At 37.4% G+C, this 576,716-nt stretch overlaps 22 protein-coding genes and 1 long non-coding RNA gene across 52 annotated transcripts in view; 8 read left to right on the top strand and 15 right to left on the bottom strand.

Annotated features, from left to right (window-relative positions):
- Positions 1–822, bottom strand: part of pfkma (phosphofructokinase, muscle a) — a 14,266-nt gene extending 13,444 nt beyond the window's left edge. Inside the window, exon 1 of the mRNA XM_048177304.1 lies at positions 630–822. Coding sequence (XP_048033261.1) covers positions 630–720 — 91 coding nt within the window. The 5' untranslated portion in view covers positions 721–822. The remainder of the gene's footprint in view (positions 1–629) is intronic.
- A 2,268-nt stretch (positions 823–3,090) lies between these two features.
- LOC125259673 (trophinin associated protein) lies at positions 3,091–14,686 on the bottom strand. 4 transcript variants are annotated; one of them, XM_048177513.1, is made up of 18 exons: positions 14,453–14,686; positions 14,206–14,280; positions 11,888–12,107; positions 10,474–10,987; positions 10,229–10,359; positions 9,998–10,046; positions 9,778–9,917; positions 9,604–9,667; positions 8,985–9,094; positions 8,833–8,896; positions 5,913–6,043; positions 5,765–5,825; positions 5,004–5,071; positions 4,824–4,919; positions 4,625–4,732; positions 4,219–4,528; positions 3,580–3,755; positions 3,091–3,480 (listed from the first exon to the last, which is right to left on the bottom strand). In XM_048177513.1, exons 2-18 carry the CDS (start codon positions 14,259–14,261, stop codon positions 3,406–3,408), a joined length of 2,373 nt encoding a protein of 790 aa, XP_048033470.1. In that variant the 5' UTR covers positions 14,262–14,280; positions 14,453–14,686; the 3' UTR covers positions 3,091–3,405. The 4 variants fall into 4 exon arrangements, with proteins under 4 accessions (XP_048033470.1, XP_048033471.1, XP_048033473.1 ...); XM_048177514.1 differs by having other exon boundaries at positions 14,467–14,613; XM_048177516.1 differs by having other exon boundaries at positions 11,888–12,053; positions 14,467–14,613.
- A 473-nt stretch (positions 14,687–15,159) lies between these two features.
- phf8 (PHD finger protein 8) lies at positions 15,160–29,565 on the bottom strand. The gene is made up of 22 exons (XM_048177512.1): positions 29,259–29,565; positions 28,014–28,344; positions 27,820–27,905; positions 27,310–27,430; positions 26,922–27,082; positions 26,670–26,811; positions 24,738–24,924; positions 24,407–24,569; positions 24,170–24,257; positions 23,975–24,081; positions 23,760–23,851; positions 22,193–22,282; positions 21,800–22,105; positions 21,591–21,682; positions 21,326–21,492; positions 21,148–21,233; positions 20,946–21,064; positions 20,511–20,824; positions 20,301–20,396; positions 20,108–20,217; positions 17,509–17,890; positions 15,160–17,423 (listed from the first exon to the last, which is right to left on the bottom strand). The coding sequence occupies exons 2-22, from the start codon at positions 28,109–28,111 to the stop codon at positions 17,335–17,337; spliced, it is 3,096 nt and encodes a 1,031-aa protein (XP_048033469.1). The 5' UTR covers positions 28,112–28,344; positions 29,259–29,565; the 3' UTR covers positions 15,160–17,334.
- A 4,422-nt stretch (positions 29,566–33,987) lies between these two features.
- arf3a (ADP-ribosylation factor 3a) lies at positions 33,988–40,425 on the bottom strand. 2 transcript variants are annotated; one of them, XM_048179385.1, is made up of 6 exons: positions 40,321–40,392; positions 39,781–39,839; positions 38,810–38,971; positions 38,513–38,623; positions 37,226–37,350; positions 33,988–35,327 (listed from the first exon to the last, which is right to left on the bottom strand). In XM_048179385.1, the coding sequence occupies exons 3-6, from the start codon at positions 38,955–38,957 to the stop codon at positions 35,166–35,168; spliced, it is 546 nt and encodes a 181-aa protein (XP_048035342.1). In that variant the 5' UTR covers positions 38,958–38,971; positions 39,781–39,839; positions 40,321–40,392; the 3' UTR covers positions 33,988–35,165. The 2 variants fall into 2 exon arrangements, with proteins under 2 accessions (XP_048035342.1, XP_048035343.1); XM_048179386.1 differs by lacking the exon at positions 39,781–39,839 and having other exon boundaries at positions 40,321–40,425.
- A 3,136-nt stretch (positions 40,426–43,561) lies between these two features.
- wnt10b (wingless-type MMTV integration site family, member 10b) lies at positions 43,562–53,880 on the bottom strand. The gene is made up of 4 exons (XM_048179383.1): positions 50,902–53,880; positions 49,513–49,775; positions 46,827–47,278; positions 43,562–45,755 (listed from the first exon to the last, which is right to left on the bottom strand). The coding sequence occupies exons 1-4, from the start codon at positions 50,973–50,975 to the stop codon at positions 45,264–45,266; spliced, it is 1,281 nt and encodes a 426-aa protein (XP_048035340.1). The 5' UTR covers positions 50,976–53,880; the 3' UTR covers positions 43,562–45,263.
- Positions 53,881–54,425: 545 nt separating this feature from the next.
- Positions 54,426–58,739, top strand: wnt1 (wingless-type MMTV integration site family, member 1). Its single transcript, XM_048179384.1, has 5 exons — positions 54,426–55,400; positions 55,996–56,101; positions 57,315–57,568; positions 57,729–57,994; positions 58,209–58,739. Exons 1-5 carry the CDS (start codon positions 55,391–55,393, stop codon positions 58,698–58,700), a joined length of 1,128 nt encoding a protein of 375 aa, XP_048035341.1. The 5' UTR covers positions 54,426–55,390; the 3' UTR covers positions 58,701–58,739.
- Positions 58,740–68,571: 9,832 nt separating this feature from the next.
- rps26 (ribosomal protein S26) lies at positions 68,572–69,895 on the top strand. Its single transcript, XM_048179387.1, has 4 exons — positions 68,572–68,663; positions 69,243–69,420; positions 69,509–69,639; positions 69,803–69,895. Exons 1-4 carry the CDS (start codon positions 68,661–68,663, stop codon positions 69,836–69,838), a joined length of 348 nt encoding a protein of 115 aa, XP_048035344.1. The 5' UTR covers positions 68,572–68,660; the 3' UTR covers positions 69,839–69,895.
- A 2,599-nt stretch (positions 69,896–72,494) lies between these two features.
- ikzf4 (IKAROS family zinc finger 4) lies at positions 72,495–84,839 on the bottom strand. Of its 7 annotated transcripts, none has more exons than XM_048179375.1 (9): positions 83,935–84,829; positions 81,862–81,916; positions 80,439–80,543; positions 80,047–80,352; positions 79,756–79,938; positions 78,771–78,923; positions 77,535–77,591; positions 77,259–77,390; positions 72,495–76,366 (listed from the first exon to the last, which is right to left on the bottom strand). In XM_048179375.1, exons 1-9 carry the CDS (start codon positions 84,127–84,129, stop codon positions 75,570–75,572), a joined length of 1,983 nt encoding a protein of 660 aa, XP_048035332.1. In that variant the 5' UTR covers positions 84,130–84,829; the 3' UTR covers positions 72,495–75,569. The 7 variants fall into 7 exon arrangements, with proteins under 7 accessions (XP_048035332.1, XP_048035333.1, XP_048035338.1 ...); XM_048179376.1 differs by having other exon boundaries at positions 79,756–79,923; positions 83,935–84,825; XM_048179381.1 differs by lacking the exon at positions 83,935–84,829 and adding an exon at positions 83,679–83,832.
- Positions 84,840–86,394: 1,555 nt separating this feature from the next.
- dnajc22 (DnaJ (Hsp40) homolog, subfamily C, member 22) lies at positions 86,395–90,914 on the bottom strand. The gene is made up of 4 exons (XM_048178991.1): positions 90,740–90,914; positions 88,489–89,055; positions 86,793–87,085; positions 86,395–86,670 (listed from the first exon to the last, which is right to left on the bottom strand). Exons 2-4 carry the CDS (start codon positions 89,027–89,029, stop codon positions 86,488–86,490), a joined length of 1,017 nt encoding a protein of 338 aa, XP_048034948.1. The 5' UTR covers positions 89,030–89,055; positions 90,740–90,914; the 3' UTR covers positions 86,395–86,487.
- Positions 90,915–95,045: 4,131 nt separating this feature from the next.
- On the top strand, positions 95,046–115,556 carry lmbr1l (limb development membrane protein 1-like). The gene is made up of 16 exons (XM_048177938.1): positions 95,046–95,414; positions 101,162–101,246; positions 104,246–104,279; positions 107,892–108,031; positions 108,867–108,970; positions 109,061–109,184; positions 109,347–109,415; positions 109,551–109,615; positions 111,098–111,170; positions 111,345–111,428; positions 111,513–111,589; positions 111,677–111,754; positions 111,970–112,134; positions 112,250–112,316; positions 112,705–112,866; positions 113,558–115,556. Exons 1-16 carry the CDS (start codon positions 95,352–95,354, stop codon positions 113,641–113,643), a joined length of 1,476 nt encoding a protein of 491 aa, XP_048033895.1. The 5' UTR covers positions 95,046–95,351; the 3' UTR covers positions 113,644–115,556.
- Positions 115,557–122,126: 6,570 nt separating this feature from the next.
- On the top strand, positions 122,127–129,286 carry dhh (desert hedgehog signaling molecule). Its single transcript, XM_048178929.1, has 3 exons — positions 122,127–123,131; positions 127,128–127,389; positions 127,696–129,286. Exons 1-3 carry the CDS (start codon positions 122,820–122,822, stop codon positions 128,487–128,489), a joined length of 1,368 nt encoding a protein of 455 aa, XP_048034886.1. The 5' UTR covers positions 122,127–122,819; the 3' UTR covers positions 128,490–129,286.
- A 1,993-nt stretch (positions 129,287–131,279) lies between these two features.
- kmt2d (lysine (K)-specific methyltransferase 2D) lies at positions 131,280–167,649 on the top strand. 9 transcript variants are annotated; one of them, XM_048177746.1, is made up of 54 exons: positions 131,280–131,639; positions 135,193–135,275; positions 135,625–135,736; positions 136,019–136,221; positions 137,794–137,903; positions 138,013–138,175; positions 138,256–138,427; positions 138,543–138,657; positions 139,332–139,513; positions 139,717–139,874; positions 140,382–140,531; positions 140,939–141,756; positions 141,853–141,978; positions 143,531–143,644; positions 143,745–143,849; positions 143,936–144,117; positions 144,210–144,374; positions 145,578–145,687; positions 145,771–145,812; positions 145,904–146,074; positions 146,279–146,467; positions 146,553–146,669; positions 147,305–147,568; positions 147,657–147,740; positions 147,826–147,912; positions 147,996–148,160; positions 148,283–148,367; positions 148,450–148,688; positions 148,810–148,883; positions 148,975–149,025; positions 149,114–150,709; positions 150,803–150,970; positions 151,537–151,658; positions 151,759–153,593; positions 153,681–153,804; positions 155,121–155,208; positions 155,289–155,349; positions 155,677–155,909; positions 156,000–158,915; positions 158,994–159,137; positions 159,254–159,418; positions 159,645–159,792; positions 159,885–159,966; positions 160,052–160,227; positions 160,307–160,431; positions 160,533–160,668; positions 160,766–160,881; positions 160,978–162,295; positions 162,399–162,535; positions 163,822–163,952; positions 164,069–164,354; positions 164,432–164,505; positions 164,589–164,697; positions 164,791–167,649. In XM_048177746.1, exons 2-54 carry the CDS (start codon positions 135,227–135,229, stop codon positions 164,881–164,883), a joined length of 14,985 nt encoding a protein of 4,994 aa, XP_048033703.1. In that variant the 5' UTR covers positions 131,280–131,639; positions 135,193–135,226; the 3' UTR covers positions 164,884–167,649. The 9 variants fall into 9 exon arrangements, with proteins under 9 accessions (XP_048033703.1, XP_048033707.1, XP_048033706.1 ...); XM_048177750.1 differs by having other exon boundaries at positions 131,280–131,643; positions 140,939–141,741; XM_048177749.1 differs by having other exon boundaries at positions 131,280–131,643; positions 140,939–141,750.
- Positions 167,650–167,755: 106 nt separating this feature from the next.
- Positions 167,756–184,337, bottom strand: acvr1ba (activin A receptor type 1Ba). The gene is made up of 9 exons (XM_048177753.1): positions 184,133–184,337; positions 173,966–174,208; positions 173,624–173,869; positions 173,314–173,544; positions 173,017–173,184; positions 172,762–172,918; positions 172,530–172,654; positions 170,300–170,430; positions 167,756–169,949 (listed from the first exon to the last, which is right to left on the bottom strand). The coding sequence occupies exons 1-9, from the start codon at positions 184,221–184,223 to the stop codon at positions 169,824–169,826; spliced, it is 1,518 nt and encodes a 505-aa protein (XP_048033710.1). The 5' UTR covers positions 184,224–184,337; the 3' UTR covers positions 167,756–169,823.
- Positions 184,338–190,378: 6,041 nt separating this feature from the next.
- acvrl1 (activin A receptor like type 1) lies at positions 190,379–207,376 on the bottom strand. The gene is made up of 10 exons (XM_048178156.1): positions 206,799–207,376; positions 202,587–202,658; positions 202,079–202,303; positions 201,146–201,324; positions 200,826–200,925; positions 198,877–199,023; positions 198,422–198,697; positions 198,037–198,234; positions 191,610–191,740; positions 190,379–190,592 (listed from the first exon to the last, which is right to left on the bottom strand). Exons 2-10 carry the CDS (start codon positions 202,654–202,656, stop codon positions 190,446–190,448), a joined length of 1,473 nt encoding a protein of 490 aa, XP_048034113.1. The 5' UTR covers positions 202,657–202,658; positions 206,799–207,376; the 3' UTR covers positions 190,379–190,445.
- Positions 207,377–210,250: 2,874 nt separating this feature from the next.
- On the bottom strand, positions 210,251–231,071 carry ankrd33aa (ankyrin repeat domain 33Aa). Of its 2 annotated transcripts, XM_048178933.1 has the most exons (6): positions 230,723–231,071; positions 226,846–227,106; positions 218,496–218,854; positions 218,248–218,377; positions 217,142–217,282; positions 210,251–212,408 (listed from the first exon to the last, which is right to left on the bottom strand). In XM_048178933.1, the coding sequence occupies exons 3-6, from the start codon at positions 218,772–218,774 to the stop codon at positions 211,600–211,602; spliced, it is 1,359 nt and encodes a 452-aa protein (XP_048034890.1). In that variant the 5' UTR covers positions 218,775–218,854; positions 226,846–227,106; positions 230,723–231,071; the 3' UTR covers positions 210,251–211,599. The 2 variants fall into 2 exon arrangements, with proteins under 2 accessions (XP_048034890.1, XP_048034891.1); XM_048178934.1 differs by lacking the exon at positions 230,723–231,071 and having other exon boundaries at positions 226,846–228,154.
- A 2,486-nt stretch (positions 231,072–233,557) lies between these two features.
- arhgef25a (Rho guanine nucleotide exchange factor (GEF) 25a) lies at positions 233,558–337,066 on the top strand. 6 transcript variants are annotated; one of them, XM_048179119.1, is made up of 18 exons: positions 233,558–234,240; positions 235,335–235,432; positions 237,059–237,196; positions 293,454–293,764; positions 294,460–294,570; positions 305,969–306,093; positions 312,695–312,761; positions 313,139–313,242; positions 313,407–313,476; positions 318,247–318,336; positions 320,730–320,822; positions 321,911–321,961; positions 322,232–322,309; positions 324,144–324,335; positions 325,514–325,694; positions 326,112–326,329; positions 328,345–328,512; positions 335,111–337,066. In XM_048179119.1, the coding sequence occupies exons 3-18, from the start codon at positions 237,151–237,153 to the stop codon at positions 335,228–335,230; spliced, it is 2,025 nt and encodes a 674-aa protein (XP_048035076.1). In that variant the 5' UTR covers positions 233,558–234,240; positions 235,335–235,432; positions 237,059–237,150; the 3' UTR covers positions 335,231–337,066. The 6 variants fall into 6 exon arrangements, with proteins under 6 accessions (XP_048035076.1, XP_048035077.1, XP_048035075.1 ...); XM_048179120.1 differs by lacking the exon at positions 235,335–235,432 and having other exon boundaries at positions 233,558–234,236; XM_048179118.1 differs by lacking the exon at positions 235,335–235,432.
- A 1,418-nt stretch (positions 337,067–338,484) lies between these two features.
- On the bottom strand, positions 338,485–342,218 carry sp5l (Sp5 transcription factor-like). The gene is made up of 2 exons (XM_048179123.1): positions 340,559–342,218; positions 338,485–340,225 (listed from the first exon to the last, which is right to left on the bottom strand). The coding sequence occupies exons 1-2, from the start codon at positions 340,610–340,612 to the stop codon at positions 339,191–339,193; spliced, it is 1,089 nt and encodes a 362-aa protein (XP_048035080.1). The 5' UTR covers positions 340,613–342,218; the 3' UTR covers positions 338,485–339,190.
- Positions 342,219–354,491: 12,273 nt separating this feature from the next.
- LOC125260629 lies at positions 354,492–360,049 on the bottom strand. The gene is made up of 4 exons (XR_007183088.1): positions 359,803–360,049; positions 359,519–359,645; positions 356,340–356,655; positions 354,492–355,094 (listed from the first exon to the last, which is right to left on the bottom strand). It is a non-coding gene; the product is annotated as an uncharacterized LOC125260629 (long non-coding RNA).
- Positions 360,050–366,356: 6,307 nt separating this feature from the next.
- Positions 366,357–381,374, top strand: slc26a10 (solute carrier family 26 member 10). Of its 2 annotated transcripts, none has more exons than XM_048177197.1 (19): positions 366,357–366,960; positions 367,930–368,040; positions 368,167–368,324; positions 368,410–368,574; positions 368,718–368,870; positions 369,050–369,132; positions 370,054–370,201; positions 370,313–370,426; positions 370,679–370,756; positions 374,272–374,367; positions 374,479–374,585; positions 377,118–377,187; positions 377,373–377,552; positions 379,529–379,583; positions 379,672–379,760; positions 379,844–379,898; positions 379,973–380,079; positions 380,184–380,210; positions 380,279–381,374. In XM_048177197.1, exons 1-19 carry the CDS (start codon positions 366,696–366,698, stop codon positions 380,297–380,299), a joined length of 2,082 nt encoding a protein of 693 aa, XP_048033154.1. In that variant the 5' UTR covers positions 366,357–366,695; the 3' UTR covers positions 380,300–381,374. The 2 variants fall into 2 exon arrangements, with proteins under 2 accessions (XP_048033154.1, XP_048033155.1); XM_048177198.1 differs by lacking the exon at positions 366,357–366,960 and adding an exon at positions 367,628–367,713.
- Positions 381,375–385,933: 4,559 nt separating this feature from the next.
- b4galnt1a (beta-1,4-N-acetyl-galactosaminyl transferase 1a) lies at positions 385,934–411,817 on the bottom strand. Of its 3 annotated transcripts, none has more exons than XM_048177199.1 (11): positions 411,355–411,817; positions 408,234–408,448; positions 407,455–407,631; positions 406,041–406,147; positions 402,517–402,557; positions 401,943–402,123; positions 400,915–401,007; positions 400,633–400,820; positions 400,412–400,552; positions 386,301–386,538; positions 385,934–386,221 (listed from the first exon to the last, which is right to left on the bottom strand). In XM_048177199.1, exons 2-11 carry the CDS (start codon positions 408,440–408,442, stop codon positions 386,004–386,006), a joined length of 1,593 nt encoding a protein of 530 aa, XP_048033156.1. In that variant the 5' UTR covers positions 408,443–408,448; positions 411,355–411,817; the 3' UTR covers positions 385,934–386,003. The 3 variants fall into 3 exon arrangements, with proteins under 3 accessions (XP_048033156.1, XP_048033157.1, XP_048033158.1); XM_048177200.1 differs by having other exon boundaries at positions 411,530–411,817; XM_048177201.1 differs by lacking the exon at positions 411,355–411,817 and adding an exon at positions 411,163–411,187.
- Positions 411,818–424,594: 12,777 nt separating this feature from the next.
- Positions 424,595–432,986, top strand: c1galt1la (core 1 synthase, glycoprotein-N-acetylgalactosamine 3-beta-galactosyltransferase 1, like a). 2 transcript variants are annotated; one of them, XM_048179391.1, is made up of 5 exons: positions 424,595–424,724; positions 424,828–424,984; positions 425,914–426,178; positions 428,311–428,975; positions 431,903–432,986. In XM_048179391.1, exons 3-5 carry the CDS (start codon positions 425,956–425,958, stop codon positions 432,233–432,235), a joined length of 1,221 nt encoding a protein of 406 aa, XP_048035348.1. In that variant the 5' UTR covers positions 424,595–424,724; positions 424,828–424,984; positions 425,914–425,955; the 3' UTR covers positions 432,236–432,986. The 2 variants fall into 2 exon arrangements, with proteins under 2 accessions (XP_048035348.1, XP_048035347.1); XM_048179390.1 differs by having other exon boundaries at positions 424,613–424,984.
- A 144-nt stretch (positions 432,987–433,130) lies between these two features.
- tac3a (tachykinin precursor 3a) lies at positions 433,131–439,261 on the bottom strand. 2 transcript variants are annotated; one of them, XM_048179392.1, is made up of 8 exons: positions 439,004–439,261; positions 435,241–435,488; positions 434,835–434,953; positions 434,649–434,748; positions 434,525–434,554; positions 434,384–434,437; positions 433,490–433,562; positions 433,131–433,311 (listed from the first exon to the last, which is right to left on the bottom strand). In XM_048179392.1, the coding sequence occupies exons 3-8, from the start codon at positions 434,937–434,939 to the stop codon at positions 433,293–433,295; spliced, it is 381 nt and encodes a 126-aa protein (XP_048035349.1). In that variant the 5' UTR covers positions 434,940–434,953; positions 435,241–435,488; positions 439,004–439,261; the 3' UTR covers positions 433,131–433,292. The 2 variants fall into 2 exon arrangements, with proteins under 2 accessions (XP_048035349.1, XP_048035350.1); XM_048179393.1 differs by lacking the exon at positions 439,004–439,261 and having other exon boundaries at positions 435,241–436,185.
- A 26,706-nt stretch (positions 439,262–465,967) lies between these two features.
- znf385a (zinc finger protein 385A) lies at positions 465,968–574,934 on the bottom strand. The gene is given in 9 exon segments (XM_048179389.1): positions 465,968–470,465; positions 470,583–470,675; positions 470,807–470,991; positions 474,906–475,103; positions 475,106–475,234; positions 484,797–484,968; positions 493,969–494,079; positions 503,012–503,154; positions 574,408–574,934. Coding segments are annotated over 9 exon segments (1,386 nt in total). The 5' UTR covers positions 574,535–574,934; the 3' UTR covers positions 465,968–470,237.
- Between the last annotated feature and the right edge of the window lie 1,782 nt (positions 574,935–576,716).

The raw sequence follows: 576,716 nt of genomic DNA, 5'->3' as shown, positions 1-576,716 counted from the left end.
AGTGAGCAGCTGTGGAAAAGCCTGCTACTCTCCATAACCTCTTGTCATTTCAGAAGGTCACTGGAGATAAAATTAGCCTTCAATTATGGAAATAGGTAGACGGGTAAAGGCTAAAGCTAAAGGCTACAAGAGTATTGACTTTAATGGACCAGAGTTGAGCCAATCAAAAGACTACAGAAGATTTATTTTGGTCCGTACATTGTGTTATTTTCTGCTTCTGAACATGTATTTAACTCATTTAATTGTAAATTAATTTATGTATTTTTGTGGTATTTATTGTGTCTTCCAATTCAGTGCAATTATTGTTATATTCAATTCCTTGCCATATTCTAGATAGATTCTTTTTAAGTTTTTGTTTATTTCTTTATTGTTTATAATATATATATATATATATATATATATATATATATATATATATATATATATACAAAAGGTGTCTATAGAAATATAAATAACTTTACCATATCTGATCAGAGAACCTCTCTTGCATGAAGTATACAACAAACAAAGTCCAAAAATTGCAACAAATGAATTATGATCTAATTGTCCATGCAGGATTATTTTTAACCACCCTCTTGGAAACCACCATAGGCACTAGCTCAAAATCTAAGAGGGGGATCATTACTTACCCTGGGCATCACCACCTGACGTCAGTACGGCAATGGCCCGTCCAACCCCCATGTTTGTCGGGTCCACACCAGTTGTGTTTATGTTTGACATAGTTCAGGTATTCCAGAAATTGGTGGCAGTGGGAATTGGAAAAGGAGGCAAATGAAAGACGTGCTAGTGCCGTCTCTCAAAGCAAGGGCTACAGAAGGAAGGGTTTAATAGGACAGTGTTTGAGAGGTTTGTGCCCACCCCCTGGATTTCATTTCACAAACACAGACACCACAGGCACACACCCCCTGACTCAGCTAAATATAAAGTATCAACTTGAATTGCACAGCAAAGGTTGCATGTGTAATAAATCCAAAAAAGTGTCAGTGTTACATAAAGTCTTAATGTCATGTTTTATTTTAATATTTAGTTATAAGCTTATTTAAATGTGTTTTTAAGGGGGGGAAAAAACAAGATTTTACATAATTTAATTTGTAAAATATTTTCAGAAATTTAGATCTCTTTCACAAAATTGTTTCTGGATGAGTTTCACAAAATCCTTAACACCGTCATATACTTCAGTATTTTAAAGCTTATATATATATATATATGTATAATGTGTGTGTGTGTGTGTGAGAGAGATATACAGTCCACTCCACAAATATTGGCACCCTCAGTAAATATGAGCAAAGGCAGCTGTGAAAATAAATCTGCATTGTTTATCCTTCTGAACTTTATTAAAAACAATTCACAAAATTCTAACCTTTCATCAAAGTATGAAATAAATAAATTTATGAAATAAATGTTTTTCTCCAATACATGTTGGCCACAATTATTGGCACCCCTAGAAATTCTTATCAGGAAAATGTCTCTGAAGTATTATTCCCATTCATATTTACATTTTTTAGCACACCAGGATGATCATGAACATGAAATTGCCCAGCCGTGGCTTCCTGTTCCACAGGAGTATAAACATGAGGAAACACAAAGGCCAAATTCCCTTAATCATTCATCACAATGAGAAAAACCAAAAGAATATAGTTCTGATGTGTAGCAAAAGATTGTTGAGCTTCTCAAAATAGAAAGTGGCTGTAAGAAAAAGCTAACGCATTGAAAATCCCCATTTCCACCATCAGGTCAATAGTTAAGAAGTTCCAATCAACTAAAGATGTTACAAATCTGCCTGGAAGAGGATGTGTGTCTAAATCATCCTAATGCACAGTGAGGAGGAGATTTTGAGTGGCCAAAGACTCTCCAAGGATCACAGCTGGAGAATTGCAGAGATTAATTGAGTTTTGAGTCTCAGAATGCCCCCCTCACTCATCCAAAAACAAACTCCAGCATATTCATTATCAGACAAGACTGGAACTTCAAACGGGACGAGCTTCTATGGTCAGATGAAACTAAAAAAAAGAGCTTTTTGGCAGCAAACCCACCAGATGGGTTTGGTGCACACATGGATAAAAAGTAACCCCCACAGTTAAATATACTGCTGGATCTTTAATGTTGTGGGCCTGTTTTTCTGCTGGAGGTCCTGGACATCTTGTTCAGATACATGGCATCATGGATTCTATCAAATACTAACAGATAAAAAAAATCAAAACCTGACCGCTTCTGCTAGAAATCCAATAATGGGCCATGGTTGGATCTTCCATCAGGACAATGATCCAAAACAAACATCAAAACCAACACAAAAATGTGTCACTGAGCACAAAATGAAGCTTCTGCCATGGCCATCTCAGTCCCCTGACTTGAACCCTAAAGAAAATGAGTGGAGTGAAATAAAGAGAAGCAGCACCAACATGGAGCTGGAAATCTGAAGGATCTGGAGAGATTCTGTATGAAGGAATGGTCTCTGATCTCTTGTCAGATGTTCTCCAAAGTCATCAGGCATTATAGGTGAAGACTCAGAGCTGTTATCTTGGGAAAAGGAGGTTGCAATAATTGGGTGCCAACGTGAACTAGAAAAAAAAAAAAAAATCATAATGAGCTGCGGTAAAGGAATTAAGCCACGACTTTTCTCACGCGCCCAAGCAAAAGACTGACGCGAGAAACGTTTAAACCTGCTTGCAAGATTCAATGTGTGCCCGAAACACTTACTGAACTAGAGAGCTGATTGAGACGCACCATTTATATGCGGTGACAACAGGCTTCTCTCACTGCCACCTTGCAGAGTAGGTCACGTCGGCAGCTGCTCAACCAATAAGATTAGACTGCCGTCATATCGTAAAAGCATCGGCATCACTCTACGATGCATATCGTAACATTTTTGCATTGCAAAATATCGTACTGCGATAAATCGCTACACCCCTATTACTCATATTTACCAAGGGTGCCAATATTAGTGGAGGGCACTGATATAATATATATATATATATATATATATATATATATATATATATATATATATATATATATATATATATATATATATATATAGAACCTTGTAATAATATGATTCAGGAAAAGAATGAACAAAACTTCATGTAGAACTGTGTTTATATATAGTTTTATTATACACTTTACACAAGAGACAAGCTGAAAGCACACAGTGTTTCCATTCAGTGACAAATTCAGTGTAAAAATGATTGGTGTTTAATATACAAAGAGTTCAGTCATGTTGTCAACAGTGAATCCATCAAACATTGTATCTGTTCAAGACTTTGCTGCTTGTGGAATCTGTAACCAGTTACATCTAACTGTATGACAACATGCCATTTCAAAAGTGCAGATAGAAATACTTTTTCAGACAGTCTTACGTAACATTACACAGACTAACTCAAGAAATGTGCTGTTGGACATCTTCCTTTATGCTCTGATTGAGGAACCAGAAGGGACTGGATTCATATGTACCAGCGAGGACAGGCCAATGGGTAAAAAACTCTGTAGAGAGGACAGAAATAACAAGATGCATCAACAGCTATTCAACTTGACAGCCAGCTTAGTTTGTTGTGCACGATTCAGAACAGAATGATCACTCACAGTAGAGTCTTGAAACAGAAGTGTGGTGGCCACCGGGTTCCCACAGCGGGGCTGCAGTGGGCACGACAGCAGGCGAGAGGTGTACGTAGCGCATTCCTCATCCAGAATCATCTCCTCCAGAGGCGTATGACGTCGACGCAGAGCAGACACAGCGCTAGAGTGTATGACGGTAGGAGCTACAAACAGAAGGAAATGCATTACCATCATAGCGGGAAACATTTGCACTACTACAAATGCTTAGTCTACAGGATGTCTGCTTAAAGGGATAGTTTACCCAAAAATGAAATTTGTCTTCATTTACTGTTTCTTTTTTCTGTTGAAAATAAAGAAGATATTTTAAAGAATGTTGATAACCAGACAGTTGACGGTAGCCATTGACTTCCATAGTAAGAAAGAAAATACTATGGAAGTCAATGGCTATGTCAACTGGTTACCAACATTGTTCAAAATATCTTATATTGTGTTCAACGGAAGAAAGAAACTCAACGGTTTGGAACAACATGAGTTGACAATTTTTGGGTGAACTATCCCTTTAAGAATTATTCACAAAATTAGACATATATGGTCATTTAAAAACTGTGTGGCATAAGAAAACACAACAAAGGTTAATTTTAGTTTCACTTTGAATGACGTGGTTACCTTTTGATTGGCTTTCTTTAGTCAGGTCTAAGGTAGGATTGATCTGTGATACATTTCTTTCGTCTGATAACAGTGGTAGTGCATTATGGGATGTAGGCTGGTCTCCACAGAGCTGCAGAGGGACACCTGCCCCAGTGGTCTTCAGAGTATCCTGAGATCGGTCTGATCCAAGTCTTTGGCTTGATGAGAAAACAATGACTGATCCTCTGTGAGCTGCTTGTATGAACGGCTGGTTTGTTTTCTTTCCTTCATTCTCGGTGTGGCAATGATTTGAATTTGCATTTTCTTTCATTCTTGACTGAGCTTCAGTCTACATGAGGAAAAGACAATGTGTGATTACTTTTAGACCATCAAGAAATTGACCAGAGATGCATAAATCAATGTTTTAAAGTTGAAGCAATCATACAGTTTGGTGACTTTTCAGTAACTGTTGTGAAGTAACGTCATTTTGGTCTATCTGGTCATCGTCCATCTGCTCTTGGTCCTCAAATAACCTTTGAACAACATCCTCCCCCTACAACACAAGCAACACCCAGTGTTAACCTGCCATCCTATCATGAAGATCAAGTAAATGTCAAGGGTTATGCATCATGGGCCTGTTTTACCTCATGGCACACCAAGAGTCCAGTACTGGGGTCGTGGGCTCCATGCAAACCTGGAGAGCCCCTTAAACTGGACTTTTGGGTGGTACAGAGCTTCCTCTGTAAATAGAAACAGTAAACATTAGCATGAGATACAAATAGTTTCAAAACAAAAAATACAAACCAAGATCAGAGAACACTCACCATTGACTGTGGTTTGGTGTTTGCAACCCGCTGCGGTGTCCATTTCATCACTGGTGTTCTATTTGCACCTGCACCACAGCAGAGAAACAGTGACTTATAGGGATGAATGCATGATGCTGAAGGAGAAGAGACACTGGAGAGTAGCTATGTTTCCATCCAAAGTTGCAAATTTAACTTATGCGCAAAATTGGAATACTGTATAAAACATTTGCGAATAAAGCAGCATTTCCATCCCATGTGTTTAAAAAAAAAAAAAAAGTCACTTCCTGGGAAACTGGTGCAATATATCTGTAACAAGAATGGAAGTTACTGCAATCGGGGAAGCCAGTGGCTCTTTTATCCTACATCATAAATGCTGTCATGTTATCTTGCGTTTGGATGCCTGGCGTTTGGAATGCAAACATGTGAGACGCTTCTGGGAGGGAATTAGACATTGGCTCAGGCATTTCAGAATGATCAAACCAACATTTGAGATGCTGTGCAATGAAATTGGTCCAGTTATCCAATCACATCCACTGTTGAGGCAAAGTCACATAAGTTTTTTGTTGCGCATCGAGGGATTTATTCGGTAAATGTGTTTCCATCATAATTTACGCATATTTTTTATTGGAAAAAAAATTATCCACCTCAATTGAGCACATACGTTTTTTTATGCGCATTTTTAGAATTAATGCACATCTTGATGTTTCCATCCAGATTTTTTAATGCAAAATGCACATGAAAAAAAATAGGTGTATGGAAACATAGCTAGTGAATCTTACACTGCGATGCTGCTGCTGTCGTGGCTTCTGGTTTATTCTTCTTCACTGGGATTCTCTGGGCCTGAGATATAAAGTTACATTAGTCAAAAAAAACCCAAACTTAATTTTGGCACACAACTGGAAGTTGAATCACTCTGAGCAGACTCACAGAATAAATGGAGGTTCCTCTGCCATTGGGACAGGTTGAAACTCGGGGTGTTGCTCCAGCCGCCCTCACACCTTCATTCAGTAGAATACTGCGCAGGGCTGCAGGGTCAGGGGAGAAGGACACAGCACTTCCTAAAGGAGCACATGACAGTCATATCAATCTTATGGGATAAAACATATATATGTACCATATATAACAGCATATACAGTACAAAAATTTGGGATCGGTAAAATGTCTTTGAAGGAAATCTATATACACCAAGTTTTCATTTATTTGATCAAAAATACAGTAAAAACAGTAATTTTGCAAAATAATTACAATAATTTTCTATTTGAATATATTTAAAAAAAAAACATTTTTTTGTGATGGTAAATCTGTATTTTCAGCATCATTACTCCAGTCTTCAGTGTCACATGATCTTTCAGAAATTATCCTAATATGCTGATATGCAGAGATGGGACCAAATCACACATGTGCAAGTCTCAAGTAAGTCTCAAGTCTTAACCTTCAAGTCTCAAGTAAGTCCCAAGTATTTTTTTCTTGGGCAAGTCAAGTCAAGTCAAGTCACAAGCTATGTCAAGTCAAGTCAAGTCAAGTCCTGTAGTAGGTCAAGTCGAGTCCAAGTCAAGTCACCTTATTATTGTAATTTTACCTGCAGAATCTGATCTTAATAAAGTGAAAAGACAAGATATAAGGAACTGTCAGTAAATTAAAATAATTTGGATTTGCATTGTAAATACTCATGTTCAGTAAAATACATCATGGAATCAAACAAAATTGTAACTTCATAAAATTATTTATTTTTCACTTCTGCCAACAGTGTTTGAAATGTTTTAAATTTTCAACATTGAGTCCACAAAACAAATAACAGCTTAACATCCAACAGATTCCTCTGTGAACACCTCCCTCTCTCTCAAACACAGTTTACATACAACATTAAACTTTGTTACATTTCTCCTCTCTCTCTCTCTCTCTCTCTCACAACAGCTTTACTGACATGAAAGGAGCTTTTGTTGTAGTATTGTTGTTCAGAAAATGTACATTATTTGGCACTGTATTTGGCATATCACGGTTTCGATTTTAGTTCGTTGTTAAAATACAACTTAGAGACCATTTAAGCTTTGTAGGCCTATGTTTTAAATTTTCGGTTTATGATGAAACGGTGGTGGTGGCACAGGGTCATTGGGAAACACTGAATGAATGTTTAGCTGACAAATGTGCTAAAGTTGTAATATCAGCTGCAGAGGCGCACCGACACTAAGTGGGGGCCCCAGGCAAAATTCATAAATGAGGCCCTTCTAAAAGATTTTATAGTTAAAATATCTTTGTTACCTAGTGACGTAATTATACAACATATAACACAGTCAAAACACATAACAGAACAAATTGTTTTTAATTTACAAAATTCGTCAACAAATCTTACTAATTAAGTAATGTGAACTAAATAAATGTATTGATATTTATTTATATTAATACGAGCTGGATAAACTAGGCAGGGCTCAATCCTTAGCTCAACGCTAAGGATTTTTTTCTAGTGGCTCGGTCGGGCCAGTGGTTCAAATTTTTACTGGCCCCACAACAAAAAAATTAATAAAAGGAAAAGACAAGAAAATGGGCCTATAAAATAAGCATATTTATTGTTTCCGTTGTCTTTGTTACATTTAACCTAAATAAATAGGGTTATGACACCAAAATCTACTAGATTAATTTATATTATAAATATTGTTAGACATATAAACAGTAAGTAATAAAAGAGTAACAAATAATCAAATTATGAGTAATAGCACAAATAAATACAACAGAACAAACATAAATTAAATAAAAGTTTTTCATGTAGGTTTAAACAGGAGATTTTCAGGTACAGAAATTGTAATCTAATGTATAACTATAGAATTATAGAATAGTTTATGATTTATTAAAGTTAATCGGTCAAGTGCAGTTACAGATTTATAAAATTGTTTTAATGTTGAAAATATAAAACGTTAAATAGCCTACTGTTATTTGAAATTATTAAAAAAAAAAATAAGACACTTCAAGTGTGAAATTAAACCCGCCAGTAGGTGGCAGTGAATCATTGTTAATGAGCGAATCATTGAGATTCAACCGATTCATTCAAGCGGCTGATTCACTCAGGAAGTATTGCTCAGAGACGCAAAACAATTCTGTGGACTTTGGAACTATTTTCGTTGGTGAAATACAGCGAAACAGACGATTTGGTGTCTAAAATGTAAGTCACTTGATATTAAGTTCTTGTTCATTAAACTGTACGCTGAATAAAATCAATATCACTTTTGTAATCATGATAATATTTGGAGAAAAACGGCGCTCTTTGTTTAATCTTCATGCTTTCTTTTTCGCTTTTGCCTGCCAGACGTATATGTCCTCTTCATGTTTAATAAATTGAATTAGGCATTTTAATGTAAGTAAGCGCTGCGCCAGTTTGAATGCGGTGGCAAAAGCATAAACAGCGTAACGACAGAGGGGTCCCGATGCAGAGATGTCGCTGCGTCACTGCGTGTTATAATATTGATATTAACATTTCATATCATAACAAAAACCCTTCATCCGGACCGAACGAGAGTCTCGAGGCCTGCCGCTGCGCTGAGTGAGTGCGCCAAGTCACCAAGTCACAAGTCCCCATGTCTGCTGATATGCTTATTATTATTATCAATGTTGAAAACAGTGCTGCTTTATCTTTTTGTGGAAACCACGATACTAATATATTATATATATATATATATTTTTTTTTTTTTATGAATAGAAAGTTGGATGGAACAGCATTTATTTGAAAGATAAATAGTCTGTCACTTTTGATCAATGTAATGCATCTTTACTGAATAAAATACTAATTTATTAAAAATAAACTGACCAGGAATGTGTATATACACTTCATTAAATGCAAAATAAATGGCTCGATTACCTGCAGAAGCTTTGACGGCAGCTGAATCATCTGTTTGAAGCTTCTTAACTGGTACTCTTTGAGCCTGAAGTGAACAAGAAATTTCAAACCTTATTTCTGGGGAGATTTCCAAATTCAAAATTTTAATAAAACAAATGGGAACTGAGTATTACAGAGTAAAAAGAAGTTCCTCGGCCTGTGAGGCAGGTCGGTGCATGAGGTGTTGCTCCATTGACCTGTAGAATATCACGGAGCACTGATGGATCAGGTGAGAAGGAACTTCCTGGAGGCACAAACCATACAAAGATTGATGAATACAATTTTTGAAAGACATTAAAACTTTCATTAAGCTGGAATGCATTAAACTGATCAAATGTGACAGTAAAGACATTACAACATTTTTTTTAATTTCAAATGTTGATTTTAACTTTATCAAAGAAAAGAATATCAATAAAAAAACAACAATATTGATCAGCAAAACTGTATTTAACATTGATAATATTAAGAAACTTTTAGAATACAATATAGAATGATTTCTGAAGGATCATGTGACACTAAAGACTTTTTTTCAGCTGACATCACTGGAATAAATTACATGTTATAATATATTAAAATAAAATAAAAAACTACAATATTTCATAACATTACTGTTTTTACTGTATCACTATTTGATCAAACAAATGCAGCCTTGATTTTAAAATTTACTGACCAAACGTTTGAATGGTAGTGTATATGACTAAATAGTCCTGCTAAAATCACTATAATGAAAAAAAAAAATAGCAAAATACATACCTGTAGGGCTTTTGGCTTCTGCTGGGGCTTCTTTTTGAGTCTTTTTGACAGGCACTCTTTGAGCCTAAAGTGGACATGGTCATGTCTATTTCACAACTTATTCTGCTTAAATGGACCATTTAGAAGTAAAATATAATCACTGTGTGAATAGACATTTCACTGGACTGGACTCACTGAATAAATAGAAGTTCCTCTGCCAGTGGGACAGATTGATACTCTGGGTGTTGCTCCAACATGCTCCTCCGGTCTCGTTCCATCACTCTGTAGAATACTACGTAGTGCCGAAGGGTCAGGGGAAAACAGCCCAGCTTTATCTTGAAATGAAAGGAGAAATAAAAAGCTCACCCTCTTTGATCGCTGAGGAAAGTAGGAGTCTTTTTAAAGGTGAACTCACCTGTGGTGACGTCAACGCCATGATGATTCTTCTTTACAAATCTTTGAGGCTAAAAGATCAAAATACATGAGTACCAACTATCCAGGTACATACAGATTAACATAATGCCATCCGGAGCAAAGAATTTAACATTATATCATCATACTAGACTGAAAAGACAACTGGCATTATCATTATGAAGGGTCAGCAAATATTTTGGTTTTATTATGGAGCTTTTCTACGATTTCTAACCACATGATTGGAGGTTCCCAGTCCAGGGGGGCAGGTAGATAAACGTGGCATCATGCATTGTGCTCCAACAGCACTCGATCCCTCACATGGAAGGACAATGCGCACAGCTGATGGAAGATTTGATGATGATCCTGTACTCATATGCACATACATCACATAAATAAAAGAAAGAACCATGAACGCTGTTGAGACAATTTGAACATTGATTGACACAATAAGAAAATATCTGACATTATGCCACTCACCTTTAGGGTTTATATGGTTTTGTGTAGCTGATGGGACAGTCTGGAAACAGTACTTGTCCTTTGGTGCTTGATTATCAGATTTAACGTCTACTTTAATGAGTGAAGGTTTACATAAATGACTCCAACCGGAGTCTTCAGGAAGCTTAGACTGTACAAGAGTGATGCTACCTAAACGTGAACTTAAATCAGTGTGACTGCAGCATCCGGATTCTTGTGAAGGTGGGTGAACATCAGCGGAGTCTTTATTTGATGCCACATATTCTACATGACTACCAGGCTGCAATCGCTGTGACTTGTTGGCTGGAGCCCTGAGGACACCTGGTGTCGCAACCTGAGTTTCAGTTTTGGCACTTGGATTCAAGTTCCTCACTTTTTCAACAGATGTTAGTCGGGCAGAAGGTGTCAGAGGCGCTTTTCCTTGAGGAATGTCTGTGTTTCTCTGACTGCGTGAGCGTGACTGGGACAGATTGAAAGGAATGGGTTTGGTGCAGGTCCTTTTTTTCTGCACTTTACCCTGAGGACAAATGGAAAAGTAATTATGTACGTGGCATTGTTGTTATTGATAACTGAAACTAAAACTATTTTAAAAAGTTGTTGGTAAATAACTGAAAAATACGGAAGAGGATTAGGGCCAAGCAATAATAAAAAAATAAAACCATCTCGAGATTAAAGTTGTTAAATTTCGAGAAAAAACTCGTTAAATTTCGAGAAAAAAGTTGAGATAAAATGTTGAGAATAAAGTCATTAAATTACGAGAAAAAGTCGTTAAATTACGAGAACAAATTCGTTAAATTATGAGAAAAAAGTCGTTAAATTTCGAGAAAAAAGTCAATAAAATGTTGAGAATGAACTCAAAAAGTCATTAAATTAACGAATTTATTCTCGTAATTTAACAAATTTGTTCTCGTAATTTAACGACTTTTTTCTCGTAATTTAATGACTTTATTCTCAACATTTTATCTCGACTTTTTTCTCGAAATTTAACAAGTTTTTTTCTCATAATTTAACGAGTTTATTCTCAACATTTTATCTCAACTTTTTCTTGAAATTTAACAAGTTTTTTCTCGAAACTTTAATCTCAAGATGGTTTTATTTTTTTATTATTGCTTGGCCCTAATCCTCTTCCGTAGAAAAAGTTTAAGTTGAAGTACTAAAATTATTAAAACTAAAATAAAGCTATATATAAAAACTAATAAAAAGCACAAAGTTACTTAATATTTGTAATTTAAATTTTTTTTTTTTTTTTTTTTTTTTTTATTTTAATAAATACTACAATAGTATATAAATAATACCAAAATAACACTTATGTGGTCTGACCTTTAAATTTTTTAGGTCAATTATTCCTTTAAAATTGTTTGGTAGACATTGCACTTTATTTTAGATTTCTGTAATGGTCAGTAATGCTTGTCCTTACCGTAAGAGGCCTCTGTTCCCATCTGTTGTGACTGGGATTTTGGGAGAGCTCACTTAGAGCTGGTTGCAGAGATTTGGCGAGGACTGGAAGCCTGCTGACAGCTTTTAGTTTATTGACTCCTTTTCCAGTTTCAGCAGAAGCATTGGGGTCTAGATTCTCAGATCCTCTTTTAAAGGAGGAAGCAATGAGTTTAGTCTTCAAATCCTGATTCATCAAGGTCCTAATTGCATTAAATAAAATGGATCAGAGATCAGTAAAACAGTTTATTCAGATTTGATAATTTAATGATTTTTTTTCAGTAAATAAATTATTATTGGTTTAATTTACAAAAATAATTACAAAAAAATGAATATTGAATCATCATTAAAATAATGACAAAGGTGGTACAAGATCCATTACAGTAATGAGAATTGAGGGCTTAATTGTCCTGAAAATAATGTTACAATGCAAAATAGGTAAAATATCATTTATTAATTTTTTTTTTTGTGATCAACTTTTTATTGTTTTTACATATAACAAACAACAACAAAGCATCAATTCAAGTCAAAAAAAAAAGAAAAGAAAAGAAAAAAGAAAAGAAAAACAACTGACATATAATCAATTTAAATATTCCCATGAGAGAGAAGAGAGGACAGCAAAAAATACTAAAAATATTCATTCTTTTATATAATCCAGTATGTTAGAAGAGCATTGCCAAGCATGAGTACTAGGTTTGGCCTTATTAATTCATGCTGTTGTACATTCACAGGTCACCATTTTAAGGAGACTGTGGATCCAATGTTTTGCCACACATGTGCAGTGTAAACCACTTCTGAGTTATTGTCTTTTTTTTGCAGCTGTAAAACCAGCAAACAACATTCTTTTTTGTATTGAGCTTATACATAAGTCAGAATCATCATTAAGAAGACATAAACTTGGCTTAACTATCTAATCAATTTGTAGTGGAGGATAAAACAAAGTTTGCATGTGTTATAGATTACTGACAATAGGACACTCCCAAAACACATGAAGAAAAGTACATGATGATGTGGTACTACAGATATGGCAGTCATTTGATTTATTATTTTTTTGCATTTATGTACTAAAATAATTAAAACTGAAATAAAATTGAATAAACTATAATACGGAAGAGGATTAGGGCCAAGCAATAATAAAAAAATAAAACCATCTCGAGATTAAAGTTGTTAAATTTCGAGAAAAAACTCGTTAAATTTAGAGAAAAAAGTCTAAATAAAATTGAGAATAAACTTGTTAAATTACGAGAAAAAACTCGTTAAATTTTGAGAAAAAGGTTGAGATAAAATGTTGAGAATAAACTCGTTAAATTTTGAGAAAAAAGTCGAGATAAAATGTTGAGAATAGTCAATAAATTATGAGAAAAAAGTTGTTAGATTATGAGAACAAATTCGTTAAATTATGAGAAAAAAGTCGTTAAATTTTGAGAAAAAAGTCGTTAAATTTCGAGAAAAAAGTTGAAATAAAATGTTGAGAATAAACATTAAATTACAAAAAAAACACTACATTTTGAGAAAAAAGTTGAGATAAAATGTTGAGAATAAAGTCATTAAATTACGAGAAAAAAGTCGTTAGATTATGAGAACAAATTCGTAATTTAACGACTTTTTTTCTCATAATTTAATGAGTTTATTCTCATTTTATCTCGACTTTTTTCTCGAAATTTAATGAAATTTTTCTCATAATTTAACGAATTTGTTCTCGTAATTTAATGACTTTATTCTCAACATTTAATCTCGACTTTTTTCTCGAAATTTAACGAGTTTTATTCTCAACATTTTATCTCGACTTTTTTCTTGAAATTTAACGATTTTTTTCTCATAATTTAATGAGTTTATTCTCAACATTTTATCTCGACCTTTTTCTCTAAATTTAACGAGTTTTTTCTCGAAATTTAACAACTTTATTCTCGAGATGGTTTTATTTTTTTATTATTGCTTGGCCCTAATTCTCTTCCGTACTAAACATATAAAAATAAAAAAAAATCTGAATATTAATAAAAACTACAATGGCATCTCAAAGATACTAAAAAAAACACTGTTTGCAATGGACATTTCTTGACAGGTGTAGAGAGATTCACCCATATAATAATTATGAAATTACTTGCTGTATGGATTAAAGACAAACTTAAAGCTTTAAAACAAATTTTAAAAAATAAAATAAATAAATAAATAAATGGCATTAAAAACAATGTTATTCTGAATCGTCCCCGTCAAATAATCAGTTAATGAAGTGATATTGTGACATTTAAATGCACGGTTTCTTGCTGATATAAATACAGTGTAAATGATCAGCTCGCTTACCCTGGTGGATCCTGCTGACTTCTGTTCTGGGGTCGCAGAGGGTTCGAGGACGCCATCTCGAGAGGGATTCAGTGCCTGGAATTGAGATTAATCACACAAATGTTCCTTAACGAAGAAATGTTCGCTAGTCATAAATATCACTACAGCAATGTAAGCTAACGTTACAACAGTAATATGCAAGCCCTGCGTACCTAACGTTAGTTATGTATTCATTTGACTAAAACGGTAGGCATATAATTTTACTAACCCACAAAAACGTACCAGGACCCGAGCTAAAAACTACAGCTTCTTTTATGTTGTTTTCAAGCTACAGGACATTCATTCCACATCAAACCACTCTCCACTGGCCCAGGCAAGAAGCTCACTGGTGTGTTGACTTCCGGAGTAATTTGTAAAAAGCGCGCATTTTGACTGGCTGACGAAGACGTGCCATCAGCCAATCGCTGACCGTCATTGCCACCACTATGGCAACAGAGATGCGGCTTTAAATCACGTGACTTCTTCCGTTTATTCCACTTTCATGGGTGCATTATTTTAAACGTCTGGCACACAATAGAAATATTTATGGACAATTGAAAGAAACAAAGCAGCTAGTCGGACCCGCTAACCACGTGACTTGTAGATGAAAATAGGCTTATAATGAAAAAAAAAAATGCAAACAGTTTTTAAAAATATCTTTTAATAGAGGTCATTTGGAAAAAACTGCTCAAGCCGTTCCAAAAACCAAAGGTGGGGACAATAGCAAAAGACAACGTCCAATTATAAATATTAAATGGGTTCAAATTTGACTAGTTTTTAAGTGGTCCTGAATGTGCACTCCTAACACTACTGTTGCTCTTTAAACGGTTCTATCAAAATGATATTAGATACAAAATAAACCCTGAGAAGAAACTGTGTGATCAACATTAATTGTTCAAAATAAACATACAAGAAAATGGTTAAAGGATAAATAAATCCTAAAATCCACACAATTAACTCAAGATGATATAGAGAATAACTTAAGTAAATGTAAGTTTTAATAAGAACATCTTTAAAAGAGTCAGTCCTTGTATATTTTGAGGTTTTTGAACACTTTCTTTGTTGCGCAGCTTGCTTCACATCATTCCTGTTTTTCACTGTCAATTTCCAAAGATCCTGAATAGCCGTCTCAGTAGACATTAGTTGCCGTTAAAGTAAAACTCGTATCAAAAGACGTGCAGAGATGCACAGTTTCAGTAAGAGAGGTTGCTATGTTTGGGACATTACTGAAGGCACAGATGTTTGGTAAAATATGAGTGTACATTCAGAGATGATGTGAAGTAGTAGTCAAATCAAACAAATGTACAAAAAACTCAAAATATTTCAGAAATTTCCTTTTAAACTCCAGAATCATCTTAAAACAATGTCTAAAAAATATTTTACCAGGATATTCTAACAACTGTCTTCTGTTATTTCATGTTCAAAACATTTCTACAAACCTCAAAACAAGTTTCTAATCACATTCGGATGGCATGATGACAGTTCGGCAGGGTGAAGATCTGTGACATTTCAGAAAAAGAAAAAAAATACAGCAAAATAATATTTACACTGGCCCACTGGTTTATCAATATTTTTGGTGCTGATTATGGACAATCGTCAAAGGAGAAGACTAAAAAAATATTGTTGCCATTACATAAAATTACAAGAAAATGTTATATTTAACTCTTCTAGAATGGAGTATTTATATATATAAAAAAGCAAAACTAAAGTATATTGACAATACAATTAATATTATTGATAAGTGGAGGGGGGAAAATAAAATGAACAATAACATTGACATAGCAATAGAATACATTAACTTTATCACATTGCTAATATCATAAGCATCAATGAAAAATAACAGCATAATTATTCTATACAAATAAAACTGACTAAACAACTCTTATGCTGTTACTTACAAAACATGTAAGTATTTTTGTACAAGATGTGTCAAGAAAGATTCCAATGCAATTTCTTTCTTTCCCAAAAAAAAAAAATAAAAAAAAAATAAAATAATAAAACACCAAATATATACAATGAACCTACAGAATCACCCATCAGATCTCAAACTGCTCTAAAATCAATTTCCGTGTTCTTTACAATTACTAAAATGTGTACCACTGAACTCAACCCTAGTTACACTCGGAGCTGTACTATAAATGGGAAGGACAACAAGACAACTATGGCCAAATGCTGGCAGGACATCATACTGCCCATGCTGAGTGGAAAACAAACAAACAAAACAAGACAAACTTATATAAAATATATACACATCTAAAATACATTTGTTGATAAAAATGTGTTAGTACACTACGGTAAAAACATTATTTAACAAGCAAAGAGACATTACTACAGGACTTCATCTACAGCAATTACGGTCAATGGTGTATCAAATTGCCTTCTATGGTATAAAACAACTTGATATGAACACATACTAAATGAAGCATGTAAACAAATAATATGCATGGCTTTAGGAGGAGATTAGACTGGGACATTACAAATTGCTGAGCTGATGACTGAAGAATTAGATCTCCTCTCATCCATGGGACAATTCAGACCAAACAACAATCTCAATCCTAAATTTGGGAAGTAAAATCTTCAAATAAACCAGTCAAAGATCTTCTGAACAATGTTGTAATCTTGTTTGCGACGGCAATTTGATCTAACATCAAGTGCTCCTCGGAATTTAACTTTTTTCTAAAAATATACAATGTTAAAACTAAATATTAACTATGAAACAAAGAGGGTTTAGGTGGAGTGTACATGTATGCAGCTCATTTTTAAAGGTGAAGCACTGAAAATGTTGGAAAAAAATACCAATATTAGCAATACAGTCATCACTCACTGGTATCCATTACTAGTTTAATGTGTCCGTCTGTTTAGCTCTATTTGCTTTTCAAATAAAATTTCTATTCTAAAACACCATGCTAAATGGATTTCACTTGAATTTTCTCACAGCAAGTTACCATTCTTTTCACTTTTCGCCCTGATGAAGCAAATAAAACCAGGCAAGCAGAACATTAACCATAAAAGAGTCACATAATTTAACTTCAAAATCATTCAGGTCCTCTCAGCCTTATTCGTTTTCTCCACCTCTATTGTTCCCTGCAGTCTCTTCTCCATATTATCAATCTACAGGAGAAGCTTGCCGTTTCGATGTATTTTCAGAATCTTTCCCAGTCTCTGTTTAGCTGTGGCAAGTCCTTTCTTTGGACGTTTCCCTGTGAGAAACAAAAAAGGAGATCGAATTTCAGTTTGATTCCAAGCACATCACTGTTAAAGGTACTATCCTGTAATTCTAGATACCTTGACATGCTCCTGCTGATGTTGGAGTTGCCAGACCTCCGGGTGAGGGGGCAGAGGGAGAGTAGCTGCTGCTGTTTTGGGGAGAGAGAGAGGGGCGTCTTGAAGTCAGAAACACGCCAGGGGCCATGGCACCACTTCCTCTTGGACCCCCAGGGCTGAACGGGCCTGGTCCTGCTGTGTACTCGTGGTCCAGCAGGCTGGCAGAGTACACCTCCACTCTCCTCTCTTCAACTATGCAGTCCACAGGAGGCTCAGAGGGCAGCGGAGGAGACACGGGTGCAGAGTCCGGCTGACGCTGGAGTTGGGCAGCTGCAGAATGTACCTTCTCTTGAGGGACCTTCTTCTTGGTGTATCTTCTCTTGGTTATGGTTTTCTGCTGTTCCTGGTATTAAAGCAACAAAAGATTACAATTTCAAATGCTGTTCTTTTGAACTTTCTATTTATTAAGAATCCTGAAAGAAAAAAAAAAAAAAAAAAAAAAAAAAAAAAAAAAATCACAATTTCCACAAAAATATATTAAGCAGCAAGTTAAATTTACATTTTGTAATAATATTTCATAATGTTACTTTAAAAATAATTATTTAATTTAAATTTTGTAATATTTCATGTCTTATTTTTTAATATTTTAATAAAATATAAATATATATATATAAATAAAATACTTAAAAAAATAATTTATTATTCAATTTAAATTTTGTAATAATATTTCATAATGTCTTATATATATATATATATATATATATATATATATATATATATATATATATTATTTATTTATTTATTTTATATTATATATATATATATATATATATATATATATATATATATATATATATATATATATATATATATATATATATATATATATATATATATATATATATTTTTTTTTTTAAGTATTTTATATATATATATATATATATATATATATATATATATATATATATATATATATATATATATATATATATTTTTTTTTTTTTTTTTTTTTTTTTTTTTTTTTTTGATTAAAAAAATAAATTAATAAATTACAATAAAAATGCAGCCTTGGTGAGATGTTTTTCCACAAAAAAAAAAAAAAAAACCCTCACTGACCCCAAATTTTAAACAGTAGTGTTTTTTGTAGGGGTATGACGAGACCTTGTGTCACAAGATCTCGCGAGACTAAATTGTGATGAGATTTCTCGTCGAGGCGAAAAGTGTGTGTCTCGTGATAGTGTGAGGGTGAAATTAGGATATAATATGCCACCGCTACGTTTACATTATGCCTCCACTGTCGTTTTGCTTTTTATAGACATAAAAAAACATTTAATTCAGTTGGATAACGATCGCTCCCTATTCACAGAGTACGCGCGATCACCAAAGTGAAAGTAAAGAGCGCCCTGATGAATGCAAATAACTTCCAGTATGAAAGATATCTTAGGTTGGGCTGTGTAATTGTAAGCATCTCTCAGCTCTGTATCATGCTTAAAAATGTGGTCTCTATTTGCACTTTGAATATTGAGAGTGCTTTGATTATGGTGGCACTTATTGATTGCACTTAATAAGACTAAAAGAAAATTTATTTATTTTTATGGTAACACTTACAATAAGGTTTCATTAGTTAACGTTAGTAAACTTTACATGAACTAAGGAAGAACAATACTTCTACACTATTTTAGTTAATGTTAATTTCAACATTTACTAATACATTGTTAAAATCAAAAGTTGTATTTGTTAACATTACTTAATGCACTATCATGAACTAACCATGAATGACATTTTTAATTATACTCTTTTTATTTCTATAAACAATTTGTGGAAAGGAGTTCAGTTAGGAGGTCAAAAGTTGTAGAAGCTCATAAATCATGTACAGTAAGGTCTGAAGAGACTTGTATGAAATTATACAGGAGAGAAGCCAGTAGGTTGAGTTTGCGGCAAAACGTTTTACAGTGTTTAAATGTTGTCTTTTACTGCATATGATAATTCACACTCAGAAAGTAGAACTGAAATGACATTAATTACAAGATGATTAGTTAAAACATTTCAAATGCACCTGCAGATTATTTTTCTAATCATCTTTGAGGATTTCTTAAAAATAGAGTGTAAAATCTCATCTCATGAACTCAATCTCGTGTCTCGTCTCGTGAGCTACCTGTCTCGTCACACCCCTAGTTTAAAAAAAATAAAAAAAATAATAATAATAAAAAAAATAAATAAATAAAAACATGCTAATCAGAACGTGTAGCTCACGTTGTGAACACACTTTTTCCTCAACAATGCACTAAAACATCTACAAAACACAGAGGGCGAATAACTAAATTAATAAATAAATCAGGTTTTCAATGTTTTTGTTAAATGCTTAAACATTTTTTAATTTATTATTTAATTTATACAATGATATATCTTATATATTTAATAATGTGTCAAATATAAGTTAATATTTACTTTTGCATTTCTGTCAACTAAAATGCTATTTTTTTCAAAGACTAAAATTAGATGCCATTTTTGAGTAAACCGAATGACTAAAATGAACTAACATGACATGACTGAATTGAAAGGATGTTTTGAAAAAGTCAAATTCAATGTAATTTTGGCATAGTGTGGAACAGAAGCTCACCTGTTGTGCCAGTTTGGCAGCAGCAGCTGCAAGCCCAGTTTCTACAGATGCCACCCTGGCACCCTCTCTTACCGGTCGCTCCTGCTTGGGCAGTGTAGGGGTCACACGGGCTGAGGATGTGTGAAGAAATTAAGTTTAGAAATGTTTAGAAACAAAATGCTCCAAAAAAAATACATTTCCTACATGTGGTTACCTTTAGGACTCCAGGGTGTATCATCCCAGTTTCGCTTTCTTTTCATTTTGGACTTGCTGATGTGATCCTCCTCGTCAGATTCTAGTGACGGATAAACTGTAGAAGAGGGTAGAAATTGTCCTTTAAACAGGATCACTCTGGTTCACAGTATTTTCCCTGTTACGTATGCTAACAACCCTGATGTAAATGTTCAAGAATCTGTGAACTCACCATAATCAGAGTCTTTAAAACAGGTACCCAGGGTCTCCTGTTCATCCAAGCTTTCTTCATCACTGAGGTGCCGTGCTGGACGCTTGATGGGCCGTTTCCCTGGCCTCTGAATGGTGGTCTTCTTCTCGTTCTTCTTGACTCCACTTATCCACCCAGCTCTCCCGCCTTTCTCCTTTAAAAGCCCCAGCATCTCACCTCCGGAGATAGATAGAGGAGAGGAGGAGGAGGAGGAAGATGAGGAAGATGGAGGGTTGGCCATTGAGAGCATGCCCTGGATAGCATCACGGGTGCTGGGGGAGGCTGGCGCTTCCTCACTTGAGAAAACAAAGAGAATCAAAAGAAGTGAGTATGAAAACAAACATCTACAATTTTCACTATGACATAAAGACTTAATAATGACCAGCATGCAGTATATAAAGTGTGTGTATGAAGTACCTCAGTACAGAATCGAGACCCGCCACCTGTTTGCTTGCCTTGAGCAAGTCTAAAATCCCACCTGCTCCACCTTTCACACCCTGGACTGTGAGCATCTCTTCATCTGTGGTGTAATCCTCCTATTTAACAACAAGATTCAGAACCAGTGCCAACTAGACATCTAGAGATGAATCTAAAGCTTGCCTAAAAGAGACTTGCATACCTCAATATCAAAGTCCACTTCTCCTGGCTCACGGATTCTGTGGGGGTCGCTGCATGGTTTGGCCCGAGGTAGTTTCCTTGGTAGACCTTAATGAGAACGTTTAGCCAAGTATTAGTTTGTACCAAGATGTTGACGTTATTAGCTAAACAGAAAATAATAAATGGGAGAAATCTTTTACCAGCTAACTTCTTCTTGCTCGGTAGAGATGGTCTACGGCGAGGTGGTGGGGTTTCATCGATCTGAAGCTCATCTTCTGAATCAAAGTCGGATAAAGTAGCCATGTGGGGCTGGAACTGTTGAAGTGAACTCCCGGCTCCATTTGCACTGCCAGCACGACCTTTCTTCCTAAAACAAGACGACGACGAGGTATGAAAAATAAGGGTGTCATCGCATAGAATTAAAAATACTCATGTCAGGGAACTGGGTGAAGATAATCGTTTTACCCTTGTATCTTTCCATTAGTCAACACAAGTTTGAGCTTGCTCTTGTTGATCTTCTCTTCGAAGTCATCTAGACAGTCATCAGGCAGCTCAAGCTGAAAAGCCAAATTATGTTCTTTACAATGATGATATTTAATAAGTACAAAATTTCAATTTTTCAACAGAAAAGTAATAAACATAACAATGATTAATAAATGTATTATAAATTCCACCTTGCTCTTTTTGACTTTGCACCCTGGCTGGAACTTCTTGAGGGTGTGTTTAGTATGAATCTCGAGTAGGTCCAGCTCTCCGGCTTCTGTCTTTATCTCTTTGCCTTTTTGGCTCTTTTTCTTAGCTCCTGGAGGGCCTATGCCCATTCCTCCAAATCCGTCCTTCAGCTTGGGACCTCTCTTTTTACCTAGGTGCTGGGCAAAAGCGAGGGATGTGTTCAATGGAGCTTTAGGGTGAGGAGAGGGAAGACCCTGAGAGCCACCAAAGGGTGTCCCACTCCTGCCAATGTTCTGTTGGAAGATATCCTGCAAAAAGAGACACAAAAATCAGATGCTGGACATAAATCACTAATTGCCTTTTTCATTGAAAATCTAGGCCAAAGCTACTCTCACCTCAACCAGGCGTATCTCCTTAGCCAGGTCCTTCACTAGCTGCTGGATCTTTATGGTCTCTGGTATCTCATGTTCATGCTCAGCCAGGGACTAAATATCACAAAAACAACCAATATAAGCTTTGTGTCATCGCACATAATTGCTATGAAATGGTCTACGATAGCAGAAAACAATGGTACCACAAATATTTGAAATTTTACGTAATTTTAGTATACTATTCAGGCCTACATGACAGATATAATATTCTTTGTGATATGATTCTATATATTTTTGAGCCTTCTGACAAAATTCAGTGTACATCCAATATTAATGAGAGGTTTTTTTCCCCCAATAAAAATAAACAATTTCAGCCAAACACCCAACTGAATTACACTGAGAAAATGTATTAAAAATTACAAGTAAAATATAGTAAAATCTGGTTTTCCAATTGTTTTTTCACTAAATGAACAAGATATTTAATTATTCTCATTTATAGGCTCCAATTATCAGCAATATTTACAAACATATATTAAAGGTGCCCTAGAATCAAAATTTGAATTTACGTCGGCATAGTTAAATAACAAGAGTTCAGTACATAACATAACACAGACTGTTACGTAACAGTCAGGATCATTAATATGTATGACCCCAATATTTGCATATATACCAGCCCATGTTCAAGGCATTAGACAAGGAAAGGCAGTATTAACGTCTGGATCTGTGCACAGACAAGGTAAGCCAGCAAGAACAACAGCGAAAAATGGCAGATGGAGCAATAATAACTGACATGATCCATGATAGCATGATATTTTTAGTGATATTTGTAAATTGTCTTTCTAAATGTTTCATTAGCATGTTGCTAATGTACTGTTAAATGTGGTTAAAGTTACCATTGTTTCTTACTGTATTCACGGAGACAAGAGCCGTCGCTATTTTCATATTTAAACACTTGCAGTCTGTATAATTCATAAACACAACTCTCCAACAGTGTAGCATTAGCCGTTAGCCACAGAGCCTCTATTATTATTAGTATTAGCCTCAAACTCATACAGAATCAAACGTAAACATCAAAATAAACACTTTACTCACATAATTTGAAGCATGCATACAGCATGCATGACGAACATCTTGTAAAGATCCATTTGAGGGTTATATTAGCTGTGTGAACTTTGTAAATGCACTGTAATATAGTCGAGAGCTCGTGTGGCAGGGAGCAGGCGAATTAAAGGGGCGGCGCGCTGCCAAAATCAGTGTATAGTTAATGATGCCATAAAATAGGCAGTTAAAAAAATTAATTAAAAAAAATCTATGGGGTATTTTGAGCTGAAACTTCACAGACACATTCAGGAGACACCTTAGACTTATATTACATTTTGTGAAAAAGCATTCTTGGGCACCTTTAAAACAGGGTCTTTAGTGAACATTTAAGAGTGATGATGCAAATTAATTACAGTTTTGAATCAACTAACTGAAACAGTTTGAACTGATTCATTTTTTTTTTCTGCTTGACTTTAAATATATGAATATATGAGTATATAATGTATACCATACTAATCGTAAGTCCTACATGTAATATAATTAAACTTACTTCCTTCCGTGTCCAGGTACGGAAAGCATTATTGAGAGCTTTGGCTCCGTGGACCAAATAAGTGGCAGGATGCCGTCGATTCTCTCTCAGACCTAAAGTGGATTAGAAAAACAGCAAAATGAAAGTACGTGAAAGACTGCTGTTTAAAAAAAAAAAGGAAAAAAAAAAAAGGCAGTAAAGAAAGCAGCCATTTGCTTTATGAGGAGAAGCCTCACCTCTGAAGGTGTCAAGCAGATGCTTGCCAACATACCAGCACACCGTCTCAAAGTTTGGAAACCTGAATAAGTCTGCCGTGCTCAGACGTTTTTCTATCTCATATGCTCTGAAGAAAAGAAATAGAAAATTGACCAATGAAAAAGCCCAGTGCACTACTGCTTAGCGTAAGAAGATGAAGAGACGCATCATCTCACCGAAGCTGCATGTCAATGTTGAGGCTGTGTAGAAAATTTCCCCCAAATGCCAAACAGTCCACAGGGGTCAGGACAGCATGAATCCACCCTGACAGCAAGAAATTTAGGCACAAAGAAAGAATCAACATTATTAATCTAAATGTAGTTTCTCAGTCACACGTGACATCAAACCAAAAAGTTTATTTTGAAATAAATCCCAGCGCATCTTACTACTGGCAGAAATAGACATTGACATACCTGTTGGGATGAAGAGGGTGTTTCCTTGCTTAAGTGAACATTTGTAGCACATGTCTACCTGGTCCCCAAAGAACAGCTCATTCTGATTGGAGGACGAACTCCAGCGCTCAAAAAGGGACAGGTTAGCAGCAGTGGGACGAATGAGGTAAAAGATCTTCTCACCCTGATATGTATAAAAACAAATACATAAGACCTCTTTGGTCTAGAAGACAAAGCATGTTGCTTTCTGGAGAAATGAAATGCAGTTACTCCTCTCAAATGAACACAGAGACATTTCCAGCTTTCTCCACAGATAATATACTACATACAATTTTTAAAGAGAATAACTGACCCGGAGTACGTGGTACCACACAGAGGTTCCTCCAAAGTCAATGTGAAAGTCCGTGTAACTGTCCTTCACTCCCATCAGGCAGTATTTCTGCACATTAGGCCTCTCAAAGACAGACTCCTCAGGCCAGAGATTCTCCACCCATGACAGCTTCCTCACGATCTTTGGCGTCTCCACCAGATTTGACAACCTAAGAAAAGACACAAAAATGGTTAGACAGTTTGCACAGATAAATGCGCCTGGAAAAGTTGCCTTTCAATTCTTTAATTTAATTCTTTAAAGGGGGACGAGATATAAAATAAGTCTCGAACATCCCCAGAGTGTGTATGTGAAGATTTTGCTCAAATTACCCCACAGTTAACTTCTTACAGCATGAGCAAAAACACACCATTTTTGTGTCGCTTTAAATGCGAATAAGCTGATGCTCCCGGACCCCTTTCGAGAAGAGGGCGGGGCTTTAAGCTTATGTTCCAACAACAAAACAGGACAATCTTATGCACTGAAAATGTCAGCAGTGGTGTTCAGCCTTATATGTTTCAGATTCAACCTTTGTGAAAATCCAGCATTGAAAAGACCCTAATTTGCGAAGCAGTCCAGCACAAAAACACAACACTTTACCGATTTTCTTTGGGACATTTCCTTTGAAAATGAAATTTAACCACAATGTCCTTAGTGACTCAGATGGCGAGAGTCTATGGAGACTCTTATGTTCATTGGTACATCCCAAAACACAACACTTGTAATGCCTATTTGGCGCAGACATTATAAAATTCCAGCTGCTACAGTGAGGATACAGAAATGGCCGACTCAGTGCTTCTCACTCATGGCTGTGTCTATGCTAATAGGGCATATAATTAACAATTTTTACAATAGAAGTGATTCAATCAAAAACCAACTTTAGCTCGATAATAATTTTCCTATTGTCACTGTGAAGCTGCTTTGAAACAATATGCATTGTGAAAAGCAATATATAAATGAAGATGACTTGACTTGGCAGATTGTCACTGGCTGTGGGCGGGGTTTCCCCCTACAATGACTTCATCATGGGGGGAATCTGAATCAGCTCTTTTGAAGAGTCTGCTTTTAATTTATGGAAATTATTTTTAAAAAATGAGTGAGTGAATTTTTACCATTATTGGCTGGTTGTTCTCACACAATGTAGACACACATTGGTGTTCAAACACCTGATAAAAGTGAATTTTGCATAGTAGGTCCCTTTTAAAGGGTTAGTTCACCCAAAAATGAAAATTATGTCATTAATGACTCACCCTCATGTCGTTCTAAACCCGTAAGACCAACGCCGACAGATGAAAGGATTCAATGGAATCAATTAAATGGAAAGGATTCCAGAAGAGAAGACAATGCTTAATAAAGTCATAGTTTTTGTTATTTTTGGACCAAAATGTATTTCAGATGCTTCAACAAATTCTAACTAACCCACTGATGTCACATGTACTACTTTGATGATGTTTTTATTACCTTTCTGGACATGGACAGTCTACCGTACATACATTTTCAATGGAGGGATAGAAAGCTCTCGGACTAAATCTAAAATATCTTAAACTGTGTTCCGAAGATGAACGGAGGTCTTACGGGTTTGGAACGACATGAGGGTGAGTCATTAATGACAGAATTTTCATTTTTGGGTGAACTAACCCTTTAAATTCAATCCCTTTAAAGATTTAGCAGAAATAGTAACTAATCTTTTCTTTCATTGTTGTTTCACAGGAAGATTGAGTTATGATATTTTGACTAGAAATTATAAAAAAAACAAAAATAAAACAAACAATAGCCTATGCAGTAATGATTCGTCCTTGCATTTAGAAAATAGAAAACACATAGGGTGAATTTCATTTCACGCAGCCTTCAATGCACAGCCGTACACATTCAGATGGACATTTGTGAATATAAATGAACACATCCCAAAAAAAGTACCTGGTGTCTGAGAACTCCAAGCTGATCACATTGAGAACTCGGTCTCTGTTTGGACTGTTATAGTACTCCACAAACTCTCCCAGTTTCATCTTCAGGTCTGCTTGGCGGTTGACATCAATCACGTCAATTTCTTTGTCAGCCCCTATGACACAATTGTAAGACATTACATTCCTATCTAAACATGACTTTTCACAAACATATGACTGAAAAGGTAGCAAAGAATGGCACTGCAGATGTGATTAAAGTTATTACCAATATAATGCTCTACATCCGATACAGAGAAGGATGACGGGGGCAGATTCATGCCCAGGCCATCTTTCCTGAGGACCAGGACTGGGACGCTGAAAGAGCGCTCCTCTAGAAACTCAACAGTGAGCTGGGCCCCGGTTGGCTTCAGCAGGACTTCATCAGCACTTAAATACAAACATTAGCATACTCATCACTGTGCATTTTCAAAGCATTTTTTTTTAATCCAATAACACCACAGACTGCTAACGCAAGCAGTATGAATCATCGCTTCAAGTCTGATCAGAGCTAAATTAATCTGGGTTAAGAAAGCAGAGTCACCTAGTGGCCTAATTTTAACCTGGCAATAAGTGTCCTGTAACTCAGTAAGAGATAACACATGAATAAACCATACCTGGGAAAAGTGCGGCTGCGTAGCTCCCTGACAAACTGAGCACTGCCCGTCTTCACAGGTCGTCCTGAGTCTCTCCCCACACCAGTATCAACGTGCTTAAGAGCCCCCCGTCGTTTGCGCACTGAGAGAGAAGCAGATATCATAGTTACTAATCATGCAAGCTTATAGGTTTGCTAATTTTTAATGTGTTTGTGTTCCACAATGAGGATGTAAATGGTCCTGCTGTCTATTTTTATTACTAGCTGTGCCTGATTAATTATCACAAGAAAAAAAAATCTTTATTTAAAAAGGCGTGAGGGCGGGACAACCCGTCACAAAGACCACAGCAATCGCAAGCAACCATCCAATCAATTCCCAATGGACAAAATCAAATCCCGCCCTTTATATTTCTTTGTTCAGTAAGCCATTTTACATGGATATATATCACAATACCAAAGAAAACTTCATTTTAATGCAGACTTTGGCTATAGCCAATGTTTATGGTGATTTTATGATGTTTGCCACACTTACTGACAGAGGGTCCATGTGTCACCTGACAGTTAGGACAGTGATACAGGTCAATTTCTGCCGCTTTGTCCTCTTCCACTCCAACACAACTACAGAAAAACAGATAATATATTACAATGGCAAACAAATGACATCATATAAATTACAAAAAAATGGTGATTTCGTTTTAAATTATAATTTACAAAATGCAACCTCACCTGCCATGAAACCAGTCCTGACAAACATCACACTCAATCATGAATCGGGTGACATCGTAAGGGAGACGACACAAGCAGTAAACGGGAACAGATGCCATTCTAAAGTCCCTAGCCAAATGTCAGTATAAAAAGGGTCTTAAATAATATGATATTGCTTCTGTTTTGGTACCACAGTTCACTTAGTTGTCTCTGTGGAGAGTCAACTTCACTTCAGAGTGGTTCAGCAATTAGCTTGCAGCGCTGTAAAGGCCGTTGTATTCGCAGTAGTGTGTTGTATATGAAGTATGCTGGCAGTCAAACTGGGTGCTAGGTGCATACCATGGTTCGGCACCTGTGGAGAGAGTAAAGGAGAATTTTCTGAGAATAATTTAGAAACATCATTCTTATACCCAAAAATTAAGTGCACTCTACATTAAATAGTAAACTCTGAAAATTTTGTTTCAATCATTTGGTTGGCTAAAATATTACATCAATCCACCTGCTGGATTGCTAAGTATGCTTCCTATTCAGTCTCAAACAAGTCTTATACAATAAAGGCACAAAAGACGTTATAACTACATACTGCATGTTCAAATTGTGCAGAATTTGAAATATTATCCCTAAAACACCTGTCCCTAGCCTATATGGTCCTGTTGTTTATTTACAGAGGGTTACAGATAGAGAGGTATTTGGGATTAGTGTTATAACACTTTAATACACATTAAACATTATATGCATTATAGTTGTAAAAACTGCACATTTATGAAAGCGACACTTAAAATAATTGATAAGCAAATAAATAGCAAAGTAATAACAAACACTAACTATTCATCTTTGTATTACTTGTTAATTCACATTGTTTAGATCTGCAGAGATAAAGCTGACTTACACTAGAACGATGCGAATGATAACTATAAAAGCTATTATTTACAATGCGCAATTAATTTAATGTTGTCCACTGGATTTGTAAGTGAAAAAATAAATGTTTTTGATTTAGAAACGCGGTCTGTGATGTAGAAATGCGGTCAGAAAACAGTTCGTTGAAACATAGGAGCTGGTAGCTAGCTTAGCTGCTAATAACATAGCATGCTCGTCAACGTCTAACTACGTGAATCTTTGTGTTTACAATACAACAACGATACGTTACTGAGCAAACTCACTAATCTAACCTCAAATGTAGCCAATATATGAAATATGGAGTTGAGATTACACGATCCATAGCAAAACAAAAGGACTTGTTGCAGCGCGCGCTGTATCGGGTCTTACCGGGTGTGAAATGCCGCGAGTTCCCCGTGGGCCGAGCGCACCATGCCGGACAAAATTTTAGGAAAATCCGAGGCCTGCGCGGCCTGCTTTACAAACAACAAGATGCTTTCAAAAACCGTACACTTCCTGCGTTCTTACGTATTTAACAGAGGAGAGTGAATAAACAAATCTGGCAAGATCTCGAAAGAATACAGTCCACAACCGAGAAGCAAAGATTTTATGAAATTCATAACGCAGCGATTTCCCGTGCTATAAATCCATCCCAATCCGCCCGTGCAGCGACCACTGTCTGCGGGAGATGGAACAATAAAGTTGCTTCGCATGTCGGTCTTCCTTCGGACGGTAGAGATTTCAGATGAGCCCGTACCCAAAATAAAACAGAAAAGAAAAGAAAACCTCCCAAAACTTAGTATTTAATAATCACTATACTCACTCACTTATTTATGTATGTATGTATTAATTAATTAATTAACTTATTTTATTAAATAACCATATGGTTTGTGTATCAATATATTTTTGTTGTTTTGAAAACGAATAGTCTACACAAATGTGAAAACTATACATCTCCCAGGGTTTTATTTATTTATCAGGAATCTAAAATGTTACTCCCAAAACTTTTACTACTGTTATAGTTTTAGCTATATTAATATTACTGTGTGTTAAGTATACAGTAGTGTGGGCTGTTATATCCTGTCTGCAGTGAAGCAAACTATTGTATATTTTTCCAAAATGTAGAGCAATTCATAAATGAAAATGAGTGAATATCCAGAACCAATTGAATGAAGGATATAGTAGAGTCTGTAGTCCAGCAGATGGAGACATCGGCTAAATGTTGAAGGATGTTGCTGAAACATCTTCACCAGTTCGGGATGATTTTGTAGTTATAGTGGTTGTTTGAGGGACTAAAGAGAAAGATTTAAACTGACAGTAATGATAACCTACTGCACACCCCATGTCCATAAAACACTTACATTTATGTGTAATATCTATATAATGCACAAGACATACAAAAGAAGATATTTTGAAGAATATGGGTAACCAAACAGTTGATGGACTGTTCATTCAACTTCTTGGTTTCCGACGTTCTTCAGAATGTCTTATTTTGTGTTCAGCAGAAAACAGAAATTCATACGGGTTTGGAACGACATGAGGGTGAGTAAATGATGACAAAATTTTCATTTTTGGGTGAACTATCCCTTTAAGGCTTGCCACTCCATGTACTAATTTCACCTGTTTCAGGACCTGCTCAAAGTGAAACAACTCTCATTATGCCCGTCTGCTATGACTGAATACCACCCCCACGCAGCAGCCCCCTAAATAATCATCTGTACGCCATCCAGCTCCTGATTTCTCCAGTCCTGCCTCTCAGCCTCATTGCTGGTGGCCATGGCCTGGATGAGGGGTGGGCTGGCCTGGCTTCAGTGGTTGCAGCTCCCATCACAGATTGATGAATTGATTGCAGCATTGCTGCCAGTGAGTCTGTGCCCTGGGCGAGGGCGCCCCGGTTACGGGAGGGAATTCCAGCTATGGCACCCGCCATGGTGCCGCTATTATCAACGGCCTGCAGGGGGCCATTGGGGCTAGCAACCCAGGGAGCAGCCCTGACCCACATACTGCTGTCACGCCCCTGGAGACACACACTGTGAGGGCAGGCGGGGAGGTGTGTGGGATTTGCCACAGAATAAGGGGGTGAGGTACTGGGCATCTTGCTAAACAAACAGACTTCCCTTCTTATTATTTCTAGGCTTTTTTGAGCCTAAGAGCCATAAGTGTTCACACAGAGCAGATGAAGCGCTTTCAATACGCTCTATGAAATTTCCACAACATCAAAACCAGACAGAGATAAGATTTATCACATTCTGTGGTGTCAGATAAAGTTATCAAAATGCAGAAACAAATTTTATAATTGTATACTAAACCACTGAATGGCTGTGTGTAAACTGAATTCTGGAAGAAAAAAAGATCCCAGAATGGAAGCAATTATGGTAGATTAACTTTGTCAGACATGTGGGTTCATTTTGGTTATAAATACTTTGAGTGTTGTATTATTTAATATGTTTTTCTTGCAGGCTATCATTTGTACACAAGCACCTGTCATATTAACACTTCTGACTTTGTTTAATTAAATGGGATCAGTGTTGTTATTGTTAAATAAAACTAAAAAAAAAAAAAGTTTAGATTCTAAAAAAGCAAAAACTAATACAAATGACAAAAGCACATTACAAAATTACTAAACTTAATCTAAAATTAAATTGAAAACTGAAATATGAAAATAAAACCTTTTTTTTATAAATACTATAATAGTATACAGACAATACTAAAATGATACTGAATGAAATTACTGGAATATGTTCACAAACTGAAGGAAATATTTGATTAAATATTTATCTAATATTGTTTAAAAAGTAATATATGTAGACGGATATCATCACTATCTATCTGATAGTGTTAAATAAACAAATATAATGTATATAAAGTGTGTGTGTATATACAATGTAAAGTAGTGAGTGTACAGCTTGTATAACAGTGTAAATTTGCTTTCCCCTCAAAATAACTCAACACACAGCCATTAATCTCTAAATCTCTGGCCACAAAAGTAAGTACGCCCCTAAGTGAAAATGTCCAAATTGGGCCCAATTAGCCATTTTCTCTCCCCGGTGTCATGTGACTCGTTAGTGTTACAAGGTCTCAGGTGTGAATGGGGAGCAGGTGTGTTAAATTTGGTGTTATCGCCTCCTTTTCATACTGGTCACTGGAAGTTCAACATGGCACCTCATGGCAAAGAACTCTCTGAGGGTCTGAAAAGAAGAATTGTTGCTCTACATAAAGATGGTGTAGGCTATAAGAACATTGCCAAGACCCTGAAACTGAGCTGCAGCACGGAGGCCAAGACCATACAGCGGTTTAACAGGACAGGTTCCACTCAGAGCAGGCCTTGCCATGGTTGACCAAAGAAGTTGAGTGCATGTGCTCAGCGTCATATCCAGAGGTTGTGTTTGGGAAATAGACGTATGAGTGCTGCCAGCGTTGTTGCAGAGGTTGAAGGGGTGGGGGGTCAGCCTGTCAGTGCTCAGACCATATGCCGCACACTGCATCAAACTGGTCTGCATGGCTGTCGTCCTAGAAGGAAGCCTCTTCTAAAGATGATGCACAATAAAGCCCGCAAACAGTTTGCTGAAGACAAGCAGACTAAGGACATGGATTACTGGAACCATGTCCTGTGGTCTGATGAGACCAAGATAAACTTATTTGGTTCAGATGGTGTCAAGCATGTGTGGCGGCAACCGGGTGAGGAGTACAAAGACAAGTGTGTCTTGCCTACAGTCAAGCATGGTGGTGGGAGTGTCATGGTCTGGGGCTGCATGAGTGCTGCCGGCACTGGGGAGCTACAGTTCATTGAGGGAACCATGAATGAGCAGAGCATGATCCCCTCCCTTCGGAGAATGGGCCGCAGGGCAGTATTCCAATATGATAACGACCCCAAACACACCTCCAAGACGTCCACTGCCTTGCTAAAGAAGCTGAGGGTAAAGGTGATGGACTGGCCAAGCATGTCTCCAGACCTAAACCCTATTGAGCATCTGTGAGGCATCCTCAAACAGAAGGTGGAGGAGTGCAAAGTCTCTAACATCCACCTGCTCCGTGATGTCGTCATGGAGGAGAGGAAGAGGACTCCAGTGGCAACCTGTGAAGCTCTGGTGAACTCCATCCCGAAGAGGGTTAAGGCAGTGCTGGAAAATAATGGTGGCCACACACTTTGTGCCCAATTTTGACATTTTCACTTAGGGGTGTACTAATTTTTGATATAATAAAATATTTTTTTTAAAAATGTGAGGGGTGAACTCACTTCTGTGAGATACTGTGTGTGTATATATATATTCCACCATATTTTAAAATGATTCATTTTGGAGTGTAATAACTGGAGAAAAAAAGTTGTCAAAAGTGTTATATGACATTGTTATGTTAGTACTTAAACTTATTTCAATTCATTGCCAAGATATTTCACTTTTTTCATTTATTATTTATATTTTATCTTATTTGAGCTTTATTGAAAATGAATGAAAATGATTTTTAAAGGTGCAATGTGTACATTTTGGACAGAAATGCAAAATAATATACATAACTATGTTTTCAGTGGTATATATAGACCTTACCTAATGAACCGTTATGTTTTTATTACCTAGAATAAGCCATTTATATCTCATACACCGCAGGTCCCCCCTCCATGTCAAGTCGTCATTTTGCGCCGACATGTTTCTACAGCAGCCCTAAACGGACAAACACTCTACAGAGCGCGTTTGATCACTATGTTGTTCTTCTTCTAAATCGTTCGTGTTTTTAGAGGCAGCTTGCATCGTCACTAAGTTGAATACGCACAAAGAAGTAGTAGTAGAACGAGTCGTCTGTCTCAGACGATGATACCTTTGACTTGTGTCGGCCAGACGGCCACCATAGCTTCTCTATAGTGCTTCAAAAGGGAGAGGTGAGCTGCCGTTGGTTGCAGTTCGCAATCCTCACCACTAGATGCTGCTAAACTTTACACACTGCACCTTTAATAGCAACACTGGTTGAGGAGCTAAAGAGATGCATATTTGGATAAATGCAAGTATGGATAACTAAAAAGGATTTTAATGCTTGCAGAATTAAGTTTTTTTCATAGTTTCTCAATGCAAGGAACAAAAAAAATTTATGGACACTGGACACATTTTACAATAATAGATATTCAAAATAAATCATATAAGTGCATACTTTATTAAGCGTGCAAAATATATAAACACACTTAGTCATTCATGAGCGTACACACAACCATATTTGAGTCTATTAGTACCCATGTCAACTGTAAAGTCACTTTGACACTCTTTTCAGCATTTGTTTGAACCAAATGCGTTTTAATCAGCTACACCAGTCACATGGCTATAGAGATCTACCCTTGTTCTTCTCCTCAGATCTGCCCATGCAAGACTAGCAAAAAGTCACTATAACATAAATGTAACACAAGTACTGACACATTCAATGAGCATGTCTATACATATACGGGACGACAAACAGCATGCAAGAGCAGCGGATATAGTCGGTGAAACAAATACTTTTAGCTACACAACAGAACAGAAAGAAACAACTACACAAAAGAAATAGTTCTTGTACACAAACACTGTGCTATTTAGTTGTTGCGAAGCACGCATGCCAAGACGAGATCCACAGTCGGCTCCTGTATCTATTTACAAACAGTACTAACCAAAGCTTGCTCAGCAACCTGTGCAGAGACACTGGTTATTGTGTGGATACATGCAATAAGAGCATCATCACCACTCTGTAACACTGACAGTCATGAAGTCTGGCTGATATGCTGATAATAAATCACAATGCATTTCTATTTCATTTTCAGTAGCAAAACAACACTATAGCAAAAACCACAACATGTTTCTCCATTATTTTCTGAATATTATTTCACTTGATTTTATTTAAATATTTCGGGAAACTGAATCAACAGGTTTCTCATCTATATCAGTGCAGTTAATATAGTTTAAATGACCTGCATTTAAGCGTTACCTCCATATTCCATAGTAGTAATATAAGTAAAAGGTTTTCATTCACTTCCTGTCTTTTATACATTTACAGTGTACAGACGCAAGAAACTGAGATGTTTGAATCACATAAGAACAGTAAAACATGTCTATCTTCACTAGTAAATATGAATACGAATCATGGGTGCTAGCGCTACCCCAATCATCTCATGGATCTGTTATGTGGGGCGTAGCGAGGGGTTACACTGTCTGAGATGACCCGACTCCCGTTGGTCTCAACTTGTAAACTGAATGAAAGAAACTTGGAAACCACTGGTGCTCCCTGACGAGCTGCCACTCAGGTGACTCCTCTCCCACCGGTTCCACTTGGATCCAGTCTGCCTCATTTCTTGTTCTTGAGCTGGTTGGCCAGCCAGTCCAGACCCTCATATAGGCCGTCTCCGCTGGTGGCACAAGTGGCCTGGATGTACCAGTTACGATGGCGCAGGGAGTGGAGACCCAGCTTATCTGTGATTTCTGCAGCATTCATTGCATTTGGCAGATCCTGTAGAGTGAGAAAGAAACATACACAACTACAAATCTTACTATGTATACAGCCTACATAGTTACAAAGACTTGGTTCAATCAAATTGTTAGCTTGGAGTCGAATGTCAGCTTGCAGTCGATTGTAAGAAAGGGGCGGGGTTTAAGCGGACTAAATAATTGGAGAAGTCCGGCGTATGTCACCAGAGGGAAGTCTGTCATTTTCACTGCTAGATCGAGTTATGGCATTTTGACTAAACATTACAAGAAAATGAAAAATCCAATAAATAATGTTTTTTAAAAAATGAAAATAAAAAATGAAAAATGAAATATAAATGGATGAATCGTATATAAATGGATGAATAGATAATTTTTAATTTTAATGCCGACTTAAAAATTCTATACTAGTTTGTCTAAAAAACTTACTCAGTTAATATTAAATATAAATTAAATTAATTATAAATCACAAAGGAACTAGGGATGCACTGCTATTAAAATTCTGGCCAACACAGCCAATAATTATTTTCATATTATGGTGGAAATTAATATTCTATACTATTTTGTCTAAATAAATTATACATTTTAAATATAAAATAAAAAAATTAAATTAAAACACTAAAAACACTAATTTCAGTTGTTTTAAATGCATTGATTTTAGGCATCACGACATTATAGTGTGCAGTATGAAAAATAGATATTAATTTTTTAGATTCGCTAAAGATTCCATTTAAAGGAATAGTTCACCCAAAAATGAAAATTATCCCGTAATTTACTCATCCTCAAGCCATCTAGGTGTATATGACTTTCTTCTTTCAGCTGAACAAATCAGAGTTATATTAAAAAAACATCCTGGCTCTTCCCAGCTTTGTAATGGGATTGAATGGCACCCGAGTTTTTGAAGTTCCAAAAAGTGCATCCATCCATCATTACCATAATCCATCAGACTCCAGAGGGTTAATAAATGCTGTCGGAAGTGAAGCGATGGGTTTTTGTAAGAAAAATATCCATATTTAAAACTTTATAAACTATAATCACTGGCTTCCAGGAATGTCCGTACACGAGTCAAGTTCGGGTGGAAGACTTCAGATTTTAGACTAGGATCCAAGGAATCTTTTAGGATTCGCAAAATTTGTCTGAGAAGTCCAAATCATGGCCAAAATCATACAGTGTGCACCCGGCTTGAGTTGTTAACCCCATTATATAAACCATTAAGGGCTGATACAGACAAGTATATAGGACAGCAGCTTTAAGTTCCTCAGCATCCATATCAAAGAGGATTTCCCATGGTTCCTCAGCTGATTTTCCTGGAGGTGTCTATAATTCCTGCACACACCGAAAAGTCTACATTTCTCTTGAGAACTTTTACAGATTCAATGTTGGGAGCATCATGGCCTACTGCATCACACTATGATACGGCAGCTGCACATCTTCAGATCAAAGAGACCTACAGCGGGTGGTCAAAACTGCTCAACACATCAGCGGCAGACCTCAACAACCACTGCCGGCAATGAGTTCTGCAAATCATCAGAGAGCTCATCCAGCCCAAAAATAGTCTGCTTTCACCTCTGCCATCTGGAAGATTGAGGCAAACACACAGAGGCACGCTGAGGAACCAGACCGAGGAACATTTTCTATCTTACAAACGTTGCCTTGCTGAACTCTGATCACTGCTCAGCATTATATGACATTTTCTACAATAATTCCTAACTACCAGTCCACTAATGAACTACCTACAGGGACATCACCAATAATTCAATATGTTTCCATCGTCAAAAAATCAACACATAGGTTACAGAAACTGATGCACATACTAGGGCTGCTTTGAAAGTTATATTGGTAGATGGATGGCAAATGCAATGCTAACGTCAATAAATTGTTTCTGATTTGAAGAACGCAGCAGAAGCATAAGGAAGCTCTTGCCTGCTTGTTGGCAAAGACGAGGAGTACAGCATCTCTCAGTTCATCCTCAGCCAGCATCCTCATCAGCTCTTCTCTGGCTTCATTCACTCGCTCACGGTCATTGCTGTCCACCACGAAGATCAGACCTTCAAAATACATGGGAAATTATGTAAAAATGTGGTTATGGAGAGGCAGTAATTATTAACGGGGGCATTAAAACTTGACAAGCATTGTTTCTTTCCTCTATTGATGTATGTACAACTTATACAAATCAAATTTAAACAAATTAATACTTTAAATCAGCTATGATGCATTAAATTGATCAAAAGTAACATTTATAATGTTACAAATTATTCCTATTTCACATAGATGCTGCTCTGTTGAAAGTTCTATTCATCATTTCAAGAATCTTGAAAAAATGCATCACAGTTCCCACAAAAATATTGAGCAGCACAACTGTTTTCAACATTGATAATGATAATAATAAATGTTACTTGAGCAGAAATTCAGCATAGAATGATTTCTGAAGGATAATTTTACTGTATTTTTGATCAAATAAATGCAGCATTGGTGAGTATTAGAAACTTGCTGTCTTACTGACCATAGACTTTTCAGGTTTTAGTTTAAAGGTGGCCTAGAATCAAAAATTGAATTTACCTTGGCATAGTTGAATAACAAGAGTTCAGTACATGGAAATGACATACAATGAGTCTCAAACTCCATTGCTTCCTCCTTCTTATGTAAATCTCATTTGTTTAAAAGACCTCAGAAAAACAGGCGAATCTCAACATAACACGACTGTTACGTAACAGTCGGGATCATTAATATGTACGCCCCCAATATTTGCATATGCCAGCCCATGTTCAAGGCATTAGACAAGGGCAGGCAGTATTAACGTCTGGATCTGTGCACAGCTGAATCATCAGACTAGGTAAGCAAGCAAGGACAATAGCGAAAAATGGCAGATGGAGCAATAATAACTGACATGATCCATGATTACATGATATTTTAAGTGATATTTGCGCGTGCGAGATTTAAAGGGGCCGCAGCCTGAATCGGTGCATAGTTAATGATGCCCCAAAATAGGCAGTTAAAAAATTTAATTTAAAAAAATCTATGCGGTATTTTGAGCTGAAACTTCACAGACACATTCAGGGGACACCTTAGACTTATATTACATCTTGTAAAAACTGGTTCTAGGGCACCTTTAAGTCACATCAATCATTCGGCTGTTTATTTAACACCCTATTTGTGTGTTTAGTGTGTGTGTGAGTATATATGTATAATGTATATGAGTCCTCTTCTCACCTTGTGTGTTCTGGAAGTAGTGACGCCACAGAGGTCGGATTTTGTCCTGGCCACCAACATCCCATACTGTAAAACTGATATTTTTGTACTCGACAGTCTCTACGTTAAAACCTAGTAACAAAACAGCACAAAGGGACACAAATTACACGCTGGCAAGACTGGTAAACATGACTTTATTCTTTACAAGTATAGTAGACTTAGTCTAGAACTTCACATAGACTTTGTCTCTATGTAAGAGGAAAATAATACAATAATAATAAAGCGATTAAACATTTTAAGTCTGAAAATGTGCTTCACCAATAGTAGGAATGGTAGTCACTATCTCTCCCAGCTTCAGTTTGTACAGGATTGTGGTTTTCCCAGCTGCATCCAGCCCGACCATCAAAATCCGCATCTCCTTTTTCCCAATGAGGCTCTTCAAAAGGTTGCCAAATATGTTCCCCATGGTAGCTGGTTAGCCTTTACCAATATAAAAAGATAAAATCTTGCGTCAGTTTTCTTAAATGACAACTGTCTTACCAGTTAAAGGCATTGACCCTTTCAAAAAGAGCACTTGCTACTACACTGTTTTCTCTTAACTTCATCTAATTTAAATACTAACATTAGTACACGTTCACCCTTACAAATATCACAATGTTCCTCTTATAGACTCTTCTAGAATCCCCTCAGCAATAATTACTACATCTATGATCTTTAACTATGGCTGGACAAATCATAAAATATCATATTTTTTTCACAGAGAGCACACACCAAATATTGACAATTTCCATGTTTGAGTGAATCCTTTAGCTTTGCAATACGTAAAATATGTACACTTTACTAAGTTTGCTTTGCATTTGGAAAAAAATAGCAGTTACTGGAGCCTGCAACAAAATGTAATCCTTAAAAACAGATTCAGAGCACATGAACATATTATTGATGTCATGTTAGTGTAAGGTCATCTTGAACTAGCCTTACAGTGAGAGCGCTAATCTGCAAATTCATCTCAGATGACTCATAACTGTCATCATGCACTGATTAAATAAATGTGTACTGAACACTAAGTCAAGGACAATACATAGGCTATACATAAAAATCTGTAAAAATTACAAGACTATGTCCCTAGTCCAGTCTGATGTGTCACTGCTTTTTAAAATATGCAATTCAAAACACCTATATTAGAATAACTAATATAGTACTGCTTTATTTTGACAGATTGAGATGCACCATGGACCGAGTTATGAGATGTGACTCTTTTAAAGTGTTTGTAAGGAAGAGAGGTTTCTCACCCTCCATAAAATGGTGATGACATCAACATCATGAGTGGATCATTTAAATGCCAGAAAATCTGAAACAGTTGATTTGTATCACAATTTAATTCCAAAAGACCTACGGAAGCCCAGATCTGATCACATTCAGGTTTCAGAATCAGATGGTTTTAACACAATGGCAAATGGAAACAGTCGTTTAAAATCTGAAAAACCTTGATATGAGAATTGATTTCTGATGTCAGCCTACACATATGTGGGCTGCTAATGAATACACAAGAGATGTTCACATTAGGTTGTATCATTTTTAAAACAGAATTGCCTTCTTATGGTAAACCGGTCGCATCAGGTTTAAACGTCTAACACCTTTTATTTTTGTCACGACGTAGAAATACTATAGCAGCAAGCGCCGGCCTGAGTATTGATAAATCATGAATTACTCAGATATTCCGTGTAAACAAAATCTAACATATAGCCTACCATTTCGCCAGCAACGTCTAATCTATTTTAGAAGAAATTATAGCCTATTTTATTTTCACGTTTTGCAGCATCCCTACTCACCTCGGAGACCGACACCGGATAATTTCACGCAAGTCACTCCAGTCTCGCGATATCAGCGGAATGAGCAAGAGTGTGTTAAAGATCTCGCGATAACATCGAAGCGCATCCTGTGTATGTGCATTCAAAATGTCAATGAATGAAGCTCATGCAAGCGGTGGTCTATATGAACGAGATCTTTATAAATGAACAGAGGGAAATTTTTACCTAGGCTATACGCATTGCTACTTCAAATTACCTAAAAATTTCAAACTATGTCTTTACAATTTGTTGATATGGCATATAATGTTTATGACAAAATATAAGCACTAAAATGTGATTTAAAAAGCAAACAAAAAACTTACTCATTCTTTTTTGACTTTTTTAAACTCAATGCGACGTTGCAAGATGAAAGCAGATTTTAATGTTATGATTTTTATAAATGTTTCATAAACATAGAGGACACAGTTGTGAAACTTTATGAATAAAAATAGAGGTATATTTAAGAGTGATTTTTGTTAAATCAGGAAATAAAACTATGGAAGATTCAAATTTTTATATTTTAATTTTGCTTAAGTTTAATAGGCTACATATTTTAATCTAAAGCTTTGAGTTATGGGGACAGGTGCTTTTAATAGATAGAAATATAATGTAATGTTATAAGTTTGATTAAAAAACTAGAATAAATCAAATCAAATTGTGCATTTGAGTAGCTAAAGAACCTTCTGATGATCTCTAAATCATTTCAGAGTGTTTATCTGGTTAAGTTGGCAGGTAAAGTTGTTTTGTCTCATGTCTCCATAATCAGCAAACTAGTACATTTTGAAATGTGTATTATGTGATAATTTACAACTGAAGGATCTGTTGCTGCAAATGTTTGGAAGCACATTTCCATATTGTGATTAATTATTCAGCTATGACTGAACCTAATGAATAAGTAACCTTCTAGATGCTGCCAAATTACAGAACTTGGCAGCAACTATCTGATTTCCTCAGGCTGCCAACTCAGTAGTTACTTACTTAGTAGTTGCGTGCCAGATTATCAGTAGTGAAGCCAAAGATCATAGAGTAAAATCATATGGTTAAACAGAAATACACGCAGCTTCATGACATGCAAAAATCTTAATGGGTCTAATAATTACAGGACTTGTCCACTGCATTGTGCTTCTCGTGCATCAATACATTTATTAAAAATGTCTGCTAAAATGTTATTTTAAACGGTTATTGTGCACACAGTCTTAGTCCAGATGAAAAGGAAACTTGGTCCCCGTGTCGCTTCACACGGTCGACCGTGTGTCAGTGGGTTTATGATCGATGTGTTTATCAATTCAGTGGTTAGGAAAAGAGAGAGGGAGTGGAGCAGATGCTTGCAGCTGCACACCAGATTATAGGGTGGAGTGCTGTATGGGGGGGGAGTGCTGTGTTTGTGTGCACTGGGAGTTTTGGGGGTTATGGGGTGGGCAGAAGAGGCTACAGTGGGTAGGGGTGGGAGCAGGAGAGCTGGGATGGGGGGGTGGGAGTTATAATTTAAAGGAGCCTCTCCTCTGAAGTGTTTGCCAAAGTGCACCCCAGCAAACACAATCATAAGTCGGGTTGGTTAGGCTTGCAGAACTAATGAGGGCTTGCACATTTAGGCAACGGCTTTGAAGTTCTGGGTAACTGGCTCCTTGTTTTTTCTTTCCCTTTCTCTTTTTCTCTCTATCCCACATCAAAAATGGAAGGGGTAGCTGGACAAGGAGCCCAGAAGCAGATGTTTCCAGCTGTTTTTTCCCTTTTCCTTCTCTTTTGATGTACATAAGTATGTGCATTATATATTCACATATTTCCATTTCCGCTTACATCAGTCTCATGTTGTTTATCTGTTTATCTATCTACACTCAAAAAAATGAACTTTCACTGTTGTTAGTTTCACTCAAACCATCCTTGTTCACATTACTTAAAAAACTCATGTAACTACATGAACTTAATTCAACTGAGTTGTTTCTACTAAATATTAGTATTGTCAGCTTTACTTAATAAGTGTTTGTTCAGTCAACTTAACATTGAGTTAAACACACAAATTAAAGGGGTAGTTCACCCAAAAATTTAAATTCTCATTAGGTACCAACCTCATGTCGTTCCACACCTGTAAGACCTTCGTTCATCTTTGGAACACATATTAAGATATTTTTTCATGAAATCTGATGGCTCAGTGAGGCCTGCATTGCCAGCAAGACAATTAACACTTTCAATGCCCAGAAAGCTTCTAAAGACATATTTAAAACAGTTCATGTGATTACAGTGGTTCAACCTTAATATATATATATATTTTGGCGCACAAAAAGTAACAACTTTATTCTACAATATCTAGAGATAGGCGATTTCAAAACACTGCTTCATGAAGCTTTACAAATCTTTTGTTTCAAATCAGTTTTTCGGAGCGTGTATCAAACTGCCAAAGTCACGCCCCCTAGTGGTGAACCATTAAAATTTCGAAACACATGACGTAACAAAGCCACGTTTTCTGAAATCACGTGATTTTGGAAGTTTAATACGCACTCCGAAACACTGATTCGAAACAAAAGATTCGAAAAGCTTCAAAGCTATAGCATTGTTTTGAAATCGCCCATCACTAGATATTGTTGAATAAAGTCGTTATTTTGTTTTGTTTTTTGGCGCACAAAAAGTATTCTCGTCGCTTCATAACATTAAGGTTGAACCACTGTAGTCACATGAACTGTTTTAAATATGTCTTTAATAGCTTTCTGGGCATTGAAAGTGTTAATTGTCTTGCTGGCAATGCAGGCCTAACAGATTTTATGAAAAATATCTTGTGTCCTGAAGATGAACAAAGGTCTTATGGGTGTGGAACAACACGAGGGTGAATAATTAATGACAGAATTTTCATTTTTGGGTGAACTAACCCTTTAATGTTGACATAACTGAGCAGTCTGTCTGTCTGTATGTATGGTAACTAACTGAAATATTTCATGACCCAGCATTAGTTCTATGCCCTTCTGTCTTAACTGTAGCAGAGTCTGGTTGTCATTATTCTTGATGTTGTCAGTATGTTGCTTTGTATGTGTGATTGGCTGCACTGCATTTTGTAGGGGGAGGTGTTGGGGGGGGGGTCGTCTATGGCCGTCCAATTTTTCTGTCTCACACATGGAAGAAACAGCGACAGGAAATTCCCTCTTGCAGCAGCTCCAGGGTGAAATGATAAAGGAATAAAGAAATGCAAACCAGATATCTAGCATTTTATCATTCCACACCACTCTTTCTTTAGTTTTCTTTTACTCCCATCTTTATTGCCAGAGGAAATACCACAAGAAGTGAGTTCGATAAAGCCAGCAGACCATGGGTGGTCACTTCACTCAATCGACAGCCGCCACAGCGCATCCTCATTAGAGTCTCATGAAATCATACAGAAAAACTCATTTATTCCTAAGATGTTTGTGATTGTTGTGCACTCAAAGAACTCAGACAGAGCGTAGACATCAGAAGTGTGCCTGTGTTTAGTTAGGAAATCACACAGTGGTCCAGTCTCTGACAGCTGCAGATGCAGATTCACAGACAAGGACAAACAGTACTCAGCAGCACATGGCACAACTTTGGACAGCTGATCCCTATAAGACAGGTTCATGCCTTAATCTGCTTATAGAACTCTTATGAAAGCCTATCCCTGTTGCCCATTATGAGAGGTCAGATTCGGTCAAAAAATATCCAGAAAAGAAGAATTATATCTAATACGCCAATCTATGACCTCTCCTCTGTTCGAGAGGGTCTTTCCTGGTTCTAAAACCAGTGTGATTAAATGATAACAGAATTTGCATTTTTGGGCGAACTAACCCTTTAACAAAAAAACTGAAGCTTTTTTTTTAAACATTGTACAACATATTACGACAATAAATTCTCTAGACTCTCTTTAAAAATGCAAAAGGCGGCAATATATGAAAGTTAATTTATCCATATAATTAATTTGATTTCCTAAGCATCGAAAATGAAAAGTTTAAAAATCGTATACATTAATTTCACTGCAATAAGATTGTAATGGCAACTGTTTAAATACAGTTTAACACAGGACTTTAGAGTCTGAATGTCTTCCATTCATGCATCAAAGGCATCTGGCATCCAATATTGTTCAGCAGTATGAGATGAGATGTGACTGTTTTTAATCAGCTGCAAAAAATCCACGGGAGGCACAAGTGTTCTCCAGTCGTTCCTTCACTCTATCCATCTCCATTCTCTGATTTGTCTGTCTCTATAAAGGTTAGGATGAGGTTACACAGCATATCAACTTCACAATTGTCCTGGTTTTCATAAAAACCAACCAAACTCAGAACCCTAAGCAAGGCACATTCTCTGTCGATGGCCAAGATTTGCTCCAGCGAAAGTTTCTCTATAACATCTTATGAAATGGCAGTGAAATGTTCCCTTCAATTATCACAGCCATTGATTCCTCATGATCAATGTGGGCAAAGATCATAATGCTGCAAGATACAGTGTTTTGAAACCTCAACCCAACTTGGATGGTATTTCACCATCATAAAAGATTACAACATAAACGTTTTGCCAAAGTAAGGAATGTACATTAAGTGCACTTTTGAAAAAAGGTAGACCGTAGCAGTGCCTATATTTTGCAGGAATAATTTGTTCCTGCTGTTGTGCCTTGTTATTTGGAGGAGTGCAGATGGCGTTTGGGCCATTTGCTTGGTTCTGGAGGCTGAAGATTCCAAGTGAGGAAAAAAAGACAAATGACATGAGTCACCTCCTCCTCAATCTCTGACTTGGCATTTTGGGAATAACAACAGCAACACAACGCAAATGGATCCCAGATGACGGAGGTTAAAAGAAGGAGAGAAATGGATAAACAGACACACCGTGGGAGAGCAAAACACACAGGCAGTCACATTCGGTATGGCAGGGTACAGGTTGTTGTCTCCCGGTCCAAAAACAAGGAAATTGGGATTTGGACCAAGTCGGGTCGTTCACTTGCATACATTAACCCACTCCGAAACCCTGCACTCCTCACAGAGCACGTAGCAGCACCAGTGGAAGCGGCAGTTACACCGTTCGCTGCGTGCCTGTTTGAGGATGTTGTGTCCGCGGCCGCAGCACAGCGACCCGCAGCCGTCCATGTTGGAGCTGCTCTTGTTGCAGATGCGACCCTGAGTGCCTAGCGAATCCACCGCGGGCTCGCGGTCACAGAAGTCGGGGGACTTCTCGAAGTACACTAACTCACGCGAGATGCTGCGTCGCCGGCCTCTGAGCTGATCTGAGCCGGTGCTCCCACCAATTCGAGAGTTGAACACTCCGCTGTTCTTGTTCTGAGAGTTTATGAAGATTGCAGTCAGGAATTTCTCCCGTAGCAGAGATCCCACCAGCCGGAATTCAGGAGAAACATACCAGCAGGTCTTGAACTGGCAGCTGCCTGATGTGCCATGGCACTTGCACTTTCTTCTCATGTTGTCAGTGACTACCTGTTAAGGTCAAAGACATAATGAAAAGAATATAGTATACGTGTGTTTTTAGGTTAGTAATCAAATGCTTAACACTGTGTCCTAACCAGGAGTGAGTGATCCAACAAGTTCAATCAATCGATCGATCAATTGATCGATCGATCAATCGATCAATCAATCAATCAGGGGTGTAACGGTACATGTATTCGTCCCGAACTGTACGGATGTCATGGTAACGGTGCATGTAGTTGCCTGACGAATACAGTTAGTCATAGGCGATCCAATCCAGAAGGGGGCGTATGCGGTAATGCAACACTGTTTGCTACCAGTAAAAAGCAGAGAAGAAGAGGAGACGCTCGCTCTGTATGTTTACATCTCTCAACCAATGTTTCAACTGCGGAAAGAAATCAATAAAACAGCTTGAGAATAAAATCTCAAGTAGCATTACATTTATTACATTACATCTATAGGATCTATCATCTGTATGGTAGCTAACAGAAATATGGGTCCAAAACAATGTCCAAAATAAAGAAAAGACCTTAGTTTAAAAAAAAAATGCACCAAGTTCTTAATGTACCCCTGTTGGTTTCATATTGTTATTGAAAAATGTAATGCTCTAAATGTCTAGTGTAACCGCAAAAATCTTGAATATGTGTGTACAGAGTTTAATCATTATTTTCAAAAAAATTTGAAATATATATTTTTTTGAATGTAAAAAGGATTTTTTTACAAATATTATGAGTTATGAATTTATAAATATAATTATGTTTTTGGGGAACATTTTTGACTTCATGTCCCTCCAAAACAGAAATTATGAAATAATAATTTTAACATGAAATTAAAAATTCAATTAAAAAACATGCATGTATTAGGTCTATTCAATTCACTGGATGTATAAATTGCATTTGCATGTGTTTAGGGATAAATTAATAGATCAAAAAACAGTGTAATTGACCCACAATCCCAACCCAAAACATTTACATGGAAGAAAAGCGATTTATCATGTCACGCCTGTTTAGGACACGGTTGTCATTGTTTGAAAGACCATATAATGCAATACAAATGATTAGATTTGAACATATAAAACCACACCTGTCTGCCAACTCTATTATTATGAATCCGCATACGAGCGTGTATATCGCGAGGAGATCCTCTGGAATCCAACCAATCCCTAGAGAACCGTACACCAAAACGAACATCGTGACTACAGCCTCCCCACTCCCAGGTGTCCTGTAACGTCGTGACCTCATCCGGTAAGGGTTTGAGGAGACTGACGGGGTGGGATGAGCGCAGATTGGCCGGTAGGCCGCCGTTGAGTGAACCGAACTCAGGTGTGTTCTCTCCTGCACCTGCTATGGACACTCCACTCCTCTGAAAAGTCTGAAGCTGGAGCTGGGTTAACTTGAGACGGATTTTGTCATCATCCAGGTGACGTTTAGCCTCGCAGCCACACCCGCGCAACTTACCGAGGCTGCAGGCCGAAGCCACTGAGTGCACGACACCTGCAGCCAGCAGCGACAGCGAGAAGGCACTCTCTCGGAAACCTGGGATGAAAGAGAGCACTTTTAAGGATGATAACTGTAACCATAAGACAGCTATTTTAGGACGATAACATTCTGTTTATAGACTTAGTCTGTCATTTTTGACAGGAAATAAAATGAGGCTATGAGGGATAGAATTCCAGTGAGTTCAATGAATTGTACTGTTGTTTAAAGTTTTTAATGTTGTTTATATGTCTATGTGGTATTTTTTGCTTTAAGACAAACCTTTTCTCCTTAAAACTGGAGTTTACCAAAAACATGGTTTGAAATCTCCCCTGTTCTTTACATCACAAACATGTTGTAACCAATGCCATCAACGTAACTACTCTGTGAAGCAAGAGAATCCAGGTTATCCCGGTATATTTTTCTGTTGATATGAAAAATCGGGTACATTTAGCAATATAGCGGGTGAATATGTATATTACGATGTTATAATGAACTATAGGCCTTTCTCCGTTCTAAGTAGTTCAAAGCGTTTCTAATGATGTTGATTTTCAGAAGGCAGCTGTCTGACTCTGAGATGGTGAATGAGAATATGGTTTATGTAACATTAGCAACACATTATTAGCTGTAGAGAGCAATACATAAAACGCATTACCATTCTGATACATCGACTTGTAGATGAGCCTGTATAATTCACTCTTCCACTTCTTCTGAATCAGTTTCTGGTTCAAACATATATAGCTGAATTAAACCAGCATTCCCACTTGCCATCATGTAGCGTTTACTACAGTAATGTTGACCGAGTGGACCAGGAAATCCGAGCTGGTGTGATTGAGTGGAGGCATATTCATGAATCCACGTATACGAAAATGTATATTCAAGCTATTTTTAAGGCATGAATTATTATTTCTCAGGAAAAAAAAACATTTAAATATGTCATTTTGGAGATCAAAGATGAGTTTTAAGGGATAAAATTAACTACAGGGGGACTTTAACAGCTGATGACCAAAAAAACTTTCAGTAGACAAAAACTCCATAAAAGACTTTAAAGGGTTAGTTCACCCAAAAATGAAAATTCTGTCATTTATTACTCACCCTCATGCCGTTCCACACCTGTAAAACCTTCATTAATCTTCGGAACACAAATGAAGATATTTTTGTTGAAATTCGATGGCTCAGTGAGGCCTGCATAGGGAGCAATGACACTTCCTCTGTCAAGATCCATAAAGGTACTAAAAACGTATTTAAATCAGTTCATGTGAGTACAGTGGTTCAATATTAATATTATAAAGCGACGAGAATATTTTTGGTGCATCAAAAAAACAAAATAACGACTTATTTAGTGATGGCCGACTTCAAAACACTGCTTCAGGAAGCTTCGGAGCATAATGTATCAGCTATAAATAGTTTTTTTATGGCGCACCAAAAATATTCTCGTCGCTTTATAATATTAATATTGAACCACTGTACTCACATGAAACAATTTAAATATGTTTTTAGTACATTAATGGATCTTGAGAGAGGAAGTGACATTGCTCCCTATGCAGGCCTCACGGAGCCATCGGATTTCAACAAAAATTTCTTAATTTGTGTTCCGAAGATTAACGAAGTTCTTACGGGTGTGGAACGGCATGAGGGTAAGTAATAAATCACAGAATTTTCATTTTTGGTTTAACTAACCCTTTAAGTAGACAAAAACTCCATAAAAGCGTTTTAAAAGTTGTGAATTGAGAAAATTACGTGATCTAGGACCGCTGAAAAGACTGTCGGTCTATCCCTCGCTAAATTCAATATGGCGTCTAATCTGACTAAGGCCTATTATAAGCGTGTGCTGCAGTTTTGTCGTCTTAAATGTTTAATACTTTTAAAGTTGGATGGATTCTGATTGGCAGTTTTTTTCATCATTCTGAAAGTGGTTCCAATTATATCGTTCCTCCTACCATGTTCTCACTATTCTTTTAAATTTAAAACGATTTTTAAAACTTTATCTTTATAGTTATCGTCCTTAGCGTGAATGGGCCTTTTACATAGCAAATAAAGCTGCCAAGAGAGTCAACAGAGCCCTCAGAAAGTGAAGTGCGCACGAGCCAACTGGTGATATAATTATCTGTAACGATCTTTATCTAAAATCTCATAAAAGATGTTTTCCATGGCGCAAATGCGTTAAACAATGACTCAACGCTGATATTTCCCTCTTTGGCATTTGTAGCATTTCAGTGCCCGGATTATGACTGTATTGGCTCTCTACGACTTCAGCTTCAGCACTTCCCATGCCCCTTTTGCCATCCACTCACCCCTGTTGAGAATGGCACTCTGATGGGGCAACTTGCCATGGTTCTCCAAGGAGGAGCAGTTCCAGCGCTGGTCTCTGAGCTGGTGTTGGCATTCGTGAATAGCAACCTGAATGCCCTGCAGAGCAGAGGCTGTGACATCAGGGCTGCGCACACACAGACGCATCTGTTTTTTGGTCAGGCCTGCCAGTCGTAAACACACTGCGTTGGGGGTAAGCACTGGCTCTCCTGCCACCTTCAGGCCAAGGATGTCATTGCCCAGTACCCTGAGAAAGGAGAAAATTAATTTTATAGCAGTGATATCATTATGAAGTAACACCGCATGCAGTAAATATCGCAGAAGGCTGGTGTTACTTAGCATCACATGTGGTCTTTTTTAAATGACTCACATATGTGAAGAAATTATGACAATGAATTCAGTCATTAACGAGACGCAGGAAAATATTGTAAAAGGAATGGATGTTTTTTATGGTGCCATATTCATTTCAAATAATATGATCAATACATGCTTACTGGAACATTTTAAATATGGCAAAGAAAAAAAGTGACAAATTCTAGTGTTTCAGCAGTTGGAAACACTTGTGTGATTAAGTGCCCTGACACTCAAACAAGGCTGTGACCTTGCAAGAGGCATACATAAAACATCTATGAATATTCAAACGCCCTGGTTTCTATCAGTGTCTTGGCATGCCCGAGGATAATCTGATGAGAAAATGACTATATGGAAAAGATTTGTGGGAAGTATTATATCCAAATCATAACACACTGATGTTAATAAATACATTATGCCCACTGACAGTTTTGAGAAAAGTGAGAGAACATCCATAACCACACAGTTTCATAAATACAGTAAGATTAAAACTCTTTCAGGCAGCTATTACCAAAATAGTTAGTGGATATGTAATTAGTAGGAATTGTTACTAATAAAACTAGTGACACAGGTACTAGCAACAGTTGGAATACATGCTAGTTAGTAGCCTATCTCAGCAGATTCCCATATATTCAATGCCAAACATGTGCAATTTGTTACCAGTAACAATGGAGGAGTCACTTGTCTAGTAGCAAAGGAGTAAGGACTAGTATATAATGAATAAGTAGCTTGAATATTGAAGTATGCCTATTAAAATCAAATACTAGTTACATTAAAATAGATACTAGTTCGTTTTAAATACAAGTAGTTTACTAAGGGTTACTAGCCTACTAGCAGCTGTGGCACGTGACCTGAATTTCTTTTTAAATTAAAAGTTTTTTTAAATAATAGGCTTAGCTGATAATCATACAAATGACAATTTAAGGCTATTGTATCATGCAATTGAATCCCAGGCTTTCCAAAACAAACAGTTGATGTACTCCAGCAGGTCCCCGTGAACGCGCTTCTACCTTTCTACTTACGTGAACGCAGGTGACAGGAGCGCAGCAGTCACGATCAGGACTCTTCCCAAACACTGTCTGTCGGGTAACTCCATAGCGCTGAAAGCTTTTCTCGACGGGACATTAAAACACCTGTGGGATCGTTTTAAAGACGAACTGGAAATGACTTCAATTGTTTGTGTGAGGAGCGGGGAGTTGAGCAAGCAGCATTTGATGAGGCTTGGGACTGGAGCGTGTATGTCACTGAGGAGGAGGGGGCGCCGTCAGGGTGGGCAAACACCGCCTGAGGCGCTTGTGTTTAAACACGATGAAAAAGTAGCAAGGCCTGTCAAACTTTACATATTTCTGAAACTGTATGTGATAGTTGTGACATCTAATAATATTATTCATGCGGAATGAGCATATGAATAAATCAATTATTGGTTATTTTCAGTAGGGCTAGTAAACCAACACTGGCTCAATAAGGGAAGCAATATTGATGACATTGACTATATTTAAATCTATTTGACACGTGACTAACAATTTACATCAGTTCTCAGGTTTTTATTGTCTTTTTTTTTTACAACCCATACCACTACATTGCATTACCATACATTAATTTTTGTAAGTGATTGTATTAATTTTTACACAACAAAAACAAATGTATTTTACATTTGTATTTATTTATGATTACTAGCATACTAGTGCCATTACATTTATGCAAAATTGTTTTACGATGTAAACTGCGAATTCATATTTTTTTTATCTTTGTTTTGGGCAGTAAGCTTAACATGTTCCTTGTTGATCACTTGAAAAGGCTGCTACACTGTAAAAAAAATAATTTTCATGATTTGTTATGACAACATTTTTTCTTGTGTCAAAGCAACTTAATGTGGTTCAGATAACATAATATTTTGAGTTTCTGTTGATTAAACCAATCGCCTTCATTGTATTAACTCAAATTTTTAATTTCAATGAACTCAACATTTTAAGGCAACCAGGTAACTTACCTTTTTAAGTTAAACTTACAATTCCTTTTTACAGTGTATGTAAGTAATTTAAGCCAACGACATATATAATATGCAGTTTGCTGTGTCAAAGTGTAATGACATTCTGGGGTGCCGTTTTGAAGAACCCCCAAATGATGACATTTATCGATATAACTGATTAAATAGAAAAGTATAAGTTATGGCAAATATAACTTAGAAATTAAAATACAATTTTAACTGGTTTAAATTTGAAGTAACATTAAACTGGTGCCAAAAGACATTCTGCAATGATGAATTCAGACTATGCAGACTCATAAAATTACATAAATTGATGGAATGAAAACAAGCTATTGTAAGTGCACCGTATCTATTGATGTATAATCGCTGTTACACTGTAGAACTTGTCATTTGTTAAGTGTTAGGGCTGTTAATTTTTTATCCGCTGTATTGTCTGCTGTGTTTGTTTACAGTGTATTGATCTGCATTACTGCAGAACTTGTGAAAAGACATTTTTCTCCCCCGTAAACATGTATGTCAACTATAAGCTCAACTAAACTAAAAGTCATTCATACAGGCTACAATAAGCAGGGCAGCAGCAGGCAGGCGTGCGGCTCTTCTTGAACAATGCGAGGTGCGTGCGCGCGTTCATGTGTCCGCCCATCCTCCCACTCCGAATCAGTTCAACAGTTCACCGTGCAGCCCTAGTGACGTTTCACTTTAATTAGGCCCACATTCATCATTTTCCCCGACACTCTTAATGAGAAGGCTTTGCTGACTGTTGCTGGAGATAGCCTAGAGCACTACTGGAAAATAGACTTATTTCGTTTGTTTGTCTACACGTCTGAGTTTGTGCGTATAATTAGTCCCATAACTGACCATGATGGAGAGGTTTTTGTCAAGGCTTATTGAAAGTGATACACAATTACATAGTGGGCCAACAAATTATGCATAATGCACATAATAAGTTTGTTCAATAGACAAGCTGTCAGTGTTTTTATTTTTTATTTTCTAGGCTAGTTGATGACATGATACGACTTGAACCTATACTGATGAATGTATGAATAAAGCAGAATTTTTGAGGCATTAGCAGTTTACAAGATTAAGGGATTATCGTGTTGGTGGTCAGCTATGCACTATGCGCAGCAGGTGAAAAAACTCTTTAACTGACCCTAGAAGGAGCATCTTGCGTCTTATCTTTATTAATATTACTATTAACAGTAGTAGAACTAGGATTAATGTCATGAAATTGAGTTAAATCCAGCCTTAACCATTCTTAACACAGAATCCTGACAACAGTTCTTGGTTTTGGGCTAATCACCTCCTATTCTGGAAGATCAATTCTTGTATTGGAGCTAATCACCTCTATTCCTCTTCTTAAGCTCTGGCAATGAAAAGTGCATTAGCATTTTGCCATGGCGTGTATATCTAAGTGGCTTAAAAAGTGATTTGAAGTTGATTTGTATATAAAAGGCGTCCCTTTAACCGGATTGCCGCTAATCTGCGCCGCATCGCATGAGTGTTTCAGGAAAACCTGTTTAAGATCCTTCAAGAGTATAAGAGCAGGCTAAGCCCAGAAAAGCAGCCCTCATTAAATACCACTAACAAAAGCGCACTTCCTTCAGTTAGCCATTTACTTCAATCCCTCAGAGAAAAAAGTGCTCTCTCTTTCTCTCAGATTCTTTCATGGCGACATCAAACACATATATGTGCTTAAAACACGACACGTTGATTTAATATTTGCCAATTGATCATAATTCTTTGTGCAGACGATACCATAAATGTATGGAGTCAAAAAAACTGACAGCAAAATACTATTTGATTCGTGCCTTTAGTGACCATATGCGATCAAGGGAGGTCTGCGGTCCAGATGGTGAACAGTTTTATCTCGACTTTTCTTTTCTACTGTGGTGTCACACTAGTTATTTATCTGTAACAATTTCTTATTTTATTCGTTGGCGCAAATGACGAAGAATAGCCTATTAGAGATAACCGGAAGTGTTGTAACACGGGACGAGTGGTAACATCATCAAGTGTAACTAATTAGAAATGAGCTACAATGGTCAAATTACTATTAGAAGTTGTAAAACTGTAATATATATATATATATATATATATATATATATATATATATATATATATATATATATATATATATATATATATATATAAAGATTTATAAAAGTAATTTTGAGGTTAAAACGTAGATGTAACACCGTCTGTAGTTGTTACCATAAGTTTTATAGCCTATTTTATCAAATATTTGCCATTTATTTACCTTTGAATCAAATGTTTAAAATTAAATGACGATGGGGTGGTGATGAAATAATTATTTTAAACAAATACATTTGATTTCCATAATAAATCATTGTGCACAATTTAAAATGACCAAGTTTTCTATCAATGTTACATCCCATTCAACGTGTCGTTACAACCCATCCCTAACTGAAGTTGACATAAATTGTAGACATCTAACCAATCTGTAGCAGACATACATATATATATATATATATATATATATATATATATATATATATATATATATATATATATATATATATATATATATTTTGAGACACAACACAAAAAAGTTACAGACTTAGGCTATTTGAAACAAAAATGTGTTACACTCTCCGGTAAGTCCTCATTTAAAATGAGAAACTGACGCAGCATTAGCACTGTCCCGTGTCTTTAATACTCTCCTTTTCATTTAGCCCTTTTTTTCCACCATAATTATAGCATGACGTTTCCACTTGATGTGCTTTATTTAGTCTAAACAGTACAAACGGGTGAGTGCAGAGCGCAAGCACGGACATCTATAAAAACATTTTTTTTTTTTTACGCGCAAGAGGGAGGAGACGCAGTTAAGGGAGTAATGCATGCATGCACCCCGGGTAAAAAGGCCAGTTTAGATGTTTTATATTCCGCTCTTACAGTAACCGTGGCGCGACACCTTCCACGCAGAAGGAACTGAAGACACAAGTGGCGCGCGCGCGCACACTCACTCACTGCAATGAGAAGAAATAAATCAGCTCTGCATATATTGAAGACGCCTGAGGGAACTGTATTTTATATGATTTCGCTTGAATGTATCTGAGGAATCTCTGGACGAGGATTACAAAATGATATGTAATTTAAAGCGCCTATAACGGATCTTTTCTTCATCTCCTCTCCTTTATGTCGGGTTTTGCCTCCTGTATTCATTGTGGGCAATGAGAAGAATTAAGCTATCCGTCCATTCAGTTCCACTCAAAAGGAGGGAGGAAAAAAAAACAGAGGGAGATGAGAGCAGCAAATCCCTTTTTTATTCATCTTGTAGCGTTCAATAAGTGAACAATGTGTCGCCTATCAGTCACCGAGGGGATCAGGTCTTCGGGACTGTCCCACGCGCTCAGTGCTGTGAGCAGAGCATCACTAACACACAGACTGTAAGAGCAGCAGCAGCAGCAGCAGCAGTTGCACTGGCATCCCATCCAGAACCCTTTCTGTGACTTCTACACTGATTTTATGAATAAACATTGACCCACGCTGTCAGTCGCACTGGAATGTGGAGTGGTAAGTGGATGCGTAATGCAAACAAATTGCTTAATATGTTTGCATGTTATTTTTTATTTAATTTTAGAAAAATAATAGCACCAAAGAAGCATTTTGGACAGTATAGGGTTTCATGAGTAGCTGTCTGGTTCTTTGGAGACTAAAAAGTTATTGATGTTGGGTTCTTTAGATAAGCATATCTTTAAAACATAAGATGGTGTTCGAAAGAACTAGAGAATAAAAAAAAAGTTATTTATGGCATGTTAGCTCTATAATTTAAACCGTTATATGTTTTTTTTTTTTTAAAGTGTAGACTATTTGATTTTAGTTGAGCCACATACAGAATCCTGACATTATATTTTGATAAAATTTCATATACATATGTAAACAAAATCGTATTTCTATATAATAGCTACACTTCGCCATGCATTAAAAAGCTACAAATAACATGCGTAATTTCATTGCACTACACTAATTATTTTGCTGTTTTTATTAATTTAATAATTGTTAAGATGCTCACTAGCTCTTCTAACATAGAAAGGCATACCATAGACTGACATTGTTTATTAATGCAAGAATCTCATTTGAGGTTAATTGGTTAACTTTGCCCTTTCAGATATCATGCGGGTCCTCGCGTTGCTTCTCGCAGTCAAAGCGGCATGTGTCCTCCTGGTCTCCTCTCTCACTGGCACAGGGGCGGTGAACAACAGCGGCCGGTGGTGGTAAGATACAGCAGGCCTTTAATATATATGACATTTAGATTTAGAATGTATATAAGATATAGTTGTGAATAATTCGTGCTCTTTTTTACTGGCTGGTGAACAATATCTATGATAAATATCAGTCTTTTAGATCCTTAGTGCATAGGCTTCAGTAGGCCTAAATTAAACGATCAAAGATATTAGACAAGCTAAAGATTTATGTCATTCGGTTGTTTGTAGAGAAACTGTCATTGTATTAGCAGTCAAGCGAAGGGAATATGCGGAGCAGCATTGTTATTTATTCTTTTTTATTTTATATAGGCTTTATAAAACATATTATTAATATTATAAAGTAGCAAACGAGATGGGTCAAACTAATTTCCCAAATAAATGAATTTCAGTTAGTCTGTTTACTCAGAGCCACTGCTTGCGCGCGCGCTCTCTCTCTCTCTCTCCCTCACTCGGTTTCTCTCTGTCATTTTGACAGTGTGGCTTGAACACGGGACAAGATTTTTCAATCCAATGTGGGATAAATTAAATGCGGATTTATTTTATGGCTGGGAGCAGTTCCTTTCCAGGTCGTTTTCAGGGTCGAATTCGTGTAATGTGCTGAGCGTTCCGGAGTAGGTTAAAACTAGACACGACATATGAGCCAAAGCCTTAAAGCTGTACGTATATGTCATAACAGCGGTAAAAGAAGAATTAAAAAGATACACGCTGATACCCTACGAAGGACGAAGTTCTTCTTTTTTTCTTTCTTTGTATTATATGGAATTTTAGGAAACACTTTAGTTTAGGGTCCAATTCTCACTATCAACTAGTTGCTTATTAGCATACATTTTACTAGGATATTGGCTGTTTATTAGTACTTACAAAGCACATATTAATGCCTTATTCTGCATGAGCAAATTCTACATCCCTTAATCCAACCCAATACCTAAACATAACAACTACCTTACTAACTATTAATAAGCTGTAATTAGGAGTTTATTGAGGCAAAAGTCGTAGTTAATAGTAAGAACTGGACCATAAACTAAAGTGTGACTGAATTTTAATATATAAATACATATATATGTATTAAAATTTTCTATATATATATATATAATGAGAATATTATAGGAAAATGGTCTAAACATCTAAACAATGGCCTATTTGTTTACATTTTTCAGTCCATTCAAATGAGAAATGGCCTTTTTCCAACTTACCAACGTCAATTTTTCGTTTTCTCCACCAGGGGTATTGTGAATGTGGCATCCTCAGGCAATCTCCTCACCAACTCTAAGAATGTGCAGTTGGTGCTGGACCCCAGCTTGGCATTGTTAAGTCGTCGTCAGAGAAAACTGATCCGGCAAAACCCTGGCATTTTGCACGCCATTGCAGCAGGCCTGCATACAGCCATCAAGGAATGCAAATGGCAGTTTCGTAACCGCCGCTGGAACTGTCCGACCACCCACAGCCCCAACGTCTTTGGCAAAATTGTCAACCGAGGTGAGCATGGCTTCTCAGAGTGGCAGTATGAAAGCTTTAAACAATGTGCTGAACACTATTCATATACTATTCACAGGAGAACATAGAATTACACATTAATATTATCTGAATGGAGACACAGCAGGAGAGAAATTGTAAGTTGTGATTATTGTTTTGTTAGGTTGCCGTGAGACTGCATTTGTGTTTGCCATCACAAGTGCTGGTGTTACTCACGCCGTGGCTCGGTCCTGTTCTGAGGGGGCCATTGAGTCCTGCACCTGCGACTACCGGCGCCGAGGTCCTGGAGGGCCAGACTGGCACTGGGGAGGCTGCAGCGACAATGTGGAATTTGGCAGGATGTTCGGGCGAGAGTTTGTGGATTCCAGTGAGAGGGGCAGAGATCTACGATATTTGACCAACCTGCACAACAATGAGGCAGGAAGAATGGTAAGAGACCCCTTACTCAACTCTCTGAAGCCATTTGTCTAATCAAAATACCAGTATGTCAAAAACAGATTTATCAATACATAGATTTTCCCAAAGTACAGATGGAAAGAAACAAAAATAACAGTTTCATTAGTTCAAAATGGTCAGAATTTCTATATAAATGTATAAATTACCATTTTTGCTTCTTTATTAATTTTCTCTCCTCTTCTTACAGACAGTCGCATCAGAAATGCAACAAGAGTGCAAGTGCCATGGGATGTCTGGGTCCTGCACTGTGCGAACGTGCTGGATGAGACTGCCCAGCTTCCGTGTAGTTGGAGACTTTCTGAAGGACCGTTTTGATGGCGCATCCAGAGTCGTGTACGGCAACAAAGGCAGCAATCGTGCATCCCATCGAGCCGACCCCCGCCACCTGGAACCGGAGAATCCAGCACATAAACTCCCTTCGGCTCGGGACCTGGTCTACTTTGAAAAGTCTCCCAACTTCTGTTCCTACAATGGCAAAACAGGCACGCATGGCACATCGGGACGTACCTGCAACAGTTCATCGCCGGCGCTGGATGGGTGCGAGCTTCTGTGCTGTGGAAGGGGATACAAGACTCGAATGGAGCAGGTCACAGAAAGATGCCACTGTACTTTTCACTGGTGTTGTCACGTGAGCTGCCTCAACTGCACCAGTACACAGACTGTCCATCAATGTCTATGATGAACAAATGCAAAAAACTGAGAAACTGGAGGGTCCCAAACTGGGTAAAAAAAAAAGGGGGGGGGATGGGGGTATCTGGAGGTTATATAGGAGTGAATAAACATGTTAAGTTTAAATACTGGAGAAAAGAGACAGGATAGCAAGGTTAAAAGGGACTAAACACAATCTGTTGGTTGAATAGGCAAGTATATTCAATGTATTAACTACTGAGAAAAGTTCAAAAGTTCATGAGCAGAACACTTAGCTGATGGTAGGTCTACACAATATTTTGTTGATGTTACTGCAGCACAGGACTTCAAATCGTAAGAAATGGGTCGAGAACCACTACGCACTGCGCAACTTTGAGCAGGAAAAACGGTTCATGTAGGCACCGCTTGAAATTTAGGGTACTGAACCACCAGTTCTGAGGTTCTAGTATGTCTTCTCCTCTCCTGATTTCCATCTCTGGTACTCTGGGGAACATAGAAGCTAGAAAGTAGTAACTGGACACAGTTTGACAGATGTTCCTGTGGTTAGCGAACCACAAGCATGCTCTCTCATAAACCAGTGCAAAACTCTAACAAGAGGGCGGTTCTTTAAAATATTTTAGCGTTTTGTTTTCTTTAGCTGCAGTTCTACTCGTCTCACATAAAACTGTGTGAAGTGCTTCTCAAGGGATGGGGCTTCCTTTTCCGATTACTATGTAGCGGAATCCCGAACTCGGCCCAACCTCTCGTGATTTCCCATTCGGACCTGCCATACTTCCCGTCACTGCTTTGAGTCTCCTGCCATTTTTTAATACCATTTATTATTATGTGGTATACCATGTTATTGTACTGATGGAAAAGTATTGGGAAGAGAAAATTAAGATTGACCTGAGATTGACTCGTCGATTCAGATCAGCATGTTTACTATTACAGAAACTCTTTTGGGAGAGAAGAAGCCTTCTGTCAAAGAGACTACATCGATTACGCACAAGTACATACTAGTTTTAAAAAAGTGTGTAAAGATAATCCTGTAAATGCCCTACTACCTAGTTTACAGTGGACAAACAGTTCACATTTATGTTTTTGAAAGAGCCACAATTATGGAAACTGTATTTTGTATATCAGCTAACATAACCAAAATGTTGTAAATATTATAAATAGATATGATCTATATATTTATGCTGCAACTTGCAATGTGAGAAAATGACTTAGTCTGAAAGTGGGGTGAATACACTATTATTATTTACAATTTTATGAGTAATTCCAGCCAGTTGTGTGCTAACTTATACAGATGGTCACAAATGGATGATCAAAAATGAGGCCACATACATCTCGGAGACAAGATTACTTTGTCAAATGCCTGATTTACTTGTCTCTTGACACTTGTGTTTTACATGCACTGAACACCATCTTTTAATGTTGTGAATGAAAAGTATTTATTATTGTATGATGGCTTTTTTTGTTAGAGAAAATGCTGTTAAAGGAAATATTTTAGCTCAGTTTAGAAAAGTTGTTTTCATATAGAGTAATAGCACAATAAAGTTTATATTTTCATTATCTGTGTTTTCAGAGAACCACTCATTTCCTAACTATGCTCACAATAACAGGTTCGTCTTTCCATATGGGTTTGCATATTCGTTTATGATCCATCAATCATTTCTCAGAACCACAACCTGGTATGACAGGGTATGTCTAAAGCACTTAACCTAAAATCAACAATGTGAGTGTGCAAGTATATCAGTTCCTCTAAACATCATTCCCACCATCGAAACGCAAGACCAGGCCTCTTCTTCGAACAGTCATGCACCCTAAATCCACAGTAACCGCTGAGGGAATTTAGGCAGTGGTGTAACACAGCGTTAAATCTGTGTGTTTTCACGACACTAGCGGTTTTGCTTCACTTACTTAATATCAGAAACAAAATAAAGAAATGGTATTAGAAATAATGACAGGTTGTGTTGCCCCCACCCTGCTACCGAGGCCAGCGCGACCACAAGAGTTTGGATGAAGGCAGACGATTCTTTCTCTCATCCACCGCAACATAACGCAGGGCCACTGAAGGTCAGCCAGATGGAGCGCTGCACCGCCGCAGTCGTCACATCCGCATCCCAGAACAGAACACACAGCGATGGGAGAGGATGAGAGGAGAAATAGGATCTAGAATGCTCACAGGATAAAAGAGAGAGCTCACAGTTAATTGATAGAAAGAAAAGAAAAACAAAGACATAGATTAAAATAGAGCTTAAACTCAAATGTTTAACTTCTACATAAAATAGGCTATATATTTTTGGTTTTTGAAGTCTTTTATGCTCACCAAGACTGTATTTATTTGATGACAAATACAGTAAAAACAGTAGTATTGTGAAATATTATTACATTTTTAAAATGTAATTTATTCCTGTGGTCAAAGCTGAATTTTCAGCATCATCACTCCAGTCTTCAGTGTCACATGATCCTTCAGAAATCATTCTAATATGCTGATTTGCTGCTCAAGAAACATTTCTTATCATCAATGTTGAAAACAGTTGTGCTGCTTAATATTTTTGAGGAAACTGTGATACACTACCACTCAAAAGTTTGAGGTAAGACTTATAATAAAATAATAATACTTTTATTCAAAAACGATGCATTGAATTGATCAAAAGTGAGAGTAAAGACATTTATAATTTTACAAAAGATTTCTATTTCAAATAAATGCTGTTTTCTTCAAAACTTTCTATTCTTCAAAGATTCCTGACAAAAATGAACCATGTTTTCCAAAAAAATATTAAGCAGCAATACAAATTGAGCATTAAATCAGCATATTACAATGACTTCTGAAGGATCATGTGACACTGAAGACTGGAGTAATGATGCTGAAAATTCAGCTTTGACATCACAAGAATAAATTACATTATATACATATATTCAAACATAAAATGGACATTTCAAATTGCAATAACATTTCACAATATTACTATTTTTACTGTATTTTGTACCAAATAAATGCAGCCTTGAGCATAAAAGACTTCTTTCAAACATAAAAAAATTAATTACTCCAAATTTTTGACTGGTAGTATAGTTATTTCAGACAAAAACAATGCGCATTATACACTAAAAATTTTTTTGAAAGCCGTAACCTTGTGGGCTTCACATATTCACGACCCGAGTTTGAGTCTCAGCTCGAGGTCAAATCACTGTCCTTTTACTTCCTGTCCTAATTCAACTGTCTTAATAAACCAAAACATGCCCCAAAAATATAACTAAAAAGCTTCCCTACTTGAATGGTAAATAATAATGAATAAAATAAAAATAACAAATGAAACCGATCTTTGACCTTCCAGGAAGTTTCTGTATACATGCGTGTGCATAATAAGGCAAAACGGTGAAACAATACTAAGCATTAATAAAAACGGGAAAGAAATAAGTGAGAATAAGGAGAGAAGGATAAAAAAGAAGGGTAAAGAAGCAAAGTCAGGCTGCATTCCCAGGCACTGGTGGGATGAGGGAGGCGGAGGGTGGAGGGCTACTGTCATTGTGGGAGTGCTGAAGAGTCACTGATAATTAGCTCAATTAGTGACAAAGGCAGTGTAATAAATACCGACTTAGTGTCTGGGTCCCTGCTGTCCACTCTCTACACGGCCTGTGATGCAGCCAGGGACTGACGGACAATTCATTAAACCGACAAAATACCCCACCGTCCAGGCGTGACGCTGCGAGTTAGCCCCCTACAGGCCCGGCCCATTGTTCTAATTGTCTGGGTTGGAGTCGCTTTCTGGCCATCTCCTCCTCGCCCCCTCCTTCGTCCTCTTCTTTCAAAAAACCCAAGGAGTTAATGCCCCTACCTAACTCTGCAAGTAGGTGATCGGCAGGTTGGGGGAAAGAAAAAAATGGAAAGAGTTACTCGGGAGGGAGGGGTGCAGTGGGATTAGGGTCCGAGGGTTGCCCGGGAGTGTGAAGACCGGCCCCGATCGGAATGTCGTAGAGATGAGTCCAGAAGCTCGGATGCGGGACAAAGCGAGAGTTAATTAGGAAAGATTGAAGGAGTTGGCGACAATGGGCCGCCACCCGAGTCGAGATGAAATTGCTTCCGCGGATTATTGGGGAGCGAGTGTGTGGGTTGCGGAGATGTGTGCACCGGGAGGGGTTCGAGCAGGCTTGGATTGATGGCTGCCCCTCTGGTTAGGGAATAGGGGACAGGGGAGGCTGACCGGCTGTTCCCACAGTCTGTTCTGCAGCAGCCACCTTTGACACACGGGCCTGCCAGGCGGCAAGCAGGGAGGGAGGCTGGGAAAGGGAGGCATCTCGAAACACAAGAGCTCTTAAAAAAATAAATTCATTTCGCTTTCAATGCCAATAAGGAGAGTGATGGACATATGCAAAGGACGAGTCAAAAAAGCACAAATTCTGAGTTGCAGATTGCGATAGATGCAAAACCACAAGCTGAAAAGCCATGTACATCTCTATGTAGTAACATGGTCGAGAGTGTTTATGAACTGCCGTTTTTCTTAATTGGAGCGCTCTGCTCTTTTTCCAAAACTGAGCAATAAAGTTTTAATTCAATAAGTGCCCTTGAGGGTCTCTGAAGAGCTTCGAGAAACTTAACCTTCCAGTCGTGGTTTGAAGCTATAATAGAATAATGGCAAAAAATTAAATCACTTGACAAAAATCCAAAACAAAACCTCACTGGGTTGGACTGAGTAAGAGTTTGGCTGAGCGACGTTGTTGTAGAATGGCTACTTTCCAGTTGAGGAAAGAAAAAAGAGTCACTTTAAACTCAAAGGAACCGTTCAGCAAACAGGTACATGTTATATGGACCACAAAAAGCCGTGACAAGCAGCTTCTTCCAAAAAATTCTGGGAGATTGTTTTCCCTCTAAGCTTGAGGCCTATTCAAAGGGTTGAGGAACAGGCTGACGGGCAAAATGGACCAAAGAAAGTATATGGAATGTGAGCAAAGTTCGAGTCACCGTGCTGAATAGAGCACAGTGGAGCAGTGGTCACATGCAGGGCTGATGCAGTGTGGGCGCATGGGTTCAACAGAATGTGTGGATTTTGCGCAAACCCAAAGAGGGAGGAAAAAACACTGGTACCTCAAGACAAGAATCCCAACATTCTTTAGTGTCAGCCCTGATGAGAATGGTTTCGGCAGCGCAGCATGCCTGGGATTATGCGTGTCTACGAGTGTGTGTGATAATTGCGAGGTGTGTAAGTGTGGTTGTGTGTGGATTTCGGAGTGCCTGGGCATGGCAGCTGGGAAGCAGGCAGAATCCAGGAGATTTGAACCCTACATGCTGCCTGACCCTCTCAGCAGATGGTGGCTCCAGAGAAACTGCCATCTCACATCACAAAGGCTCTAGTCTTGTAACATCTCCATCATAAGCTTGTACTCTGCCTTGCAACTGCTCCTCGACAAGGAGAAATGTTAAAGATGACAGGGCATTAGTTGGCAACATTGTTTAGAAATCATAACGCAATTAGATGTATGATCACTGACTTACTAGATCAATTGATTTGATTCATAAGAGCACTACTTTACTTAAAAAGAATAGTTCGCTACAAAATGAAAATTGTGTCATTATTTACTCGCCTTCATGTCGTTCCAAACCTGTATGGAACACAAAGTAAGATATTTTGAAAAATAGGGGCCAAGGGATTCAAAACCCCTGTGGACTTTCATAGTATGGACAAAAACATCTACAAAGAGTTTTGTGGCTTTTAGTCCATATCTAAAATAGACATCATGGCCACCAGTGTTGGGGGTAACGCATTACAAGTAACTTGAGTAATGTAATCCGATTACTTTTTCAAGTAACTAGTAAAGTAACGCATTACTTTTCAATTTACAATAATATATATAAGTTACTTTTTCAAATAAGTAACACAAGTTACTTTTTCACATTTGTAGACCGACAGCTCTCCTGTCGTCATGTTGAGAGAAATAAAGTGCAGAGGTGTTGTGTGCGCTGTGTGAACATGCTGGTTGTTGTAGTTCTAGACAAAATGTCTGCAGGCATTTACTCATCTCACTTGCACGAAAACATTCAGTAGTTCTCAAAATGAATAAAAACAGCGAAATTACATCTCAGAATTTTATGCAAACCTGTAATAATTAACTATTACACAAATATACTTTATGTATTTAATCTCACTTTATTAACCAATGTCTTTGCTGCTGACCTTCAATGATCCAATTTAACCATACTAATAAGCAAAAATTACTTTAGATTAGATTTAGAAATAAGAGTGTTGAACTTCCTTCTACTGTATCCTATTCTTCTTTAATCTAAAATGGCAAAGATAGGCATAAATATGCATTTCCTTCAGCCTGAGGGTTATTCATTTCACTTTTGGTGTGAAAGGGCCTTTACATTTTCCAAAAATATAACTTTTTTTGTTGCAAGCAAGCCCAGCCCAGGAGAGAAAAAGTAACACAAAAGTAATGTAACACATTACTTTTCATAAAAGGTAACTAACGCAATTAGTTACTTTTTTTAGGGAGTAACGCAATATTGTAATACATTACTTTTAAAAGTAACTTTCCCAAAAACTGGTGGAGATGATTAAGAATTCAGAATTCAAGAATTTAACGTAAAATGAGGGAATGAATTAATTCAACGCGGTCGAGATCTACCTAAAATAAGTGCGAACAAATTCTTAATTCGCTTTTTTCCTTGCATTTTTCCATTTATATCAGTTAGCAAGACGCTATTTCTATGCTAGTGCACTCATAAAAATCAACTAAATGAATGCATATACACATTTAAAATTTACATTCCTGCTCTTCTGGAAAAAACAAATGAAAACATTGATTCACACAGCAAAATCTCCAAAGTTAAATCAACTGTGCTCAGAGTACATATGGTCCCTCTCTAATGTTAAAATAACACTGAAGCAGAGTTAAAGTTAATGAGATAATTAAACAATTAAGTGATGATTGTACATTAGTGATGAACACCTGCTGTTAACAAGCAGAATCACTGAAGAAAAGAGGAACAGAAGAACTACAACTGACTTCAGTCACAGCCTTATTAATTGCTTAATTATCTCATTAACTTTAACTCAGCTTCAGTGTTACTTTAACACTATTTAGAGAGGGACCATATGTACTCTGAGCACAGTTGATTTAACTCTGGAGATTTTACTGTGCATCTTGCACTCTGGGTCACATGCAAATTTTTTCATCCCTAAACATCACCTGCTTCTGAATGCATTAGCAATAGCAAATCATGGCTGGTGGCTGTGACGTAATTAAGATTTTGCCTGTCTGTCCAAACCTCCTTTTTCAATACAATACAGAAGAAAATGCACTAATCAAGAGGTTTTGAGATATATAACATTGCTTTTAACAGAGAAGAGGGTATGAGATTGACATGAAAAGTCAAAGAGAGAGAGTATTACATTATTTGATGAATGAGTAGTCTACATCTACAGAAATAGGAGCTGTGACAATCTTAAACCCACTTATTTCCTGAGGATGTGTCTGTGGAATGAGGGTGTGTAGTATAAACTATAAGACTGATGTCTGTGGCTTATACTGAGCAATGTCTGCGGAGCAAGTCTGTGTGAAATAATATCTGCATGTCTTTGCGTAAGGGTGTACATCGGCGTGTGTGTGGGCGAACGGGCCTGATGCAGTAATGATTTAGGTGGCAATATCGACCCCCCTCACTAATGGACCATGACCTCTTGATTTAGTCTATTGAGGCGACGGGCGGTTCTCAGTAGGCCTGTTTTTCAGCCAGGCTAAATCACTTTCTGCAACCACATGATGACAGAGATAAAGCTCAAATAATGGTGCCATATTTTTTTGATAGCTGTAAAAAGTGAATTGTTACTGTTGGCTCAGAAATAAAATGTCTTAAAGGGACAGTTCACCCAAAAATGAAGATTCTGCCATCATTTTTGCACCCTGATGTCATTCCAAACTTGAATAACTTTTCTTTTCAGAATACAAAAGATTTTTTTTTGTCCATATAATGAAAGCCAATGGAGTCCAATGTTGTTTGCAGTTTTGTTGCAAATATGTGGACATAAAATATTTTATCATTTTACCTGTATATTATCTTAAAACTTCTGTTAATTAAAAAAAAAATACTGTAGCACACTACAAAACAATTGCCTAGCAACAAGACAAACACTGGATCAATATTAAAGCAATATTAATACTGAAGTCCTCTGAGGTCTTTTTCACAAAAATCGGTAACAGATGCATTTTTGCGAAACAAGACAAAATGAATACATGGTGTAATACACAAGACATAAAAGTAATGGCGGATTCAGTTACCTGATAAGTTGTTTGACATACAGTGTTGGCAAATATTCGGAAATATCTGACCACTGGATGGCACAATTGACCAATCAGAATCAAGTATTCTGAATAGCCGCATAATAAATTTTGACTGGATTCTACATACCTAACAATTCTCCAGCATGGCCATCACAAACTTTTCCTGTGTGGCTGCAAATGATATATTGTAATCTGCAGTGTCTCGCACACTTCCATACTATCCAGTCTTGGGGGAAAAAAGATATGAATGGTACATTGTCTAAATGCAGTCGACTGGAAGAAAAATGTTATTTAAGACAAAGGAAAAAGTATTGGGTTTTTGGTTTTAATTATTGCCTATGTTTTTACAGCAACAGTGGGCAAGTGTTCAGCTCTGACACATGAATGGAGGAATGTTTATTTGCTGCAGTTTAGGGGCATAGTGGTTACAGGAACACTGACACATTCCTGTGTCACCATCTCTCCCGTTTTCTCTGTCTCATGATAGCTTAAAACACTATTCAGCTTCTGCACACACCCTGACTGGCACTTTCCGTTCTCAAATTCAATTTACCAATGCTAATATTATAGTCACAGCAATCTTTCCCCTCAAGTATGAATAAGTCCCAGCACTGAAATAAATATCTTAAATGCCATATTACAAGGTCAAACAAAAATACAATATGAGTGGGAGTATATTTGATTGCATGCATCTTTGTGTCAGTGGGCCCTGGTTTTATCCATTTGATTCCCATCAGTGACCCTGTAAAGAAGCTTGGCAACAGCTCCCAAAGTGCAGTGACACATGGGACAGTCAACTGCAGGAGCTACACATTCACTCTTCCAGATTGCACATGCATGCTGAGAGCTGCTTGCATAAGAACACCTCCCTCTTTTGCCCCCACCCTTCACCACTCCTCAACCCAACTCTGTAATCACTTCCAGAAGCAAACCAGAGGACATTTCGGAATGTCATCAGCCAAATGTCAATCATTGTCCATAATCTCAGAAATCCACTTAAATGACGACACTGATACATACAGAGGTGTGGTTTGATCTTCAATGACAGCGGTATTTTAGACAACAAACATGTTCATGAAGAAATCCTCTGTGCACTGAGCAGAGCCCTAACCAGCATAGACACTGAGAAGGACCAGTCAACACCAATATTCAGATTGGTGGTCAATCAAAATAAGTGTTTCAATGACTTCTACATTTGGGATCTTTCAATCTTTGGTGCTTGTCTATTAGTTTAGCTATCTTCACTGACTAATTCTGAGCATTGGCAAAAGCATTTAGGTGAGATACTTAGTTCTCTGTGCTATAACAAAGCCTTTACTGACATCTAGTGGAAATCTTAATAGGCAATAAATGTATACACACGAATACTTTGCATTGTTTAGACTGAAGATGAAAATAAATCAACTGCGAGGTTCTTTCAGGCATATTATTTTTCTGCTGTAAACCACTAAATGGTAAATTAAGACCGTCTGTTTATATATGTATCAGAGGTAAAATACACTACGCAACACTTCAAATTTTCAAAACACAATGTAAAACATTTAGTCTTTCCCATCTTTTTTTCTACTAAAGCTTAATATAATAATAAAGAAATAGATAATAAAGTAAATAATGTTTAATAAATAAGGGCTTTTATTATATTACCCAGAGACGTCCGGCTGCTGCGCGCACTATATAATTGACGTAAAAGTATTTCCGGTCCTCTCTCATGCCTCTCTAAATCAAGATGGTGAGTTTACCAATCGTTGAGACAGAGGACTGTCTTTTATCCTGTTATTATCGCGACGAGTTAGTGTGTTTTCTCACCGGTTCCACATTTCGGAGTAATGTCTCTCCGTATACAACCAAACCCCACTCATTTTTTTTTTTTATCATATGAATTTATTAAAGCAATACTACCTCTGAAGTGTCATGCATGAACACTAACCAAGCAACAGACGCTTTTACAAGTCTTATTTTATAACAGTCTTAAAGTTATATATTGTCTTAAGGGTTTACCCCTGTTAACAACCATCTGTATTTACAACAGTTGTTCCTTAACTTGGATGAATGATTTACCTATTCTCCTCAGATACAGCAGTCTATTATATTCTGTGCCCGTTAGTTTATACACTCTAGGTGTACATACGTTATAAAATTCAAATACATATTACAAAACACATCAAAATTGTTATATTGTATAAAGTAACGCACAAAATATCCAATTACAATTATATATTAACTAATAAAAGTAAATGTACATGAACAGATCACAATTTCAAGGTTGTTATTTGTAAACCAGTGCTAACTGTATTTCTCCATCTCCTAGACTAAGAAGAGGAGGAATAACGGTCGTGCCAAGAAGGGACGTGGGCATGTCCAGCCCATCCGATGCACAAACTGTGCCCGGTGTGTGCCCAAGGACAAAGCCATCAAGAAGTTTGTCATCAGAAATATTGTGGAGGCTGCAGCTGTAAGGGATATCTCTGAAGCCAGTGTGTTTGACTGTGAGTAAGATACTGGGCTTCTTAGGGAAGGGAACAAACAGGGATTTGTTAAAATATTTAGTGAACTTGTTTCTTTGTCCTTCTACAGCCTACGTTTTGCCCAAACTGTATGTGAAGCTGCACTACTGTGTCAGCTGTGCCATCCACAGCAAAGTGGTGAGGAACCGCTCTCGTGAGGCCAGGAAGGACCGTACCCCTCCTCCACGCTTCAGGCCTGCTGTAAGTGATGCATCCATATCCGTTTTAAATTAGGGCATAAGCACACTTATTGTGCTTGATAGCAATTACAATCATTTAATTTTCTTATTTTTGACTATTTTTGTCAATAATATCAAGTATATGGATCTATACAATATCAAATTTTGTTTTTTTCCCCCTTCAGGGTGGTCCTCAACGAGCCCCTCCAAAACCAATGTGATCTGGAGATATTTGCATACATTTTTATGTAAAGAAATAAAGGTGACTAAAACTAAAACATGTTCTCGTTTAATCAAAAATTTTAAATTTTGTTGTGCATTTTAAGGTTTTTCTTGAGGTTGTTTGATGCATTCTGAGAAACGTTATATGGGGGGAAAAAATAAAGCAGCTTAATGTTAGTCATTTGCAATAGACCTTAAATGTAATTTTCTACATTTAAGGCAAAAAATGGTGTGAATCATGAGTGGTCTCAAGTTTAATGAAATGCATTTTCAATTGGAAAACACTTGTTCAGTAGTTAGAAATACTTTTACAGAATTTATTAATCTTAATTGTAATTTTAACATTTACTAAACACAATTTTATATGGAAGAGGATTAGGGCCAAGCAATAATAAAAAAATAAAACCATCTCGAGATTAAAGTTGTTAAATTTCGAGAAAAAAGTCAAAATAAAATGTTGAGAATAAACTCATATTTTCTCGTAATTACGATGTTTATTCTCAACATTATATCTCGACTTTTTTCTTGAAATTTAACGAGTTTTTTCTCGTAATTTAACGAGTTTATTCTCAACATTTTATTTCGACTTTTTTCTCAAAATTTAACGAGTTTTTTCTCGAAATTTAACAACTTTAATCTCGAGATGGTTTTATTTTTTTATTATTGCTTGGCCCTAATCCTCTTCCGTAATTTTAAAATCAAACGTACCTTAACATTAATTAATGCTCTGAACTAACAATGAATAGTTGTATTTTTATTAAAGATTAATAAATGCTGTAAAAATGTGTAAGCAGTGTTACCATATTCTTTTGCAAATTAAAAGTCTTTAGTATGTTTTTTTTTTACAATAGTAATGAAAGTGTTATCATTAAAAACTATAAAAAACATTTTTATTTAAAACTGAAAATTTAAATATTTGATGAGAAAATAACCAAAAAGTTGAGTTCAGAAAAATACAAAAACAAACAATATAAAAAAAAAGTAAAAACTTGGGATATGAAAATTCAAAATATTAATAAATAATATAATCGTATATTAATAATACTAAAATAACACTACACTGAAACAAGTTGGCTGAAATGAGAAAATAGGCCTAAAATAGTTTATAGTATGGCATGCTGTACTTAAATGTTCTCATTTCTAAAATTGTTTTTACTTTTTAAAACTCATCTGTAACACTGCACGACTATTAAAGTGCACTACAAAAACAAAAAATTGTGGTTAAAGATGGTTGAGCAGTCACTTTAAATGTCCACTTAAACATATTGAACCTGTAGTAGAGAAACAATTCATGGACCTACAAACCCGATTCCAAAAAAGTTGGGACACTGTACAAATTGTGAATAAAAACAGAATGCAATGATGTGGAAGTTTCAAATTTCAATATTTTATTCAGAATACAACATAGATGACATATCAAATGTTTAAACTGAGAAAATGTATCATTTTAAGGGAAAAATAAGTTGATTTTAAATTTCGTGGCATCAACACATCTCAAAAAAGTTGGGAGAAGGCCATGTTTACCACTGTGTGGCATCCCCTCTTCTTTTTATAACAGTCTGCAAACGTCTGGGGACTGAGGAGACAAGTTGCTTAAGTTTAGGAATAGGAATGTTGTCCCATTCTTGTCTAATACAGGCTTCTAGTTTCTCAACTGTCTTAGGTCTTCTTTGTCGCATCTTCCTCTTTATGATGTGCCAAATGTTTTCTATGGGTGAAAGATCTGGACTGCAGGCTGGCCATTTACCAGTGCCCGGATCCTCCTTCTACACAACCATGATGTTGTAATTGATGCAGTATGTGGTCTGGCATTGTCATGTTGGAAAATGCAAGGTCTTCCCTGAAAGAGACGACGTCTGGATGGGAGCATAAGTTGTTCTAGAACTTGGATATACCTTTCAGCATTGATGGTGCCTTTCCAGATGTGTAAGCTGCCCATGCCACATGCACTCATGCAACCCCATACCATCAGAGATGCAGGCTTCTGAACTGAGCGCTGATAACATCTTGGGTTGTCCTTGTCCTCTTTAGTCCGGATGACATGGCGTCCCAGTTTTCCAAAAAGAACTTCAAATTTTGATTTGTCTGACCACAGAACAGTTTTCCACTTTGCCACAGTCCATTTTAAATGAATCTTGGCCCAGAGAAAATGCCTGCACTTCTGGATCATGTTAAGATATGGCGTCTTTTTTGTCCTATAGAGTTTTAGCTGGCAACGGCGAATGGCACGGTGAATTGTTCACCGACAATGTTTTCTGGAAGTATTCCTGAGCCCATGTTGTGATTTCCATTACAGTAGCATTCCTGTATGTGATGCAGTGCCGTCTAAGGGCCCGAAGATCACAGGCATCCAGTATGGTTTTCCGGCCTTGACCTTACGCACAGAGATTGTTCCAGATTCTCTGAATCTTTGGATGATATTATGCACTGTAGATGATGATAACTTCAAACTCTTTGCAAGTCCTCCAGCTGTTCCTTATATGTACATTTAACTTGTCCGCCCTCTTATTGCTACCTGTCCCAATTTTTTTGGAATGTGTAGCTCTCATGAAATCCAAAATGAGCCAATATTTGACATTTCAAAATGTCTCACTTTCAACATTTGATATGTTATCTATATTCTATTGTGAATAAAATATAAGTTTATGACATTTGTAAATTAATGCATTCTTTTTTTATTCACAATTTGTACAGTGTCCTAACTTTTTTGGAATCGGGTTTGTATTATTTGTTGACTAACGTCATTATCAACCTTAAGGCCATTTGATGAAGACTGGACATGAATTAGGGAAACTAGAGGAAAAAGTGTTTAGAGTTGTAAACAGACAGAAGTTACAACAAATATTACTTTATTGGACATGAAAAATTACTTCAACTTAAAGTTGGGTTACACTCCTTAAAAACAAGATCAAATAAACAATACCTCTTGAAACCAACACACCTTTTATAGAACATGAGGCAGTTTTTTATATTTTAACAAATTTGAGGTAAAGAGTTTTTCTTTGTCATATACATTTTTTTTTTCTCACAAAATATTTAAAAACATTGAACCCAGGGATAAAGCCCAAGAATGACAGAGAGTTTGATCCCTGCCTCCCCAAAAATGCTAGGTCTCTCTTTCTCAGTTGCTGCTCGTTGCTTCACAGTTCGTTTAAAAATATTGAGTTAATCACACCTTGGGGATAAGAAGTATGAAATGGTGCAGAAAAGAGCTGGGTTTGGTTTAGAGGAAATAGGGAAAATTGCAGCTAGTATTTCACAAGCAGAACAGTTGCAGAACCCCAGCAAACAAACGAGTACACATGCAAACTCTCCCATTCACACACTCGATAGAATTCATTACATAATTTCTTTTTGACCGATAAGTGCATTAAGTGTCATATATGGTTTGTGCCATAATTTCAAGTAAATAAATTTATGTCTGCAGAAAAAAAAAAAAAGATTAAAAGTCTATGAAGGGTGCAAAGTCACTGACTAACCTTTGTAAATACTGGATTTGGTCTTACTTCTTCGATCCATTCATACTGTACTCCGTAGGCTTGCACTGGAGTGAATCCAAGCATACGTATTAAGAGGCCTACAAATGTTGTAAAAGTAACCGAAAAGATGTAGGGTCAGTGGATTACACGTAAGCAAGTTTTGGAAACAGCTGACCACCTCCAATGTCAAGTGATACACACATGCTACAACATCCAAGTACCCTTAACCACAGCCCACGTCACGTAAAGATGTACAAGCAATCAAACAAAACAACTCTTTGAGATTCTTCAAAATTCTTCTCTCATTGGTGCTTTAGTTTCATTTCAGTTTGTGCAAGTGAGATCTGCTGATAAAACAGGCCACGATATATCTTGGCAGGACGGTACGTAACTCTACAACAATATTTCAGTCCTTTCCTTCAAAATCAAGCAGCAGTTTGTACTCAGCGGGGATCGAGAGTACCGTATGCATGAACTCACATGGGACATGACCACACAGGACAAGCGTACAGGATACAAGTCCAATATCAAGGGCAGAAGTCACACAAACATCCAAGCACCAAATTTTACAACACAAGGAGAAAATGTTCAGTTCTGAATCCTTAAATGACTGCGACCCCTTTTATTATTAGGAAAATAGCCTTTATAGAATTGTTTTTAAAAACACCACACTGTTCATCTGGTCTTTATAACCAATGTGTTCTTGTATCAAATTGTTTCTTGTTTTCTCTAAATAGCATTTTTATCAGAAATCAGTGCAATAGAGCAATTTCAGAAAACAAAAGAATATGTTTCAAAGCTCAGTTACCAGTCATTACTGTGTCTGCTCCCCTAAAGCCTTTGAATAAAATCCCCCTCCCACCCCGTGCCGCCCCGCCTGTCCGAAACCCTCCCAACAGCCCCAGCAAAAACACTCACATTTAAGCAGAATTAGAAAAAGTGCAATCCTCCTTTTGAGGTAACAACCCTTCCCCTTCACTCCTCGTCAAATTCACGGAATGCAACATGGGTCTGTGTTTGGTCTGCACCAGAACATTAAGGCTCCTTTCCCCCCCTCCCCATGTCTTACCGCATCTAAAAAAACATAATGTGGCTCACTGTGTTCGCAGCATGGCAGAGGATGGATGGCGGGAATTTGTACTACAAAAACTATTTTAAAAAAACCTCAATAGATTTGATAGGCAAAATCTTTATCGCCACTTAGGTGAGGTCGAGATAAAGTTTGAAACGACAATCAAGATCTGAGGCACAAGGAAACCAACCGTTTTTTTTTTTCTTCTTCAGGACAGAGGTTGTAGATTCAAAAACTAAGGCAAATGTTTCAAGTTCATTTCCTTTCTTAAATAAAACATTAACATACATTTTAGAAAGAAATAAAATTATCCGAGCCTTAGCCTAACCCCAATCCTATTTGACCCAAGAGTGCCGTATCTTTGTTTCGAAGTTACCCGAATTCAAGCTGCATTGTACCTACGGAATCGTCCAGCATTAAAAACCATGTGCAATTCAAAAACTAGCTCGTACAGGGTTCATATAAAGCAACGATTAAGGCAATATGTGTCTGTGCTCCTTATATGGCTAACATACCAATACTCCAGCCTCAGTTTTGCAATTCACCCTGCTTGCTCTCCATTCCCTCTCTCAGCAGTGTCCTCCCTGAGTCGCCTAATTTCAACAGTCCCACCGAGGTATCCTAAAAGAGCACAAAGTTTGTGTGAATACTCCTAGGCATAGATTTCTTGTTTAACAGGCTCAGAAACTTTGGAAAACCACTCTGGATAAAACAGTCCAGACTTTGGACGTCTGAGCAATTCAATGTCTTTCTCTCCTCAAGAGGCAGACTCTATGTAAACGCCACCAAACAGATGGGTATAGACCTAATCACACATTTCGAATTTCTCTTCCCAACTGATAAAAATAAACCCCACCGAAGGAAGGCACTTCTAAAGCAAAACAGCTGCGTCTTGCGATGAATGACTTGGTGTGGGAGTGCAATCGGAGGATATGACTTGTCCCCTGTGTGAATGCTCCTGACATCCTCTAACATGGGATGTAATTGCACGTTTTATGCTCGTACCTAAGCGATTAGCCTTCGACGGAAAATCTGATGTCTGCTAAATTTAAAAGCAAGTGCTAATGTGCCCCAATCTGGTGCAGACCGAACTAGACGCCATGACGCCATCTCAAAGCAGCATACAAACTCTCTGTACATCTTCCCCCAGTCTCGACCTCCGCCATCCCCAAGCCCACCTCAGCCCACCTGGTGCTCCCCGCGGACAATGTGCGAGGAGAACTCGTAGCGGTCCTGGCTGCGGTGGCCGCAGATGTTGCACTCAAAGGGCTGGCGGAAGCCGTGGCAGCCCATGTGGATGGTAAACATGACATGGTCCAGGAAGAAAATGCGACAGTGCTCGCAGCGGAAGGAGCGCACCGGCCGCCCTTCCCCGTCCACCACCTGCATGGTTTCCCTCGTCAGCGGTGAGCGCGGGCTCGCCTTGGTCGGTAAACCCCCAGGGATCCCTTTCTCCCTGTCCCCCTCCATGTCCGTTTCTTTGGCGTGACTAGGACTGTGCCGCTCGCGCCCGCGGTGGTTCAAGTTTCCCGGTGGCACCGAGGTGATGACGCACTGCTCCTCCGCCATGCTCTCAGTGTCTGTTGAATCTTGGTAACCGTTGCTGGGCGAGGCGGCACGGCTGCGGGTGGAGGGTGCATCTTCGTGACCCTCGCCGGCCTCCCTCCCGGCCAGGCCCATGGAGATGCCCCCTGCACAGTTTAGACGCTGCCCTAGAGGGGTTATATGAGCGTAGACGGAGCTGATGACGGGGGTGAATTCTGAGATGCAGGCGGAGTGGGGGGGCATCCGCAGGGAGCGGGAAGGATCCACATCGTTGCTGGCTCCTCTCGGCCCCCGCAGGAAACGCCCTCCCATGCCCGCTAAAGCAGCGGGGTCACCATCGGGGTGCGAGAGCAACATGTCCCCTTCTTTATCAGGATTGGGGTCGAGTTCATAAGGTGCTTCGGATATATTCAGTCGCATGTGCTTTTCACCTAGAAAGCCAGGGATCATCAGTATCATTGATATTTAGTAATCACTAGATTGCACTGAAATTATTTTGTTTTTGCAGCTACGCAATAACCAGTACTATTTTTAAACATTCTTTTCTAAATCTAATATAATACAACAAAACAAATTGAAAATTGAGGAAAAAATATATAAATAATTTTAGTCATAAGTAATAAAAATATATACACTACTGTTCAAAGGTTCAGGGTTCAGTAAGATTATATTAAAAGAAATTAATACTTTTATACGTTACGTTGATCAAAAGTGACAATAAAGACATTTATTTACATTTCTATTTCAAATAAATGCTGTTATTTTGAACTTTCTATTCATAAAAGAATCCTGACTTCACAGATTCCACAAAAACAGATTCCAGAAAAAAGCAACACAATTGTTTTCAACATTGATAAAATAATAATAAAGGTTTCTTGAGCAGCAAATCAGCTTATTAGAATGATTTCTGAAGGATCATGTGACTCTGAAGACTGGAGTAATGATGCTGAAAATTCAGCTTTGCATCACAGGAATAAATTGCATTTTAAACTATTTTAAAATAGAAAACATTTATTTTAAAATTGTAATAATATTTCAAATAAATGCAGCCTTGGTGAGCATAAGAGACTTATTTCAAAAGCATGAAAAAAATTACAGACCCCAAACTTTTGAACGGTAGTGTATGTATATATATATATCTTTTACTACACATTGTGATATTGACAACTAACCAGTAAACAGACTGATTTAAGTTTCATAAACCTTACAATTTTCATGTTTATCACTTTAAAAAAATGTCCAGTCTTTCTCACTGCATACAGTTCACAAGCTCACAACTCAGGAAACATTGTTCTGCATAGGTATTTAAAGAAATAGGCCTACCAAGAAACTTCTGGGGTGTAGATCTCTTCCTCTTGGTGATGCTATTGGCCAGCCGATCAATGAAGGACATCTTCTCTGAGGAGGACTGGATCAGGGGTTCAGACATCATCTCCACATTATGGGACTCTTCACCTGAAGACAATCCACATACAGAAGCATGATTAATATAGAATATTGTCTGTTTGAGTTGTCATAATATTAAAATAGCAGTGAAATTTCACACCAATTTTGATACCACAGAAATAATGCATATGGTATTGAAACTATATTAATTACCGTTCAAAAGTTTTGTGGTCGGTTTTTGGAAGAAATCTCTCACCAAGGCTGCATTTACTTGATCAAAAATATAGTAAAAATCAGTATTGTGAAATACCTTTACAATGTAAAGTAACTGATCAATTTTTATATATTTTAATATGCAATTTATTCCTGTGATGATAAAGCTGTCTTCAGTGTCACATGATCATTCCAATATGCTGATTTGTTGCTCAAGTAACATTTCTTTTTATTATTATTATTTTCAGGATTCTTTGACAAATAAAAAGTTGAAAAAAAAAAAAAAACAGCATTTATTTGAATTTTTTTAAACAATATAAAGGTCTTTACTGTCATTTTTGATCAATTTAATGTGTTTTTGCTCAGTAAAAATGATTTTCGGTTAAAAAATAAAAATAAAAAATTGTACGGACCCCAAATTTTTGAATGCAAGTGTACTCTTTTATGATACTTATATTTTTAAACATTCTTTTCTAAATTTAATTTAATGAAACAAAACAAATTGAAAATTGAGGAAAAAATATATAAATAATTTTAGTCATAAGTAATAAAAATATATACACTACTGTTCAAAGGTTCAGGGTTCAGTAAGATTATATTAAAAGAAATTAATACTTTTATACATTACATTGATCAAAAGTGACAGTAAAGACATTTATTTACATACTCTTTTATTAATAAAAAAAGAAAAGAAAAAAAAGTCATAAGTAGTCTAATGTAAAAGTTTTAAAGAGTTTTAAATGTATGATTATTAGTTATCTACATTAATATTGATTCAATGCTGTCAGAGTTTGACTGAACAGCATGTCTGTATTTAAAATAAGAACAAAATTCAGCATATTAACATCATAAGAGACTGCAGCAGTTACGTTAGGCTACATTTTAGCTCATACTGCAAAGCCTACAGCACAGTAATATTTTTACACATAACCACCTGTTTAGATTCTCTGTGTTTACAATAACACCTCTCCAAGGCATGTATTTTAATCAAGAAGTGCTTTGGACCGTTCAAGTGTGTAGCTACACCACCAGCTGTGATCTTCACAGGGCATGAACGCAATAACACTGGTACGCTTTCAAAAGCAGACGCCTGTTAGGCAGCACTTGGGTAATGAATTAAATTGGTACTACTGATACTGCAGAAAGACCGATATCATCCATTTTAGTGTCAACTAGGTACCAAAACACAGCTAGTTTTGATCTCCCTAGCATTTGTGTTAGTAAATATGGTATTACCATGTGCAGGCTGGGTGTTATGAGCAGGCTGGTGGTCCAGACTCTGTAGGTAGCTGTGGCAGCGCTCACGGTGCTCCTCCAGGGTGCTCTGCTGCTTGTAGCTGCGGCCACAGTAACTGCACTTGTAGGGCTTCCCTACTGTAGGGGAGGACACTGAAATAACGCGAAGGGAGAATATGAATGCATTTCACACAGCTTATGTGTTATGTAAACATAAACATTACTAATACAGTATTGATGATGTGGTTAATATAAGGGGTTACCTGGTAAAGTTATTATATTATATATTATATATATAACAGATAATATATAAATATATACTAAATCAATATAATTACAGTATTTCCAAAATAATTTCATAAGAATACTCAAATTACTGGTATAGGATTTGTCAGACCACAGAATTTCCCTTGTCACAATTTCCCAAAAACGAAATGGCAAGCTGCTCATCTATGACGTTAATAGAAGAGGAAAAAACTACAGACCGCATCTGTCCATTTAGCTTTAGAGATGTGCGTCATTTCAGAGAAATTCAAGTCATTTCTCTGAATATCTACATTCTAATTCAAAGGACCTTAGCAACTACAGGTGAATGCTCTTCATCATTCAAAAACACAAGCAGGATATCCTGTTTTCATAATACTCTAAATGTCATACTAGACCACTGCATTTCGTTTGACTAAAAAAAATGATTATATAACCGATCAATGATGTCTTATTCGCACTTATTAGTCTGCTTACACAAGCTCTAGTAGAGCAACAGGTTTAAAAAGAAGTTCTAGGCAGCAAAAATAATCAGCACTTGCATTAAAAGAGAAATAGCTTACATGACCTTGACTACATTCATTTATGCTCTGTGGCAAATCAAAATGGCTTTTTCCATCCCACACACTTTTCCATCCATTTATTTTCCAGCCACAAAGTTCTCTCTCCTTCCTTCTCTTTATTTCTCGCAAATGGCCTCTCTCAAACCACAAAGGCTCACCGGAGTGGGTGCGGAGGTGTCCTGTCAGGGCGTCACGGCGGCGACAAGCGTAGTTACAAAAGGGACATTTGAAGGGCTTTTCTCCAGAGTGGAGCTTGATATGACGCAGCAAGTTGCCCTTCTGAGTGAAGGAGGCCCCACACTGGTTACATTGGAATGGCCGCTCACCTACCGAGACCAAGACTACCAGTTTTCCCACCGGCCCAAAAAAACAGCAGCACATATCTTCAAACTGACATTTTTTAAATATGCTTGATCGTTTTTGTCAAGAGTCAGTCAAGAAACACTTACCTGTATGGCTGCGTTTGTGCACCATTAGAACATTGGGTCCAATGCAAATCATCCCACATATATCACATTTAAGTTTCCCATTGGGCAGCCGAATGGGACCAGGAGATGCCGGCTCAGAGCTGGCCATCTCTCCGCAGCCGCTCCCAGCCTGCCCTTGTGTACCTCCGACCATCTCCACTCCACCATCTTCTGCCAACTCGCCCTTTTCATCTTTCCATCCTTCATTCTTCTCCCCGACTCTCCTTTCCGCCAGTGGAGCACCACCTGCCTCCTCGTCACTGTAGAGCTCCACCTTGATGGAGTTAGCTGGGCATGGAGAGAAAGTTGTACATTTATTCACAAAAAAAAAAAAAACTAAGATGGTACAGTGTGTTTAATGGACAGAAACTGACCACTGAGTGAGCGGCTGGGTGAGGACTGTTGACTGTTTGGTGTGCTCACCGACGGTCCTCTCAGCCCTGCAAAAAACTCCCGCTCTGTTGAAGAATCTCCGCTACCTGAAAACATGAACACGTACAATCAGAGTGTTTTTTTGTATTTTTCTTATTTCATGCAAAGTTTCCACTAGAAATTATATTATCAGCATAACAATTTGAGTGAAAAGTTTCACTGGAAATTTAAGTATTTTTAATCAATGTGTGGAAAATAAAATAAAATAAATGCCAGCTTCCTTGGCTATTTTCATGGTGAGTAACAAATTAAAATACTACAAAAGAGCAATTTAAAAACCTATATAAGATTTTTAAACTTTGCTTTGAAAAAAACTCTAAAATGGACTCAGTGTTCACTCTGTCAAAAATTTATTCAAAGGAGTTTGCTGTGTAATATAATTCCCAAAGAGAACTTAAACCAGCACAATTCAATAAAATATGTTTGAGATACTGGACTCTGGCATGAGGAATAAAGCAGGACAGAGCTGGGTAGATTACTTATGAATTATAAAAAATTACTGATTACAAATTACATGACAAAATTTGTAATCAGTAATATAATCTCTCATTTTTTTGGTAACATAATCTGACCACTTTTGGATTACATTTAGATTACTTTTGTGCTAACCCTTATTTGATGTCACATATATTGTAGGATAATCTTGTACTATTTTGACATATACAAAGAAAAAATATATTCTATTCACCAACAAGAGCCTCAACAGATTGCAATGTATGGACAGTTAATACTTCAAAATACTAACAATATTGCACCTGTTAGTGTTTGCTGAGAGTAACACTGAATAAAACAAAATGACATCTTGTGATTTTAAAACTTATTTACTTAAAATTAAGTAAATTTAGAAAACAGCAACATTACTATATTGAAAAACATGAAATTAACAACAATATCACTGCTAAATCAAATATTGAATCTATATTTCATATATTATTATTATTTCATATATATATTTCATATATATTCATCTATATTTCCCCCTCACTACCGGAAAAACTCGAAGAATCATGAACGTATATAAGCGACAGGTTTATTATGAAAAAATATAAACGTAAAAAAAAAATGAAAAATTAGGAGAATCAATGAATTGTGAACAACTTACTGCCTTTGTGTAAATAACATGTAATCATGTAATCCATAAAAAGTAATTGTAGTCTAATTATTTTAAAAAGTAGTTTACTCTAATTACAAGTACTTGATTTTTGGAATCTGATTACGTAATCCATTACTACCCAGCTCTGGCAGTGGATACATTAAATAAAAGTCCCAGATTTTCAGTGTGGTCATGCACATTTGGAACCCACTATATTTAGCTACATGCATGTCTATGAAAATAACAAATGAATATGAACTTAAAAAAGGTACCTGACATATACGAACGGCCATTGCAATCGTCAGCATTCATCATCACACCAGCTGCCTGTACAGAGAAATCATTTGATTACGAAGCATAAAACTAACTTACAATTTCAACAAATAGAAAAGCAAGTTTTTTTAAGAAATTTATTGTTATTTTTACAATAATAAAGAACGCCTAAAGCACTCAAAGAATGCTAAAACATACAAATTTGGCTCATCTGATTTCAACTGAAAAAATGAAAAATAAACTTGCTGGTTCACTGCAGTTGTTATTTCTCCCTTTCCTGTGTGGTTGCACGGTTTGACTAGCTGAATAATTGATATGCACACTGGTCAAGATCTCATTTCTAACTCAACAGCTGAATTGAGTGTCCATTCTATAGAATTCTTGTCTTAAATGAAGAGCGTAGTCTGCAAGAAACTTCCCTCCCTTTATCCTGTGACCTATCAGAACACAGGCTTTCATCTAAAGCAATGATGATACAAAGCCAAATGCAGGGGTTGTTATGATTTGCTATTACTCAGAAATTTCCACATATTATTGCGTCGGAATTGGAAATAGGCTTTAAATGCAACACAATACATATTGCGGCCAAATCTGACCTGCATTTGATGAACCAGTTTCAAAGCTTTTTAAATGTATCCTTTCATCATGTTGTGCAGCTTTACATTTTTTCATCTATAAATCAAATTTACCCCCAAAATCTTTGATATTGTTTAAGATTTACCCCCTCACACATACTGTTCTATATGATGTGGTATGGTTGTGGTACAATGTCCTTTAGATGTAATTTTTTCATAAAACATTAAATGACAACAATACCCACCATGGCACTTTCTTAAATATCTACAGTGCATAACATAAATGGGAATAAATTATTTTTTTTAACTGATTTAAAAGTTGACAAATATTACCTGCTCCATTCACAACAGATAATTATGAAATACACCTAAACTAAAATTAGAGAAATATACATCATACATTGTTTTAAAACAGGCAAGATATTAAAAAATGCCAAAGGTGATTGAACACTTTTGCCAACGCCAAGTCTCCAATATTTCTTTTTACACAGATTGTGTTAATTCACCACTATTTAAATTAATAATATTTTGTTTTTGCATTATAATACACTTTGAGACCAGACAAAAACTCCTTCTGAAGGACTTCTGGTATCCTAATTTAATTATTTATGAATTTTTCATGGTTAAAATGGCTCAAAATTGACCGAAGGATCACAAATGGCTGCAGTTTAAACACATTCAGATATCATAAATAGCAGGTGCTTATGATATTATACTGTGAGGTGACAAACAACATACTGCTTTCTTTTACATTCTTTCAAACCCTGAATAAATATGGACTCATATAAATAATAAATATAGACTCTTACAGAGTCGTGTTATCATTTTATATCCGTTTTATGGTATACATAATAATATAATATCTAATAACAAACAGGCCTTCAGAAATGTAAGAGCTCATTGTGTCGTATAAGACAGAAACATTCACAGCTGCAACAGGCAAATCTCATGAATTCACAGAGCTGTCAATGAGTCTAATTAACGCAATAATAGAAACAGCCCTGTCTGTCTGCAGTCACACCAGAAAACAATGCCTGACGACGAGAATAAGATTATCGCGCCCAATCCCTCGTATGTTTAGTAACTTTATATACACCGTCGTGCTGCAGAGGAGGACTGACAGCACGCAGAATCATGTCAATCCTGTGTGTCTGGAGCAACACTAGCTAGCCACCGCTGCTAACCAGCTAACGAGACGTGACAGCTCACAATAAGGCAAAGACATCGCTAAACTAACTCACAAACGAAAGAACAAGCGTTGCTGACAACGCAATCCGATCGGCAGCCTCCGGTCGTGAAATACAGTCGATCTTTAGACGTGACAAACTAAAGCGGAATTATGTTTCCTGAGAGCCCGCTGGCGTTGCTATGGCACCCAGCACTCGACAGATGCGTCTAGCCGTGTAAACCCTCCCAATCCGAGCATAGTTACCTGACCTAATGTCACTTTCCTTGAATAACTGCTCTTGATTTTGCACGGCGAGTATTTTTTCTTACCTGACGATCGACTGTGATTGCAATATTTATACAGCAGAAGCGCCGTTTGTTTTCTCTAGCGAAGGCAGCATCTCCGGGATCTTTTACCTGAAACCCCAAACAACTTCCGGGCCCATGCCGGGATACAGGCCCGAATAACCTATAACCGAAAAACTGCCTCTCAAATCCATGATTGGGAGGGAGTATCGAATGCATCGATCCTCGTGCTACAGGTTAGAGAATAAAAAGAAACGCAAAAGCTACAACGCCACATATTATTATTATTATTATTATTTATTATTATTTCGATGATAGTATCAGTAAAAGTGACTGATGTTTTTACTAAGATTTATCATAAAACTTCCAAATTAATATTTTAAGCAATTTAATTATTTCTCTTTGTCTCTTTGTAATTTTCTATGAATTAGGAAAAACTACATAAATGATATTCTACTTTTTAAAACCATTAATAATATAATAAGTGTGATTATTTTATTATAGTTATATAGTTGGCCTACATTATTCATATTCAATTTTAGATCCACTCCAAAGTGGCTGGCTGAGTTTTACATAAGAGTGTTGCATTTTAAGACTGGCCTGTAGTAACATGCATATAATACCATGTTAATGTTCATTGCAAAGTACTCTGTTTTGATGTACATTTACATTAAATTTAATATTGTATCACATTACAGGTAACGTGCATTACGTAATCAGATTATTTTTTGATGTAACGAGTAAAGTAGCGCATTACATGTAATGTGCATTAAATAATCAGATTACTTGTAGCATCAAGTAACATGTAAGGAGTCATATCATTATTAAATTCTCCAAGTATTAATTTTAGATTGGGAGGACATTTTGATTAATCATCTGTCCACTAAATTGGACATCATGCGTCACTAGCTATATTTCAGCTACAATTCATACTATTACTGTGACTGTTGTTTTTGAAAATACTTTATCTGTGGTAACGTTTTTGATTGTAAATAAATGTATTTGTGTTACTAGAATGTAATTTGCAGTTACATCAAAAAGTAATCTGATTATATAATGCTTGTTACGTCTAATGCTTTACTCGTTACATCAAAAAGTAATCTGACTACGTAATGCATGTTACTTCTAATGCTTTACTCGTTACATCAAAAAGTAATCTGACTACGTAATGCATGTTACTTCTAATGCTTTACTCGTTACATCAAAAAGTAATCTGACTAGGTAATGCATGTTACTTCTAATGCTTTACTCGTTACATCAAAAAGTAATCTGATTACATAATGCACGTTACCTGTAATGCGCTACATTACTCGTTACATCAAAAAATAATCTGATTATGTAATGCATGATACTTGTAATGCTTTACTTGTTACATCAAAAACTAATCTGATTACGTAACGCATGATACTTGTAATGCTTTACACGTTACATCAAAAAAGTAATCTGATTACATAATACCAAAGTCCCTTTAAGACACTTAAGTCATTTCACTCGGCGGCCATCTTTGAAACGCCTCTCGGGCATCCTGGGCATCATGCAGCTCCTATCTCTTTGAATGGGGAAACATCAAATTCTCCAAAACTGTTACGATTAAATTTCATATTTGAAATCACCAATGAAATCTGACAACAACTGTCTCATAAATGTTTTTTCCAAACTCTCGAATCATGACAAAAAACTATTTTTTCCGGCTGGATCAAGCTAATGCGCATGCGCGAAGATAAATGCGCGTCTCTTGTGCCTCATTTCGGAGGCGCGAGTCTGACTGTTTCTATAGAAACCAGTGCTTCTAACGGCCGCTGCAGTGACGCGATGACTTTACCAGTCGGCGATTGGCTCTTATTTAGAAGGCGGGACTTATTCCGCCATATTGCGCGTTACACTTTCTCCCATTCAAAACAATACGAGTGACACGTCTTGTGTTATTCTATAGTCTTTGATAATACGTTACTTGTAATGCTTTACTCGTTACATGAAAAAGTAAACTGATTATGTAATGCACATTACATGTAAAGCACTACTTTACTCATTACATGAAAAAGTAATCTGATTACATAATGCACGTTACCTGTAATGTGTTACTTTACTTGATACATCAAAAAGTAATCTGATTACATAATACATTACTTGTAATGCTTTACATTTAATTTTAATTTTATTATTATAATTTTATTATTTTAATCTAGGAGGGATGATTAAATAATGTATATTTTTTGTTTATATATATATATATATATATATATATATATATATATATATATATATATATATATATATATATATTTTATTTTTTTTAATTCTGCAAAAACAATAATTGGCCGACCCCCTGCAGTACCAACACAGACCCTTTAGAGGTCGCCAACTCACTATTGAAGACCCCTAATAAAATAACTCTGTTAATCACCTAATGTTACCACAAGATGGCAGAGAATCCTAAATTGTCATCCTCGGAGGAGAATTTCATTGAACAAAAATGAAAAACTCTTTAGTTTAGAAAGTTTCACGTTTATTACACCAGATTGACTTTATGAAAAAATCTGAGCCTTCTAAAATGTATATGACCTCTTCCTCAGAAGATCATTTTTTCCGTCTTGTCTTATGCCTGTCGAGAAGTATCTCATATGCCTCCTGGATCTGAATAAACATCTTCTGTGCCTCTGCTTGCCGCTTGGGGTTGTGATCTGGATGCCACACTTTAGCCAGTTCCCTGTAGCTGCGAGTGACCTCCTCCAGAGAAGCCTCTTCTGGCAATGATAGTATCTGATTGTAAGAAAATATTATTTGGCACAAATATCATTATTTGCCTTCTGTTTATATGTAAAACACTGCAAAGTGAAAACTATAAATGCTGTTTTTACCAATTAAAACTGTACTGAACTCACCTTCAGCGCCTCCATTTCTTTTTTACTATACTCATTAAGAATTATTTCCAGCATCTTCCTCCAGCTTTCCTCGTAGAAACCCCCTCCTGTCAGGACACATAGCAGACGATATGGCAACAGCAGAAAATATTCCAGGAGTCCTTTGAGCCATGGAAGGAACCAGAAGAAATCAAGCAGGGCCGCTATACAGTCCGATATGTAGTACAATGTGGCAGTGGTGTTGTGGAAAACACAGTATCCCAGCGGAGCGGAGAAAGCCAGCACACCTAAACTTAGACGATACAGACGAGGCCCTTGGGAAGATTGACACGAATCGGGTTAATTAAGCACATTAATTGCACATGATGCAACTCAAAGGTAAGACACATATAAAATGTGGGTAACACTTTATAATAACGTTTCATTTGTTTACATCAGTTATATACATTAGTTAACATGGACTAACAATGAACAATACTTCTAAAGCATTTATTAATTTTAGGTAATGTTAATTAGCTAAAATTAACATTATTCATTAACATGAATATGAACATTTTTATTAACCCTTTCACACATAGAGGTCACTACAGTGGACAGCATTTCTTGCGTATACATGGGTTTTGATGGCATAGTTACACATCGCCCTATACAGTGGACACTAGTGCATCATCCTATACCTTGCCACCAAACATAACAATATTCGTTACATCAAAAAGTAATCTGATTACGTACTGCATGATACTTGTAATACATTACTCGTTACATCAAAAAAGTAATCTGATTATGTAATACACGTTACCTGTAATGCGCTACTTTATTCGTTACATCAAAAAGTAATCTGATTACGTAATGCATGATACTTGTAATGCTTTACTCGTTTCATCAAAAAAGTAATCTGATTATGTAATACACGTTACCTGTAAAGCGCTACTTTATTTGTTACATCACAACGTAATCTGATCATGTAATGCATGTTACTTCTAATGCTTTACTCGTTACATCAAAAATTAATCTGATTATGTAATACACATTACATGTAATGCGCTACTTTACTTGATAGATCAAAAAGTAATCTGATTATGTAATACATGTTACTTCTAATGCTTTACTCGTTACATCAAAAAAGTAATCTGATTATGTAATGCACATTACCTGTAAAGCGCTACTTTACTTGATACATTAAAAAGTAATCTGATTACATTATGCATGCTACTTCTAATGCATTACCCCAACACTGCTCATTTCAGATGAGATTGAAAACACCTGATCGCTTGTTTTTCCACAGTCTGAAAACATCAATAGATCAATGTAGATTTCAGTCTGAGGTTTTCTCAGAGACAAGAGCTACTAAAGAAATGTGTCCATTTAAAACATAATCAGAATTATCAAGTAATAAGTGTAAATCAAATGGCTGAAATGGCTTCTTGAACAAGAAAAATGCAGGGCGGGACTTGATTTTGCCATGGGGAATTGATGGTTGGATCATTGTGGTTTGCTATTGCTGTGATCTCACGTGAATGACAGGTTGTCCTGCCCTCGTTCCAGTAAACATCATCAGAGAAGAGATGTCGTTGCATTTATAATACATACGCAATATTTGATAAAAAACAAGAATTGTTAACAAGAATTGAAAGGTAAATTTTAGTTAATGCATTAACTAATGCTAACAAATGAGACTTTACTGTGTTACCAAAATGTGCAAAATAGTGTATCTCACCCAGTGGCTCTGGCCTCAGAGGTTTGAACGTGTTGTGCTGCGCAGCGGTAACACTAGCAGCTATGCTGATGGGCAGAGGAGAGAGATTGCTGCCGAAGAAGATGGATGACGTGACGATGCACGTTATGAGGGTCTTTTGAAGGTCAGAAGTCTGCTGGCCCACAGAGGACACCAGATGCACACCAGCACCTACGCTCAGTGGCAGCACTAGGAAGTAGAAGAAGCTAAGAGAACTGAGGCTTATTAAAGCCACCGAGCCAAAGTAAATACCAACACAAATCTGACCAGCAAACCGAATCAGGCCTACTGGTGGTGGTGGAGTGGCACGTGGATGTCTAACTTGGGCTCTCTCTGCTTCATGGTTGGCCTCGCTCACATACGATGGGATACGGAAGAACTCTCTTGCCCAGCCGATGCCAAAACCACCAAAGGTCAGTATCCAAAGAAGGGCATGGCTGTCTCTGCCCAGGTAAATGTGATGAAGGCCAAGTGGGCCACCCATGGCCCACAAGGCATATGTAATCAGGAGCTTCTTAGCCATGAGGTCATTCTAGCTGTGCACAGGAACTTGGGGGGAAAAAGTCAGTCATTTTCAACTTGGTAAGGAAAAGCTTTTACACTGAAAAATATTATTTTTGCTGCTTGTTCAACTTAATTTCATTGTTCAATACACTTAAATATATAAAACTGAAAGTACTTAATCCATTTGCGTTGGGACTACATGAACTGAATTAACTAAAACTGGGCGGTTTGCACTGTTGCCAAGTGTGTGGTTTTCCTGCTTAATTGGGCTACTTTAACACTGTTGCTGCAGGTTGATTTTCATGTCCGCGTGTTGAAGCGACATCAAATAACATGACATTTAGCACCTGGAATGCAAATTTTATCTGGGGGAATCCTGCCAAAAAGCAGATTTAACGCTGTGGTAGGCGATTTTTACTGGGGGACCCCCCTTGAAATGCAATTAGGCTATTTTTTTGGAGTATTAATTTGACAGGTTTTGTTGTGAAAACCTGGCAACCCTGGAGGACTGATAGTTCCCATGATGCTTATATGGCTGGATCAGAAGAGTAAATGTTGAAATTAAGAGTTATTTTATATTTATATTTTGTGTTTTTGTGTCTGAAGACTGAAGTTGAAGGTGGCTACATGAATATTATAATAAGTGCTTTTCTTAATGTGCAATAACTGTCCTAATGTCAGTGCAATAGACCTTAGTAATGTAGCACCATACTTAATTTACAACAGGAATGAAAACGAGGCTGAATACAGCGCGTCCAATGGATTGTACTTATGGATTGGGCGTTTGTTGTTTAACAATCTGATTGTTCAGCTGATGAAACGCCTTTCTGAAAAAAAACTTTCAGTAAACAAAATCTCCATAAAACAGTTTTAAGTTGTGAAAATGATGTGATCTAGGACTTTTATACAGTGCATGCCATTGTAGAGACAAAAAGTCTATCCCTCATTGCCTCGTTTTCATCAGCATTAAATTAAACATGGAGTCTATCCCGACTAAGGTCTATGGCCAGTAACTTACTATAAGTGCTGTTCCAGCTGTGGAAAGTCTTTTAAATGTACATCATGAATGTCATTTCCATTTACTTTCAGCACAGACTTGAATATATCAGATCTACTCAATATAACCTAGCTGATATAACTAAAACATATTGATTAAGTGCAACTAAAATGCATGTTTAAAATTATGATCAATTGTAACCACTTAAAACGTAAACCACTTAAAAAATGAGTGAAATCAAAAAGCTTTTTTTTTTTTTAGCATATAAAAGCAGATTAGCCAACAACATGATTATGAAAATTGCTTTATGATAAATTAGGGACAAGCATGTCATGTGGATCTTATACAGTTTTTAAGGAATAGGTCACCCAAAAATTAAAATTCTGTTTACTTCTCATGTAAAGCTATCATATAATTCTTGGAATATAGCATATAAGTCAAATTGACTTGTTTTATATTGCTTTTAAGGTGCTTGTTTCTTTTTTGAACTTGACATCCCTTGGTTTGCATTTATTTCCACTAAATGAGAAGAGCACATTTTGCTATATAACTTTTCCTTTGGTATTCTACAGAAGAAATGAAGTCACACAGGTTTGGAATGTATGGCGGTTAGAAAATAATGACAGAATTGGTGTGAATTATGCTTTGATAATCTCTCTTGTCCCTCTCTCTCATATCACCAATATCACTGGCTTTCAAGTTATAAAATCAAACAGGTCACTGTTTTCTTACCTGCGGGACTGAGAGATCGAGCTTCATTCATACACCAAATTGTTTTAGAAAACTCCTACAAGGTCAGCATTAAAAATGTAAGAATTCATGCAACAGATCACAGCATAATCGCTTTGAAGTTAACTTTAAATTTAAATCATTCACTTTCTGAAAATAATGTAACCTATGGACTTCCGTGTTTGCGCCAGTAGGACTTTGGTTTGATGATGACACGGGTCATAAAGAGTAAACTTTGATTTACCGTATCTGTGGACACAAATAAGACACAGAACATTAGACATTTACTAAAGTGCATTCGATTAATAAGATAATCTTGAAAAAAAAAAAACATTATCATGGTTTCCACAAAAAATATTAAGCAGCAAAACTGTTTTCATTATTGATGATTATAAGAAATGTTTCTTGAGCACCAAATCAGCATATTAAAATGATTTCTGAAGGATCCAGCTATGATCAAATAAATGCAGTGTTGTTGAGCATAAGAGACTTCTTTCAAAAACATTAAACAGTAGTACATTGGTAAATTTGCATTATTAATATTATTGTTTTCATCTTTGTTGGTTTAAATAGAGAACTTGAGCTGGCAATAGAGAAAAAAAAGCCATGTTGCTATAAATGTACCCCCCCATCTCCTTTTGTCGTTGGAGTTTTTGTTTAATATAATGAAAAATATTCCACCATTAGGACTTTGATATATTAATCATTTGCACTTTGATCATATTTTTAATACAAAAGTACATTTTTTTCAGTTACATATATTCTATTACATCATCCTCAAACACAAAACTATTATATGTATTGTATTGTTTTATATAATGGTCTGCAAATGTTCACTATTGATCAAGTTTCAGTAGTCTTAAGGTTTAGTTCACCCAAAAATGAAATTTCTCAAGTGAAATGAAACTCGCAAGACCTTCGTTCATCTTTGAAAAAAGAAAAGAAGAAGATATTTTTTGATGAAATCCCAGAGGTTTTTTATCTCCAATAGAAAGCAAAGAAATGATCACATTCAAGGTCCAGATAAGTAGTAAAGTCATCGTTAAAATAGTCAACATGACTACAGCGGTTCAACCTTAAAGGTGATAAAGAGGATCTTTTCGTCGACTGAGAAACCAAAGAATGTTACTGAGTTTTTGAAATGAGCGCATGCGTAAGAACAACCCCCCTCCTTCGAAGGAACGCCTCCCAAAACTCGTAAACACTCGTATTGGAACACGAGTGTTTACCACCAGCATTCGCTGTGTCGTGTTAGTGGATTCATTATGTCGGACTCACCGCAGCTAACTCATAATCTGCAGTTGTTACTCCTGTCTCCTGACAAAAACATTGCATGCGGCGCCTGTAGAGTGTGGAAAGTTACTGGAGTGCGCAGCCGTGCTTGTCTCTCACAAGGAACGTCACGGCAGTGATTGACAAGCCAGAGGGCCAATCGCGTAAACGATTGGCTGATGTTTTTAAGGCCCTACCTCGTGCACAGATGTATATTAATATTATTCCTTTCAGTGCACCTAATAAATAGTCTTTTATCAGTTAGTAAAGACAGTTTCAAGTAATATTGCAAAAATGTATAAAACAAAACATCCTCTTTAGCACCTTTAATGTTCGGTTCAACCCTGTAGCCCAAGACTGGTTGCCCACTGAAGCTAAGCAGGGCTGAGCCTGATTAGTTCCTGGATGGGAGACCTCCTGGGAAAACTAGGTTGCTGTTGGAAGAGGTGTTAATGAGGCCAGCAGGGGGTGCTCACCCTGTGGTCTGTGTGGGTCCTAATGCCCCAGTATAGTGATGGGGACACTATACTGTCAAAAAAGCACTGTCCTTCGGATGAGATGTTAAACCGAGGTGCTGACTTTCTGTGGTCATTAAAAATCCCAGAATGTATTTTGAACAAAGTAGGGGTGTAACCCCGGCATCCAGGCCAAAGTTGCCCATTGGCCTCTGTCCATCATGGCCTCCTAATCATCCCCATATATTGATTGGCTTCATCACTCCGTCTCCTCTCCACAAATGAGCTGGTGTGTGGTGGGCGTTCTGGCGCAATATGGCTGCCGTCGCATCGTCCAGGTGGAGGCTGCACATTGGCAAAGAATAAACACTGACAAGAAGCGACACTCAATAGAACGTTCCATTACAACACCGGTGCCCAGAAGCAGCCCTACGCTTCTGCCATTTTGGGGTGAAAGCGACTCGGCAGTCCACTAGTTTCTATGGCAATATCAGCTACTTTGTTAAAAAAAATGAACATTAAAGCTAAAATCCAACTTGAACGACGACAACACAGAATAAAATACTATCGCTAGTGATCATCAAATCCTTTTAACAGTTTATTTTACAGACTTTGTGTTTAAGTCTTCCACTTTTTTCACAAAACCTTTGCTCTCTAGAAACCCAGTCAGTTTGGGTTAAAATTCTTTTAAGTATTAGCATTATAAACACTGAATTAATACCAACATATGAAATTAAATTAAGGACATGCATCATAAAAATTGGGAGTGTTGGAGAATAAATATATAGCAGAAACTGTTTTTGCAGTGTTGTCTTATATAATATTAATGTCCCTTAAAGCAAGACACACAGCCACTGTGTCCAAAAGTGGCAATTAAGGGATAACGGACACAGCAATGCATTATGTTCTATAAGATCATTGTGTTTGTAGCATGATCCAGGGGCTTAAAACGTATTTCAGACCTAGTGGAGTAATTTACTATTACTATATTACTCCACTAGGTCTGCCTATATACTGTACGTTTGAATCCCCTGGATCACGCTACAAACATGATGATCTTAACTTTATTCATTATTAATTTATTAAGTTACTATAATGTAAAGTTGCATAAAATGGAAATACTCAATAAAGTAGGCTAACTATGTTAGCTTAGATGGTTGAATGGTTGGATTCCACAACTGATCACATAAAACATATATAGGTAAAGACAATACAACATTTACTGTAGGTGTCATAAAATTTACTGAATTTGAGAAATTTTCTATTGCATTTCTGATTTGGGATTCGCCGATTTTGGGTGCGTAAGATGTGAAGGATTCTATTGTCCAGTTGGCATTTTCACCCCAAAATGGCTGCCGCGCTACCGAAGTGCCTTCTCGTGGCTGTTACCCAAAAAGCATCAGAGTTTCGCCTCTTGGGTTCTACACTCTTTGACATTAGTGATGTTTGAGGAGATTCCCTCTTCCATATATAAAGTGCTTTGAGTACCCAGAAAAGCGCTATATAAATGTAAGGAATTGTTATTATTTTTGTGCGGAAAAACAAAACAGAAATAATAACTTTATTCAACAATTTCTTCTCTACCCTGTCAGTCTCCTATGCAATTGACACAGTGCAGCATTTCCATGAGCACCACGACGCATGTGTGGAGAGAGGAAATTGTTGAATAAAGTCGCTATTTTGTTTCGCTATTCTCGTCGCTTCATAACATTAAAGGATTAGTTCACTTTTAAATAAACTTTTCCTGATAATTTACTCACCCCCATGTCATCCAAGATGTTCATGTCTTTCTTTCGTCAGTCGAAAAGAAATTAAGGTTTTTGAGGAAAACATTCCAGGATTTTTCTCCATATATAGTGGATTACGGAACGAATGTGGCGCCAGTTTAGTTTTTTTCCGTAAGTAGAATAGGGAAGGCGTAGAACATTCAGCGTAAGCTTTTTGAAGAATGCGGAAACGGAAAGTACGTTCAAGGCGATATTTTGTTTATAAAGCATAAACGGTTGTATTTTTTTTTCCGAAAATGACCGATCGTTTCGCTAGATAAGACCCTTATTCCTCGTCTGGTATCGTTTAAGCCCTTTGAAGCTGCACTAAAACTACAATTTGGACCTTCAACCTGTTGGTAGCCATTGAAATCCACTATATATGGAGAAAAATCCTGGAATGTTTTCCTCAAAAACCTTAATTTCTTTTCGACTGATGAAACAAAGACATGAACATCTTGGATAACATGGGGGTGAGTAAATGATCAGGAAAAGTTTATTTAAAAGTGGACTAATCCTTTAAGGTTAAACCACTGTAGTCACATTGACTATTTTAACGATGTGTTTACTACTTTTCTGAACCTTGAATGTGGTAATTTTGTTGCTTTCTATGGGAGATTAAAAAAAATCTCAGATTTCGTCAAAAAATATCTTAATTTGTGTTCTGAAGATGAACGAAGGTCTTACGGGTTTGGAACGACATGAGGGTGAATAACTAAAGACAGAAATTTCATTTTGGGTGAACTAGTTAACCCTTTAAACCCGCCTCTTTCCCCTCCCACAGCTCGGCCCCCTCCAGTAGATGGAGTTTGAGAGCGACTGAAATTCATTTGAGGAGCATCAGTGAACACGCTGACTCGATGAGTTCAATGGTGTTTAGAATTTGCTTGTTAGCTGGTGAATAATGATTTGAGAAGCATCTATCACATTACCTCACTGAAGTAAAACAGGAGAGTAGTTCGCTGACTTAGTGAATTCAGAAGGAACAACTGCAATACGTTTAGAGGTGGAAAGCGTTTGTTCGAGACTCGAGACAAGTTTCCACGTAAGCTATTATCTTATCGGAGACTCAAATGTTTTACAAATTATAGCCGAGCACACGCCAAGACATGTTTTCAAAGCATGGAAACAGAAGACGTGACGGTTAGAGAGCAACTATTCCACGACCGAGTCCGAGAAACCATTGTAAGTTTCCTTCTCTTTGCTGCTTTTGTTTACGTAGTATTAAGAAGTATCGTTTGCAGTGTTAAAATCTGAATGTGCCCTTGTGTTTGTCCTAATGGAATTCAATAATAATTGATTGATTTAGATGATTGTGTGACGTTATCTCGTGAACCGTGCACGAGAACTTTAATGTTCTTTCATAAATATTATTTGATTTCAATGATTTGACTGTTTGGAGTGTGCAAGAGTTATCTTTGCTTATTATTTACAAGACATTTAATTATAAAGCAGAGTAATGTGTACACAAACAGGGATTCTTTTTCTTACTTCGTGCGAACAACATGATGCGCAGCTGCTAGTTGTAAAATGTAACACTCTCTGAAATGGCACAAGACGAGACTGCTCCGCTTTGTGGGGTCCGGAGCTCATTTTGGAGAAAAGCTGAGCTTTTGGGATCCTCGTGTATGAAATTGTTTTTGTCAATACTTAATAAAGTACAATTATAACTGAACTTCAGACCTCAAGGACTTTACAGCAAGACACTTGGGGTTAACCTTTACTCCTTCACTCACTCAGCATTTCAGAGCAATAGGTTTGGTGCATATTCTTAAACCACTCATCTGTGTAATTCACTAGCTACCTCTTAAACTGTATACTAAATCTAGCATTCACAAGGACAATGTAACACAAGTTCAGAATTACAGTTATAATCTTGGTGGAGCTGTTGTAGACATTATAGACTTCATTCTTTGTTTTTTTTTTCAAACAAAAGCTGCTCTTTAAAGTCTGTTTTCAGACATTTTAAGGGCATTCACTTTTATTTATACACACTTCTGTTTTGTTTTGTCTGTGATGCAAAGCTGCTGTAATCCTCCTAGAAAATGAGAAATGCCCCCCTCAGTGAAATGCACAGATGGATCACACTAGATAATGTAAATCAGACTATTGTCCTGCACCAGGCCTTGGGCACCAGTGGGCTCATGCTGTCATGGTTATTGATCCCTTGGTCACTGATGTTTATCTGGGATTTATTATTTAAATCAGTTTTTTTTTTTTTTTTTTTTTTTTTTTAAGCTGGTGGGTCTTGACCCAAAAATGCATATTTACAATGTCAAATGTAATATTAGAAATACTAAAATGCAACAAATCATATAGTTGTTCATTATTAAGGTAGCAAAATATCAATTCAACTTTTAAAAAGGGTGGAGAAAATGCTTTGCATATCTTTTATTGTTGACGTCAAAGATTGTGCTTACAGTCAGGCTGTCATTTAGTAATATGACTAATACCAATAGAATATCTGACTCTTCTCTTTATGCTGATAAATCACTTCTGCATTTTTTTTGAATTACATTCATGTAGTTCATTGTAATACTAATTATTTATTTTTCTTTCTTTTGCGTGAAAATCAGTTTTGGTCCTGTGTTGGGTCACATTTTGATGCCCAATCTAAAATCTGGATCTTGAAGTGGAACCAGTTTGAAGAGAACCACTGATTTATATAAATATGTGTGTATTTTGAAAAGTTTATTATGCTCATCAAGGCTGGATTTATTTTATCGATGATCAATTAGCGACACACACCTGTAGGTAATAGATTGGTGCGCAGGAAAGAAGACTAGTGTAGTCAAAATACGGAAAAACAAGGAAAATCCGGCACACTATCAACTTGCAAAACCGTAAAAAAGTTCTTTTAAAAAAGAAGGTTTTTTTTTTTTTTTTTTTTTTTTTTTTTTTTACTGTTTTGCAAGTTGATAGTGTGTGGGATTTTCCTTGTTTTTCTGGATTTATTTTATCAAAAATACAGCAAAATTAAACAGTAATATTGTGAATTATCTTTAGAATTTAAAATGAATGTTTACTATTTAATATATATATTCAGAAATTGTTCTAATATGCTGATCTGATGCTCAAGAAGCATTTCTTATTATTATCTTTATTATATTATAATATTTATTATTATTATTTTGTGGAAACTGATACTTTTTTAAGGATTCTTTGGGTATTTTGAAATATTTACACTAATATCAAACAGTTTATTGTTACCACCTAAATAAAATTAATAATATTAATATAATTAATATAATTTAAATAGCTCAATTAAACTGAGAATGTATTCCGATGTTTTAATATGTCAGATAAAACCCATTTTTTTTGTTGATACATTCTTGGGTTGAACTCAAGTATTGAGTTCACACTTGTAAAGCAACACAATATTTATGACAATGTCACAGTTTTGTACTTGGTTGATCTTCAAGAGGGACAACCTGTTAGAGGGAGTAGCTGATTTGGCACGGTTCCCACTCTGTAGATGTGCAAGGAATGCAGTGTGTGTGTAATACACTTTATTAAAGTGCATATCTGAACATGTCACCCGGCCTTCAACAATAGAGGGCTTTGTATTTACATCTACTAAGAAGGGATCTTCTTTATGATTGGACTTATTATTATTTGTTCTTTAGTCTTCTTTAACTTGTCTTTACAATTTGATTATTTCTTAATGTTCTATACTAATTCTATCTAGTAATGAGTTTAGTACCTCTGAATACACTGTAGTGACCTGTATCATATGTTATGATATATTGTGCATTTATATTCAACTGATTTTGTATTTTATATTAATTTGAAGTTACAATAGTTCAGATTGAAAATGTATGTAATTTGGCATAAATCACTTGATTTATGATGTGCTTGTCATGAATGAAAAACATACTTGGTTGTTTGTATATCATAAATGTAATAAACAGCCTGTGAAAATCAATTTTAGGGGCCAAATAACATTTTAAAAAAGCATAAAGTTTCTGACAGTGGTCTAATTATTCTTAATAGCCCGGATTAAATCAAGTTATTAGTATTTTTGTCCTACGTCTGTCCTTCTGCTAATCTATCCCAGCACACCACAAGTGTTGTTTTCTCATTGTGTCAGTTCACGGTCGCTCTATAGCTGACTGTTTTACTAAATAGGCTGTTTCACTTCAAGAAATAACTTCGGCTTCGTTCCAGGTCTCGTATTGTTGTGCAGTGTGGATTACCCAGAGCAGCTGAATGAGCCCTAAGATTCAGAAAGTTGGAGCTCATATGTTTAACCAGCCCTGCCAAATTGGTCAGCAGATGCAGTATAGATGACCTGGTTGCTGGTTGATACTACGATTACAATCACATTATACGGCCTGTCTCAATACCATAGACCCAAATAGATGAAGAAGTTTGAAATCATGCTCCCCATTGCCCACAGAGAGTGAAATAGAAGATTACGTTTCTTTCTGATTAATGACCTACGACAAACAGGGTATTACAGGGAATTGTAAATATTGTCATTGTCCACCCTTGTGGTTGTTTGAAAGGATTTAAAGGGATAGTGCACCAAACAATGAAATTTCTGTCGTCATTTACTCGACCTATGACGTACCGCACCCACGTCAAGTTTTTTTCTCTTCTTTTGTGGAACACAAAAGAAAATATTTTTAAGAACTGCTTTTCTTTTTTCTTTTTCTTTTCTTTCATACAATGAAAGTCCGTTGAAGCCAATGTTGTTCTGGACCACATTGGCTTTTATTGTGTAGACAAAAAACCCTTAAACCTGTTTTTCAAAACTTCTTTGACCGGTAATACAATGACACCAGACATGTATTATCATGTTATATTCAACTGTTAAGTAATTTTTTGATTTAGTTTTAACATATACTCTATATTATCTTGGCTGTTTCAACTCTGGTTCATTGCATGCTGTCTTAAACGAATTCAAATGCTGAGCACAGATGACTGAGAACACCTTTCAAAGCTACAGAGAGATGTATCCCAAAGATTCATTGTTTTCTTCTGCTGTTGGCACTTTGAAGACAAAATCCAAGCTTCCTGTCCTGTCCCCTCCCTCATCCCTCATCCCTCTTCCTCTTACTGTCATTCTTCCTCTCTTTTATGGGACATATGGTGCTTTAGAATTGTTTTTCTTTAGTTCTCTCAATATCCCTTAGGTATAATCTGCGTGTCTTTTTTTTTTTCACTTCTCAAAATTATTGGTCTCCACATGAGGATCTTATATCTTAAATTAGGTTAGAGGTTTAATCATGGTATTTGAAGGCTATTGTCATGTGGACAGATCCCACTGCAGCTCTCCTGCAGGATGAGAATGGGAAGAATCATGCTTTGCCCTTCCTCCATGTTAAAATAGCACCAAAAGAGATCCCAGCGATTTGATTCCAACAGGTTGTGGGGAATGTGTTGATATCAGATTTTATAGATTGTGGCTTTGTAGGAGCTTTATTTTGAAAAGTAAATGTTAAATGAGACTAATTTGAATGCAAGTTAATTTTGATCGACCCAAACAAAGTCCATCTTAATTGTCTGGAGACTTTAATGCATGCTTCATTAATTCATAATGTACTTTTTTCCCCCTACTGTTTTACTCTTACATCTGTGTTTGTTCTTTTCTGGTCAAATGTTGAGAAGTTATATTGCAGCACTACTATTTATAATATAATATAATATAATATAATATAATATAATATAATATAATATAATATAATATAATATAATATAATGTGTGTATATATGTGTGTGTGTGTGTGTGTGTGTGTGTAATGTAAGTAATATACAATATAAATATGACCAACTATTAAGATCTTGTGATAAATCTCTGAATGTAAATTTGACAGTAAATCTTTACTGTAATACCTCATCTAATCCCAGTTATTACTGGTTTAACTCTTCATTTGCATTTGAGCTGTAATCTTCATCCTCCATCTGGTGCTGTTACCTTCATTCTCAAGTCTGTATTGTGGGTGTTCATTAATTAAGAATTCAGATTGCTAAGAAAAGGGACAGCTGGCTTTTAAGACACTCTACTTATTGATTCTCTCTTTCTATTGTTTTTACATTCTAGGACACAGAATGCAGTTTGTTTATCACTGCTATACACCTTTCTTCCCATTATCTTTTATCAATAATATGAAATATATTCCTATAACGTCTTTGACCGGTCCTGTCTTGTCACTGATCTGTGTGTTATCATTAAGAACCAAATGTCCTTGATTAGAAGCTCTTATGTCACAGAGCTATAAAGGCAGGCTGGACCGCGCACAGCGGCGTGTATCAGTGATAATAGTGCTGTGTTGGAGTGTGTTTCATGACCTCTGCTCTGTTACAGGCTCTCTGTCTAACGTGTTCTTGATAACCTAAATTGGCAACACATCTAAGCAGCGAATTTGCACAGCATGTCTTGTAGCTGCCTGTTCACGATTATGTTGCTCATGCTAACTGCATGACTCATACTGCAGACTTCTGTGAGAATGTATGTCATTTCTGATACTCTGCAAAGTGGCATTTATACCCAGTCTTCTAAGAAAGATTGTTATTATTCTGTGGAACATAAAAGGACAAGTTTTGAAGAATGTTCACACTGCTTTCTTATATATATATATATATATATATATATATATATATATATATATATATATATATATATATATATATATATATATATATATATATATATATATATATATATGAAATTGGGTGCAGACCAAGGGTGGGGATCTTAAAGTTCCTAAAAGGACTAGCTAGCTTTTCCATGTGAGCTTATACAAGAAGAAAATACAATTTTCATTTGGAATAAATTTAGCTTGAAACCTGGCAGTTCAGTTATGCTCCAGCTTCAGGCCTTTTTCCTTCTGATGTTAAATGTTCAAGCTGCAGTGTATTTGTAAATGTAAATCATTTCATGTTTTCAAATTGCACTGATTTTTTTTTTTCTCTTTTCTCTGCTTTAGATTTGCGTGCTGCTTTTCATTTGCCTGTACATCTTGTCACACTTCATTCTCACTCACTTCAAGAAGAATGCTGAGTTCGTTACTGGTAAGTTTAACGTGACCCCACCCCCCAGACCCTCAGCAGTTGTTTGGTTTCATTTATTACAGTCCTTCAAATCACACCTGTGATTTACTGCAGCTGCTTTGTGAGCTGAACAACACTTCTACTCACTGACTATTTGTTGGTCAGCACGACCTGACATGGTCATGCCCCTGCAATTGCCAAAAATGCTTTGTTTGGCACCTAATCATGCTCAGATAGTGAAGTATCATCGTATTTCCTCTGTTACTTGATGAATGGTTTTGGTGTTCTTTAGCTGTGAAAATGAAATCTTCAGAATAGAAGAGTCAAAGTTTCTGATTGCTGTTGACAGCAGTTATGTAACGTTGAGGGAGGGCAGCAGTGTGGATGAGGAATGTTCCCATGAGATAAACATAGGCCCCCTGCCCAAGCACTGCTTGAGGTTTCGTAAGAGAATGCTACCTCATGTTTTGGTGTACACCCCTTTAATTGAACTCTCTGCTTTCTCCCTGTTCTGCTATACCTGCTCTCAGTGAAAAATCTGAGGAATTGTTTTCTCATACTTGACATGTTTAAAATGCATCAGGCTTGTTTTGACTGTTGAAGAATTGTTAGGAGCCGCACATACAGGATGCATTCTTGTGTTCAAAAACAGGTAAAGCAGAACAGAATGCAGGCATCTTGAAATAATTTTAATATAATGCATTTTATAATATTTATTTATAGGGCTGCACCTGACTAAAGATTTTTCTAGTCGACTATAGTCTTCATTTAAGTCGTTAGTCAACTAATCGCACATATATATTAATTTAATTACTTAATAAATATATACTGAGGAGAATACTAAACCATAATGAGCGTTTTAGTGCACACATAAAGCTTGCTGCAAAGCACCGGCAAAAGTAATGATTATGAATGTGTCGCAAACAAAATAGCAAGGAGACATTTTAATTATTTGTTAATAAACTAGTGTGTTTTGAGTCTGTGTCGGCTGCCAAGATGATGTTGACTCACGTCTATAGAGAGAAATGCTCCTTTCATATGGATTGCATAAGCAGAGAGTATTTATTTTTGAATTGAATTGGTTTTAAAAGTAGACATTTCAAGCTTTCTATAGATGTTACAGATGTTATAGATTTTTCTCTCATATCTGTGAGGCAAGTAGCCTATAGGCTTTTCATTTTTGTGACGCACTCCAGTTCAGGGAGACCGAGATGGCAGAAAGTGCATCCTGTTTGTTTTTCTTTATTTTACAAAGGCACAATGTTTGTTTTGTTATTGTGAGTTTACTCAATTAAAAAACCCTTTACAGTTTAGAATGATGTACTACTCTTATCTGTATGACCAAAACTGACAGAGTATTTTAGGTTGTTTCCACTGTTATCAGAAAAAATGCAAGTGATCGCACCGGCGCCTCCATGTCTTGCAGTAAGCACGCTATACATTAGCTTCCACACTCCGCACAAACACTTGGATATGCGCCTACTAATAGCGCACATTTATCTAGGTTAACGTTAGAGCGAGCAGCCATGTAAAGTTGCTACTACTTGCATGTTTTAAATGATATCATATTTGAGGTCGATGAATGGTAGGCGAATGTTTGGATTTTCTGCCCAACATGCTGTAATTACCACAAGGGCCCACCATTTAATAATCTGTTCCTTACGGACTTTGTGACTTCGCCACAAGGTTTTTTTTTCCTGCGACTAACCGACTAATGAAATTTTGGTGACTTCTAGTCAACGAACGATTAATCGACTATTAAGGGTCAGCCCTATTTATTTATTTATCTATCAGCTTTTTACATTGTTCCATTCTTGCTCAAACACAGCTAGGTACAGTGAAACAGATTTTCTGGGGTCTCAAACAAAGTGTACATATTATTTATCTCTTAAATTTTTTTTATACCTTTTTATAATGGTCTCATATCAGTGGACAGGAAAGTGTAGGGAGAGACAAGGGAAATCATTTCAAACATGAACCTGGGTTCCTGTGAGCACAGCTGCTCCGGTGTCTTTGCAACCTTTAAAAATGTCCGTCTACCACATGCTTACATGATCAAAAATTTAAAAATAGTGCAGAGGAAAGTAAGAACATGTGTTGTGTTAGACACAGAACATTGTGTATGTAACTTCTAGCCAGACTGCTAGGCTGTTGAAGAATTGTTTTACAGTTTGTTAAATGATAGAATTTCATAATAATTATATAGGTCAGAATAGAGCTGATAGGATAGTGTAAGGAGAAACATTTGTTCGGTCTTGAATCTGGGTCCCCATGAGCACAGCAGCTCCTGTGTCATTGCAGCCGTTTACATGATCAGTAGTGCAGAGGAACGTAAGAATATGTCCTATGTTAGACACACGGGACGTTGTGTACTTAACTTCCAGCCAAACCATTACCGTTCTGATACATAGTCTAATTTAGGAACACAAACAGAATCACTGCACAAGATTTGTTGCTCAATTTTTGTGTATTTTTACCACATCTAAAACTCAGTCCATTTCATAGACTAAACGTGCACCATTCGTGGCGGGCTGAAGCTGTTTCTTCAGTTGTATATTGGTTGTTGTGAAGGATATGTGCAGAAAACCTGTTCTGCATTAGGTTTGGGGCTCACCCAGGAAATGTCACACATATCTACCCTGCAGCTCTGTCACACTGGGCATGTTTTGCTTTTCTTGCATGTGAAAGTTTGAGATTTATTTTTACTTTCCGCCTCATGCTTTCAATCTGTCCTTGTTATTGAGACAAATTACTCTTCAGATGGGTTTTGTTTTCCTGCACGTGCAATAATGAACGATCAAACGACAAAAGCTTCCCAAAATTTCTTTCAAATAAATATTGCTAAAATGGTTTGAAAGTGTTTACTTCACTGAATAGCTTTATAATGAATCTGGGTCATTCTGAGATCTTATTTTGTTCAATTTAGTTTTCAAGGCTGAACTGTGAGTCTAGTCATCAGTATGTCTGCAGTGTGATAGTGTTGTGGAGACACTTATTTCCTTTTCCTTTTTTGCCCACAGATGACATTGAGGATGCCACTGTCAACAAAATTGCGTAAGTAATCAGTACTTAAATTTGTATTTTTAAGTTCTTTTAAAGTCCCCATGTAGTCAATCATTTTATCCCTTAAAACTCAGCTTTGAACACCAAAATGGCATATTTGAACATGAGAATAGTAATGCGCTTTATGTATCGCTCTTTACAAGGATGGACATAGCGGTAATTAATATGATTAGCTTTTTGCTTGACTACATTATCAAACAGCTAATAATGTGTTGCTAATGTTACACAAACCATGTTCCCGTTCACCATCTCTGCCTTCTAACTACCGGCATCCTTAGAAACGCTTTGAACAAATTAGAATGTCAGTGGAGACTGGAGAAAGCCATATAGTTCATCATAACATCGTAATATACATAATTCACCTGCTATATTGCTTAATGTATTACATTTTTTCATATCAACAGAAAAAAAAACCAGGATAACCTGGCTTCTTTTGAGACTCCCCTGCTTCAGAGTGGTCATAGTTTAGTGATATGCTAAAGCCCGCCGGCACAGGCTTTAAAGGTGCCCTAGAACTTTTTTTAAAAGATGTAATATAAGTCTAAGGTGTCCCCTGAATGTGTCTGTGAAGTTTCAGCACAAAATACCCCATAGATTTTTTTTTATTAATTTTTTTTAACTGCCTATTTTGGGGCATAATTAGAAATGAGCCGATTCAGGGTGTGTGGCCCTTTAAATCTCGTGCTCCATGCCCCAAGAGCTTGCGCTTGCCTTAAACAACATAAAAAAAGTTCAAACAGCTAATATAACCCTCAAAATGGATCTTTACAAAGTGTTCGTCATGCAGCATGTCTAATCGCATAAGTACAGTGTTTATTTTGATGTTTACATTGATTCTGAATGAGTTTGAGGCTATGCTCCGTGGCTAACGGCTAATGCTACACTGTTGGAGAGATTTATAAAGAATGAAGTTGTTTATGCATTATACAGACTGCAAGTGTTTAAAAATGAAAATAGCGACGGCTCTCTTGTCTCCGTGAATACAGTAATAAACGATGGTAACTTTAACCACATTTAACAGTACATTAGCAACATGCTAATGAAACATTTAGAAAGACAATTTACAAATATCACTAAAAATATCATGAATCATGTCAGTTATTATTGCTCCATCTGCCATTTTTTGCTATTGTCCTTGCTTGCTTACCTAGTCTGATGATTCAGCTGTGCACATCCAGACGTTCTGCCCTTGTCTAATGCCTTTCATAATGTTGGGAACATGGGCTGGCATATGCAAATATTGGGGGCGTACACCCCGACTGTTACGTAACAGTCGGTGTTATGTTGAGATTCGCCTGTTCTTCTGAGGTCTTTTAAACAAATGAGATTAAGAATATATAAGCTGCGAGCAGGAGGCGGGCCAAGCCCGGTGGCACCGCCAATGTGCACAGCGGGCAATAGGCACTTAAAACGGTTAAACATCAAAGGACTATGTCAAATTCACTCCACATTTACTGCACTACAAGGTGCCACTATAGAGCCCCTCCTCCCTGCCCATTTTCAAAGGATTACATGTGCCAAGTTTTAACATTATTCTGATGAATTTTGAAGCAAATCAGGTAAAAATAAGAGGGTGATCTCAATGTATGCTGAAAGTGACACATTTTCTGCTTCCAGTTGGTGGCGCTATTACTTTGAATCACAATAGTCACATCCATGTGATCAGCCTTGTACAACGAAGACTAAGCCGAAGTTTCATCAAAATCAATTAATGTATGCAGAAGTTATAACACTTTGTTTCCCTTTTCTTGCCATAAATTCGTTGCCTCGCCACGGCCAAACCGTTTGAGATATCCAAAATCCGTTTGCAATTAAACAACTTCAATGTGTTAGCAACAAGTTAAAAAAAGTTTGGTGTAAATTGGATAAACCCTGTAGGAGCAGTAGTATAAAATTCATAGCCTGTTTTTTCAAAAAATTAACATTCAAACCAAAATAGCTGACTTCCTGTTGGTCGGAGCTAATGAATGTAAATTAGAAAATTGTCCGGCTTGATGAGAACAATATGTGTACCGAGTTTGGTGATTGTAGGAAAAACTAACCCCCCCACTTTTGTCAAAAGGTGGCGCTACTGAGCCCCTCCACCACGCCCATTTCTATGGCTTTGTCCATGTCTACTGGTTGACAATATTGATGTGTGTGTCGAGTTTCATGCAATTTGAAGCATGTTAAGAGCCTCAAAAACACTCAAGAATATTATTACAGTTTGACCTGTTGCCATGGCAACAATATTTCAAATATCAAAAATCCTGTCATAGGTCTACATCTGCTGTGTATTGACATTACACTGATGAAGTTTGAAGCAAATCAGGTAAAAATAAGAGGGTGATCTCAAAACATTTCAAAAAGTGATACACTTCCTGCTGCCAGTTGGTGGCGCTATAACTTTGACTCACAATAGTCACATCCATGTGATCAGACTCCTATAACGAACACACTCGTGAAGTTTCATAAAGATCAATATATGTATGCAGACGTTATAACACATTTCCTGTTTCCTTTTTCTCGCCATAAATTCGTTGCCTCGCCACGGCCAAACCGTTCGAGATATCAAAAATCCCTGGCAATTTTTAATCATCAGTGTCTTGACTTCATGCTGACCGAGTTTGGTGGCGATCGGATTAATCGTCTAGGAGGAGTATATCAAATTCCAGAGCATGCGTTTTTCAAACAACCCTTAATAGCTGACTTCCTGTTGGCGTGGTGTTTAACTTAGAGCACGAAAGTTGTTCGGCCCGATGAGGTCTATATGTGTACTGAGTTTCATACTAATACGTGCAAGCGTGTTTAATATATGGACCAAATTTTCAGACTTTTTTCAAGGGGCGCTGTCGAGCCCCCCTGCCACGCCCGGGTACCAGCCTCTCCGGCGTCCTAATGGCCGCGGATTCCAATGTGTGTGCCAATTTTCAAGAGTTTTTGAGCATGTTAAGGCCCCCAAAAAGCCCCGGAAGACGGAAAAAAAATAAAAAAAAAAAAAAAAAAAAAATAATAATAATCCTTAGAAGAACAAGAGGGCCCTGCGCGAATTTTCGCTTGGGCCCTAATAAGAAGGAGGAAACAATGGAGTTTGAGACTCACTGTATGTCTTTTCCATGTACTGAACTCTTGTTATTCAACTATGCCAAGGTAAATTCAATTTTTGAATCTAGGGCACCTTTAATAAAGTATCAACATTAAGTGAAAATTAAATTTCTTATTGTAGGCCATACAAATTAAAAAAGCTCAAAGCTCAAATTCAGTCTGGCTCAATTCTGGTGTTTTTCACATAAAAATAAATTCAAATGCATAAAATCAGCTGCACCTTACTTTAGCAATTAGATATCTAATTCCACTCAGAAATGTCACATTATGGCAGTAAAATGGTGCATTGCACAGCAATTCACACTGACTTTAAGTAAAGGATACTTTACTGGTTACTATTTAGTTTTTTTATTAGATTGCTCTGAATGATTGTAAGTGGACAGATTGCTCTTTGGTCTCCAGCGTGGCGTTTAACATCCACCTCCCTTCACAGCTGGCATTATGTCAAAGTAAATGGCTGCAAAAAACATTTCCTCACCCTTCTTTGAATTGCTTCTTTTTTTCTCTCTCTCTCTGCAGGCTGTGGCTGTGTACATTCACACTCTCAGTGGCCGTGTGTGCAGTGCTGCTCCTGCCCATCTCTATCCTGTCAAATGAAGTTCTGCTCACATTCCCACACAGCTACTACATGCAGTGGCTCAACGGCTCGCTTATCCGCGGTAAAAACACACGCACAAATAAAAAACTAAGTTTGCTTTGCACATGTGGTTTATGTGACTATACCATATCGATTTACAGAGTCAATAGAGTTATCAATCTAATCAATTACAATTTCATCAGGTTCTCAAGCAGTGTTTTGTCACCCAATCTGAACTGAAATAGTAATGTTTTTATTCCCATAAGGACTTAATGTGGGAGCACAAATTTAGTCTAACAGCTCTTTGTTAACACGTGTTGGGCATAGCAGTGAGTCTGCCAAGAGTATGAAATGTTCTGGCTGTAAATCCAAGGCCACAATTTGGTCTAAAATCCAGATTTGAATTTGCCCTTTGATATTCAGTTTGCACGTGCACCTCATAAGCTGCAAGGATTTTACGTGAATTAGCCAGGAAATATCAGACCAACAGAAATAAACAACAAAAGCTTAATGGCACTTAGATGAAGCGCTAGTTGAAGTTAGTATGGCACATGGTCGCCCCCTAGTGGTCTGCAAGTTTACTGTATTCTTTGTATTCCACCTATTTACCTGGTAGTTCTTTTGACCACACAATATTTAATATACATTGTTAAATATTGTTGATGTGTACTATTGTTTAAAATGTATTTTGTTCCTGTGATGGCAAAGCTGAATTTTCAGCATCATTACTCCAGTCTTCAGTGTCACATGATCCTTCAGAAATCATTCTAATGTACTGTTTTGGTGCTCAAGAAACATTTCTTATTAGCATTAACCCTGAGCTTTTGGATAGTAGTGTAAACACAAATGTATTGGTGTGTTATCATGTAGATTTGGGAATCATTTAATCACTCATTCTCCTTTTGTCTACATTTCAGGCTTGTGGAACCTAGTATTCTTATTCTCAAACCTCTCTCTGGTCTTCCTAATGCCATTCGCCTACTTTTTTACTGAATCAGAAGGATTTGCTGGGTCCAAAAAGGTAAAATGATGTAGTTAGTTTAACAGTGAACGCATCTGAATTGAGATCTGTGTTTGATGTTCAGCTGATATGTGTGCTTTTCTCTGAAAGGGCATTATGGCACGGGTGTATGAGACTGCAGTGATGCTGCTCCTCCTCAGTCTGTTGGTGTTGGGCATTGTGTGGGTGGCATCAGCTCTTCTCCATCACCACACCGCCCGTGAGAGTCTTTACGGTGAGGACAGCCGTGCAACATTAGAGACTATGTGCTGCACTTGATCAGTGTCTTGGATTAAATAGATCAGTTTTTAATGCTAGCTACACTCCCAAAATTGTATAAGAGCAAGATAAATTTAAAGGTTTTGTGACATTATGCTCTTTTTCCTGTGCTTTTCAGACCTCTGGGAATATTACCTGCCCTATCTCTATTCTGGAATCTCACTCTTTGGCGTTCTGCTGCTTTTGTGTAAGTTTATATAATATTGTAAAAAAATGTTTTTAAATCATTTGATGTTTAACGTTTAGTTTTGTATTTCATTACATTTGACTTCTCATATATAGATTTATATTTCATCTCATTTCCTTTTTTGTCTTGTAACAGTGTGCACACCCTTTGGGCTTTCACGTATGTTTAGCGTCACTGGGAGCTTATTGGTCAAACCTCGGGTAGGTGGACAATGACTTTTTGTTTGTGGTGTGTTTCTTTAGTTTTCAATCAGGGGTCCCTGAAGGTATAGTGAAATATTATAATTAGAATAACTGTTTTCTATTTTAATTTATTTTAAAATGTAATTTATTCCTATGATGTAAAGCTGAATTTTCGGCACCAGTCTTCAGAGTCACATGATCCTTCAGAAACCATTCTAATATGTTGATTTGATTCTCAAGGAACATTTCTATCAATGCTGTTGCTGCTTAATTTTTTTTTGTGTAAACTGTGATGCATTTTTTTAGGAATCTTTGAATAGAAATTTTAAAAGAAATATTGGAAATATTTTGTAACATCATAAATGTCTTAACTGTCACTTTTAATTAATTGAATGCTTCCTTGCTAAATAAAAGTATTAAAGGTGCCCTCGAATTAAAAATTGAATTTATCTTGGCATAGTTGAATAACAAGAGTTCAGTACATGGAAATGACATACAGTGAGTCTCAAACTCCATTGTTTCCTCCTCCTTATATAAATCTCATTTGTTTAAAAGACCTCCGAGGAACAGGCAAATCTCAACATAACACCGACTGTTACGTAACAGTCGGGGTGTACGCCTCCAATATTTGCATATGCCAGCCCACGTTTCCAACATTATAAAAGGCATTAGACAAGGGCAGCCAGTATTAACATCTGGATGTGCACAACCAAATCATCAGACTAGGTAAGCAAGCAAGAACAATAGCGAAAAATGGCAGATGGAGCAATAATAACTGACATGATCCATGATAACATGATATTTTTAGTGATATTTATAAACTGTCTTTATAAATTTTTCGTTAGCATGTTGCTAATGTACTGTTAAATGTGGTTAAAGTTACCATCGGTTTATTACTGTATTCACGGAGACAAGAGAGCTGTCGCTATTTTCATTTTTAAACACTTGCAGTCTGTATAATTCATAAACACAACTTCATTCTTTATAAATCTCTCCAACAGTGTAGCATTAGCCGTTAGCCACGGAGCACTATCAAACTCATTCAAAATCAGAAGTAAACAATATAACAGTATACAATACTCACATAATCTGACGCATTCATGCCGCATGCATGACGAACACTTTGTAAAGATCCATTTTGAGGGTTATATTAGCTGTGTAAACTTAAAGGCACTGTTTAAGGCAAGCGCGAGCTCTGTGGGCGGAGAGCACGGGATTTAAAGGGGCCGTACAGCATAAAATTGGCGCGTTTATAATGATGCCCCAAAATAGGCAGTTCAAAAAATTAATAAAAAAAAAAAACTATGGGGTATTTTGAGCTGAAACTTCACAGACACATTCAGGGGACACCTTAGACTTATATTACATCTTTTAAAAACATAATCTAGGGCACCTTTAATCTATCAAGCGAAATAAAAAAATCTCACTGACCCTAAAATTTTAAATTATGAAGTTAAGAGGAGTTGTCTTTTTTTTTTTTTTTTTTTTTTTTTTTTTTAGTTGTTGGAGAACTTGGAAGAAACAATGAACTGCACAGCGTTTGAAGAGGCCTCTCTGTCCAGGAAGTTGAAAAGTGAGTGTCAGGATATGAGAAAGGCATACTGGCTGCTGTTAAGGAAGTGGCCCCACCTTCTCTTTCTTTCTCTCACTTTCTTTTTGATGTTTTAAGAAGTTTTTCTGCCGTTATGAACCAGGATTTACATGGTTTCCTAAACTTAACACTCTCTCTCTCTATCTAATGTTTTAGGTAACAACACCTGTTGGATCAGTGCAAACATGGAGGCCATCAACAAGGAATTTTTGAGTGTGAAGTCCAAACGCATTGCTTTAGGTACAAACATGCCTGTCAAACTGTTAAATACATTGATCGTTTAACCATCGTGAATTGCTTTTCATTCTTGTTTCTTCCACGTAGAGCTGCGGAAGAGAGTATCTCCATGGCAACGCAATCTGGGATACCCAGTGGCCATGCTGATGCTTTTAGCTTTGACTGTAAGAGTGAACCTTATGAAATACAGAATACTTATAATGGCTACAATTATAGCATTGTGCTAAAACCAAATTTACGGTGTTTCTCAGGCGGTGTGTGTGCTGATGGTCTGTTTCCATGTGCTGGAACTGCTCTTCGATGAATCTGCCATGCCTAGAGGGATGGAGGTGAGATGCATGACAATGACCTATTTACATCTGCCATTTCTCTTACAGGATTCTTTACTCACCCTCATGTCTTTCTAAAACCATATACTGCTATCTTCTCCTTCCACAAAACACAAAACTAGTACTAAAAATGTTCCAAAGCATCATAAAAGTATTGCAGTAATAATTCATTATTATTATCATCATCTCACAATGATTGGTTTTCTCTGTTGCAGGATCCTAACTTGGGGCTTGCCTCGTTCTCAATGTTCGGTTCTCTGGGAGCTGCAGTGCAGGTGGTCATCATCCTGTATCTCATGGTCTCCTCGGTCGTCGGCTTCTACAGCTCTCCACTCTTCACCGGTTTGTTGCCACGTGCACAGGACACTACCCTCACACAGGTACAGAGACACCTCATACTCATCGTGAAACAGCTGTGAGAATAGTGCTGGATACCTCACATTCAGATGCTGTGGCTCTTTATAGTCAAACTGAATTGCTTGTGTCTCTCCACAGATTATAGGGAACTGTGTTTCTCTTTTAATACTCAGTTCAGCCCTGCCTGTTTTCTCTCGCACATTGGGTAAGTATTTATTGGTCATTATTTAATGTTTATTTAATAGCGGCATGATTTTGAGGTCTGTTGTAGGCCAAGACACAACTAGCATTTTTTTTTTTTTCTTACTTTTAAAGAAAAAAATCTGCTAAATTGTTATGAATGAACAATATTAAATGTATCTGAGAGTACTACACTCTTATTGGTGGTTCAAAGCATATTAAAATTAGTGAAAATGTTTAATACATGGACACTTAGGGCCATGTGTCAAACTTTATGAATGACAAGATAAATTTGTAATCTTTTGTCTGTCCACAAGATGGCAGTAGTTAGCAGTATTTCAGCAATATGTATCCATGGTGTATTACAATTTGAATTTATAATCCTCTTTTTTTTTTCATGTAACTACATGTAGGAATTACAAGGTTTGATCTGCTTGGAGACTTTGGACGGTATAACTGGCTCGGCAATTTCCACATTGTTTTCCTGTACAATATGCTTTTTGCTGGACTTACATCCGCCTGCCTCATCAACACTGTCACATGGGCCTTGCAAAGAGAACTCATCCGTGCCCTTGGTTAGTCTTTTATATTTTTATTTTTCATAATGATTTTATTTATTATTTATTTACCACTTATTTTGATGGGTGTGTATGTGTATATCACATAAAAGCTATAATGCATATAAGTAAGTCTTGTGGATTTGGACGTAAAATGCCCAAAAATTTCCAACATGACACCACAAATGGTGTCGATAGACCTTGGCTTGTACTGACCTTTTGTAAGGGTTAATTCTAACATTTATCTTAAGGAAAACATGTGAGGAGAAAGATTTGTGCATGTACACATTGTATCTTGAAAGGACAAGGGGTGTGCGCTATGCTGCCATTTGCCAGTGTTTGTAGTTAGTCTTTGGGTGAGGTGTTCCTCGCACAGGCCATGTTTCTCTATGGGTAGGTCTCTTTCCTCAGATAGAAAAACACAATTCTCTCAGGAAAGTGAGAGGGGACAGAAGGGGAGAAGGGTTCCTTGGGGACCACGGGGCGTCAAACTACTTCTGGAAGACACACACCCATCGCCCTCCGCCCAACACAAACAACACTCGCTCGCATAGACCATCTCTTTTTCTTTACTCCCCCTACTGGCTTTTGTTCTTTGATTGATTGGTTTGCTTTCAACCCAAACATCACCTGCCAAAGTAACCTTTTCTGGTTGTTCGATCAAGGTTAGTGCTGTAATGTTGTTTACTCTCCTGTTTCCTTTCTTCAGGACTCCACAGACTGCCTCTGACTGTGTCTCGTTCAACCATCCCCCTCAAACTCCTCCTGGCCAATGGGCTCTCAAAGATTCATTGAAGAGCGATCAGCTTTTTCATATATTATTGGCTATTGAAGCCCATTACTTTCTGGAGACGGTTCTGGATCCCATTCTGTCCCTATTGGACCAAAGCTATTTTGTATCCATTATAGGTGAATGGTCACCAAAGCTGTTTACAAAGGTTGCCTGAACGATATATATCGACTGAGGGAATCTCCGGAGTGGGTTTCTGCAACTGCAGTTTTATGCGTCATTTATTTCAGTAATATTTATGCATACTACTGCATTTAAAAAGGGATGTCAAATCACTGGATGCCTTGAACTAATGCCTTATGAAAAATGAACAATGGCTTCAGAGGACTTTGACATGCGTCCAGACAGGAGAGCTATTTCAGAGGATGACATCACAGCCATGACCACGTTTCCTTTTCCTGGTGGTGGAATGAGAGTGTTGAGTTCTGTCCTGGTGGGCCCCCCACGCTTTCCCCTTGTATATCACTATTTTTAGTGTCATCCAATGAATCCAATCCCTGTTTTACTGTGGGTCCTTATTGCAGGAAGTCCATTATGATGGAGTTTGTCTGCTTCTGACTGTAGTGAAGAACCTGAGAAAAGGGACGAAAGTGGAGCAAGTGACACTGATCTTGGAGATATTAAATGTTCTGTTTGAGAAAACATGGTGGGATTCTCGCTTAAAAAAGACACTTTTTGGATAGTTTAGGTTTTAAAATGTATGTTTAAAAAAAGTGACAATGGCTGCCATTGATTTCAAGCTTTAAGCCAAGACAACTGTGAATGTTTAGGGGTTTTGTTCCCGTTTTTATTTCATATGTGAAACTTTAATGTGCAATATTATATTGTTAAACATTAACATACAATTATGCAAATGCCTCCCAGAAACTCTTTTGCGGATGACCAAAAGAAGGTGTTTGTTCTGATTAAGAACACCTAAATTGGGCAATAAGGTCACAGTTTTGTTAGTTCATACGTTTTGAGTTGAACTGTGTGGAGGGACAATCAACGCACATGACCATTTCCTGTTTCATAGACACTAAGAGGCTGTGATTTGATAAATGTGGACTTTATGATTCGATAATCACTAGTTTTATATGGTGCAGTATTAATGGTGTACGTGTTTTATTTGTAGATTACAGTGTTTATTCTTTTGTATGACTATTATTTATGAATTTGTTTCTGTATCAGCATCATTTTAAAACTTTCATTTCATTTCAGACTTTTTGTCCCCAGGGGCAATTTACAAGGTCACGTAGAGTGACATAACATACATAGAAAGCATCATACATGTCATAATGTTCTTCAAGTGGTGGCCAGTAGAGGACAGTGTACCACAAATCCATCATTACAAAATTTCTATACTTCAGGGTCTTCCTCAACCATATTTTAATAACATAATAATTGCATAAATCATATTTTCATAAGTATAATTTACAGTCATGTAGCTTTAAGTCAATTATGGATGTAAATCTTTGCTTAAAGGGATAGTCCACCCAAAATTAACATTGTTATTCATTAGTCATGTACTCAACCTGTATGATTAATTTCTTTTGTGGAACACAATAGGTTCAAAACACTTGACCCCATTGATTTTCAGGGTATGACCAAAAAGATTTCCATTCATACAGGTTTGGAACATTTCATTTTTGGGGTGAACTGTCCCTTTAAGTGTTTTTCCACTCTCACAAAATGCATTTTTACAGCTCAAAACAACTAGATTCAATTGGTGGATCATATATGAATGGAGAACTCCTATGGGGGACAAAGAAAATACAGTAAGCATGAATCATTTAAAAAAAAAAGAAAATGTTGACCTTTTAATTTGTTTGAAAATTCCAGCTGCTCCCTTAGCGACTGTGACAAACCATTTCTCTGCATTCCCTAAACTGAAATGAGGAGAAAAGAACAATAAACATGTTTACACCTGTTTTTCCAACCAGTGTGTCATTTGTGAGTCATTTTAAACCCATTTGTGGTTCAGGATCTGCTAAGGACCTTTCCATGGAGGTCAGCATACATTTCTTGCCATCTGAGCACCTGACTACTGCTTTAATGGCGCCGTGGTGGTTATGTTTAGCTCTGGTGTTAGTGTGTTTGTCTGTCCATACATCTTCCCCCCAGCTGTCCCTCCGCCTGTAGCTGGCCGGCTTTAATCAGGGTCTTTATTTTGCCCCAGGTCTGTCAGCAGGCCCGCAGAGACGCCGCTGCTGACCCATCCTGTGCTTTCCCTTCACGGATGCCCATGGCAGATAAAAGCTCTACATCATGAGGAGAGTGCAAGCCACTCGCTTTCTCCCTTTCACCCCCCACCTCTATATCGTCCATCCGTTTTCCTTGTTGAGTGTTCATTTCCTTTTCCTTTTTTCTTTTCTCTTAAAGCAGAAAAAGAAATCCCGGACTCTGATTATGATTTGTCTGTCTTGATTTTTGTTTTCTTGCCATTTCTTGTGCTCATTGATGGATGTCCTGATAGACTTAAAATGTGGGATTTGTTTATTGTTGAATTTCCTTTGCTAAAACGGCTATACCAAGATGCTTTACTAAAACAATTTTTTTTTTTTTTTGGCAGTGAATTTTTAAAGTACACTTTATGCTATATTAAATATAGGCTACAATTAGTATTTAGCATTTATTAAACCACCATGTAATAAAATATTACAGCATTAGCATTATCTTGCAAATTGTTTCAGGACATTGAAAATGTGGAATTCAAAATCTAATTTTAAACATTAAAATTAAGTTTTAGCTTTTTTTTTTTTTTTTTTTTTTTTTTACATTTAGAAATATACTATGTATACATCAAATTTGTGACATTGATCATGTGAACTTTAACAAATGGATGTGCGTAAAATTATGGCAGGTAAGGGCTTGTCCTCGATTTCAGTTTACCTTAAAAATATTTACCCCTGGTTTCTCAGTCTTGGCTTAAAGGATAGTTCACCCAAAAAATGAAAATTCTGTCATTTACTCAAGTTGTTCCAAACCTGTATAAATTTCTTTGTTCTGCTGTACACAAAGGTTGGTTACAGTTTACACTGTTTAGTTACAGACATTCTTCCAAATATCTTCTTCCAGACTAAAATGCATGTTTGAGCTGTTTTAAATGAAATTTTCACTGACATATCTTAAAATAGCCTAGTTAAATCTTAAAATTATATTAAAATTAGTGCCGTTGATTTGTCGTTTTTTTTTTCTAGGCTACATTTATAAAAGCTACTTAAATAGGCTACCCTAATTGAACTAAGGCCTAATCCTGGTTTAGTCTAAGCGCTGTCTGTGAAACTGAGCCTTAGTTCAACAATACTGGGTGGACGCATGCCACTTCTGTTGATCAGCACAAGGCATTTGACTGGTCACAAATTACTTAATCATATCAGACAAGAGGAAGACAGGCAGTCTTTCACAGGTTGCGATAGCCTATCGTTATTGTCAAAACATAAGAATGAAGGGGGAAATAGGCAGATTAGTTTTCCTGGCGGTTGTTTGAAGTGTGTGCCAAAGTGCATTAGAAGATATTATTCCTTCTGGAAAATATAAAACTCTCGGCCGGAAAAGACTCGCTAATCAACTGATAATGCGCCGCGCTGCCCGCCTGCAATGGCACATCCACACCCTCCTTGCACACTCATGACACACTCCCTTCACACACTCAAGAAAGAGCCGTTCACATAGACCCCAAGAGGTGTTTTTGAAAGAAAAGAACCGACATAAACGAAAAAATATACGTAAAAAAAAAAGGAAATGAAAATTTGGTTTTATACATTTTATATGGGATTTCAAATTTCGATTCGTTTTTTTGCCAAAAGCACGTGCTCGCGAATCGTTTGAGTATCTGGTTCATGAGAGAACTCCAGCGCGGGTTTGTATAACGCTACTTTCCAGTAAATTGTTTTATAGGCTATTGTAATTTGGTTAAAATAAGTAATGGTCAAAACACAAATAGCAGATTTTATTCGTGTTTTATGTATAGTGCCAAGTAATGCACCCAAATGACTTAAAGGGTTAGTTCACCCAAAAATGAAAATAATGTCATTTATTACTCACGCTCATGTCGTTCTACACCCCTAAGACCTTCGTTCATCTTCGGAACACAAATTAAGATATTTTTGATTAACTCCGATGGCTCAGCGAGGCCTGCATAGACAGCAATGGCACTTCCTCTCTCAAGATCCATAAAGGAACTAAAAACATATTTAAATTAGTTCATGTGAGTAAAGTGGTTCTACCTTAATATTATAAAGCGATGAGAATATTTTTTTGTGTGCCAAAAAACCCCAAAATAACGACTTTTTAACAATATCTAGTGATGGCCGATTTCAAAACACTGCTTCTTGAAGCTTCGGAGCTTTATGAATCAAATCAGTGGTTCGGAGTGCCAAAGTCAGGAGATTTCAGCAGTTTGGTGGTTTCTGAATCACTGATTCGACTCTAAAGATTCATAACTCTCTGAAGCAGTGTTTTAAAAATGGCCATCACTAGGTATCGTTAAAAAGCCGTTATGTTTTTTTTGGCACACAAAAAATATTCTTGTCGCTTTATAGAACCACTGAACTCACATGAACTGATGTTTTTAGTAACTTTATGGATCTTGAGAGAGGAAGTAGCCTACCTTTGCTGTCTATACAGGCCTCACTGAGCCATCGGAGTTAATCAAAAATATCTTAATTTGTGTTCCGAAGATGAACGAAGGTAAACATGAGGGTGAGTAATAAATAACATTATTTTCATTTTTGGGTGATCTAACCCTTTAATCACTTAGTCAATGACTTTTATTTCTTTAAATTAAATTACAGTAAAACATTTCATTATGAATCGGAGATGTGAAAATAGCAGCTGTAAGGGGACACAACATGGTTGCTAGGTGGTGCGAATTCATATTGTTGACCACGTACACACCTTGTCGGCAAGCTTTGAGTAATGAACCATTTTATGATACAGTTGAGAGGAACGCCTTGTGTTTCTCAAAGCTTAAGACGTCACTAATATTGAATAACAATAATTTTGACTGTTTTTGACTAGTTAGTTTGTCTATTTTTGCTTCAACAAAAACACATCCAAACTAAGCCGCAACACAATTAACCATAGGGCGTCTGTCTCTGAAAAACACCCAGTACAGTAGGGCTAAAGATATTTCATTACTGAATGAATCAATGTTTTGAACAAATCGAATGATTCAATGATTCCCTCTTAAAGACAGGCGATTATTTTAAAGAATTACTTCACAAAATCAAAATAAATAGTATGAATGTGTGTAGTATGAATTTAATGTAACGTACTACATCCACAAAGTTGTCGTTGTCATGTGACACCGCCATTCAAAAAACCAAAACAAAAAAACAACATCTCCCGTGGCCTCATGGGATAGTAGTGTCCATCGTATGCACACTTCAGAATCTCGCTGGAAGTAGTAGGTCATCCGGGTACTTTTTGCCTACTCTTTTCTTTTGTGAATACTGTGAATTCGTGCATACTTCTTTTGTCTCACAGGCCTACTCTTTTTCATCTACTAGAGAAGTATGTGATTTCAGATGCAGCCAGTCACTTGAATAGTTCTTGAATCAATCAGTGTTTTTGAACGAATGGGTTAAGTAATTGATTCAATGACTCACTCATAAAGACAGTCCCTAGTCTGCCATCTACTGTTATCTTTACATTCTAAACACGGTTTTTATAGTACAGAGCTCATAAAGTGACAATTCACTTTTTTTTTTTTTTTACAATAAATACTGAGTGCTAGACTGAGTGTATTATGTAAAATATGAAATATTAGCCATACAAAAGCAAGACATGAATTTGTCCTTTGCATGGTATCTTTTGTTTTCCTGGCCGAGTACGGCTGTAAAAACATGTTTCTAAATCTGGTCAGCATGATAGCAGGTACAGTACATTATCTGCAATATATTCTCTTCTCTTGACCTTTAACCTGTTTGTTTTGGGTCAGGAAGTTCCACCCTGATCTGCTATTGTCCTGTCACGGTTGTTGTATTACTACAATTATTATATAGGCAAATTTCAATCTCTTATAAAAGCATGCATTTATAGACGGTGCATGAAGTGACAACAAAACCAGGCCATAATGCAGCACGTTGTATCTATGTACACCTATGACAGATCCATGATCCCTTGTCACATTGCTCTGGACTGCGATAAGCATGTTATTTAAGGTAAGGGGCAGCCTATGAAGCTGTATGTTGGCGCTGAAGCCAGAAATCATGTGCTTTTAGCATAGCACAGTACAACACACCGCCCTACCTCTTCCTGCACTGATAACAGGGTGAGGGACGATAGAATTGACCGATGGTGGTGGGTCATAATGGGTGTCAGTTCCTTGACTCTTCTCGGCGACCCCCTCATCTCCCCGGTCCCCCCAACGGCTTTTGTCTCAGGAAACATATTCTTTTGAGCGTCTAGTCAGCATTTTCCTACTAAATTTAAGTGCCTCTGCCTTATTTACAAGCCCATGTTACATAAAACGTGCTCTATAACGTCTGACATGATTGATTGAACACCATCACCCCCAAAGATCAGGTGACTATTCGAGGCAGTTTTGGAATCGAGGGCTTTGCGAATGACGCAGCATCTAATTTTGCTGAGGCCAAGTAAAGTAGCATGAGCTCAACAGTACTTTACTATTATAAGTCCAGGTGTAGTCGCTATTCGTCTGTAACGGGAAAACGAGGGCTAGAGTAACTGGCAGGAAAGATCTCATTTTCTGTGCTGTGGCTGCTCAGGAAACTCAGCCATTCACTGTTCTATATACTCCCATCCTGAAGTGGGGGAGTGAGGTTGCTTAAGAGGCTACGGGGTGGGGGGGGATGCAGAAATACTAATAACAATTACACAGTTTCCATTTTGAAACAGTCGTGTTTATTTTTTTATTGTCATCTCCTCCCTTTAATGTTTAATGGCAGCTATTTTCTCTATTTCCCCTCGGCAGAATGTCAGTATCACTGATTGTGCTCTTGAAAGCGTTTGTACTTGTGATCAAGCCTTTCCCCACATTTGCTGTTATTTGTGGTGTCTGGGACGTGTGATTGAACCATAGATCTGTCCGCCAGAGTTTTGGAAGAACATAAAAGAAGATACTGCAGGATATTTGATTTATACTAATATGTTGCATAAATAAATTACTTAAACACAAAATTATATCTTACTTTATAATCATTTTTGTCTTTTAGTCTGAGACTATAATGAAAATTGGTCATTTAAAAATGTTATTTAAACCTGAGTTTTTCTAAAAAATTGAAAACAAAAATATATTATGAAGCAAATTAATATAAAATATTCATTTTAAGTTTCTTAAACATTTTGCATAATTACTTGAACACAAATTCATAAATGTTTTTGTAAATAAGTTTGAAAATGGGTCATTTAAAAATGTAATTTAAAGCAAAGACATATAGGAAAATTTATATAAAATATTAAGTTTAAATTTATCAACAAACCACCTGAACAAAAAAAATAATATCTAGCTTTATAGCCACTGGTGTAAAAACATCTGTGATTCAAAGTCTAATTTAAACATTAAAACAGAAATGTTATGAAGGAAAAATGATATAAAACATTGTTTAAATCTGAAAGATTGAGAGATTTCCTAAGAGCTTACATGTTTTATCTGTGTGTGTGAATTAATTGTCTGAGATGCCAAAGGTCTGGATGCATATCGTATAGGTCAGCGGAAATCATTTTGATATTTTGCTGCTCTTTATTTTTCTTCCTCTCGCTAACATTGCCATATTGACTCAAGATATTTGCATTGTCTTCTAATTTTGAGCCATTGTTCTGAGGTGGTTTAAAATTACGAAGCTGATAAAACATGGGTGTTAACAGCCCAGAGGTCTTCTCGGCACAGCGTGCATGTGTCAGCCAGTGTCTTCTGCTTCAGGAGAAAAACAAAGAGAGAGAAATTAATGAGTCATAGAAATGTTGCCAACTATGTTATCTCTCAGCTGGAAGATCAATGACCCTCACCTGCAAGTAAATACAAGCTAATGGACTGAGAGTAAATGGGTAGTTTTAAGCACTTTGCTACCATAGGGGAGGCTGGGGCTAGTTGTCACACAGTTGTCACAAGGCTTTATGTTTCAAAAGTCCAAAATGTGTTTTTTCTTACAATGATGTTGAAAAAATCCTCTTGGAATAATTAGATTTTTTATTCATTAGAATAATTTATAGGGTCATAAATGTGAAGTCTGGGAAAGTTGTCACGTGTATGTTATATACAATAGTGTGATAGCAAACGCCACTGGGGCATGTTGTCACAAAAGATCAACCTGTAGCCAAGACTGTAAGTTTGTAGAAATTGATTTTTAATAATAACCAACCCTGAGAAATAACCTATTGATTCATATATATATATATATATATATATATATATATATATATATATATATAGTCCCAGTCTTTCCTGTTTCTCAGTTAAGAGGCGAGTATCCTGTTAAATAGCTACACGGCACAGGAAAGTAAAACTTTGCACTGTAATGACTTCACAACTGCATGACTTGAAACGCGCGCGAGGAGGCGTGTGCGCTACTGTCCCGGAGCGCGCGCAGGAAGGGAGGGCGATCTTTGTCCGGTCACAAATACTCAATGGTCCGAGCGTTACGCTTAAAAGCGGGAGCAAACACATGTTGTTTCAGAGTCAGAGCTTTCACACAGTAAAGGAATGAAATTATGTTTGAGCGCGACTATGAGGCAGGACAAACAGAGACACGCGCTGTGAACATTATTGCAGAAAACGCTGTTTCGCGCGGAGCTGTCCAAGGTGGGGTAGGATGATGGGATGAAGCACCTGTTGCTATGCCAATATCTACAAACGAGAACGAGGATGCGATCAATCCATCTCTGCTTGGAATACTGAAATTTGGCTATATAAATGGATTGACCCGTGTAAGCTCCTCGAGAGCTAGAAATCTTATGCTAATTATATGGAAAGTGTTTCAGTTTTAAACACTCACCATGTCTGGATGTCGAACGCATTGATGTTAAGGTCTAAATAATCAGTTTAATCTGGAAGCCATTACACTTTGGTCAATCATTCACTAGCCTAATCCACACGAGTGCCCATTTTAATTCAACACCGTGATATGGACATGGAAAAAGTCAGTTGTGTTAACGAAATGCCACGAGGTGCTGGGAGAGACGCTCGCGCTGCAGGGTTCGCGGCTCGCTGATCTCCTGGCACACTTCACGCGCGTCAATGACGTTGGCTCCTTGGTTAAGGCTGGCATGGCTCGGCCTGCTGACTGCGGGTCTTTATTCATGGCTGGCGGTTGACGGATGCGGGCCGGGTCCCGGTCTCGGCAGTCGCCCTAGGCAACGCAAGTTGACTCCAATGTCTTACAAGCAGTACGTGCCCGGTGTCTCTGAGAACAACCTGGGAGCGAGCGGAAGAGCGGAGGGCAGGATAACGAACGGCTCGGAACGCTTCAAAAAGCTCGTGTGCAACTACAACCCTGACATTGTCTTCAAAGACGAGGAACATACCAGAGCCGACCGGTTGATGACCAAGGTAAAGGAAACCCGTGTCTAACGGTTAATAGAATCAACTGCGTCCCATTTTTTTTTTTTTTTTTTTTGGCAGATTGGTCACTTCACAGTGCTCTCTTTTTAACAGGTGTAAACCGTGACTAAACATTTTTAGTCTTTCTTCATGGCTCTTTTTGTTTTATATCTTTGTCTATATATTGAAATAGTATTAGAATGCCTTTAGAAAAAAATAAAGAAATTATGTTTTACCTTTTGTATTTTTAAAGCATTTTCACTCGCCCTTTATTAAAATGAGGTGACGAATATGTCATTATGACATCATAATTGTTTCAGACAAATAAGTTTCTGATCTTTTTTTATCACTTTATCTTACATTCCAGGTAGTCAGTATGGGATCAGCTTTAAATAGTCAATACTTCTTACTGTGGTTTTGTACAGAAAACAGTTTATTAGGCTTTTGAAAACTAGATATTTGTAAATATAAATAAAAGTGTAGTTGGATACCAGCACGTCATCCACAAATTGTCTTTTAGTGTCATAATCTTGAGGACAAGGTTAGTAGGCTAATGCCTAAATGAACTAAAACTGTCAACTTTGTTACTGTCATTTATGAAAGGCATAGCTGTATCCTTACATGTATCGAAATTTAAAAAGTACAATTAGAAAGCACAATGCAATTTATTGACACCTATAGACATTTTCAGTCTCATATTTAAAATCTAATTTAAAATCAAAATGGAGAATTAAGGCACTGATTTCATGGAATGACCCAGATGCATCATGGTGGCCCTTTCAACTCTCTCAGCCAACCGTGACATACTTCATGCACAGTTAAACTGTACTTGAAAATAAAGAGGTTTTGTGATTCCTGTAATTCGGATGTTTCATTTTCATAGTTTTCTGGTTGTAAAATGATGCAAATAACTATCATGATAATACGCAGTGACAGAAGGTGTATTATTCAGAACAGGCCCTGAAAATTGATCACCTTAAATGAAATAAATCTTAACTAGAATTATTTAAATGTTTAAATGTGTGCAGCTGAAACTCTGGGACAAGACTAGTCCAAGAGAGATTTTGACTGTCATGTTCTCATGATGTTGATAGAATGTTTACATTTTGCCATGTTCCCTAGGCAAAAACACGACAATAGGACTGTCTGGGCCGCCACTGCACCTTTTAATCTTTAACCAAGTTCGTCATTAGAGCTATAAAATGATCACTACACCTCTACTTCCTTAGCCTGGGAGTGTGTGTGTGTGTGTGTTCTCTTGTATAAACATGAAGGTAGGTAAGGCAGATAACATTGTGAAGAACACAGAGTACACTAAATATTATTTTTAAACCTATACAAACCAAAATATGAGACATTCAAAACCTGTTGGCAATGTCATTAAAATTTCAATACGTTAATAGAAATTGGCATTGTATTGTTTGGCATGTCCTAATCTGTTATGGTATCATAGGTCGTTTTGAGATATTACTGATAAGTTATCACTGATAATAAGTTTGACTAGATTGGCATCTAGTGTGTACCCTTATGAAACTGCTTTGAGTTGGTGTATGTGTACGTATGCATGTGCCCTCTCGTTGCCCAACTCTGAAAGCTATCCTTTGTGCATCTTTTCAAGCCTCTGCGGGGTCGCCTTTGCAGAATTCTCGCCTGTTGAAGTAATGGCACCATTGGAAAAGCCTCTATTGTAGTTTTCACAATGAATCGCCTCTGTCCAACAGCATTGCGAGAAAAATCTCCCTGGTTTATTTTCTTCCTCTCTTGATTTCTCACTCTTGCTGTCACATTCCCAAGAACATGTCTAAACATTCCATCCATCTGCCCTCTCGCTCAGACTGGTTCTTGCTTTCTTCTCGCTTGTCTTGGCTTTTCGACCCTGTCTTGCTCTCTCACCTTTTCCCATACCCTCTCAATCATGACCCTTTAGTCACAATATATAATTTTCACAGACAAAATAATACCTTTTCACAGATTCCCTATTACATGAGGTGTAGAGACACAACATTTAAAAAAAAATCTGTGGAGGAAGTCTAAATGCTTTATTACAAAGTCTCAAGGTTAACAGTGGGGTCGTTCAAAAGACTGTGCGAAAATGTTCCCATCGTGTGAAGAAAAAAAAAAAAGGAATTGACCTTGACTTCACTCAGTGACCATGCTGAAGTGTCCGAAGAATGCTGGAAATGAGTTAAAGTAGCTTTGTTCTTGTTAGATGTTAGGGGGGTGGAAATGGCCTTTTGCAGAGCTGAGTATGCTGGACAAAAAAATTGCTGATGTCTACCAGCATCAAAGAGCTGTGAAAATAGTTAAATGTCATGGTATTTGCTACATGCTTTCAAAATTAGCACACTTTTGGTTTGAATCATTAGTACGAAAGGAGACATTCTGGAATGGTTAAAGTAATGAATATTATTCCTTATGTCATTTTAGACCTGTATGACTTTATTTTCCACAGGCTCATTGGAAAAACGTACCGGTGTCAACATTTTAGCAAAACGCAAAATACGTACCAATACGTACATATCACTGCAGTTTCTAGCAGAAATGAACGCTAGAGTTAGTAAAACAGTGAGCACTTTTAATTGTTTTCACACACAATTATGATTACAGGAGCAGATTATGGATTTATAAAGACGTGTTTTCACGTGGCTCCTTGCACAATAATGTTATGACCTCAAAATACTTTTTTTTACCATAGTGCATGATTTGTAAACAAACATATTTTGGAGTTTGCATCACTTACCCAGCTCCAAATGTTCAGTTTTATTGACATAAAAAGGTAGCTCAGCTGGTACAGAATTGTACTTGTGATGCGAAGAGCTGGGGTATGAATCCCGTGAAAAACGAGTCAGGGTGAAAGAGCTCAAAGACAAGAATTCAAAAACAAGCTAATGTGCCATAGTTATGATTGCGTTTTTATGTCACCTTTGCTTTTGTTAACATTATTGGGTAGGTTTAGGGTTATTAAACGTGATGGAGCATTAAGCTTTTAGCGCCACTCACCGGACATTTCAATTCAGAACTGCGGTGGTACATACAAACTCCAACGTAATAAAACGTGGCCATATTCACATTCATCTGTTCTGGTGTTGTGCCGAATTTCAACTCCTTGCCAAATTATTAACCCCCTCATTGAAGTCGCTACCTGATTGCCTAATCCTAACCCCTCCCCCACACCTAATCCTAAACCAACCAATACTAAGGGGGTAATAATTTGGTCAGAATTCAGCACAACTCCTGTAAACACTAAACACGCACTTCACTTTGAAACTGTCGCGAAACATGCACGATTTTGCGTTTTGCAAAAATGTTGACACAGGTACACAGCAAAATCCCCAGAGTTAAATCAACTCTGCTCAGAGAACATATGGTCCCTCTCTACATAGTGTTAAAATAACACTGAAGCAGAGTTAAAGTTAAAGAAATAATATGCTGTTTGTGGAGTTGTTTATTCAGATCTTAAGAGATTTAATGTCTTTCATCTTCAGTTGATTTCATCTAAGGCTGTTGCTGGAAGTCCTTTGTAGATATTGTGTTTCTCTTCAGTGATTCTGCTTGTTAACAGCAGGTGTTCATCACTAATGCTCAATCATAACTTAATCACTTAATTATCTCATTAACTTTAACTCTGCTTCAGTGTTACTTTAACACTATATAGAGAGGGACCATATGTTATCTGAGCTGATCTGAGTTGATTTAACTCTGGGGATTTTGCTGTGTACGTTTTTCTAATGAGCCTGGTCTGTTATTTTCTGTGGAACACAAAAGAATATATTTTGATAAATGTTAGCATTTTTGTCCTTTCAGTGAAAGTCAGTGGGGTCCAATGTTTAATGGACAAAGACAGATGAAACATTCTTCAAAATATCTTCTTTTATGTTCCACAGAAGAATGAATGTCATACAGGTTTAGAATGACATGAGGGTGAGTAAATGGTGAAAAACCCACTTTAGCCATTCTATTTGTTTCACCTGAATGATGGTTTCATTTACTTTTTCCACTTCACAGCGCTGTAAGGACTGCCTCAATAAACTGGCAATAGCAGTAATGAATCAGTGGCCTGGGGTCCGACTGCGAGTGACAGAGGCCTGGGATGAGGACGGCCATCACCCTCCTGGTTCTTTACATTATGAGGGCCGTGCTGTTGACATCACCACCTCAGACCGGAACACAAAAAAATATGGACTACTTGCACAGTTGGCAGTTGAGGCTGGATTTGACTGGGTGCACTATGAATCCAAGTACCACGTGCATTGCTCTGTCAAAGCCGGTAACTCGTAAATCTTTCCTTTACAATGTTATTCCTCATTCAGATTCATGTAACTCTTAAAGGGAAATTCACCCCAAACTTGAAATGCTGTCCTTATTTACTCACCCTTGAAACTGTATGAGGAAAAAAAGAATATATATTTTAAAAAATGTCCATAGAATGAAAGTTATTGGGGTCCTGTGTTGTTTTGGACCCCATTGACTTACAGTGTATGGACAAATGAGGGTGGGTTAATGATAATAGCATTTTCATTTTTGGGTGAACTATCCCTTTAACTTTGTCTATATTACCTCTGTATCTTCCTAGATCACTCTGTAGCTGTGGAGAAAGGTGGCTGCTTTTCAGGATCGGGACTTGTGACAATGGCCAATGGTGTGCAAAAGCCTATTTCGAGTTTGCGGCCTGGCGAGAAGGTGCTTTCCTTGTCTGGGTCAGGTGAAATTGTTCTCAGTCACGTACTTCTCTTTCTACATCTGGATAGAGAGAGCAGAGCCACCTTCTTTATTCTTGGCACCGAAAATGGGAAACAAATGGCACTAACACCCAACCACCTCATCTTTGCGGCTCCCAATCTCGAACTGCTCCACCATGAGTATGAAGCTATTTTTGCCAAAGAAGTTAGGATTGGGGACTATATACTTACTACTGAGGACAATAGAGGAATTCAGCCATCTAAAGTGGTCTCAATTTCACTGGAGGAGAGAATGGGGGTTTATGCTCCTTTGACAGAACATGGGAACTTATTTGTGGATGGCGTGCTGGTATCCAACTACGCTTCTGTTGAGGATCACAGACTCGCACACTGGGCGTTTTGGCCTGTCCGTGTCCTGTTTGGATTTTTCCAGTCAGAAATGGAAGAAAACTCACAAAGAGTGATGGTTAAAAGTAGTGACATGGTCCCTAATATCTGTTCCACAAATCAGACGTTCCTTACAAATGTAATGCACAATAGTTCTTCCAGCACATGCAGCAAATTCCAAGACGCCACTGTGGAAATGGAAAATGAACACAGTTTTTTGCAACAAAAGGAGATTTACTGGTATGCAAGGCTTTTGCACACATTAGGGCGGATATTTCTTGACCCTCAGAAGTTTTACTGATAGTCAAGACACCGAATATGCAAATTTAATATTGATTTTTGAGAAACAATTGACCAAAAAGGAAATGCATTAGGCGCTATAACTGGTATAATTACTCACCACATAACATCCAGTTACAATTACTTTATTAATTGAGAATTTGTAAATGCATTGCCGTTATACATATACCGTATTTGAAATATTCAGTGTAACTTAAAAATCATATTTTTCAAATAATACTTGTCATATTGAATAATCACCATATGGACAATTATGGGATTTGAAATGTAAACTTGTATTTTTATGTTTGTTTTACAAGAAAATATTTCAAAGAGTAATAAATATTTATTTTTATACATTTGAATTCATAATATATATTTCATTTAGTTCAGATTATGGCTTGAGGCCCTTTGTTATACCAAACAAACACTGATACAGTTGTTGTAATCTTATTTTTACGTATTGTAGTTTATTGTGTTGCAAAATAAACCTTAGACATTATCCACACAAAACACACTAGAGAGTTTTATTGTAATGAGTACACAATATCATCTCAGTTCCTAATTTGTTGAAACACATCAGTTTGAAAAATCAGCATATTACATTACATCCTATAGTTAGTCATTTAGAAGTTCTAAACAGAAATGAGCTGCCAACCAAATATTGTCTTAACATTGTTTAACCATGTCTGACTAAAGGGATAGTTCACCCAAAAATGAAAATTCTGTCATCATTTACTCCCCCTCAAGTAGTTCCAAACCTTTATGAATTTCTTTGTTCTGCTGAACACAAAGAAAGATATTTGGAAGAATGTCAGTAACCAGACAGATCTCTCCCCCCATTGACTACCATAGTAGGGAAAATAAATACTATGGTAGTCAATGGGGGGTAAAGATCTGTCTGATTACTGACAGAATTTTCATTTTTCTTAATTTTTTTTTTTTTTTTTTGTGAACTATCCCTTAACTGTGATCAATTTCCAGTGTCCAAAATCAACAGCCTTGAGCTAAACCGGAATTAACAGGTTGGCTTTTACTAAGGGCATCACACCCCCTTGTGGACACCAAAGAATACACCACTGTCTCTTCTGATGTGCTTAGTATGATTTACAAAATTATGTTCTGAAAAAACAACTTCCTGAAATTAATAAAATTAATAAAGTAATAAATTATTGTTTGTGATATTTTAAGTTGTTCTCTATTATTTTTTGTGTTTAAAATAATGTGTATCAGCATCAATGCCAAATATGATCGGGCAAAGCTTCTTTTGTTTAATTTTAATAAATGCAATACAAATAATAACAAAAATCACATTGGGTGTGCAAAGTGCATATAGTCAATTATTTAAAAAAAAAAATGTAAACAAAATTTACAATTGTAAAGTGCACTTGTAATGTTAAAATTATGCTTTTGAGACTGTGTTGGTTGTTGGAAGTGTATGCTTTTTCCTCTATTTATTTTCAGCAGCTGTGAAGGTATAGAAGAGGATTATGTTGGTCATGGAGGGGGCAGATGGACACACCCCCACTGGAGAGGAGATGTTCTAAACTCCATCTGGATCAGGCCAATAGCATAGACTGTAATGTAGGCCCACCCAACCATTACCTTTGGTTAACCAATCAGATTTAGTCAGGCTTCCTCCAAACCTTTCCTGTTCAAATTAATCCCAGTGAAAGCTGGGAAGAATTTATTAATCTTGTCAATGGGGTAGCATGATCAGAAAGTACAGACAAAAAAATAAATAAACATTACCGTGCCAAGTTATGTTCTGTAGACATCAATATCAGTTTGTGTTTTAAAAGATACTGTGCACACAATAGGCCTGAATTTCAGACTTAAACATGTCCTAATACAGCGTGATTGAGTCATATATTAGAAAGAACACGACTGCATTGTTGTAGGCCTAGATGTTGATAGTGCTTCATTTCATAAATGGATATAGTTTCATCATATTCTTCTCCAGTATATGCAAATTAAACATTCTATTTGGGTGTGTTGCATGCTGTATTTACTGCCAAATGTGCCACATTCATGTCTTGTCAGCTCATAGGACAACACTTGACTAGATAAATAACAGGTTAGTTTATTCAACAATGCTCTATAGACTGAAATAAGATGATAATATTTAAGAAATAGCCATGCTTTATACAGGCATACATAATGCTGGCCTTTTATTTCAAAATGGGCAGCTTATGCATTTGCACTCTGGAATCAATAAAGTTTGTCTCTTTTTAAATCTATACTTATCTAGTCTAACAATAGACATAGTTAACCTTTGATCGGGCAATATTTTGTGGTCTCATTTACTCATGTTAAATGTTTTGTTTAGAAATGATTTTCATTGGGCTAATGATTTTGAAAGCAAAGATGAAGTGACATCTATTATGACTGAGAGCGCTGCCTGTGAGCCAGACAGTAAATGGGCCACTTAAAATGGCTACCTTTTTAAGGCAATGAATAAACTGAATAAATTATTTGATTATTTAATTGTTTACTTGTAGGCTATAGATAGACAGACAGACGGATGGATGGAAGGAAGGACGGACAGACAGACAGACAGAGACATAATAATAATAAAAACAAAACAAAAGTTAGTTTTTTTTAAAACTATAAAAGTATAGTTAGTTATAGTCTATTACAATATCGGATCTCTTCAGCACTACAAGGGACAGGTAAAACGAGAGGAACACTACCTTAACCATGACCCAGGGCAGTGTACCCCTAATTTGTTTGCCCTCTCAAAAGTAGGGGTCGCCGTTGAACTCAGCATCGGTGTCGAAAACATGTTTTAATCTGCAGCCTGCACTCGCACAGACAGAAAGCTGTTGCCATATCCTTCAAACTGTTACATGAAGCAAGTTTATCAAACAAGCTTGCTAGATTTCTCCAGATTGAAGATCTGGGTGTGGGTTAGCCAAAGCTACTCAGTCTGGATGAAAGCAGCAAACATGAGAGTCCAGCATGAACTCATTTGATTCATTGGTATTCGCCAGCCAAAATCTTAATATCAGGTAGTTTTGCAAACGTTTGCTCGTCCGACAGCACTTCCCCCATCAACAACAAACTAGTAAACCCTGCCTAGCCAAAGCTAGCTTAATGAAATGAAACGGACCCCAGCGATTATTATCCGGAGGATTGTTCCGATCATGTACGAGGACGCTAGCAACGCATTGTAGGTGAGTGTTTAAAGTAGTATTTCATTTTTTAAAATATATATATACTTGCTGATTAATCACCCTAGCAATATTCGGGCCCCCCTTCTACGTCCATTTAGCGAAGTGAGTGCGAATCTGTCGGCCAAAATTAATGTGCTGCTAGCTTCATACGTACCATTGCGTTTCCTAAACTCAAGGTTAAAAACACCAGCGTTAGAAGTGCGATGTTATTGTGCAGGCCGTTTAGGATCTTTTACGATAGCTTGTGCTTTTAGTTTAGCGTGGTGCATGAGTGTTTATGTCCTTGGTAAATGGGTAAGCCATATTTTTAGCCAGCACCAGTCCATGAACGATCCGTCATTAAGACCTTATGAACACCGAAACCACTAAAGCTTAAGAGTTAATGTGTTGTTTACTGTCAAGAATACATTATGGTGTAATTCCGAACGCTTTATTTGCTAACTAAGTCATTAAAACTGCTCGATATGTTGTTGTTGTTGTTGGAAAGAGCAACAGCATTTGAGTATGAAAGTATTTGGCTAGCGAGCTGAGTTAGCAGATGTGAAACTGGGTGATTTGTTTTATTTATTTATTTTTATTTCTTGCTTTCTTTTTGCAAAAGTGGGGACGATAATAAAACATAATCAAAAATATATTTCGTTTAATAGCAGTAGTTGCAGTTTTATATACCACACATAGGGACGCTACTTATTGCAGCCTGTTAGCATTCGCTGCTTTACAGGCAATACGTGTGGTTACTTTTTAATATTTGCCTCGGTATAAAACAACTAAAAATGCTATAACAGAGGCACAGAGTTTAAAATGGATTTTGTTAGAGAACTGTGTTGTCTGTAGCATGTGTGAATGTGGTTGTTAGTTAGTGTGTTTGGACTTAAACTGTTTGGGAAACATGTCAACAAATTAGTGTGTGAGGATTTAGCCTGACAGTTTATTCCAAGTTAAAGGGTCAGGGATTGTCAAAGTGGCGTGGTAAATATTTTAGACATCGGGTGTTTTCAATTAATTCTATTCAGCCAAACGATAATAAATAATAATAATAAAACACTGGGGCGATTGGCACTAATAAACGTCCGATATATTGTAATTAGCTACGCAGTTGAAAGTTAAAATGGGGAAGCAGTGCGTACAGGATTAGTTATCTGTACACAGTTCCTTATGCGAACACCTTAACTAAACAGATTGGTCAGATTGAGGAAAGAAATTAGGTCTAAAAAGGTTTAAATATGTTATGTTATTATTATTTTATAGAAAAACATGGTCGTAAGAGCAAGCATAGATTGAGTTTCCTGAATAACCCGCTAGCATTTCTGGATAAACCAGAATATCAACACAACGCGAAATTTACGCTTTTCCCCCATAAACAATCAATTTTTTTCTTTTTACCTCTCTATAAGTTAATTTAAGGATTAATGTGATATGTAATTCCAATTAATTTCCTTTATTATATGCAAACATTCACATTCATAATAGGTCATGCTTATCCTAAAAAGTGTCTTGTCCGAAAATTTTTGTGTTACTAGTTTAGGCTTTAGATTAGGATGTCCACCAATCAATCACTTTTAAAACAGTCTATATAGTAATTTTGTTATCTTCATCTGTATACATATGCATGCAGCCTGTCCACCTACAATGAAATCCCTTTAATTCCCTTCATTAAAAGCCACTAAACATGTCTCTACAATAAAAAATAAAATGAAACATGAAATAAAAAAAAACTTCAATTCTTTTTTTTCCCTAAATAAAATGTAGATACAATCTGCTGATTTTTTTTTTTTTTTATATCTGTTTTTTAACATGGAGGAAACAGGCATATAAATCAGGAGATGTGCGTGCGGGAGTCCTGACAAGGACAGGACATTGTATTTCAGACTGTTTCGTTATTTTCCTCTTTTTTTTCTTCTTTTATACATGAAGTCTTGAGCACATTATGCAACCTTGAAACTGAATTGCATTTCCTTTTGAACTAGCAACATGAAGTGACATAGGCTACTGTTGAATTCATTTACTAGATGGATGGATAGATACATAGATACATAGATGCATAGATTGATAGATACATAGATAGATTGATAGATAGATACATAGATTGATAGACAGATAGATGGATAGATAGACAGACAGACAGACACACAGACAGATAGATAGATAGATAGATAGACAGATAGACAGACAGAGATATATAGATAGATAGACAGACAGACAGATAGATAAATATATATAAATATATATACAGATAGATAGATATACAGAGATAGATAGATAGATAAATAGACAGATATATACACAGATAGATAGATAGATAGATAGATAGATAGATAGATAGACAGAGACAGAGATATACAGATAGACAGAGATATATAGATAGATAGATACAGACAGATACATAGATACATAGACGGATAGATAGATACATAGACAGACAGACAGATAGATAGATAGATAGATAGATATACGGATAGATAGATAGATAGATACATAGACAGATAGATACACAGACAGATAGATAGATAGATAGATAGATAGATAGATAGATAGATAGATAGATAGATAGATAGATAGTATACATATGCACAGTACAAAGTAACAGAAAATACAAGAACATGGGTGTAAGAAGAGAAAGTTACTCCGTGATGGGGGGTTTAACATCACATAAATGTTATTTCAAATACCCTGCAAATTGAGTTACACAGAAGTTATCATATGCCTTATGGTGTCATTTTGCCAGTATGACCATATTTAAGTTTATAAACGTGCACTCTGTAACAGGCGGACCAAAATAACGTTGCCCGTGTTTTAGCCCGACCTCGTTATGTGTGTCACAGGAAGCGCGCTACACGGAAGTTGTATTTTCTTTGTGTTTCTCCCTTTAGCGTCGTTTTACATAAAGAAAGTAACACGTTATCTTAGTTATGCACGAATTTATAGAGTTTTATTGACCGCGGGTCATCACTAAGCAACGGAGCTGTGTATACGTGTCTGTATATACCTGGTTTGATAATGGGCGAACGGATTATTTTGCAGAGAGTTTGTTAACCCCGGCCAGAATGCTAGCGTGTTAGCCGCTTCAAGGCACTACTGTAAGCTGAGCAGAACGACGCAGCTGCAGGATCAGACAAATTTAACGATCACACTAACCGTTGTTTATCTACCAGCGTTAACCAAAACGAAGAAAATGCACCGAACACGCGAATCCACCTCATGGTTTGTATTTAAGCAGCTGTTTTGTGTTTTTCTATATACACTAATGTTTGCGTAGTTAGGTGTGGAGTAATTTGAACTTTGCTGGATTATATGCACATTAAGTACGCGTTTGCGGAATGACTAGACATTCCCAAATGCAGTTGATCGGATGGTGTGCATTATCTGTAGAGAGGTCACCAGCTGTTAACCAGTCTAACTTTTACGTTATTGCCTTTGAGAAGCTTAAATAAAAATGACACAGTGGTTTTGTGGTTGTGGATCATTACAAAACTTGGATTTGTACATGCATGCTGCTCTACATTGGTGGCACAAGCATTTTGTTTTTAAATTATCTGTCCTCTGTTTCAGATCTCTGCAATAGAGATCTTCTTCAGGAGTAGGAATGGACGAGCAGAAATCAAACTGCGAAGAAAATGATTCAGAAACTGCAGGTTAGTAATCACCAGGAAAACATGCATCAGAAAAAAATATTTCTTTAGCCATAAGTGTCTTTTTACTGCACATAAAACCTTTCATAAGTGTTTGTTTACTACCTACACTATTTTTTTTTATTCATGCTGAGTTAAGTGAATGCATCAGTGTTGATAGCTTTCAAACAAAGCATATAAAAATGAATCTTAAATCTGGCACCAAAATGATATATTTAAATGGTAATCTTCTCTAGCATGTGACCTTTGCTTGAATTCCCTGTGAGGGAACAGTGCTACCTAACTGGGATTTTTTTAAAGGGCACATTTATATTTGCTCCTTCTTAACTTACGGTTACCATGTTTCTCTCAGCTGATGATGGGACCGTTGCAAAGGAGAGCGTCCAAGTTGAGGGGGAACTGAGTGCCCCTGTTGTGGCAGAGGACGTCTCAGGCACTAGTGTGGACACTTCCAGCTCATCATTGTAAGGCCTTTTATAACTATTGCTGTTTGCACTGCTTTGCATAAAATGTAGGTCGGGCTTGAATAGCTCAGTTTATAGGAAAAGGCTATCTTCGTTAAACAGACGCTACGTAGACAAAATAGTCACTCGTTTAGAGCCATAGATCTATCAGCCAAGGTCAAATGACACTCAGAATTTGAATATTAATGTATCCCATTTGATTGCACTGAGCTGTTTTGTTGAATTGAAGTTGTTGATCATCTTTTTTTGTGTTGGTGTTTTTTTTTTTTTTTTTTTTTTTAGGGAGACTGTCAGGGCCTGTGCGCTGTGTAACTGTGTGGAGCGTAGTCTGCATGGTCAACGGGAGCTCCGGTGTTTTGGACCCTCTTCCGATCGGCCCAGCTTGGAGCCCTCTGTCTCCTCTCTGCCAGCAGCTGGAAACGATGACCTGTCTTCCATTGGATTCTCTGAATCCACCTGTCTGGCATCTTTCTTTGATGACAAAGGTATACTAAGGAGATCAAATGGTTTGAATCATAGTGATGTCACTGTCATGTTCGGATGCTGGAGTGAGAGACTTTGAGACACAGTAGTTTCTTTCCAATTTGTCACATTTCTCCATGTTTGAGTGAAATATCATAGTTTCTAATTACACTAACTATTTTGAACAATACAGAACTCAACAATTTTGTTCAGATTATACGTCCCTTGCTGATATTTTTACATTTTCCCAACTTTTTTTTATTAACATTCACATGCCCACTGTCATTCATAAGTTTGGGGTCAGTACAGTTTTTCTCTTATGCTCACAAAGGCTACATTTATTTGATCAAAAATACAGTAAAACAGTAATATTGTGAAGTATTGTTAAAATAACTGTATATTTCAATATCTATATTTTGGCTCTTTTTTTCTTGATGTTTTATTCCTATGATAGCAATACTGAATTTACACATTTTTTATTTGGTGCTCAAGAAACATATCTTATTATTATCAATATTGAAGACAGTTGTGCTGTTAAATATTTTTTTTTTAGTGGAAACAGTGATTTCAACACCCCCTAACAGCATTTATTTGAAAAGAAAACATTATAAATGTCTGCACAATTAATTGAATTTCTAATTGTTATTACAATTACGGATGCCACAATTACATAATCATTCAAAGGTGCAATTACAAAAAAAGTCCACTTACATTATTCTGTGTGCTTAAAATTTATTTATTTTTTATTTTTTTTACAGGTTATCTTAAGGTTTTTTCCCCATTGTTTTATTTTTAGTTTTAGTATAACATTATAATATCATGCATATTTTTTTACTTTTTTATTTATAGAAGAAACCAATCCCATGTATTGTTGACATTTGAGGCTTAATGCTATAGAAAAGCAATACGTTTTTCAGGAAGAGGGTTTTTTTTTTTTTTTTTTGGTTATATATTTTCTTATAAAATATATATTTTCATAAAAAATATGTAATGTAGTTGCTTCAAACAATGGTATAAAGCTATTCAAAACATCATCCAATGTAAATTGTGATAATTGTAATCTAGTTACAATTTCAAGGGAATAATCAACAATTATGATTTTTGTCATAATCGTGCTTAATGTCACTTGATCTATTTGCATCCTTGCTGAATAAAATGATTAATTTCTAAAAAATAACAATAAAAAGCACACTGACCCCAAACCTTTAAACGGTAGTGAATTTGTGTGTTTATGTAAAAGGTGGTTGAGAATTGTATTTCATTGAAATTAAATTCTTTACAAAAACAACAAACAATTTTTTCAGTTTCATGTTAGTTTCAAATTATTTATAAAAGCAGTTTTACTGTCATACAGTGATTTATTTACAGTTTTTGACCCATTCTAACCAATTCTTCTAACTGTATTACAAATTATTGTAATAATCACAAATAAAATGTTACAAAAAATTATAATTGTATAAATTATTTAAATATAAATTATTATATAATCAAGATCAAAATTGGGATTTAAAAAAATGTTTTTCTTGTCCATACATTTTTTTTGTTGTTGTTGTTATAATTGCAAATTTCTTATGAAAAACTTTCTTATGAAACAGGGAGCTGCTGGGTTCACCACTGGTGTGCTGTGTGGTCAGAGGGAGTGGAACAGACTGAGGGTGAGGTGCTGATAAACGTGGATAAGGCAGTCATCTCAGGGATACAGCGGGTAGGCAGAGAGCTTCATTTATCAAAGCTTTAAAACCTCATAAATATCGCTTCATGGCGGGCAAATTAACTTTTCTATCTTTTACTTTGCTTTTCTATTTCTACTTTAGCCATGTGATTATTGTAAACGGATGGGCGCTACCATCCGGTGCCGGGCCGAAGGCTGCTCACGGTTCTACCACTTCCCCTGCTCAGCTGCGAGTGGATCATTCCAGTCCATAAAGCAGCTGGCGCTCCTCTGTCCAGAGCACATAGACAAGGCAGAGGAGATTGGTATGGAATTGCAGCGGAAGAGATGCTTTATTATCAGTAAATAACGTTCACGGTTGTTAACATGGCACTTTGTTTTGCAGCCGGAGAGGAGGCGCGGTGTGCAGTCTGCGACTCTGTTGGGGACCTGTCGGGTTTGCTATACTGTACGGGCTGTGGGCAGCACTATCATGACGCCTGTCTAGAAATCAGTGCTACGCCACTTCAGCGGTCAGGCTGGCAGTGTCCCGAGTGCAAGGTTTGCCAGACCTGCAGGTATGTTTGAATGCTTCTTGCATCTTTACGTCAAGTTGATGTAATGCAACTATTGGTGTTCACACAAACTTTGTGGTAAGTGTTTTTTTTTTTTCCTTTTTTTAATGACGTACAGACAACCAGGAGAGGATTCGAAGATGCTGGTTTGCGATGCTTGTGACAAGGGCTACCACACCTTCTGTCTACTGCCAGCCATGGACTCTGTGCCCCCTGATTCATGGAAGTGCAAAGTAAGCTTATACTCATGACTCACTTTTACATGCCCTTAATCTATCACCATTTAAGGCAGAAATTAGACCTGTGCAGTTTATTTACATAGTTGCTCTGCTCTTTACTCATACCCAAAGCTGGTGGGAGAAACCACTTGAATTTTTCAGCCAAGGTTCCCCTAAAAATGAAAATTGGCATCATTTTTAATCTCACCACCATGTCTCTGGAACACAGAAGATGTTTATCCAGTTCAAATAAAATGTCATCTTTTTAGAGGTTGTTCACACAGAACACCTTTTTGCATTCCACTGTTTCCATCGTTTTTCTATGTAAACATGCTCTAGATGGACACCTTTGACTGTTGTGGTCACGTCTCGCATCCTTTGCAATGTCTTGTTCTAAAATCGTGGTGGTCAAGTTCAACGTCTCTAGTGTGTTTTTATGGCATGCAAATCTTTTTTTGTTTCACTGCCCTGCGTCTCGCATTTTTAACCACAAAAGCGCATTCTTTGTGAATTGCCTCTAAGGAGGTTCAATATGTGTGCCATTCCATTTATGGTGTCCCTTTGAGTGATTGTGGCATGTGATGGCGGTATCAGTTTGAACAGATGTTTGGCAAATAGGAAAATGTGATTTTTGTGAGTGAAATATCACTCTATTGGTTTGGCTGACCTCATTTGCATGTCTGTTTCAGCGGTGCCGTGTGTGTATTGACTGTGGCATGCGAGGGCTGAAGCTTCCTGGCTCTGAACAGTGGTTTGAGAGCTACACGGTATGCGATGGCTGCCAGCGCAGGCGCACCTCTGTATGCGGCGTGTGCAGTAAAGCCGTGGAGCCCTCGGCCTCCCTCCAACATTGCTGTGCCATCTGCCACAGGTTAGTTTGTCTGCCTCCTGCCGTAAAGAACAGGCAGGTGAGCTGCTTCCTTGTCTAGGTGCTGTACAAAGAAGCAGTTTACTAAAATGGAGGTGACCTTTAAAAATTCACTAGTGTTAAGCAGTATTTGCCATGAAGTGACAAATAAACTGACTTTCATTTGTCTCTTTGCATATTTTTAACTTGTTTGATGTTTTCCGCAGATGGGTACACAGTGATTGTGCCTCTCTGTCAGGGCCTCCTGAGGAGAAATGCATCTGTGTGCTCTGCAAAGAAATCCCAGATGAGGTTCCAATCGAGTCTGAGGTGTCATCCACACATGTAGATGAAAAAGCTGATTTGGAGGTGCCAATGGAATTGGGTATGTTCTTTAATACTGATTTTAACTGTTTTAAAGGGCTCTTTAAAACAGGTCTCATGTGATAAGGACTAAATGGGATCCAAAATGTTCTTATGACTGTATTTTTTTTTTTAAAAACTACATTCAGAGGTTGTCAGAATTGCATGTGACATTGCATTTGTAGTGTAAACACTGATTAATTTTGCCTGTATTCTTGTAAATCATCCATTTGCTGGTTATCCAATCAATTTAATACATCCTTGCTGCTTAAAAGTATTAATTTCTTTAAAAAAAACAAAAACGGTAGTGTATCTGATGAGTGTAAAATTGAAAATTCTGGATTTTAAAATGCTTCTTTTAATTCAGTTCTGAATGCTGCTTTGCAGTCAGTGCGTTTTCTGAATAGCAATGTGTTTGTGGTATCATGGATTAGTTGGTGATACCCAGCCCTAGTTTCAGTTCTACTCTGTGAACGGAGTATTATTGACTGATATTAGATGTGGATATTGAGCTGATGTTTCATTTTAGGGACAGAGCTTGAGGTGGTTGGAATGGCAGAAGTGAAAGAAAGCATTATAGAGGACGAACAACGGCCAGAAGGTGCTGAGGGCTCCACAGAGACTAATGTGCACAGTGAGGTCTCTACAGAGCAGAAGGCTCCTTTAGCTATGCCTTCAAGTAAGTTTCGAAACCATAGTTCAGATTTTTACTTGCAAACACTTACACTGGCCCTGCCACAAAAATATGCTTTTTTTAGTGATGGGTCGTTTTATTTTAATTTTAATGGTAGCATAGTTAAATGTGTAATAAAAATATAATTTAATATGTAATTTATAAATCTTCTTAAATGTTTTTTTACAAATAGCATTTTCAATTAGGTTTTCTTTGCAAAAAAAGCTGCAAATATTAGGTTTTCAATTTGCAATAATGCAATATGGAACTACAGTGTAACACTTTTTTTTAATTCTTCCAAAACTATCACAAAACATTCCCACGAATCTTCTTTCATGTTATCCATGCTACAGACTATTATTCTTTTGAGATTTTTGGATGTTTGAAGTGCTTATGGTTGTTGTCTTCTATAGATATGGATGAAAAACAAAAAGAGGAGAGGACCAGTGAAACAGTGGTTACAGAGGCCGTTGAAGAAAAATCAGAGGACACTCAGGACCCTCCTATGAAGGATAGCCCAGACAGCCCTGTCCCTGACACTATAGAGGAAGCCCAACCTGACGTACCCGAGACTCCTGTAGAAAGGCAGGAGTCGCAAGGGCAAGACAAGCCTCCTCAAACAGAGACAGAGTTGGACAGTACAGTGGAGGCCACTGAAACAAAGCCTCCAACAAGCCTGTGTTCTCAATCTTCTCAAATCACACTCCCTGTTTTGGAAGAAGCAGAGCCAGTTGCGATGGACTTGGAGGACGAGAGTTCTGAGACGCGGCAAGAGGCAATAGACAGGACGACTCCACCTGCTTCTCAGATGGAATTGCCCCCTGCATCTGACACTGATGACAGAATGGGCCAGTCTGAGGATGAGGAAGAGGAGGATGAGCAGGGGGTGGAGGAATCCTTAGAGGAGTCGCTCCTCAAAGATGACAGTCAGGGAGAAGACGATCAGTCCAGGAAGGAGATGCAAGAGGATATGAAGCCCGAGCTGGTCCTCGATGAGACATCAAACATTAGCCACGGTGACGAGAGCAGCAGTGGTTTCCTTGGCTCGCCGGCTGAGGCAGACTCTCAGATGCTGTCCATGGAACTCAGCCTGGTGCCAGCTGGCAGGACCCGTTCTGATTCGCTGCTCACCGAAACTGAGGACTCGTTGCCTTTTGATCCACTGAAGCCCGATGGGGAGAAAGTGAAGCGTAGGGGTTCTCCAGGACGCTCACGGGTAAAGCAGGTGGATGTCAGTCTCTAAACTTTTTCTGAATTAATTTTGGTTCTCCACTAGTCCAAGAGTAGTTATGTTTGATGCTCATAAATTTATCTTCTGGTCCTTCAGGGCCGAGGCAGTGGTTTCCCAGGGAAACGGCGGCCACGAGGTGGTGGTGGCGGCAGTGGTGGTGGTGGAAGAGGTCGTGGACGGTCACGTCTCAAAGCAATGGCCTCTTGCATAGACGCCTTTATAGTAAGCTCTTCACTTCATCTGCAAGATCTTCCTTTAATAGTGTTTTAAGGCATATTTCATTTTAATGTAAACTTATATGTTTACACCCCATGTTACTAACTAAAAATCATTTTCATTAATGGAAATAATAAAATACAAAATAAAATATAAATATTATATATAACTAACTGAAATGAGTTTAAGTAATAAAATGCTAAAGTAATAAAGTTCCTAAAAGCTTAAATAAAGTTATTATTTCAGTTAATACAATTAAAAATTAAAAACAAATGACAAAAGCTCATAACAAAAGTATTAACTTAAGCTAAAATTAAAAAATAAAACTAAAAGCTAATTCAAAATTTTATAAATACTGTAATAGTTTATTTAAATAGTACAGAAATAACACCGATTACTTAATCTTTATTCATTTTTTAATGTGGCATTTAAATTTTGATTTAGCCATTAAATTATATTTTGTAACTGTTTAAAGGGTTAGTTCACCCAAAAATGAAAATTCTGTCATTAATTACTTGCTCACATGTTGTTCCACACCTGTAAGACCTTCGTTCATCTTCGGAACACAAATTAAGATATTTTTGATGAAATCCGATGGCTCACTGAGGCCTCCATTGCCAGCAAGTTAATTTACACTTTCAATGCCCATAAAGCTACTAAAAACATATTTAAAACAGTTCATGTGACCACAGTGGTTCAACCTTAATATTATGAAGCGACGAGAATACTTTTTGTGTAAAAAAAATAACAAAATAGTGCCTTTATTCCACAATATCTAGTGATGGGCGATTTCAAAACACTGCTTCATGAAGCTTCGAAGCTTTACAAATCATTTGTTTCGAATCAGTGGTTCAGAGCGCCAAAATCCCATGATTTCAGCAAACGAGGCTTCGTTACGTCATAAGTGTTTTGAAACTTCAATAGTTCACGTGACTCTGGCAGTTTGATACACGCTCTGAACCACTGATTTGAAACAAACGATTCGTAAAGCTTCATGAAGCAGTGTTTTGAAATCGCCCATCACTAGATATTGTTGAATAAAGTCACTATTTTGTTATTTTTGGTGCACAAAAAGTATTCTAGTCACTTCATAATATTAAGGTTGAACCACTGTACTCACATTAACTGTTTTAAATATGTCTTTAGTAGCTTTATGGGCATTGAAAAAGAGAGTGTTATTGCTGGTGATGCAGGCCTCACTGAGCCATCGGATTTTATCAAAAATATCTTAATTTGTGTTCCGAAGATGAACGAAGGTCTTATGGGTGTGCAACGACATGAGGATGAGTAATTAATGACATAAATTTCATTTTTGGATGAACTAACCCTTTATGAATTCTCTACAGAATTCTCATAATTAGGAGATGCTGACTTGTAAAAAGTGTTTGTGTCCTTAATGAAAATACAACTTTTAAACTCTGGAATCTGTAAAATCTTGTAACTGTGACATCTATCCCAACATAGTGCACTGTAAATCCTTGAAACAGCCACTACCTCTTTTGCTAGACAAGGAATAAAAAAAAAAAGTTTAAATTAAATGCATCTATAATATTTACAGCTAAGCATGACTGCAGACACTGGACTTAGCAAAGAAGATGATGAGGAGGAAGATGACACCATGCAAAATACTGTGGTACTTTTCTCCAACACTGATAAGTTTGTCCTGCAGCAGGTACGAATCGAACTTTCATTATTATTTCAACTTCCTATAAAATTCAGTGTCACAAGTGACAATAATTTGATTTGTCTCTTTTTTTGTGTGTGTGTTACAGGACATGTGTGTAGTGTGTGGTAGTTTTGGACAAGGTGTGGAGGGCCAGCTTTTAGCCTGTGCTCAGTGTGCACAATGTTATCATCCATACTGTGTGAACAGCAAGGTAAGCTTTTTAAACTCTATTCTGTATGGTGACCCTCATTATACACAGATCCTCATTATTTCTTTATTTGGATTTCTCCTCTATAGATCACCAAGATGATGTTAAGAAAAGGCTGGCGTTGTCTTGAGTGTATTGTGTGTGAGGTGTGCGGGAAGGCTTCAGATCCTGCCCGATTGCTGCTTTGTGACGACTGTGATGTCAGCTATCACACTTATTGCTTGGACCCACCCTTACAGACTGTGCCCAAGGGAGGCTGGAAGTGCAAATGGTATGTCATTGCTTCCGTACAGTGATTATATGTGCCGGTTGGGAGCCCAAAGAGAAAATATTGTGACCGAACCACTGGTTTACCCCCTTCAGGTGTGTGTGCTGTATGCAGTGTGGTGCTAGCTCCCCTGGGTTCCACTGTGAGTGGCAAAATAACTACAATCACTGCGGCCCGTGTGCCAGCCTGGTAACATGTCCTGTGTGTCGGGAGAACTTCATGGAGGAGGAGCTGCTTCTGCAGTGTCAGCACTGTGACAGGTCAGTAACTGCAATATATTATATTAAAGTCCCCCTGTAGTCAATTATTTTATCCCTTAAAACTCATCTTTGATCACCAAAATGACATACTTTAAAAAAAATTCAAGTGAAAAAAATTTCTTCATTCCTTAAAATAGCTTGAATGTAACTCTACACCCTTGCCTCATTTAATGTACACGGATCAATGAATATGCAAATTAGCCCCGCCTCCACTCGCTCGCGGCAGCTCGGAGAGTCAGTGTTGCTATAGTGACTTGTGGATATTTAAGAAAAAAGCTTGCTTCGCTTTGTATATTCAGTTTAACAGCTTAACACCTCCTTGAATGAGCGCGGATTTCCAGCATATTTACTTGAAGTTATCAGGTAGGCTAATATCTATGGTTTGATCCATTCCAGAGGCGACCAAAATCAGAATTTATAATGGACTGAATAGCTCTCTCAGAGCTTGACGTGCCACACTGACTGAATATGCACACGAATCACGGTCGCACGCTCAGAGCAATATTGTTTTAGCTATGTATTAAAATATTTCGAAGGACAAAAACATGAACTTTATTGACTTTACTTCAAGTCAGCTGTCACTTTACTTTGGCACAGCCCTTGCGACGGTTCTGTCATTAATTAATATGAATTAATATGAAAGCCTTTTGCTTGACTACGTTATCAAACAGCTAATAATGTGTTGCTAATGTTACACACACTGTTTCTGTTCTTCATCTCAGACAGAGTCAGACAGCTGTCTTCTAACAATCAGTATCCTTACAAACGCTTTGAACAACTCAGAACCTCAGTGGAGAAAGGCATATAGTTCATCATTACATCGTAATAGACTCGCTATATTGCTATAGTGCTGCTCGACACAATTTTTCATATCAACAGAAAATTTACCAGGATAACCTGGCTTCTCTTGAGACTTTCCTGCTTCAGAGCGGTCATAGTTAATGATATGCAAAAGCCTGCCGGCACGTTGTTGTGATTGGTTACAAGGTAGTCTGTGACGTCACAAACACCACCGATTTCAAACTGCGGGTTTTTGGTTTACTGCAGTTTCAAACATAAAATACTCAGCAATGGTGCTGACTTTTGAATTTGCACATGGTTTGTCTTAATGCATATCATATCATATATCATTCATATCCTTTTTTTTTTTTTAACTGTAAAAGCCTTAGTGAGCATAAGAGACTCTTTTTTTTGCTTTCATAGATGGGTTCATGCTGTATGTGAGAGTCTTTACACTGAGGATGAGGTTGAACAAGCATCTGATGAAGGCTTTGCCTGTACAGCATGCACTCCATATGTCCCCAGGCCTATCGGTGAGATTCATGATAGTTTTGATTAGAAATTCAAATTTTTACATCTATTTCACTAAATAATAACCTTTATGTATCTCTCGTAGTGGAGTCTCCTATGATGTCGGCTTTCAAAATGAAAGAACCAGGTATGTGTCTGCTTGATAATTAGTTGTCTGGCTTTCATTTATTTGCTATTTTTATCTGACTTTATCTCTGTTTCGCCATCCACTTGCTCAGAGCCACAGTTTTATCGTCTGGAGGGTGTCTGGCTAACAGAGACTGGCATGTCTTTATTGCGAAGCATCTCCATGTCACCCCTGCACAAGCGCAGGCAGCGCCGGTCCCGACTGGGCACCATGTGTATTGATGAGCTAAAAGAAGGCGATGCAGATGGTGATGAGGGGAAAGGTCAGTTTATTACTAAGATGAATAATTTTTATCCTCTGTTGACCAATTATTTTTTATCTTTGTTGCAAGTGAAGGTTGGTACAGTGTATATAAATGGCTAAAGAACTCTCTAAAGAAGGCTGTTTTACTGGAACATTGTGTTAAATCAGTGTGGTAATGCACTGTGATTGTGAATGCAAATATTGAGAACTGAAATTGCTATAGGAGGTGCAGAAGCAATGGAATGTGAGCCTAAGCTGGAAGCACCTGGGAGCCCAGATAGGGATGGAGGAGTGGACAGAGAAACTGGGACAGATGGAGGTATAGAGGGCATGGCTGACTGTGAAACTCTCAAAGGAGGAGTAGAAGAGACTGATGACGGGAAGAAGAGAAAGCGGAAACCATACAGACCAGGTCACTAGCTGTTTTGATTCCTAATAGCTGTATCAGTGTTCTGTGCTTTGAAAGAAATTGTTAATTGTTGATTTTTCACTTGTAGGGATTGGAGGGTTCATGGTCCGGCAAAGAAAGTGTCACACACGAATGAGGAGGAGTCTGTCTGCCTCTGGTGATGCTGTTCCTGAAGGTCAAGCAGCTGAAACGAAACTTGAGGAAGGCAAGTGTGTCCAAATTGGCATTCACATTGCCCCAGCATCTAATGTTTGTTGGGTTTTGTTGGATCAGTGTTGAGTCTTGGAATGTTTTGAGCACTCCGGTATAGTTTTCCAACAAACTATGCTGTAATCTGATGTGATCAAAATGCTAATTTCCTTGCCAACTACTAAAAAATGTCTGTGGGTGCAACTGCCTTAACTGCTTGGGTTTGTCAGTCTTTATTGGCCACAAAACTCTTTCGGTTCCTTTTTATGAAATATATTCTATATGCCTTGCATCAAAACACTCAGGAAATATGAACAGTTAACATAAACATTATATGGTCATTATCTGGCATGTGTAAGGGTATTCTTCTCAGAATAAAATGTTATTTGATGGACTTTTCAACATGAAAATTTTATATCAAAGTCAAAAAATTTTATCTTTTTAATTTAGTGAAGTTAAACATAGTACACTTCGTATTTGCTTAAATTAGGCCGATCAGTGTCATGCAAACCATTTGTTGGTGTTTTTGAGGCAGTATAAATTGTTTTAATTTTTTTTTATCCTTTAGCCTCAACATCTTTTAGGATCTCAAAGCATTCAACACATTCATATAACTCCAGTTATTTTAACAGTCAGTTTTTATTCATGTAGGACCTCATCCTGATATACCTCTCGATGTCCCAGAGGCAAAGACAGCAGAGGGAGAGGGTGAGCAAGCCAAAAAGCGCAGGGGCAGAAAGAAGAGCAAGTTGGAGGACATGTTTCCTGCATACCTACAGGAGGCTTTCTTTGGCAAGACATTGCTCGATCAGAGTAAGAGAGCTTTTCTTGCTCCTCCACCCCAAAGACATACGCAGGGCATTCTGAGACCTCCTCTCCCTGGAAATGGGGCCAGAAATACAGCCTCAGAACCAGGTAAGGCACTACGTCAATGCTAGTGTTTAAGAGTAATAAAGTTAGTTGTGGCATAAATTTAAACGTCTGTTAAATTTTGTTCTTACAGCTGAGTCCACAGTAAGGCCAACTGGTCTTCCTATGGAACTAAAGCAAGAGGTTGAAGGATCTAAGCCTCCAGGTGATCGAGCAGGTAGGATTTTCAAAGCTGAAGTATTAGTTTGATATTTTGTGAATGTTGTCTTAACATAATATTTTACTTGCATGACATTTTTTAGCAGTAGGGCCAGGAGCAATTGGGCAACTTTCCAACACGGATCAGAGCTCAGGAGGTGCACAGGGGTCTGACATACAGAAGAATGAAGGTAAATACTTTTGTCAAGAAAAATGAGGTTCCTGGTGTCATGAACGGTTGTATTACTCAAAAGACCACCGTTTCACCCACCAGATCTCCCTCTGGGACTAGAAAGTCAGGATTCTGAGCAGTTCTTCCGCAAAGTACTTGGACCCACTGAGGGTAGCTCTGTGAGTGGGCCGCTGCAGCCTAGCATTAAGCCTGTTCAGGAGAGTGATTCAAATCAAAGTAGTTTCCCTCAAAGAAACCTCCTTCCAGGTATGGGCAGAATTTTATATATGAAATTACTTTCAAATTTTTTTCACACAGGATGTTATATAAGTTAGATTTGTTATACATGTATCACCATGAAAAAAAAAATCACCATGATTTAACTACAGGTGCTTCCTTATCTGGTGCACTCCCCTCAACTGGTATGATGGACTCTTTTTCAGGTCTCTCCCAGTCCCCGTTTTTCGACATACGGTAAGCTTTTTTCTTTGCCTTCTCCCTTTTGTCCGATTATGGATTTCACCTCTTTTAAATGTACTTTGTTTCTCATCTCCAGTGATCGAGGTGGTCTTTTCAGTCCAGACCAGGATGAGGAAAGTCCATGGGCAACACCATCCACTCCAGCCACCCCTTCTACTCCTCCAACTCCTACTGAACAGGAAGGTGATGGCCTCTCCTATAATCAGCGCAGTCTGCAGCGTTGGGAGAAAGATGAGGAATTGGGAAATCTATCTACCATCTCTCCTGTATTATATGCTAACATGAACTTCCCTAGTCTCAAACAGGACTACCCTGGTTAGTATTACACTGACTTTCAAATGTGTACCTGCAAATTCCACTTTAACTTAAAAATACGGAAGTCTTACATGGCTAAAGATTTGTTAGGCCTGCTTCATTATTTCCTTTCTTTCCATAGACTGGGCAAGTCGTTGCAAACAAATAATGAAGATTTGGAGAAAGGTTTCAGCTGCAGACAAGGTTCCTTATCTGGTAGGTGCTGGTATGAACCTGTAACTTAATTCTTAAAGTACTGTCTTTGTTCTGTTTCCATTTGTTTACCACTTGTCCCTTATCCATTCAGCAAAAGGCCAAAGATAATAGGGCTGCTCAGAGAATAAACAAGGCACAGAAGGTATGTGACCATCTCATTCAATGCATTTAAAATCATTTGATGTGTTTGCATTGTAATTGTAAACATTTTTCTTTATTTTTCTCACCAGCAGGCAGAGAGTCAAGTATGTCGGCCTATCAAAACTGAGCCTGGCCGTATTAAAGGGGAGCGCCCCAATCTGCACCTCCAAATTCCCCCACCCTCAGGCTCTGTATCCACTTCCTCCCAGCCAAGCTCTGCTGAGAGTCCTTACCCCCATGCTCCAGACTCTGCATCCTCAGCCTTTTTTCCCGATGGACCCCTCAAGACTCCATGCTCAGCTGATTTGCAGACAGACCCATTTTCTAAACTTCCCTCTCAGTCTCCGCACCTTCAATCTCAGCCATCCACCCCATACTCGCAGCCTTCTTCCAGCCCCTTGCCAGCCTCTTCCTCAGGATATTCTATGCCTGGCTCACAGGGTGCTACTCAGGGACGGCCAGCCAGTTTCGGCTCCCTTGACATGCAACCAGGGACTCCTCGTAGGGCCCAGCAGGTTGACCCATTTTTTAGATCACAACAGCAGGTCCCCAAACCTCAGCAGCCCTCTCAGGAGGCCTTAGGTCCACCGGAGAGTCCTCGACCTAGGCCTGGTGGGCCTGGAGATTCGCAGATGTTCTCACCACCTCATACAACACAGTGTGGTGATCCTTATCGTGGCCAGCATGCCCGACAAGATCATGCTTCATCTCCATCTGCAATAGCTTCTTCACCTGCAGGGGTGGGCCCAAATAGGGCAGAATTTAATGCCCCATCTCCACGTTCTTCTTTTGGCAGACAAGACCTAAGCTCTGGTTCTCCTGCTAGTTTAGACTCTGGAGATGGGTTATTCAAAGCCCCCATGACACCTCGTATGCATCAGGGGGATGCAGGTGGCTTGTCTGTTTCGCACCCTCCAGGTGCCTCTCCTAATCATCCTCCTGATAGCTACCGCCAGTCTCCCTCCACGTTCTCTGACCCTTACACCCAGCCTCCTCTCACACCGCGACCTCAGTCGGGCGATGGCTCCTCTCCTGTACCCCAAAGGCTTCCTGCACCTCAGCAAGAAACATATTCAAGATTGCCTTCCAGTCCTCAGTCGCAAGGCAGTTCTCAGTCGCCTCTCACACCAGGAGCTATTTCCAATGATATGCATTCTGTGCAGTCGCCAGCTACTCCACGCTTCCAGTCGCCTGACCCTTACTCCCGCCCACCTTCACGACCTCAGTCCAGAGATCCCTTTGCCTCACTGCATAAACCCCCTCGCCCATCTTCTGTAGCACCAGAAGGTAACTCCCCCTATAGAGGCTCACCTCATCATAACCAGCAACCCCCCTGCTCACCCTCAGTAGCAGATCCGCTCTCTGGAAAACCCCCTGCTTTCAGCTGCAGTCCTGGTGTAGGGATTCAAATGGGCCAGCAACAAGTAGTTGGCCAGCAGCAGATGATGACTACTCAGCAAGCTCAGGTCCATCTCCAGCAGCCACAATCCCTGAAGCAACCAGTGGGTGCTGATTTTAACTCAAGAATAGCACTTCAACCTGGAAACCAAGAAACAACTGTGCGGCCAACAGATGTTCCACATTTACCCAACATGCCGGGGACGCAGGATATGTCAGACCTGTCAGCTGGACAGGATCCAGCTCTCATGAGCCTTAGTCCATCCGAGTTAGAAAAGCACAGACAGGTAAAGTAAACACCAATTAGACATTCAAATTTACAGAGTTTTGGGTAGAATTAAGTATATTTGAATTTTACTTTTTTGTTTTATGTATCACAGAGGCAACGATTAAGAGAGTTTTTGATAAGACAAAAAATGCAGAGAAACTCACTTCGCCAAGAGAAGGAAGCACCTGTGGTGAGTAATCCTGCTCAGAATTGGCCAAGTGGGGAAATGTCAGCCTTTCAGCAAGACAAAAGCCAGCGAGCACCACCTCCTTACCCTCAGGTATTTATAGTGATTTAATATTGCAAGTTATTTACTGAATCTGATGAAACTGTAAACTAAGCTCCACTTAATTTGCCCCAAAACAGTGTTACATAACAGCATGACTAAAAAAAACTATTATTACTAAAAGAAATTACTAAAATATCTAAATATTATTAAAAAAATACATATTTTAATAAAACTGTAAAATTACAATACTAATATTGAAATTCCTTCACTTTTAAACACTAAACCACGCAAGCTTTTATTTGGGCAAAAAACTGCAGGATGCCCTAAAGCTTCTTTTGTTGACAATAGTTGGAGCTTCTCATTTCAAGTTTGGGAACATGCTTGCCACATGTTGCATTCCCAAATGCACACTTAAATTGACCCAATCTCAGAGCACATGTAGAGATGAGTTTTGGGAGACGCATTTATTTATATTTATCCAACTAAATCGCAGTCTTTGTGATTTGATAACCACACTATGCCATATTGTGATTGCAGTTTTATTTTGATTGATTTGTGCAGCTCAAACAACCATAAGTATTTTGTTAGTTAGCATAACATCACCTTACATCCATCAGGACAGAGCTGTGGTTGCTCAGGCAGCACTTGGCAGCAGGATGCCAATGGGAGCAGTGGATGAAAAGCTTTGCCGCCCACCTCCTCCTGGGACACCAGCAACTATGGAGCCCAGTGCATTAAGGTACAATGAGCTGAAGAAATACAACTGGTTTTGATTTTACACAGTCCTTATAAATGTTACTTTTACAATTAGCTTTTTATAATCTGCACTTTTTATGTAGGCAAGCTGGGCCCAATATTTCTCAGGGGATGTATCCTCGCCCACCATTTCCTGCACAGTGGCAAAACCAAGGTGCTCCACGGAGGTTCCCACAACCATCTATGATCGAAGCCGTTCCCAGGCAGCACCTTAATACCCCCATCAATAATTCTCTCAACATGCAGTCCATGCAGAACATCCCTAATCCTTTGACAGGGGTTACAGGCACTGGCGCAGAGGCTGTACAAAGCCATGTTTCGGGAGCACCACCTCAGTTTATAGAGTTGAGGCATAATTCCCAGAGGATGCCACTGGGTCCTCAGTTTATGCAAAGGGCGTCTATACCCAGACCACGCATGTTTCTTCCACAGCAGGAAATGAATGCTGCTTTTGTTCAGCAGAACTTGCCCCCATCTCTCGATGCTTCAGCGGAGGGGATGCGTGATCCCAGACTTGGGTTGCAGCAGGGTGGCATGGACTTATTAATGCAACAACAAAGCAATGTACCCCCTCCTCAATCTCAACTACAGCCGCAGCAGGTGCCAACTACTACACCTAAAACGCCCATTTCTCACACTACTTCTCAACAGCTTCCTCAAACAAGTACAATAGTAGGTCAACAGACTGTTGTAAATCCAGTTGACCTACCTGAGTCTGACCTAGAGGATGCCTTTGCTTCCAAAGGGCTGGGTGATACAGTGGCAGAAACTGGAGTGGAGGATGATGATCTTGCTACTCTTGACCTTGATCCTGATAAAGGCGATGATGATTTGGGAAACCTCGACAATCTTGAGACCAATGATCCTCATTTGGATGATCTGCTCAACAGTGATGAATTTGATTTGCTGGCATACACTGACCCTGAGCTTGATCAGGGTGATCCCAAAGATGTTTTTTCTGACCAGTTACGACTTGTGGAAGCAGAGGGGGAAGGACCTTCAGGGTCTTCTGCTAATGTAGAAATCAAGGTTGAAGAGAAACCAAGAGTGGATTTAGCTTGCCAGGACACGCGCACAACTACCACTCAACCACCTTTAAAGACTGAGAGTTCATCTGCTACCAATACTCCAAAAGTAGAGTCATCTGATACCATTAGACTGTCCTCTGTAAAACTTGAAGACAAGGGATTGGTTGAACAACCACAGTCAGGACAAGCTTCGGTTAAAGATGATCTCAGTGAAACTGTGTCGGTTTTGCTCAGTGGAACAAAAGCCTCTAATCAACCAGAGACTGCAACTGCTTCTTTGAACACCGTCCGTTTAGGTGGTATACCTTTTCCTCTTCCCAGCCAAGCAGATACACTGTCTTTTCCACCAGCTGCACCACATCCAGACCTGGGTAATGATCCACTTGGGTTGCCAGATGCTGGCCACCACTCTACAGCAGAAGATTTAGACAAAGTAGAAAGCTCACTGGAAGCAAGTGAACTACCTTTATTAATACAAGATCTTTTAGAGCATGAAAAGAAGGAGCTTCAGAAACAGCAACAGCAGCAGCATTTAAGTGCTCTACAGGGAGGGATTGGTAGTCAACTTCACAGCATTCAGAATCAGCAACAGCCTCCTCAGGGGCCAAATCAAATTATGATGCCACAGCACCACCATCCATCACAGGGCATTGTGCCTCAAGCAGGTATGGTGCCTAGGCCACCTCATGTGTTACCACAACAGCAGCAGAGGTTAATTGGTGCTGCAATTCCTTCACCTCCCAATGCAGCAATGGGACAGCAGCAAGGCATTTTACGAGGTGGACAGCCCGGCAGAATTCATCCTGGTATTACTCCTCAGCAACAGACAGCACCACCTCCACATATAGTTAAACAGCAAAACTTGGCCAGCAACTTTTTCCCAGATAAAGGTATGTTGAAATGAGCTCCATCAACTGATAATTCTCATTTTCTATTATCCAAAAAATTAATTTTTTTTGGAAATAATCTTTTCTCAGAGCTGGATAAATTCATGACAGATGACATAATGGATCCTATTGCGAAGGCTAAAATGGTTGCGTTGAAAGGAATTAAGAGGGTGTTGGCTCAAGATCCAATGGGTGTACCACCTGGAATAAATAGGTACTGTTTTTGTCTTTATTAAGACACTTTGGTATTGTTGATCAGTTTTAGTGTTATGGATGTAAAATTTAAAGTGAAAATATGAAATGTTACTTTTTAGAGTGTGTACCATTTGTATGTTTGATAATAAACTTGTAGATAGTCCAGGTATCAGGAAAAATTACGGTATAGGCAAGATTTTAAATCAGGAAATTGTTATACATGTGACAAAAATTGACATTTTGAGGGATGCAATACACTTTGAAATGCACAATTATATACAGTGGTGTGAACGAGTGTTGGCCCCCTTCCTGATTTTTTTATTTTTTTTGCATCTTTGTCACACTTTAATGTTTCAGATCATCAAACAAATTTAAATATTAATCAAAGATAACACAAGTAAACACAACACGCAGTTTTTTTTTTTTTTTTTATGGTTTTTATTATGAAGGGAAAACAAAATCCAAACCCACATGGCCCTGTGTGAAAAAGTGCTTGTACTTTTGTTCGTGACCTCAAGCTAAAGCGAACTTGGGTTCTGCAGCGGGACAATGATCCAGAACACACCAGCAAGTCCACCACAGAATGGCTGAAGAAAAACTAAATTAAGACTTTGGAGTGGCCTAGTCAAAGTCCTGACCTCAATCCTATTGAGATGCTGTGGCATGACCTTAAAAAGGCGGTTCATGCTCAAATCCTCCAATGTGGCTGAATTACAACAATTCTGCAAAGATGAGTGGGCCAAAATTCCTCCACAATGCTGTAACGGACTAATTGCAAGTTATCGCAAATGCTTGATTGCAGTTGTTGCTGCTAAGGGTGGCCCAACCAGTTATTAGGTTTAGGGGGCAAGCACTTTTTCACACAGGGCCATGTGGGTTTGAATTTTGTTTTCCCTTAATAATAGCCTTCATTTAAAAACTGCATGTTGTGTTTACTTGTGTTATCTTTGATTAATATTTAAATTTGTTTGATCTGAAACATTAAAGTGTGACAAACATGCAAAAAAAAAAAAAAAAAAAAAAAAATCAGGAAGGGGGCCAACACTTTTTCACACCACTGTAAGAGTCATAGAAAGTAGAAAGATTGGCTCTCCAATTGTTTTGTATAATTTGAATAACACCTCATGGTATATACCTCATGTGGTGGATACATTATGCATTATACATTTTGATTTCCTTAAATCATTTATAGCTCTTTAATACCGTAATATACATCTGAATTAATAATTTAGTAGGGGTTTTATTCCTTGCTAACCAATTTGCTGGTTGACATTTCCATGGAATTACCCCTTTCAGTTCTTTTTCATATTCAGTTTCAATTTTATTCAACTTTAGGCAACAAGTATCTCTTTTGGCTCAGAGGTTAACTTCAGCCCCTGGAAATGAGGATTCTCAGGCTCAGCTTGCACCTGGATCTTCCAAGGTAGGTTTGGTTTTTTTGTGTAGTTCAAATTTATTTTAATAATTTAATATAGTATCTTAAACATAATCCCTCTATTTCAGGATGGAGAAGGCAGCAACCAGGTTCAAACTAGACCGAATCCTCCACAATTTGGCATCATCAGTATGTTTTACATTTCTATTTTTGCAGCAAACCACCCCTTTACTACTTTTGTTACCCTCTCCTTTATGATATTATGTTCCCTGTGTAAACAAATTTAAAGTCATGATTTTGGCAATGCAGAAAACAGTCAGACATTACAATGGACATTCTAATTTAACTCATTTGACAAGTTAAGAATCTAGTTGATTACATGGAAATCTCACTATATTTGTTGCATTGTGGAAAATATACAAATTGTGCAAAGTACACAGGCACACATTGTGCATTCAGGTTATAGACAGTTCAATTCATGCTTTTAATGTTCTTGGCCTATCACACTCATAACAGATGATGCTGAGCAGCACCAATATGAAGAATGGCTGGTGCACACCCAGCAGTTGCTGCAAATGCAGTTGAAGTTCTTAGAAGAGCAAATTGGAGCGCATCGCAAATCCCGTAAAGCTCTTTGTGCCAAGCAGCGCACTGCAAAGAAAGCTGGGCGTGAATTTGCAGAAGCAGATGCTGAAAAGCTCAAACTGGTCACTGAGGAACAGAGTAAAATCCAGAAACAATTGGACCAGGTATGAAAAATATCTTTTTACAAACAAATTAGAAAGATTTTGATGCCTTTAAAGTCATCCAGTTCATAACTTTGAAATTTTCTTTTCTAGGTACGTAAACAGCAGAAGGAGCACACCAATCTTATTGCAGAGTACCGAAGTAAGCAACAGCAGCATCAGCAAGGGTCTTCCATACTAGCTCCTGGGCCCTCTACACAGGCGCCCCACATGCTTTCCAAGATACCTGGACAAATGATGATTGGCCAACAAGGAGGACCAATTATTGGTCAACCACCTGGAGGGATACCTCAAGCAGGGATGCCTCAAGGAGGTATGCCAATTAGAATGCCACAAATGCAACCCTTTAGTGGAGCCCAGCCTTCTCTCCCACTTGCAGCTGGCACTGTGCAACCAGTCCCACCTCCTGGTTTTTTCCCACAAGGCCCTGGAGCACAAGGACCAGATCCAAGAGTTCTACAGGAGCGACAGTTACAGCATAGAATGCAAATGGTCCAAAAAATGCAGCAGCAGCAACAACAACAGTTGATGATGGGGCAGCAGCCTATGTCACATCAACCTCAGCAACCTGGTGTAATGAACCAGCAGCCTGGAGCCATAGGCAACCAGCCAGCCCAAGTTTTGATGGGCAATATGGGGCAGCAGCAACCAAACTTACAACAAGGAATAATTAATAACCAGCAAAATCGGCAGGGGTTAATTCAGACGACTCCAGGTATGATGGGGAACCAAGCTATTGGGCAGACACAACATAATGTCATGGGCCAGCCAATGACCCAAACTGCAAATATGCTGGCAGGCCAACCACAGGGTATGGTTGGTAATCAACAAATTGTTCAGCAGCTTCAGAGACCTCAGGGTTTGATGGATCAGCATGTTGTTAGGGGCCCACCAGCCCAGCTCACACCTCAACAGCAGAGTATAATGGCTCAGCGCATGCTCATGTCACAGCAGCAGCAGAAAAACCTTGCTCAACTTCAACAGCAACAAATCTCACAATTGAAACAACCGCCACAGGCTGGTCCCTCTGAGCCACAAAGAGCTTTAGAAACTCCACCATCAGGGAGTGCCCAAGGCGTTGCTGAGAGCTTGCAACAAGGTGTCCAAGATCTTCAGAATCCTGCCCATAAAGATGGAGGAATACTTAGTCCGAAAACACCCCCCCAACAGGGTGGACCTCCTACACCACTTCAGATGCAACAACAGGGATCCAGTGGAGATCAGCATTGTGTTGTTGGACAACCCCAGCAACCACATGCTTTTCTGGGTCAACAGCCAACAGCACAGCCTCAACCAACTGAACAACATGGTTTTGTAGGCAACCAGCAGACTGGAACACATCTTAAAGTACAACCACAGCAACAACAGATGCAACTTGGACTTCAGACCCAGAACACCATACAAATAAAACAGGAAGATCAGCAAATGTGCTTTATGGCCCAGCAGCAAGCTGGTCAGATTGCTGCACAACAACCGCAAGATGTGCTTGGCCAAAATAGTGGTCAGGCACAAACTACAATGACTGGCATTACAAATCAACAGCAGCAAGCTCTACTGACTCAACAGATGGGCATTCCTAGAGGCCAGCAGATGATGATGACACCAAGGCCTGGTGCTTCTGCAGGGCCAATACGTGCCCCTATTAACATTCAGGCCTTCATTGCGCAGAACCCCCAACTGCGTCACCTGACTCCCAGCCAACAGTTGCAGCAAATTCAGGCAATGATTGCCCAGCGACAGCTACAACAAGGCCAGATGCTAAGAATGCAGGGTCAGGCACAGGGACAAATGCGTCCCCAGGTCCCACAGGGGCCACCAGTTGGTCCACGGCTTCCAGGTCTTGAAACACAACAACAGCAGCACCGCTTTGGATTGGCAGGCAAACACGGTCCAGCTGGCCCTCAACAGCAATCTGGAGCAATGGGACAACCATCTGGTATGGCAACACAGTTTCATCAAGGTGTTGCCGGGGCTATGCAACAGCCTTCTCAAGGACCTTTGCCTCAGTACATTAATAGTGCCCAGCAGCAGCAGCAGATGTTACAACAGCAACAACTACATCATCATCAGATGATGAGAGGTCAAGTGCCCAGGACAGTACTGGGTCAGGTACGTGCCACAGCACCTGGACATATGGCTAGACCAATGTCTCCTCGCCAGTTAGTGGGTCAGGGTTCTCCTGGAAGCCCGCTTTCTAATCAGCAAAGGCTTATGAGAATGTCTCAGACTCCACCAGGACCACAGCATCTTCAGCAACAACAGTCCCATGTGGCAACAGCACTGAGCCCCTTTCAAGCCTCTCCTTCTCATGCAGGTTCACCTGCAGGGTCCTCTGTTCCAGAACCTGGTTCAAGCCCAGCATCTTTAAATAAACCCGAGACAGGCAACCTGTCACTCTCCAGTCACTTGTCTTCGCCTTCAAGGCCAGATGGTATTGTAGGAAAGGGTAGCCCCTTTAGCCAGACAGGGGGATCAGTCGCTTCACCTCTGAGATCTCCAAATATGAAGACTCAGAGTCCCAATACTGAAGCTCTTTCTGCTTCTTTAACACTCAATGGTCCATCTCCTCAGTCAGCACCCAACCCACACCAAACACCAACTGCTGCCCAAGTATCTGAGGGTCATATGTCTCAGCCATTGCCCAATGAAATGTGCAAGATGACGCTGCAAAACATCAAACAGGAACCACGTGAAATCCAGTGTGACACAGGCGGTAGTGTAGAGGCCCATTCTGATGGCATAAAGAGAGAAATTTCTGGAGAGACAGTCAGTGCCACTGCTATTTCGAACTCTGCTCTGGGCCCTAGAAATCAAGCAGGAGATCTTGGATCCCAAATTCAAAGGACAGAGACTGGCCAACAGCTACTACAGAAACTCCTTCGAACCAAAAACTTACAACTGGCATCTCAAAGGCCTTCAGATGGTATTCATAATGAGATAAATGGTCACATCAATAGCAAGCTAGCAATGCTGGAGCAAAAGCTTCAAGGAACTCCACGCAATATGGAGGTAGGCCAAGGAAGTCCTTTCATTATGCAAATGTTTTATGAACTTGAGCGTCTAATACTTATCTGATACTATTTTTAGGATCTGCAGTCACTCACAAAGAGAACTCCAATAGTCAAGGCCAAACGTACCACAAAAGCTGGAGAGCGTGGGCCAAACTCTAGAAAGAAAACCAAAAAAGAAGAAGTTGGAAAAACTGAGGCAATAATGAAGCAGCTGAAACAGGTTTGTGGCATTACCTTTTTGAATCTTTGCATCCTGTTTTGAGTAATGCATGGCTATGAACATTTTGCATTAATATCATGATATTAAATCATTGTTCAATTATGGTTGACCTACAGGGTCTTTCTCTTCTTCCTTTGATGGAGCCCTCCATTACTGCTAGTCTGGATTTGTTTGCTCCCTTTGGCAGCAGCCCAGCCAATGCCAAGACCCAGTTGAAAGGCTCATTTGGAAATGCTATCCTGGACAATATTCCAGACTACTATTCCCAGCTTCTTACAAAGGTACACTATCATTTGGCATTTTCAGTTTAACCATGAACCCTACAGAAGACTGGATTGGCTCTGTGTGTATTCCTCATTCTAGTAATTCCAAAAACTGTTGCAAGTTCTTAAGATGAAACCAGATTGCAACAACTGCAACACTTTTCCATTCCTTTTTCAGTAATTTCACTTAACTACACTTAAATCTCCATATTTTGTAAATGATCTTTGCTGCTTTTTCCTTTAGAACAACCTCAGCAATCCTCCAACTCCACCATCATCACTTCCCCCAACTCCTCCACCTTCGGTGCAGCACAAACTTCTAAATGGAGTGACACCTGTAGAGGAAATAGCAGAAAGTCAAAAAGAGACAGAGGCATCAGAAGATACCATTGGTAAGACGTTACATTGATTCAGATTCATTAGTGAGCCAGTATGACTTTACAGTTTTTGCACAGAGTCCTAAAATTTAAATCTTGTATTGAAGGTTCTGTTCCAGAGGAAGTAAAGAGTGTAGACATACTAGCAGCTCTCCCCACTCCACCTCACAACCAAAACGAAGATATACGGTAAATTGCCAAATATAATACAGTATGAACAACTAATCATAAACTTCTGCATATGTCAGCGCACTAATGGATTCTTTCAACTCAGGATGGAGAGCGATGATGACAGTGATGCTCCAGATAGCATTGTGCCTGCATCCTCACCTGAAAGCCAACTAGGTGATGAGACAACACGCTTCCCCCATCTGTTGGATCCCAAAGAGGAGGAGGTTGAGAGGGCCATCTCTCCTGTCATCCCCATTATTCCTCGTTCTGCCATCCCCAGTATGTGTCACTGTTTGGAAATGATATTAATTTGTTTGCTTGAATCTTTTATGATTGACTGACCTCACCTAATATACAGGTTTCTCAGAGACAAAACCTTTCGAGTCAGTGGATGGAAAAGTTGTAGCCTCATCTAGCCAGTGGGACAAAACTAAAAGCAATGAAGTGTCTGTAACCTTCATGCTTTCATCAGCTGCAGCAAAGGTATTTAAGTCTCTTAATGTCTTAACCCATCCATAACCTCAAATTTACTCCGCAATTTCATGTGACAAAGTTTAAGTACTGTTTTCTTTTCTTTTCAACAGAATCTCAACACAGTGATGTTGACTGTTGCCCAACTGCTGCAAATACGAATGCCAAGTTCTTATGAGGTGGCTTTTCCCCAGAGTCCTGGTAGAGCAGGTGTTGGACCTGGGAAAGTACCTGACTCTTCCAACCCAGGTAATGCGCTCAAGTTGCCTTTCAACATTATTCTCAAAGTATGTTTTAGCTTTTTGGTATTTCTAAAGCTGAATGTTTTTTTTTTGTTTTTTTCCAGGTATGAAGACAGACCCTTCTGTAAGCAATGATGCAGAGTGGCTTAGGCAGTTTGACGTTTCCCTCCCAGGGTGTACTCTGAGAAAACAAGTCGATATTCTAGCTCTTATCAAACAGGTCAGCTTTCTGAGAATTAGTTTCTCTAAATGTCTTCTCACTTTTAAGAGGTACATTACATTTTTAATATCTTCTGACATTTTCACTCTTTTGCAGGAATGCCAAGAGCAAGAAGATAGACCTGCTCAGCACTGTTACATGACAAATGTTTCAGACTTGGATGTGCGCCACTTGCCTGTTATTCCTGTTGAGGTATCTCCACCTCCATCACCATCCCCACCTCCACAACCATCATCTGCTGTAGCTGAGCCAGAAAACATCACTCAACCTGAGCCCAAACCTGAACCAGATGCACCTGTTCAGACTACATCATCCCCTTCAGCAAGCCCGAGTGATCCTGTCAAAACTGACCCTATAGTTAAACTGGAGGCTCACAGCTCCCCTGTTACTGTGGAGTCTGAATCTCAGGATCCAGTGGTCCTCCCCCTAGCTGCTCCAACAGAAGAACAACCTTCTGCTCCAGCCAGTTCTCCTCCTCTAGACTCCCCCACAATAGAGATGTCCCTCAAACCCATCAAACACCGTAGCAGGACTCTTTCTGATGAAGAAGAAGAACGACCCAAGGTCAAAAAATGGAAGGGTCTGCGGTGGAAGCGTCTCCAGATAGTAATCACTATTCGCAAGGGTGGGTCTAAGAAAGAGAACAGCCGTGAAGTTTCAGAGCTCATGGAGCGCCTCCGCATTACTCTTAAACCAGACAAGCTGCCCCGAGACAAGCGCAAATGCTGTTTCTGCCACGAGGAAGGAGATGGTGCCACAGATGGTCCTGCACGTCTGCTTAACATCGATGTCGATCTGTGGGTGCATCTTAACTGTGCTCTTTGGTCTACTGAGGTGTACGAGACCCAGGGCGGTGCACTTATTAACGTGGAGGTTGCTCTTCGGCGTGGACTGCGCACCCGCTGTGCCTACTGTCAGAAGACGGGTGCAACTAATAGCTGCAACCGTTTGCGCTGCCCAAATGTTTATCATTTTGCCTGTGCCATTCGGGCACGTTGCATGTTTTTCAAAGACAAAACTATGCTCTGCACCCAGCACAAACTTAAAGGCCCCAGTGAAGAGGAGCTTAGCAGTTTTGCTGTTTTTCGACGTGTCTACATCGAGCGAGATGAGGTGAAGCAGATTGCAAGCATCCTGCAACGTGGCGACCGCATTCACATGTTCCGTGTTGGCGGGCTCATCTTCCATGCTGTCGGCCAGCTCTTGCCCTCTCAGATGGCTGTGTTTCACTCACCCACTGCTATCTTTCCAGTGGGCTACGAGGCCACACGAATTTACTGGAGCACTCGCGTGCCAAACCGCAGATGTCGCTACCGTTGTCGCATTAGTGAGCAGGATGGCAGACCTCTGTTTGAAGTGCGTGTCCTAGAGCATGGGTATGAAGACCTGCACTTCCGAGACGCCACACCAGATGGTATGTGAATCTAAGTTTAATTTTCTTAAATGACTATAAATGTAATCCTGATGGAATGATTCATCTTGCCACATCATGCTAATGGCATGCCACTGCTCTTCAGGCATCTGGTGCAAGATTGTGCAGCAGGTTGCCAAGCTGCGTGATGAAGCTGCCATGCTGAAACTCTTCACCGAGCATGTCAAGGGAGAAGAAATGTATGGACTTACTGTCCATGCAGTGATGCGAATCACTGAATCGGTAAGAAATAAGTATGGTTGGGATCCGAGAACTGGTATTTATTCTGAACCGTTAACAGAAATGAACATCATTCAGTTAATATAACTTGACAAATAACATTAAGAGTGCTCTGAGTTTTCTGCATCAGCGACACCTCAACATGTGGTTGAAGATAAACATTGTTTTGTCAGTAATATTTAAAAATGAATGAAATGTTGCTACAATTTTACCATTGTTTAATGCAAAGTTAAGGTCAATTATTGGATTACGTTTATGTTGCCTCTAAAAAAGCTTCTTTTCTTTTTTTTTACATGATCTAATCATTTTCTGTATTTACATTTTTCTGCTGTTGAAAATATCTAATTTGTCCAATTGCATTTCTTTTTTCCAAATATTTATTCCTTAAGGCCACGTACACACTGTAAGTTTCAGGAGTGACAACCGCATTTAAATGCGGGAGTGAATCCCCTTAATTATCGTTACATGCGTGTACAGAACAAGACTCATTCTCGAAACTCCAATGATTGACAGCTTGGAAACCATAGCGACGTTCTGGTGTCTCGTGTTTGGTATCCGTCATTGTGACCAAATACAGTACCATGTTACAGTGACAAAACACTCATTATTTTCAGCAATTTAACTAAACCAAAGTTCCTTTTAAGAGACTTTTACTAGTCTTTTACTAAACAGTCAACGGAGGCGTTGTGTTTTGTACAGCCTGTTTGACCGTGTTTATGGAGTTTTTCAAGTGAGCAAACACGAGTCTCGATATTTTGTTTTTATTTTCAGCATAAAGCGTTTGGATTTATTTTGGTTTATTATAGGCTTGTTCTTGTTCGCAGATTTTTCTAGCAAGATCTGGCAACACGAATGGGTCAAGGCTCGTGCTTTCCCTGTAATTCACCGCGCATACAGAAGAGAGACACATCTCCTATGCATGTTAACCTCATGAACAACTAGTTGTTCAGTTCGGTTCCGTACACACTGCATAGAATTTCTGTAAATGCGGTTGTCACTACCTGTATTTTTTACGAGATAACACAGTTGTAGAATGCAGTTGTCACTCCCGTATTTTACTGAACTGTGTGTGTACAGAACGCGATTAAGCACTAAAAGGTGAACTGACAACCGAATTTAGCTGCAGTGTGTACGTGGCCTAAGCCATAAAAAAAAATGGACTGGAATCATTGAAGAGTTGGAACCAGGATGTTAAATTCCCATCCCTATTAAAAGCATTTTGCATAAATATCTTGGTTATAATTATTAACAGTATAATCCAATTTTCACCGCTTGCTTATGTCCTGCAGCTTCCTGGTGTGGAAAACTGTCAGAATTATACGTTCCGATATGGCCGGCATCCTCTCATGGAGCTTCCCCTCATGATAAATCCTACAGGCTGTGCACGATCAGAACCCAAAATTCTCACCCACTGCAAACGGTAATGAACAAAAGAAATGGAAGACTTTAGCTTCCTCATGTGTCAACTGATTTAAGACTCTTTTAAGTATGGAAAGTGATTGTAAGGATCTAATGTAATTTTATCCTGCTTCTCAGGCCTCATACTCTGAACAGCACGAGTATGTCCAAAGCCTATCAGAGCACATTTACAGGGGAAATTAACACCCCGTACAGCAAGCAGTTTGTTCATTCCAAATCTTCTCAATACCGTCGACTGAAGACAGAGTGGAAAAACAATGTGTACCTGGCCCGTTCTCGCATTCAAGGACTGGGTCTCTACGCTGCTAAAGACCTTGAAAAACACACCATGGTCATTGAGTACATTGGCACCATCATTCGCAACGAGGTGGCAAATCGCAGAGAGAAGATTTACGAGGAGCAGGTTGGTAGATGTCAAGTTTCCGCCATATTTTTTTCTCTAGTTTTAATTTTTTTAACTTCTTTGATTTCTTCAATCAGAACCGCGGGATCTACATGTTTCGAATCAATAACGAGCATGTGATTGATGCCACCTTAACTGGTGGTCCTGCCCGGTAAGATCAAACTTCCTGTGCTATTCTTGCAATTCAAATGTTTGGTGTTTGGGTCTTAGTTTATGATTTCTTTGTCTCCCTAGTTATGTCAATCATTCTTGTGCACCCAACTGTGTCGCGGAAGTGGTGACATTTGACAAAGAGGACAAGATCATCATCATTTCTAGTCGCAGGATCCCGAAGGGTGAAGAGGTAGGTTAGAGTAGGCTTTTTTCGTTTGGCAGTGCTCTCAGTGCTGTTCCCCCAGTATAATGCTCCGTGTTGTCCTCTCTCAATCTGTTTTAGCTGACGTATGACTATCAGTTTGACTTCGAGGACGATCAGCACAAGATCCCCTGCCATTGTGGAGCCTGGAATTGTAGAAAGTGGATGAACTAACAGGGACAGAGAAAGAGTCCGACCCGTCTTTGGTTCCCTGGTGCCAGAACACTCCTGCGCCAAAGCCTGTTATATTCTTACTATCCAGTTAATAAGCTGCTCTGAATCGAGGAAGAAAAGTTCACTCTCAGTCACCTGAAAGACAAGACTTTGTTATTCACAACAAGAGCCAAAGCTTTGAAGAGTAAACTTTTGATGCCACAACCTTTTACAGATGAGCTCGATGGTATTGGACCTGCTTGAATCTTTCGTGTTGATTAAAAAAATTCACCTCTGCCAAAAGCACTTCCACTGTTTCCTCCTACAATAAGCTGACTCTGGCTGCAATCGATCCCTTCGACATCTACCAAAATAACTGAAGCTATAGCATATCAATACTCTTAGACTAGAACTCAGTGAAGATGTTTGATTAAAGCCATGTAAGTACTCAAAAATGAACTAGTACAATTTAGCTTGGACCTATCCTTTCCGCTACCCACCCTTTCTATCACCCCACACGAACGCTCTCCCATCAAATCATCAATGAAAATCATGGACATTGGCAAGACAATCCTGGAGTGGCTCTGCTTAGAACTGTGATGAGATATAACGTCGAAATACTATTGGCCTGTGGCTCGAAAGGCACCAGATGTTTTATTATATTGAGTTAAAAGGTGGGTTTATTTCACCCAGTCTACCTCATTGAGTTTGTGGGACGTCACTGCTTTGTATTAAACTGTTAAGTGCTACTGTGGAAAGGGGAAGGCAGGAATGTGTCCATGGCAATTGCCTTCTCGGGTAAGCAGGGAAACTTAAGCAGCAGGTTTGCTCCTATCTATATTTTGCTTTCTGATGATTACAATAGTGAGCCAGTGCAACTCTTTTTGATTTGATTATACAAATGAGATACAGTATATGACTTACGATATAACGATGCATTACATAGAGCAATCAAAACTCAAACGGGTGTCTCGTAGGCCACCTTTTTCTGACTGTAGATATCATGTAGCTGCGTCAGCACGTGCAGATCATGTTTTTAGTGTAGAAACGCTCATCCGGATCCTCTCGCATTCTTAACGCTGGAGCAAATAATGAGAAAGGGCCACAGTGCAGATCCACGTTGATGCAATTTGAAAGGTTATAGGGCAAATAAAACTAGTGATGCAAGACTGCCACTGCATTTGATATGTTTTCCCATCTTGAATCCTTACATCCTGCGTTCATTAGATCTCCATTCGGATCTCATCACTCCAACCAGGACCCTTAGGTGTAAGCCTCTTCCCTTCTGTGATAGTGGACTGTTGTAAACTTACTGTAGTGAGTCTTTCTCTGCCTGCTGATGGCCGGTTGTATCTAATCTATGTATCGTGGTTTGATAGTGGTAGCACAGTCTACAGGCTTGACGCAGTGATGGAGGAAGACTTAAAAAGGGCATTTCTATTTTCTTTTATATTAAAGTAATTTAAAACAGTAAAAAAAAAAAAAAAACAGTTGAATTTCAAAGAAGGGAGTTGAACAAAGTCTCCACATAGCCCATGCTACTTTGTTCCTTTCTCCCCTGACTTATGACCTCACGTTAAGAATAAATGCAAAATGTATAAACTGTACATAATAGGGGCCTAAACTCTTTATCCAGCCCCTTTTTAATCAAATTCAAAATTGTAGAGAAATAAAATTCATGAAAAAAGCAACCACTGGATATCATTTTATCAGAAAACTAAATGTGTATATATCTATAAATATATGTAAAATGGCAAACTAAGTAATATCTTTATGTATATGAACCAGAGTGTTTTTGCATTTAACTTTTTTTTTTTTTTTTTTTTTTTTTTTTTTTTTTTTTTTGGGTTTTTTTTTTTTTTTTTTTTTTCTACAAGACCATATACATATTAAAGGTGTGATGTTTCTCTTGTCTTCACCAATGAAATTTGGAAGAGTGGTTGTGGTGAATGAGACAAACATTTAAGATGGGATTCATGCAAAGGTTCTTCTTCATTGAAATAGATTTTTTTTTTTCTTTTTTGAAAGAAACGGCAGTAAAATGGTGCATAGCATTTGTGTATTTATGTAATATTGTTCACGTATATTTCTTTTATTTATGCTACTGCTTGTGAATTACTGAACCCTGTCCTTGAATCAGTGACAGTTTAATTAGTATATACAGTAAATGGAAAATCTTGAAGTTCCCAAGATGATACTGTTTTTGATTCGTGTCCTATTGTTTTTTTCCCCTCCCCTCCCTGTAGAAGTGAATGTTTTATATGACTTATGAAAAGGCTGCATAGCCGTAGAATGGTATGACTTCATTAATCGAAAATATCTCCATTAATTACATGTGAATTGCACTCAGCATTATTTTATTTATACATCCTCTGAACTAGCATTGGTTCTTTTAAGGGTAGTCTGTTAATAAAGACGCTCACTGGATTTTAGCCTGAGTAACTCTTGCCCCCTTTGTTCTTTTGAAATCTCTTAATTTAAGCTCTCTACACGTGTTGTAATTAAATAAATAAATAGATCCTGATTTTGGTTTTCAACCTGATCTACTTTTTAAAAAAGATGCTGCAACTGTACAGCAGAGCTACTTTTAGGGAAGATGAATAAAATGGTCATTTTTATTGTATGTGGCATGTTTTGTATGGATATAATTTTGAATTGTACATATTTTTCGACGTCAGAGGTTGCATCTCTTTATATACAGCTGTCCCCTTCCTTCCCAGCCCTCCATTTATTTCTTTGTCTGCTTTATTTCTTGTAAAGAAAAATAAAATGCATTTTAAATATAAATTTTCCTATGTTGTCAAATTTGAAGCATGTATAAACTCTTATTTTTTATAGGCTATTATACAAATATTCTAAATTAAGCTATTGGAAAGAGTCAATGAAACAGAAATAAGAAAAAGGATTTATTACTGTATACCGTTTATGTACATTGTTAACTAACCCAAAAGTGGATTTTTTTTCCCATCATGTTTAATATACACATGGAACCTTAGGATCAAGAACTTGTATGCATCTGACCAAAAGCGTTGTCTACCTAGTCTGAACTCTTATTATCAAGACTAAAATGGACAAACATGTCAGGGAATTTATACTAAACTGCCTCCACAAAGCGGCAGTAACTACAGTCTGAAACGAGTGTCATTCAGAATCATCCAAATGCCTTTCCTCAAGTCTTAAGCACAAGTTAAAGTACATGTTTTACAAACAACTGCAAAATCCAAGTTGTGAGAAAAAAATAAGCACAATATAAATAGTGGAACAAATTAGCCTTTACATTTCTAAGGACAGAATTCCCAGTGTATAATGTAGAGCACCATGGTATAACAAAAGTCAGTCATAATTATTAATTTAGGCATTCTCGACGTCACTCGACTCGACTGAATCATGCTACCGTCATTAAACATTTTCCAGCTACGCAGAGCAGATTCATAGAATATGACCTTGAAAATATAAAATGCATAGGTCAATCAGAAATGGACTGTAACAGAGCCTGCAAAAGTTACACATCATATACAGGACCCTTGTTCACATCCACAAGCATTTCAGACCATTAATGCCAAAGCTAATCTAGTCATTTTTCACACCTACTATTATACATATCCCATAGATTCCAGTTAACCAATCAGAACACCTGTAGGTTTTTGACTGTGGTTCGAGTTAATAAAGGATGGATTAAGGAGTGAAGTTGGTATTCTAGTGCTAGTGATGCAATGTCGCCGTGTCCAACGTGTGGTCTTGGCAAACCCCAAATGTAAATATGAGAAGGAAATATTCAGTAGTATTTTTAAATTAAACTAAAATGACAACTCTTCAATGCAAGGCAAAGCAGAGCAATATAAATGTTACAATGCAGGCAAATAGAGAGATGCATTATTTTACTTCAATACTTTACATGTGTGTTTTCTGAAGTGGTACTAACTACTAAATCCCCAATAGGACACCGACTGCAAACAAATAACAACAGTGCAGTTTAACATGCCAACATCCCAGAATAATAGGAATACAACATACTAAACAATCCCATTAAAATAAGAGTTGAATTTTAAAAAGCATACAAGTGGTAATGACTTTCCTTATGACAAAAATTGCTCATTTTCTTAGAATGCTGTCAGATAACAGGACTAAACATGAGCAATCATCCTACAATGCATTCAGTAATCACAACACTGATTTTAAGAACCTGAAAACAGTTAAATAAAACAAATACATGCACACACACGCACACACTCCCTGTGAACATTGAAAAGCATTCGAACCCAAAACCACACTGATGGACTGAGTTTTTAACAAACACAGCCTGAAGAAAGATAAATAAGCAGGCTGATTTTTACTGGAGTAAATGATCTGGAGTTTTTCATTTCTTCCACAGGAACAGAGAACTGCAATGCCACTTTGTCACACAGTCATGGTCTGTCCGCTTTGCTACACATTTTTGTACATGAATTGCTAGTCATAACAGGAGACAGTGTTATCCACGTTTTTTCACATTCTCACAACAGCAGTAGAGCACTATATATAATCGTAGATTGACGCTGGAATATGACATATGGTGTATTAGTGAATGAGGATGAAAAAAATCAAATCGAAACATTCTTTTAAAATGTCCATTTTGGACAAAAGTGGTGAAATAAAAACAATGATAAAATCAAAATGCCTGTCACAGTTCAATTGTCATTCTTCCTGCCAAAAACAAAAAAATTCAACAACAATAGGTCCATGGAGGGAGGTTGTGCTGATATCAGCGGTTGGAGGCTCATCCATGATTGGGAACATTGATGTTGGAGAAATGGTAAAGGGCTGGGATGGACTCACACTCAGTAGTTTCGTCTAAGATGGTGAGGTAGGCCTCGTCACAACTTTAGAAGGTTCAAAACAGGGCTAAAACTGGCAGGCTGCTTTTGGCTTAAGTCTTTATTCGCTTGTGCGTCTCTGCGGGGATCTGCAGCGTCCCACGTGTTTCAGATCTTAACGTCTTCTTGGACGCTGAGTTGCGAGAGAGTCTTCTTAATCCGCAGAGCCGTAAGCCGCGCCGCTCCGTTGGCATACCAACACTCCCGCATGATCTTCCCCATCACTCTCAGCGCCTATGGAGAGAAAATCCAAATAAAAATGAGTTTTCCAGCCCTTCTCAAAAGTATGCCTGTGAATAACAGCTGAATTTAATTAAACCATGGAACAGACTCAAGATGGCACGCCTAAAGCATATTGCACTCTTTTAAAATTGGCAAGCATGTTTGTGGTGAATGCTGCGCCATTATTTGAGTATTTCTTTCTTATTATGGTCTACTATTATCTTCATTTTCACATGTACCCGCACTAAAAGTCAAGTATTGACAACAAACTGTGGTTTGATGATTACTGCCAATGTCAATCAGATGAGTGGGATTGTCTTGGGCATAATAAGCTGCAAAGATGACCGGTAGAAGTTTTATACCTCGTAGCTCTGCCACCAGTTGGGCACATTGGGCCGTAGTCTCTGGTCACAAACTACCTTCCTCATCTCTTCTATGGATGGATCTGAGGGCACCAAATCGTAGTAGGGAAGCTGGTAATCTTCATGAATGCCTGAGAAGATAGGTACAGGATTAATGTTGAATGGCTCAATGCATCTATATCTATATTATTTAGCTTATATAACATATATAACAAAATATTTCAGAATTCCCATTCCCAAGGAGAAAATAACTGCTCTATGATACATTTTTAATCTCTAAATAGAAAATATTGTGCCTTACACAGCCTAATCATTCATAGATGCATTGGAGAAGTCCAATATAAACTCGAAAAAATGTAGGTCTATAAATCCCACACATGCTTCAATACAAAATTACGTTTCAGTCAATCGACCTTCCAAATATTTAATCTCTAACTGAGATAAAACATTTTTGTCTAACGTCTAAAGTTGCTAATATCAATAACCAAGCTATGTCAGTAGGAATTTTTGTTTTTGCTCTCTTACGCTCACCAAGGATGTATTTATTTGATCCAAAATACAGTAAAACAGTAATATTGTGAAATATTAAAGGTGCCCTAGAATCAAAATTTGAATTTACCTCGGCATAGTTAAATAACAAGAGTTTAGTACATGGAAAAGACATACATTGAGTTTCAAACCCCATTGCTTCCTCCTTCTTATGTAAATCTCATTTGTTTAAAAGACTTCCGGAAAAGACGCGGATCTCAACATAACACCGACTGTTACGTAACAGTCGGGATCATTAATATATATGACCCCAATATTTGCATATATGTCAGCCCATGTTCAAGGCATTAGACAAGGAAAGGCAGTATTAACGTCTGGATCTGTGCACAGACAAGGTAAGCAAGCAAGAACAACAGCGAAAAATGGCAGATGGAGCAATAATAATTGACATGATCCATGATAACATGATATTTTTAGTGATATTTGTAAATTGTCTTTCTAAATGTTTCATTAGCATGTTGCTAATGTACTGTTAAATGTGGTTAAAGTTACCATCATTTTTTACTGTATTCACGGAGACAAGAGCCGTCACTATTTTAATTTTTAAACACGTGCAGTCTGTATAATTCATAAACACAACTTCATTCTTTATAAATCTCTCCAACAGTGTAGCATTAGCCGTTAGCCACGGAGCATATAGCCTCAAACTCATACAGAATCAAACGTAAACATCAAAATAAATACTTTACTCACATAATTCGAAGCATGCATACAGCATGCATGATGAACATCTTGTAAAGATCCATTTGAGGGTTATATTAGCTGTTTGAACTTTGTAAATGCACTGTAATATAGTCGAGAGCTCGTGTGGCAGGGAGCATGCGAATTAAAGGGGCGACGTGCTGCCAAAATCAGTGTATAGTTAATGATGCCCCAAAATAGGCAGTTAAAAAAATTAATTAAAAAAAAAAAAAATCTATGGGGTATTTTGAGCTGAAACTTCACAGACACATTCAGGGGACACCTTAGACTTATATTACATCTTGTGAAAAAGCGTTCTTGGGCACCTTTAAAATTTGAAATAACTCAAGCCATTACTCCAGGCTTCAGCGTCACACGATCCTTCAGAAATATGCTGATTTGCAGCTCAAAAACCATTTCTTATTATGAGCAATGTTTTAAACCATCATGCTGACTAATATTTTTGTGGCAACCATGATACTTTTATCTTCGGGATTTATTGATGAATAGTTCAAGAAAACAGCATTTATTTAAAACGGAAATCTTTTGTAATATTATAAAAATGTCCTTTTGATTAATTTAACACCATGTATTGAGTGTTTTTTTATTACCCTTTTTTTTAGTTCATTTAATTTAATTTATTTTCTTTTCCCTTTCTTCTCTTTTTTTCCCCCTCCTTTTCTTTTTTTGTTGTGGTTGGGGGTGAAGTGGGAACAGTATTTTTTTTTTTTCACAATTCTCCTGTATCTTTATCCTGTTATTATTGCAAAAGTTAAAAAAAAAAAAAATCTTTTGTACGGCAGTTTCTACATACCTTTTCACTCACAAATGTAATAATTTAAAAATCTGTAATTGAAAAACATCACTATTCAGGCACTGAAGTGAGACCCCAGAGCTCTATGGCACCTACAGCCTGTGAAAGCACTGATATTAATTACATTTGTTAAGACACTGTGGGTGGAACATTAGTCAGGCGCTTTGCAAGCTCCTTTTTCCTCACCTCCAGCATTACACCGTCGCGCAATCTCCCAGTATACCAGTCCCAAAGCGTAGATATCAGCACACTTAAAAGAATCAAAATGCTTCATGTTGATCGTTTCATCTAGTACCTCTGGGGCCATATATCTAAAAGGCAAAATAAACTCACATTAAGTAATGCAGTCTTCATAGTTACATTTACATATAAGCAGCCATTAACAGAATATAGTAAGAGTGCCTGGAGGTAGAGGTACCTTTTAGTTCCAACCCTCTGATTGGGGGCGATGTCTATAGTATCAGTGATGGACTCGTGCCGTACAGCGAGCCCCAGATCTGCTATGGCACAAGTACCGTTCTTTTTCACCAGGATGTTTTTAGATTTCAGGTCACGATGTGCAATGCCTGGTTTCCCTGTGGGAGGACACCATCATGGTTTAGTTCGGTTTTGTGAGTACAGGATTTGAGAGATATTACAGTTCATATAAGCAAATGTATTTATTCATAATTACCTTGCGTTCCCAGGATCTCCATGTGCAGATGTGCCAGGCCGCTGGCTGCTGAAAGTGATAACTTAATCATTCCCTCGATTGTAACGGAGTAGTGGTTGAGATAGTCAAATAATGAGCCATGTTCATGGTAGTCTGACACCAGCCACAGCTGTGTCCATGTGCCATTGTCTAAGAAACAGAGACAAAAAATTAAAAGCAAAGATATTTAAGGATTGGTACAAATCACTCTCATATATATATATATATAGCCACAAAAATATTAGACAGACCGACAGATAGATATCCAGATCTTCTTACCTTTATTATCAGCAGCAATGAATCCTAAGATGTTCTCATGACGGAGCATGATGGTCTGGTAAATCTCAGCCTCACGGAACCAGGAGCGTTCCTCTCTGGATGAGAAGATCTTCACAGCCACATCCCCTCCTCTCCATCTCCCCCTCCATACTTCCCCAAAGCGACCTTTACCTATGATCTCCTGCAATACAATTGTCCTGGCCACTGTCCTCTGAACAAACAAGGGCAGACCTGCAATGAGAAAACACATTAGCACACCAGCAAAACACTTGTCAAGATATGCCAGAGAAGAATAAAAGATGCGGCTTACCAGATCCTGAACCAGAGGTGGACAGATCAAAGATGAGATCCTGTAAGGTCTTGTCTTTGGCCAAGTACAGATGATCACAAGACGGATCCTCAACGTCGAGTCGCTGCCGGTGGTTATAGTTCCTTTGGTGGTACTGGAAAACGAGCACTCCCACGATAAGAACCAAGCAAAAGAGGAAGACTGGGCCTGCGATCACTGCCACCAGCTCTACTGGACCCCAACTGCCCTCTTTACCTTCAGGAATCCCTGAAAGAGACGAGGAAAATGCACATTACAGGAATGAACTGATATTAAAATTACCCCAAACTTTTGAATGGTAGTATAATTATCCTGTACTCCTACCGTTGGGAATCTGAAGGTTGATGCTGTTGCAGAAGTCTGTATAGCAGCAGTGCGTGTTGAGCAGGCCTTTGGCACTCAGGCAGTAGATGGGCTGTCCAGGTGGAACAAGGCTGACACTGGGGATGCAGATCCGTACCTGCTGCTCCTCCTGACCATTGATGTAGGACGTAGAGGCCATGCAGGCCCCATCGGTCTCGCACACATAACCGGTGTTCTCACAAGCTGTGCAATTACACTTAAGAGCTAGAGAGCAAGAAAGAGATTAAATATTAAAATATGACTCTAAATAACTGCAATATTTGTTGCATTGTAATGCCAGATGTAGAGTGTTGAATACATTCTTATGTAATGAGACTCTTTCCTCAGTGGATGCTTTAAGTGAACTGTGCTAACTCAAAATATCCTCCAGAGGGCAAGCAAAACCAATTTAAGGAAAAGGAAACACTGAGTAAGCCAAGTCAGGCAGAAGCACTGCATGCAGAGTTCAGTTCGCAACTAAACTGCATAACATGAAACTGAATCCGCCACTGCAGATGAACCCAAACAGATTGTGTACAGCAGAAGCTGGCATGGGATGGCCTGATTCGGACCCCCACTGCAGCACCTTTATATCTTCACAGACTCTATTGCTGTATTGCACAGTCATAGGACTTAGTTTACAACAAATAAGAGCAAGATGATTAGATTAGACATGTAGGAGGTAGTTTAGGATCAACAGTGTATTCAAATCCAGCTAAATATTGATTTTTAACACACTAAAAACTATATTATATACATAGAATGTATTATAATATATTATATTGTAATACATTTTTCTAGGGTGTTCTGAGTGGTTGCAAACTAGCCCAAAGTCTCCCAAGTCTCTAGATATGGCTCGGGTGCTTCCTTCAATGCTAAGTCTGGAGCAGTGGTTCTCAACAAGGTGCCCAATAAGTCTTAAAAATGTACAACATTATGCTGACATCACATTTTGGAGTTTATTTTTATTACAACAGAAGCGCATATCAGCTTAGATGAGAGGGCCTTCGAATATTGTCTTGGACAAAGGAAAGGAGTAAAATAGCTTGAGAACCACCGATGTGTACAATTTTATCATCTGATTGCTTAGAAAAATATAAATAAACAGATTTTATATACTTGGTTCACTAGAATATCTAAAAATCAAAACTGTTTTTCATCTATCGACAAGGCTCGACATCACCAACCAGCTCAACATGGTTAAGAGTTAATGCTAGAAAGTATTAAAATCTCATCCATTTTATTAGTATGTCACTAACTAGAGACCACCAATAATTTTCATCAATGATAATGAATCCAGTCCAATTCCAGATTCTTATACAATACATCACATCCCTTATAAAAAAGAACTGTGGAGGAACAGTGATAGTATCAGATGGTAAGACCACTGAAGAACATTGGAGTACCAAATAAATACAATACCTACAATACTAGTGTACAAAATTTAATAAAGACTACTAGGGTACTATAAAAGGTATCTTTTTGTTTTCATATTACCTACAACATGATCTTAAAAGCCTGCAGGCATAAAGACATCATTAATCTTCAAAGGCATTCAAACAGACCATCTCTCCTTTTGCAACTATTTTAGATCTGTCATCACTTTTGTGTATTTTTGTCTCTCTTCAGCAAGTCAGACAAACTCAGACAGGATATGATGACTGCTGGTACACAGACTGCCGAGGGTGACCGAGGTCATGACACGAGGGGTGGCATTCACACTTCACCGGCGCCCTTGATTTTATCCGAGCCGCACACAATGGCAGGCCACTTAAGACAAATTGCAGTGGTTTTAAAATAACAGGACTTTAGACGCTTGCCGGCTGATCACAACAGGGCCCACCGAGGGACAAACAGCTCTTTAATGCCCAGGCTTTTCTGGGCGTCCCTGTCAAGAATGTTCTATTCTAATCCTCTCATTTCAATGCTTTACTTTTGCCTTTCCCACATGTTCAGGTTTTTACCTTGTACTCCTAATGTCACTCATCTAGCTCCAGAAACACTCAATTAATCTGACTCACTACACTTCCTCCCACAGTTTTTCACACACAGGTTTTATTGCCCAACTCATGACATGCAAGTGGCTGAACCACACCCTTCTGAACAAGTGTCAACTTCGCTTTTTCGCCGTGTGTATGCGTGTGGGGGTGTGTGTATGTGTCAAGTGTCATAGAGCAAGAGAGGGAGCGCGAGAGCGTGTTTGTGTACTCTATATAAATCTTATAAAGGCTGTGATCTAACAGACACCGAAGCGCACTGCCAGTAACCGTTAGTGGAGCGGATCCAAGTCAACTGAAGTTCACATGCACAAGGAATTTCCTGCAGATTACACGGAGGTAACCAGGCCCTGATAACAAGAGAAAAACAACCCGGTGCCATAATAACCCTCTAATGGAGCACACACGATATCATTAAATCACGGGGCAACAAATAGAATGACCGTAATTGCCTCATAGAGTCTTGCTAAAGGGCTCGGAAAAAACGCATTGTAGGCTAGTTATCACTTTAATCATAATCAGGATAACTATACTCAAGGCTGAAGTGTGTCATTTTTATGTTAAAAAAAGCTTAATAGAATATTCCAGGTTATGCTCAATCAACAGCACCATGTTGATTAGGACAAACATTTATTTCTACTTGTCCCTCCTTTTGTTTTTGTTTTTTTAAAAAGAAGAAGTTCAAATTTGGGTTGCAGTGAGGCACCTACAATGGAAGTGAATGGGGTCAATTTGTAAATGGTGAAATACTCATGTTTCGAAAGTAAAGCCAAAAGACGTAAACAAAATGTGCATTAATAAAACCCTAACCTTTTCTGTGTAATTCTCCAATTTTACAATCTAATGGCCATAGCTACAGAGCGCCTTAAACCCTAAACACAGGTTAACAGAAGACTTAATGTAAGTGCTTTTAAATAATTAAAAGCTTTTCATTTCTGCTTTGAAATTCTCTTAAAACAGCCCCATTTCATTTTAAGAGCCTCATTGTAATGTCAATTTTGGCTTTTTTAAAGAAAAGGGACGAGTCAAAATCATTTTTTGTGGTAATTATTAACATTATGCCATAAATCTAATATGCAGACACAACTATAAATAACCATTTGTAGGTTGATTTGGCCCTCAAAAATGTTTAGACCATTGTGATATCGAAACGGTTCTGTTTGAGCAACTAATGCTGTGATCTGTTTTTCGACCAATGGAAAATGAGATTTTCTCTCCATGTTGTAAAGGGTCATGACACACAACATACAATCTATTTGTGAAATCATGTACTTTAAGAATATGTACTGTATTCATTGAACAATGTAATGCTTGGGTGTTGTTAAATATAAAATTTAATTCTACTTTGTATTTTTTAATCAAAAGGTCATAACTCGATCTTCCAGTGAAATTACAGAAAAAAAAAACAAAAATCGATTGAAAAATCCAATCAAGTCAAGTCAACTCAAGTCACCCTTATTTATATAGTGCTTTTTACAGTGCAGATTGTTTCAAAGCAGCTTTACAGTGATAGCAGAAAACATAATTTTGGCTGTATAGCAGCTCTAGAAGAAAATAGTGTCATTGTCCAGCTTAAGTAAGTTCACTATTGATTCATTTTCATTGATTCATTGAATCATTAGTTATTAATTTAGTTCATTTATCTATACAGCAGCTCTGGAGAAGACAGTGATGTAATCATCCAGCTCAGTTCAGTTCGCATACAATGGTGTCAATGCAGGCAGATCAGCAATATAGGGGAATATTAAGTGTCCCTGACTAAGCAAACCAGAGGCGATAGTGGCAAGGAACCCAAACTCCAACAGGTGACAGAATGGAGAAAAAAAACCTTGGGAGAAACCAATATGTATTTAGCCAAGCCCCCACCCTATATATATATATATATATATATATTTTTTTTTTTTTTTATTTTGCCGTTACACGATTTGGATGTACATCACAATACAGAAGAAAAGATCTGGAAAAAAAGGACATTTTTCTTAGTACCTTATACTGGAAAACAGCCCAATTATCCAATTTTGAAATCTGACAACTATGGATGCACATCAGAGTAAAAAAAATAATAAGACAAAGTCACATTGTGAGATATAAAGTCATATTCACGAGAAATAAACCTTTTTTTAACTGTATTTTTTTTTACTGTATTGTTAAATCTCACAATTGTTAAACTAAACCTTCTACAACATCATTCCCAAACACTAAATCACTTGCACTACAGAAACCCGACACTTTCCACTCAAATTCCTGCAATATGGTCTGTGAAACTTCAAAAAGATCCAGCAAAGTTTATGTAAAGCCAGTCAACAGAATGGCGCGAGTGGCTCCAAACCTGCAGCGAGGGAGTGCGAGCGGTTCAAGCCAAGCGAGGTCTTGTATGTGCATAATTGGTGGCCTTACACTGGCTCTTTGTGTGGAGATTAAGGGGACATGAGGAGGGATTGGGCGGGCTGTGTCTGGACAAAGGATGGGAGTGGGCTGTGCGGTGGAGGATGGGGCAGTTACTGTTAGAGTGGCTGGGGGGTAGGGGACTCCCCCGACAGGCTTTTAAGAGCTGCTGTTGAAACAGATACACCAGGACAGAACACAGAGAGGTAACAGAGGGCGACTTACAGAACCCCCAGCTGCGATGGGATTTCGGCCGAGAAACTAGCTACAACAGACCTTAAAACCCTAGTCTAGACTTGGCTTAACCCAACAGAAATGGGGGAATTCAGTAAAGGACAACATCAAAACCTCACTGCCAGTGTGAAGTTCCTATCATTCCATTCTTGTTTAGACAGGAAATGAAAACCACTGCGGGAAGATGTGAATGAAATCGTTGCCATTAACAGTGTGCTTGGTTGATCAGAGTCGGGCTCATGGAAAGTCTTTAGTCAACGGTGAAGCCACAAACAACTTCGCATTACTGGTACTGTGACTAAATCCTTCACTATGGAACAAAAATTTCACAACCTCTCCCTCAAGAGTACCAACTTTCCAGGTTGGGGTCAAAGCAAGGATTAAGAGCTCACAGGGTTTGTGGTTTAAACACTCAGACGCAAATATTGCCCCCCACGACACAAGCAGTCCTCTCATATCTATTACAAATGGACGACCGGAGCGGTGCTTGTCTCTCGTTGGAGGCATTATCTCTTGCTTCACCTCCTCTGGATAATGAAAGCCCATCATCCTCCTCTTCTAGCAGGATGCCAGGGGCTACTGAGAGCGGGCAGACTGAGAGAGTGCAGTTACCCAAGATGCATAGAGCTGAAATGAGATCCATTGAGCACCCAGACAGGGAGCTGATTAAGACATGCCGACGCCACCAGACAGAGCGCGCGCACACTCACGCAGACATGCACTCAAAAACACACAGCGAACTACACTCACAAAATCAATGCAGTGAAAGGAAGGGGAGCTTCTTTAGAACCCTCATGGTCAAATTACTCATCTGGTCCAGAGGAACGAATTTCTCTGTCCCTCCCTGAAAACATTCAGGGATTTTTCACATTCAAAGGGCAGCAGCCTCAAACCATTTCATGCGATAAAATAATACAGTTCTTCTGACAAATATAATAAGGAGTGCATTCGTTTTAAATAAACACACTAGATTAAGATTTTTCAAGGCTGCATTTATTTGATCAGAAATACAGTAATATTACCAGTACAATTTAAAATATATTTTAAAATGTCATTTATTCTGAATTTTCAGCATCATTACTCCAGTCTTCAGTGTCACATGATCCTTTATAAATCATTCTAATATGCTGATTTGCTGCTCAAGAAACAATATTTATTATTATTATTATCAGTGTTGAAAACAGCTGTGCTGTTTTGTGGACACTGTGACACTTTTTTGCAGGATTTTTTGATGAATAGAAAGAAAACCATTGGGTTATTGAAAAAACATAATGGAGATATAGTTAATTTGGAAGTTTTATTAAGTGTTAACAATGAGATTGTGGTTTTTATAAACAATTAACACTGCTTTTGTCATTTTTTACAAGATGGACAAAATTTGTCACCAAAAAAGTCATTTGGTTTAACCAAAATTTCGGTTTTACCGAATGACGATATTTTCAAACAATGCTAACAGGCTGATATCTAGCTAGCAAGCTAACAAAAGGACAATCAAACATTTTATTTTTAGTACAAGGTTTTAAAATATTACAACATTTTCCATGTTTTATAGCGGTTGTACCGAATGACCTGATGTTTCGGGACATGCGTATGAGCAAATAAAAACATCCATTTTTCAAATAGTTAAGAGAGAGTTAGTTACTTTGTGGTCCTTTATAGGTGTCTGAATGATGTCACATATTGACCGCATGACTTGATCCAAAATGGTCCCTTTATATCGGTTACTCCAAATGACATCAATGAAATTCATTTTTCCGGACATTCTTTCTCATAACAAATCAACGACTTCTACACATAATTTTAATACCATTTTGCACTATGTTGATATATGATACTATAAAACCTTTTGTAACATTATAAATGTCTTTTCTGACACTTTTGATTAATTTAATGCTTCTTTGATTAATAAAAGTAATCATTTGCATAGTTTGGAAAGTCTATACACAGTTTATACGCCATACAATCACAGTTCATCGTTGATCTATTCTTTACACAAAACTATTGTAAGGCTTTTTTTTAAAAAGCACATAAAATATAGAGCACAAATAATAGTAACATACGGTGATTTAACTTTTTTTTTTTTTTGGAACTTAACAGACATGGTCAGAAACTGTTGAGCTACGTAATGATTGTTTAAAAATGTCTACTATTCTGTCTGATGGAAAAAAAATTATTCTCTACAGGTTTGGAATGACATGAGGGCGAGTAAACAATGATAAAATTACCCCTTTAAGTTTATAGTAATGACCCTTATTTTAAGAAAATGAAAGATGCAAGATAATATTTATAGTACTAAGCGGAAAAAAGTCAATTAAATATTTCTAAACAAGCACTATAATGTAGGTCACACAAAGGTCTGTCTCACTATGTAATCGGCACTGCCCGCCGGCCATTCGGGTCATTAGCAAGGTCATTAATGAAGCGGAGACCAGCTTCAGTCGGCTGTGACCGTGGACTCAACCCCCATCAGCCGGCCTCCCCAGACACACACTCGCACGCACGCACACACTCTCCCCATGAACCCACATATCTTTCTTTGCTACACTTTCCGTACTCTGATCTTATATACAAGCACACACATGCAAAATATGGCTTAATGTTCCCCCTTTCATTTCCATAACAGCACTCTCACAGCACCTGGAGGCCTCCTGTGATACGGGCTTCAAACGTCTGCTCCTTCCTGCCTGCACAACACAAGCACAGTGGCTTTGTGGTTCGAGACACCTCTATTGTATTTTTCTGCATTAACCAACACCTAACATTGCGCAAGTACTTTTTTCCACTTTGACACTGCTGTTATGAAGAGTGGAACACATTAATGGTCATTTCTTGTAAGCAAGTGAGTCACTCATAAAATCCAAGTTTGAATGAGTTAATGTGCCATTCCTGGAGCATTTTTCACCACAGAAATGTGGAGGAGCAGGGATTCTGAACATGTTTAAGTTGGGTCTGTATGTGAAGGGAAAAGAAAAATGTGGGAGAGAATGAAAGATGATGAAAGCGACGCACACCCTGCCTCACGGCTGTCTGCCTCAGCTCACAGTGCCCATATCACATTGCTGTTGTTTTCTCACACAGGCCTGCGAGAAGCGTCACACGGACATCTAGAAGCTCGAAGACTCACGACAAGCCAGTTTATCAAAAACAAACAAAAAACAGCATGCTTATTGAGAAACTAGGCAGCCATACTACAAGTCCAGAGCTTGAAGACACTGAATCACCTTAGATTCCCTGGTTTCCGCAGCACTTCTGCGGAATAATTACCATAACATGGCTGGAGTCGCCAATCTGTTTCATTTCCACTAGTCTGTGTCCAACTACCGGCAGCTGTGCAAACCCATCACTGGCAGCCCGAAGGCGCCTCTCGCACTACAATCCGCTCACTGTAGAATCTGACATTGAGGCGACCCCGTCAGACGTACTACAGGTGGAATCTGTCTGTATAGCATTTCCTATCAAGTTGTATTAGAGCATTTGGCAGTATTATGTGCAACACAACCGTTTGTGAACAGTGGGAGCGATGCTTCTTGGAAAAAGATGAGTCACTAATTAGAGATCACAGATTGCTTAACTTTTTCAAATCGTTGATGAAAATGGCCCCTGCTGTGATACATTTCATTACACAGTCTTCCTTGATATGTCTGGAGCACAGCAAGTCGCAACAAGAAATTTTTTTCACATTTTAAAGACAAAAAAAAAGCCTACACACTAGAAAATGCATTAGTATTCTAGTTATGATCACCATACAAAAAGGTGGCTAAGTATTCATACTATTTTGCTGGCTTCTCAATATCATATGAACAACATCACACTGATTCACTCAGTTTTGTCCTTCCAGAAAATCTCACCAGTGTTTCCAAGCACAAACTGTTATCATGCTGTGCCATGCAACCACAGACATGTTTATTTGTGCTGTGGATGTAACCACCATCAGTTTGGCCATACAAAAGAAAGGCAGACTCCCTTGACAGGCCACTGAATAGGGCTCATTGCCCACATTTCCATTACAAAGGACCAGACTCCAAAATCTGACTTCAGTCTGAACTTGCTGAATGACTAGCTTCCCCATCGTACTCTACGACAGAAGTGTACTTGCCAGGGGTTATAAAACACAACATATTAAAATTTGGGAACACATTAAGAAATAGAGCAAATTGGCAATATTTTAGGCCTTATGGCTCGGCAGTTGTGATGGGGTCAATGAGGACTGCATCACCAGTTGAAATACACAATGCTGATTAATGTTAAGAAACACCACCAGACTGTTTTGTAAACAGGGTACGATGCAAACGATGTACTGACAACAACATTTATGATATAATCTAACACATAACTACAAACAAGGTCCGTCATTTTAAAATGAATCATGGAATTCACGTCGAGCTACATGTCACAACTAGTAATGATTCATTTCTGTGAATCGGTTCTTTCGAACATTTTTCTAAACTGAAATGTTCTCTTTGAAATTGAAACTGTATAGAATTAAAGTCATAGAAACGCCAATCATCTAATATTTTTTTTCATTATTAAGTGCTTTAAAGTAAAAAAAAATAAAATTAAATAAGATGGACACATTTTTTCTCAACCTAATAGTTCACAAACAGAATCGCTATCAATTTATGTCATTATCCGTAAGAGACGGTTCTCGGTTCAACGAGTAAGGGATTTTGAAACTCGAGAACTACTCGGACCAGTTCAGTCCTGTTCACGTACAATTCGTTCAGACCGGTACTGTGAATATGAACCGGTTCAACCGATTGATTAAAAAAAGATCCGAATCAAAAGTACGATTCATTTACGAATAGAAGTAGATTGCTCGACACAACGTTCGACTCAGCAGTGAATATTGGCTTTGCAAGTTTATAAATGTAAGTTTTGCAACATCTGACGTCAGTTCTTTGAAGTCCTGTGAAATACTGGAGGTTTGGCCATACTTAACCTCACCGAAATTCGCATTTGTGCTTTAATATTTTATAGCTGCTTGACCTAAGGTAAGCTTAAATATTTAATTTGTAAAGGGCCTGTATCTAAACAGAAAAGATTGTGTGTGTGTGTGTGAGACATATATAGCCTATATGTGTTATATATATATATATATATATATATGTGTTATATATATATATATATATATATATATATATATATATATATATATATATATATATATATTATATATTTATTATTATTAATACATATATATATACACACACACACACACACACACACATACATACATACGAGTTATATCAACAAGGGACAACAAACATACTAGCGTTGTTACACGAATCTCTAAAATGATAAATACAATAACCAATCACGCGCATTAGCAAATATAAAACTAGTTCAGTATGAATAAGAAATGATTTAGTCTACAGATGACTGGTTTACAAACCCCAGACACAGCGCCATGATGAGAGCCAGGCTGCCCCGTCCAGCACAGCACAGCCTGGCCACACTCTCTCTCCACACACCAGCAGCCTATCAAATAAATAAATACACACAGAGAGGTGACACACACAAACACCCGACTCACCATCGCCGACCGCTATTAATCCACACAGCGCGAGCAGCGCTACAGCAGTTCGTCGTGGAAGCATGACTGCAAGATTCCCATCTCTTAGCATTAATGCATTCGTTTTGCGTGATATTGACAAGCGAGCGAGACTTCCAACACAACCACAAACCAACCAACCATACACCGCCTGCCAGGCTCGGCTAGACAATAGTGGGTTAAAGGGGTGTGCCTAGTTTTAAAGGGGAGGGCTCCACGCCTGGACTCCTTTGTTGTGGTGAAATGTCTCTTTACAAGGACTCATTTGTGAATTGGCCTGATGGTCCTGTCTGTAGTTAAGGTCTCCTCAGGATTGTTTTTTATTTATTCCATGTCGTATTTTATGTTCCAGACATTTAGCTTGAGGCTTTAACATGGATGAAATTTAGGCAAATATTGATTCTTGAATGAGATAAAACGGGTTACAAAACAGGAAAATGGTTTGAATCAAAGAATTGATTCAGATGTATGCAAAAGAATGTTCAGATGTATTCACCTATTCATTTTCTTACAAAAGGTGTGTTTTTCCTGGCCTCTCACTCAGAATATGGGTCAACCCTCCCAGATACAAAAATAATGTTATAATTTTTATAATATATTATTCTAAATAATTATTGAATTTAAACTGATTTCAAACTGATTTTCAGTTTCATCTATTCAATTGTAACCTTGTAAAATTGTAAATCTGACAGAAAATCTGATGTTGCTCATAAAATAACCATATTTGTGATCAGTTTGTGAACACGTATTAAATGCAGGAGCCATTTTTAAATCTTAAAGTTTGAGTTCACCCAAAAATGAAAATTCTGTCATTAATTACTCACCCTCATGTCGTTTCACACCCGTAAGACCTTCGTTCATCTTTGGAACACAAATTAAGATATTTTTGATGAAATCCGATGGCTCAATGAGGCCTTCATTGACGGCAAGATAATTAACACATTCAATGCCCAGAAAGCTACTAAAAACATATTTAAAACAGTTCATGTGACTACAGTGGTTCAACCTTAATGTTATGAAGCGACTAGAATACTTTTTGTGTGCCAAAAAAAAAAAACGACTTTATTCAACAATATCTAGTGAAACACTGCTTCATGAAGCTTCGCAGCTTTACAAATCTTGTTTCGAATCAGTGGTTCGGAGCATGTATCAAACTGCCAAAGTCACGTGATTTCAGTAAATGAGGTTTCGTTACCTCATAAGTGTTTCAAAACGTTTTGAAATTTCAATGTTTCACCACTGGGGGCGATGATCTCTGTGAAACTATGAAAACATGCTATAAATATTGCCGCAAATTTTGAGAAAAGCCGCCGCAAATTCAGTCATTTTAGGCCGCAAAAAATCAGAAAAAAGTCCTGCGAAATCCTGGAAGGACTGATTTAATTTCTTACAACAGGTGTGTTTTTCCTGGCCTCTCACTCAGAATATGGGTCAACCCTCCCAGATACAAAAATGTTATAATTTTTATATTATTCTAAATAATTCTTGAATTTAAACTGATTTCAAACTTGATTTTCAGTTTCATCTATTCAATTGTAATCTTGTAAAATTGTAAATCTGAAAGAAAATCTGATGTTGCTCATAAAATAAACATATTTGTGATCAGTTGGTGAACACATGTATGAAATGCAGGAGCCATTTTTAATACTTAAAGGGTAAGTTCACCCAAAAATGAAAATTCTGTCATTAGTTACTCACCCTCATGTTTTTTCACACCCGTAAAGCCAAATTAAGATATATTTGATGAAATCTGATGGCTCAGTGAGGCCTCCAGCAAGATAATTAACACTTTCAGATGCCCAGAAAGCTACTAAAAACATATTTAAAACAGTTAATGTGACTACAGTGGTTCAACCTTAATGTTATGAAGCGACGAGAATACTTTTTGTGTGCCAAAAATAACAAAATAACGACTTTATTCAACAATATCTAGTGATGGGCGATTTCAAAACACTGGTGCATGAAGCTTCGAAGCTTTATGAATCTTTTGTTTCAAATCAGTGCTTCAGAGCGCCCCCAAGTGGTGCACCATCGAAATTTCGAAACATTTATGACATAACAAAGCCTTGTTTACTGAAATCACATGACTTTGGCAGTTTGATACGTGCGCCGAACCACTGATTCGAAACAAAAGATTCGTAAAGCTCTGAAGCTTCATGAAGCAGTGTTTTGAAATCGCCAACACTAGATATTGTTGAATAAAGTTGTAATTTTGTTGATTTTTGTTGAAGTATTGTGGTCACTTCATAACTTTAAGGTTGAACCATTGTAGTCACATGAACTGTTTAAATATGTAGCTTTAAGTAGCTTTCTGGGCATCTGAAAGTGTTAATTATCTTGCTGTCAACTAAGGGTGAACTAATCCTTCAAAATGAAGAAAAATCAGTTAAAATGACACTTTTTTTACAGTTGTGTGATGGATTTGACATATGGCCGACATAAAATATAAGCACAATCACTTTAAAAAATCTTTATTAGAAAAATTGTAATAATTTTTAAAAAACAAAAATAGTTAAATTTAATAAACCAAATTACAAAATGTCAAAAAAAAAAAAAAAAAAAAAAATGTTGACATGGGGACAAGTTGAAATCCAAATTAATAAAATAATTTGTAAAAACAACAGGTACAACTGTATACATGTTTTGTCTCATGTTTCAACATTGAGTATAAGTAAATAAAACATATATTTAGACTTGATTTAATATATATATATATATATATATATATATATATTAAAAGGTCTGATGTGTATGAAAGCAGTGACAGATTTGCTGGTCATGTCTTTGTAGTGGACCAGCAGGCGGTGTTCGCTATTCTCCAGAGTCTCCGCATTAATAATATGACTCCGAAGCCAAAGTTACCTTTGTGAGTAGGACCCACATTGTGCGACGTGTGTGATCCAAAGGAGCTTACAGAACCCCTGTGAGCAGCATTCAGGACTCCCACAAAAACCACAGTATGGGTTAAGCTTTAGAGACCTCAGACCCTCAATAAAAAAAATCCCTTATTACATAAAAAAACAACATTGACAAAGTCGTTGACTTCATCTAGTATGAAAAAGGAAACTGTGTCTTAAGGGAAAGAAGTCAAACATATTCCTATAGGAGCGCTCTTGCTTCTGCCAGGACCTCAGGATGTTTACTTCCTCTAAATAGCAGGGCATTTGGGAACTTGTGATTTTAATTTTGAGGAATAAAGAGACATTTGATGCGCTCACTATTTGTCCTCTTAATGGCCACATGACATGAGGAGAGTCTCGGTTAGTGCATTAAGCCGTATGGGTACATAAAGAATGATGTACAAGATCTAATCTAATTACACAGAAATTCCTTTCAAGTTGCTCTTAATGCAAAGGTCAAATACAAAGCATTTAGAGTTGCGGCCTGCAGACTTAAACCTCTATTGTTACCATTAACCTCTTTGCTTTCGCTAGACTACATAGTAATCTGGCCCCTGACTGTCTATTGTCAATAAAGTGGGGTCATATCACTCAATTATCATTCGACATTTTTCAGCTGGGCGTTCATATCCTATTATTCCAAACAATGACATCTGGAATGGGTCCATTCTGTGTAAAAATGTCACAGCTGATAGAAGGGCACCATTTCAGAGGAGTCTGGCCTACCAGAGCAGGGCATTGATACTCCACTCGGCCGCTGTGCTCTGTTAAAAATAACCCTCTCTCCATCTGACCGGACAGGCAGAGTTGGGGAATTATCTCCGGCAAAGCCCCCTCTCTGTGCTCCTCCACAGATGGATATAGCGAGGGCGCTGATATAGATAAACAGGCAGACAGAAATCAATGCCCATCCTCTCACTCCGCCATACAGTCTGACAGCAAGACAAACACAACACACCAAAGGGAAACTTTGGCTTGGGGATAAAAAACGAGATAAACATCTTATAAATATCCATCAATCAGTGGAGCATCTGCTCTTTTGGCCTTCTCTGCATGTTGGTGTGCGTAGGAAGGGATTTATACTGGAAAGACACCCATTTGGCAGTCTCATTTCTATGAATAAGATACGTGAGATATCTATTTGCGACGGGTAAATATAGGTCTGTCTGAAACATGATCGTGAAGGATGCATTCAGTATTGTATCCGTGAAATGTTGTTCAACAACACCAAGGTGTGTCTTGGTAGCTCCAGAGGGGTGTCAGGTCCTATAGTGTCTCTTGTGCCGAACAACGATTCTAACAATTGCGAGACTGCGTGGCTTGTAAGACAGGATACACATTGTTTATGGTTTACAAGAATTGGATTGAGGCAAAAGGAAATAGATCCCTTATATCTCCTTTAGGACTACTGAAGTGACGTTGTATTCATTAAGCAGATCAGGTTGTGGCACAGTTTACTCAGGTCAGTCTATGGGAAAAACAAAGAGGCAAAAAGAACCCAATGTAACACTTTCAGGGGAAAAAGAGCCATTAATGATGCCCTCTAGTGGATAAAAGTTGTACTGCTGCATGTTGATGTTCAAAAACACATTTAAAGGGATAGTTCACCCAAAAATGAAAATTTTGTCATCACTTACTCACCCTCAAGTTGTTCGAAATCTGTATGAGCTTCTTTCTTCTGTTGAACACAAAAGAAGATATTTTAAATAATGTTGGTAATCAATTTTTCCAGACTCTGGAAGTTAATAGCTACCGTCAACTGTTTGATTACCAACATTATTTAAAATATCTTCTTTTGTGTTCAACATAAAAAAGAAACTCATACAGGTTTGGAACAACGTGAAGGGTGAGTAAATGATGACAACATTTTCATTTTTGGGTGAACTATCCCTTTAAGTGTAATTTAGCTACTTGTTTGAGTTTGAGATCAATCCACACTTGGTGGACCCTCTTTTGGAGACCCTTTTAGTGTAGAAAAAAACTTCAAAAATCTGCTTCAGTATCCTGAAGTTTTATTAATACTTAAATACTCTTATTTGGAGTGAAAATAACAGATATTTTGTGCAAAAAATTGTATACATATTTTTGATTATTATTTCTCAAAAAGCAAATATATTGTACATTTCCCTTACATTGTAAAAAAGATACAGTACAGCTAGAGTAATGTGATTTTGAACTTGTAAAAAATATTTAAACAATTTATAAAAGTGCACTATACTAATATGTACTCTGTTTGAATAATTACTTGGTGCAAGTTGTAAATGCAGTTCTTATTCTTAAAAAGATGGCCCATTTCAAAGTCTTTCATGGAACCAAAAACAGCTACAAAAAATAAGTGCAACAAACAGTCTAAAGCATGTGCCAACCACTGTACGTAAGAGTCGTGTTTAGGAAGTTCATAATTTCAGGAAACACTGCAGTTAGGAAGTCCGGAATAACCCACATCCTGACTATAAAAAAATCCCTCTCACTCTCACTATGCTAAAAAGTATTCTGTGGGTTAATCAACCCTGTATTACTTTCAGTAACAAATGAGTCACTGTGCTGAAATATGCAGGTCTTAGAAGAGTAGTCGAGCGGATATGTTTCAGGAGAAACATTTAACAGCACAGTTATGGCCTTAAAGGATTAGTTCACTTTCAAATAAAATGTTCCTGATAATTTACTCACCCCCATGTCATCCAAGATGTTCATGTCTTTCTTTCTTCAGTCGAAAAGAAATTAAGGTTTTTGATGAAAACATTCCAGGATTATTCTCCATATAATGGACTTCAATGGGCACCAAATGGTTGAAGGTCAAAATTACAGTTTCAGTGCAGCTTCAAATGGCTTTAAATGATACCAGACGAGGAATAAGGGTCTTATCTAGTGAAACGATTGGCCATTTTTGAAAAAAATGAAAGTGTGGTTTTGGCGGAAGCACTTGGAAGGCAACCATTTGTTTATATAAAGCATATACATTTACATTTTTTTTCCAAAATGACCAATCGTTTCGCTAGATAAGACCCTTATTCCTCATCTGGTATCGTTTAAAGCCCTTTGAACCTGTACTGAAACTGTAATTTTGACCTTCAACCGTTTGGTGCCCATTGAAGTCCATTATATGGAGAATAATCCTGGAATGTTTTCATCAAAAACCTTAATTTCTTTTCGACTGAAGAAAGAAGGACATGAACATCTTGGATGGCATGGGGTTGAGAAGAAAATTTTATTTGAAAGTGAACTAATCCTTTAACTTCCCACAGTGAATGTCATGATAAGATGAACAATGTTCAGTGTAGCATTAAGACAAGAAGCTTGAAAGGCGCATTAAAAGAGTTTAGAAGTACTCAGGTGGATGGATATGGGTCCATTAGAATGTAACTTTCTTGGAAATGTGTGGTAGGAGGTTTATTCTAGAGGTCCACTTTAAGCTTGTCAATGTCGTAGTCATGCTCCTGGTCCAGTTTGGAGAGGGTCTTTCGCACACGCAGAGCAGTGAGTCGAGCTGAAGGGCTTTGGAACCAGCACTCTTTCTTAATCTTCGCAATTGTAGACAGGATCTTGACAGAAAAACACAGATAATCATTTATTTTGTCATTTCTGATGTTCCTTTTAGTGTGAAAATGTACAGTTGTATGGGTAGACCTATATGTTTATGTGAATATAAGTGCGTCTAGAGTTCATTTTCAAAAACAGACACAAAGAAGTGACCAAGACTTCAGTGCATTTCAACTTCAATTGCAAATCCAAACTCACCAACTTCTGATACAAAACAATGAGGTTTTGTGAGAACTGTGTTGGTTACGTTAGCTTTGAAATAGGTGTCAAACAATCATATTTGTCCTTCAAAACTGTTACTTTTTCCTTTCTTTTTTTGGCATTCTGCTCTAAACAGATACATTGTAGGAGGGAGTGTGTGTTTGAGGCAGACATAAAACAGCTTCAGCAAGATACATGGACTCAAAGGGGGAATTATTTTCAAATGCAACTACACTTAAAAATAAAGCTTCTTTATTGGCATCAATGGTTCCATTAAGAACCTTTAACACCCAAGCAACCATTCCATTGCACAAAAGGTAGTGAAAAAGCTTCTTTAGATTATTAAAATGCTCTTCACACTAAGAAAAAATGCTTCTTTTAAGAGAAAGGGTACTGAAAGTTTCTTTGTGGAACCAAAAATGTTTCTTCTATGGCATCGCTGCAAAACCCCTTTATTTTTAAGAGCGTAGCAACAAATATAGCGACTAGCCTGCACGTCTCCTACTCCTCTGCACATGGTACCAGGCTGCTGCAGCTGCTTTTGGTATTAAGTAGGATAAATGTAAATTTCCATCCATTTTCTGTGTTGCATATGCAATTAATATACTCTCTACAGCAAACCTGAAATTAAAGCCTACAAGATTATTTTCAGTGACATCATAGACTGATAGGATATTTTGTACCACACGCATGTAATGCTTTCCTAACAAATTGCTCCAGATTGCAGCTGTCAAAGCAAATCCTTGTGTAGGGTCTGACTCAAGTCCAAGTCTTACGAATCATTAAGCCTGTATCTCTGGTATGTTTGTGTATCTCACCGGATGAGAGTGTAGTCGATTGTGGAGACTGGGCCTCTGCTGGTCAACACACACCACTTTCTTCATCTCCTCGAAACTGGGGTCAGAGGGCACCACGTCAAAGAACGGCGGTCTGTACTCCTCCACGATCCCTGAGAAAACCACAGATTTAAGGGATCCCAGATTTCTATGAGAGCTTTTGTCAACATTTGCTGACTACATAGCATTTGATTTTTTACTAATAAAAATGCAGATGTGTGCCGAGACTGAAAGTCTGTTCTGGCCATATCTATAAAACAGTGGTTTGGGAGTTGAGGGAGGTTGGCAGTACTAATACTTCTGTGGGAGGATTGCTGGATATTAACCAGGGAGCCTAAGAGCAAATGGCAGCTGACATTATGGGGAAAAATCTACAGAGGAATCATCAAAAAAGCTTATATTTTACATTTTTGTAGTTATATATATATATATATATATATATATATATATATATATATATATATATATATACAGTACAGTCCAAAAGTTTGGAACCACTAAGATTTTTAATGTTTTTAAAAGAAGTTTCGTCTGCTCACCAAGGCTACATTTATTTAATTAAAAATACAGTAAAAAGCAGTAATATTGTGAAATATTATTACAATTTAAAATAACTGTGTACTATTTAAATATATTTGACAAAGTAATTTATTCCTGTGATGCAAAGCTGAATTTTCAGCATCGTTACTCCAGTCTTCAGTGTCACATGATCCTTCAGAAATCATTCTAATATGCTGATTTGCAACTCAATAAACATTTATGATTATTTTCAATGTTGAAAACAGTTGTGTACTTTTTATTTCAGGACTCCTTGATGAATAGAAAGTTCAAAAGAACAGCATTTATCTGAAATACAAAGCTTCTGTAGCATTATACACTACCGTTCAAAAGTTTGGGGTCAGTAAGAATTTTTATTTTTATTTTTTTGAAAAGAAATTAAAGAAATGAATACTTTTATTCAGCAAGGATGCATTAAATCAATCAAAAGTGGCAGTAAAGACATTTATAATGTTACAAAAGATTAGATTTCAGATAAACACTGTTCTTTTGGACTTTCTATTCATCAAATAATCCTGAAAAAAAATATTGTACACAAATATTTTGTACAATTGTACACATTAAATGTTTCTTGAGCAGCAAATCAGCATATTAGAATGATTTCTGAAGGATCATGTGACACTGAAGACTGGAGTAACGATGCTGAAAATTCAGCTTTGCCATCACAGGAATAAATTACTTTGTCAAATATATTTAAATAGTACACAGTTATTTTAAATTGTAATAATATTTCACAATATTACTGTTTTTTACTGTATTTTTAATTAAATAAATGTAGCCTTGGTGAGCAGACAAAACTTCTTTTAAAAACATTAAAAATCTTAGTAGTTCCAAACTTTTGGACTGTACTGTATATATATATATATATATATATATATATATATATATATATATATATATATATATACATATACTGATGAGCCAAAAAATTATGACCAGTCAAAGGTAAAGCGAATATTGTTGATTATCTCCTAACAAAGCCACATATTTAAGGGCTGGGTAAATTAGATGGTAAGCAACTAACATTACAAGTAACTTGAGTTATGTAATCAGATTACTTTTTCAAGTAACTAGTAAAGTAATGCATTACTTTTTCAATTTACAACAAAATTTACAATAGATTCAGAAATAAGAGTGTTGAACTTCCTTCTACTGTATCCTATTCTTCTTTAATTCAGAATGGTGGCACAGCTGAAAGTTTAGTTTGAACTGCGCCCTCTACTGTACAGGCATAAATATGCATTTCCTTCAGCCTGAGGCTTATTCATTTCACTTTTGGTGTGAAAGGGCCTTAACATTTGCCAAGAATATAATTTTTTTTTTGTTGTCATTAAAAAAACAAACAAGCAAGGTGAGAAAAAGTAACGTAAAAGTAACATAGCGCATTACTTTTCGTAAAAAGTAACTAAGTAATGCAATTAGTTACTTTTTAGGGAGCAACGCAATATTGTAATGCATTACTTTTAAAAGTAACTTTCCCCAACACTGACAATCAGTTCTCGCAATCAACATGTTGGATGCAGGAGAAATGGACAGGAATAAAGATCGGAGCGACTTTGACAAGGGGCAAGGCGATTTGGTCAGAGTATCTCTGAAAAGGCAAGGCTTGTGGGTTGCTCTCAGTCAGCAGTGGTGAGAATTTACCAACAGTGGTCCGAGAAGGGACAAACCACAAACCGACGAGAGGGTGCTGGGCGCCCAAGGCTCATCGATGTATAAGGGCAACGACGGCTATCCCATCTGGTTCGAGCCAATAGGTCAATTGTGGCACAAGTCACACAAAATTTTAATGATGGTTATGGGACCGTTGAAAGCGCCTACAATGGGCATGTATCTGTGCCGTCTGTTGTTAAAATCGTGCATTGACAGATCATCATTACTTAAAGAAACTGAAGTGTTCAGCATTAGCACAATCACAGTCCTTGGACCTTATCAGGAAGCTCTTATATTAAATCTGTACTTCTGAATGTGAGGTCAGTGGGAAATAAAACATTTTTACTGCATGATTTTATTTTATCGCAAAATTTGGATTTTCTGTTTTTAACCGAGTCTTGACATGACCCGATGGATACCTGTTTTCTTTCTGAAATGTTGCTTGCGAACTACAATGTTTTAAATACTCCCAGATCCACTTGTCGAGGTGGGGGTGTGGCCACACTCTTTAAGTTTTGAATTACAGTTTGTTTAAACTGGAACTGACCTACACTGTTTATTGTGCACTTAACTAAACCCCTGACTGCCGTTTTCAATTCTGTATGTCTGGACATTATGAATGATGTTGCTCCACTCAGACTTAAAAGGCCTAACCTTCATTCTCAGCCATGGGATAACAATGAAATGTGTGCTCCTTAAACAGGCTTGTAGGAAAGCTGAATGCAGTCTGAAGAGAGACAAATTGCATATTTCTTATGAAATGCTAAATGATACTCTCAGTAGATACTGGCATGCAGTTAAAGCTGCAAAATCAGATTTAGTAAGTAGAACTGCTCACTGCCCAAAGGTTTTGTTTAGCAAAATAAACACTGTGCTAAACCTGACTATAGCACCTCTCACAGATTCTACTTCAAATACCTGTAAGGAGTTTCTGAACTTTTTTCTAAGAAAGATTAAACTGATTAGAGAAGATATTGTATCATCTAATATTGTTCTAGCAGCTCCTAAGTCAAGTTCTTGTATATTTGACTGCTTTGCTCTTGTCTCTCTTCCAGTCTTAGCAGACATAGCACATGAAATTGTCATCTACTCCACTGGATCCTATTCCTCCTCCATTTTTAAAAGATTTGTTTGCAACTATGGGCCCTAGTATACTATAATACTTTAATTAATGGTGTTGTTCCACCCTGTCTTAAACAAGCAGTGGCCTTGATTTTGCAGAGTTGGAGTTGAAAAATTTCTAAATTGCCATATTTATCCGAAGTTTTACAAAAGGTTATTCTATCTCAAATAACCCTGTTTTTATCGGAGAATGATATCCTGGATAAATTCCAATCTGGATTCAGAGCTGGTCACAGTACAGAGACCACTCTGGTAAAAGTTGTGAACGATTTATTAATAGCGGTTGATTCTGGGCTGACAGTTGTTGGATCTCAGTGCCGCATTCGACACTGTTGATCATTCAATTTTCTTAGATTGTTTGGAGAGTGAGGTTGGCATTCGTGGGACAGCTCTAAAATGGTTTCACTCATATCTACAGGATAGAACATTCTCTGTTAGTTTTGCAAACACTTCATCCTTTGTGGTCCCTTTAAAATATGGTCTCCCTCAGGGCTCTATTTTGGGTCCTATGTTGTTTTCATTGTATACTTTATGTACCCACTGGGATCCATCTGATGTCCCTATGACATTTCTTATCATATGCAGATGACACACAGATATATTTTCCACTGAAAGTTGGGAACGAGTCATTGAAGTTGATCTGTTAGAATGAAGTCAACGTTTGGCTGTCTAAAAGTTTTCTCCAGCTTAATGAAACAAAGAGATTATAATATTCAAAATTCAAAGAGAAGATAGCCAGCTCCGTTAGCAATAGCTATGAAAGACAGCGTGAGGATTCTTGAAGTAATAATTGACTTATCCCTTAGCTTTGATAAACAGATAATATTTTTTTGTAAAAAGTAGTTTTATCTTCTTAGAATGATCTTTAGGTTAAATCCCTTCCTTAGTTTTAACGATTTGGAAATTTTCCATCTTTTTTAGGTCTCAGCTGAAAACGCATCTTTTTAACTTAGCTTTTGAAGTAAGGGAATCTTGATTATTGGAAACGTTTCTATCTAAACCGATCTCATTGGGCAGTTTCTATTGTTGACCAACAAGTTTGATTCACAGTGGCCCCGTTTCAACACCATTGTATTAGGTTTCTGGTTTAAATGTGATTGATTCATGTTAAATTGACTTGAAACGATTACTCTTTGACTTAACTTGATGTTTTCATATTGGAATAACATGTTTCAATCAAGTAAACCCAACAAGGACTCAATCAAACAGGATTTTCATTTCCCATCATGCTTTGCAAAGGGGCTGAACTAGGGGTGTAAATGTTGAAATAAAGTGTTATTTTTTAGAAAGATGAGAAAATGGAAAGACTTTTTAATGTTTACTGTTCTATTATGTTGGTATTTAAAAGTTTCTGTTAATTAATAGTTTTAGGGTTACCATTGTGGTGAATTGTTGCACTTGTGCTTGGGTTGAGGACCTGCTAACAAACTTTCAAATTACTTTAATAAGAAAGTAATCACTGTGGTAGTGCTCTGGGTTGCATTTCCCAAAAGCATTGTAAGCCTATGTTGATTGTAAAACCATTGCCACCAATGGACTTATGATCAATTTAGGCTTTACAATGTTTTTGGTTAAGGCAATTTAGGATGAATCCAGTATCACATCTGGATCACATCACAAAAGTTATATAAATCACAAAATTAAACAAGAAGAATTAATTGTAAAAATTAATGTATATGAAAACAATTTATTTATTTATTGCTTTTTATTTATTTTATTTTAAATGAACACAATTGATTCTAGTTAATTTAACATGGTTGATTCTATTGGATTTTACTTGTCTCAATCATGTTGACCCAAAATAAGTACATTAAATTGGAATAACAGAATTGCATAATGCTGAAATAAAGCAACTTAATCATGTGGAAATCCTTTCCATGATTTTTTTATGTTTGTTCAAAGAGTTATTTTTTTTTGAGTGTACAGGACTTGAAGTATCTGCCACAAACTTCATGGTGCCATATACTACAGGACACCATGAGGGGTCTTGTAGAGTCCTGCCTGTTTTGGCAGTGGTCATAATTTTTTGTATATAAGTAAAGACATTTATAATGTTACAAAAGATTTCTAATTCAAATAAATATGTTCTTTTGAACTTTCTGTTTTCAAAGTATCCTGAAAAAAAATGCATTACAGTTTACACAAAATATTAACTGTTTTCAACATTGATAGTAATAAGAAATGTTTTTTGAGCACCAAATCAGCATATTAGAATGATTTCTGAAGGATCATGTGACACTGAAGACTGGTGCTATCAAGAATAAATCACATTGTAAAATATATTAAAATAGAAGACAGTTATTTTAAATTGTAATAATATTCCACAATATTAAAATAATCAATATTTACTGTATTTTGAAACAAATAAATGCAGCATAAGAAACTTCTTTTAAAAACATTAAATAATCTTACCGACCCCTTATCGAACCCACTTTTGAACTGAAGTGTATGTAGTATATATATATATATATGTGTGTGTATATATCCTCTACTACAAGCCAGAAACTTTTGACTAATGTATTACAGCTATTCTGAGCCACATTATGTAATAATAACTACATATAAATTATATTTAAAGGGTTGATTAAGTGCTTCTTAAAAAGTAAGTGTGTGTGTGTGAGAGGGAGAGAGAAAGAGAGAGAACAAGCACATCTGGACTATAAGAGCAGGAGTGTTGACAGCAGATAAGATTGTTTATAATTATTGGGCCGCTAATCGTGGGTGGATAGAGACAGACGCAGACATTGAGAAAAAAACTGAGGGAGCGAGGAAGGGGAAGTAAGACAAAGAAACTTATGAGAAAAAATAATTATAGAAGTCTATCACGTCTATCAGAAATTGTTGCTTAGTAACAGAAATCCGGAACTTTTCATTAAAAGTTGTAATGTGCAATGAAACGTTAACTAATTAATTATTTCTGTGAACATATTTCTTTGATAAGTTTCAGCATATCAAAGTTTTTGGTATTAATACTGTACATAACATTTTGAAACATAATTAAAATGAATTCCAAGTCACAAGAGCACAGAATAGCAGTAGTGCCATGAAATAAAGTTGGATAATTATTCCATCTTACCATTAACAATAGTTCGACGAGTTATCTCCCACATGACGAGACCCAAGGCCCAGATGTCGGTTTGTTTGTAGGATTCAAACACATCAACACGAATACTCTCGTCCAAAACTTCCGGTGCCATATAACGCTTGGTGCCCACTCTCGGGTTGTTGCCCATATCCAGATAGTCATTAGACTGAGAGTGAATGACAGCCAAGCCTGAGAGATCACAAAGAAGACATTATGTTTGAGATATCAACTGGCAACAAAAGAAATTTCACCCTTAATAAAGTATATGATTTGTCAAAGTAAAAAAAAACGGACTGAAAAAAGTCATGAGTCATGGAATGAGATACGTGCCAAAGATTCCTACTCAGACTCAGCTATTTCTGTTTTACTTACTCACCCAGGTCTGCAATGCAGCACTGCCCATTTCTCTTCACCAGAATGTTGCGGCTCTTCAGGTCTCTGTGTGCGATGGCTGGTTTGCCCTGCGTACTGAGGATCTCTGTGTGGAGGTGCACAAGGCCGCTGGCGATGGACAGGCACATGCGCAGACAGCCCTCTGGGTCTAGTATGTTGCGCTGCAGGAAGTCATAGAGGGAGCCCAACTCATGGAAGTGTGTGACCAGCCACAGCTGAGTGCTGGAGTTTTTAGACGTCATGTCTGATGCTATGAAGCCTAATGGACAGAGAACATGTGTAAGAGTGAAATATTACATTTTAAATCAAATGTTGTGTAATTCCTTCATTTCAAAAGTGATGTTTGGGTAAGTCAGAACATATTATGGCTGCAGCAGTACTCTCAGAACGATCCCTTCCCACACAAGCGATGAAAAATGCAGTGTGGGTGGAACCTACCCAAGATGTTTTCATGCCTTAGTTGGACCGTGTTGTAGATTTCAGTCTCTCTAAACCAGGACTGTTCATCACGAGAGGAGAAAATTTTGACAGCCACACTCTCTCCCATCCAGGTGCCTCTCCATACCTCGCCATAACGTCCTTTACCTGCCAGAAAAATTCAGAGGGATTCAGCGAGCTCCTCTCCTAGTGAGTGGTGTCAGGTTTCATATAGTCAAAACCTTTTCTAATCTTGACAAAACACATATCGTCGGAAAGTTTCACGGTTCCATATTTGACATAGTGTTTTCTGATGGAAGTGATATTTGGACAGAAATGTATCAATTTGTAAAAGGAGAATGCATAAAAAAATTTAATAGAATGTCTGTGACACCCGGTGGCTATTTTTGGTACAGCAAAATCAATTTTTGTGGTATCAGCTTCAAATATGGAACACAACTTGGTTGGACATATGGCTTTCATTTGATAGCAATTTTAGAGTCAAATATATTGGATAAAATATACATTTTATATAAAATAAAAAATGCTTAGTACAGTACATTTGATTTACAGTAAATTTAAACTTACATAACTTTTTCATACTTTAATTTTTCAAGTGCTTTTACTTCAGCAATATTCTTCGGTCTGTACTCCAAAGCATTCTTGAATTACAATCATTTAAGTTTGGATAGTGCATTTTCATGTATATAACAAAAAAGGGGGGTGTAATATGTAAGATTTTTGCAGTAAAATATCCAAAAACCACTAGGCCAGTGTTATATATTTTGTTCACTTAAGTACTTACAATTTCCCAAATGTTTCCAACTATTTGTAAATTGTGAGAAAATTGCAATTTTAACCAATGCTCCAGGACGTGTGAGGAGTCGTCTGTCAATTGCGTCATACCCGCATTACCCTCAGTTTCCGGTTTTATTTTGTAGAAACCATGGAAACACCAAAGAAGCTTTAATATTTACATGTTTTAATAAACAAGGGAACAACTGTTTTGATATATTTATAGACAGAAAACTAATTATTGTTATATAGCTCAACACGTTTAGTCTTATAGTTTAAATCTAATTTTCTTGATTTTTTGCGAGTACCATGCTTTACCATGCCTCAGAGAAAAACTCTATTTTGTCAAATAGCTAACATAGCATAATCAGATGCAGCTTTATTTTTAGTAACAGTAATACAGAATTTTCTCCATCATACAATACGTTTTAAAATTAATTGCATGCCATTTATCAACACAAGCCATCCAGCATTTAATATGATATTCTTAAATCGATCTAGCTTACTGCCGTGTGTAACAGTGTATCACAGCAGCCGCCGTCTGATACACAGAGTAATGTTATAACATAATTTTCAACACACTCAAATGTATCTAATATGATAAACAGAGCTGCGTCACCTCATACTCTTGACCGGAAAAGCGGAAGCAGCGGCGGCGACTGTGTCATAATAAAAGTCCCGCTGCTCGAGAGGCGTGTGTTGTGCAATCGCTCCAGGAGACTCGTTCAGCTCCTACAACACTCGGTTCTGCTCTGCTTCATACTACAGTAATAATAATAATTGCATTCATGAACATGATTTCTTCCCGAGTCCTATCCCTATTCTTTTGCACCGTCCGTTGAGGTGAAGACCACATGTCCCAAGATTCCGCGCTCAAACTTGTTTTGAATAGGCCCTATTTATTATTTAAATATCATTTAAATAAATGCAATCTATGGATTAAAATATGTGTATTCTTTAATTATGGTAACATTTAAAAACAAGTACATTTATTGAACTCAATGTTGTACATTATGTAGTAAAGAAAAGAAATTTAAAAAGAAATTAAAAAATGTAAAAGAAAAAGGTTTGGAGCAGAACAAATCTCCACCTCTAGACTTCATAGCTTCATCCTGCAGTTGCTTCACCCTCCACCTATGCAGCATTGTGTAATGAGATATGAAAGTTTCACTCACCAACACACTGAACCAGAGAGATCTGTCGGGCCATGGTTCTTTGCACCAGATAAGGCAGTCCGGTCCCACTGCCCGATGTACAAAACTCATCAAAGATATCCTAAAAAGGAGAATTACACACACTTAAATCACAGACCAGCCAAAAATTTACACACACTTACTGTCAAATTATGGGCATTTGAGTCACAACCCAGAGGAACATGTTGCTCAGATGTTGCTCAAGAGACTGAGGTTTTCAGTTTTTTTTCATTTGACAAACTCATTACAAATAAGACTTGAGGATAATGAGCTGTGAATGTCACTCAGCAGTAGATTTTTACCCCATATGTGGGGTCCCCTCCACTGGGGACTTTGAGCATAGAGGTGTCTGGTTCGTCCAGCGGGTGGTGCTGTCGCCTTGAACGCAGCCAAAACACAAGCCCATAGACTGCCATGCACATCACCAACAGCACCAACAACGGCACACCCACCAACAGAATCAAGCTGATGGGCTCTTCCACTGGAAACAGAGACAACAGTGAGAAACATCACTGTACTACAGCAGCTGAAAAGACAATGTTGCGTATTCAATTTTGTATTTAATTTCAGAAATGCCTAAATACATTACCAAATGTGCTAATGCATTTTTTGCTATTTGCTATTTTGAAATATATTTAAAAATACATCTGAAAAGATATTTTTGCCATTTGAGAATTGTATTCAGTTTCTATTTGAGCTACAGCAACATAAGCTTAAGGCCATCCTAGGTATGTATGACTTTCTTCTTTCTGATGAACACAATCAGAGTTATATTAATATCCTTCTGAAGCGAAGGCCTTTATTAACCTCCTGGAGCCATGTGGAGTAAGTTTTTGATGGATGGATGTGGATGGAAGCACTTCCTTCAGCTCATACTCGTGGATCCCGTTCACTGCCATTATAAAGCTTGGATGCATCAGGATATTTATTAATATAACTCCGAATGTATTCATCAGAAAGAAGAAAGTCATATACACCAAGGATGGCTAGAGGGTGAGTAAAGCTTGGGGTAATTTTCATTTGAAAGTGAACTAATCCTTTAAACACAAGTTTAACAACCTATGAAAATTAAAACCTGTGAACCACCAACACTATAACACTAGGAGGCAGCAGAGAGTGAACTTCTACCAAGGCAAATGACTCTTTTATTCTAGTAATGAATCTCTGAATTAACAACTCTAAAATGAATAACTGTTTTCTGAGCTAAAAAGGTGTTTTTTAAAGAAATTACTGACCTGTTTTTTCAGGCATACTGAGGTTTGCATTGCAGAGGTGTGTGTAGCAGCACTCGGAATACACTCCAGGTACATTAGGCACGTGGCACTGCTCAGCGGAGGGTAAACAGCCCCTGACTACACGCTCATGGACCGAAGTGTATAAGCAAATGCGGCCCCAGCAGGAGTTTTTTTCACAGTACGGTGAGTTCTCACATGCGCACTGTAAAGGCTCCTCGGCTTCATCTATGGACAAGCATGTGATAATTGCAGTATTTCAGTTGATATAGATATGATAGCTAACTCACTATATAAGGGAAAAGCTAAGCCAATACATAATCTGAAAAAAGAAATGTGTTTGTTTGCAACTCTGTGTGAAAAGTTGACCAACAGAGTAGGAAGATACATACTTCCTCTGGCTTATTGTGTACTCAGAAAGCAACAATCTACATCACCCGGTTGGTTTTCATGCAACACTCAGACATATGCACAAATAAAGACTTTTACGAGCGCAATTATGTAACCTCACCTGCGAGAGTTGCGTAGCTCCCTGAATACACCAAAACAAACAACACTGCGAGCATCTCAGAAGCCTTCATGTCTAAGAAAGAGGGAATACAGGATACAGGGTGAGAGCGAGCCTTGGGAGGGAGCACTTTGACACAAAAAACACTTCCAGCTACTTCTATTTAATCATATGTACATATCCCATGCTCCCTTGCATCATTAATCACCGATCTGGCATTTACAAGGCGCCGCTCTATGCACGATCATGCTATGATATGTAGTGTTGGAATCTCTTAATGGAAAAAAAGCTCAATAACCCTTGTCCACACCAGAGGAAGTCATGGAGAGGGTCCAGTCAGTCTGTCTGTGTTGCAATTATTGTGAGAGTGGGTGGGAGAGGACTTTAGTGGAGGACTCGCTCTCCTCTGTACCGCTGGTCCTTGCAGACACTCTGGCTGCAGCGCACGCAGAGTAAATATTGATGGCTATGCTTCCTGCCATTCAGAGGCCGCACCCGGCTAGCCGTCCAGATACTCCGGATTGCTTGTTCCTCTAGGTCTGGAAGTCGACTGGTCACGCAAGCAAAATGGCTGGGTGAAAACCTATTATATGAAGATGATGGAAAACCCGCATACTAAAGTGTTGACCTGTTCACCAGGCTGCTTTGAACAAGCAATAAGTGAACATTTTTAAGTGTCCAAAACTGTCCAAATTCATTTTAGGTTAGCATGCTGAAAACAACAGACTATTTTTGTGTTGCCTCAACACTGTAATTAAAGTAGGCATACTATATACTTTTGTGATGTCATGGAAAAACAGAGTCAGCCAAGATGTTTTGAGACAGATCGGTAATTAGAGCCAGAATTGATTTGTATGAGTTGATTCTTCATACATATAAATTTGCCTTGGGTGATATATGACTGTCTGAGAAGATTTCTAATGCATTTGTGTATCCTGAATGTTTAATCTATTTAATCTGTGATATTTGTTCTCAGGTGAAAAAAAGTACATTTCCATAATGTACTTAAAGTGCTCTATTTTCGTGCTCTAATTTTGTACTTAATATACTAAAAATTCTTCTTCAGTACTTCTTAAAGGGATAGTTCACCCAAAAATGAAAATTTGATGTTTATCTGCTTACCCCCAGAGCATCCAAGATGTAGGTGTCTTTGTTTCTTCAGTAGAACACAAATGATGATTTTTAACTCCAACCGCTGCCGTCTGTCAGTGGTATAATGCAAGTCAGCGGGAACTTGGACTATAAGAGTAAATAAAACATGACAGACAAATCCAAATGAAACCCTGCGGCTCGTGACGACAAATTGATGTCTTAAGACACGAAACGATCGGTTTGTGAGAGAAACCGAACAGTATTTATATCATTTTTTACCTCTAATACACCACTATGTCCAACGGCATTCATCACTCGATTTGTGAGGTCTGATTGCGCTCTGACAACGGCAGTGATGTCTCGCGCTCATTGAAGTATATGCGCGAGACATCACTGCCGCTGTCAGAGCGCGATCAGACCTCACGAATCGAGTGATGAATCCAGTTGGACATAGTGGTGTATTAGAGGTAAAAAATTATATAAATACTGTTCAGTTTCTCGCACAAAGCGAATGTTTCGTGTCTAAGGACATCAATGTGCCGTCACGAGTTTAATTTGGATTTGTCTGTCGTGTTTTATTTACTCTTATAGTCCAAGTTCCCGCTGACTTGCATTATACCACTGACAGACGGCAGCGGTTGGAGTTAAAATTCATCAATTGTGTTCTACTGAAGAAACAAAGACACCTACATCTTGGATGCGCTGGGGGTAAGCAGATAAACATCAAATTTTCATTTTTGGGTGAACTATCCCTTTAAGAACATCAACTGTGCTATTTTGAGACACCATGAATATGAACGAAAATGTGCTTTTAACACTATCTCTGTATTAAAAAATATATTTAGTTATCACTTGTAGTACACTTGAACCCATCTTTCATACACTAGTGGTAACTAAGTATATTTTTTAATACAGAGATAGTATGTTAAAAGCACATAGTTCATATTTATGATGTCTCAAAATAGCACAGTTGAGTACATTAAGAAGTCTTTTTAGTATATTAAATACAAAATGAGTGCAAAAATAGAGCACTTTAAGTGCATTATGGAAGTGTACCTTTTTTTGTCGTATCTGCGATACGTTTGATATTAATGATCGGCATTATATGCTAGCCAACATATACTGGCTAACTGAAAATGACTATGGCTACTGCCTGATGTAGAAACACATGCAGCGAGATTCCAATAGGAGTCACTTTGTCTGTGTTGTCTTTTAAGTTCTTCATTTAATCCCCCCAATGTAAGCGCAGGTGGGTCAACAACTTTGTCACGTACGCTCAGTGCACAAAAAATGGGTAATTGCTGGGCCCTCTGGGCCACATTTAAGACGGAAAACAACCCCACCCTTCTGGAAATGCTTTCGTCTCTTTGGGTATTCTGATCTTTATTTCCAAGCTGCCAGGATGTTTCTCAAATCAGATAGTGGCCATCTTGAATCAAAGCCTTAAGTGAACATGATGAAATGTGATTCCTGTTTTGATAACCTGCTTGTCAGCATTCTCTCTGAGAGCAGTCAAAAGAGAGTGAACTTTCTTATTCTCAATTCCACTTTTCTCAGGACTAGAAAATATAAATAGAATAAACCCCTTTTCTGCTCACAGCTTTGTTTTGATAATTATATTTACATTTATTTATGTTACAGTTATTTTTCATGAAAGTGACTTGAAGATACCCTCTATAGTGTAAATATATAGCAATTTTTTATGAATGCATAAGTGATAGTGAAAGTCTCAGGTCCTGTAACTGGTGACAATTTCGTTTGACTTTTAATCACTGTTTGCCTTCACATTTTATATAGTTCTGTGATATGACATTAATTTTGAAAGTACAAAATATTCCATTTAGTCTGCATGTATATAAATAATTATAAAAAAGCTCAATTCTGTATATTTTAGACAGATTATAGCATGTTACTCTGCAGCACATGCCAGCTTACCACAAGTATGTCATGTCAACTGCCAGTAATAACCCATATTGTTATCCTGAAGAAATAAATTTAGAGTCTGTGTCAGTACTTTGAAATAGTTAAGCGTATCTCTGGCTCCATCTTGCAGCTAGGAATTTGCCTGTTTTGACTGCAGTTAAAAAGAACTGGTATGCCTCAGTGTATTTGTAAGCGCCAGCATTTCACAGTTACAGAGATAAATGAACTGACCTCACGGGTCATGATAACTAGATGTGTGTTTCATTTAGGGCTCTGTTCGTGTAGTTGACTGCAACATGGATTCTCGTAAAAAATGGCGTGCCTACACAGTATATTGGTATTTGGTTAATTCTAATATTAGACGTTCTGATATATAATGTGGCCAAATCTTTGTTGACAGAATGTGGTATGAAAGCATCACCCACATGTCTCATGACCTCAGATATGTGACCCTGGACCACAAAACCAGTCATAAGTCGCACGGATATATTTGTAGTAATAGCCAACAAAACATTGTATGGGTCAAAATTATCGGGGTTTTTTTTTTGTAATGTCAAAAATCATTAGGATATTAAGTAAAGATCATGTTCCATGGAGATATTTTGTACATTTCCTACCATAAATATATATAAAAAAATATTTTTGTAAGTAATATTCATTGCTAAGGACTTCATTTGAACAACTTTAAAGGCGATTTTCTCAATATTTTGATTTTTTTGCACCCTCAGATTCCAGATTTTCAAATAGCTGATATTTGGCCCTATCTCGGCCAAATATTCTCCTTATTTATTTAGCTTTCAGATGATGTATAAACCTCAATTTCAAAAAATTGACACTTAACTGTGGTTTTGTGGTCCAGGGTCACATATTGCATTATCTTCAATATGTGTCCTTCAGATACCTGACAACTCACCTGAGAAGACCACATTCCTCAAAAAGAGATAAGACAAATAAAGCCTAAGATTTATGTTTTTTTCTACATGTTGTGATTCTGTATTTCTTAAAATAACAAAATTCCCAGTTCTGCCCCTTCACCAAGCATTTATGCCAAACATGACCCTTTAATTCAAAACGTTATTAACATTACTCTCTAAATAGTGTTGAAATTCATTAAATATCCTATATATTCATGTAGTACGACACATTCACCATATAAGAGCAAGTTCAGAGAGAGATTAAAAAACATAATGGGTGATTTACCTGATTTTCGTCTTGCGCTCACTCACGAATCAAGCTTATCAATCTTCATCTGTTTGTGAAACTCGTCTCTCATTTCTTTAAAACATAAAACTATTGTCTCATAACGGCGAATATGGTGAAATCAGCAGCGCAAGTCATATCCAGATGTGCTGGATCCTTAACTTTTGCCACATCCTGCCATTCTCGGAATAAACTCTAAAATTAAACCCTTCAGAGTTCAGTTTTCATTCACTCAGAGTCCTCAGTCCTGTTTCCTCAAGCGAAATTTTGCATAAATCGCCGTAACGCAGAACATATCGAGCTGTGGCATATATCTCCAGTCAAATCTCGAGCTGATAAACCGAAAACAAGAAACTGCTTCTCGGAGAAGAAACAGTCTTCTTCCGCTTGGAAATAAACATTCCCAGATCGACTCCTGACGACTCCATCTCGATAAGTGTAAAGCAAACTTTGAGCAATGTTCCTGATTTAAGGGTTAGATTACAGATTTTAAAATATACAGTTTTGTCCCACCCCTCATTGTCTGAGCCGGGGTTCACTCGGAATGTGCTCTCATAGCTGTTTTCCTGTTGCTGTAAGACCTTTCATTTTTTCCACTTCTGTTTTTTTCCCCCTCATAGCTGGTTGCTTATGAATAAAACTTCATAGAGGATTCATGTGCCTTCTGAACAAGGCGCATCTCAAAAGTGTTCGCCCAAAAATTGTGCTTTTCACTTGAAAATTAACAATGTATTGTATTATATTTTAAAATAAGTCGATTAATTTACTATAAAATGCTTTTTTGTCATATAGTCATGCAGGGTTTTTTTTTTTTTTGGGGTGGTGTAGGCCTGGTAACCAAAAGGTTGTAGGTTCGAAACCTGGCAAGGGGTGAACAATGAACTGTCCTTTCTTTTCTGGAAAAGCTTGATCTTTCTTGCCATTTATTATGCTGCACTTTGCAATATTTGACTGTAACTCAGTTCGCACATAGAAATCAATTAATTTACTCTACCGTAACGTTCAATTTTGTTTTGTTTTTGAAAGAAGTCTCTTATTCTGACCAAGGAGAAGTTATTATTATCAATGTTAAAAATGTGTACAAACTGTACCTTCAGCGAATGACTAAGTTCTTGTCAAAATGACAAAATTGCAGCATAACATATGACAAAAGCGAGTTCCAAAACAGAATATGCATGTCTTAGTTTATTTAAAACATCTTAACATGAAAAAGGACTAGAATAGACCATAAATCTGAAAATGATGTGCATATAAAAGTTTCAGTGATGAGCAAAACTAGGGCCATGAATTGCTTTTAAGGAGATTGGACACAGATGGACAGCTTGTTTATTTGATGGGACACTGCGAAAGGCAGGGCGGCCTGAGGTTACGGTGACATATCCCACTAAAGCTTGAAGCCTCCCATATGGTCCAATGAGACTGAGAAGAATCTCAGTCAGCGGTAGATGACAGCTTTTACAGATATGATGGAAACAAAAATCCCATCTTTCATTCATTCATTACAACATAATCAAGAAAAAAGTTCCAAGAATAATATTAACTTAGACTGCATCAGCTGTATAAGACAAGACAAAATGTTCATGCAGTTTTTTCCTTTGGAGACTTTTCCAATCTGATTTCTTGGCTGGTGTTTTTAGACACAGCTGGCACTCCTCAGATCTGACTAGAGGAGAAGGAGAACTGTTATTTGAAGAGTATTCATGTATTTATTTTTCCTCTTCCCATGGTGTGATTTTTGAGGTCTTTCTTTTCTCAGACTTGTATTAACGACAACAGACACTAGCTGTTTCCCCGTGATTGATGAGCAATTATTTAGATCAGAGGACTTTTTTTTTTTACTGTTAGTTAAATAAACAAAAAACAATTGATTCTCTATTAAATGTTTGTTAAAAATACCTCAACAACTACAGGAATTATTAAAAACCTACAGGTATGAAATGTACGATGCATTATTTAAAAAATGTTAAAGGTGCCCTAGAACTTTTTTTTTAAAAGATGTAATATAAGTCTAAGGTGTCCCCTGAATGTGTCTGTGAAGTTTCAGCTCAAAATACCCCATAGATTTTCTTTAATTCATTTTTTTAACTGCCTATTTTGGGGCATCATTATAAATGAGCTGATTCAGGGTGTGTGGCCCTTTAATTCTCGTGCTCCACGCCCCAAGAGCTTGCGCTTGCCTTAAACAACATAAAAAAGTTTACACAGCTAATATAACCCTCAAAATGGATCTTTACAAAGTGTTCGTCATGCAGCATGTCTAATCGCGTAAGTACAGTGTTTATTTTGATGTTTACATTGATTCTGAATGAGTTTGAGGCTGTGCTCCGTGGCTAACGGGCTAATGCTACACTGTTGGAGAGATTTATAAAGAATGAAGTTGTGTTTATGCATTATACAGACTGCAAGTGTTTAAAAATGAAAATAGCGATGGCTCTTGTCTCCGTGAAAACAGTAAGAAACGATGGTAACTTTAACCACATTTAACAGTACATTAGCAACATGCTAAAGAAACATTTAGAAAGACAATTTACAAATATCACTAAAAATATAATGTAATCATGGATCATGTCAGTTATTATTGCTCCATCTGCCATTTTTTGCCCTTGCTTGCTTACCTAGTCTGTTGATTCAGCTGTGCACAGATCCAGACGTTCTGCCCTTGTCTAATGCCTTTCATAATGTTGGGAACGTGGGCTGGCATATGCAAATATTGGGGGCGTACACCCCGACTGTTACGTAACAGTCGGTGTTATGTTGAGATTCGCCTGTTCTTCTGAGGTCTTTTAAACAAATGAGATTTATATAAGGAGGAAACAATGGAGTTTGAGACTCACTGTATGTCTTTTCCATGTACTGAACTCTTGTTATTTAACTATGCCGAGGTAAATTCAATTTTTGAATCCAGGGCACCTTTAAACATGTGAGGGCTAAGTATGGTAACCCATTTTAACTCAGAAAGTTCACACACATTAGGAGTAGTGAGTAGTGAACACACACACACCAGAGCAGTGGGCAGCCATTTTGTAGTGCCGCCCAGGGAGTGATTGGGATAGAGTATATACCCCAAATAAGGTTCATTAGGCCCTCATGTCACTGATATATTTTCACTTTGAACACATTGAAGAACAAATTGGCTTCAGCGATTCAGAAAAGGAACCGCAGTGCATGATAATGAGTAAAAACAAGTAAATGTCTAAAAACATGTTCTAAAAATATTTCGCCCAGCCTGTTATTTTGGTTTACATGCCTTTACCTCACTTCACACCAAGGCAAAGATCTCATCAGTTACGTAAGGATGGCACAATGAGTAGATTAATTTCCAATCCACTTGTCCTCCTTAGTGTTTTGACCTTACTGCTCCAATTATAGCCTTGCCGTAAGCTCAGTGATTGGTTTAAAACCTCCAGTGATACCATGGAACTAAATTAGTGTACAATAAGATGTGTCACAAATAGGTGTTTAAACTTTATTGAATTAGACTTCTTTGTTTCATAAAATGTCTTTGTTTTCAATTTATATACAACTAGATTATCACAACATATAGTAAGTCAAAAACAAACAGAAACAAATGTTGGCTGGTGCAATGTACAGTACAAATTCCATCTTGCAGTCTGGAGGATCATCATGCACAGACCAATAATAACCATAATAAATAAATGCAGGGTGTTGCATAGATTTTGCTTTTCATGGGGTCACTTTAGTGCCTGGTTTTATAAAGTACACAATAAGTGCTTTCCCTGAGACACAAGAAGATATAATAATGAACAAATCCATAAATATTAATTTCAAACAATTGCATAGAGGCAAATAGGAATGATAAATATTGTGTCCTTTTGCCGATATGATAAAATATTTAAACTATTAAAGTGCTGTCAAAGTGAACAGTCAAACTGCTATGCTGAGACATTTAAATATTGGAGTGCAATACAGACAAATGAAAATAACAGTAAAGAGACAAATACTCTACCGTTCAAAAGTTTGTGGTAAGATTTTTTTTTTTTTTTTTTTTGAAGGAAATTAATGCTTTTACTCAGCAAGGAGGATTTTAAAAAGTGACATTAAAGACATTTATAATATTTCTATTTCAAATAAATGCTGTTCTTTTGAACTTTCTAATCCCAAAAAATGGTTTCCACAAAAATATTACTGTTTTTAACATTGATAATATTAAGAAATGTTACCTGAGCAGCAAATCATCATATTAGAATGACTTCTGAAGGATCATGTGACACTGAAGACTGGAGTAATGATGCTGAAAGTTCAGCTTTGCCAATCACAGGAATAAATGCCATTTTAAAATATATTAACACAGAAAACAGTTATTTTGAAACTGTAATATTATTTCAGAATATTTCAGCTTTTTACTGTATATCGGTCTTGGTGAACAAAAGAGATGTCTTTTAAAAACATTAAATGACTAAATCTTACCGACCCCAAACTTATGAACAGTATAGTGTAGCTTTAGAAGTCTTTTAAAATCATCCATTAAAATAAATAAAGATGCCATTGTAAACTCATCGAGTAGAATGGGCTTAGAAAAGAAGACCTGAATACATAAGAAAATGTTAAAAATGGATGTAAATATAGGCCTACTGGTTGTTGGAGAGGTATTAATCATTTTGAGGTTATATGGATTAATCAAATGTCTTTAGACTGCATTTCATTTAAAACAACTTTGAGAATAATATCCATCCGTAGAAGCATGATCCATTTCCCTTGTACCTCTTAGGAGCAGATATGAACGATCTAGAAGGATGGCAGACAAACCTGAGAGCATCATGGCAACCTGTTGGAAGTTTATTCATTTTTTAACTTTTTTCTTGGATTCTTTATCCGCTTTCTCTTGTTCTGCTTTTTTCTTCTCTTTTTTCTTCTCCTCTTTAGCTTCCTTGTACTTCCATATTGGTGGCTCTAAGTAACCTTTGGTTCGCTTTTTCTTCTTCTCCTTTTTGGGTGTTGGGTCTCCAGACTTGGTCACTTTGATTTGGGGGACGCACCCGGCAGGGAACACGCTATTGCGGCGGGCCATGCTGCGCGGGACGAACTTACGGACGCCGTTGGAGGCCATCGAGAGCACGCTGCCTCTCCGCTCCGAGTTGGAGCAGCACGAGGCCAGCGAGGCAGAAGAGGCAGAGGTAGACGCGACAGAGAGGGAGCTGCTGCTGTGCCGTATCACGTGCTCCTCAAGCTTTTTCCCAGGATGCATCTGCATAAGCTCAGGCACTGCCAGGCGTCTCTTGCCGATCTCCGGCGGGCTTGAGGGACACAGCGGACGGCATCCGGTGACCACCAAGGGACTGTGGATGCTTGTGGTCATACGCACCATATGGTCCATTATGCCATTGTCCTGGGGGTCATGTGGAAAACTAAAGGTGAACGTGGACTTCAGGCGATGGGCGACTTTCTGTCCTGTGCTTTTTGTGGCTGTGGCCTTGGCCACCAGCAGCTTCAGGTCAGGCCACTCTGGGACATATTTTTCACAGAATTGTTCAGCCTGAGGTCTATTGTTCAGCCGTCTAAGTCTGTTCAATGTGTCAAAGCGACCTGTCTTCAAAGCCCATTCTCGTATATCCTTCCCCCTTGTGGCATCCACAACATTTATGTCGGCCCCTAGCAAAAAAGAGACATACATGATGATATTAAAAATTTTCCTAATTGCTTAGAAACTGGTGGATCCAAAATGGTCAGTATTCATATTCATGCATTTTATTCATATTTCATGTTAATCATTTATGGCTTATGATTTAGCAATATTACTTTTGATTTCATATATTCATGTACTCCTAATCCATATATTAATCCTCATCATATTTTCAAGTATTTACTTTTTATTGTACCCTTATGGTTATTCTTATTTTATATTTAAGAGTATGTAAACTTGCTATATTCTGTTGTTCTTCAAGTGTTCCAATGTGACAGGTCATGTTGACACGTTTGTGGTTAGATATTGGACGTTTGCCAAGTACTGCAGAAGTGATGTTTTCGGAATTAGTTGCTCATTTGAACTCGATGTACTTTTTATATCAAAATATGTCTTTCTTTTTCTGCTGACGTGATAATGTAAGATCTGCAAAATTCCCTTAAAGGTGCTAAAGAGGATGTTTTGTTTTATACATTTTTGCAATATTACTTGAAACTGTCTTTACTAACTGATAAAAGACTATTTATTAGGTGCACTGAAAGTAATAATATTAATATACATCATCTGTGCACGAGGTAGGGCCTTAAAAACATCAGCCAATCGTTTACGCGATCATCGCGTAAACGATTGGCCCTCTGGCTTGTCAATCACTGCCGTGACGAAAAAATCCTCTCTATCACCTTTAAGGAGGTCAAAACAACCCCTATATCTGTTTTCATCTATTTTTGACATCTGACCAGTCTATGACATAATGGATAAATCCATTTGACCTTTTCTTATTTGAACAAAACATACGTTTGAGTGGGATGTAAATTTCCCTATGCTTAGGCTATGTTATAAAATCGTTGATAGTTTTGCTTTTTCCTTCGCTTTGCTTTTCTTTGCTCTTCTGCTTCTTCTCTTCTATCTCTCATTTCATTCTGCAAATGTCTTAATTTTGTTGCTTCTTTCTGTATATTCTGATCTTCATCTATTAGATACAATACTCTGGATTTTACAGTACTCTAAATTTTATTATTAACTATTGGTTACTTAATTAATTTGTTTGTATCTATAATTTTTATTTAATAAATTTGTTATTCCTTATTCAAATTTAATCTCTGACATAATCATTGTTGGACTACCTGAATCTCATTTTCTCAAGTTTTTGCATCAGAAACTGAAATGCATTCTTTTAGCCAAATATCCAGAAGTATAACAAAATATTTTTTTCAAAACCTTTCTCATGCACATTCTCATGTACAATCCACATAAGTATATTTAGATTTTTTTGTGATTAGGTATTAATAAGAACATAGGATTTGTTTAAAATTTCATAGCATTTTTTATCTGCAGACTTGCTGTACATTTTGTAGATTACAGTATTATTATCTAAGTCTACGTGAAGTTTTAATGTTTGGTAGTACAAGTTGAGCTGAGTTTAATATGTGGCTGTTGCTGCTCTGGTAAGAAATGCATAAATGTTTAAACATTGTATCCCAGCAAGCAGTTTTGCATTAAAAACTCGTCTAGGCTAAAACAAGGTAAAATTTGGCCTGTCAAATGAAACCAAACACCTTGTAATCACTGTCGACTTTGCTTCCATGATGGAATATCGTACATCTCGCAAGTTATTTTGGCAAAAAAAGACAATAACCAAATTCAAGGTTATTTTTTTCTAGAAGTGGGTTACTCATAGCCCAAATATGTATGGTCTATAGTTAACCGAGGCGGTGAAATGAAGACTATTGTTTTCTGGGATTGGTTGTTGACTAGTAGAAAAATATAAGCAGTTGATGTTACCCCACCGAGTGGCCACTTTGGGTATAGCATCAATATCTGGTCTTGATTAACTGTGTATTTCCAGTTTTATTAATGATTTTAATTATCTGAACCAAACAGATGAATCAACGTAAGTGTGAAAGAAAAGACGTTGTTAACGTTCACATATCTCTGATCAAGCAGAGCAAAACATTTACAAAATTTTTGAGTAAGAGACATTTTTATTATCTTTTATTATCTTACATGATTAAATGATGTATAATAATTCTAATCTAATTTATTGTTATTATTATTAGCCTGTTCATTTTGGATTAAATAACCAGTATTTACCTATCAATTGTCCTTTTCATAACAAACGCAATAAAGTGCAAGACTAACACACAGGCAATAACATTTCTTATTATGAAGATGGTTAAATTCATTGTATTTAGATAAGTGAAAGACATTTTGACAATTGACTTTGTGCGCTGTAGATGCAATAAGTGTACTGAATTGTAACTCGTCTAAATAATCACTGTTAAGTGCACACATGGCTAATCCATTACTCGCCATCAGGGCTAATAATCCAAGGGATCAGAAAAGAAAATGTCCTCAGGTTTGTCTTTTAAACCTGCTAAGCTTATGTCATGTGTCACCAAATCACTGTGCTTCCAAAACTGTTTTGCTTCCAAATCTACTTCACCTTATACCTTACTACTCCGTGCACATTATTTTCTGTGAGCACAGGACATGTCTAACTATATATATATATATATATATATATATATATATATATATATATATATATATATATATATATCTTTCTCTCTCTCTCTCTCTCTCTCTATATATATATATATATGCCTATGTTTTGTGGCATTTTGACTACATATTCCAAGAATCTTGATTAGTGTATACAGCTGGGTCCAAAAGTCACATTAAAAGTCCAGATTAAAAGTCTGGGATACTAAAAAATGTCACTTTTAGTCATATTTATTTTTAAATGTTCACTTATCCTTTAATGATGATAATATTATTTTTAAAGTCCCCCTGTAGTCAATTATTTTATCCCTTAAAACTCATCTTTGATCACCAAAATGACATATTTAAAAAAAAAAATCAAGTGAAATTTTTTTTTTCATGCCTTAAAATAGCTTGAATGTAACTCTACACCCTTGCCTCATTTCATATGCACGGATCAATGAATATGCAAATTAACCCCACCTCCACTCACTCGCGCCAGCTCGGAGAGTCTACTGTTGCTATAGTGACGAGCAGTTTGTTGTTTGTGTTGAGGATATTTAAGAAAAAAAGCTTGCTTCGCTTCGTATATTCAGTTTAATTTCTGATGCTTAAGTTGTGTTTTAAATTATGAATTGCTAAAACGCCTTTGCAAAACGGTCTGAATCCACTTGCATTAATTTGGACTGCTCTCTCACTGAATCACCTGAAGCGATTTCTCAGTAAAACAGACAGTATCGAGAGAACAAGCAGCCGTTTTCCTCTGTGAACTTGCGCCAAATGGATGTTTGACAATTTTGTTGCTTTTTGGAGTTTTCAGATTTAAAAAACATTCAGATGAAATCCTGCAGGCGCCCGTGCCTTCTCCGTACATGAAATAAATGCACATCCTTGAATGAGCATGGATTTCCAGCGTATTTACTTAAAGTTATCAGGTAACGTTAGGCTAATATCTATGGTTTGATCCATTCCAGAGGCGGCCAAAATCAGAATTTATAATGGACTGAAATAGCTCTCTCAGAACTTGACGTGCGAGGACACACTGACTGACAAGACAATCACGCACATGCACAAGAATCACGGTCACATGCACACGCTCAGAGCAATATTGTTTTAGCTGTTTTATAGTATTAAAATATTTCAAGACAAAAGCATGAACTTTATTGGCTTTACTTCAAGTCAGCTATCACTTTACTTTGGCGCGAGCCCCTATCCACTCGGACACTTGGCACAGCCCTTGCGACGGTTCTGTCATTAATTAATATGAATTAATATAATTAGCGTTTTGCTTGACTACGTTATCAAACAGCTAATAATGTGTTGCTAATGTTACACACACCGTTCCTGTTCTTCATCTCAGACAGTCAGACAGCTTGCCTTCTAACAATCAGTATCCTTATAGGATAGACAATATAGCGAGTATAGACTCGCTAGATTGATAAATCTACACAATTTTTCATATCAATGATAACCTGGCTTCTTTAGAGACTTTCCTGCTTCAGAGCCGTCACAGTTAATGATATGCCAAAGCCTGCCGGCACGTTGTTGTGATTGGTTACAAGGTAGTCTGGTGACGTCACAAACACCAACGATTTCAAACCGCGGGTTTTATAATGTTTTTGGCTCACTGCAGTTTCAAACATAAAATACTCAGCAATGGTGCAGACTTATGAATTTGCACATGGTTTGTCTTAAAGCATATTAAAAACACTACATAGGCATATAAACAACATTAAAAACTTGATTTTCACCACAGGGGGTCTTTAATGCAAAAAAGAAGAAGAAGAAGAAGAAAAAAAAGAAAATTGCAAGACAGCAGCATTTGGTTTCAGACTTTTGTAACTTACATCCGTTATGCAATATTTTTATGTGCAAATTTTTCTCTTATGAAATATAGTTTATCCAACAGTACATAAAGTATAGCATATACAACTGAGTGTAAAAATGTCACTTGTTTAAAAAATGTCACTTTGTTATGTATGTGTTGCACTGTGTTTTAACCATTACATATATGACAAGAGTATATGCAATTAGCCTTGTGCTCATGCTATTCTACACCCATTTTTATAGATTTTGCTCTACTTTGTGGATGTTTTGTGATGACACAGAAACAGCATCCCAACATACTTCATCCAAACTGCCTAAAGATAGCTGATAGGAACTCAACCTATCTGACTTGGTCTGTCTGTGAACTAATTATTACAGTCCTGAAATAACGTACCAGCCATGAGCAGTGAGGCCACACAGTCATCGCTGCCCTGCATGACTGCCTTGATGAGTGCGGTGAAGCCTCGGTTGTCCCGGAGCTCCATGTCCACCCCAGAGAAGAAATTTAGGATGTAGGTGAGGATGGTTACAAAACCTGCAATGTTTATAGATTCAATGAAATAAATTTAGTGTAGAAACAATTTACATTTAGAAATTGCTAGTAAATTTCACAAATAATTAAAAAGGATCAGCAAGTAACACATTGAATAAAATGTTCAATTACTGAAATAGTATTTTCTTGTAAAATATACTCCAATAATCTTTGTTTTATTTACTACTTCAAAATAATTTTTTTACATAGAATTGTGAATCCTTCCCCAGCTAACAAAAATATGTTCCAAGATGTTTTGCTAACGTTCTTTGTTAAGTTATAAAAACTTTATTTTTGAAAGTCTCTAAACATTTAAAACATCCAGGTTTTTTGTTTTGTTTTAAAAACGTTTTTTTCTTGTTATGCGAATGTTAAGAGAACATCCCATTTTATCATTTTGCAAACATTATGGGAACGTTTCAGAATGTTCAGAGAACATTGAAAAATAAAAATATAACATTTAAAAAACATTAGATGAACGTTCAACTAAACGTTTTAGGAAGAACATTCCATGAAAGCTGTATAAATAATTCTGTCATCATTTACTCACCCTCAAGTTGTCCAAACCTGTATGAATTTCTTTGTTCTGCTGAACACAAAGGAAGATATTTTGAAGAAAGTTTGTATCCAGTCCGCTTTGGGGCACCATAGAATTCCATAGTAGGGAAAAAAATACTATGGAAGTCAATGGTGCCTCAGAACTGTTCGGTTTCCTACATTCTTCCAAATATCTTCCTTTGTGTTCAACAGAACAAATGCATTTATATAGGTTTGAAACTACTTGAGGGTGAATAAATGATGACAGAATTTTCATTTTTGGGTGAACTATCCCTTTAACGTTATGTTAAACGTTAAGTTCATGACTTTGAGAGAACCTTACCAGAATGTCAGCCAGTTCTGAGAACGTTTCTCATTAGCTGGGTCGTGCCTAATATTTTTGCTGTTTAATGTGTTATTAAAGATCCTACCAGCCTGTGCAGCGATCATGAGAGCAGTGTTGCCATCATTATCCTGATGATTGATATCCAGAAGTGGGCACTGGTTGAGTCCATACACAATATCCACAAAGCCTTTTGAGACGGCCAACATCAGACCGTTCTATCAGAGAACAAGAAGAGGATTTGTCAGAATATAAAATGATGTAAACAATTACTTCTGCCAAATTTCTGTTATGTGGATGATGCTTTATGGGCAATAAGGTTATCTCACTCCCTACCCTGCCGTTTATGTCTAGTTCCATGACTTCGTCTCTTGAAACACCCCTCTCCAGAACTCTGCGGAGGGCTGCTGCATTGTTCTTGGCACAGGCTTGGTACAAGGTGTTGGCAGGACCTCCACTGGCATCTTCCCGCTCATATTTAGGGAGCACGGAGTCATCTGACAGCACACTCCCAGAATCTGAATCATTCTCAGAAACTGACAACTCAGAGGCATCCTCATCTGGACCGGAGCCCAGATTTGGATCCTCCAGCACCGTGACTTTAACCTCAGCCATCTGGCCAGCACGAGCCAGGACTCACACACTCAGCAGGCACTTCATCATCATCTGCGTCCTCGCTGCTCCCTCCCTGGAATCTATAATTCAAAGATATAGATAAAGGTGAAGCTGAAACCTTACTTTGATTGTACAACAAAACATATTGACGTACATGTTTTTTTTTTTTCATTTATGACAACACTTCCTTTACACAGCCATATGCCATAGTAGGAAATAAAAAGCAAAGTAAAAAACTGTCCTGTTTGTTATCCTGCTATCTTAAAAATTCCTTTTTACCTAAACATTTAAATATCTATATTACCTAAAAATTCTTATTTAGTTGTGGGAGCAAAAATAATTATCAAAATGAGTATTTTTGTCACATTGTTCAGTAAAAATATCCAAACATCCTTAGAACAACTTAAATTTACTTGAGAACTAAGCAAAAAGATATTAATCCTTCTATTAGAGGATCTTGAATTAAGTTTATTCTTGTCCATTTTTTTCTAGTTTTATGCATTTAAATGTACACTATGCAGCTATTTTTGTTCAAAATTAACAGTTAAACAATGAGTATACATCATCAATCATTCTTCTAAAACATGTTTTTGTCACTATTAAGCCTATTATAAGTGTTTATATGATGGGATGGGACCTGATGGGATATCGCAAGGCGTTTTAGCATATATAACTAAGGTTTGACTATCCATATATGTTTTAGGATAGGTAGGCTACAATTGTATTTCGACAAGTCATAATTATAATTTTACTAGTCAGAAAGATAATTAGAGATATCTGCAATTATAATTGCACTAGTAAGAAATTCATATCTCTAACTACAGTCAAAACAAAGGGGCCGTTTACACGACACCGTTTTCAAATAAAAACTGAAAAAATGTTATGCGTTTTGGCTGTTCATTTACACGACAACAGCGTTTTGGTGGCCTGAAAACACGAATTTTTGAAAACGGGTTTAAAAGTGCAAGTTTTTGAAAACGGTCTCCGTGTAAACAACAAAAACGCGAATCTGTGAAAACGATGACGTCATGCACATGCATAGTCTATAGACCTTATTTTCCAGAGAAACATGCGCGCCGCCATCTTTAGAATATTGTCTTTGAACTTCCGTTTTCGCGGTAGCCCTGTATATTTCTATGGCATCGCTGTTAAAGAATAATTAGCTGGTGAAGTGGATTTACGTGTTGTAGAGTTAACAAAAGTTATCATGAGCATTGTAATGTTTAAAGCGGGTGTCTTAACAAATGTCAGTAGAACGGGAAGATTTTAAAATGAGCAGTTCATTCATAAATACATACGATCGCTGTGGAAATACAAGCCGGAAGTCAAAAGACAACGAGCGCAGCGCTGAAAAGGGGCGGGGCTACATAAGGTCTATAGACCTTATTTTCCAGAGAAACATGTGCGCCGCCATCTTTAGAATATTGTCTTTGAACTTCCGTTTTCGCGGTAGCCCTGTATATTTCTATGGCATCGCAGTCAAAGAATAATTAGCTGGTGAAGTGGATTTACGTGTTGTAGAGTTAACAAAAGTTATCATGAGCATTGTAATGTTTAAAGCGGGTGTCTTAACAAATGTCAGTAGAACGGGAAGATTTTAAAATGAGCAGTTCATTCATAAATACATATGATCGCTGTGGAAATACAAGCCGGAAGTCAAAAGACAACGAGCGCAGCGCTGAAAAGGGGCGGGGCTACATAAGGTCTATAGTGTTTCATCGCCATCTAATGGCCTGCCAGCAGAATACAGCGCTTTTAGTCATTTTCACGGATTTGTATGAATGTGGATCGTTTTGACAATGGTCTGTATGCGGAAAACTCAAAAGAAAAAGTTTTCCGTTTTAACCATATCGTTGTCGTGTAAACATCCTTAACTATGACTTACACAGCCAGGGGTATTTAATACTAAAACGGCTTGCCATAGATGGGATTTTTTTTTTTTTAGCGGTAAATTGTGTAGGCCACTCGCTCGTGCGTGTCTCCTCATATCCGTAAATAGTGAAAAGATTCTTCTGCTACTTTGAAGTGTGTATGGTGTGGGAGTGACATTAGTTGTCACATCAAGTGAGAAAGGTTGACATGGAGCACGCTAAATCTCTTCTGGCGAATCACCCATTTAAAAAACGGCTGGCAAGGAACACGACAAAGCTCGCGATAAAACGATTATCAACTTGGCTTGAGAAATAAGGGATTTGAAATGTTGTAAAAGCATCGCTGAGATGGCGTTTTATTACTCAACAGGTGAGTAAGATATTTTATTGAACAGTTAAATAACACTTTAATGAAGTTCATTGTAAAGCATAATCTATCTATTGTGAATGGTCATTCATCTGCACAGTAATGCAGAGCCGAAGCACAACCAAAACAATGTTGTTCAACAAAATGCATGCACTTTTGTTTTTTTTTAACTGCTAGAGGGCCAAAGTTACACAGTGTAGGCTACCTTTAGCAAAAATTAACGAGGTTTATGCTTAAAGTAAGGAGAAAAAACTGTTTTCCAATCGTAGGTATATCTTCCATTACAAAGCCCCTTAAAGGATTAGTACACTTTCAAATTAAAATTTCCTGATAATTTACTCACCCCCATGTCATCCAAGATGTTCATGTCTTTCTTTCTTCAGTCGAAAATAAATTAAGGTTTTTGATGAAAACATTCCAGGATTTCTCTCCATATAGTGGACTTCAATGGAGCCCAAATGGTTGAAGGTCCAAATTACAGTTTACAGCGATCCCAGACGAGAAATAAGGGTCTTATCTAGAGAAACCATCGCTCATTTTCTAAAAAAACAATTAAAAATTTTATATGTTTTAACCATAAATGCTCATCTTGAACTAGGTCTCTTCTTCTTCTCTATTAGAATTCCGGCAGTGTAGGCACTGCTAAGTGTATTACTGCCCTCCACAGGTCAAAGTTTGAACTAAATTGTCATATACAATATGCTAGGGCAAGTATATAACAATTAGTTCAAATTTTAACCTGTGGAGGGCAGTAATACACTTAGCAGTGTCTACACTGCCGGAATTCTAATAGCGAAGAAGAAGAAGAGAGCTAGTTCAAGATGAGCCTTTATTGTTAAAACCTATATAATTATTATTATTTTATTTTTTTTTAGAAAATGAGCAATGGTTTCTCTAGATAAACCCTTATTCCTTGTCTGGGATTGTGTAGAACGTTTTGAAGCTGCACTGAAACTGTAATTTTGACCTTCAACCGTTTGGGCTCCATTGAAGTCCACTATATGGAGAAAAATCCTGGAATGTTTTCATCAAAAACCTTAATTTCTTTTCGACTGAAGAAAGAAAGACATGAACTTCTTGGATGACATGGGGTGAGTAAATTATCAGGAAAAATTCATTTGAAAGTGAACTAATCCTTTAATGAAGTTTGCAGAAAAAAAAATGGTAATGTGTACACAAACGTTTTCTCCTGCACACTTTTTCTGTTCTCATGCAAGTTTTTCATGCATGCATACTTTTTTGTAGGGTATAGTGTTGTGGATATATTTGGAGCTATTTGTGGCCTTTAGGATTTAAAATTAGAATGAAGAGCCTTGTGAACATTGTTGTGATTGACAGACAGTAATCTGGACAACTTCACTCAACTGTGCTGTAACAGGCTCAATGTCTGTGAAGAGCTTCACTATAGCTATATCTGGGATGAGGCTATTTATTACAGGAGAACATAGTTACTGTTATTTATTTTGACTGAAGGCGGAACTTATGAAGCATGGTTTAAGCAACATGATGAATGTGAATGAGAAGGAACCTATGAACTTTTGTTCAGGCTTTCTGAAAATATTCGAAGGAATGTTGAAAACAAGGTCAGTAAGTGTACGCCCAACTAAACTGCAAAAGAAGGAACCATTTCACAAGTCAAGCATAACATATTGATATTCTGTGTCTGTGTCTATTGTTGCCATTCTGTAAATAGTTTGGACAGAGTGTATTGTGCTAATAGCTCAGGAGAATAGAATCAGTTAGTCAGACTATGAGTATGTGTCTGCTTATGTGTCATACTTTTGACTAATCGAAATCATAATACTTAAGACCATTTCCACTTCCCACTTTCAAACCTCCAGGAGTGAGCCATTTAGCACTTAACCTCAGGTTACTCGTGTAAGACTCTGATAAAAGCATCTTCTATGGCTACTTTTCTCACCTTTTTCTATAGAAGTGAAGCTACATGCAGCATTGCTAATTTAAAAGAAAATGATAATGCTAAAGTTTGCCCATGCATGAAAAGCACAATAGTTTGAATCTTTTTTTAAAAACATATTTGCTCTCACAGTGCTTTCCCAGCTATATTTAGCCATTGTTACTTGTAGCACAGCGGCCAGTGCAGACTGACATAGCACTGCACGTGTGTGTGTGTGTGTGAGAGAGAGAGAGAGACAGAAGGGGGTAGCGAGGATGGGAAAACATTCCCCGTTAGTGCCACATAAACAGTCTGTCCTATGAGAACCACAACACTGTCCACATTCTGGTTTAACTCTCACTGTTCCACAGTTAGCCTAATACCAGTCAAGCTTTATATACAAATATATTAGTTTAATGGAAACTCAGTGTTTTTAGGTTGTTTTATTTCTGTTAATTTTTTTTTGCTTCAATGATACTGGATATATATATATATATATATATATATATATATATATATATATATATATATATATATATATATATATATATATATATATTTATTTCTGTCATGACAATTCTCGGAGTGTTTGGCATGGTAATGGATATGACATGATAATGGTTATCTTGATATGTTTGACCTTGGCGGAATAAATCTGCTACGCTGCTGCTGTTTGTTATTGCTGCTGCTGCAGAGTAGGGCTGCACGATCAAATCAAAATTAAACCACACACGATTTGGCAAAGGCTGCAATTTTTTTTAATGCGTAGCTTCTCAGTGAAGCATGGCTCTGTGATCAGTAGTAAATGGTGCTCCATCAGAAAGCCAGAGGGCGCTCTTGCGCAGAAACTCCAAATATGCCCCGCAGAAGTACGATATAACGTTAGACTGGGTAAACCCAGCCTGATCTGCCGGCGATTTGATTTCTTCCGGCAACTCAGTCTGGAAACCCGTACATTCATTTCTACTGCTTCTGTTACACTTTTGTGGGAACCAATCACAGACTGGCTTATCCACCTTGCTCGCTATTGGCGGGTATAACACAATGACGATAGAGAAGTGACGGCAAGCACTACCGTCAATCCAATTCCTTTTAACCTCTCGACGATGCTGAATGACTTCTTTAGTTTAGCAAACAAATCGCTCGAGTGGGTGTAAATATCACTCACTTTCATGTTTTTTTTTTTTTTTTTTTTTTGCACAACCTGCAAAAATCGCTCGATGCCATTGCTGCTTCTGCAAACCGCTGATCAATGCTACAAACCAATACAAACTAAACCTGTCTGGAGTTTCACCCAGATCGTTGATCTGATTGGTTGAAGGAATATCCAATTGCGTGAATAATGCTCGTTGATCACGCCTCTTGTGCAGTAGAAAATACATACAGACTCCCCAAACCAATGTTCAAATTTAAATTGAGCTTGGTCTGGTGAAAGCCAGACAAATATAATGTACTTCATTCCAGGAAATCCCTATGGGCATCATACTATCGCTGTAGCTGAATAAACAGAAGATTGAAAGCTTTGATTGATTAAACATCACTAATAAACACACGACTACGGCAATATATGGTTTATCTGAGTTCTTCAAGCCTTCTTGGGTATTTTCATGATAAAGTATATTTATACTTCAATGCTAATCGACATAGCCTTTATGACTATAGAATACTATGAAATAATTTGTTGTGTGCCTTATTCTGTGTAAGAAGCCGCATCATCTGTCACTCAGCTGATGTTATGAAGCGAGTTGGAGTAAAAACATTATTAAATGTTGTCTTTTGTTGGACAAAAGGTTCAAAAATGCTTCTCATGTTGAAAAGGTGTTTGACGTGTGTTGCTTTTTCAAATGCACTTTATAAGTGACTCAAACTCACAGTGCTTTCAGATGGCGCAGCAATTACTACTGATCACAAAGCCGTGCTTCATTGACAAGCTGCAGATAAAAAAATAATCGAAGCCTTTGTACAGGACTTGCTACTGCTGATATATACGCGACACGCTGCTCTGAGCAAGTAAGACATGCTGCTGCTGTACAATATAGCGTACATGAAGTACCCATAGCAGATCTATACAGGTGGAGCTGGGGATGGTGGAGGGTTTCTGAAATTGCACAGAAAATGCTGACCAATTATTTGAAGGCTGAGCAGCGAGAGCATTGGCTACTGATACAGCAGGAACCAATCAGCTGTGCCCTATTGAGAAGGATGTGATTGCAAGCAGATTGAGTTGAACACAAGAGAAGATATTTTAAAGGTCCCGTTTTTCGTGGTTTTTTGAAGCTTTGATTGTGTTTATAGTGTTCAATATAACATGTGTTCATGTTTCGCGTGTAAGAAAACACAGTATTTTTCACATAATTTACTTATCTGTATACCGCTGTTTCCACTGTCATAAAAACGGGCTGATGACTTCCTTGTTCTATGAAGTCCCTCCTTCAGAAATACGTAACGAGTTTTGATTGTGCCAGCGGTTCCTGTGTTGTGATTCGACAGCAGCTTAGCGCTCCTTGCCCGGAAAGGTCACGCCTCTTACCATAACGTGGAGATGCACGCGCTCAGTGTTATTGTAAACATGTCTTTAATTTTACCCTATCAATTTGAGCCGGAATCAGACCCGGTGATTGGACTGCGGGATGAAAATAACAGCGTTTCGACGACATGGCGACAAACACACTCTACAAACGCAACTCTTGTGTATTCCTGTGGGCGGAGGTTAGTCAAAAAACTGTTTTAGTGACGTCATTAAAGAAGGAAGTAGAGGGATGTAGTCCAAACTGGCCGTTCGATGTAGGCGACTTCTGTTAAATAAAATATCTCGCTTGGCATTGAACTTTGAGCTTTAAAATTTTACAGATTTTATTTATACTCTAACAACAACATTACACACTAACTAAAGTTTGAAACATGGGATCACGAAGAACGGGACCTTTAAAGAATGTTGGTAATCAAACAGTGGAACGTAGCCACTGATTTCCATAGTAGGAAAAAAATACTATAGAAGTCAATGGCTATTGTCAACTGTCTGGTTACCAACATTCTTTAAAATATCTTCTGTTGTGTTCAACAGAAGAAAGATACTCATACAAAGGTTTGAAACAACTTGAGGATAAGTGATGACACAATTTTTGGGTGAACTGTCCTTTAAGGACCTATCAGTCTGCTCCATCTTGAGTTTCATGGCAGAACTTTAATTTTAATTTTAACTTATTTTATTCTTATTAAGCATTATATTATCCATCCCCCAGCAGGACAAAATAAATGAACTTTGGGAAGTAGTTCCACATAAACATTGAAGTTTAAAAATGTTTATTTACTTCCTTTTAGGGTCCTAGCAAACTTTTTAAGGATCCCCAAGAGATTACCCAATTACAAATCGATTGTGTGAGTGATTTCAAATCGTATATAGATTTTCCTACATTTTTTGGGCAATATGTAAATTCACAACCTTTTTTTTTTTTATTTTTAAAGCGGATCTCCAAATATGTAATGCCAGTATTATTTTCAAATATTTTTAAATTATATTTCTATTTCACATTGTTCATATTGACGCATTTTTGTGTTCATGATGGGTACATACATTGCAATTTAAATTTGACTTAAAATTATAAATAAATACATTTTGAAATCTAAACTTTTTATGTTTTATAGACAAATGTTCAAATAATAAAACATAATAGTACAAAAATTGGACAATAAAATAAAATGTAATGTTAACTGCTTATATATATTATATAGTCATGCAGTAATGTATGTTTTAGCATCATTTGGAGCAAAAGCACAAAAACAAATAATATGCTAGCAACTTGTTTCTATACACATTTGTCAATTATTCTTTTTTGTTGTACCACTGTTTGTGCCCTTTTAGCAATTCTACTTGTTTCCCCAACCGTTCCAAAATCTATATGCACCATATCAATAAACACATCCATTGTATCTCACCATTAAAAGTGCTCAGAAGAATGTTTAATGTTGTCCACGTTTCTCTGGGTGATCAGATCATTCCTCCTGCTGTGTCTGTGTAGTCCTCCCACTATGGATTCTTACAGTAGACTGTGTGATCCCACCGGACAGAGCCGTGTCCCTGCCTGTCCCCTCCTCCCAGCCCTCTGAGTCTGCTTGGACACTTAGGTCTCCGATCACTGAGGAATCCTTCTAAATCTTGACACAGGTGCTTTGTTAAGACAGGAATGTCCACTCATCCTGATTACAAGAGATTTGTGGATTAACATTCAGAAATGGCAGCTGCCAGAGAGATTGTCACTGCTTCATTTCTGTGGTTAAAGCTGGCATATTTTCGTGCTGAATGACTGACTCAAAAAAACAAATTAGCAAATTATTTTTCAATTAACTTTGAATTATATTGCAAATTTAATTCAGACAATACAACCACTAAAGAATATTACACTTATAAAACCATTTAACAGTAAACCTTACAGATCATGTGTGTGCTGGGAATTGCACATGAAGTGTATTATGAACTTTGCTGCAGTTATTAAAATAACACTGCCAATAACTGATTTTCTAGCGATTTGAATTGGATTGTTCCTTGCTTGTGCCTGCCATGTCTTCAAAACACCCATGTTTTACATGCCCTGAAATAGCTGTGGATCAGAATATAGTAGAGTTTAGCCAATTAAAACATGCTTAAGCATATTAGACAAGCCCAGATAACACCTCGTGCCACACATCTTACAGCCAGGCGCCGCTCATCTGGCAGCAGTCACGTGAAAAATCAGAGGGACTGAAACTGAAACCCTTACCAACTGTGATTAATCTGTTGCAATAATATAATTGTTTCTTGGCCGACCAGTGAAGACACCTGTTATTTAGGCCTCATGAATCTGTAACTAATGAAATGAAAATCTAGGCTAATCATTTTTATGAATGTTATGACATCTGTAATTAATAGTGCATTCAAGTCCTCCGAGGAAGTTCGTATTTACGAATTGGGAAGCCGTAATTATGACGTAAGGTGCGTTAAAGTCACTTTAGTCCAAGCAAGAAGGTGATATTACTACAAAAAATTAAATTAAATTAAATTGTTGTAGGCCTATTGTCTATTGTATTTGTACAATACTATGGTATTTTGTACATGCAACTTAGTTTTATTGTAAATGAAAAAGTTTCATTTATTTCAACAAAATTACCTTAAACTCTGAGATTAAAGAAAGTTCAGAGTTAACAGGTTAGTCCACCCAAAAATGAATATAAATATAACGAATATAAATTACTCACCCTCATGTTGTTTCACACCTGTAAGACCTTCGTTCATCTTTGGAACACAAATTAAGATATTTTTGATGAAATCCGATGGCTCAGTGAGGCCTCCATTGCCAGCAAGTTAATTTACACTTTCAGTGCACAGAAAGGTACTAAAGACATATTTAAAACAGTTCATGTGACTACAGTGGTTCAATCTTAATGTCATGAAGTGACAAAAATACTTTTTGTGCGCCAAAAACAAAATAACGACTTTTCAACAATATCTAGTGATTCGAAGTGTGCGTTTCAAAACAATGCTTCGAATGTTTTGTTTCGAATCAGTGATTCGGATTGCATTTCAAACAGCCAAACTGCTGAAATCATGTGACTTTGGCGCTCCGAACCACTGATCCGAAACAAAACATTTGAAGCAGTGTTTTGAAATCGCCCGTCACTAGATATTGTTGAAAAGTCGTTATTTTGGGGGGGTTTTGGCGCACAAAAAGTATTCTCATCGCTTTATAATGTTATGGTAGAACCACTGAACTCAAATGAACTGTTTTAAATATCCTTTCTAGGCACTTAAAGTGTAAATTAACTTGCTGGCAGTAGAGGCCTCACTGAGCCATCGTATTTCATCAAAAATAACTTAATTTGTGTTCCGAAGATGAACGAAGGTCTTACGGGTGTGGAGCGACATGAGTATGAGTAATAAATGACATAATTTTCATTTTTGGGTGAACTAACCCTTTAACCACTTTACAACTTTGTGGTGGCGTTCTTGTGCATTCAGATCATAAATACAATCTTCCCGACATGACCTGAATGCACAATTGTAATTCATTTTCTATTAGTGCACATTTTGAGGAACTTCCAAAGTCCCCCTAAATTATGATTCACTCAGAACAATGTGTCTCATTCACACACATTTTTGTGCATAAAATCTGCATACAAATATTTTGCACAGAAAAAGTGTACTTATTGCGATCACACTAGAATGTATTCTAATTTTTTTTTTTAGATACATTTAGAACCAACTGAAAAATAACAATAGGTGCAAATACAAAAATAATATCACATCCCACACTCTTAAAAGTAAAGTTTCCACAGTAATGCCATAGAAGAACCATTTTTGGTTCCCAAAGAAGCTTTAAGAAGAACCATTATTAGTATGAAGAACATTTTAAATATTTAAAGGTGCCGTAGAACGTCTTTTTAAAAGACATAATATAAGTCTAAGGTGTCCCCTGAATGTGTCTGTGAAGTTTCAGCTCAAAATACCCCATAGATTTTTTTTAATAAATTTTTTTAACTGCCTATTTTGGGGCATCATTAAATATGAGCGATTTAGGCTGCGGCCCCTTTAATTATACAGACTGCAAGTGTTTAAAAATGAAAATAGCGACAGCTCTACCTAGTCTGATGATTCAGCTGTGCACATCCAGACGTCCTGCCCTTGTCTAATGCTTGAACATGAGCTGGCATATGCAAATTATTGGGGGCGTACACCCTGACTGTTACGTAACAGTCAGTGTTATGTTGAGATTCGCCTATTCTTCTGAGGTCTTTTAAACAAATGAGATTTACACAAGGAGTAAACAACGGTGTTTGAGACTCACTGTATGTCATTTCCATGTACTGAACTCTTGTTATTTAACTATGCCAAGGTAAATTCAATGTTCTATGTTCTAGAATTCTAAAATTCTAGGGCACCTTTAAAGAACTGCTTTCCATTTTAAAAAACCTTTCATGAGTTCGCCTGTCTATTCAGTCTGAATGGTTAATGGTAAAACAAACGTTTGGAACCTACGTTTGGAACTACATTTTGTGGAATGGAAAGGTTCTATGGATGTTAAAGGTTCTTAATGGAATCACAGTTTGCCAATAAAGAACCTTTATTTTTAAGAGTGCAGTGGCCTTTTAAATTCACAGTGAATCCGACAGAGGTTTTGTCTTAGAAATTTTTGTGTCCACGTAAATATACAACATGTATGAAATAATTAGTGAATGAGGCCCAAAGAGCTTTGTGTTTACTTCCCTGAAAGTTTATCATATTGAAAAAGCAGAAACTCCTAAAACAAAGCTAGGCACTTATGCATGACATCATGGCATTGTGAACAACCACAGCAGACTCAGTACAAGTATTTTTCAAATTCAATTAAGTTTATCCAGCAAAATGCGCTGACACATTTGTTGGTTATAGCCACAAAATACATTTTGGCTCATTTCATCAGGGCCTTGGAATGAAATATCTGAACAAAACAAACATGAGTGACTGGTGTATTCCAGAAGGAAAAAATTTAATTTTTGTGAAATCCATGGTTTCTCTATTTATAGTAGCCCGGTTACAACTGATCATTGAACAATAATTTCAAATATCTCTAGTCAGAACATGTACCTAATTCAGTCTGATAAAGATGGGTGTCCAAAATCAGACAGACACACACACAAAAAAAAAAACCCTCAGCATATGCAAAATCTTATTCTAAAAAGAATGTTAGCCTTTATAATTGTCTTTAAATTCATACAACCCTGACTTTGTCAGTATCACAGTAACCCTATATAAAATCTAAGTGTTAAGTGTCTGTTCAGTGCAAAGCAAAGCCAGCCAAACCTTGCAGTAGTTTAGAGCTGGATCAGGTCAGGCTGGCTGATGAGTTGGATTCGGAGAGCAGGAGGAGAGGTGATGTGCGGCCACAGTTATTTTCTCAGACTGTTGACCTGAAGCACAAGCGTTATTACAGTGCAAAGACTCAGGAAATGAGACAGAGAAAGAGGAAGCTCAGCTGGCCTTTGAGAGCATTCAAGTGGGGCGACTCTCTCCACAAGAGGAGAGAGAGAGATTTAATGGAAAAGAAAACTGATATGCGTTGGTTAAAATGTGTCTGTTAATATAAATACCACACAAATGATAAATTGCAGTGTTTTCTGTTTTACGTGAGCACTTTTGAGTGTCTTTTGCTCATTGCGCCAGCAGAGGGCAGCAAACTGCACCACTAAGTTCTGCATCCGTTACTATTTGGTGTTGTTATGTAGTGTTTTCAGGGTACTCCGTGTACCATCACACAATCTAGCACAATTCATCTGCTTAGTTTTGATACGCCTAATTAAAGTGTACTTTTTATTTATAGGTTTTCTTTATGTGTAACACACTTTAATTATAATGGAAAACCGAATCAGAATGATTTCTGAAGGATCACGTGACAATAAAGACCGTAATGGCGGTTGGAAATTCAGTTTGCCATCATAAATAAAAGCTTCCCAAGTCAACATACACATAGAGACAACTATAATTAATGGGGATGTGTGTCTCGTCGTCGTTTTTGAACATATAGGCCTACTGTTCAAGAAGTCATGTCACAGTAAAACTGTTTACATGCACACACATATACCTATTCTAATCATGTGCAAATAGTAGCTAATTGTAGAGTACTGTCATTATGTGCAGCCTACTGAATTTCCTTCTAATTGTATGTTATTGTAAACATTTTTCTTTTAATATCTAACAGATAGACCAGCAAAATCTAGTCAGAATTTGTCATTCTAGCTCTGTTTATTAGTACCATATGATGTGTGTGTGTATGAGGTATGTTTGCAGGACGATGGGCTGCTGAGCTCTAAGTTTAGTCACAAAAGCAGTGCTAAAGACAGCCATGTGCAGGGTTATTATTAGAGTCTTGGCAGTGTTTCCACAGCCCATCTTTACACGGCTTGGCTTCAGTTCGGAGGGGCTCAGCCGGATCACATTCCGCTTTCTGCCGTCCTTCTCTTCTTTCACTCTTGCTGTCCACGAACATACACCATCACAGAAGAATCTGTCTAGAGGAAAATCCGACCCAAATTTGTGTGCGGTTTGGGCTGCAATGAGAGAGAGAGCGAAAGAGAGAGAGAGAATAGACTAACATTGGTAATTGTATAAACGTGTGTTTTGACTCCAGGCCAGGTGAAGAGGGAATGAGCAGCAGACTCAGGAATGCGTATGTCTACTCTGAAAAGCACACATATATATTGTGGGCCACCCAAGTATGCATATCATGACACGGTCATTCATTTAACCTGGAAAATATTGAGGCTAAAATAAGCACAGATCTTGCACAGGTTCTAGACAAGTAAACAAAAGATCCAACAAAAAGGCTTTTTGTCTAGTTTATGGAGGGTCAATTAGATCAGTGATTAGCAAGCTTTATAGCATTATACTTGATTAAACAAGTTCGTTTTTTCAAGTTTATCCGATATTTAGTTTTTAAATTTTAGTATTTTAGGGTTAATTTTTCATATAAATATGTTTAAAGGTATTAAACTTCTCTGGACTGTTTATTACTATTGCTATTCTAGTGGTGTTTATTATTTTTAATGAAGGTGGTTTTAATGTGTGTCTTTAATTTGTTGCCACTTTATTTTGTTTTATTTTTTTGTCATGAAGATGTATTTTAGTTTAGTTGTTTTTTTCTAATTTTTGCTGTTTGTTGCTTATTATGCTTTATTAATGCTATATTTTATAATATTAAAAATTTTAATAATATTAAAATATTTTTTTCAGTTAATGAAAATGTTTTCATTTTAGTTTTTGCTAAAATAATATATATTTTTTTGCCCACAATATTGCATGTTTTTGGTTTAAACGTTTTTTTGCATTTATTTGATCAAAAAATACAGTAAAACAGTATTGTGAAATATTATTACAATGTTCTACAGTTTTCTATTGTAATATATTTTCAAATGTAATTTATTCCTGTGATGCAAAGCTGAATTTTCAGCATCATTACTTTAGTCTTCAGTGTCACATGATCCTTCAGAAATCATTCTAATATGCTGATTTGCTGCTTATTTTCTTATTATTATCAATTTTTTTCAGGATTCTTTGATTAACAGAAAGTTCAAAATTAAATATGAACTTATTTTTTTTAAATATAACTTTTTGGTAGCAATTTAAAAGTCTTTACGGTCACTTTGATCAATTTAATGCATCGTTACTGAATAAAAGTATACATTTTTCTTTAAAAAAAATAATACAAATAAATAAATAAATAAATAAATAAAAATCTTACTGATCCCAAACAGTTAAAATGTAGTGTATATATGATTATGCCAAGGGTACATATGTAGGACAAAAACAAAGTTGAGAAACACTAAATTATTAAAATGTTCAGAGGTTTCTGGAAGACTCAAGCCTCCTCAAGCCTTTGTTGTAAGTTTTAAACTGGGCAGCCATTATGAATTATATCTGACAGCTTCTGTATCGGTGCCCTGAGCCCAGCACAGCTGCCTTATTTGGGTTATTTGCTGCTTTTTATGCTTGCACCAGGCCAAAAGCCATCTTTCATCCAGTCAGACTGGATAGGAAACAACAAGAGTGAATGACGGTGAAAGTATAAGAAGAAAAGGAGGAGGACGAAGAAGTAGGAGATAAAGGAGGAGGACAGAAACATGTTCTAAGAATCAGTGTGGTGTTGTGCAAGGGAGTCACAATGGAAGATGAAATTGATGTAAAGAGGGTGGAGAGGAGTTGGCCGAAGGGGTGGTAGATTCACGCAGCCAATGACAAGCCAGAAAAGGCTGACTCGTGAGTGGTTAGATGTTCCGTTCACAAAAGGTCCCAAAAGCCAAGGAGCTTGCAAAAACAAGTTACTTTGTCAAAAGAAAAGGAAAGGAGGAAGAACAGAAAGCTATCTTTACTATTTACAGTGTTGTGGTTAACCTTATCTCAGGAACAAACACGGTTTTAGGGGGAGGGGAAGAGAGGCCTGACTGAGACCCAAAGCAAGACCTTCCCACCTGTGTGAAGGACAGGAGACAGTGAAGTCGCTTGAGTCTGGACAACGCCACGCTCTTGTCTGCTGAAGTCCACTTTAAATGAGACAAAAATCTCCTCCATAATTCATTATTTATGTGCAAGAGCGAACCAGAGGATCATACAAAATTGGAGCTGGGCTGCGAATCAAAGCTCTGGCACGACAAACCATAAGAAAGAGAGGGATTTTGAAGGAGGGAGGGAATATCGACAAGGATAGTCACATCGACAGAGGCTACTGGAATATGAAGGCTCTTCCAAAGAACCAGGGACGAACCGATCAGATTTTGGGCGCTATGGCGGATATGCTGACATCTCTGGCGATACCCAATCAGAAGTGGGTGAGTGACTTGTTTGGCCTTTCACCTTTGTACTAAGTTGTTGTACTAACTTTGTACACAATATTCACGCAACACATGTGACTATTGCACAATTATACCAGTTGATATGTGTAATAATTGTGTATTTTGTGCTCTGAGAGATTTTAGGTTTTATAAGCAACATTTGTTTTGATAAGTGGTTTTGCGTGTTTGTAGAACAATCTACATGTATTTTAAATTTACTGTAACTTAGCGTGGTTATAATCATAATTCAAGGATCAGAGTCGGTTGCTGTTATTTTTCAGGGATGATAAAGAATAAAAAAATAAACAAACAGAAATGCTTGATAGATGTAAGGATAAGCTTATTGTAAGTCATCCAATCTAACTGGTTTCAGTTCTGAAAACTATTTGCAAACATGCTCTAGAATGTGTATTTGTTCATTTGAGAATAAGAAATGACAGATGAACAATTAAACTTAAAATGTGAAGTGTGTCCTTTCTCCGTACATGTGTAAAGCTTCAGAAAAACAATTGATATAAAGATTAAATGGCCCTGTGTTTATGAACATATGTTTAAAATTATGTCATAACAATGACATCTATCAAAGGATGAACTAGGAAAAGAATGGAGGGCTAAACAATGAAGTCATTCAAAAAATGACAGAAAAGCATTTCAGGGGAAAACTACGCAAGAACACAGTGACCGGTTTGCAGTGACACGCGAAAGACACTCTCCTGGGTGTTTTAGAGGAATTTAGAGCACTTGCAGGCACAGGAAACTAGCACTGATTAAGACATTTCCTCATAAACAAACACGCACATGCAGTCTTCTTAAAACAGCTGGCAAGCTGTAGGTCTAATTGGCTGTTTACTGTCTTTAAGGCATTCAAAAAAGATTTAACATTTTTTTTTCCCCCCTCAATCATATAACCTTTTTTTTCAAAACCACTCTGATGATTTGTCACTCAAACTGTAAGACAATACACAAGGGAATTCAGGCAAAACAGTATTTTGTCTTTTGAATATAATATTACCCTTTTATTTAAAATTAACCCTTTATATATGTATAGTTTAAATAAGAAGGTTTAAAATACCACTCTTTTGTGTTTTCAGTTCCACTGCTCTTGCCAAAATAAAGTCTGAGGAGGAAAAGATTTGCGTGAGGAATGTTAAGACTGGTTGGTAGAAAACCATCTGCAAAGAACATAAAAGTAAATGTGATATATATATATATAGAAATTTAACATTTCAATATCAGTTTATTGGATAAACAATCACTAAAATATTGTTCAATCTTGTTAAAGTCAACCTTTGAATCTCTAAAATCTTAAACGGTTAGTTCACCCTAAAAATGAAAATTCTGTCATTAATTACTCACCCTCATGTTGTTCCACACCAGTAAGACTTTCGTTCATCTTCAGAACACAAATTAAGATATTTTTAATGAAATCTGAGAGCTTTCTGTCCCTCCATTGACAGTGTATGCATCTGCCACTTTCAAGCCCCAGAAAGGTAGTAAAGACATCATTAAAGTAATTCACGTGACTCCAGTGGTTTTAACAGCATTTTTATTTTTGGTTTTATTTTGATTTTCATTTAAGAGAGAAATGTTTTAGAGATTCAAAGGTTGACTTTAACAAGATTGAACAATATTTTAGTGATTATCCAATAAACTAGTATACTTTTTGTGACAATCCAATAGACTATCCAATAACCTTTTGGATAGTTTTGTAAAAGGAGGTAAAATTTTCTTTCAAAACAAAAATCATCTATTTCAAATAAATGTTGTTATTTTGAACTTTTTTTACATTATAAAAATATTAAGCAAAAAAATCCCCGTAACTTTTACAGTAAAAAAACGACAGCTGTGGTTGCCAGAACTTTACCATAAAAAACGGTAGCAGCATTTTAGGTTTTACGGGACAGCACTTAGTATACTGTCTATTTTTTTGAAAAAAAAACTGTATAATTTAAAGGTTTATATTGTAATAATTACAGTTCATAAGTGTTTATTTTTACACACTGTATAAAAAATCCATTACATTTACGGTAAAAAATGTATTTCATTAACTCAAATAATGTTAATTTACCTTGTACCTTTTTATAATTTACCTTGTACCTTTTCTTAATTTGTACCTTTTTAATACACTGACAACCCCCAATAACACAGTGGTGATGAGAGTCATCACAAGTTCATCACAAACAGCTTTTCCATAAGCTAAGAAGGACAATACTAATATATAGAAGGTGCACACAGTGTCATTCACATAAACACTAAACACCATCATGGTAACACACATAAAATTTAAAAAAAGCAATAAACATTAATTTAACAACATTAGATGTAACATAAAGCCCTAATGTACATAACTGATTAGAAAAAACTAAGAAGAAACAAAGTTATTTGAAAATACATCAAGTGTCACGAAGGGAATTGTGGGAATGTCAATTTACGTTTTTTCACTTCCAAAAACTGTAAATTTAACGGTATTTTAATGAAAAATTACATTAAATGTACCATTAGATCTATTACAGTTATTCACCGTATATAGTATGTAAACTTTCTGTAAACCAATGAACTGTTTTTCACCGTAGCATTTTTACTGTTAAAATCACAATAATTTTTTTACAGTGAAAGTTATAATAAGAATGTTTCATGAGCACCAAATTAACACGATTTCTGAAGGGTCATGTGACACTACAGACTGCACTGGCTGCTCAAAATTCATCTTTGCCATCACATGAATAGCATAAAAGACTTTTTTTTTTTTTAAAATAAGATACTTGTTCTAACAAAAATTTATGTACAATTTGTGACTGTCCATCTTTGGTCTTAGAACTCAGAGGGTAATGAGCACCTGACTGTGAAACCGGACCAGAAGACAGGACAACAACCCCTTGGGACACAGAGGGACTGAACTGGGATGATATGTCCCGGGACAGCCTGGAAAGAGTCCGAAGAAGAGACAGAGCAAGTAAGACACAACAACCATATTTGGTCAAATGTATTAGCAGGTTAAACATACACAACAAGAGTTGGTAGTGATCAACTCCAACGTGAGGGAAATGGAGCCAAGGCACATTTAAAAAAAGAGTCTGAAAACTGACATGGCACAGTCTTGACCTTCAGTAACAAGGGAGTACATGGCATGCCAGTGTTGATGTTGATGTAAGGCCGTGTTCCTGTTTAAAGTAGCTATCATTTCTGTTTTAACTACGCCTCTCTCCTGTCACATGTGATATCAGTTGTTGTTTTGATGTGAGCAATATACTTAATGAAAGAGTGATATCCTTATTATGGTCTGAAACCATATGAAAAAAGCATCTTTCTGCTGGACTCAACCCACAATACAAACAAACATTCTGGCTTACAGTGTTTAGTGTTTGCCAAATATTTACAAATGCAGTTAACACTATCCAGCTTGTTTTGGGTGCCTACATGGAATTATAATGGTTTCATCATGGGCTGAAAATAACTTCACCTAAGATTTAAAGCCATAGTTTGATTTCCCTGTAAAGTGTAAACACTATGGTGCTATCAAAACATAACTCTGTTTGTTTGACCATTCCGTCCAGCAGGACATTAATAACAGTGGGTGAACCAATGGCATGAGTTTGGGGTTGGACTACCTGTTTGTCTGACCAACGGGTCATATATAAGCAGCCTGTTTGAAAACACTAATTGGATGCTTCTCAGTATGATGTTTCCTCGCACTTCCAGTCTGAGACCTGGAAATCGTTCATTATGGAGATGCATTATTTTAAAATTATTTGTAATAATTTATAAATTGCTGCATACCAGTATAATGTTTAAAATTAATAAACAAATAAATAAATAAAACTTAAATATCAAAAAATGAATTAAACAAATTTGTATACATTTTCCTCCAACTTTACATCAGCCACAACCATTTTAAGACCTTCTTTACCTTTGCGTAAGTAAACCATACATTTCATATTTCACACACAGTACTTCAACAGTGCATTTTTCTTTATTAAGATCTATTAAAAGTGCAGTAAGTGATTTCTGAGAAACACTGTTGAAAGTGGACCGGACCCTGAGCATCAAAACAAACTTGTAGCCAATCAGCAGTAAGGGGCGTGTCCACTCGTTGGGATGGGGGTTTCGTTTTTGTTTTGGTGATTTCAAATTTCCGCGTTTCTCAGATATTGCTTACTGCACCTTTAAGAATGTTTTAACCAAACTGTAACAACATAATTACAGGTTATGCCAGTAGGTGGTGACAAGTGGCTATGTGTAAGTGACTTACTGAATCATTCAATCAAAGAGTTTGTTCAAATAAAGTGATTCATTTAGGATGGGACATGAGTGAGTCATTGAATCATTCACTCAACCAATTTGTTCATTGTATAAACACACTGCTACATTTTGGAAATAATCCTGCTTTTTATCGTGCTTTGGCTTTGTTTTGGAAATATTATTGTTGACGTAGCGAAACTAGACACATTCACTGACAAAATTATGTCTAAAATGTAAGTTACTTATTATTAATTTCTTGAAATTCTGTGTAAAATGGATATCATGCTTGCGTTCTTACTTTTAGTGAACATCAATTCGGCCATATCACAACCTTCTCCAGTGTTTAATTATTTAGTGTTTGTTGAAGGCTGGATACAATTACAAAAGGAAAATGCCACTTTTGTAAATGTTATTATTTTAACTGCAGTCCAACAATGAAAGTCTGAAAAGGTAAATATGGCTAAAGCTGTGTTTTGGTTGTTATAGTGACTCTGTTGGGTGCAGATAAGTGGAGGTAACAGAGCTCTTATCAGATTGGCTTTGTCACAGGTCTAAACAGGTGGTTAATGAACCACACCCTGTAACTGTACTGCCTGAACTGATAATCAAACTTACCTAATCAAGTTGTAGTGGGGGAACGATCTCTGCTAATCTTCCATGACGAAAACTGGATGAAAAAAGCCCTCAACAGTTTCCAGATGGGAGACCCACTCGCCTGTCTTTGCCCAATGTCTGGAAAAAAGCAATACACGTTGCAGCTATGATTATTTGGAGTTAAATAGATTAAATGGAGACCATCAGAACAGAAAGAGCTTTGTAGTGGGATGGGTACTGATTCCTGAGGTATGTGTCATGTAGCCAAATCATTAACTGTTCAGGACGTGGTGTGTAAGAAAGCAAGGAGCACTATGATGTTTGTCGCAAATGAGTCTGCTTAGATGAATTGCAGTGTCAAAGCTGTTGCTTCTAAATGTTAGTTTAAGCCATACCAGGCACAAACAGCAGTGCCCATTTAATCAAGGTTGCTTGCTTATACAACTTTACTTATTTTGTTTACTTTTATGCTGTGAATTTGTTGTACAGATTTGTTTTTCATACCTAAGCGATGATCCAAATGATTATTCCACAAAGGTATAGTTCACTCAAAAATGAAAACTCTTTTGTGTTTCATTTACAGTACTTATCTTTATGTCATTTCAAACCTGTATGACTCTCTTTTATGGAGCACAAGAGAAGTTCTGAAGATACTGTAAAGCTTTCAAGCTTAAATAAAGGATGCAAAATCACCATAAAGTCAATGTCATAAGCACCAAAAGTAGTCCATGATTCCATGTGTTGAATTCCAAGTCTTCTGAAGCTTTGCTATAGCTTTTTATGAGAAATAAACAATATTCACTCTCCAGTAAGCTGTTCACCACTGCAACTCGATCATCAAAATGTAAGTACACTGATCAGGCATAACATTATGACCACCTTCCTAATATTGTGTTGGTCCTCCTTTTGCTGCCAAAACAGCACTGACCCCTCGAGGAATGGACTCCACTAGAAGGTGTGCTGTGGTATCTGGCACCAAGATGTTAGCAGAAGATCCTTTAAGTCATGTAAGTTGCGAGGTGGGGCCTCCATGGATTGGACTTGTTTGTTCAGCACATCCCACAGACGCTCGATTGGATTGAGATCTAGGGAATTTGGAGGCCAAGTCAACACCTCAAACTCGTTGTGCTCCTCAAACCATTCCTGAACCATTTTTGTTTTGTGGCAGGGTGCATTATCCTGCTGAAAGAGGCCACGCACCCGGCCATCCACGTGATGTAAAAGAAAACGTGATTCATCAGACCAGGCCACCTTCTTCCATTGCTCCGTGGTCCAGTTCTGATGCTCACGTGCCCACTGTTGGCACTTCCGGCGATGGACAGGGGTCAGCATGGGCACCCTGACTGGTCTGCAGCTATGCAGCCCCATACGCAACAAACTGCGATGTACTGTGTATTCTGACACCTTTCTATCAGAACCAGCATTAACTTCTTGAGCAATTTGAGCTACAGTAGCTCATCTGTTGGCCAGCCTTCGCTCCCCATGTGCATCAGTGAGACTTGGCCACCCATGACCCTGTTGCCGGTTCACCACTGTTCCTTCCTTGGAGCACTTTTGAGAAATACTGACCACTGCAGACCGGGAACACCCCACAAGAGCTGCAGTTTTGGAGATGCTCTGACCCAGTCGTCTGCCATCACAATTTGGCCCTTGTCAAACTCGCTCAAATCCTTACGCTTGCCCATTTTTCCTGCTTCTAACACATCAACTTTGAGGACAAAATATTTACTTGCTGCGTAATATATTCCACCCACTAACCGGTGCTGTGATGAAGAGATAATCAGTGTTATTCACTTCACCTGTCAGTGGTCATAATGTCAGACCTGATCGGTGTATATTGTGGAAACTTTTGGTCTCTGTGAATTTCTTATGCTTACGATGCAAATCAGTTCAGTCCAAGTCCAACTGAATCAATAAATTATTCTGACTGGTTTTGTGCTTCAGATATACCAATTAACTGAGAAGATTTGACTCAAAAGAATAATTTGTTCACAACCCTGTTGAAAAAACAGCATATATGCTGGTAAGGTATGTTTTGAAGCATGACAGCTGGTTTGAGCTGGTTTATGCTGGTCCTTAGTGGGTCATGACCTGATTTAAGCTGGTCCTGAGCTTATCCTGAGCTGGAGCTAGTTGCTTAGAACCAGCTAAGGACCAACTAAGGACCACCTTAAACAATCTCAAACCAGCTATCATGCTTCAAAACATACCTTACCAGCATATGCCTTTTTTTTCAAAAGGGAAATTAGACATCACTGCTTCTCTCATGAATGCACAGAGAGATTCAATATTTTCAGTCAATAATGATTTAAAATCTGAGCAGTTTCTCACTAAAAACTTTGAATATAGCACATGAGAAACACTTTTAAGATATTGCCTTGCATCCTATCTGAAGCTAGAAAGCTTCAGTACCCATTTATTGAAATTCCTTTGAAAATAGGATTGAGAACATTTTTCAAATGTTCACCTTTTGTTAAAAAAACTATAGATTTGGAACAACATGAAGGTGAGTTACAATGACACAGTTTTTATATTTGGGTGAACTTTTGCTTCAGTAGCGGCCTTTTAAACCAAATAAGCTTTAGCCGTTTTGCAAGATGCATGTCTTTTCAAGTTAATACTTTTCAGTTCCCCATTAATAAGATCTGAAGGCCTCTGAGTTGAATTTCCATTCCTTGCTTTGTCTATGGCTAAAGAGGCCGCTGCATTACTAAAGGAGTTAGAGGCACAGGAAGATCACCCATCTGTTAAAGATTAGAAACAAGATGCCGTTTAGTGGCTTCAGTGGAATCACGAGACAGTGCCAACATTCACTAAATCACATGCAGATGTGTAGCTTGCACACATTCACCCTTTTTTTTTTTTTACTCCATTTTTTTCTTCTCTTTCATACCCAAAACTCATGTCCAGCAGTCCATTCAGGACATTTCCTTGGATAGAAGCCCTTGTGTCTTCCCCAAATCACCAAGCTTCACTGTCCACCCAAGGAGTAATTATTTTTGGCGGACAAACCCAGAAGCACGTCATGTAGCTCTTTCGTAACAGGGTTGGCTGAGGATGACTATGCAAACGTTTGAAACAACACGTATGCCCTTCATCTCCAATCTTTTGTCTGGTTGAATGCTTAGAAACAACATGAAGCAGCAAGTGCTGCAGTTTCAAAGGTGAATGGCTGATACACATACAGTTTCCTAGGAATATGACTGCAGAGAGTGAGACGTAATCAGATCATTGTGCTGACTGAGATATATTTGCTTTAAATGTTTTATGTGGTGAAATATTTCATCTTCATATTTCAGGGCACTGGGAAATATTTGTTGTTTATCATTTTTGCATTATTCATTTTGAACATAAATATGTAGTGGTTCATGTGCATGCAAGGCTTAGTCTAGTGCCATTTTTTTTGTTCATAATTATTTTATTCATAATTTTTCATTCATTATTCAGTTACAGCAAAGCTACTTGGCTCTGTCATGTGTTGCTCTGTAAAGTATTGTTTTCTTACAGTCGTGCAATCATCACTACAGTAGAAGATGCCTGCTGTGCAAACAATGATTTTTTTTTGGGGCGCAGATATTTGACATAAAACTTTATGTGGCAGTGTATCTCAAAAAACCTCTATATATGGTTTGTTCTGCAAGAAATGCTCATCCATTCATAAGTTGGCGCATTATAAAGACCTCCTTTCCACATATTCCTTAGACTAAAAAACAAAAACACACAGTTGGGGGAATGTGGAGTCAGAATTCCCAAGAGTCCCATAGGCTAAGCGAGTCCCGACCTTAAAAGGTCCTCTGTTACCACAGATTTGAAGCTGCACTGCCACACGTAGGGAAAATTGGTGCAGGTTGCCTCAGGCTTTCACAGTGTGTGCGTTTTTTCACGTCTGTATGTTTTATTGCATATGTTTAATGCATGTCAAGACTTTATTAGAACATAAACATTGACAGTTAATGTGTCTGTTATCCAATCTAACTTCCAGAATTGAAGGCTTCCTTTTCATTCATGAGGTGAAATTGGAAAAGAATTGGCCACACCCTACAGATAGTTGAATGTAAATGACAGGATTAGAAATTTACTGAAATGCAATTCATCAGAGGTAGTGCATTCTGGGAAATTTGTTCTTTTAGAATGTATTAAAATTGAAAATTGGAGTTATTTTAAATAAGTAAATGCAGGCTTGGTGAGCATGAGAGACTTATTTAAACACACACACACACACACACACACACACACACACACACACACACACACACACACACACACACACACACACACACATATATATATATCATTCTATCTGTCATTGTCTATATTATTCTATGTAAGCAATAAGGTACAAGAGGTTCTGCTTCGCATCGTGTCTAACAATGCCCTTCAGCCGTGACTTATTCACTATACAGCACTAGCCTCGAGTACCTTATTGCTTTTATAAAACAGTTGCCACACAATACTTATTAAAGCCAAAAATATGTATCAGTGCGACTTTCATGATGTAAACTTTCACTAAAAGCCTTCCTTCTGCCGGAAAAATTAGTCCCTGACCATGAACAGCAACAGAAGTTACATTATTACGCCATTAGATGGCGGCAAAGACTGTCTTTATGAGTGTGTCAGTCAGTAGCGAAGACTTTTATAATGAAAAGACTGAATTGTTTTGAGCACGGAACAAGACGCAACTGACAAATGCTTTGAGCGCCGTCAGTCATGGGAAAACCCCTTAATTGTTAAAAGGACAAGATAATACATCAGACATTTAAACAGATTTTTTATTATGAACATAGGACTGACCTGAAGGAAAATGCTAAATCTGAATGCAGGTAATAAACTCGCTCACTCAATCTCTTTCTCACAATAATACAGTAAGCTTCAATGAACAATATCAATTGAGAACATACAGTTTACGTTGTTAAGAGTGGTTGCTAAGGGTGTTGTGTAGTAATACACAGAACCGTTGGGTGAAGCGGTCATAGCCGTGTTTTATCGTGAATAAACGTGAATAAATTAGAATCAAGGACAGGAACTAACCGTTTTATAATACTAATTATTTCTATCATTCCGTCTATCAATTCCATTGTTCTGATCTATTGTTTTATCATTCTTCTCTGTTCTTAATGCCTATGAACTTTTAAATGTTTTTTGTAAAAACTTTCAGTATTTGCATTCAGTAATTGTCTTGACAAAGCTTTTCTAGTTAAAAATTAGTTACATGTATTACAATTAATTTTAATTCTACTTGCTTACATTCACATTTGAGTTGCAGTTCTGCATACTTTTGCTAACTCTGTTCAGATTTAGGAATACATGTAATTTTACTTACATTCTCAATTCAGTGCAATGGTGAAAATATGTGGGTCTAACCTGTGCACATCATGACCACAAAATAAAAGAGAAACAAAAAAGATATCACTATAAAAAGAATAGATGTCTAAATCTAAGTTAGGTCAAAGCATATGAAAATAAACCAGAGTTGTTAAGGAGCACAGACATCCTCTCGAGTTAATGCTCCAGAGTGGGTGATACATTGATAAACTGCTGGCCTCTGCGCTGGGACTCTAGGCCGGAAGCCAAACCTTCACACCCAACAGCCATCAGACATCATCCTCTCAATCAACTCCTAGAACAGTTTGAGCCTGTGTCAGCCACGTTGTAAAGTTGTAGGGCTGTTTGTATATTTCTCTGTTGTGTTTATCCACTGGATGTTGATATATGGTGACTGTTGGGTGAGATGCATCCCGTTGTTATAAAATCTGTGGTTTGGGTTAGAGCTTGGGAATTGGATGGGTCATGTGATGGACGTTGGTCTGTTTTGTTTTGCTCTTTGGTGCTAACTGTTGCCTTGTTGGTCATTAATCAGAGCAGAGGTTGCTACACTTTCCTCCAAATGCCTTAGCCAAGTCCTCATGATGAACAGCGCTTTGGGGAGGTATTCTTTGATCTGAAGATGAGAAAAGGGTAGCCTGACAATGTTGAATCATTGTCTTTTTGGCTACAGTGTTCAGAGAACACATTCATGCAGACAGAGACAGCACTCTGCATCTGGGGAGATCAGATGTAATGATCTGCTTCTTTATGTATCAGGGAACAAAACTGGTCCACAGATGGCATTTCCACACTGTGAAGTTTTATGCAAAAAAACCCCCCAAAAAATCCCAGGATGAGATAAAGGACAGAGGAAATGCATGCTGCTCTAGACATCAGAATAAGATGCAAGAGGAGACTTTATATGGAAATGGAAGCAGGAGAAGTCTGGTGTCTGTATATATAATTTAAAACAGATATGCTTTACATAATCTCTGCTTTAATTTGTGGTTGAATGAACTTTAATGCATGGTAAGAAGGATTGTGTTTACTTTAGATAAACCTGTATGTTTAAATATCTCAACACTAATCTTTAAAAATCCTAAAAATCCTCTTCGGGACATCTTAGCGACTGGATTTATAGGATCTAGGGAGAGTAATCAGCTGAGGTGCATCTGTTTAAATACAGTATGCAAGGAATGGGGAGTTCTGGTGAGAGGGATTGTGGGAGGCACTGCTTGATAAGTTTCCAGCTTTTTCATGCATATGTGTTTCTACCCTATCTATGTATGTCTATGAATTACATGTATTTAAATGTGCTTTTGTGTATTTTGTGTCTAGGGCTTGACTCTGATGGAGAGTTGACACACAAACCCGCCTCATCTCACTCACTTATTGCATTTCCTCCGGATGAATATTGTTGTGAATACTCATTCCTGCAGATTTTGTGCTCACACCCAAAGTGCATGCAAATAAAGCCGCCTCTCAGCACTAAATAAAATTTTTCGCTGCTTATTGTGATTAAACAGTCAAATGCACACAAAATAATATCAAAATGCCAGTCTTGGCGAGTATTCAGTTAAGTTTTAAGTATACATAAACAATTGAAAAAGAAAACATGTGTAACAGTATAATGGATCCATGCGTCAGATCTTAAAGTGACAGAAGCCTAATATACCTGTTGCCAAATTATAAGATAATATTAAAACTATCAATATGCGAGTTTTCCCCCCATGGTATCAATGTCAAAAGTGGCTAGTATCTTTGGAAAACCACTAGCCACAGTCGCTGGTGAGCAAAAAAGTTAATGTCAAGCCCTGTACAATGTGTGTATGTCACTCACAAAACCATGCAAAAGTTTGGGGTTGCTAAGATTTTTTTGATGTTTTTGAAAGACGTCTCTTTATTTGATCAAAAATAAAGTAAAACAGTAATATTATAAAATATTTTTACAATTTTAAATGTAATTGATTCCTGTGGTGACAAAACTGAATTTTCTGCTGCTTAATATTTTTGTGGTTTTCAGGATTCTTTGATTAATAGAATTTTCAAAAGAAGAGAATTTATTTTAAACAGAAATCTCATAAATGTTTTTACTGTTAGACCCAAATTTCTGTAGGTGACATATCAAGCATTTATTGTTAATAATATTGCTTGGGGGTAATGTTTTATGGGTAATTAATACTGAAAAGTGGAGTGTAAAAACAATTACAGCAGCTGTTAATATGAAATATAAAATTAAAATGAATAAATTTTTGAATGAATATCATTACATTTTAATTAAAACTCCTTAAATTTGAATTTAAAATGTTAAATTCTGTATCTTATTTGCAACCTCATTTCAAATTTAGGAACTGGATTGGAATTAAATTGGAATTAAAATTCTAGATTCAGCTCTCAATGGTGTAGATCCCTTGCGTCTGAATACGTGAGTGTGTGTGTGTGTGTGTGTGTGTACATTTTTGTATATATTTTTGTGAGAGTCCTGGCCAATCTCTTGGCCTGGGTTGGGAGACAGACCAGCAAAACAAAGTGCAGAGCATACAACACCAGCTCACTGCAGCCAGCCGGCTTTCTGCCAACTGTCTCTCTGTTCTCACACTGCTGCCTGCCTATTCATGCAGGCCTTAATTGGAGCTCCTGCTTTTAGAAAGAGAAAGAGGAAGAATGAGAATTCGAGAGGTCTAAACATCCCAATAAAAACACGGTACAGCGAAGACATAGCTGTGCGATGATTAAGAATGGGTTGGAGAAGTGGAGAAATGGGTAGTGAATACATTTAGAGTAGATTAAGTAACTCATTTTCATCTACACACATCAAGGTAAATGAACTAGGTTATTGCATGATGGCATAATTGCAAGCTTGCTGACCTCGAAACCACAACTACTAGTATTTTCACTGTTCATCTCACTGTCAAAGCTGTTAGTCCTTGAATCGCTGTTTGTGTAATTAGCATGCAGTGAGCAATGCCGGAATTCATCATCATCATCATCAGCATGGGCAAAAACAAGTCAGAGGGGAGTGGGAAAACAGCCAACATTACATTAAGCTATTTGTCCATCCACTTTTTATGTCTATGTACTTATGTGTACAAACATGAGTCGACATTGATAATATCTTCTTCATAATGTTTTTTGAGCATCCCAACACAATAATGTTCGGCTCCATGGTGTAAGTTTGGGGAAAAAGTTTGTTTGGCTGATGAATGAATGATGGGAAAACCAGTTTGAAAATTATATTTGCAGTTTTGCATGCTAGCCTATATATATATATTGTTTAAAATAGAGATGATGATTTTCCCACGATTCTGAATAGAGAACTATAAATAAAATTACGTAATTTACTAGAGGTTCTGACAAAATGTTAATTGCTGTAGTCTATTTAAAAAATATTTAATTAATTTGAATTATTATTATTATTATTATTATATTAGCCTATCATAATTATTATTCTTTTTAAAATCCGTTTGAATGAATGACTCACTCATAAAGACTTCACTTGTTTCATTACTGGATGAATAATGTTCTGTTTACACTTGGTATTAAGATGCGTTTTGGTCAATCAGATCATAAGTGGACAACGTTAAATACAGGTGTAAAATCATTTTGAGCCTGTCCACTTTCGACCACTTCCAGAAGTAGCATTCGATCGGATTACTTTTGTAGTGTAAACGCTCATGTTGTCGAATGCGTTTGAACAGCCACAAAAGACCGCCTACTCTCCACCTACTGACCTAATGTGTAAACGTTAAAGCGAGCTAGCCAGATGGGATTTAAACATGTATACATTATTTAACATCTTTTGTTTAATTAACATTAATGACACAGATAGGTATTTTAGTCCCTTTAAAACCGAATGCAAGAATTTACTGACACATATCCGGTTTTCACCGAGCTGTATACGTTCACTTAAGCCATAACATCTTAAGCCATAATTGACTGTATTTACGTGAGATACATGATGTGTCTGTATTTGACCATGCAGGCGCAAAGAGAACTGAATCGGGAACGAGCGCTTCTGGTGTGAAACACCAGGAAACGTTGCAATGTTTACAAGCTTTTAAGGGGTCTATACTTTGACGAGATTGGCTACCTTTGATTAGGCTATTCTCGCGTGACAGAAGGCTGACGGTGCGTTCCAAACGGGATATATCGCCCTCTGAAGGGCACTTCGGAGTGAAAACAATCATGGCCGCCATATTGAAGGGTCGTTCCAAACCAAAGTGCTTAAAACTGGCCACTTTAAAGGGCCCTTCAGAATGAAAGATTTCGAAGGGTACAACTGATGGACACTCCGGGCCCCCATGATCCTTTGCACAGGGAAGTTGTTTGTCATGAATGGGTACAGGAGGTTTGGAGTTCGATTTTCCCTGTATAGTATTTTTTTTATACTGTAATATTTATACGAGTTAGATTTAGTACATTATTATGGTCAAAACGACATTGTACTTCAACAAAAATACATTACAGCTCCCTTTATCAGTCCATTCAAATGTTTCAAATACATAGACACATGGTGCGATAAACCAAAAATAAATAAATAAATAAATACACTAACGTTAAACAAGGGGCGCAGCTTGCACAATCTACTCCTCCTTGATTGTCTCGTTAAGATGACGCAGAAGTGCGTTCCAAATGAAGAGGTTTTTTGACCCCTACACCCTTCATCCCTTCGAAGCTCTCACTCCGGAGGGTAAACCCTTTGAAGGGATTAGGGCATAGGGATGAGCCCTTCTGAATGGAACACATTTTATATGATCACCTAGCAAAGACAATTTAGGAAAGATTAAATACGGAACAAAACATGATTTTTTTCATAATAAGTCGGGACACTAAATATAAAGCTGAAATACGGGACTGTCACGGGAAAAACGGGACGTCTGGTCACCCTAATTGTGGGTGATTGAAGGAAAGGTTTCACTTGATGCATCCTTCAAAATGAGCTGAATGAAGGACACGAAACAAAGGCTGCCTTCCAAGGATTCTTCAAATTGAGATATCCTTCAGAGGCGCTCGATGACATTGCCGAGATATGCAGATTCTGACCTCGTCTGCCGTAAACTAGTTATTTGAATTTATAATTTTTCTTACAAAAATGCTTCACTTCGCTTCAGAAGGCCTTTATTAACCAACTGGAGTCGTATGAATTACTTTTTTTTTTTTTAATGGATGGATGCATTATTTCACAACCTTATAAACCTTGGAGGACTAAAGATATTTTTAAATATATCTCTGATTGTGTTCGTCTGAAAGAAGATTCATATACATCTAACATGGCTTGAGGGTGAGTAAATCATGGGATAATTTTCATTTTTGGGTGAACTATCCCTTTAACGATTAATCGTGCAACTCTAGTGCATACAGAATGTATGAGGGTGAGTGTGAATGATTTTAGGCCTACGTGTGTTGAATATGTGCGTGCCTGGGTAGACTCATAAATGGAGGCAATGAAGTGGGGAGAATGAGTGAATAAACAGGAAAGGGTGAGGGAAGAACAGAGGAGGGAGAGGAAGAGGAATGGGTAAAGACAGAGAAGGGAAAATGAAAAGAGAGGTATGGGTTTAAATGCAATATTCACCTCACATTGCCTCGTTTGTTCTTTTGCCCTGTTGTCAAAGAATTCTAAAATGTGACTTTCCAGATGGATTACAATATTCAAATGCCAGATAGATTGTGTAGTAGATTGACTTGTTCAGCATAGGAAACTGCCATTCTGATTCTGAACATCTTTGTAATTTTAAAAAAAGAAAATAAGATAATAATGAGCGCCTCCTCCGCCATGTTGCCATTATATAAAACAGTTGTCATGCCAACTCGCAACGCTTGCCCCGCCTCCAAGTTCTTCTGATTGGTCCACTGTTTTGGAACTGACATTGATGAGCTGCGCTGCGTGTAAAAGTTGAAATTCTTTTAACTTGACACGGCGTCTTAAAAACGCAGCGCTCATGTGCGAATCGCTGCAAAAGACGCGAGACGCGAGCGTAACGGTCATGCACGTCCGTCAAGCGCGTGTTTACATAAACACAGAAAAGGAATATAAAACTTGAGTAAAAACTTGTCTGTTGGTTAACTGGAAATGACCTTATTCTATATTTAGTCAGAAATTATGATATTTAATGGGACAATACATGTATTTTACAATAAAAGACTAGCCACCTCACCTTAGTATTTTTCAGAAGACACTGTGTTATGTATTACATCTGGTTGTATTTGTATTTTTATTTTTAATATTTTCTTAAGTTATTAGTTCTTATTATTATTATTATTATTAAGTGTTTTGTCATTTTTTTGTTATTAATGAATGTTTATAGCATTATTTTAGTATACTAATATATTTTACTTTGATATTTATACACAGCTATATTAATAAAATTAGTTTTTTTTTTTGCTTTTTTTTTTTTGCTTTTTTTGCTGTAAAAATGCATATAATGTAATGTAAAAATAACAGAACTGCAATTAACAGAATTAAACAGTGCATATTTTCATCAGACACTCCTAGAAAGGTCATTGAAAAGCCTGTTTTTCCTGCTTGAGCATCTTCAAATCAGAGAAGAAGATTCATGAGAGGGGTAAAGACTTGCCCAACATCCAGGCACCTTGTATACACTCCCTCTACTGATCAGAAATGTTAATGCACTCCATACAGCACACATGTAAGGCTTGATCACATGGATGTTCATGTTACATTCTTCCCTTAACCAGTATAGACATATTGTACAGTATGTTGATTTTGAGGGAGGTATTTGCTTGCTAGTCTTTAAAGAAACAAAATACTGTACCTTAACTGGAAAAGCAAACACAACAAATGCTCAGATCAACTTATCAAAATTTGCATTCCTGTCATGGTTAATTTAATCAAGTAACGCAAAGAGTGAAAAAGCAAACTGGTTAGGCAAAGAGGATGACAAGATTAGAGAGAGGAGGACAGAAAACTTGACTTGTGATCATATACAAACATCACCATAATTGTTGTCATAGCCACGAAACTCCCTTTCTTTTGCTAAGCAGTGTACACTTGAAATACGAAGGAACAGAAACAGGACAGCACTGCTTGTTTGATGTGCAGCGTTAGTCTTTGAATCTGACGGTGTGCTTTAAAATTGCCTTTTCAGTTTCAATTTAATTTGTCTTCCTTTTAACCAAATCAAAATACTGTTTGTTCTCTTTGTCTGTGTAGTTGGATTATAGATTATAAGAGAGAAAATGCAGCTCTCCTTTGTTCTTGCGAGTAAAATCCTCTGTTATTCACGTCACAGGCAGACACGGCAGCATGATGAGTAGCTGTTTACAACACTGCAACCTGGTGGAGGTGCTAAGGGGATGACAGCAATTTGCTGTAACAAAGTAACATCATTTGTTTTCACTGAGAGTTGCCAATTTGAGGTGACATGAGTGACAGTGATAGGCTGACTAGCAGTATGTTTATAATGGTTATAATGGAGCCACAGAAGGTTTTTGCATAGTCAAGCTACATTTTCCATCTCTCTGGCCAAGTATGACAATGCGCAAACAAATATTTGAAGGATTAAAAATGTCATGTCATCTTTGTCTCTCAGTGCTCAACGCTGAGGCCAATTGTAGTCTGATTAACATGTATAATGCAATTTCAGTCTGACTGAAGTGTCTTAAAAAGATTTATGCTTTAATCTGACTGAAACCAAACTTTTAAATTGCATGAAAATGCATACTCTCTAGATTTGTATATGATACAATTCACACAAAATTTTTAGACATTTAGAGGTACCTGTAAAGACAGCTTCAATTCATCATTATTGTATATACAAGATATAGGTTGTTTGACTTTTATGCATTGCATATATTCAGCATGTGGCAGTCTCAGTCTTGATGTTTTTATCTTTTAAACAGGGGAATGGTTTGTTGGCTACTTCAGTGAATTCTCCATTCTCATTGGCTGTATCATACTTATATGGAGCCGCTCTGCTTTTCTGCAATAGACACTGGGTAATTGGGCTCTAGAGAGAGACTAATTCCATCAACACACACACAAACTCAGCAAAATCCCCAGCTGCTCATGTACTCGAAAAGAGGCCTGCACTCCATTTCCTGCTCCTCTTTACCATTAGCATCACATTCCGACACACACTTTTCTTACACAAGCCTTGTTTCTTAAACTGTTAAAGGGATAGTTTACTGAAAAATGAAAATTGTCCTCACTTAGAAATTTCTTGCAAATTTCTTCTTTCTTCTGCTTAAGAGACAATCTCTTTAGCCCTGGTTATCTTGTTCCATATTTTACATTGTTCTTACTTTCATCTTGTTTTGGTAATGAAACCTGGGTAGTCAGGTTTAGAAATTTTACATTGCACATCTGTAAACCCCGTGTTAAGTTTTTTTCTTTTATACAATGAACATATGAGATCAATGGTAACCAGGTTTTGTCCATTTTTGCATATTTATTAGCATTGTTGTTTTAATTTTGTGTAAAATATATTTATTCATTTTTTTTTTTTTTTTTTAGCATTTGCACTTTAAACATTCTGATTTGTTCTTGTTATTTTTTTATCTATTAAAGGTGCCCTAGATTCAAAAATTGAATTTACCTGGGCATAGTTAAATAACAAGAGTTCAATACATGGAAAAGACATACAGTGAGTCTCAAACTCCATTGTTTCCTCCTTCTTATATAAATCTCATTTGTTTAAAAGACCTCCGAAGAACAGGCGAATCTCAACATAACACGACTGTTACGTAACAGTCGGGATCATTAATATGTACGCCCCCAATATTTGCATATGCCAGCCCATGATTGAGGCATTACACAAGAGCAGCCAGTATTAACGTCTGGATGAAAGGCATTAGACAAGGGCAGAACGTCTGGATGTGCACAGCTGAATCATCACACTAGGTAAGCAAGCAAGGACAACAGCGAAAAATGGCAGATGGAGCGATAATAACTGACATGATTCATGATAACATGATATTTTTAGTGATATTTGTAAATTGTCATTCTAAATGTTTCATTAGCATGTTGCTAATGTACTGTTAAATGTGGTTAAAGTTACTATCGTTTCTTACTGTATTCACGGAGACAAGAGCCGTCGCTATTTTCATTTTTAAACACTTGCAGTCTGTATAATTCATAAACACATCTTCATTCTTTATAAATCTCTCCAACAGTGTAGCATTAGCCGTTAGCCACGGAGCACAGCCTCAAACTCATTCAGAATCAATGTAAACATCAAAATAAACACTGTACTTACGCGATTAGACATGCTGCATGACGACGAACACTTTGTAAAGATCCATTTTGAGGGTTATATTAGCTGTTTGAACTTTTTTTTATGTTGTTTAAGGCAAGCGCGAGCTCCGTGGGCGGGGAGCACGAGAATTAAAGGGCCACACACCCTGAATCGGCTCATTTCTAATTATGCCCCAAAATAGGCAGTTAAAAAAATGAATTTAAAAAAAACTATGGGGTATTTTGAGCTGAAACTTCACAGACACATTCAGGGGACACCTTAGACTTATATTACATCTTTTAAAAAAAGTTCTAGGGCACCTTTAACATAAATTTGCAACTTGGATGGAAACTAGCTATTAATTGGACAAGTAGTACAGCATCAATTTTAAAGGAACAGGTCACCCAAAAAGGAAAATTATCTCATAGTTTACTCACCCTCAAGCCATCCTAGGTGTATATGACTTTCTTTTTTCATCCAAGCACAATCAGAGTTCCAGTGGAAGGGTGATCTCTGACTTGATGTATGATGTAGGATGTATAACATAGGCGTAGCATAAGCTTAGGTGAAAATTGACGAACACGGAAACACAGAGGATAGGGCAAAACAAAAAGCCGGTCACATATTAGAAGTCTAAGAGGAGAAGTTTTATAGACAACCCACTGGAGTTGTATGGATTACTTTTATTATGGATGGATGAGTTTTTTGGAGCTTCAAAAACTTGGGAACTATTCAATGCCATTACAAAGCTGGGAAGAGCCAGAATATTATTTAAAGGGATAGTGCACCCAAAAATGAAAATTTTATGTTTTTACCCCCAGGGTATCCAAGATGTAGGTGACTTTGTTTCTTCAGTAGAACACAAATGATGATTTTTAACTTCAACCGTTGTGGTCTGTCAGTATAATGCATGTAAATGGGAATTCCATCTATGAGAGTCTTGGAACATCAATGTGTCGTCACGAGCCGCAGGGTTTAATTTGGATTTGTCTGTGCATGTTTTTTTGACTCTCATAGATGGAATTCCCATTGACATGCATTATACGGCTGACAGACCGCAACGGTTGGAAACAAAGTCACCTACATCTTGGATGGCCTGGTTGAAAGCAGATGATTTTTGGGTGAACTATCGCTTTAATATAACTCTGATTGTGAAGCTAGGATGATTTGAGGGTGAGTAAATTATGGGATGATTTTTTGGGTGAACTATTCCTTTAATAACTGCTTGTCCATCTGTGGAAATGTCACTATGTACATCCTCTGTTTTTCTGAAGTCTTCTAAAATACACTGCAAAAAAGAGTGTCTCTTCATTTAACATATTTGTCATTCAACAATTTAGTCGCCAATTTTTTTAGATTCTAAAATCTAACAGCGTTTGAAAGTTTGAGGCACTAAGGCAGTTTAGGATTGTATCACTAAACAGCTCGTAATATTCTAACGGTCCTAATTATCATAGCTATTTATCATCGGTACAATTATAGTGAAATGTATCATATAATATATAACCAAAAAAAATTGAAACCTGGGGTTTAAACCGGTTTTTACTGCTGGTTATATCTGGAGGGCAAAGTCCTTATGTCAGCTTTACCTCAGTAACAATCCCACATTGGTTGTGTTGAAATGTCATTGTAAATCACCAGCGCTGCAACAGAACATCCAATCAGAGGTGGCAAGCACAAAAACACACACTCGCCATCTAGCCTCCAGCCTCTGTGAAGTATGAACACAGACACATGTGATCAAAACATATAAACATTACCAGTTGAAATGTGATATTCTGGATTCAACACAGCCAACGCTTGTGTGTCTTCCCAGGCCTTTAACATTCAGAACTAATCAAAAGGCAGCTACCTTCGTCCCTTCGCCCATGTATGTACTGTAAACCCTGTGTACAGTAAACACAACACACCCGTACCTCGTCCCAGCAGGTCTGTGAACACTCCTCTGAGTGGAGTTAGTTGTAGACATTGGCTACCCTTAGCCTGGTTCTCCTGAAATAATTACCACATGCAATTAAGCTCACAAGCAGATTTTTATTTTCCATCTTGTTTATCTTGGATCTAACTCATGAGGGGCTCGAATATGGACCAGCCATCTGAGACCTTCTAAAATTGTTATGTGCTAAAAAAGTCCAAGACAGATGGTTGAATAGACTGGAGAGCAGAGAGAAAATTATGAGAAGAGTAAACGCATGATGAAGGGGATAAAAGGGGGAGTGGGAGCTGTATCCTGGAATAGCCAGCAAGTCAAGCTGCTAACTCCACCCCCTCACCCCCCTCCTCTCTCTCTCTTTCTCTCTCTCTCTGGCAGTCTTACAGTCTGTCATTTGAGCAGACAGTGAGAGCAGGAGGGAGGAAAAACAGGGAGACTGAGCTGTGCTTTTGCCTGCTGTTGACTTGTCTTCTTGCTTGTGCAGTGACAACCTGAGACTGGATATCCGGACGGTATATGATTTCCTAGCAGACTAGTTGGACTTTTTCCTCCTCTTGGGATTTGTTTTGAGGTTTTCCTTCACACCTCTTTGGAATTACCGCTACAGGGATATCCCCGGCGTGAACGCGTGTGATGTGCCATGCCCATGCCTGCTAATCTTGTGGTCATTGACTGGGGTAGACCATGAAGGGGGGCCACCACCATCGGGGCTGCGCCTGCCACCACTTGTTTCGGAAAGTCCTGGCAAAGTGCGGCTGCTGTTATGCCCGGGTCAGAGGTCAGTGACTTTAACTTTGTCACAGTTGACTTGATTACAAAGAGATGAAGGATAAGAAAACTACTACTACTACCCTTTGAGTTTGCAACTTCTTGGTCGGGTGTGCTTTGTTGAACGCTAATTTTCATGTTATTCCTGGAGTTTTCCGGTTCCGATTTTCTTTTTTGGTTAATGATCTTCTTCCATTGGGTCTTGCCTTCCAAATCTGCATTGGCAGATGCTCACCCACCTTTTTCTTATCTCTACTCTCTGAGTGTGAATGTATTTGCATGCGTGTCGGGGGGATTCGTCTGTGCCTCTTTTTCTACTGGTGCTCGCGCTCAGCTGGAGCAACAGATGTCTGTCACTTCTCCTGGTTACGGCTTCCCCTCACACTTTTCATCTCACTCCCCCTCTCAAAGGCGTGTACACGATTATCGAGTGGCAAGAACGGCGTGTGTACATGTGCATGTTTATGTCGTGCATTAGATGCAGTGTGTTTGCGTGTACGACAGGGTGCCATGTGTTAAGGGGGGCTTTTGGAGGAGCACGTGGGTGGATGAAACTCTGGGGGCTGCACAGAAACATTCCTTCCCCTATTTAAAACTGAGACTTTGACTAATACAGCCCATGTCTCTTTTTCCTATCTTTTTTTGTTTGTCTCTCAAGGTTTTCAGCCAGCTACTGAGGTTTCTATTGTGATAGTTGATCAATAAAATTAAAATTCATCTTCATTTACTTACCTTCATGTCATTTCAAACTTTTTTTTTTTTTTTTTATCTGTACAATGAAGTTCAGGTGGGTTTAATGTTGTTTTGAATCCCATTGACTTTCATTGTATGGACAAAATACGTTTTTGAAACATTCTTCGAAATATCTTCTCTTGTGTTATACAGAAGAAAGCCAGTCATACAGGTTTGGAATGACATATTTTCATTCCTTTAATGTTGCAGTAGGGAGTTCAACTTTGAGTAAAATATTGCATGTTAAATGGTAGCTCCAAAGCAAAATGTCTTGCGATTACATCTACACAATTGGTTTGTGCTATATCCCATCTGTTTTGAGTCTAAAATTGTATAATTTATGTAAAATACACTGCTTTAAAGCTTTCTTCGTGTGCTCTTTTATCATCGTTTCGACTCTGCGGGGCTCTGGCATAGTTTAGATGCCTCTAGTTTTAATCTCCAGTGCTTATGTAATGGATATTCTTCCTCTGAGCCAGAGTATGTGCTTTCTACCTTCACTTAGGATCATCCAAGTTAATCTACAACATCATTCTGAAATAGTGTTGTTACAGGACCAAAATTTCAGTAATTGTTACTAATACCAGTAAAATAATTTTACGCAAATTAAACATTAGCATTTAGCCTTCAAATATTGTTCAGTTAAGTAAACATTGCATTTAAAAAGATCAAATGAAAGGTTTAAAATAATAAAATGAAAAAGAAACATTACTGCTAACAGTACAAGTGGCAGGTCTATTGCACTTACTGTACACTGCAAGACTTAATACACAGATCTATTTTGACTTAATCACTTTTTTTTCATCCCATATGGTTATTACAAACATTGCAATTTCATATTCAGTCCTGCATTTTAATATGAAAATTTGCAGTGTGTAGCAGCTTAAGAAATAAAAGTTTTCTTTGATATATATAACTTTTAAATTATGAATAGGTTATACAGAAAGTGAGCAAAGTTGAGAAACCGAGCAAAAAGCGTTCCCTTTATAATCAATGAAGCTAATATTAAGTTTACTGCCTGAAAGCTCCCGTTTATTATAAAAAAAATGTCTATACTGCTCAATGAATTTTTTTTTGCATTGTGTATATTCTTCCTTGGTTACAATGAAACAAACTATTGAGTGGATTCTGACTAACTTAAACGCCTCTGACTGACCATTGCGTTCACACTTTCAACAAACATGTCTGTGATTAGCTACACTGTAATAATAATTGTTGGTTTAACTTAAAAAAAATAAGTTTCCTGGTTGCCAATTTTGAGTTCATTGAAATTGAAAATTTGAGTTAATACAATGAAGACGATTGGTTTAATCAACAGAAACTCAAAATATTATGTGATCTGAACCACATTAATTATTGAAGTTGAGTTGACTTATTGTGATAACAAATCGTGAATTTATTTTTTACAGTGTGCAATGCTCAATGCATGCACTATTCTAGTCGTGCCAAACCTTGTGAGCATAATACGTTTTATTTTACATAGAGTGGGTGGCATCATGTGGGTCATCATGTTTAGATCACATGACCTGATTAATACTATTAATTTGATCACAGAAACCCCTCTATTATCGCTCACAGAATAAATTAATCATAGCTGACTGTGAATAATGCATTTCAACAATGTAGATAATTATTGCTTTTGCATGATACTAGTAAAACTGCTGTATCGGCCAAACAAAAATTACTGAGTGCACCTTTAAGCATCCATGGAGAGTAAATAAAACGCCTCTTAAGTGGAAAATGGCAGTGCACTTCCTTTCACTAGCAATGATGACCGCTTCGAAGTGACGGTACCCTGTGGTTACGTGTAGTCGATTTCAAGTGCAGCTCTAAGTGAGCAAATATAATTTAAATGTTGGGCATTAGTATTAGGCTCTCCTCCTTAAATATAAATCACTTTAGGAGAAAGCTGTAGGCAGATGGAGACGCTTAAACCCATATGTGACTTCCTCCCACCATCTCCCTCTCTTTCACTTTCCAAGCCTGACTCTCCTGCCTTGAAGATTATATGCCTCTTTCTGACACCTAAGCTCTATTCTCTATGATAGAAGGGAGTATAAATGACTGGTTTATGTAAGAGTGTTTAATCACGCTCGGATGAGGGCTAAATGTTTATTCAGCCCTGGGAATAAAGTACACAACCTGAATGCTCACAGAGCAGGAGGGCTGTCGACGTGCTGTTTTCTGCATGGTTAAAGGGGCAGAAGTGATCGCATGTGCGGGAAGAGCTATTGGCCTGGTGTCATGCACATCCCTTTCGTGTCTGAAACACGCAGACACGTTTCATACCGAGAGTGCAATGCAAACACTTGCATACACCCTTTTTGTTTTGATGTTTATAGGAAAAACAATCTAGATTGTGCAGAGATAATCATCTTCAAAAATCAGATGTTCTCCAAAGGTTTTTCCTGTCTGTGAAGGTGTAATGGATGGAAAAGTTCAGAACGTGCTCTTCCAGGAACTAGTGTTGTCAAGATACTGGAATTTCCCATTTCGATAAGATACCTTAAAAAATACTGATATTCGATAGCATTTTTAAAACCATAGGGGAAAATTGCCATATATACAATCATACAGATCATTTGTTATTATCTCATAATTTTTTGATAATTATGTTTACACACAGCAAAGGGAGGCTTTATTTTATACTTTGAACTAAAAAAAAGACAAACAAAAAGTAATTAATAAAATAAGAACACATAAACAAATTGCAAATTATAGCACAAATAAATAAAATAGAATAAAGAAACAAATAAAATATACAGCTTTTAATTTTTTCAGGTGGGTCTAACAGTAGGATTCACTAAGAAATGCTACAGAAATTAAAGTAATCAAATGTAAACTAACTCTGGATAGTCTTCATTGTAAAAGTTAAATACAGATTAATGCTAAAATTAAAGTTCACAAGAGCAGTGAGTGATTTTTTTTTTTTTTTTTTTTGTATTTGTTCTTTGATTAACATGACAGACAGCAGCAGGAATATTAGGCTGCTGTCACTTTAAAAGCTTATTCACGGATCCAATATGCTGTTACACAACATGCATTTTCAGCTGTTTACCTGAATACTCGCCGAGATGGAAATTCCAAGATAGAAGTCAGAAATTACATCCTGGTCTTTATATATGTCTTGATTCAATGTAAATGTATGGCATTTTTCACCCATTTTATCATCCTTCATGCTCAAATTGTACATTTTTAATTTATATGCATCAGTATTACAAAAACTCAACCACTTCCATCAGTTCCCCAGTGGTGTAGCCATCTCTTCAATGACCAGCAGAATGCAATCACATTGCTTTTTTAGCCAAACCATCATTCTGGTAATTGCACAGCAGTGAAAGCTGTTTCTTTTCCATGCTGCAGCTGTAGATGGCTATTATTTACAAGCCCAGCAGGAATCCACCATATGACATCTCTTCTCTCCTTCCTAATGAGCACCAAGTTTCGAGACGCATGACAATCATCTGCTCAGACACTATTAAGGTGACCATGACTATGTAGCTGAAACAGTTCCCCACTGGTATCTGAATGAAAACACTGGGTTGCTAAATAGGTTGTCTGCATGTGTGTGTATGTATCATTCATAGACCCACTTAGAGAATCAATAAACTTAGAACAGAAATCTTGGACGTAATGGCACCATGCATTGATTTTTTTTTTTTATAAAATCAAGCATCAGCAGAGCTTACAGCGGAGACAGCACATTTCAAAGTGATTGCCACTAGCATCACAATGAACTTGCAGTTTGTAAGACAATAATTTTATGATTTAGAAAAAAAGAGCAAAAAGGATAGAAAAATAGAGAGGGAGGAAGTAAAGGATGGAAGCAAACAGTCTGAAGAGGCATAACTCAAGAATTGTTTCTGAGCCGAGCTAAGAGTTTGTGTTATCTTTTCTGAAACTTGCTTGGCTCTGACAGAAACAGGAAGCTAAGTTTTTACCTCAGGAAAAAACATGTCTTTGCCTAAAATGAGCTGGACAAAGGAGCTTGTTGTAGATTTTTGCAGCTGTGTTCATTGAGAAGAACATGACATACAGGCTGAAAGCCTTTTCTGATGTCCCATGGAAAAGATATAGGAATTGTGCCCACTGATTAGCATGGTCATGTTGTTTATTAACATGCACCGGCTGGCTTGTTTTAGCATGCGAGTCACTAGAAATTGCAAGTCCTGCGTGGATATTTTCTGGTTAAAGTGGATTAGTTAGTCAACAATTTAGTAAATTCGCTTAAAGGGGTCATGACATTGATTTTTTTATTTTTATTTTAAAGGGGACCTATTATGCCCCCTTTTACAAGATGTAAAATAAGTCTCTGATGTCCCCAGAGTGTGTATGTGAAGTTTTAGCTCAAAATACCCCACAGATAATTTTTTATACCATGTTAAAATTAGCACTTTTTGGGGGTGAGCAAAAACGTGCCATTTCAGTGTGCCCTTTAAATGCAGATGAGCTGCTGCGCTCGGCCTAAGAGGGAGGAGCTTCAAGAGCTCATTCTCCGATGTCAGGAGTTAGTCAGGACGCACTATAATGTCAAAAACTGCGAATATATGCTGCATGGAGACAGAACAGGTATAGTTTAGTTTAATTACGATTATAACTTACATTGTCTTCTTGTTTTTATCCACTCTATTAGTACAAGCCAGTTTACCGATGAGTTTTATAACGTTTATTGTACTTCACACAAAATATGAAGCTTCTGTTTTCACTCTAGAAAATCAATGTAAGAGCTTAAAACACAGTGCAAATGTGCATTAAAATATTATCCATAAACTCTCTCTCTCTCCCTTGCATTATCATCAACATACATAGCGAATTACACAGAAACACTTGTTACAACTAACAGTAAACAAAATATAAAGACCTTATGCATTTTCGGGTGGTGCTTAATAAACTGGTAAACTTTATATCCGTAAATCTCCGATGAACTGTAATAAAGTGCTCTCACCTTCATTACTGCCATATCCAGTATCACTCTGGAGACTGTAAGCTGGATCACGAACAGTTTGTACTGATATCCTTGAGTAACAACTTTTTAGCACAACCTCTGTTTTGTATTGTCCCTTTGTATTGACATTCTTTCACAAAGCAGTCCGGTGTGAAATGATTCATGCCGACATAAACAAATTTCAGTAGAGTTGACGGAGCATTTTCTTTGAAAACAAAATGAATCCACCTCGTCTTCAGCGCCTCAGATTTCAGGAGTAAATGTAGAGAGCTATGTGGATTAATCCATCCAGCTACAGAATACCTTAAACGCTTGGGAGACATTCTCATCAGTGTAGCAATGGCGGACTGTGTACAACTCGCTGTGAACTCACTCAGGGCTGTTCTACGTTAAAATGGCAGTGTCTGTCAACATTCCTGGGCGGGGCCTGTGGCTAATGTGATGTCACATTGCCAGGAACTTGCAAACGGCTTGTTCTGAGACACTGCTTATGATTTATGGGGATTAAAAAAGGAGTGCTAGCATTTTTATCATTATAGGGTGGTTATATACACACACTGCCAACACACATTTATGTCCAAAAGTGAATTTTGCATAATAGGTCCCCTTTAATGTTTCTTGAGGTTAACTCATAATGTTAATAAAGTATTTTTACACAGAAAACCAGCCATATATCACACAAAAATGATTACTTCAACCTTAAGGCTTTGTCAGTAAACTGCCACTGTTAGGATTGGCCAACATCATTGCATAGGAAAAAGTATCAGTGCCCCCTTTCTCTGTGTTTTGGAAACATTATTCATATAAAAACATAATTTGCAGACAAAGCATAATGAAATTGTTTACTTAAGGTTTGCGAGTTGGCAGCTCCATCTTTCACCAAAAGTTTCTTTGCAAACTCCCCATTACACTGTGCCTTATTCACAAATAATCTGCAGTCAAATGCTCCGAACAAACATATAATCTTCTGACACGATCTGGGACACTATTAAAAATAAACCATCCACATTTTCCTGATGCTGGGGTCCTTCTGAAGTCTGTACAGAGACTAAAAGAGCTATTTAAAAATGATGCGCCAAAGCAAATGCTAATGCACATCCATTTGTCATGTTGTCAGCAGACTCGAACACGTAGTGTTAGTGTGTCAGAAATTGAATGGGCATCTGTATACTGTGTCCAGTGTAGACCACGTCAGTGGTTCTATTTGCTTTAAACTGTGGTGCTTCTGGTGTAGATGGGTGTCAGCCATTAAGCAACTGAATGCCAGTGGGTGGGGCCAATGGTGCGTTGATGTAAAACTATTGGTCGATGTGTTGCTCTAGAGAGAGCTGTATGTAAATGTATTTGCCTGTGTAACGTCACAAATCCTCTCATATCCAAATGAGACATTTTTGAACTGATTAAATAAACGTTATTTTTGTACTGAGGAGGATGTTTCAAGCTATGAAACTTGTAGGATGTTCAAAGACCCTCTTATGTTTCAAAATTTTGAAATGACCCATTTAAGTTTAGAAGAAATCCTGCACCTGCAAGGATTTTGAAATGTTTTTTGCTCTCTTCAATGCATTCGGCTGTTAATGGATAAATGATTACTTTATTTCCCTGCTTTCCCTGGAAGTCTGTTGTGATGCAGATATTTCAAGCTCTAGCCTTATCCTCAGCATTATCCTGCAAATGCAGCCTATATCATGAAAACAAAATGGCGGTCCCAAAAACAGCTTTACATTACCAAGCTATGATCTTCAGAGGCTTGTAAAGCCTCTTAATCCATCTGCTTTAGATGGCTGGTAAAGAACGACGATTTAATGAAGCCTGGGTATGAGCATGTGCTTCTCGTCATGGTAGTGTTTAAGAAGGAGACAGTACCACTCTGCAGTAAGTCACAACATCTGTTGCTATATTGCATTTCTACCACTGCAAAGCCTGAACACCTCCCGTGGTAAGTTGCAAACCTACAGGTAATCTTGCTTTTAAATATACTTTTCCAGAGTACAGGCAGTCATAATGTGTGTGAGTAAATCAGACGGGCTCCAGTGGCAGGAAAGAAGGGAGCAAATCGAGTAAGAAGGACCTTAGCGTCAGTGCTTTGCCAAGAAAATTTTCTGCTTTCCAAGCCTCTGTTTTCTTTGGCCAAGGCGTATATATTGAAACCAATGGCTCCACGCTTTCTGCCTCCCCATGCCTTCATTTTCACCTGCAGGTTTCCTTTTTTGTTTTCACCCCAAGCCAGTTTTGAGAGCTGACTGGGGTGATGCTTGAAAGGCGTGATAAAGGGAAATTAGGGGTGGAGAACCGTTTGTCTCTCACTCTCTCATGTACACATAGTGCAAACCCCTGTTCTGTGCAAATCATTGTGAAAAATGGGAGTAAACCCTACCTTTGTATTGTTTGTTGACATATTGGCTTGTATCTGAAATCACCCTCTGTACTGTCCTTCACTATTCCCTGTGTTACTCCACAAAGATGGTCCACTTAAAGGAGTAAATGAAAACGAAAGAGTGAATCAGGCACTAGCTATGTTTCCATCCAAAGTTGAGAATTTAACTTGCATAAAATTGGAATGTCACATTAAACATTTGCGAATAAAGCATCCCATGTACAAACAAAACAAACAAAACCATCACTTTCTGGGAAATTGGTGCAAAATATCTGTAATAAAAATGTAAGTTACTGCAATTGGTGAAGCCACTGTGGCAATTTTTTTCCTACATAATAAAGGACTTGTGTCTCAGAGCGAACAGACAAAACACAATAATGCTGTCATGTTATCTTACGTTCGGCTGCCTGGTGTTTAGGAATGCAATCATGTGAGACACTTCTGGAAGAAAATCCAAATCATTTTGATGACAGACTTTGGTTCAGACATTTCAGAATGATCAAACCATGCTGTGCAATAAAATTGGTCTGCTGGTTAGTCCAGTCAACATCCACTGTTGAGGCAAAGAGAGTTTTTTTTTGTGCATCGAAGGATTCACTCAGTAAATGTTTTTTCATCATAGTTTTTGCACATTTCTTATTGGATATAAAATGTATCTGCCTCATATGAGTGCACAAGATTTTTACATTTATGCACATCTTGACATTTCCATCCAGCTTTTTTTATGCAAAATTCCAGCTAACTGCAGCTAACTGTTGAGTACATCAATTTTACACCTGTTAATACAATGCATTATTATGGGATATTAGGCCTGGGTAAAAAAAAAAACGATTTCTCGATTTTAATTGATTCTCATTTTTACGAACCGATATCGATTCTTAAATCCCAAGAATCGATTAGTATAGTCTGTTTTCAGTTAATGAATGAATAGAACATTGTAGAACTCCTTCCATCCAATAAATGGCAATAAGCTTTGTGCTTTGTTACTTTTGATATGAAACAAAGTCTCAGATTTCAAATTCTGTCCATTTTCTTATGAAATTCAAAAAAATAACAGTTTTGACGCTGTTTAATTGTGGCGTGTCAGATCGCTGTAGCGCCTCTGTTCAAGAGAGGTGGCAGCGGGAAATGCACGTGAACTGATCATCTCCTCCGCATTAATACCAGTTACAGCGCAAAATAAACATGAATGAACACCTGAAGGTATGTTGAAAGATACAGTACAACTTACCGAAATCCATATCCTGTCTCATGGAAAAGCTCAAGCTTGTTAGTCAGCTAGAACTCTAGAGAGGAGCTTTTTATAGTAACGTAGTACCAACTGATTTTCATGTATATTTTATAGCATTAGTTGAGAGATTTTTTTTTCCTTGAGAAAATTTGCCATGTACTGTTCATGATATATATCCAAAATAATCGATATTGAATCAAATTGGTTTAAATTCGATTAAATTGAAACCAATTTAATCGAATCGAATTGCAAGCTTGTGAATCGAAATCAAATCGAATTTTGGAATTTGTGTCAATAACCAGCTCTATGGGATATAAATGGTCAGCAATTAACTGCTATGTTACTGCTAAGTTTACTCTGGTGAAAAAAAGTACATTTCTATAATGTACTTAGAGTACTCTATTTTTGCGCACTAATTTTGTACTTAATATACTAAAAATTCTTCTTTAGTACTCCTTAAGATAATCTTAAGAATATCTAAGTGTGCTGTTTTGAGACACCATGAAATATGAACTAAAATGTGCTTTTAACATACTATCTCTGTATTTAAAAAAAGTATTTAGTTACCACTTGTAGTACACTTGAACCCATAGTGTACTACAAGTGGTAACTAAATACATTTTTTAAATACAGAGTATGTTAAAAGCACATTTTAGTCCATATTTTAAAAATAGCACAGTTCAGAACACTTCGTTGTTCTTAAGATTATCTTAAGGAGTACTAAAGATGAATTTTTAGTAAGTAATTAGTGTACGAAAATAGAGCACTTTAAGTACAATATAGAAGTGTACTTTGAGAACAAGTTTCCAGATTGGAACTACAATCTGGGAAGGAATTGATTATATTTGATGGTCTTCGTCTGCAATTAGTTGCATGAATTGTGCATCCACATGACTGAAAACCAGAAACCGTGAGTCTTTAAGGAAACACGCTTCAGTCTTGTATTGTGCACTTGATATAATACAGCCATTTTAAGATCCAGAAGCATCAGCTTCCAACTTAAGGTCCATTTCAACTTGTGCTGGTGAGCTTTATTTCAAGTTGAGCTGCCCCTACACTGTTTTGCTTTTTCTTGGTCTCAGTATTCCCAGGGTCCTGCTGGATTTGTCAAGCACACACATCCAGGCCACCACGAGCCCACCTGAGGCCAGTTTCTCTGTACAATCTTGACTCAGCCTCGTAATGAGCTGGCACTCACAGTGCTTGGCAGCTACTCAACCAAGTGAGGGAGAGAGGGCTTCACAACTAGAGCAATAATAATTATCTCATACAAAAAAGACTGATCTGCTCCCATTGCACATGAACGCTGATAAGTGGCTGTTCAAGGGATTGTCTGATTGGACAGGTTATTAGCTGCTATTTATGCAAGGCCACTTACCACGGCTTGTATGCTCGGAACAACCTGGGCTTAAGTGCCATTCTCAAGGGTGCAGTAGTATTAAAGCCCAATGGGATGAGCTCTTTAGCACTAAACCCGCAACCTTTGCGGCAGCAGCCCTGGTCTTTAGAGTCAACCTAATATTAAATCCAGTAATTTTAAATATTAAGTCCATCCATCCATCCATCCATACATAAATCATATCCATCCATCCATCCATCCATCATATCTAACTATCTTACTATGGATTAATAGATTGATGTATATGATTTACGATAGATAGAGAGATGTATGGATGGAAGGATGTTCAAATTCCACTAGACCACTGAAGTTTATAGATGTTCTTTTTTGACTTTGCAGACATCCTTTTTGTCATCCACTTATAAGGTCTCGTTCCTCCATGCATTATGGAAAAAGCTGCAAAAATAGCAAAAACGAAAGCAAGCTGAGGTACTTGAGACTGCTTCTCGCTAAGTAGTAGGAGATATTTTTAACACAGCACCCCATCCCCCTTCTTTCTCTCTATCTGTCTTTCTTTCCTTCCTTCCCTCCTTTGCTCTCCCTCTCTATCACTGTAAATCTCCCTGATATATTTTCCTTCCATCTCTCACTCTTTCCATCTCTTACTCAGTCTCTTACACACATGCAGCTCCTCCAGCAGAATGAAGAAATAGCCTCAGTCGAATATTGGGCAGAAAGTTGTATGATATGCCTGTGAGGAATGTGAACGTCAAGTGGAGCGTTAAGATCATTCTAGGGGCAAATCTCACATTCTGATTCTCTCTCTTTGTCTCTCTCCCCCTAAACCAGGCTAAATTAAACTTCTGTCCACAGCTGGATACAATAACCTCCTCAACTATATTCACCTTTTCTTTTCCTCAGCATTTCCCACTCTCTCTTTCTGTCTCTGACCCCAAACTCCCCAAGGAGGTCTATAGGGAGGTCTAAGGCCGCTGCTCAGTTGGCATCCTTGGAAGTGTGTGATTTGAAATCCGCCATCTTTGCTCATGAGACCGCAGATCTTTTGAAGCTGTAAATGTCATTTGGCTAATCGGAAGGTGTAGTTACAGCACCTACCAGCTAAACCTTGACCCCTTGGAACCCCCACGGACATATCTCATCTTGTTTTCTGCACCGAGGTGCTGGAGCAGCATTGTGTTTGCTGTTTGCATCGGCGTAAGGATGGGAAGAATGAGGGGACAAGTTATTAGACGCAGGAGTGCATTCCATGCCTTGTTTAGAAAAAAAGAAAGAGGGAGGACATCGTTCTTCTGAATTCCACATTCTGCTGTTCTTTGAACATAATCTCTGCTCTAAATTGTGCTGTGATTCACAACATTACAAATGCCAGAATGAGCAAAACGCTTCTGGTGTTTATCTTGAAGGAAAGAGGAGTGTTTTCATTCACCGTTGATGTGTATTTTAGTGGTGCATTATTGAATTGTTTTTCAACACAAAGGTCTTTCTGTCACTGCTGGCAGTCTCTTGAAGTTGTTTCCCTTGAGGGTTCTCCATGGACAGCATTGGTAGACATATTTTCCTGTAGTGAACAAACAAATTGTGGTGGAGTAGAAACAGTTCTTTAACCTCTTGGACCAACAGCAGCTTGACTTCGTGTACACAGAATACAAAAAAAGGACAGATGCTCCTTGCTAAGGCTCAGAGCGAGCATGAGAATAATAGCTTGTTTATGAAATCCAGCGCGTTATCCTCTTATGCAACAAGCCAGCGACTTACTAAGAAATGCATGTCTGTATACAGTTACTTCTGACCTTGGGCGGAAATTAAATGCGTATAACGGACAGTGATTTTTAAGCGGACATTATGTGCTTTCATCTTAGAACAGAATGTGTGCTGCTTCAGCTTTGTTAGTTAAGTCGCTCCTGTGGTTTTCAGCTTAAACTGCTGATCTAAGTGCCAAATGTGGCCCAATGCTGGTTTAATTAGAAAAAGAAACATGGGGAGAAAGAACACTGAGGTACCAAGTTCCAATGATTGTACTTCGATATATACCATGGTACTGAATGATGATTGATGACATTCAGATATCATAGCATTTACATTGTATACCTTGGTGCTTCAAATGATATCATGGTAATATCATGGTACGTTTTTAAAAAATTGGTAAGTAAATGTCCAAAATCATATTGGTAATATAATATGATACCATGGCATTTTTGTCAAAAAAAAGTAAAAAAGAAGGAAACCTTGCAATGAAATACTATAGAATGTACCATGTTCCAGTATGGAGTGGTAAAACAATGGTACATTGAATTTTACCATAGTCCTATTGTTGATGGCTTTATGAAATTCACATGACATGTTATTTATATTGTATATAAATACCATGGATTGGCATATACAGTAGCCATCTGTCATAAATCATACTGTATCCATATATCTGTCTATGGATAAAAGATTGTAGATAGTTGAATATGATTTATGATAGGCTAAACACAGACATACATTTCAGTACCATATATATCAAAGTAGCGAAGGTATTACCATTAGATTCCACTGTACTATGGTGGATCACTGTATTTTTTTTGTAAGGAGCCCAGAAGGTTATCAGATGGTAATACCATGGCACATGTCTATAAAACATGGTATTATCTCCAGCTCCATGCCAAAAAATTTGTTAAATACCATAGTATTTCTCATAAAAGTACGGAGAAAGTACTAACAAAAAGTACTGGAAAGTACCATGTTTCTGTGATCTGATAGCAGATGGTAATGGTGCGCTGATATATATTAATAATTGGTGATTTTGATACTGAGAGAAATAAAAAAAATAAAAAAAAGAAAGATTTTCACCTAACAAATGCAGGCTCTGCTGACACCAGCCCTTCACTCATTTGATGGTTCTCGCCATTTTCAGTCAGTCAATCTCTTAGGCTGAACATGACAGTGATTGGCTTGAGCATGACTTTGATGTGAGTGATAACAAGCTCACTGTGTAAAGTGAACTTTCAGACGTGTGTGTGCATGCATATGTCAGTCGATGCCCATAACGTGTCTCTTTGACAGCTTTTCTTTTGTGTGGTTGTCCCCAACTCTCTTCCCTTGGGGTTTAGTTGCCATGGCAATGTGACTTAGAAGAAACAGAGAGACATGGGAAGGAATGAAAATTTGCGCTGGAGGCTTAACAACCATTATTGGTCTGCACATACTGTATACAGTGTGCAATCAGTCATGTTAACTACAATGCACCATATGAGTCACTGGAAGCATCATCATTTGTAAGTATATTACACAAAGCAGAGATCTTCCCACGCAGATGGTGACACCCATTAAACTACCTCAACATAACTGAGAAACAAAGCAAAATACAAAATCATTAGAATGGAAATAGTTGGCATCCCTGGTTTTTAAATTCCCAACCTGCTAAGAATCAGGCGTCCATTTAGATGATTAAATAAACTGAGCTTTGAGCAGATCTATCTATGTATCTATCTATGTATCTATGTATCTATCTATCTATCTATCAAAAATTGTGTTGCATATATATATATGTTTAGATGTTATTGTTGTTGCGTCAAGTTATTGATTGTATCGAATGGACTGTGGGAGATCTGTGGGTATGGCGTGTGACTAGATTGTAAAAAATCTGTATTTTCTGTGCTCTCTGCAATGCATGATGCTCTGTTGTGGTCATGTGTGGGTACAGTAACAGGGAGGTGGATGAGCATCTTCAGGGAGATTTTTTTTTTTTTTTGCTTCTAATGATCATAATTGTGGAGATCCATGCACACACAGGCTGTGCCACGTGGACACCCTCATACTGCAGGGCTTCTCTTTTGGAACAATCTCCATGAGCCGTCCAATCAGTGGCATCTGGGCCCAAAAATCCTGCCACATGAACCAAAAGCTGCTGTAGGCAGATAAAAGCTTACACACCGGGAGGTCCGCCTACACACACACATTGTCGCATGCATAAATGCTGTGTTTTGCAATGGAATATGAGGTACAGACACAAAGTAGTTTGAAAGAATAACTTCAGACAATTGTTTATGGACCGAAGCGATGTTTATGGAGAGTGTGCTCATCTTAATGGGATGCCAGTTCTTCTGTTATTCTCTTACTTAATAATCCCACACAGGGAACAGGTGTTGGTTTTCTCCGCCTGTGTGCCCACGTGATCAGAATGTTATTGTTGCCCAGGGCGGTGATGGAAAAAACATGCAGAATGCACACTATTACAGTGTATGGGTATTTATAATGGACTCAGATAAACACAACAGAACTCTTCTTTAGAATGTATATAGATTAATTCACTGTAGATTCTATTTACATACATATTCAAATACTATAGTAAAAACATGCAAAACCATAGTATCACCAGGTTGTGTGTAAAAAAATATTCCCATAAAATTTACCATAAAAACCGGCAGCTGTGGTTGCCAGAACTTTACCATAAAAAAATACGGTAGCAATGTAAAGAAAAACTATGGTAAAAACTTATTTCATTAACTGATATAATGTTAATTTACCAACCTAATGAAGTACAAATATCTGTTTTGTACCTTTATAATACACTGACACAGTGGTGATGAAAGTCTCATGATAAATCAAAGTTCATTACAAGATGCTTTTCCATAAGCTGAGAGGACCAATACTTTAGAAGGTTCACACAGTCTCATCATGGTAACACGCATACAATTTTAAAAATGCAATAAACATTAATCTACTGTACATAACTGATTAGAAAAATTAGTTATTTCAACAGAAATACATCAAATGTGTCATGCAGGGAATTGTGGGAATATCAATTTATGGTTTTCACTGTAAATTATACAATGACTTGTTATTTTTCACATCCAAAAAACTGTAAATTTAATGGTATTTTACCAGAAAACTACATTAAATGTACCGTTAGATCTATTACAGTTATTCACTGTATATAGTACGGAAACTTTCTGTCAACCGATTTTTCACCGTAGCATTTTTACAACCTTTTACAGTTAAAATCACGGTTATTTTAGCTGGTTGATTGGTGGCAGGTTTTGTTTGTGTTTGTGATGCAAGATGTTCCTGAATGGCCTCCTTGACATAATTCTTGGTAAAGCATATAATTTTTGTTGAGACTTGGTCTCTTTTCATCAGTTTCTGTCTGTCCCTGTGGATGAGTTTTGACTGGGGAAATTTGTCCATTTTTGCCATATGATGTCATTGTTTTTGAGAGTGTTCCCCTTAACACACTCAGCCGCAGTGCAAAAACTTAGACAGCGATTATCTGGTCTTCTGACTGCTACATCATGAGATTCATATATCAAAATGCTAAAGCTCAGGACCCAGTTGCAACAATAGAAAACCCTTAATTATAATTTAAAATAATTATTGCTAAGTGTTTTCACAAAGAGGTTTATTGCTTGCAACCAGTTGCATTATACTGTTTTATAGCTGACACACTGTAAAACCCAATAAGTTACGGTAACTCAAACCATTTGAGGAAATATTTGCCATAAACCATTTAAGTTTTAAAACCAATAAATATGAGTACTGCAAACTCATATACATTGAATTAAATTCACTTATATTTTAGTGTTGGTTTAGTCAATCATTAGAGTAAACTCAACTTAAAGATTTTAAGTTTATTTTATTCATTCAGTTTGAATTCAGGTAACAAATCTAACTAAGTCTTAACAACTAGCTAAATACGAAATTAAAGGGATGGTTAACCCAAAATTTTACATTTTATTTTTATTTTCTCACCATTTGTTTTGTGTTTTATTTTCTCTTTTGTGGAACACACACACACACACACACACACACACACACACACACACACACACACACACACACACACACACACACACGGGTTTGTTTTTGTGAATTGTGGGGACATTTCAATGGTTTTTATACTGTACAAACCATATTTTCTATATATTTTCTATCTACTCAACCCTACACCTAAACCTACACATCACAGGAAACTGTGCACATTTTTACTTTCTCAAAAAAAACCTCATTCTGTATGATTTATAAGCCTTTTTAAAAATGGCGATATGGAGTAATGTCCTCATAAGTCACCCTCTCCTTTGTAATACCTATGTCATACCCGTGTCATTATACAAATTTGTGAAAAACACACACACACACACACACACACACACACACACACACACACACACACACACACACACACACACACACACACACACACACACACACACACACACACACAAAGATATTTTGAAGAATGTTTCAAAAAGTCCATTATACGCCACTGACATTCATTCTATATTGATAGCTTTTTTGTGTGTTCCTCATATTTGGATGGGTGAGAAAATTATTTAAGTTTTTGGGTGAACTATTCCTTCATCTCCCCCCCCCCATACCCGTTAAATATTGTTTGGTTTAGTCATAGCAGATATTTTCTGTTGTCAATGCTTTCTACATGTTTGATTTGATTCGCTCGCGTAGTTTACATCAATAAGGGTCAAATATTGTTCTCACAATTTGATTTAATCAGCGTCTTATGATACAGTTCCTAATAAAGTTACCGATCCACTGGCGAGTAACTCTGCACACGCTCTAGCTCATTCACACATCCCTCTCTTGTATTATTGACATTCACATTCAGGATTCTGTGGTGCTTTCTAAAGCTGACACTGAAAAGATAAATCTGAGTCATCTGGAACCGTCAAGCTCATCATTCACTCCTTTAGTGACCCCCTCCTCTTCCACTCCAACAGCAGTCAGGGTCCGTCTGGATGAGTGCGTCAGCAGTGAGGGGTGATGTCGGGGTTGAATCAGGTCTTTAGTCTGGGGTGTAATTTACATCTCTTTTACCCCTCATTTGTACTGTCAGCAGGGCCCAAGCCAGGAAAGCAGATAGCCATGGTCTTGGTCTTGCGCAGCAGTTTAGCGTCTGTGGTGGAAAATGGCAAGAGGATGAGGGGGAGAGGCTGGGGTTGCGGTAGGAAGGCTTTTGGGAGCAGCCGGGCAGGAATGCTGTGGTTTCTTCCACTGACCAGTAGTTCATCACAACTGTGGAGTTTGTGCCATGCCTCTCAATTCCCACACCATCATACAGACAGCATTAACAGAGTGGTAAGCCTCTTACTCAGACGCTCTGGAGCGTGAGACTGCTATCGCTAGTGCATTTTGCATTTTTTATGGCCAGTTTCACTTTTTATAGTCATCAAAATGCACCAAATCCAGTCATTTCATCAGATTATGCAGTGGAATTGAGGGAAGGTCATGTGACCTCAGCATGTGCGCACACTACTGATCTATATAGAGAACTGGATTGCTCATCAGCTGACGGATGAGACACCTCAACATTTGTATTACAAATGTCACAATTATTCTTCTGAAATCTGGATACAGATTTATGCTTTCTAAAGCATAAATCTGTAACTTAATTTGCCATGTGGGCTACAGTTATTTACTGTGGTTATGAAATTATTTTGTCTTATAGCTATAATATTGTTTTTATTCATATTCAAATGAGTCAACGGTGTTTTCATTAACAGCAAGTATTTCGAAGCAGTAAAGATAACAACTTAAACGTTAGTTAAATGAATAATTAGCTCAACATATACAAATAACACATAAGTCATATGTAAACTGTCATGCTAGTAAAAAGCCATAGAATTTGAGTTGACCTGTAGCTTTTTACCAGTTTCCAAGATCTCCAAGAGTCTGAAGTGGATGTTGGTCAACAAAAAGACATCAGAAAATAATACACATGCTTTACAGCTGATTTTGAGAAATAACTCTTAAAGACATGAAGCTTTATTTCAAGCATTTATACTGTCGCTCAAAGAAAGATCCAAGGATTTTAATTCAATATAGTGCAATATAGTAATAGGATCTTGTATGTATTGCAATATTTATTGTTTATTCGAATCCATTTCTGCTAATAATCCCAGATATGTGCTCATTCTTAATATTTACTGCATAATTACATACATAAAGAAATTTATTTTGTGTTAGTTCAGTTACCCATCTTAACGATTTCTATATATCGCTTATCCTGTCTGAAAAGACCATGAACATTAAAGATAACATTCGAAGTATCGGTTAATAAACATACATATATCTTAAAAAAACTATTCATGTGCCACTGATACGCTGCAAATCGTCAAAAAGTCAATGATACCCTCTGTTGGTAGGGAATTGCAAGATGGCCGCTTGAACACTTCTGGTGGCTTCACCGCCTGACGGCAGTTTAGAACGCATTGAGCAATCCAGTTAGATCAGTGGCACACGCTTAAAATAGTTATCTGTGTGACGGTTCAACTTTTCTCATTCAGTCTGTCTCCTGAGAAAGCGTCTCATATGCCGAAATGGGAGGGCGTTTCGGATGCTGTGGCAGATGACTCTGTTGAGAGGACTGAAGTGCACGTATCAGTGTTCAGACTGGATGTTTTGTGGCTATATACTTAGTCAGCCTGACTGTGTTTGCTATACGTGCATACTTATACTTCCATAATATCCGGACACTTTTGTGTTTTTCTGCGTGTTGTTGTGTGTTCAGCTCTTGCCTTTGCAGCCTCTTAAGATCCTTTTCTGTACTCGGGAACAAAAGATCAATAAATCCAGGGATGGTGACTTCTGGAACACACAGGGTTTGTTTATTTGTATGTGGTTCTTCATTTATGGCCTGTGGCTTCACACAGTATTCATATTGGTCACTCACAGAAGATTGCTTCTTTTTGCTTGCGCCATAACCACAAATCTGTTCTTCATACTTGTGGGGGACTGATGATGGATCAGGATGCTACAATGTTTTAAAGGCACATTAAAATGTACAAAAAATGGTAAGATATCCAGAAGTCATAAAATTACAAAATTAAAAGAGATTAGAAATATTTTGCATTGCGAGAAAATGTGCTATACTTTCATAATTTTGACTTTATTCTTAAAATATTACTACTTTAATGACATAATGTGATTTTTAATTCTCAAAACATTTTTCCCTCAATTTAAAAAAAAAAAAAAAAAATTGGGAATCATAAGGTGGGTAGGTGGCATAAATGTACAGCTCTGATCTACTTGAATGGGAAAAATGGAAATTTCTCTGTAATTGGGCAGGGTGGGGGCAGTGCAGGGCATTGGTGGTTGAAGGTCTCTGGGGTTGAGGAGGCTGACAGTGACAGTGCTATGCTGCAGGATGGGGGGAGTGAAGGAGAGCAAAAGAGCATGTGGCTGAGAAAATGCAAAGGAGAACGACAGGGAGGGTGGAAGAGCAACGGAGGAAACAGCCAAGTGCCAGTTCTCATTAATTAAACAAACATACGAAAAAGAGCGATTAAAGGGACAGTTCACCCAAAAATAAAAATGCTGTCATCATTTACTCATTCTTATACTCTTCAAAAACCATTCGACTTTCTTCCAGAATACAAAAGTAGAAATTTTGAAACATACAGTCCCCTTTGCAATTACAGTGAATGGGGACTAGAGCTTTCAAGCTTCAAAAAGGACCCAAAAGCATCCTAAAAGTATCATAAAAATGTGACTCATGTGTTATATTAGGTATGTACAATATTTTTGGTGAGAAACCAACTGAAATTTAGGTCATTATTTACTGAAAATATTGCCATCCATTGCCAACAGCTGCTGCCGGATCATTGAGTCAGTGAAATTACTCAGATAAATCTTATTTGTGACCCTGGACCACAAAACCAGTCATGGGTATATTTGTAGCAATAGCCAACAATACATTGTATGGGTCAAAATTATCAATTTTTCTTTTATGGCAAAAATCATTAGGATATTTAGTAAAGATCGTGTTCCATGAAGAAATTTTGTAAATTTCCTACCGTAAATATATCAAAAAATTATTTTTGTGAGTGGATATGCATTGCTAAGGACTTCATTTGGACAAATTTAAAGGCGATTTTCTCAATATTTTGATTTTTTTTGCACGCTCAGATTTCAGATTTTCAAATAGTTGTATCTCCTAACAAACCATACATTAATGGAAAGCTTATTTATTCATCTTTCAGATGATGTATAAATCTCAATTTCAAAAAAATGTACCCTTATGAATGGTTTTGTGGTCCAGAGTCATATTTGTGAACTAATGGTTAGTGACTGAATCATTCATGAATCAGACTACTACTTTAATGAATGTGATCTTTTTAGTGAGTCTATTTCTCACAGAACAGTCTTGAAATATAGTCTTTGAACTATTTTTATGATACTTTCATCATGCTCTTTTTGAAGTTTGAAAGCATTAGAAACTCATATAGGTTTAGAATGATCTTTTTAACTAAAGAAGCACAAAAAGGGGAAAAAAGGATTAAAACCCCGAATAAGGCTGTGACCATAAACATCAGGCTGCATTTAACAGTCTTGCTGCATTGCAAGGAAAAACTAAGCCAGGAAATGGCTGTAATCACAGCCAGCCAGGAAAACAGCACTTTGATCGAGAGCGAGAGATGGAGTGTGTGGCTATGAGCTCAGAGCAAATGATGTTAATGGTGCAGTGCAGTACAGTACGGTCCGATCCGGAACGACGTGTTACGCGTCTGCTCTGTCCGTCCTTCAGAGCCACTACACACACAGACCTGTCTGACGCTCAAACCGTTCCATTTCCTCTGCGTAGGTGAAATACAATCTATAGGACAGGCCTGGGTTGAGAACAAGTGGTCGAGAGCGAGACAAAGAGCAGGAACTACATACTTCAGGACAAAAGAGGAAAAATAGACACTCCACATGATTCTGCATTTGTGGCTCCACTCGCACATCATGGTTGAATGATGCTCTAATTGTAGAGTGAGAGGACACTACAATTACACTACGCAAGCAGTCTTGACACATTTGAAGGATAGTTCACCCAAAATTGAAAATGTACTTATCCTCATGATGTTCCAAACCCATTTGACTTTTTGCAGAACACAAAAAAAAGATTAAAATAAGGAATATCTTTATTGACTTACACAGTATGGAAAAAAAACAAACTTTCAAAAAGAAATTTGAACAGGTTTGGAACAACTTGAAGGTGAGTAAATGATTTTCATTTTTGTGTGAACTATCCCTTTAAATCATTATAAAGAAAAAAGGGACACTTGTGAGTCCTGGTTGAGAACTTATAGGTGTATTTTTACTGAAGGTTAGGGGAGGACACATCGTCCATCCAAGAGCAAACTTGCTTCTTCAGTGTGGGTGCAAATGAAAAAAAGAAAGAAAAAAAAAACGCCTAGGTTAGGTGCAATCTCCAGAAATTGGATTATAGCTATATTAGATAGCTGCAAAGTGGAAGTTGATGGAAAACCAAATTGTTCATGACACATTTATTTAGCTAGAGCATTTTTTCCCAAATAATGTCCTCACTATAACATCATTATATTTTCCAAAGCCTTTTCCAGTGAAGTTTCGCTCTAGCCTCCAATCTTTCAGATGGCATCTAGTTATCTGCAAATTACAGTCAGTGTTTATATTACAGTCCATATCCACCCTAAACAAAATACTTCTGCATTTGGATCTCTACCTTTTCCCATCCTATATGAAGAAAGCATCAGATGCAGTGACTCCACCCCTGTCCAAATGCAGTGACTGTGGCTGTGCCAAACAAAAGCTGACTAAAGATCTGCAGGTCTCCAGAGGCCTGAGCCTCTCTGAAAATTGCCTCCCATTAGAGTCAACACACTCCCTCCTGCAGCGCGGCTGCATCAGCACTCTACCACAGCCAATCAATAAGTGGAAATGGAGCCCAAATTCCTGGAAAGGTGGACTCCAAAACACTGGTCTTCACATGCACACATTATCACAAACATTTCTACATGAGTTCAAGCAGTTACATATTTTATGGCTAATGAGATTCTTTCTTTTTTTGAGCTGTATATGTGTTACATAAGGCAAATATACTGAACAAAATGACATTATCAGTATCACTATCAGCTATAAAGTTCATTCATATTACCACACACATTCTCATTTGTTATAAGCACAAACTTCACAAATTTAGTAAGGTTTCAAGAATTGGGCTACTTTTACACTGTTGCTGTGGATTGTTTTTTTGACCAAGGACCTTGATTTTTACCCCCTCGCAACATGGTTTTTACAAGGGGATTCCACCCCGGAATATGATTTTTACCCCTGGAATACAATTGGTTTTGGCCATGATTGGTTGGGTTTTCAATAGCAGTTGGGTTGATTTTTTTGTTACGCAAATTTGGCAACCCTAATCTTATTGACTGCTGATGTTTAAATATTTTTTAAATTATTATATTATTTATATTATGTGCCCATATATAGTCCACTATTGATATTACTAAATTAATACATATTTTAATTCAATGAAACATCATTTTGAATTTAAAGGTTTGAATTGTTGAATTGATGAAACTAAAAACTTTATTTTGAAGTTTTGAAATCTCAGATTTTCCATATTGGTCTCAAACGTTTTGCTTTGATCATCATTAAGGACTAAATGTATGCCTCCTCCTCAGATAATAGAGTCTGAGAAGTTTTTAAGAAGTGACTTAGAATCTGCATTATCCCAGAGCACGGAGATTGTGAAGCTCAGAGAAGGGAACAATCCCTTCTGTTGCACCAGACTTATTATAAAGACAGGGCTCAAAAGAGAGTGAGATAGAAGAAGGAAGAGAGATTTAGAAGAAGGAAAAGGATTGTGTAGCCAGAATTGGAAGAACAGCACAGCATTAGCTAATCACTGGGATGAGGGGAGCTCAGGCTTAATATTTTGCTTAATTCAGATTTTAATTATCAATTTTGTTGAACGGTGCGGTGGCAGCATTATCAAAATGCCTCTTTGTAATCTCCTGGCTCTCAGACACACCATTACAGGAATGAGTTCACACACACTCTTCAGACTGACAGGAGAACGGTTTTTCATTTCAGTATTACATTCCCTCCTCTCCCTGTCAGAGTGATGGAGAGAGACGCACTTAACCCAGTCAGAAACAAATCTAGAAGGCCTTTGCCGTGCCTGAAGGGTATTATGTTAATTCCCTGGATCTCCCATTGGTGAAATGCTGGGTTATCTTGGTGTAGCACAACTCCTGAATCGCTCAGTTTACAGAATTACTCTGTTCAGTGGCAGTCCAAGGAAGGAAGGGTGGCATGATTGATGTGATATGGAACACCAAGACATTACTGGTTATGTTGTGTTGGTGACCATGGTAAGGGATACAGGAAGTAAATCATGTTGTTAAAGATAGCATGTTGAATTGGAATAAGAATTGGAATGAAAAGAATGGTTTACTTAAAAAAAAAAAAAAAAAAAGTCCTGTTTTGTGACAAACCAAAAATAAATAATTACATGATTCATATGAAATCATTTTATATACCGGTATGTATGTATGTATATATATTTTACATATGAATGATGATATTGCATATAGCATTGTATAATATTGTACAAATTTCATTTCATAGCATATATTGATTAATGTCCTTTGATTTATAAAAAATGTTGAAATATTAATATTTATACACAGTTCTGTCACGAAACTCTAGATGGCGCAGAATGTTGGGTCCTTAAGGCAAGCTGATGATAATTGCAGCGTTAACTACTTGGCTCAAGCTGATTGGTCCATGTCACTTCTGCAGCCAATGAGCTTGTTGCTCACACATTTAAATGGCTGGTTACATTCACTATAGTAGTTTGCAGTGCGCTTCAGAGTTCCTCTAAAACCTCCACCTTCCCCAGCTCCACCTGTATAGATCTGCTATGGGTTATTGATATATGCTATTTGCTCAGAAGTAGGGATGGGCATTTTTCCAAAATATTGTATTCGAATATTTGGGCTCGTAAAAATCGAATATTCGTTTATTTAAATGAGGTTAAACGAGAAAGACGTTATTGTTTTATATTCATCAATATTTTGTATTTTGTAAGGTTTTCTTTTAGTTCAAAGCATTAAACAATATGTGTAAAGAGAAAATATTAAGAACAAAAGCATTTAATATCAAGCAGCGCGAGCGGGAAAAATACTAATAAAGCAGACAGTGCCAGTTATCGTACAACACGTACATAATACACTCGAGTCAGTATATGGTTATCGTGTTTATATTGTTTCACATGTTCATGTTGAGAAGAACAATAATATCCACATGCTGAAAACGAGACAGAAAACGAGCCGTGCTGACAGACGTTGCAGAGACACAAAGATAATAATAGCCTACATAACTGTGTGCTAAGCTAAGTTTCTAACAGTAGCACTTTGTTTTCTGTTCGTAAATATATCTCCCTCGACGAAACTTAAAGGAAGCATATGTCTCAAAATCATTTTGCTATCACATAAGTAATCATCTTGGCTCACTCGGGGATAACTTACAGTTGCGCTTACCTGTCGTGAATGCAGTGATGGACAGCTGTCTTTCCTCACTCGACGGGTGTTTAGATTTCATGTGCTTTCTCATTATGGTGTTGATATTATGATAACTCGGTTTCATTAATTAATTTAATCAAAAGTAATTCCATTTTGTAAGATCACTTTCATCTAAGTAATTCCAAACTTTGCGAGGCAGACGACAACATTATGTGACGATCAAATAAAATAAACTTGTTAAACATGCTCCACAGCGCCATCCGGTGCATTTAGTTATAACTGCGAGTTTTAGTGCTTAGGATTTATCATAGATTCACTGCATTTACGGCCAGCAAAGCAACATAGTAAAATTCGAATAGTATTTTTATTTTTCGAATATTAATTACAGAACGAATATTCGAATATTTGTGCACATCCCTACTCAGAAGCACTATGTCTTACTTGCAGCAGCATATCGGCGTATATATTGGCAGTAGCAAGTTCCTGTAGCTACTTGCTCTGCAGCAGCAGCAATAATCTACAACAACAGCAATAATCTACAGCAACAGCAATTCAGCAGCAGCATAGCAGATCCAAGACCAAATACATTAACTTTGTCATATCCATTACCATGTCATTGTCATATCCATTACTAACAATCTTCTGAGAGTTGTCATGATAGAAATGAATGGATACTATTTTTGTTGCATTTCAAACATTGATTATTAAAATATATATATATATATATATATATATATATATATATATATATATATATATATATATATATACACACCCCATACAATATGGGGTATTGGAATCATAACATTTTTATGAGTGATTCATACTGAATATTTTCATACTGAAATATTTTAAACTATATCCAACCCGATCTCACGTCAGTTTGTACGTATTTTACGAGGTGGCTAATTCGTATAATTCATACGACCTCAGTCATACGAATTCATAAGTTTTTTGCTAAATTGTACATATTTTAAAAGTTGACAAATTCATATGAATTCATACGAATGACCTACTCCAAACCCCGCCCCTAAACCTACCTGTCACTGGGGTTTAGACAAATCGTACGAATTAGCCACCTTGTAAAATACGTACGAATTGGTCATGAGATAGCGTTGCTATATCATAGATTTTTTTTTTTTTTAATTCTGATTTGTTCAGTTCCAATGTAAATTACAATTCTGCATCCTGCTTTCTTCCTCATTCAGAAACTGAATTTAAAAGTCATTCTCTGTTCTACATGGTGTTCAACTCTGGTTTGTTGCACTGAGTATATGTTGCAGGCCTGGAGTCAGACACATGCCGCATGAAATCATTCTTTCTATAACGTACAGATCCTTGCAACAATGCACGACGTTATATAGAATTATTTTTGCTGTCTTGTTTACAGCCTGTTTTCAAGAGATATGACATGTTAGTTTTTCTTTCTCAGTCTCTTCCTATATCCACTGTGCCTTATGCTTGTGTTTGTTCAAGACCTTTTCCTTTCCCTCCTATTTTGAGCCCCTGCTCTCCTCTGTCCATTCATCTCTCCATCTCAGATCCCCTTACACTCACCCCCCACTCACGCTTTCATGTTGACTTTGTTGCTGAGTGCCGGCGAAACAACCCACCAGCCGCTCTGAGCTGAAACACATGCTCTCCTGAAATGATGGTCGGGCCTGCCTGCGGGGGGCTGTGGGGAATTCTGTGTTTTCTTCTGTCCAACTGAGCCAACCTTAGATAACCATTCAGTCTGGGTTGTTTCATGCAGGGTTGTTTTCACTGCGCTCTCTCGTTTCCGTCTCGCAAAGCTAATGTGTTGTGTAGGCACTCGTTTTGCTGGAGAGGTTTCCTACGATGTAGACTGGAGTTTCCGGGGCCAGTGGCTATCTCCCGTTTGCACAAAACAGCAGGTTCTTTTTTTGTACTAAAAGGCCGTTCAGTAGCCCTGAGGTCTGGGAAATCCAAAAAACCATTAGGCCTGTTTCTCTGCCCATATTAACAGGTGACAGGAGAATTCACACTGTGTTTCTGTTCAGTAAATCGGATTGAATCCAGATTATTTAAGCAGTTTATTGTTATGGTTTGGGCTTTGGCTTCTGTTCTGTGTAGTTTAATTAACATTTGAATGTAAATTAGACTTGCGCCGATATTCGGTAATGCGATAAATCGCGATAATGAATATGCACGATATTGTAATCGTGGGCACTTCAGAATACCGTAAATAATAATTTATTACCAATTATTAATTTTTTTATAAGGCAATTAAGAATTCTTTACCCATCAATCGTATAAAATGCACAACACCGCTGTATTCTGCGTCAAAAGGACACGCGCTCAGACGTAAACAAACCCAAAGTACATGAGAAGCACATGGCGGAACGAGTGAAGGAGACGAACTGAATGAAAGTGCGCGTTCACTCTCTGACAGCAGAGGGCGCTGATGGAACAGCAGAATGCAGCGGTTACCACGGAAACCGTGCAAACAAAGTAACTGCGCTAGTGAAGTTTAATTAAGTAAAATGCTTCAAACAGCCATTCATTTTTTTTTGTTGTAATCTTAGTGTTGTTCATCACAGCACCAAATACTGAATACTTAAAAAAGACTTAAAAGGATATTTATTTTCAAACCTAAACATTTTTATATTTTAATCTGGACTACAACATGCCCTGATTATTTGTTATTGTTCAGTAAAACTTTGAAAACATACAGCTTCATTAGTTAACATGTTAATTCATTATCACTAAACTGACAATAAAAATACTTATAAAGTATTAATTATTATTAATTAATGTTAATTTCTTATTTACTGTTTAATAACATTACTAAAAATCAAAATAACTTCTTTAATGGACCTGAGATAAAACTAATAATGATCAGTTGTGTTTCTAAACTAACATTAACAAAAAATAACACTTTCTGTAACAAATGTAGCTATTGCTCAATCTTAGTTAATGCATTAAATAAAGTGTTATCTGTTGTTCTTTCTAGCCTAATTCTTTTGCATTTTAATCTGTTTGAAAATTTCAGTCAGTTGTTTTTGTTTTATTACAAAAAGAGTTCTTAAACCTGTTAAACTATGACAAAAATTGTTTTGCAACTTATTTTAATATCGTGATAATACCGCATACCGTGATAAAAGCTTCATCAATTAATCGCAACATGAAAATTTGATACCGTCACATGCCTAATGTAAATGTGATCCCACTCATCATGTAAACTAGATTTCAAACATCATTTGTCATTTTTCTTTCCCATGAAAAATGTACTGTATATTCTGGAAAAAAATCTTACCAGGGTAATCCTTACGAAATTTTTGGTAACCATGTTTTTTGGCGGATTGATTACCATTTGTATAATCAGTTTTACTACAAATACCAATGAAATATGGTTAGCAAAACCATGATTAATTTGTGGTTACCACGGTTTAACTACAATAATCATGTTTTTTTTGTTTTTTTTTTAATTTGTAGTAAAACCATGGTTAATTTTACAGATACAGGTTTAAAGGATATTGCATAAAGATATCTTATTCTCACTAGTTTCTCTTTTGCTGAAACTATCTAGCTATTAAGAGTTTAGAAAATCCTTTCTAATGTGATGAGCACTCAGTCAGTCATATTAAGAGGATCCCTCTCCGTACACCACCAGCACTTAAGCATAGCTTTGCAGCTTTCAAATCAATTCAGCCCCTCTGTTTACCAGCAATCAAAATGGAGCATCTCTTCCTGCAATTTCAGTCTTGCTGCACAAGGTGTGTGTTAGTTTTTCAAAAAACCTTGGCTCTCCATTTGTGTGCTTTGAGCTGTACAATTCTGGATAAATCACTTTTTTTTTGTTTCAAATAGAGATCACGATTCTCCCGCGATTCTGAAAACAACTAAACAAAATACATTTTTAACAGTCACTTGTCAAAACAATGTAATCTATATAATCATTAAAGGTGCAATATGTAATATTTGTGCAGTAAAATATCCAAAAACCACTAGGCCAGTGTTATATATTTTGTTCACTTGAGTACTTACAATATCCCAAATGTTTCCAACTATTTGTAAATCGTGAGAAAATTGCAATTTTAACCAAGGCTCCGGGACGTGTGAGGAGTCGCCTGTCAATTGTGTCATACCAGCGTTACCCTCGGTTTCCGGTTTTATTTTGTAGAAACCATGGAAACACCAAAGACGCTTTAATATATTACACGTTTTTATAGGCAAGGGAACAACTGTTTTGATATATTTATAGACAAAAAACTAATTGTTGTTATATAGCTCAACACGTTTAGTCTTATTGTTTAAATACCATGAGCTTTACCATGCCTCAGAGAAAAACACTATTTTGTCAAATAGCTAACATAGCATAATCAGATGCAGCTTTATTTTTACTAACAGTAATACATAATTTTCTCCATCATACAATACGTTTTAAAGGTCCCGTTTTTCGTGTTTTTTTGAAGCTTTGATTGTGTTTATAGTGTGCAATGTAACGTGTTCATATTTCGCGTGTAAAAAAACACAGTATTTTTCACATCATTTACTTATCTGTATACCGCTGTTTCCACTGTCATAAAAACGGGCTGATGACTTCCTTGTTCTATGAAGTCCCTCCTTCAGAAATACGTAACGAGTTCTGATTGTGCCAGCGGTTCCTGTGTTGTGATTCGACAGCTCTGAGCGCACCGTGCCCGGAAAGGTCACGCCTCTTACCATAACGTGGAGATGCACGCGCTCAGTGTTATTGTAAACGTCTTTAATTTTACCCTATCAATTTGAGCCGGAATCAGACCCGGTGATTGGACTGCGGGATGAAAATAACAGCGTTTCGACGACATGGCGACAAACACACTCTACAAACGCAACTCTTGTGTATTCCTGTGGGCGGAGGTTAGTCAAAAAACTGTTTTAGTGACGTCATTAAAGAAGGAAGTAGAGGGATGTAGTCCAAACTGGCCGTTCGATGTAGGCGACTTCTGTTAAATAAAATATCTCGCTTGGCATTGAACTTTGAGCTTTAAAATTTTACAGATTTTATTTATACTCTAACAACAACATTACACACTAACTAATGTTTGAAACATGGGATCATGAAGAACGGGACCTTTAAAATTAACTGCATGCCATTTTTCAACACAAGCCATCCAGCATTTAATATGATATTCTTATTTCACTGCATCAAACAAGTGTCTCACAGCAGCCACCGAGCGAACCCACAGAGTAATGTTATAACAACATTTTCAACACACTCAAATGTATCTAATATGATAAACAGAGCTGCGTCACATCATACTCTTGACCGGAAAAGCGGAAGCTGCGCCGGCGACTAATAAAAGTCCCGTGCTCGTGAGGCGTGTGTTGCGCAATCGCTCCAGCGACCTCATTCAGCTCCCACAACACTCGGTCCTGCTCTGCTTCATACTACAATAACGTTAATAATCGCATCCATGAACATGATTTCTTCCCGAGTCCTATCCCTATTCTTTTGCACCATCCGTTGAGGTGAAGACCACGTCCCAAGATTCCGCGCTCAAACTTGGCGTCATCAAGCTACGCCTTTGTTTTGAATAGGCCTCTAGCAGACAGAATTATTATGAAGTGCCGAGTTACTTTCAAAAGGTGATTTGCTCTATTTTGATCGCTAACGTAGACATCAGTGCTTATATCGAAACTATAAACATTTATCTGTGTATTTCTGTGATAATTTGAATACTTAAATAACAATACTGTGTCTTTGTGAAGATGTTTCATTCCTAAACATGACAACTGCTCTCTCTGGGTCAGCTACAGCGCAAACACACATTTGAATGTTCCGGTGTGATTTTGTTAACGGTTTAACAGACGAATCGTTGTCATTTTGGAATAAGATCGCGTGGGTGTTTAAATCGAGATGCAACCTTTTAACGATTAATCGTGCAGCTCTGCTTTGTTTCATTGCATTATGTTACTTCAACAAATAGGCAGATTTTCAATCTGCATGTGGGATATAATGATGGATAACACATTGTTTCATGTGGGTGTTACCGCTGATTTGTGAAGGATACGGTAAGCAGTCGCTGCCGGTTCCCAACAGCCTTCAGTTCCTGATAACATTCAGTTCCCTGCTCAAAAAACAAAACAGGGTAAAGAATTAGGTTTTGCCTTTTCATAACTGCCACTCTTTCTTAATCTGTCGGATCCATACTGAGTGTGGAATGAAACCATTCCTCTCTTTTGTGCCCCGTGTGGAGGGACAGGAGGAACAGTCTAGCATGTTGTTCACACAGAGAGCTGCCCCCCTCCAAGCACACAGCAGCATAGTATCAGGAAAGCAGATTTGCCCTGCTGTTTAGCCAGCAATAAGAGTTATAATCCCTCCACTTTAGGTTCTGCTGAATTCCATTTGGGTTGAGGTCAGCGCCATTATTTCACTGATTATTCCCCGATGAAAGTGGAAAGTTTGTGGATTAGTTCTCGACAGGGGTTGTTTCTTTGTGTATCAGCACAAATTCTAGGTCAGTTCTGCTACACAAAACATTAGCTTAATAAATTAGTTGGACCTCTACATTAACCCTTGTGTTTTGTTTGGAGTCTGAGAGACCCCCAGTCCATTTTAACAGTTGATGTTAAATTAAATATGTTACAATTACTCCTGGGGTGCCCCAGACAAATAATGCTCATTCTAATTCAAAATTTTTTTTGAGGAGTTATTTCTGAGCATTTATTTTGCATCCAAAAAGTTTTCAAAGCAAAATCAATCATTTTTTCCCTATTTGCTCTCAGTTTTGTTTTTGATTGTGTTAGAAAATATTTTGCTTTGCTTTTTTTGGTAACAGACCAATACAAAGCATGCAACATCCATCATTACCTGTTGACCCTATCCGTAGCACTTAAACTTTTTAATCCTCGCGAAATAATTGGACACACATTCTAAAACAAAGTTCTCAAACAAAACCCTTTGAAGCGCTTGCAAAAAAGTTTCACAAGTAAACTGTTTTCTTGCACAAACGAAAACGGTTTTGAGAACAAAACTGTTTGAGACTTTTTGTTTGACTTACAATGCACAATAATGCACAGTTTTTTGGATGCACAATAATGTCTCAAAATAACTTTCTAGCAGGGACGTGCACAGGGGGGTTGCTCAGGTTGCCCGGGCAACTGCCCATATGCCCTTCTCGACTCACGTTGCCCTTCCGAGGTGGAAAAAATAAATAAAAAAATCGTACAATGGATGCAGAATTTCACGTAGGCCTAGATAAAAAATAAATAAAAAAATTAAAAAATCGCAAAGCCTCATTCACTTCCATATCCGGGCACCAGTCCGAAAGTGAAAGTCAGTAGGGGAAGGGCAAGCTCTGTTTACGTGGCTGCAGCGCTGCACGCGACCGGCACCTGAGCTGAGCCTGCATGAGCGGCACTAGAAGGAGATTGTCGCGGTTGTCGGGTGAGACGACTTAACGTTGTCGGAAAGGTGAGTAATGTTATAATCGTTAACGAAAACGAACGAAAAAACGAAAACTAGGTGGGAAAACACATCGTCTGAAATAAAAATATAAACGAGGCATTATAAAAAAACGATAACTAACCAAGACTGTAATGTGTGTTTGGCAAAACTAACTAAAATAAAATAAAATTATAGATTAAATGTCCTTAGTTTTCGTCTTTGTCAATGTCTTTCATAGAGCAAATGTTCAGCTGCATTTCATTTCCCTGCGTCTCTCACTCACGCGTCTCTCTCACATACTCGCGCGCGCACAGCCCCTCCCCTCCGTGCACGCCGCGCCTCCATGAGTGTTGGAAGCAAGTTCGCGAAAGGTTGGTATCTCGTGAAAACCTTTACACAATCACACATTAAAAAGTGGTATAAAAATATTTTTAATTCTGAATATAACTTTGTCAGTGTGTTAATGTTGACCCGAGAAGCGATCGCTACTTAGAAAGTTAACTAGACGCAAGTTTGAGGTAAAATGCACTTGGGTTGTCGATGTCAAAACACTATTTAAGCTGTGATTCAAGTAAGGAATAATTGACGACGGGCCGTTGAATTATTAGAAAAATAATGCACACCTGAGGTGGTGATTCGTCACGACTCGAAGCGGAGTCAATTATTCCGCTTATACCACGGTTACCACACCTCAAGACATCGATCCGATGATATACTTAAAGGTATTCGTTCGGTTTTTGTAATCATTGTGGGTAGGACTATTTCTTCCGCATCTTATGTTATTCTCAGTCCTTCATATAGCCCGTGATTTTTTTTTTTGTTTTGTTTTGTTTTTTTGTGGGGTGGGGGTGTCCTTTTTTTTAGGTCAGAGCAACTGCCCCTCAAAATTCCTGTGCACGTCCCTGCTTTCTAGTATTTTTTACAATGTGTTTTTGCTGAAATCAAACTGAACCCAAACAAAACCAATGTAAGTCACATTTCTGGATAAAATGCATGTCTAATTTGTGATCATATTAAAGCTGCCTACTGAGTAGACAGTTCAGTACACAGTAAACCCTAACGCTCAAAATAATTAATTGCTTTCAGTAGGACAAACTTAAATTAAACAAATTAGTTCAGTCAAATTAACTTTTATGAGTATTTAGCACTCTCTTTTTCTTTCAAGTTCACAGAACTGATATAATTTAAGTAAACTGAACTGTTTCATTGCTTTAAGTTTTTTGAACTTATTTCGTTTAATTTAGACAAACTTATGTTTAACTGAAACTGGGCTGAGATTTCTGTTTCCCAGTATGCTTTGCCCATGGCACTCGAAAGGGACAGTAAATGCTAAAATTAAGTGTTATATAATGTTTTTTTTGTGCAAGATTAATGTTTAGTGGGAAATTTAGTAGCTGTTAATGTTTTGCTATGCTAATTTAGAAGAGTTTGTGTTAATATGGGTTTTTGGAGAGTTACCATCATGGTGACAAGTGCTGCATGCGGCTTGGTTTAAGAACAGGTATGTTAAAGTGTTATACAATGCTATTATCAATTAGCAAGTTGGCCTTTTCTGTATTATCTAGTTATAGCTAGCTAAGTTTCCACTAATAAAAATGTTTACGTTGAGATTACATGATAATTTTAAGTTCAATGTATGAATTAGTTTACTCAAATCAATTTAAGAACAATTAAAATGTTTGAGTAAAAAATAAAAATCTGCTAGTTCTGCTTACTTAAACGTTGAATTTCTTAACTTAGAAATTTTTATGTAACCGATTGCCTCAATTTTTTTGAGTTTTGCCAACTTATTCAGGTTTACAGTATGTCATAATGACATTAAAATAATTTAAAGGGGAAATAAAGCTTAACTTCATAGTTACTATTAGAAAAATACTGGTTTAGCAATGGTTTGCCAGGTACTGACACATCCTAACATCTTGGCACAACACCGTGTCTCTCTGGGCGAAGTGTGTTTGTTTGTGTTTGTGTGTGTATGTGTTTGTGCCGTCCTGTCAGGCAGTATTTGGCTGAATCAGGGGGTTAAACGGGGACTAGATTAGACTGGCGAGAGACTGAAACATGTGAAGCCTGTCCTTTCTGCTGCTGATAACCTCAGACAGCCACTGTTCTGGGTCAGGAAGAGAGTAGTGGGGGGTGTGAGGCACAACGTGGAGAGAGAACAAAAAAAGTTGGTGACCTTCCTGTGGACGAGGATTAAAGTGTGCTTCCTGTGCACATCCCCCTCTGTTCTTTTCCCAGGGTCCCTCTGACACCAGCACCGCAGTCTCAGCCTGAGCCTCAACTTTGGGGCGGGGTCTATATTTAGCTCTCCAGGGTCACATGACAGCTTGGCTAACCAATGTATCATCTCAAAGTCTGCCCTAAACCAGTTTGAGTAGTCCTCATGTGATTAACACTAACTGGGAAGTGTGGCACGAGGCCTGTCAGCACCGGTCACTAACACCAACTCATTCAGCAATGATAACATACTTAAAGGGTTCTCATGCTAAATTTCTGTACTCACGACAGGTGCATGTGCACATGACTTTTTTCTTACCCTTATACCAGTGTTGATGAATATGTAATATTCAAAATGAGAGGGTTAGTATATTACAGATATTACATTGCAAAAGCATCTCCATAATTTTTTTTTTTTAATAAACTAGCGATTCATCACTCTGTTAGCTTATCTTTGCTCTTCCTAACGATTCACTCGCACCTAAAGATCTTTGAGTAAAGTCAAGTGTGCCTTTATCAAAACCAGTTGATGCACAATAAACTGCTTTGGCCTAGACTACATTTGATTGGTTATTTTGGGTGTATGCAACCATATATAATGTGATGTGATGCACATCATTTTTGTTACTATGAACTACTGTAGTGTCAATGCAATATCTAACTGAAATAATCTATTACAAAATACCAGTTTTTCATAGTTTGGGACAATTTACAACAGTGGCATGATTAAAGTTGCCCTAGAACTTTTTTTAAAAGATGTAATATAAGTCTAAGGTGTCCCCTGAATGTGTCTGTGAAGTTTCAGCTCAAAATACCCCATAGATTTTTTTAATTAATTTTTTTTAACTGCCTATTTTGGGGCATAATTAGAAATGAGTCGATTCAGGGTGTGTGGCCCTTTAAATCTCGTGCTCCACGCCCCAAGAGCTCGCGCTTGCCTTAAACAACATAAAAAAAAAGTTCACACAGCTAATATAACCCTCAAATGGATCTTTACAAGATGTTCGTCATGCATGCTGTATGCATGCTTCGAATTATGTGAGTAAAGTATTTATTTTGATGTTTATATTTGATTCTCTATGAGTTTGAGGCTATGCTCTGTGGCTAACGGCTAATGCTACACTGTTGGAGAGATTTATAAAGAATGAAGTTGTGTTTGTGAATTATACAGACTGCAAGTGTTTAAAAATGAAAATAGCGACGGCTCTTGTCTCCGTGAATACAGTAAGAAACGATAGTAACTTTAACCACATTTAACAGTACATTAGCAACATGCTAACGAAACATTTAGAAAGACAATTTACAAATATCACTAAAAATATCATGTTATCATGAATCATGTCAGCTATTATCGCTCCATCTGCAATTTTTTGCTATTGTCCTTGCTTGCTTACCTAGTCTGATGATTCAGCTGTGCACATCCAGACATTCTGCCCTTGTCTAATGCCTTTCATAATGTTGGGAACACGGGCTGGCATATGCAAATATTGGGGGCGTACACCCCGACTGTTACGTAACAGTCGGTGTTATGTTGAGATTCGCCTGTTCTTCGGAGGTCTTTTAAACAAATGAGATTTATATAAGAAGGAGGAAACAATGGAGTTTGAGATTCACTGTATGTCTTTTCCATGTACTGATCTCTTGTTATTTAACTATGCCAAGATAAATTCAATTTTTGAATCTAGGGCACCTTTAAGATTAAAGATGTAATAATGTATGTGCAGAAAGAAAATTTAAGGTAATTATTTCTCGATAACAGAATATATTTGTCATTTCTCATCAAGCTGTAATTTTGTCAAATTATGCTTAAAATGTGTTAATATTATTTAATTGTGTGTATTTGGGATATATAAAACTAGCTATGAAATTAGCCTTAGCAAGACTAAGGGTAAGTCTGTCATTTTTTTTCTTAATTTGTTGTTTCCTCACTGTAATTTCCAACAGAATATTAAATACATTACATAATTTGATGTGGTAGAAATGAAAATGTAGTGAAAATGTTCATGAAAAACTCTCTTATGGAGCATGTTTATATACTACATTTGTGATTTTTTTTTTTGTTGAAAGAAATTAATACAGTATTACAGTTTTTACAAAAATATTAACTGTTTTTAACATGGATAGCAATAAGAAATGTTTCTTGAGCACCAAATCAGCAGATTAGACTGATTTCTGAAGGATCATGTAACACTGAAGACTAGAATAATGGCTGATGAAAATTCAGCTTTGCCATCACTGGAATAAATGACATTTTGAAATATATCACAATAGAAACAGTAAAACTGTAATAATATTTTACAGCATTTTTGTTTTTTTATTATTTTTGATCAAATAAATGCAGCCTCAAACATTAAAAAATCTTACCGACCCCAAACATTTTAATGGTTGTGTATTTGGTGAAAGTCCACAGGGTCCAAAAGTGCCCTTAGTTGAAGAAACCGGTCACAGGCCTGAAGTCTGAGATGGGAAAAATTCCTCTCAATGTCTCAGCTATGGGCCATATTTAGTGTTATAGTGTGTTTATGTAGAGCGTGTTTATATATAAGGCAGATTTATTTTGTTTTCCCTTGCTGTCGTCCTCTCAGATGGTTATTCCTGACTTAATTCCTCCTCCCTCTCTCTCTTCACTCCCTCTCTGTCTGTACAGACTCATACTCAGCCGCTGGCAGTGAGGGCAGTATCTCCACCTCGGTGGCCTCTCTGCCGCCCCAGGCTTCGGGTAGTTCGGCCCCAAACTCCCCTGGCTCCCGTCGCTCTGTCAGCACCCTGAAGAAGTGGCTGACCAATCCGGTGCGTAAGCTGAGCTCCGGGGCAACCGGAACGGCCAAAGGGGAGCGGCAGGTCCGCAAACTGGAAGGCAAACCACCGCCTCCACCCACTAGGAGCAGCCAAGACCTGGGCAGCCCACAAACAACAGAGGAGCAGTTCACCATCCTGCCAGTCATTGACAAAGAGCTGGTGAGGAAAATGTTGTGATGTGGGATGTTTTACTCAAGCCACTCAATATTTTTCATAATTAGTATCAAAAAGCCTTCGTATTCTGTGTATAAAGTTGCCATGAAATCAGAATTGGCCATTTTTTTAATTAAATGTTGTAGTGTTTATTATAAATTATTTATCAGTGCACATTATTATAATCAACATAACTTCCCCTCTGTCTTGCGACAGCATCTCTTCTCTGATGACGTGTTTACTGGCGTGAGGGTGGGGCAACCTGTCACTCACATGAGATCCACCAATAGCAAAACACAACGATCCAATCAATTCCCGATCATGCCCCGCCCTACATTTTTTTCTTGTTCATAAGCTACTGTATTTCATTCGGTTATACATCACAATATAAAATAAAAGGCTGTCTCTCACTGAAAACATCAGTTTACATCACAGTACAGATGTCTCTGTTTTTCATAATGCTGTGTGAATTGCACCACACCGTGCGGCCAACTGCTCACTTTAGCCTTGTGGTTCGCCTCTGTTCGATGTGACCTTTAATCACTAGGACCCTCTAACACACCCGCACATCATAGTCATACAGAGAGAGGAATTATGTGTCAGCTCCATTTTGACCTCAGTACTGATGTTTGTGAAAGACCCTGAAGGTTGTGGTTCCTGGTTGTTTTAAAGCAGTATTGTATGTGTGTTTGTTTGTGCAGGAGTGGAGAGATGGCCTGCCTGCTCTCGGTGACTGCGATCCAGGTATCCTGCAGTCCTACAACTTCCAGTCAGACTCTCCACAGGGATCCACCACACTAGGACATACACAGGTAAGTCAGATAGCCAGTATCAGACTATTGGATTCATTTTGAATACTTTTTTTAAACCGTAATTTATTTAAGTTTGATGCTTAAAGGGGACCTATAATGCCCATTTTACAAGATGTAATATAAGTCTCTGGTATCCCCAGAATATGTCTGTGAAGTTTCAACTCAAAATACCCCGCAGATAATTTATTATAGCTTGTCAAATTTGCACTTATTTGGGTGTGAGCAAAAATACACCGTTTTTGTGTGTCCCTTTAAATGCAAACGAGCTGCTTCTCCCTGCCTGCTTTCAAGAAAATTACGGAGCTTTAACAGCTCGTGCTTCAGTTGCTCAACAGCAACAAATCTGGAGAATCTCACGCAGCCAAAATGACGATTGTCAGTAACGGTGTTCAGCCTTACATTGTTCTTCAAACCGGAGTCGGACACTGATTGAGAGACTCAGGAAGAAGTTACAACTTATAGAATATATCTGGACGTTTCTGAATGGTTAGTGGATAAATTTATGTATTTGCTGTGGAGTTGATTCAACTCATCGACCAGTATGTGTCGTCATGTTAATCTTTTGTGCAAATCCAGTGTTGAATTAACCCTCGTTTGCGAAGCAGTCCGGTGTAAAATGACGGCATGGCAACAACAACGCTACAACAACTCTTCTTCTTCTCTAAAGCAGCCCAACATGGCCTCACCCCCTTTGTTGCGTGTTCTCGAGGGCAGGGTTTATGTAAATTTTAGGGTTAGTGATGTCAAGAAGTAGTTGTTGTAGTCCCTACCAGCCATTTGTTGTAGTCCTTAAACAGAGAACTCTTTAAAAGAAAATATCTCCCTTTGCATTGAACTTTGAGTGTCGTAACTTTGCAGATGTTGTTTATGCTCTAACTTCAACATTAGACACTAACTAAAGTAAAAAAAAGTGAAATCATAATCAACCACCCCTTTAAATAATTTGATAATATAGAATATAATATAATTCAGGTGTCTAAGGCCCCGTCCACACGGAGACGCGTTTCTGTGTATACGCACGGCATTTTTGGAAGGTAAAAACGCTGTTTTTTGAAATCAGATCTCAGAGTGAATAAATCTGAAAACACCACCTTTGCGTTTTTGTGTGTACAGCCTATCTGTATGTTTTGTGAAATGATGATGTCATCACCCCACGTGTCGACCCTAGTCAGACGCCGCTAACAGCACAAAATAGCAACAAAAACGACAATAGCAGACTCTAGATGCTTGTGTTCGTGCTGCAGAAGATACTGAGCCAAAATAAAGCTTTACTATAGTTTGTATACAGCGCGCAAGGTTTATGCGCATGCTCCAAGTCTTATTCGCTGTTTTAAGTGCATCTCTGTGGCAGAATAACAGCGCCACATACTGGTCTGGCATGTATATTTCTTGAGACGAGGAAAAAAAAGATCGGATAGGGTAAGCTCTGGCTTCGTGTGGACGTAGCATAAGTATAGATGCTTTTTGCGGTCACTCTAGATGTGATCAAGGATCTTGTTTATTTACTGTATGTGTCTCAAATAAACCTTTGAACATCATACTTCAGACCGCCCAATAAAAGTCTGTGGGAAAGTCATCTGAAGCAGATACTACTGTACAGAGTCTCTTCGTAAGAATGAATAAAGGAAAGAGAAAACAAGAACGGAGGTTAAAAGGTTGTATTAGGGGCTTTCTGTCAGTTTGCACAGGGGGTTGATGTGTTAGTATCCATGCTGAGTGTGAGAGAGGCCAGATGGTTATTTGACTGATGGGTCATTTGTTGCCAGGCCCTCTTCAACAGGTTGAGCCTTTAAAGGTGAAAAGGCACTTTGATCCAACACACTTCTTCTTATGTTCTTATGTTGGGTTCTATTAAAGCAATGAGCCACAAGAAGTCATGGTTTACAGTGAATTTAGAACAGCTAAGGGGCGTTGTTTGGCATGACGCAGAGCACCTAAATCCCCCTTAGCTGTTCTAAATTCACTATAAATCACAGCTTCACAGGCTTATTGCTTTTATAAAATGGTTCCACATACCTGGCGAGGTTTCATAAAATAAACACGCAGACACAAAAATGTAATGCTGTAGATAAAAAATATTATTCTTCAACCAAGCAATGTCTTTCTTTAGAAGTGGAATGATTGCAACACAAACGCTGCAACACACAGACGGAGCGGTTCAGTGATACTGATGTAATGCGGTCACAGATCTATGTTTGTAGAGTCATTTAAAACGGCTTAGAACACGGCCCAACTAATCATAATCAAGAACTGGAGCTATCCGTTTTATAATTTGTATTTTCTATTTTAAGACCTTTTATACTCATTAATTGCTGTTTATAATGTAAAACTTAAAATGTATATTATCCCTATGATTGAAAAGATGATTGATCATTACTCCAGTCTTCAGAGTCACATGATCTTTCAGAAATCATTCTAACATGCTGATAAGCTGCTCAAGAAACATTTCTTATTATTATTAATGTTGTGCTGCTTATTATTTTTGTGGAAACCACAATGCTTTTTCAGGATTTTTGGATGAATAGAAAGTTCAAAAGTGCATTTATTTGAAATAGAACATTTTTGGAACATAAATGACTTTACTGTCACTTTTGATCAAGTTAATGTGTTTCCCTGAATAAAAATACACTCAAAAAAAAAAAAAAAAAATGAATGGTTGGATTTACTTAAAAAAGAAGTGTCAAGTGGTTCCACGCAACTATATTGAGTAATTTGTACAAATAACAATTTAGTTGTATGAACAAAAGAAATTCAAGTAAATCTGACAAAATTTCTTTGAGTAAATTCAAATCATTTGAATTTGTCACTTTTACATAATATTTATATGTGCAGTTTACTTAATAATGTTATGTTTATTACATAAGGTGAACACATTTATTGACTTAAAGGTGCTAAAGAGGATCTTTTCGTCGACTGAGAAACCAAATTCTGTTAGTGAGTTTTTGATATGAGCGCATGCGTAAGAACAACCCCCCTCCTTCACGGCTCATTTCAAAGGAACGCCTCCCAAAACTCGTGCACGAGTATTGGAACACGAGTGTTTGCCACCGGCATTCGCTGTGCCGTGTTAGTGGATTCATTATGTCGGACTCACCGCAGGTAACTCATGATCTGCAGTTGTTACTCCTGTCTCCTGACAAAAACATTGCATGCGGCGCCTGTGGAGTGTGGAAAGTTACTAGAGTGCGCAGCCGCGCTCGTCTCTCACAAGGAACGTCACGGCAGTGATTGACAAGCCAGAGGGCCAATCGTTTACGCGATGATCGCATAAATGATTGGCTGATGTTTTTAAGGCCCTACCTCGTGCACAGATGATGTATATTAATATTATTACTTTCAGTGCACCTAATAAATAGTCTTTTATCAGTTAGTAAAGACAGTTTCAAGTAATATTGCAAAAATGTATAAAACAAAACATCCTCTTTAGCACCTTTAATTTACCTCACTGAACTATTTTCTCTACAAAATGCACTCAAAAAATAACTCATTGAACAAACTCAGTTGAATTGAGAGCAGGAATTTCATCCTATAAACATGTGCATATGAGTGCGCACAGCCTAAACACAGACGACACTCTTCTCCATAATGGTATCCACAAAATTCAAAAACATTACAGAAACTACTCTAAATGTCCAACATAACTGAACATTAAACACTAACATAAACTGTCAATATCTTTCCCTTTACTGAAAAACACATAAAATAACACTTTAATCCCTAAATTTACTCTCCTAATGCAGTCCCTTGCAAAGCATGCTGGGAACTATGGATCCACTGCCAGTTAGTTATGTCAAAATTAATTTTTGCGTTTCACTCAGCAATGTTAAGTTGACTGAACAAACACTTACTAAGTAAAGCTGACAATACTCATTTTTAGTAGAAACAACGCAGTTAAATTACGTTCATGTAGTTACATGAGTTTTTTAAGTAATGTGAACAAGGGTGGTTTGAGTGAAACTAACAACAGTGAAAGTTCAATTTAAGTGAAAAATTAAGTTGAAACAAACAATCTATTGCTTTTATCCTCTGCTTAAATTTTAGTTATTTCATAATGTTGGTCTCAGACATATTGGACCCCACTGTATATTTTTGTATGTGCATGTACAGAGCCAAACACTGTGCAAAACACAAAAGCTGGAAGAGAGAGAATGCAAATCCAGATTAATGGCTAAATGTGGTAACATTCATCATTTCATTTGATCATTCCATCAAAAGTTGAGTGTTGAAAGGAAAGGTAATTATGACCAGAGGTGCAGAACAACAAGGGGTGGAGACTGAGCTCTCAAGCGCTGTGATTATAACTGGAAATGAATTTAATATGTAGTACAGAAACAACATGAACTTCAGGTCTAGACTTGTAAGTAATACTAATCACAACCTCAGGCATTATTTACAAGGACAATTGATGCAGTATTTACTCAAGTTCGTTTAAGTTTTCTTCAAATTACACTACAATTCGAAAGTTGGAGGTCAGCATGATTTTTTCTAATTTGAAAGTAGTCTTTTATAGTCATCAAAGCTGCATTTATTTGATCAAAATACAGTAAAAGCAGTAATATTATGAAATATTATTAAATGTTAACATGACTTTTTTATGTTAATGTTAAAGCTGCAGTCCGTAACTTTTTTTTTTTTTTTGGTTAAAAATTATCCAAAATCAATTTTTGAGCAAGTGCATGACCAGCCAGTGTTCAAAACTATCTCCTTACCTTAGCCTGATTCACAACGGTAAGCTTGAAATAATGTTTTATAATAAGAGCGGTACTGGTGGGTTTCCACAGGAAATTCAAGCATGTAGCCGTTGGTCTTTGCATCATTACGTCACGTCTGTAAACATAAAGAACTAGTCCCAGCTAGTAGGCTATATAGCATGTGGAGGATGCTTCAGGCGGCAGATCATTTATAGCCTTTTCTCACAGCAGCTGCAATAATTAAACTTATTTTGATGGTGGATTGTAATCCAGAAAGGTCCAAATGACAATCATCAGTGACAACTGGAGATTCACCCGTAGTCAAAAGCAAAAGACTTCGGACTACGAGTGGCTACAGAAATTGAAATCTACAGGTAACATGAATACTAAATACACATAGTCACGCAGCACGGGCGCCTGCAGGATTTTATCTCGGGGTACCCACAGAACAAGCACCCCCCCACTTTTTTTTTCTTCTTTTTTTCGCTGTCCGCAAAAAGCAAATAATCAATTATTGCGTTGGTGGGAACGATGCTGTACAAATTGACTGTCTCTTTCCTTTTCAGGCATTTAGAAAATCTGATGCACGTAAGCTAACTACACTCTTATGTGCTTTTGTAGATAGATGCTTTGTGATTTTTTTGTTTTGTTTTATTCTCTGAGTGGCTTTGTCCCGAAATGTGCGTATTGTTTTCAAAGAACAATGATTAATGAAAATCGAAGGCTCACTGTCTTTCACGTCAATGCTTCACTTTGCGTGTTGGAATGTTTGAACCAAGACCATTACTCTATGGAAGTTCAAGTCCATTTACTAACAATTTAAATATATAAGCCTCTGTAGCCTATATTACATTATCATATGTTCTGTCATATAAACTGTATAAAAACTATAAAATAACAGCACAATTTACTTGCCTCAAACAAGTCAGTAGGTATAATTAGTATTATTATAATTATTGTTTTTGTTGTTACATGCCACACTTTAAAATGTGAATTCTATTATCAGAAAACGAAACACATTTAGCGTCGTCAGACTTTTATTTGTGCTTAATGGATAAAATAACGAAGCTGCGCACTCAGGTTTATGGTGCTGTAAATTTTACCTGCCACAAGATTGCACTGTTTTCGACACTCTTGATGCTTTGAAACTTTTCCCGAAACATTTAGAGAAAAGCTTCAAAGACTTAAAGGGTTAGTTCACCCAAAAATGAAAATTCTGTCATTAATGACTCACCCTCATGTCGTTCCAAACCCGTAAGACCTCCGTTCATCTTCGGAACACAGTTTGTCCCTCCATTGAAAGTGTATGTACGGTATACTGTCCATGTCCAGAAAGGTAATAAAAACATCATCAAAGTAGTCCATGTGACATCAGTGGGTTAGTTAGAATTTTTTGAAGCATCGAAAATACATTTTGGTCCAACAAAAAAAAAACAAAAGCTACGACTTTATTCAGCATTGTATTCTCTTCCGGAATCCTTTCCATTGAATTGGTTCCACTGAATTGATTCCATTGAATCCTTTCATCTGTCGGCGTTGAACAAGAAGGGGGCGGTAATGCACCAAAACGCTGGATGCCAACCGCCATAAAACAAGAAGAAGAAGAAGAAGAAGAAGCTTCGTTTACAGTCTGAGGGAGACGCACGCTGTATTCAAGCTATTCTACATTGTTTGTATTTTGGTATTGCTATATTTTTTAAAATGGTGCTCAAGTGTGCATGTCGCGGATGTCCTAATCGCTAAAAACAACCACGGCGACGTAAAAGTGCATTACCAACGCCGACAGATGAAAGGATTCAATGGAATCAATTCAATGGAAAGGATTCCGGAAGAGAATACAATGCTGAATAAAGTCGAAGTTTTTGTTATTTTTGGACCAAAACGTATTTTCGATGCTTCAAAAAATTCTAACTAACCCTCTGATGTCACATGGACTACTTTGATGATGTTTTTATTACCTTTCTGGACATGGACAGTATACCGTACATACACTTTCAATGGAGGGACAGAAAGCTCTCGGACTAAATCTAAAATATCTTAAACTGTGTTCCGAAGATGAACGGAGGTCTTACGGGTTTGGAACGACATGAGGGTGAGTCATTAATGACAGAATTTTCATTTTTGGGTGAACTAACCCTTTAAGAGGCTTCATTTCTCTATCCCTACTCAATAATTTTAGGTCATTTTGCAAATGTTTTAATCGAAATTAGCTGTTTTAGAGAGCGTTTACTCATTTTGAACCTGTTTTTAAACATTATCTATCTGTAATGTCATTTTTCATGTGAGGAAAAAGCGATGAAACTAAACTAGCCAATCAGATTTCTTTTCACCAATATCACCCGTGCCCACTTATGCACGCACATACACACAAATGCACACCTTTATTTATTTTCATTCTCTCTTGCCTTCTTAATATGCCATGAGTGTACGCAGATAGATTTTAATAATTAATGTAAAAAATTATGTAGCACAATTTATTGTAATGCTTTTTTTCTCAGTTGGTCAGAACAAAAGTGGCAGACATGTTACGTAGTTGTTCAGATGATATTTTCAGGTGAAAATTCTTATTTTGGTCATACCTCCAAGATGTAGAATCGGTGATTCCGAAATACAGTATCCACACCGGTGTGGTGACCAACAGCAAACACGCTGAGGAGCCGTGTCGATACACAACTCAAGTAAAGATGATAATTCCACAAATAACTGCAGTTGCAGGTTTCAAACAGAGATGGCGACAAAGAGGCACAACTTGCAGACTGCAGCTTTAAAATATAATTTAAAATAGAAAACTTTTGTAACATTAGGAATGTCTTTACTTTTGATCAATTTAATATGTCCTTTCTGAATAAAACATAACATAAGTTAATAGCGCTAATGGTCAACCAATATAGTAAATTCCCCCATTAATATCTTGTGCAGCTGGATTTTTTTTTTCTTACATAGATATTTACATATTCTTTAATGGAAAAAAAGACAAACACTCTCCAGTGTTTATTGGGGTTAGTTACTTGGTATTGGTGTTGCTCTTCAGTGTTATGTGTTACTCTGAAACTTCCTGTCTCTCTCCATGGAGAGGCTGAGTTTTTAGTTTATACCATATTAATTTTTGTCTCTGATTCAGCTCAGCTGACAGCCCGCTTTGTACCTGACACAGAAAGATTTGCTGTGGGGATCCAGCGTGAGTTTATTATTTGTTGGCTAATGGAAAATTCCTGAATGAATATGTAAGCGCTCCTCGGATCCAGCCTGTCTCCTGGACGGAGGAACGCAGCATATGTTTATCAAACTGGATGTTTTGTTTTATTCCCCTCACAAACGGAGGTCTGACACAGCAGTTTGAGCGAGGGACCACTGATGATATAACCGTAAAGTGAGTCTGTGTGTACCCTACATAAAAAGAAGGTTGGATCACCTCCCTCTGCTCAAGCTAACTCTAACAATTTCCTGTAGAAAAATAACAACCAATATGATCCCAGCTTTTTATTAAAGGTCCAAGTAAAGACTCTGGGCTTCTGGGTGAAGATAAAAAGGGGAAAGTGCAAGAGGGGGGTTCTCCTGCCGGCTATGCCAAAAACATCTGGATATGATCTGAGTAGACCTGCGAGCCAGGCAGGAGTGATCGCACTCCTCTAAAACACACAAACACCACCCCGCACCAGAAAACAACACAACAGTGTAATATAATACTCTAACAGGCTTGACGGCACGCACGCAACAGCAAATTGTGGGGCGTAACACTGGAATACAACACAGCTTGATGGACCAATACAACACAATATACACATGATATTTAAGGTTTTATTTGTTAAAGAAATCATTCAGGAGGGACATATTAAATTGATTAAAAAGAGACAGTAAAGACAGAAAAGAGCAACCAGAGCATATTATTCAAAATGTCTCCTTTTGTTTTCCACGGAAGACAGAATATCACACATATTTGGAGCGACGTGGAACGAGTAAATGATCAAATGATGCAAGAGACTTCCGTTCATTGTTTCTGAATAGACTGTGGCACATTTCTCTAACAAACAACACAATAACACCCTCATAAACAAAGGAAGTGTTTTGTAAAGCTCTAATGAACAAACAAACTGAAAAAAGTGATATGAGAATAGATGGATGGAGATGTGCTATCCGTCACAAGGTCTGAGTAATGGAATTCTTGTTATGAGGAGAATGTGTGACGTTATAGTTGAAGGCATGTATTGTGAATTCTCACAATACACGCAGAAAGAGAGTGAGAAACCGGGGTCCTGAGAATGAAGATAAAGTGATGCTCCACAGGTGACTGTGATGTTAACCAAGCAGCTAAACAGCTTTGGTTAAAGGGTAGATCATATCTTGCATTTAAGAGGCAGGGAAACACAATAAATAAGTGTAATTGCTTTTTCTGTTTGTTTGTAGAGGTTTTTGATTCCAACAAAAGGAGAATATGTCTATTGATGTACACTACTGCAGACACACTGCATGGAGAACAATGGCCAGTGGTTCTTTTTGTCTTTGCAGGTACATGTTTATGGCCTTTGCCCCTGGCAAATACTCATTTCTTCATTGCCTGTGTGTATATTCAAGTCTGCCATTGATTTCGTCATTCAACAGCAGTGATGCATATGTTATGCCACACAGAGCATTCTATTAGATGACAGTTAATATTGATGACAAACGCCAAGCCTGTTGTGGGTGTATTGCCTACATTGTGGGGACCAAATGGCTAAATTAATATGCTAAATAAGGTCTTAATGGGATGGTTCACCCAAAAATTTAAAATTCTGTACGTCGTTTCAAACCAGTATTTTTTTTTAGTATTAATAGTATACTATTATAGTATTTATTAAAGAGTTAGTTCACCCAAAAATGAAAATTCTGTCATTAAGTACTCTCCCTCATGTCGTTCCAAACCCAAAAGACCTTCGTTCATCTTCGGAACACAAATTAAGATATTTTTGATGAAATCCGAGAGCTATCTGACTCCTCCATAGACAGCAATTTAACTACCACTTTCAAGGTCCAGAAAAGTAGTAAAACATTGTTAAAATAGTCAATGTGACTACAGTGGTTCAACCTTAATTTTATGAAGCGTCGAGAATACATTTTGTGCCAAAAACAAAACAAAAATAATGACTTTATTAAACAAATTCGTCTCTTCCCTGTCATTCTCTTACACTGTTTACATTCAGCGCTTCCGGGTTCTGCGTCAGAACGCCGGCTCGTTATTGGCCGGCATCACATGCATGCGTCATGCTGCTCACGTGAACAGTGTTGCCCAATACAGAGCCAGCGTTCTGTCAAATTTGTTGAATAAAGTCATTATTTTTGTTTTGTTTTTGCGCACAAAAAGTATTCTCGTCGCTTCATAAAATTAAGTTTGAATCACTGCAGTCACGTGGACTATATCTTAAGGTCTTAAGGTCTTAATATTAATATTTCAGCTTTTATTATTATATTTTCACTTTTAGTTTCGTTCCTAATTTCCATTTAATTTTTAATAATCCATTTAATTATTTTATTTCATCTTTTTTCCATTAACAATTTTTTTTTAAATACTTTCCATTTAGTTAACAATAACAACAAACTATCTGGTTACTGACATTCTTCAAAATATCTTCTTTTGTGTGCTGCAGAAGAAAGAAATTCATACAGGTTTAGAATAACATGAGGGTGAGTAAATGATGACAATGTTCATTTTTGTGTGAACTATCCCTTAAATGACAATCAGATTAGGGCTGTCAAACGATTAATCGCAATTAATCACATACAAAATAAAAGTTTGTATAATATATGTGTGAGTAATGTGTGTAATTAATATGTATATATAAATACACACAAATTAATGTATAATATAAATTGTATAAAAATATAAATAAATACATATACTTGTAAATATTTCTCAAATATATACATGGCTGTGTTTGTATTTATATATACATAAAAATTACACACAGTACACCCACATATATTAGGCAAACTCAAACTTTTATTTTTTATGCGATTAATCGTGATTAATCGTTTGACAGCCCTAAATCAGATATACAAAGGTATAAAACTGCCCAGTATAAAAACGTGTGAGCATAGATAATATCGGAGTGATTTTTAGCACAAACCTATGTAGTATCATTCATGCCTGTAGCACAAATGGTGTAGAACAAATATTTTTGTTTAGGGAAATCCTTAAGCATGACTGTGAGGGACGTGACAAATTGTGAGGATTTATAGCATAGTATGTCCTAGTTTGTGGTCCTCTGATGTGGTTAACAAACACATTAACAAAGGCAGGACGTCTTCAGACTTCCTCTTTCCGTCTCAAATCATTGAACAAGTTGCAGGGCTGTCTGCACGTCTATCCTCCGCTTAAACAATGGTGAAAATCAACCAAAACAATTTGACATGAGTTTCTATGAGAACGTGATGACTTCATGGGGTCAATGGCATTGAGATTCAGGGTAGTGTATCTACTCTGTCTCTGTGGTGTCATGCTTATTGGTGAGCGCTGAATACCTGTTATCATTCAGTCACTGTCACCAGCAGACCCAGCATGCTCCTTTCCTGTCACCTAGGCAACCTGAGCTATTACAGCAGCTCGTATCTTCCCACCCCGCTCTCTCTCCTCTGTATTATTCCTCTCTGTCCCTGCAGCCATCCCCGAAGCGAATAACATTTCAGCATTATGTCTCATCTCTTATACACAGTTATCCCCTCTGTGCCTGCAGATCACCCCGTGCACCAGCCTACAGGCTGACGACAATGGCTCTGTGTTGACGGATGACAACTCCAGCCAATCATCAACCACCATAGACAGCGAAGAGGATCGGAAGAGTGCCTTAGAAAAAAGCATGTGTGTGTGAAATCTCCTTCATTTGCAACTTGAGTTATGTAACCTAAGAGATTCTTATTTTAGGCATCTTATGTAACAGAAATGCTTAATTTAGATCTTTTTAATACTGTATTACTTTGAGATTTAAATTGCACAGTTTAACAGAGCAGACATCAGATGTTCATCAGTACACCAGTTCGTCATCCCTGATGGAAAATCCAGTTTAAACTAGTAGGTGGTTTACTGACTGCTGCAAGCTGGTAGACTGGCAGGCTGGTCATAACAGCTTAAGGTCGTCAGACTGGTTTTTCGATCATGGTAGCTAGAGGATCATGACCTTCTAATTGACCATCTTAAATCAACTAATGACAAAATTGTACGACCATCTTAGACCAGGTAGAAACCAACAACCAACTTGTCATAATAGATCAGCTAAAGATCATTTTAAACCAGCTAAAGAAAATCTTAGTCCAGCTAATGACTTTCTTAAGGCTGGTTCATACTGTGCGATTTATAATAGTCCTTTAGGATTGTTGCTTGTCAGACTGTACGACAGTCAAGACGCATTAAAAACAGACGCGCGCATGAAAACTTGTCTGGAGTTTTACATCATCAACCCATACATGTTCGGTGACAGTGAGCTGCATTACACACGGGACTGAAATGATGGCTAACAAAGACATCTCTAGCGTTAATTTTGATTTCGGCTTGTCTTGAAAAACGAAGACAATTTGACATTCGTCGTAGGAGAAGTCACACTGCAGGACTGTGTGCCAAATCTTCTGACACTGCCAGAATTTCGTCGGAGGAAAAATTTGATCACAACGGTCATTAATCGGCTGTCTGTGAACATGACAAACTAGCGATTAAAGACTACAGATTTTAGCCTAGGATTATAGGAATCTTTTAGGATTTGCAAAATTTGTCTCAGACGACCAAATCTTGGCCAAAATCGCACTGTGTGAACCCGGCTTTAGATTAACTAAAGACCAGCTTGGACCAGCTAATAAAGACCAGCTAAAGATAATCTTAGACCAGCTAATAACCAGCATGGACCGACTAATGACGTTCGTAACCAGCTAGAAACCACCTCAAATTGGTTTTTGGAACATAGTGGTTGGTAGACCAGCTAAAGATCACCTTAAACCAGCTAATTTTAGGTCAGATAATGACCATTAACCAGATAGAGACCAGCTAAAGCTCATCCTAAACCAGGTAAAGATAATCTTAGACCAGATAATGACCATCTTAGATGAGCTAATGACCAACTTAGACCAGCTCATGATCATTAACCAGATAGAGACCAGCTAAAGCTCATCCTAAACCAGGTAAAGATAATCTTAGACCAGATAATGACCATCTTAGATGAGCTAAAGACAACTTAGACCAGCTCATGATCATTAACCAGATAGAGACCAGCTAAAGCTCATCCTAAACCAGGTAAAGATAATCTTAGACCAGATAATGACCATCTTAGATGAGCTAATGACCAACTTAGACCAGCTCATGATCATTAACCAGATAGAGACCAGCTAAAGCTCATCCTAAACCAGGTAAAGATAATCTTAGACCAGATAATGACCATCTTAGATGAGCTAATGACCAACTTAGACCAGCTCATGATCATTAACCAGATAGAAACCAGCTAAAGCTCATCCTAAACCAGGTAAAGATAATCTTAGGCCAGATAATGACCATCTTAGATGAGCTAATGACCAACTTAGACCAGCTCATGATCATTAACCAGATAGAGACCAGCTAAAGCTCATCCTAAACCAGGTAAAGATAATCTTAGACCAGATAATGACCATCTTAGATGAGCTAATGACCAGATAATGACCATCTTAGATGAGCTAAAGACAACTTAGACCAGCTCATGATCATTAACCAGATAGAGACCAGCTAAAGCTCATCCTAAACCAGGTAAAGATAATCTTAGACCAGATAATGACCATCTTAGATGAGCTAATGACCAACTTAGACCAGCTCATGATCATTAACCAGATAGAGACCAGCTAAAGCTCATCCTAAACCAGGTAAAGATAATCTTAGACCAGATAATGACCATCTTAGATGAGCTAATGACCAACTTAGACCAGCTCATGATCATTAACCAGATAGAAACCAGCTAAAGCTCATCCTAAACCAGGTAAAGATAATCTTAGGCCAGATAATGACCATCTTAGATGAGCTAATGACCAACTTAGACCAGCTCATGATCATTAACCAGATAGAGACCAGCTAAAGCTCATCCTAAACCAGGTAAAGATAATCTTAGACCAGATAATGACCATCTTAGATGAGCTAATGACCAACTTAGACCAGCTCATGATCATTAACCAGATAGAGACCAGCTAAAGCTCATCCTAAACCATGTAAAGATAATCTTAGACCAGATAATGACCATCTTAGATGAGCTAATGACCAACTTAGACCAGCTCATGATCATTAACCAGATAGAGACCAGCTAAAGCTCATCCTAAACCATGTAAAGATAATCTTAGACCAGATAATGACCATCTTAGATGAGCTAAAGACAACTTAGACCAGCTCATGATCATTAACCAGATAGAGACCAGCTAAAGCTCATCCTAAACCAGCTAAAGATAATCTTAGACCAGATAATGACCATCTTAGATGAGCTAATGACCAACTTAGACCAGCTCATGATCCTTAACCAGATAGAGACCAGCTAAAGCTCATCCTAAACCAGGTAAAGATAATCTTAGACCAGATAATGACCATCTTAGATGAGCTAATGACCAACTTAGACCAGCTCATGATCCTTAACCAGATAGAGACTAGCTAAAGCTCATCCTAAACCAGGTAAAGATAATCTTAGACCAGATAATGACCATCTTAGATGAGCTAATGACCAACTTAGACCAGCTCATGATCCTTAACCAGATAGAGACCAGCTAAAGCTCATCCTAAACCAGGTAAAGATAATCTTAGACCAGATAATGACCATCTTAGATGAGCTAATAACCAACTTAGACCAGCTCATGATCATTAACCAGATAGAGACCAGCTAAAGCTCATCCTAAACCAGGTAAAGATAATCTTAGACCAGATAATGACCATCTTAGATGAGCTAATGACCAACTTAGACCAGCTCATGATCCTTAACCAGATAGAGACCAGCTAAAGCTCATCCTAAACCAGGTAAAGATAATCTTAGACCAGATAATGACCATCTTAGATGAGCTAATAACCAACTTAGACCAGCTCATGATCATTAACCAGATAGAGACCAGCTAAAGCTCATCCTAAACCAGGTAAAGATAATCTTAGACCAGATAATGACCATCTTAGATGAGCTAATAACCAACTTAGACCAGCTCATGATCCTTAACCAGATAGAGACTAGCTAAAGCTCATCCTAAACCAGGTAAAGATAATCTTAGACCAGATAATGACCATCTTAGATGAGCTAATGACCAACTTAGACCAGCTCATGATCCTTAACCAGATAGAGACCAGCTAAAGCTCATCCTAAACCAGGTAAAGATAATCTTAGACCAGATAATGACCATCTTAGATGAGCTAATGACCAACTTAGACCAGCTCATGATCATTAACCAGATAGAGACCAGCTAAAGCTCATCCTAAACCAGGTAAAGATAATCTTAGACCAGATAATGACCATCTTAGATGAGCTAATGACCAACTTAGACCAGCTCATGATCCTTAACCAGATAGAGACCAGCTAAAGCTCATCCTAAACCAGGTAAAGATAATCTTAGACCAGATAATGACCATCTTAGATGAGCTAATGACCAACTTAGACCAGCTCATGATCCTTAACCAGATAGAGACTAGCTAAAGCTCATCCTAAACCAGGTAAAGATAATCTTAGACCAGATAATGACCATCTTAGATGAGCTAATGACCAACTTAGACCAGCTCATGATCATTAACCAGATAGAGACCAGCTAAAGACCAGCTAAAGCTCATCCTAAACCAGGTAAATATAATCTTAGACCAGATAATGACCATCTTAGATGAGCTAATGACCAACTTAGACCAGCTCATGATCATTAACCAGATAGAGACCAGCTAAAGCTCATCCTAAACCATGTAAAGATAATCTTAGACCAGATAATGACCATCTTAGATGAGCTAATGACCAACTTAGACCAGCTCATGATCATTAACCAGATAGAGACCAGCTAAAGCTCATCCTAAACCATGTAAAGATAATCTTAGACCAGATAATGACCATCTTAGATGAGCTAAAGACAACTTAGACCAGCTCATGATCATTAACCAGATAGAGACCAGCTAAAGCTCATCCTAAACCAGCTAAAGATAATCTTAGACCAGATAATGACCATCTTAGATGAGCTAATGACCAACTTAGACCAGCTCATGATCCTTAACCAGATAGAGACCAGCTAAAGCTCATCCTAAACCAGGTAAAGATAATCTTAGACCAGATAATGACCATCTTAGATGAGCTAATGACCAACTTAGACCAGCTCATGATCCTTAACCAGATAGAGACTAGCTAAAGCTCATCCTAAACCAGGTAAAGATAATCTTAGACCAGATAATGACCATCTTAGATGAGCTAATGACCAACTTAGACCAGCTCATGATCCTTAACCAGATAGAGACCAGCTAAAGCTCATCCTAAACCAGGTAAAGATAATCTTAGACCAGATAATGACCATCTTAGATGAGCTAATAACCAACTTAGACCAGCTCATGATCATTAACCAGATAGAGACCAGCTAAAGCTCATCCTAAACCAGGTAAAGATAATCTTAGACCAGATAATGACCATCTTAGATGAGCTAATGACCAACTTAGACCAGCTCATGATCCTTAACCAGATAGAGACCAGCTAAAGCTCATCCTAAACCAGGTAAAGATAATCTTAGACCAGATAATGACCATCTTAGATGAGCTAATAACCAACTTAGACCAGCTCATGATCATTAACCAGATAGAGACCAGCTAAAGCTCATCCTAAACCAGGTAAAGATAATCTTAGACCAGATAATGACCATCTTAGATGAGCTAATAACCAACTTAGACCAGCTCATGATCCTTAACCAGATAGAGACTAGCTAAAGCTCATCCTAAACCAGGTAAAGATAATCTTAGACCAGATAATGACCATCTTAGATGAGCTAATGACCAACTTAGACCAGCTCATGATCCTTAACCAGATAGAGACCAGCTAAAGCTCATCCTAAACCAGGTAAAGATAATCTTAGACCAGATAATGACCATCTTAGATGAGCTAATGACCAACTTAGACCAGCTCATGATCATTAACCAGATAGAGACCAGCTAAAGCTCATCCTAAACCAGGTAAAGATAATCTTAGACCAGATAATGACCATCTTAGATGAGCTAATGACCAACTTAGACCAGCTCATGATCCTTAACCAGATAGAGACCAGCTAAAGCTCATCCTAAACCAGGTAAAGATAATCTTAGACCAGATAATGACCATCTTAGATGAGCTAATGACCAACTTAGACCAGCTCATGATCCTTAACCAGATAGAGACTAGCTAAAGCTCATCCTAAACCAGGTAAAGATAATCTTAGACCAGATAATGACCATCTTAGATGAGCTAATGACCAACTTAGACCAGCTCATGATCATTAACCAGATAGAGACCAGCTAAAGACCAGCTAAAGCTCATCCTAAACCAGGTAAATATAATCTTAGACCAGATAATGACCATCTTAGATGAGCTAATGACCAACTTAGACCAGCTCATGATCATTAACCAGATAGAAACCAGCTAAAGCTCATCCTAAACCATGTAAAGATAATCTTAGGCCAGATAATGACCATCTTAGATGAGCTAATAACCAACTTAGACCAGCTCATGATCATTAACCAGATAGAGACCAGCTAAAGCTCATCCTAAACCAGGTAAAGATAATCTTAGGCCAGATAATGACCATCTTAGATGAGCTAATAACCAACTTAGACCAGCTCATGATCATTAACCAGATAGAGACCAGCTAAAGCTCATCCTAAACCAGGTAAAGATAATCTTAGACCAGATAATGACCATCTTAGATGAGCTAATGACCAACTTAGACCAGCTCATGATCATTAACCAGATAGAGACCAGCTAAAGCTCATCCTAAACCAGGTAAAGATAATCTTAGACCAGATAATGACCATCTTAGATGAGCTAATGACCAACTTAGACCAGCTCATGATCATTAACCAGATAGAGACTAGCTAAAGCTCATCCTAAACCAGGTAAAGATAATCTTAGACCAGATAATGACCATCTTAGATGAGCTAATGACCAACTTAGACCAGCTCATGATCATTAACCAGATAGAGACTAGCTAAAGCTCATCTAAACCAGGTAAAGATAATCTTAGACCAGATAATGACCAACTAGAAACCAGATACCATGTTTCAAAACAAAGCTACCAGCATAAAATGGATTTTCCAGCTGGGATATTCACCCATTTCAATAAAACAGGCCCTTCATCTAGTCCACAAATAGCTCCTTGATTATTAATATGCTGCGCCAGCCAGAACTCTGCTAATATTACATGCTTACTCACAGCACATGTTTTCAGCTGTCAGATATTGTTAATGTTTTGAATGAAAATTGACTACTTCTATTCTGCAGGTATGTTCTGAAAGAATTGATAGAGACAGAAAAGCTGTATGTAGCTGATCTAGGACTTATTGTGGAGGTGAGCTTCTTTTTTTTGGGGTGAGGGGGTTGAGTTTAAAATATCTATTAACAAATCGCATGTGGATTTGATCAACTCTGTTATGGAACACTATCAATTTTCCTGTAATCTTAGAATGATTTGAATGCATTTCAAAGCATTAAATCACCGCAGAATTAGATTTGATATATCAACTGACCTGAATTCCTCTCAGCTGTAATACTGATCACAGTATAAATTAAAATAATGGTGCCTGGATATAAAATATTTGGAATATGATGATCTACATGTTTTTATGAGGATGATATTTTATCAGTTGAAATGCCTCAGATTTAATAATAAAAGTGTTTTTTATGGTTCATGAGCTGTGGAAGTTCATCATGTTTTGTCTCTCGCAGGGCTACATGGCCACTATGAGTACTAAAGGAATTCCAGAAGACATGAAGGGAAAAGACAAAATAGTGTTTGGGAATATTCATCAGATCTACGACTGGCATAAAGAGTGGGTTTATCTGCGTTTGTGTGTATCATGAATCTGATTTTCAGTATATTCCTAAACTGTCCTTTTTTTTGGGGTGGGGGGGAATGTCTGGAATTTAGTGCATGCAGACTCCATATGGTCTTGCTGATGACTTATGGTGAGCTGTATGTCTGTTCTCTCCTCAGTTATTTCCTGGGTGAGCTGGAGAAATGTGTGGCCGAGCCTGAACGACTGGCCCAACTTTTTATCAAACATGTAAGTCTCTCTTTTATTCTCATTTTCCTTTCTGTCTCTGCCTAGCAAGACCGAGCAGAACTTTCTCTCACTTTGAGTAAACAGAGCTGAGAAAACACAGAGGTTTTTAACACGCACACCCACTTTAACACCCCATTTATCCTCCCATCATCCCACTCTATTTCTGTTCCCCCCCCTCCCCGTTACTGATACAGCCCATTTAAGACTGTGTATTTGTTTGTGTGTCCATTGGCTCACCACCACAAGGGAAAAAGAGACGGGAAAAAAGGTATAACAAGCACGGCTATGTCCTTTGATAACATTGGTGCTTTACACAACGAGTCTATTTCTGGAGTTCAGTCCTACACTATGGACATACTCACATAAATAACTCACCAAGAAGAAACAACACAGCTCCCGGTGCCCACAGGCGTACATGTGAAAGACTAAAATTTGCGGATTTACAGTTGTGGAAGCACTTCACAGTGGCAGTAATTTGTTTAAAGCTGCCACATGCTGTGATATAAGTTTTGGTGGTGGATCAAAGTGTTTTGCTTAAATAAAAAGCACTGAGTTACTGTACAAATTGATGTCTGCCGGCGTTTGCCCCTTTCTACCGTTTAATAAGTCTGAGCCCTTTGGGTAACATAAAAGGCTCGAGGGGAATAAAGAAACTTATAACACAAATCTAAAGGTTGAGTCAAACTATGAAACAAGCGTAGTGGGAAATTGGCTGGTAATGAGAAACAGTAATGGAGGGTAAGTGAGGGCCAGGCTCACTCTTTGTCCTGTCCCCACTCTTTCTTTTTTTCTTTTCACAAACAAGCCCCCCCCCCCCCCTCGCTCTCTCAAATTTCCTCGGCCTCTGCTCTCAGCCCCTCTTTTAACTAATGCAGTACATTACAAAGTTGTGAGACACTTAAGTTATGTCATGACTTCCCAACTTCCAGTCAATGATGTGTAACGTAGATAAATTAAGAAGATGGGTTGCAAAATCCTTCAGCTGGTCTTAGTCTTATAAGGACATGTCACTGAAGTCATCTTCTGAATCAGTAGTGTTGGCTGTTTTCCATTAAAAAATAGCTAAACATATTACATGGATATTAATATATTATATTAAAATAAAATTATTATATTAAATTCAATTATATTAAAATTTATTTTATTTTTTAGTTTATTCTTATATTTTTCTATTGGCAAATAGTTGTTTTAGCATACATTAACAAATTAGTGGGGTTTATATTTAAAACAAGATGTAACATTTGTTACATTTGTTAACATATAAAATGTTATACAGCAATGTTAAAGTAGGTTTCTTTTTTATTTAAATGCCAATTTGATAAATATTTTACAAATATGCTATTGTCCATTAAGTTGTGTTCATTCACAATACTTTATAAGGTTTAAAACTTTTATTAAAGTTAAAGGTGCCCTAGATTCAAAAATTGAATTTACCTTGGCACAGTTGAATAACAAGAGTTCAGTACATGGAAAAGACATACAGTGAGTCTCAAACTCCATTGTTTCCTCCTTCTTATATAAATCTCATTTGTTTAAAAGACCTCCGAAGTACAGGCGAATCTCAACATAACACCAACTGTTACGTAACAGTCGGGGTGTACGCCCCCAATATTTGCATATGCCAGCCCATGTTCCCAACATTATGAAAGGCATTAGACAAGGGCAGCCAGTAACGTCTGGATGTGCACAGCAGAATCAACAGACTAGGTAAGCAAGAAAGGACAACAGCGAAAAATGGCAGATGGAGCAATAATAACTGACATGATCCATGATTACATGATATTTTTAGTGATATTTGTAAATTGTCTTTCTAAATGTTTCTTTAGCATGTTGCTAATGTACTGTTAAATGTGGTTAAATTTACCATCATTTATTACTGTATTCACGGAGACAAGAGCCGTCGCATTTTCATTTTTAAACACTTGCAGTCTGTATAATGCATAAACACAACTTCATTCTTTATAAATCTCTCCAACAGTGTAGCATTAGCCGTTAGCCACAGAGCACAGCCTCAAACTCATTCAGAATCAATGTAAACATCAAAATAAACACTGTACTTAGGCGATTAGACATGCTGCATGACGAACACTTTGTAAAGATCCATTTTGAGGGTTATATTAGCTGTGTGAACTTTGTTTATGCACTGTTCAAGGCAAGCGCGAGCTCCGTAGGTGGGGAGCGTCAGCATTTAAAGGTCCACACACCCTGAATCGGCTCATTTATACAGGGAGTGTAGAATTATTAGGCAAGTTGATTTTCTGATCATATTTTTTTCCCAAGCACATTTTACCAATTCCAATCCACATCAATCTTAATAACTACTATTAATATTGTTTTTAATCATTTATAAGTGATATATAATTGTTCATGAAGGCTGGAAATGAAAAATGCCTTATATTCAGGTGTGCAGAATTATTAGGCAAGTTTTCTTTTACAGGCAAAATGAGCCAAAAAAGAGATTTAACTCAGACTGAAAAGTCAAAAATTATTAAATACTCATGAGAAGGACGCAATACTAATGCAATACTAGAAATTGCAAAGTTAAAGCATGACCAAGGGACAGCAAAATGCTCATTGGGTCAGCGGGGTCAGACAAAAACAAGTGGAAAAGAAAAGACACGTTAACTGCAAAATAATTAAGAATTATGTGTGAAACCATCAGGAACCCTTTAGTCTCCAGTGCCACCATTTTCCAGAACTGCAACCTACCTGGAGTCTCCAGAAGTGCAAGGTCTCAGGATCTCAGAGACTTAGGTTAGCTAAAGAATCCTAAAAAATGACCCGCACTTGATAAGAATCACAAGCTGAAGTGTTATAAAATACATGAAGACTGGGTTTTTATAGGCCTTATAAACAGACAGCTTGAGAGTGACTCCTGAAGGACCAGCACCACATCCTCTTGTATCACTGTTTGAAGAATTTATCTTCCAGAATCTGGCAGTAAGTTTTGGAAGATCATTTTTAGTCCATCTCTGCAAGACAGACATTTCAGGATAAGAGATGGACTAAAAGTGAACTCAAACACCTTACTGCCAGATTCTGGATAAATTCTTCAAACAGTGGTACAAGAGGATGTGGTGCTGGTCCATCAGGAGTCATTCTCAAGCTGTCTGTCTATAAGCCCTATTAAAACCCAGTCTTCATGTATTTTATAACACTTCAGCTTGTGATTCTTATCAAGTGCAGGTCATTTTTTAGGATTCTTTAGCTAACCTAAGTCTCTGAGATCCTAACACCTTGCACTTCTGGAGACTCCAGGTAGGTTGCAGCTCTGGAAAATGGTGGCGCTGGAGACTAAAGGGTTCCTGATGGTTTCACACTTAATTCTTCACCTTAATTCTTTATTATTTTGCAGTTAACGTGTCTTTTCTTTTCCACTTGTTTTTGTCTGACCCCGCTGACCCAATGAGCATTTTGCTGTCCCTTGGTCATGCTTTAACTTTGCAATTTCTAGTATTGCATTAGTATTGCGTCCTTCTCATGAGTATTTAATAATTTTTGACTTTTCAGTCTGAGTTAAATCTCTTTTTTGGCTCATTTTGCCTGTAAAAGAAAACTTGCCTAATAATTCTGCACACCTGAATATAAGGCATTTTTCATTTCCAGCCTTCATGAACAATTATATATCACTTATAAATGATTAAAAACAATATTAATAGTAGTTATTAAGATTGATGTGGATTGGAATTGGTAAAATGTGCTTGGGAAAAAAATATGATCAGAAAATCAACTTGCCTAATAATTCTGCACTCCCTGTAATGATGCCCCAAAATAGGCAGTTAAAAAAATGAATTTAAAAAAATCTATGGGGTATTTTGTGCTGAAACTTCACAGACACATTCAGGGGACACCTTAGACTTATATTACATCTTTTAAAAAAAAGTTCTAGGGCACCTTTAATTAAATTTACGTTTTAAAAATATGTAAGTTTAGAAAATAACATTATTTAATGAATTCTCTAAAAATATTGTTCATTGTTATTTTTCATTGTGAATTGACAGAAATGCTGATTAAGAAATGAATTTTGTGCTGTGTTAAGTCACATGGTCCATATAAAGCTATTGTCAGAACCATTTGACGTTTATCCAATCGGCCTGTCTCCAGGCAACTCAGTCTGTGTATTGAGTGTGTTTATTTGTGTGTGTGAGAGAGAGAGAGAGAGAGAGAGAGAGAGAGAGAGAGAGAGAGAGACGTAGTGTCCAGTTATAACATCCTACTACCTGAATGCAGTGAGAGAGAGAGAATGGGGCTCTGATTACATTGAGGATAATTGGACTGAATTATACATGGCCTTCTGCTCACTCTCCTACATCAGTGTTTTGTAATCTCTCTCTTTCTATGCAGTCACAGCACGCTGCTCTTATACTGCAGTCAGAGTCTGTTTCAAACTTATTTAAACACTTTTAGCAGCTTGAAAGTTTCCATCAATCACCTCTGTCATGATACATGTCCACTGCTGCCTCATGCCTCTCTCTAGCTGCATTTACAAATGTGATCAGAAAAGAATGATATGACTAGACAAGCTACCAGCAGTGGCCAATGTATCAAACTTTAATAAATACATATTTTTAACAGTTTTTGTGAAATGTTTTGCTTGAAAAGTTTGCTATATTTCATTAAAATAAATATCACTTGGTTTAATATTTTGTTATATAACTTCAAGACATTCAAACATTTTTACTGTGGTTTAAGTGTACATATACTTTTTTGGGTCCACTGTATAACTACTTAGCTAATTCTTTCTGTTCTCTCCGTTTGCACAAACTGCAGGAAAGACGGCTTCACATGTATGTGGTATATTGCCAGAACAAACCTAAGTCTGAGCACATTGTGTCAGAATACATCGAGACCTACTTTGAGGTAAGTGCGTGTAAAGAGCAAGCACATAAACACATGCATACACGCTCTAGTGGAGTCCTCAAAGACACAGGTTAAGCACAAGAGTCTGTTTTGGTCACACAGGCCCATCTGTGTAAATATCTCAAGGCAGACTGTCTCGCTCTCTTTCCATTTGCACTGTGTGTGTGTAATAATCGCTCAGTGGACAGTGAAGGGCACGACTGACCTATCAATTCTTGGAACAGACAAAACAGGGGAGATGCTTGATCGAAAAGTTTGACACTTAATGGATACTTCTCAGCGCTGTGCCAAAACATTTAGAGGTTTGATAGCTGCCATTACTTTAGGAGATAATGGATCAAGGAGAGTGTTTGAGTGGAATACCAGCAAACCAATGCATAGCCTAAAGCATACTGTGCAGTATTGTATACTACCTACTATTTTCTTTTTTCGTTCTTTTTTTTTGTATTTAAAACCATAAATGATGCACGTTAACTGATTTTTGTCGCATAACCCAGGGCTGCCAACTTTTGAGTTTAGGGGGGTGTAAAAAAAACAACCTTGCATCACAATAAGTGTATTGTGATTGCCAAAACATTTGATAACTAAACAGAATTTCATTAAGTTTAGTGACAACATGTTTACATTGTACAAGTAGGCTAATGTTTTTATTAGTAATTTCACAATTTCAATTTATAAGCTTGCGATTTGAATCTGATCTTGATACAATATCAATTCAACTGGATAAATATCAGGTACAGTAGCTACATGTTAATTTTTCTCAAGGGAAAAATCTCTGAAGTAATACTGTAACATACAGGGAGCCCTGTCAGTTGGTATTAATATTATTAAATATTAAAATTAACAGCTCAAAATAATTTAATGCGGGTTTTTATAATAATGTTATAATATTTTTTTTAATGATATAAGTACAAATATCATAATTATGTAATATAGTACATATATTTAGCAAAATACTTCTTTCTAACAAACATCCTATGGTCATTAAATGGCTTTCCTGAGGTATAATAACGTATATGATATATTGTTCTCCAGCTGTTTTATTGAAACACTTATTGATCGTTTACATGAGACATGATACATTTCAGTTAAGTTGTACTGTATCTTTCAAAATACCTTCTAATGTTCAGTCGAGTTTACGTAAGCAATAAGTACTCGAGGCTGTGCTGTATCTGCTTTGCATCGTGCCTAACAACGCCCTTTAGCCGTGACTTATTCACGATACAGCACTAGCCTTGAGTACCTTATTGCTTTTATAAAACAGTTACCACACAATACAAATATTAAAACCAAAAATATGTATCAATGCAACTTTCATGAAGTAAACTTTCACTAAAAGCCTTCCTTCCACCGGAAAAAGTAGTCCCTGACCGTGAACAGTAACAGAAGTTACATTATTATGCCATTAGATGGCGGCAAAGACTGTCTTTATGAGTGTGTCAGTCAGTAGCGAAGACTTTTATAATGAAAAGACTGAATTGTTGTGAACACGGAACAAGACGCAACTGACAAATGCTTTGACTAGCGCCGTCAGTCACGGGAAAACCCCTTAACTGTTAAAAGGACAAGATAATACATCAGACATTTAAACAGACTTTTTATTATGAACATAGGAGTGACCTGAAGGAAAATGCAAAATCTGAATGCAGGTAATAAATTCGCTCACTCGATCTCTTTCTCATAATACTCTTCTACATAATACAGTAAGCTTCAATGAACAATATCAATTGAGAACGAACAGTTTACGTTGCTACGAGTGGTTGCTAAGGGTGTTGTGTAGTGATACACAGAACTGTTGGGTGAAGCGGTCATAGCCGTGTTTTATCGTGAATAAAACACAGCTATTGACCAATCAGAATCAAGGACTGGAACTAACCGTTTTATAATTACAATTAACTTTTAGTAAAGAGGAAGAGATGATCAGTTCAAGTGCCGCTTGAACTAAAGCGCCACAGCGACCTGTCACAGCATATTTAAAAGCGGCAAAATGGTATATTTATTTTTTTTTTTTTTTTGAATTTCATAATAAAATTGACAGAATTTGAAAGCTGAGACTGTGCAGACCGATCTGCGTATGACATCGAAGTACCGCGAGAGCGTTTGGACAGCATACGACTTATGTTTTTGAATCATTTTTGCGGTACTTTGATGTCGTATGTTGATCTGTCTGTGCTGCGCCGATGCATCTTGAACAAGCCTAAACATTGCAATTGAGTGCATTGCATTGTGGGTAGCTCATTGTAGCACATTTGGGTATTCCATGAATTTTATACTGCACATGGTATGCATACTGCAAAAAATTTGTATATTGTACGCTATGCAGAACATTGGTTTTCTCTCTTTGAGCATAAATACAATCAATCAGGTGAATATTTGTGTGTGTTTGTGTGCAGGAACTGAAACAGCAGCTCGGTCACAGGCTGCAGCTGAATGACCTGCTCATCAAACCCGTGCAGAGGATCATGAAGTACCAGCTGCTACTCAAGGTGAAACTGAGTGCAATACGCAGACGCACACAAACACACATCACACACATCACACACATTCTTGTGCACTCATGGCTTATTCTATTAGGAGTGTTGTGGACCATGTCAAATCAATTCCACATTCATAAATAAAAGTAGAACATCAAATTATTATCAAAATATTATTTGAGATGTATTTAATTTTAAGATCAAGTAGAGAAAAAGTGCACACTCTTTGTACATTGACCACTTAAATTTAATTTAAAATTTTTACATGATTTTTCTGTATTCGATTATCTATTTCTATATATAGTCAAACAATACTTTAAGTGGTTTCTGTTTTAAACTACCTTTCAAAAGTTTGGGGTCAAAAAGGCTGCATTTATTTGATCAAAAAATGTGAAATATTATATTATTACAATTTTAAATAACTGTCTATTTTAATATATTTTAATTTTCTTTCCTGCGATGGCAAAGCTGAATTTTCAGCAGCATTACTCCTGTCTTCAGTGTCACATGATCCTTTAGAAATCATTCTAAAATACTGATTTGGTGCTTGAGAAATATTTCTTTATGTTGAAATGTTTTCATGGAAACAGTGATACATTTTATTCAGGATGTCTTTACTGTCACTTTTAATAAATTTAATGTGTCCTTGCAGAATAAAAGTATTAATTTCTTCTTCTTCTTCTTCTTTTTTTTAAATCTTACTGACCCCAAACTTATGAGTGGTAGTTTATATTCTGCCGTTGTTGGCAATCACTGCTTGGCATTTTTTGTATGCTGATACCTTTGGTGTTAAACTTGTCACAGTAACACCACAGACCTGTTACTAGTCACAACATATTAAGATCTTTTTATGGAAGAGTAAAAGTAAAATGTTGCCAACTGTCGTACTGTGAAATTTAACTGAAATATCAAAGGTTCTTCTCAGCTGCATTGCAAGAGTAGAATCACCCACGTACATTTCTTCTCATGTTCATGTATCCGCGATCTTACTGCACAGAATGCTCTTAATTAGTTTCCACACACAAGAAGCCATTAGTACAAATAGACCCTAAAAACCAAAATAGAACATTCTAGAGCTCACGCTGTGTGTCTCGCGACAGGATTTCCTCAAGTACTACACAAAGGCTGGGATGGACACTGAAGAGCTGGAGGTATGAGTCACTCAGACACTGTAATTATGCAAGTTTTATTTCTCAATACAAGAAGAATCGCATAATCCCACCAAGGAACATTGTGTGATTGCCTGACCCTGCCAACATGTCTTTTTTTCTTCCCTTTGGTTCAGTATGAGCCAGAAATCAGCAATACTGTACTTTCTCATAGGCTTAAGTAAAGATTTGAGGTCTGTTTCCACACATTGCTCTCTCTCTCTCTCTGTCGTTCTACATCTTTCTCTCTGTCTTTCTTTCACTCTGGAACAGAAAGCAGTGGAGGTGATGTGTTTTGTTCCGAAGCGCTGCAATGACATGATGAACGTGGGTCGGCTGCAAGGCTTTGAGGTATGGCGCCAGACTCAGGCTGTGGTTTAAAGCTGTCGGTCTGTGGAAATTCTGAAAGCGACTCTGATCCCCTGAAGCAGGGGTTTCCAAACTGGGGTCTGCAGAGGAAAAAATTGCAATAAACTGATAAAAAGTGAAAATGTGACAGTAAAGACTTTCATATTGTTACAAAAAAAAATATCTGTACATCAAAAAAAATCCTAATTATACAGTATCTCACAGAAGTGAGTACACCCCTCACATTTTTGTAAATATTTTATTATATCTTTTCATGCGACAACACTGAAGAAATGACACTTTGCTACAATGTAAAGTAGTGAGTGTACAGCTTGTTTAATGGTGTAAATTTGCTGTCCCCTCAAAATAACTCAACACACAGCCATTAATGACTAAACCGCTGACCACAAAAGTGAGTACACCCCTATGTGAAATTGTCCAAATTGACTCGTTAGTGTTACAAGGTCTCAGGTGTGAATGGGGAGCAGGTGTTTGGTGTTATCGCTCTCACTCTCTCATACTGGTCACTGGAAGTTCAACATGGCACCTCATGGCAAAGAACTCTCTGAGGGTCTGAAAAGAAGAATTGTTGCTCTACATAAAGATGGTGTAGGCTATAAGAAGATTGCCAAGTCCCTGAAACTGAGCTGCAGCACGGTGGCCAAGACCATACAGTGGTTTAACAGGACAGGTTGCACACAGAACAGGCCTCGCCACGGTCGACCAAAGAAGTTGAGTGCACGTGCTCAGCGTCATATCCAGAGGTAGTGTTTGGAAAATAGACGTATGAGTGCTGCCAGCATTGTTGCAGAGGTTGAAGGGGTGGGGGGTCAGCCTGTCAGTGCTCAGACCATACGCCGCACACTGCATCAAATTGGTCTGCATGGCTGTCGTCCTAGAAGGAAGCCTCTTCTAAAGATGATGCACAAGAAAGCCCGCAAACAGTTTGCAGAAGACAAGCAGACTAAGGACATGGATTACTGGAACCATGTCCTGTGGTCTGATGAGACCAAGATAAACTTATTTGGTTCAGATGGTGTCAAGCGTGTGTGGCGGCAACCGGGTGGTACAAAGACAGGTGCGTCTTGCCTACAGTCAAGCATGGTGGTGGGAGTGTCATGGTCTGGGTCTGCATGAGTGCTGCCGGCACTGGGGAGCTACAGTTCATTGAGGGAACCATGAATGAGCAGAGCATGATCCCCTCCCTTCGGAGACTGGGCCGCAGGGCAGTATTCCAACATGATAACAACCCCAAACACACCTCCAAGATATCCACTGCCTTGCTAAAGAAGCTGAGGGTACCTAAACCCTATTGAGCATCTGTGGGGCATCCTCAAACGGAAGGTGGAGGAGCGCAAGGTCTCTAACATCCACCAGCTCCGTGATGTCGTCATGGAGGAGTGGAAGAGGACTCCAGTGGCAACCTGTGAAGCTCTGGTGAACTCCATGCCCAAGAGGGTTAAAGCAGTGCTGGATGGACCAATGGTGGCCACACAAAATATTGACACTTTGGGCCCAATTTGGACATTTTCACTTAATGGCTGTGTGTTGAGTTATTTTGAGGAGACAGCAAATTTACACTGTTATACAAGCTGTACACTCATTACTTTACATTGTAGCAATGTGTCATTTCTTCAGTGTTGTCACATGAAAAGCTATAATAAAGTATTTACAAAAATGTGAGGGGAGTACTTCTATATATATATATATATATATATATATATATATATATATATAGAATTAGCTGTGTTTATATTTTAGATAGGGGATCATCATATTTGGGGGTCCCAAAGTGTTTGAAAATCCCTGCCCTAAAACCACATTTTCTCTTTTTCAGGGGAAGATCACAGCACAAGGAAAACTTCTCCAGCAAGACACGTTCACAGTCACAGAACAGGACAGCAGCTTCCTTTCCCGTGCTAAGGAGAGGCGGGTCTTCCTATTTGAACAGCTTGTCATCTTCAGTGAGCCAATAGACAGGAAAAAAGGATTTTCTCTACCTGGATATATTTTTAAAAACAGTATTAAGGTGAGATACCCCATTAGAGGAAGTTAGTATCATATAAAGGCCCTTTCACACTGAGCGCGACGCGATAAAGCGAAGTGAATCGTTGACGAACAGAGCTTTCACACCGAATGCGGAATAATTGATCGCCTTCACAATAAGTGGCGCTGACCGAGAATACATTTTTCCTCATGTATGTACGTTATCTTGTAGGTTTTCCCATTTGGCTTTAACCTCTTCCGCTACACAACATACAACAGTATATTAGGATAAATAAAGTTTGGTACTACGCCAGAAACATAAACTATCTATAATGCTTAAGAGATCTTATGACAATTCTTTTGACCAAATACATCATAAAATATTGCAAATGGGTACCAGGAGTATTAGGGCTACAATTAGCATTAAGCTAAACGTCACAGCTTCTTGTTTGAGATAATTACTGTTTTTGCTCAAACCCCACTTTAAACCATCATTGAGTGTTTGTAATTACTTCTGACTGTAATCTAAAGTGGATTTAAAAAAAAAAAAAAAAAATGAACAGATGTGCATTAATGTAGTGTTTTATAATAAACTGAATGCTACACCTGCTTAGCATTTCTCATGTAAGCATTTCTCATTCTTTATTGTTATAAAATATACCCCGAGCCACATCTGTAGAAACGCTTCTGTCTTAGTTGTTTATGTGCGGAACAGTGCGGCACTCAGAACGAGGAAATGAACACAACGTCATCATTCGGAAGGGCTGGAATTCACATAATATTATGGACAGCTCTAGAGTAATTGAGCTCTCTGTCTCATAACACACACTGCACGGAAGAAAACTGCTCTCTATGCTGTTTCGAGCTCTTCAGATCACATAATTCAGTAGAAAATGTTCTGAACATTTCAGCATCCATTCTCTTCTCTCAGTTTTTACACTGGTTTTCAAAACAGCACCACTAATCTTGCCCTTTTGTGCAACAGCAGCGGCTCCGGGTATGTGTTCTAAATCTCAAATCTCATTGGATGGCCCATTTCATCGCGGTGACGGGGAAAAATTGACACAATGGTCGGAAAAAAAATAGGGATCTATTATTTCGATTCAAGAGCATCATCACATCATACATTGGTGCTGCTTAATCGCACTCAGTTTGAAAGGCCCTTAAGTTTTCCACATTACGCAGTATGTTTGCATGGGTTAACATATCTTCTTCTTTCAGATAAGTTGTCTGGGCGTGGAGGCGTGTGTAGACGGTGACCCTAATCGCTTTGCCCTGACGTCTCGGGGGGCTGATGGCAGCACAGTGCGATTTGTCTTGCACTCCCCATCGCTGGACATCTGCAAGGCTTGGGTCAGCGATGTGAGCCAAATACTGGAGTCCCAACGCAATTTCCTCAATGGTGAGACTTGCGTAGTGAACACCTTACGATTTCAGCTCAGCCCCCATCCTCAGAAGCAGTTTTAGACCTGATGGTCAGACCATTCATGGATGAAAATTTAAGTGATATCTAAACTCAGTACTCATTTTACACTATTCAAAACCTCAACAGTTACTGAAAGTAACTTTAGTCAAAGTACCTTCCATGTTTAAATGACATGAATATAAACAAAGCTAGAAGAACAGCCTGTTCAATATGTCAAAAAGTGTTCTTTAGTATCAAACATTGAATGTCAAAATTTCACAAATTTCCAGTGAAAAAAAGGAAAATCTCATTGTGAACATGAATTAGGAAGTCATTTTAACTGTATATCCTCCAAGTCTTGTTTTTGTCAAATTAAATATGGCTACTCTATCAGTTTTATTTGTTGTGTTTCAGCTCTGCAGTCACCCATTGAGTACCAGAGAAGGGAGAGCAAGAGCAACAGCTTGGGTCGTAGCATGAAGCCTCCTCTGTCAGCAGTGGTTGGTCTGAGGCCTCACTCCTCAGCATCTATCGACCGACACAAACTGCCCTGCCTGCGCTCCTGTAACACATCATTGCCCTCCCTCTACTTGCCCAGCCAGGTCCCCACTGATGACCACTCACAGCCAGAGGTAAGAGATTTCAAACATCTGAGGTTTGCTTGAACCCAGTTTTTGTGTGTGGTCATCTACGCTGTCAATCAGACTTACATTAAACAAATGGTAACCTGTCGGAGCTGATAGCCTTGGGGGCAGCACTCCAAAACGTAGCACAGTTGCGCTTTGAGAGACCCGAGTTCGAGTCCTGGCTCGTGATCCTTTCCCAATCCTGCCCCCTTCTCTCCCACTTTCTATCCTCTCTCCAACTGAAGATCAGAATAAAGGCAAAAACACCAAAACCTATGGTATCCTGAGAATGGTAACAACTTAATTAACAAATCAAAAAATATTATTTAGCATAACTGAATCAACCTACATTAACATATACCAATAATCTAATTTTTATGTGTAAATCAGGTAAAATCAAGGTAACAATTGCAGGTTACCACTTTTACAGATTAGGCTAAATTCCAGATTAAATCCTAAATTGAGCACAAGATCAGGATTAGTGCATCCCAAATCACAATATACCTGAGAGTGTACTGTTTTCAGTGGATTTTTTTAGGATGCATGCTTGCACTGTTTTTGCTTGAATTCTCTTGACTTTGTCTTATTACATACTCAAACATACTTTTCAATCCCCAACAAAATACATACTTCTGGTCCATAGTTGAATTATGCGAATTGGGATTTGTCACACTCATCTCAAGCAGAAAGAGAACACATGTATTCACACAGAGACAGTGTTGTTATTGTTAACTAAAACTAAAGTAAAAAAAACAACAACAAAAAAACATTTTTGTTAATTGAAATAGAATTAAAATATTAATATTATATGAAAAATGAAATGTAGGCTTGGCAACTAACTTAAATAGGTTTAAGTTGATGTATAAAAATTACTAATGGAAATAAAACTAAATCTAAAATACATTGAAACCATTTAGAAATATTTTTATTTTAACTAACAAAAATGACAAAAGCACAAAATTGGAAATATAAAAATAAAAGCTAATTCAAAATATTAATACAAACTGGAATTTGTATATAAATAACACTAAAATAACTTACAAATTATAATATTTATTCTTAATGATATTTAACTACAAATATGAGTGTTAAGGCCTGTTCACACCAAGAACGAACTATAAAGATATAGTTCTAAAAATCGTTCTTAAGAATAGCGTTGTTCACACCACAGCTATAATGATAACGATATAGAGAAATGATATTGTTAGGATCGCTTTCAGAGCGATTTTTTTTTTCCAGCTGTTGAATGATAAAACACTGGCAGCCAATCAGAATCCATCCAAATTTAAGGGCTCACGCATTTAATATGGCAGATGACATTGCGGAGAAGTTAATCTCTGAGGTCTAGAAAAAGCCACCACTGTTTGACAAGTCAAACCCCCTTTTCAAGGATACTTTAAAGAAAATGGATAAATGGAGAACGATCAGTCATACCCTCTGAATAAATGGTGTGATACTTAAGTATTAATGATGAGATTATAATGCCAAGCTAGCAAACAGTGTAACAAAATTACCTTAGGGTAACGTTATCCAGTGCTACATTGTCTTGTTGCAGTGAAAAGGACGAGGCGTTGTTTTTAGTCCACTAAATTCACTGTTAGATTAGATCGATTACACTAGCTTTTCACTCGAAACATGGCATGCTGATGATATCTGCTGGTTAAAGCTGTGTAAATGCAACAAGAACAGCAAAACATGTTCAATTATGTACACACTTTAAAATCCGCAGCACGTGATCTTAGAATAAACAGACTGTTATCGCTCTGTTGGTGTGGACGCAAATATAGTTATCTTTATAGTTCTCGTTCTTGGTGTGAATGGGCCTTTACTCTAGTCAGTCTTTCTGAGCAAGTATGACCTCTTCTAAGATAATTTCTTCAACTTTCACCTCAACATATTTCTGAACTCTTTAAGTTTTTTAATCCCATTGTCATCATCTGAGAGATTACAATCATATGTGGTAAATGGATATAAATAACCTGGAAGATTTTGTAACCACTGTTTCTATCTGATGTTTACAGTCAACACAAGTCCAGCGCTGTCCAGTGGACTCCAGACTGAATTCCCAGACGGTGTCTCCAACTCATGTGCAGCTGGCCTTCTCTGAAGACCCGTCACTCTCCCAGGCACCTCTAAATTGCCAAGCGGTCTCCAACGGACTGTGTTCCTCTAGCACGCAAGGCCCACAGGTACTGTGTGTACTCACTTAAACAGGCTCACTTGGATTTGGTTTGCTCAGAATGTGGTCAGAGTTTTAAAAAAAAGAGGCTATGCTGCTCCCTCTGCTGGTATACAGGGAGTGCAGAATTATTAGGCAAGTTGATTTTCTGATCATATTTTTTTTCCAAGCACATTTTACCAATTCCAATCCACATCAATCTTAATAACTACTATTAATATTGTTTTTAATCATTTATAAGTGATATATAATTGTTCATGAAGGATGGAAATGAAAAATGCCTTATATTCAGGTGTGCAGAATTATTAGGCAGGTTTTCTTTTACAGGCAAAATGAGCCAAAAATAAAGATTTAACTCAAGACTGAAAAGTCAAAAATTATTAAATGCTTATGAGAAGGACGCAATACTAATGCAATACTAGAAATTGCAAAGTTAAAGAATGACCAAGGGACAGCAAAATGCTCATTGGGTCAGCGGGGTCATACAAAAACAAGTGGAAAAGAAAAGACGTGTTAACTGCAAAATAATTAAGAATTAAGGTGAAGAATTAAGTGTGAAACCATCAGGAACCCTTTAGTCTCCAGCGCCACCATTTTCCAGAACTGCAACCTACCTGGAGTCTCCAGAAGTGCAAGGTGTCAGGATCTCAGAGACTTGGGTTAGGTAAAGAAACCTAAAAAATGACCCGCTCTTAATAAGAATCACAAGCTGAAGTGTTATAAAATACATGAAGACTGAGTTTTTATAGGCCTTATAGACAGACTGCTTGAGAATGACTCCTGAAGGACCAGCACCACATCCTCTTGTACCACTGTTTGAAGAATTTATCTTCCAAAATCTGGCAGTAAGTTTTGGAAGATCATTTTTAGTCCATCTCTGCAAGACAGACATTTCAGGATAATAGATAGACTAAAAGTGAACTCCCACACCTTACTGCCAGATTTTGGAAGATAAATTCTTCAAACAGTGGTACAAGAGGATGTGGTGCTGGTCCTTCAGGAGTCATTCTCAAGCAGTCTGTCTATAAGGCCTATAAAAACTCAGTCTTCATGTATTTTATAACACTTCAGCTTGTGATTCTTATTAAGAGCGGGTCATTTTTTAGGTTTCTTTACCTAACCCAAGTCTCTGAGATCCTGACACCTTGCACTTCTGGAGACTCCAGGTAGGTTGCAGTTCTGGAAAATGGTGGCGCTGGAGACTAAAGGGTTCCTGATGGTTTCACACTTAATTCTTCACCTTAATTCTTAATTATTTTGCAGTTAACATGTGTCTTTTCTTCTCCACTTGTTTTTGTATGACCCCGCTGACCCAATGAGCATTTTGCTGTCCCTTGGTCATGCTTTAACTTTGCAATTTCTAGTATTGCATTAGTATTGCGTCCTTCTCATGAATATTTAATAATTTTTGACTTTTCAGTCAGAGTTGAATCTCTTTTTTGGCTCATTTTGCCTATAAAAGAAAACCTGCCTAATAATTCTGCACACCTGAATATAAGGCATTTTTCATTTCCAGCCTTCATGAACAATTATATATCACTTATAAATGATTAAAAACAATATTAATAGTAGTTATTAAGATTGATGTGGATTGGAATTGGTAAAATGTGCTTGGAAAAAAAATATGATCAGAAAATCAACTTGCCTAATAATTCTGCACTCCCTGTATTGTGGAAATGCAATAACAATATTCTAACAGGGCCTTATTTGCAGGACAGGTACATTGTCTAAAGCTCTGAATTTATGTAAATTAATACAACTTCCTTCATTACAAATTGAGTAAAAAATTATCATATTTGATAATTATCATCCGAATTTAAATACGTAATATTTTACCTTATAATGTCTTTGGTCATAAGACCACAAACAAACCTATGGTTATGAAGTTTACTTTACTGAGGTTTTCCCTATTATGAGACAGCGGCCCATTAAAACATCCCTCTCCGTCTGCAGCGGCGTCTAGTCCAAATTGAGCTTTGATGACAGCTCAACAATAGTTGTGTGTGAAATAGCTGTTTATCTGCTTTACTCAGGCCTGCGAGCAACAGCACTTCACAAACGGGAAGGAGACAGGTTGACAGAAGGAAGTACCAGATCCCTTTCAAACGGCCTATTGTTCTTGCAGGCTGTTGGATCAGACTGCTGCTGGATCTGAGCACTGTTTTGACTTCAGTTCTCATGTGTTTATGTGCTTAATACATTTTATACGGAAGAGGATTAGGGCTAAGCAATAATAAAAAAATAAAACCATCTCTAGATTAAAGTTGTTAAATTTTGAGAAAAAACTCGTTAAATTTCGAGAAAAAAGTCGAAATAAAATGTTGAGAATAAACTCGTTAAATTACGAGAAAAAACTTGTTAAATTTCAAGAAAAAAGTCGAGATAAAATGTTGAGAAAAAACTCATTAAATTTCGAGAAAAAAGTCGAGATAAAATGTTGACAATAAAGTCATTAAATTACAAAAAAAAGTTGTTAAATTTCGAGAAAAAAAGTAGAGATAAAATGTTGAGAATAAACTCAATAAATTATGAGAAAGTTGTTAAATTCCGAATTTGTTCTCATAATTTAATGACTTTTTTCTCGTAATTTAATGACTTTATTGTCAACATTTTATCTCGACTTTTTTCTCGAAATTTAACGACTTTTTTCAATATTTTATCTCTACTTTTTTTCTCGTAATTTAACGAGTTTATTCTCAACATTTTATCTTGACTTTTTTCTCAAAATTTAACGACTTTTTTCTCGTAATTTAACGAGTTTATTCTCAACATTTTATCTCGACTTTTTTCTCGAGATTTAACAAGTTTTTTCTCATAATTTAACGAGTTTATTCTCAATATTTTATCTCGACTTTTTTTCTCAAAATTTAACGACTTTTTTCTCGAAATTTAACGAGTTTTTTCTCGTAATTTAATGACTTTATTCTCAACATTTTATCTCGACTTTTTTCACGAGATTTAACGAGTTTTTTCTCGTAATTTAACGAGCTTATTCTCATTATTTTATCTTGACTTTTTTTCTTGAAATTTAACGACTTTTTTCTCGTAATTTAACGAGTTTATTCTGAATATTTTATCTCGACTTTTTTTCTCGAAATTTCACGAGTTTTTTCTCGTAATTTAACGAGTTTATTCTCAACATTTTATCTCGACTTTTTTCACGAGATTTAACAAGTTTTTTCTCGTAATTTAACGAGTTTATTCTGAATATTTTATCTCGACTTTTTTTCTTGAAATTTAACGAGTTTTTTCTCGTAATTTAACGAATTTATTCTCATTATTTTATCTTGACTTTTTTTCTTGAAATTTAACGACTTTTTTCTCGTAATTTAACGAGTTTATTCTGAATATTTTATCTCGACTTTTTTTCTCGAAATTTAACGAGTTTTTTCTCGTAATTTAACGAGTTTATTCTCATTATTTTATCTCGACTTTTTTTCTCTAAATTTAACGACTTTTTTCTTGTAATTTAACGAGTTTATTCTCAACATTTTATCTCGACTTTTTTCTCGAGATTTAACAACTTTTTTCTCGTAATTTAACGAGTTTATTCTCAATATTTTATCTCGACTTTTTTTCTCGAAATTTAACGAGTTTTTTCTCGTAATTTAATGACTTTATTCTCAACATTTTATCTCAACTTTTTTCACGAGATTTAACGAGTTTTTTCTCGTAATTTAACAAGTTTATTCTGAATATTTTATCTCGACTTTTTTTCTCGAAATGTAACAACTTTTTTCTTGTAATTTAACGAGTTTATTCTCAACATTTTATCTCGACTTTTTTCTCGAGATTTAACAAGTTTTTTCTCGTAATTTAACGAGTTTATTCTGAATATTTTATCTCGACTTTTTTTCTCGAAATTTCACGAGTTTTTTCTCGTAATTTAACGAGTTTATTCTCATTATTTTATCTCGACTATTTTTCTCGAAATTTAACGACTTTTTTCTCGAAATTTAACGACTTTTTTCTCGTAATTTAATGACTTTATTCTCAACATTTTATCTCGACTTTTTTTCTCGTAATTTAATGAGTTTATTCTCATTATTTTATCTTGACTTTTTTTCTTGAAATTTAACGACTTTTTTCTCGTAATTTAACGAGTTTATTCTGAATATTTTATCTCGACTTTTTTTCTCGAAATTTAACGAGTTTTTTCTCGTAATTTAACGAGTTTATTCTCATTATTTTATCTCAACTTTTTTTCTCGAAATTTAACGAGTTTTTTCTCGTAATTTAATGACTTTATTCTCAACATTTTATCTCGACTTTTTTCTCAAGATTTAACGAGTTTTTTCTCGTAATTTAACAAGTTTATTCTCAATATTTTATCTTGACTTTTTTTCTCGAAATTTAACGAGTTTTTTCTCGCAATTTAACGAGTTTATTCTCAGCATTTTATCTTGACTTTTTTCTCAAAATTTAACGGGTTTTTTCTCGAAATTTAACAACTTTAATCTCGAGATGGTTTTATTTTTTTATTATTGCTTGGCCCTAATCCTCTTCCGTAATTTTAGAACCATCTACCATATCTAATCTAAAATAATCACTGCCATGATTTCATTTCTTCAGGCTATATTTATTATGTCAGGGAAAAAACAAGGATTTCTTACCTGGATGGGCTTATAATAGGATTTTGATTGTTATTTCTATTCTGATATTGAAGGTGAGAAATGAGTGAAGGACGGGTAATACCAAGGGACACCGAACATAATTAAGATCTTTGAGGTTTATAATAAGTGTGAAAAGCTTTCAGAGTTTCTGTAGATAAGCAAAAAGCAAGGCATCAGACAATAACACATCTGTCTCTCTCATATCTAACAAGGATTGAACAATAGGAGTGTTAAACAATATTATATAATTTCTGAAGCTTTCTTGTTACAATATTCAGTCATGCTGATTTTATTCATGTCATTAACCCTGTAACAAACATATTACTCTTAATATCCTTGGCTGCTCCCGGTAATTAACTCTTCAGCCATTTTTAGACAAGCTCGACTCGTGACAGATCATTATTCTCTGCTTGGGGAATAGGCGAGAATTTCTTTGCTGTCACGCATCACAAACTATTCATGTTAATGAATGAAGATTTCACACGAATTGTCTGGGGAAAAATTTGAATCCTATGGAAGCCTGTGAGAGTTAAAAAAGTTAAAAGTTAATTGAGATGTTATATCCCAATTGCATCTTTATTTGTTGTAATTGTGATTGTCATAAAGTGGCTGTATATCTCACATTATGACTTTGTATCTTGCGATTGCAACTTTCTTACAATTAGGACTTTAGATTTTGCAATTGTGACTTAGTTTCTAAAGGGCCGATTACACAACACTGCTTTCAGCTAAAACCTTTTATGGGTTTTGGCCGTTCATATATGCGACAATGACATTTTGAGGGCTTGAAAACACAAACTTTTGAAAACGGTTTTCAAAGTGGAAGCTTTTGAAAATCATACCGTTATCGACTCTGTGTAAACTACAAAACCGCTAATTGTCGAACACTGTGACGTCATGTGCATGCGTATTACGTGTTCAGTCTATAGGTGCGTAGTGTTTCTTTACAAAGTGACATCGCCAACTACTGGCCTGACATGCATAATACAGCATTTTTAGATGTTTTCACGGATCGTTTTGACAACGTTGTCATTGGTGCACAGAATTTTTCGAAAACTATTTATTTTTAGTACGTCGTTGTCGTGTAAGTGTACCCTCAGTTTCTCATAAATATGCCTTTATATCTCAGTGACTATTTCTTATAATTGGGACTATTTTTCATAATTGCACATAGGCCTAATATGTTTCACAACTGCAACTTTGTTTCTTGTAAATGTGACTTTATATCTCGCAATAGCAACTTTATTCCTTCCAATTGTGACTTTATATACCACAGGGTGACTTTATATCTCACAATAGGGCTTTTCACTCTGCACTTAACCCTGGGTTATCCTCGTTCTAAACACCATTTTTAACCCTGGGTAAATTTCACACTTGTAATTTAGAAGCGGGGTTAGCACCACTTTTTACCCAGGGTTATGAAACACTGCTCTGGAACGATGTGAAATGTCAGCTTATGAATACCCAGAATTAATTGTTAACCCTGGGTAAATTATGAGTAGTGTGAAACGTGAAGCAAGATAACCCAGTATTCCGTTTATCCTGGGATTATAATGACCCTGGGTTAACTATTTCAAATGTGAAAAACCTTATGTGATTTTTAGATCTCACAATTATGACTCTGCTTCTCATAATTGCGGCTTACGTGGCTTATAATTGCGATTTTATACCTTACAATATGACTCTTGCAATTTTATCTTTTATCCTTTAATCTCACAATTTTATTTTTTATCCGTGCAACTTTATTTTTTGTAATTGTGACTCACAATTGTGTCTTTTTATCTCACAGTTCGACTTTGTATTTTGCAATTGTGGCTTTGTTTCTCATAAATGTGACTTTATATCTAACAATTGTGACTTTTTATCTTAGATTATGATTTTATTTATTATAAACTAAAAAAATATATATATTTTCACAATATTAATAATGTGCTGTTGAGAAAAATAAACAATCAGTAGAAAAAATTGCCTTTTTTTCTCTCCATTGTGTCCCAGAGTTCAGGAGAGGGTGGACGCAGAACTCCACTGAGAGAGGGACGCATGGCTCTTCCTAGTCCCTCCTCCACTCTTCAGCGCTCCAGTAATTTGGCCCAACTTGATGAGGACGACTTGTGAATGGAAATGACCCTGAATCTGATGTTTGCACCAGAGCATGCCACAGTCTGGACTTTATTCACGTCTGTTATCTTGTGGTATTCTTCCCAAACCTGTGACGCGAATTACCTAGTGACTTTTTAAATTGTTTTACATCATTTTTTTTTTTTTTTTTTTTGGTCTTTTTACTTTTACTAAGTTGTGTTTTGTTCAAAGGAGAATAAACCATTCCTATATTGGGAGGTCACTGGAGCAGGAACCAGAGTAAACCTTTATATGAGGATGCGTTTGGGCAAGCGTGTATGTCTGTATGTATGTTTTTGAATGTGTGTGTTTGTGTGCTAAATTCTTCATCCTCGCAAACATGCTGAACATTTTCCATCAGATGTGTTTTGCAGAGAATATACTGTATTATTATGAACATAAGAGAGTCCGTATAGGGCTCACGCTGGATTTTAAAGGTTTCGCACTATCGGTGCCTCTTTACAGAAGCTGTCTTTCTATCTCCCATCTATATTGAATGCTCTCGTGGGCTGCGTAAACTCTTATGAAGGAGCTAAGGGGAAACAGACTCTAAATGCAGCTAATTTGTATATACCGTATGTAGCGGAATGACCTGTGCATGGAGACGCGGACGCTTGACTTTCTCCTCGCCGATTGGGTGTTTGAATTCTCTAAGATCAATCAACTCTGTTGGACAAGGTGTACATAAGAGATCACACACAACGAGCATCTGCCTTGTTGAGCAGGAGGACTCGCTCAAGGGAAGGATTGAAAGATGGACAGCAATTGTTATGGCCGAAGAAGATGCTGTATAAAAGTAGTTTATCTGTGGTTTAATGAACCTTTTTAGCTTCTGCCGCCCATTCCTCATTTGATGCACACTGCCTGGATTACTCTGCAGGTCTCTTGATACAAAATGAGGTTTCCAAATGATATTAGTTTATAACATTATTATTATTATTATAACTTATGTTATATCATTATGTGCCAAAAGCAGGTGCCAGTACCCTTTACAGAAAATGAATGAAATAGCAAGCCTAAAATGTAATTCAGTTCAGTTCATCTAAAGCACATGCTTATTTTTTGGGAAAATGTTCTCTCATAAAAGCTAAGGAAATAGCTAAAGATGTCCTTTTTTTTCAAAGTTTAAAACAAATGTATTGGTTATTGTGTTTTGTTTTGTTTTGTTTTGTTTTGTTTTGTTGTTTTATTTTCATTTTAAAAAGTATTTGTTAATGACAAACCAAATCATTAGTTAGAAAGAGGAATGACATTGTCTGAAACATACAGTTTGTCATAAAATGATGCCTCGCCAAAGAAGGGATGGTATGTGTTTGGTATTTGATGTTTAAGCATGATCAAAAAGCACTTTCACTCCGTTTAGCTCATTGCACATTCTTTCCATGAGAGGGTGCCAGAGGACTTTAGCGCTGTATACACAACCAATCAGTATTTTTTTTTTTTTTTTTTCCACAGATCAATTTAAAACTTTAAATTCAAAACTCTGCACCAAAGCTTATATGCTTTACTGTTGGCATGTTTCAGATGCATTCGCTTAAATATCCTTAAAATGATTGTAACAACCTTCTCTTGCCTTGGCGTAATATTCAAATCAGCAGAAATCAAATAATTTGATATAGCCCTGTATAAACTGAAAGCTTTCCTGTACTGCCTTTCCACAAACGTGGGTTTGAATCTTACATTGTTGCATGCTATTTTGAAGAACACCTCTAAATGATGAAGGAAATGATGTGGAGAAAGAATTGGACATGATCCATGTCTATGTGACAAAACCATTGTATTATATCAAATTAAACTGGTTCCTTTTGGAACGCAAGGGTGTTTTAGAACACACAATGTTTCCTTCTCTGCTGTTTGCTGTGTGATGTCGTTTAGGATGTGTATTTCTCACCGGGGCTAGTTGTCACACTTAAAGAATTCTCAAAGTAGGATTATTTCTGAAAGTCGGTTTCTATATACACACAAATCTATAAAAAAAGACCCAAGACGGTTCACTGAACACTATAGAGGGGCATGTTGTCACAATGAAACCTGCCATTAAACAGTCTATGACTGTTCTATTATTCAGCAAAATTTTCCAGTATAACAACTATAAATTGTAATAATAAATTGTGTATTAAACATGTGACAACTTGCCCTGATATTATGAAAATATTCTTGCCCTGAAAACAGTTAAACCTTTCAGCCAAAATCTTAATTATATCACTGAATCCTTATTAGTGTGGTTTTACTTTGGGAATTAGTTTAACAAAGAAATATTACAAAAATACAATGATGATATTCTATTTTGTGAGATTATTATATTTTTTAGACTATTTTTGATCACACTATCACACAAAATCACCGGCAGAGAAAACAAACATTAGTATATTTGGACTTTTTGACTCAAAACCTCTTCGTTATTGTGACAACTTGCCCCAGTACGAGGTTCTGATGGAGTTTAATCAGAATGCTTATGACAGACACTTTATGATAACCTGAATAGATGAAAACCTTCACAGTCATTAATGCTTTGATGTATTTTTTTGTGTTAAAAAAAAAAAAAAGTATCTTGGGGGGGGGGAAATGTTTTTTAAAAAAAAATTTAAATAATGACCAGAATCATTCTGATAAAAAACCCCTCCAAATCAGTGAGCTTTCTGTGATATGACTTGGGAATCTAGTCAACACATGTAGACATCTGGTTAATTTGTCTCTGTTTTAAGTCACATTCTGGGCATTCTTGAGCAGTAAAGGCTTCATTTGCACACACAGATGGGGGAGAGGGGTTTTGAGCATTCACTATCAGAAAGGTGGCAAATCAAAGTGACTTCTCTCACAGCCAGTGGGATATAAACGGCTGGGGGTCCATTCACAGCGAGCTCCAGTGGAGCGTAACTGTTGTCTGTTATTTACACTAGCAATTACGAGACAACATGACTGTGAACTTGATGGGAGAAGGTCAGACCGCTGTTCCCATGAATGGCCCGACTATTTACTGACAACTGTAAAATGTCTGAAGACTCTCCAGTCATTTGTCTTTGTTTTAAGTGCTTCCTCAACACCTTAGAAACAATGGCCACCTTAAATTAGCATCCTGAATGCTATTACATTAACATTTGAATAAATGCAAAACGCTGAAGTCCGACACACTGTGTTAGATTTAACATTAGCCATTTGCTGAACTTCATACATCTGTTAAAACGCACTAAGTGCGCTTGACAAGGTATTAAATTAAAATTTTGCTGTGAAAAAATGAACAAAGCACAAGATTTTGATTTGCACAGTTATTCATGTTTATTAATATTTCACATGCTGGTCTTCATAGAACTGTGCACTGTATAAACATTATATACATTTGGTTCATGTTTTGAAACTATAAGGATTTAGATTTAGAGTGATATTTATAGCAGTGCCATTCTCTGCAAGAAAACAAGACTTCAGGTGATCTGTCAGGGAATAGTGTTATTGGCAAATTTTGCAACCAGAATTTATGATTTCAATATAAGGCATCAATTTTCCCTAAAACAACAACAACAACAAAAAACAATAGAGAAAGCAACAACAAAATGTAAACAAATGACAATTTCACCAAGTAACAAATGCTTATTATTGTGCTGTTCAAAGAATTTCCCTTAGCTTTTGAATTAAAATCTTTAAATAAATGTGCAAGGGCAAGTTTGGTCATAAGAAGTCTTTGCATCCATAGCCATAAAAAATGTCACTTTTATTATATATATCACAACGAGAGAACTTCTGCTGTGACCATAAGTCTCTTTAAAGTCTCAAAGATTGGTGCAGCATGGTGTGCATTCGCTCCAGTGTTTAAAAAAAAAAAAAAAGTACAATGGAAACAGGCCCATGCTTCTATTGCTTTTTGGAATATCTGTTAAAAACCTTTAGATGACGCAAATCTCCTTGTAAGGTCTCCGATCTCATTCCGGATACTATATTGAGTTCTTTTGCATTTTGCATCCTTTACTCTCTCTTGATGTTGCTGAGCAGTGCATCAGTCCCACTGTGAGCGGGCTGACTGGACCGGCTCTTCCTGCTCTGATGGGTCTTCACATGCTTGGAGAGATGATCGCTCCGCATAAACCTTTTCCCACACTGCTGACAGCCGAAACGCTTCTCCCCGGTATGTGTGCGGAGATGCCTTTGCAGCTCATCTGAACGTGTGAAGCTCTTCCCGCAGAAGAGCCAGTTGCAGATGAAGGGGCGCTCGCCGGCATGCCAGCGCAGGTGCGCCTTCAGGTGAGAGGTTTTTTTGTAAACCTTGCCACAATCTGGAATGTGACAAATGTGTAGTCTTTTCTTCCCGAACTCCAGAGCAGCACCTCCGTTTCCCGTTGACTGGCAGTTAGGGCATTTGCACCTGCGACAGCGACGAGTTGAGCTCAACAGACCCTTTGAGGTGCCCTGCAGAAGTGCAGCAATTTGAGGCTGGTGGCCCAAAACCAGCTGCCGTCCCAGAGAAAAGGGGTGACTGGAGGGTGCGCTGCTACTCTGAGGGAGACTCCACCACTGCTGGCCGTCCTCAACGTGCCCGCTGGGCAGGTGAGGTCTTCCTGAAGCGTTTTGAAGGAAGCTGGGAAAGTTCTGACCCACAGCGTTGTGCTGCGCGTAGTACGGCGCGTTCCCCTGTGCCTGGGAGGAGAGCATCTTTACTGGAGACAGCTCGAACGAGTAGGCGGACGGGGGCTCGGCCGGAGGTGTGAGGGGCAGCTCGTGGTGGTGATGGTGGTGATGATGGTGATGATGGGAGTGCGAGCCCAGGGTGGGCTGCATGTGGCCGGGGAACTGCATTTTGGGCATGGTGAAGGTCATCTGGTGGGCGCTCAAGCTGGAGTTAGGGGCCACGTCATTGCTCCAGAGCTGAAACATGCTGGAAGCGGAGCCAACGGGACCCTCGTAAGGGAGCTGTGACCCCTCTTGCCAAGCCTGACTGCATGTGGTGGCCAAAAAAGAAAGGGTGTTAGGACCGCTCTCTGGAGAGGAGCTGGGAGTACGATCCTAGAGGGGAGAAAACAAATAATTTGAACTAAATCAACCTTCATACTTGCATATACAGAATTATAAACCTTGTATGGATAATATAGTAAAATAAGTTAGTTGCTGCCCTATTTTTTTTAGTTTTTATGATTATGACATTTAAAAAACAATTCTAATAATTTTATAATAGTTATAAAATAATAAAAACTGAAAATAAGGCAGCAATTAGAAAGAAAGAAAGAAAGAAAGAAAGAAAAGAATTACATCACAAATAAAAGTTATGCAGGAAACAAAAATTGGAGATTGTGCCAAAGTATCTCTATGTAATCGAAAAATCATATTAAAGAGCAGTACCTGTAAGAAATTGTGCAGGAAATTGTCCGCTCTGGATAAGGTTAACGCAGCCATGTGTACACGGGATCTTCAAGATATCCACACCTGCGTAAAAGCGCGGCGCGCAGTGCGTAACCGAGCCAAAAGTCAGATTGTGCGGGTACGAGGAGGCGCGCTAAATCCTGCTCGGATTGACCCCGTTACACAGTAAGGTTACCGGTGCATGAGTTTAGATATAGTGATAATCAATAATCCCTCGATTCTTTCTTGCTGCTCCTGTCCTTTATCGCCTGTAAGAGTCGTTGGCCACTCCGCGCTCTTGCTGCTGGTTTTCTGGGTCCCCTTTTCAAAAGCAGCGGCTTTCAAACCAAGACTCGTCCTTTTGAAGTGCGACTGAAGGGCCTGTCGCAATAAGTCCTGAGGATCATTTCAAAGGCGGTCGGATTGCATCTTCTCTTTATAGGGAAAAGATCCTCTCGACGGGGTCTCTTAAGTATGTATCAGGAGGGCCAGTGAATGGAGGAGAGATGCGGTGGGGGAATATTGGGGAGGGCAATCTTTGGGAGATTATAGAGGGGTGTGTATTATAACCTTCATTTTATTCTAATTTAATTTTGCCAAATGTTAACCTGTGAGAGCTCCGGTTGTTGGTGAGAAGAGTCTAAAATGAGAACGTTTGTTTACATGTAACTGATATTTACAAGTTTAACGACTCATTCTTTTGTCGCAAATTAAGAACGAAACGAGCCCACTTGCTTGTTACAATCAAGACATTATAAAAACTTTAATACTACAAACATAATTTTCCATTTATTTACCTTCTACTTGATTTTAAGAACCTGATTTTTCCATGAATAATTCAAAAAAGAGCTACTGTTTTTTTCTTCTTCTTAAAATTAAGGCAGCAGTTAAATTTAAATATGCTATTTTAGTGGGTTGTAAACTACAGTTGGTGTGCATTTAAAAAGGAATATGAAAATAAATTATATGAAACGTATTACGAAAATGTGACGATTCTAACAATTTGATGGGGGTTAATGAAATAAGGGGTTGAAAGTGACACTAAAACTTTTGAAAGTTATGCAGATTAGTTCTACTGTATTTGATTTTCGTTCTAATGAACACCACAAACAGTTTATCTGTCTTTTTTGATATGAGCTCTTCAGCTGTTAGTTGTCAACTCATTCTGGGAAAATGGCGTATTAAGACGCTAAATGATGTTTAAAGACTAGGCTATTATTCTTTTATCCCGTTAATAAAAGCGAACGAAGAAGCTACACCAGGTAATCAGAAACTTTCAAACAAGACAAGTGAAATAAATCTCCATGCACACTCAGTAGTTCGCACTCTGAAGTGATATTACAAATAAAGTTCCCTGCGTGACATTTTCACACTCCGGGTTCAAGTTAAGGGCGTCATCACATTTAAAGGGATTAAATGCAGAGCATCCAAAGTTCATCTAACACTTTGAGTCTTTCTCTAAGAGAATTTACATTGAAGTCGGAAAGCCATTTAACATCTTAATACATTGAAAATCCTCACTGCTTTGTATCGCCTCTCACCTCCAGTCGCATAACAATCGACCTTTGTCCCGGCAGATGCATTGCTTTAGTCTGCTAAAATATACCACAGCGATGGAGAAATGAGATGATGACACGTAGGAAACGTGCTAAACTTATACGTGCTTCGTCTCGTAATCAATCAAAGTGAGTTGCTTTAAAATTTTCATTTGTAATTTTTATCTTTAAAATAAGCTAGGAAATGTTACTTAGCCTATAATGACTGTTTATATACTGAGTTATTGGTTTCATTCACACGTTGAAAGAAAGAAGAAGAACATTAATGTTGTTCAGTGATAAATTAATGATAGATAGATAGATGATAAATAGAGAGAGAGAGAGATTAGACTGATTGCTGACTGAGTTTATAAAAATAATAACAAATTCATATTTTCTAAATAAACAACATGCATAAACAAACCAACAACATCATTTGCTCCAAAATTAACCTGCAAAATTATTGCTCTGTGAAAAAATCATGTTAGAGAGACTGAATTTGAAACATAACATAATAAGCTGCACATCCCTGCACTGTATGGGGGGCAATTAAGGGGTGTAATACTAATAAAACAAAATAACAGTCAAAAAAAGGTGGAACAGGTAGAGGATGGAGGTATAACACATCAAATATTTGGTCGCTTTACGTAGGGGAGGCTGCTGCTGTCTCCTTTTGCTTGCTTTATTACGGAGCAGAAGTTGTTAATTACCCAGATTCTTATTTCCTGTCCCCTAAACCCCCTTCCTTCCCCCCACCCACCCCCACTCCTCTCACTGCCTCCCAGATGAGTGTCTTTGAAGTGCAAAGTACGCTCTCCTCACTTTGAACTGTGCAAACAATGCTCCAGTGGTTGTGCTTACCTTCCCCATGTTACCTCATTTAAATAGACCTGGATACGGCTTACGCCGTTTTCAAGGGAAAACTCATTTCCAAAGCAAGCACAGATCCCAGCCTTCATTAGGCAGCTGTAGAGATGGCAGGCAATCAGGAGAACTGCCTTTAACAGAGGTTTCGGCTGCTGTTAGTGGCCGCACACTATTTCCTGAGCACAGTCGTTTACTACAGCCTGTCAGGCAGTCATATTGGCTCCTACATTTATATGGTTTGAAGTGATATTAAATTATTTTAAATTATAGTTTGAATTGAATTTTAAAAAAGGACAAAATGAGGTGTGGGATTTTATATACCTTGCTAATTTACTATTTTTATTTAAAACAAAATTAATCTTATATTACATAATGAAATATAAAACAAATATTGAAAAATATTATAAAAGTAGTGGGGCAAAAATATTAAATAATTTTGTATTCATTTTGTTATTAATTTTAACTAAATAATTAATTATAACAACATTTCTCTCTCTCACTTTCTCTCTTTATAAAATCTTATATATAAAGATGAATATTATATTTAATAATGGTAGTAAATTAGCAATTGAATTTCATTTATATATATATATATATATATATATATATATATATATATATATATATATATATACTTTATACTATATTTTAAACATATTTTATTAGTATTTAATAGCTATTATATTATATATTTTCTCACAACATATATAATATTTTTTTAATTTTTACATATTAATAAATCTAATATAATGGTTGTAAATGGTATGAAATTAGCAAGATCCATTTTGTCCTTTTAAAATTTCAATTTAAAATATAATTTCACATTCTAATTCTAATCCTAATTTATATATTCTTATATATATATATATATATATATATATATATATATATATATATATATATATATATATATATATATATATACACTTTGGAATATATTTTAAATATTATATTTTATTAGTATTTAATAGCTATTATATTATATTATATTATATATTTTCTCACAACATTTTTAATATTTTTTTTAATTTTTAGATATTAATAAATCTTATATAATGGTTGTAAATGGTATGAAATTAGCAAGATCCATTTTGTCCTTTTTAAATTTCAATTTAAAATATAATTTCAATTTATATAAATTAAATATAATTAAAATAAATATAATTTAAAAATTAAATATAATTCAAATAAAAATTAAAATAGAATTTCAATTTTTAAAATTTCAATTTAAAATATAATTTCACATTCTAATTCTAATCCTATATATATATATATATATATATATATATATATATATATATATATATATATATATATATATATATATATATATTTCATTCTATGTATATTCTATGTATGTATAATATATTTCCTTCAATGTAATTTTATAAATGTATTATTGATCCAGATAGCAAGAGTCTTACTTTTCTCCATCACAAATGCAAAATCCATTCATTCAAAGATCAATGTCCTCATAAAATGACCAAAACAATGGCAGGCATGTTGTCAAGCTGTTTTTTAGCATGTCTGGAGGGCAGTTTAAGAGTCTCAGATCACTAAATTGTCCCAGCTGTCTTGACCATCTGCACTCTAAACAGCCAGCCGCAAGCTTTTGTACTGTTGGCCATCTCCAAAAGCCAGTTTACAGCCCCACATGGACTAAATGACTTGAAACCCCCAACTTGACAAATGTGGCATAATGGATGAGACAGAGTGCATGTAAAAACCTGCTACCCCCTGCATCTTTCCAGCTAAAACACTAATCAATGCAATCAGGAACGGCACTGTTCGTAACTACCATGACAGAGTCAAGGAATGTTGGATAATTCAGGATGCTGATGATGCTGAGCTTCAGGTCTGGCTCACTATATGATGTTGACCGATTTGCACAAATATTTCATTCAGTTAACAGAAGCTCTCATTTAGGCTAAAGCATTTTTGTAATGCACTATAAAAATGTAAAGGATTCTTGAGGCATTGGAGGATACTGGCAGAATATCTGTAGCACATTTTGAAGGTGTCTCAAATATCCTATAAGGAAAGTGTAGTCAAGGAACTTAAATAAGGGTTCTGAATATGTTAATCTGATTAACCACACAAACTGTGTCTGAATTGTGTCTTCTTTTTCCGACAATGCATTACTTTGTCTTTACTTTTAAAAGTTTACGTAAAACTACAAATGAAAGACTACGAATTCTAAAAAGAAGTTAGGAGTTACGTAAGCCATTGCTAAACTATGAAAGAAATTTTCTGAAAATGTTTTCACGTATGAAATCTTTTTAGCAATTGTCCCTTTGCATTTATGTGAGGAATTCCGTCATTTGTGTGTGAAAATAAAAAAAAGGCAAAAATCTACTTGTCAGAGAAACTTTTATCATTACTAGGGGCACTTGAAGTTTGTTTGCATTTTGTTTTTCAGTACTCTTAACAACTTCAGAAGTCAGATCACAGGAGCCTGTGATCAAAGCAGTTTTCGGTTAGTTCAGGAAACACAGGAGCTATACCCCATGCTTTGATATTCTACATCAATATTTCAATTCAACAATCGCTTGACATGCGCCTGCACTCTCTGAGACGAAAGACGAAAGGAAAGAGTGAAATGGAGGGGGTACTGGAACTGTATATAAAACGAGAGTGAAGACTTTACAGCAAGGAACAACTCCCTTCCTCAGCACCGATCTGCCTCGTCTGTCATTTAAATACACACTGACTGCTTAATCCCACAGCAACAATGGATGGGAAACCAGAGCGATTCAGGTTTTTGACCCACACAAAGTCACGTGACAAGCTCTGAAAGTTGCCATCTGAAAGAAATTTGCTCTGTGTTCGAGCTTTGAAGACTACTTCAGCACTTTGAACTCTCACATATTGAAAAGACATCCTGTTTGAAGACCAGACATTCAACCTCTAGCACTTTCATTGAAAGACAGACTATTTGATATACACTACCATTCAAAAGTCTGGGGTCAGCACGATTTTTAAAAAAAAAAAAAATAAATTAATACTTTTATTCAGGAAGGATAGATCAAACTTTGTCAGTAAAGTCATTTACAGTGCTACAAAAGATCTGATGGTTTCCACAAAAATATTGAGCAGCACAACTGTTTTCAAAATTAATAATATTGAGAAATGTTTCTTGAGCAGCAAATCAGCTTATTAGAATGATTTCTGAAGGATCATGTGACACTGAAGACTGGAGTAATGATGCTGAAAATTGAGCTTTGCCAATGCGGGAATATATTTTAAAATATAACACAATAGAAAATGCTTATTTTGCATTTTATACATTTATTTTTAAAGGAAAAACACCAATTTGTGTGGGAAAAAAAATGTACTTGCATTTCAGAATGTCTCTTTCTGTGTATTTTTTATAGCTTTAAATTTTTATTCTAAATCCTTTTTTTTTTTTTCTTTCAATTTGGATTTTGGATCCTAACCATACTTTTATTACTTTACTCTGACACTTATTAAAATGTACTGAACTCAAACACAGCAGATGTTGGTGTGTGCATGTACTATATCTGAAATTTAAAATGAATGATTACTAATTTACAGTACGAGGGGGACATTGTTTATTTATGGATCATGTTATTTAATCCCCTTAAAGACTAAAGACTAATTCCCCAACATAGCTGTCAGTCTAAGGCAACATAATATAAATAATATACAAGCCCGGCTGAAAACAAAAGGAAAGAACAGGCGGATTATCAATCAAATACAGCTCATAACATGCAAACACACACTGAAAACAAAAGAAAATAAATAGTCAGAACACCTGACAATGTCGAGTTAATGTGGGTATTGTGCAGCACATGGACCCCAGCCAATTTCCTTAGAAGCTCAGAATTACTGTGAGACATGTGAAGAGTATGCTAAAGCTTTGATGACTGTGTTATAATTACACATATGATTCCTGTACCTCCACTTGATTACATGGCAGAAAGCTTTCCTCTGTGGAAATCACTAAAATACTAACAGAATACTGGTAGAATGTTATCTAACCTAGCAATTCATTATATTCCTGCCAAATAGAAATTACTTTTATTTAGTTAGAAAAATTTCAAAGGGACTGAGAAATATATTTAATTTATTAGAAGATGAAGTGAAAATCATATAAAAAAATAAAAAAAAATCAATCTTAACTGTCCAAAACATGTTTGGTTAGAGTTTTTCTACATTCTGAGCTTGAGCTATGTCGATCAGAGCACAATTGTTCTTACAATTCAAGAAAATCTGTTGCAATGGATTTGAAGTTTGCTTCTACCAGCGATGACATTCACATGGAAAGGACAAGGGTGAGTGATGACTTCAGCATTTTAGAATGTATTTCTTTTGAAAGGATGCAGGTGCTTCTACACCCAAAGAGTGTAGAACCCAAGATGCGACACTCTGATACTTTTTGGGTAACAGCCACAAGATGGCGCTCCGGTAGAGCGGCCGCCATTATGGGGTGAAAATACTAACTGGACCATAGAATCCTTCACATCTTACGCACCCAAAATCGGCGAATTTCACTGCCAAATCAGAAGCGCTAAAGAACATTTTTCAAATGAAATCATCAGTAAATTTTATGGCTCCTACAGTAAATGTTGTCTTGTCTTTTATATGTTTTATTTTACCAGTTGTGGAATCCAACCATTCAACCATCTGAGGTAACGTAGTTAGCCTACTTTATTGAGTATTTCCATTTTATGCAACTTTTCACATTTATTAATAGTAAATTAATAATTAATACATTTAAGATCATCATGTTTGCAGCGAACAATATATTTCAGACCTAGTGGAGTAATAATAGTATCACTCCACTATCTGAATTGAAATATATATTGTAGCCTACGTTTTAATGGATAAGGCTATAAACATAGGCCTAATGATCTTATAATACATGATGCATTGCTGTGTCCGTTATCCCATAGGCTAATTCCCACTTTTGGACACTTTTCCCACTTTTAGACAACACTGCAAAATCAAGCTGTTATATTCATATATTTATTGTCCAGCATACCCAATGTCGGATGCATTAATTCAGTGTTTATAATGCTAATACTAGATCTTTTAAATAATTTTAACCCAGTCTGACTGGGTTTCTAGAGAGCAAAAAGGTTTTGTGAAAAAAGTGGAAGACTTAAACATAAAGTGTGTAAAATAAACTGTAAAAAGGATTTGATGATCACTAGTGATAGTATTTCATTCTGTGTTGTCGTCATTCAAGTTTGATTTCAGCTTTAATGTGCTTTTTTTTTTTTTTTTAACAAAGCAGCTGATATTGCCATAGAAACTAGTGGACTGCGGACTCGCTTTCACCCCAAAATGGCGGAAGCGTAGGGCTGCTGCTGGGCGCCGGTGTTTCAATGGAATGTTCTATTGAGTGTCGCTTCTTGTTAGTGTTTATTCTTTGCTACACCCCACCTCCCCCCACACAAACTTGTTGGGTTTCCAGCTTTTTTTCATGTTTCTTACCACAGACATAAACACAACCCTCACAGAAAACTTTCTGCATTTATAGATTTTTAATGTCATTCAGTATTATTTATAAGCTGTTTTCCTCTTGGGACCAAAATTTTAATTTTTGGGACATTTTGTTTGCACAAAGTTGGATTTACAGCGACCACACACACACACACACACACACACACACACAAATCCTTATTGGAGCCTTACAGTCTGCATTTCACTATCAAAGGGATAGTTCACCAAAAAAATGAAAATTCATAATTTACTCACCCTCATGTCGTTCCAAACCTCTATGGCCCAAAGTATACTTTGCTTTTTACCCGTAAGTGAGGGTCAGCGTACAGTGCGTGTGACGCGAATTTCATCATCAGAAGAGTACGCGTGTACTGTATGTGCAGCGCCGGCATTGATGCATTATTATAATAATAATAAAACAAAAAATATATATAAAAAAACGTCAGCGCCGGCCACCAGATTTTTGTACTTTTTTTGCAGTAATTAGTTTATCCACAAGGTGGCAACCGTGTCCTGGGGGTGTCGATTCAAAAGGTAGTCAAAGAAAAACTGCATAAACAGAACAAACCGGAACGCATGCAAGCTACAGCGACAATGGAGGCCTACATAGACAAGAAATTGTGCAAAGAGGATAGAAATACCCTCATTTGAACAACTCTAGCATTAAAAAGAATACAAAGATATTTACATGGGTTATAACTCGTGGCGAGAGATTGCTCAAAACTGCTCATGCGTCGAACGCGCGTGTACGCGTATGAGTCAAATGAAGCATACTTTGCAAGGCTTGTGTGTTCGACTGTAAAAAAACAAATAATGAAGTATACTTTGGTCTTATGACTCTTTTTTTTCTGTGGAACATAAAAGAGGATATTTTGAAGAACAATGGTAACCAAATGTTTCGGTTTGGGTAATTTTCAGTTCCCATTGACTTCCAATGTATATGGACAAATAATACAATGGAAGTTAATGTGAACCTAAACTGTTTGGCAGAATTTTTTGGGGTGGACTTTCCCTTTAATCTAACTGTATGAACATATCTGTGTATTTTTTTTTTAATTATGAAGAAAAAAAAACCCATCAGCATGGATTTGGAACAACATGAGGGTGAGTAAATAATGACAGAACTTTAATTTTTGGGTGAAGTCTCCTTACTCAGACCCCTCTGTGCCCTTCCTCCACCCTGTATCCCGGGCCATATGTGGCCTACTCATCCAATGCATTAGTGATGAGCCAGTGGCAGAGCCCCTGACACAAGCAGCAGCTCTCTGCTCACAGATGTAGATTTATTTGTGTTTGCACACCTCCATCAGCAGCTGTTTGGCCCCCACGGTTAGCACAGCCCCCGTAATGCACGGAGAGATGTCATCCGGCAGCGAGCCATGCCAGGCATCGACGGCGTGCTGTTGTGTGCTGCTTAACCAGGGGCGCTTTGAAGATGCCACCTTTTGACAGAGAGCTGCTTTTATCTAATCCTCATGCCGTAATTTGCACCCCAGTAACTTTAATTTATGACTACTGATCAAATACCTGCCTTTGGAAAATGAGAAACTTAAGTGTTTTTTTTTTTTTTTTTTCTTCTTCTTCTTTTTTTTACCTTCTCTTCTCGATGCAAAAAGAATTTCTAATGTTGCAGGTTGAAGGGTTGCACATTATGATGAACAGTGAAGAACAGTGGATCAACTTTTCTTTGATCTATGGCTTAATTGAGTGTGCAGACAATATAAGACTAAACCTACTGTGATGGATCAATGACAAATTCATTCCTGATACAAATTTATAATGTTAACTTATAACATAATAACTTAAGAAAGATCAGGCATTTTCATATGCAATACATGGTTCCCACACCTTTTGTCCAATGAATTTCCAATCGTTTGTGATTTTTAAAAAGCATTTTTAATAAATTGCCCTCACAAAGAATTTCTAGCGGATTAAATATTTTAGAGCTAAGCATATCAAGAAAAAATTATTATTATTATTATTATTTTTTTTTTCATAATTTTAAAATTCCCTGACTGAATTTAATTAGTTTTAGGTAAAACTTTTTTTCATTAGTCTTTTTTCAGAGGCTTTTTTTTTTTTACATTTTAATTTGACCTTCTAACCATATAATACTGTATAATGGCATGCATCTATGTCAGATAATTCAAGTCAATAAATTAATTATGGCAGTTAATGGATGGATGGATGGATTTGCATTGTTTATACTTTTGATCTTTCATTCAAAAAATTCACAAAATTCTAACCTTTCATTTAAGTAAAACAACTAAAAATGGGGGAAAAAGCTCATTATGAAATAAATGTTTTTCTCTAGTTCACGTTGGCCACAATTATTGCAACGTCCTTTTCCCAAGATAACAGCTCTGAGTCTTCACCTATAATGCTTGATGAGTTTGGAGAACATCTGACAAGAGATCAGAGACCATTCCTTCATACAGAATCTCTCCAGATCCTTCAGATTTCCAGCTCCATGCTGGTGCTTCTTCTCTTTAGTTCACTCCACTCATTTTCTTTAGGGTTCAGGTCAGGGGACTGGGATGGCCATGGCAGAAGCTTCATTTTGTGCTCAGTGACACATTTTTGTGTTGGTTTTGATGTTTGTTTTGGATCATTGTCCTGATGGAAGATCCAATCACGGCATATTATAAGATTTCTAGCAAAAGCGGTCAGGTTTTGATTTTTTATCTGATGGTATTTGATAGAATCCATGATATGATATATCTCAAACAAGATTTCCAGGACCTCCGGCACAAAAAAAGGCCCACAACATTAAAGATCCAGCAGTATATTTAACCATGTGCATGGGGTACTTTTTATCCATGTGTGCACCAAATCCATCTGGTGGGTTTGCTGCCAAAAAGCTCTTTTTTTAGTTTCATCTGATCATAGAAGATCCTGTTTGAAGTTCCAGTCGTGTCTGACACCTGAATATGCTGGAGATTGTTTTTGGATGAGCGAGGAGGATTTTTCTTGAAACCCTCTCAAACAACTTTTGGTGATGTAGGTGCTGTTTGATTTTTTTTTTGGCTTTCTGACCCCAAGACGCAACTAATTTCTGCAATTCTCCTGCTGTGATCCTTGGAGAGTCTTTGGCCACTCAAACTTTCCTCCTCACTGCGCATTAGGATGATTTAGACATCCTCTTCCAGGCAGATTTGTAACATCTTTAGTTGATTGGAACTTCTTAATTATTGACCTGATGGTGGAAATCGGTTAGCTTTTTTTTAATAGCCATTTTCTATTTTGTGAAGCTCAACAATCTTTTGCTGCACATCAGAACTATATTCTTTTGGTTTTTCTCATTGTGATGAATGATTAAGGGAATTTGGCCTTTGTGTTTCCTCATGTTTATACTCCTGTGGAACAGGAAGCCACGGCTGGACAATTTCATGTTCATGATCACCCTGGTATACTTCAGAGATATTTTACTCATAAGAATTTCTAGGGGTGCCAATAATTGTGGCCAACGTGTTTTGGAGAAAAACATTTATTTTATAATGTGAGTTTCCCCCCACTCTCAATTGTTTTACTTCGATGAAAGGTTAGAATTTTGTGAATTTTTTGAATGAAAGATCAGAAGGATAAACAATGCAGATTTATTTTCACAGCCGCCATTGCTCATATTTACTAAGGGTGCCAATATTTGTGGAGGGCACTGTATAACAAATATATACTTCTGAGTCACCATTGGGATGTTATACCACTACGCATTTGTGAGAAAGTCCTTTCAAAACGTCTCGGTCTACTGTACATTACGTCTGTTGAGTTCACTTCACCGGCTGACGACAATCAGGCACGTCAGAGGCAGTTTTTCTCCTTGTCTTCTAAGATCTTTTCTTCCTCTTTCCCCACAACAGAACAGACGGCTCTAGTTTGCAAAACAAATGAACAAACAGATAACAGGAATGGAGTGATGAAAGAGTAAACAACATGCTCAATGCCCCACAACCATAATACACTCTAAGTAGGTTATCTGCCATAACCCACTTTGATTGTTTCATATCTGAATGACGAACTCCAACTGTCCACTAAATCCAGGTAAGTCAAAATTAAAAATAAATAAGGCACCCTCATTCATAGGCTATACCCCAAACACTTCATTATGAAGAAAGATGATATTTAGTCAATCTATTGATGTTGCCTAACTAATTGTAAAGCAGGGACTCAAAGCAGATGCTGCATTTCAAAGCACTTGTGAGCAACTAGACAGGTTATGATTTATGCTAAGATGCGTGGCTTCAAAGCGCCGAATGAGGCTTCTAAACAAATTGAACAAGTCAAGCACTATTCACCCAGGACTGAGAGAGTGCCGAGCGCATGCAGATCAGAGGAGAGCGCCTGCCGCTTGTAATATCCCTCAATGGAAGCACAGGTCCGCTGGGAAGAGCCAGCAGATAGTGGTTAACACTGGGCTGTGTGCACGGGCATGGGAATTCTGTGCCAACGCTGCTGCAACACCTGTGCTGAGGATCCAAACCTCACTCATGTCAGGAGCATGATCAGGTGGTTGGGGGGGGGGGGCTGGCAGACCCTCCCTGGAGACTTGACACCTTTTCTGCACGGCACCGTTATTTAGGTGCAAACAGAGAGAAACACACGGTCTGTGTCAACAATCTGATGCAATATCAGTAAACATTGATAATTATTTATGAAGTGCCGGCTTACTGTACCGGGATAGCTGTTAAAAGGCTTGTGGAATATGCTCAGCGCACGTGTCCTCTGGATATGTCAGCTTGTGAGTAATGAGCCTTGACAACTCAAGTTAGTTGCCAACAGGTTTTCTGACTAATTATATGCGTGTGATATATAAGGACGAAATAACTTAAAGACATAGTTCCTTCAAAAATGACAAAAATGTACTTTCTTTTTTTTTTTTTTGGAAGACAAAAGAACATCTCTGAACATCTCTTGATCAATGATGTTTTGGACCTCATTGACATTCACTGAATAGGGGACAAATATATAGTCAAACCAAAATTTATTCAGACACCTCGAACATTTCATTCATTAATACAGTTTGTTCACTATAGTTTAAAACAATGGTAATAAAATATGACAAGATCTGAAAGATGACTGTGTGTGTGTGTATATATATATATATATATATATATATATATATATATATATATATATATATGAAAATATAGAGAATTTTTTTGAGGTACAATCTACAAATCAGCCACGATGGTGATAAAAGCACACAGCAATGTAGGGGTTAATTGAATTTTTTTTTTTAAATTGTTTTTTAAAACAAATGGATCATAATTATTGCATAAATATTACTTAGTACCATAAAATTCCTTAAAAATACAAAATATTAAATAAAAAATATTATCGATCAAAAATATATTACATTGACTCTACTGTAAAAAAGTTACATTTGAGCTGTTCGGCCCCTTTTGACTGAGAAGAGTATGAGTTTGACCCCCTGCAGAAGGTTAAATATACAAATATTACTTATACATAATCTAGATATCTGGACTAATATTTTCTATACATAATAAAATGTAATGTGACAGGTTCATGCATCTCTCTCACTCAAAAAAAAAAAAAAAAAAAATAAAAAAATTTCTTTCTCCCATTTGATGCAACCTAAATTGGTTCCGAAGAAACAAATTGCTAAATTTTTAATTAACTTCATAACATCTGCACTTCATCTTTGAGAGAGCAGGGAGATTTCCTTTTAACCTATTCCAGCACATTTGCACACCAAGGTAAATCTTGATGCTGGCACTTTTACAGAGACGGAAGAAAAAAAAAAAATTAAAAATGGAAATGAACTCGTACTTGTGTATGTAGATCAAAGACACAGAATTATTCAACTTTTTGCCATTGCTTGATCTTCAAAAATAAAAGAAACTAAAGTGGGGAAACGCAGAGATGGATAGATCAGTCTAGGTTGGATGGAGGCGTCTGCTTATTTATCATACTCTCCTTCACACTTTTGTTGTAAATAATCTGTCCTGTTGGTTTTCATATAAAAGTAGATAACCCACATGACCAAGATGATAACATTTTCACATCAAAACCAAATCTGCATCCCTGTTCATGTGGATGGAAATCTGTTTTTGTCATTTGTTAAATTTAGCATTTAAAAAAATGTTCATATTCAAGTGTTTATTGCTGCAATTATACTAGTTAAATGCTTTCATTATTAATACTTTAAATACTTTAAGTATTTGTAGTGTTGAATTTGGAATGGTTAATTTTTAAACTGACTGTATTTAATATCTCAATTAACCAAGATTTTGATTCATATAAAAATGCAGTCCTCAGAGGAACAAGTTTCAATGGTCTGTATTGCAAGTTGTTGTCCAGCAGAGAGCAGTGCTGAGTCAATCCTGAACCAGTGAATCTACACAGTAAGTGGTTCACATAGGCCTGTTGCAATATTCACAATCTTAGTCTCACATAATAAATCAACTGAGTTTAATGTTCATCATAAGACTGAACTCTGTAGAATGACAGATGATATATTTGCACAGGCTTATACGTTCTTGTAGCAGAATAAGCATGTCTGAAATGTGAGCGGTCCTGCCACCATCCCCCTCTGCACACCTGCACTGATGTGTATGATAGTCCAGAACAGCACAGCTTCTTCAACAACTCTCTCTTTGATGAGACACACAATGCCAGCTCTGTATGGCGGCCCATCACCTGTCTACCTGTGGGAAACAAGGGCACTATGCCTCAGACACAAACGGCAGGGCAATCCATGGAAGTCTGCTGAACCTGTACAGTGGGTTGTGATTGAAAAAAATTAATTCACACCTAATGAAGTGTGAGGATGTCCTGTATCAATTTCTCCACTAGGGGACAGTCTTTAAATCATTATATCTTAGATTATATAAGTAATTTTACATGATAGTCTTCAGGGGATAATATGTGTACACCATTCAAAGTTTGGGGTCAGCAAGCTCTTTTTTAAAAAGAAATTAATTATTTTATTTAGCAAGGAGCAGCACAGCAACAAAAAGTACATTTTAAATAAATGCTGTTCTTTTAAACTTCCTATTCAATAAAGATTCCTGAAAAAAATGTATCACTGTTTCCAAAAAAAAATGCAGCACAACCGGCGCTTTCAGTTGTGATAATAATAATAAATGTTAGTTAAGCACCAAATTAGCATTTTAAAATAATTTCTGAAGGATCATGTGACACTGAAGACTAATGATGCTGTAAATTCACATTTAAAAATATAATAACATAGGAAACACTTGGTGAGTATGAGACTTCTTTCAAAAACACAAAAAAAATTACAGACCAAACTTTTGAATGGTAGTGTATATTATTACAAATTTTATTATACTAAACTATTCTTATTTGAACTGAGAAATCTGATATCTTTAAGACAGGGTTGTGCTTTAGCATTAATTATATATATGTATATGTGTGTATATATATATATATATATATATATATATATATATATATATATATATATATATATATATATATATATATATGAAGACTTCAGATGCAAAAGCCTCTAAGTGCCATCTGAAATTTTCTTCTAAAATAAGCATTTTTATCAAGCTTGTATGTTTAGGTATGTTAAAACAGTTTAAAAACAACTAAAGTGTTCATTTGTTCAGATGATTTTTGTAATAAAGTTGTGCCCTAAAGGCCTAAAATTCAGCTCAATTGTCTCAAGGGTTCAAGTTTAAAAAAGATTAAACATTAAACAAAAAAAATCAGAAAACCTAAAATAAAAACCCAGAACAGAATTTTGGGTGAATCAAGTAACAAGGTTTATGGACTCAATTTCACACAACAGTCACTTCCTCCACCTATCATAATTAATATTTCCCCTATAGACCCTTGACCATTTGTTAAATTTATCATCATTAGTTATACGCATTTAAAACTGGTGATGTTTGTTTCATTGATGATATTTCAGTTTCATTCACCTCTTTTTAATCATCCATCGCCATGCTTTAAAAAAAGCACTGTATCCTCAGCAGAGCGGAAGGGGTGAGTCTCCAGGCACTTGGCTTTGTCTGCCTTTTGGCTCGGGCCATCAGATAACAGTCTGGACAATGGCCCTCCATTCTGCGGCACAGGTCTTAAATGACCAGGAAGTGGCCATGAGCGGTCCCGTTGGTCGGATCCCATGGGTCCGCTCAGCCCTGACGGGGCCTGGATCAGAATGAATGGCAGGAGAGCATGTGGGAGGAAATAAGAGGCCGGTGGCCACCCAGCTGGAGCCATGACTGCCCTTTGATGCTGAAAGCAGAGAGGTGAAGGTGAAGGGTGGGTGCAGGGAGTGCAGGAGGAACAGTTATTGGGTCCTGTTGAGCATCTTGCATGTTTTGGCCCCTGACACTGACAGGGAAACTTCTGTCAGGAAACATCATACAATTTACACTAAAAAGTATAAATTTTTCCCATTATTGGTATACATCACTTAGCTATGATAAAAGTGACATGTGAATTTGTCCTCTGCATTTAACCCATCCAGTTAGTGCACACACACACACACATACCCAGAGCAGTGGGCAGCCATTTTTGCTGTGGCGCCTGGGGAGTGATTGGGGGTTAGGTGCCTTGCTCAAGGGCACCTCCGTCATTTCCTGTCGGTATGGAGACTCGAACCCACAACCTTCAGGTTACTAGTCGGACTGGCTACCAGTGTGATTAGGCCATGACTGCCCCAAAGCTGGTTTTGTCCCTGGGTGGGCTTGAACCACCAACCTTTTGGTTAACAGACGAACCCACGAACCAATTGCACCACAAAGATGGGGATAAAAAAAAAGAAAGAAATATTTGCTCGGGATTTGAACCCACATGAGTGACGTTGTTGACCAATGCTCTACAACCTTGATTTTGAAGAATGTCATAGACAGGACAGTAGTTTGGCAGACCTTTCTTAGGGTCTCTTCGTCCAACCATTCTCAGTATTTTAACGCAATCACATCACATCTTTGTTCTTACTGATTGCAGAATCAGTAAGAACAGAATTAAGCCATATAAATCACATTTAATGCTGAGATCCTCTAACAAACTTTTATTAGTGATCCCAAGAGTACGTCTTAAAGGTGCCCAAGAATGCTTTTTCACAAGATGTAATATAAGTCTAAGGTGTCCCCTGAATGTGTCTGTGAAGTTTCAGCTCAAAATACCCCATAGATTTTTTTTAATTAATTTTTTTAACTGCCTATTTTGGGGCATCATTAACTATGCACTGATTTTTTCAGCGCGCCGCCCCTTTAAATCGCGTGCCCCCTGCCACACGAGCTCTCGATTATATTACAGCACATTTACAAAGTTCACACAGCTAATATAACCCTCAAATGGATCTTTACAAGATGTTCGTCATGCATGCTGTATGCATGCTTCGAATTATGTGAGTAAAGTATTTATTTTGATGTTTATATTTGATTCTCTATGAGTTTGAGGCTATGCTCTGTGGCTAACGGCTAATGCTACACTGTTGGAGAGATTTATAAAGAATGAAGTTGTGTTTATGAATTATACAGACTGCAAGTGTTTAAAAATGAAAATAGCGACGACTCTTGTCTCCGTGAATTCAGTAAGAAACGATAGTAACTTTAACCTCATTTAACAGTACATTAGCAACATGCTAACGAAACATTTAGAAAGACAATTTACAAATATCACTAAAAATATCATGCTATCATGGATCATGTCAGTTATTATCGCTCCATCTGCCATTTTCGCTGTTGTTCTTGCTTACCTAGTCTGTTGATTCACCTGTGCAGATCCAGACGTTACTGGCTGCCCTTGTCTAATGCCTTTCATAATGTTGGGAACATGGGCTGGCATATGCAAATATTGGGGCGTACACCCCGACTGTTACGTAACAGTTGGTGTTATGTTGAGATCCGCGTGTTTTCCGGAAGTGTCGAGGTAAATTCAAATTTTGAATCTAGGGCACCTTTAAATCCAAGGGAGACCACGCTTTTGCTGTCACTGGTCCAAGATTATGGAATAAGCTTCCCTTCGAGGTTAGATCGTCCCCTACATTAGGTATCTTCAAGAGCCGTTTAAAATTACATCTGCTTTCTCTGGCGTTTTAACTTTATACAGGAGCATGTGTTTCGTTGTGTTGTTTGTTTGATTTTTTGGTATTTTAATCATTGATTTTGCTTTCAATGTACAGCAATTTGGAGCTACAGAGTAGCCTGGAAAGTGCTCTATAAATAAATAAATACAAATACAAATACAAATAGAGAAAGCCTTGCCATTAAAATAGATCATGATTTATATCTGTATTCAAAAAACATGTATCAAATCTGCTCAATTTGGTCATCCAAATGAAACTGTGATTCAAGTATCACAAAAATATAAACGAAATATTCATTTATAAAATTATAAATCAATTATAAATTAAAATTAATGTAATAGTACTTTAATTAATCTGATCGTTAAAATTAATATTTTAATCTAATTGCTAAATAAAAATTAAATGTTAAAAAAATTATATAATTTTTTATTTTTATGTAAAATGTATATTTTTAGAATTTAGCATTTATTTATAAACATCAAATTCAAATATATTAATATTTTTATAACTTTAAAAATTATATTTTATTACATATGTTATTTTTGAACTTATATTTATTAAAAAAAATCTTTTTTTTTTTTTAATAAAAATGACTCGATCATCATAATCCAGTGATCATTAAATATAACACGGTGACTGTTCAGTAATTCGGAGTGACTGTATATATGACCCTAACTGACTCAATGTATGAGTGTGAACAAGACAAGTACTGTAAGTGCCTCCATTACAGCCTCTCTTGCAAAACTGACCACGTCAGTGTTTCACTCCAAAAAGACACATTTAGTAAAACTGCACATCTAAGCAATAGTGTAAGAACTCACTGTATCATTATCGCTAATCATTCTCTAAACCAAAACCATTACGGTTATCCATAAACATGACATTTTGACCATCTCAACGACATTTGGCAAAAACAAATGAAACCAGTCTGACAGAGTGGCCTAGAAATCACTGATGTCAGCTCTCTTTTAGAGCCAAGAGTCCTTCAGGATCTCTGGACTCTTTACTTAAGATGAGTACGTGTGTGTGTGTGTGTGTGCGTGTGAGAAAGAAACAGCTGACCTGGGTCCACCCAAGACCGCTCTGGCACCAAATATTTTTTATCAGTCTCCACTGAGATCCTCAGGGGTCGTATAAAGAGGGAATATAGAATTTGAGGGCCACATGGGTGGAGAGCACAGTGATGGAGCTGCAGACAATGCAAAGAAAATTTCACAATGTAGTTCCAAGGTTGTGTCCCAACAGGGCATTAGAGCAGCACAATGCTCAAGTAAGGGCCAGAAACAGTAATTCCCCATAGCACAAGCTACTGCTACACTAATACTTTTGAAGTCATCTGTACTTACCATAAATGTTGAGAAGATTCTGTATGTAAAGATCTATCAAACACCGCATACTGTATATAGAGACGTGTGAGATTAGAGGTCAAGGTGTGTCTGCTCAGGTTTATCCTCCTCAGAGAACAGAAGGTCACTGCATGTCCTTCCACTCCCCTTCCTCTTCTGCTGCTGTCAGACGCCGGTCACACTCCTGTTTTCCCAATGACAAGACAAGTTACCATGGTTCAAAACAATTTAAACTTTGTAAGCGTTTTACTGTGCTGCTTTTTCTGAGTCAGCACTCAATGACCCCAATCCTTCTGTTTTTGTAATCAGTTATTTTCTGGCTTATTCTGCGCAGAGCCATTATAGAACATATTAGAATAATATCTAATATATTTAGCAGATGTTGCTTATGGATGTATGTATACTTTTTCTTTTTTTTTTTTTGAAAATCAACAAAATAATGAAAAATATATGACACAGAGGTATATATATATATATATATATATATATATATATATATATATATATATATATATATATATTTACTAGTGGGTGCAGGACACTATAGTTCATTTATGAAGGTGAGGATAGCAAAATAAAGGAAACTATGACATTATACCCAAAAATTCTTCACATAGTGGATTACCAGTAAAACTGATAAAATTTGGGACCAAAAATTATTCAGACACTTTGACCTGACCATGTTTTGCTTATCTGTTATCTGACATAATTAAGATTAAATTTTTTCTGACACAACTTAACTGAGATCTTGTCATATTTTATTACCAATTTTTTTAAACTATAGTGAATAAACTGTATTAATGAATGAAATTAATACATTTTGGTTTGACTGTATATATTCAAAATCATGTATTTATGTAATATTTTTATATAAATTCAGTTTATTTACTGCCAAGCAAACATTGCATACATTATATAGTGTTTTTGCAGATGTTGCTATTGATGTACATAAAATTATTATTTTACAAGTAAAATTAATATAGAAAAAAATCTAAATTATACAAGATAGAAGTCTATCTAGGCCTATCTATCTATCTATTGTTAACTTTTAACAAAATAATTTAGGCTGTAATATTCATAAACCCAGGTAAAAACTTCAATAATGCACTTAAAGTGCTCTATTTTTGCACACTAATTTTGTATTTAATGTACTAAAAATTCTTCTTTAGTACTTTTTAAGATAATCTTAAGAACATCTAAGTGTACTCAACTGTGCTATTTTGAGAATATGAACTAAAATGCCACTTGTAGTACACTTTGTATGAAAGATGGGTTCAAGTGAACTACAAGTGGTAACTAAATACATTTTTTAATACAGAGATAGTATGTTAAAAGCACATTTTAGTTCATATTCATGGTGTCTCAAAATAGCACAGTTGAGAATTTTTCACCTGGAAAAACATCATAAAACACACAATAATAAATGTATGTTAATATTCTCTGGTTTTGATGTGCCAGCACTGCTGCTAAGATGGTCATGTAGAGACCAGTTGCTAATAAGGAGCAAAACAGAACTAATCATTATTCATTTTAACTTAAGCTATTAATGTGGAGACGCACTCGTGATAGAACAGGAAGGGAGAGGTGGTCGGATGGCGACAGAAAGATAGGTTCAGCACCCGTCTCGGTGTCGAGGTCAGAGCAAAGGACATACAAGTGGGGGGAAGATGAAGTAGCCCATAAAAAAGATAAGGAACAATGAGAGGAACTATAGAATTTTCACAAATTATTATGACACCCCTCCCAAAACAAGAACTTGATGAAGAAGACGACAATAGCTGAGGACCACGACACACTCTCAGCGTGAGGGGGGCATGGAGGTTAACAAGATATTGTTCTAATGCAATTATTGCATATACAACTAGGGAAATTATACCACAGAATGATTTGGAGCCAAAGAAAACTAACTTTGTCTCCCTTATGCATGACATGCTTAATTTTATGCAATACAAACTATGCAATGAGTACAAAGGGCCTCATGAACAAATTGTGTTATATGTTCAAAAAAGAATGAAAAAACACCTAATACTAAATGCAGCTGTTTACACAGCATTACAGGACAGTCGTTGGGGAAATATGCCTGCTTTATTAACAACTCACCGCTTGTCAGCTCAGAGCAGACTGACATCCAGATTAGACTGTAAACACACTCCAGTCAAAGGGAATAAGAGTGTCACTCTTGTTTATATTGTCTTTGTTCTGGTTTATCATAACCTGTATTTTCTTGGAGTGCATATGCCTCGTCTTGCTTTTGAGGGGGTTCAACACACCATATCCTCTTCCATTCAGCGCATTGTTCCTTTCACCGCTGATTAATATCTTGTTTAAACAGTCACCAGACGCAACACGCCATCAGCGTGTTCATAAATTCTCCTGAGCTGATGAACACAATAGCTGCATTCCTTAACAAAAATCCTCCACATATCTACAGAGACCTGGAGATTCTTGGAATATGGGATCAAAACAACTGTATTCTCTTATAATTAAAAATAAACCCAAAATGGATACACTTCACATTTTGGAATGTACCCAATGGTGAAGACATTGTGAAGACATCCCCTCTGGATGGCTTTTGCTTTGTCTTTAGCAATACCGCCACAGTGAAAAAAAGTTACGAAATTAATGTCTAATGCTGATATAAAAGGTTTGTGTAATTTGGGAAAAATCTCTTAAAGAATGAATGAGATAATTAGTAATAAAGTTCATGCACTTTAGCCATGTTTCCCTCAATCAGAGAAACATATTTGAAGTGATGGACTGATCTTTTTGTTTTGAAAATACATCAAACAGCATATTTTTTATTATTAAATAAATATATATCTGCTAAATTCTTTCAAGTCTAAATTTCTATAATGTTTTCTCAAAGTCAAATATCAGACAGAATAGTGTTATTTTAGTATCATTGATATACTATTATAATTTTCCTTAATATTTTCAATTAGATTTTTCTTTTTATATTAATTTGGTTGTGTTTTGTCATTTTTATTCGTTTTTGGTTTTTAATATGTCTATAGTTTTAGTTAGTTTATTATTCAATTTAAACTAAACGAAAATGAAAAATATTGAAAAATAAGTTTTTTATATTTATTTTACTTAAATTTTCTTTTATGCTTTTTTGAATATGACCTTTCATACAGTTTGGGAATGTAAAAGGTCTGCAAAGTTTTAAAGATCAAAGTGAATAACAAATAAAGTTACTGTCTCCTAAAAGAAAGAATTGATTCTGAACTGCCGAAACGAGTCGTCAGTAATTCCCAACATGTTCTCCAGCCAATCCACCTATATAGGTCGTTTTTCACTTCCCTCAAATACGACCCATCGGAGCGTTTACTAAAGTTGCGCCCCTATTAACAATAGGGCACTTTCATTTTAATTCATGAAATACGAGCCATAGGAGCGTTTGCTAAATTTGCGCTCCTATCGACAACAGGACACTTTCATTTTAATGCATTGTTCTCTTTTATCTGCGTCATATTTCGGGTTTCCCGTAGCTCAATCGGCAGAGCATTGCAACATATAACAATATGCAATCATGTGATTGCATGTGCTCATAAAGTGTATATGCACTATAAATCACTAAGGGTAGGTTTAGAGGTGGGGTAGGGTGGGGTGGGTGTAGTCCTTAATAAAAAAAAGTAATTTTTGCTAAACGGACATAGGACAAATGGTGTAAGAAGTCCACACATTGCATTTAAATGAACACGCATTTTGATTGGTAACGGCAGTCGTATGTCATTTCATGACGACAGACGTAACACGACACTGTCATTATTTTTACGCCAGATAGAGGGCGCATGACTTTAAAACGTAAATACAGGTCGTAATAAGGTGCTTTTTTTTTGGAGGATAGTCTGGTAATTCCAGTCTAACTTCCTGTTACATACCTATGTAACAAATTTGCATAATGCCAGCCTATGGTCTTCATTGGCGAATAACGTATACTTTGACCCGCCCACAAAAACACTGTTGTAGCTGAGGCCTGGAAGAGTTTGGTTGTGTTTTGTCGACATTTCATGAATTCACACTTAAAATTATTAGATTAGAAAAGAGTATGCGTATTTGCCGTAATGTCCGGGGGAGGGATTCGAGCTTGGAATGTGTCCCGAACCCAGAGTACTCCCCCGTATCTTTGGATAGGATAGTAACCAGGCGAGTGTGAGGGTGGTGGCGGGATGCAGAAAAAACTGTCGTGGATCATAGGTGAATCGGCTACGTATTTATAGGCCTCCTCTTATGCTGATTGGGTAGATCCTTTTAACATGCTCCTCCCGAACTTTGTTAATAAATCATGATGTTGAGAAGACTGCATGCACTTCAAAAGGATGAGGACACGCTCTGTAATTGTTTCGGAAAAAAACTGTTCATATCACTGCGTATTCAACCACAGAGGAAGCCTCCAGAGCTGAAATTCAGATATGGTAATGGGAATTTTGTTTCCAACACACGCTGTCAACGGTAGACCAATCACAAGAGACTTAGCCATCTGACCAATCAGAGCAGAGTAGGCTCGTGGAAAGGAGCAGTTTAGAATCTTCAAACGTTTTAAGAATCTTTGGCTGCATCCGAAAACTAATGCTGGGTACACACTAATAGATTTTTAAAATCTTATAAGATTTTCAAAATGTGAGAGACCACAAACATGAGGACAAAAAAATTCTAGATTTATAGTGTGACAAACAGATTTTCAAACAGAGTCCCAACGGTGAACAGGGGAAATCTCGCAAAATCTCTCGAGACTTCAGAATAAACACGGCAGACGACAGGCAGGAAGAAATTGCGATGATAGTGTTTGGAATGATCCACATCAGGATTTCTGATTCCGATTCGCAATCGAGGAGTCTCCGACGTTCTTCCGAGCAGATTCAGTCACTCTTAACACACCTCACACCACAGGAAAATCTGATAACCGGGACATTACCTAGGATTGTCGGAAAGGGAGAAATCGGCCCAAATCAGCGCGATTTTCTTGTGGTGTGTACCCAGCATTAGGCATCTGACTTGTTGCCTCGCTGCCTTATAGACAATGACCCTGCAGGCAGCGTTTGCACACAAAGATACCTCACGAAACTGACTTCTTACAGACTTCTGAGGCAGGGTAACAGTTTAATTATCTATCGTGAAATAGAGCTAGCATTTCTCGCTAGAAATGTCATCAGAAGTTGAAAACGTTGGTCAAAAAGTACATTTACTCACAAAATGACACCGGAACCTTCAGACGCCATCTTTCTTTTTCTAGCTCAACTGTCACTGAATGGAACACATATAGGATTGTGAGATATTAAAGGCAGTGAAGGATACATCTATGCTGCCTTTAAAAGTCGATTTGAGGAAGGTATCTCAGGAGACAGGAAGTGAAGCATTGGATTTGGACATGCCTTGATGCCTTCCTACCTCTGAAGGCAGGATTTTTTAAGTTTTCGGATACAGCCTTTGAGAAATGAGGTGATGCAATGTATATTATGTTTATAATGTATGTTATGAGCAAATTAAAGTGTTTTTTGACCTTTGATGCATGTAAATCTACAACAAATATAATAGGGGCAGTTTATATAGTTTATTTTATTTCAAGTAATGTTCAAGTAAAAGTTTTTTTAATGGTTTTAGTTTTAGTCAATGATAATAACCCTGGTCAGAAACCATACTGAGATAAACAAAAACTACAACAGTACCGCCTCAACCAAGAGTTTACAATGTGATAGCGGCCTGCCCAGTGCAGGTGTGTGGCATTCTGCACGAACCAACAAACAACATGGCCAGGAAGAGGTTCATTCATGCGTCCTAATACTGGGCTATTACCAAAACAACTGTTCCATTTATATTGTATCATGCTTTGTTTTATGGGTTGCACATTTTGTGAGATTGCAATCTCAGGCACCCGTGACATTGTCTGGAGCTACAAACGTCAATGGTTTTGTTGGCTGAGCCAGCGCTGAAGTGATCTCCACCACGTTCACACTAAAACTGGAGGCTCACCCATTTTTCATTCAATTTTATCAACGTAAGTTACTCTTCAGACAATAGAAAATACTTGACCATGGAAATGAAGAACATGCAACTGGTATAAGAGTTTCTTGAATTAAATCTTTTTGTATATGCCATACTTTGTCTCTAGACTACTCAATGGGTGATAGAAGGTTCCACTTCTATAACCAAAACATTTCATCCCAAATTGCTTCCTCTTAACTAATGAATCTGTTAATGAAATATAATGCACGCTCACCAGAATCATATTGCGGTTTGATCAGCGAAGCAAAGAAAACATATATCATCATTACACTTCACAAGGCAGCTTTGGTTCCTCAAAGCCCATGAAGACACCAAAGGCAGGGAGAAATCGACCCTCTCCCGGAAATGACCACCTCTAATAATCAGTAATAGTTCTGGTTTGAGGTTTCACCTTCACCCTGTAAACAAAAGCACTTTGATCATCATGCAGAGGTCTCACAGAGCTATACATTGTACACTTTCTATAGGCTACTCCATGACTCCTCATGTTATAGCCATGAAGAAAGAGTCTCTTTTGAAGAGTTACGGGCCATGATGGGGAGGAGGGTCTGAGAGCTGGTCTATGTGTTAAAGATGAGAACGTTCATGTCATTGTTTGCTTTGTAAAAAGCCTTTAGCAGTAGGACCTGGAAGACTTGAAGGACATTTAACACTGAGGTTTGTCAAGTATTAAGCTCCAAAGTAGCATGTTTTTTGCCGTCTGACTTTGACTTTACTAAAAAAAAAAAGACCCTGCTGTTCAATTGGCTACTTGACAGGAAAATACAATTGTTCCTGATGTCAAATTCCAGCGACTCCTACTATAAATGACGGGCTGGGCACTTGTTTGGAGCAGTTTAACTCTGAAGATTATTTACCTTGCTCTCGGAAGAACACTGTAGGACGAGATGAGCGCATCAGTGGCTGTGTATAGAAATATATACACTGAGGATCGCTTCAGACAGACTTATGGTACGGAAGCCCAGTCTAGAGGGAGAGAGCGGCTCCGCGACAGACTGGCGCAGAGATGCAGCTGCTCTCAGGTGGAGTGTGTTCACCTGCTCAAGAAGAGACTGCCCGTGTGCAGCTGGCTGCCAAAATACAAGCTCAAAAAATGGCTTTTAGGAGATATCATAGCGGGACTGACTGTTGGAATAGTACACATTCCCCAAGGTAAAAAATAAACCTTAATTAATTAGTTGTTTGTAGTACTTGTAGGAGGCTAATGTAATAGCAAGAGAAAGAAAAGGTTAGAGAAAGAAAAAAGTTATTTGAATAAGCTAAAATCATCGACAACATTATATAACATGCTAAATTATTGTATTTTTAAATATATATAAATGTACAAATTTGGTTTAAAATACGTGCCAAGTTCTTAGAAATGTAAATCTATGTATGAATGTCAGATTCATATGGTTTTGTAAATAAATAAACACATTTTTCTTTTTTCGAAATCATTGTCATCGAATAAAAAGAATTAAACTCAATTATTTGCAACTTGAATACACGAGTAGCCTACACAATTTCATAATTAGCCTACTTTTATTATTTTTGAGATAATTTTGAGTAACAAATATTGAGACGTTTTATGTTTACTCCATTCGTATTCAACAAAAGTTTTGCTTTATATAATTTTTTGCTTTATATATTTGCTTTAAAATAAAGTTTATATATATATATATATATATATATATATATATATATATATATATATATATATATATATATTTTTTTTTATTATTATTTATTTATTTATTTTTTATTGAATATTACCAAGAACAAAATATAGTTTACAAACAAGAGTACATATAACCATACATGTCAGGGGTAATACAAAAAAACAGAAAAAAATATATATATTTATAAAGTTTCTTGTCACATGACAGCAATATGGCGTCCTACATATTCGTTATTACGCGTTTTACGGTGAGTTTGATTCGGCGTATTAAAAATACATACAAACTGCTGAAAATAATTCCGAAATTCATAACATGTTCATCATAGAAAATGCATAAGCCTATTTAAGATTTGTGTGAATGTAACTTTTAATGTATTTTAATTTAATAGATGAAATACGCATGTCTTTGACTCATATTCAAGACAACATAAACATAAACATTTTTTTTGTTGTTGTTTTGTTAGGAATGGCCTTTGCTTTGTTGACTTCGGTGGCTCCTGTCTATGGTCTTTACACATCCTTCTTCCCTGTGGTTCTCTATATGCTCTTCGGCACTGGTCACCACGTTTCCACAGGTAAAAGACTTTCATTTACCAGAGTTTGGCTTTGTGAAAAAACTATTTAATCCTCAACCATGTTTAGCCATTCATTGTTAAATCAAGAAACTGAAATACCATTATCCAAGGGTTTGACTTTTGCAGGTACCTTTGCTGTGTTGAGTCTGATGACTGGCTCAGTGGTGGAGCAACTGGTTCCCATCCCGCTCGCTCTGAATTCCAGTAGCCCAGAGGCTGCAGAGCTTGAGGCCCAGAGAATTGGGGTGGCATCAGCTGTAGCATTTCTCTCCGGCATAATGATGGTAAACGATATCTGCTCTATTTGAACACATAGCACTCTTTTAAACAGAATTTATGAGAGCGTGTTGCTTGTTTGTATTGTCTCAGCTATGCATGTGCGGCCTCCAGTTGGGTTTCCTTTCCACATACCTCTCAGAACCGATTGTTAAGGCATTCACAAGTGCAGCCGCCTTCCATGTGACTGTCTCACAGCTGCAAAGCATGTTGGGATTACGACTACCCCGTTATGCTGGCTCCTTCTCTCTTTTTAAGGTCAGAAAAGGCATAACATATTCCGTTTTTTTTTCTATTCTGGTTATTAGTTTAATAATTCTAGTAACAACTGCAGCAGCATCAGTGAATATATCTGAGCACAAATGAATCAGGCATGTCAGAAGTTCCCTTTAAACCCACAGACTCTGGCTTCTGTGATGGAGAATGTGCCCCACACTAATTTGGCTGAGCTGGTGATCTCACTGCTCTGCCTGGCTGTTCTGGTGCCAGTTAAAGAGGTCAACTCACGCTTTCGGGAGCGTCTCCGCACTCCCATCCCTATAGAGATCATCACAGTGAGTTTGCACTTCACAACAGGCATTTGAGAAGATTTAGAGACATAAATAAGCAAATGAACTTTTGTACAAATATTTGGCATTCACCAGCCAACTAGTTCAGTAGATTTCATCATCTTATTTTCTACTGTTGTCTGCATTGTGAAAAATAATCTTCCATTCTGTTGTGGCTCCTGCAGGTAATAATTGCAACGGGAATTACATATGCATTTTCTCTGGATTCCAAGTATGACATACAGATAGTAGGACATATTCCAGCAGGGTAATATATTCTTGTATTTAATACATTAAACTCATAATATTCATCAATAGTAATGTTATACACTACCGTTCAAAGGTTTAGGATCGGTAAGATTTTTAAATGTTTTTTTAAAAGAAGTCTCATGCTCACCAAGGCAGCATTTATTCGATATACAATAATATCATTACTGAATACATTAATGTTATTAAATATTATTACAGTGTAAAACAGCTGTTTTATATTTTAATATATTTTAAAATGTAATTTACTCCTGTGATGGTAAAGCTGAATTTTCAGCAGCCATTACTTCAGTCTTCGGAAATTATTCTTATATGCTTATTTGGTGTTCAAGAAACATTTCTTATTATCAATGTAAATCAATGATGCATTTTTCATTGATGAATAGACAGTTTAAAAGAACAGCATTTATTTATAATAGAAATGTTTTGTAACAATGTAAAATAATTTACTGTCAATTTTAATCAATTTAAATCATCCATATATTAAATTATATTTAACCTGCATTTTAAATATAAAATCTGCAGTTTAACTGTAAGGTCACACTTCACAATAGGTGTCTTTAACTACTATGTACTTACATCAAAAATAATAATTGTTAGGTACAATGTACTTTTTGTGCTTACTTAATGTTGTATTGCAAAACACTGGTAGGGTTAGGACAGGTTTGTTGGCATGGGTAGGTTAAAGGGTGGGTTAATGTGTAAAACAGTGTAATTATAGATAATTATAGTAATTAATTACAGCTGTAATTACATGCAGATATATATATATATATATTTAAATATAAGTACAGTGTTAAAAACTGTATGTACACAATAAGTGTGTTCTCTCAAATGATTAATTAAAATGTTAGTACACAGTAGTTAAAGACACATAATATAAAGTGGGACCAACTATAATTTAAAGCTACATTTTTTTCAGCTTCCCTGAGCCACGTCTGCCTGCATTGGAGACAGTTCCAGAAATTGCTGGTGACACAGTTGCTATCACCCTTGTTGCCTACGCTGTGTCTGTTTCTCTGGCTATGCTTTATGCTGATAAACATGGATACTCCATTGATCCAAATCAGGTAAATACTTTATAATTAAAGTTCTGAAAAGTTTTGATGGTGCTAGTAAAACCATGGTTACGGGTTTGAAATTTTGTTACTCATCAAAAGACATTGTTCTTGTTGTTGTAGGAGCTTTTAGCACATGGGATCTCCAACACTGTGTCATCTCTCTTCACCTGCTTCCCCAATTCAGCTACACTGGCCACTACCAACATATTGGAGAGTGCCGGAGCTCACACACAGGTACTGGTTTGTTTGAGATCACCTCTACTGTTCGCTGTTCAGCCACTAATACTAATAATAATTTCTAATACATGTTAGAAAACTAAGCAATGTTATGTTGCAAAGGTCATGCTGAGAAAATGAAATAAACATTTTGCTGTAGTATATTCACTGCTAGAAGATTAAGTTAATGATTTTCTGTATAAGTTTTGTTTTGTTTGTCAAACATATTAGAGTAGCTATAGATACAATAAAATCCTTTTTCTTCAACAGCTCGCAGGACTGTTCACAAGTCTGGTCGTTCTTATTGTACTTCTGCTGATAGGACCTCTATTTTACTTCTTACCCAAGGTAAGAGTCCCTTCCCAGCTAAAAGGAAACATACTTAGAACTTTGGCTAATTTTCTTAAATGTTACTACTTGTTTCAAAATGTTCAACATTTAAAAAGTAATGTTCCTATAATGTTTAAAATGATTAAACATTAACTTAAAGGTGCCCTAGAATCAAAAATTTAATTTACCTTGTCATAGTTGAATAACAAGAGTTCAGTACATGGAAATGACATACAGTGAGTTTCAAACTCCATTGCTGCCTCTTTCTTATGTAAATCTCATTTGTTTAAAAGACCTCCGAAAAACAGGCGAATCTCAACATAACACAGACTGTTACGTAACAGTCGGGATCATTAATATGTATGCCCCCAATATTTGCATATGCCAGCTCATGTTCAAGGCATTAGACAAGGGCAGAACGTCTGGATGTGCACAGCTGAATCATCAGACTAGGTAAGCAAGCAAGAACAATAGCGAAAAATGGCAGATGGAGCAATAATAACTGACATGATCCATGATTACATGATATTTTTAGTGATATTTGTGATATGTTTCGTTAGCATGTTGCTAATGTACTGTTAAATGTGGTTAAAGTTACAATCGTTTCTTACTGTATTCACAGAGACAAGAGAGCTGTCGCTATTTTCATTTTTAAACACTTGCAGTCCGTATAATTCATAAACACAACTTCATTCTTTATAAATCTCTCCAACAGTGTGGTATGTTAGCTTTAGCCACGAAGCACAGCCTCAAACTCATTCAGAATCAAATGTAAACATCCAAATAAATACCATAGTCACATGATCCGACGCATGCATGCAGTATGCATGATGAACATCTTGTAAAGATCCATTTGAGGGTTATATTAGCTGTGTGAACTTTGTAAATGTGCTGTATTATAGTCGAGAGCTCGGGGGCAGGGAGCACTGCGTTGAATCGGTGCATAGTTAATGATGCCCCAAAATAGGCAGTTAAAAAAATTAATTAAAAAAAATCTATGGGGTATTTTGAGCTGAAATTTCACAGACACATTCAGGGGACACCTTAGACTTATATAACATCTTGTAAAAACTGGTTCTAGGGCACCTTTAAAGGTGTTTTTAAAAGATGTAATATAAGTCTAAGGTGTCCCCTGAATGTGTCTGTGAAATTTCAGCTCAAAATACTCCATAGATTTTTTTTATTAATTTTTTTAACTGCCTATTTTGGGGCATTATTATAGCCGATTTTATGCTGCGGCCCCTTTAAATCCCGTGCTCTCCGCCCACAGAGCTCGCGCTTACCTTTTAAACAGTGCATTAACAAAGTTTACACAGCTAATATAACACTCAAAATGGATCTTTACAAAGTGTTCGTCATGCATGCGTCGGATTATGTGAGTATTGTATACTGTTATATCGTTTACTTCTGATTCTGAATGAGTTTGAGGCTATGCTCCGTGGCTAACGGCTAATGCTACACTGTTGGAGAGATTTATAAATAATGAAGTTGTGTTTATGAATTATACAGACTGCAAGTGTTTAAAAATGAAAATAGCGACGGCTCTTGTCTCCGTGAATACAGTAATAACCGATGGTAACTTTAACCACATTTAACAGTACATTAGCAACATGCTAACAAAACATTTAGAAAGACAGTTTACAAATATCACTAAAAATATCATGTTATCATGGATCATGTCAGTTATTATTGCTCCATCTGCCATTTTTCGCTATTGTTCTTGCGTGCTTACCTAGTCTGATGATTTGGTTGTGCACATCCAGACGTTAATACTGGCTGCCCTTGTCTAATGCCTTTTATAATGTTGGAAACGTGGGCTGGCATATGCAAGTATTGGGGGCGTACACCCCGACTGTTACGTAACATTCGGTGTTATGTTGAGATTCGCCTGTTCTTCGGAGGTCTTTTAAACAAATGAGATTTATATAAGAAGGAGGAAACAATGGAGTTTGAGACTCACTGTATGTCATTTCCATGTACTGAACTCTTGTTATTTAACTATGCCAAGATAAATTCAATTTTTCATTCGAGGGCACCTTTAATGTTTTTGCTAACCTTCCCACAAACAAGAATTTAAAAAAAAAAAAACATTTAAAGTCCCCCTGTAGTCAATTATTTTATCCCTTAAAACTCATCTTTGATCACCAAAATGACATATTTTTTTAAATTCAAGTGAAAAAAAATTCTTCATGCCTTAAAATAGCTTGAATGTAACTCTACACCCTTGCCTCATTTCATATACACGGATCATTGAATATGCAAATTAGCCCCACCTCCACTCGCTCACGCCAACTCGGAGAGTCTACTGTTGCTGCAGTGAAGAGGCAATTTGTTGTTTGTGTTGTGGCTACATGAAATAAATGCACATCCTTGAATGAGCGCGGATTTCCAGTGTATTTACTTGAAGTTATCAGGTAGGCTAATATCTATGGTTTGATCCATTCCAGAGGCGGCCAAAATCAGAATTTATAATGGACTGAATAGCTCTCTCAGAACTTGACTTGCGAGGACACACTGACTGAATATGCACATGAATCACGGTCACACACTCAGAGCAATATTGTTTTAGCTGTTTTATAGTATTAAAATATTTCGAAGGACAAAATCATGAACTTTACTGGCTTTACTTCAAGTCAGCTGGCACTTTACTTTGGCACAGCCCTTGCGACGGTTTTGTCATTAATTTATATAAATTAATATGAAAGCCTTTTGCTTGACTACTTTATCAAACAGCTAATAATGTGTTGCTAATGTTACACACATCGTTCCTGTTCTTCATCTCAGACAGAGTCAGACAGCTGCCTTCTAACAATCAGTATCCTTACAAATGCTTTGAACAACTCAGAACGTCAGTGGAAAGGCATATAGTTCATCATAACATCGTAATAGACTCGCTATATTGCTAAATCGACACAATTTTTCATATCAACAGAAAATTTACCAGGATAACCTGGCTTCTCTCGAGACTTTTCTGCTTCAGAGCGGTCATAGTTAATGATATGTTAAAGCCTGCCGGCACGTTGTTGTGATTGGTTACAAGGTAGTCTGTGACGTCACAAACACCACCAATTTCAAACTGCGGGTTTTTGCTTTACTACAGTTTCAAACATAAAATACTCAGCAATGGTGCTGACTTTTGAATTTGCACATGGTTTGTTTTAAAGCATATTAAAATCGCTACATAGACATATAAACAACATTAAAAACTTGATTTTCACCACAGGGGGTCTTTAAAAAAAACTGGACATTTTGAATGTTCTGAGAACATTTAGAAATAACTTAATGGGAACGTTATCAAACATTCTTAGAACATTTTTTTTTTGTTAGCTGCGTTTACCAGTGACACATTTGCAATAAATTTAAGTTGCATAATGTGAAAAATTTTAAGATTGAAATAGAGTATTTACTGGGATATTTCTTGAGAGTAATATGGTTCATAGACATGTATTAGCAAAACAAATAGGGTACAGTTTGAATTTATGTTCTCTTTAAAGGAATTATCAATGTAACCAACAGCATTTCTCTCCACCCAGGCAGTGCTTGCTTGTATAAACGTGACCAGCCTGAGACAGATGTTTCTGCTGTTCCAGGATCTTCCTGACCTTTGGAGAATCAGCAAAATCGATTTTGTACGTTTTTACCACTTCTCGTTCCCAGAAAAGTGCTAAATATCTTTAATTTTCTAAATGATATTGAGTTCAGCTGATTCATTTCAATTCTGGTTATGTATGTTTGAGCAGATGGTGTGGCTTGTGACCTGGCTGTCAGTAGTTGTGCTAAATGTTGACCTGGGCCTGGCCATTGGGGTGGTCTTCTCCATGATGACAGTTATCTGTCGCACACAGAGGTATCTACAGGGCATTATATACTAATTTTGTTACAAATTTATTGTGTAAATCTATTCATTGGTTAAAATGCTATGACACTGCCCCTTATGGGCATACTGTCACTTTTTGAAATATTTAGTATAAATTAGAGTAGGGTCGTGATCTCCACTAGGGGTAACAAGTGCCCTCTTAGGGTCGCTAAACATACATTATTTTAGAGGAATTAATGATTTCACTATAGACTATAAAAAAAAAGTTGGACTATAAGTTTCCACTTCCTTCCACTGTAGAAAAATGAAGCCAAAATATCCCAGAAATGACCGTTGATGTTGTGTCCCGATCACTTCATTTGGAGCCCGAGGCTGCACAGTAGTGATCCTGAGGTGGAGCTGCCCATACTCCCGCTCCCGCAGACTCAGGGGCCGTTTACACTACACCATTTTCAACTAAAATGGGAAACTTTTTATGTTTTGGCCATTCATTTACATGACAACTGCATTTTGGGGGCCTGAAAACGCAAACTTTTAAAAATGAGTTTAAAACTGCCAGTTTTTGAAAACGGTACCGTTAGTGACGTTATGCGCATGCATAATGCTTGTTCTGTTTTTTATTAGTACATTGTTGTCGTGTAAACTTACCCTCAATTGTAAGCAAAGCTGTCAAAATGTTACACACCGTTTTTAAGGCATCAAATAACTAACTAAAACGAAACTTATTGGAAAAACAAAAACTTGAACTACCTAAAATAAAACTATTTCACACTTCAAGCTTTTACAGTTACTTCAAACTTTCAGGCTAGGCTTTCTCAAGCCAACATCAAAGTTTATTTACAAACTTTACTCATCTTTGAGTTTGGCTCATGTCCCATTCGATTACATAGAGAGGACATAGTTAATGAGCTATACTGCAGCCAGCCACCAGGGGGGTGATCTAAATATTTTGTCTTAAAGGATTAGTTCACTTTCAAATTAAAATTTCCAGATAATTTACTCACCCCCATGTCATCCAAGATGTCCATGTCCTTCTTTCTTCAGTTGAAAAGAAATGAAGGTTTTTGATGAAAACATTCCAGGATTTTTCTCCATATAGTGGACTTCAATGGACCCCAAACGGTTGAAGGTCAAAATTGCAGCTTCAAAGAGCTTTAAACGATGCCACACGAGAAATAAGGGTCTTATCTAGCGAAACGATCGGTCATTTTCTAAAAAAAAAAATAAAATTTTACACGTTTTAACCATAAATGCTCATCTTGAACTAGCTCTCTTCTTCTTCTTCTTCTCTATTAGAATTCCAGCAGTGTAGATGCTGCTAAGTGTATTACTGCCCTCCTCAGGTCAAAGTTTGAACTAATTGTTACATACTTGCACTAGCAAATTGAATATGACAATTTAGTTCAAAGCAGCATCTACACTGTTGGAATTCAAATAGAGAAGAAGATGAGAGCTAGTTCAAGATGAGCATTTATGGTTAAAACGTATAAAAATTATTATTTTTTTTTAGAAAATGCGTGATGGTTTCTCTAGATAAAACCCTTATTTCTCGTCTGGGATCGCGTAGAACGCTTTGAAGCTGCACTGAAACTGAAACTGTAATTCTGACCTTCAACCGTTTGGGGTCCATTGAAGTCCACTATATGGAGAAAAATCCTGGAATGTTTTCATCAAAAACCTTCATTTCTTTTAGACTGAAGAAAGAAGACATGGACATCTTGGATGACATGGGGGTGAGTAAATTATCAGGAAATTTTAATTTGAAAATGAACTAATCCTTTAACATTTCATGATGTGTGCAGCACACTTGATAAAGATAGATAATAGATTATAGATTCTAAATTAATATATAATAAAAAATTATTAAAAAAATACTATGGCTAAACCAGACCGAGCAGCTCTATACCTGTCAAAAAATTCCTATTTTTTTTTAAAAAACAATTTCTGATCCAACAACATCATACAACATATAACTGTGCGATCATTTTTGTATGGCAAGCAATAAAAATGACACCTGAATGTACATGCTGAAGAAAAGCATGCACAGGGTTCCCGTTAAAGATGGATTTTATATGTTAATGATAACCAAATTGTTTGTGGATACAGGGTACTTCTGTGTAAATCAAATTTAATTACAAATATGCGTAGATTTCAGAAGGGTTGTGAAACATATAGCATTTAAAAAGAGATCCTCTGGGAGAAAGATTGGAACCACTGAATTAGAGTATCATTCTGACTGTATAGAGATAACGATATTAGCAATCCAACTAGAGCAGCCCCAGTGAAACAAGGTATTGAGTACATAATATAATTGAGATTGAAACTACCTAATTAGATTTGTGTATTTATCTGCTTTAATAATCATGTTTACTACATCCTTTAATTATGCTTTCCAAAGCTCAGGGGCTGTATAAAAACAGCAAACCAGTATCCCGTACAGACCCCTGTGTTCCAAAACAACCTTCCTCTCCTGGCGGATATGAAATTCACATTTAAGGAAAGGGGAGATAAAGTTGAGACAAAAAGATGTCCCTGAACTCATAGTAAACTTTCTGTTTTCAGGGCCAGCTGCTCTGTGTTAGGAAGAGCCGCCAACACGGAGATCTACAGATCCATCAACAACCATAATAAAGTGAGTCAACAGAGTCAGTCATATTAAGTTTCTATTCTTATTACCACATATAATGTAATTTACTATGATTAGAATTGGGCCTGGTGCATTTGGAAGTGCAATCGATTAACTGCATTTGTCTTAATCACATCTCTGTTGTGTAACTGATAATATGGTTATACCCTCTCCATCCCTCTGTACCGTAGTGCTATGAAGTCCCTGGTGTGAAGATCCTGACCTACAATGGGCCTATCTACTATGGGAACCGTAGCTTTTTCAAGGCCGATATGGCTCAGCTTCTGGGCCTCACGCCTGAGAGGATACGCAGCCGAGAGAAAGCCTTGAAGGCCATGGAGAAGAGAGAGAGAGAGGCCATAAACTCTGTAGTAAGATGATCAATCTATCAATTTATACGGAATATGCTCAGTAGTGTGTTTACCCACCATGCAAAGCACGCAATTTCGTAGGGCCCCCGCGATTCCGCCGCCCCTTCCCAAAAACTGTTTATTAAAGGTGCCCTAGATTCAAAAATTGAATTTACCTCGGCATAGTTAAATAACAAGAGTTCAGTACATGGAAATGACATACAGTGAGTCTCAAACTCCATTGTTTCCTCCTTCTTATATAAATCTCATTTGTTTAAAAGACCTCCGAAGAACAGGCGAATCTCAACATAACACCGACTGTTACGTAACAGTCGGGGTGTACGCCCCCAATATTTGCATATGCCAGCTCATGTTTCCAACATTATGAAAGGCATTAGACAAGGGCAGCCAGTATTAACGTCTGGATCTGCACAGCTGAATCAACAGACTAGGTAAGCAAGCAAGGACAATAGCAAAAAATGGCAGATGGAGCAATAATAACTGACATGATTCATGATTACATGATATTTTTAGTGATATTTGTAAACTGTCTTTCTAAATGTTTCGTTAGCATGTTGCTAATGTACTGTTAAATGTGGTTAAAGTTACCATCGTTTCTTACTGTATTCACGGAGACAAGAGCCATTGCTATTTTCATTTTTAAACACTTGCAGTCTGTATAATTCATAAACACAACTTTATTCTTTATAAATCTCTCCAACAGTGTAGCATTAGCCGTTAGCCACGGAGCATAGCCTCATACTCATTCAGAATCAAATGTAAACATCAAAATAAATACAATACTTACACGATTAGACATGCTGCATGACGAACACTTTGTAAAGATCCATTTTGAGGGTTATATTAGCTGTTTAAACTTTGTTTATGTTGTTTAAGGCAAGCATGAGCTCTTGGGGCGTGGAGCACGAGATTTAAAGGGCCACACACCCTGAATCGGCTCATTTCTAATTATGCCCCAAAATAGGCAGTTAAAAAAATGAATAAAAAAAAATCTATAGGGTATTTTGAGCTGAAACTTCACAGACACATTCAGGGGACACCTTAGACTTATATTACATCTTTTTTAAAAAAGTTCTAGGGCACCTTTAAAGGTATACTATGCATATTTATTTTGTTCAAAATGAACAAGATTTAAATAATGAGTCAATACATTATCAATCCCTCTTCCAAAAAGTATTTTTGTCTAACCCTGATTCACTGTGGCAAGCCTATTTATATTTTTAGACCTGACAGGATGGTTTTCACAGAAAATATGCCACTCGCCCGTCCATGACGCGTGTATGGTGTGAGAGTGCCATAGGTTCTTTGTCACAATGAGTGAGAAAGGTTGACCTGGAGCAGCTAAATCTCAAACCTCCAGGGAATCATCCGTTTTAAAAAAACACCTAACAGACGAGAGTCTGCTGGCAAAAAGAGAATGCGATAGAGCTCGTAATAAAATGAGAATCAACACTGAATTGGCTTTTTGGAGATGCGAGAACTGAGGGATTTGAAATGTTGTAAAAGCGGTGCAGAGATGGTGTTTTTATTACTCAGAACAGATAAATTGCCATATGTACTGTAGCTCTCAAACATAGTTAAGTGTCATATTCATCTGCACAGTCACACAGAGCCGAAGCACAACCAAAACTCCGTAAAAAGCATGCATTTTGTTTTTTAACCACTAGAGGGACAAAATTTACATAGTATACTTTAAGATAATATTAAATATTATTTTATTTTTATTACATTTTGGAGTCTCATAGCTGCGGTTTTATTTTACCTGCATTGAAGTGGTTTTAAAATCACTGTAATGCCAAAAAAATAAGAAGCATTTTCATTTCCTGTAACAGTAATCAGTCATATATTATTATTTTGATACGTCTTTGGCTTGATATTTTGAAGATTTTCTTCTAACAACAACAAAATAACAGATTATGAAAAGAAAACATCTGATTGGATAACTTTAAAAAAAAATTTTTTTATTGTTTTTCAAGGAACAAGGAGTTGCAGACAGTTCATTTTCTTCAAAGAATGATTTGTTCAGATCAGGTGCGTTCCCACTTTTTTGGTAGCATCTAAAGAGTCTTTTATTTCAGACGAATCACACCCGTGGGTTTTTCTCATTTGTTTAATGCAGAGATGGCTGAGGGTGAAGTCCAGGCCGTGTTGATAGACTGCAGCAGTGTCATTTTTGTGGATGTTGCGGGAGCTCGGTTATTCATACAGGTGAGCGTTTTGTTTTGACACCAGTCGGCATCCTCATGAATAATGCCATATGCTCATGCCACGGTACGTATATCCTGTCACAGATGTGCATGGAGTGCCAGAAGATTGGGGTAACAGTATACCTGGCTAACTGCAATGGTGAGTTTCTTGGTATATACTTGGACAAAACTTCCAAACTATTTCCTGAGAGTAATATTTTCTCTCTTCTGTAGAGAGTGTACTGAAGATTCTCACATCCAGCGGGCTTATGACCTACATGAATCCTCAGCATATCTTTGTTACAGTCCATGATGCTGTGGTCTACATACAACAGCAGCGGGTAAGGCTTCTTCATACACGTCATTTCAAAACAACATATTTTGAGAGCTAAACCGTTACGGCACAATTGCATTTCCATTAACATTACATCATTTTGTTTGACAGGAGAAACCTCCTGAGAACAACACAACGGTATGGGTATGATTTATCTGAGACTACCAAAGTAATGCAAGATTCATTCTAACTGATACTCAAAACAGGAACCGAAGACCTGTGGGTGACTACAAGTGTGTCGAGGATCGAGTCATTCCAACATTTATTTGGACTCAACATGCTGTGATGAGTTTTTCAGGGCCCTCTATGGTGTGTAAGAGTACTCTGCTGCAGTGGCTGTTGTGTTCATTACTTGCTCAAGGCCTGTTCACACCAAGACAATTGCGAAAATTTGATGCTATAAATATTTTAATTTGAGTGAACGACTGGTAATGTGTTAGTTTAGACCAACACAAAGATTTTCATGCTGTCAATGTGATGGATTTTTGTACAGAGAGGTGTGCTTTTCCATCTAAGAAAACTGGCCAACCAATAAGATTCACGTTTTTGGTCACATCTCCAGAGCAGACGCTGTTACATAAAACTACAACTTAGTGGCGAACAGGCTACTTAGCTGAGCAACAGTAAACGGCGGAAGAACAATCTGCAACAGGCTTTCGTCTCTTTGTACTCTTATTTTATGTGCTTGTTTGATGTCTGAATCTGGATGGATGTTTGAAGACACCTATATACTTTTTGACTTCCTTATTCGTGATGAGCAGGTGTCATGACATGAACAGACAGTTAAGCAGTGCTTTGTTTACTGGGGTATTCCAGCTTTTTTTTTTTTTTTTTTTATAAACGCCACCTACTGTCAGAGAGCTAAATTGCATTTTCATTCAGGTCCTAAAATCGGACAGAATATTTGTGCCAAACATTTGTGTTGGTGCGATTCGGCCTTAACATGCAACATGATTTACAGCAGTGCTAACAATATTGCTAGCCCTGCAAACACCACGTGTAGGCAAAAAAAGAGAGGTAAATTATGGTTATTTTATCGATTCTGTATGTCTGAATCTTTTCAATTTATCAGAAGTGGCTGAATTTGTATTTTAATAATAATAATGTACATTCTGATCTTACATTGTTGCCATATTTTACTTTTAGAGAATACATAAATGCTGTACATGTTATTAAAATGTCCTTCAAAGAAAAAAAAATACATTCACACATACATATATATATAGTATTATTTATGAAATATTCACATTCTTGTCAAATTAATTGGTAATCATTACATTGTCATGTTCAGAGATTGCCAACAGACCAAAAAAAGAAAGAATTTTCTAAAATAAAACTTTTCTCCACTGGACAATTTGTTTCTTTTCAAGATGATTTTTAAAGGGTAAACTTGATAAATGAAAAAACAAACAAACAAAAAATACAATAATTTTGATTTACTCAAAATTCCCTCTTTAACCAGGTTTGAATCAAAGTTTGGTAATAGTATAAACTCTTTACATTTAATCATGAGTGTTGTCAGTGTTACACATTGCCACTTATCTACTACTGACAACCTCATTATAACCTGATACCTTGACCTCATAAAATATACAGTTCAAACACAGTCTAAAATGCTCAAATAATTCTTCTGTTTATTGTTTGATGTCTGCATTTTTCCTGGTGTATTTCAAAGGCCACTCTCAGGAGATCACCAGTTTTCTTTTTAAAGCTCAAGAAATACTACACTAATTGGCTTGATGGAAAGCAGCCCACATTACTGGTGCACAGGACTGCCCAGTTGCCACTGTTGGCATCTCTCAGCTACACTGGATATTGGTGTTATACAAAAGACTTAAAATAATAATTCTGTTTAATTCGATTTGATGTTGGGTTTTCTTTGCTTTATGAAGAATTTCATAGAGACAAACCCAATGCTTTGGATGGATATCGTAATCCCTATTGTTTAATATTAAATTATAGTATGGTCATATTGTGGTTCAACAGAAAAAAATAGAAACAAAAAATAAGGGAGACTGGGGAAAGTTGTCACAAGGTTAAACGTCTTTTTTCCCTGGCCCATATAGGTGGAAATGTTCAAAAGCTTTTTTTGTATTTTTAAGATATGTTTCTTAAAAAAACCTACATGAGAAATATCAATAAGGGGTAGAAAAACTCCAAATATGCAGTGTACCATTTCCTATTATGTCAATGGAAGTCCTGATGAGTTGCCGCCATCTTGTGGCTTGAAAAGGAAATTACCACTCTTAATAAAGTAACATCAACTTCGAAATACAGCAGAAAAAAGAAAAAAATATATATATTTTTTTGTTTGTTTTTTTATTTATTTATTTTGCAAAAGTTATTTCCAAGATACAGCCGCCAAATGTAGTTATTTAGCTGATTAGTAGCTGATTAGGGAAGATGGGTGATGCCCCCCTTTAAGAACATTGGGTCTCATTCACTAAGCATCCGTACGAACATATTTTGTGCGTGAAATCTGAGTACGAACGTTTTCACGAAGAAATCATGATTCACCAAAAATGTTCGTACTAAAATGTATTCTAAATTTAAAAATGTAGGAAAAACTGAAACCACACGTAAGCAAAAAGCAACTTTCCCTGTGCGGCCTTATAGTTATATTTTATCTTAACATAACTGTAATTATATTATATTATATTATATTATATTATATTATACACAATCATATAATATTAAACCTCCATAAATAATCCAATTTAATTTTATCTTAACTATTTTTCATCATATAGCCGCAAAAGTTTTTTTTTTAGATTTTTTTTTTTTATTAACCACAAATATACAATAATAAACAGAAATGTACATATTAATGCACAGAAAAAAACATGCCAGAGTGTACAAACCATTGATGTATTCATCAAAAAACTGAATATTCTTTAAGAATATGACAAGTCTTCCTTGCTTTTTTATTTATAATGTTCTCCAAACTAGTGCAGTAGTCTTTTGTCTCCTGAAGAAAATGAATTTGGCTTGGATCCTGACCATTTCTTCTTGTGTATATGAAATTTTCCCAAAATAATAAACAGTTGTACAATAAAATTAAAATTATAATTATTGTTATTTTCATTGGAATACATATATACATATATCAAAATTATTTAATTTAAATATAACATTTGTTTTCCTTCTAATGAAATTGTCCACATCCACCCAAAAATTTTTTGTGTATATACAATTACAAAACAGATGGACAATAGATTATTTTTCCAATGAGCAAAAATCACATGAATAATCAATCTCTAACTTAAACCTCTCCAACACACTTTTAGCTGGATATATACCATGTAAAATTTTTAAATGTAACCTCTTTTACTTTATTATTTAAACAGTATGCTTCACAGATACACCAAGTTTATATTCCCAAATACATTGGTCCACAACAAGCTTTTATGAGTAGCTGTTTCACCAGTTATAATATTCCTAATATGTTTATTTGTATAGCTATGTTTCAAAATATCAATATCTCCTATACACATGCTGCCTTTAACAAATATTGCCTCAGAAGAATCACTTCCACAAGCTCTTACAAAATGTATAACTTGTTGAGGTATGGCATCAATTACAACAGCATACTCTTTTGGCGTTACTGGAAACCCAAATTTTTCCAAGAATTCACTATAAGATAATAAATTACCATTTGAATTTAAGAGTTGTCTAACTAACACAATATTATTTTCATACCAACTATAGAAGAGAGATCTATTTTTAGCCTGATGAAATCGGTATAAATATACGTGTTTAATACTGCAAAATACGCTCGATGTTACAGTCACTGCCATTGCCGTCCAGAATAAAAGAGAATCATCCCAATCGAGTGAAGGGATTTGTGGAAACTGTGGTTCCTAATTATTGTGATCCAACATTTGCCTTCATTTCAGGATGAAAACACAAACATTGAAGGATAATCCACTTCTTACTGTATTAGGCTTATTATTAGTTATTATCACTATTGTTGTGCTATGATATTGTAATAGCCTATTTACCATTATATAATCAGATGAGAATAGAAACGTTTATGAACGTTTCACTCCAAAATACAATAGCAAAATATATAAATATGTAGTACTTTTATGTTACATTCATACCCATTGTGCGAGCTGTCTCTTTAATACCACGTGGTTTATATACATGTTGCTGCTGATTGGGCTGACATTTTTGACACCCACCAAACAAGAGAAAACATATCTCAAACCGCGTTGCACACCGTTTCCAGGAAACATGTCGTTCAACCTGGAACCCGTAACTAAACGTTGCACACCGGTTTGAGCTTGAACGTGTCCCTGGTTTTGAGAATGACACACTCGAGGACCGATGTGGCGAAAGAGCTGTTTGACGTGACAGGCTGTATAGACCACTTTGGAGCAGACGTCACAATGACGTCACTTGCAGCTGCGCGCGCATAGTGGTTGCAGAAAAATAGCGGTAGCAATTGGAGGAAAATAAGAGAATAAGAGAAAAATGTTTTGTTGTGCCTCTGGATGTTGGACTCGGAAATCAAAAAATATAGTCTTCATTTTTAAAGAAAACCATCGTTTAAAACGTCCTTTGAAGCTAAACGGAGACGTTTCACAGACTGGACTGATGACACCTGCAAGGATTAGTCTACTATTAAAGCAGGAATTTGATGTAAACAGTAAGTCTACATAATATTCACATATGCAGTTCAGAGGACATACATACATAGCAGTTACAGCATTGAAATAATATTTAAACCTATAACATTTCACATAGATAACTTTTAAACAGTCTATACAATTTTAATTTCACAATTCTGACTTTTTTCTTGCATTTGCGTGTTTATTACTCCCAGTTCGGACTTTATTCCTCGCAATTGTGAGTTTATTTCACAATTCTGAGGGGAAAAAAGTCAGAATTGCGGGATAAATTGCAATTCAGAAAAGACAGAATAACGAGTATATCTCACAATTGTTTTTCTTTGTAAGAAATGTGAGATATAAACTCAGATTTGCGAGAAATAAAAGTCAGAATTGTGAGATATAAACTCGAAATTAACTTTTTATTCTTTTAATTCATGACAAACAAAAACAAAACAAAGTTGTACGCGTCAAGAGACTTATACGCTTTTAGCTTCTCCTGAGTATAGGCTATACACTTGAGGTGTCAATCAGGTAAATATATATCTCTGGCCACTGGATGCTTGGCCATTTCGTTTCATCATTTAACCACTGACAAGGTGCTATGGCAAACGGATCCGTAAGCTGTATCCCACTCGGTAATGTTAATTTTTTTGAAATAACAGTGCTTATCGCTGGGTGAAGCTGCTGTGATATGCCGACAACATTTAAAAAAAATAACAAATCAAAATATTCTATAATGTTTCTAAATCTTAACTACTTTGAACCGCTTCGTCGTAACTCTCTAGTCGTACTGGTTATCACTCCCGGGTTTTCTGCAACCACGATGCGCGCGCATCCCGAATGTTTACAAACAGTAAATAGGCCAGGTTGTGCGGAAAGCCCTTATATGGAGATGGGTTGGGCGTATTTTATGCAAATAACTAACCTTTTGCGTTAGAAGTTTAGGAACAAATTCAAATATTAAACAATACCCAGTGTGCATTTGCTTTTAAATTTTTGGCTACATCTAATCACATTATTGAATAATAACACCATGGCATGAATTATAATAAATACTACATTTAAAAAAATAACACTGGTAAAAACATGCCACTCTGAGCCTTAAGTGCCAAATCTGGGTATATCTCACAAATGCTGATAATTGCAAAATGACAAAATGAAAGAGAGATAGCCATTCATTAAAAGTGTTGAGATGTGTGTTGTGCCATCTATGGTCACGAGAACAAAATAAGGACACCGGCCATCTTGCTCCGGGGGCGTCTGGCTCCTCGGCTCTTTAATGAGGGGGACTGCCATTAAAGTGTTCGCAGAACATTTAGTTGCTAGTGACACATTTAAAATGATTCTTGAGGTAATAAAGATCATATTCATTCATAGAGGTCTCGTTAGTGGATTCATAACGGAACTTGGAATAGGCTTTGTCAACCTCACTTTGTCCCCATGGCAACATCCCCTTGATCTTCGATGCATGACTGATAATAATATCATCACAGGAGCCCACATGAAGGGTGCCAAGCCCATCAATAAAAAATGCTGAAGAAGGAACAAAAAAAGGTCAGGGTAATACAAAAACATTCTCACATACATGCATAATCTACTTTAGACCTCTTACCTAAATGGCCAACTCGAGCCAAACGAGGGTCAAAGCCCACTTCTCTTATCTTTTCTGTGCGAGCCATGAAAAAATTAATGACGCCATCTGCAACCACACAATTAGGAAATCCCTCGATAACGTGGTGGAATCCTGTCCTTATGTGTAAACAATCTCCCTCTTCATCACCTGCATCTGTGGAGATGGTGTGTCGATAGGTGGTAGTGTATCCCGTCACTTCTCTGACTGCTCCCCCCACCTTACATAGCAAACACAAACCAGGAAGAAGTTTGTCAGTCAAGATTATTGAAAGTACATTCATCATAATTGCACAACAGTATTCCCAACATGATTTTTAAAATCAATTTTCAACATTTTTATTTTTTATTTTATTACATTTAAAGGTGCCATCGAATTGAAAATTGAATTTACCTTGGCATAGTTAAATAACAAGAGTTCAGTACATGGAAATGACATACAGTGAGTCTCAAACTCCATTGTTTCCTCCTCCTTATATAAATCTCATTTGTTTAAAAGACCTCCGAAGAACAGGCGAATCTCAACATAACGCTGACTGTTACATAACAGTCGGGATCATTAATATGTACTCCCCCAATATTTGCATATGCCAGCTCATGTTCAAGGCATTACACAAGGGCAGCCAGTATTAATATCTGGATCTGTGCACAGCTGAATCATCAGACTAGGTAAGCAAGCAAGAACAACAGCGAAAAATGGCAGATGGAGTGATAATAACTGACATGATCCATGATTACATGATATTTTTAGTGATATTTGTAAACTGTCTTTCTAAATGTTTTGTTAGCATGTTGCTAATGTACTGTTAAATGTGGTTAAAGTTACCATCATTTCTTACTGTATTCACGGAGACAAGACTGTCGTTATTTTCATTTTTTAAACACTTGCAGTCTGTATAATGCATAAACACAACTTCATTCTTTATAAATCTCTCCAACAGTGTAGCATTAGCCGTTAGCCACGGAGCACAGCCTCAAACTCATTCAGAATCAAATGTAAACATCCAAATAAATACCATACTTACGCGATTAGACATGCTGCATGACGAAAACTTTGTAAAGATCCATTTTGAGGGTTATATTAGCTATGTGAACTTTGTTTATGCAGTGACAGAGTTCAGAGCTCTGGGGGGGCGGGGAGCGGGAGATTTAAAGGGGCCGCAGCATGAATCGCCGCATTTCTAATTATGCCTCAAAATAGGCAGTTAAACAAATTAATAAAAAAAAATCTATGGGGTATTTTGAGCTGAAACTTCACAGACACATTCAGGGGACACCTTAGACTTATATTACATCTTGTAAAAAAACGTTCGATGGCACCTTTAAGCTATAAATAGGCTATATGAGTTAATATTGCTTTTACATTTCATAAGAACTATACTTATCAAACCTTATAATTTATAAATGAATCGTATTTATTAAATTATATTATAATACACTTATTTAATGTTAATACTCTGGTTGTCATGTCTGTGCATGGGTGTTTTTAAAGTGGAAACAAGTCAGTGAGTCACTGAATCACTGATTCAATGCGTTCAAAAACAACTGGGATTTGTGGAGGAGTCATTGAATCAATCTTCCAACCAGTTTGTTTGTTCAAGATGCTGATCATGGCTGCGTTTAACTCCACTTTTAAACAAACACTCATGAACTTCCCTAATCTCCGCCATTTTTTGGAAGCATGTTCAACTTCGTCAAGTGGGCAAGGGAAGATTATTTGGACAGACTCTCGACCCTCTTTGTGTTGGTTTCGGTCCAGAGGGGGGGCACAGGGGCCCGGTGTGCAACCACTCAGATGACGCTTTGTTGTGGCAGGGTATAAATGACAATTAACTGGAAATATTGCATCTGTACTGTAAGTTACTCTATATTAATGTCTTGTTTATTGACCTGTTGTATTAAAAAGCAATAAAAAACTTGCAATTGTGTTTTTCCGAATATCAGCACGGCAGTGATTACCTCTGAATCAAAGCCTTGTTGATATTCGGTAATACAGTACCAATGCGAGTGTGATATGTAGGCTATAGGAAAAACAAGGGCAAAAGAGACTGCTCATTTAAAGCACGCTGATGTTTTATGACAACCAAAATGTCCCAAAAGCATTACTATTTTCACACTATATTGGGCATGTTTGCATTTACATGTATTCATTTAGTAGACGCTTCATTATGCAGATGAGAAAAACATCACAGGCAATTTGTCATAGGGCTAACAACAGTATATACAGTAAGTTTAGTGAAAACTACACTAGTAAACTAGCTGGAGCAGAGATGAGATGCTTAAACATTACACTTTAAATTTTCCTTTTTTATTTTGCAAATAAACAAATAAAGAAGCAAATAATACAACAAGAACACTTTATACAACAAGTGCCTTGGTTTGTGTTTGAGGATTAGGTAAGTGTTTGTGAAAGGTGTGTCTTTATCTGTAATCTCCACGTGGGGAAAGTTTTTATTATGGAAACCTTTGAAATGGAGTATTGTTTAAGTGCTTAGCATTCCGATCAACCAGATAGTCTGTTGTGCTGTCATCCGTGACCTAGATAAATTTGACTAGAGGTTTAGTAAATCTTCATGCTAGAGCATGCCATTTGCTAACCCTGCTGTAGATAATATGCTGCCTTTTGTTGTGGTCAGATGAGTCCACGTTTCAGCTTTTGGAAAAAAATTGACATCGACTTCTCAGTCCCAAAGACGAAAAGGACCATCCAGACTTTCATAAGTGACAAAAGTACAAAAGCAAACATCTGTCTTGGTATGGAGGTGCATCATTGCAAGTGGCATTGGTGAATTGCATTTGAGTAAAGACACCTTTGGAACATTTTTACATAGTAAATTGTGTAAAAGATTATTTTCCAGAAGGAAATTAAACTAGACTGTGGAAACTGGATGGGTGAAAAACATGTTACACCCTCCCCTCCAGCTGTTTAAATGAAAAACATATGTGCTAGTGCTATCTGCAGCTTTTCTTTGAAAATAGCCACAACTGATTGATAGATAGATAGATACAGCCAACAGACACAACTGACAGATCTGAATACCATAAAAGGAGTTGTTTTATCTGAATAACAGGAAGGCCTCACCCATCCACTGAGGGGGCTGTGTGGCCTATATATGTCTGAATGAGAGGATAAAGACATCCTATTTTGTTTTCTTTCACTGCAGAACACTCTGTATGTTAGAATGAACTTCTTGCAAGAATAAAAACTATAAAGACACTATGACTGCTGCTTATTTACTCTCATAATGATGATTGACAGGACTGAATGTTTAGGCTCCTCCCGAACCTACGTTTGGAACTACATTTCACAAGTTTGCCTGCCCATTCAGACTTAATGGGTGAACAATGTAGTTCAGTGATATACAATGCTCAGCGTAAATGAGTACACCCCCTTTGAAAAGTAACATTTTAAACAATATCTCAGTGAACACAAAAACAATTTCCAAAATGTTGACAAGACTAAGTTTAAAATAACATCTGTTTAACTTATAACATGAAAGTAAGGTTAATAATATAACTTAGATTACACATCTAAGTTTACACGGAGATTACGCGGAGTGATGGTAGCATCCTCTCTTTCAGTATAGAGCAGTACATCTGTGAATTCATGATGCCATCAATGAAATGCAGCTCCCCGACACCAGCAGCACTCATGCAGCCCCACATAAGGACACTGCCACCACCATGTTTCACTGTAGGCACAGTGCAATTTTTCTTTGTATTCCTCACCTTTGCGACGCCATACAGTTTTGAAGCCATCAGTTCCAAAAACATTTATCTTGGTCTCATCACTCCAGAGTATAGAGTCCCAGTAGTCTTCATCTTTGTCAGCATGGGCCCTGGCAAACTCTAGGTGGCCTTTTTTGTGCCTGGGCTTTAGGAGAGGCTTTTTTTCTTGGACAGCACCCATGCAAGCCATTCCTCTGCAGTGTACACCGTATTGTGTCACGGGAAATAGTCACCCCAGTTTGGCTTTCTACTTCTTTAGATAACTGCAGTGAACTTGCATGCCGATTTTCTTCAACCCTTCTCATCAGAAGACGCTTATGTCGAGGTGTTAACTTCCGTGGACTACCTGGACGTCTCTGTGAGATGGTTGCAGTCCCATCTTTTTTCAATTTTTTTTTACCACTTTTGCTACAGTATTCTGACTGATAAGTAAAGCTTTGCTGATCTTCTTGATCATCTTCACCTTTCTGGTGTAAAGAAATTATTTTCTTTCTAAGCTCTTCTATGTGGTGCCATTGCTGACAGCATGAAATGGGAAGGAGTTTTAACACCCTTTTATAGTCAACTGTCTGCTGGACACCTGTGTAATAAATAATTAGTTATATTATTAACCTTACTTTCATGTTATAAGTTAAACAGATGTTATATAAAACTTAGTCTTGTCAACATTTTGGAAATTGTTTTTGTGTTCATTGAGATATTGTTTAAAATGGGGGGTGTACTCATTTACGCTGAGCACTGTAAGTACAGAAGACTTCAAGGATTTAATCCCTCTCTCCCCAAAGATAAGCAGAATATATTGCCACATTGGGGAACAAATATGGCAGTTTGTGTGCTAAATTTCTTGCGGGCACTAAAAGAGAAAACGAAAGGGCTCCTGCAGGAACAGAGAGAGAAATCACTGCTGGGGCAGTGAAGGGATACTTTCCTGCTCCTACAGATGATTAGTTGGAGAACTGCTTTGAGGACGAAGGATGAAATCACTGCTGCGGCAGTGAGAAATAAGTTTTAGTTTATAATTGTTGCGAGAGCAGTGGGAGAGATATCATTGCTGTGGTAGATAGAAATAAAGATATAGTCTGAAAGCTGATGCGAGAGCAGTGGCCGAAATCGCTGCTGTGGGCAGTGGGGAATAAAGTTTTGGTTTGACGGCTGTGGCGTGAGCGGTGGGCGAAATCACTGCTGTGGGCAACTGTGAGAGAGGTGGACGAAATTACTGATGTGGGCAATGGGGAATGAAGTTTTGGTTTGAAGGCTGTTGCGAGAGCGGTGGACGAAATCACTGCTGCGACAGTGGGGAATAAAGTTTAATCTGAAAGCGGTTGCAAAAGCGCAGGCCAAAATAACTGCTATGCCAGTAAAATTCAATTCACATTTATTTATATAGCATTTTTCACAATACATATTGTTTTAAAGCAGCTTTACAGAAAATACATTACAATTTAGAGTGATCTGTTATTTAAAAATGTATTAATTTACGGCAGAAACAATAGGCTCATTAAATTACTGTATAAGTTGTGATGCTGTGGTGCTTAATCACGAGCTGATCTCCCACACCTGTCGCTCGTTCCCTTTACCATTTATATGCCCAGCTGTGTCTCCCCTTGTTGTCAGTTGATCACTTCATGTCGCGTGGATGTTACGTGTCTGCTCTACGTTTTGCTCTGTGTCTCACCTGTTTGTTCTTTGTGTTCAGGACCCTTAGACGAGGAGTTTTCATGCAAGTATTTTCTCTTGCTGGGCTCGTACTCGTCCTCTGCTGGGTCATCTGCTCTCCTGCTTTTTTCAGTGGTCTCTCCTGCCCCTGTCTGCTGTGTGTGCGCAGATACCACGAGAGCCACCAGTTTCCTCACACTGCCACCTGTACTTTGACTGTTTCATTTGTGTGTGTCAGGTTTGGTCCTGAATAAACTTATTATTTTTGTTCACCGCAATTTGAGTCCTCCCTTCATCCACCTCCCGACAGTGTATGTGACAGGTTTGAACTGAAGTCTGTTTTGGAACCAATTTTTCAAAAGAGATGGGAGTATTATAGTCGTTGACTAAGAGGAGATCGGAAGGAAATACATTTTTGAAACTTCTGTGGGCTAAAAATAAGGAAACAGATTGGTTAGTTTGGAGGGGTATGGGTAAATTAACAATGAAAATTGAATGGCTGCTCATTAACTGATCAGTTTTGCTATGCTTGATATTAAATCGGACAGTGTTGCTGTATAATATTTGGAGACTGGAGAAAGACAAATGGATCTAAGCTGATGTAGATTTGGAACATCTGAAAAATCCAAAGAATGTGAGGATAAATAGAGTGTTGGTTGTTCTGGTGATGTTTTCTAAGTGATTTCCTGCAAAGGAATAAGAATTTGCTTAAAGGTGCCCTAGAACCAGTTTTTACAAGATGTAATATAAGTCTAAGGTGTCCCCTGAATGTGTCTGTGAAGTTTCAGCTCAAAATACCCCATAGATTTTTTTTTTATTAATTTTTTTAACTGCCTATTTTGGGGCATCATTAACTATGCACCGATTCAGGCTGCGGCCCCTTTAAATCACGTGCTCCTGCCCCCTCCCGAGCTCTCGACTCTATCACTGCATAAACAAAGTTCACACCGCTAATATAACCCTCAAACCCCCTTTAACCACATTTACAGTACATTAGCAACATGCTAACGAAACATTTAGAAAGACAATTCACAAATATCCTAAAAATATCATGTAATTAGGGACATAGTTCACTGACAAGCTACGCAATATCGCGTTCATTATCGCAGATGAATCGCCTTCGATAATGAACACGATATTGCATAGCTTGTCAGTGATCTACGGCTCTGTCTATTAAATGCCGCTCCATTTGAAAGCAGGTGATGGCGATTTAGCGGTAATCAGGGAACTGGCTTTACTGACGAAATGCGTGTGACGATATATCGCCCAGCCCTACATGTAATCATGGATCATGTCAGTTATTATCGCTCCATCTGCCATTTTTCGCTATTGTTCTTGCTTGCTTACCTAGTCTGTTGATTCAGCTGTGCACATCCAGACGTCCTGCCCTTGTCTAATGCCTTGAACATGAGCTGGCATATGCAAATATTGGGGGCGTACATATTAATGATCCTGACTGTTAGGTAACAGTCTGTGTTATGTTGAGATTCGCCTGTTCTTCAGAAGTCTTTTATACAAATGAGATTTACACAAGGAGGAGGAAACAATGGTGTTTGAGACACACTGTATGTCATTTCCATGTACTGAACTCTTGTTATTCAACTATGCCAAGGTAAATTCAATTTTTGATTCTAGGGCACCTTTAATGCTTCACAACTGACAAACGAGAATCAAAAAGGGCTGGGTTCAGATATTTGAATGCTTTTGATGAGGGGGAAATTTGTGGGCTATTAATAGCAGGGCACTGCTGGCAAAAATTCGTTTGTTGAAAAATGGAGATGATTGAGAAGATTATTTATTGGAATGTCAGATCCACATAGAGAGGCACTGGGGTGCGTGACGAGCTTGCATATGGAGCCAATGTCCTAAATGTCTGAAAGGCAGAATTTGAGAGAGAGCGATTCGATTTTTTAATTCTGCTATATGTTCTACTTTACATATAAACTAATTGCAAGTGGATGACCAGATTAGCCGTCTGAGGAATGGCATTAGTTAGGAGGAACTTGACCTGCATTTGTTGATGCAAGTAGATATGGCATTATGAAGCTTTTTAGAATCCAATCATGAACTGAAGTTTTGTAGCATTGCAGCATGTGGCCAGCATGTGACGCAGATATGGTTTACTTAGCCCAAACTGAGCAGTCCATCTTCAGAAATAGAAAGATGTGGTAGCACTGATTTAGTCAGCGCTCTCTCTCTCCCATGTTGTAAATGAACAATTTGTAGAGATCTGCCAGAAGCAGCAGCCACGAAGATTAAGATTTGTACAGAAGCATCTGATGGCTGAACCAGTTGGAATTCACAAATGGAAAAATGTCAGGACAGCCCAGAGTGATTTGCTTTCACAATGAACATTTTAGTGAAGTTTTTTTGAGTTGATGTAGTTAGTGGATAGCTAGTGAAGGGTAGAGCAGAGGCAGGCACTGTTTGCGGAGGCAGCCTCACGCTAGGTGCAGTGCTACTGAAAGGAAAGTTGTAGAAGGAAAGGAGAGGCAAGGAGGAGCCAGAGCAGTTCCTTGTTGCGGAGGCAGCCACACATTAGGGGCCAGTCTGGAAATGACTGGGAAGAAGGCAGGAGGAAAATGGAGAGGAGTGGAGATGGGTGTGTTTGGGTGAAGTAAATCAGCAGTGGGTAGGAGCGAAGACTCAGTCAAGGAAATTCTTTTCACATTTGGCAGCCATATTTGGCTACGTTGCCAGGCATTTTTTCAGGCATCCAAGAAGAAGTCCTATCTATTTGAATGAGGAAATCCTGAAATCTCAAAAATTGCAAGCATAACACAATTCAATTCAATTCAGCAACAATTCTGACATGAACTATCCCAAAAGTATTGTTTCTTATGCTCAAATAGCATTAAAAAGGCTTATATTTTGGGCTGGACGAGCCAATGAGCAAATGCAGTTTGTGTTTCTCAGAACTCTGTCTGTTTATATAGCAAATAGGCAAAAAGGGGGTGTCATTTTAAGGTTTAGAATCTTAGCTTTACAGTAAATATAGGAAATATGACCAATTTATCAATATTTAGGGCAGTTGATCTTGATTCAAACGAGCCTATGCACAATATTACGTGATATGTGGACTTCCGGGATCTGATCGCGTTGCAAAGATGATGCAGTGTTGAAAACGTATTTTTGAAAAAAGGTCGGCTAGTCCACTGTTGAAGAGTAAATGGATGGTGAAGTGAATTAACTTAGAGTTAACGAAAGCTATCATGAGCTTTGTAATGTTTGGAGCAGATGTCATCGCAGTTCATTCATAAAAAACGTAGATCTTAATTACCTTCATGCTGTGTGTGGTAATGCTGGAAGAATTGTCACTGGGATGACGCAGTGACTGCTGCTTATATACGCTCGTAATGATGATTGACAGGACTGAATGTTTAGGCTCCTTCCAAACCTACGTTTGGAACTACATTTAAATTTCATATTTGAAATCACCACTGAAATCTGACAAGAACTGTCTCATAAATGTTATTTCTGTCATGACATCTCTCGGAGTGTTTGGGATGGTAATGGATGTTGATATGTTTGGCCTTGGTGGAATAGATCTGCTACGATGCTGCTGCTCTTGGTTATTGCTGCTGCTGCTGAGTAAGTATGGGACTTGCTACTGCCTATACATAGACGGCACACTGCTGTGAGCAAGTAGCCTAAGACATGCTACTCTACAATAGCATACATTCTGCCTGTAGCAGAGCTATACAGGTGGAGCTAGGGAAGGTGGAGAGTTTCTGAAAGTGCGCTGCAATTCTAAGCAAATGCTAACCAAGTACTTGAAGGGTTAAGCATGCAAGCTCATTGGCTACTGATACAGCAGGAACCAATCAGGTTGAGTTAAGGACCTATTAGCCTGCGCCATCTAGAGTTTCATGACAGAACTTTGTATTTCTTATGCTCAAATAGCGTTAAAAAGCTTATTTTTCAGGCTAGATCTGCCAATGTGCATATCAGCGATTGGCGCTTTTATTTAGAAGGCGGGACTATTCCGCCATATTGCGCGTTGTATTTTCTCCCATTCATAGTAATATGAGTGTACGTCTTTATATCTGAAGTCTTTGATGATCATACCTTTAGCCAGTAGGGTCACACTTTATTTTTTAATGATCATCTTTAGACATTCTGTTGACTATAGGTAATGTTGCACCTAAATGTCAACTAACACTTATTAGAGTATTAGTTGAGTGTTAGTAGACTGTTAGGTGTTAGGGTTGGTAAAATAAGTTGACATGTAGCTGCAAAGTGACTTATAGTCAGTAGAATGTCTGTTGGGTATGGCGGACCGGAAGGTCCAAAAATATGGCTACCGACTTGTCGCGGGAATTCACTATACAATTGCCAGTAGCCACTGAGTTTACCACTGATAGGCCAGCGGTGCAGCCCTACAGTGAGTTATTCTAATTAACATGAAATTGATAGCCAAGGTTAGGGGAAAATTACCTTTTTATAAAGGTGAAAAAATGCCATGACAATCAATTTCAAGGGATAGTTAAACCTAAATGATAATTCTGTCATCATTGACTTACACTCTAGTTGTTCCAAACCTATATGAGTTTCTTTCTTCTGTTGAACTAAAAAGGATGATATTTTGAAGAATGTCAGTAACCAGACAGTTGATGGTAGCCAGTGACTTCCATAGTATTTTTTTTTTCCTACTATGAAAGTGACTCGCTACAGTCAGCTGTCTGTTTACTGACATTCAAAATATATTTTTAGTTCAACAGAAGAGATAAACTCATACAGGTTCGGAACAACTAGAAGGTAAGTCAATAATGACAGAATTTTTATTTTTGATTGACCTATCCCTTTAAGGAAGCATATACAAATCTGATGATTAACAGTTTACATCTTAACAGTAACAGTTTACAGAACACTGATGGGAATATTGCTTCAGAATAAATTACATTTACAACACAAAAATGATAAACTTTACTAGATGTAGTTAGTTATTGCACCATCACAGTATTAGAAAAGAAACGTGAGGAGATTCAATTGCTGCGTGAGGAAAGTGAGTCGCCAGCTGAGGAGAGTCAGTGGTCCGCTGCGTGAGGAAAGTGAGTCATTCGCTTCGTGAGGAAAGTGAGTTGTCCGCTGCGTGAGGAAAGTGAGTCGTTTGTTGCGTGAGGAAAGTGAGTCGTCCGCTGCGTGAGGAAAATGAGTCGTCCGCTGCGTGAGGAAAGTGAGTCGTTTGCTGCGTGAGGAAAGTGAGTCGTCCGCTGCGTGAGGAAAGTGAGTCGTCCGCTGCGTGAGGAGAGTCAGTCGTTCGCTGCATGAGGAAAGTGAGTCGTTCGCTGCGTGAGGAAAATGAGTCGTCCGCTGCGTGAGGAGAGTCAGTCGTTCGCTGCATGAGGAAAGTGAGTCGTCCGCTGCGTGAGGAAAGTGAGTCATTCGCTGCGTGAGGAAAGTGAGTCGTCCGCTGCGTGAGGAAAATGAGTCGTCCGCTGCGTGAGGAAAGTGAGTCGTCCGCTGCGTGAGGAAAGTGAGTCGTTCGCTGCGTGAGGAAAGTGAGTCGTTCGCTGCGTGAGGAAAGTGAGTCGCCGGCTGAGGAAAGTGAGTCGTTCGCTGCGTGAGGAGAGTGTGTATAGAGGGTATGCACGTGACGTCACGGTCGACCGTTACGACTGCGGTCACGTCCACTGAGTGGCAAAAGACTGAGCGGCAGAATTGGTTTTCAGCGTGAATGTCCCGAAAAACACACAAAAGACATCCAAAACGGGAAAGAGCTTTGTGATTGACTGTACAAATAGCTTTGACACAAACCCTGAGGTATATATTTAAAGACCGCCGAAAGCTACAGAAAAAAAAGAAGCAAATGGATCACTGTAATTCACAGAAACAACTTGACTTCAGCAGATAAACATGGATTTGCAGTAATCATTTTATGTCAAATTGTTGGATTTTGAGGTAAAATCATACCGTATATATTGTATTGTTATATATTATGTTGACAACTCATCAATTAAGTATTTTCCATCTTATATTCTGCATAATTGGGTGTTTTTAAATAAACAACACTGACAAAAACTATACTATAAAACTATATATGTTTTAAGGCTGGACAATATGACTATATAAAATTGATATAAGTGATTACGCGGATTTAAAGTCGGCATGAAATCAAAATTAACAATTCTTATTTTTTTATGGAATATTGTAGTATTTATTATCAATAATGTATCCGTGAACTTCATTATTTTTAAAAAATTCATGTGCCCTCATAATCTTTAATCAAAATCATTAACCTCCCATCCCCCTTCAAAACGACTCATCGTCTCTTCCTGTCACATGCTATGGCGCAAGGGTGGAGCTATCTGGAATTGCAGTGACGTATGGGGTAAATGCTGTGCTTCACTTTATAGAGATTAATGCATTAAACACCGCTGATGCCAGTCATTGGGGTGTACAGTAAACATGGAAAGGAACCTGCAACACGCTCAGTCAGTCAGGCTGCGTGTCCACTGGAGCAGAGCAAGCAACCAGAGCATTTTTAGATTAATTCTTATGGAAGTTGAGCGTCACTTAACTTACGCGCGGCTCAACTTCCATAGGAATGAACCGAAAACACTCGCTTTTTTAACTGCTCGCTCCGCGCCAACGGACACACACCACCATCAGTCAGTCAGTCAGTCAGTCTCTCTGGCTGTTTAGTGCCGTTAACCGTCCTCGTCATCCTCAATAAAGCCCTTACAGTAACGTGAGTGCTCGGAGTTAGTAATTCATATCTGCCTCCATTTCGTTAGCAACGGCCAACTTCCAATCAATTTCCGAAGGACGAAATCAAGTCCCGCCCTCTCATTTCAGATGCCGTTTCACTTGGATAGACGTCACAGTACAGAAGAAAAGACAATCGCAACTTCCGTTTCATGCCGACTTTAAACCTACCTATATTGCAGTTATATAAAATATTCACATGCAGATTTGCTTTATGTATTTCCCCACCATCGAAATCAAGCACATATAAATGTCAGGAAACACGATTCCTGGCTGTATGCAATATCTATGGATTAGGTTTATTTGACAAGTTGTAAGGAACACATTCAATTCCAACCTTTAGTGTAATTCGTCAGTTTTACTCGCGTTTTCGCAGTTTCCTCTATTAAATCCAGTCACGCAGCAGCTTCTTTTGCCACTCAGTCCAGCTGAGGGAGCGCGCTTTCGGCGGGAAAGTGACGTCGATGCATACCCTCTATACAGATGCACCGCCGGCCTATCAGTGGTAAACTCAGTGGCTACTGGCAATTGTATAGTGAATTCCCGCGACAAGTCGGTAGCCATATTTTTGGACCTTCCGGCCCGCCATAGTTGGGGGACCATCAAAATAAAGTGTTTGCAGAAATTAAGCAGACAGTCTACTAATACTCTACTAATACTCTGCTGACATGTAGTTTCAACATTTCTTATAGTCAACAGGATGTCAAAAGGGGAAGTCGAAATAAAGTGTTACCACCAGTAGAGCTGCATTCTTCGTAGTGCAGGAAGTTCATGTATCAAATTGGCCATTCAAAAAAGTGTCTTTGTGTAACAGGCACTGACTTTAAAAAAAAAAAAATAGTCACACCCTGTAACTAAACTTGTGAAACTATTGCTCATGCAATTTTATAAGCATTACTCACTACCAGAAGCACCATGCATGTTCAAGCAGCAGCACATCCGGATTTTGCCGAGTTAGACACGCTCCTGGGTCAACAAAATGAAGTCCTAACCATATCCCTACCCCTAAACCTAATCCTAACCATAAGTTATCCCTAAACGTAGAGGGAAATGATAGGTGAATAACACTGATGTAGAAGCATCAAACCCTGATTGTAAACTTGACATAAACTGTAAACTTTTTCTTCAAAACTGGTCGAATGGAAATGTTGTTTTAGGATCGACAAAGATGTTGAACCAGAAATATGTTGTACTTGGTGAAATAAGGTTCTGCGTCCACAGGTGGTTTCTAGTTCACAATCCCCCAATAAGCCAAACACACTTGAGTATTGTTTAATGGTAGCATTGTTAGTGCAATGTGAAAACGGCAGTAATGTTTCTCAACATACTATATCCAACAGCCTTTAACATTAAAATACTTGTGTTTGTTGAGACAGGTGAACCAGCCCCAGGTGCATGACACTTCTGCTTTTTTGCATTGTACAATTTTTCTGTTTGCTAACTTTGAATCTCATTTGTTTGCCACAACTAACCAAACAACACAAAAGCTTTGTGTTATGAGAAATATATGCATTGCAGTATGTTTTTTTTTTCTAAACGTCACCTTTGGTTTTGTGCTATATGAAATATAAGGAAGTTAACTCCAAATGTAAGGCCTTGTTTGGACTTTGTGCAATGTAGCATGTGATTAAGAGTGTAGTAATATGCTAATTTATACGTTACTTTATAAGAATAATATGAATAAAATGTATTACAATTTAGCCAGCTGCAAGACAAACACCTTATTTTTGAAAACCACAGTAGCATGATGGCACAAATCCACAACTATGTTTCACACAATGTTTCAGAGATTTTGTAAAGCAGTTTCTAATGACTTTCCTGTTTTGGCTTCATACGTGAGAGGGAGAAATTTCAACTATGAGACCGCTCGTCTGCCAATATTTCACAATCAATACATCGCTTCCTGCTTTCTCACGTAAAAACATCATCCACCAAATTTTCATAATGAACATTTGTCTTAGTGTGATTGAATGATTGAAGAACAGCAAAAGGCTCTCTCACCAGGTCCAAAGTCGTTCTCTCCAAAATATCCAACATTTTTTCCAATTTGGTGCTTGAGGTGAAAATAAAGTCATCATCCACCCAAAGCACGTATTTGGTTGTTACCTGAGAGACTGCCAGATTACGGCCAGCAAACCAGCCCTGTAATGAGGAGCAGACAGCACTTTAAACAATCTATTTGATCTGAGAAGAAAACATAGTATGTAATATAGCATCCATACCTTGCCAAAGGGCATGATATAATGTTCGATGTAGGGTCCAGTTACAGGTTTAGGCTCCTTTGTGTCATCAGCTATCACTATAGTTATTGTGGGGTAGAACTGTCGAATGCTGTTGATCAAATCCTGAAGTTTATCATAGCGAAGAAATGTTTTTGTGGCAATGGTGACCAGCGTGTTTACATTGTATTCTGTGGGAAGGACAATATCAAAACATGAGTTTTGTGAAATTTCTAATAAACGTAGTTGAAAAGGATTTATAATTATTTAATATATCAGTTTTACCTTTGTTGGGTCCAGGAGTATAGAATTTAGGCATTGGTGGATGTCTGATCTTAATGGTGAAGGTGGCCTGGTTATTGCCTGCATTAAATTGTACTGCCATAGACAAAGGAATAGTGTTATATAATTAAAAAAAAGATACAACAGGCTACTGAATATAGAGATAAACATGCATTACAGCATAAATAAATGCTAAATGACATGTATTGTCAGTAAATTTTGTTTATCAAGTAGTTTATAACAAATGCGTAATCTCCAAAGTTTTGACAGTTGTTTTGCATTTCTGAGTCTTTCTGTTGAAATGTATCTTCTTGATGATCCTGCCTTATTCACTGAATTGTGTGCTTTGGATTTTTTAATCCAATATTATTCTTTTCTATAAATCCATGTAGATGTCATTACAACATCATTACAAGAAAATTATGTCAATATTTACCCTCATTTATTTTATTGTGTGGAATTCTTTACAAATATTTATATAGCAGCTCTATTCATACAACAGCACGAGCTAACAAGATCCATAAAATGTAGCCCAAACAGATTTTGTGATATATTTTAACCCATATGAATACACAATAGGTTTGTTTGAGAAACAGTCACTCTCAAATGATCTTTCTTAACAAACTATCAATTAATTGTGTTTATATCAAATGGTGCTTAAACATGAGACATAGACTCTATCCTCTGTGTCATTACAAAATCGTCACGGGAACCTGTTCTACAAGAGGACAGCTGGCTGGATATTTGATTAGACAAACCAGTCCTCTATGCAGTACAATTGTACAGTCATAAGCAATTATGAAGCTGTTTGCTCAGTGCTGGGGTTTGTTGTAGATGTAGACGGAGCAGATAACATGATTCTGAGGGCAAACTCTTTGTTTAGTGAAGCCATTGAGATAATACACTTGTAATTGTTTGCACAACAAACATCTGCATTCATTACACCTAATTGCTGATGTTCAATTTTTAATTATTGCCGCATTAAAGAACATAATCATATTAGATTAAAAGAAAGTGTTTTGGGGTCTCACCTACATCTGCTTTGTTGGGATGGAACAGTGTGTTTGTGTAGGTAACAAACTCAAGCTGTCTGTTTAGTGAAGCCAGAGATCTGCTCATAAAACTAATATGCATCTCTCCTTCCCCTTTGACTTCCACTTCATCCACCATCGCTGCCGTATTGAATGTTCCCATTGTAGCCTTCAAATCTACCTGCAAATGATATTATATGAAAAACAGATTTCTGGGCAATAATAGGGCCAAAATGACCAGTGAAGCAGAAAATTCTTGTACTACGATGAAAAATTGCAATAGTTCACTCCCTCAGTCATGTAGCTTTCTTTGAATCATCTCTCTATTAATGGGATAATTCAGCCCAAAAACGTTAATTGTGTAAATATTTACCCTCATTTCAAACCTGTATACTGTTATTTTACTGTGTGGAAAACAAAAGAAGAATTAAGAATAATGCTGCTGTATCCATCAACAGTTAAGTGACCATGGGCTATAAGATCCATAAAAAGCAGTCCAATCAATTTTTAGTGATACATTTCAACTCATCTGAAGTCACATGATAATAATGCTTCAGAATAATGGTGGACTTACGAAATAATGATCCATTTTGCGTTCTTGGTTCAGACTCAAACCTTGAAAACACAATAACATAGACTTAATGTGTAATCTTGCTCATGCTTTAAAGCTGCTGTAGGTAACTTTTGTAAAAAAATATTTTTTACATATTTGTTAAACCTGACATTATGTACTGACAGTAGAATATGAGACAGATAATCTGTGAAAAAATCAAGCTCCTCTGGCTCCTCCCAGTGGTCCTATTGCCATTTGCAGAAATACACCGCTCCCGGTAAGAAACAACCAATCAGAGCCAGGAGGAGTGTCTTAGCAGTGTCAATCAATCAAGCTCGCGTGCGCGCTGATCACACTCCTCTGATGCACAGTGTACAGGCGTCAAATTCAAGATTACCGGTGTGCCGCAGCTTTGCTTATGGCGAAATAAAACGATGTTATATGCAAAGGACCACCCTGAAATCTACAAGAAACCATGCCATACATAATTTGTCAGTCCTGTTTTGAAATTATCTTAGTTGTGTAGTTCTTAAAAAATTAAACAAATCAAGCAGGGATACTTACTTGTCAAGCAGAAATGTGGCTGACTCTGCATCGGTTTTTAATCCGTTCAGGATACATAGCTCCCTCCACCTCGGAAAAGCCGCTCCGATATTTACCCTCGTTTTATTTCGGGCTCTATCTAATTCTTTCTTTTTGGCTTTTTTATCATCGTCATCTGTCTTTTTCCGTTTACCCGTCTTTATTTTATGAGCAGGTGCCACTCGAGGAATTGGCAGTTTGGATTGTTTTTCCGCCATAAGCAAAGATGCGGCACACCGGTAATCTTGAAGCCTGTATGCGCTGGCGCTGTGCATGGGAGGGGTGAGATCAGCGCGCACGCGAGCTTGATTGATTGACACTGCTAAGACACTCCTCCTGGCTCTGATTGGTTGTTTCTTACCGGGAGCGGTGTATTTCTGCAAATGGAAATAGGACCACTGGGAGGAGCCAGAGGAGCTTGATTTTTTCACAGATTATCTGTCTCATATTCTACTGTCAGGACATAATGTCAGGTTTAACAAATATGTAAAAAATTTTTTTACAAAAGTTACCTACAGCAGCTTTAACTCATAAAGATAAAGTTTATGCTTAGCAATAAAAAAAAAAAAGTGTTCAGCGTTTTACTGATAATCCTTGATGGTGCACATTTTTGCAAACTAGGCAGGTGTTAAAACTGCTATTATGTAAGTCAAAGATGTATATTAAAATTTGCCATTTTTATTTGTTTCCTGTAGAATGGAAATTAAGTTCTCAGGTAATTCAGTTCAAGACAGATACAAGTCTTCAAAATACAAATCTGATACAAATCTGACTTAAAGGGTTAGTTCACCCAAAAATGAAAATAAAGTCATTTATTACTTAGCCTCATGTTCCACACCCGTAAGACCTTCGATAATCTTCGGAACACAAATTAAGATATTTTTGTTGAAATATCCAATGGCTCAGCAAGGCCTTCATAGCCAGCAATGACATTTCCTCTCTCAAGATCCATTAATGTACTAAAGACATATTGAAATCAGTTCATGTGAGTAAAGTGGTTCAGTATTAATATTATAAAGTGACAAGAATGGTGCACCAAAAAAATAAAATAATGACTTATATAGTGATAGCCGATTTCAAAACACTGCTTCAGGAAGCTTCAAGGCATAATGGATCAGCGTACTGAATCATGATTCGGATCGCGTGTCAAACCGCCTGTAACGAGGCGGGACTCAGGCAGGGATCCAAATGCAAAGCTTTTATTAAAAGTGAGCGTGGTTGTACAGGCAGGGTCAAAACAGGAACAAACAGGAACAGCAAAGGACAGGCAGAGTCGTAGTCAGGCCACAGGCTAAGATCAGGACAGGCAGATACATGTATCACTCACAGGTCGGTATACAAAGCACAGGTCAGGGGTAGGCAGCACAGGATCATAAACAGGTAACAGGCAGGAACGGTAACAGACTGACAGACAGGATATTAGTATGCTCAGAATTGTATCACTGGGAAAACAAGACTTCGCAATCAGGTGGTGTGTGTGTGAGTCATTTATAGTCCAGGTAGTGTGCTAAGCTGTATGTGGCAACAGGTGATTGGTGTAGAGTGAACATGTGACTGGCAGGGAGGATTGTGAGAAATGTAGTCCGGGAACTGACAGGAACAGACGGTGATCATGACACCGCCAAACTGCTGAAATCACATGACTTTGGCGCTCCGAACCGCTGATTCGACACGCTGATTCATAATGCTCTGATGCTTCCTGCTTGCCATCACTATATAAGTTGTTATTTTGTTTTTTTGGAGCACCAAAAATATTCTCGTCGCTTTATAATATTAATATTGAACCACTGTACTCACGTGAACTGAATTAAATATGTTTTTAGTACATTAATGGATCTTGAGAGAGGAAATGTCATTGCTGGCTATGCAGGCCTCACGGAGCTATCGGATTTCAACAATAATATCTTAATTTGCATTCCGAAGATTAACGAAGGTCTTATGGGTGTGGAACGGCATGAGGGTGAGTAATAAATGACAGAATTTTCATTTTTGGGTGAACTAACCCTTTAAGTCCACATCTCTGATTGTAAATTACACTTTTTTTTTTCTTAATGGTAACCACATGGTGAAACCTGTGGGAGCTTGTTTCCGCCATGAAATAAAAAATAAAAAAGGTAATTGCTCCTTTTTATCACCATTCTGACTTTTTTTTCTTGCAATTGCGAGTTTATATGTCACAATTATATCTCAACTCACAATTGCGTGTTATAATGTCCAGTCGTGAGGGATAAAAGACAGGAGTTTTTTCTCAGAATTGCGAGTTTATATCTCACAATTCTCATTTTATAACTCGCAATTGCATTTTATAAAGTCAGAATTGTGAGATATAAATTCACAATTCTGAGAAAAAAAATTCTGAATTGCGAGATATAAACTTGCAATTCTGAGAAAAAAAGTAATATTTCTCACAATTCTGACTTTATAAAATGCAATTGCGAGTTCATATCATGCAGATATTTAAAACTCGCAATTGTGAGTTTATATCTCACAATTCTGAGAAAAAAGACAGAATTGTGAGGAAAAAAGTCAGAATGTCCAGGTTTCACAGACAGGGCTTCACCTAAGCCAGGATTAGGCCTTAGTTCAATTAGGGCATACAAGTAGCTTTTATAAATGTTCACTAGAAAAAAAAAAACATTACTATAGTGTGCATCTTGAGACAAAACAATGGCACTGACATATTTTAAGATTTTTTACTTTCAGTTAAAACAGCTCAAACATTTTAGTCTAGGACTAGCTTAAGCCTTGTCTGTGAAACCGGGGCTAAAACTTAACTCATAATTGCGAGTTTAAACCTCGGTATTCTGAGAAAAAAAAGAGAGTCAGAATTGTGAGATAAAAAGACACAATTACGTATTTTAATTTTTTTATTTAGTGGCAGAAACAAGCTTTCATAGAAACCAGCTTATGAAAAAGCTGAGGAATTCTTCTGTCTATAATATCATAAAAACATCTTGTTTTACCAGGAATTAGAATGGTCCTTTTTGGTCTGACTTCCACACCCTGTGTAGGATATTGAAGAGGACTGTTGGCTTCTGCTAAGATAAGTGAATCTGCAGCTGTATACGTCCTGAATAGAGAAAACACTAAGGTCATTCGTGAAGTTGGCGTCCTACTACTTCTTGGGATAGTTCACCCAAAAATGAAAATTCTGTCATTATTTATTCATGTTGTTCCAAATCGGTATGACTGTCTTTCTCCAGTGGAACTATAAAGATATTTTAACCCTTAAATGCATACCTCGGGTCTTTAGTGACCCGGGACGTCATTCACTACCCTCCTCCTTGTTCATTTTTTAAAGTTAGACATCAACCTTCTTGGTATTCCTCAATCAATTCATTATAAAGAATATAACAAGAAAAAAAAAATCATAAAATTATAAAAGAATGCCTATTTTTGTATTAATTTTTCGAAAAAATTGTATAGGGTCGCTAACGACCCGAGGTGTGTATGAGTGTAAGTATATTTTTTACAATAATTGAATCTTAGATGACGTATAAGTGCAATTCACCTTTATTCCACAAGGTGGCAATGTCTGATACACAATGCTGAAGTGACAACTCAGACAGAATACAAATAACACAAAATAATGAAATGACTCAGCGATTTACTGCAGAGCAAGTACTGAAGGCAATCAAATATGACTGTAACTGTCACTGGATGGATCTGGTTAAGCTGTTAGTGATTGAAATATTGATTTTGAAGATGTTGAAAATTATATAGTTTTGAGAATACATTTGCGAATGGGCTCATATCCGTGACCTCAAACATAAAACTAGCCTATTATTTGCTGAATGTACTGGGAAATGAGCTCTGACGAGGACAGTGATGATGAAATAAAATATCTGCTCAAACTGAGCCCTTCCAAGCTCCAAAAGGTAACAAAATATGCTTTATTTTATTTTTCTGTAATTGTTACTCTAATATCAGAGGAGTTTTATATTATCGCAACAGGTAGAGATCCTTCCATGTTAGATATAGATCTGGGTCGATAAAGACCCGAATATGTAAGAATGATTGGTGAAACAGTCATGCATTTAAGGGTTAAAAAATGTAGAGGTTTTTTTTTTTATCTTTACAATAAAAGTCATTGGCATCCAATGTAGTTTGGACTCCAAATTTCTTCAAAATATATTCTTTTGTGTTTTACAAAAGAAAGAAGGTCATACTGGTTTTGAATGACATGAAGGTGAGTAAAGGATGACAGAATTTCCCTATTTGAGTGAACTCTCCCTTTAAGTGGGTAAAGAGAGACAAAGCCAAAGAAAACACAAAACAATTGTATCTTTTTACATTGTTACACTTAAAGAAAATCTTTACTCAAAATGAGCAAAGGCCTTTTTTTGAAAGCTGAAATATGGTAAAATGATGCACCACCTCTTATAGAAACTGCGATACTCTTTATCTCTGTATTGCTTTGCTTTTTTCAGGTCTGAATCTTGGAAGGTTGCATGTAGCTGTGTAGCTGATACTTGAGGAAACAGCAGCTGAGCGAATGGGAAATTAATGCCTGGTTTGTCACCTTCACAAGCACACCCATTTACAGCAAGTACCCTGGTCAAAAGTAAAAAACATATTTGAAAATGATGGGCTAATATTCAGTCACAAATCATGTAATTCATTCCATGCACTAACAAAAAAAAGAATAAAGTGGAAGAGGTGCCACTAGTCAAAGTGGACATTTTAATTTCAAATAATGTGGTTGTAAATTTCCAGCCTGAAAACAAAAGCCCCTTTTCCAGTGGCACTGAATCCCAAAATACATCTACAGTATATCCTGTCAGGAAGTGATTTTGTACTCTAGCTATGCAAAGCTACGCACGTCCTGATATTGCTGAGTTAGATGCGTTCCTGGGTCAACATATTTTGTTGATCCTGGAACAACATTCTAGTCTGAAAATTTAGTCTTAACCCTATTCCTACCCCTAAACCAAATGATAGATGAATAACACTGATGTAGAAGCACCAATTCATGATTTTAAGCCTAAACTTGACATAATCTGTAAACTTGTCCCTCAAATCTGATTGGTTGATTTGAATGTTGTTCCAAGATCAACAAAAATGTTGACCCAGGAACATGCTGAACTCAGCAAAATCAGGTTATGCGCAAAAGCACACTGGCACACAAGCGTGTGTGTGTCTCAATTTCTACTCACTTTGACATGCTATCTTTGATACGGTAAGTGATGTGGTCATATCCACGGTTCATGTTTTGTAACCTTTTCTCCAGCAACACTTTTAAAGAGTCTGATCCCTGTAGCACATCTACCGTCATAATGGAGTTTGAGTTCCAGTGGTAATAGAGTATGGCTGTGAGCGGCAAGACCACCAGCAAAACCAACACTTTCTTGTTTGCGAACCGCATAATTGCCTAAAGAACAAAAAGACAGGAGAGGTATTAGCTATCACATAAGTATTTAGAGCTAGAGTCCTTTTGAAAGCATTCAAATTATCTTCAGCATAGGGTTGATATAACCAGTCACTGCTTTGCATTAATTTTGTTTTCTGGTCATGATTAAACCCAGCCAACCAATTGTCTGTTACAAGGATTTTCCTATATTTGTTTTTCTCTTCAGCGTTATTAGTCAGTGGAAAGTGCTGTAGCTTATATTTTCTAAAAAAAATTCAGCAGTTGCCAAGCTCAAATCCATCTATTCATTGTCTGTACCAAAACTCAAATCTATGACCAAAATAAATAAATAAAATATAACCCACAATAAAAATATACATTTAAAGCATAAAACACAAGACGCTTGTGACTTAACATTCACAGAACTCATATATATTGTTTTTTAAACTTAAATGAAATGAGTTAACCCCAGCCTTGCTTCAGTTTGGTTTGTTTTTCTTTATTTTTTGCCAATTAAAACTCATTGTACTCTGCACCCGCGCCCTTGCCTCTGTTCCTGCACCCTCACCTAAAACACTGCTGTAGACTCTCCAAAGGCATAATGGTTTTTATACTGTACAAACTGTATATTCTGTATATTTGTGGTGAAGCATCAGTCCAGTGAGTGAGAGGTGTGTTTTCAATCTGTCTCTGCACAGTGTAAACAATGTTAGCTCACCTTCTAGCTGCCTAGAGACAACAGAACAAATTTCATGTCAAAAGCCAAATGCCAAGTGAAACTAACCTATGACGATCGAATAGAAACTAAGAAACTTTTAAAAAAACTGGTCATGCAGGCTTCAAAAGAAAAAAGAAAGGAAACCACCCACCCACACACACATGCGCACACACATGGAGAGGGGGGGATTGTTCTAGTTTTTAACCATACCTCTAAAACTGAACAGCACACAAGCTAGTTCACTTTAGCCCTCACATGTACAACCAAAACCATGCACACACATATAAATAATGAGTTTAAGAAACAAATTCAAAATTTGTCAAATCTGAGGGTGAGAAATCAAGATCTTTTATTTTCACTCTTCACACTTCTCCTAATCAACTTTCAGCTTGGCACAGCAGTTAATTTCATATTCAAAATGCACTAAAACTACCATAACTCTTCATACATACTGTATCTCAGATCAAATCAACTCATTCTTCCATAACAATAGCAAAGGTTTTCACCCAAAAACATACTAAATTCCTGAGTTTCCCCTTTTGTATAGATGGTAATAAAATTAAGTCTAACACCTGTTTAAGTCTTACATCAAATTGTTTAGATGGTAATTCATTTGCTAGATTCAGAATATTCAGAATATATATAATAATAAGCTGTCTTATTCATTTATGTATTAACCCCATGCTAGGTTTTGAACTTAAGTTTAAGAGTTTTGAAAAGAAATTGGCCTGTAGGTACATGTCAAAGTGAGAAAATAACATATGCAATCATAAAATGCATTTTGTGACAAAGCAATGATAATGATCCACAGCTTAGCTCATATAGACTGCTGTTGTGCTCACTGTATGATGAGTTTTGTACAAGTGATCTAAGTATTGAAAAATAGGTCCCAATCATTATATATATATATATATATATATATATATATATATATATATATATATATATATATATATGTAAAATTTAGATTAGAATTTTGAAATTTAACTTATGTGGTCCCAGCTTGAAAGCTATTCAAAAATTTGTCATAAAGATGACACAAGTAGACTATGCCATAGTAGCCTACACAAGCAATGTTTTAAATATTTTATAACTAGCTGTAATTCATCTAGGCTATATGTAAATCATTACCACCTGAGGCAAGGGCGTAGATTTGGGGGGTTGAACGTTGGTATGGTTGTATTGTAATTGGGGGGGGGGGGGGGGTTGTAACGGATGGCTTACCTCCACCACCCCCACCCACCCCCCCTCGCCCTGTCATGAACAGTGAAGCCAATGAAAGTGTTTCTTAGATGTTTATTTGAAATATTCTTGAATATTTATATTCTGCTAGTCTTATCTGTGTTGCAACTTATAAATAAGGCGAATATAAATGATATTTGGCTTTTACTCTAAATATTATATAGCCATTTCATTCCTTTGAACATCAAATTAAAATTAAAGTGGAATCGATCATATTTTTAAACTTTAGAGTTGCATGTTACAGGGTAATTTACTGAATTCTATTGAACAACACGCACTTCCGCAATATGTTGGCTTTTTATACTGTAATGTAATAAAGCACCTCTCGTTTTTATTACTACTGTGCTTAATTAGGCTATACGAACATCTAGTATAGCTTATTGACACTAATGAAACGTTTATATAGGCTAGGCTAATCTTCATGTTGTCCGAACTGGAGAACAGTAACATCAAACAAGAACAAATAAGACAAATCAAAAGTTTTTACACTTTGAAAATAATTTTTTTTCACATATATATATATATATATATATATATATATATATATATATATATATATATATATATATATATATTTAAATTAAGTTTCTAAACATTTCTTGAAATGACTAAACAGACCCATACACATTTCCAGCTTTGAAATACCATGCATTTAACAGGCTGCGAAATATTAGGCTAAAATTTCCGATTTCTTTTGGGGACTTTCACGTTTGTTTAATTTTTTTCCAATCACGTATAGTTTGACATATTAATTTAATAATATAATCTGTCTTACCCTAAAAATTGAGTTAGCCTAATTACAAAGTCCATTTAATTGCTTCAGGTGGAAAGACGCATGTGGAAAGAGTGAATGAAGATTTGAAACTCGAATTGCAAATAGTAGAATAAAGAAACACTTAAGACATTTAGCATACAATGAAAGACATGGGTTACTCATTTAACAATAACAAAAACATTTTAAACTTACGAAAATTCAGTAGCGTAACTAAACCGGATATGTAGCAGATGGGGGGAAAAAAAGGAAGTGCAGTGTGGTCATGCAAGGTTGAAAGTTCTCCGTCTTACGCACTCCGTTATCACGCAGTAAGGAAAAAAAACAAGAGACAAGACAGAGCGTGCAGCGGGGAGTTATTCAGACTCACCCAACATTGGACCGACACCAACGTTGTGTCCCTGGCCAAAAATATTCTCGGTAGGACGGCATAAACCGTTAAAGATATGTAACACAGAACATTTCGAAAAGTTGCAGTCAGATACGTTTCATAACAGGGGCGAGGCTAGAAATGTTCATACGGGTGTGCCTTCATAAAACAGGGTGGGCAAATCGAGTATGAAAACTGCATGAAAAACTTGTCACTTGTGCACATTTTAGAAATGAAGCTCTAGCGCAAGTTCTGCCGGGAAGACTCAAATGTTACGTCACTTATTAATTCAGATCTAACCAATCATTATCTAACACTTGGAGTATAAAAGATTGGTACTTAAACTTGACGCGAACTTTCACCTCCATCCTCCCCACCACCACCAGGATGGTCCCTGTCCATACTCCCCGGGGGTTGGCTACGCCCCTGCCTTCAGCTTTAGGCAGGAAATGCAAAGTCTCCAACCCTCAGGACGTGAGCTACGGACGGGGTCTACGCCAAAGATCATTAACCTTATATATTCTGCTTGCTGTTTGGAAATAAAAATGAGTGGTTCGTTATCTTGCCTCCCGAGTCTTTCTGGTAGAACTGTTTTTCAACCATGACAGGACGTGTCGGAGTCTTTTCAACTATCATTAAACGTCCAAATGTTTGCTGGGAACGGGGAGAAAACACAACTCTATAAAATTGTAAATTACGAGAAACATAAATTGCAAAAATATTCCAGTGCAGATGAAAATGGGAGAGAAAGAGAGAAAAATGGGAGTTAAAATCGTTAATGAACATTTTAAATAGTCAACGATAATACCTAACATACAAGATTTTACAATAGAAAATGTTGTAACAAATTTTTAAGAAATTGTTTTGTACAACAATGTTTCCCAGGACCTGTAAAGAGAAATTATATATTCTGTCATTATGAGAAGAAAGAAGTGAGTGAAATTAGGACCAATTCCCTTTCATTTCCTGTTAACCCTAAACGTAAAGAGGTGCACTTTAAAATTATAATCATATATAGGCCTACCCTGCAAAAGAATTTTTAAGAATAATTTAATGTTGGGGATTCAAATTTATGTCAAATATGCAAGTTAGAGATAGAAACACAATTTGGTAAACATTCTGGAAGGATGCATTATACAGAATACCTGCAAGACTGATGTCATGAGAAACTGTTAAATGTGGTTTATTTATGTGGTTTATAAAATGGTATCTTATGTAATAAATAATTTGTTGCTTTTGCTGAACTTTTACATACACAAATGTACATTTTTTAAAATTCCCCCACGATTATTGATTTTTAATGAGGGATTAAAAAGGTCCAAAGCACTATTTTTGCATTCCTTATTGGAAAATTTTGGTTTTATAATATGAAAAAAAGAAGATCAAATAAACAAAAATCTTCCTACTCCCCTACTTTTTCCCCTTTTTTTCTTTCTTTCCTTTGTCTTTAACTTATTGCTGGGTATATATATAGTTTTATATAACAATTGATTGTAGTTTTTGTTTTTTAAATCTTTCAGTTATGACTACCTTTCTGTTAATGTTCAATATGAAAAAAACATGCTCAGCCCCTCCTCCTTCCTGGAAGAAAGGAAGTAAATAGCTTTTTAAAAAAATTAGACTAGGCCACAATGAAGCCTACATCTCTTCTGTGTTTTCAGTATGCCATGAGAGAGGAAATGCCCACCAGATAGGGATGTTCCTTGTGTTATGATGTTATCAGCAACACATTGAAGAATAAGGTTCCCATGCATCCTGGAAATCCTGGAAAAATAACTAATTTTCACACATGGAAAATTAGAAAAAAAAAAAAATTGTCCTGGAAAACTTTTTCTTTGTTTAAAAAAATGCTCCTGTTTCATTGAAGAACTGTTCCCTTTTTAAGGGAACTCATGCTGCTTCGAAACGCCGTGGGAACGCTTCTGCATGATTGCATTGCAAAGCACATATAGAATCAGTCCAATGGTGTGACGGAACATCACAGGCGGGTGACATCATCAACCAGGAAACTATAAAGCATACCCAGACCAAACAGTGTTAGCTTCTGTCTTCTGTACATATATAATGGCGAGTGAACAGCAATTCAGAAAGTGTGTTCATCCCTGCCCACGCTTCAACATGGGTGAGGATACACATCTTCTCTGTGTTTTTTGATTGGGAGAGCAGCATGCTCAGTCAGCCCTTGAGGAGGCTGAATGTGAGCACTGTGAGTGGCTATGGCTGAGATCGCTGTGCTCCCGCCGGGCGCTCTTTGAGGAGTGGCTCAGATCATGGGGTTCGCAGATGGATCTGGCAGAGGGGTTAGAGACGGGCCTCACCACTTCAGGTCACTGCACTAGCTGCTCAAACTACACTAGAGGCCAATCTTGAGAGACTGGTTCCCTTACTACATTTTTTTTGACAAAATGGAAACTACTGCCAAATGTATCTCGTTGGGTCCTGCAGACAGTCAAAAAAGGCTATACCATTCAGTTCAGGTCTCGCCCACCCCGATTCAGCGGGGTTCTGACCACAGTGGTGGGCCCCAAGCAGGCTCTGGTTAAAGCAAGAAATAAAAGCCCTACTAGCCGAAGGAGCTATAGAACACGTTCCTCCCTCCATCAGGAAGTTCAGGTTCTGCAGCTGTTACTTTATTGTTCCAAAAAATGATGGGGGGTTGCATCCAATTCTAGATCTGCGCCAACTGAATCGCTCTGTAGGGAAGCTCAAGTTCAAGATGCTTACTCTCAAGCAAATCCTGTCACAAATCAGGTCCAAGAACTGGTTTGTCACAAAAGATCTGAAGGACGCATACTTCCATGTTTCCATCCTTCCACAACATAGGAAGTTCCTGATGTTCGCTTTCGGGGGCGAAGCCTGTCAATATCGAGTTCTTCCTTTCAGCCTAGCTTCATCACCTCGCACTTTCACAAAGTGTGTGGATGCAGCTCTGGCTCCCCTGTGACTCCAGGTCATCCACACACTAAATTACATCGATGATAGTTTGATCAGAGCAGTTGGCGGTTCGACTTCGAGATGTCGTTCTCACACACATGATAAATTTGTGGTTGAGGTTGAATGCCAAGAAGAGTGTGCTTTCTCCAACTCTGATGACCACTTTTCTGGGCGTGGTATGGGATTCGACGTTGATGCAGGCACGCCTGTCTCCTGCTTGTATCGTTTCGATTCTCTCAGCCACGAAAGAGCTAAAGCTAGGCCAGTCACTGACTGTCAAACAGTTTTAGAGACTCTTAGGTCTGCTGGCAGCTGCATCCAATGTGATAATTTTAGCTTGCTGTACATGAGAACTTTGCAGTGGTGGCTCAAGACCAAGGGGTTTTCCCTGAGGTGAAATCCAATCCGCATGATCACGGGGGTCTGCGGTCACATGCCTTATACAAGCTGGTTTACCAGATCCTCCTGTGGGCCCAAGGGAAGCTGCTCTCTCTGAGGGCAGTTTACATCCCGGGGTATTTAAATAAGGGGGCAGACATCCTGTTGAGGCAGGGGTCGAGGCACGGAGAATGGAGACTCCACCCCGAGGTTCAGCCGAGCGGAAGTAGATCTGTTTGCATCTCTAGAGACAACACACTGTCCACTGTGGTTCTCACTCACTCATCCAGCCCCTCTGGTTCAGACGAGGCCGCGGTCATGTCTGTATGCCTTTCCCCTGATTGCTCTGCTCCTGGGAGTTCTGGAGAGAATTCAGGGTCAGTCTGCTTCTAATAGCTCCGTACTAGCCGGCCCGAGTATTGTTTTTGGACCTTGTGTCCCTCCTCGATGGCTCTTCACTGGAGAATCCGATCAGGAGGGACCTTCTCTCTCAGGCGAAGGGGTCGATACTTCACCCCTGTCCAGAGTTGTGGAAACTATGGGCTTGGCCTCCGAGGGGGCCCAGCTCATAAGCTCAGGTCTCTCAACTGAGATTGAGACCATTCTAAGCAGAGAATGACCAAATGGGTGGTCAAGGCCATCTCACTTGCTTCTGAGTCCGCTGGTCAGCCTTCACCTTTACCTGTACGGCCCCACTCTACCAGGAGTATGGCTGCTTCTAAAGCATTACTGTCAGGAGTTTATCTCCAAGATGCTGCACACGTTTGTGAGGTTTTATGATCTTGACCTCGGCTCCACTCCAGGGGTGTAGGTGCTCTCGTCTTAGCTTGCACATTTGGTTTCACATGGACAGGCACTTGCTTGTACGGCAGCGTGGGTATAGCGTTCCCACAGCATTTCGACACAGCACGAGTTCCCTTGAAAGGAAACATCTCAGTTACGTATGTAACCATGGTTCCCTGAAAAAGGAACGATACGCTGTGTCACCCTGCCATACTCTCAGCATACCTGGGATCGACTTTCTTCAGCTTATCGGAAGCTAATGCTGTTTGGTCTGGGTATGCTTTATAGTTTCCTGGTCGATGACATCACCCACCTATGACATTCCATCATGCCACTGGACTGATTCCATACGTGCTTCACAATGCAATCATGCAGAGGCGTTCCCACAGCACTTAGACGCAGCATCTCGTTCCCTTTTCAGGGAACCATGGTTACATCTGAACCGCTGAGTTTTGATACATGAGAGAAGTATTTTGAATTACGCTGTTTAATCACACTGTGATAATGTGATACTGTCTTGTGTTGGAGGTTGCACTTGCAGAATCTAGGAATTACATTTTTTTCAAATTGCTTACACAGTTCTTGAAACTATGGCTCCATTTCTCAAAAGTCTACACACAAAGCCACAAAACATGCACACAATGTGCAAAACAACATAACACATTCTTTTGAATAGACACGAAAATTGCGTTGGCATTAGTGGAATTGCATTGGCATGGTTCAAATCATATTTATCTGACCAATATCAGTTTGTAGCAGTCAATTAAGAGGTGTGTATCAATCACAAGTTCAGTATGGAGTACTGCAAGGCTCAAAACTTGGACCATTGCTCTTTGTTGTCAGTTAAGAACCTGGGTGTGCTCTTTGATACCAATCTTTCCTTTAAAAGCCATATTTCTAGCATCTGTTAAGCCACATTTTTCTATCTTAAAAATATATGATGTTTTATTAACAAAGTTCAGGAGGAGCATGTTCAGAGAATTAACCTAATTAACACGAGAGAAGCGCATTCAGTTAATCAACTCAATTAACGATAAGAGGTATACAGGTGCTGGTCATATAATTAGAATATCATCAAAAAGTTGATTTCACTAATTCCATTCAAAAAGTGAAACTTGTATATTATATTCATTCATCACACACAGACTGATATATTTCAAATGTTTCTTTCTTTTAATTTTGATGATTATAACTGACAACTAAGGAAAATCCCAAATTCAGTATCTCAGAAAATTAGAATATTACTTAAGACCAATACAAAGAAAGGATTTTTAGAAATCTTGGCCAACTGAAAAGTATGAACATGAAAAGTATGAGCATGTACAGCACTCAATACTTAGTTGGGGCTCCTTTTGCCTGAATTACTGCAGCAATGCGGCGTGGCATGGAGTCGATCAGTCTGTGGCACTGCTCAGGTGTTATGAGAGCCCAGGTTGCTCTGATAGTGGCCTTCAGCTCTTCTGCATTGTTGGGTCTGGCATATCGCATCTTCCTCTTCACAATACCCCATGGATTTTCTATGGGGTTAAGGTCAGGCGAGTTTGCTGGCCAATTAAGAACAGGGATACCATGGTCCTTAAACCAGGTACTGGTAGCTTTGGCACTGTGTGCAGGTGCCAAGTCCTGCTGGAAAATGAAATCTGCATCTCCATAAAGTTTGTCAGCAGCAGGAAGCATTAAGTGCTCTAAAACTTCCTGGTATACAGCTGCGTTGACATTGGACCTCAGAAAACACAGTGGACCAACACCAGCAGATGACATGGCACCCCAAACCATCACTGACTGTGGAAACTTTACACTGGACCTCAAGCAACATGGATTGTGTGCCTCTCCTCTCTTCCTCCAGACTCTGGGACCCTGATTTCCAAAGGAAATGCAAAATTTACTTTCATCAGAGAACATAACTTTGGACCACTCAGAAGCAGTCCAGTCCTTTTTGTCTTTAGACGCTTCTGACGCTGTCTGTTGTTCAAGAGGGGCTTGACACAAGGAATGCGACAGCTGAAACCCATGTCTTGCATACATTTGTGCGTAGTGGTTCTTGAAGCACTGACTCCAGCTGCAGTCCACTCTTTGTGAATCTCCCCCACATTTTTGAATGGGTTTTGTTTCACAATCCTCTCCAGGGTGCGGTTATCCCTATTGCTTGTACACTTTTTTCTACAACATATTTTCCTTCCCTTCGCCTCTTTATTAATGTGCTTGGACACAGAGCTCTGTGAACAGCCAGCCTCTCTTGCAATGACCTTTTGTGTCTTGCCCTCCTTGTGCAAGGTGTCAATGGTCGTCTTTTGGACAACTGTCAAGTCAGCAGTCTTCCCCATGATTGTGTAGCCTACAGAACTAGACTGAGAGACCATTTAAAGGCCTTTGCAGGTGTTTTGAGTTAATTAGCTGATTAGAATGTGGCACCAGGTGTCTTCAATATTGAACCTTTTCACAATATTCTAATTTTCTGAGATACTGAATTTGGGACTTTCCTTAGTTGTCAGTTATAATCATCAAAATTAAAAGAAATAAACATTTGAAATATATCAGTCTCTGTGTAATGAATGAATATAATATACAAGTTTCACTTTTTGAATGGAAGTAGTGAAATAAATCAACTCTTTGATGATATTCTAATTATATGACCAGCACCTGTATATACAGCAGATTTACCTCTGTTCGTTGACAGTTTATCAGCATCTTGTTTTGCCCATTTTGCTATTATGTCGCAACTTCAGCTCTTTCCATCCGTCGACAAAACCAACTTCCGTATGGATCTCCTGCCGTAATCTGCTGGACCCAGGACCACTCCTTCTCCGCCTGACACCACACCCGAGCCTCAGGCTTCTTCGCACAACCGTCTGCCTGCCTGTGCAACTACGCGCTGTCCTAGACGCTGAGGCCCGTCCTCGTCTGCACCGTTGAGACATCAAAATTTCTCCCTGGTGTCCTCATATCGATCGGCCGTCCCAACCATTCCACCTATTGGGAAGTGGACAGTAGTAGGATTGAGGCAAGCGCTGGCTAATTCTGATGTGCAGCTCCAAACCAGCTCCCAAGATGGCTAGCAGGCAGAGCAAAGCCCGCAGGGCCCAGTGTTTGCCTCCCTCAACACCACCGTCTTCCTCCTGCACAAGATCTGGCACGCTTTGAGCATCGGGCCACAGCAACAGGCCTGAAGCGAGCCTGGGCCGCGGCCCAGATTCCACCGCTGCGAGACCTCACCTGCCTTCCACTGTGGCCCAGCCTTTCTCCGGGCCAGACAGACTCCCCTCAGCCTTTCAGTCTTTTCTTCCAGTCTTTTCTAACCCTCTCCCTTTGCAATGGCCTCTAGCTCCTATTGCAGACACTAACGCGAGGTTGCTAGTGGCACAAGCTAAAACCTTTCAACAGTTCCCTCTGACTGTCTCTAACTCCTCCCCTTTTAAGTGGCCTGCAGCTCCAGCAGCTTAAGCAAGCACGAGGCTTCCTCCGCCTACAGCTCAAACCTACATATCTCATCTTCATGCTCCTATCAATCTCCCCTTCCAAGCCCCAGAGGCTGATTCAAGCATGAGGCTGCCTCTGCCGACAACCACAGCCCGGCTCCTATCTCTTTCAACCCCCTCCTGCAAATCAAATCACCATACTCTCTCTTCACTGCAACTCCGATGCCCAATCCACCTAACGCTGTTGCCTCTGAGCCACCCCCAGTGGCCCACAACATCCGAGTGCAGATCCTGGTAGAAATTCAGGATGCTGGCTCCAGAGGCAGACCAATACCCAACTCCAGTTCTATGTGACAGCATGGAGATGTTTCAAAGCATTCCTCTTCATATATATAACATGGAATCAAAGGGATTCAACGATCTCTGCCTACCCACCCTGACACTAGACAACCCATAATGCTAGACACCTTCACAAAATGTATTCATACCCTTTGCACGGGTTACCAGCCCGCCCACTTGACACAATGTTTATTTTAGCCTTTTTCAATTTTCTCAGATGCTCGTAAATCACAATCACCTTCAAAGTCAACCCGAAAGTCCACCCCACCATTTCAGACTTATCAATAATTGACAGCGAAAAAATCTCATACTTGATCAAACAAAGCAAAACAGACCAAGCTAAAAAAGGCCACTTTATCTAAATTTTCAACCTCTCATCTCCAATCCAACCATACCAAACTGTTCTTGCGTACAATTTAGAAACTCCCAGGCTAAATCTCCTTTTGAACCTCTTTTCATAGATGCCTCCAACAAACCTGTTACATGCTTCTGGTTCCAAAAGCATCTCAAATCCATTCTCCAGCAATAAGGCATCTCAGCGTAAATTTTTTCTAGTCACTCTTTCCACATCGGGGCAGCAACATCAGCAGCCCAAAAAGGCAGCAGATCCAAGCTCTCGGAAGATGATCTTCAGACACTTTCCAAAGCTACATCAGGACCAACCAGTTCCACATCAAATAAATAAATAAATAAATAAAAAAGCCCATCAAACCCTCATTGGCTAAAAAAAAAAAAGCCATCTCTTTGACTGCTGCCGAGGCTTTCCCTTCTGATGCTGCGAGTCTTGTTTTCCCTTCAGACGGCAAGAGCCTCCCAGTCAAACATCTATGCTTTACTTTCCACCGATCTGCCAGGAGGCTTACCTGTCTGTGAGTCTTGATCTCCTGTTGGATGCCGCAATAGATCTCCTGGCCGGGTGACAAGACTCCACATACCCAGGTCAACATTTCTTTGAACTGTTACCATCAGGTAGGCGTTATAAAGCCATTTACTCAAGCACAAGCAGGTATAAGAACAGTTTTTTCCCAGAGCTGTGTCTGCTCTAAATCAAATTTGACACTCACATTGTAAATAACCATTTACACATGTTGATGTGTACTGTTTACATATATATTAGGACACATAAGAGTGAATACTGGGATTATTGCCAAAGACTTTTTTTATCTACTGCTGTGGTGTTAATGCTTATATAATTATACTCTTGTTCATAATTGTACAAGTATATTTTTGAATGTCATAATTATGAATATATGTGCAATATTGATGTTGTCTAAAGTATCTCTACACTACCTCATTTTATGTGGCAGTACATTGTGGTTGAACAACTGTTTATACTGCTTAATTTATACTGTCCGTTGTTATTATTTTTTCTAATTATTTATTGCTATTGTTTTACGCGTCTTTTCGAGTTGCTAATTTAATTTCGTTGTTGTGTACTACTGTATGCATACAATGACAATAAAGATTCTTACCTCTTAAAGGTGCCATCGAACATTTTTTTACAAGATGTAATATAAGTCTAAGGTGTCCCCTGAATGTGTCTGTGAAGTTTCAGCTCAGAATACAACCACTTTCTGTTTCATGACGATAATAACACTCAGCTAAGTGTTGCTAGCATGTTTTAGAATGTTTCTAGCATGTTTAGTAAGTTGCTAGTAGTGCATCACAGTGTTAAACACGTCACTTCCTGTTGCCAGTGGGTGGCGCTATTACTATAACTGAATATTGTCATGTAGATGTGTTCAGGGCAGGACTCTAATAAAACATGTGAAGTTTGGGGCAGATCGGACATAGAGTGGTGCAGGTATGACATCACTTTGTAGGCCAACCCGGAAGTTAGCGGCACACGCGTTCCCTCGATTGAAAGCATATGCATTTTTCCCATAGACTTTTGGAAAATCGCAAAAAATAAGCTCTGGGGTTATGATACTTACATGTTTTGTCTATCAAGATAATTTTCACAGATGAACGTAATTTTTATGAAGTTTTACGACTTTTACAAAGTGCCTAAATGCAGTTGCCAGAACTAAAAAGCTAAAGGTAGGCTATAAACGAACTACACCACTGTCGCTCGACTTCAATGTCACCATCACTAAGCTTCCGACAACTCTTTCAGTTTGTATCTAAAAACATTTTCCCAGCACGTTTGAGTTAGAATAGTTTATAAGAGTACAATAACTCCCACAAAGTTATGTCATACCTACACAACAACTTCCTGTTTCATGGCGAAACATTGAACTTTGTCAGGCCGCTATGGACACGCCCTTCAGCGAAAACTCAAGATCTTCACAATTTAATGTTGCAAAGGTCTTTAGATTAGACTGACCAAATATGATGATCTGATTAAAGCTCCAGGAAGAGTTTGTTAAAATGCAACATCTGGAAATGGCAAAAACTGCAAATATTTTGCAGAGAAAACTCAAATATCTCACTTCCTGTTGGTTTTTGCACCCAGGGACTTTGTGAAAACCTGAGAAAACCTGAATACATATTCAGGTTTTCTCAGAACCCAAAGGTTAACCATACTGACTGCATTCCACAGCCTGTTTGCACCTTACCTTTTTCCCCAGGCTGTCCCCACCTTAAAGAGCTACAACACCAATTACAACCCTTTTTATATACAAACCCGATTCCAAAAAAGTTGGGACACTATACTAATTGTGAATAAAAACAGAATGCAATGATGTGGAAGTTTCAAATTTCATGAATATTTGATTCAGAATACAACATAGATGACATATCAAATGTTTAAACTGAGAAAATGTATCATTTTAAGGGAAAAATAAGTTGATCTTAAATTTCATGGCATCAACACATCTCAAAAAAGTTGGGACAAGGCCATGTTTACCACTTTGTGGCATCCCCTCTTCTTTTTATAACAGTCTGCAAATGTCTGGGGACAGAGGAGACAAGTTGGTCAAGTTTATGAATAGGAATGTTGTCCCATTCTTGTCTAATACAGGCTTTTAGATGCTCAACTGTCTTAGGTCTTCTTTGTTCCATCTTCCTCTTTATGATGTGCCAAATGTTTTCTTTGGGTGAAAGATCTGGACTGCAGGCTAGCCATTTCAGTACCCGGATCCTTCTATGCAGCCATTATGTTGTAATTGATGCAGTATGTGGTCTGGCATTGTCATGTTGGAAAATGCAAGGTCTTCCCTGAAAGAGACGACGTCTGGATGGGAGCATATGTTGTTCTAGAACTTGGATATACCTTTCATCATTGATGGTGCCTTTCCAGATGTGTAAGCTGCCCATGCCACACGCACTCATGCAACCCCATACCATCAGAGATGCAGGCTTCTGAACTGAGCGCTGATAACAACTTGGGTTGTCCTTGTCCTCTTTAGTCCGGATGACATGGCGTCCCAGTTTTCCAAGAAGAACTTCAAACTTTGATTCGTCTGACCACAGAACAGTTTTCCACTTTGCCACAGTCCATTTTAAATGAATCTTGGCCCAGAGAAAACGCCTGTGCTTCTGGATCATGTTTAGATATGGCTTCTTTTTTGACCTATAGAGTTTTAGCCGGCAACGGCGAATGGCACGGTGGATTGTGTTCACAGACAATGTTTTCTGGAAGTATTCCTGAGCCCATGTTGTGATTTCCATTACAGTAGCATTCCTGTATGTGATGCAGTGCCGTCTAAGGGCCCGAAGATCACAGGCATCCAGTATGGTTTTCCGACCTTGACCCTTACGCACAGAGATTGTTCCAGATTCTCTGAATCTTTGGATGATATTATGCACTGTAGATGATGATAACTTCAAACTCTTTGGAATTTTTCTCTGAGAAACTCCTTTCTGATATTGCTCCACTATTTTTCGCCACAGCATTGGGGGAATTGGTGATCCTCTGCCCATCTTGACTTCTGAGAGACACTGCCACTCTGAGAGGCTCTTTTTATGCCCAATCATGTTGCCAATTGACCTAATAAGTTGCAAATTGGTCCTCCAGCTGTTCCTTATATGTATATTTAACTTTTCCGGCCTCTTATTGCTACCTGTCCCAACTTTTTTGGAATATGTAGCTCTCATGAAATCCAAAATGAGCCAATATTTGGCATGACATTTCAAAATGTCTCACTTTCAAAATTTGATATGTTATCTATATTGTATTGTGAATAAAATATACGTTTATGAGATTTGTAAATTATTGCATTCCTTTTTTATTCACAATTTGTACAGTGTCCTAACTTTTTTGGAATCAGGTTTGTATATAATTCATAATTCAGTACTCTTATGGTGTTTGTGCCACCTGAATAAATAGATCCTTACTATATATATATATATATATATATATATATATATATATATATATATAGTTGTATACACATAATGCACACATCTGTACATAAGTCTTCTGATCTAGATGTATAGTATTTTATTTATATTTAATTTTTATTTTCTTAATCTTATTTAAATGTTCTTACTATCCTCTTGTGTTATATATGGATGGATGGGTGTACCCAGAGCTCCTGGAAATCACAACAATTTTTGTGTGTGTTTGCGAACACTTGGCGAATAAAGCTCATTCTGATTCTGATTCACAACACTGCATCAGGAATACTGGTCGTCTTTAGAATAATCCTAATGGTTTGCAACCATTATTGGTTTCATTCTTTAACAAAGGTATAATGTAATGTTTGCTTTCCATTTGACCCAGACAATTGACCAAAAACACAACCCATCAGGCTTCCATCCTGTGTACAGCAAGTGAATGGAGACATCTAGTGGCTACATCCAAGTAAAAACAACATGCTAGTGAATACCAGGAGAAATTAAGATGATAAGGTTATTATTTAATTAATTTATTCTATTGGTATCACTAGGTTTTTATTTATTTATTTATTTATTTGTTTTTATTAAAATAAAAAAAGGATATTTATTTAAGTATAGTTTAATTTGTATTTGTGTTGTATCATTATCACCACTGTATCATATTTAGCTATTTTAGGGATATCACGCACTTTTTTGTTAATTAGCTTTGAAAAAAAAATAAGCCTAAATAAAAAAATAAGCCTATTGATTGTGCTGTAAACAAAATTTACTCTATCAATTAAAGAATGTTTTATAAAACATATAATAATTTATTTTTATTTTATTTTTTTTACAATATAAAAGTAAATTATTTAATTTTGCAATGAAATGTTATCATCAAATTTGTCATTCCTGAAATGAGCGAACGCCCCTAGTGGGCGGGGACACCCATGACAACAAACCGGCCTTTCCTCCAATCAAACACCTCGATACGGCGATCCGTGTGTGATGCTGACACGGTACTCGCTCATGACAGAGGATCTGTTGTCCGGTAATAGCGCACAAAGAGGCCTGATAACCATACGGTTAAAGGCAAACCCCATGCTAATACGAGCCAAAGTCAGTCGGGTAACACACACCCTGCCTTTTAACTAAAGAATTAAACTCACAACGTCTGTTTATGTGTAGACGTCACATCACGCACTCAAAAGCAACCTGACGCGCTCCTCTCATGTAAGCTCGCGGATACTGAGGGGAAGAAAGACTAAAGGCATGAAACTGACCGGAGCTCACAACATTGTTTGGGACGGTGAGAGGCTTGCAGAGGGGAGGTAAAGAATGCAAGGTAAGGGCCTTTGTCCTAGATCTCTGATGCACCTTTCATGTCAACACAAGTGCATGCTTTGTGTATTTTGGTTGTCTTATACAAAGACTATATAACACAGTATTACAGAATGTTATTTCTTTTATCCGTGCACAAGATATATTAAAAAACGTAATAAAATTCCGTGCAGCATTCTGTCTATTAAGCCAATTTAGATAAAACCAGCTTAGACTTGGATTTGTAGGGTCTTTGCAGGATTTCCTTAGGTAAACATTAGATTTAAACACTTTCATTAAATTACAATATTAGGATAGCTGTTTTAATATAGATTTAGTTTAGGCTATATAAAAATGGTTTTATAAAGTAGGCTATTTCATCTATCATACAAAGGGTTGACTGCAGTAAACCCTTTGTATGATGGATGAATTATGAAACCATTTATATAGCCTTAACTAAACTTTTTAAACACTAGCAATATTAGCTACTAAGGCCTGGCAACAGCAGAAGGTGCCTAATTCTTGGAAATGAGGGTAAGAACCAAGATTTATCAGTCACGCAAGGTAACCAGCTTATAATCTATTCCTCAGATTTAACCTGGCAGCAGCTGAATCCTAAATAGAAAATGGGCTTATTAGATATCAGCATGCTTGAAATGATCTCGATAAGAACTCATAAAGTAAATGGCATATGCTTTGTGTATTTAATTAAATAATGTTACAATTCAGACAGTATTTAACCCTAATATTCAGAAATCTCATGGTGTTTTTCAGATGGAAAATTCAGAAGTGTAATAATAATTGTAATTATAAAATAATTAAATAAAATAATTTTAAATTAGATTTTTTGTCATTTCATAATGCAACTTAGTATATTGAAATCTTTGTATCCAGACGGTTAAAACAATCTGAAAATTTAATACAATCAAATTAATGTAACCAATATTTTTCTAGCCTCGCAGTGACTGATGTGGGCAGGATCCCTGAGTGGTCACCATGAAAGCAGGAAATTCAAAGTGTGCTTTCTCCCTGGGCTTCCTGGTGGGCAGCTGTACCTTGTATGTCTTCTTGAGACAGGTATGGTTTGAGGAGAGCTTCAGCTGGCAGCATGATGGCAAAAGCAACCTTGCGTCACTGGGATCAGAGCAAAACACCCCCAACCTTACCTGGAGAGTGGAAGGATCTGCCCTGATCAACCTCAAGCATCCTCACCAGTCAGGTACTGCAGCGCCCTCTAGTGCATTATTTATGAATGAGTGTAACATGATATGAAATACTGCAACTTAAAGCAGAACTAAATTTTTTACCTTCATAAATAGTTTTCTAAGTCCTTACGATGGTTAATTGACTTGTAGTGGTGTGTTTGAGGCGAGCACTAACCCCCTCTGGCACGTCTACGCCAGAAAACAGCACTTGCAAGTTGAGCTTCGCCGACCCGACACAATCTCGCCTCATGTTCACGTTCACGCGAGAGTAACAAAATGCTTTACGGTAATTCAAAAACAATGTATATATTATGACTTTATAAGACAATTTTGAAAATTACCCACCTCCATCGAGATTTCTTGTACTGTATTTGCAAAACTACTGCGCTGGTAGCATTGTAGTCGTTGTAGTCCAGAGCTGCGCTTGGAGTATTTACGACAGTGCGGATCACTGAAGGAACCTGTAGGGGGAGCTTCGCAAATCTTACTGAGTTCCGCTTTAATAACTGGTGCAAAGCTTTCACTTTCTAAACACTTCATTGAGTTTTCTCTGGAAAGTGGCCTGGGGGCCCGTTCTTCGTACGTTGCTAACTCAGTTAGCTGGATTTGATTGTTGACGATTTGGCATGATCTTGGATCGTTTGGTTCTTCGAAGCTCATCCTGGACTTGCTGTCATAGCAACAGGTCCGTAAGCTCAAACCTGCTCGGGAGCAGGCTTATTTCATGTAAACAGGATTAGATTGCATCTTTTTAAGCGGAGGTGATGTTTAAAGTCTGTCCCAGCCTCTGCTACTTTCCCACAAGAGTACCCTAATGTAAACCAGGGACAATAATAATGATTTAAAAATAAATTTGCAAATAACACTATAATGCCGTGTAGTGTCATAATATAGACACCGACAATTTTACTCTGTGAGAGATTCATTCGTGAGGGAATAATTACGTAATATTTTTTATTGGAGTTTTACACACATGATGTACAGATGTCTATGCCATACATGCATTTGTGCATTCGAACCGCGACATATATTATGGGAGTGGCTTGATGAAGCGCAGGAGATGCAGATAACTTGATCTTGACCCTTAAGAAACTTTAATTAATGCTGTCAAATATGCTTCAAAGGTAAATTAGTTGCTAATTACAACATTGAAATAAAAAATTGGATGTACAAATAATAGTAATTGTGAATATAGCCTAAATAATTGGGTAATCATGTAAAAAAAAAAAATAGTGCACATTTCATTTATCTAACATTTATGTCGTTCTTCTGTCATTTATTCGCTTGGCTGTTTCCTTATAAATGTCTAGAAATTCGTCAAGTTTTTCGTCAGGTGTCTTTTCTCATTCTATGATGTCATTACGTTGCCGTCTTGACTCCAGCCAATCGCTGCATTGCTGATCAATGTTTCTACTATCGATACATATCCCCTTTTAAGCCAACACATGAACGCGCAATTATCTCAGATAACTCAATCCAGCGATACTAATCATACACAACAGGTGTGTTCGAAGAACCCGATTAGCCGGATCATGATTAGCACGATGATATCATCTTGGATGTGTCATTTGATCTCGGATGTAATAAGCGACGTACGAAGAACGGGCCCCTGGAAGCAGCAGCTCATTTGCATTTAAAGAGACACACACAAAAACGGCATGTTTTTGCTCACACCCAAATAGAGGCAGATTTAACAAGCTGTAATAAATGATCTGTGGGTTATTTTGAGCTGAAACTTCACAAACACATTCTGGAGACACCAGAGACGCATATTATATCTTCTAAAAGGGGCATTATAGGTCCCCTTTAAGCTTGATTTTTATCATATTTTTAATTTTATTTATCCTGAACATTCTTATATGTCATTGAACCTAATTTGATCTCATTTTGTCTGCCTCCATGTAAAATAAAATAACTTTAATTAGGCTACTGATTAGTTAGTGTAAATAATATTTAACATAACATTTTTCAAAAGCACTATTCTTTTCTGTATGTGTAAAACATTTTTAATTAGGGGAAATTGATAGAGTACGCCTTTAAAATACAACTCTTACTACAGTTTAGTTTAAGAAGTCTCTAATGAACAAAATGTGATTTGATTGTATTAAACTGCAACATAACTATAGAATTTGCTTTAAATACACAGGAGAGGACGGTCACATTGCAGACGAGCTGTTTAAGAAAGTGCGTATCCTGTGCTGGGTGATGACAGGGCCTAGTAATCTACAGTCAAAGGCTCGGCATGTGAAGGCCACATGGAGTCGTCACTGTAACGTAGTCCTATTCATGAGCTCTGAAGAAGACCGCAGCTTTCCAACAGTAGGCCTCGGCACAGGAGAAGGCCGTGACCAGCTGTACTGGAAGACTATTCGTGCCTTCCACTATGCTCTGAAGAACCATGGCGATGAGGCAGACTGGTTCCTCAAAGCAGACGATGACACGTTCGTCGTCGTGGACAATTTGCGCTGGATCTTGTCAAATTACACAGCAGAGCAGCCCATATACTTTGGCAAGAGGTTCAAGCCGTACGCCAAGCAAGGCTACATGAGCGGTGGTGCAGGTTATGTACTCAGCAAAGAGGCCCTGAGAAGGTTTGTGGAGGGTTTTAACACTAAAGTGTGCACTCATACCACCCCAGTGGAAGATCTAGCGATGGGTCAGTGTCTGGAGAAAATGGGAGTGGTAGCGGGAGACTCCAGGGACACACTGCACCGGGAAACCTTCCATCCTTTCATTCCTGAACACCATCTTACTGGAAAGTTCTCCAAGACCTTCTGGTACTGGAATTACTGCTTCTACCCAATTGTAGAAGTAAGTCACACACTTTCATTTTTTTTTTTAAACACTTAGACTAGCTTTCAAACATTTGGGGTCGGTAAGATTTTTTAAATTATTTTTTAAGTAAGTCTGCTTACCAAGTGACATTTATTTGATTAAAAATAGAGTTAAAACAGTAATATTCTGAAATTTCATTGCAATGCAAAATAACTGTTTTCTATTTTAATATATTTTAAAATGTCATTTATATCCGCTGAATTTTCAGCAGCCGTTGCTCCTGTCTTCCGTGTCACATGATCCTTCAGAAACCATTTTAATATGATGATTTGGTACTCAAGAAACATTTGTTCTTATTATCAAAGTTGAAAAAAGTTTGCTGCTTAATATTTTTGTGGAAACCATGATACATTTTTTTCAGGATATTTTAATGAATAGAATGTTTTAAAGAACAGCATTTGTCTTTTGTAGCATTATGAATGTCTTTGCTGTCACTTTTAATGCATCCTTACTGAATTAAAGTATTAATTATAAAGTATTAAAAAACATACTGTCTGTGTCCCCAAACGTTTGAATGGTAGTGTAAGATAAAATATGCATTTTAAAATCATTGTCATTTCTTCCAAGATATTTTAATGTCCTCCGTGCCCTTTGTGACATTTCTCTACATTCCACAGCTTCCGTCTCCTACACACAGCAAGATAATTATTATTACTTTGGTTTTTAAAGAAGTTAAACTTATTTTTATGAAAAGAACTTGAGTACAATCTGTGCCTGAGAGAAGAAAACAATTAAAGTGTCAAAAGTAATTTTCCATTCAAGATGTACAGTAGTATTTTAGGAATGAATAAAAATCAACATTGTTTGAGAAATATACTTTTGAAAATGAAATTCTCTCATAATTTTAGCTCTCTCATTTTTTCAAATGCCAGGTGATTGCAAGTGAAACCAACAATGGATAGGTTTGATGGGGACCGCATTTGTCGATAGTTTTTCTTTCATGTTCGTGATGATGTGATTCATGACTATAGACAGCTAATGACTAACAATACAAAACCCAAGAAATAAACACAATTTTGTCTTGTCATGGTAATCAAAATGGCAACAAAAAAAGATACAAATGCCTTTTCGTTTTAAGGTTTTAGCAACTAAATTGTATACTTTAACTGGACATAGAAAATGTCAGCAAATGATATGATATTAAAACATACACCGCTCAAAAAAATTAAAGGAACACTTTGAAAACACATCAGATTTCAATGGGGAAAAATAACATGCTGGATATCTATACTGATATGGACTGGGTGATGTGTCTCCTGGAATCTCCTCCATGCTCTTGAGCCTGTGCTGGGAGACACAGCAAACCTTCTGGCAATGGCACGTATTGATGTGCCATCCTGGAGGAGTTGGACTGCCTGTGCAACCTCTGTAGGGTCCAGGTATCACCTCATGCTACCAGTAGTGACACTGACCCTAACCAAATGCAAAACTAGTGAAAAGCAGTCAAAAAATATGAGTAGGGAAAAAAATGTCAGTGGCCTCCACCTGTAAAACCATTCCTGTTTTGGGGTTGTCTCATTGTTGCCCATCTAGTGCACCTGTTGTTAATTTCATCAACACCAAAGCAGCTAAAACTGATTAACAACCCCCTCTGCTACCTAACTGACCAGATCAATATCCTAAGAGCTTAACTGACTTGATGCTATTCTCTGATTAAAAAGTGTTCCTTATTTTTTTTTAAGCAGTGTATTATGTTATGGCTGTATTGTATGTTTACAGATTGGCCCCATTCACTTCTATTGAAAGTGCAACACTGTAATCCAGATTTAAAGGTGCCCTCGAATGAAAAATTAAATTTATCTTGCCATAGTAAAATAACAAGAGTTCAGTACATGGAAAAGACATACAGTGAGTTTCAAACTCCATTGTTTCCTCCTTCTTATATAAATCTCATTTGTTTAAAAGACCTCCGAAGAACAGGCGAATCTCAACATAACACCAACTGTTACGTAACAGTCGGGGTGTACGCCCCAATATTTGCATATGCCAGCCCACGGTCCCAACATTATCATTATGAAAGGCATTAGACAAGGGCAAAACGTCTGGATCAACGTCTGAATCAACAGACTAGGTAAGCAAGCAAGAACAACAGTGAAAAATGGCAGATGGAGCAATAATAACTGACATGATCCATGATATCATGATATTTTTTGTGATATTTGTAAATTGTCTTTCTAAATGTTTCGTTAGCATGTTGCTAATGTACTGTTAAATGTGGTTAAAGTTACCATCGTTTCTTACTGTATTCACGGAGACAAGAGCCGTCGCTATTTTCATTTTTAAACACTTACAGTCTGTATAATGCATAAACACAACTTCATTCTTTATAAATCTCTCCAACAGTGTGTAATGTTTGCTTTAGCCAGGCAGCATAGCCTCAAACTCATTCATAATCAATGTAAACAATATAACAGTATACAATACTCACATAATCCGACGCATGCATGACGAACACTTTGTAAAGATCCATTTTGAGGGTTATATTAGCTGTGTAAACTTTGTTACGGCACTGTTTAAGGCAAGCGCGAGCTCTGTGGGCAGAGAGCACAGGATTTAAAGGGGCCACAGCATAAATCGGTGCGTTTATAATGATGCCCCAAAATAGGCAGTTAAAAAAATTAATAAAAAAAAATCTATGGGGTATTTTGAGCTGAAACTTCACAGACACATTCAGGGGACACCTTAGACGTATATTACATCTTTTAAAAACATAATCTAGGGCACCTTTAAAAGAAAAGGAGGGACTAGTTGAAATAATTATGTGTGTTGAACAATATTATGACTAATGCTGTCGATTGAGCTTAAATTTTAAGGAACCTGTAATATTCCTTTAATGCAACCTGTCTATGATCATGTTGAAATGTACCAACCCGGCATCTCTTACGTCTGTTTTTCCTCTACAGGGCCCACAGTGCTGCTCTGACCTGGCAGTGTCTTTCCACTATGTAGACCCTGTGCTAATGTACACGCTTGAGTACTACACTTACCGTCTGAGGCCCTATGGCTACCAACACCGCTACCAGCCTCCAGTGCCTGCTGTACTGTCTTTGGCTTCCCACACTGTGAAACCCACCACAGAAGCTCAGAGATTAGAGGAGCATTTTAAAGAAAAGTCAGTTTCAACATACACCATAAATCCCAGGGCAGAGAACATGAAGAGTACTGAAACAAGTCACAGAGTCACAAATGCTGCCCAGGGGATAAATATAACAGACAGACGCACAGGACGATTGTGAATGTGATAATATTGCAGAAAATATTGCATTATGTAAATCCAAAATGACTAATGTGAATGTGATGAGCATTTTAGATCATCCAGTGTCCTGTGCGGATGGAATGGTGTGGTGTAGTGGTTACAGATCTGGGCTAATAACCAAAAGCTGTAGGTTCAAATCTCAACAAAGAACAATTTTTTGCCATTATTGCTTTTGATCAAGTAACTTGACCAGTTGTACCCAGTATTAAGAGAACTGCAAGTCACTTTAGAAAAGTCTTTGCTACTTACTATGGATTTGGTGATAAGGCCCTGCTATTTGATTATTAAATTGTTTTGCTGCCATATGGTCTAAGTGCAGTAAAAGTGTCCAATTCACAACCCATTTTTCATTATAGACCAAGAACATAAAGAGCTTCAACAGTTTTGTATTTCAACAATGAGACAAAAATGAAAATGAAAAGCTACATTTCATATAATAACCAATGATTCTTTGGGGTTTCTTTAACTTGGAAAGTTCAGATGTCCTTTTTGTTGTGTATTAGGCTTGCTGCTAGAGGGACACAGTCATGTTTCTTTAGTATGATTAAGCTGACACCAAGTTATAATACATATAGGTTTGGTATACATAATTATATATGCAGTTGGCAATGAGAGCCTGTGTTTTGGCAAATGTAGCAAATTATTGTTTTGTAATTTTTTTTTGCTTGGTCGAAGTCACTACATTTTATGCATTACTGAACGTTTAAGTAATAAAACATTGTGAGATCATAGATAGTATTTTTATTTACAAAAATCATGTTTTATACATTTTTTTATACATATATCGAAATGCAGGGGATGTAAGTGGAGATTTAAATTTGATCATATATAATGTAGGTAAATGTATAATTTGCAGTACAATGAAACAAATCACACCATAGGAAATCATGTTTATTTGATTCATTTTATATAAATATTTTCTTTTGCTCTATTACTTTTGTAAAATAAATTATTTTGCTCCAAAGAAATGTCTTGAAAAGAAGCTGTCATGACAGGGTGGTACAGACGATTTACCGGATATGAAATAATTCATTTGCCTATAACCCACGACGAAATCTGCAACAAATTGAGGGGGAAAAAAGACAAATTATAGCAGAGAAGATATATATTTACATGAAAAAGCATTATACTGTAGACATGCAATGAGAACAAATGCTGTGGTGTAAGGAAGATACATGTTGTAATATCTTAAGGAAGCCTGCAGGTGGCAGAACAGCTTCACTGAATTACTCACCTCAGTTTGCATTTGTTGAAGAAAATGCCTCTGCTTGTTTCTGGATTATCTTTCCTCCATGGACGCCCAGTTTCTGTCAACACAAATACAGTAAGTCTGAGAGGCTTGATAGACTGATGCGTTAAAACGACAATATTTGGCTACTTTGTCGTATATTTAAAGACACAATGTTTGCAAATTTGTAATTTAAACGTAGTTAATATGTCATATGACCAACCAATCAGATACTGATTTGAGTTGCACGAGCCCTAAATACACTCAATTTGCTTCATTTCGAGGACTTCGCTTAAAGTAGCTATACATACAAAGTTTAGTAAGTGAGTCATATTGGTAATAGAAGTCATGTTTAACGTGATAGTTTTATCCTTAAGCTATTATAATACTATATATTGATTCTTCACGTCAGTGAATAAATAAATAGATCTGGAATAATTTTCAAGTGCCCTAATGGTCTGGTAGTAAAACTTTTGTTATGAGAGTCAGAAGTTCTGGGTTCTAATCCTCCTTCGCTATTTATTTTTCTCATTAAAACCAAAGATGTTCTTCATTGATTGTATATCAGGGATACAGTGGCAAAAAGTAAGATTGAAGCGCGCGTCGATGTAAAGAGTGCGCGAGCCACAAGAGAACACTGTGCATGAGCATGATTTAAAAAACAACACATTCCACATTCCAGTTATTTAACAAACGAGCTACATTAATACTCTGCTAGTCAACTAGAGATATTTCATTTGTATTAGGTAGCCTACATCCGAGCCGCGAGATGTTTCAAAAAGTGATGGAGACAATATCGGACCTGGCAAAAAGTGGTGGGAACATGTCCAACCCCCAAATTACGCCTATGTCTAAAGCTGTTTTTATCAAACGTCAGAAGAGAAAGAGAAAGTCTGTTACCAGGGTCAGCGCTTCGTCGACCCATGAGTCCAACAAAGATATCATGCATTTCCCCTGAAAGATAACATATATTTATTTTTCTAAGATTATTTTTTTTAAATAGAGGATATATTCTGAAAGCACAACACCAAAATGTCTTACTTTTACGTTGGGGTGGTATATCGTCTGTGCCTGGAAAAAAAAAATAACATGTCTCATTAACATGTCTCGAAGGTTTTAAAAAAAGACAAACTGTAAAAAAAAAAAAGAAAATCTGTTCACTCACCGGCGTTTCTACGCCCCATTAATCCAACGAAACTGTCATAATCTATGTCATTATACCTCTTCAGCAGGTTATGAGCCGACAGCCGAAAACTTGGACTCTCCTGTGCATGAAATTACATTTTTTATTATAAAACTCGGGTAAACCTATATATTTATAGCTATTAGTTGATCATTATCTGCCACTTACGTTTGAATCTGATCTTTGAGACTCTTGAGACTGCTGACAGCTCGATTCACTCCATCGGGTTTCCAGCACCAAAACCAAGAACAGTAACACTAGTCCACGGTACATCTTTACAGATCAGTCTGAGGAGAAAATATGACAAGATGCTACATTTCACAGCGTCATTTTCTTTGCAAAACTCAGTAACATTTCAAACACAAAGTTTCCCCTCTCCAATCCTAATTGCAGCCATTCTTGATTGCTTTGTTTAATCACTAGCATTCAGTATAACTTAACACTAAACCATCAGGAGGGGAAACCTTTGTTAAATAGATTTTTTAAGAAATAATAATAAAAACTAATACAATAATGTAAAATTGAAATAGGTAACATTTTAAAGAACATTTTACAGATAGCCTATTGTACTTACCTGAGCTGAGGATGATGGTCTGTAGAAGCTGAGTTACAGTTTCTGATCAAGGACTTAAATCCTTTTGTGATGGACTATCAGACAAGAGACACAGAGACAGGGATTCTCTCCTGTCTGATTGTTAAATGATAGCAACATGTGCGTAAGTCCAATCAGATGTCGCAGTGTAGGTGTGGTTTAAGGGTTTGTAGTCTGCATCAGCAGTGACCATGCAATTGGGATCCTGACATCAGAGGCGTGAGACATTCCTTAAAAGGACAAACCATAAACCCTTTTGTCAAACCCTTATCATCAATTACTCAGATTTGAAATCTTGCAACTCATATCTGTAACTTTGCCAAATTTTTCCTCCCCTTCAAGGTTACCGAGTACCATCCTTGAAGGAAACCGGGTCTCCCGCATATGCGGGCCAAACTCAAGCATTTGCGTGAGAGCACATCTAAATGTCATGTTTGTTGACTCATTAAGATTATGCTGATATCTATCCGAATGCTACTTTTCTCTGCTAAGTAGGGCCTTATTGTCGTATTTTCCTCCTGACTGCCTAATTGGTGCTGTCACTGGCGGGAATGTAATCTCTCAAGGAAGCAATTACACAGATGGAGCGGTGGATGATGAGAACGGTGTCTCACGGACTCTATGGACATCTTGAGGGGGCATCTAACTGGCCTGGCGACATGCAGGGTTGATTAGTGGGAACATCCATTAGTTGCTGCCCACACTTATGCAAAGGGCAGCTGTACTTTGAAGTTCCTTTTGGAGAACAGATTTGATCAGTTCATCAACAGAATCCAATGTTATCAACAGCCCAGGCAGCACTAACCCACTTTCACATCAACATAATAAAACCTGTGAGACTCCGGCACATTCGTCAGTGTCGTTATAATAATTTTCATCATTGTTGTCGACTTGATTATTTTTGTCATCGTCATCTCTGACGTTATCTAAATGAAAAGTTTGGCATGTTGACCTTGTTGAGTGTGGAGAATTTGCACCATTTAAACCAGATTGACAATGCCTTTTAAATTCCGATTTGAATTGAAATTCAAACATTGAATATTACATTAAATGTTACAAAGCAGAATTATAATGAATTGAAATTCAGAGTAATTCATGAATTAAGTGTGTGTGTGTGTGTGTGTGTGTCCAAATAGAATATTCTACCTATATTTTCCTCTGGTTAGGGTGATTATCACAAGTAGGACATGTTTTTAGTGAATGAATGTCAGCTGTAACTCAAACAGTGCATGGCGCTAGAAATGTCAAGATACAGAAAGACAGTTCACTCCTATTAGTTATGAATGGGAGAAACTGCAACACGAGATGGAGAAATGGATGAATGAATGAATTGGAGAAACTGACCTACGTTAATCTTCGGAACACAAATTAAAGGATTAGTTCACTTTCAAACTAAAATTTCCTGATAATTTACTCACCCCCATGTCATCCAAGATGTCCATGTCTTCCTTTCTTCAGTCGAAAAGAAATGAAGGTTTTTGAGGAAAACATTCCAGGATTTTTCTCCATATAGTGGACGTCAATGGAGCCCAAACGGTTGAAGGTCAAAATTACAGTTTCATTGCAGCTTCAAAGGGCTTTAAATGATACCAGATGAGGAATAAGAATCTTATCTAGAGAAACCATCTGCCATTTTCTAAAAAAAAAAAAAAAATTATATATCGTGAACTAGCTCTCTTCTTCTTCTCTATTTGAATTCCAGCAGTGTAGACACTGCTAAGTGTATTTCTGTCCTCCACAGGTCAAAGTTTGAACTAATTGTTATATACTTGCACTAGCATATTGTATATAACAATTAGTTCAAACTTTGACCTGAGGAGGGCAGTAATACACTTAGCAGTGTCTACACTGCTGGAATTCTAATAGAGAAGAAGATGAGAGCTAGTTCAAGATGAGCATTTATAGTTAAAAACTTTTTTCTCATCTGGGATCGCTGTAAACTGTCATTTTGACCTTCAACCGTTTGGGCTCCATTGAAGTCCACTATATGGAGAAAAATCCTGGAATGTTTTCATCAAAAACTTGAAAATCAAAACATCAAAATTTCTTTTCGAGTGAAGAAAGAAAGACACGAACATCTTGTATGACATGGGGGTGAGTAAATTATCAGGAAATTTTCATTTGAAAGTGAACTAATCCTTTAAGATATTTTTGTTGAAATCCGATGGCTCCGTGAGGCCTGCATAGGGAGCAATGACATTTCCTCTCTCAATATCCATAAAAGTACTAAAAACATATTTAAATCAGTTCATGTGAGTACAGTGGTTCAATATTAATATTATAAAGCGACGAGAATATTTTTGGTGCGCCAAGAAAAACAAAATAACGACTTATATAGTGATGGCCGATTTCAAAACACTGCTTCAGGAAGCTTCGGAGCGTTACGAATCAGCGTGTTGATTCATTTTTGGGTGAACTAACCCTTTAAGCTCCAGTTCCCATAAAAACCTGAGACTCTGCTTAGGACTGCACATGTGCATTTGCTTGTCTAGCCTGAAAAATAAGCTTTTTTTAAACGCTGTTTGAGCATATGAAACAACATTTATAGGACAGTTCATGTCAGATTTTGTTGCTGATTTGAAATATGTTATTTAATAGTGAGTTTGCCAAGCTCACGTTTGTGAGAGCCAAGTTCATGAGATTTCAGGATTCCCACATTCAAATAGATAGGACTTTCGCTGTATCAAGAAATCGAATACTTCTCTACTAGTACGCAAAAAACAGTATGCGAACAGAGTAGGTTGTCCGAATTCATAGTATTCGAAAAACAGTAGACAAAAAGTACCCGGATGACTTACTACTTCCGTTGAGATTCTGAAGTGCGCATATAATGGCCACTTTACTATCCCATGAGGCCACAGGAGAGGATTTATGAATGGAGTTGAAGGGACATAACTGACAACATGGCAGATGTAGTACGTCCGAATTCATTCATACTACATGCATTCATACTATATAGAACATACTTTTTCAACGGTTGTGAATTTAAATTCAAATGTATTACCTACTCAACAGTACGTGATTTCGGACGCAGTTTTGTTCTTGGATGAGTAAAATAGCTGCCCGGAGGTGTTGCAAATATGGCCGCAGAGTGAACAGACTTTCCTTGAAAGGGACTTTGATTCAAGTCCCAAGGAATGCATGAATTGAAAATGAATGTAGCTATAGCTTGAATGCAATATACTTTGGATTAAAGCGTCTTCCAAATGCATAAATATGCCTTGAGAATGTTGACACAAATGGTTGTGACATTAAAGACTGAACTATTAATTTCATACTTTTCAGACATTTACATTATGCAACAGATGCTTTTATCCAAATCAACTTAGAGGAACAAAAACAATTCGTCAAAGAGCCAACAGTATTCATATTATACAATGCATACAAATACAATGTTCATTGGACAGCTAGATTAGGATGCACACTAGAAAAGAGGAGAAATGCCGAGAATTTTTTTCGTATAAGTGTGTAAGTGCATTGGTTAGCAGCTCATCTTCAATGTTTTAACTTTAGCTCCTCGTTAGTATAGTGGACAGTATCTCCATCTGTCACGCAGAAGACGGGGGGTTCGATTCGTCCTTGGGGCAGTTGTGGCCTAAAGCCGCGGTCACACTAGACTTTGAACGTGCGAAATTTATTCGGATGCTGTGATATGACGTCATGGTCTACAACGTCTTTTTTATAAACATGAATTCAACACATAACTTAAAGCAATACATTCAAAATGTAAAAATATAGAACCTACTCGACTTTACTGCAAAACATATAATTCTTTTAATTCAGCCAAGAGGTCATGCCGTGACGAATCGATCTTCTACTGGTTGCACGTCTTCACGTGATGCGAATTCGCAGGTCAGAGTTCACCAAACTTGAACTTTGGAACGCAGCGAAATGCGAAATTCTTCGCACGAGCTTGCGTTTCCGGTCTGACGCATTCGCATGCGTTTGAATGGAAGTCAATGGAACGAAAAGTGCAGTGTGACCGCCCCTTAATGGTTAGAGAGTCTGACTTATAACCCAAAGATTGTGGGTTCGAGTCTCAGTACTGGCAGGAATTGTAGGTGGGGGAGTGAATGAACAGCTCCTGAGCCCCAGTCACTGCCCACTGATCCGGGTGTGTGTTCAATACTCACTGCTGTATGTGTGCACTTGAATGGGTGAAAGGCAGAGCAAAAGTTCTGAGTATGGGACACCATACTTGGCCTCACTTTCATGTCACTATACAGAAAGGACCCTTGCTCTGTATTAAATGAGACATGAAAATGCATAATATTTGTCTAGTGTTGATAGGGGAGAATAAATATCTGGATGCAAATAGAGGGCATGTTATAAATGATAGTCAAGAACAACTGTTGGGACTGGGAGTATGGCAAAAATATGTTGAGAATAATATTCTAAATATAAATAATGTTCAGAGCCCATATTTTCAAATTCCACATTCTGTTTGTGCTTGCTTGAAGCTTATAAAGCATTTCAACAAACAATGGAGCCAGTACTCTACCCGCAGCATGCCAGTTATTTCTCACTGCAAGGGATGTTGGTGAGTACGCCGTACCTCTACTATGCAAACCATGTGTGTTTCATAATGCTTTTGATGCAGATGTTTGGACTTCATCACTGGCTGTGTTGATCCACAGGAGACAGTCACTGCCAATGTTCTATGCAGACCGAACTATGACTTGCGGGGACATGTCGCCTACAACAAAGGGCAGGTCGAAGTTCCAAATGGCTGGTTTTCCCAAAGGTTAGCGGATTAGCATTCTGATGTTTTAGTAATTAGTCCCAACCCATATATGTCTCTTCCTGCTCTGCATGGATCTCGCAGCAGGTCAGATTAAGGATATGTGGATGGATGGGAGACAGATCTAACAGCAGTAGGGGAAGAAAAAGTAATTAATTGCATTCTTCCATAATTAATGACTTCTTCTTTCCCTTAATCAAACAGCCACATCCTGGGAGTATCAATGAGAACACCATAGGGCTGTTTATTTGGAGCATGCTAGGGTGGAGGGCCCCTGCCGCTGAGAGGATGACGACAGGAAGAGGATGCCTTAGTGGTAAACTCGTGATAATGTTGCTATCAGCATTAGATATCATTTAGTGCACTCAAAACGTGAGAGGGAGCCATATACTGCTGCCGAGGAAGAGTTTACTGCAATTATCTCTGGTTGTCATCTAAAGTATATGTTTACCGAAGGATGCGCAGGAGAAGGAGAAAACGTGAATCGGTGCAGCCAAAATCAGTCCTGATGTTCATGTTTCTATTGATTTCCTGCGAGACAGAACTGCTTTTTTGCTTAATGTGAAATGGAGTAGTTGCTTTTTGTGGCAGCTGGTGCTTGAAAATCATCTTATCTGTCCCTGCTATTGTCATGAGCCCTTCACACTTTTTGTAATGTACAGCATGAGTTTGTTTGTTTTAATTTATTAGTAATGGCTCACAGTGAGCAACGTTTGCACTGCACTACTAAGAAATCAGGTGACCACAAAAGTTTATTCCCTATACTGCACCTAGAAACATCTTCCTCAAGGTCACATTCTTTTCAAAAGCTCTGGTTATTCTGTTTGGTCACTGTCGAGGGTTTTGCATAACTTCCAGGATTATTCTTGTGTAATTGTGTCCATGACGTTGTGTTTGTCTGTGCATGGAGAAAGAAGTAAATGAGATTTGACACATGATGGAATATTTACTGACAAGTCAGATAACTGGTCGCAGCCATGGTCAGGAACAGCAGGGTGCTGGCAACAGCTTTGTGCAGATTGAGGACAAATACAGCTACAAAGATCCATAGGATGTTAAGTGGAGACCAGAATGGTGACTGATAAGGACTAATTCACTCTGCTTTCTTAAGACTGGTCAGTAATCATGTCATTAATAGTATTATTAGGGCCCGAGCAACAATGGTGTGAGGACCCTATTGTAATTGCTTTGTTATTATTCTCTGAAATGAATCGCATTTTTGAGGGCCTAAACATGCTCATGAAACTTTGCACAGGCATCAGAAGTGGTGATAAATCTGATATAGGTTTCAGAATTAGGTGTGGCAAAATGGCTCGATAGTGCAACCTACAATATTTAAACAAAGTGCCCCTCGCTAAATTTCACGTACAGGTATGAAATTTGGTAAACATGTAACACCCCAGTACCTACAAAAATCTCCTGGAGCAAAATCTGAAAATGAAGAATCAGGAAGTCAGATATTTTGAATTTTCTTTGCAAAATTTGTGCCATTTCCTCCTAGAGCTTTAATCAGATAAACATCACATCTGCAGTGCGTTCCAAACATAGACTGTAAAAAAAGATGGACGACGCGACGCCGCTTCCTTCCATTGTAATGAACTGAAGCCAAAATGGGCAGACGAATGGGCGCTGACACGTTATGTAATACGTCAAAAAAAAAACTTGGAGCCTGGGCATGCGCAGAAGGAATCGCCAGTGGAGCCGGAGGCGGAGTCATGATATCAAACTTCCGCCCAGACGACTGCGTCATCATTCATGTATTTTAAATAGACTATAAAAATTACACACAATTTAAAATTCTACCTATAAAATAATAGGCTATTCTGTAGAGCAATAATATTTTTGAAACAGCAAATTCAGTAGATAAACTCAATATAATATGCCACTAGAAACAACTCTAAATCGTCAGAAACGGTCCTGCCATTTTAAATAAAGTTAAACTAACGTTACAGGAGATTGATTGCTGTAATTAGAGTAGGCTATCATTAGTTTTGTCCTGCTAATTATTATTTTATACCCATAAAAATAATAAGTAACTGCCAGATAACGATCACCTGCTTTTTCCTGACATGGTTAACATTAGGTGTGTTATCTTAACTAATAACATTTATTAATTAGCTTATAAGCCCACATTTAATGTTACAGAAAAAAGTTCAGTGATCCGTCAGATCCTGTAGGTCGGTTAGTACGGTTTACTGCTGAACAACTCATTTTGTTGGTGTTAAATAACAAAGAAATCGAAAATTAACAGTTAGTTAATACATCTTCAGTCTCCCCTCGAAGCTCCGACACTCCTCAGACAAGCTGTCAATCAACTTCGAATCATGACGACACGCCCCGTTTTTATAGCATCAAATTGCTAGCTAAAATCTAAATCATCACAAAAACGAACAATTGAATATATATCAGCGTGATAACAACTACCTTAAATGACCAAAACCATCTTTCAGAAAGTTTTATTTGAAGCAGAATTTATTTTTAAGTTTTCACTGAAGTCTCATTCAACTGCATTGAGAGGGCGGGGTTTATGACCTGTACTGCATCCAGCCACCAGGGGGCGATCAAAGAGCCCGCAGCTTCACTTTTCAGGAGGTATGAGACACACCCGGTTCCAAACGAGATATATCGCCCTCCGAAGGGCACTACGGAGTGAAAATAATCATGGCCGCCATATTGAAGGGTCGTTCCAAACCGAAGTGCTCAAAACTGGCCACTTCAAAGGGCCCTTCGGAATTAAGGATTTCAAAGGGTACAACTGATGGACACTTCGGGCCCCCATGATCCTTTGCACAGGGAAGTTAGATGACCATAAAATCTTGAAAGCCGGGGTAAAAAAAAAAAAGTGAGATAACAGTTTACACCCGTAGACAGAATGAGTACCGGAGACTCAAGAGTTCGATTTTACCTATAAATGTATGTATAGTATTTTTCTATACTACTGTAATATTTATACGAGTTAGATTTGGTACATTATTATGGCCAAAACGACATTGTACTTTAACAAAAATACTTTACAGCTCCCTTTATCAGTCCATTCAAATGTTTCAAATACATAGATACAATATACATGGTGCGATAAACCTAAAATAAATAAATAACAAATACACTAACGTTAAACAAGGGGCGCAGCTTGCACAATTTACTCCTCTTTGATTGTCTCGTTAAGATGACGCAGAAGTGCGTTCCAAATGAAGAGTTGTTTTTTGACCCCTACACCCTTCATACCTTCGAAGCTCTCACTCCGGAGGGTAAACCCTTTAAAGGGATTATGGCATAGGGATGAGCCCTTCCGAATGGAACGCAGCGTTAGTCAGTCTAATCTAAAGGACTTTGCGATGTTAAATTGTGACGATCTAGAGTTTTTGCTGAAGGGCGTGTCCGTGGCGGCCTGACAAAATTCAATGTTTCGCTATGAAACAGGAAGTTGTTGTTGCTCGGGCATACAATGTCTGATCTGGCCCAAACTTCACATATGTGATAAGAGTCCTGGCCTGAAGACATCTAGGCCATATGCCAATATTCAGTTAGCCATAGCGCCACCTGTGGGCAACAGGAAATGGAATGTTTTACACTGTGATTAAGTCCTCATATAGATTAACCAGATCAACATCATTTGTTGTCAGTCTAATTTTAAGGCCTCAGTGATGTTAAATTACAACGATCTTGAGTTTTCGCCGAAGGGCGTGTCCCTGGTGGACTGACAAATTCTGATGTTTCGCCATAAAAGAGGAAGCTGTTGTAACTCAGGCATACAATGTCCGATCTGCCCCAGACTTCACATGTGTGATAAGAATCCTGGCCTGAAGACATCTATATGCCAATATTCAGTTAGTCATAGCATAGAAATGGCATGCTTAACACTGTAATTAACTCCCAGAAACACATTTAAATATGCCATGAAGTAATAAACATGTCGGAAACAAGTTAAATTATGCAACATTTGGCTAATTGCTAAAATATGTGATTAACACCACGAAACATGAAGTTGTTATAACTCAGGCATACAAGCTTAAAAACTGAATTCTAGTCTAATCATAGGAAAGAATTGTTGGGAAATCATATAGTTATGTGAAGTATAAATATTTTCCAGATAATATTTAACAATTTGTGTCAGTACAATAACATTATAAAAGCCAATTATATAATCAGGGGAAAAAAACTAATAAATAAACCAGTAAAAATCTAATAAAAACTAAATAATAAAAACTAATAAAAATCTTTAAAAAAAATTTATTTTTAATTTTATGTAATTGTATTGTCTTTATAATATCACTCTCAATATTTTTCTTTTACAGTATAAGTGGATTTTTATACATATATACAAACATATATACCTGCTTTTATATTCTATAATGAGGGTCTCTTATATTTTATCATCATATTCATCATATTTGTGGGTCCTTGGCATGAAAAAGTTTGAAAACTCTTGATCTAGAATGACGCTATGAGCTGTATGTAAACATCCCCTTACGCCAGCACCATTCCTTCGATTGCCTCCCTGCAGCCAGGCTCCCGACTGGATCGGGCGTAAGAGAGGCAGGGGGCAAAAATGAACAGGGTCTGCAGCATGTGATGAAGCAAACCTGTTAATAAGTTAATGCCACCTCACCAACTGCTGTTAAATGTCAAGCATGACTCTTTTCTTTTCTCGTGTGCACAGTGGTGTCCTTGGAGTTGAGTCTTGAGTAATTTCTTAAAAAAATTTTCAAATGAATTTAAGCAGTTTAAACTTTTTTGTGGTTGTTCCATGCTGAAAAACCCAGCATTGCTGGTCACCAGCATAAGGTATGATTTGCACGGTAAGACCAGCACAGGATGCTGATTGCTGGTTTCTGGAAAGACCCAGGCTGGTCCCCTGCATCGGAAGTGGGAGTGCAGGTGGACCAGCTACACTAGCACAGTTTTGCTTGAGTACAACATGACTTTGCTGGTGGACTAGCTATATCTGCACTATACCAGCTCTAAACAGCATGGCCCTTACGAAAAAAAAAAGGGTGAAATTAACTTAAAATTAACTTTGAATATACAGTGGTGATCAGAATTATTGGCACCCTTGGTAAATATGATCAAAGATGACTGTAAAAATACATCTGCATTGTTTATCCTTTTGATCTTTAATTCATAAAATTTGTAAAAATCTAACCTTTCATTGAAGGAAATAAATGTTTTTAAATGTTTAAATGTTTTTCACTAAAACACATTGACCACAATTGTTTTTGATGTTTGTTTTGGATCAATGTCCTGATGGAAGATCCAATCACGGCCCATTATAAGATTTCTAGCAGAAATGGTCAGGTTTTGATTTTTTTATCTGTTGGTATTTGATAGAATCCATGATATGATATATCTGAACAAGATGTCCAGGACCTCCAGCAGAAAAACAGGCCCACAACATTAAAGATCCAGCAGTATATTTAACCGTGTGCATGGGGTACTTTTTATCCATGTGTGCACCATACCCATCTGGTGGGTTTGCTGCCAAAAAGCTCTTTTTTTAGTTTCATCTGACCATAGAAGCCGGTCCTGTTTGAAGTTCCAGTCATGTCTGACAATGAATATGCCGGAGATTGTTTCTGGATGAGAGCAGAGGATTTTTCGTGAAACCCTCTCGAACAACTTGTGGGGATGTAGGTGCTGTTTGATCCTTTTTTTTAGGCTTTCTGAGAGTCAAGACTCAACTAATCTCTGCAATTCTCCAGCTGTGATCCTTAGAGAGTCTTTGGCCACTCAAACTTTCCTCCTCACTTCACATTAGGATGATTTAGACACACATCCTCTTCCAGGCAGATTTGTAACATCTTTAGTTGATTGGAACTATTGATCTGATGGTGGAAATTGGGATTTTCAATGATTTAGCTATTTTCTTAGACACTTTCTATTTTTTGAAGCTCAACAATCTTTTGAATACTTTCTAGGCTACTTTTTATATACTTCTCAGAAATATACTTTATGTACTCCTCAGAAATATATTTAAAATTGCACATAAGTATACTTGACTTATACTGACAGTATATTTGGCCTATACTTGTACTCAATCTTTTGATCGAGATATACTTAAAAGTATAATTAAGTATACATGGCTTATTTGTATTTAATCTTTTGATTGAGTGGCCTCCCTTACAAAAAAGTATACTTAAAGTTGATTTTATGAGGTATACTTAAGTAATGTTCAAGTATATTTTAAGTATACTTTATGTAGTAAGTATACTAATATCAATGTACTAGTAGTAAGCTTGTAAGTGTACTATTTCAATACTGCTGATTACGATGATTGCGTTATTTTTCATTTGCGTGAGCAATCTTCTATCACTTGCTTCTCTTCTTCTCCTGTGTTTTGATCTGGAGATTATGTACTCTTTCAGAAGATGTGTAATAGCATCAATAGCAGTATTGAAATAGTACACTAAGAAGTTTACTACTGGTACATTGATATTAGTATACTCACTACATAAAGTATACTTAAAATATGCTTGAACATTACTTAAGTAGGCCTACTTCATAAAATGAACTTGAAATGTATTTCTTTTTCGTAAGGGAAACCAGCCTGGACCAACATAGAATTCATGCTGGTTTATGCTGGATTTTTCAGGCTCACCTTCCATCTTACGATAAAATGCTGTTAAAACTGCACTGCAGCTAAATCTGTTAAAGACCTTTTTATATAAGCGGTCTGAATCAACTGCAGCCTCCATAAAATTGAAGAAATGACTGTCGCAAATAAAGCAACATTATGACCTCCACGTATATGTGCAGATCACGTCTATAATGTAGCAAATTACGGAGGCAGGAGGCTGTTGTTCCTCGCCTCTGCTGTGTTGGCAGGGGCTACGGAAGGCCATGAAACCCCTATATCTGCAACTTTGTATTAGACTTTTCACATTACAGTTCAAAGCCTTGTGTCTATTAAAGCATTAGAATAGACTTGAGCTCAAGGACAGAATGACACTTATGCTGTCCTCTATCTCACTTTCCCTCACAGGTTTGTTCTGGACAGAGGAGGAAAAGCGACAAAAAGTAGCTCATTTCAGAAAGACGGTTGAAGATGCAGGAGAGTGTTGCAGAAAGCTGATGAAACTTAAGAGTTATTAAAAGCCAGGCTGGAGGAGGGTCAGTGAAGTGGCGAGGCTTAGGGGAGCTAAATGTGAAGACAGGCTTCGGCGGGGCATCCAAGGGTTGATAGCCAATGAGACATTGGGGGTGGCTGCGTGTGTAAGGGACGTGTCTGACAGTGAGGTGAGCTCAATGTAGCTCAGAATCCCCCGCTGCTTGTGTCACCCAGAGGCGACACAACAGAGCCATAAATAAAACGGACAAGAGGAAGCCCAGTCCTTTCCCCTGCATGCATGTGTAACCTCACACACGCATTACACTAATTTGATTGATTAGCTGGAATAACTTGTGAGACTTAGTCATATCTTCTTTTGAACTGCTTCTACAGGACCTGCTACAAAGGTCTTCGGGTGTAAACTGTTATCTCACATTTTTTTTTACCCCGGCTTTCAAGATTTTATGGTCATCTAAATGTTAATTTAAGTCTGATTGCGTCCTCTTATCGAAAGAGTTGAATGTTCTGCACTTAGAGACATTTAGGGTTGTTAGGCAGCGTGTCGTGTCGTTAAGGCACATCTCCCATCTGCTGCATACATATCTCCTCATCAGTGGTTTGCCACAGTGTTTCACAGAACAAAAGGATTCAGTATTTGCACTTAAGTGGAAATGCAATCATGTGTTTTCATTTGACCCGTCAAAATGCTGAGACTGTATTGTCTTTTCATGCTGTCACAAAGAACTATGTCGTGATAGCAGCATATTATGAGCAGAGTTTATGGACATTTGGCTCTTCAGTAATCAGAGTGTCTCTCTCTGTTCGAGCTGTACTTTTCCATTCTTATTTGTGTGAGAAAATGAGTATTCTCTCAAAAGATATTTAAGGATTGGCTCATAATTAATAATTATCATTATTTACGTTTTTCAGGTGTTGCCAATGTTCTTTAAAATTAGACTTATTTATTAAGTTCAGAACAAAAAAGTTCTGTAATGGTACTCTTGTGGTAATCTAGTTCATCATATAACTACCACATTACATATCACAATCCAAAACTAGAGACACGAGTCACATTATTTTGCACAGATCTGTCATACTGGCTTTTGATGGCAGTGCCCTTTGGATTCTGTTCTTTTCATTGGTCTGTAATTAAGGTATTTAGGTGTTGATTAGAGCAGCAGGGACAGGCTCAGTGACAGTGATTGTCACAGTAAACAGGTCCTGTGTATTGAGTCAGGCTCCTCTCTTTCACAGAATCCAGGTGTCACATGGGTGCACTACTCTATAAATACATCAGACATGGATTTAAGAGAGATGAGAATGTTCTAATGTATAATAGATGAGCCCAAACTTTTTGATGTGCATGTAAAGTTTGGAAGTTTAGTTTTAAAAAGATCATTCTCCCTGTGTCTGAATACAGCCAAACTAGTAGGCGAAAAACAGTATGTGAGCTGAGTAGTGTTTTCAAATTAATAGTATTCATAAAACAGTAGGTGAAAAGTACCTGAATGTCCTACTACTTCTGGCCAGATTCTGAAGTGCACATCCACTGGACACTTTATCCCATGATGCCATGTGAGAGGATTTGTGAATGGCAGTGAAGCGACGCAACTGACGCTATAGGTGACAGTGACAACATGGCAGATGAGTTTCATACATTCACTACTACACATATACTTTGAGGATGTTTTCTCGAACCAAAAAGTTTTCTGAAAACTCAGTGAAATGTTTAGTTTTATGTTATTAAAAAAATACCTTAATGTCAGATATTTTCTGCAAGTGGACTTTGACCAGGGGCAAAAAAGTGCATTAAAGTATGCATGAAACGGAAGTGGAATTCGTCTTTTCTTCCCTATTGTGACATATCCGAGTGAAACGAATCAGAATGAGGAAAAAAAAGCAGAGTGGGAATTTTTTTCTCATTTGGAATTGTCAAAAACTGAAATTAATTGATAGGGACCATCAAACACCAAGAAGTATTTTGTCCAAACAACACAGAACTACTTCAGCAAAGTGACAGTAAACGTCGATATTCACCTTGAAAACTTTGTTTCCATAAAAGCCGAACATGGAGAAATTCACAAAGTCAACTTCCATGAAAGAGCTGCAATTGCTAAAACGTAAAATGACAGACACCAATGTGAAAATGATGGTGTCATGATCATAAAACCTGGACAGTTGAAGCACTAAGATGAAATTCAACATCTGCACTGGTCAGCTCAATCACCTGACTTCAACATTATCAATTTATTGTAGGCAGTTTTGGAGAGAAGAATCAGAAGGTGATTCCCCCCTCCAATATCTCTTAAGTAATTAGCACATGTGCTGATTGACAACAATCCACTGGAGACTATTCAAAATTTGTATGAATCTATTCTAAGAACACTGGAAGCTGTATTAAAGGCAAAAGATGATAAAAGACCTTAATAAAGAAATATTGGCCATTTCCCATTATTTTGTCCAATACCTGTGTGCGTGTATAGCTAAAACTAGCTAATCCAGTTAATGCTAACATGCTAATCGGTAACACAATGGGTGTTTCTCAATATGCGTTCTTCAGGGATCTTGCGTCCTTGCTCTACGTCATCATCAACCGTTGAAGTTCGTTCCAATACTCAAGAACACAAGAACAGAGGACGCATGGAAGTACCCCGATGTGTTCTTGATATCGAGGATACATCGAATGCAAACTTGAGAGAATAGAACCGTTAAAAATCCCAGAAGACGCTGCGGCGGTCGACGTACGGAAGCCTGTAAGCTTTAAAGTTCTTGTGAGATTCCCGCTACAAGGGAATTTCCGTTTGTTTTGCTTAATTTTAATAAATTTATAACCTGAAGAAAGCCTGCAGTATTTTTATTGGCATATAAAAAATAGTCTTAACCCTTTGATGCACAACATGGGTCAAAAATAACCCAGCTGAGTTTTTATTTTCTATATCTTTGCAAGAAATTAATTTCATCATTCAGTATTCCAGGTATTCCTCAATTAACTTGTTTTTGATCATCACAAATCCTCATTTTCATTTTTTCTTTCTTACTTTTTGAATAAAAATCATTTTTGTATCACTACCCTTCTAATGCACAACATGGGTCAAAAATGACCCGTATTCATTTCCTATGTAATTTCAATCATGGTTGAGTGTTTCTTTGCTGAATCTTTCAAAGAAATGTATTTTATCATACATTTATTCCATGTATTCCTTAAATATCTTGTTTTTGATTGTCAAAAATCATTATGTTAATTTTTTCTTTCTTACTTTATATAAAAAAACCAGTTTTTGTATGTCTACATCAATTTTACACACATGGGTCAAATCAATCATGACTGAGTGTTTCTTCGCTGAATCTTTGAAAAAAATGTATTTTGTCATTTATTTATTCCAGGTATTCATTAAATATCTTGTTTTTGATTTTCTACAAATAATTATGTTTATTTTTTCTTTCTTACTTTATAAACAAACACAGTTTCTACATCAATTTTACACACATATAGAAATCTTACACTCTTACACTCAATCTTACACTCAACCCTGATTGAAATTACATAGGAAATGAATATGGGTCATTTTTGACCCATGTGTGTAAAATTGATGTAGACATACAAAAACTTAAAAAAAAAAAATTAACATAATGATTTTTGACAATCAAAAACAAGATATTTAAGGAATACATGGAATAAATGAATGATAAAATACTTTTCTTTTAAAGATTCAGCAAAGAAACATGCACTCAAACCCTGATTGAAATTACATAGGAAATGAATACGGGTCATTTTTGACCCATGTTGTGCATTAGAAGGGGTTTTCATAGCTTGTGCATCAAAGGGTTAACATTGACCAAGCATAGGTGACACAAATGCTACTCATTTTCATAAATATATTGTACGCGGTGAAATAAAAAGATATAAAATTATAGGAACACTATGTCTATGTAATATGAAAGAAATCTTTTAATAGGTTATGACAATTGTTTGTGATGTTATGTTGTATCTATTGTGCATTAGCCTCTTATAAGATGCTGGGTTGGTCAGTTGAGCAACAAGATTGCAGCACATCTCAATTCTCAAATGATGCGTTCTGTGTCCTCGTGTCCTTCCGAGTTCGTTCTTTCAAGGTCGCCTGGCAAGACTGGACTCCACGAGAACGCAAGTCCGTTCTCTGCATTTTTGGAATTGAGAAACAGCCAATGTTTTTATTAGCATAGCAATTTATAAAACAGTATGGCAGATATTACCATGATGGTAACCTCCCAAAAAGCCCAAGATAACAAAAACTCTTCTAAATTAGCATCGCAAAACTTTAAACACTACTAAATTTCCCATTTATCATTAATCTTGCACAAAATAACACTTAATTTTAACATTTACTCTCCCTTTCGAGTGCTGTGGCAAAGCGTGCTGGGAAATAGAAATTCCCAGCCCAGTTTCAGTTAAATTTAAGTTCCCCTAAATTAAAAAAAAAAGTTAATTAAACTCAAAAAAGAGAAACAATTCAGATTACTTAAAATGTGTCAGTTTCATGGACTCAGAAGAAAAAGAAAGTTCCAAATACTCACAAAAGTTAATTTGTTCAAACTAATTTGTGTAATTTAAGCTTTATCTGTTAATAAACAAACCAATTAATTATTTTGAGCATTAGGGTTTACAGTGAAGTCATGATGCGTATGCAGAGGACTTTGAAGGAAGAGCAATTGTGGTAGCCATGTTAAAGAATATTTCACTACTCAAGAGCAACATCAAAGTGCCCTTCAAAATTAACTTAACACGCAAAATGCTTTGCATCTATCAATGTGTAAATTAAACCATATGCACTTTATTCACACAAAATCTTGCTTCTAGCTGTCCAAAATTTGCATTTGCATTGTACTGAAGAGAGCAGCTCGGGCATTGTGCTAAACTTCTCTTTTTGTGTTTATCAGAAGAAAGAAAATTAAGAGTTTAGAAGAACATTAGGGTGAGTAAATGCTGAAAGAATTTTAATTTTGAGTGAACTATTCCTTTATGCTCTGAAAATTGTTGTAATACTGGCATGTTGATTACCACAGGAAATAACTTTGACTTGTGCTTCAGGAATGCACTTAGAATGGAAGAACACCAGGCTAACGTGTAGGAGGGTTTGAAAGCAGAAATGTGAAGCCTGTATTTATTTATTTTTTTTCCCTTAAATAATGAATTCTTTAATTATTCTAATTGCATTTTAACAGATAAAACTTTTACACATTTGCATTTTAGTGCTTACTGCTTGGGCCCATGTACCTCTGTGTTTTTTGCTTACAATATGACAGGCAATTGAAGTTTTTGTTTGGAAACAGTCTTTTTCCTTCATGCTTCATGTTTCCTTCTTGCTTCACAGTGAGGGCTTTTGGAGCAGTGAAGTGTGAAGGAATCATTTTTAACAATCATTTAAAAAAATGCACTTTTACTTCATCTTTCCTTGCCAACGGAGCCGCTGTTGCACAATGGCTGCATTAATAACCACCTTTAAAATGTAAACAAAAAGAGATTTTAAATAGTTGGATTTTAGAAAGAAACTTTGATTTCGTCATTTTAAAAATCATTTGTTTTAAAAACAAATATTGTAATATAGTCACCTGCCACTTTATTAGGTACACCTTGCTAGTACAGTGTTGGACCCCATTCTTCAAGAGGTTATTTGAGTTACTGTTACCATTTTATCAGCTCGAACCAGTCTGGCCCTCTCCTCTGATCTCTGGCATCAACAAGGCATTTTCACCCACAGAACTGCTGCTCACTGGATATTTTCTCTTTTTTGGACCATTTTCTGTAAACCCTAGCGATGGTTGTGCGTGAAAATCCCAGTAGATTTTTGAAACTCAGACCAGCCCATCTGGCACCATTTTTAAATTCATTTTTAAAGTCATTTAAATCACCATTCATCCCCATTCTGATTCTCAGATTGAGCTTCAGAAGATCGACTTGACCATGTCTGCATGCCTAAATGCATTAAGTTTCTGCCGTGTGATTGGTTGATTTGATATTTGGTGTAACTAATAAAGTGGCTGATGAATAGAAATAAAAATGTTTTCACAGCTTTTTATTTAAAGGTGCCCTAGATTCAAAAATTGAATTAACCTCGGCATAGTTAAATAACAAGAGTTCAGTACATGGAAATGACATACAGTGAGTCTCAAACTCCATTGTTTCCTCCTTCTTATATAAATCTCATTTGTTTAAAAGACCTCCGAAGAACAGGCGAATCTCAACATAACACCGACTGTTGCGTAACAGTCGGGGTGTACACCCCCAATATTTGCATATGCCAGCCCATGTTCCCAACATTATGAAAGGCATTAGACAAGGCCAGAACGTCTGGATCTGTGCACAGCTGAATCAACAGACTAGGTAAGCAAGCAAGGACAATAGCAAAAAATGGCAGATGGAGCAATAATAACTGACATGATTCATGATATTTTTAGTGATATTTGTAAATTGTCTTTCTAAATGTTTCGTTAGCATGTTGCTAATGTACTGTTAAATGTGGTTAAAGTTACCATCGTTTCTTACTGTATTCACGGAGACAAGACTGTCGTTATTTTCATTTTTTAAACACTTGCAGTCTGTATAATGCATAAACACAACTTCGTTCTTTATAAATCTCTCCAACAGTGTAGCATTAGCCGTTAGCCAAGGAGCATAGCCTCAAACTCATTCAGAATCAATGTAAACATCAAAATAAACACTGTACTTATGCAATTAGACATGCTGCATGTCGAACACTTTGTAAAGATCCATTTTGAGGGTTATATTAGCTGTTTGAACTTTTTTTATGTTGTTTAAGGCAAGCGTGAGCTCTTGGGGCGTGGAGCACGAGAATTCACACATCCTGAATCGGCTCATTTCTAATTATGCCCCAAAATAGGCATGGGGTATCTATGGGGTATTTTGAGCTGAAACTTCACAGACACATTCAGGGGACACCTTAGACTTATATTACATCTTTTAAAAAAAAGTTCTAGGGCACCTTTATAGAGTGTGTATTGTCGGTGCATATGGTTTCATTTACACATTGATAGATGCAAAGCATTTTGCGAGTTAAGTTAATTTTGAAGGGCACTTTGATGTTTTTATTTTTGAGCTCTTAAGTAGTGAAATATTCTTCAACATGGCTACCATAATTGTTCTTCCTTCAAAGTCCTCTGCATATGCATCATATTTTAGCAATGATTGAATCCATTGAAATTGAATCCTTCCCCTTGACCTCGCTCGTCTTATTAAACAGTTCCATCAGATCTTGCTGAAATTAACACCTAAAAAAATATACGGACGTGTGTATTGCCCATGTAACCCATTAGATGTATAAATGTTTCAGTGTCATAATGAAGGCAACGTCCTTTGATACCAACTCTCTCGACTCAGGTCTATTGGTATATTAGGCTACTGATGAGGCTACTCATTCATCAGGTGCTTAATTTTTTTTCTTCAGCTCTATTATATTTGCAAAGAGTCTTTCGTTTCTGTGGATGTTGAAATGACCATTTCGGTACACGTCTCAGGAAATGGTGTTGTAGCTCAATCAATGTGGAGCAGAATGTGATGTCAAATAGCCTTATTCCAGTGATTTCACACCATCCGTGACTGACCGATTCCTTCACAACCAGCCCACAGATAAGGCCTCTGCTCTCAACTCCTCTGCCTCATTCCTTTGGCGCTCATCTAAAATGTTTAAGGGAAATTGCAATACGACAGGGATCAGGATAGGCCAAGCAATAACTGAAAGTCAGATTGGAAAGGATTAAACTTGTCTGACTGCCATTATGCATTCACTGATTGCAAGAGGGGGGGATCAATCTTTACCAGATTTGTTCTTGTCCCTTATCAGCGTACTCAATCTGCTCCAGCACTGATGTTGCACATTGTTTGACACCTATAGGCCACAATTCTTTCAGCGCTCAATTGGTGGCAGCCAACGACATCCATTAAATATTAAGATGCCTCTCAATCCTGCAATTATTCATGACTGATGGCTTCCAAGCTGCAAAAAACTGGCCCAAAGCTCCATTTTGTAATGATCACCACTGTTCTATGTTCATGTTGGCTTTGGATGCCGGAGTTTAATGTTTCTTTGAGACTGAAGGATGAATGCACCAATAAACAACATGGTCGGACTTGTGAATAACCAGTAGGCCCTGCGGCTCTCCAGAAGGTGATTTATTGCCATGGCAACACACGGCTTCTCTAGGGGTAAAGGCCATTGGTGTAAAAGTAATTTCCAAAGCAATAATACAGCTCTCACCTGCTCATTACTTTTGACATTTTTCTCTTTTGTTTCCTTTTTGGAAGAGGACAAAAAAATTGAGTGCCTATTAAAGACATTATTCATACAGCTCTATGGACTCTAGATCCATTACATACACGTAGATATGATTATTGCTTTGAAAACGTTCGGAGATGTTGCTTAATGGTTTTGGACAGAACACAGTGGAGAACTTCTCCTTTCGCTCTGCCCTTGAAATCTCTCATTAAGCTTTGACGCAGGGGTCATATTGCTCATACAGATATCAAGCGAGTTACTGCCCAATAAGGGAGTTGTCATAATAAAACTTTTTTCCATAAATACACCATTAAGAGATCTGTCTGTTTACCTTACTGCAAATATCTATGGCTTGACGCAAAGCTCTGCTCTTTATATTCTTTGTATATTTACTGTGCTAGGAAACCGTGAAGTTTGCTAAACAACAATCGCAAGTCTTTTTCTAGAAAGGCCGAAGTGGCTGTGATCCGTCTTGGCCTCGCTGTTGTTTTTGTATTCGCTGATTGGAGGCCTGTCAGTTAGGATAAAGATGTTCTGTGATGCCCAGCGTGTGAATGGTTGCCTTTGTAGGGCTGCAGATATTGATGCTTTCGGCTAAATGCAAGTTTAATTGATGTCTTTCACTTGCAGGGTCACGCTGGTTGAGAAAGAAAGATGAAAAAAAAAAAAAAAACTTGGAGAATGTAGTTTGTCAACAGCCTTGACATAAATAAGGTTCCCTCGGTTTAAAGGTAACAGCGCAGCGATGATGTGTTACCGTGGACTGAATGAAATGTCTTCACAGTAATTTTCTAATATATATTATACACGTTGTTTTATTTGTAAGTGCACTGAAAATGTCTCATTAAGTTTTCTGTGCAAACAGAAAGAAACAAATTCACTCCGTATCTGTTTGTCCTCTGCCTCATTAGCTGAGTTTCAATTAGAGATGTATCTGACGATGTCCTCCATGTCACTTCATATTACTGTGCATGAGAGATGATGACGGCTCTATATTATCTTGCACGCATTTAAGTCTTTGTGTATCCCTGTATGTGTTTTCCAGAGGAAACGCTGACAAGATGTTGATGGAATCATCCCATCAGACCCAACGCCTACACTCCACATGCATACGCAGATACAATACACAATGCATAGACAAGATTGATGACCATAGGCTGTCCCTCTATAATAGACAACTGACATCCAAGCTGCCAGTGCATGATGATTTGATTATTGTCATAACACACAATCATAGCATATAGCCTTTCCTCTATCCATTCATCAGAGACCATCTAGAACATCCAGGTATTGTCAGAAAAAATAAAAAAAAAGTCCTTTTTAGTGAAAAGTCAGCTGTGAAACGGGGTACTTAAAAAGTCAAACTGGATATTATATCATATGAGTTTAAATGCTATTTTATACTTTTTTTAATGTTTGCAACCATGCATCTAAATACAGATTAAATTATTTTTTGGTCATTTCAACCCACATTAAACAAACAAAATTTACCCACAAAAACAAATAATAAAATAATTTGACTAGAATCTTAAGGTTGCAAGCAATAGAGCTGCAGAGTTAGTTTGGGTTGAATTTTGGCTAGTTGGTATACTAATAATATTTGTAAATTAATAAAATTATTTAAAATATTTATTTATTTTATTTATCTATTGTTTGATATTTTCACTCTACAAAAACTCCAATTCTTACAAGTCATGTGAAATAAAAATTCCATGGAAAACTCTTCCATGGAAAATGGCTAATGTTATGTAATTTTAAAGGGATAGTTCACCCAAAAATGAAAATTTTCCCATGATTTACTTACCCTCAAGCCATCTTAGGTGTATATGATGATCGTCTTTCCAATAAACACAAGGTTTATAATGGTAGTGAATGGGGGCTGCGTTTTGAAGTAAAAAATTATGCATCTATCCAAAAAAAAAAAGTAATTCATACAACTCCATGGGGTTAATAAAGGCCTTCTGAAGCAAAGTGAAGCATGTTTGTAAGAAAAATATCCATAATTAAAACTTTATAAATTCAAATAACTAGCTTCCGGAAAATGCGCAAGTCAATTTGCGGCAGAAGACTATCCTTTGGCCTGACACACAACGTAATGACGAACGCGGAGGATGGAGCAAAACAAATCACCGGTCATGGATTATAAATTGATAATTCGATAATATATCGAAAATTTTAAAGAGAAATTTTGGAGGATCTTGATATAAGAGAAGAGGAGCTTAAATATGTTGCACAGCCCTATTTGTTTGAATTTGTCAGAGGATTGCGCAGTATGCGTACGGTCATCTGCTGGAAGCTAGTTATTTGAATTTATAAAGTTTTAAATGTGGATATTTTTCTTACAAAAATGCATTGCTTCGCTTCAGAAGGCCTTTATAAACCCACTGGATTACTTTGTTTTATGGATGGATGCATTAATTTTGACTTCAAACCGCGGCCCCCGTTCACAACCATTATAATCCTTGTAGGACTAAGGATATTTTTCTCTGATTGTGTTCGTCTGAAAGAAGATGGTCATATACACCTAGGATGGCTTGAGGGTGAGTAAATCATGGGATAATTTTCATTTTTGGGTGAACTATCCCTTTAATATTTGGTATTTAGTGAATACTGAATTTATTTTATTTTTTCATAGCTCATAAATAGTTTGCATTTCTGTCCACTTTATAAGGAATCAACCATGTTTGTTTCAAATTTAGAGTTTCAACAGACCTCAAGTTTGATGTCATTTTTCAAGCCTCAACAAAAAGGTAGCATCTATATGAGAATCTCTATGCCTGCTTATGTGTGCTGTTGTGGTTTCATCCACAGTGAATGCTGGGTAGAAAGCTGAATGTCCTTGAGATGTATACGGTACCAAATCAACTCACATCTTCTCTTAGAAATTGCATTTCATACAATAACTAGTTTTATAGTAAGTCCTGTGATTAAAATGTTTGCAGTGGGATCTAGCTTTGAGATTTCATTTGACAAGTCCATTGTTGCAAGCTACACATTGCAATCTTCTAATCTATCAGTATGCGATTACATCCCTCTAGCTATCCATGTCTGCATCTATCAGTTTTTCCATTTAAGCCCCACTTGTATTGTAGTCTATTGTCTTCTCCAGTTGTTGAGAATGAAATAGATAATTCTGCCTGCAGATGAGTCTATTACAGGCTGATTCATTGGAGGCTTTGGGAAGAAAAGGACAACTGTTTGTGTCCATCTATAGCTTCTCTTGTGACAGGATGCGTATGGGGAGATTGTTATAATTATCAGTATGATGGGTTCACACCTGAACCTGCCAGCTTTTGTTTGGCTGGAGCATCCTGGGGAAGCTGATAGAGATTATAATGTCTTCTCTATTAGAGACATCTGGAAGCACACAAATGTGCGTGTACAAAATCACCTCTCTACATTTAGTTGATTAGTCCACTGTAAGTTCATGTACCAGCTTTAAATGATGTTTACAGAATTACATATACAGAACCAAGTCTTATGAAGATTTTTAATATTACTTTAAAAATATTAACAGTGATTCATTAAAAGCATTTATCTAGTTTTATTAGTTACTTCTAACTGTTTTCAACTAAAATGGAAAACTTTTTATGTGTTTTTGCCATTCATTTACACGACAACAGCGTTTTGGGGGCCTGAAAACGCAAACTTTTGAAAATTGGTTTCAAAGTACACATTTTTGAAAACGATACCATTATCGTCTCTGTGCAAACTAACACAAAAGCACAAAATTTGTAAAAACAGCATATGCATATTATGCGTATGCTATTATGAGCACTATTTTAATGATCTAAGTGCACTTAGGGCGTGTCCGAATCCACATTTGCTAGTTTAACAACGGGAAAAATGGTCCCACGCATGGTCTAAAATGGTTGTTCCTATTCTCTTAATGAGTAATGGGTGTGTTTTGGGCGTAACATGCAATAAACCAATCATGTTTCATCTCTCATTCCCTTTAAAAGCCAGCTGCACTTGCACCATGGTAGATTCGCTATTTACAGGGCGGAATTTGCAAGCGGAAAAACTGAATGCTTCTTTGGCGAGGAAACGAATCTGCTTGTGCAGGAGGTTAAAAGCGCAAGCAGACCATCTTCGGGACAGGCCGGATTCCACCAAAGCATTTTTATCTTTATGCACACACAATAATAATCTTTTACATTGTAATCCTTTTTTCCGGGGGATGAAAACCTTTGAACAGGATTTTGTTGAAATACATTTTGTTGAAATATATATTTTTTTCATATAGTACTGCCCTTCGGAAGCAACAGAAGATACTTGCTTGTTTCCGAAGGCAGGCATGTTTCCGAAGACAAATTAAGTACAATTTACCTTGGTCTTCAAATTCAAAAAGTTTTCACCCCCCAGGTCTTAATGCATCGTGTTTCCTTCTGGAGCATCAGTGAATGTTTGAACCTTTTGTAGTTGTGTTTGAGTCCCTAAAATGTTCTCAGTGTGAAAAGATGGATCTGAGATTCATTCAGTCACTGCTGAAAAGGGTTCAAATATGCAAAAGATGCTGGAAAACTGAAGAATTTCCAGGACCTGGAGGATTTTTCTGAAGAACAGAGCTGTTTAACTGCTCAGAACAAACAAGAGACTCATGAACAACCATCACAAAAAAAAAAAAAACAGTTGTAGATCATCCAGATAACCACATAGTATTAAGAATCAATGGTTCACATACTTATGAATGGGGTTATTTTAATAAATTCAGCTTTTTTTTTTTACATATAGTCTCATGGACTATATGTAAACATCTTTTATTATCTTACTCAGGACAGTACTAAAATCTCTCTTATTTTGTTAAAATTCACATTTTCACAAATTCTGCAAATGGTTCCCATACTTTCTCCTGCAACTGTATAGGCGTGTAGTGTTTCTTTACAGTGACATCGCCAACTACTGGCCTGGCATGAATAATACAGCGTTTTGAATCATTTTTGTGAATCCGTGTGAACGGGGATCGTTTTGACAACATTGTCATAGGTACGCGAAAAATGCAAAGGAAATTCTTTTCGATTTTTAGTAAATCTTTTATGTGTAAATGTACACTCTGAAAAATGCTGGGTTAAAAACAACCCAAGTTGGGTTGAGCAAACCCAGCGAATGGGTTGTTTTAACCCAGCAGTTGGGTTAAATGTTTCCCAAACCTGCTGGGTAGTTTTATTTAACTCAACTATTGTTTAAAAATTACTGTATTAATCGCTTAAAATGAACCCAATGTTGGAAATTAAACTTTAATAATATGTTTAATAAATGAACATTTATTAATTAGTTTAATTTAATTTATTAATAAGTAAATTGCTTATTAATAAATGTTCACCTTTTGATTTTATTATTATTACCTCTAGTAATTATGTGTCTGCTTTTTAATTTTGGGGTTCATTTTAAGCCAGCTATCTAGTAATTTTTAAACAATAGTTGGATAAAACTGCCCAGCACGTTGGGCAAACATTTAACCCAATTGCTGGGTTTGTCCATTTTCAACCCAAATTAGGTTGCTTTTAACCCAGCACTGGTGTGTGTACCTTCAATTTGCAATAAGTCCGTCCATTTTCACCAATTTGACATGAAAGGTAGGCATAATCAATGCTATCTCACGACCAATTCGTACGTATTTTACAAGGTGGCTAATTTGTATGAATTCATACAACCTCACTCGTACGAATTCGTACGATTTGTCTAAACCCCAGTGACGAGTAGGTTTAGGGGCGGGGTTTAGGGTAGGTCATTCATATGAATTCATACGAATTTGTCAACTCGTAAAATACATACGATTTAGCAAAAAACTTATGAAAACGTACACGTGAGGTCGTATGAATTCATAAGAATTAGCCACCTCGTAAAATACGTACGAATTGCTGTGAGATCGGGTTGGCATAATCGCATTGACGTGGAGGCGCTGCCTCCTCTCATGTGACTTTACATGTATTTCAAGAACACGATGAGCTTTAGGAAGGCAAAAGAGCTAGAGCTTTATTATTCACTGTTGAATAGTGTTACTTTACAGAAATTAGTAATTTATACATATTTTGAGTTATTTATTTTATAATGTCACTTCTGTGTTTTTTTTTTTCTTTCCTGAGGCACTCAAAATTTTACTCAGTTGAGTTTACATGAAGGGATGAAACACCATGAGCATCTAATTAATAAAGAGCCTACATTTGTGTTAATCATTTATATGTGACCCTCATGCAGTGGCCACTTGAGGCGGCGCAAGTCTGGGATATTAATTCGTTTAGATGATTAGAGTTGTTATATTATAATGAACCTTTTTGCTTTTCATTATATAACAAATTATTACACCCTCTCCAGTTATCAGGATTGTTCGCTTTCCTTTGAAGTCGGATTGAAAGATATACACACACGATCCAAATTGATGTCTGATGTAGTGTCCATAATCGTGACTGGGGAAAAAATGCTGTCAAATGTCCTTTCATACAGCCATCAGAACACCCCCATCCCCTCAGGGACATGAGTTATCTCAGTATTGTTGCTCTCTCTCTGAGATGAGTGTCACACAGAGAAGTTGAAAGCCTCAGAGAAGTGTTGCCTCCAGCATTCGCTCTACATGTGTGATGCCACTGCTGGGATGCGGATGGGGTTCATAAAGCCATGCTCTCTCACACAGAGGCAAGCAACAGGAGCATCATGGCAGAGGGAAGCACACCTCTATGGGAATGACGAGGGGTGCGGGTGAAGGGGGTGGAAAAATCTATATCTTAGTATTTAGGCGGTTAGAGAGCATAGTGAACTGCACAAATAATGCTTTTGTGCATAATGTAAAAATAACTGGTTTTTGTTTGAATATATTTTAAAATGTTGTTTAGTGGAGTAATTTCAGCAGCCATTGCAGTGTTCAGAAATCGTGCTGATTTGGTGCTCAGTGATTATCAATTTTGCATGCTCAATATTTAATAATTGTTATATTTATTTTTAACAATGTTGTAAACAGTTTACTGTTTAATATTGTTGTGGACACCATTTTTTAAGATTCTTTGATGAATAGAAAGCATTTATTTGAAATAGATTTTTTTTATAATGTTATAAATGTCTTTACTGACCAAATTAATGCATCCTTAAACGCATGAATTTTTTAATCTTACTTACCTCAAACTTTTGAATGGTAGTGTATCACAGTTTCCACAAAAATATTAAGCAGCACAACATTTTCAACATTAATTTAATAAGAAATGTTTCTTGGGAACTAAATCAGCATTATTAGATTTATTTCTGAAGAATCGTGTGACACTGAAGACTGGAATAATGGCTGTTGATTTTTTTTGCCAGCACAGGAATGAAATACATTTTAAAATATATTCAAATTGAAAACAGTTTTTATTATTATTATTTGAAACAGTTATTTTAAACACTATATTACAGTTTTAACAGTTTTTGATCAAATCCGTCCTTGGTGAACATTAGATTCGTGTATATATATATATATATATATACATAACAAATTATAATGAAATCCTCTCTTTGTGACATTATCATAAGGAAGAAATTTAATTCTCATTATTCTTTGGGAATAATCTTAAGGCATACAGAACTCGTCAAGTTCTGCTCTATCACTAGTGTGTTTTGTTGTCAGCATTAGTATATTTCAGGTGTCAAGTGTATAACAGTGCATTAACCTTTTCTTTTTGTCTTCTTTGCATGTCTTTCAGCTTTAATGATTTGCTATTGTTGGATGTATGTGTTATTTGCTGTGTAATTATCCCCACAGGTCTGTTAGGTAAGCGCTAAAATCCTTGGTAAAAGCACAGGCACATATTTCAGCTAATGGAGTCCTCCATTTGCAGAGTGTGACGCGTGAACCTTTCAAACTCTGACACTTTGTCCTTATGAGATGCGTGTCTGCCACAGCTCTCCTGCCAGTTCTTCCTTTCCCCATCCTCTCTACCCCAGTATGTGTACTTCAGCTGTGCTCCATCCTGCTCTCAAGTATTATGGAGAGGATTATAGCTCTTATTATGCTCAGTGCAGAACTACTCTTTCCTTAAAAACTTTAGGGAACAAAACTTAAAAGTGTGCATATTATGAAAAACATCCAAAAAGACCATTTATTGCAACTATATGCTGCAAAAAAGTTGTGCTTCTAAACCCTTGGATTGCTGATGTAAATTCATTAACACAGCATGACTGCAGAAATTTACATGCCAAAATCTGGAGAGAGCTCTCTGTTAGCAGTCCCATTAAATGGCAGTTATACTTAGTGTGTACAGCCCTGAAAAAAAAAAAAAAACCCAAAAAAACAAAACATGCCATTGGATTCTATATTAGAAGTCCTTGCAGTTTGTTGATATTGGAATGTGGATTGATAGACATTAATAAAAAACATTATCATTGCTGCAAACTTCACAGCAGATGACATTCATTATAGGTCTCTATTTTATATGGTCAGTGTCTCTTTCCCAATATATATATATATATTCTACACCCAGTATTATATAATATATCATATAGATTAGGAAATTGCACACATGGTGTGTGCAAACCTACTTTATATAATCATTTTGAATGATGTTTCTAATAAAAACAGTAACATGCAAGGTCAGAGATCAAAGTTCAAAATCTATAAAGGCAAAAGAGTTTTTTACCTTAAAGGGTTAGTTCACCAAAAAAATGAAAATAATATCATTTATTACTCACCCTCATGTCTTTCTACACCCGTAAGACATTCGTTCATCTTTGAAACACAAATTAAGATATTTTTGATTAAATCCGATGGTCAGTGAAGCCTGCATCGCCAGCAATGGTACTTCCTCTCTCGAGTAGGCTACTAAAAAGCTACTATGTAAATCAGTTCATGTGACTACAGTGGTTCTACCTTAATATTATAAAGCGACGAGAATATTTTTGTGCGCCAAAAAAACAAAATAACGACTTTTTAACAATATCTAGTGATGGGCGATTTCAAAACACTGCTTCGGAGCGTTATGAATCTTTTGAGTCGAATCAGTGATTCGGATCACGTATCAAACCGCCAAACCGCTGAAATCACGTGACTTTGGCGCTCCGAACCACTGATTCGATTCGTAAAGCTCCGAATCTTCAAGAAGCAGTGTTTTGAAATCGGCCATCACTAGATATTGTTAAAAGGTCTTTATTTTGTTTTTTTGGCGCACAAAAAATATTCTCGTCGCTTTATAATATTAAGGTTGAACCACTGTACTCACATGAACTGATTTAAATATGTATTTTTTAATACCTATATAGATCTTGAGAGAGGAAGTACCATTGCTGTTTATGCAGGCCTCACTGAGCCATCGGATTTAAGCAAGAATATCTTAATTTGTGTTTCGAAGATGAATGAAGGACTTACGGGTGTAGAACGACATGAGGGTGAGAAATAAATGACATTATTTTCATTTTTGGGTGAACTAACCCTTTAACATTCAGTCTGTCAGGCAACACCAACATGCTATGGACTGAAATGTGTTCACAAAGCTATGAGGAGAGGGGTAGCCTAAATATAAAGTTCAGACAGACACAGCCTCCATATTTTTTGTGACAATATATAAGCATACTAAAGAGTTGAACATAAACAATTTAAACGTGCAGTTTACAACCAAAACATGAACTCACAGAAGGTGCTAGTTTATATAAAGTATGTATTTATACGCTATTAACTCAATATTTGTTTGAATTCCTTACAGCAGCAGATACTGTATAAAATAATCAGAATCGCCAGTTCGTCTACTTTTGTGCGCCTGATGCATTGGGAGCATATCAGTCCTAGAGCGCCATCTTGTGACCCAAAATAAGAATTTACACAAAAGTGAGCTGGGAGGCAAAGCTGCTTAAATTTAGTAACTTCCTGCGCAATGTACTCTTGAAGGAACAAACAAAACGTGGGATTTACTTTACAGTTTCTGCACTGTAAAAATGTATTTAAACTGTAGGCTAACTGACTGTAAAAATGCTAGAGATTAAACCTGTTTATTTGTTAACGGTAAGTTATTGATTTAATCTTTCATTTGATGAATTTTTACAATAAAATACTGTTAAATGTAGAATTTATGGAAGTGAAAAAAACATGTTATCTTATAATTAACAGTGAAAAACCATAAACTGACATTCCCAAAATGTTCTATCAGTGTGAGACTTCACATTTGATATTTCATTTATATAATCGTGTTTCTCAATGTTATTAGTTATCTATGTTATAGGCTTTTGTTACAACTTAAGTTGTTTTAATTGATGTTTATTGCATTATTGTAGTGTTGTGTGTTTTGTATTTGTGTGTATGTCGTCTTGCACCTTCTATATATTGATATGTAAGTCAGCTTGTTGTGAAAAAGGCTACTTGTAAAGAAAATTTAATTCTTCATGTGGATTTCTCTTTCTCTTTACCACCTGTGTTATGGTGGTTGTTGGTACATGTTAAAGGTACAAAAGCTTTGTAGATTTTAGCCACAAAAGGGCTGTTGGATTTACAGGTTTAAACTGTACAGGTTGTTCTGTAAATATATTTACATTTTTTATTTTTACAGAATGATTTGCAACCACAGCCGCCATTTTTTTTTTCTATAAAAACAATCATTTATCCAGTGTCTTGATGTTTTAAATGTGAGAGGGACTTTTAACCTTAAACTATAATTAGAACATTTTATTAAAAAAAAAAAATGAAAAAATAAGCATGAGACATGAGTTTTAATATTCTTTATTGATTTATAGACATTGATTTTTTTCTCTTTTTTTCCCCTGTGGTAACTCAAAGTTTCTCTGATACCAAGTATTTCCATAATTTTCTGTGTTTGATTTAAATTACATCTATAATATTTTACTCACATATGCATCTATTGGTTGATTTCCTTATTGCAATAAACAAGAGTAGCCAGTATGAGTTGAATATTGCTACGTTCAATCACACATACTGTTTTCCCATCTGACAGTTTAATTCAAAAATAACTTTATTGGCAAGACGAGGTTTGACCGAAGCTTCTCCGTCCGCGTCTGCTCCTGGAGAGGCCTGGGGTGGAATAAGGCTAAGGCTAAAATAGATTTCACCAACTAACATTACACCTGCCCTGAAAGGTTGAATAAATCTACCAAAGACAATTCTGTACAGTGATGACATAGTTCTCACTACAGGATGAACATGGTCTTTACAGTGTTGACGGATGGGACTAAGCAAGTCTGTCTCAAGCCTGTGGAGTGTGTTAGCTGTGATGGCTTTATCACCTCACATGGTTTCAATGGGGCACTGGACACCTGGTTTCAAACTACAGCATGTGTCAGTGCACGTATTAGTGTTACCACAAAATGCTCATCTGAAATCAGCCGAATGCTCCGTCCACTGATTGTTTTAATAAGTTTGGGATAGAAACAGCTGATTGCAAATGTGCAGTTTAAAGGAATAGGTCACCCCAAAAATTTAAACACTGTCATTATTTACTCAACCTCATGCTGGTCCGAACCCACAGGCTGTTGTTTTTTTTCCCCATATTCTGATATTACAATAGGAGTAGGAATGTTGCTTTGAAACAACACCAGTGTCAGTGATCTGTACTGTAAAAAAGCAGTGCACTTGTTTTTCTGGCGCATATTCCACATAAAGTCTATGCTGTATATAATTGGTTAGGGGTTGGATTAAAATGCAAAATAACTTTCTGACAGTAGGTGGCGTTAATGTCAGAATGACAAATTTGCCAAAAAACGACATGTTTGCAGGTATAATTATTGTATTTATCATCACAAAAGACTATTTTTAGGACACATTATGGTGTTTTTTCTCTCTCTCTTTTTTTCCTTTTTGGTGCAAGTGTAACGGAGTAGGCTGATAAGAGCTGTGCATGTAAACCTCACTCCCCTGATCTCAAGAAGCGCTCTAGCAACTGACACTGGAGACTGCGGTCTTTAGCCTCCTTGTTAGAGTGCCCGACTCCCATGCGGGTGGACCCGGGTTCAAGTCCCGCTTAGAGCAAGCGGCTTGAACAGGAGGGGTTACGTTGGTGCCGTGACCCGGATGGGAATGACGTTTAGGGGGGTGAGTGTAACAGACGTAGGCCGGTAAGAGCTGTGCTTGTAAAGGCCAGACTAGTGGCGACGAAAGTAGACTGCGGGGTTTGCTCACGTCGGCAGCGTCTGTGTCCAAAGTTGCCGTGCCACACCAAAACCGATGCTCAACAGCCGACGGCCAAGCAGCACGTCAGTTCTGCGCCTGCGTGAGATGAAATGCCTTTCCGAAACAGCAGGCGGCAGTAGCTGAACAGCCAATCAGAATGATCAGATGGCCCGACGGACCGACGAGGACCAACTTCAGCCGACGGTGCGGAACACACTGAGAAAACTTAGTCGGCCGACCAAGGAAAACTGCCTGACGGCCGACCGTTGGCTTGGTGTGTTCCTGCCTTAAACCTCACTCCCCTGATCTCAAGAGACTGTGGTCTTTAGCCTCCTTGTTAGAGCGCCTGACTTCCATGCCGGCGGACCCGGGTTCAAGTCCCACTTAGAGTGGGCGGTTTGAACAGGAGGGGTTACACTTGACACCGCTTGGTCACTATAAATTGTTGTTGTACTGTGATTCTTCATAAACATCTCCTGTTTTCCACTGAAAAAAAAGTAATACAACAGCATATGGGTTTGAAATTACATAAAGGGTGAGTAAATGACAACAGAAGATTAATCTTTTAGTGAACAATCCCTTAAAAGCAGATTCTGCTCATCGCAAGTTTTCTAGAACCGGATTCTATCCGTACGCACATGACACTACACGATACACACCGATATGAAACTACACCATACTAGTGCCTCGGTAACTAATGAGAAACAGAGGTAAAGTTTCATCAAAGCACAATGGTGGATGCTAACCACAGTTAGCATGAAGTAATGGCATTATCATGACGCTTTCCACACAATGCAAACAATGCCACGAAGAAACAAAAAGGTAAACTAAGCTACATACGCAAAGGCTATGGCTGACTACACATTGTTTGTGTTCAGATATACCCTGTCCCCCCACTCAGAGATGAGAAAAGACCCTTTAATATGAAGGGCCCGTCCCTGTGGGTGCCCCTTTCTTACTTTTTAAACTCCCAGCTTTTGTACTGGAAAGGCTAATTTCTCTCTGTGGAAGAACATGGAGGCCTATTAGCAGCCGTACAGAACCATTTATAAATGATCTTCTACAACAAATGACATAATTCAATTGCTTATTGCATTGCAATATCCAAACAACAGTAAGACATTGTCACACTTTGCTTATCCAAACAACAGTAAGACATTGTCACACTTGAATTATCAATAGAAGACTGCCGCAAAGTTCCACTAACACGACAGGCTCAAGTTTGATGTTTATCTGTATTATTTGTACTTCACTTCCTCCAAATATGCTTTCTACAACGGGTAAGCCACATCTCGATCCCATCCGAGTGCAGGTTTTCAATCTTCCATAGAAAAATATTCTTGTTTTTTTCTTTTGTTCAGTGACTTTTTTTTTTTTTTTGTCAGAATTTCCACAACAATATTTGTTCAACGTAACAGTGTACTATGAAAACGAACCAAAAAAAACAACATCAAAACAATTAATTGATCATATTAAAAACCAAAAAAAAAATAATAATATGCATTGCATGGCTTTAGATTCAAGACAGGAAGTTCATACCAAAAAAAGGAGAGATTGCACAGTCGTGTCCTTAGTGACCTCCTCTGCGTCTTCACTCTGTTCATTTTTCTAGACTCTTGGGGTTCGGCTGGAGTGGCTGACCTGCGGTGTCAGTCCTTGCCGGGATGCAGGCTGACTCGTGAGACTGAACGCAGAAGTCAGACAGAAGGGGGGGGCATATTGCTAGGGGGTTGCATAATGTCCACCGAACAAACAGAGACAAAATGAACAGAGCAGCCTGTATGTACTGTTAGTCCAAGTGTGTGCTTAGGTTTGTTGCCTTTCTCTGAGAATCAAAGTACCCGTCCATCTTATTTCAGCATCTACCAGCAGTTACATCATTCTCTACGCACATATTTCACTTCTGAATATTTTCTAAAGTTGGATGTTCTGAACTAAACTACGCTACGCAATAGAATAAATAGACATCTACTGATTTTCTAAGATCTAAGACAGAGGTCTGGGGTTTTTCAGTCAACCGCTCTTGGCGCTAACGGATGTAAAAGCGACACAAAAGAGATCTCGAGTATCTCTTCTGCATCTCTCTGTTTCCCGAGAGAGATGCGACTGTATGAAGTCGGGCTTTTCGACGACGCTAAGCTTCTTACGCTCATTTCGAACCAGTATTCGGAAAGAGTCGGGCATCCTTAGACCTTCCCCACAAGACTCCCCTGCTGTGAGTCTTGACATGGTGGAACTGTGACTGAGATTGTGGCGTTATCCTCTTGCAAAGATGCCAAAGCCAGACAGGACAATTTGAATACAGCAAATACTACAAGAAGCGTACTGATGTAACATGGTTTCTGTAGGTTTCTCAAGGTGCATAGGATTGAGGGTGCATTTATTCAGAACAACAGAAACATTTAACTGTAGTCTTTGTGTGTTGATTTGTGTGTTTTGGGGTCTCTAGAAAGTTGCCTAACTCATTCCAGCATGTCTGGCTACGATGTGACTTCTGCTACCTCACAGTATGAGTATAAATAGAGGGAAGGAACAAGGATGTCAGATACATACAATATTGCTCTATTCCAACAATCCCTGCATTTGTCCATTCATCCATCAACAAATAAATCACTCAAACCAAACGAACAGAGATGGAGGAGGCAGTTAAGGGTTATGGAAAGAGAGTTGGAACGCCAGTTGCACCCTCCTTCGTGATTGATCCCACTTTGCGCCCCCTTCTGCTTGGTTTGATGATTGACGTTATTGTTGATGAGCCGATTCTAGTCATTATTTTTTCTTCTTCACAGTGTGCTTTTGGAGGTGAGGCTCCGGACTGGCTGTGATTGGCTAAGGGGGGTGTGGGCGGAGTCAGTACGGTGAGAACAGGATCGGACCGTGTGAGGTGCGAATGGGCCCCGGAGCTGGTCTCAAGATGGCGTGACTGAGGGGCGGACCCTGCAGGAGGTGATGATGTGGATGGGGGGCGGGGCCTGCTGCGCGGAGAGCCAGCGGATTGGAGGAGGCGGCCGCTGCCATTGCTGCAGCAACGGCCAGAGGACTCGGCAGGAGGCCGGCGCCTAATGCTTTGGTGAGATCCTATATATAAGACAACAATGTCATGACTCAGCGATTTCATACTGTAACTTGACATCCAGTTATCGAATATTACTTGTTAGCACATTGTAACTAGTATCAGGATTGGTTACCACTTACCGCAAGGTCAGCTCCCCTGTGCTTCTTGTGTCGGCTCAGGAGGGGGTTTGGCTTTCCTGCCACTCCGTCCCGGTGCCGTCGACTGGATATGTGCTGCAAACAAACCAAACATACAAACGGTCCGAAGATGAAAATTTTATTTCGTAAAAGCAAAATGGCGAGCATATAAAAGCACACAGACTAATGTCATTTCATGAAATATGAACACCATAACCCTCGCTCACCTGTTTGAGCTGCAGTTCTGAGTTGACCCGCACATTGCAGATCTCACAGTGGAAGGTGCGTTCCTGAGTATTGGGGTCTGAGGCCCCGCCTCCCTGCTCCCCGCTGGGCTTCGGGCCCAAACGAGGGTATGCCTTAATGGGGCCCAGTCCGCTGCGGGCTTCCAGAATGGTTTTGTGTTTAGTGCCTGAGGAGCACAGAGAAATACAAAGGTTGTAATTCTATATAAAACACATGTGCATACTGTATAAATGCATTCAGCATTACTCCAGTCTTCAGTGTCACATGATTCTTCAGAAACCATTTGGTAACACTTTACTTGAAGGGGTGTGCATAAGACTGACATGACACCTTCATAATCTTGACATGACATGTGTCATGAATATGACGGAGGTTTTATGAATGTTTATGACAACTGTCATTAAGTGTCATTCGCTCAGTTATGTCATTTTTAATGCAAAGATGACATTGTTTGAGATGTCTTTGTTACGACAACTTGACATAAACCAATACATCATAACCTGTCAGTGTCTTTGTCATGACAACTTGACATTAGCAAAACATCATAACCTGTCATAAACATGACAGAGCAGATTAATTATCAAACTTAAAAAACTACTTAGCTTTATGGGTTAACATTACATTACATTATTTTGGTAACACTTCAGTACAGGGAACACATATATAAATGATTAACTATGACTTTTCCCTCAATAAACTCTTAATTTACTGCTTATTATAGTTAATTGTTAGGTTTAGGTATTGGGTAGGATTAAGAATGTAGAATAAGATCATGCAGAATAAGGTATAAGTACTAATAAATAGCCAATATTTTAGCCATATGAATGCTAATAGTAATAAGCAACTAGTTAAAAGACCCTAAAATAAAGTGTTACCATTATTTTATAACAGTGTCATCTTTTTTAAGAAATTTGAAATTGTCTATTATCTGACATTCTGTTGGTGGAAACTTAAAAAAACAAAAAACAAAAAAAACATGAAATGAAAAATAGTCGTGACGCTGTTATAAAATTATTTGTCAGAGTATTGTCACTTAATGACATTTTAATGACAAGTTCAATTTGTACCACTGTACTTGAGCTCAAGATACATATTCATGACACTATTATAATGGCCTCATGACAGCCAATGTCAAAACCAACCACATGACAGTTTAATGTAATGTTAACCCATAAAGCTAAATAATGTCAAGTTGTCATGACAAAGACACTGACAGGTTATGATGTATTGGTTTATGTCAAGTTGTCATAACTCGGACATCTCAAACAATGTCATCTTTGCATTAAAAATGACATAACTGAGCGAATGACACTTAATGACAGTTGTCATAAACATTCATAAAACCTCCTTCATATTCATGACACGTGTCATGTCATGATTATGAAGGTGTCATGTCAGTCTTATGCACACCCCTTCAAGTAAAGTGTTACCAATCATTCTAATATGCTGATTCGCTGCTCAAGAAACATTTCTTATTATCATCAATGTTGAAATCAGTTGTGCTGCTTAATATTTTTGAGTAAATCATGATACATTTTTTCAATATTCTTTAAAATAATTTTACTGACCCCAAACTTTTGAACAGTTGTGTACACACACACACACAAAATAATAATGATAAAATAATTTAAATGCAATAATAACAAAGCAGAATATTATGATATAATAAAAGGTAAGTAAATAGATGAAATGTATTTATCTATAAATATAATATGAACTGCAGGCAGCAGTGTAATATCCAGTTGTGACCACTAGAGGGCTTCCTGAATCTTCCACTTTGAATTATCCTTAAATGCAGCTGCTCATGCCAGGGATGATTCTTATTCCTGTCCACATGTCTAAAAGGCAGTCATACCATTCTTTTATTGGAATGTTGTGCATTTGTGAATCACATCCTTTCTGAATTTCATTCAGGTTACATTACTGTACAGGGCTGTTCGTGTTCATAAATCAAGATAAACTGCCTGACTTTCAATTTCAAAACTTTGTTGCAAAACTGAATTCTTCAAGTCTTCGAGATTTGTTCATTTTGGCTGTCCTTATTACAACGAAGCTCATCAATTTTCCATTTCCTGTGTTTGGAGCCATACAACACATGGTTCTCCTTAAATGTTTCACCGTCATGTTCCTGGCCTCACAATGTCAATGAAAACACAGTTAAGCTATATGGACTAAAAAAAAAAAAAAAAAAAACCACGTGATGTCCACATGCTTGGTTCCTAAGAACTAATGTCTTTGTTTTGTTCTTAACCAAGAAAACATTGGGAATGTCGACACATTCTCTTGCCAAATCAAAAGCAGACTTCATTTTCTCCCTTTGACCAAAAGTTCACCTTAACTTTGGGTTTGAGCAAAGCAAGAAACTAGCACAAATGACCTTTGTGCTAAAAATGTACTCTTGCAATATTTACACCAGACAATAAGCGTTGTGTAACGGTCATTTGTAAATGCCATCTGAGAAATAAAAAGATAAAACAAGAATTGACATGTCTGTCTGGACACAGAGCTGCAGAAATAAAGTACGCTAAAACTCTCCTTTCCTCTCCTGACTTATATCTGTGGCTGTCTGCACAACATATGATTTGATTTTTGGCCATGGTTTGGAGTTTAATTTAGGGAATGGACTGTATTGATTCCAGATAGATTTCCTTAACCCAGGCCATGATTATAAATTTGCCTTTCCATCAGCAACAACGCCCCGATATCACTCATAACTTGTAATGTTTACTTTAAAACATGGTCGTGTTCCAAGAGGAACAACTTCCATGTGGCTTTCAAGCATCAAAGTGTGAATGTTTAATTTTCAGACCGCATAAACAATTGTCAAATACTTTATGTAAAGGCATTCATTTTTTTTGGCCTGGGGGAAAAACAGACCATTTAATCAACAATCTCAACATGAGAAATTCTCAATCAGACGGTATAAACACTGAAACTATGACTGCAGTTTTTCCTCATAAATAAAAGAGGAGATCAATAATAAATAGAGTTGTGTGTGCCACTGCAGCAAAGTCTCCTCAACATCCACCTTCGTCTCTTCAAACAGGGTTGTTTGTGTTGACACAAACTGAATAATAGAGCAGAAAGAGATCTGCTCAGGCATTCGATATACCACGAGAAATCAAACACTCCCCTAAATACTACAAGCTGCACTGCAATTCAAAAACTCATCTACTTCATTCGTTTTCATGCAAACCTTTGGGCCAAACCAAGAGGACAAGTGGCGCTGTAAAGTTGTGTATAAATCATGAGCAAGTGAAAGCTTCTAAAGATGCCTGTTTTAGAAGTTTAAAGCGGTTTTTCTGTGATGGACATAATTGCTAGTGTTCCTCTGTGAGCTGCCTTGAGCTACGCAAAGCATATTTCTGCTGCACACAGAACAAGATAAATCTTGCAAACTATTTTTAAAATAATTATGTCTTCTGAAGTAATTTGTGCTAGTATTGAGAAAGACAACCAGAAGGTCCAAATTTAACATTTGCCAAGTGCAAAAGTGCAAGTAAAAACTAAATAAGGAATGTACAAATCCCGTTAAGTACGTTATTTCCCAGTTTGTCAGCAAATTGATTAGGAATTGCAACATAATACATGGTTGTAATCCAACTGAAAGATTGGATTGGAGATTCTGTGCATCTTCTACAAACAGGATTGTATCTTGGATACATATTTTATGGAAACAGAAGAAAAATGGAAAATATTTATGGCTTGTAAATGTTAATTTTGGCCCATAAAAGCAACATTAACCAAGCAGAGAAACACTATAGTACACCTTTGCATTTGCTTTTTCTGTTTTTCTGTCATTAAAAGTGATTGCAGCATCATATTATTGCTGCATATGATACTGTGGACTCTCAAAATGGCTTGTGAGTTTTACAATTATAACAGTACGAAGTCACAGGTATACAGACTGGTGAATACCTTGAACCAGGAAATACACAGGGCGCAATTGTGATTATGTACAATCTATCAACCTCTAAGCACCCATTGGAGACACTTTATTCCAATGAATAATGTTTTGTGTTTTCAGTCAGCAGGGTAAGTTATTGAGTTTAGATGAGCTGTTGCTAAATGAATGTTCACCTTTATTGTGGGCCTCCAACTGGGAGAGCGAATTGACGGCCACTTTGCACAGTGAGCAGTAAAGCAGCTTCTTGGCTTTATCCTCTTCGGTCTCAGGGTTGCTGGGAGTGACTGATGGCGCCCCTGGGGCTCCGGTGCCAGCCTGCTCAGGGTTAGAAGAGCCACAGCCGGGTGATGAGGAGGTGGCTGGGGTGGTTGAGGGGTAGTGGGGGTGGGCAGAAGAGGGCATGCAGAAGGACCGGGGGATTCTGGGGTAGGGGGAGCAGAAATGGCCAAGGGCCCCGGGGCCACCGCGGGTCCGTTTAACTGTGGCGCTGGTCGCATCTCATCTGCAAAGCAAAGCAAACAACAAAATGACATTTAAATGGAGTATTTATGGAAGTTAATGGGCTCTGCTGTTTCGTCTTTGAAAATAACAAAGCTGCTATGCAAGAATTCACTTCATGCCACAGAAATGTGTTTTTTCCTGTAAACCTCAAACCAGGCGTACTTCAAATACCTCGCCTTAAAGTGTCCAACCCCAGCTTTTATAGACCACATAAAAACAAGTTTGCAAAAAATTTACTTCATAAAATGAAATTATTTACACATGTTTGTATTTTTTATGAGGCACACATATTGTTTCGTTTAATTTCTGAAGTAAAATGATGCTGAGAAATATGTAACCATACCGTTTAGAGCATTCAGGATATGAAATAGCAGTCTTTCCTTATATGTTCTGTTGACATGGAAACTAAAGTTCCATTCATACCAAGAACGATAACTATAAATATATAACTACAACAGTAACTATATTTGCGTCCACACCAGCGAATGATAACGGTTTGTTTATTGTAAGCTCACATGCTGCAGTTGCAGTGTTTTTTGTGTTCTTGTTGCATTTACAAGGGTTTAACCAGCAGATGTCCTCAGCATGCTATATTTCGAGTGAATAGCTTGTGTAATCAATCTAATCTAACAGTGAAATTAGATGACCAAGTCAGTATAATGAAAAAAAACACATCGCCTAGTATTTTTCAAGGAAGCAAGACAATGTTGTCGAAACTAGCGCTGGATGCTTGAGGTAATTTTGTTTTACACTGTTTGCTAGCCTGGCATATATCGTTAATACTTCTCACCATTTATTACGAGGATATGACCGATTGTTTTCCATATCCATTTTCTTTAAATTATCCTTGAAAAGTTTTTACTTGTCAAACAGTGGTGGCTTTTACTGGAGCTCAGCGATTAACTTCTCCGCAACGTCATCTGCCATTTTAAATGCGCAAGACCGTAATTATAATGGATTCTGATTGGCTGTCAGTGCTTTATCGTTCAACAGCTGGAAAAAAAATTGTTCTGAAAGTGATCCCAATTATATCGTTTCTCTATATCATTATCGTTATAGCTGTGGTGTGAACAGTGCTATTCTTTTATATTTAGAACAATTTTTAGAACTTTATCGTTATCTTTACAGTTATCGTACTTGGTGTGAACAGACCTTAAGAAGAGCAAGCAAAACTCATAATAACTGCCTCAGATAAGAATATAATGTATGGAAGTTCTACAGCATTCATTTAAAATAGAAATCTTCTCTAACATTATAAATGTAATTTACTGTCACTTTTGATCAATTGCTGAATAAACATTTTTAAATAAAAAAACAACTGATAATGCACTTAAACAATACATTTTATCAGTCCACGTGACACTGAAAATCAAATTCATGACATCAAAAACATGTGCAATAGCTTTGTCATTCACCCTACATTGAGTAAAAAAACTAAAAAAAAAAAAAAACTGGGAGCGGGGCGTTACACAGTTATCTTACCCCATTATATGAGATAACTAAATGGTAAACATAAAGCCCACAGATTATGGCTTTAGAAAGTATCTCTTGGGGGCAAAAAGTAAGCAGTGACTTCACTACTCAAGATGATCTGTTTATGTCATTTTACAAACATTTGACCACAATGTCTTACATAAACTCTTAGTCATTCCAACTCAGTGTCTCTCTCCTTAAGAAACACACTGTTTCAAGTTTTATTCACCATGACATTTGAAGTTCAACAGCCTCTGCTGTGGTGGCAAATCCTGAATGGCAGGTGGATAAGAGCTGGTTAGAGGCAACCAGATCCCTCGTTTAACAGGAAACAGTTCTCTCTCTCTCTCTCTCTCTCTCTCTCTCTCTACATTGGAAGTTTCCAGGCAGATTTCTCTTTGCTTTCTCTGTTTGCAGAGCAGATGAGAGTCTGTGCTATATTTCTTTTGGACTTGAGCTCCTGTCAGAGCCTTATAAAGATCATCTGGATCAAAGCACGGGTTGATGACATACTGCTCTCTTGAAAGATGCAGGATGTTACAGCAAACCCCATGACCCTTAAAAAAACACCAAATATAGATCAACGCTTCGTGCAATAGCTATTACAGCATAATAATGGATGGACCGAACCATGTGGCTTGTGCTTGATGCAGGTGTGGTTCTGAATATCCTGATTTTTTATTTCTGAGCTAATATTCCCAGTGCTCCTTTTCCAAAACACACCCCATTCCCTTACAGGCCCCCACCCTCTAACAATCCCACACGCTCACACACTATGCGTGTGTAGTGAAAAATGTGGGTTTGGCCGTGCACATGTGGTTTGTGTTAGCAGATCGTGGTTCAGGGGGTGGAGGAGAGTGTGTAATGGGGGATTTCAGAATCCTCCATCCTCTGGACGGTTGCCATCCACCACCATCACCGACATGCCCTCCATGTTCGCTGCAATGTGCGTCTGTCTGCCCTCCATTTATTCTTGCTCTGCATATTTGAAAGTGTGGTTACACAACATGCACTCTCAGAGGACTCATATATAATGCTTAAATTAACACTCGCCTTCCTTCAACTGCTGAAGGAGTCAGCCGCTGTAAACACAAGCTAGTAATGATGTAAATATTTTCATGAAAGTTCAGAGGTCCAACAGAACCCAAAAAAATATTGTTTAATATTTCTTTAAACATGTAACTGTTGCAAATCAACAGTGGGCATGGAATTATGGGCGTCACTTTGTATTACAAAGAGCCGGGGATAGTGCTGGTTGGGATGTCTCAATGTTTTATTTTTACTGTTTTGATTAATGTTATACACTACCACTCAAAAGCTTATAGGGTCAGTAAGATTTTTAATTTTTCTTTTAAAAAGTCATTTATGCTCACCAAGGCTGCATTTATTTGATCAAAAATTACAGTAAAAACAGTTAAATATTATTAACATTTTGATACATTTTAAAATGTAAATGTTTTTTTTCATGTGAAGCTGAACTTTTAGCAGTGTCAAATGTCCTTCAAAAATCTTGCTGATTTGGTGCTCAAGAAACATTTTTTTATTATCAATCTTGAAAACAGTTGTGGGGCTTAAAGGGTTAGTTCACCCAAAAATGAAAAATTCTGTCATTAATTACTCACCCTCATGCCGTTCCACACCCGTAAGACTTTTGTTAATCTTCGGAACGCGAATTAAGATATTTTTGTTGAAATCCGATGGCTCCGTGAGGCCTGCATAGCCAGCAATGACACTTCCTCTCTTAAGATCCATAAAGGTACTAAAAACATGTTTAAATCAGTTCATGTGAGTACAGTGGTTCAATATTAATATTATAAAGTGACGAGAATATTTTTGGTGCGCCAAAAAAAAAAAAAAAAAACAACTTCATGAAGTTCTTCATGAAGCTTCGGAGCGTTATGAATCTGCTGTTCGGAGCGCCAAAGTCACGTAATTTCAGCAGTTTGGCGGTTTGACACGCGATCCGAATCATGATTCAATACACTGATTCATTTGTGCTCCGAAGCTTCATGAAGCAGTGTTTTGAAATCGGCCATCACTAAATAAGTCGTTATTTTGTTTTTTTGGCGCACCAAAAATATTCTCGTCGCTTTATAATATTAATATTGAACCACTGTACTCACATGAACCGATTTAAATATGTTTTTAGTACATTAACGGATCTTGAGAGAGGAAATGTCATTGCTGGCTATGGAGGCCTCACGGAGCCATCGGATTTCAACAAAAATTTGTGTTCCAAAGATGAACGAAGGTCTTACAGGTGTGGAACAGCACATGAGGGTGAGTAATAAATGACATTATTTTCATTTTTGGGTGAACTAACCCTTTAATATTTTTGTGGAAACTGATATGTTTTTCAGGTTTCTTTGATGAATAGAAAATAAGAGCATTTATTTGAAATAGAAATCTTTTATAACATTATAAACGTATTTACTGTCACTTTTGACAAATTTAATGCATCCTTGCTGAATAAAAGTATTGATTTCTTTAAAAAAGTCTTACCGAACTCAAACTTTTGAACCATATTTATGCCAAACGAACAAACACTCTACTACAGATTTTATCTCCAAATCATACAGTATATAATATATATGTAAAAAAAAATCATTTAGGGAAGAATTAAACATTCAAATAAATGAACGTTAATGATAATGAATCAAGATATCTACAACCTTACATCTGCCATACATTATTTTTGGTTTAACAGTTTAGCTTTGAATATGTGCTGTTCGGTGTTCTAATCCACCCTACAGATATACATTTTTGTAATACAAAATACACATGAAAATTTACCAGCAGGAAAACATTTTTGTTTTCTGATTTTACCGTAACTGATAGCAAGGTACAATGGGAGGCGGAGAGCATGCCAGGGCTGTTTCTGCTGTCACTAAAAAACAAACACTTAATAAAACATAACAAATAATAATAAATTCTATTGGACTGCAACTTAATAACAACACACAACAGCATGAAAACACCTGCAGGACAATTGGAAAAAGCTTTGTCTATTAGTCACATCACGCTCCGAGTTATTCCAGTTATTGGTTAGGACAAAATTGGCTTTGACAGAAAGTGTAAATGATGCCTGTGCATTTAGGAGAATTATGATAGCTTAGTTACAGACTCCACATACAGAACCTGAACCCTCAAGAACAATCTCTCAGTTTCCAGACAGTAAACTAAACCTGCTATTAATGCTGCTCCGGTTTCACAGCCGCTGACAGAGCAATAACGGAGAAGATGTTGTGTGACGTGGTGAAGGAGGGGTCTGGTTGTGACCCGTGCATGTGGATCAGATGTTCGAGGGGTCAAGTAGAAGAGAGGCTGGCCTTTACCCCATTCCTACCCTGCCCATCATTAATGATTAATGAGCCCTGAAACAAGACGCCTGAATGAGCTTTGGGACTTATTAATTATGGAGTTGGGTGCATTCATTTGCCTCGCTCAGATCGCTGATTCCCAGATGCATCTTAAAGCAGGCCTGTTTACCAAACGATCCTCATCGTTTTTATCGAATCTGCATGTAAGAGTGGAGATTCTGCCACTGTACCTTAATTGAACCATGCTTTTGGAGATGGAGAAAGATCAAGCTGGATATTTAATGGCACTTCAAGCTTATGCTGTGAAATATGGAGGCCCAGACGAGTGTCGTGCAGCCTTCTGTCTCTATACAATCTCCAGATGTGTAGACGACTGCTGGAGATGTATGGCTTCATTAAACAGAGTGACTGTGCAGAAGTGGATCTTGGGGACAAACAGAGTGCTAGGACAGTTCAATGCCAAACTTCCTGCACATCCTGCCAAATCTCCATGCTATTATAAGCCCTGTTAGCTGCGTTCAAGCCTTACAGCCAATCTTTACTAGAATAAAAGTGTCCCTACAACAGGAAATGTAAAAAGTTAAATATAAAGTATAAGCAAACATCGTAATTAGACAAACCACAGCTGAAAATTCTTGTAAAAGAGCTAAGAATGTATCTAAGCACAAACTACAGTGTCGCTTGAAAGTTTGTGAACCCCTTGCAGAATCTGTGAAAAATGTTAACAAAATAAGAGAGATCATACAGAATGCATGTTATTTTTTATTTAGTACTGTCCTGATTAAGATATTTTACATAAAAGATGTTTACATATAATTCACAAGACAAAAAATAGCTGAATTTATTATTAAAATGACCCCGTTCAAAAGTTTGTGAACCATTGATTCTCAATACTGTGTGTGGTTGGTTACCTGATGATCTGACTGTTTTTATGTTTTGGATTGGTTGTTCATGATTTCCCTGTTTGTCCTGAGGAGTTAAACTGAGCTCTGTTCTTCAGAAAAATCCTCCAGGTCCTGCAGATTCTTTGATTTTCCAGCATCTTCTGCATACATTTGTACCCTTTCCAGCAGTGACTGTATGAATTTGAGATTCATCTTTTCACACTGAGGATGACTGAGGGACTCAAACACAACTATTAAAAAAAGGTTCAAACATTCACTGATGCTCCAGAAGGAAACACGATTTATTAAGAGCCGGGGGGATGAAAACTTTTGAACAGGATGAAGAAGTCCAAATTTTTCTTATTTTGTTTAAATATCATTTTTTTTCATTTAGTACTGCCCTTTGGAAGCAACAGAAGATACTTTCATGTTTCCCAGAAGACAAATTAAGTACAATTTACCTTGATCTTCAAATTCAAAAAGTTTTCACCCCCCGGCTCTTAATGCATCGTGTTTCCTTCTGGAGCATCAGTGAATGTTTGAACCTTTTTTTAATAGTTGTGTTTGTGTCCCTCAGTTGTCCTCAGTGTGAAAAGATGGATCTCGAAATCATACAGTCACTGCTGGAAAGGGTTCAAATATGCAAAAGATGCTGGAAAACTGAAGAATTTGAAGGACCTGGAGATTTTTTCTGAAGAACAGAGCTCAGTTTAACTGCTCAGAACAAACAAGAGACTCATGAACAACCATCACAAAACATAAAAACAGTCGTAGATCATCCAGGTAACCACACACAGTATTAATAATCAATGGTTCACATACTTTTGAACAGGGTCATTTTAATAAATTCAGCTATTTTTTTGTCTTGTGAATTATATGTAAACATCTTTTATGTAAAATATCTCAATCAGGACAGTACTAAATCAACAACATGCATTTTGTATGATCTCTCTTATTTTGTCAAAATTGTTCACATTTTCACAGATTCTGCAAGGAGTTCACAAACTTTCAAGCGGCACTGTATATTGGTGTGAAATGAATATGTCATACTATTAAAGGGTTAGTTCACTCCAAAATGAAAATTCTGTCTTTAATTACTCACCCTCATGTCGTTCCACACCCATAAGACTTTCGTTCATCTTCAGAACACAAATAAAGATCTTTTTAATGAACGAATTCTGTCAGATTTCCTTCCATTGACTGCCTTTTAACTACCACTTTGACACTTCAAAAAGAGATCGTAAAACGAATCCATATGTATCGAGCGGTTGAGTCCAAACTTTCTGAAGAGAATCGATCGCTTGTTATGATGAACAGATTTAATTTATGCTTTTACTCGCATGTAAACATTGATCAGCGAACATAAGCAGAAGCTCAACCCAACCTGCTTCAACTAAACTGCTTGATTCCTATGTATTAGTTTTCCGATCTCTTTATGGAGTTTTTGAAGCGTCAAAGTGGTAGTTACAAAGGCAGTCAATGGAAGAATATCTGACAGCATTCTATCATCAAAAAATAAATAAATAAATAAATAAATAAATAAATAAATAAATAAATAAATAAAATATATATATATATATATATATATATATAATTTCTATTTTAATGTATTTTAAATACAGCCATTACTCCAGTCTTCAGTGTCACATGATCCTTCAGAAATCATTCTAATATGATATTTGCTTCTCAAAAACATGCATTTATTTAAAATAAAAATTTCTTTCTTAAAAAAAAAAAAAATCTTACTGAACCCAAACTTTTGAACGACAGTGTATACAATTTTTTTTGGGGTGAACTCTCCTTTTAAATTATCAATGGTTCAGGAGACATTCAGAAGGCAGCTGAAACTCTATAACCACTAAAAAGGTGACTCCATTGGTCTGAGTATTGTCTTTCTACCTCTGAGAAGATGCTGGCTCTAGTGATGCGTGAAAGAAAATCATCAATAAATTACATCTCCGGCAGCTGAGGTCCAACACGGCTTAGTGTTTCTCATGAAGCGTGGGAATTCTCCTCTTGAGCTTTCACATAAAAACCCACACACACACACAGCAAAAAGCAAGATGTGTAGACAAGTGAAATATAATGATCAGGCCCAAGTACCGAGCCCTGATGCATCCCCAATATCTTGTCACATGCTTTTAAACTTAAACAATTGGGGGGGGGGGGGGGGGGGGGGATGAAGAGAAACACACTAAAGTAAGCTCTAAACTTTTGCAAAATAAATTTCCACTGTACATTCTCACACACATACTTCTCCACACGCTGGGCTTGCAATGTCCAGATGGAACTGCAGCTGTCAGGACTCTAGGGGTTGGCAGCTCAATGAAGACTCTGTTGTGAAACTAGTATTATGGGCATTAAAACAAAGTGATTGTCGGGATATACAAACAAGCGAGCCACCGGCCCGCTAGGGGTCGGGGTCACGGGAGTGAGCTTTGGATGGAAAACAGCATTCTTTCATATGTATCTGGTTTCACATTTAGATCATGGCCGGTTTGTTTTGGCTCTCTCCCGCTGGAATTCTTTCTAGGCCTGAGGACTGTAGAGTCAGTGAGAGACACGGCTATACTGTCCTCCTCCATCCTCTGTGACAGAGACGATGAGCAGGAGGAGGGGAGGTGGGAATTAAAGCAGTCATTCTGTAAGTCACATTATATAATGTAGGTGTTCGTAAAACAGTTTTCTTTTTTTTTTTTCTTTTTTTTTCGGAGTTGAATTAATTTACTTGTCTCATTTAAAAGTCTTGCCTTCACTTAAAATGTCAAGCTGTCATGGCTAAAAACCTATCATTATTTTAATAATTAGGTAAAGATTTCCATTTCAAATAAGTGCTGTTGTTTTTAACTTTCTATTCATCAAAAAAAAAAACATCAGAATTTCCGCAAAAACAATAAGCAGCAAAACCGTTGTCAACAATGTTTTCAGAATGAGAATTGCACAATGAGAAATGCTGACAGCAAAGTGCAGGGAGTGTAGACTAAGACATAGTGGAAAAAAGACTGGCATATAACAGGCACAAGAGGGAGTCACCCACCCTCTGGCAGTTTATAAACTCTGCGCCCCCATTTCATCTCACCATCATTATGATCTGCCAGTGTTTAATCACTTCTCATTAAAGCAAGATCAACTGTGATGTTTCCCTTCTCCCTTTTAACTAATCCTCAGACCTCTGAACTTTTTTATATCCACAATCTGTGTCTCACAAACTCTCATTCACTGCTCATCCTCTGCACTAACCCATTCCTCCTAATCCTACAGTTTATTCTGATGCAGAGACAAATGGGCTTTTAATACCTAATAAGCCTGCACACAGCTCCATAAACACATCAGCTAGGCCTTCCTAATAAAGCTGCAAAACAAGTGGTGATGGTCAAAGTCATGCCACTCTAGTAAAATTAGACTCAGATTAAAATAAGACAATCCATGTTCTAGATCTTTACCCAGACTTCCTCAAGATGTTTCAACAAGGAATGCACAATCTTAAATTTCATAAACTAGCTATTTTATATCTTGTGCTGGGACTGAGGGATGTTGTTTTTGTCTCTTTCTGTTATTGCACAGTTGGGGCTGTAATTGCCCTGTGACAGATTCCAGAACTTCAGCGTTGGGAATGTTCGATTGGTTGCCTCTTGAAGAGTGAGGTCAGACCACACACAGATTGAATATTTGTGGCGTCTTCATGTCCTAGTTTTGAATTAGAGTATCTTCGCTTTCCAGTCATCTCTTTTGACAATTTTGAAGCAGAATACAATGTTTTGCTTTCTATTCTTCAAATTAATGTCTTTACACATTTTTTTCCCAAAAGTTGTTTAGTATAGAAGACCAGATGTGCATGTTTTACAGTGACTATATTGTGCAAAGCCACTTATTCTCAAGCTCTTACCTGTTTTGTTGGGCTCGGTGTCTGAGACGGCCGACAAGGGTCCCGTAGGTGAGGGGGACGAGACGGGCCCAGGAGGAGGTTTGTCACTCTCTTGTGGGCGGCTCTTGGAGGTCTCGATGCCTTTGACTCTCCTAGCATGACGGTTCCCCTTGTAGTGGGCTTCTGCCTGACTCTGAAATGAACACACAGGTGATTCTGCTTAAACGTTCTATGAGCACACCTTTCAAAATCCACAAGGAGCTGCACACCAACAAAACAGGTGTAGAGTTACAAAGTTTTTAATGCTCACAGGCCATATTTGACATCTGGTACTGGATGTACCCTCCAGGAGTCATAACAAGGGCTTATACCTTCATGCTTGTCCCAGGACGCCGATGCCACATGGCATCCATTTTCTGTGAGTGTGAAACTGACTGGATCAAGCTGTGCAGTCCTAAGTACGTGTCTCTATAGGAAGTGCGCGTCTGACTGTTTCCATAGGAACCAGAGCTTCCAACGACCGATGCAGTGAAGCGATGACTTTACCAATCGGCCATTGGCTCTGATTTAGAAGGCAGGACTTATACCGCCATATTGCACGTTGCACTTTCTCCCATTCAAAACAATATGAGTGACGCATCTTGTTATTCTATAGAATACATACATAGAATACATCTGTACATTTCTATGGCATCGCTGTCAAAAAATAATTAGTTGGTTAAGTGGATTTACTTGTTGTAGAGTTAATGAAAGTCATCATGAGCATTGTTATGTTTAAAGCAGATGTCTTAAAGGTCCCGTTCTTCGTGATCCCATGTTTCAAACTTTAGTTAGTGTGTAATGTTGTTGTTAGAGTATAAATAAAATCTGTAAAATTTTAAAGCTCAAAGTTCAATGCCAAGCGAGATATTTTATTTAACAGAAGTCGCCTACATCGAACGGCCAGTTTGGACTACATCCCTCTACTTCCTTCTTTAATGACGTCACTAAAACAGTTTTTTGACTAACATCCGCCCACAGGAATACACAAGAGTTGCGTTTGTAGAGTGTGTTTGTCGCCATGTCGTCGAAACGCTGTTATTTTTATCCCGCAGTCCAATCACCGGGTCTGATTCCGGCTCAAATTGATAGGGTAAAATTAAAGACATGTTTACAATAACACTGAGCGCATGCATCTCCACGTTATGGTAAGAGGCGTGACCTTTCTGGGCAAGGTTCGCTAAGCTGCTGTCGAATCACAACACAGGAACCGCTGGCACAATCAGAACTCGTTACGTATTTCTGAAGGAGGGACTTCATAGAACAAGGAAGTCATCAGCCCGTTTTTATGACAGTGGAAACAGCGGTATACAGATAAGTAAATTATGTGAAAAATACTGTGTTTTTTTACATGCGAAACATGAACACATGTTATATTGCACACTATAAACACAATCAAAGCTTCAAAAAAACATGAAAAACGGGACCTTTAACAAATGTCAGTAGATCGGGAAGATTTTAAAACGAGCAGTTCATTCATAAATGTAATATCGCTGTGGAAATACAAACCGGAAGTCAAAAGACAACGAGCGCAACGCTGAAAGGGGCAGGGCTACATAAGGTCTATAGTCTTTGGTATAGTTAGCCTGGTTGTTCTAAAATGAATATTTCTCCAATGACAACCATTCAAAATTAACCATGTATTCTGAATATATAAAATTCTATAATAATAATAAAGTTATATTAAAGGGTTAGTTCACCCAAAAATGAAAATAACGTCATTTATTACTCACCCTCATGCCGTTCGCAACGCAAATTAAGATATTTTTGTTGAATTCCGATGGCTCCGTGAGGCCTGCATAGCCAGCAATGACACTTCCTCTTTCAAGATCCATTAATGTACTAAAAACATATTTAAATCAGTTCATGTGAGTACAGTGGATCAATATTAATATTATAAAGCGACGAGAATATTTTTGGTGCGCCAAAAAAACAAAATAATGTCTTATATAGTGATGGCCAATCTCAAAACACTGTTTCATGAAGCTTCGGAGCATTATGAATCAGCGTGTCGAATCAGTGGTTCGGAGCGCCAAAGTCACGTGATTTCAGCAGTTTGGCGGTTTGACACGCGATCCGAATCATGATTCGATACGCTGATTCATAACGCTCCGAAGCTTCATGAAGCAGTTTTGAAATTGGTCTTACGGGTGTGTAACGATATGAGGGTGAGTAATAAATGACATTATTTTCATTTTTGAGTGAACTAACCCTTTAATAATTTGTATTATTAGTAATATTTGAATGTATAATTTAAGTTATTTGAATATTATTTTAGTACAAATGATATTATTATTAACATCATTAAAAATAATAATAATAATAATAATAATTGTAAGTAATATATTATTATTATTATTTTAAATAAATTACATAAAATTATCTATACCTTTAAATGACAAAGAATATATGCTGGATATACACTAATTTAACAACAACAATAATAATAATAATCATTATTATTCATAATAATTTAATAATTTAAAATTTAATTTTAAGTTGTTTTAATACAATTGTATTATTAAATTATTTATTATTTAAATAATATATTATATTTAATTTATTATTAATAATAATACAATACATTACATAAATTATTTATACCATTAGACATAACAAAGAATATGAGGTCTTTTCCATGATTTCATTATCAACACTGTCTAAGTAGAGAAAATGAGACCATTGTTAAGTGAAAGGATATATTTAGCCATCTCAGCGGCCAGTGCATAAATAGAGCAAAACCAAAGGAAACACAAAACAGTTGACTACTGTGAAAGCTCTAATCTACATAAACAATTCCACTTCTCTGATGTGGCACAATCTAGTCCACTCATCGATCATGCTGACTTGACCTCTAGCAGGAACACACGATGAGATATTTCCAGAAATGCTCACACAGGAGCTGTCGCCTGTGGTCTGCATCCTCGTTACAGGGGAGCGGGATCGCCACGCGGCACAACGTGTATCTGACGTGCCTCCCAGCAGCACGTTTCAAACATATCACCTATCAGCGGCTTCCCAAAACAGCCATGGCCTCAGAATCAATCCCATAAGGACAAACATGATGATTATTAAGTGGCTGGATTATCTGTTGTGTGAAACTGAGAATGAGTTGACAACCGTTGCTGCAGACACTGGGAGCAGGACCAAAAAGACTCATACCAGAGTGTGATTGAGGGCTCAGATGCTCACAACATTAAAAGAGGCGTGGAAACCCCACAGAGACTCATGGGAACAGAAGAGATTAAGACAGCTAGGACAAGTCCTTAGAGACTGTTAGGGTACGCTTGCAATGAGGGAATGGCATTAGGTTGGCCCTTCCTGTCTGTTGTGGCAGGTTGTGGGCTGTAATTGGCGATGACAGAGCCTTATATAGCTGGTGGTCTGTAATCGAAGCCTTCGGGGGTTTGAAGAAGCTGCCTGTCTAAAGAACACAGGAAACTGAGCAGGATGTGGGAAAGAAGCATAAAAGAGCAGCGATCCCTGGGATTAAGGAGGAAAGAGGAGAAGTTAGCGATGTGGTTCTGGCAGAAACCCTCAGAGAGCTCAGTGGATATGGGGTTAAAGCACAGGTGCTCCATATATGTTTTGTAGACAGAGGTCACACAGATAAAAAAAAAAAAAAAAATTAATGGAAAACAACATTCATGAGTTTATGAATATAAAACTGATCAGACTTGCAACAGAGTGAAGAAAAAATGCAGAAGAAAGAAAGCACATCCAAAAACAAATGAGAAACACAGTTCATGCCACTGCCATGTGCAAGCAAAAGACTCAAACAGTCTAGAGCAGTAATCACAACCATGAGTTACAGAGATGTCAATACGGTAGAATCCAAATATTTTTTTAAAACTGTCTGTGACTAGGAATGGGAATCATAATGTTTTTTCTAATTCCAATTCCTCCTAACCATTCTTTTTAGTAAGGACTAAATATTTGTTAGAAAAAAAAAAAATGCTATGTCATTGCTAACAGATTTTTGAAATTCCTGAACAATGCATTTACACAGACCATCTTTTAAGGGTGGCTTTAACTATATATTAAACAAAAATACTAGACAATCAAAACATTCAAAACATATTTCACTAAAAACAACCGATTCATTAAAGTCATTCATTCGAGAGTCAGACTACACTGGTTGCACTTCATATTTTTGATTCACTAAAAAGAACAGGTCTGCATTTGCCAAAAGCATCATAAGCCTAAGTTGATCATAGAACAATTGCCACCAATGGTCTCTACGATCAACTTAGACTTACGAAGCTTTTGGGAAACCCAACCCAGGTTAGTAAGAGTCATTCATTCGGGAATCAAACAAGATTGCTCATGTTGTCCATTTCATGCCGTAGATTCAGAAGGGCTGTTGCGTTGACACAGAATAGTATTACAGTTCTCTATATTTTGAGTATTTTTGTATGTACCGTGGTTCTCTCGCATTGGCGGAAGAATGCATATGCGAGAATCGTTAATAGAAGTGAGTGTCATTCGGTTTGGGTGCTATAAAACTGATGAAATGACACTATCATCCTTTAGAAACACTTGTTTTTAACAATCAGTTTGTAGCTAAACAATGTCAACCAGCTCCTAACTCGAATTCAGCTATTAGCAATACTAATCCAATTTTCATGAACTCTTTGAACCCACATAGCCTACATTGAAATTCTCAGTGAATGCTTTCTTAATGAAGCGACTTACAAGAGAGGGCACGCATTATGTGTGAAGAATACCTCAACCATTAGATATGAATACAAATCAAGTACCAAGCCAAATCCATAATGTGCCAATGAGAATGAAGAGCTCGTATGAATGCAGTGCTATCTATAGAATAAGGAAATGAGGAGTTCTTGCCCAGATGGCACAGGGTTTTACATAAGAGAGATGAGTTGGTTTTGAAAGCAGAAGATTAATTCTTCTAAGCACAACGATGGAAAAACAGGGAGCATGAGCATGAAGAACTTTTCCAAGGACAAATTAGGACACAGAGACCAGATTGTCAGTTTGCCAGATTTATCAAATCACACGTGAACAGTATGTAACGCAACATACGCCAACATAAATACAATTACCACAACAAAATGGTAAAGGGCTGCATGAGGAGGATTGACAGCTGTGGCTATTCCCGAAGCTCAACATGCACATGGAAGGTTAATTTGCCCTAGTGATGGAAAAACAGCCAGTGAATGACGGAAATTGTGCGACATCGGTGGGCCACTGCAGCTCTGGCAGGGGGAGGGACACGCATTCAACCCTGTCCTGCAGCAACAGTGACACAATATGGTGACATCACTTCTGCAGCGCGGCAAGGTTATACCTCCATCTTGCGCTAGAGTGAAAGGGACAGAGGGACACTGGCAGCACAGCATAACACAACTCTCATAGTTTGATGAATGCATCAGATAACACTTGCTGGCAGCCAATAGTCTGCTTTTTCCACTACAAATGTCCTCAGTTATCGGCACTGGGGGGTTTGGAATCTATGAATCCATAATGGAGCGTGAAATGATGATGGGAAGGAGGCGAGGGAATAGATATTTTCAAGGAACAAATGCATTGCGTCATTCAGCATAGTAGAGGAAGAAAATGTAGACTCGTTGCTCTGTGTAACCATTTAATGAAATGTGGCATCGTATAATTTAATCTCCTTATGTAGCTGAATAATTTCCAGTGCAAAAATGCATGAAAGTAGTAGCAAAATTTCTAATAAAACATACAAACTTGCAGTTGTTGATTGCTTGCCTTTGATCTCTCTGTTTTTCGCTCGCAACTGATTTGACGCCGTGAACACTTGATGCCTGAGGACTTTAAAAATAAATAAGAGTTTAAATAGTTAGGACAATGACAAAAAAATGTCTGAGTTTGTATGAGGGTTTATGAATGTGTGCATATGGCACTTTCCATGGATACAGCACACTTAAAAAAAAAAAAAATCAATACACAAATGACGTTTTTTATATGTTATGAGAACTATATAATCTAATATAAAATTAATCTAGCATGAAAAGTAGCTAGTTTTAAATGTATCCCCTTAAAATGCTGATTTTTGCCTGTGTCATTTCAAAGGATTTGACCTTCTCAGCTGAATAAATAAAATCCTGCAACAATGTCATAATTTTCATATAATGTGCCTTGTTACCCATGCTATTTAAAAATATGATCATATATACATATATATATCAGGGGCGTTTGAGGCAAGGGAGGCAGTGCCTCCTCAAAAAAATAGGATGAGAAAATAATCCATATTACATATAAAACAGCACAAATATTACAAATTATGACATTAAAAAGAGCACGAGTCACGCGTATTTCGAAAGGAACAATAACCAACAGCGACACCCGCAGGTAAAGTTACAGCAGGAGTCATGCCTCCCTTTTCCCTCATAGAAAACATAGAAAACCATTAGACCCCCGGCGTGCGGTGGGTTTTGTGGGGGTAATGGAGAATGATTGGGGGAAAGTCACATGAGAAGAGGCTATGGCTGTGTCCGAAAACTGGAAAATGCTGCCTTCTGAGGACATATTTCAAGGTAGTAAGGCATCAAGGCACGTCCGAATCCAATGTTAGCTTCACTTCCTGTTTCCTGAGATGCCTTCCTCAGATCGATTTTTGAAGGAAGCATAGATCCTTAGCTGCCTTTGATAAGCCACAATCCTGTGCTTTCCATTCTGTGACAGTTTAGCTAGAAAAATAAATATGGCGTCCGAAAGTTGCGTTTGCTGCTCAGTTTGTGTATAAATGTATGATTTTGACCAACATATTTCAATTTTGATATCATTTCTATCGAGAAATTACTACTGTAATAATTAAATATTTGTTTAGTTCTCACCAAAGCTTGCGCTATTTTGCTGTAGATCATTAAACTGTTACGCTGCCTCAGAAGTCTGTCCGAAATCAGTTTCGTGAGTGACCTTCATGCACAAACGCTGCCGTACAAGTCATTCTCTTATAAGACAACGAGGCAACAAGACAGCTACCTAGGTTTTCGGACGCAGCCAATGTCTCCATCGTGCTATGATAGGATGTAATTGGTTATGATTGGATATGATTGGTTTGTGCGATAAATCCGCCTCTTGTTGACGTGCGCGTTCCGCGCATCAGTTTGACTGAACAAATGATGGCATCAATGGGAAGACTGAATGAAAAGTAAACAGATCACCCAGTTAGATATTACCGCTTTATGTCACGTCAAAATCAAACTTGAAATGGACTGAAAAAACTGTGTTTTTTTTTTTTAGTGCAATCAGCTTGGTGAAATTAAAAATACAATTCGTGTCTGTGACAGACGGGGTTTACGGAGCATGACTGATGATCTAAAACAGCCTTAGTTGACTATTAAAAAGAAAAACACAAACAAAATATATTGTTTAAATTATTATTATTGCCTTTAGTTATTATTTTGGAATGAATGTAGAAATTCTTAAAACACTAACTTGATGAGATTGACTTGGATTTGATAAATAGAACATTTATTACAATACATTGTTAATGTAAAATTACAAAATAGAATTGTATTTGGTTTCTTTTTTTCTTTTTTGATGTAATGTAATGTTTATATATATATATATATATATATATATATATATATATATATATATATACACACACATTTATTTATGCAAAATGTAAGAATGAATGAATAAAATTAATAAGAGAAAAAAATAATTTACACATAATCAGATAAACTGATTTGAGTAATATTATTTGTATTTATTAACCATCAGCCCTTACCCGTGTTAATTAAAAAATATTATAATTTTTTTTGCCATTTATGAAAAATGTAAAAATAAATAATAGAAAGACAAAAGCAGGCCCTATTTTGTATCCTTTTTGTGGAAAGTGCCATGTGGTTAAGTGTGTGCGTATGTGTCTGTGTGTAGTAAAATGCAATGATGGCAAGCAGGGAGACGCTGCAAAAACAGGGGTGTTGAAATTATATGCCTATCTTTTACAAACCAGGACAGCTGCAGGTGTCAGAGATGTCCAATCAGTAGTCAAGTGCTTAACGTTTATTGAACAGCATTATTATTTACAAGCACACTTGTATGTGTCAAGCTCGTTTGACTTGAGGGTCATGAACTGGGTTGTAAACTAAAGGTATCTTTGGGTGGCTCTTTGGGATATGGAATTTATAGCCTAACTAACAACCGTCTAGGATATTTACTGTGAACCAAAACAAGGGAACATTAGATGATGTAAATAACTGTAGTACATAACCTCAATCTAATCTTCACCTCCATGAAATATCACCTCTAATGAACTCTTAAGTCCAGTTGTTTCACAGAACTGCTGAGTTGTCTCAAAATCTCACCCCATAAATCATTAAGAGGGAGCTGGGCTAACAGCTATTTTCGCAGGTCTTCACATGCAGGCTTGGCCTCTACATCTTCTCCCTGTCTTTCATTGTCTGTGGATGCGGTTTAAAGAAGGCTATACATCTGCTCGACTGGAGGCCCAAGATTACAGGCTCACACCAAGAAAGCCACTTTCTGCCCATGATTACAGTTCTCGTCCGTAAAAATAGCGCAGGCTAGTGGGGCACTCCCAGGTCCTGCTCTGTTACTAATCTCACACATGTCACAATGTCTGCCACAGCTGCAACTGAATTCAGCCCAGAATATTTCAGGCTTAAGTTTCCCCCCAAACAAACGTAGCAGCAATTTGGTGCATAAACAACTAACATAATTGCTTTCATTGATGCGCGAGGAATATTGGAACTGCAAAATGCGCGATACGGATCTTGCAATAAATTACTGTGGCAAGTCTAAAATGGAAAATTTGAACGTTTGTAGGAAGGATGTAGGAAGGTTTCTGTAGGATTTCCTGGTGGAAATAATAATCACTCTTATAATTGAGACTGTATGTTGAGAGAGATTTTATTAAAACTCTTTTTAATTGTAGAAAGAAAGAAAAACACTTCATGCTGTAAGCATTCACTCTGACATGCTATACGGATACAGTACTTCAAAGAGGATTTGCCATAGGCTATTTCCGGACTAGAAAGCAGAGTGTGCAAAGTATCTCAGCAACATAAACATAACACTCATATTACATAGAAAACTCACTCTAAGAAATCTATATATGATTTCATGTCTTTAATAACACAAGCCATTTGAGTAAGCCACCAAATTTCAAACAGTCTAATATCAGATACCTTACCTCAGAGTTGAAACGGATCTGGCAGACATTACAGGAAATGATTGGCCGTTTGGTCTTCACCAGTGGGACTCCAAAGGTGTGGTTGATCACTGCCTTCTGAACAGGATCCATCTGAGCAAAGAACAGGAGAAAGAGAAAGAGGGAAAGGGAAAAGAGAAAGGACATGTGAAACTAAACTCTGGTCCGGCTCCCATTAGACAGACAAGGTCGTTAATCATGTTGATGGAAGGGTCTAGGTGGCAGTACAGTGGCAGCAGAACATGGCTAAAGGGTGGCCATATGGTGCAAAGAGTCAGGACACCTGTGAGATCAAGTCAGGGTGAGCAGCTCATCTCTTGCGCAAATGTTGCTCGTCCCTGCATTCAGTTTCAAAATATCAATGACTTAGCTAACGAATGAAGACAACCTAATTACTCACTTACTTTTAAGGAGGTCGCACTACACTAAATCATTTCTAAACCAGCATATATACTACATACCAAAACATTCCTGAATAGAATCTACTGGATAATATTAACAAACAATGAGCAATACATTCGTTACAGTATTTATTAATCTTTGGTAATGTTAGTAACTATAAATTTGACTGTTTATTGTTAGTTTAAGGGAGCCAATTATGCCCCTTTTCACAAGATGTAATATAAGTCTCTGGTGTCCCCAAAACGTGTTTGTGAAGTTTCAGCTCAAAATACCCCATAGATCATATATTATAGCTTGTCAAATTTGCCCCTGTTTGGGTGTGAGCAAAAACATGCCGTTTTTGTGTGTGTCCATTTAAAAGGCAAATGAGCTGCTGATCCCTGCCCGCTTTCCAAAAGAGAGCGGAGCTTTAACAGCTCGCACTTTGGTTGCTCAACAACAACAAAGCTGGAGAATCTCACACAGCCAAAATGACGATTGTCAGTAACGGTGTTCAGTCTTACATTATTCAAACCGGAGTCGAAAGAAGTTACAACTTTTAGAATGCAACTGGATGTTTCTGAATGGTAAGTGGATAGATTTATGTAGTTGCTGTTGAGTTGATTCAACTCATCGACATGTGTCGTTATGTTAATCTTTTGTGCAAAACTCACATGGACGCCCACTAGACATAGCATACCTGTTTGCCATACAGAGCCATACACACCAGGCTAATGTTTATGGTTGCTATCAAATGCTGTGAATGGTCTAATATTTTTTCCAAAATATCGCTCAGACAGAAACGTTCCTTTTTTAGCAAGCTTGCCAGCTTGCCAGGGTCAACTTGCAGGCTATCCAATCTAACGAGACTAAATAGTGTTCTATGATTATCTGTGCAGATAAAAGTCATATTTTCATGATATGTCCATTTAATGTTAGCTCAGGTCCATTAAATAATACCGTTAAAAAATTAACAATTAATATTAACTAAAATTATTGTTTATTATTTATTCGTATATATTTATTTTTTTATTTGTTTCATATATATAGTGGGTACGGAAAGTATTCAGAACCCCTTACATTTTTCACTCTTTGTTATATTGCAGACATTTGCTAAAATCATTTAAGTTCATATTTTTCCTCATTAATGTACACACAGCACCCCATATTGACAGAAAAACACAGAATTGTTGACATTTTTTCAGATTTATTAAAAAAGAAAAACTGAAAAATCACATGGTCCTAAGTATTCAGACCCTTTGCTGTGACACTATATTTAACTCAGGTGCTATCCATTTCTTCTGATCATCCTTGAGATGGTTCTACACCTTCATTTGAGTCCAGCTGTGTTTGATTATACTGATTGGACTTGATTAGGAAAGCCACACACCTGACTATATAAGACCTTACAGCTCACAGTGCATGTCAGAGCAAATGAGAATCATGAGGTCAAAGGAACTGCCTGAATAGCTCAGAGACAGAATTGTGGCAAGGCACAGATCTGGCCAAGGTTACAAAAAAATTTCTGCTGCACTTAAGGTTCCTAAGAGCACAGTGTCCTCCATAATACTTAAATGGAAGACATTTAGGACGACCAGAACCCTTCCTAGAGCTGGCCGTCCGGCCAAACTGAGCTATCGGGGGAGCCTTGGTGAGAGAGGTAAAGAAGAACCCAAAGATCACTGTGGCTGAGCTCCAGAGATGCAGTCGGGAGATGGGAGAAAGTTGTAGAAAGCCAACCATCACTGCAGCCCTCCACCAGTCGGGGCTTTATGGCAGAGTGGCCCTACGGAAGCCTCTCCTCAGTGCAAGACACATGAAAGCCCGCATGGAGTTTGCCAAGATGGTGAGAAATAAGATTCTCTGGTCTGATGAACCCTAGATAGAACTTTTTGGCCTTAATTCTAAGCGGTATGTGTGGAGAAAACCAGGCACTGCTCATCACCTGTCCAATACAGTCCCAACAGTGAAGCATGGTGGTGGCAGCATCATGCTGTGGGGGTGTTTTTCAGCTGCAGGGACAGGACGACCGGTTGCAATCGAGGGAAAGATGAATGCGGCCAAGTACAGGGATATCCTGGACGAAAACTTTCTCCAGAGTGCTCAGGACCTCAGACTGGGCCGAAGGTTTACCTTCCAACAATACAATTACCCTAGAACACAGCTAAAATAACGAAGGAGTGGCTTCACAACAACTCCGTGACTGTTCTTGAATGGCCCAGCCAGAGCCCTGACTTAAACCCAATTGAGCATCTCTGGAGAGACCTAAAAATGGCTGTCCACCAACATTTACCATCCAACCTGACAGAACTGGAGAGGATCTGCAAGGAGGAATGGCAGAGGATCCCCAAATCCAGGTGTGAAAAACTTGTTGCATCTTTCCCAAAAAGACTCATGGCTGTATTAGATAAAAAGGGTGCTTCTACTAAATACTGAGCCAAGGGTCTGAATACTTAGGACCATGTGATATTTCAGTTTTTCTTTTTTAATAAATCTGCAAAAATGTCAACAATTCTGTGTTTTTCTGTCAATATGGGGTGCTGTGTGTACATTAATGAGGGAAAAAATGAACTTAAATGATTTTAGCAAATGGCTGCAATATAACAAAGAGTGTATAAAGAGTGTGTGTATATATATATATATTAGCTACACAGTATGTAGATGATATACATCACAGACACACATTACCCTTTAAATTGTTTCTGTTTTAGTGTCCATAATGTGAGAGGTCAGACTTTAATATAAATTTTACCCACTATCCTAAGTACCGCATCTCATAGCGCCAATGGCTAAGCCTCTGTTTATGACAAGCTTAATGCACAAAGCCTGATGGTCGCAGTCCAAAAATCTTTTGGCCGTGTGGTCTGCATTCAGATCTCTATTGTCATATGATTCCCAACATAATTATTCACTTGATATAGTCATTTCATTTGAATATTTTGGCTTGATATTATATATAATACAATGCAGCTAATCTGCATGCATAAATTTACAAATTCATCAACACTGTCAAACTTGACAAATTTTCTGGGCTAATAAAGTAGAAATGACTGTGATACATGATTTCCAATAGAGCCAGTTACAGAAAGAAAATGTTTAACCTTTCAAAAACATCTATAATGGCTGTGCTTTTCATTCCAAATTGTAACAACAATAGACTAACACGGGCCATTTTTGAAACATCATCTCTTGGCTGGGAAATGCAGGAGAGTCTGAAATGAATATTCTCTAAGTCAAACAAAAACATTTTGAAACGGAACGTATCCAAGCAACCCCCCTACTAGAAGCAAAAACAGAGGTGAGACATGGTTCAGGATGACAACGCACAGACACCAACTGTAGTTTAGCGGGCCTTCCACCGGACTTCCTCAGATTTTGCCTCTTATCTCTTTTGGCACAGTCCGGAAAACTGAGTTCTGCGTCACCATAACCGTCGAGGGCCCTGATGCCATTGTGCATGTGCAAAGTCCACACTACATCAGTCAGACTGGCAGTGGATTAGCCACAATGATGTTGTTCTATGGCTTTGCCTTCATGAATCTCCAGAGGATTAAGTGAAGCTGGCAGTTAGCTGGGTAATAAGAACACCTCCAGCTAGAACACATCAATAGATACAACTGTCAGTACTAACAGCCTCAGCGAGGAAACGGATGGGGGAGGGGCTCCGACAGGCTGCACAGGAAAAATCAAAGCTAAGGCCTCTCATAAGAAAAAGATTACTTTTAAAGCCTCATGTCTTTTTTTAAAGTCTACTGGCTGTATTTTAACTCAGACCACCCTTCTAATCAAGATTTAATAGCATACAGAAGTTAAAATGCATTTCTAGACCAAAATCCTGGGTGTTGGTCCATTATGCTTTGCATTATGAAGTAAAAATAGAACTTTTTGAAGAACACTGAAGTGGTCTTCTGCTGGTGTTGATTTATTCCTTTAACTTTCTCAGCTGAGAGACATCTTGGCTCATAAATATCCCAACTAATTTCCTTAAATCCAAACAATGTTATGATACAGCCTTATGATGATGCTATAATAATCTAACTGTGAAACCACCAAACCACAGCTGAAAGATGTTCCAATATTTAGTCACCCTGATGTTGTTACAAACCTGTATGACTTTGTCTATGCGGAACACAAAAGAAGATATTTTTAAGAACTTTTTTGTCCATAGAATGAAAGTCAACACTAGACTCCATTGACTTTCATTGTGTTTAAAATATATACATATTTTAAACACTCTATATGTTATATCAAATTTATTTTATTTTCCGCAGGAGAATGACATGATGTAAAGTAAGTCATTCATTTAACTAGTGATTCATTCAGTTAACTATTCTTTTAAGGCCAGTGTGTATCGTTCATGTTTTATCGAAGCCTCAATAACATGCTGTATTTTTATGGTGTTGGCAGACACTGCATCTATACTAATTATCAAAGTGAGCAATTAACAGTGCATGTTACATTTATCTGATTGGCAAGCACAGTGTCTGTCTATGACCTTCTGATGCTCCCTCTGGAAAAACCACATCCCACAACTGATAACTGTTCAAAAATAGCCAGATCCTTCTTACTATAAAAACACAAACCCTTTAATGACCCTGTAAAGGGATAATTCATGCAAAAATGAAAATTCTGTCGTCTTTTACTCACTCTTTTACTGATATTGTCATACAATGAAAGTCAAAGTGGGTCCAGTGTTGTTTTGGGCCTCATTGACTTTCACCGTATGGACAAAAACATGAAAACATTCTTCAAAATATCTTTTGTGCTCTGCAAAACAAATTTCATACAGGTTTGGAACAACAGGACGGTGGGTAAATGATTTTGGGTAAACTACCCTTTAAAGGAAACATGTAATATAGATTTATACATGTAAATTAGATTAAAAAACACAAGAGTCTCCCTTTCCACTATCAACAAGATCCCATGCCAGTTAAAACAAACACAGCATGCCGGACACCACAAGCCCAAAATGCACTGCGTTCAGACACAGAATCCCAGATAAAACATCCCACGAAGAAAACGAATGCCATTCAGCGATTGAAACACAGAGAAAAGTACCCAGCTTTGTTACCACTCTGCCTGAGCTAGCTGGAGGGCACTCACCTTCATATCCTCAGCAGCGCCTGGATCTCGCAGCTGCATTGGATCCTCCGCGAGGGAGCGCGTGTTTGTGTGTGGGAGGGTGTGTGCGAGAGTGTCACTCATCCTGAAGGGATCCTGGCTGTCCCACCACACCACCTGATTCTCCCACACTCTCGCGTTCACACGCTTCTGTGCCCCCTTGTGGGGATGACAGCGAGCAATTCTTGCGTTTACAGGTCCAGGATATGATTAATTGATTTCTCTCTTTCTAGTTTTGTCTCTTCTTTTCCACAGTCGGTCGTCACTCTTGCCGTTAGGGATCAGTTTCTCGTTCTCTGCTGTTTAATCTCATCCACCTTCCTTCCATTCCTCCCTCCATCCTTCCTGACACTTCACAGCAAGCCAAGACTGCGTTCCTGGTTGGATGCTCTCTCTTCATTTTCCTCTGCCTCTCACTCGCTTTCTCTTTCCTTCCCTTCCCCTTTTTCCCCACTAATAAATTCTATCGTCCCTTCCTGTGCTCTTTCAACGATCTCCTTCCTCTTTCTGTCTTACATGCTCACTTGCTGACTGCTTATTTTGCCCAGATGCACTAAGAATGTCATGCACTCTCTCAGTTTTTCCCTTTCTCACTCCCCAAATCACCCCTTCACTCCCTCATTCTATCAAAAGCACTTATGCACAAGCTGCAGAATTCAGCCCTCCTCCATCTCCCCTGTCATAACAGTCCTCTCGCTCTTGCCACATACCTCTAAAACTCATGTGGAACAAATTCAGCTGTGTCCCGGGCTCAATTAATAAAACTCCCAAAAATATTTGAACTCATAATGCCTTGTGATTGATATCTTCAAGCTATTAAGGTCGAAAATTACAGTTTTCCAAGGGGGTCATCAGAGGTAGAATGCACGCAGCCAAAAGATTTCAACTCCAAAAGTCCACGTGGAGTTACATTACTCAGCGGGGAAAATTGGCAAGCCGTCCGCATAAACGGCGTCTTTTGCGAGTGAGGCTTTGCTCGAAGGTGGCTGCAGGTGAAATGCAACAAGTTGGTGCACAAGCCGTCCGATTCAACGCCTCTGAAATTCCTGATTCTGCAGAATAAGCGAGTGTCTGGGGGAGCTTTTCTGCACCTTCATGCCACAACCAGCTGCTTCGTATAAATTATTCAGGTGCCTCACTGCCTGCAGGCAAATTGACTCAGACAGGCAGGTAGAGGCCAAATCACATTAAAGTCAAATTACAGCTGGACTGTAGAGGAATGGGAGATTGTGGTCCACCCCGGCTCTATCTACAGCTGATCAAAAGCATCAGATACTGGTGAAATGTACACAGCTAAATAATTATTTGGCCAAATCCATACATTTAAAAAAAAATACTTTGAACTGGATTACAGCTTCAAGACTGTTTGATCAGGTTGTTGCATTCCAACATGAACGCGATTCCAGATGGAACAACAAATCTTACGTTTATAAGCAGTGTTGGGGAAACTATTTATAGCTTGCCAAGCAAAGCTAATCAAAATTTAGAGAATCTGAAAGTAGTTTATACAAACAAAAAGTAGCTAATTACATTAAAGTTACACAGCATGGTTTTATAAACAATAAAAAAGTAACTATCTAAGAATATAATTTAATCAGAGCCATTTTTGAGTAGACTTGAACATACACATGTATTTTTAAAAGTACAGCAAAGCCACCCTAATTAACATAACTGAGTCCAAAAAACTTGAATCAGTGAATCTTTTTTATGAAAATTGAAAATGATGATTTAATTGAACTATTCGACCTAACCAATTCACTAAATAGAATGAATCACATTTTTCACTTCTAAAGTTGAAAGAGAGGATGAACTAATGCAATAGAATGAACCATACTTTCAAACGCAAGGAATGTTTAGAACAAACAATTCACTAGAACAAATCAGAATGTCAAACAACGATTTATATGAAAGAGGACCGCTTAGTTGAGCACGTTTGGCACATTTGTTTTTAAGTTCCAGTTTAATTAATGAAAATTCTGCTAAATAAATAAATAAATAATAATAATAATAATAGAATAAATCCCAGAATGAAACTGTCCTGCAGCTGAGACATTAAACTCACCAGCTACACTAAGGTTAGTTTGATTTTCACTTAATTCATTACAATTTACACTTTATATATATATATATATATATGCATTTGGTGAACATTATAAATACCTCAATAAAAGACGTATTACAACCTGTGTAAGGGATTTCTCATAAATGTCAGCATTCCATTAGGCGATAGCGTAAACACTGCAGTGTGCTTTCAGCAGTGTCCTAGAGAGAGGTCAGCCTGTCCTTCCAGCCACTCCAACATCGCCCCCTACTGGGCATCAGGAGAGTTTTGCCGTCGGACACCCGGTCACTCTTACATTGAGCCTTTAACTAATGCTAAAACTGCCTCAATCTAAAAAAAATAGATCTCTTGAAAATACAAGAGACAGTATTTTAGCTGTTAGATTCTGACTCTTTCATAAGCTCATGCATTTTTCAAAACATTTAAACATCCCTTGGCTTTTACTAAAAAGAATATAATGAGGCAGAATTGGAAGGCAACATGTGATGTGGATTTATTGAGCTGGCATGGGTAGAGTGTTTTTTTTTTTCTTGTCAGTGTTACTAGACTGCGCCAAGATGCATGCCATATTTCACACAGGCAACAAGTGCAGGCAAATACATGGAATTTAAGAGAGAGAATACATATAATGGAGACCTTGGGCATGGCTAGATCCCATGACTAACCTTTCCTATTCAATTTGCTGACCAGCATCCTCATTTACATAACAGAATGCAATCTGGGAAATGTGCGGAACAGACTTGGGAGTAAAAGTGCTGAGAGAGTGAAATGAGCTGCATGCTAATCAAAATGATTAGCTATAAGTCACGGTGACATGAGAGAACTCATACAGCATTACTCTGTCCAACGGAAGGCAGTCAGGAAAATACAAATACATAAACAAGCCAGCTATCGCAAACAGACTGAGTGGTTTAATATTTAAGGTTATCTTTATGCAATCAGATTCCTTTTTGGAAATAACGAGAATGCATTAACGCATTGTAACATTAATACACCAGATGGCAGAGAGGATTATTTCCAATTAATACTGATTTAAATTTGGTCTGTTCTTCACACGTAGGGCTTTAGAAAACTTTAATAGTTTTATGTGCTTTGAAGAGCTTGACAGTTGCAATCATCATCTTCACTGTTTCCCTTTTGTATTCCACAGCTGAAAATAATAATAACACTGGTTTGGAATGACATGAAAAGAAGCATGCTTTTAATATTGCTTCTGCAAAGCTTTTTCAATTTTTCAAAATGCATAATTGACAAACTTTCCAATAATGCTGTGAAATGGACAACTTTTGTACATGCGTTGTCTGCTCTAAAAACAAGTGGCATGATGTGACCAAACAAAACAAGATATCAGTCCCATGAGGAACATATGTTCCTTTCCAAAAAAATGATCAATATATAATTTGTTATTTTTTATTGAAGTAATCCAATAATGCAACCCTGTCAATAGAGGCGTAATCTCACCGCGTTGAAGTTGTGGAAGAGCCCAACACTGTGTGGAGGAGTCTCCATTTGAAACTGTAAGAAGGGCTTCATATCCAGATGAGGCTGGATGACGGTGGGGGTCCGCAGAAACGTAGGGACAGCCCCAGTTCGGTTGATGCTTCCTGCAGAGACAAGAAGAATGAAGTTAAGGAAGCCAAAATGCACTAATTCTTGCTTTAAACTTTCCAAATGAGCTTAAAATCCTGTCATCAGGTTAAATTTGTAACATCAAGCCTGAATAAAGCGCCTTTTGCTCATATTCTGACTTTCATGCCATACAGAGGTGAAACACGGAGGCTCAGAGGTGGCTGTGCTGACACATTTTCTGTCAGCATAAAACTCATCAGAGAGATGTCAACCTTTGGTTATGAAACAGCCCCCTCTTTTCCTCTCTCCCAATCCACATCATCCAGTCTCTGTTCCCTGTCAGCCTGTCTTCTCTTATCCTTTACAGCCCGCGCAACCTCTTGCATGAGACCGTGCGAGGACCCTCTCATCAGAATTAAGCTTTAGCGAGCAGTTACTTTAAGCTGCTTAATTTCTGCTGCTGGATTTTCCTCGCCTTGAATTCCCTGCAGTCTTAAATCTGTTCCCTTCTATCTCTCTCCCTCTCGCTGCCTGTCTCCTTCTTAATCTAGGATGATTTTTTGCCCTTCTCCGCTTCTATTTCAAGAGTGCTCGTCAAGCCTCTCCTGATTTCTCCAGCTCTTCCGAGCGCCACTGAGATGGTTTCCTCACGTAGGAGACGTCATTAGACTGTGCTGCAGTCGAGGCTGCTGTGGGCATACATGTCAGGATGAGCGTGGAGACAGAATGAAGGAGAAATAGAGATAGCACTGGAGAGATATGCTGCCTCAGCCTGGCCACAGCTGTTCCCCCTGCTCTCCTGCTGGAGCCTCAGGCCTGGACGAGCCTTGGCATCGTTAACTCAAATTAGGCATGCAAGACTCCTCACTGGCTGCACAGCACACAGGGAGATAAAGAGCGAGGGACAGAAAGAGAAGAGCGAGAATAAGGAGGCAGACTGGTTGCAAGATTGCTGGTGAGAGAGAGAAAGTGCCAGTGGTCGCTTGTGGGCACTGCTGGTCCCTGATGCAGTGCTCAACAAAAGTCACATGACTCACACTCTAAATACTCCCTTTTGCTGCAAACGGTTCTCTTCAAAAGTGCCGCAGTGTGCCTTAAAGGGACAGTTCACCTAAAAATGACATTTTTGTAATTTACTCATCCTCAGATGTTGTTTTTTGTTTCATGGGACACAAAAAGCAGACATTTTCTTTAAGTATATAGTTACCATGGGCTTTCAAGCTCCAAAAAGGACATACAAACACATTAAAAGCACCGTAAGATATCAAAAAAGTGATCCATATGACTCCAAGTACAATTATTCCAAGTATTCTGACGCCATGCAAACTGAAATGTAATCTTTTAAAGAATTCTCTGTTTAAGGACTACAACAAACGGCTGGTAGGGACTACAACGAGCTTCTTCCCGGGTTAGTGACATCAATAACACTTTCAAATGCCCATAAAAGCACTAAAGATATATTTAAAACAGTTCATGTGACTATAGTCGTTCAACCTTAATGTTATGAAGCGACGAGAATATTTTTTGTGTGCCAAAAAAACAAAATAACAACTTTATTCAACAATATCTAGTGATGGACGATTTCAAAACACTGCTTCACGAAGCTTCAAATCTTTTGTTTCGAATCAGTAGTTTGGAGTGCGTATCAAACTGCCAAAGTCAAGTGAACCTTTGAAATTTCGAAACACTTATGACATAACAAAGCCTCATTTACTGAAATCACGTGACTTTCATGCTCTGAACAACTGATTCAAAACAAAAGATTTGTAAAGCTTTGAAGCTTCATGAAGCAGTGTTTTGAAATCGTCCATCACTAGATATTGTTGAATAAAGTCATTATTTTGTTATTCTCGTCACTTCATAACATTAAGGTTGAACCACTGCAGTCACATGAACTGTTTTAAATATGTTTTTAGTAGCTTTCTGGGCTTTTGAAAGTCATCGGATTTTATCAAAAATATCTTAATTTGTGTTCAGAAGATGAACGAAGGTCTTACGGGTGTGGAATGACATGAGTAATTAATGACATAATTTTCATTTTTGGGTGAACTAACCCTTTAACATGACGGCACATGCTAGTCGATGAGTTGAATCAACTCCACAGCAACTACATAAATTTATCCACTAACCGTTCATAAATGTCCAGATATATTCTATAAGTTGCTTCTTAATGAGTCTCTCCATCAGTGTCCGACTCTGGTTTGAATAATATAAGGCTGAACACCATTACTAACAATCGTCATTTTGGCTGCGTGAGATTCTCCAGCTTTGTTGTTGTTGAGCAACCGAAGCGTGAGCTGTTAAAGCTCCGCCCTCTTCTGGAAAGCTCATTTGAATTTAAAGGGACACACACAAAAATGGCGTGTTTTTGCTCACACCTAAATGGAGGCAAATTTGACAAGTTGTAATAAATGATCCGTGGGATCTGAACGAATTTGAGCTGAAACTTCACAGACACATTCTGGAGACACCAGAGACTTATATTACATCTTGTTAAATTGCCATTATAGGACCCCTTTAAGTCATTTTTTACTAATATCCCTGGCATCCGAACAAACAATAAATTACAGTAAGGTTTTTTTTTTGTTTTTTTTAATAAATTAGTATTTATTCAGCAAGGACGCATTAAATTGATCAAAAGTGACAAAAGACATTTATAATGTTACTCACAAAGGATTTCATATAAATGCTGTTCTTTTGAAATTTCATTAAAGGTGCCATTGAATTGAAAATTGAATTTACCTTGGCATAGTTGAATAACAAGAGTTCAGTACATGGAAATGACATACAGTGAGTTTCAAACTCCATTGTTTCCTCCTTCTTATGTAAATCTCATTTGTTTAAAAGACCTCCGAAGAACAGGCGAATCTCAACATAACACCGACTGTTATTTAACAGTCGGGATCATTAATATGTACGCCCCCAATATTTGCATATGCCAGCTCATGTTTAAGGCATTACACAAGGGCAGGCAGTATTAACATTTGGATCTGTGCACAGCTGAATCATCAGACTAGGTAAGCAAGCAAGGACAATAGCGAAAAATGGCAGATAGAGCAATAATAACTGACATGATTAGGGATGTCCAGATCCGATCACGTGATCGGAAATCGGGCCCGATCACATGGTTTCAGACTCGATCGGAATCGGACGTTACCTTCCGATCAGGACTCGGATATATAGGCTATGTATTAGGGGTGCAACGGTTCTCGGTAAAAAATCCACTTACGGTTCGGTACGCACTTGCACCGCGGTCAATCTCGAATGACGATCGCATCTATTGGTTAATATGGTTTGTTTAAAATAGCAACATGGAAAACAGACAGACAGAGTTCAAATAATGTATGTTTCAGTCGATGGATGCGCAAAACGTTACAACAACGATAATCAGAAAGCGTGGACAAAACAGTCACTATTTGTAAACTGTTCACTGCGAGTGCCGTCTGCTCTAATGTCCAGTCATTTACGCCGTCATCACCCGGGTGTTGATAGCGCGAGCGCAGGTGAGACCTGAACAGCACACGTTGTTATCTGTGTTTAAACTAAACTCATTTAAGCCTTGCTGATTTAAACCTTCAAGAACAAGTCGCGAAAGAGAACTCGCACGCGCTGTGAGAAGATTTGTGTGCGCTCATCCGAAGCGTGCACACGCTTATTTCAGTCAGCGCGCAAATACTGAGTTCACTTTCAAGTCTTGCGCTTCAGCGGACAAATTCATACAAAAAATTGTCAACATGCCCGTCTTAGCGAGTATCCTAGCAAACATAGTCGGTTATGTCTTAAGTGAACGTATATTAGTCGAGAAAGACAGCGCATGTGTAACAGTAGGCCTATATGTACTAGATCGTGCATGTCTTAAAGGGAAAAAAAAAACTATTCCTGCTGCCTGATTTTAATGTTAAATCAAACAACAAATAACAAAGAAATCACTCACTGCTCTTGACTGAATAGTTTTTGTAACTTCAGTAATGATTAATCTTTATTTATTTTATACAGTAAAGATAATATGCAGTGATATTTTATATTTGATTACTTTATCCATTTTCTGTACGTGAAAACTACTGTTAGATACCTGAAAAACCTGAAAAGCACTGTTCCTGGATCCTGGATATGTTTTTTTCGCTCTTCTTTATTCTTTTTTATGTATTATAGAAGTATCGGATCGGGACTCGGTATCGGTTGATACTCAAAATCAAATGACTCGGACTCAGACTCAAGGGTAAAAAAACGTGATCGGGACATCCCTAGACATGATCCATGATATCATGATATTTTTAGTGATATTTGTAAATTGTCTTTCTAAATGTTTCGTTAGCATGTTGCTAATGTACTGTTAAATGTGGTTAAAGTTACCATCATTTATTACTGTATTCACGGAGACAAGAGCCGTCGCTATTTTCATTTTTAAACTCTTGCAGTCTGTATAATTCATAAACACAACTTCATTCTTTATAAATCTCTCCAACAGTGTGTAATGCTAGCTTTAGCCCATTAGCCACAGAGCACAGCCTCAAACTCATTCAGAATCAAATGTAAACATCCAAATAAATACTGTACTTACATTATCTGATGCATGCATGCAGCATGCATGACAAACATTTTGTGAAGATCCATTTGAGGGTTATATTAGCTGTGTGAACTTTGTTTATGCAATGTATTAGAGTCGCGAGCTCGTGGACGGGGTGCGCGAGCATTTAAAGGGGAAGCAGCCTGAATCGGCGCATATTTAATGATGCCCCAAAATAGGCAGTTACAAAAATTAATAAAAAAAAAAAATCTATGGGGTATTTTGAGCTGAAACTTCACAGACACATTCAGTGGACACCTTAGACTTATATTAACTTATATTACATCTTGTAAAAAAGCATTCTAGGGCACCTTTAATAATATTATTCTACATTTATTAAAAAAATCCTAAAAAAATATATTAATAATAAGAAGAATGTCTTCAGCAAATCAGCATATTAGAATGATTTCTGAAGGGTCACGTGTCATGTAAAAATTCAGGTTTGCCATCACAGGAATAAATTACATTTTAAAATATATTAAAATAGAAAACAGTTATTTAAAATTGTAATATTTCAGTTTTTCTGTGTTTACTGTATTTTTGATCAAATAAATAAATGCAACACAAGCTTCAATAAATAACAGCTTTTTTGTCCTGTTTGGAGTTTGAAAACCAGTATGAATTTTCAGTATGAATTGCAGTACATAACATAACTTTCATTTTTAAGTGAACGATCTGTATAACATTCTAAGAGAAAAAAAGTTAGTTGATGTCTGAACTTCCAATTCCCACTTCAGCCACATAAACAAGACAGAAGACTAAGCTCTAATGTAAACCGCCACTCTCGCTGGCACTGTTTGCTTGTCACTGCAATACAGTGCTGACATAATTCAGGACATGTGTGACTGATCCAACGAGAAAAGACTCAAACCCGTTTAGTCTGTTCACATGCCAGCTGCGAAACGACACAGATTTGTTGACAACCGAGAGAGATGTAGAGAGAAACACAGAGGGGAGCAGAACACGAGTGCACTCGAAGTGTGTGGGGGACAGTTGTCCTTGCAGCAGAGTCAAAGTGTGTGACAAAACAACACGGCCAGCATGCATAAATCAGGTCCAGTCTGCTTCCTGCCCCTAGTGTATAATTACCTCATTAAATTAAAGAACACTTTCAGGGCCCAGCTCACACTGTAAATCACCGTGACAGGGTAAGTGCATGCGAGCGCGCGTGTGTGTCATGCGTTTATGTACGATAAAAGGGGAATAAGATTTCATACTTACTGTTCAGATAAAGTATGGTGCTAGAACGCATCTTAAACCTGCACAATGACAACTAAGACCACTGGATTCAAACAAGCATGTTGATTGGACACTGCAACACTACCAGATCCTCCACTGACAGACAAAGTGCCTTGATGATAATACCAACGGTCTTAACAGCCTCATCAAGCCCATGTGGCGCAGGAGGAGATGTTGTTCTGCCACTGTATCTGAGTCTGATTCTCCTAACAAGCTGCGGGAACCTGATCGGGCTGGAGTAGGGGGGCGGAGGACCGGGCTTTGGTTGTCGTTTAAAGCCAGTGACATGTTAGGAATCCTGCAACACACGTCGGGGGCCGTAATCACCACATTCAAAGATCCTGCGGCAAGGGGGCAGCCAGGGACCGAAGGACAAACGCGCACAGGGATAAGGGAGCTGGTGTGAAAGGAATCTTTGGGAAGAGGATTTGGGAGAGAATGATCCAGGGCTGTGTGTGGATATGGGAGAAGTGCGGTAGAAAGAGTGGGGGAGGAGGGGTTTATAAATAGAGAGAAGGGCACGGGAAGATCAAAGGCGAGGGGAAGCGATTCAACAAACTCAAATAATTCGGAGCCTGTTTGGGCCTGATAAATGGAATCTCAGGCGTGCCTGACACTCTCTAATACTGAAGCTTGGCAATCCTATTTCTTACCCCATGCGTTTGCCATTTTCAGAGGGCTGGCGTAATTGTGAGGAGCGCGGGGAGGAGATAAGGATGAAATAGTTTGGAGATAAGGAATAATCATGATGAGGTCAAGGCTGACACAGCCACGGAAGGAAAGGAGGGAAGATTTCTGCGATGGCTAAAAAATAAAAGGATGTTAACGTTAAAACATGCTTAAAAGGCACTGAGCTGTATCTCATTAGCTGGCTGGTCACCTTCAAACTGCGAGGTCAGGAGTTTAATTGGTTGCATTGGAACAGAAATCGGTGACTTTGTTTCTTCAGGTGCGGAGAAGCACCCACAGCATTTCTGGCCTCAGGCTGCTCCCTTGGTCAACAATATTGCAAATTTGAATACATACAGTATGCATAGAGCACTGTCAAATAGCTGTCATTATTGTGCTGACATTCTTTTTTGACACCCAAGAAGCAACATTATTTTGCATGCTTTCTGGACTGTAATAATAATAATAATAAAAAAAACATGGCAGTGCTTCCCACAGATTTGAAATATACTTGCGGTGGTAGCTGGGTGAAAAATCCTCCTATTACACAAAAATGATCTACTGCATGTGACAAACAAATAATGTGTGATTTTTAACAGTATTTTTATTAACTGAAATTAATTTTAATTACATAGCATACTATTACATTTAATTACATACTAATATTGCATAATATTGCAATGCATTATTATGCATTGTAAATTATGCAAAATTACAGCATTTAAATTGTTATTTCCTATGTTCTCCTTGCTGTCATATAGTGTCTCTCTCAGTGAATGGGACACAGATTTTAATAGTAAAACGTATATAATGAATAATATATGTCAAATAATGTTCTTAGTCTCTTCTTCCTGTGGGGGAGACTACAATAATTTACTATGAATTAAATGGAAATCAAATTAAATATAATTTATTATGCAACTAAAATACCAATAATGTCCAAAAGAAAAAGAAAAAACTTAGCGTGTGACTTTTAATTATAAACAAGCCCACAATACACCGGGACTCTTATTTTGAAATGTTTGTACTATTGTAGGCTGATCCTTCAGATTATAAAACAACCGTATAAAACATTTTATATAAAGGCTATGAAGTAGACATTGTAATAATTCATCAACTTGAGTTCATTAGTAATCACTTGGCATAAATCTGCACTTTTCATTGATTGAGAATCACTTTGAAGCAGTCTGAAGAGCTGTTGCGCGAGCTTGTAGAACGCACAACAGCGCCCTCTTGTGACTTTGCAAAATGCAGCGCCTGTGGGAATGTCAGCGGGAGTAAACAGTTCTGACGCACACATAACGAGCAGGTATGAAACGATTAGTTAATCGATCGCGGATGGTTTCATTATATTGGGCAGATATAAAAGTATAAGAGGATAAAAATAAAAGCAAAAATTTGTCTCCAAATATACTTGGGCGGCCGTTATTATACCAGGGCGGCCCGCCCAAGTAAAGTCTATGTGTGGGAAGCACTGCATGGATTTTTTATTTTATTTTATAGACTTTAAATTAGGACTGTGTGATCAAACCGCACGTGATTTGGCAAAAGCTGCGATTATTTTATGCACAGCTTGTCAGAGCTGTACGGCTCTGTGATCAGTAGTAAATGCTTCTCCAACTGAAAGCCAGAGGGTGCTCTTGCGCAGAAACTCTAAATATGCCCTGCCGCAGAAGATAACACGTGTCATATAACTGTTGCTGAATAAACAGAAGATGGAAACACTTTGATTGATTAAACACACAACTGCCTTATTCTGTGTAAGAAGCCATATCATCTAACAGAAGGATGCTCAACTGTCATTATGAAATGTTATTAAATGTTGTCTTTTGTCTTTTGTTGGACAAGATATTAATAAATGCTACTCATGTCTGGGAAGATGTTTGACCTGTGTTGCTTTTTAAAATGTACATTATAAGCGACTAAAACTCGCAGTGCTTTCAGATATATTAGCATTTGGAGCCATACTTCATTGACAAGCTGTGCATAAAAATAAAAAGCCTTTGCAATTTCATAATTGCACTATGAATCGCTTTTAAGCGATAATCACGTTTAAGTTCAATGTTATTTTTCGTATAGTGTGATAAATTGTGCAGCCCTACTTTACATTCAACTGCATTAAGACAGTTCACCTATTTGTTGAAACAAAATTATATAATAATAATGTAAGGAATAACTGAATTATTCAAAAAATAATACACAACCGAGGTGGTAATGCGGCCACGACGTGAAGCGGAATTATTTTTCAATAATTCAACGGCCCGGAGTCAATTACTCCACTTATACAATGGTTACCACACCTCAAAACATTGTTTAGGTGATGTATTTCAAGACATTTGTCAGGTTTTTGTCCTTAAAACGCTCTTGTGTGTAGGACTACGCATCTAATCCCAAGCCTCCGTTAGAGCTAGTAATGGAGGCTTCAGTCATTGATAGCAGAATAATGCAGTTATAAATGCAGTTAGAGAGAGAGAGAGAGATTAAGCGTATGTGAACTACCTGAGTCTGTGCGTCTCTCAACTGTGTTTCTCTACTAATAGCGAAACTGTAAGCTCATCTGCTCCAAGAACAGCGCCGTTTTTAACTCACTAGTGAGAAATATCATATAGCTTTTAAGATGTTAAACTATTGTGTTGTATTGTATTGTATTGGTTGATCCATGATTCGTACAAACCAGGCCCCACGGTTCAGAAAGCATGTGATTCGTGGATTAACTGCATTTAGCCATTATATGGTGAAAGTTTATTATTTGCACATGTTTGTAAGTCTTTACAATTTAAAACACTCAAGCATTTTTAAACAATTTAAATGCAAGAAAAGTCAAATTCTGCAATCGCACATTGTTTTCTGTGCACACACTCAAGCACAGAGGCGCCTTTCAGATGGCGTGCGAACACATAATCGAGCTCTGTTTCGCGACTCACATACACACAAAAAAGGTCTCAAAATCCCCTTCTTGCCAAGTATTCTTGTATACAGTTGGTTATAAAGTCTTAAGTGAACCTAAACAGTTGAGATAACTTGAGAAAGAAATCAGATGCATTTCATCATATTGGTTCCGTGCATTCGATCATGCATTTATGCATTGATTCTGTGCATTTAGTGACAGCAAAAAACTTATACTGACTTCTATACTCTTTGGTGGCAGTAGCCTAAAAATAACTGCAATGTCATTAATTGTTAAACAACAAAACAACTTTAACTGTGATTAATCTATATTTGATTTATACAATGAACACTATACATACAGTGTAATTACAATATTTATTTATATTATTACAATTCTATACTACTGTTAGACATAACTTTATTTGTAACTGTTCTATAGTATTTATCTGTTTTAATTCGTGTATTCTTATTTTTACTGTCTAATCACTTGTCTTTAATGATGTTTGAACTTTATTAGTTTACTTAAAGTGTTTCTTAAGTTAAATGTTAAGCAAAGTTACATTTGTCTTAAAACCCCCATTTTTTTTTTTTTTTTTTTGCTGATCCGTTACACCACTACGTTTCTGTGTGAGTGTGTGTCCGTACTGTATGTGTGTGTGTTGATCACATCGTACTTTGCATATGGAACTGTAATGCGGTCAAGTTCTTATTATTATTATTATACATTTTAAATTAAACTCTTTTAAGAGGTCTTAAAAAATTCAAACTCCATATAAATTAAAAATTACTGTTGAATAAAATATCTATTTTGTATCCTGCTTCTGGAAAGTGCCATGTACTTAATTCCTCTCTTCTTCTCTTCACTGTTCCCTTCTGTACGTTCAGGTAAAACAAGTGGAACATGAGTAAAGGAGGGATGCAATGAATGCAACAGCAAGAAATGAGAGAAAGGGTAAAAGAAAGGGATGAAAGGATGGCTGGCTTTGGATGAACACAGATGTCCCCTGGCAAGCAGCAGTGGTCCTGAACAAATTGGAGTGAGTGAGAGAGAGAAAGAGCAGTAAGCAAGCAAAGGGAGGAGTGAGAGGCAGGGTCCCTCAGAGCCCCTCGCTGAGCACCTGTCGTGCAGATGATCCAGAGGAGGGTGAGATTGGAGCAAATGCAGATTAATGAGATGAGAGATCCATATAGATGTTTAGTCCCCTTTGAATCCACTGCTCTCTGTCTGTCTCTCTCTCACCAGCTCAGTGTATTTTAATCATGGCCATCCTGATTAGCGACATTCAGTGCTGACGAGTAACTAACTAAAAGTAGACCTCAGGTTTCACACTCATCAAATGATCTTGAAGGCATAAAAAATCCTCAAAATAACCACAAAATAAATAAACTTCCCTAACTGAGCAAAATCATGAATAACGTTCCCTTTAAAGGCACAAAAACAGCATTTGGAATTTGTCCATTATGCATTTGCAATTCCATTTGGTTCCACTGGTGGCACCGAAATTGCTGCACCAAAAAACATAAACCAGTTGACGTTTATTTTATTATGTATAAACATTGTAAAAAAATCACAGATTATATAAAAGGCCCAGATGTGCACTGCATATTCCAGAACTAAAAGTTCTATGTAATTATTGCTTGTATTACAGCAGACAGGTGCCATCTCCTTCAACCATCAAATGAAAACTGTAAGTAGGAACAGTTGGAGTATATTAGAGGAGGTACGCAGCATGGGACGAAAACTGTTTGTACGTCTTCATTATTTTGCTTTTGAAACTCAGATGTGTTAATTAAAGCATGCCGCGACAGAACGGCACAGTGCGTTTGCAATTCATGATTATGTGTTTCAAAAGCTTTTTCAGACACCGTTTTGTGTTGCATTTACATTTGCTTATACCACATTTGTGGAGAATAAAGTAGGCTAGGTATGCTCAGTGAGTTTTGTTAATATTGCCAGTGACAGTTTTGTCGTGCACTGCTGACGACGTCCGTGTATTTTTGTGCCGAGGAGAGATTTAATTAGCTGAAACCTAAGACAGTCTGCTGATAAGGTCGAGGTTTGTCTTCAACTGTCTACAGTTGTAAATTAGAAGGAAAACAATCAAATCAGTTCTCCAACCAAAATTCATCAGATCTCATCACTTTTGCCAATCGAAAAAAAAAAAAAAAAATCACAAACTGTCTGTGGTAAATTAATTTCTTTCTTTTCATTCATCTGTATGCTGACAGACCCGTCCGGTGGGGGACCTGCGGGCCTATGTCCGTCCTGTCCTCAGCTGTGACCAAGGCAGCAGAAATGGCTCATTCATTTAACCAATTTAGGTCCAATTACTGTGACGGCAGCATAGCGCTGCTCGCTATTCCAGTCCCGTCTCAGAATGGAGGGGAAAGACAGCCTGTCCCTCATCTGACCGCCAACGCAATCTGCCATGAAAACCAACCTCAGAATAAAAGACACAAACACAGTCTTATAAAGCTAAATCGCAATCATGTGACTTGTGCGAGACACGATTGTTGATGACAGACTTTGGCTCAGGCATTTTAGAATGAACAAACCAACATTTGAGATGCTATGCAATGAAATTGGTCCACTGGTTAGTCTAGTTACTCAAGTCACATCCTCTGTTGAGGCAAAGCCAAGTGAGTTTTTTGTTGCATAAATTTATTCAGTAAATGTGTTTCTATCGTAGTTTATGCACATATCTTCATATCGGATAAAAATATTATTTGCCTCAATTGAGTGCACAAGTGTTGCATTTTTAGAATTTATGCACATCTTAGCTTTTCCATCCAGTGTTTTTATGCAATATCCCAAACTTCACACAGATAGGTGGATGGAAACACCTTGTGACAAATTAAAAACATTCTGCTGGGTTGCTTGGTTTCTATGACTGTATTGATTATTTCAACAAAAGTTGCTTATCCAGTCAGATTTTAGAGCTGGAACTGTTCATTTTTTTACTTTTTTTTTTCTTTTAAACATTTTATACGCCCTAAATCCGTCTGGGTTACCAGCCGCCTCTCTAACCCAATGGCTCGATTTCTTCACTCAGACTGAGCACATGAAAGTGGCTCGAGGTCTGTGGAGAGAGCTACTCATTAAGATTCCCATTTAATTAGAATGAAAACACTTCTCGACACTTCTGCACTTCGCCTGGCTTCCTTCAGTCGAAACTCAAGTGCGTCAACAAATACCGTATGAAGAAACATATGCATAAAGCTCAGTTTACCAAAATCTGACTACTGCAGTTTTAGAGTCCAGTGTCTAAATTATAAGAAATGAATGAAAGCCAATGATATTGTTATGTCTGGAATGGAATATTAGCATACTGCTTATAGTATACTGAGCAGAATATATTGTATACTGCCTATGATTTGCTTCAAATAGCATGTGAAACAGAATGCAGTGTAAAATGCTAAATGTTTTATTTATACAGTCCAATGCATAAAGCATAAGGAATGAGACAAGACTGTACAAGATCATTCGCTGTGTTCAGAATGGAATGTTAGGTACTGTTTATTGCGTACTGTGAAGTACAACATCTTTATTTTGTATAAAGTAGTAAATACACAGTATAAAACTGTATATAACATTAATTGTTTAAAGGGATTGTTCACCCAAAAATGAAAATTATCCCATTATTTACTCACACTTAAGCCATCCTAGGTATATGACTATCTTCTTTCACAATTGGAGATATATTTAAAAAATATCCTGGCTCTTCCAAGCTTTATAATGGTTGTGAATAGGAGGCCACATTTTGAAGCAAAAAAACAAAACAAAAATCCATATGGCTCCAGGGGGTTAATAAATAAAGGCCTTTTGAAGCAAAACAATGCGTTTTTGTAAGAAAAATATCCATGTTGACCATTTTAATGATGTCTTTAGTACCGTTCTGGACCTTGATATTGGATGTTACATTGCTGTCTATTGAGGAGTCATACAGCTATCACAGGGTCACTTCCTCCGAGGAGGCAAGGGAGGCAGTGCCTCCTCAAAAAAAAAGGATGAGAAATTGATCCATATTACATATACAACAACACAAATATTACAAATTATGACATTAAAAAGAGCGCAAGTCACTCGTATTTCTAATGGAACAATGCCCAACAGCGACACCCGCAGGTAAAGTTACAGCAGGAGTCATGCCTCCCTTTTCCCTCATAGAAAACCATTAGATCCCCAGCGTGCGGTGGGTTTTGTGGGTGGTAATTGAGAATGAATGGGGGAAAGTCACGATGATCCAAAATAGCCTAAGTTGACTATTAAAAAGAAAAACATCAATACACAAATAAAATATATTGTTTAAATTGTTACAGCCTTTAGTTATTATTTTGGAATGAATGCAGAAATGCTTAAAACACTAACTTGATGACTTGGTTTTGATAAATAGAACATTTATTACAATACGTTGTTAATGTAAAATTACAAAATAGAATTGTATTTGGTTTCTTTTTTGATGAAATGTAAAATAATGTTCATTTAACAAGGAAGATGTGTCAACGTTAAGAGTAATCCACATGAATTTACATTTGATTCATAAAAAATTCAAAAATGTGCCTCCTCATTTCAGAACACCACTGCACACCACTGAGCTATCGGATTTCATCAAAAATATCTTAATTTGTGGTCCGAAGATGAATAAAGGTCTTACGGTTGTGGAACGACTTCACGACATGAGGGTAATTTTCATTTTTGGGTGAACTAAACATTTAAGTGCAAGTGATCGCACCGGCGCCTCCATGTTAACTGCAGTAAGCACACTACTATTCAGCTTTCACGCTCCGCACAAACACTTGAATAGTCCACATTTTTCTAGGTTAACGTTAAAGTGAGCAGCCATATAAAACTGCTACTACTTACATGTTTAAGATGATAAGCCATATTTGAGGTCGATGAATGATAGGCGAACATTTGAATGTCCAACGATCTGTCCCTCACAGACTGCATGACTTCGCCACTTCCTGTGGAGTTTTTTTTTTTTTTATGTGACTAAAAAAATTTGGTTTAAAAAACTGTTTTCTCTTTTAATATTGAGTTCCTGTGATCGCAAAGCTGAATTTTCAGCAGCCATTAAGCTACTCCAGTTCTTAGTGTCACTTTTTTATCATTATCAATGTCGAAAACAGTTGTTGTGCTGCTTAATAATAAAAATAATAACTTACTGACCCCAAACCTTTTAACAGCAATGTATGTACAGAATATTCACATACTGCACACAATATACATGCTGCATACCACAGAAATAGTATGAGCAGTATGCCATTTCAAACATAGCCTATGAGTGACTGTCTCAGCCCTTTAAATGACTCATGTTAAAAGCAGAACAAATTCAAGCAGTGCTGTCACTGGAATCGTCTGGCTGCGTCACATGCTATATTTGGCCACAAGGAGGTGCTACTGTGACCTTGCTTGCTGACCCCTCCGCAGATATCAAACAGGATATAAATTCCTTTTATCCTTTTTTTTCACAGCTCTTAATCAATTAGCCTCCCCTTCTCTATCTTTAGGCCCTGCAGTATAAACCCCTCCCCAAGAGCCTCTGATGTTGAGTAGAAGTTTCGCAGAGAGATAAAAACTTCTCCCCAACTGCATCACTTACTGCATGTGCTCAGCATTTTGAAGCCTCGGATCCTGACCATCATGCCATTGCTATATGAGCCATGTCTGCGGTCCGTGTGTGTGTGCGTGCTGAGAGTGAGGTGAACAAAGAGAAGATTGACTGTGATAAGCCTCCAAGACGCTACAGCGGGAGGCTGGTATGAGCCCCAGCATGTCTGACATTAATCCCACACATCATACCTACACAAACAGACATAAACACACATTCACGGCAGCGCACTTCCACTACAAGGTGCTTCTGTCTTGACTGAATACTAAGAGAGACAGAAGAAAGGTTACAAGAGAAAAGTGTGAAGCAGCTAAATGATTTGTTTTTGTGTGAGGAAGAGAGACAGTAAAAGAGAAGAAAACAGATAAGGAATGTGTGTATTGTCAGACCTGTGATTTAAAATGTCACCACAAATTATATGCCTATGGGAGCTGCACTATCATAATAGCCCAAATGATATTTATGGGTGCTATAATTTCAGTATTTTATGTTGATTTACTCCAACGTGAATTATATATTGGGTTACAGTGTGTGCACATATTTAGGAGGTCACCATATCAGACTCTAAATTAGATTAAATCAAAGCAGGTGTTAAATGAGCTTGTGTTGAACATGGATCCACCTGATTTAAGCACTTCTGTAAATGGACACAGATAAACGAGACGAGCAAACCAAGCAGCCACTGTCACCTCTCAAAACCAAAGTCAAGTTTACATGTATGGACATCGCAGAAAAACACTGTCCGTATCCCAGTATTAATGAAGGTATTTAAAAAAATTTGTTCGTAGCTTGAAAAGCTAGTTTTAAGTAGTTAACCAGTTTTTAAAAAATGGTAGCTTGACTATTAGGGTCACATTTACTAACTGCTTGTGCCAGCGCAAACCATCTTTTGGTGTTTAAAAAACGACTGTCAGGATTTACTGAAGACATGCAGTGAAAAAATTAACTCTGAAAAGGGATGGACAAGGTTATTTTTGCGGCTGACCTTATTGCATATGCATTTGTAGGAGTTTCCCTTTGAGATGCAAAATTTATGAGAGGAGAGTATTTAAATGAATTATGCAAAGTGATTTACTAAGGTTTGCGCTAGTCAATTTACTGGTACAATTTACATACAAAAATGCATGTATTAAAGGGTTAGTTCACCCAAAAATGAAAATTCTGTCATTTATTACTCACCCTAATGCCGTTCCACACCCGTAAGACCTTCGTTAATCTTCGGAACACAAATTAAGATATTTTAGTTGAAATCCGATGGCTCCGTGAGGTCTGTATAGGGAGTAAGGACATTTCCTCTCTCAAGATCCATAAAGGTACTAAAAACATATTTAAATCAGTTCATGTGAGTACAGTGGTTCAATATTAATATTATAAAGTGACGAGAATATTTTTGGTGCGCCAAAAAAAACAAAATAAAGACTTATATAGTGATGGCCGATTTCAAAACACTGCTTCAGGAAGCATCGGCGCGTTATGAATCAGTGTGCCGAATTCGCAGTTCGGAGAGCCAAAGTCACGTGATTTCAGCAGTTTGGCGGGTTTGACACGCGATCCGAATCATGATTCGATAAGCTGATTCATTATGCGCCGAAGCTTCATGAAGCAGTGTTTTGAAATCGACCATCACTAAATAAGGCACTAAATAATTGGCGCTCCAAAAATATTCTTGTTGCTTTCTAATATTAATATTGAACCACTGTACTCACATTAACCGATTTAAATATGTTTTTAGTACCTTTATGGATCTTAAGAGGAAATGTCACTGCTCCCTATGCAGACCTCACGGAGCCATCGTAATAAGTAATAAGTAATAAGTAAGTAATAAATGGCAGAATTTTCATTTTTGGGTGAACTAACCCTTTGAAGGTGCAATGTGTCAAATTTGGGAAGATCTATTGACAGCCTTGGTGAGCAGAAGAGACTTTTTTTCAAAACATAATCTTACCGACCCTAAACTTGAACGGTAGTGTACAAACAGTATAAAAACAGTGATGAACAGCAGCGGTTAACTAAATATTTATACCAAAAAAGAAGACATAAAATGCAAACAGAACTGCATTTTAATGCGTAACAACTAATTTACTAAACTTCATAACACTACATATAAATATTATGAATAAGAAAGTGTGAAAGTGTGCTTGATTATTGCCTCATAAATCCAGACAAATCTGTTTGTGCAAAACAATGTGACAATACAGAATCCATCACACTACACTGCTATTCAGAAAAGGAGCTTGTGAAGCAAGCTACACTATTTTACTAAAAAATCTGAGCTACTGTTAGTTATTATTAATGTTAGTTAGTTATTAATGTTATTAACATTAATATTGTTATTCCTCAACACTGCTATATCATAACTATCATGTAATTTTCCTCAGTACTCACGCAAACAAACAGATACAGCCGCACACATAGCCTATTTTCAGTCAGGAAGGTTTCCAATGGATAAATTAAGGGTGAAGTAATGACAGACAACACGTGTGTAATGACACCCCAGTGAGATCATACACGGCCAAAGACGAAAAGCCCCAGAATGGACTGTGCTTTGATCTTATAAGCAGGTGAATCAAGGCTGTGAGGCTTTAATTACCCGTCTGTCTCTCATGGAAAAGTGCTGAGTCTGTCTGTAGAGTTACAGGCCAGATGCAGTCGTGCTGAAAGTACCTTTGCTCCGCTCTGAAACTGATTAAAGTTGGAAAGAAGTTCACAGGTATACTTTCTGTCTTCATCTCCCCCTTCTGCGGCCCCCCTTCTTCTTATACCTCCCCCTCACGTCACAGGGATCCGTGCACGTGTTTCAGACACAGAGGCAGATTCACACCCTAATCCTTTGATAAATCTGGTCTTGGCTCCACTGTGGGGCCCAATGGTGGCTCCTCCCTGCAGCAGGAATCACTGAGAGGCAGGATGGCTCGTGGGAGATGGGCTCTGTATACTCAGACACGCTTCCTCATCAAGTCCAGACAGGAACAGCTTGAAGTTAGCTAGAATATTGGCCATCAACCATCATCAATCAAAACTGAAATTGCTCATAAGAAAGAGTGAAAATTAACAAAACCCAGAGAATTATTGGCAAATGGCACATTTGCTCAGGTACTAGCTTTTTCTTATAAGGATCTTAAGGAAAATTGAAATATAAAAACTATGAACAAACTGTTTTATTGTATTAAAAAATAATTAGTATAAATGTATTATTTTTATAATTAATATAAGACATTAATTTATACTTTATAAAGTAAATTTACAGCTCTAAATTTTTCTTGTTTTTCTACAAATAATATGAGATTGAAGTAAGCAATCTCATATTATTTGTAGAAAAACAAGAAAAAATATTAAAAAAATATGTAAAATGTTTTAAAATATTCTAAAGTAATAATAAGTTTAAAATTAACAACTGACAGTTTAAATTTTAACATTCATCATTACACAGAAATTGCAAAACCAAACACTAATTTTTGCATAATTGTTGTTTTTTATGAAAAAGGAACTTAGAAAATCTTGGAGAGTACTTACTTAAATATTTAAAATATTAAAAAAATTATATTTAAATGTTTATATTCTAATATTTAAATATAAGATATTTATAATATATATTTTAAAAAATATTAAATGTATTTAAAAAAATATAACATTTAATATAAAATATTAAATTTATTTAAAAAAATATAACATTTAAATATATTAAAATTGTCTAAATTAACAGTAATTGACAGTTCTAATTTTAATATTAGCCTAACACATTAAATACACCTGACTCATGATGATTCATTCACCAAATGCATTCAAAGTGGCTATTGTGGTGTATTATTACGTACTACTGTGGGCAACCCATCTAGTAACTCAAATGTTTTCATCAAGGGAATGATTGCTTAGCTTTACAGAGGAAACAAATAGATGTATTGAGGTCAGTGTGTACAAACGAAACCCGCTTATTACTACAGGAGAACAAACAGCCTAACAGACAGAAGCACCGAGAGACCAGCCAAACAAGAGCATATCCACTCACGAGAAAAGATCACACACATGCTGCTGCATAATGCAAAAATATGCATGTGTGTGAGAGTGTGACACTCAAATGCATTCCTCTTACTACACCAGGCACAAAATGTTATAGCGCTGAAAATGACAGATATCCTACAAGGACATCGCTGATTCACTTTCCATTAGCTTTCATTAATCTCTCACCCATTCCTCTACCTTTTACCTTTTATCCTCCCTGAGCTATTCTTCCTCGCGTTTATATCATTTTTGTTATAAATCGCCCATGTTTGGCTGAGGGCCAGCTTGACTGTAAGATGATCCGTTCTTATCCATCTGTAATCTAAGAGAATGTTCCTGACTGTAGGGCAAACCGGAGTCTTTGATGGATGGTAAGATGGCGTGAAGTGCTCAGGGTGATTGTGAAAAGGGGATGTACGCTAGAGAGAAGGACGGGAGGGGGGTAACAATCTAATGTGCCTTTTATCCATATCCTCATTGGCAATTACAGAAAGAGACTAGCTGCCCTGTTACTTCTGAGTTCAACCATTTGATCCTTAATCAATCTCAAGCGTATTTGCCCTGACCCTCTGAATAATGCGGTTATCTTTAAACTTGCCCAGTGCCCTGAAAGTGCAATAACCTTCTTACTTACCACCCACCACAAAAGCACTGCAGCCCTGACCGAATGTCGTGGAACGTGGCCACTCCCTTGTTTTATTCCCTTTCTCCACCTGCCTGAACTTCCCCTGCAGCAGTTTCCCATCTATCCTCTCTCAATCCATCTATAACCCACCCTCCCCCCATTAAAAGTCTGGGGTGCACGCCCAGGTAAAACAATGGCCGTCCTGTCTATCTTACCCGCGTTCTCAATGCCTCCTGCCCTCAGGTATGAAATTCTATCACTCAGCACAAATGGCTGGATTAGGCCAAATTCATCTATGCAGGGAGTGGAGAAAGAGGGCTGGGAGATTCCTGCACAGATAACAGGGAGGAACAGGGGTAAGATGATCCACCGCTGGCCATTTTATTAGTAGTTCCTGAGGCCTCCACGTAAGCCACTGTTTCTTTAAAAAGAAAAACTGCAGAATGGGTCTTGGTAAGTCACAGGACATGAATAATGGAGGAGGGTTTGCGCAGCAAAGGAAGGTTCATATCTGTGGAGTGGTTTTGTGTTTTAGTGGCATGATAAACGAGTGTATCTTCCGCTCCATCCATGTACCATTAACGCCATCAGTCCAATCTCTTTAAGTGCTCTGGGCTCTTTGAACGTGACGTTATTGGTGTTGTTCACAGGAGTCTGACTGTCCTTAACATTGTCCTTTACTGCTAGCTGGTTGTTTACTGTTCCAAGTCAAAAGGATCCTTTATTTATTAATCACACAGTGAGAAAAATCATTTTCAGCATCATTACAACAGTCTTCAGTGTCACATGATCCTTCAGAAAGTATTCTAATAAACTGATTTGGTGCTGAAGAAACATTTCTTATTTTTACCAATGAAACTGAAAACTGCTGCTTAATATTTTTGTAGAAACGGTGTTACATTTTTTTAAAGATTTGTTGATGAATGGAAGGTTCAAAAGAAGTGTTTATTTCAAATCAAATATTTTGTTACATTTTAAATGTCTTTACTGACAGTTTTGATCAGTTTAAAGGGTTAGTTCACCCAAAAATGAAAATTCTGTCATTTATTACTCACCCTCATGCCGTTCCACACCCGTAAGACCTTCATTCATCTTTAGAACACAAATTAAGATATTTTATTTCAAATCCGATGGCTCCGTGAGGCCTTCATAGGGAGTAATGTCACTTCCTCTCTCAAGATCCATAAAGGTACTAAAAACATATTTAAATCGGTTCATCTGAGTACAGTTGTTCAATATTAATATTATAAACCGACGAGAATATTTTTGGTGCGGCAAAAAAACAAAATAACGACTTATTTAGTGATGACCGATTTCAAAACACTGCTTCAGGAAGCATCGGAGCGTTATGAATCAGTGTGTCGAATCATGAATCGGATCGCGGTTCAAACCCGCCAAACCATATGCGCCAAACGGCTGAAATCACGTGACTTTGGCGCTCCGAACTGCAGATTCGATACACAGATTCACTGTGCTCCGATGCTTCCTGAAGCATTGCTTTGAAATCGGCCATCACTAAATAAGTCGTTATTTTGTTTGTTTTTTGGCGCACCAAAAATATTCTCGTCGCTTTATAATATTAATATTAAACCACTGTACTCACATGAACTGATTTAGATGTGTTTTTAGTACCTTTATGGATCTTGACAGAGGAAGTGACATTACTCCCTATGAAGGCCTGACGGAGCCATCGGAATTGAACTAAAGCATCTTAATTTGTGTTCCGAAGATTAATGAAGGTCTTACGGGTGTGGAACGGCATGAGGGTAAGTAATAAATGACAGAATTGAATGACATTTTTGGGTGAACTAACCCTTTAATGCATCCTTGCATAATATTATTTCAGTATTAATTTAAACAAAAAAATCTTGCTGACTCCAAACAGTGTATAGTTAGGGATTCACACAAAAAGTAAATTTCTAAAGATTATCCTTTCAAAATAATGAATGTAAATGGATACTGGGGCTGCAAACTAGAATGACCAAAAAGTCATCATAAATTGGTCATACATTCTTCTAAAGACAAACAATAGCTTTATGTGAGAAACAGACCAAGTTATTTGCTAAAAATCTTCTCACAAGAGTTCATGAGAAAACTAGATGCAATTTGTAAATAAATAATATATTCAAGCCTTTTTAATGTATTGTTTGATCTGGTTCACAAAACTGAAGCATTTACAGTTGAACTCAAATGTTTTCATACCCCTTGCAGAATATGCAAAAATGTTAATCATTTGAACAAAATAAAGAAGTTATTTTTTATTTAGTACTGTCCCGAATAAAGTATTTCACATAACAGATGTTTACATAAAGTCCACAAGATAAAAAAAAAAAAAATAGCTGAAATGATGTGCAACTTTTTCTTATTTTGTTTAAAGATCAGATTTTTTCATTTAGTACTGCCCTTTGGAAGCAACAGAAGATTCTTGCATGTTTACCAGAAGAGAAAAAAGTATAATTTACCCTGTTTATCCAATTCAAAAAGTTTACATCCCCGGCTCTTAATGCATCGTGTTTCCTTCTGGAGCATCAGTGAATGTTTGAACCTTTTTTAATAGTTGTGTTTAAATCCCTCAATTGTCCTCAGTGTGAAAAGATGGATCTCAAAATCATACAGTCACTGCTGGAAAGGGTTCAAATATGCAAAAGATGCTGGAAAATCAAAGATTATGCAGGACCTGAAGGATTTTTCTGAAGAACAGAGCTCAGTTTAACTGCTCAGAATGAACAACCATCACAAAAAAACAGTCCAGGTAACCACACAGTATTAAGAATCAAGGGTATGTAAACTTTTGAACAGGGTCATTTTTATAAATTCAGCTATTTTTTTTATCTTGTGGACTTTATGTTAACATCTGTTATGTGAAATACTTTATTCAGGACAGTACTAAATAAAAAATAACATGCAATTTTCATGATCCTTCTTATTTTGTTAAAATGATTAACATTTTTGCATATTCTGCAAGGGGTATGTAAACTGTAAATGCTCACTTATGGACTATTTTTATGATTCTTTTTAAGTGATTTTTATGGTTATTTTGGGTAATTTTGAAGCTTGAATGCTCCAAAAGAGCTGACTGGATTCTTTATATTATTCTGAATTTCTCCTTGTGTGATCCACTGAAAAAATAAAGTCACACAGGTTGTAACAATATGAAGGTGAATAAATGTTTTCAACTTTTGGCAAACTAATCCTTTAAAACTGAGAGAAGCAGATACTGAGAAATATAAAAGAAAATGAGTGAAAGAGAGCATAAGAAAAAAACAAGCAGGGAACTGGGTTAGTCTGAAAACATATTCTCTTTGAACGTAAAGGTCCCAAAGGCGGCGTGTGAAAGAAAAGAGAGAGGAAGACAGAGAGAGGGGAATCCTGACCTGCTTCTATGAATCTCACACTTCCACACCATTCTCCCTGAATACTGTCACCTAATATAACTGACTGCAGAATTGTTCGATTCTCAAAAGGAAGAGCGTTCATTTAACGTTCATCTGGCACTGAACAGTGAGAGTCAGCTATTAATAAGTCATCCTTAGGCTACTTGTCAAGATCTAGAAAATACATCCACAGCTCCAGGAGGGTCTAATCCCCATTTAACCTTCAGCATGTACTGCATGTGTAGATTCTCATGCCTCCTTCTTTCACACATTCACACACACACAGTTCCTTTTTACAGTTTTGTTTCCTCCTCTCTTCTCTTCTCCTTTTTAGTTTCGTTTCCTCCTTTCCTCTCCTTTCTACAGTTTTGTTTCCTCCTCTCTTCTCCTCTCCTTTTTAGTTTTGTTTCCTCCTCTCTTCTCCTCTCTACAGTTTTGTTTCCTCCTCTCCTCTCCTTTTTAGTTTTATTTCCTCCTCTCCTTTTAAGTTTTGTTTCCTCCTCTCTTCTCCTCTCCTTTTTAGTTTTGTTTCCTCCTCTCTTCTCCTCTCTACAGTTTTGTTTCCTCCTCTCCTCTCCTCTCCTTTTTAGTTTTGTTTCCTCCTCTCTTCTCCTCTCCTTTTTAGTTTTGTTTCCTCCTCTCCTCTCCTTTTTAGTTTTGTTTCCTCCTCTCCTCTCCTTTTTTAGTTTTGTTTCCTCCTCTCCTTTTTTAGTTTTGGTCCCTCCTCTCTTCTCCTTTCCTTTTTAGTTTTGTTTCCTCCTCTCTTCTCCTCTCCTTTTTAGTTTTGTTTCCTCCTCTCTTCTCCTCTCTTACAGTTTTGTTTCCTCCTCTCTTCTCCTCTCTTACAGTTTTGTTTCCTCCTCTCCTCTCCTTTTTAGTTTTGGTTCCTCCTCTCGTCTCCTCTCCTTTTTAGTTTGTTTCCTCCTCTCTTCTCCTCTCCTTTTTAGTTTTGTTTCCTCCTCTCTTCTCCTCTCCTTTTTAGTTTTGTTTCCTCCTCTCCTCTCCTTTTTAGTTTTGTTTCCTCCTCTCCTCTCCTTTTTTAGTTTTGTTTCCTCCTCTCCTTTTTAGTTTTGTTTCCTCCTCTTTTCTCCTCTCCTTTTTAGTTTTGTTTCCTCCTCTCCTCTCCTTTTTAGTTTTGTTTCCTCCTCTCCTCTCCTTTTTTAGTTTTGTTTCCTCCTCTCCTTTTTTAGTTTTGGTCCCTCCTCTCTTCTCCTTTCCTTTTTAGTTTTGTTTCCTCCTCTCTTCTCCTCTCCTTTTTAGTTTTGTTTCCTCCTCTCTTCTCCTCTCTACAGTTTTGTTTCCTCCTCTCCTCTCCTTTTTAGTTTTGGTTCCTCCTCTCGTCTCCTCTCCTTTTTAGTTTTGTTTCCTCCTCTCTTCTCCTCTCTACAGTTTTGTTTCCTCCTCTCCTCTCCTCTCCTCTCCTTTTTAGTTTTGTTTCCTCCTCTCTTCTCCTCTCTTTTTTAGTTTTGTTTCCTCCTCTCTTCTCCTCTCTACAGTTTTGTTTCCTCCTCTCTTCTCCTCTCCTTTTTAGTTTTGTTTCCTCCTCTCTTCTCCTCTCCTTTTTAGTTTTGTTTCCTCCTCTCTTTTCCTCTCTACAGTTTTGTTTCCTCCTCTCTTCTCCTCTCTACAGTTTTGTTTCCTCCTCTCCTCTCCTTTTTAGTTTTATTTCCTCCTCTCCTCTCCATAGTTTTGTTTCCTCCTCTCCTCTCCTTTTTATAGTTTTGTTTCCTCCTCTCCTTTTTAGTTTTGTTTCCTCCTCTCTTCTCCTCTCTACAGTTTTGTTTCCTCCTCTCCTCTCCTCTCTACAGTTTTGTTTCCTCCTCTCTTCTCCTCTCCTTTTTAGTTTTATTTCCTCCTCTCCTCTCCTTTTTAGTTTTATTTCCTCCTCTCCTATTCTTTTTAGTTTTATTTCCTCCTCTCCTCTCCTTTTTTTAGTTTTATTTCCTCCTCTCCTCTCCTTTTTATAGTTTTGTTTCCTCCTCTCCTCTCCTTTTTAGTTTTGTTTCCTCCTCTCCTCTCCTTTTTTAGTTTTGTTTCCTCCTCTCCTCTCCTTTTTTAGTTTTGGTCCCTCCTCTCTTCTCCTCTCCTTTTTAGTTTTGTTTCCTCCTCTCTTCTCTCTACAGTTGTTTCCTCCTCTCTTCTCCTCTCCTTTTTAGTTTTTTTTCCTCCTCTCTTCTCCTCTCCTTTTTAGTTTTGTTTCCTCCTCTCTTTTCCTCTCTACAGTTTTGTTTCCTCCTCTCTTCTCCTCTCTACAGTTTTGTTTCCTCCTCTCCTCTCCTTTTTAGTTTTATTTCCTCCTCTCCTCTCCATAGTTGTGTTTCCTCCCCTCCTCTCCTTTTTAGTTTTATTTCCTCCTCTCCTTTTTATAGTTTTATTTCCTCCTCTCCTATTCTTTTTAGTTTTATTTCCTCCTCTCCTCTCCTTTTTAGTTTTGTTTCCTCCTCTCCTCTCCTTTTTAGTTTTATTTCCTCCTCTCCTCTTCTTTTTAGTTTTGTTTCCTCCTCTCCTCTCCTTTTTAGTTTTATTTCCTCCTCTCCTCTCCTTTTTAGTTTTGTTTCCTCCTCTCCTCTTCTTTTTAGTTTTATTTCCTCCTCTCCTATTCTTTTTAGTTTTGTTTCCTCCTCTCCTCTCCTTTTTAGTTTTATTTCCTCCTCTCCTCTCCTTTTTAGTTTTATTTCCTCCTCTCCTCTTCTTTTTAGTTTTATTTCCTCCTCTCCTCTCCTTTTTAGTTTTGTTTCCTCCTCTCCTCTCCTTTTTAGTTTTGTTTCCTCCTCTCCTCTTCTTTTTAGTTTTGTTTCCTCCTCTCCTCTCCTTTTTAGTTTTATTTCCTCCTCTCCTCTCCTTTTTAGTTTTGTTTCCTCCTCTCCTCTTCTTTTTAGTTTTATTTCCTCCTCTCCTATTCTTTTTAGTTTTGTTTCCTCCTCTCCTCTCCTTTTTAGTTTTATTTCCTCCTCTCCTCTCCTTTTTAGTTTTATTTCCTCCTCTCCTCTTCTTTTTAGTTTTATTTCCTCCTCTCCTATTCTTTTTAGTTTTATTTCCTCTCCTCTCCTTTTTAGTTTTATTTCCTCCTCTCCTCTCCTCTCTATAGTTTTGTTTCCTCCTCTCCTCTCCTTTTTAGTTTTATTTCCTCCTCTCCTCTCCTTTTTATAGTTTTGTTTCCTCCTCTCCTCTCCTTTTTAGTTTTGTTTCCTCCTCTCTTCTCCTCTCTACAGTTTTGTTTCCTCCTCTCCTCTCCTCTCTACAGTTTTGTTTCCTCCTCTCTTCTCTTCTCCTCTTCTTTTTAGTTTTATTTCCTCCTCTCCTCTCCTTTTTAGTTTTATTTCCTCCTCTCCTCTTCTTTTTAGTTTTATTTCCTCCTCTCCTATTCTTTTTAGTTTTATTTCCTCCTCTCCTCTCCTTTTTATAGTTTTGCTTCCTCCTCTCCTCTCCTTTTTAGTTTTATTTCCTCCTCTCCTCTTCTTTTTAGTTTTATTTCCTCCTCTCCTCTCCTTTTTAGTTTTATTTCCTCCTCTCCTCTCCTTTTTATAGTTTTATTTCCTCCTCTCCTCTCCTTTTTATAGTTTTATTTCCTCCTCTCCTCTCCTTTTTATAGTTTTATTTCCTCCTCTCCTCTCCTCTCCTTTTTAGTTTTATTTCCTCCTCTCCTCTTCTTTTTAGTTTTATTTCCTCCTCTCCTTTTTATAGTTTAGTTTAGTTTAGTTTTGATTCCTCGGATCCTCTACAACTATTTTTCCTTCTTTCTCTCCTTTACTGTCTTGTTTTCACTCATCTCCTCTGCTCTTTTTTAATAAAATTTTCCTCCTCTCCTTTTTTCACTGTTTTGTTTCCTCTTCTTCTGTCACTGTTCCCCCACATCTTTTTCACTGATATTATCACTCTTCTCCTTTTTTGCTATTTTGTTTCCTCTTCTCCTCTCCTCCACTATCTTGTTACCTCCTCGCAACCCTGCACTACCAGTTTTGCGAAAAAAGGAGAAAAGCAGAAGGGGAAGCATGACAGAGAGCTCTACGGCGGTGTAAACTGTAAGTTTGCTGATGCTGCTTCTTTCATTGTTATTGTGCTGCATTTTTTAATGAGTCAACTGCCCCCTCTCTGCCACACAAAGGCCTGATTGAATGTGGCATCCCATTATCATGTAAAAGAGCCCGGCTTCATCTTTGAGTTGCTGACTGACAGCTGATATCATCTGAGTAATTGCACAAGAGACACACACTCACTCACAGTTTGGAGGAGCTCACAGGGGGAGCAGGGGATTTGGAATTTTCTGGAGCTGGTGTGAGTTAGTATGGAGGGGGCGGTGGATCTTCTTTTCAATCGGCTCCACCAGGAAGAGTCTTCTGGGATGAGAGCTGTGTTTTGTGCACTGTTAGACTGTGTTTTAGACTATTACACAACACTGCGCAAGAATCCTCTGCACACACACACTCACACACTCTCAGGTGGGCGGTGGAACAGAAAGGCTAAGCGGACAGCAGAAAGGTTACATGTGGCGTGAGCCAGGAGAGGATGAATCTGCAGAACTGCAGACACTGAAGCCAACAGAGCGCAACATACTTGTTCGTGAAGCCGCTTTAAAGTTTGAGGAGCTTGAAGCTTGACAAGCTTCAAAGTTCAACAACAGTCAAACAACTTTTCTGAAAAAGAAACAACAACAACAAAGAAAAAGAGTATCAAAATATACTAACAGCAATTTTAGGGAATGGCAATATTTTTAAAAACATACTATAAATTAGATAAGATAAACAATATATGATAATTATAAATACACTAATACTAAATAGTTTGGGGTCAGTAAGATTTTATGTTTTTTTAAAGAAGGCTGCATTTATTTGATCAAAAATACAGTATAAACAGTAAAAATTGTGAATTATTATAACAAATGAAAATAACTGCTTTCTATTTGAACTTATTTTAAAATCTAATTTCTAATCATTCTGACACAAAACTTTTGAACAGTAGTTTATACGATTCTTTATTTTTTATTTTTCCCACAAAAACATCTCGATCAATAGATGTTATTTAAAGTCATAGCAAAACTACAAACCACAATAATTGTTATAAATAAGTGTAATTATACATTTAAATACTGAGTTATAAGAATTAACTACATGTACTTACTATAGAGTTAGGATTATGATTAGTGTGAATTTTAGGGTTAGTTGCATGTAATTATGCATAATTTATAGTATAACATGCAACAAGGACGCTAAAATAAAGTGTTACCTAAATTATTAACAAACAGAAGCTTTTGAGTAAATACTGCATTATTTTGTAAAATTACTGAGTATTTTTTATATATTACTAATAGAAAAAAGTGCTGCACATCTGTCTGTACAGGAACTGAATGAACCACTCAAACAAACCGATTCACTAAGCATACTTCCAAATGTTTCAACATGTACACCAATGAGTGTGTTTGATTAAATCAGTTTAATCGGCTGTAAAGACATTACAAAAAATGCAGAACTTTGTAATGCACTACTTGCTGGAAAAATGATCTAGTTACTAGGAAAAGCTAAACTATTGTAATACAATACAAATCTGAGCACAGTCACACTACTGAACAATGTAGTTAAGCTCAGAGTTGTGGCATAGCTATTGTGCTTACATGCGCCAGACAAACACACACATCCGGGTTGGTGCATCACCTCTGCAGTACCGTTCTTAGCATCCCTTTCTATCTAGAGCGATTTTTCCCTCTTCACTCTTTTCTTTCAAACTCCTTTACTTCCTCCTTCCTGCATCACTGAACACCCCTCCTCTCTCTTTCTCTCTCTCTCTCTCTCTCTGCAGTAAATGATGATTGAGCAAACAGCGCGCTGGAGGAGGGCTGCAGAAAAGATGGTTATCTGGCCTTCACGTGCCGCGCATCCCAAATCAACCACCTCTCTCTTCGATTCTGTGTTTTTCTTCTCTCTTTCCTCTATATCCCCCTCCCTTTTTTTCTTGATTTTCCTTCCGTGGCTTTGGAGATAAACTGGCAGACAGTGTCAGCGTGCAGCATGTGGCACAGTGTATACTTTAACCCCAATCTCCAGCTTACCCAGGAGAGACGGAGGTGAGGATGAGAGATGGAGAAAGGGAGGGAGCCACATGGAAAATGTCCAATGATGGGCTGCCCCTGAGGGTCCGTGTGCACCTGTAGGTTCATTTTCAACGCTTCTGTGATTTTGATGCTTCTCCTCATAGCCCAAGAGCTGTGTTGAAGGCAGGAGAGGAGGAGCAAAATGGAAAACAATGAATAAAAGAGAAAGACTGCAGAGTTGTTTCAATCCCACTCCACCACGGAAGACATATGGCATCTGAGTGGTCATATCACTACTGCTGTAAACGTCTTCAAGGGAACTCTGGGACTCAAAGTCGCCTAATGTCTCATATGTCATCTGGTGTTGTTGCTTAAGGAGTTAGTCTCACTGGGGGGGGAAGCTGTTTACAGATGAAAGGTTTTGCATAGTTCATCAGGCATTAAGATGACGCATTCAGATAAGCCTGCAACTCTTGGAGATGTACGGAGACATCATTCCGTTCGCCGCCTCGGATGCATAATTTATGTTGCTTTGCTCACAATTGCTAACATCTATATATATGCCCATATTTCTTCCTCTTATTCATTCAGTCACTATTATTCCTTAATGTGGGATTAATATGTGATTATTATAGGGATGACCTGTATGACTATTCTTTTGTGTTCTGCAAAATAAAAATATAAATAAATACAAATTAGATAAATAAATAAATACATACATAAAACAAGGTAACACTTTATTTAAAGGTGACGTAGTTACACGTTACTTCATGTACTTACTATAGAAATAACAGTAATTTATGCATACTTTCTAGTAACTAACCCTAACGCTAACTGTAACTCTACAGTAAGTACATGTAGATAATTAATATTACTCAGTACTTATTTGAGTAAGTACAATATAACTATGTAATCTTAAAATAAAGTGTATCCCAAAATAAATACATATAAAACTAAAACAAAAACATAAGTCAATGGATTCCAAAACAACTTGGACAAAAGATATTAAAGGTGCAATATGTAAGAATTTTGCAGTAAAATATCCTAAAACCACTAAGCCAGTGTTTTATATTTTGTTCACTTGAGTACTTACAATATCCCAAATGTTTCCAACTATTTGTAAATCGTGAGAAAATTGCAATTTTAACCACAGCTCCGGGACGTGTGAGGAGTCGCCTGTCAATTGCGTCATACCCGCGTTACCCTCGGTTTCCGGTTTTATTTTGTAGAAACCATGGAAACACCAAAGACGCTTTAATATTTACATGTCTTAATAGACAAGGGAACAACTGTTTTGATATATTTATAGACATAAAACTAATTATTGTTATATAGCTCAACACGTTTAGTCTTATTGTTTAAACCTAATTGTTTTAATTTTTGCGAGTACCATGCTTTACCATGCCTCATAGAAAAACACAATTTTGTGAACTTAGCTAACATAGCATAATCAGATGAGGCTTTATTTTTAGTAACAGTAATACAGCATTTTCTCCATCATACAATACGTTTTAAAATTAATTGCATGCCATTTATCAACACAAGCCATCCAGCATTTAATATGATATTCTAAAATCGATATCTTACTGCAGTTTCTCTCAAACAAGTGTCTCACAGCAGCCACCGAGCGAACGCACAGAGTAGCGTTATAACATCATTTTCAACACACTCAAATCTAATATGATAAACAGAGCTGCGTTACCTCATACTCTTGACCGGAAAAGCGGAAGCAGCGCTGGCGACTAATAAAAGTCCCGCTGCTCACGGCGTGTGTTGCGCAATCTCTCCAGCGGCCTCATTCAGCTCCCACAACACTCGGTCCTGCTCTGCTTCATACTACAGTAACGTTAATAATCGCATCCATGAACATGATTTCTTCCCGAGTCCTATCCCTATTCTTTTGCACCGTCCGTTGAGGTGAAGACCACATGTCCCAAGATTCCGCGCTCAAACTTGGCGTCATCAAGCTACGCCTTTGTTTTGAATAGCGACCTCTAGCGGACAGAAAATATCACATATTGCACCTTTAAGTCGTACAAGTTTAAAATGATATGAGGGTGAGTAAATTATGACTGAATTTTCATTTTAGGGTGAACTATCTCTTTAAGAACTCTTCTAACCGTGTCAAAGATACTGAGCAAAGAAGACCATATTTACTGTTTCTCCTCCCCTCCTCTTTCTCTCTTCTGCTCACACTCAGGTAGCCATGAAATCAATGTGGATTAAGAAGAAGCCACCACGTTTTTCGTAGTGGAAAGGATATTAGGCAGCTCTCCAAACTTACGCCAGTGAGAAGATGGCGGTTCTTCAACGTTCATATGCTTATATTAATTCAAGAATGGATCTTGATCTGGTGTGTGTTCCAACTGCACCATGAAGGACACCGAAGGCAAAGTCATTTGTTGATATCTCACACTTGTGTGCCACACAGCGCTGTCGATTCTATCACGCGGGCCATTAAATTGATCTGTATGTGTGATCAGTCTTGCGTGGGGCAGACACAACAGGCAACATAGTCCATCAAGTCTACGGTAATTCACGCCGTAATGGCTTCCCACCACAAATGAAAAGATCAGTCCTCTCTTTTAAATGCCCGTGTGTTTGTATTAAGCATTTAGATCTATCACTGTTACAGTTGCTTAGACATCGCCTCCATCCCAATCAATTGACCTGTCTAAAGGGCCAGTTTATCTGCTACAAATATCCTTGAAGTAATTCCCTTCTCAGCCAGGGTGGAACAAACAGGAGAAGTCAGAATTTCTGATTCAATGAATATTGATGTGTACCTCTGGCCACTGCTGACATATGTGGGCAACATGGCCGCTGATCCAGAATAATGCCAGGCTTCATCCATTGCACAAACAACTAGGCAAGGAAGCAGAAACAAAAGGGGTTCTCTCTCAGCCACTCACTGTTTTCCTCTATTTATCCTGGTCTCGCTCAGTGTGAATAAGGCTTAATGATTTGCCGTTTATTATTTTTTGTTACAGATCTATTAAGTAATTTAAAAAAAAAAAACATTGAAAATACAATACAATGACCTAAATCAATGGTTCTCAAATGGTTTGGCCATGGGACCCACATTTTCCCATGGTCATTAAGCCGTGACCCAAATGTTTAGGAATTTATACCAAGCTAATTTATTTCTCTAAAATGGTTGACACACACAAGTACTGTCCCACTTTACTTAACATACACATAAATTGTAAGAATATCACTAACACTGATTAATAAACAGGCTTTTAAATAGGAGTCCCAAATTAGTTTTTTGCGCACCTCCGCATTTGCATGCCCAATAGAAGTGTGTGCGCCGCAAATACAGTATAACGTTTGACAGGACAGGAAAGATTGTTTTCTGAGGTGAAAGACTTTTTATTTTGTAATAAGCTATGAAAATAGTATTTTAATAATGACACTGGCATATAGCCTCATCTGACAGCAGATACTGAATCAGGACAAAGTGTTTATCTCAGGCACGGTTTACTTAAACTGTTGGACAGAAGAGACAACAGCCATGTCTTTCAAAATAAAAGTCTGGCATCAGAAAACAATTTTTTTTTTTTTTTTTTTTTTTTTACTTTTTCAAAAGGGTCTTGTGACCCACTACACTTTTTGATATTTTGGTGATGTTGAAAAATGTCTAAGTGGTGTAACTGTTTTTTAAAATATAAAAAGAAAACTTCTCACCCAAATATTCTGAAATTTAATATTTAATATAATAAATTAAAATGGCAAAATATTTTATTGTTTTTTTTATATATATATATTGTGACAAGAAAAAATAATATGATTCAGGCCAAATTTATAACTCCAAAAAAAAAATTCTACATAATATTTTTATAGTTTTGAAAGAAATATATCTTTATATTGTTCAAACGTTTGGGGTTTTTTTTTTTTTTACAATTTATTAAAATAGAAAACAGTATTTTGAAATTGTAATAATATTTCAAAATATTACTAAAATTTTGTAAAAAATAAAATAAAATAAATAATAATAATAATAGTCTTACCAACCCCCAAACTTTTGAACAATATAAAGATCAATCTGTATACATATGTATCTAAGGTATTAGTAAAATATTTTAGTAGGTTTTGCTTGATGGCTACACCACTTGACATTTTTAGAGTCATTAAAATAAAAATGTTTTGTAAAAAATGGTATAAATGTTTTCAAAAATGTATGAAGACAACCAGCTTGCCATGTGCTTTAAAGTAGACTTTGAAAATATTTCTTCTGCTCATCATTTGAGACATCCTTATTTGTCACTGACCCATAAATATTTTTCTCTTCAATTTTTCCATTCGCTTCTGTTTTATCTCCGTCCTCCGTGTTGATTTTGGTTTCTCTTTATCTGTCTCCTTCTCAGTCTGTCTCTCTCTGCTGCTATTTAAGGCTACATCCTGTCTCTCGGTAGCAAAGGACATGCACATATAATTTAATGCACCTTCGAGGTCTCTCCGGTTTGCCGTCTGGACAGTGGCACGTGGTGTCAGAATTTGAGATGCGCATTTTCCTCTGGAGTGCAAGTGAAGAGCCGGGTGAGGAGAGGAGAAATGGTGTCGAGCTCCGAGCAGCAATCGGCTGGAAATGAGGGGGAGAGAGACAGACGGGAGAACTGCTGCATGTAATGGAATGCAGCTCTGCAGTGCTGTCAGCTCACTGTGGGGCACCAGGAGGGACCGATATGATGCTTCTTCAAAACGGATTTCAAATCATGAGAGCCCTTAGCCCTCTTTTGTCCCTGCTCTTGTGTGCGTTTTCACCCTCTCTCTCTCTGTTTTTCCCCCGCCCTTCATGCTTCCCTCCAGGTCTGTGACTGCAGCAATGCAGGGCAGTCAACTGGAAAATCCACTGATTGTTTCTGACAAAAATAGAGGGGGTGACGGTGAAGAGATAGATGGTAAAAGAAATTAAAGAAAGAAATTGGATGGAAAAGAAAGAGAATGGATGGCACATCAATGGCAGGGAGAGAGCATTTGAAAAGAAGCAGTTTTAGAGGTCAGTGGTTTTGTGAGCTGCATGTGACCAGGAACGTCACACACCTATTTTACCAGGGGCAGCAGTGGCAGTCCTGGCTCACCTGCTGGACTAGGCAATATAAGACATGACTAAAGGGAAAATAAATACTTTTAGACAACTTAATAGTTCTTTTGTGCAACCGTAAGATGGGAAAGTTTCAGCTTTCAGCTTTTGCATTCTTTCGCAATTATATAGTTGGTAATTAAATTGTATATAATTTGAGGGTGTCAGGGAGCTGCTATAAATATTCGGTGTATAGACCTATTTTGTATTTGCAAACATTTTTGTGGGCGGAGCCTACCTGGTGGCAGAAAATGACAGTTCTGCAGTAGAAGTCTTTGGAAGCCATGGAATAAAAGAATAAAAAAGGTAATTTCGAATTTATATCTCACAATTCTGACTTTTTTTCTCGCAAATCCAAGTTTATATCTTTTAATTCTTAGAAGGAAAAACTTCTAAGAAATTGTGATATAAACTCATAAACAATTGTGAGTTATAAAGTCCGAACTGGGAGATATAGACACTCAAATGCAAGAAAAAAGTCAGAATTGTGAGATAAAAATGTTATAGGCTATATGTTTAAAAGTTATCTATGTAAATTGTTATAGGTTTAAATATTATTTCATGCTGTAACTGCTATGTAAGTATGAACTACATATGTGAATATTAGGTAGACTTACTGTTTATATTAAATTCATGCTTTAAAGGGATAGTTCACCCAAAAATTAAAATTTGATGTTTATCTGCTTACCCCCAGCGCATCCAAGATGTAGGTGACTTTGTTTCTTCAGTAGAACACAAATGGCGGTTACAAGTGGAAGAAAATGGGCAAAATCCAGAATAAGAGAAAAATGTTTTGTTGTGCCTTTGAATTTCAGAATCGGAATGGGAAAAAAATACAGTCTTCATTTTATAGAATACCGTCGTTGAAGAACGCCTTTTAAGCTCGACACAGACGTTTATGTTGAAAGTCACAGACTGGACTGATGAAACCTGCAATGATTAGTCTAAAATTAAAGGGATAGTTCACCTAAAAATGAAAATTTGATGTTTATCTGCTTACCCCCAGGGCATCCAAGATGTAGGTGACTTTGTTTCTTCAGTAGAAAACAAATTATGATTTTTAACTCCAACCGTTGCCGTCTGTCAGTCAAATAATGGGAGTGAATGGGAACTCTATCAGTAAGAGTCAAAAAAACGTGCACAGACAAATCCAAATTAAACCCTGTGGCTCGTGACGACACATTGATGTCCTAAGACACGAAACGATCGGTTTGTGCGAGAAACCGAACAGTATTTATATCATTTTTTACCTCTAATACACCACTATGTCCAACTGCGTTCAGCATTCGCTTATTGAGGTCTGATCGCGCTCTGAAGTATATACTTCACTCATTGAAGTATATGCGCGAGACATCACTTCCGTTGTCAGAGCGCGATCAGACCTCACTAACCGAGTGCTGAACGCAGTTGAACATAGTGGTGTATTAGAGGTAAAAAATGACATAAATACTGTTCGGTTTCTCGCACAAACTGATTGTTTCGTGTCTTAGGACATCAATGTGTCGTCACGAGCCGCAGGGTTTAATTTGGATTTGTCTGTGCAAGTTTTTTCGACTCTTATTGATAGAGTTCCCATTCACTCTCATTATTTGACTGACAGACGGCAACGGTTGCAGTTAAAAATCATAATTTGTTTTCTACTGAAGAAACAAAGTAACCTACATCTTGGATGCCCTGGGGGTAAGCAGATAAAGATATGTGAACTATCCCTTTAATTTTAGACTAATCATTGCAGGTTTCCTCAGTCCAGTCTGTGACTTGCAACATAAACGTCTGTGTCGAGCTTAAAAGGGTGTCTTCAACGACAGTATTGAAGACTGTATTTTTTTCATCCCGATTCTGAAATTCAAAGGCACAACAAAACATTTTTCTCTTATTCTGGATTTTGCCCATTTTCTTCCACTTGTAACAGCTATTTTTTTTGCCACCACTATGCACGCAGCTGCAAGTGACGTAACTGTGACGTCTGCTCCAAATTGGTCTATTGAAATCGCTTTTGAATGCAAGCTCGCTTTTTACTTTTGCTTTCCAATTCATGATCATGCATACTCTGTGTATAGAATGTGGCGGTACTGACCACATATTTTACAAGATATTTGTGCATCAAATCCCTCGCCATCGTCTTGTCAGTCATCTCTCCTTACTATTTTCATGTGATAGGTGAAATCTGATGTAGGCTACTAACCGAACTACCGCAGCAAGCCTAACCATGTCCATTTAGGGGCTCCGTAGAATGCACTATTCATTTTCCATTGCTTTTTCGAATTCGGAATCAAGCCTGGTTTATACTCGCCGCATCCACATGAGTGCGAATGTGCACGAGACTCTATTTTGCGTGGCAGTGTAAACGGCACCTTTTTTTTTCTTTTTAACTTTCAGCTCCGCTTTTGAAGATGCATGACTTCGAGGCGACTCTGGCCGAGTCCGTACCGGCATCTTACTGGCACCCCGTTTGCGCTTGTCCAAATGAATTGCTTACATTTATAAAATGAGCCTATAATAGGACTGAAATTTTACCTTTAAAATCCCCTTGTTTCAAAAATCTGCTGGTGACATGGGTAAATGACACCTGTGCATGCTGACATCTTTGATAAGATCTGATAAAGCAGCACTATGAGTTCACTGCACCTGCCAAACGCTGAATCAGCATCACACAGCGCTTCATTTACTCCATCAAAGATCAATTCATATTTGATAAGCCAGTACTCTTTTAACCAAGAACATACTGGCCAAACCTCCCAACTTTAGCAATTACATGCATATGATAATGGGGTCTAAATCTGGCAAGTTGGAGACTGAATGAAACAGGTTAAGATGTACATAACATCCACTAAAGGGATAATGAACAAGACACAAGCTTTTGTGCTCAAATACCACATGCTAAAATTGTGGGACTTTGCCCTTCAGTGATCACCAGCAGGGCAAATGTCAAAATATGTCATTTTGTACCCCACTTTTCCTTTCCTTCCTCTATGTCTCTCCCTGTCGCATTAGCCTTTGAGGCTCCATGCTGTGAAGGTCATCCTTCCTGCAGCTATGGATTACACAGGCGCGCATACACAAGCAGAATTGGATACCGTCCTTGAGAGGAGGTCTTCCTAATGCTGTCCACCTCCACCAAGGTGTTAATGTTTTGTGAGGCACTGGGATTCACTCAAGAATACTGAACATATGAAGAGTTTGGTTCCAAAACGCGATAAATGCCATTTAAAAAAAAAAAAATGAGCATTGTGTCTGGCCGGTTTTGAAAAGTCATTTATTAATTTTGCGCAACATGCGATATCCGTCGTGTTATTCTGTCATTTTTTCTCCCTTTCTTTCCAAAACGCGACAAATGCCAGTCTCCTTTTTCTGCAGAATGAGGCACTCGAGTCGGGAGGAGGAAAAATGCCGGCTGTTGCTTGTTCCGCGACAGCATCAAACTTCTGTCACGGTCGCCAAAACTGAATCATGAAGTTTCTAAAAGCCGTTTTTAATACCAATGTACTCAGCAAATGTGTTTATTTTAACTGTGCAGTGGCGCCAGATACTCTTTAATCGGTAAACAGAGACATAATTAATTTATAACATTAACAAGATGACTGGTTGAAATCATTTTGGGAGCAACGACTGAATGTATTTTTAGTCAAATGCCTGTATATAGGATTAGTATTGACAAAGTTCAGAGCCTGTCATATATGTGAATCAACTTACCTTCATATTGATGGATTAATTGCATTTTGAAAAAAAAAACACATGTTATGGATTTATTGCATTTTGGGGGGAAAATTATCCATTTTTTATAATAAACCTTTAAAAATCAAAATTTTGATTTAAATTTTTTATGTTTTTATAACCAAAAGATGCTATGTGAAAGTTTGAAACAGAAAATGGTTTTCATCTTGCCACTTTCTTGGTAAAGAAAACACCTTTTTACTCAAATTAATCAAAATTGAGTTATTGCATTTTGGAACCAAACTTTTCATATATATAAGTAATTAAAGGTTTTTTTTATTATTCATAAACATTATGTTTTTGGGGAGTTGCACCATATTTTTCAAACTGAAAACTACACAAACCAAAACAAATATCAAAATGAATTTTAATTTAGAAATACATTTAAAAAAAAAAAAAAAAAAAAAAACACTCACCATAGAAGAGATGTATGAAAGTTTCTGGATTTTAATGTATTTTTCTCATAAATTAATATGACAAAAAAAGAGTGTCCAGTCATTGACCCATGAATATGTTGCATTCGCCACAACGTTTCTTATTTTAGTACTTAGCTGCTCTGATTTTGGGAGAGTGAACTGACTTTATTGTTTTGTTTTGCAAGGCATGGAGGTCCTTATATAAGTGTTCTGAAGTTACGCTTCTAAGTACATAGAAAGTGACAGAAAAGTAAGCCTAAAATAGATGCATTGTGGGAGAACTCCACCATCAAGCAACAGAGAGCAGTATGACTCATGCCAACCCCATTCACGAGTAATACGGTCGTTCTCTCTCTCGGCTCCGGTCCGTATCAAAAAACACCCCTCAGAGCTGCAGCAGCAGCACATCTCACATGTACTTCACATCCCCATTTTCTCTTCATACTCAAGTTCAAAGACACTCATCACCTTTCATCATTTCTCTGTATACGAACAATAGGCGATTTGGGCCTTCGGGGAGAGGGGGAGGACAGAGGGGCGTGAAGGGTCTTGATTAAATGATTATGACTCCCTACAGTAAGCTAGCGGCGGGTCTCAACTGCGTTCTATGATGTGTTGAAGGTGGACAGGGAAGGTTGGTCTAGCACAGGTTCTCTCTGCTGTCCACAGCCTGCTGTGACCTTAATTTATTCTGTCTCGAGTCAGTACACCCACTGGGCGGCTGATGCACCTTCAGGGAACAAAAGAAGAGCTTAACAGAAGCTAGCATTCTAGCAAGCTGACATGTGTGTGTGTGTGTGTGTGTGAGTGAGTGTGTGTGTCCAAAGCAAGAGAGAAGCCTAAGTAGAAATGACAGAAGAAGAAAAAACAGGGAATGAGGTTTGGGTGGAGGAGGAACAAAGCAAGATTCATTTCCCACAGCTAATCCGCTAATGAAGATATGTAGCAGTGTATGTGCTCTGATTATTGGGGTGCCATAAAGCTCAAACACTCCCATCGCCCGATATAGCAACATTTATGTAGAGATAGACAACAAAAACACAGGAATGTGGCGGCTAGGGCCTTATTTAGCACAGCTTTGCTAACGCGGTACTGTATAATGTGCTCTTTAATCCAATCCGGTGCCAATGTAAAGATATTTTGTGCTTAATTCCATGAAAGGCCACATATATGAGATCAGTGTTAGGCGTATTGCAGAGTGAGGATTGTGAATTCTCCAGCGGCTCTTGCTGTTGTCTTCGCTCTGCAGGGGCTGCTGCTTCGTTCCATTTGCTAAGCTAATTTTATGGAAATGGCCCACGTCTTTTTCCACAAGCCGCTTTGCTGTTTTTCATCACAGAGTTCTCACAAAACGTTTAAGCCACTGGCCGCATCTCAATAAGTCGATGCAGGAGAGCACAGTGCTGCTTTTTGAGCTGTAAATGGACCAGTGGTGGAGGGCTTTGAAAAGAACCCAAGAAGCCCAGGTCCTATAACAATACTATAAACAGCCTCTGCAACTCAAGTGGAAAACCATGAACAATTCAACTTTCATTTATTAGTGCTTCGATTGTGAACAAGTCAATGTTTTTGAACAAATTATTTATTCATTTATCAACAATGTGCTTTTAGTGAATCAGTTAAGTGAATGGTTCAATGACTCACTCTTGGTTCTATTGGTTCAAAAACACTCGTTTTCTATTTGTAGCCACCACATACAATTTTTTTTTTTTTTTTTTTTTTTTTTTTTAAATCAGTGAACAAATCTGATCAAATCTTTTTAGTGAACTGATTCAAAAGAATCAAGTCACTAGGATGGAAAAAAGGGAAAAAAGAATTCTATGGTCCATTAAATTTTTTGAACGAATCAATGTTTGAAACAAAACATTTATGTGACCGAATCATTTAAGGAACAAATCATTTAAGTGAATAATTTTATTTTCAACTATGTTTTTTTTTTTTTTACAATGGTTGCGTAAATGATTCAATGACTCACTCTTAATAAGCAAAAAACACGCCACATACTGGCGTAACATGAATATCATTTTCTATTTAATAAAGAATAAAAACAAATTTCAACACTCGGCCTTAATGTGTCTAATGAGATTTATTAAATAATAAGTGATTTATATTATTTGTGTATGAATTTGTGATTTGTACTAATGTGGATCTACCTATCTGCATAATTTTTTTGTTTAAATTAATCAAATTTCCTTCCATTAATAACGGTAATTCCATTGAAGAAAAGGGCATTTATTGTTATGAGACTGAAGGGAAACTACAGTTAATTAATGGATACACCTCCGCAAAGAAGCTGAAATATCAGCTGATGTGCTCAGGCATGTCAGTCACCGCCAAAAGTGTAGCTACGTTTGAAAGTTTTCCTTGTTACTCATCAGTGGACCCGGCTAGCCATGTTAGCCTGGTGCACCTAGCCTTATCTCCACATAGTCATGCGTGCACACATAAGTGCGTTTACCTCCTGGGCAAGGGCAGGTCTGAGCGCAGTCCCTCTGTATCCTCTGCCCTTTGCCAGATCGCAAAATGAAGGAGGAGGGGAAACTGAGAAGAGGTGCAGGTGTGCATACCACAAGCTCATGACTGGCGCATCACTTTTCTTTTCACCAAGGAAGCTATATGCTAGCCAATGACTCTATGGCACTCATCCAAACACTGCTGCAAGATCCACATTCACACAGAGACACATGTTCCTCCCTTTATCTTCCTCTAACACACACACACACACATACACACAAAACATTCAGGCAGGTCTGAGCCCAGCCTGCACAGCTGAAACTGCCTCCAAAGCCCATTAAAACTCTTTTTAATGATGGATTTACAATGAACATTCAGTAATCTGAAGCCTGAATGAACATAATATGACATTTGGACACATAACTCCAGACGACAGAGGGTCAAGCTAGTCTCCAGGCCAAAACACTCACACTAAAACAGTTTGTTCCTACAAGCTGTCAGACAGCTCAACACCTTATATTAAAAAAAAAATGATGTGCATAACTTTTAGCTGAACCTCCCCCAGGAGGCACGAGATACAATGCATTTACATTTAAAGTCAATATGAAATCAATATTTACCAGTTCCTAGTCTTATTGTGCCTCAAAAATGACTTTCCATTTTGTCTGACATCACCAAGCCCTCTTCTTCATTCTGGCTGTACGTAACACTCACTTTTCCCAGTCCAATTAAATTCTGATGGGTAAAATCAAATCCAATATATTTTACATTTTAAAACAGTATGCCATTAAATCCTCACTTGTTAATTATAAGCAAAAAACAACTTATTTGAACTATTAAAATCCTTTTTCACTGTAAAAGTGGTACCTTAGAAGGCAGCATTATGGCCACATGTCATGATAACTTGAAGTTGAATCAACTTGAATGATTGGCCTCTTTAGACTTTCGGCCCTTCAGACTCAAAATCGACAACAACAAAGACAGAGCACAGTGTTATCCACACAAAACAGCATCAGGGTGACTAAAATAATCCCTTAATGTGTTAGTTCACCCAAAAATGAAAATTCTGTCATCATTTACTCACCCTTATGTCATTCCAAACCAATAAGACTTTTGTTCTTCTTTAAAACACAGATGAAGATATTTTAATGAAATCTGAGAGATTTCTGTCCCTTCATTGACAGGTTACGCAACTACCACTTTGACACTTAAAAAAAAGTTCATAAAGAGATTGCAAAACTAATCCATATGAATTGAGCGGTTCAGTCTTCAGTTTTCAGAAGAGAGAGGATGAACAGATTTAATTTAGACTTATATTCACATAAACATTCATCAAAGCACACGTCAGATATCGTAAACGGAAGCTCAAGCATGTATGCTTGATGTGCGAGAACCAACTAATCATTCTCGTGTGTTACACGGTGCGTTTGAGCTTCTGCAAGAACCAATGACATTTGTTCTTACGCATCAAGCAGTTACGGTTGAGCTTCTGTTTACGTTTGCTGATCAATGTTTATATGTGAATAAAAGCCTAAATTCAATCTGTTCATCATATAAAGTGATCAAGTTTATTTAGAAAATTTAGAGTAAATTGCTCAATCCATTATGGATTATTTTTACAATCTCTTTATGAACTTTTTGAAGCGACAACGTGTTAGTTGCATATACTGTCAATGGAGGGACAGAAATCTCTCCAATTTCATTTAAAATATTTTCATTTGTGTTTCGAAGATGATCAAAAGTCTTAAGGGTTTGGAACCACATGAGGGTGAGTAAATGACAACATTTTTTTTTCATTTTTGGTTGAACTAAGCCTTTAAACATTTTTTTAAAGAAAATAAAGTGCAACATAATGCGCTGCACAGAACCAAAAAATAAGAAGAATCTAATTTTTTTTTTTTTTTAATATTTATTTTTGGAGATTTTTGTCTTCATTGTGAAAGGATGGCATAGAGTGGGCAGGAAGCGAGTTTCGAGAGGGGGGGGGGCAGGATCGGGAAAGGTCCGCAAGCCGGGACTCGAACTCAAGTCGCCCGAAGCGCAACAGTGATATATGTCGACATGCTGCCCACGAGCCTATCGGTGTCGACAGAAGAAAAACTTTTAAAATAAAATTAAACAATAATAAAAAAATTATTGTTTTTTCAAAATTCTAAAGTTTTCCAAATTTACCATAAAAGTATATATATTGCCTTGCTGAAATTAATACACATTTTTCTCCAAAAAAGGCAATTCATTATTTTTTTTTACAATATATATATATTGTGTTTGATATATATAACACTTTGAATTTTTTAACAAAATATTGCAAGACAACTTTCAGTTAGTCATTCTATATATATATATATATATTTTTTTTTTTAGCAGAGCAGAAGACAAGATTTTCCTAGACATTCTCTTTATTTTATTCTCCACAGGGGAAAAAAAAAAAATCACATCACGCATGTATCAATTGAAATTAGAGAAAATACATGCTGACAGGAGTGTCATTTTTGGGTGAACTATCCTTAAGGCATATAACAAGACACATTTATCCAGAGCGACTTACAAAAAGTGCTTCGGTTTCCATGCATGAATCCAGCCAGAAAGGGTATTAAAAGACTCAATAGTCTTGTCAGTGGGTTTGGAGGAGAGATTTTTCCCTCTCTGCTGCAAGCTATCACATCTCCACCACCCCTCCCTCATTTCCCCCTCCACGCTCCCAAGCATCGACCTTCCAGAATTTCAAGGAGAATTGATTTTGTTCCTCTTTATAAAATCTTAACAATAGTGGAAAACAATGTAATGCCAACTATACACATCTACAGACCTTCTTTCCTTGAATGGATAACACTGTATTTTCTCTCCTCACATACACACATACTTGTATATGTGGTTTACGGGGACTCTCTCCATAGGTGTAATAGTTTTTATACTGTACAAATTGTATATTCTATCCCCTTACACTAAGCCTACCCACCAAAAAAAAATGGGGCATTTTTTGAATTTTAAAAAAATACTGTTTTTTTAAGCCATTTGGTTTATGAGGACACCGGAAGTGTCCTCATAAACCATGTTTACGTTGTAATACTGATGTCATCATACACATTTATATCTTCATAAACTATATACACAAGAACACACACACACACATTTCTCCCTCATGCCAGTCCCTTAAAAAAACTGGAGACATAAGCTTCATAATTCACCCAGCCTTCCAATTTGTCAGGGATTTGCACTCAAACTATTGATAAATGTGTGCTGTTTGTGGACGGATGTGTGTATTTATCATCCGCTCTGGTTGGCGTATTTCATAAACTGTCTTATTCAAAGGATGACCCCCATCTCTGGTATTGTATAGTCAGGCTTTTATGATTTGTTTGCTCTCTGAGTCCTGTCTATACAACAAAATAAACCGTAAAGCAAACATGGAGGTTCTGTAACAAAGCCAGGATCCAGTCAGCCATGTGCCTCACAGCAAACACAGATACCGGAGTGCATTTTGTTAGAAAATACACCGTGTTACGGGATCCCGCAGAGGGTTGGCCGTGTTCTTTAAAGAGCAGCTCTATTGGACACCTGGCACTAACACACACTATGCTTAAACCATTAGAGAATGTATTCAGGCCAGGAATGAGGTGGAATGTGTGTGTGTGGATGAAGATACAGTTGGGACCATTTCATTCAGTCTGCTGGGCCTCACACAGCCAGTAATGCATTTCCGTCTCCCAGAGCTCCTGTTATAGCCAATTCATTAGTGTCCGATACACCCACTATTGACAGTCTACTAGCACCCAGCAAGTCTGTATGTCCGGCTAAGAGTGATGGCTAGGTTTGATGGGGAGAGGGGGGAGATGGACAGAGATGTAAGTGCTCAAGTAGTGTGAAGCTCAAGCGCAGTTAACCTGCCATGTGGCAAAAGAATAAACTGACCTCCTACCATGCACGCAGCTGAAAAACACACACATGCTGTTTCAGTGAGTAATGATTTCCCCCTTTGTAGTTAATTTATTACATCGTCGCCCCATTTCTTCAAATGTTTCCTAGCCTGTTCTGTCAGATATCGGATTTTCTTGATGGTTTTGTGGATAGAAATCTCACCAGCTCAGACAAAAACAAAACCATTTGTGGAGAATGCTAACATAAGGTTTGATTAGGTTATAAAATGGCAAGAGAATGTGCAGTGGCTAACCAGCATTTGCTCAGCCAAACCACTAGCAGGTGTTTAGCCTTAATGGGTCTGGAACCGCACATAAAATCAAACTAGAGAGTATCTGTACGAGGGGGAAAACAGCATGGAAAGAGCAGTTTGAGTTTCTCCAAAGTGAACAAAACAGGTGTGACTAACTGCATGTTTAACATTACATAGTCATGCTGTAGCATTTAACAAGTTCTGCAACTGATCACTTAAAAATTAGCCACAAAAAAGCTCTTAGCGTTCTTGGTAGAACATCTGTGTAGTCAAGACATGAAAAACATTCGGTAAAGATTGGAGAAAGCTATCCGTTAGCATTCTCATTCAACTCTATATGGCAGTTCTTGGTAGGTGCATCCAGCCCCAAAAGAACACAACATGAATGGGCACTTGGGAGAAAAATGTTGGAATTAAGGAAGAAAAATAATGGGTAACAGAAGGAAAATTATGTTCTGATTGGCTGATGACACTGTGAGAATGCACATAGCAAAGAGACAATATCTGTGCTGTTATTGTTAACTAAAATTAAAACTATAAAAAATTGTTTTCGGTAATTATGATAATGCTGGAATAAAATGCAATATAAATATTAGACAAACAAACTTAAAAGCTTAAATGAAAATTATACATTTTTAAACTGTAATAAATAAATTTAAGTTGAAGTACTAAATTAGAAAAAAAAAAAACCTAATAAAAATGACAAGCACATAACAAAATTACTAAACAACTAAAAATAACTAAAATTTAAATACAAACTTAAAAAATAAAACATTAAACATTAATTAGAACTATTAAACTATATAAATAAAATAAAATAAAACTGGACAATATAGCAGAGATGGACTCATACATAAATGAATGGGAGAACTCATAACTCTAAATAGTCCCAACTTACAGTTAAAAGGTTACTGGAACATAATTTTGGTCATTATAGCTGTTGAGTGCCGTAAAGGGACTTTGGCAAACAGCCCTACGCCCTTCTTTCGTGACTATTCTGTGCATAGTGCCCTGGAAAAAAAAGGTCACTGGTGAAACATTTACTGTAATATATTATATTAGAACCTTTGCAATTAATATAATGAAAGAAAATATGAATTATATCAGAATAAACAACTACTTTTGATGGGTCATCAATAGAGAAACATGCTTTTGCCCACATAATGATGCAGTTACAGCATCGGCCAGCAGGGGCAAACTCTCTAAATCTAAAGGCAGGAACACACCAACCCAACGGTTGGCCATCGGGCAGTTTTTGTTCATCGGCCGACTTCGTTTTCTCAGTGTGTTCCCCACCGTCATTTTTTCCGGCCGATTCGACATGTCAAATCGGCGTCGGAGCTTGTCGGTCCGTCTGGCCATCTGATCATTCTGATTGGCTGTTCAACTACTGCCACCTGCTGGTACGGAAAGGCATTTCATCTTACGCAGGTGCAGAACGGACGTGCTATTTGGCTGTCGAGCGTTGGTTTGGTGTGTCAGGCCAACTTTGGACCCAGATGCTGCCGACGTGTGCCAACCCCACAGTCTGCTTTCGTCGCCACTAGTTCGTCGGCGTCAGCTTGGTGTGTTCCTGCCTTAACCAGCCAAACCTTGACCACCTGGCTAAAAAGAGCATAGACCAGAGCAGTTTGTGGTTGGTCTCAATGACTAATCAGTAAAAATACGCTGTTAACTTTTTAGCTAGAAGCCATGTTGCTAAAAACGCAACAATCAATTATGCTATTTTTTTCTTCAGTGTACATCATGCTAAAGCAATGTACACATTTAAAGATGAAGAGCAAGAGATTGGATTAAACTGCACTATAATATGCAGTGCTGGGTGAGATCTGGACTGGGCTTTAGGGGACAGATTTCATAATTGCAGTGTCATTCTCTTCCAGCCATGCAGAGGAGGTGAAAAAAAAAGAAAAATGCTGAGCTGCTCAAACAACGTTTTGGTTTCACAACCTCAAGGGACAGGTGAGTGTTAAGGTTGACCGCAGCAAAAGAGAGGAGGAGAGAGAGCAGGAAGACAGAAGGTGAGGGGGGAGGGGATATATGACAGATAACCAGGTAGACAGGAAGCGTGAGAGAACGTCATATCATAAAGACAGATTTGCTTGCAATGAACATAAAATCAGAGAGGCAGACAGACAGAGAGACAAGCCAACACATCAGACGACTCTGGGCACTGTGCCTAAATGTCACAAAACATAATGGATCCCTCCAGGGGAAACAAATAAGGAACGGCATGTGTAAATACAGAGACATTTTCAGAGTCCTTTGTTCTGCATGTCTGTACCAAGCTGAAACACTGGTGTTAAAGTGATAGTTCACCCAAAAAAATATAAACTTGGTCCTCAAGCCATTTCAAAACCGTACAAACTAATTTCTGCTCTTTGTTCATTCAGTGAAAATGTATGAACTCCAAAAATGACAAAAATAAAAAAGTAGTCCGTTCCCTCACTCTCGGCTGATGCTGTACATGCGAAAGGCACGACATATGCGTGTGATGCTGATGCAGGACCTGGCAATAATGAGCTGCCGTTCTGACGTAGAAACCGGAAGCACTGCACTGTGTTTATATGTCAAAAGTATAGGAGACTAACAGGGAAGAAAAGAAACTGTTGAATCAAATCGCTATTTTTGTTTTGATTTTGCGCACAAAAAGTATTCTCGTCGCTTCGTAAAAAGGTTAGTTCACCCAAAATTGAAAATTATACCATGAATTTATTCACCCTCAAGCCATCCTAGGTGTATAAGTCTATCTTCTTTCAGGCAAACACAAAAGGAGATATATTTTAAAAAATATCCTTGCTCCTCCAAGATTTATACAGGTTGTGAATGGAGGGTCACATTTTGAAGCAAAAAAAAAACATTGGAAAGCTAATTTTTAGTTAATAAAGTTTTTAATATGGATATTTTTCTTAAAAAAAACGCATCACTTTGCTTCAGAAAGTCTTTATGAACCACCTGGAGCCGTATGGATTACTTTTATTATGGATGGATGCATTTTTTTTTTTGCTTCAAAATGTGGCCTTCCTTTCACAACCATTTTAAAGCTTGAAGGCGCAAGGATATTTTTAAATATATCTCCGATTGTGTTCGTCTGAAAGAAGATAGGCATATATTCCTAGGATGGCTTGAGGGTGAGTAAATCATGGAAAATTTTAAATTTTAAGTTTGAACAACTGTAGTCACATGGATTATTTTAACAATGTCTTTACTACCTTTCTGGGCCTTGAAATTTGAAATGACATTGCTGTGTATACAGAGATCAGAAACCTCTCGGATTTAATAAAAAATTTCTTAATTTGTGTTCCGAAGATGAACAAAGGTCTTACGGGTGTGGAACGATATGAGGGTGAGTAATTAATGACAGAAATTTCATTTTTGGTTGAACTTTAAGTTTGGTGCATGAAAACACATCACGTCAGGTTTGACATAGTAGCTAATGTTTCCTTCTGAGATGCCAAATAAATGTATGCACAAAATCTAAATAAATCGCAAAAACAAGTATTTCCAAGTTCAAGATACCAAAATTCCACATGGGAAAATTGGCACAAAATAGAAATGGAAGTTGTAGGTTTTTACGAACATTTAGTAAATTGCATTTACGGCCCACAAAATTGTCCAATCCGGCCCGGGGGATGATTTGAACTATAATAAAAAATTTAAAAATAGAGATGCACTGGTCATAAGCCCAAATGTTTTTTAGTTTTATTTTGGTCAATCTTTATTCCGGGCTTGCAAACATAGTGCTTTGTAATAATTTCCTAAAATTTCATTTGTGTGGAAATACTTACTAAGTAAGGACGTTAACACAGGCACACGCTGAATATGGACACAAAGAGGAGAACAGACGTGCCAGCAGAGAAAATACTGTACCATGCACAAGCTCACTGTTCACGAAAAATAGGAAGAATAATATAAATATTAAATTGGGGTTGATATGAATGTATCTCTGAAGGGAATTGTCTTCAGAAAGGTTTTGATGGCTTTTCCTCTTATCTCCATATAAAACAGTAGCTTATTTACCAACGCAGCGCTGCTTTGTGTGTAGCGGTAACCATGGAAACGCTATATCACTGTTGTTCCATAAGCGCCACCTACTGTCAGAGAGTGAATTTGTATTTTCATTCAGTCAGTCTGCTGATTTTGTTTTGTGCAGGTGTCTAATGTAGCATAATTTCACAAAGCTAAAGTCAGACCATGCTGTTTTTGCTGTTAATCTTCAAATTATACAATAATTGAAATTAAAAACCACTGCTCATGCTCATGTGCATAACATCTTTGTTGGAATTGTGATAAAAATGCAGTGTTTGCCTCTAATATCAAAGAACTACACATATTTTTTTAACAAATAAACAACAAATAAATTTGCAACATTATCAGAATTGGCCAGTTAGCTTCTTAAAAAATTGAAATTGGCCATGGTAGCATCAGGTGCATCACTAATAAAAAAAAATATTAAATAAAGCATCTTTTTAAAAATCTAACAGTTTTTTTGCTGTAAAAACAAATGCAGTTTTAAAGAGCAGTGTACTAGTTTTCTTGCAAATTAATGTGTTGTTTATATGGTTAATATTAATGCAACTATCAGCGCATTGTTTTTTTTTTTTTTTTATTAATTCGGCCCGCACATGGTTATTTTTTTCCAATCCAGCCCTCAACCTAAAATGAGTTTGACAGCCCTGATTTGCATTATCTTGTTTCCATTCAGAATGTTTTTTTGTTGTTGTTGTTTGTTTGTTTTAAAGCTGTTTTTCACAAGATTTTCAGAAAAGGATTTTCAGGCCTTTTCTTCACAGGCTGCATTCCTGTATCTCAAACTGTAGAGCATTGCACTAGCAACCCCAAGGTCATGGGTTAAATTCCCAGGAAATGCATTAACTGATAAAGTGCATACCTTGAATGTAATATAAGTAACTTTGGATAGCAAAGCGCCTGCCAAATGCATTAATGTATATAAAGCTATCGTACAGCTACCAAATAAATACTGAGCACAAGTGACATGAGTAAACAATTACCAAGTTTTCATTTTTGGGAACTATTCCTTTAAATGAATTGGCTGTAAGAGCTTTACTTCTGTGTGTGTGTGTGTGTGTGTGCTCCGACAGGTGTGCAGGTGTGCATGGAGGAAAGGGGGGACGTTCTGACCGGTTGGCCACAATGGAAACTCCACACTGGGCAGGCGGCAGTGAATGCACATCGCAGTGCTGCTGCTCGGGTTACTCACCTCTCCTTCAGCAGCCAGCCCCACTCTTTGTCTCAGTCCTGCCGATGAAAACACTGGGGACCAGGCGACATGCCACGGCTCCAGAGAGTCAAAGTGTGTGTATGTGTGCATTTGAGGCACTCTATGGTCAGTCTTTGAGTGTGGGGCTCAGCAGATCTCCAACCTGCTCACTTTTCAAAAGCACATACACTTAGCGAAAAGACGTAAGAGAAGTGTAAGAGTTGAGTTAAGGATCGTTTACACCAAGAAACAATAACTATAACGACAACTCTTAAAGGATTAAGTTCACTTTCAAATTAAATTTTCCTGATAATTTACTCACCCGCATGTCATCCAAGATGTTCATGTCTTTCTTTCTTCCATCGAAAATAAATTAAGGTTTTTGATGAAAACATTCCAGGATTTTTCTCCATATAGTAGACTTCAATGGCCTCCAAACGGTTGAAGGTCAAAATTACAGTTTCATTGCAGCTTCAAAGCGTTCTACGCGATCCCAGACGACAAATAAGGGTCTTATCTAGAGAAACCATCACTCATTTTCTAAAAAAAATTTTTAATTCTATACATTTTAACCATAAATGCTCATCTTGAACTAGCTCTCTTCTTCTTCTTTATTAGAATTCCAGCAGTGTAGACACTGTTAAGTGTCAAAGTTTAAACTAAATTGTCATATACAATATGCTAGTGCAAGTATATAACAATTAGTTCAAACTTTAACCTGTGGAGGGCAATAATACACTTAACAGTGTCTACACTGCTGGAATTCTAATAAAGAAGAAGAAGAGAGCTAGTTCAAGATGAGCATTTATGGTTAAAACGTATATACTTTTAAAAATTTTTTTAGAAAATGAGCGATGGTTTCTTTAGATAAGACCATTATTCCTTGTCTGGGATCATGTAGAATGCTTTGAAGCTGCAATGAAACTGTAATTTTGACCTTCAACCGTTTGGAGGCCATTGAAGTCCACTATAAGGAGAATAACCCTGGAATGTTTTTGAAATTTTTATTTGAAAGTGAATTAATCCTTTAACTATAAAGTTATAAAACTCATTCTAATTTTATAAGAATAGGGACATCCACAACACACCTATAACAATAATGAAACGATATCATTGGAATCACTTTCTGAATGATTTTTTTTCCAGCTGATGAATGACAAAAACATTGACAGCCAGTCAGAATCCATCCGACTATAAAGAGTTTGAGCATTTAAAGCGGCAGATGACACAACTAAAGTGTTTGCTTATTTCACTTAATAAAATGAATGTTATCGTGAGTTGCTGGTGTGTAATTTATCGTTACAGTTATCGTCATTAATGGGAATGGGCCTTTAAAGGGCTAAAAGCAGGTGCAAAATAAAAAGGAGGAAGGGGATCTGGTCAAGGTCATTTAGATAAGGACTGTAAATGAGTCATCAAACACACATTCTGCACAAAAAAAGGAAGTTCATAAAAGAGTTGTTTTGCATCACACTACAGCTCATATAATGTAGTGTGTTGTCCACTGTGAAGTGTGTGATATTGTTTTTGTTTACTGGAGTGTAAAATAGTGCAGAGATGTGGCGCTTTGAGTACATCTGCAATCTAAAGGTCATCACAATGACAAAAGTCTTTGTTATAAATACCAACAACCCACATTAAATCAATAATAATTAAAAAATTAAAACAAAGATCTGAGATTACGATACAGGTCCGCAATACAGTGGAATGTATCATTTAGCTTTGCATGCACAACAATACAAAGTTTTTACCTCAGATGTGACCATGAACATGGAGTCATAGCAGCACCAAGCACAACTGAGCAAAAAAAGTTAATTAATTATTCATTTATTAATAGTCTGACAATTATTTTTTTTTAAAAGGTATATAGACGGAAATGTGGTAATGAACACAGATGCTGGCAGAGTGCTTGAAAACATTCCTCCATCAGATGGAGTAGCCTTCTTGAAAACATTCGTTGTCAGACGTAACTGATTATATTGGATAGACGCAGCTGTAATCAGATGGGTTAATGAAGCCATTAGCCCATCTCTCCAGTCACAAACATCATTCCTGCCTCTTTTAAAAGGAACGGAGCGGCACGTCTGTGCTTGTCTGTTTGTTCAATGAGGCCAAATTCAAGTACTCACAATTCTGCAACCCCTTGCACACTAATAACGAAATAAAACGCTCAGTTTAATGTGGAAAGAACATAACTTCAAAGGGAAAGTTAACTAGTTAAATTCTGAACATTAAGATTCATTTTTTCAATTAAAATCAAATTAACAATTAATTAAATAAAATAAATCTAATGCAAATTGATAATCAAAATTAAATAACTAAACAAATATAATTAATTCACCCATGTCACTCCAAACCTGCACAGCTTTCTTGTTGGCGTGCAATACAAAAGGAGATGTTTAGCAGAATGTCCAAGCTGCTCAAAATGAAAGTGAATGGTGACTATCTCTAGTCCACATCCACTCTGCTAAATATCTACTTCTGTGCTCTGCACAAAAAAGAAACTCAAAAAGGTTTTCAAACAACATGAGAATGAGTAAATGACAACAGAATTTTCATCTTAAAAATAAAATAAATATAAGACTCTATAAAAAAAGAGGTGAGAATACACACTTTTTTGTGAATTATCTTGCTTGACTTTAAAGGGTTACTTCACCCAAAAATGAAATTTCTGTCATTAATTACTCACCCTGATGTCGTGCCAAACCCATAAGACCAAGACCAATAAATCCAAGAGGGAGAACTGTGACCTTCAGCGTCAGCTTGAATTTATCTTGAAGAAACCCCATAGAACTTGCAGGTCTACACAAGTCATTTTTAAGTTAAAAAGAGTGGCATTAAGGACGTTTTGAGCTAGAAGCTCATCAGAGAATGTTTGTAAAGCCGGTCTTGACTGAAGTGCCAGGGGTGCCGCAGCACTTAACACAAAGTCTTGGAGAAGAACCGAGGGAGAACTTACCTAAGATCATCCTCAAAGCCTCGCTCCTACGATCAGGACCGGCTCTCCTCGAATTCTAATCCAGGGGAGCACAAGTTCTTCTCCGCGCTCCTCTCTGCGTCTCTCTTCCAAACCAGAAGTGAGTCAAGCAGCCAGCGCAGCGTGAGAGAGAGCATAGCTGTTGTCCATCCTGTATCTCGTATGTCCTCTCTCTTCAGGTGAATGAGCAGTATTCTGAGGGGAGGGATCTGCAGGTCTACTTCTTCAAATATCTACTTCTGTGCTCTGCACAAAAAAGAAACTCAAAAAGGTTTTCAAACAACATGAGAATGAGTAAATGACAACAGAATTTTCATCTTAAAAATAAAATAAATATAAGACTCTATAAAAAAAGAGGTGAGAATACACACTTTTTTGTGAATTATCTTGCTTGACTTTAAAGGGTTACTTCACCCAAAAATGAAATTTCTGTCATTAATTACTCACCCTGATGTCGTGCCAAACCCATAAGACCAAGACCAATAAATCCAAGAGGGTTTTTTTATCCCCCATAGAAAGCAACGTAATTACCGTCATTCAAGGTCCAGAAAGGTACTAAAGACAAAAAACAAAACAAAAATAATGTCTTTATTCAACAAATTCGTCATTTTCCTATGCTGTTCGCATTCAGCACTTCCTTCTATGTCAGAACAAAGTCGCTATTTTTGTTTAGTTTTTGCGCACAAAATGTATTCTCGTCGCTTCGTAACATTAAGGTTGAACCACTGTAGTCACATTGACTATTTTAACAATGTCTTTACTACTTTTCTTGAATGACGGTAATTACATTGTTTTCTATGGGGGATAAAAAAAAAAACCTCTTGGATTTCGTCAAAAATATCTTAATTTGTGTTACAAAGATGAACGAATGTCTTATTGGTTTGGAACGACAAGAGGGTGAGTACTTTATGACAGAACTAACCCTGGGTGAACTAACCCTTTAACAGAATATACTGGACATAAAGAGTCTCCTATGCTGCATGTATATTTAACAAACCAGCCCATTCTGCTTGCAAGAGATGGTAAAGACTTATTTAGCAAACGTGAGGCTGATTGTGGTGCATAATCATACACTGCAACTATAAATTATTTCTGTCTGTAGTAATAATGGCATATGCACACGCACACACACAGAGCAGACAGATCACACATTACAACCCCTATAATCATTATGCTTGACTCCCTGGAAAACATGCCCAGAGGAAAAAGCCGGCGAGAAGTGTAGCAGCCCGGCTGTTAAATTAGCCCAGGCATGCGTTAAACAATGTGGCCTCAACTGGTGTTCCCTCACAGAGCATTACACAAACAAACACACACACACAGCAAAACACAGGTATGTTACAGGTACACTAAATCAAACTGGTTGTGATGATCTAAAACAACTAGAGCTAATCCACACAATGACAACTGTCCGACACGATTGTTTTGTTGCAATAGAGTGCAGAGGCTATATTCACACAACCCCTACAGGAATATGAGCTGGCTCAGATGCTGCAGCCTCTAGTCACCACACACACATCTACAGCCTAGAGCAATAGAGGAACTCTCCAGAAGCACCCAAAAGACTGTAAAAAATGCTCATGCACAACATTAATAAACTGTCGAGGTTGTTTATAGATTTAGTTTTAGAGCTGAGTCCAGAGCTTAAGATATACGATTAGAAACTCCTGAAGAGAATTTAATAATTGCAAATTAAGAGACGCAGCATAAGATATCGGTATCAGTTCTCAGCCAATATTACATATTCTTTTTATTTATTGGATATTTAATTATGCATCATGCAAAAATTCCTTTGTACATTAAGATTACCTTTGTCTTCATCTAATACATACCTGAACTTAGTTTTTAAAAACAATAATAATAAAATAACACTGTTAAATATACTGTACATTTTAGTACATATTACAATTTTGTGATGCGTAAATTCATTTGTTGCAGTTTTTATTTTTATTGTTTTTATTTATTTAGATATAATAATAATAATAATAATAATCAGTCATTTATCATTATTGGCCAAAACATTCAAATAATTATCGAAAAATATCTGTATCGGACATAATTTTTATATTGCAATCATGATAATGATAAACAAAAAGATACGCACAAAGAATATAATGGAATAAGTCAACATATTCACTCACACACACACACACACACATACACACAACTGGTCGTTTTATCTCATCATAAACTAAGGAAGTTCAACTTAGGAAGTGGATTGTTTGGTTCCCTTGATTTTTTCTCTTTCATATTTGAGGGTCAAAATCCCTCTGAGAATGGACAGCGGGAGTCTGACCAAGGGTGAAACAGCTTGTATAGCTGGACACCCGCTGCTAGAACTGTGACCTTCAGCGTCAGCTTGAATTTATCTTGAAGAAACCACTATGATGTATACTTGCACATCAGGTCTACACAAGTCATTTTTAAGTTAAAAAGAGTGGCATTAAGGACGTTTTGAGCTAGAAGCTCATCAGAGAATGTTTGTAAAGCCGGTCTTGACTGAAGTGCCAGGGGTGCCGCAGCACTTAACACAAAGTCTTGGAGAAGAACCGAGGGAGAACTTACCTAAGATCATCCTCAAAGCCTCGCTCCTACGATCAGGACCGGCTCTCCTCGAATTCTAATCCAGGGGAGCACAAGTTCTTCTCCGCGCTCCTCTCTGCGTCTCTCTTCCAAACCAGAAGTGAGTCAAGCAGCCAGCGCAGCGTGAGAGAGAGCATAGCTGTTGTCCATCCTGTATCTCGTATGTCCTCTCTCTTCAGGTGAATGAGCAGTATTCTGAGGGGAGGGATCTGCAGGTCTTCTGCCGTCTTCTCTCAGGTGAGTCAGAGGGCAATGTGGGGGGAGGGTCCGGACACGGGGGTTGGGGGGGGGTCAGAAATGCCAGAGCCTTTGGTCAGTTAATGAGCCGAAATCCCTGCAGGCACACCGGGATGAACCGTGCTTTTCTACAGCAGACAGAAGATGAACAGTTTCCCTTCAACAGGAACATTTCTCAGATAACATGAAGAAATGCCTCAGTAGCACAGTCAAGCCGGTGTCTGCGCTGCACTCTCTCTCTCTCTTTCTCTCCCTATCTCTCTCTCTCTCTCTCCCTGCTTCTTGTTTTTGGGGTTGGGTATAACCTAAAGGCACCTTCCCTGCCTGCGCTCTGATTGGTGGCAGTCCCAACCAATTGGAGAGGCAGCAGCCGCTTGTCATCCTGCAGAGTGGAAAGCATGGAAGCATTGCCACACTCTCTCTCTCGATTTTTCCCTCCATCTCTTTCACTCTCATAATCGGTCTGTTTATGGCAATCGCAACGGTGGTGGTCACTTCTCCATCTCTCATTCCTCTTTTACGCTTTTGCAGCCTTCAAACTTGTAAGGGGATTAATGTCCTCTTCGCAACTCCATCAGGCTCCATCTCTCTTTTAGTCTATCTGTTGCAGGAAATATTTGTTACGCAAAGCTTTTCTCAATAGTTTGGAGAGATTTGAGATTTGAGGGGACAGAGCGTACGGAAGAGATGGAACTGAGAGCGACAGAGCAAAGGAATGAGGAGGAGGAGGGGGAGATTAAATTCAAACTGACAGAGGGATGAGGAGACATGGAGTGACACGGAGAAAAGACTGGAAGGAAGAATGAGAGAGACAGAGAAACTAACAAAGAGAAAGAGAGAGAGAGAGAGCGACACAAGCCTCAGTCTTATTTAGCACAACTGGGCCAATTTCAAAATGTGTCATTGTCGGGATGAAATGCACCACATAAAGAATTTAAAATTGAACATCTTTGGTATGTAAACGTTTCGGCTCGCCTTAGACAACAGCCGAGCTTATGGCAGCCTTTCCGATGAAGGAAAAGCTATGCTGCAGGGGTGAATCCACCATTTAAAAAAAGGCTAGAGAAAAAAGAGGTGTCAAAAATGAATTCTCTTAAGCCAAATACTTGCAGACACACTACGCACGCTTGAGCCAGGGGCTAGAAAAATTGCGATCTTTCATTTTGTCTTCCTTTTCCCTCCTCTCTCTCCCTCTCTCTTTCTCTCTCTTCTGTTGTCTCTGGCTTGTGCAGTAAGTCAGCGAGTGGGGATGTGAATACTAAGGAGGCTGGCTGACACTCTCGATAGTGCACTGCACAGAAAATAAAGGAGGGTGGGGGAAATTGGACATATAAGCTCCATTAAAAGTGCCAAATGCATAAATGTAAAAAAGACTAAAGGTGCATTATATGTGCATTCGCACGCATGCTGTCATCTGATCCCAGAAGGCACTCATATACACTATTAGACCAGCACCTGAGCAAACAGCTCATAATGAGGATGGACTCGTGTGTGTGCCCTGATACACAAATGGGTAAACACACTGATACAGGTGAGGTCTTTATACTGATCTTTACTGATTAACTGCTCATCATTGGAGCTTTGCTTAATCATTCACTTTGTAAAGGTCAGGAGGAAGGTCGTGAATCTGGGTTTGTCAACTGTGGATGCAGACGGCGACAAAGTAAACAAAATGCACCTTCTTGCTGAGGATATAACGTGTTTTGGATGCTGGTATGCTGGTGTCCTTACCAGGGTTAAGCAAAATTCAGAATTTAAAAACTGGCAAACTATGATCATTAATTTTGGCATTTAATTGGCCACAACCCATTGGAATTTGAATGGAAATTAAATGGGAATGACAGGAGGAGGAATTTATTTTTCAGGAAGTAAAGGCAGTAATGAAAGTTTTCATAATCGTCATATCCAAGTCCTAAAGCAGGAATAGGCAAACGCAATCCTTGAGGCCACTGTCCTGGAGAGTTTAGCTCTAACCCTAATCAAACGCACTTGAACCAACTAATCATGTCTTCAGGATTACTAGGTTACAGGCAGTTGAGTTTTTAATTGGGGTGGGAGCTAAACTCTGCAGGACAGTGGCCCTCCATGACTGAGTTTGCCCATCCCTGTCCTAAAACTTCCAAACAAGGTTGTCATGTTAACATTCAGCATTTGTCTAGACAGGCTTTCCATCTCTAATTAAAAACTACACTTCCTGGGACTGAATGAATAAATTACAATTTACTTTAAATCTAACTGCTTAAATTTTAATTCAAATCACAAATGAACAGAGGATTAAAGACATTTTCATTTCAATTATGAATGAGGCTTCTTATAGCTTAACCAGCAAAACAATATGACCATAACATGGCTATGATGGTCAACTGGTGCCAAACCAGCAAGATCCAGCATAAACAATAGCATTTTTAGGGATGGCCAATATGTAATAATTAATTAAAAAAAGTAATACGTAATAAAAAAAAATGATGTCATCATGGCTGATAACAAATAAATGGCAGATTTTAAAATTTTATACTACTTTGTCTAATTAATAAGTGGGAAAAAAAACATTATAAACTCAAAATCATTTTGAATCCTGAATTTAGGCAACAAATGTACAGTAAAAAAAAAAGTGTACCTAAAGTACATGTACAGTTTACATGATTTTCTCAAGATTAGATATAGCAGTGTTATTAAATTATTAATATTATTTTATATAATTATTTACTTCAGGTGATCATTACATGATGGCATAGGTTATCTAAATGTAAAACATTGAAGAAATGACCACGAACAATCAAATATTGACTTTTCGAATGCATTTGATTTAACCTGGGCTGCATTTCCCAAAAGCTTTGTGAGCCTAAGCTGATTGGTGGCAATGGTTTCTATGATCTACATATGCTTTTGGGAAACACAGCCCTGTTTTTTTTTTTTTTAGTAAGGCCATCTGAGCCTGTGAACGTCAAAGCACTGATAAACAGGTTGATTAAATGGACCAGCCCAGTCCTGGCAAACCGAGTGACGGCTGGGTGGACAGTGTGCCGGTGTGTACGGCAATGCAGAGCTCACACGGTAGTGTGACCGTGTGTGTCTCATCAAAAGAGGGTATAGGGTTCCCTCATTAGTTGTGTTGGGATCAATAATTCAGAGCAGGGCCTTGTTGAGCTCAATGGTCCAAACGCTAATGTGCTGTCTACCCACTAGGGACTGAGACCCAGCAGGACTTTAATGGATGTCATGATGAGAGGGTGAAATCCAAGAATGGGGATCCTCTTGCAACCCCTGGCTCCGTGTGCGTGTGTGTGTGTGAGGTCTGGGATGGGTATGGTCACAGCATGAGGAGAATGGCTATTAAAGAACAGGTGTGAAGAGATGGATGGATAGATGAGAGCGCCAAGAAGAAGAGCTGAAGATGACAAGTCACCCTACAGTAACTTCCACATACCAACAATTGTTACTCAATTAACTCAATTAGCTCTTTCTGTGTGTGACAGCTTTGGCATCACATAATCAGTTCCTGACTACCTTGGAGTCATTAATGACACTACAGATTAAAAAGAACACTACATTCATAAACATGTTTGACACTTAATAAGAAAACAGCTTCTTATTGTTCTACTAAAAGGAGAATTTAAAAAATATTTTTTACTAAAAAACTAGACAAAATATACATTTTGCACGTTAATCAAACTTGCATAATCACTAGAAATATTTTTTGCAACATCTTGTGATGATGCAAGTTTGAGTAGCCTGCAGTGTTTATATTTTTTATGTTTATGTTAAACTTTCTAAGCACATAGGCTTCATACTGTAGGATTCAGGTGTGCAAGGCACTGCATGTTCTACTGGGCTATATATATATATATATTATATATACAGTACAGTCCAAAAGTTTGGAACCACTAAGATTTTTAATGTTTTTAAAAGAAGTTTCGTCTGCTCACCAAGGCTACATTTATTTAATTAAAAATACAGTAAAAACAGTAATATTGTGAAATATTATTACAATTTAAAATAACTGTGTACTATTTAAATATATTTGACAAAGTAATTTATTCCTCTGATGCAAAGCTGAATTTTCAGCATCATTACTCCGGTCTTCAGTGTCACATGATCCTTCAGAAATCATTCTAATATGCTGATTTGCTGCTCAATAAACATTTATGATTATTTTCAATGTTGAAAACAGTTGTGTACTTTTTTTTCAGGATTCCTTGATGAACAGAAAGTTCAAAAGAACAGCATTTATCTGAAATACAAAGCTTCTGTAGCATTATACACTACCGTTCAAAAGTTTGGGGTCAGTAAGAATTTTTATTTTTATTTTTTTGAAAAGAAATTAAAGAAATGAATACTTTTATTCAGCAAGGATGCATTAAATCAATCAAAAGTGGCAGTAAAGACATTTATAATGTTACAAAAGATTAGATTTCAGATAAACACTGTTCTTTTGAACTTTCTATTCATCAAATAATCCTGAAAAAAAATATTGTACACAAATATTTTGTACAATTGTACACATTAAATGTTTCTTGAGCAGCAGATCAGCATATTAGAATGATTTCTGAAGGATCATGTGACACTGAAGACTGGAGTAATGATGCTGAAAATTCAGCTTTGCCATCACAGGAATAAATTACTTTGTGAAATATATTCAAATAGAAAACAGTTATTTTAAATTATAATAATATTTCACAATATTACTGTTTTTACTGTATTTTTAATTAAATAAATGTAGCCTTGGTGAGCAGACGAAACTTCTTTTAAAAACATTAAAAATCTTAGTGGTTCCAAACTTTTGGACTGTACTGTATATAAAACATAATATTTAATATAATATATAATAAAATTCTCCATTTTCTCCATAAATGCTCCTAAAGAGAACTATAAGGAGCCTGAATTAAATAAGAAAATCATACTTATCTGATCAGTTTGTAGAAGTAAATGAAGAGGTATCATATGAATCACAATTTCAGTACAGAGAACCGCAAGGCTCAGTACTAGGACCATTGTTTTTCACATGCTACCCTTGGGTTTGGCGTTAGTTTTCACTGTTATGCTGATGATACTCAGCTCTATATTTCTTCATGCCTTTTTTTTCTCCATTTAACACCTATTTGCCACCTGTTTGCCACCTGATGTCACCTGTTGGAGTTTGGGTTCCTTGCCGCTGTCGCCTTTGGCTTGCTTAGTTGGGGACACTTGACATTTGACTTGACATTTGATATTCAACAGTATTCTTGACATTTATTCAACAGTGCTTTGATCTGCCTGCTCTTTGATACCAATCTTTCATTTTAAGCTACATTTCTAGCATCTGTAAAACTGCATTTTTCCATCTTAAAAATACATGTAAATTACAACATATGCTCTCAATGACAAATGCAGAAAAGTTAGGTGACCTCAAGGCTAGATTATTGTAGTGCTCTACTGGGTGGTTGCCTTGCATGCTTAATAAATAAACTCCAGCTGGTCCAAAATGCAGCAGATAGAGCTCTTCCTAGAACCAGGAAGTATGACCATATAAGCCTGGTTCAGTCAGCACTGCACTGGCTCCCTATTAAACATTGCATACATTTTAAAAACTTGCTAATTACTTACAAAGCACTAGATGGTTTAGCTCCACAGTACTTGAATGAGCTCTTAATGCATTATAGTCCTTCAAATCTATTGCGGTCTCAAAATTCTGGTCAGGTGATAATACCTAAAATATCAAAATTAACTGCGGGTGGTACATCCTTTTCCTATTTAGCACCCAAACTCTGGAACAGTGTTCCTAGCCTTGTTTAGGAAGCAGACACACTGTGTCAGTTTAAATCTAGACTAAAAACACATCTCTTTAACCTGGCATATACATAATGACATTTCTATAATTCAAATCAGTTAAAGGATTGTTAGGATGCATGAATTAGGTCAACCGGAATGGGGAACACTTCCTATAACACCAGATGTACTTGTTACATCATAAGAAGAATGGCATCTATGCTAATATTAGTCTGTCTCATCCTTATCTGGAGGTTGCCGTAGTCAGCCGGATCTGAGCTGTATCCACATCAGGGGCCGGTTGCATAAACCACTTAGACAAGTCTTAAAAGTTAAGACACTAATGTTTTTCTTGAAGAGTGGTCCTAATTTTTTCAAGTCCGTTACATAAAAAGGTAGATTGGTGTGATTTGAATTGGAAAAATAACATTGATTACCCCTTGGTTAACTGCAAGTTGGTCAAACTTGTTCTTAAGACACAGTCTTAATATAGTGACTAAGTTTATACAACTGGCCCCAGATTGTGGACCTGCACCTACACATAAACTGGATGAAATATTTTGAATGCTACCAATCTACAATCTGATTTCTGACTTGTGATGCAGCCTGAATCATAATCACACCATGTTCATTCGTTGGCGAGAGGAGAACTGGCCCCCCGACTGAGCTTGTTTTTTTTTTCTTCTCCATTCCATCACCTGATGGATTTGGGTTCCTTGCCACTGTCACCTCTGACTTGCTTAGTTGGGGATACTTAATATTCATCAATATATTGATTTGACTGCACTTACACTATTGGATGAGAACTGAATTGAGCTGGATGATGATATCATTGTTTTCTGCAGAACTGCTATAAATGAAATGAACTAATTTAATAATTAATGATCTTTACAATGGAACTGAATCAACACTTAACTGACTTCAGCTGAACAACGACACTATTTTCTTTCTAGAGCTGCTTTATAGCCGAAATGAACTCTGTTCGCATCATTAATTATTCCTGTTACTGTAAAGCTGCGTTGAAGCAATTTGTACCCTATACAGCACCTAATAAATAAAGGTGACTTGACATGCAAAGGCCTGGAAGTATAGGCTAATACCCCAATTTTTCCTCAATTTTCATAACTGTAAAGGATAAGAAGAGTCTATTAACATGTCATTTTATAAGTTTATAACTGCAATGATACTGCTGCTCACCTCAGAATGTAAATAAGCCATACATATAGCTATAAATTAAAAATAAATAAACTTTATTTAATGTGCTCAATTTATTTAAAGTGTCACCATCAGTTTCCTTTGAAACAATGTCTCAAAATAACATAGGCATAGCTTGCGAGGTGCGGCATGAAAACACGCCACATGAAACTCCCTTAAACTGCAAAAAACACGCTGAGAACAGGTTCATACTTATCCTATTTCTATGGGATGATACAGTGCATTAATGTTCCACAACCAAAGAGTAGAAGCAAGCATACATATCCTCATTAAAACATAAAATATTTCAACAATATCACATCACAAGAGTGCCTTTATTCTGAATCAACAGCAGTCTGTTCTGATATTCTGACCAAACAGCAAGCGATGTTACACAACAGTACAATAAACAAAAAGTTAATATTGAGAAACTTACATTTTTGACGACGTATTTCCGGTTACCACTGCCTGTTTTTGCTCCACAAATGAAAATAATTTCAAATGAAGCCAAAGAAGAATTTAACGTTGCATGCTTCCGAGCAACAGTGGCATTAAGTTCCCTAATGAATTAGTGTTTTTTTTAACAAAACGGTTGCGAATTAGTGTTTTTTTTAACAAAACGGTTGCGTGAATGATTCAATGATTCACTCATAAAAACAGAGGCTCGGTTCAAAATAGCGTATACTAGCATACAGCTCCTACAATATAGTAGTCGATTCTCCAAATTCAGCCAGTCACATTTTCTCTCCAGGATGAAGTGTTTTTGAACGAATCGGTTGAGCAAATGAATAAATCACTCACTCATAATACAAAAAAGTCAATTGTCGCCCCCTACTGGTGTAACTGCAGAAAGAGTCACTGAAAAATCTGTGTATAATAATACTTTATAACACAATTGCCAGAACAGCATAGTCTGGAAAAGATATATACCATACTTCATCACAATAATTACCATGGTCACAAATTGCAGAAATTTCAAAATGCACCGATTTTCAAAAATGTTGTCACTATAGGAAGCATGTCCATGTGAGGCCATGCTAGGCCAAGAGTCAGAAGAGTGTAAGTCAAGTGCTGCTGTGTGAACCCTATAATCTGTCTATATCACTGCAACCATATGGAAGGAACAGAGAGAGAGGGAGAGAGGCTGGAACACCTCTGCTTGCCACCATTCAACCATAAAAGTCCACTGCCAGAATAAACCTGCACTGCGACACACACAGAGGACAAGGCCTTGACTCCCATTCTACAGTCCATTTCATTATGTTCTAAAGCTCCTCACTGTATTATCCCTACCTACAGCAAAGGCAAAAGCGCTCTGCTGCCATCTGCAGGTTCAGAGGTGCTATTACACATAAGAATCATAAATAAACACAACATAAAGCAGCAAATCAATGACTGATTTTCATAACAAAAACATATATATATATATGATGCTTTGTAACTGTGACATTTAAATAGGGAATCATCTTGAGGATTTCAACATACCTGCTAAGTCATATTTCATTCTCCCTCTTAAAAGTACCAATTACACAGAGAATTATGGTTTATTTAGAGAGCTATTTTTACACAGAGCCTTGGGGAATCACATCCCAAAACGTACACACTTCTGTAGCGCAGCAGCCTGGACCGCCTCCAGACTGCAAACCAAGCCTTGCAAACTAAGCCTCTCATGCAAGCAGCAAACAGGGCAAAGCAGGGACACAAACCTGGGACACAAACAAACCTGGAACTAGCATGCAAATTTAAACACTGTGTGCAGGACCAGATCAAAGATGCAGAGACATCAAGAGCCAGAGAAAGTAAGCGAGAGAGAAATAGAGCTTCCATGTTGAGATACTGCCCAGCTGCAGGAATAGGTTTCATGTGCGAGGAGGACCAGGCCAAAACATTTTAGGGACTCTGTGAAGGCTTCCCTGTCTGGCCAGAGGCCCATGGGTATATTGGAATATTGAGGTTCTATTTTTAATGTGTTTAACGAGAGACCAGAGCACAAGAGATTAAATCTGGACTCTGAGTTGGCCAGTTCAGCAGACACAGATACAGTATATCTAGGGATAAGGTGAAGCCCAGTTGTAAAATCTGTGTACTAACAGATCTTTTATCATCATCATCAATTCTCAACATGCTCCTCTGGTACTAAGAACAGACCAAACAAACATTCTGTAGGGAAAAGTGTCATATATAATTTGTTCATGTTGGATATAAAGGGTTGTATATAAAATGTATAGCAAACTAGAATTAACCCATTATCAGAATATTACACTTTAGTGGTTTAAAATCTGATGATTGACTTTAACATGGAATGACATTCTTAAGGTGCTGTCACATTTACGAAATTTTAAGAGAAAAAAATAGTATAGCGATGTGACTGAAAAACATTGGTGTAGGATTTACTTTGGTAACATTTTACTCAGAAATTGCTAGAAGCCTAAATTTCATAGCTAAATGAAACGGCAAGTAACACATTGAAATAAACATGAAATTTTGAAGTCGACATACTGAAGTAGTATTTTCTGGTAAAACATACTCAACATACTCAAATAATATTTGTTTCCTTTCAATGGCGTTTCAATGGAACGTCATAGGCGGGTGACGTCATGACCAGGAAACTATAAAGCACACCTGAACCAAACAGTGTCAGCTTCTGTGTCTTCAGTAAACACTCTCTGTGAAATTGATGATGATGTTTTTGTCCATGGCTCTGTTTCTTCTTGTTATTTCGTCTCTTAAGAGAATTGGAGACCTTTAAGCACTATCAGTCTCTCCTTCTTGCTTGGACTTCGCTCCGGGCATGGTTAAAGCCTTCTTATTCCTCAGGAAAGCTATGTTCCTAAGGTTCCCACTAATGTGGCGGGCCCTATTATGCTGCAGGCTTTTTGTCCTCCTCCATTCCAAGATCCAGACCAGGAAAGCTGGTCAGTGCGGCAAATTCACATGACCAACTTGAACATGTTGTAAAATCTACATGGGGAAATCGTTTGTTCGCCAGTGAAATTCCCAATCATGAGGATTCCAATTGAAATTAAAATCTAATAAATATAAATATGTAGCAGTAGAAACATTTATAATTTTATTGAGGTAAGCTTTTCTCAACTTTATCGCAGGACACGCTTACATCTTTTTGGCAACCAGCTTTTGTCGATGAACGTCACAAGCGGTATTTTAAAGAAAATGTAAACACTGTGGCACTTTGAGAAAATTGCTTTGCCTTTTGACCAGTGTTGGGGAAAGTTACTTTTAAAAGTAATGTATTACTTTATTATAATATAATTATGAAAAGTAATGAGTTACATTACTTTTGCGTTACTTTTTCTCACCTGGGCTGGGTTTGCTTGTTTGTTTGTTTTTTAATAACAACAAAAAAAGTTAAATTTTTTGGCAAATGTTAAGGCCCTTTCACACCAAAAGTGAAATGAATAAGCCTAAAGCAGAAGGAAATGCATATATTATGCCTATACAGTAGAGGGCGCAGCTCAAACAAATCTTTCAGCTGTGCCGCCATTCTGGATTAAATAGGATACAGGAGAAGGTTCAGCACTCTTATTTCTAAATCTACTCTAAAGGTGATGATACACGGGGCAACTTTTTGAGCAATGTTGCCGAGCAACGTTGCTTGGGCACTTTCCCACTGAGAATGAGCAACAAATATATATCTGGATACGTTCGATCGGTCGTGGGCAATTTTTTGAGATCCTCCAATCAGAATGTTAGCAGCCGATCACGTGACCGGTTCGGAGATTTCAGAAAAAATTCAAACAAGATGGCGGCCTCTCAGCGGCAGTGGAGCGGAGAAAAGGAGTGTGAACTTTTATATTTTTACGCTAGTAAGTTGTCATGCGTCAACCCAAAACAGGGAATTTACCTCATATATTGCTTAAAATACCAACAACTGTCCGAAAGAAATGTGTGTATGCTGTAATGAAGCTATTGAATGATTTCAGTTAAATACTAAAAAGACGGGATTTTTCAACATTTGTAGTAGCGTAGGCTGCAGGGCGTTTGACATTTGAATAGCTTTTGATGCGATCAACGCGGGTTCGAATCCGCCTTTTGCCGAACTCGCTCTTCTCCCTTTTCCTGTCACAAATCAGATCGGAAAGGCATTTATTTTTAATAAAAATGAAGAAAATATTTGAAAAGTTGAAATAAAGTGCCTAACAAGTGTTTATAATAAAGTATTTATTGAGTTGGCAATAGATTTGCTCCTCTCTGATTAGTTGCTGCCAACTGTCCGTTGCCCTAATTAGTTGCCCTGTGTCTCATCAGGTTGCCCGTTGACGGCAACATTGCCCAGCAACATTGCTCAAAAAGTTGCCCCGTGTATCATCACCTTAACGTAATTTTTGCTTATTAGTATGGCTGAATTAGATCATTGAAGGTCAGCAGCAAAGACACTGGATAATAAAGTGAGATTATATGTTATATTGCTGTATCAAATTGAGCCCGAATCAGACCCAGATGAACAGAAATCGCGGCTTTTAAAGGACGTTTATGAATGGTATTTAATTTAGTATTTGTGTCAAAGTGTTTAAATGCTGTCACTGCTGTTTGTTAGCTTTCAATATAGTTTTATCCTGATTAAAGCTTTACTGTAGCCGAATACATGACTGAGTAGTAGCATTTTTGTAAAGGTATCGTTTAATTTATAGCATGAACAACTGTTTGTCTATGAACATAGAAGTTTGTTGGATAAGTATGCACTATAATACAGCTAACTGGCTAGCGAAGCAAAAACGAGTTGCTCTTTGTATATGTCCTTGATGCAGCCAAAAAATAGCAACCGGACTATATGTTTAAAAGACATGTACAAACAATAAAACCTACTTACAGTTTGGGGCTGATAAACAGCAGCTTCTGCTTTTAAAGTGGGAACTGCTTCTTTCAGTAAAAGCTTGTGCTTTTGTGCAGTAATAGCCATCCAGCATTAAACTCGTGTAGATTCTGGAAGCTGTCTTCAGCGCCGCATCCAGTGTAGAAAATATCACAGATTATAATGGTTTCTATTATCTTTTTAACGCGTCGCGTCGCATCGCGCCGCTCGCGTCCGGTGTAAACAACTCTTCCGCTTTCATTATGCTGCGCCACATGGCCTCGCCCACTTTGTTGCGTGTTCCCGGGGGCGTGTTTTGCAGGGTTTATGATGTCATCAACCCGGGAAGAAGCTCGTTGTAGTCCAAACCGGTCGTTTTTGTAGGCATTAAACTGCCATAACTTTAAAAGACAATATCTTCGTTTGCATTGAACTTTCAGCGCTGTAACTTTGCAGATACTGTTTATGCTCAAACAGCAACATTACACACTAACTAAAGTTAAAAAAGTGAAATCGCATTGAACCACCCCTTTAAAGTCATTGATTAGCATATTCTGTCATGATAATCTATAAATCGCTCATGTGGGAACTGTTGTAAGATACTACAGAGCCAGAGAATACTTGCTGCATAAAGATAAAACAGGTACAGTTTAGTTTAATTACGGTTATAATTTGTCATGTTATCATCTTGCTTTTTAATAACATGGCCTCACCCCTTTGTTGTGTGTTCTCGGGGGCAGGGTTTATGTAAATTTTAGGGTTAGTGATGTCACCAAACCGGGAAGAAACTTGTTGTAGTCCCTACCAGCTGTTTGTTGTAGTCCTTAAACAGAGAATTCTTTAAAAGAAAATATCTCCCTTTGCATTGAACTTTGAGTGTCATAACTGTGCAGACGTTGTTAATGCTTTAACAGCAACATTACACACTAACTAAAGTACACATTAAAAAAGTGAAATCGCAATGAACCACCCCTTTAATATAGTTCATTATTATAGGTTTTCGTAAAATTGAGTTTTTAGTCATTTTGAGGACTACTGAATGTTTTTGTGCAAGTGAGATGAGTCTAGAAATACAATAACCAACATGTTTCCACAGCACACACAACACCTCTGCATTTTATTTCTCTCAACATGACGACAGGAGAGCTGTCAGTCAATAAATGTAAAAAAGTAACTTGCGTTACTTATTTGAAAAAGTAATTGAAAAAGTAATGTGTAACTTTACTTGTAATGAATTACCCCCAACACTGCTTTTGACCAATTACAATTAATGTAAAATCTCACTCAACCTATAGTTTTGGGACAGGACAACCTGTTTGACCAAACATTAGTATTTTTGCAATAGCATACAATTTGGTACCAATAGTGGCACAAAAATGACATGCTTCACCTTTCAAAATCATTACAAGCTGCAAGAGCATTTTCTTGGCTACATAAACTTTGGTACATTGATAATAATTTAAAAAAACACAAAATAATGGCAACTAAAATATTGTTTTCTAAAATGTGTATTCTGTATATCACCATTCTAAAGCATTAAATGGCGGAAATTTGCACCAAAAAGTCTATACGGTCATTATTCTTTCTTGCCATGTCATTCATGCACATTTGCAGGCCACTTCTGGGATGGCTGGATGAGGAATGCATTTCACAACTTACCCTAAGTTTTCCTTCCTCTCCTTTCTTCATCTTAAACTACTCATGACTTTTATGTATCGAGAGAGCTGCAGCATATGTGCCATGTGCTCTGAGAACATACTGTATATATCAACAGCAGTGTGTGCTGGAGGACGGGTGGTGAATTTAGAGACTACGCTGAAAGGTCAAAGAGACGTCCAGCACCCAGCCCACTATATAAATAATAACTTACACTGCAAGAGGAAAAACAACAGCCATATGAGTAGGAAACAAAATATATATTAATAAAGGTGTTGATCTGACATTTAAAATAGTTTATCATGTTGTGTCATTTCGTTCATATAACCTTTTTTGATGTTTTCTCCTAGATACATCACATCTAATTTAGTTTTAAAAAATGGGAAAATAATACAACCTTGCATAGTGCAAGGTTAAAGTGTTTTATTTTGATATTCATTAAATATGCGTGAGACCTTCACGCTTCCGCTTCGGTGCCCTTGAAAAGCACAGAGCCAGCAGCCGGCATATGAGTATCCGTTTGCATGACAGTGGATGATCACACTAAAATTAGAATATTGATCAAGAGTGGATCCATATCAGTTAGGTTCCTGTGCAACAAGAAGGAAAGATTTCTAGAAAGCTCTGGGAGGGATGAGACATTTCCAAACGGATAGCCTGTGTGTGCTTTTCCAGCTCTGCGTATGAGGAGAATGTTGAAGTTGACTGTCACTCTCTCTCACACAGAGATGCTAATTTCACACCTTTGGCAGAAGACAGAGAGCCTCCTAATACCATGTCTGCACCCATCTATCTCAGCAAACATCCAGGCTTGTACATATAGACGCTTACACGTATACACACTTACATGAGCACACATTCATCTCAAGCTTCACTATAATCTCATTTATGACAAACCTGTGTCAAATGCGTCTCTTAAAAGCGTGTTTGATGATCGTATAAAAAAGCGACTCATTCTGTCAGGTCAGTCTAACAACTGGAAAAAATGTAAAATCATATAATAAGAACAAAATAAAATAAACATAAATAAACGTTATTACTTATATTAATAATCACATTAAAAACAATATATTTTGATATCTCTAATATAAAAAAAATGAAATGAATGAAAATATAAAACATTGCAAGTTTTAAACTGGTTTAAAAGCTTTACTGCAAAGTTCAAAATTCACAAAGTGTGAACACTGCCTGACCTTCAAAGCTAAACTCTATTTTACTTCCAAGTACACATATTAAAAGTCACAAAATGGTTCTTGACCGTTTTTCTTTTCTTTTCAACTGCTGATGTCCTTCACATTGGTGAACGTAAAATCAAACGAGGTACGTTTAAAAGGTCATTCCGGGAAGATTTTTGACAGAATATAGTTCATTAATGGCTGTGGGCAATATTTCTTCTGAAATTGTTAGCACACTCAATCAAACAAAGCCTACAGGCATGTGCACTTACACACATACACACACACACACACACATATAATACGTCTATTGCAAGGATTTTTAGTGGCCTGCACGTCTCAGATCCAACTCCTTTTAGGTTTATTGGTGAGCATAATGAATGCTGTGACAAAACTATTGAACGTCAGCTTTCTTATTACTGATGAAGAGACAAGAGGAGGCGTAAATCTACCGAAAATGCCAGTTCAAATGTCCATGAGAAGTATGCACTTCTTCATACGAAATACAATCTTGATAATGACAACATTGACATGACTAAATTAGAAGAACTAAATGCTGGTCATAGACTGGTGTTGTAACTCCATGAGATGTATCACATCTCCTAAACTATTCATCTATGTCCTGGATGCTATGTATATCTATTGTAAATGCCATAGTACACAAATAATTTTAACCATGAAAATATAGATCAGAGTTATTCTATAATAAACTGTTAGTATATATAAACACATAAATCCTGTACATTTCTGCATATGCAGCAAAAAGGCTCTCCAGGGAAAACAATTTTGTGCTCGGATGTGCTGTGCTCACATGAGACTGCAAACAGAAATAGAAATTAGTGGATGTTCTTACCTGAACCCCACATTTGACCCTCTTCCTCTGACTGTTTCCCGTCCACTCGTCTCCTCTTTCTGTCTCCGAGGGTCTTTCCACTTGCACCCTGACACCACAAACTCCTCGTAGAAACCCTCGCTTGCATGAACAACAGGGCGTCCGGACTCGGTTCTTTGAGGTTCCAGGGATATTTGGAGCCAAAATAGTCCTGATGAACTTGAGTGTCTCCTGCGCAAAGTATCGCACAGTCACACAGAGACACACATTTCCTTCTTTTAGCCCATCCCACTCTCAGTCTCACCACACTGAGAATACAGGACAAGTGCAAGAGATTCCAGCAGATAATCACACCAGGACTTTAATAAGTAAGGACAACTGTGTGAGGAAGGGGAGAGGAGGAGAACGAAGAGGAGAAGGAGGGAGCGGGTGAGAGAAGGAGAGAGAGAAGAGTCAAGTGTCAATGAAAACACGGATTGGGATGGAGAGGGAGAGAAGTACAGACTGGGGAGAATCTTTCCCAGGAATGGTGTGACAAAATCCAAGGCTTATTTCATAATATGGACAACTTTGTTGTTGCATAACAAATTATTTATACTTACTTACTGAAGCTTGGGAATCTTGCAACTAGAGAAGGACATCAGGAAAATTTTCTAGTAAAAGAAAAAGTCATGCAAAGTATAGCCATTCCATCCACTCGAGTATATACATATGGACACTTAAAAATGTATACATACTTATATAAGCATCTCAAGAGCTTCACAGTAATCTCAAATCTCGCTTGTGTGAAATGTATCTTGCTATGGAAGATTGTAAAAAAGCAATTTATTCTGTCATGTCAATAACAATTGGATTATAAAAAAAAATACTAATAAATTATTAATATTATCATGTAGCAATTCTCATTATAATTAATATTATTTGTAAATATTTGTTTAATATTTATATTTATTTAATATTTATTTTTTGATAATATTATCTTGAGATATTTAATATTATAAATAAATTATTATATTTTAACGTTATTAAAATTAAAATTATAAATAAATAAATATTATTATTAAACATTATTTATTTAATATTTGTTTATTTATCTGTCAATAAATAAATAATCTAGTGCTGTCAAACAATTAATTGCATCCAAAATAAAAATTTGTTTATATAATAAATGTGTGTGTACTGTGTATATATATTAAATATATACATAAATATGTATATATAAATACACACACATACATGTATATATTTAAGAAATATTTAAATGTATATGTGTATATGCTTTTATATATAAATGATAATATTTATAAAAGTAAGCATAAATATATTTTTGTTAAATATATACATGCATGTGTGTGTATTTATATATACAAAATAAATATACACAGTACACACACATATATTATGTAAACAAACTTTTATTTTTTTGACAGCACTAAAAAAAAAAAACACAATCTTCTGCCTTTTCCATTTGAAGTTTGGGAATCATGCAATTGGAGAAGGATATCAGGAAAATTCCAGTCATGTTGAAGCTGCGACACATGACTATTGGGGATCTGTGTTCGATTCCGGTCTAGGTCATGTCCTGATCCCTCTCTCTCCACTTTCCTGTCAGATCTCCAGTGTCCTGTGAAGTAAAGGAAAAAGCCAATGAATAAAATAAACATTTCAGCCATGCAATGTAATTCCATGTCAGTTCCATCTAGTCTGTGGCTCGATGAAGCATTCACTTTGTGACTTTTCCCAAGCCACAAACAAGATGGATGCCATACAACATCTGATGGCGACGTATTCCCGCTTAACTTCTCCTAAGTGGGCGACAGCTCCGGTGTGGGGTCTCGCCTGAAAGGAATGCGCCAAATGTCATGTCTGATGTGAAACTCTAGACTTGAATATTAAGTGACAAACTATAACCACAAAAGAGAGAACAAGCAGCAACAAATCTTCAAAATCTCACAAATCATTTCACGGAAAAACCTCCTTTAGGATTAATATGACCATCCTAGTTGAGTCATCTCACATTCACCTTTCAGACAGATTAACATATTAACTGCAGAATTTGTTTATGACACACAAACCAACACTCAGGGAAGTTCCTATCAGATGAAGGGCAGAGAGGGGTGGAGGGGCCACTTTTTTTGAAGCAGTAAGCACATTTCTACAGCCAGGCGCAGTGAGATACAGTTACAGAACATGGTGACAGCAGCAGGGCCTTTCCCTATACCAGTCATAAACAGCTTCCAAATGCTCACACCGCAAACCATTAATGTTCTCTGCCACTCACTATGATCTCACTTTATGGTGTATGTATTGGCTTACGGCAATTGGTTTGG

Source organism: Megalobrama amblycephala, linkage group LG24 (assembly GCF_018812025.1).
Source record: "Megalobrama amblycephala isolate DHTTF-2021 linkage group LG24, ASM1881202v1, whole genome shotgun sequence".
NCBI classification, from domain to species: Eukaryota; Metazoa; Chordata; class Actinopteri; order Cypriniformes; family Xenocyprididae; genus Megalobrama; species Megalobrama amblycephala.
Note: the sequence above shows the minus strand (reverse complement) of the source record. Positions and strands in the feature narration are given on the sequence as shown.

Excerpts from the sequence above, each read along its gene's own strand:
- LOC125259673 (XM_048177513.1), bottom strand. The coding sequence starts at position 14,261 with ATGGCGTCCTCGAACCCTCTGCGACCCCAGAACAGAAGTCAGCAGGAT. Across the intron at positions 8,897-8,984 it reads GAGGAACTTCTTTTTACTCT|GCTCAAAGAGTACCAGTTAA; the intron begins GTAATACTCAGT and ends TGTTCACTTCAG. Across the intron at positions 4,920-5,003 it reads ACACCAAACCACAGTCAATG|AGGAAGCTCTGTACCACCCA; the intron begins GTGAGTGTTCTC and ends TTCTATTTACAG.
- phf8 (XM_048177512.1), bottom strand. The coding sequence starts at position 28,111 with ATGGCATCTGTTCCCGTTTACTGCTTGTGTCGTCTCCCTTACGATGTC. Across the intron at positions 27,083-27,309 it reads CGCAGCCGCACTTTTCCCAG|TGCTGATGAAGTCCTGCTGA; the intron begins GTATGGTTTATT and ends TTTGTATTTAAG. Across the intron at positions 21,493-21,590 it reads ACTAATGGAAAGATACAAGG|GAAGAAAGGTCGTGCTGGCA; the intron begins GTAAAACGATTA and ends GTCTTGTTTTAG.
- arf3a (XM_048179386.1), bottom strand. The coding sequence starts at position 38,957 with ATGGGGAACATATTTGGCAACCTTTTGAAGAGCCTCATTGGGAAAAAG. Across the intron at positions 38,624-38,809 it reads GACTACCATTCCTACTATTG|GTTTTAACGTAGAGACTGTC; the intron begins GTGAAGCACATT and ends TTTTGTTACTAG. Across the intron at positions 37,351-38,512 it reads CTACTTCCAGAACACACAAG|GTCTGATCTTCGTGGTGGAC; the intron begins GTGAGAAGAGGA and ends TGTATTTTGAAG.
- wnt10b (XM_048179383.1), bottom strand. The coding sequence starts at position 50,975 with ATGGAGTTACCCGACAGACAGTGTTTGGGAAGAGTCCTGATCGTGACT. Across the intron at positions 49,776-50,901 it reads CTCCTGTCACCTGCGTTCAC|GGTACTGGGCAATGACATCC; the intron begins GTAAGTAGAAAG and ends CTCCTTTCTCAG. Across the intron at positions 47,279-49,512 it reads GAGTGCCATTCTCAACAGGG|GTTTCCGAGAGAGTGCCTTC; the intron begins GTGAGTGGATGG and ends CTTTCATCCCAG.
- wnt1 (XM_048179384.1), top strand. Across the intron at positions 56,102-57,314 it reads AACAACAGCGGCCGGTGGTG|GGGTATTGTGAATGTGGCAT; the intron begins GTAAGATACAGC and ends TTTCTCCACCAG. Across the intron at positions 57,569-57,728 it reads TGGCAAAATTGTCAACCGAG|GTTGCCGTGAGACTGCATTT; the intron begins GTGAGCATGGCT and ends TTGTTTTGTTAG.
- rps26 (XM_048179387.1), top strand. Across the intron at positions 69,421-69,508 it reads TGAAGCCAGTGTGTTTGACT|CCTACGTTTTGCCCAAACTG; the intron begins GTGAGTAAGATA and ends GTCCTTCTACAG. Across the intron at positions 69,640-69,802 it reads CTCCACGCTTCAGGCCTGCT|GGTGGTCCTCAACGAGCCCC; the intron begins GTAAGTGATGCA and ends TTCCCCCTTCAG.
- ikzf4 (XM_048179375.1), bottom strand. The coding sequence starts at position 84,129 with ATGCATTCGATACTCCCTCCCAATCATGGATTTGAGAGGCAGTTTTTC. Across the intron at positions 80,353-80,438 it reads ACCCAGCCGCTCACTCAGTG|CTAACTCCATCAAGGTGGAG; the intron begins GTCAGTTTCTGT and ends CTCCATGCCCAG. Across the intron at positions 78,924-79,755 it reads ACACCTCCGCACCCACTCCG|TGTCCTCCCCTACAGTAGGG; the intron begins GTGAGCCTTTGT and ends GCGTTATTTCAG.
- dnajc22 (XM_048178991.1), bottom strand. The coding sequence starts at position 89,029 with ATGGCTAAGAAGCTCCTGATTACATATGCCTTGTGGGCCATGGGTGGC. Across the intron at positions 87,086-88,488 it reads TCTGAGGCCAGAGCCACTGG|GGCCTCGTCTGTATCGTCTA; the intron begins GTGAGATACACT and ends AATCTTCCCAAG. Across the intron at positions 86,671-86,792 it reads AAGAAATGGAGGCGCTGAAG|ATACTATCATTGCCAGAAGA; the intron begins GTGAGTTCAGTA and ends TCTTACAATCAG.
- lmbr1l (XM_048177938.1), top strand. The coding sequence starts at position 95,352 with ATGGAAACAGAAGACGTGACGGTTAGAGAGCAACTATTCCACGACCGA. Across the intron at positions 109,616-111,097 it reads GCTTATTGGTCAAACCTCGG|TTGTTGGAGAACTTGGAAGA; the intron begins GTAGGTGGACAA and ends TTTTTTTTTTAG. Across the intron at positions 112,867-113,557 it reads AGAACTCATCCGTGCCCTTG|GACTCCACAGACTGCCTCTG; the intron begins GTTAGTCTTTTA and ends TCCTTTCTTCAG.
- dhh (XM_048178929.1), top strand. The coding sequence starts at position 122,820 with ATGACGTTGGCTCCTTGGTTAAGGCTGGCATGGCTCGGCCTGCTGACT. Across the intron at positions 123,132-127,127 it reads CCGACCGGTTGATGACCAAG|CGCTGTAAGGACTGCCTCAA; the intron begins GTAAAGGAAACC and ends TCCACTTCACAG. Across the intron at positions 127,390-127,695 it reads GCATTGCTCTGTCAAAGCCG|ATCACTCTGTAGCTGTGGAG; the intron begins GTAACTCGTAAA and ends GTATCTTCCTAG.
- kmt2d (XM_048177746.1), top strand. The coding sequence starts at position 135,227 with ATGGACGAGCAGAAATCAAACTGCGAAGAAAATGATTCAGAAACTGCA. Across the intron at positions 139,875-140,381 it reads GGAGGTGCCAATGGAATTGG|GGACAGAGCTTGAGGTGGTT; the intron begins GTATGTTCTTTA and ends GTTTCATTTTAG. Across the intron at positions 160,432-160,532 it reads TTTCATCAGCTGCAGCAAAG|AATCTCAACACAGTGATGTT; the intron begins GTATTTAAGTCT and ends TCTTTTCAACAG.
- acvr1ba (XM_048177753.1), bottom strand. The coding sequence starts at position 184,223 with ATGCTAAGAGATGGGAATCTTGCAGTCATGCTTCCACGACGAACTGCT. Across the intron at positions 174,209-184,132 it reads ATTAATAGCGGTCGGCGATG|CTCTTAAGTGTAATTGCACA; the intron begins GTGAGTCGGGTG and ends CTTGCTCTCTAG. Across the intron at positions 172,655-172,761 it reads CAGAGGGTTGGAACTAAAAG|ATATATGGCCCCAGAGGTAC; the intron begins GTACCTCTACCT and ends TTTGCCTTTTAG.
- acvrl1 (XM_048178156.1), bottom strand. The coding sequence starts at position 202,656 with ATGAAGGCTTCTGAGATGCTCGCAGTGTTGTTTGTTTTGGTGTATTCA. Across the intron at positions 201,325-202,078 it reads CAGTATGCCTGAAAAAACAG|TGGAAGAGCCCATCAGCTTG; the intron begins GTCAGTAATTTC and ends CTCTGTTTCCAG. Across the intron at positions 198,698-198,876 it reads AAGGCATGAAAACATCTTGG|GCTTCATAGCATCAGACATG; the intron begins GTAGGTTCCACC and ends TCTGTCCATTAG.
- ankrd33aa (XM_048178933.1), bottom strand. The coding sequence starts at position 218,774 with ATGGCTGAGGTTAAAGTCACGGTGCTGGAGGATCCAAATCTGGGCTCC. Across the intron at positions 218,378-218,495 it reads AACTAGACATAAACGGCAGG|AACGGTCTGATGTTGGCCGT; the intron begins GTAGGGAGTGAG and ends GTTCTCTGATAG. Across the intron at positions 212,409-217,141 it reads GGCCTCACTGCTCATGGCTG|GGGCCGACATAAATGTTGTG; the intron begins GTACGTTATTTC and ends CTTTTTTGCTAG.
- arhgef25a (XM_048179117.1), top strand. The coding sequence starts at position 256,195 with ATGAAGGGGGGCCACCACCATCGGGGCTGCGCCTGCCACCACTTGTTT. Across the intron at positions 294,571-305,968 it reads CCACACTAGGACATACACAG|ATCACCCCGTGCACCAGCCT; the intron begins GTAAGTCAGATA and ends CTGTGCCTGCAG. Across the intron at positions 326,330-328,344 it reads ATGACCACTCACAGCCAGAG|TCAACACAAGTCCAGCGCTG; the intron begins GTAAGAGATTTC and ends TGATGTTTACAG.
- sp5l (XM_048179123.1), bottom strand. The coding sequence starts at position 340,612 with ATGGCTGCGTTAACCTTATCCAGAGCGGACAATTTCCTGCACAATTTC. Across the intron at positions 340,226-340,558 it reads TCCTGCACAATTTCTTACAG|GATCGTACTCCCAGCTCCTC; the intron begins GTACTGCTCTTT and ends TCTCCCCTCTAG.
- slc26a10 (XM_048177197.1), top strand. The coding sequence starts at position 366,696 with ATGAGCGCATCAGTGGCTGTGTATAGAAATATATACACTGAGGATCGC. Across the intron at positions 377,553-379,528 it reads GAGAGGCCATAAACTCTGTA|GAACAAGGAGTTGCAGACAG; the intron begins GTAAGATGATCA and ends TTGTTTTTCAAG. Across the intron at positions 380,080-380,183 it reads TCTACATACAACAGCAGCGG|GAGAAACCTCCTGAGAACAA; the intron begins GTAAGGCTTCTT and ends TTTGTTTGACAG.
- b4galnt1a (XM_048177199.1), bottom strand. The coding sequence starts at position 408,442 with ATGCGGTTCGCAAACAAGAAAGTGTTGGTTTTGCTGGTGGTCTTGCCG. Across the intron at positions 407,632-408,233 it reads ATCAAAGATAGCATGTCAAA|GGTACTTGCTGTAAATGGGT; the intron begins GTGAGTAGAAAT and ends ACTTTTGACCAG. Across the intron at positions 386,539-400,411 it reads AGAGAACGACTTTGGACCTG|GTGGGGGGAGCAGTCAGAGA; the intron begins GTGAGAGAGCCT and ends TTGCTATGTAAG.
- c1galt1la (XM_048179391.1), top strand. The coding sequence starts at position 425,956 with ATGAAAGCAGGAAATTCAAAGTGTGCTTTCTCCCTGGGCTTCCTGGTG. Across the intron at positions 426,179-428,310 it reads CAAGCATCCTCACCAGTCAG|GAGAGGACGGTCACATTGCA; the intron begins GTACTGCAGCGC and ends TTAAATACACAG. Across the intron at positions 428,976-431,902 it reads GCTTCTACCCAATTGTAGAA|GGCCCACAGTGCTGCTCTGA; the intron begins GTAAGTCACACA and ends TTTCCTCTACAG.
- tac3a (XM_048179392.1), bottom strand. The coding sequence starts at position 434,939 with ATGTACCGTGGACTAGTGTTACTGTTCTTGGTTTTGGTGCTGGAAACC. Across the intron at positions 434,555-434,648 it reads AATGGGGCGTAGAAACGCCG|GCACAGACGATATACCACCC; the intron begins GTGAGTGAACAG and ends TTTTTTTTCCAG. Across the intron at positions 434,438-434,524 it reads TATACCACCCCAACGTAAAA|GGGAAATGCATGATATCTTT; the intron begins GTAAGACATTTT and ends GTTATCTTTCAG.